The sequence below is a fragment of the Heteronotia binoei genome, chromosome 3 (assembly GCF_032191835.1).
Source record: "Heteronotia binoei isolate CCM8104 ecotype False Entrance Well chromosome 3, APGP_CSIRO_Hbin_v1, whole genome shotgun sequence".
Taxonomy (NCBI): Eukaryota; Metazoa; Chordata; class Lepidosauria; order Squamata; family Gekkonidae; genus Heteronotia; species Heteronotia binoei.
This window is the reverse complement of record NC_083225.1, coordinates 123,774,520-124,351,235: the sequence shown is the minus strand read 5'-3', so window position 1 is coordinate 124,351,235 and position 576,716 is coordinate 123,774,520. Positions and strand designations below refer to the sequence as shown.

General features: G+C 43.4%; 2 protein-coding genes across 3 annotated transcripts; both read left to right on the top strand.

The window, feature by feature from the left end:
* The first annotated feature begins 31,515 nt into the window (after positions 1-31,515).
* LOC132569096 (uncharacterized protein F54H12.2-like) lies at positions 31,516-32,826 on the top strand. Its single transcript, XM_060235277.1, has one exon. It carries the CDS (start codon positions 31,516-31,518, stop codon positions 32,824-32,826), a length of 1,311 nt encoding a protein of 436 aa, XP_060091260.1.
* Positions 32,827-150,258: 117,432 nt separating this feature from the next.
* On the top strand, positions 150,259-500,092 carry GBE1 (1,4-alpha-glucan branching enzyme 1). Of its 2 annotated transcripts, XM_060234428.1 has the most exons (17): positions 150,259-150,608; positions 214,019-214,188; positions 235,508-235,623; positions 298,996-299,121; positions 300,164-300,299; positions 303,132-303,222; positions 306,427-306,636; positions 337,426-337,541; positions 337,697-337,824; positions 340,475-340,573; positions 345,377-345,487; positions 359,403-359,574; positions 458,914-459,098; positions 463,426-463,578; positions 477,878-477,994; positions 480,078-480,143; positions 498,084-500,092. In XM_060234428.1, the coding sequence occupies exons 1-17, from the start codon at positions 150,517-150,519 to the stop codon at positions 498,138-498,140; spliced, it is 2,145 nt and encodes a 714-aa protein (XP_060090411.1). In that variant the 5' UTR covers positions 150,259-150,516; the 3' UTR covers positions 498,141-500,092. The 2 variants fall into 2 exon arrangements, with proteins under 2 accessions (XP_060090411.1, XP_060090410.1); XM_060234427.1 differs by lacking the exons at positions 463,426-463,578; positions 477,878-477,994; positions 480,078-480,143 and having other exon boundaries at positions 150,289-150,608.
* The last annotated feature ends 76,624 nt before the right edge of the window (positions 500,093-576,716 follow it).

Here is a 576,716-nt window from a genome sequence, read left to right as displayed (position 1 = left end):
TGACTGGCAAAGTGCTCTCTGTAATTTCTTTATTTTCTTCAGAATTTTTCATCCTGGAATAAACTATGGTGATTGTAGCAAGATACAACACAAAGCTGGATGGAAGTGAATAATTTTAAAAATATATATTCTTGATTATTATTAAGAAATTACTTTTCAATCCCATTTAAGTGCTTATATTTATACTAGGAGCAAGCCAGTCCCAAACTTCTTCTCTAACCAGATGCAAAACCCTTCGGTGTAGTGGAGCCAGTTTGGTGTAGTGGTTAAGTGTGTGAACTCTTATCTGGGAGAACCGGTTTTGATTCCCCACTCCTCCAGTTGCCCCTGCTGGAATGGCCTTGGGACAGCCATAGCTCTGACAGAGGTTGTCCTTGAAAGGGCAGCAACTTTGAGAGCCCTCTCAGTCCCACCCACCTCACAGGATGTCTGTTGTGGGGCCCTGTTTTGTTCAGCATCTTTAAAAATGATTGGGATGAAGGAATAGAGGGAATTCTTAAGTTTGCAGATGATACTAAATTGGGAGGGGTTGCAAATACAGTAGAAGACATAAACAGGATACAGGATGACCTTGACAGGCTGGAAAACTGGGCTAAAACCAATAAAATGAATTTTAACAGGGATAAATGTAAAGTACTGCATTTAGGTAGGAAAAATCCAATGCATAGTTATCAGATGGAGGAGACTTGTCTTAGCAGTAGTATGTGCGAAAAGGATCTAGGGGTCTTAGTAGATCATACGCTGAACATGAGTCAACAGTGTGATGTGGTGGCTAAAAAGGCAAATGTAATTTTGGGCTATATCAACAGAAGTATAGTGTCCAGATCACGTGAAGTGATGGTTAAACCGCTTGGGGCTCTTTAGCTTGGAGAAACATCGACTGCGGGGTGACATGATAGATGTTTACAAGATTATGCATGGGATGGAGAAAGTAGAGAAAGAAGTACTTTTCTCCCTTTTTCACAATACAAGAACTCGTGGGCATTCAATGGAATTTCTGAGCAGTCAGGTTAAAATGGATAGAAGGAAGTACGTCTTCACCCGAAGGGTGATTAACATGTGGAATTCACTACCACAGGAGGTGGCGGCGGCTACAAGCATAGCCAGCTTCAAGAGGGGGTTAGATAAAAATATGGAGCAGAGGTCCATCAGTGGCTATTAGCCACAGTGTGCGTGTATGTGTGTTACAATCTCCTATATATATTGGCCACTGTGTGACACAGAGTGTTGGACTGGATGGGCCATTGGCCTGATCCAACATGGCTTCTCTTATGTTCTTATGGTATCACTTTGCTCTGATAAGACCTCACCTGGAGTATTGTGTTCAGTTTTGGGCACCACATTTTAAGAAAGATATAGACAAGCTGGAGTGGGTCCAGAGAAGGGCGACAAAGATGGTGAGGGGTCTGGAGACCAAGTCCTATGAGGAAAGGTTGAAGGAACTGGGGATGTTTAGCCTGGAGAGGAGGCGGCTGGGAGGTGATATGATCACCATCTTCAAGTACTTGAAGGGCTGTCATATAGAGGAGGGTGTGGAATTGTTTTCTGTGGCCCCAGAAGGTAGGGCCAGAACTAATGGGCTGAAATTAAATCAAAAGAGTTTCCAGCTCAACATTAGGAAGAACTTCCTGACCGTTAGAGCAGTTCCTCAGTGGAACACTCTCTTGGGAGGTGGTGGGCTCTCCTTCCTTGGAGGTTTTTAAACAGAGGCTAGATGGCCATCTGACAGCAATGAAGATCCTGTGAATTTATTTCATTTCATTTTATTCGATTTATATCCCGCCCTCCCCACCGAGGCAGATCAAGGGGAGGTATTTGTGAGTTTCTTGCATTGTGGAGGGGGTTGGACTAGATGACCCTGGAGGTCCCTTCCAGCTCTATGATTCTATGATTCTAAAGGAGATTGTGAGCCACTCTGAGACTCTGAGATTTGGAGTGGAGGGTGGGATATAAATCCAATATCTTCTTCTTCTGAATTTTGTTGACAAAATTCTCTCTACATTATATCTATATTAGGAGCCAGACATTCATGAACCTCTTCTCTAATCAGATGCAAAACCCTTCTGAATTTTACTGGCAAAATGTTATCTCCAAAAAGCTTGAAAAGTAACCTTACTTAAATTTAAAAAACAAACAAACAAACTATTCTAGGTAACTCCATGCAGCTGTGTCTTGGATATCTCTTTCTTAAAGGTATAAGACACAGTGATATAGTTAACATTCAGTACTATAGTAAAGATTCATAAATGGCATCCCATTAGGTCCTCAGGGAAATAATTAAGTTTCTGGTATGATTTTAAAATGTTTTAAATATTTCATTCATGTATCATTGAAGGGAATGGTGCTGCAGTTATTTAGTAAATGTAAGAAATAGAGCCCAGTTCATCTCTTAAAATTATCATATTTAGAATACGTTTAAGTGGAAGTATTACATATGGTTTCAGCCCACAATAACTTTGACAGCCACTGTGACATGATAGTCAGCACTTCGGGGCAGGGTCTGCCAGACCCAGGTTCCTACTGTGGAAGATAACCGGGGGATTTCCGACCAGTCACAGACTTTTAGCCTAACCTACCTCACAGGGTTGTGCTGATCAAAATGGGGAGAGGAAAATGATGTAAGCTGTTTTAGTTCCCAATGCGGAGAAAGAATGGGAGGGGGGGAGAAGAAAAAGAAGAAGACTGCAGATTTATACCCTGCTCTTCTCTATGAATCAGACTCAGAGTGGCTTACAATCTCCTATATCTTCTCCCCCCACAGCAGACACCCTGTGAAGTGGGTGGGGCTGAAAGGGCTCTCACAGCAGCTACCCTTTTAAGGGCAACTCCTGCAATAGCTATGGCTAACCCAAGGCCATTTCAGCAGCTGTAAGTGGAGGAGTGGGGAATCAAACCCGTTTCTCCCAGATAAGAGTCCAAACACTTAACCACTACACCAAACTGGAGGAGATGGAAAGCTAAAGTCAGAACAGCAGATAAATATAGGCTGATGGTTGGCTGGGAAGGAAAGAGGGTTGCCAACTCCAGGTTAGGAAATTCTTGGAGATTGGAGGGTTGGAGCCTGGAAAGGGAGGGTTTGAGGAAGAATGGGAACTCAGACAGGTTCGCCATAGACTCCATTCCACAAACCAGCCATTTCCTTCTGGGAAACCACTGTTGCCAATCTCCAGCTGAGGCCTGGAGATCACTCAGAACTACAACTGCTCTCCAGATGGGCAGATTTCAGTTCCCGTGGAGAAAATGGTACACTCTGAGTCATTATACCCTGCTGAGGTCACCCCCTTATGACAGCCTGTTTGATGTGGCAGTTGGCACTTTACAGCAGGGTCTGCCAGACCTAGCTTCTTGCTGTGGGAGCTGACTATGTGATTTCAGACCAGCCACAGACTTTCAGCCTAAACTGCCTCACAGGGTTATTTTGCAGATCAAAAGAAGGAAGAGGAGAATGATGTAAGCTGCTTTGGTCCCCACTGCAGAGGACTGCCCTTTTCCTAGGTAGAGGCTGCAGAAAGGGGGCAGGAGATGGAAAGCAACCTACCCGCATCTCTTTTGCCCATCATCCTTTCTTTCTCATCCCATTCTTTCTTTTTTTAAAATTCTCTGGAAACCTGTAATGAAGATCTCTTTTAAAGGGTATTGTGGATTTTAAAAATTTAATTATATATATATATATATATATATATATATATATATATATATATATATATATATATATATATATATATATATATATATATATATATATATATATATATATATATATATATATATATATATGGTGGTTTTGGTTTCTGGGCTGCTTGCCAATTTTTATTCTTCCAGCAGTGCTTTGGTTATGTGTGACCTTGGAAGGAGTTATTCTAATCTCCTTCTAATTAATGGTTACTCTCAGCTGCACTATGAGAGTCAGCTTGGTTGATTGGTTCTTCCAGGATGCCCAGTTTTGGTTTGTCATTAGCCAGCTGAGGGGGATTTATACTGTTTCCCAAAACCGCTTTATTATTACTGTTTTCTTGACAAAAAGCCGTCCTGCTTACCGGCTGGTGATTATGGTGTGATGTAAGTTGTATTAGTTAGTTATATTTTATAATGTTGTTGTTTTGTTTGCACCAGTCTATTCTAAAACTGCCTGCTAGCTCAATAAAGTAGTATTTTTGCTTATCTTTGAGTTGTGTTGCCTTGTCTGTCATTGTAAAGAAAACACCTTGCACTGCCTCGAGCTGAGGGGAGTGTAGGACTGTCCTTTTCCTAGGTAGAGGCTGCAGGAAGGGGGAGGAGATGGAAAGCAATCTACCCACATCTCTTTTGCCCGTCATCCCTTCTTTCTCATCCCATTCTTTCTTTTTTTAAAATTCTCCGGAAACCTACTCCACATTCCCCCACTTTCTCCATTTCCCTTCCCAACAGCTGCCTTCTCAACTTACCTTGCCCCCCTCTATCTTTCCCTTCCCTCCTCAACCCCCACCTAAGGCCATGATGCTCACCCATAGAAAAATTTATAGTGCCTGTTGTATTTCTCCCACAAAGAGCCTTATTACTAGTACAACCATAAAGAACTATCATTCCAGAGCTTCCTATTTGATTAATCTAACTGCCTATAACTTAAGAATGACATCCCTACATATGTCTTGAGATGATAAGTCCAGTCAGCACACGTTAGCTTCTACCCCTCTCAGTAGGAAATCTCCAGTTACCAACACACACCTTCACCTATATTGGGGAGCAGAAGCTTGAGTTCTCTCATCCATTGGGGCCTGAGAAATTTCCTTCACACTTCATGGAGACTGGGGAAGTAGCAGTTGTTCCAATGGTCTAGAATCAATCTCTATGGGGAGATTCTGGAACTGATTGCATAGTAATAAAGGTTCAGAATGTCTCCTGTTTTTCCTGTTACATAACATTGTCACCCAACAATGATTTTGGATTTTTATCCCCACTGGCTGCTGTAGTGTTGAAGAGCAATGGGAGCAGTGGTTTTCCAATAGAGGAAAAATGGGAAGTCATTTTGTGATCAGTTATCTGTGATCAAATCCATACTAGATTACTGTAATGCACTTTACAGGGGCTGCCTTTGAAAATCATCCAAACTCTTCAATTGGTTCAAAATGCAGCAGCCAGACTATTGTTGAGGTTTTGTTACAGGGATTGCATTACTGCATTGGCTACTCATTTGTTTCTGAAACAGGTCAAAATTCTGGCTATTACCTTTAAGGACCTCAATAGGATGGGGGCAGGAGACCTTCAGAACTATATCCTCCTGCATTCTCCAGCTAGAATCGGACTCTCAACCCTGTTCTCTGTGCCTCCATCTTTAGAGGTGATGTAGGTGGCAGCTACAGGCTGGGCATTGTTGGGATTGTACCTTACCTTTGGAAAGGCTTTCCCTTTGAGATTCACCTGATACCTAACATAAAGTCTTTTAGGCTACAGAGCAAAGTATTTCTTTTTATCCAGACTTATGTATAAGGCAAACAAACAAACAAACATTAAAGAGAAGCCTGTGGATGGAGAAAAGAGGGGAAAGTGGGAAATGATTATACAGGGAGCCTTCTTGGCCTGGGAAATAGGGAAAGCAATATATGATGATACATAGACTTGGGATAAGGCAGAAAGGTAGCTCTATAACTTTTTAGCATTTTAATGCTATCATTGGACAAGAGGCTCACTGTATCCCTCAGTCTTGATTTTAAGCTAATGGTTTCCTCCAGTGGCTCCACTTTTCAGAGGCAATGAATAGTAGCATTCAGCCATCAATGCTTCCTTGCCAAGGAGAAGATAGAAGAATCCCTATGGAAGGTGCATAAGCAGAAATATTTGGTGGGGGGGACAAAAGAACAGAATGTACAAGCATACATTCCGAGTGTCAAAGTTTATATTTGCACACTGGTTGCACTCATCTATGATCTTAAATGACATCTGGATTGGGGCAGGTCAGCACTGCTGTTAGATCTAACAGCAACAGCAGCATTTAACATTGTCAATTACAACCTCATGATCCACCTCCTCACTGATGTGGGGACATGTGGGATAGCTTTACAATGGCTAGTCTCATTCTCCATGGTCAGGGACAGAGGGTAACATTTGTGGAGAAAACATCACCAAATTCCTCTCGGTATGTGGCGTCCCTCAGGGTTGATCCTCTCCCCTATATTATTCAGCATTTATACGTACCCCCTTGCCCAGATAGTTCAGAGGTTTTGGCTGGGTTGTCACTAGTCCACTGATGACGCCAAGGTGTATTTAATGATGGACAGCTGACTAGAGGTCACTCTAGACATTCTGCCAAGGATCTGAATGCTGTGGCTACATGGTTAAAGCAGAACAGACTGAAATTGAATCCAATAAAGACAGAGGTCCTGTACCTGGGTTGTAGGGCGATTGTGCTGGGGATTCAGGTGTCAACTCTGTACAGAGTGCCATTAACAGCAACAGCAGCATTTTATCTGTTTTATTATTTTATTATTGTAATGTTGTATTTATATTATGTGAACCGCCCTGAGCCTGCTTCGGTGGGGAGGGCGGGATATAAATTAAAAAAAAATTAAAATTATTATTAACACAGTCAATTAAAACCTCATGACCCACCGTCTCACTGATGTGTGGATATGTGGGACAGAGATCTTGTACCTGGGTTGCGGAGCAATTGGATTGAGGATTCCGGTCAGGGGCTGTATTGAGAGAGAGACCATCTCTCTCAATACAGCACCAGTGGTAAAGCATTTGGGTGTGGCCTTGGATGCCTCAGTTTTAATGGAGGCCCAAGTCACAGCAGTTTCAAGATTTGCATTATTTCATTTGCAGTGGGTCAAGCAACTGGTCCCCTACCTCTCCCCCCATGACCTAGCTACAGTGATCCATGCAACAGTCACCTCTAGCCTGGATTACTGTAACTCATATTATGCAGGGATGACCCTTGAGACTGATCAGGAAAATGCAGCTGGTTCAAAAAGCAGTAGCTTGTGTCCTCACAGGGACACCTCTGAGAGGTCACATACACCCAGCATGGGGCCAGCTGCATTGTCTCACAGTTGAATTATGGATAAATTTCAAGGTCTTGGTTCCTACATTTAAAGCTCTATGCAGACTGGGACCATCTCTCTCAATATAGCTCCTGAAGGGCCTTGATCAACATCTGTTGGTCAACCCTGACCACAAAGATGTCTGCTTAGCCTCGACCAGAGCAAGAGCTATTTCAGAAGGGAAGGGCAGGATAGAAATCAAACAAAATAAATATTTTATATATTAAATTATTTATATCCCACCTTTCTGTGTGGCTCAAAGCAGCTTATGTGTCATGATCAAAATATCACAATTTAAAACTGAAAATAAAACTCAGTTAACTACCCATGGTAACTAGCAGATAGTATGTCTCCATTAATTGTTAATGTATAGAGAACTATTAGATCATTTAGATTTCAACATCCAAAGACCTGCCTCCTTCAATTTGCCTGCCTGTGAGGACCCAGGCCACAATGCTGCACTGTGGCTGACTTACATCCCCAGGCATATGATGTCAAGTTGAAATCAACTTATGGTGACACCAGCAAGGAGCTTTCAAGGCAAGTGAGAAGCAGAGGTGGGTTTTCTACTGCCTTCCTTTTAAGGGTCTTCCTTGGTTGTTTCCCATCCAAGTACCAATCCTACTAAGCTTTGAAAATCTGATATCAGGCTATATCATGCTGCTTCCCCTCCTGTGGCTGACCTACCCAGATGGGCTGGAAATGAGATGATGCCATTGTTGTCAAGACAGAAGCAACTTTGGAGCAACCTGAGGGATTCTGAAAATGCCAGAGAAGAACCGGAGAATATCATTGTAGAACAGCCAAAAAAATTTTTTTTAAGTTGTGATTTTTTTAAAAAAACTAGTGTTTTGTATTACTCTGGTTTTGCCAACTGGAAAATGGATCACTGGGTTATTGTGCAAAGAAGTATTGTCTGCCTGTTTTCCACATCTCTCCATAAGTAAAGTTCTAGATAGGTACTTTTATTTTTAAAAAGAATGAAAGTCAAAAATGTAGTGCATGTTCCTGGAACATCTTTGAGGAAACCATGTCCCAAGCCAGCTTGGTGTAGTGGTTAAGAGAGGTGGACTCTAATCTGCAGAACCAAGTCTGCAGAGCCAAGTTTGATTCCCCATCTCTCCATATAAAGCCAGCTGGGTGATCTTGGGTCAGTCACAGTTTTCAGAGCTTTCTCAGCCCCACCTACTTCACAGGGTGTCTGTTGTGAGGAGAGGAAGGGAAGGCAATTATAAGCTACTTCGAAACTCTCTCAGGGAGTGAAGGGCAGGGTATAAAATGAACTCTTCTTCTACAAACACTCCTGTGAGTTATTACCTTGCTGTATGGGAAGAATAGAAATAGATTAATTTCAAAATTCAGTTTCTGACAAAGACAAAAAAAACTTAACTGAAAGATGGAGGCTCCTTATTTGTAAAGGTGGCGCACCATATAGAACAGTGAAAGAGAAAAAAAGGAGAATAAACCAAAAGGAGTGTCACATTTAGTTCTTCTTGTTTAGTATGACATTGTCTGTGAGAGGAAAGTTCAATGACACCCAAGTGGTGCAGAGAGCCTGATATTATAGAAGAAGTTAAGGAAGAATGGGTTGAAAATAAAATATTGTGTTCGAAATGTAGCAATGTGCTTTTCTGACATAGGTGCAGTGATGTGGACTTAAAATATAACAAAGAACTTCAGAGAGACCTGAGATGTGAACCTGTTTCCCGTAAAATGAGATTCTGTTTGGAAGCTAATCCGTCCCCATTCTCCAGAAACCAAGACTCTTCTGTTTCCATCATACTGTCTTTATGATGCTCATTTTACATAGATAGAAATTCTGTTTCTAAATTGAGTTGCTCAGAAAAGGATGTTTTCAATGTCATAATAACAAAATTATTACTAAAGAAGGAGGATTAATCCCCCAGCTTCCTTTACAAGAGTCAATCAAGTATACAGAAAAGGATGATTGATTGTATAAAGCCCACAGATGTTAGATGGCCACTGAAGGGGAGAATGTTAATTATCTAACATTTTAGTAGGGAGATCAAGAATCTAACCTTTAGAGAAGGAGTATAGGGGAAGGCTCAAGGGAATAGTAATCAAATATTGAGAATTCTGCCCTACTATTCACTAGTTCAAATCCAGGCTCTTGGGACCAAAAGTTATTAACGTCTGGCAGGTTTTTCATAAACTTATATCAAAGGGATTGATGGTACTAGTACTGTTTGCAAGGGATACATGCCCTCTTTGTAGCCTAGCACAAATACCAAAAGACTGAAAGGGCATAACAATTGGAGTCCTGCCTTTTCCTTCTTCTATTCAGTTCAGTCTCAAGATGGAGAACACATTCTGAGTGTACAGAGAATGTTCTGTCATTTCTGAATGTACTAGCATTTAGATTTTCTTTTACTGTAACATGTACTTCAAATAATAAAAGCAAATAACTTTTTAATGTCCATGAATGTTTCTTCAGCATGCTGATTGCAACGAACAAAAACTATGTCATGTCCTTAGTACTAACCTGATTTAGTAATTATTGAGGAGGGTTTTATTGTATAGCTTTTGCTTTTGACTTGTACTGGTTGTTTGCCAAATAAATAAATTGACTTGAAATTGAGATCTTTACTTTATTCAACCCCTCTGTCAAAGAATTGGTAGATATTCTCACTTTGAAGTCTCAATCATTGATGATTAAAAGATTTGGCACCAGATATTACTGTGATATGGAAGGAAATATGCTTAGAAGACATAAAGGTATGTTACTATGTTAAGGACTGAACTTAAGGCGATATCATATTCACAAGATAAGACAGACTGTTGTCATAAGAGGTGTGCTTGGTTTTTCAGTTGAAGAAAATCTCAATATTGGTGAGAGTAAGATACAAATATGAAAAACAATCAAACAAAACACAGTTTGCTTTTTGGCAGGTAAACAAATGCACTGAAAGAAGCAGAAAGATGCTGTGACCCAGTTTTACACAACTGTCACATCCTTAGCCATTTCCTATATCCAGGGGTGGAATTCTGGCAGGAGCTCCGTTGCCTATTAGGCCACATACCCCTGATGTAGTCAATCCTCAAAGAGCTTTAAAAAAAAAGAGCCTTGTAAGCTCTTGGAGGATTGGCTACATCAGGGGTATGTGGTCTAATAGGCAAAGGAGCTCCCGCTAGAATGCCACCCCTGCCTGTATCCCTAGGGCCTTTTCGTATCATACAGCAAAATGTCACCATTAACCTTCCATTTTGTTCACCTTTCTTTCTCCTCCTCCATCTTGGTGATAGAGTTGCCAGCTCCAAGTTGGGAAATTTCTGAGACTGGGGATGGAACTTGGAAAGGGTGGAGTTTGGAGTGGAGGGAGCTCAGCTCTATGTGATGCTATAGAGTCTACCCTTCAAAGCTGCCATTTTCTCCAGGAGAACTGATCTCTGTAGTCTGGATATTAGTTATAATTTCAGGAGAACTTCAGGCCCCACACAGAAGTTGGCAACTTTACTTAGCAACCCAAACCAGTTCTGCTCTGCCAGTAACATGCCACCCTGTCAGTCACAGTCAGTCACTGAACCTTTATTGGCATAACAACAACAGTATCAAATCAAGGAAGCAGGAAAAGAAAAGTTGGTTAATTAAACATTCTAAATGGACTTTTTCTGTAAGCACAGTAAAGGAAGTTTGCCACTGCTTTGATGGCTTCAGCTTTATTTGAGGCTAGTAAACTCATTATCTTGTTTTCATCAGATTTACCCCCCAGGGATTGCAATATAGGATCCAGATAAGATGCATGCAAATCACAGTAGAACCTACAGGATAAAAGTACATGGTCCATTCCAAGTCACACAGAAAATGGATTTCAGGTGATTTACAAAAGAACCTGCAGAGAAGGGGTAAGGTTGGGTATAAAGCTGCATAACTTCACCATGCTCACTGGGAACAAAGGCAGTCTCAGAGACCAACAAGCCTTTCTCATCACTAAGCACCCCACAGACCATTGATTTGGACATCTATGTAATTAGTCAAGGTATACTTAGATGCAAAGTTCCTGCTGCATCAGCATTTCTGCCAGCAAAGACCTAGGCACTACAATATATGTCTTCCCAATCACTCATGGTAACTGTGTTGTTAGATGAGCAATTGCACTCCCTGTACTGAAAGATTCCAACACTTGCCAGTAACAGAAAGCAGAACAGAACTTTATTAAACAGGCTGGGTTAATAAACTGTACATAGTTTATTATTATTTTATTTATTTTATTAAATTCAATTTATTGGCTGCCCTTCCCTAAGAGCAGGGCTCAGGGTGATTTACATCAGAGAAATACAATAAAATAAAAGTAATACAACATCAAAATACCAGTATCAATAGTAAAAAAAAATCCAAGATGGTGGTAAAATTTCAGTACTCACCTGCCTCCTGGGGTAGAGGGAATGTAGAGAGATGAGAGGGAGGAGGCTGAGATGTGAGTGTCACTGTCCTCAGCCAAATGCCTGGCAAAACATCTCTGCCTCACAAGCCGTACAGAAGGGTAACAAAGCCTGTAGGGTGTGGATGTCTTCAGGCAGAAAGTGCCACCAAGTAGAGGCCAGGGTCAAAAAGAACAGTGAGATGTCTTTTGGGCCAGGGACTAACAGGTTCTTATTTCCAGAGTGTAATGCTCTTCCAGGGGCATTCAAGCAGCTTGTATGTGTGCCATCTGAGTGGTCTCTGTTAGAACCTATATGGTCACATTCTGGACCAGTTGGAGCTTCCTGATTAGGCACAAGGGAAGGCTCATGTAGAGTGAATTACAGTAATCTATCCTGGAGGTGACCAGCTAGGTTGGGGCAAGACAGGTAAAAAGCCAGCTTGGAGCAGCTAAGAAACACCAGCTTAGCAACCTTCACAACCTGGGCCTCCATAAACAAGGTGGTATCCAGAGTAATGGTTGCAGCAAGTGATAAAGGCTCCCCATCAAGGACTCCCCATCACAACCTCACCTCAGCCCCCCCACCCACCCACCCAGCCAAAGGACCTATATCTTACCTGGATTCAGTTTCAGTTGGCTCTGCTTTAACCACACAACCACGGCCTCCAAACCTTTGGCTAAATTCACAGGAATGGCATCTGGTCGTCCACCCATCAATATGTTGATGATACCACACTCCACCACACAACCAAAACTCCACACCAGCTGGGCAAAGGGGCATATCTGGATGTTAAATAACATCAGGGAGAAAAATGCCCCAAAGGAGTCTGCATTCTAGAGGGTACCTCAGGGACACTATCCCTCCCAACATCGCACTCTGTGCCTGTGTGAAATAGAAGGGAGTACCATTTTACCCAAGATTTTCAATCAATACATTCCAAGTGATTGAGCTATGGATACTTGCACCTGTGGGAAGGAGGCAAAGCTAATCTGCAGTACAATTTGGTTACTTCCCCACTTGGTCAGTCACCCCATCCATCACGTGCTTAGCAACACTGAAAAGAGTTATACCACCTCTCAGCTCTCTGATTGGCCAAACAGGCCTATAGCCAATTTGAGACCCTCACCATAAAAGTTAGTGTTTGCCATTCAGTAGCTACTCAGCTCAACTGCCTCACCATGCAGTTGCTCTGCTCATAGCATCCATCTTGAATTGCTGCTCACAGACCCGGTGCTAGGGGTTTGGGTGCCCCTAGACAGATGGCTGTCCCCCCCCCCCGGTGTTCCTCTGCACGTGTGGCCCACTGATGTCATCAGAAGTGACATCATCAGGCTGCCCATGCTATACGCAAGCTCTCACCCCGGCCCTCACCTGCTTCAAAGGGAGCTGGCTGGCTCCCTTTGAAGTAAGGGTGGGCTGGGATGAGAGTCATGGCCCTGGGAAGCAATTTTGGGTGCAGGGAGGGAAGCATGGGGCAATGGGGAGGCAGCCACAGAAAGTGGCGGCCGTGGGGAGAGGCAGCACCTCATGGTGCCCCTAGGCCAAGTGGCGCCCGAGGTGGCCATCTACTTGGCCTACTCCCACACACCAGCCCTGGCTGCTCATGTGCACTAAGGCCCTATGTGTCTCTGAAGACAAGAGCCACTTTGCTGCAGAACCTGTCAGCCTTTGGATTTACATCTGGTAACTTGGAATCTTGCTTTATTGTACTAGCTTAGTACAATAAGCGTAGAGTTTGCTATTTCATTCCTTCACGGTTTGTCTTTTATCTATTTTTTCACCTTAATACAAATAATTATATTTTACCTTGTGGATTTTTGCCTTCACTGACCTCAAAGCCTTTTTCTAGAAGCCTTAACTATTGGCCACCATACCTGGTAACCTTTTGCATTGGGAAACGCAGTCTACAATCCTACCCTGCTGGGCTGACATTTCTTGTTAACTCTCTCAGAAGGTAGGAGGCTTATCTTTTCACTCCTGAGCTGTTGGGATAGACATAAAGGACTGGTGGCACCTACCAAGACGAGAGAGCAGTCTCTCTTTGGTATTTTGTAATTCTGTTTAGAAGCAACCTCCTTAACGAAAGTTCTTAGCCTGGGATTGGATAAGTTCATATTGGAAGTCAGCCATAGGGCCAAAGAGTTCAAAAGTCCAGCACTAGGTAGCTCAATGGTCCATGAAAGCATCTCTTCAGACTTCATCTGTCTCTGATTTGCGACGTGCAAATAAAATAAGAATAATTTAAAATAAGTAATCTGAAAATGTATGTTTTTAACTAGTTTATCATTCTTATTGTGAACACTACAACAGAAAATGGTTCAGGGATCAAGTGGATTCATTATACATAAAAGCAACTTTTACAAATAATACATCCCTGAAAGTGACTGGGTTGCACAGGGTGGTGGAGGGCGGGGACTTTCTTCTTTACTTCAAATATTTTCTATTGTATCAACTATATCCTGTTATATCTTTCAACTCTATCCTATGCCAAATGATATCACAGCATTTCCCTGTATTTGCATAAAGTGTTGATAACCTTAATTGTTAGTAGATAACAGTTGTTAATTTTATCACAGGCAGCAAGTCAAGTGGCCCTAGTAAGCTACACAAAATAGTTTGCATTCATGGGAGCTTGGAAGAGCAGGCTGTTCATGACCTTTAGTAGAGGAAAAACTCCTTTTTTATTTTTACCTCACATAAAAAGGCATCCTGTCATTTGATATGATTGCAAAAAAAAAAAAGAAGGCACCTTGACAGACAACAGTGAAAAATCACCAGGGTGGAAAAACCATAAAACCATTACTGAACTGATTGCAAAATGGTGAGATGCTAAAGATATATTTATGTTCAAAATCTAGGGGGCGTTGGTGTTTTTTAATATTTTATTTTTATTTTATAAAATGTAACATACAATTTCAAATATAACATCTAACCATCATATATAACCTATAACAAGTCCACTTTACACTCTTTAATTCTAAATATCATACCATTCTAATATTCCTTTGTAGAAAATAAAATTGATGTTGATCTTTTTTTATACTTTGGCAAACCAGACAAATTTTATGGCTACTCAATACTCAGAGGGAAGGAGGGCAGCATGGATAGCCTGAGCTCCTCAGAAGCTAAGCAGGGTTTATACTTAAACAGAGGACCATTGAGGAAGAGTGTGCAGAGGAAGGCAATGGCAAACCACCTCTGTGCTTCTTGCTTGTCTTGAAAATCTCTTCCTGGAGTTTCTGTAAGTTGGTTTACTTGAGGGCATTTGTGTATGACAATACTCAGATCCACTACTGAATGTTGGCAGTAGATTTGCCATGTGCCTGTTGAGGGCAGTTCTCCCACCCCCAGAAGGCATTGCCCCTTGCCACTCTAGAAGTCATCTGAAATTGATTGTCAGCTTTTCTTGGGGTCTTGGTATATGTCAAAAATGCAAAGCATTTTAAAAATTGTTTCTGACTTTTATCTTGAAATGCTAGCTTTATTTGATTACATATACTGCTTTTGTATCTGCATGCAAGGGTCATAGAAAAAAGGTGTTGGAGCTCATTAGCACAACTCATTTGCATAACTCATTGGCATAGGCCACACACTCCTGACATCATCAGAGGCCAACTCAGCATCTATCTTAAATTATATCAGCTCAGCATAGGGTTGCCAAGTCCAATTCAAGAAATATCTGGGGACTTTGGGGGCGGAGCCAGGAGACTTTGGGAGTGGAGCCAGGAGTCATTGAGGGTGGAGCCAAGAACAAGGGTGTGACAAGCATAATTGAACTCCAAGGGAGTTCTGGCCATCACATTTAAAGGGACAGCACGCCTCTTTAAATGCCTTTTTTCCATAGGAAATAATGAAGGATAGGGGCACCATCTTTTGGGGCTCAAAGAATTGGACCCCCTGGTCCAATTGTTTTGAAACTTGGGGGGGGTATTTTGGGGAGAGGCACTAGATGCTATACTAAAAATTTGGTGCCTCTACCTCAAAACATAGCCCCCCCCCAGAGCACCCAATAACCGCGGATCAATTCCCCATTATTCCCTATGGGAATCGTTCTCCATAGGGAATAAGAGTGCCCAGTAGACATTTCCCTCCCTGCCAGGCTTTCTAAAGTGGGGGGAGGGCCTCCAAACCAGGGAATCCCCTGCCCCCTCCCTCTCTCTCACACACAAATACTTACTGGGTCTTGTTCCTGAAGAACTTTACTTCATCTGAAAACGAAAGTAAAACAAAGGGAGGGGCCGTTCTCTAAAGCCCTTCCTGTTTCCTGCTTCCTGCTCAGCCTTAAAGGCACATATTTTAAAAACGGACCTGCAGGAGCTCTAAAACTACATGATGATTGTGGGGGGCAGGGCTTCCCCCACCGGCCAGCTGGCTGGGGGCGGGGAGAAGCATGTGAAAATGGGGGATCCCCCACTGGGACCTGGGGATTGGGAAGCCTAGCTCAGCATCTACCTTAAAATGCTTCTTGAATTACAATTCTCATAATAAAACCTTACTCCCATCATACTTTTAAAATTAATTTCTCCTATGTGGCTAGAGTGGCATGATGATTTCCATCTGTTTGCGTTGTATGTTTTGGTTTTTCTCTCATTTTTGCAGGGGAAAATATTAGAAAGTTTGTCAAATCTTAGAGTTCAGCAAAATTCTCACGGGGCTTTGAACTATGGAGCCCAGAGGCAAGTATTTTTGGGGAAAGAAAAAATTTAGAGGTTCCAGAGCTCCGCTCCTGTCCAAAATGAGGCCTGTTTGTATGAATGTAATTGTGGTGTATGTTCAGAATTTATTGGAGGAGATTATGGTTTAGTTAATGGGAAAATATGATCAGCTTTGTAAGTCAGGCAATGTAACACATTATGGGGACCTGCATTCAGAATCCTAGGCTATCAACCCTTGAGCCTTGTTCTGTATGTTATCTGAGCTGCCTGCTTTAAAGAAAGAGCTTCTGAACCAACCTCCACTACACCATACAACACTCCTAAAGATGGCTAGCAAAAGCAATACATCCCATCTGGAGGACTACAATGAAATTAGGTGGGAACAATTGACTAAAGAGTCTATTAAGATCTTGCCTAGAGATATGAATCTGCTGCCTCCAGGTTGAGGCCCTCAGTATGAGCAATACATCCATACTGAAGATTATGCTCATCCTGCTGAACCTGTTTCCTGACTTAGGCCCATATTGACATTGTACCTGGGCTACCTTTTAGATTCCATTACTTCTGGCCTAATATTAATCATGCTTGCACTATACCCCACAGATTTGTTATCTTTGATCCTTTGGCTATCTGACCCGTGGCTTGACTTTGATCTCAAGAATGTCAAGAACAACATTTTCTGATACCATATTTATTTATTTTCTGTACAAAACTGTGCTAAGAGGTCCTGAGTTCCACCATTATAATCAGTACAGAAAAACAGCTTGGGTTCAGTTGAATACCACCCAGGAGTGTCTTCCATTTGCCCCCCCCCCAAAAGTCGGAATAAAGAGGCGGACACAATTATATTGGTGAAAATATGGGCCACTTTTATTGAATAACACTGCAAATGGCAAGGGCAACCGAACTGCGGCCAGGTCAGGGCCAGGGGTCTCCTCAGACCGCTCCCCTGCCTTTTTCAGCGGGCGAGAGACCCGGCCCCCCGGCCGGAGCTGTGTGTCACAGCTCCCGTCAGGCAGGCCCAGCAGGGAGGCTCACACCGGAGGGCCCAGACACCAGACGCGAGTCTCAGCGAAAGGCACCCATCCAATCGAGTCTCCAGGACAGTCTGCATTCACACACCTCGGGCCACACCAAAGGTTGATCCTGCCAGACCCCTAACTCCCCAAACGGGGGAGGCTAACCGGTCCTCCCCAGGCCGCATGGTGCCATAAACCCCGTAAAACCTGCCTGAAAAGTGACCAATCTATACAAGGCACCAACCCGAAGCCAATTCCTCAATCCACTGATATGCTATGCAGGATAGGCAAAAAACACCCCCCAGTCACCAGCCAAATAGCCGGGGAGTAAAAAATTCCTACCCAGCCCCTCATAAAAGAGGCGACCAACAAATGCCTACATAACAAACAGGGCGGGCGGGAGGGCCAAGCACCCGAAGAGGACTGTCAAGTCAGGAGCGGAGGCTTCCGAGCAGGCGCGGAAGCCCCGCCCCTCCCAGACACGCTGAAAGCGCACCGACAAATCCGCTCTCCCTCCTGGGGGGGGCAAAATCTCCCCGGCAGCCATGCCGCGATGCGGCAGGCTGCCGGAGGCGCCGATGCCATCATACCCCTGGCAATACAGTTGATAAGCAGCTGGTTTAGCTGAACTCCCTTCATCAATAGATTTTTCAAGGTGCTTACCAAGTTTTCTTGCCCATCTTTCATTCAAAAGTTATACTAATATATTTGGGCTCTTTTATCCTGCCTAAGCTTTGCACCGGACAGGCAGGGAGGCAAAAATAGCCAAGACTGCCTAGCCTGTGAAGTTGGAACCAGAGCTGAGGGGGAAATTCCAGCCTTTAGCTACTGTGTGCATCTTTGGTCCTGATGAACCCTTACTAAGATTCAGGCTTCTGAGACCCAGTCTTTCCCCTAATGGATATGCTTTTTCCAGATCATCACAACAACCCTGACTATTCCCATCTGAGTCAGGCAAAAAAGAAAAGAAAGGACAAGGCTAGAACCCACAAAGTCTGCTCCCCCCACAGACAGAACCTGTACAACTGAAACAACTTTTTATAATGTTGACTCTTTAAAATATATATATATTACAGAGTCCATGGGTGAGGAATAGGGATGAGGATAACATGACAGTGTGAATGCACAAAGTTATTGCTAGCTGATATTGAACATCAAATTGTGATCCAGATAGAGGTGAGTAAGCATTCTTAACTATACTATACACACACACACACATACACTAATTAGGGAAATCATTATTTAATTGTTGTTGCTAATTTTCTGGTGGCGGCATTATGAAGGTTTTGAACTGGTTTATTCTCATTTTATTTTTGTTATTCTCTTTGAACAATTCATTTTTAATGGATATTAATTCATAAAATAATAATTCTGCAAATGTGAGAGAGATATAAAGGAGAAATCGATGTACACAACTGCACATAAAATATTTTCAGGTTAACTTTTTATAATTATTGATGAATGCATACTTTTTAATGAGAGACAGCAGTAAACTATGAAATAATACTGTATGCTGTCCATGCAGGAAAAATGGCTCCTTTATCTCTCACAACTAATGCTGCTCATTTTATTTCTAAAGTATGAAAGGTAACAGTTTTAATAACTCTATTCCTTCCTTCCAGAATTTAGATTAACAGTGCAATCCTAAACAGGGTTACACCCTTCTAAACACATTGACTTCAGTGGCCTGAGAAGGGTGTATAAGAGGGTGAGTTTTGCATCTTTACTGTCTGAATTTGCTGAGAAACTGTTTTCTTGGCTTTACTATGTTAGATGAGAAGTTTGACTCATAAGCTTGACATTGAACAAAAAGCAAATAATTTGTGGAACTGACTGGACTGAGAGACCACAGTTATTAGCTTTTACCTGCAGATGTTTTACTGGAAGGTAATGAAGGGGAGCCCTTTGCCACTGAAAGGGTCAATGTTGGTAGCAGGCAATATGTGGTAATCCTGCACCACAGGGTAATTTATCATACAAAATAAGTTGGCATGAAGTATTTAATTAATTTATTTTGGACTATGACTTGTTATACAAACATTTGAATTGCACTGAGAGTTCTCATACAAAATGAATCACAGTATCTTGTGGCATCTGAAAGCAAATATATTGTGGCATAAGCTTGGGTAGACTAGAGACTATTAACAAAAAGTAATAGCCTAAATTGGGTTTTTAAATATATAAATATATTAACATGCAATACAGAGACAAAAATCTCATTCATTTATTAGGGTGACAATGGGTATGCCTAAGTGTGTGTATGTTGTGTGAAAGCGGGAGAGAAAGAGGGGGAGAGAGCAGTCTGGAACAGTTAGGAGAGAAGTAGACAGAAAATTCTGAGTTGGATGCAGGTGCTTAGAGCAGGGGTGACCAAACTGCAGCTCAGGGGTCACATGTGGCTCTTTCACACATGTTGAGTGGCTCTTGAAGCCTCCACTACCCCATTGGCCAGCTTGGAGAATGCATTTAAAGTTAGCTATTTCCACCTCTCCCTCCATCCTCCATCCCCCATCTACTTCCTTCCTTCCTTCCTTCCTTCCTTCCTTCCTTCCTTCCTTCCTTCCTTCCTTCCTTCCTTCCTTCCTTCCTTCCTTCCTTCCTTCCTGTCTTGTAGCTCTCAAACATCTGATGTTCATGTCTTTCAACTTTCAAACATCTGATGTTTATTCTATGTGGCTCTTATGTTAAGCAAGGTTGGCCACCCCTAGCTTTGAGCACTTAACTGGCATCTGGAAGACCTGGATTCAAGTTCCCTCTCTGTGATAGAAGTTTTCTGGGTGACCTTGGGCCAGTCACTCTCTTTCAGCCTAACCTACCTTACATGGTTGTTTGAAGATCCAGTGGTGCAGAGGAGAAAACAATGTTGTAATAGGGTTGCCAGGTCCCTGTTGGGAAACTCCTAGAAATGTGGGGTTGGCACCCTGGGAGGGCAAGGGCTTTGGTACGGTACAATCCTATAAACTCTACCATCCAAAGCATTTTCTCTAGGGGGGCTCATCTCTGCCTGGAGATGAGCTGTGATTTCAGAGGACCCCCAGTGTTCAGTGTTCTTGCATCCCAAAGAAACAAATCCAAGTAGTGCCTCCCCTACAACTACTCAAGTGGGGATTGTGTAACAGTAGCATTTTGTTTAAGTCATAGGCCAACATTTGGCTGCTGTGTGCTCAATACAAGTTAGTTTCTTTTTCAAGAACTTGCAGTTTGCATAGACAATATACACAATGTGATTGACAGGCTAGAAAGAAAATATTACCTTGAAGTTTTGCCAGTGGGCAAATGAGACACAGGAGAATTAACTCTCAAAACATACAGGAACTCTGCAACAATGTGAAGAAATGAACTGCTAGCTTCTGAAGTACAATCTACCACCTCAGTTACAAGATCATTCATCCTTTTGTAGTTCAAGGCTTCCAGAAGAGTGAACATCACACTCTCATCTGTCTTTTTGTGCTGTTAACAGAAAGAAACCCTATGTCTCCTCTCCTGACGCAGCATACTCTCAAGTGCTTACTAGATTTTACAGTGTCAAAAGTTACATGAAGCAAAGATAAAAGAATTACTTCCTGTGAATTTGCATCAAAACTTACGGGAGAATTGCATTCCATAAATAACAGATATGATAATATCCTTACTGTCATAGAAGTAGCAGATCTCAAAACTGTGACTGTGTTTCTTGGCTAGCTGGAACCAGAGGCATTAGAAATATAGATTATGCAGTAGGAAAATTACGGATAAAGCTGAAATGACATATAAACCAGTTAAAATCTTATTTGTTGTGAAAAAGTCAGAAAAAGAGAAAGACACTTTGTATTATAAATCAATAAAGGCAGACAGGATATCAAAAAACTCCCAAGCACATGTGTGTGTGGGTGGGGGGGAGAAACCCAAATGTTTTCACAAATGTATTTAGGCATATATATCTTTATTAAATATTGCCCTGAAATTGTTATGCTGTATGATTAAGAAGAATTAATATTTATGTGCGGAGCAGTGCCCTAAGAAACCATTCTAGAGATGAATATTTCAAGCAGAGCACAGGGAGATCTTTGGTGAGGAAGAGAGACGTATCAGCAAAAAATCAAACTAAGGAGAATTTTATAGCATTTTAAATCTTTGCCTGTCTTCTCTTCCACATGGAAGATCATTATGTCAGGCTCTGAATATGGGTCCTTGTTTTAAAAGTAGCTGGGCTCTTCCCAATTAGGAAAGAGAAAAAAGATTTACTGACTACTGTGCAAACTTCAGTTCTGAGCAATGTTTGAGTATGAATGTGTATATTTGTAATTGACCCTTTTGGTTTACTGGCTGTGTCTGAGATAGTATTGGAAATAACCTTTTGTGCTTTAGCAGAGGGATAAGTATGCCCAGGGGTTGTTTTGTAGAAAAATAGGTGGTGGAGCTCATCCAGGGATTGTTATGCAGGTGCACCTACTATTCAATGGACAAGGTGGGAAGGAGGAGGTGGAACTGTCAGAAAGGTCCAGGAGCTGTACTCCTGTGAGCTCCTGCTGAATCTGAGGCCTGAGTATGCTTTATGGAAGGCACAACAGTAGTCAGCTGCAAGCCTTGACCTGTATAACCCAGGCAAGCCTGATCTCATCAGATCTCAGAAGCTAAGCAGGGCCATACCTAGCAAGTACTTGGATGAGAGACTTCCAAGGAATACCAGGGCCGGGACACAGAAGCAGACAAGCATGCAAGATACCTCCCTGAAAACATCCAAGCCCCAGTAGGGGTCACCAGAAATCAACCATGATTTCCAGGCATACATGCACACAGAGAGAGAGAGACGCACCAAAAAATAGTAGTCAACTACTGAAATCACCCTGGGTGATTTTTAGACTGATTTTGTCCCTTACACCTTAGTGTCTTTTGTACACCTTGTACTCCTCCAAGATGTGCTCCAACTGTTTCCCTTCCTCTTGCTTTGGTGGTTAAAAGCCAATTCTTGTATTATATTTTCAGGTGTACACATAAGAGCTTAAGTGGATTCAAATGGAACATGTGAAATGTAAACCTAGTTTGCAACCACATGTATCATGCAAGTCCATTTGACAGAGAGTGATTGATTTCACCACCACCCTAATGTAGACTCAATAATCGCACACACATTTTTCTCTGTGTAATGTAAACATGTCTCTTAGTCTTAAACCAACAGCTCAAGAAACCTCTTACGACAATGCAGGCAGAGTTTCTAACCAAAAATGGAAACTTTGGTATGATATCAACGGGATGCTAATGGTGCAAAAATATTTTCCCATGGGACTTTGCATTTGAACAGCACTTCTATTAACTGTGCTGCAAGCAAGTACAAAGCTCCATTCTAGCCCTCCAGTCCAATAATTATTTATACATGGTCTGAGAAGAAAACACATCCTTCCAGACACACTCCTGCTCTGTATTCAGTGATAAACACTACCCCTTGTAAATGAATTGCTTTAATTTTTACCATTTAAAAAAGAACATCAAGTAATACTGCCAACATGTGTCTGTCCATGACAAATCATTCACTGATCTCAAGTTATCAAGAAATCTTGAGGCTAGTACTGCTTCAGTGGCACCTTCCTTGTTTTGAGAATTGGGTTTACTGAAGCAAGAAATACCAATATGTCAGATTCATTCCAGCAATGGCATCTGATTCAAGAATGATTCATCAGTGTTCACTTTTTAACAGCAAACATCTCAACCAGGCAGCTAACATTGGCTGCTTTGGCTATCATAGAAAATGAAGCAATGGCTGGTTTATGATTTCCTTTTCTCATGTTTTTCAGGAGTTACTGGTCTCATTTAAGAATCTAACTAGGTTATTCCAAAGAACTAGTGCTTCCTAGATTAGGAGATAGCAAAGTACCTTTAGAAGAGGGTACAATTAGGGCCAAACTATGTGTTACTTTTTTATGAGTTAGGTCTGGACCAGTGTTCCTTCTAACCTGAGTAAGAGTGAGCTTGTTCACAGTTTTTTAGTAACTGGTTTACACATTTTTGTCTTAACTCATGAAAAATGGCCCCAGAGCAAACTGATTTATGCAGTAGCTCACAACATTAATGCCAGTAGCTCACAAATTAGAATTTCCACTCACAAGACTCCACAGCTTAAGAGGTAACATTGGTCTGGACCCAACTCTCTTTGCCTGCAAAAAGGAGCCTGACTTGGGAAACAGCATGGGAATGGGGGTGGCTTCCCCCCACATTTACACAGGATGAATACCCAAGACAGGCCAATAAGTTACTCTTGACAGCTTCAGGTTATGAAAACAATGCAGGGGAGGGGAGGCAAGAGGTTCTGGAGACTTTAAGTAGATCTCGCCTTATAGATACTGTGTGATTGCAGGGAAAGTAAGCTGGATTTGAATGCATTGAACCTGGTTCCAACTGTCCAAAAGTATGTGGCCATTTAGAGCTCACTTAGATAACCTTTGCTGAGCAGGATGTACCAATAGAACAAAGTTTGAGTGCAATGGCAACTTTAAGACCAACAAAGCTTTATTCTTGGTATGAGTTTTATTCTGGGCCCTTCTTCTTGGCCCAGCATTCAAGAAGCCTGGAGGCATCCCATATGATACTTGTAAAGATCTTCACACCAGCTGGCTGATAAAACCCACCATTTGGATCCTAGTGACTGTATTGGAAATCATACTATATTTTTAAATTGCTTTTCACTGTGAAATTGTTTTAATGATTTTATTGTATCTTGTTCTTAATACTATGTTTTGTTAATTGTTGTTAGCCGCCCTGAGCCTACTAGGGGAGGGCGGGATATAAATGCAATAAATAAAATAAATAAAAAATAAATAAAATAAATTGCCACTGGCACTTTAAGAGTCAGGCAAGTACTGACAGTTGGACCTTTGATGGTGTTAGGAAGTTCCACTCTGAAGGCAAGAAAGAGAAGTGACAAGGCAGAAATTACTTCAAAGGCACTATTGGTCCCTCACACCCCATAGGGCTTCTGGGGTGGAGGCCAGTGGGCATACCCCAGACATAGCTAGGGCCTTTAAAAGGTTTGAGGAAGGAGGATAGTGATGATGGACCAGTTCTAGCTCCTAGCTCAGCAAGGAAGGGAGATGGGATGGTCAATCTCATGCTTATCTGTCTGTTGCCAAGGGAAGGCACTTCAATCTAATTAGACCCTGGGGTCTAGGTTCTTTTTGTCCTTTCTTGCCTTGAGCTGGGAACTCAAGTACACAGCCATCTTGGCTGACTACTCACTCTGGTGGCCATAAGTTTTCTTAAGAACACATTGGATAAACATTCACCCTGTACTGCCTTCCCATTCAACCTGAAGATAGTTGTCCTTTTCTAGGCTTTAGGGTTGGTTTATATATTGTCAATTTCTGCCATTTTCAGGATTAAGAATATTCTGTACAAATAAATAAACAAATATGAATAAATAAATAACTTTCAGAATTCTGTTTCAAAATCCTGCTCAACTGGAACTTCACATTGTTTTTGAAAGTCTCTGTGGGCGTTTTCGCACAGGGCTTACCCCCGAGCGACATCCCTCTTCACCGCGCAGCGTCTGCGCGGATTTCGCACCAACTGCTCCGCAGAACCCGGAAGAGCCGTGAAGAGCCGCGGCTTTTGCGTCGCAAATGTAAACTTGTTTTTGGCGGTTTACATTTGTGACGCAAAAGCCGCGGCTCTTCGTGGCTCTTCCGGGTTCTGTGGAGCAGTTGGTGCAAAATCCACGCAGACGCTGCGCGGTGAAGAGGGACGTCGCTCCGGGGTAAGCCCTGTGCAAAAACGCCCTCTGTGTGTGTGTGTGTATTAGAACATTGACACAGGTTCAATAGTTGAAGAGGATGAAAGGATTAGCTCCTCACTCCCGGTTCCATGAAATTTAGCTTTTAAACGTGCTAGAAAGATCTATATGCAGATATTTGGGTGCCTTGTCTGTTTTGATTCTAATACTCAGTAGTGCTTTTGTTAGAGCCAAATCAGATATTAACATACATATTCATATTCATTTATATTGACTTCCATGATGAAACCAACTAGAGCTTCTTACAGTCGTTGTCCAAATAAAAATGAAGAGGCTGGCTAAATTGAATTAGTATAAATATGACATTTTTAAAAAGCATATAATTGCTGGCTGCCTCATTTTAAGGCATGCCCCTATCATCAGGTCATATGCTAGGACACTCTACAGCATATTAAATTTTGCAGGAGTATAATTCACCTGAAGACAAATCCAAGTCAAGGCAGGTAAAATGAAATTAAATCCAAATTTGCTGCGGGACAGAATACAAACCCAGAAATTTATCCTACAGATCACAAATATAGATATTATTGACAAACTGCTAACCCCTTTTTCATTTCCGTTCTAGACTTGTTTACAGATGGATACAGTGGAAAGACACATGGGTATGAAGACTGGAAGAAAAGTAAATCCTTTTACTGGACAGGGGGGAAAAATCACAATTGGCAATCCAGACAGTCTATGATAAACTTTACTTTTAAATAAAAAAAATGCTTCACAAGCCAATGTTGAACTGAATCTCAGTTTCTCAAAGTCTGTACCTCATGTGTTAAGATGTGTACTCTCCCCTGAGCATGTGAGCTTCTAAAAATCCTAGTTTTCATGGGAATATTTATAGGAAAATACTCTTAATGCTTAGGACATATTAGGACATAGCAAAGACTAGACAGTATATTAGGACATAACAAAGACTAGACTAGGCACCTTCTTCCACCACTTCGTAATAGTGGCAAGTGTGGTATGTATCCATCTGCCTGTGTCATGAGCCTCATTGTCTACCTCATAAATGCATGGAGGGGGGGCTGTTTAATTCAGTTATAATTATTGTAATCTCCCTCTATTATAGCAGTATTCATTAATCAATTTTATGTGGTATAGCACCATGCATTGTAAGACTCTTTCCCATATTCACTTGCAATTTTAACTGTATTTATGAGAAAAAAAGATCCCTTAATCCAAGGCTAATTAATAGGATAGACTGGAATTCTATCATGTCAATGCACTCTTAGTCTGCTCTTAATCAGATTAAGACCCTTAATCTAAGGGCTGTTGACATGGCAGATTGTAACCCTCTTGAGGAGCTGTTACATTCTCTAATATGGTAAGGATTATAGTGATTTAGTGGTTATTCATAATTTAAAACCTTTTGTGAATAGCATAATGCAGGCCTTTGGGAATGAGGGGGTCCAAATGTACTTTTCAGCATGAGCAAGGAAGAAAATATCTTTCTGCTCATGATATATGTGGTGTTAGCTCTCCTAGAAGCAATTTGGGGGGTATTTTTGTATTTTTCTTAGAAGCAAATTTTAATGTGATGAAAAATGACATGAGTTAAAACTACTACATTATTTTAATTACTCACCAAATAAGTAATTATTCCAACATTATGTTGTGAGACCTATACTCATTACAAAAGTTTTGCTTCCTTTCTAGGAAACACCCAATATTCCCTACTTGATTCCTTTTTATATCATATCACAATACCTGATTCTCAGCATAGCCAAATCTGTGGACATTTGAATCTGGAGACTGGAGCCATGAAAGGACAGGACATATCTTTCTACAAACCTGAAAATGTCTCAGATTTGCAGAGAAAAGAACTGAAATATAGAAATAAAATACATTGTAATGTTAACTCCCATCGCAAATACTAGAAGCAACACCTGCAGCTTTAAGAAACAAAGTCCCTCTCAGTGGTGGTTGCTAAACTGCTACAAGAGTATTGCCAGCCTTCAAGCCTTTGTTTCTGTCAGTAAAAGATAGAAGGGAGGGGAGTATGGGCCCTTCTCAGGCCTCTTTTGAAGGACAACTCATGGCAGCAATCACTGCCTGCTCACTGCTATTCAATAGCAACCACCCCACAAAAGCCAGTGTGGTGTAAAGATAAGATTCAGACTAGGAACTCGGAGACCTAGGTTTGAATCACCACTTTGCTGTTGAAATCTCACTGAGTGACTTTGAGTCTGTTATATAATCTCAGCCTTACTTACCTCACAGGGTTGTTGAGAGGATAAAATGGAGGGAATGAAACTGACAGAAACTGGTTTCAGTCTAAATGTGGATGGGAAGAAGCAGGAGGAGACTGGATTTATATTCTGCTCTTCACTTAGAGTCTCAAAGCAGCTTACAATCTCCTCCCCACAACAGATACCCAGTGAGGTAGGTGGGGCTGACAGAAACTGCTCTTGAGAGAACATCTCTGACAGAGTTATGACTGACCTAAGGTTCTCCAGCACTTACATGTGAGTAGAAGATGAAGAAGAAGATGAAGAAGATATTGGATTTATATCCCGCCCTCCACTCCGAAGAGTCTCAGAGCGGCTCACAATCTCCTTTACCTTCCTCCCCCACAACAGACACCCTGTGAGGTGGGTGGGGCTGGAGAGGGCTCTCCCAGCAGCTGCCCTTTCAAGGACAACCTCTGCCAGAGCTATGGCTGACCCAAGGCCATTCCAGCAGGTGCAAGTGGAGGAGTGGGGAATCAAACCCGGTTCTCCCAGATAAGAGTCCGCACACTTAACCACTACACCAAACTGGCTCTCACTGCTATTCAATAGCAACCACTGCTCTCACTGCTATTCAATAGCTCTCACTGCTATTCAATAGCAAAATAGTAGTAGTATATGGCCAACCCATGCATATTTAATGAAGGGGGCGTGGCCAGTGACGTCACTTCCGGTGACGTCACCGGAAGCTGTGCCAACCCATGCATTTTAAATGAAGGGGGCATGGCCAACTACGTCACTTCCGGTGACATCACCGGAAGCTCTGTCAACCCTTGAATTTTTAATGAAGGGGGCGTTGCCAGCAACGTCACTTCCACTGACGTCACCGGAAACTGCGTCATCAGGGTCATGACCCCAATGACGTCACCCAGGTCATGCTTCCACCACCACCACATGACGTAGCCAGGCCAATCAGCGTCTACATCCAGCCCGCCGTAACCTAGCAACCCCGCATATTTAATTAATTAAGCACCTCCTCCAGGAAATGACCTTACTGACGCACACCACGTGGCGTAGCCAAACCAATCAGCGTCTACGCCCACCCCGCCATGACCTAGCAACCCTGCATATTAATTGAGCAGGCCGGAAACCACATGTGTAGCCCCCTCCCCTGCCCCCTGCCCCAATGCCACCCACTGCAGCGTCATTGAACTTCCGCCTGTGGCACCCCACCCCGGAAATTGGGGGGGGCCGCCACTGAGAAGGCCTGAGTAGGGTCGTGTGACCCCTTTAACAACACGCCCAGTCACCCCTGGCCAATAGCAAATGGGGCCCACCCCCACCCAGCCCACCCTCACCAGGTTATTTTAGGAAAGAAGCCATTTGCTCTTGAACACACGTGCGCAGGCTCTTGCTGAGAACATGGAAACTCCGGCCAGGTCCAGTGTATTCACCACACCACCGCCATTGGGGAGGCCTAGCTTCAACAACATTGGTGCTCCCGGCAGACAGCTGGTATTTGACATCCCTTCTGCATCTACTATGTACTTTGGCGGTTTTGTCCCTATGCGCTGTTCTTACCGGGTCTCCAATGAGGCTGCAGAGATGCCTGAGCACTCTGCAACTCCAGAGGTAAATGGCAGAACAGAAAACACGATGATGCCAGCATGGGGAAGCCGGCATGATGCGTGGACGGCGCTTTCCAGCCACCCTGAAGATGAGATGGACTTGGGAATTCCCAACCCTCTGTGGTGTATTTACCGGGACCCAGCTGAGCACTTTGAAGAAGATGATGAAACTCCAGAAATTGAAGAGGCTTTAGACGAACCCACGGAACAAGAGAATGTGGTGTCAAACTCACAGGTAATCAGGTAAAACAGTGTTTGTGAAGGGGGGGGGAGTATAATGAAGGCGGGTGATGGGCTTTTTTAACTGAGCTGTTCTTTTTATTTTATTTTGACAGCTTGATGAGAATTTTATCCAGGCTTTCAGTAATCTTCACATCGGTAACCCTGTTGACATGAATCTATCGTGTGTGTCGTGTTTTTGTACCAAAGTTACCCAGGGCGACAAGAAAAAAAAGAAGAAGAAAATGAATAATAAGCGGAAGATGTAGTTCTGATACAATAAATGCATTTGTTTTATAACCTTGTGTGATCATTTCTGAGTTAAGTGGGGTGATGATGGGGGCAGCTGATGAAGAGGAGACCTTAAGACATGTGTATTATACGCCTGGTGAAGCAGGGAGCTTTGGCGGGGTGAGGTCTCTCTTCCAGGCAGCCAAAAAGCAGTGTAAAGCGCTCACTCAAAACTATGTTACTAACTGGCTTTCAGAGCAAGATGCTTACACATTGCATAAGCAAGCCCGTGTCCGCTTTAAGAGAAACAAGATCATGGTTTCTGGTCTCGATGCCCAGTGGCAGGCGGATTTAGTTGATATGCAGAAATTTTCCAAAAATAATGATAGCTACAAGTACATTTTAACAGTTGTTGACATATTGTCTAAATATGCCTGGGCTTTGGCCTTAAAAGACAAGACAGGGGGGAGGGTGTCAAAAGCCCTTAAGGAAATTTTCAAACAAGGTAGAATACCTGCCAAGCTTCAGACTGATGCAGGTAAAGAGTTTCTAAACCAGTCTGTAAGCAGTGTGTTAAAGCAGCACGGAGTCCACCACTTTTACACCCATAATGAAGTCAAAGCAGCTATTGTTGAGCGCTTCAATCGAACATTAAAAACAAAAATGTGGAGGTATTTTACTGCCAACAACACCTTCAGATATATTGACGTGCTGCCGCTGCTTATTAAAAGTTACAACCACAGCTTTCACAGGACAATCGGAGTCCGTCCTGCAGATGTAAACCACACCAACGCTCAGACAGTGTGGAAAACGCTTTATGGAGACTGTGTTGGGGCAAATTTAAAGGAGAGGTCTTTCATTAGAAAAGGAGATCATGTGCGTGTATCTAAAAGCAAAGGGGTTTTTGTAAAAGGATATGAACGGAGCTTCACAGATGAACTATTTATAGTAGAACAGGTCATCTGTAGAGGCAAGAGGCCTGTGTACTTGCTCAAAGATTATGCCGGAGACCCCATCTTAGGCTCATTCTATCCTGAAGAGCTACAAAAAGTTAAGAGTAAAGCAGACAGAGTGTATCGAATTGAGAAAATCTTAGCCTCCAAAGGAAGGGGTAAGAGAAAACAGCATCTAGTGAAGTGGCTAGGGTGGCCTGATAAATTTAACAGCTGGGTTCCTGCTTCTCAACTCTGTGATCCTATATAGAAAGAAAAAAATGGCAGACGGCAGCTTTTTTATCGTGCTCCCTAGCAACGCTTGCACAAGTGTTTTTCCACAGAACACTACAGCGGCCTTCACCACACATCTAGCACAGTCACTGGACCTTCCAGGGGCCTGGGAGGTCGGGCTTGTGGAAATACAGTATCCTCACAGCTGGAAGACACTCACTGAAGATTCCACCATTGTAATCGCTACCAAGGAGAAACAGTGGAAATACAGATTCAGTAGCGGCTATTATAAAAGCATTCCTGACCTGGTGGTGAAACTGAACAACACCATACAGTCACATTCCCCCCCCCCCCCCCCGAACTGAGCATGGACTATGACCCGCTGTGTAGGAAGATCAATCTAAGAGCCCCGTCTACTTATACCTTTTCAGCTTCTAAAGAATTGGCTCACCTTTTAGGGGCACCCCCAGATAAGGCAATCAAAAATTTAAACTTTACAGCAGACATCACAGGGGGGTTCAGCACGTTGTACATTTACACAGACATTGTGGATCACCAAATTGTGGGTGATGCATATGTCCCTTTACTGCGTTGTATCACTGTGCAAGGGGAGACTGGCGACTGTATCAATAATATCTATGACAAGCCACACTATATTCCTGTGAATAAGCATCACATAGACACCATCACTATTGAAATAAAGACGGACCAGAACAAGAACGTGCCATTCCAGTTTGGTAAGGTGATCGTGAAGCTTCACTTTCGTCCACGGAAAAGCCTGGTCTGTTAAGCACGCAAAGATGGTCATCTTAAAAAGCTACGGGGATCCTGACCTCTATAGGAATTACTACAAGAACCAGGCTGGCTATGCTCTTCCTGGGTACCATGGTGCCCCAGTGATGTATGGGGCGGGGGTAGGTGGAATTTTTCGGAGCCTTTTCAGAAAAGCTGTCCCTCTTTTGAGAAGGGCGTTTGAACTCGTGAAGCCCCATGTGAGAACCGCCGCCAGAAATATAGCCAAAGACGTAGTAGGTCACGTTTCTGGTGCTGTTCTAAATAAAATTAGTCCCCCTATGCCACAAGAGGGCTCAGGCCTCATGTACCTTAAAAGACAGCGTGGAGTTAAAAGAAAGGCATCGCGGGCGCAGCTAATTGGCCCCCCACGCCCCTTTAAAAGAAAAGCTGTGAAGCGCAAGGCCCCTCAGAAGCAGAAGGCCAAGAGAAGGGCTGGAAGACGTCTCCGCAGCCCCCGAGATATATTTTAAGCAGCTATGGCTTTTATTCACAGCGGGTCAGAAGAATGCGCCAAATCTGAACTGGACCTATTCCAAATAGCCCCTATGCAAACCAGCGTTGAGAGATGCCTATATATCGAAGTTCCTCCCCTGACTGCTTTGTCAGAATCAGCGCCACTTGACTTTTTCATCGCTGGAAATGGAGATGATTATATGGATTTAAATAATACCCTGCTTTACCTGTGCTGCAAAATCGTGAAAGAAGATGGGACAGACCTTGACAGAAATGCAAGGGTGAGTCTGGTGAATTACCCTATAGCGTCCATCTTTAGCCAACTGGATGTGACTCTGGGAGACAGGCTCATCTCGCAGTCGCATAACGCATATCCGTACAGAGGGTTTATAGAAGCTGTGCTGAATTACAGCAATGATACTCTGAACACTCAGTTCTCTGCAGGCCTGTTTTACAAAGACACCGCGGCTCAACATGAATCAACTGCCCTGGATGGGGACAACGACGGGTTTGTTAAAAGAGCAGCTCTAGCGGCTGGAAGCAGAAAAATAGATTTCCTGGGTCAGCTTCACAGCGACCTGTTTTTCCAAGAAAAACTGCTCTTAAATGGCGTGGATGTCAAAATTAAACTGACACGCAGTAAAAATGCTTTTTGCCTCATGGCGGGTGATTTAAACAGGGACTGCAAATTAATAATCTTGTCTGCCTCCCTTTTCGTCAAGAAAGTCAGAGTAGCCCCGGGTGTCCGTTTAGGCCATGCCGAGGCACTCTTCACAGCTAATGCCAAATATCCTGTGGACCGCGTGGACATCAAAGTGTTTAGCATCCCTACAGGAAGTCGTGTCAGCAACCAAGAGAATTTGTTTTGGGGGCAATTGCCCAAGCTGCTGGTTATCGGACTGGTGGATAACGAATCCTTCAGCGGGGCCCATAATAAAAACCCATTTAACTTTAAGCATTATGACATCAATTTCTTTGCTCTCTACATGGACAGAGAACAGGTACCCACAAAACCACTGCAGCCGGACTTTGAAGATGGAAACTGCGTGAGGGAATACATGCAGCTGGTTCAGGCCGCTGGAAAGCATATGAAAGACAGATCTTTGTTAGTAAACCGCGAGGAGTTTTCACAGGGCTACACGCTATTTGCATTTGATCTTTCCCCAGATCAGGAATGTACAGACCACTATTCCTTGATTAAAACTGGGAACCTGAGGGCTGAAGTGCGGTTTGCTAGAGCATTGCCTCACACTGTCAACATGATTGTCTATGGTATTTTTGACAACGTTATAGAGATAAACCACAGGCGAAATGTTTTGTTTGACTATATGTAACATGGACACCCTGCAGCTAACAACTGTGTTATCTACTAACCCTTACACCAAAAAGACTTTCTTGGGAGTGTATCCAAGCGACTGGCTCCCCAAACAGAGAGTGGATCAAAGACCAGCGGGGCTAGTTGTAAATACCCACCCACATGACCTCCCTGGAGAACATTGGCTTGCCATATACTTGACAGAGGATGGGTGCGGCGAGTTCTTTGATTCATATGGACATGCACCTAGCAGTGTTTTATTTCCTAAATCCATAGTGAGATTTTTGAGAAAAAATGCCAAAGAGACTGCATTCCAACCAAGGCAACTACAGGCATCTGACTCTGTGGTCTGTGGATATCACTGCATATTTTTTCTACAGTTGCGCAGTAAAGGACTTTATTTTGAGCAGATTCAAGAGCTGTACTCTGATTATTTAGCACAGAATGACCGAATGGTGGAGCAATTTGTAAAAAAGAACGGCATGCCCAGACATGCTCTAAACTTCTTTGTGCAACCCCAGGCATGTATATCATGCAGTGAGTTCCACAACAACAACATTGTATTTCAATAAAGCACCCCCTTGTGGACTTAAAAGCTTTTGTCTGTTCATTTTTTTTAAAAAAGTAGCCAAACAAAAAAAATTTTAATTAAAAACATTTATTTACATGATTACAAGGTTATCCAGCCAGGGGGTGTGACAGCTTTGTGTTTTTTAGATGCTCTGCAAGACAGCTGTGGCATCTCTGGAATGGAGGAGGGGTTCTTTAGGTATTCCAAAGCATGGCGATTAGCCATGTTGCCCACAACAGAAGATGGAACGTTTAGTTCAGCCATAGCCTTCATGAAAACATCCCAACCTTTAGGCTGGCGACGGCTAGGCAGATCATGTGTTTGAGTGACAGCCTTCACCAAATCCATAAGATGAGACCCCTTTATATTTTCACCTCGATATACAAAGGTTCCATTGCCATCCCAAGAAGAAATAATTTTGTTCTGTTTCATTTTGTTTAACAGTAGCTTTGCACGGTTCTTAAACCTGTCAGGCAAGCTGTCTATTATCTCCTGGGAGACCACGTCAGAACTCGTATTGGTTTCTCCAGAGGATGTCTCTGGCTGAGGCAGAAACAGGTTCAGTTTAGATTTTTCAGTTTCCCCCTGCTTCACGTGAGCTAAAAATTTTTGCAGCAGAGTATCAAATAGGCTTATTTTTTGGAACTCTGTTAAATCTTGCCTTTGAAGAACACCCTTCATTTCAGTATCTAGGGAATGCATTGCATTAGCTCTGATGTTCTCCTCCTTAAAGGGCAATTGGTTCCTTAATTGTTCCAGCTGGTGGCTAGGAACCAAGTACATTTTTTCGGCATATTCCATCACCTGCTTGTTAAAAGGCCAGTTAAGAGAGGAACAGCAAAGCTTAACAGAGGCCCTATAAAGCCACCAGATTGTTTCACCGTTTCTTCTTTTTCAGTGGTACTCTCTTGTTACTCAGTTTCTTAATGAAATGTCGCCTTTTCCTCAAGACACACAACTGCCTTGGTGAAAAAGGGATGTTCCCTTTTAAAGTATTGAGCGCAATTTCTGATATAGCCACGACCAGATCATCTGAAGCTGAGCATAGAATGGCTTTCTTTTGTTGGGGGGTAGTCTTGATAAGCAGTTTTAGGAGGGGCAGATTCCTCTTTATACGGCCGGACATGTTGACCCTTTGGAGGATTCAGAGGTGACAGACTGTTTAGCGTGCCGTCTGTTTCCTTTTGTGCTCACTGGAGGGTTGTTTTGTTTTTAAGACATACGCAGCAGGCCACTGGGGCGGGAAAAGCCCCGTTCTTAACCTCAATTAATCTGGCGTGCACGCATTTAAATCCACCAGCAGATACCCATAAGGTTTTTGTGTTGCATCCTCAAAGGCCTCCCAAAAGAATTGGAACTTCCCCGGGTACAGTTGGCGGGCCAGAGTGGCAATCTGTAATTTGTTCCTGGTGTTTTTAAACAGAACCATGTATTTTGTATTTAAGCTTATGGTTCTGGTGCTTTTCCCACGAAAGAAAATATTCTGAGTAATAAATATAATGCTCAGATTCCGATGATGCACGTATTTGGTGAAGGCTCTCTCAATTTCAGGGTTTTGACAAGCAGAGTCCTTCAAATCATCTACTATGATCAGACTTTATTACCGGGGAACAATTGATCATCGTTTAGGGTTTCAGGCAGCCCCTCCACAAACTTTACAGAAGTGAATTTACAGAGGATTTCATCATACAGATTCTGCCAACAGCTGTAAAACCACACGACATTATCAGGTGATACAGAAAGTACATGTTGAGCATGGTCCAAAATATTTTTTACAAAGACGCTCTTGCCGCAATTGCTAGGCCCTGCCAGTACTGCAGAAAATGGATGTTTCCACCGCACATCCATTTTAAAAGCCGTATGGCAATGTTCTGTAGTTGTCCACAAGGACCCTCTTATCATAAACTACTTTGAGGGTTTTTTTAAGTGGCCCTGTCTCAATAAGCCACTGATTCTTTTTCCTTATTATGGAGTGCCGCTGGACTCTGATCTCTTTAGAGGTCTGCTCGGCACTGTAATCTAAGACCAGGTCCTTCAGAGTATTAAAGTTAATTTTTTCGCAGTTAGAAACATTGAGGGTGATGCCTTTGGCTTTCATGCACACCTTCCCGCCTGACGTTTTGTAACCATAGGTTTTTGGCCCTGCTGATGTGAACTCTGTGATATGTTCACAGGGTGAAATTTCCAGTGTCAGTTCTCCCAGATAATCCCCGAGAGCCGGCATAAAATCCCCCTCCCTACTTACAAAAATGACTGAATCGGTGTCATGGTAAAGAACGCGGTCCTGTAGCTTGTCTAAAAGTTCATACAATTCTAAGCATGCATAGGATGTTGTAAAACATGCAATCAGAACATTCGTGTTGCCAGCTAAGGTAACTGTTTCTTTTGCGTGTTTCCAGGACACGCTTGCTGTTTCATCGTCAATTATGTCAAACCCTGACACATCATATGCTGGGGAAAAGGCAAATTCTAGAAGCTTGGTAGCATCCCTCACTATGGTAGTGTTTACCAAGTTTGAACGCTGCCCAAACTTCCCCCACAATGAATTTAGAAATAATTTGGCAATCTGCCTCTTTGCAGGATTGACCGCTATGTGTTCAGGACGCAGCTGAATACTTTCTTTCTCTAGGTAATCCTGTATGTATTTGGCCCTTTCCCCCTCATCCTTGCATCAGTTAGGATAGCCAGAAGACTCCTGTTTTTGCCGGAGGTGCAATTTAATGTATTCCGAAAACAGGTCTTCAGAGCTGTCCTCAAAATGCCAAACCTCGCTAATAGAAATTATCTGGTACCCCTTCTCGAGGACCTTCATTAGTTCCACTGTGCACCACACGCCTTCTAATGCTCTTTCCAGTGAAGAATGCAAACAACGCTCTTGCTGCTTAATTTCTGCACATGTGCGACAGAGGGGGAACAGAAGTTTGCCCCCCGACCTGTAGGGTAATACAGGGAAAAAGAGACCTTGAGGTGGCAACACCTTCAGTTTGACTAGACCAAAATATTCAGATATGGGGGCAAAGTCCTTATAAATAATTTGGGGGTGCCCAATTGGATATTTCTTTGTCTTATTAACAAAAGGGTACAGGCTGGTGAAATCATAGTAGTGTATTTTTTCACCAGCCTCAGCCTTGTAATAGAGGCAAATGGCATTTGTTCTGCCCCCAAAGAGAGCATCTCTGGGGAGCAGTGGTGACGGAAATTTCTTCTCACTCAGAAAGCCTCCAAGTTCCCTGTCAGCTGTAACCATCTCCCTCCACTCATGTTCCCATATGGACCTAACAGCATATCCCTGGCTTTTCAAGTAACTTTCTTTCTTCAGGGTTCTATAGCGTAAATCGGCAAAGGATGAATCTGTCAGGTGGTTTCTATCGGTGGGGCTGAAATATGTGGGACAACCATGGAAAAAGCACCTGTTAAATTCAAAGGCTGTCGGCTGCCCCTCAACCATCACAAAACCGTCAAGAAAATAATTTCCTACTTTTAGTTCACCACCTTTCAGGGCGTGCTGTATCTGGAGGCCCTCCTTGTGCTCAATATACATCAGCCACTGTATGGATGGTGTTGAAAAACGCTTTTCTTGCCTGTGGTAATGGTCATGTGGCAGGAGGGCAATTGTATCAGTTTTAAAAACATGTGCCTATACATTGCCATGCAAACCCCAGCAAGAGTTACGTGATTAAAGGGGTCAATTCCTGACATGGATATAATTTCCTCCCTGTACAAGAGACAAGTTTTTCACAGGATTTTAACATCCTGCTGACAATAATAGGCCAGATCTTTTTGTAGGTTAAATTCATTGCTTTTGTTCTCTGTGTACCAGGAAAGAAACTCTGCTTTCTCATCCTTCAGCATGTTATCAACCCCGTAATCCGCCATCTTAGGCATCGGCCCAACATACCCCCAATTAGCAGCTGTGTTAAAGAAATGGGGGAAGAACCCTTTGCAACCCGAGAAGCCCATGGCCTGTGGCAATTTGGCTAGCTTCATTGGCAAGAAGTTTAAGCTATCCAGAAATCTGATGTTTAGCTTCTTAACCGTGATGCACATGAGCTTCCCCCCTTGCGTAAGCAGGTCGACTTCCATCTTTTCTGCTAATAATTGCCTAATGATAAAGTAATTATCATACCCCTTCGCATTATGAGCTAGGAAGCTATAATTCTTGAATTTCTTGTTGATGAATTTTTTAACAAAGCTTGTCACACAGCCCTCTCCTTTAAATTCCCAGGTATCACTTTCCTTTAGCGCCATTGCATAGATATAATTTGGAATATGTATGCCAGTCTCTTGCATACATTCGAAATCATAAAAAATATAATTGTTGCCAATTTCAACCTTTTCAAGAGGAGGCATGAAACAGCGGTGGCTATTTATATCCCCAACAGGCTCTTTGCATTGCTTACACCAGCGAACACGGCATGTGTGCTTCTTTGGAGCATAGGATTGACATGATTTACAATATATTTTTGTTTTACAGATATCTGTCAGATCCCTGTGTTTTTCAAGACAGAGCCGGGATTTACAATAAACTTTGCAGTTATTGCATTGTATTTCATGCTGAGGCCTACATTTGGGGTCCAAACACATGCGACAGCTGTATTTACACATATGTGAATGGCTATAAACATTACCACACACCTGACAATAATTTTTCTGGCCAAAAAACCCTTTCAAATTAATTATTCCGTAATAATGATTCTCATGATTCAAAACAAAATGGGTCCTCTGGTATACAGGAAGCCCTGTTCTAAAAATTTCCCAACCTTTACCGCCATTGAATACCACTCCGATATTTACCTTTAAATGTTTTTCAAAGGTGGCAACATCTGATAGTAGTATCTCTTGCTCATCTGAAAACCCTAGCTTTCTGTACAACACCCGCGCCCTTTCCGTTAATTCAGAGATGGTCACCAACTTCTCTGACATGACACCAATGAGACTTATCCCAAAGCAAAGAATACGGTTCCCATGATCAGGATTTAGTAAATGCTGCCGCTTCTTTTTTATAACTTCGCTATAGAGGACGGTACCAATGACCCTCTTACCCCTTCCTCCCCTGTTCCTTATCACCATCATAATTAAATGCAGGGTTCCATGAAGATGAATTTTGGCATTACTCTGCATGAGGTTTGACATCTGATTTATAAATTCATCAGCAGGAAAGCCACCTGCTGGCCTCCTTACAGAATGCAGGGGATCACTTAGTCCTGCCCCATCAATATGGAGCTGCACTAAATCACCATCCTGGACTCTGGCTCTCATATCATTAAGAAGCCCCTGAATAGCTTCACGTATTGCCTCTTGTATGAGGACGGGGTGGCTTAACTGTTCTAAATTTACAAACCTGAAGGCCTCGGAATACTGATCCATTGGCAAGTTTGCAAGATGTTGTTCCCACTCTCCAACTTTTTGTAGGTAAACCTTTGGTGTGTCGGGGTTAGAGGAGTGCTTTTGTGGGGGCGACGAGGGACCTTGTTCAGCAGCAGCATTGTTATTTGGCAAAATGGAGGTGGCAGCAGGCTCTAGGCTGAGAGAGGCACCGTGAACTGAATCACCATTTGTACACTCAGAGTCGGGGACTGCATTGTTATTTGGCAAAAGGGAGGTGGCAGCAGGCTTTGGGCTGAGAGGGGCACCGTGAACTGAATCACCATTTGTACGCTCAGAGGCCCTGACTCTGCTAAGAAACTTTAAAAGAGAGTCACTTCTTTTTTGTCTAGATTTAAACTTTTTTGCATTCTTGAGGTGCTTTTGAAGGATTCTTTGCCAGACCTTTCTCAGTTTCAAATGTTTGCTTTTCCTTTTTTGCGTGTGACCATGCCTCCTGACCTGCCCTCCGCCTATCTGCAGGGATCCCCCTTTTGGACATACAGTAGAACTTTGTAAAATTCTTTCACAGTCTTTCCAGAAACGAACAAGACAGTCTTTTAAAGCAGCATTTAAGGGCTTGTAACAGCCAACTTGCCCCCAAGAATGAAACCTTGTGGCCTGTTTGTTAAGTATTTGCACAGCAGCTGTTGTAATGCCAAGCAATTTCAACAAAGTCCCACATATCTCATTAAGAGGGGCATCTGCAGTGATATTAATGTGGGGCTGACAGCCTCTAGCAATGGTGCGCCCTCCTTTCCCTGCCAAATCAGTTTGTAAAATATTTTCAGAATTTTCCCAGAAAGCCATAAGGCTGCCTTTAAAAGCACCAATGAAGACATCTACACCCAATGATTGCAAACTGTTTGCAAGGGCAGCAAGTTCTTGCAAGTCAGCTGTGGTAGTTACCAACAGTTTTAGCATGCTCCCACACATTTCCCTAAAAGATGCATCAGTGTTAGGATTGCCAATTTTTTGCTTCTTAGAGTTTGGCTCAAAAGCACAGTCTGTTTGGGGTGCATGTTTTCTTTTCACGTTACCACGTCCTTTCGGCTGGGGCAGGGTGGAAGTCTCCAGCTTGGCTTCCTGTGGTAGGACACGTCCAGAACTCAACGGGGTGGAGCGCCTTGTGTTCTGAGGAAATCTCTGGTTTGCAACATCTTTAGGAGAAAAAGATTCAATGAAGATAAATGTCAAATCTCAGCAAAAATATAGTGTGTGTGTGTGTGTGTGTGTGTATGTGTATATATATATATATATATATATATATATATATATATATATATATTTAGAGAGAGAGAGATAAAAACACATACCTTGAAGGGTTCCTTTGTGTTTCATAGCACCCCCTAGCATTTGCTGGTCTGGTCTGTTTTGCTTAGAGCCCACATCAGATCTGCGCCTTTTCTCATCTACAGTGGTTAGGCACAATGTTACAATTCATTCCCCCAACCATATAAAAACTAAACATTAAGCGTGCTTTTTAAAATCATAATCCAGAACAGGGAATCAAAAATTTAAAATGTACCAGCCAATGATTTCAAGTGTATCTTGGGTTCCAACAGGGATAAGGGCGGAGATAAATTTTCCTTAGAAGGCCCAACATCATCTTTGTCAGGGGCTTGTTGGCCTAATGAAAAAAAAATTAGCTTTTTCATTGTCAGCCTCTTTTTTAAAAGCATATTGTAAAATATATAAAACCAAATCTCTGCCATTCAAAGGAGCCTCTATAAAGGATAAATAAATATCCTTGCAGCTTGCAAACGTCTGTTAAATTTAAAAAACAGGAGTAGATCTCCTCTTTCTTCTCATTAAGCATGCTTGGGGGCAATAAACTAGCTGCTTTACAAAAAGTAAAAGGATTCAAACAGACAAATTTACAAGCCTACTTTTACATCTGTCTGTTTTAAGCACCACTAAATCAAAATTACATGCAGTATTAATTTCTAATCACATAGAAAACAGAGTAGCACATGGCTTACCTGCAAGCCTTCAGGTAAAAGATGTCTTCTCCCCTTCTTCCCTGGGTGAAAAGGAAGTGACCCACCCCTAATCAAGACCACTATTTTGTGTGAAGGAGCGCTGTGATTGGTTCTCCTAGTCATGTGACTTGCTGATCCAATAGAGATTGTCCATGCGGCTGGAAATCCCGCCCCCCTCCTCCTTTCCCCTCTTACATGAAAAAGCAGGAGACGCATGGAAAAGAGGTGAGGTGTTTTTTCAGAATACATTGCAATATATTATATATATATATATATATATATATATATATATATATATATATATATATATATATATATATATATATATATATATATATATATAAATAGTCTTTCCTCCCCAGGATTTCTTTAAAAACAGTAGCCAGTAAAGGGGGGTTAAAATGCTGCTAGATTTAATCAGTGTACAGCCTCCTTTCTCTCCCTTACACCCCCCCAACTTTTTTTAAAAAAACAGTAGCCAGTAAATGGGGGTGGGGGGTAACCATGCTAGGAATTTTTAAAATGCTGCCAGATTTAATCAGCGTGCAGCACCCTCCCTCCCACCAGGCCTTCATTTCATGGGGGCATGACCTCTGCATCTGATATCAATATGGGACAAGTCCAGACATGTAATGACAGCATTGAGTTCTTTAAAAAGGTTCCTTTTTATTTTACAGACAGCGACAAATGGAATTGCAGTCTATTTACAGGTTTTATTTCAAAACAGACATTAAAAAGCAGCTGGAATATATTTATTTACATAACAGAAACGCCATTTTATTTTTTCTGGCACAGAAAAAATGAACGAAAATGCAAATCTTTGATATAGCCTTCAACATATTTAACCATTGTACTGTCAGAGTTTTTCAAAATTGTTTCAAGTGTTTTACGAGAATTTGGCGAGTCCCCGACTATTTAACAAATCAAATATTTGGTCCATATTCTCTTGAGTGAAGTGTAGACATTTCAATGAATAGGCAACTGGGGTCACAACTTGCATTATAGAATGTATTGACATTTCATCTATAACAAATTTCACCTTGCGGTCTAGCATCTGTTTAGACCACGATAGACATGCGTGGGATCTCTGCCCGGGGGATTGAAGCTGGCATCCTTCACAAGAATCATATAAAAATTCATTGATACAATGCATTGTTATTGAATAGACCGCAGCATGAACTAATGCTGACATTGCTGATTTCCGTTTTCGGGGTGGCATACAGTCAGAATCTTCACAAACTTCCATGTTTAAAAGCTTTCTCATGGCAATGACTCGTTCCCCGGGCGTCATGCCAAATGGAATTTTTGGCTGTTCCTGTTAAAAAGACAGCATTTATTTTAGTTTTACAAGCCTTGACAAGCCCCCACACCCGCCACACAACACTAAACAACTGGGGTCCATACCTGCTTGGAGATTTTTGCCTCTGAAGGACTATTCTCCTCTGGGGCTTCAGCCAATTTTAAATCTGGAATTTGTGGCCCAATGCAGGCAGAATACTAGAAAATTAAAAGCATATTTTTTTTCAGTTAAAAGCACTATGCAAAGCCTGTTTTTCCAATAACCTTTTCTATTCCCCCCTACCCCCACCCCTTTCCCCCTTTCCAAAATTACCTGTGCCATAGAGTTCTCGCCTGGAATCAGCTCTTGGGAATCAGGAATCTCTTGGAAAACCTGGGTGCTGTAGGGAATAAGTTCCTGAGTGTCTGGGAAATCTTCCAGGAGGCCTTGCAAAATTTGGGAAACGCCATTTTTAGATAGCATGTCAGCTGTTGTCTCCCCGCTGTCCATACTAACGCGTGACTTTTCGTCAAAAACAGGCCCCGGGAAATGGAGCTTTGTAGGAACAAATTCTTTATCCTTTTTAAATTTTGTCTCACCAATGGCGGCGGGCTGGAAAGTACCTTGGACCTGGCCGGAGTTTCCATGTTCTCAGCAAGAGCCTGTGCACGTGTGTTCAAGAGCAAATGGCTTCTTTCCTAAAATAACCTGGTGAGGGTGGGCTGGGTGGGGGTGGGCCCCATTTGCTATTGGCCAGGGGTGACTGGGCGTGTTGTTAGAGGGGTCACACGACCCTACTCAGGCCTTCTCAGTGGCGGCCCCCAATTTCCGGGGTGGGGTGCCACCGGCGGAAGTTCAATGACGCTGCAGTGGGTGGCGCTGGGGAAGGGGGCAGGGGAGGGGGCTACACATGTGGTTTCCGGCCTGCTCAATTAATATGCAGGGTTGCTAGGTCACAGCGGGGTGGGTGTAGATGCTGATTGGCCTGGCTACGCCACATGGTGTGCGTCAGTAAGGTCATTTCCTGGAGGAGGTGCTTAATTAATTAAATATGCGGGGTTGCTAGGTTACAACAGGGTGGACGTAGACGCTGATTGGCCTGGCCACGTCACGTGGTGTGCGTCAGTAAGGTCATTTCCTGGAGAAGGTGCTTAATTAATTAAATATGCGGGGTTGCTAGGTTACGGCGAGGTGGACGTAGACGCTGATTGGCCTGGCCACGTCACGTGGTGGTGGTGGGGCATGACCTGGGTGACGTCATTGGGGTCATGACTCTGATGACGCAGTTTCCGGTGATGTCAGTGGAAGTGACGTTGCTGGCCACGCCCCCTCCATTAAAAATTCAAGGGTTGACAGAGCTTCCGGTGACGTCACCGGAAGTGACATCACTGGCCATGCCCCCTTCATTAAATATGCATGGGTTGGCCATATACTACTCATGTGGGTGAGTGAGGAATCAAACCTGATTCTCCCAGGCTGTGCAGTCTCAATCCACTCTCAATGCACTTTCTAACTGGATTTTACTGTGTGAACTGTGGCAAAATCCAGTCGGAAAGTGGATTAAAACTGCATTATTTAGCATGTGTGACCACAGCCCCAGATAAGAATCCAACGCACTTAACCACTACACCAAACTGGCTCTTGGAGCGAAGGAAGCAAAGAAAGGCGAGAAAGTGGGGGATTCTAGGAGGACAGAGAGCAAAAAAAGTGTGGAGGAAGGGAAGGGGGGGGGGGATAAGAACATAACATAAGAGAAGCCATGTTGGATCAGGCCAACGGCCCATCAAGTCCAACACTCTGTGACACACAGTGGCAAAAAATTTTTTATATACACACATACACTGTGGCTAATAGCCACTGATGGACCTGTGCTCCATATTTTTATCTAAACCCCTCTTGAAGGTGGCTATACTTGTGGCCGCCACCACCTCCTGTGGCAGTGAATTCCACATGCATAAGTGCACCCACAAGTCCTCACATGCTCCGCAATGTAGAACTGGGCCCAGACTGGCAACAAACATTGCACAACTGGGCAGGAAAAGCTGAAGACGGGAGCAGATAAAGGTAGGCTGGTGGGTGGGTGGGAAGAAGAAAAGGAAGTGGGGAAGGGGAAGAGTATATGGGGGTTTTCAGAGAAGGGAAAGAAGAAACAGTGAGGGTGAGAAAAATGAGATGCCACGCACAAGTCCTTGTAGGTTTCCTGCTTATTGGTTTATATTTTTGCCAACAGTTGCAATTTGCCCCCTTTTTTCTGTTGGGTTTATTTGCATTGTGTAAACATTTATTTTACACAATTGTGCAAACATTTACACAATGTATACAATATTTGTATGTATCCTTTATGCATACAATCGATGATAGTAATGACATTTATTTATTTACTTACTTATTCACTTCATTTATACCTTGTCTAGCTCTCGAATGAGGACTGAAATCAGTTCTCCTCTTCTCCGTTTTATCCTCACAACAACACTACAATGTGGATTAGGCTGAGAATATGTGACAGACCAGGGTCACACAGCTTTTTCCATGGTAGAGTCAGGATTCAAACTTGAGTCTGCAAGATCCTAGTCAAACCACTATACTTAACTGATACATAATTAACACTGAAAATACATACATTTTACATTAAAATGATGCTCAGAAAAGAAAGTAATGAATCAATACAGAGGGAAGGCAAAATTACATCCTAAATCGAAAGGGGATTTTTCACTTTGAAATAGTAGGAATGATAAACCTGAAATTATTTAAACTATGGACACAATTTGTGATGGGAAAAATCGCTGATGGTCTAAACCCTCATTCCTGTGATTATAACAAATAGCACCTTTGTAGCTACCTGGCTCCCAATTCTGCAATATTTAGCTGAGAATGAGATTATTCCATCTAATGTACACTTCCAGGACTGCATTTATATCTGAGCGTATGGTCACTAACAATTTCTCTGTTGGGGTTATATACTGGCTTAATGCCCCTAATAGCAGGAACATGGTACTTGCCTTCTCTTTACAATGTAGGCGTTATTACTTCTTTCCTTCACCTGTTTTTTCCCTGATGATATGTGCTTTTTAATGAAATAAATTTATTTCTTTAAAAATATGAAATTGTATCTTCTGCTTCCTCCCTTTACTGTGAGAAAAAAGCATAGCCAGAATTTAAAACAACAAACAAACCATACTGTGTGTGACATTTGTATTGTTAGAATGAAGACAGAGGGGCATGGTGTTAAGGCAAGAAATGCTTGCAGTGAACAATATGATAGCCCTCTATTATATTCCTTACCACCTAGGAAGATAGAACCATGAGAATTTCACATCTTCTGCACACCATTCTGTGCAGATCCCCTAGTTGCCCCCTCATTGCTTGCCTCCAGTCTTGCTAATTCTCCCAGTTGATTTGGAGACTTCCAATTTGGGTAACACAACTACCCTCTGAAACTTGTCTTGGGAAAACTTTCAATCATTATTATTAGATGCCTCAAGGTGCTTGCCATATTCCTTACCTACACTAAAGGAACTCATATTATTCTTTCCACAAGAGGGCATTAGACTAGCTTAACTCCCATCTGCCTACCTGCCAACAGAAAAGTCACTCAGGTCCACGAGCAGATCAGTAAAAAATGGTTGCATCCCTTAGCAAAGAGGTACACGCCATCCTCTCTATAACAATGTGTTGATAACAGAATCAGATTCATAGGTGCAGGATAAATGTTCCCCATCTACCACCACATCCATGGAAAATTCCTGATTCACCTTATAGCTAACATTTCAATCTTATATGGCTTAACTTTCCAGATGAGCACCAGAGACGGTTGTTTGGAGAGCCAGTTTAGTGTAGTGGTTAAGTGTGTGGACTCTTATCTGTGAGAACCAGGTTTGATTCCCCACTCCTCCACTTGCAGCTGCTGGAATGGCCTTGGGTTAGCCATAGCTCTGGCAGAGGTTGTCCTTGAAAGGGCAGCAGCTGTGAGGGCCCTTTCAGCCCCACCCACCTCACAGGGTGTCTGTTGTGGGGGGAGAAGATATAGGAGATTGTAAGTCGCTCTGAGTCTCTGATTCAGAGAGAAAGCTGGGGTATAAATCTGTAATTCTTCTTCTTCTTTTTGTGTGCTGTGTTGTTTTTAACATTTTTTTTAAAGGTAAAGGTAGTCCCCTGAGCAAGCACCAGTCATTCCCAACTCTGGGGTGACATTGCTTTTCACAATGTTTTCACAGTAATGTTTTAGTCTCCTATTAATTGTATTTATTATTACTTCCTTGCTGTGACCCACCCTGAGCCCACTTGTGGGGAGGATGGGATATAAATTCAAAGATAGATAGATAAATCCTTTATGAGCATATCTGACCAAAGAATGGTAATTCCTGGAGACAATTGCCTAAGCATCTTTGAGTCATCTATAGACTGCACACTGAGAGCAACCCAGATGATTTAAAAGGTTTTTTTCTCCATCAAATGGAAGACCTTGGGCCTGTACTGCAACCTTCAAACACTACCTAAGGAAAATCTACAGGTGACCATAAATCATGCTATAATTTATAATCTATTCTTTACTGACAATGAAACTAATGCTTTACTGGGATCGAAAAGTGGAGCATCAGGTCAATCTCCAAGCCCAAAACACAACTGAATGACTACAAATGAGCACCTAAATAGAGGCATATTGCACCTTCATACCTATAAGCTACACCAATGTCTAAAGTTCACTCATATGTTTTTATTGGTGCCTAAAGGCTATCTGCCTATCACTTTAGACTTTCTGCCATGAAACCGCCAGATCTGTCTCAAAATTCTTTTAAAACTCTAGAGTGCTTGCAGAACCATCTTGCAGGCCTTTCCACTATTTTAGTGATCAGTGTAAGTCCCCCCCATTATAATTATGTTGGCTAAGAAGGGAAACAGTAGTTTAAAGAATAGTGTACAATACAGTCATATGAACATATGAAGTTGCCTTATACTGAATCAGACCCTCAGTCCATCAAAGTCAGTATTGTCTAATCAGACTGGCAGCGGCTCTCCAGGGTCTCAAGCTGAGGTTTTTCGCGCCTATTTGCCTGGACCCTTTTTAGTTGGAGATGCCAGGGATTGAACCTGGGACCTTCTGCTTACCAAGCAGATGCTCTACCACCGAGCCACTGTCCCTCCCATATTCAATATTAGGGGCCTGATCTACACAGAACCAAATTCAGAGCACACATCATGGAAGAAAATGGCAGCTTTGGTGAATGGATTTGATATTATCTATCTGCTGAGATCCTTCCCCAAACTCCACTCTCTTTTGGCCCATTGTGGGGGAAAATACAATGGGCTATAGAAAAAGGCTCTGGGTGAGTGCCCCCCACCTTTGCTGTCTTCCCATCTACCCAAGTGAAGGCATTCACTTCCTCCACATAAAGGGGAGCTGATCTCTGCCATCTGGAGAGCAGTTGTAATTCTGAGTGATCTCCAACCCTCACCTGGAGATTGGTGACAATGGTTCCCTGGGAAGAAATTGCTGATTTGGATGGTAGAGTCTATGGTATTGTACCTGTCTGGGGTCCCGGCCTTCCGCGAATCCACCTTCTGCAGGCTTCACCTCTTAAATCTCTTGGAGTTTCCCAACCTGGAATTGGCAACTGCTAAATCACACTGGCTGTCAGAGGATGGCTGCTGCTGAACAGCAGCAAAATACAAAACAAATATCACCGGTACATATCACCAAGTTACATATCTCATAAGTTCCACAATGCTCCAACTGTCCTTAAGTGGCTGAAAACCACTATATTACATTCAATACAATGTTTAAAAATAGGTGGTCCAACGGAGAACTGGTTTGCTTTGAAAGCTGTTTTGGATCTCAAATCCTTCTTCTAGGGACCATTCTTATGAATATTGTACAATTTTCCAAAAATATTCAGTCAATAACCATGTCATTCCTGAATTCCTAGCTTTCTCTAATTTACACGCATAATAGCGGGAATACCATAGTAAATACAATCCTTGTCAGCAATGCAGGGACACGCTCCTCAACAATCCTGTGAGGTAGGTTAGGTTGAAAATCTGTGACTGGTCTGAAATCACCCCATCAGCTTCCACATCAAGAACCTGGGCCTGGCAGACCCTGCTCTGAAGCCCTAACTCCTATGCCCTCCTCAAACTCTACCACAGAATCTCCAGGAATTTCCCACCAACCCGGAACTGGCAGCCCTAGTCAGGACTGCCCTCCCTTGGAGGCCTTAAGTGTTACCTTTCAGACCAGCACACTCTCTCTGATAATGTTGTTGGTCTTAAACACAGGACTTCAGTCTCTCTCTGTCTTTCTTTCCCTCCCTCCCTGTCTGTATCTGGTCTGCTGCCAGGGGACACCATTCCCCCTCCCAATCTGTGGCTGTTTCCCTTCCAGAGGGGAGCTCTCAGCCAACCAAGGGAAGGCTTTCTCTGGCTCTTTGCCTCCCTCCCTCAGCCAATCAAGGGAAGGGTTTCTTTCTCTCCTCTGTGAAGCAATGTGACAGGCAGCTCAGCCAATGGGAGAATAGGGATCAGGATTGGTTGCCTTTTACTGACAGAATCGGCTTGGCTGGCTAGTAACTCAGGTGGGAGAGAGCCGTGGACTCAACCAATGGCACACAAGCACTCTTGATTGATGGTTTGATGGGCCAACAGTTAATGCAGTCCCAACCAATGAGGGAGCTCCATTTTGCCAAGATGAAACAGTTTTTATTTATATAGAATGATTGTCTTTGTTTTGTTTGTATATACAGGTTATGTAAGGAGACAGCAGGAAGGTTTCAAAGTGTTACTTTTTTCCAATTGATAAAGTAAGTGATGGTTGTTAAGGGGAGGTTAAAAGATCACTCAAGAAAAGCCATCAAGGTCAGAATAGGTTTTCAGTTAGGAGGGATGATCCTAGAGTCTGCAATTCCAGAACCAATCAGAACAAGCCTGGACCAAGTGTCCACAGTCAATTGATCAGAACCTTCCTGAAAGACTATGTAAGGGGGCACTTGAGAGAGGCAGCTGGAAGGCAGAAGATCTTTTAAAAGTACTAGTGAAGAGATCTATCAGCTGAGGCTTTCCAAGAGCATGATGAAGAGGCTGAAGGAAAGGAGAATTCATCACCAAAGAGAAGGCAGAAAAAAGAACATAGATAGATTAGGAATAGGCTAGAAGATCTGTGGCTGAAGAGATGGAACAAATGCCTCAGTAATATCAGAGGGAAGTCTATGAAGCAGTCTGAAATAGTTCTCCACTACCATCAACAAGAAGTTTCCGGGCCAATCAGGACATTTTTTTTATCACTAAGACTATAAAGTTCTAACAGGAGTTCAGGAGTAGAAAAATCTAGCCTTTTTATCTTAACTGGGAGAGTGCTATTGGAACTTCATAGAATTATAGAGCTGGAAGGGGACATACAGGCTATGTAGTCCAACCCCTTGCTCAACAGGATCATCATAGAGCATCTCCCAACAAGTGTTCATCCAGCCACTCTTAGTGACTGCTGTTGAGGGGGAGCTCACCACCTCTCGTAGTAGCTGATTCCACTGTTGAACAACTCTTCCTGTAAAATAGTATTCCCTGATATCCAGCCGGTATCTTCCCACACTTAATTTAAACCCATTATTGCAAGTCCTCTCTTCTGCTGCTAACAAGAATAGCTCCCTGTCCTCTTCTGACAGCCCTTCATCTTGACAACAGTCCTTTTACTGAGGGATGAGAGGCATATACATTTGATTTAAAGTTATATATATTCTATTTATTTTCAGGGGACCTGACCAACAACCTGGTGAGGCTTGCAAAACTTCGGGGTATCCTCAGGTCATCACAGGCACATCTAGGAATTTCTCAAGCCAGAGCTGGCAACCCTACTTGCAGCCCCTTTCTTTCATGGAACAATGCAAATGGATACTTGTACTACAAAGTTACTTTCATACCAATTCATGTCTATTATCTTCTCCTAAAATACAAATTAGAAACTATCTTCTCCTTACAGTTTTTTTTTGGGGAAGGCATTGTAGAACTACCACTCTGCGCCATGGGGCATATATATCTTGTTCCCAAGTGATTATTACAATTTTTGAATCTACTTGGCTCTGTGCACTGTTATTCACTTGAATTAGTATAATGTTCTTTGTAGAAGTGACTTGGAAGTACAGTATTTTTTTAGACAAATCTTGAACTGAAGCCTTTTCTTCCAACTCTGGCTTTTATTATCACATCTGAAATAGACTGATGTTAAATTAATAGACATTGTACTTTTTAAAAAATCCTATAGTGGCCATTCCTGTAAAGTTGAGTTAGCTAACACAAAACAACCTAATTTATTTATTTTTATTAGCCTGTCTTCTGGTCCAGTCCTGGATCGCTTCAACACACTCAGCTTGGAGGAAGTTGACAGAATCCTCTCTACTGTATGCCCAACAATTTGTGATCTAGACTCGTGCCCCTTCTGGCTAATTAAAGCTTGCCAGGGGGAGCTTAGGTGTCCTATATGGAACATCGTAAATAGATTCCTCTTGGAGGGACTTTTTCCAATGCCTCTTAAAGAGGCTGTGGTCCACCCTCTCCTGAAAAAGGTTACATCAGATCCGACCGAATTGGCACATTACCGGCTGGTCTCAAATTTGCCCCTTTTGGGCAAAATTATTGAGAGGGCAGTTGCAGAGTTTTCTGGATGATGCTTCCGTCCTAGATCCCCACCAGTCCGGCTTTCACCCGGGCCATGGAACGGAGACAGTGCTGGTTGCCCTGGTGGATGATCTCCAGCGGCATCTGGATTGAGGTGGTTCGGTGGTGCTGATGTTGTTAGACCTATCAGCTGCGTTCAATGCAGTCGACCATCAGTTACTGACCCACTGCCTTGCCGATGCGGGGATTCAGGGACTGGCCTTGCAATGGCTTTCCTCTTTCCTTGATGGTTGGGGACAAAGGGGGGCGATTGGGGGAGAACTGTCCCAGAGGTGTCCACTTAATTATGGGGTGCCTCAGGGAGCAGTCCTCTCTCCAATGTTGTTTAACATCTACATGCGCCCCCTTGCCCAGATTGTTCGGAGGTATGGGCTAGGTTGTCACCAGTATATTGATGACACCCAGCTCTATCTACTGATGCACCTAGCATTGCAAGCCATGGCAGGATGGCTCAGGCTAAGTAGGTTGAAGTCGAATCCAGAGAAGACAGAGGTCCTTTGCCTGAGCCATGGCAGCCTGGGAAGGGAAATCCCCCTACCAGTTTTTGATAGTGCAACATTGGAAACAGCGCGCAAGGTGAAGAGCTTGGGAGTGCTACTGGAGTCTTCCTTGTCAATGGAGGCCTGGATAGCAGCCACTGCTAAATCCGCCTTTTTCATCTTAGGCGGGCGAGGTAGTTGGCCCCCTTCCTGGAGCGCGATGACCTGGCAACAGTGATCCATGCAATGGTCACCTTGAGGTTAGACTACTGTAATGTCCTCTACATGGGGCTGCCCCTGTGCTGAACCCAAAAACTGCAGCTAGTGCAGAACGTGGCAGCCAGACTGTTATTGGGACTCCCTAAATGGGAGCACATATAGCTGAGGCTGCGCCAACTGCACTGGCTGCCAATTGTGTACCGGATTCATTACAAGGTGCTGGTTATTACCTTTAAAGCCCTATATGGCCGAGGACCTGCCTACCTTAGGGGGACCGTCTCTCCCGATATGTTCCCCAGAGGGTACTGAGATCTGGTTCGCAAAATCTATTGACAATTCCTGGGCCGAAGGAGGCCAAACTGAAAGTTACAAGAGAAAGGGCCTTTTCGATCACAGCTCTCCACTGGTAGAACCAGTTACCATAAGAGATGCGGGCCTTGTGAAGCCTTACCCAGTTCCGCAGGGCCTGCAAGACTACCCTCTTTCAGCTGGCTTTTTCTTAATGTGGAACCTATTGTACCGTCGTCACGTAAAATTGTAAGATGAGTAACATCAAGACTGTAGCACCAAACTAATTTGTTGGGTTTTAAATTTGATGGTTTTAATTAGATGGCTTTAATGTAATAATACATATAATTGAACTGTAATATATAATTGTTATGTAACCAGTGTACTTTTATTATTGTATTATTGTAATGTTTGCATTTTATATTATGTTATGTAAGCTGCCCTGAGCCTGCTTCGGCGGGGAGAATGGGATATAATTTAAATTTTTATTTATTTATTTATTTATTTATTTAGTAGATTAATAGTCTGCCCTTCTCCATAATGGGCTCAGGGCAGATCACAAGCATGATAAAACAATAGAACAGTAAAATCCAACAATAAAACCCCCCATAAAACAATCAATGAACAATCAAATTATGCAGCATGAATGGTATGGCGTATATTATAGGTTACAATACAGATATTCTAGGTGTCATAGATGTCACAGTTGTAGGCCCGATATCTAGCAGTCCGAGTAGGGAGGTCTGCTAGATGATGTCAGCAGTAAGTAAGGATGCCCACCTGCCTCAGCCAAAAGCCTGGCAGAACAGCTCCGTTTTGCAGGCCCTATGGAATGGTAATAAGTCCAGTAGGCGGTAGTAAGTCTGAGAGCCAGTCTTGCAGGTATGTTGGTTCCAGGCCACACAAGGCTTTAAATGTCAATACTAGTACTTTGAAACAGATCCGGTACTCAATTGGTAGCCAGTGCAGATTATACAGCATTGGTCAACTGCCTGCCCATACAGGCAGTTCAGTCAACAATTGTGCTGCTGCACTCTGCACCAGCTGGAGTTTCTGGATCAGTCCCAAGGGCAAGCTTATATAGAGCGAGTTACAGTAGTCCAGCCTGGAAGTGACCATTGCATGGATCACTGTAGCTTAGTCTCGGGGGGCCAGATAGGGTGCTAGCTGTTTGGCCTGCTAAAGATGGTAAAAGGCAGATTGCACAACTGTTGTGATCTGGGCCTCCACGGAAAGGTTGGCATCCAGCATCAAACCAAATTTCCTCACCTTCTGGGCTGGCATGAGAGGTGCCCCATCCAGGGTGGGGAGTTGGATGCCTAGTCATGGCCCCCCTCAACTCAGGTGCAGGACCTCCATCATAGCTGGATTGAGCTTCAGCCAGCTTAGTTGTAGCCAACCAGCCATGGCTTCCAGTGCCCTGGTCAGATGGTCTGGGGTGGAGTCTGGATGGCCATCTATCAACAGATAGAACTGGGTGTCATCTGCATACTAGTGACAACCCAGCCCAAAACCTCTGGCAATCTGAGCAAGGGGGCACATATAGTTGTTAAACATCATTGGTGAGAGGATAGCGCCCTGTGGTACACCACATTCTAGTGGATAACACAGGGAAGTCTGCTCGCCCATCACCACCCTTTGTCCCTGACCACAGAGAAAGGAGGAAAACCACTGTAAGGCTATCCCCTGAACTCCAATTTTGGCAAGGTGGTAAATCATTAGATCGTAATTGACAGTGTCAAATGCTGCTGAGAGCTCTAGAAGCAGCAGTAGCATTGACCTGCCTTGATCCAGATGCCTTCTGAGGTCACCTGTGAGGGCAACCAAAGCAGTCTCCACCCCATGACCAGGACGAAAACCAGACTGGAAGGGGTCAAGAGTGGATGTATCTTCCAGAAACGCTTGGAACTGCTCTGCAATCGCTTTCTCAATCACCTTTCCCAAAAATGGTAAATTTGAGACTGGGAAGTAATTGGCTAGGACCATCGGGTCCAAAGATGGTTTCTTCAAAAACAGACAGACCACTGCCTCTTTAAGCCCAGCTGAAATGTCCCTGATGACAGGGATAAGTTAACAATCTCAGCTAAGGGACCCTGGATACCATCTCCACCTGCTTTAATGAGCCAGGATGGACATGGGTCCAGAGGGCAAGTGGTAGGTTTCACAGCACCCAAGATCCTATCCACATCCTCCAAAGAAAGACAGCTGATGTGGTCCAACATGGGACCAGAAGACAGACAATGGGCTTCCAATTCCTGTACTGTATCAACTGTGGCTGGTAGATTTTGGCAGAGAGTAGAGATCTTATCTGTGAAGTAGGTCAGAAAAGCCTCACAGCCAATATCCAATTCCCTACCTTTTTTATTGCCTATCAGCAGCATAGTCAAAGATCGAATCGTTCGAAACAATTGGGCCGGGTGCAATTTCACAGACATGATGGAGGCCACATAGAAATATTTCTTAGTGGACTTCACTGCCTTCTCATAGACCTTCAAATATGTCCTATAAGAAGTTCTAGACTCCTCATCAAAAGATCTCCGCCATGCTCGCTCTAGCCATCTAAGCTGCCGCTTCATTCTCTGCAGTTCCAGGGTATACCAAGGGGCTGCTTTGGTGCAACTGCAAAGAGGACGCTGGGGGGGAATCCTGTTATGGCAGGACTGGGTGACCCATAGTTCTACAGCCCATAGGCAGCTGGGTAAGGGTCTAGAATCTATTGGTCCCATTCTCACAAGCAGTGGTCAGTTCAGCTAGATGTGACAGCATTCTTACTTTTTCACGGCTCTGAAGTTTCCCTTGCTACTCCATCTGCAATCCTCCCCAGCATGCCTCTCCATGATGCTTTTAAGCCTTTCCTTAATAAACAGCCTGTCTTAGCTGACCTGCTGCCCCATCTATTCCCAACTTCTGCTAGTGTCTGCCAGCTCAGCCTGTCTCCAAGGTTGTTAGCCATCACTTGGGGTTTGTCTTGTCTTTTCTCAGTAAGCTTTTCAGAGCTGCTGGTAATACCCTTTTGCTTCCAGCGATGCCATAGGCAGCTGGGTAAGGGTCTAGAATCCATTGGTCCCATTCTCACAAGCAGTGGTCACTTCAGCCAAATGTGACAGCATTCTTACTGTTTCACGGCTCTGAAGTTTCCCTTGCTACTCCATCTGCAATCCTCCCCAGCATGCCTCTCCATGATGCTTTTAAGCCTTTCCTTAATAAACAGCCTGTCTTAGCTGACCTGCTGCCCCATCTATTCCCAACTTCTGCTAGTTTCTGCCAACTCAGCCTGTCTCCAAGGTTGTTAGCCATCACCTGGGGTTTGTCTTGTCTTTTCTCAGTAAGCTTTTCAGAGCTGCTGGTAATACCCTTTTGCTTCCAGTGATGCCTCAGGGCTTTCCCCACAAGGAGCAGCTTCTGACCTCTGGTAAGTAGGTTCCCTGTCTAGCCTGTCCCTGTCACACCCATCCAGAACCAAATCCATTTTCTTTTTTTAAATGCATTTTATTTTATTAAATCTAATCCAATACAAAGGGAGCATAGGGAAAAAAAGTAATAAAAATATAAATCTAGCATACAATGATCCAATTTAGACCATTGGATGCATATAACAAACAATTTACAAAAACAGTACATAATATGCTAGGTATGAAGAATTGAGAAAAAGCCTATAATTCATTCTTTTAGGCAAAAAAAGAAATTTTTCCAAAGAATTCCAAAACCAGGGCCCAAAGCAGATCATAATCTACAGCCAAATCAGTATGATTATCGAAGAAAGGGTTATCCATTGTCTTTCCCATTACATACTGGTCCCATAACTTATCATATCACATTTCAGTCATGGGGGTATGTGGGGTTTCCAGTGTTTAGCAATCATCATGTAAGCTATCACCAACATTGCTGAGAATAAAGATTTCTGATCTTTACTCACCAATTTATAAGGCCAGATATCAAATAAAAGATTAAAATCTACTGGAATGGTTAAATCGAATATAAGTTTTATTTGCTCTACCACTTTATTCCAAAAATTTGACACTGTTGGGCATTCCCACAACATATGATACAGGGAGCCTTTAGTTTTATAATTCCTCCAACAATCTGGACTTGAAACCCTAGAGATTTTACTCATCATGACAGGGTTTAAATACCAAAGTGAATACATTTTTAAAAATTGGAGTTGGATACCAGTGCTTTTAGCCTTAATGGAAGGGGAGTTCCAGATCATCTCCCAATCGCTTTTATCGCTTTTGAGGTAGTATTAAATTCCAAACTAAATAATGCCCACTGGATTTCTTGGCAACAAATTTTCAACCTCAGCTTGAAAATAAATGTTCTCTTCCTTCTCCTTCCTTCTCTGGCATGGGTGAGATAGAAATTCTCACAATTTCCTCTGTTTTCAGAGAATGCTAACCAGATGCTCTTAAACAGATACAGTATAATTCTTTGAAAAATCATGTTTTGAAATATGAACAGGAAATGAAAGTTAATAATAATAATATTTATTTGTTGTAAGGCATTGTGTGTAGAATAGGCAGAGAACCTAATATTGTCTGACAGCCATATGTTCTGGTTCTTTTGCCATTATGTACCACTAGGTGGCAAGTTAGATTTGTTTTTAAGGCAAAAGGCGGTTTGCTATTGTCTTCCCCTGCAGTCACAACCTTGGTATTCCTTGGAGGTTGCCTTTCCAATACTAGTCAACCTTGCTTAGCTTTTAATTCAGATTGGAATGGGGAAAATGACGTTATTCTCTTTGCTGCTCAAAAGCACACAGTAAGAACATAAGAGAAGCCATGATGGATCAGGCCAATGGCCCATCCAGTCCAACACTGTGTGGGCCAAAAAAAAAGGAGGTTCACAAGTGGGGCTATAAGCCCTTTCACTTTGCCCCCAACCCAAAGCACCAAAAATACAGAGCATCACTGCCCCAAACAGTACCAATAAGATGCTGCGGCTAATAGCCACTGATGGACCTCTGTTCCATATTTTTATCCAAACCCCTCTTAAAGCTGGCTATGCTTGTAGCCGCCGCCACCTCCTGTGGCAGTGAATTCCACATGTTAATCACCCTTTGGGTGAAGAAGTGCCGTATTTTTGGACCATAAGACGCACTTTTCACCCCCCAAAAAGTGGGGGGGAAAGTGTGTGCGTCTTATGGTCCGAAGGTACGTACCTTCGGGGGGTGAGGGGGCAATCTGCTGCCTCTTCCTCGGCGCCTGCTTGCCTGGCTCCATCTTCTTCAGGCAAGCGTGGGATTGCTCCACGTGGCCCCAGCGCTTCGCAAGCGCGGGCCGCGGAGACGGCAGCGTGCTTCCTACTTCCCTGTGTTCCTGCCTTCAGCTGTGATGTTTAAAGCAAGCGCTGGGATCGGAGGGGGGAGGGAGTGATCCCAGCGCTTGCTTTAAACGTCACAGCTGAAGGCAGGAACACAGGGAAGTAGGAAGCACGCTGCCCTCTCCACAGCCGGCGCTCGCAAAGCGCTGCGTTTGCGGAGGGGGCGGGTGCTTCCTACTTGCCTGTGTTCCTGCCTTCAGCTGTGATGTTTAAAGCAAGCGCTGGAATCACTCCCTCCCCCCTCTGATCCCAGCACTTGCTTTAAACATCACAGCTGAAGGCAGGAACACAGGCAAGTAGGAAGCACGCTGCCCGCTCTGCGGCCAGCACTTGCGAAGCGCTGGGGCCATGTGGAGCGATCCCACGCTTGCCTGAAGAAGATGGAGCCAGGCAAGGAGGCGTCGGGGAAGCGCCGGATCGGAGGAAAAAGCATCGGATCGCCCCCCAGGAGGAAGGTGCGTCTTATCCTCCGGTGCGTCTAATCATCCGAAAAATACGGTACTTCCTTTTATCCATTCTGACCTTACTGTTCAGCAATTTCATTGAATGCCCATGAGTTCTTGTATTGTGAGAAAGGGAGAAAAGTACTTCTTTCTCTACTTTCTCCATCCCATGCATAATCTTGTAAACCTCTATCATATCACCCCACAGTCGACGTTTCTCCAAGCTAAAGAGCTCCAAACGTTTTAACCTTTCTTCATAGGGAAAGTGTTCCAACCCTTTAATCATTCCAGTTGCCCTTTTCTGGACATTTTCCCGTGCTATAATATCCTTTTTGAGGTGCGGTGACCAGAATTGTACACAGTATTCCAAATGAAGCCACACCATCAATTTATACAGGGGCATTATGATACTGGCTGATTTGTTATCAATTCCCTTCCTAATAATTCCCAACATGGCATTGACCTTTTTTATTGCAATCACACACTGTCTTGACATTTTCAGTGAGTTATCTACAATGACCCCAAAATCTCTCTCTTGGTCAGTCTCTGCCAGTTCACACCCCATCAACTTGTATTTGTAGCTGGGATTTTTGGCCCCAATGTGCATTACTTTGCACTTGGCCACATTGAATCTCATCTGCCACATTGATGCCCACTCACCCAGTTTCAACAAATCCCTTTGGAATGCCTCACAATCCTCTCTGGTTCTTACCACCCTGAACAATTTAGTGTCATCTGCATACTTAGCCACTTAACTGCTTACTCTCAACTCCAAATCATTTATGAACAAGTTAAAGAGCATGGGACCCAGTACTGAGCCCTGTGGCACCCCACTGCTTACCGTCTTCCACTGCGAAGATTGCCCATTTATACTCTATCTCTGTTTCCTATTAATTAGCTAGTTTTTGATCCACAAGAGGACTTGTCCTTTTACTCCATGACTCTTGAGCTTACTAAGGAGCCTTTGATGAGGAACTTTATCAAAAGCTTTCTGGAAGTCAAGGTAAACAACATCTATTGGGTCCCCTTTGTCCACATGTTTGTTCATCCCCTCAAAGAACTGTAACAGGTTAGTGAGGCAAGATCTTCCCTTACAGAACCCATGCTGAGTCTTCCTCAATAACTCGTGTTCATCAATGTGCCTACTCATTCTGTCTCATTCTCATTATCTATACCTTGATAATGGTTTCTACCAACTTTCCCAGTATTGTATCAGATTCTTCCATTATCAATGTTATAAATTTTATTTTGATATTGCTTCAGAATTCTATAAACATAACATGCACAAATTAGGTTTTGCATTTTGAAGGACTATGGAATCAGTATGCCCACAGAAAACAAAACTGATGCTTTGATGAAATGGGCAGTTCATTGTTTCCAAAGCTCTCTGGTTGCATTCACTTCTGCAGCTGTTTAGTAGCTGCAAATGCACAGCTGAAGAATTCATCTACTAACATAAAGAGAAAGGAATTCTAGAGCAGAAAACAATGGGCTAAGACAATTGCTGTTCTGACTGCCTGAATTACAGTCTAAATAATAGCTTCTTAACCCAACAATATTCTCCAGGTATTGTTAAAAATGCCATGAAATTCAGATAGGATTTTCTATCTATGGATGTTGGCCAACTAAGTGACTTTTTTTAATGCTCTTGAGCTTAATGTTCAGTTTCCATAGGCCTCTTTGAATATCCTATCATTCAGCAATAAAAATGAAGATGGCTGTTACATGGGCTACAAAATGAAGATGGCTGTTACATAGGCTGCATATCTAGGGGTTTTGCTGCCTAACAGTATTTTTTTTACAACGTGACCAAATGCTACCTTATCAATTTTTCCTAGGGGTTTTAATTTATTATTTATATTATGCTTGGTCAACAGGCAGTTTACCCATTGGGGAAAGGACACTGGTCCTAAGAATAAAAATGTATCTTTCTCAGAATTAGTGGAGCAGTACATAACTGAAGTATACTCCTAAAGTGATCTTGAATCATCTCCAGTGTCATGGGTGTTGACAGTTGTGCTGAGCCCCCAACCTGAGCTGATAGCACCAACAGAGCCTGCAGCTGGCCCCTCTGATGTTTCAGGAGCAGACAGCTCTCTGCTGCCGCCACCCAAGTCAGCATCCCCCACACCTGGCTAGCAGCTGCAAGCTGAAAGCCCGCCTGGCTCACCTCCACAGGTAGCTTTGCTGAGAGAGCAACTCATTCAGGATTTAGCAGTCTGTTGAAGAGACACATATCTGCCTGGAAGATGGTCGCTGAGCCCTGAGTTCTTACAGGAGCTTCCCCACTTGCTAATTGGAACATGACCGGAGGCCCTGTTTGGGGCTGGGCTCTCTGTGGAAGCAACAAGTTGTATCCGTGATGCCCTCTCATCCACCTCAGCTCTCGCTCCTGATTGGATTTCTCATCTCCCTGACTCTTTGCTTCGGACAACCATGCTCTCAGATCCTCGACTTGGTTTCCTGACTCAGCTGTCTCCTGACTTGACTCTAGACCAGACCTGGACTTTGCTTCCCAACCGCGCCCAGCCAGTGACATCCAGGACTACTGCTGAGGTCATGACTGATCAAAATTATGGTAGATCACATCTATATATGCTGGCATATCCATATGGATAATTTACTTAAGACTTCCTAAATTCCTATAATTCCTGATTCCTTGTGAAGTCATATAGATACTGTTTCATGTATGAGCTTGGCTCCCTTTCTATGATGCCTCTAAAATGCTGCTTCAAAGCGCTCTCTATTCCTTGTTTGCTAGTCATGATATTAAGATGAAGCAACTTGAACCAGTGCATTGAGAGAATAAAGTAGTAAAATTCATAGATCATTTAAGTCCATATTGCAATTTGAGGTGATTTAATTCCATTAAGGTCTTTAATTAATAGCCCTTCTGCAGTGCAAAAGAATCTCATGGATGTCACAGATATGCCATTGTCTACTGACACCTTTTAACACTGTCTTTCAGAATCATTTTTTAATTCACATGAATTCCATACTTTTAAAAACTGACATCAAAATGTGTGCAGTTAATGTTTTTTAGTCCTCAGAGAATTTCAGTTTGAGACAGCTCTTTAGCAGCTATTGTCATGGATGCTTGATAAGGCTGCACAATTCTGTGTACACTTATTTGCGTAAACATATATAGGATCATGCTGTAGATTTGATAACCCTCCAGTGCAGCAAAATAACTTTCACTTGGCTTACTTGTATTGGCATTACAGCCTTAGATACTAACAGATGGGGCTGCCTGACTTGGAAGAAGAAAGGAAGTCATTAGTCACCGGATCACATGTCTAGTGTTTGTCCCTTTTGCAATGACAGCCAAAGCCTTAGTTTGTTTCAGCACATCTACCACCAGTTGGATAATTGTCAGACGTATTTTAGACTTTCTCTGTGCACCTTAAAAGAGGATAGAGGTGTTCCATCCTCCTTTCTAAACATGTAAGGGAGCCTGTATTTCTGAATAGCTTTTCAGACTGGCAGATGAAGCTCTATGGGGTGCTTGCTTTAGATGCTTCCATAAGTGATGCCAACAAAACCTTTTTAATCTCCAGCATTTTTTTAAGAAAACCCTTCTGATTATGACTAATATTCCATGTAATACTGGAAACAGCCATTTTCAATTCAAATGACAGATGTTTGAAATGTGGATCCTTACAATGTTCTTTTCTTTCTGTGAATGATTGTTCTTTCTAACCCTGATCTATGGTCATACCATAGAGAAAAATGAGCACATTGTTCTTCTCCAGAAGGGTTCCCATACTAGAAAATGATGCATATAGTATGAAAAGGTTGCAATTGAAATATGCATAAGCAGGATGTTGTGATACCTGTCTTTGGTACTGGAAGCCTCATTCATTAAAGACATAGAAGCCTATTATCCTTCTAACAGGGGAAGTTCAGTGATATTGGAGGGTGCTACTAATAAATAATGTAATGACAAATGGACCAAATGATTTCCCTTAATATGGACAAATTGTTCCAGGTCTGGGTGGGATATGCAGTCCTGCCACTTCTAACTAGCCAGCTTTTGGCCTGTGATTCTACACCCTGCTCTGGGTCTAACTAACAGTGAAGGTCTCACTCGTGGCATTTAATTACTTAATATCAGTCTTCATATTGTTTCACAAACCAAAATGTGTTGACAAACATCAGTCTTGAGGGATTTCATTATGTAGGAGGAACCCTCATAAGGTTTTCATGCATACTTACATCAACCTAAACTCTACCCATGATGGAAGAGTAGTAGAGAAGCACACAAACTAAAAGGTGATCAAAAAGTTAGTAATTCTGAACATGTATGTTATTGTGACCAAATATATAGTGGAGTTTATCAGGGTCACCAAAAGAATATCCTGTATGATCCAAGTAGGGGAGTTCAAAAATGTCAACAGCTTATTGTTGTATATCCTATACTGCACACAGTATTTTATACACATAGTAGTGGATTTTTTGGTGATCAGAAATTTTCACAATAGTGTGAAAGGCCTTTCTTCCTTTTTCTTTAAAGGCAACACAATCTACAGGCTTCAGACAGGAATAGAGGTCACAGGAAAGAAGGTCACTTATTCTTTGCTTTACAGAAGTGCTCAGCATCTTAGGGATCAGCCTGCATTTTTTCTACCTAATGCCTTTTGAGTTTCAGCCTAAAGTGTGAAAGACTGTTTGAAGCCACTTAAGATAGTATAATTGCTACTCTGCAGAGGTTACATAAGTGCTGCTGAGGCATTATGGCAGTTGCTATGGTAATGCCTTATATTTTATTGATTAACAGGTAAATAGTCTTGAAAATCTTGTATTATCTGTTGACAAGGTAGGGAAGGATGCCTTAGGCAGTTCTCTATGTAATTCCCCTTTATGCTTTGTCATCAAGGTTATATGATAATTAACAGCTATTAAAATTCTATGTACACTTGAAGTTAAATAGCAGGTCTAATATCAACTATTCTACATTTTTTTGATAATTTTTATTGGGAGTGCTATCTGTAAAATGAAATGTTTAATAAAATACCATTTGGTAGCTGTACCAGTTACCTTAACCAAGGGGGGGAGGGGTCTGCCTAACTTGATAGCTACTCAAGTTTTAGCCTTTTAACAACAAAATCAAAAGCAGTAGTCATGTCTTAATCACTTTAAGTTTTCGGTTCAGGAATGTGTATGTTATTTATTATTCCATGAATAATAAATTCCATGAATAATAAATCTATAGAAAGATAATTACAAACAATTACACTTGATTTTGAAAGCATTCTGGCTTATTTTTCTTATTTTATAAACTCCAATGGGTCCAGAATGCAGTAGCATGAGTCCTGGACAGCACATATTCTACATGTGCTGTGCCAGCTACACGGATTGCTAGTTGAGTACCAGGTTAGATTCAAGGTTTTGGTTATGACTTTTAAGGCCTTGAGTGGTCTGGGACCGATGTATCTACATGACTACATCCTCCACTTGAGAGTCTCTGGGTAAAAATAAAAGGAGTAAAAAAATAATAGCAATATTATTGTGAGGGTCAGTTATAGACCACCAAGCCAGGCAGAGGACTTAGATGAGACATTCCTAGAACAGATGACAGAGTTCTCAAAGAGATGGGACACAGTGGTCATGGGAGATGTCAATTAGCCTGATATCTGTTGGCAGTCCAATTCTGCTAAAAATGAAAGGTCAAATTCCTGAGCTGTCTTGCTGACAACTTTATTTTCCAGAAAGTGGAGAAGGAAACAAGGAGATCTGCTATCTTGGACTTGATTCTCACTAGCAGGGGAAAATTGGATGATGAAATGAAAGTAGTGAGTACCAGTGACCATGTAATTTTGGAATTTACTGGCTTGGAGAAAGGAAAAGCTGTACATAGCCAGACATATAGGTTGGACTTCAGGAAAGCAAACTTTGACAGACTTAAAGTTATGTTGGGTAGAATCCCATGGTCAGAAATACTTAAGGAGAAGGGAATTTAAGGAGTTTCTTAAAAGCAAAATATTGAAGGCACAAACAATTCCTATGAGAAGGAAAAATGGGAGGAGCCTAAAGAAGCCAAGGTTCCTCCATAAACAGCTTTCTAAGGACTTGAAAAATTAAAAAAGAGTCATTTAGGAAATGGAAAGAGTGCCTTATAACCAAAAATGAATATAGAGCTTGTAGAGAGAAAGCTAGGAAAGCTAAAGTTATGAACTTATGCTAGTGAGAGATACTGAAAACAAAAAAAAAGATTCTTATGTTCAAAGAAAGAAAAAAAGGCATGGCAGGTCCAATGTGGCAGCAGGAAAGTGAAATTATAACAGGTGACAAAGACAGGGCAGAACTGCTTAATTCTTACTTTTCCTCACATGAGCAAAGGGAGTTGCAACCTAGGATTGGCATGGGGTAGTACATACAGAGGTTGTTTTGTAGAAAAATAGGTGGTCGCCCTCCCAGTGAACAGGCTCAGGACAGCTAATAGCATATTAACATCATATAATACAATAATGGGGGGGGGCTCCCTCTGGGTGTCCTGCCCCCCCCAGGGAAAGTGCATGCGCAATACATCGCCTCTCCTTTCCCGGTGTAGTGAACGCTGCGTGGTCACTGTCTGGCTATGCCTGGCAGATGGTCACTGCAATGGCCTCTCCTACATTACTGCATCCGTGGCAACACCTTCTCGCTGGTCCCCCCTGTTTTCACAGAGTTTGCCACGTCATGGTGCGACCGAATGTCTGGCGGTATAACCGGATGAGCAGGCTGGGCTCACCAACCTCGCCAGCCAAGAGAAGGAAAACTCTAACATCAAGCCCGGGCAGACAGAGCTCGTTAATGTAACTTCTACCACCTGGAGGACTCGCTGCCGGCGTCCTGGCTTACTGGGCCATGGCAGATGACCCCATGGTGAAAGGGTGGAGCCAGTACTGCGCACACTGCACTTCACCTAAAAATTCCTCTGCGCAGGCCTGAAGGGTATCCACATCCACAACCCACAACATACCAAGTCCTGCAGCGATGGGCAAGGGGCGAAATGGCAGGTGGAAGATGCCACTGGAAGCCGCAGTCCCGATCCTGCATGTATAATTTTCAGAAAGACATAGATAATATTCAAGAATTGATACAGTTTTGACATCAAGAGATCTAGCTGATATAATCTTAATACCCAAAAATGGACAAGATCTGACATTAGCAGGAAATTATAGATGGATATAATTATTAAATAGTGACTACAAATTGTTCACACTATTAGAGGAAAGACATAAAATAATTCTTCAAGAATTTATATGTGAACATCAAAGAGGATTTTACCTAAAAGACAGTTGAGAGACATTGTATTAGACATTTTGGAATACTTGGAGGGAAATGAATGAAAAACAAGCTGCAGTGATTTTATGTTTTTTAAGATGCAGAGAAGGCTTTTGATAATTTGAAATAGACCTTTTGTTTTAATGTCTTGGAGGATATTGACTTCAGAGGAAATTCATCCTAAACAGCACAAATATGTAGAACAAAGTAGGAGTCAAGTTTGCACCTTTAAGACCAACAAAGTTTTATTCAGAATGTAAGCTTTCGTATGCATGCATACTTCTTCAGATGAGTGGACAGGGTATGTGTTAGTGCTAATTATTGCCTCTTCTGTTTATACCTGGTCTTGAAATATTTTGCAACCTTTTTGGCACCAGGAACCCATTTTGTGGAAGACAATTTTTTCACAGACTGGCGGGGGTGGCACTGGGGGTTTTGCAGCCCCAGGCTGCCCCCCATGCTTGCACCCTGTCTCTGTCCTCCATGGGGGTCTTTAAATGGGGGAGAGACTGGGGATGCTTCTGCGACCTACCTGCTGCATGGCCAGGTGGCAGAAGCGGCCAATCTGCTGTCCCCACCCATTTCAAGAGCCCCACAATCAGCTGATTGGCTGGGGTCTAGAAATGACGGATAGGCAAAGGTCACAGCAGCTGTGCCCCTTCTGCCCACCCGGGACCCAGATGGACAAAAGACGCAGTGTGGCCTCATTCCCAGGCTAGCTCATCTGCTTTGGAATGAGGCCATGCTGCCTTTTTCATCTGCCCAGGTCCTGGGCAGGTGGCGGGGGTGGTGGGGCTGCTCTGCCTTGCTCCAAGGCTGCCTCCCCTGAAACAGGAGGCAGCTTTGGAGTGAGGCCACGCTGACTCCAGGTGGGTGAAAGGGGCGATGTGGTGCCTCTGCCTCACAGCCCAGCCACAACCAGTCCATGGCCCAGGTGTTGGGGACAGAGATATAAGATAAGATGAAATAATTGCAGGTGTAAAGATTAAAAAATAATCTTACAGTTTAAAAGCCTTTGCATTTGACCTGGTGCTGGTCTTAGAAAATCTTTTAAGGGACCTGAAATCTTAATGATCAAATTAAAAGAATTTGGTGCAGTAGCAGGTTTTAAGGACAATAAACAGAAAAGTAAGATATTAATTAAAAAATGAAAATACAAGACCAAACAAAACTGATAAAACAGGTTTTAAAATTGAAAAGAAGGTAATATATTTGGGTATCACCTTGACATATGAATTGCATATTATTTCAAAATAACTACGTTAAGGTTTAGAATGAAATTTTTACATTGAGACGGATCAAAGTTCAGTTGTCACTTTTGGGACAGTGCTGGCTAAGCTTATTTTACTGATTAGAGAAAAGACAATTAGTTCATTTATTGCTGATTGGAATCCCCTCAGACTTTCTGCATGGAACAGAATATAATGACTTTGTGATCTGTGGGTTTGGTAAATAAGGAATTTAGATAATAGAAAAAAGAGAGTCTTTCATTGTAAACATAAAGTAAGAGAAAATGTTATGATCAAGCCTATATTTGTTCCAGAGGAAATTGGAAGCCTCCTTTTATTATATATATATTATATATATGTATTTTTTCCTTTGCGTTATTTCTTGTTATCTGTTATGTAGTTTCTCAGTAAAACTTTTAAATAAGAACTTTGTGAAAGTTTATGGCAGTTCCTTTTTGTAATATATTTTTATTTTAAAGACAAAATAATAACATAAAGGGATACAGTAGTAAAGAAAGGGTTTTTATAGAGATCATGAAAAAATTATATACAGTATATATTATACAAAGCAGTAAAGAAATACTGATATCCTCTTCATTAGAATTTTTAAGGTATTTTCTACAATAGTTTTATTATTAATACATATTTTATATTACATATTTCATCATTAGTGCATACGAGCTGTAACTTGTAACATACCAGAATTAAAGAGAAATCTATTATCTATCATACAATCAAAGTAAGGTATAAAAAATATTTTGTTCAGAATCCACTTATACATTTATATTCAAAACTTATTCTCCTTTTTCTGCATTATAATACATTTGTATGCCTTACATTTATAGACTATTTTTAAACTATTTCTCTGTGTGAGTTTATCTCCTGCTTGCATAATAGACACTCCAGTTCTCCTCAGATTTCAGGTTGAACTGTTTCTCAAATAAGTTGATTTCACTATTACTGCATAGTTAGTTAGTTTATTTTTTCATTATTCTAAACTTAGACAGATGTATGATTTCCATTTTGGTGCATAAATCTGGCTGCTGTCACCATATATTTAAATATCTCTTTTAAAACTTTTTGTAAGTTGTTGGGCAATATTCCTAGTAATATATTCTTCCCCCCCCCCCCCAAATAATAACAACTTTATTGTACATTCACTACATATAACATACAGCATAACATACAATATAACCAACATTCTTAACTTCACCCATACCACCACCCTTCCACCATACATTCAAGGAGTTTTAAGGGCTTTACAATATACAATTTCTATTTTCTCATAACAATTCCCATACTTTTGGCCCAGACATAAATTGGTTCCTATGTCTTTCTACAATCCTGTAAGTTTCCATCTCTTATCCTTGTAGTCAAAGTATCCATTTCAGCGGCTTCAAATAACTTTACTAAAAATTCTTCTTTATCAGGTATTTTGGGGACTTTCCAATATTTTGCATACAAACTTCTAGCAACCGTTATCATATGAATTAATAATTTTTCTCAGTTCTAGAAATACATTTTTTACATATACTCAATAAATACAACTCCGGAGAGTGTTGAAATCTTATTTTTTTAAATTTTCTAGATCTAGATGGTAATCCAGTCCAATACCTTTTGGCACATTCGCACTGCCACCATATGTGGTATAGTGTCCCCATAACTTTTCTACATTTCCAGCACTTATTTGTATAGCTTGGATATATTTTGGCCAATCTTTCTGGCATAAGGTACCAGTGGTACATCATTTTATATAAATTCTCCTTAAAAACCGATGATTTTGTCAACTTTACATTTTGCTCCCAAACTTTTTCCCATTCCACCAAGTCAATAGTAAATCCAAAATCTTCTAACCATTTTATCCAACTTCCTTTCACAACCTCATTTTCCATTTTAATCTGTAATAACCAATTGTAAATTTTTGATATAAGTTTCTGGGGGTCTTGATCAAATTCATTTAAGTTCTGGGGAAAGCCTAATTCTTTATCAGATTGATATCTTGACTTTACTTGACAGCTAACCCACCAGTCCAATGTTGTCTTTTCATCTAACTTCAGTTTATTTCTGTTATCCAACAACATAGCATAATTATGAGGACTTCCCCAATCATCTAAATTTGGATGCATGAAAGCCTCTACCGGAGATAACCAAAATGGTGTATAAGTATAAAACTTATTTTTAACTTCCTTCCATACATTGTAAATTGACTTTCTTATTTCGTGTCTCAAAAAAATATTATTTCTCTGGGGAGCCTGATACCAAATATAAGCATGCCAGCCTTTAACCTTCAAGTATTAACAGTCTTTTATTCTCCAATACAAGCCACTCTTTCACCCAGGCTAAACAGCATGCTTTATAATATAGTCTTCATTCAGGTAGTGCAAATCCTCCCTTAGTTTACTGTCTTGCAATACTTTTAATTTTATTCTCGGTTTCTTGTTCTGCCAAATAAATAGCATCAACATTTTATTAAGTTGCCGAAAGAAGGTTTTTGGTAATATAACTGGAACCATCTGAAACAAAAACAAGACTCTGGGTAGGATATTCATCTTAATTGTGGCTATTCTCCCCAAAAGTGAAATTTGCAGGTCTCTCCATCTACCCAAATCTGTTCCAATTTCTTTTAAAATTTTCCCATAATTATCTCGTTGTATTGTCTTCAAATCATTTGTCAAATAAATGCCTTGATACCTTATTTTCTTTTCATGTTTAAACTTTGATCTAATTTCTAATTGCGTAATTTGCTCCTTACTCATATTTTTGGTCAAAAATTTAGTTTTTTGTACATTAACTTTGAATCCAGCTACTTCTCCATATTGTTTTAGCCTTTTCTTCAAATGATCAATTGAAGAATTAGGATCTTCCAATATCAATAACAAATCGTCTGCAAAAGTCTGAATTTTAAATTCTTCATTTTTAATTTTTGCACCCCTAATTTCAGCATTTTCTCTTATTTTCTTTATCAAAAATTCTAAAGTTAATACAGAGTAAGGGAGACAAGGGGCATCCTTGCCTAGTCCTCTGCTCTATATCTATCGAATCAGTGGAGCAGCCATTAAAATTTATTTTCGCATTTTGTTTGGTGTAAATAGTTTCTACCAGTTTTCTGAAGGTTTCACCACAACCAACAGCTACTAACACTTTGCTAATAAATTTCCAGTTAACATTGTCAAACGCCTTTTCTGCATCTAACATGATGCCGGCAAATTGCTTCTCCGAATGCTCCCGATAATATTCTAAGATATTTTTAAAAAATCTCAAATGTTGTTGCATCATTCTTCCCGGTATAAAGCCTGTTTGATCTTCATGCACAATAGTAGAAATTACTTTTTTGAGCCTATTGGATAAAATCGTCACAAAAATTTAATAATCAGCATTTAAAAGAGAGATCGATCTATAATTTCTAATGTTAGATTAATCCGTCCCTTCTTTATAGATTAATGAAATCAATGCCTCCCTCCAGGATGTTAGCATCTCCGCAGACTCTTGTATTTCTTCTATCACTTTTTTGTAGGAAATCAGAAGATGCTCTTCAAAAGCTTTGTAAACTTCAATCGGTAATCCATCCGAGCCAGGTGTTTTATTACTTTTCTGTCTTTTAATTGCTTCAATTATTTCATTTATTGCAATGGGGTTCTCTAACATATTCTGATGTTCCTTTGTTAATTGTTTCATCTTAACATTTTCCATATATTCTTCTTGAAGATGTTCTGTAATCTCCTGTTTTTTATATAAGTTCTGATAAAAATGTTGAACAATTACTTTCATTTGGTCTCTTTGTACGACTTCCTCTCCATCATCATTATTTAAAGATTTTATGATTCTTTTCTCCCTTTCTTTCTTGAGTTTATACGCCAACCACCTACTAGTCTTATGGCACTTTCAAAATAGTTTTGTTTCGTCCATTTCAGTTTTCTCTCTAATTCTTCGGTAAGCACTAAGTTTATTTCATGTTGAATAGCTTGAATCTTTAATTTTATTTCTTTTGTGTTTCTGATTTTTTGCTGTTCTCTTGCTCTCTTAATTCTGTTACTAATTCATTATATGACTTCATCCGTTCTTTTTTCCTTCTTGCTGTATAGCTGATTGCAATTCCTCTGAAGAAGGCCTTAAAGGCATCCCAAATTAATCACATAGTCGTATCTTTTTTTAAAATTACATTCAAAAAAGGCCTTTATTTCCTTTTTGGCTCTCTCCAAGAATGCTGTTTCTTTTAAAATTTGCAAATTTAGAGTCCAGCGACTGCTTCTCAGAGAATCTTGCAAATTCACTTGCACTGGGTTGTGGTCTGCAAATGTTTTTGGTAAAATACTTGCTTGATTGACTGATAAAGTTAAGGCAGCCGACATCCAACACATGTCTATTCTGGACCAACATCCATGTGCTTGAGAGTAGTGGGTAAAATCTTTCGTTTGCGGATTTTTCATTCTCCAAACGTCTATCAAATTAAATTCATCAGCCATTTTAAAAAAGGTTTTAGGTAAAATACTACATGATTTGTTTTTCTTTAATTTCTCAATGTTTTATCTTTTCCTACCTCAAAGACCACATTATAGTCACCAAAAATACAACAATTTTCAACACCCAATTGATGAGTATAATTTTAAGAAGTATGGGGATCATTGTGTAGATTACTCTGTCTAATTGTATTTGTTGGGAGAAATTAAGGAACTGAAAGAAATGGAGACTAAAAATAAGAAATTGGGTCAGGGCACCCCACCGGGGGGGGGGGGACCAGTGGCATCAACTATAAACCAGGATGCTTTAGAAAAATTGCAGAACATAATGGTGGCAGGGTTTAAACAGAACCAAGAAGCCCTAGAGGAAATGAAGATTGACCTTATGGGAGAAATTAAAAAAACAAATGAACAAGTTGAAGAATTTCAAAAGCAATTGTTAGCAAATATGCAACAAATACATAGTTTGTCTGCAAAGGTGGAAAACGTAGAAGATCGAAGCAAGATGGCATCGGTCAGTACTCGGGAAAATAAAGCTAGCTTGGTAGAGCTAGAAGATAGAATGGCAAGACTGGAGATGGATAAGGCGGCCTACGTGTTACGATTTCAAAATATCCCAGAGGAAAGGGAAAAAAACATAGAAAGTAAGATTATTGAATTATTAACCATAGAAGAAGAGGAATTGTTAGAAGAAGGGAAGAGAGAGATTGATTGGGTCAGAAGAGTTGCTTCGTCTCACATGAAAAGATTTAACCTAGCAAGACAGGTACAGGTTAAATTTACACGAGTTGCAATATGTGAGAAGATTCTAAAAGAAACAAGAGAGAATGGTCTGAAATGGAAAGACAACAACATCAAGGTTTTGAAAGATGTACCTTGGTCGATAAGACAGAGAAGATTTGGCTATAGGAAATTAACAACCTGGTTGATGAAACATTCCGTACAATTTAGGTGGTTGATACCGGAAGGAATTTTCTTTGTCTACCAAACTAAGAGATACAATATAACATCCTTGGGGGAAAATGGAAGACTTTTGGGGAAAATTTGCTGAGTTAAGTAGTCAGGGGTCAAAGACAGGGGAAGATCAAGAGGAGGAGGTTGACTTAAATAGAAACGACAAAGATGATCTTCAGAAATTGAAAAGGGAAAGAGTAAAAACAAGGTTGCAAACAAAAAAAGATCAAAGAAATATATTGGATAGTAAAATGATTGTAGGATGGTTACTAAAGTAGGCTTACAGATTATATCTGTAAATGTAAATGGATTAAATGAACCGAGAAAAAGAAGGACTTTTTTGCAACTTCAAAAAACAAAATATCAAATAATCTGTTTACAAGAAACACACATTTAAAAAAATGATACAAAATATCTACAAAACAAAAAATTGGGGCAGCTTTATCATTCACGTGATTCAGGGGAAAAAAGAGGGGTGGCCATATATGTGCAAAAGCAAATAAAATCTAATTTGTTATATAATGATGATGCTGGGAGAATCTTAATAATAGAAACAGAAATTAATGATACAAAGGTGGTTGTGGGTAACATATATGCTCCAAACGATAATCAAGAGAAATTTTATACAGTCTTACATGGAAAATCCTAGTAATATATTCTTAACTTCCACTGGACATTTAATATATTCTGCATTTTCCCTTGTATTTCCTTCCAATAGCTTTTTGCTTTTTTACATGTGCACCACGTATGGTAAAAAGTCCTTCCTTTGTCTTGACATTTCCAGTATTTTTTGTCTACTTTCTCAATAACTTTTTGGAGTAATATACCAGTTGAAAAACATTTTGTATGCATTTTCTCTTAATGTCTGACTGGCTGTGAGCTTAAGTTCTTTTTCCCATCACCATTCCCATTGATGCATAGGTATCTGCTCTGCCCAGACCATGATGGTTGCCAGGTCTGCCTTTTGTTATCTTCGGCAGATCAGGCAGCCAGCACCATATCTATTCCCTTAGGACTTGGCTACAGTGATCCATGTAATGGTCACTTCCAGACTAGACTACTGTAACTCACTTTACATTGGCTTGCCCTTGAGACTGATCCAGAAATTGCAGTTGGTGCAGAATGTGGCAGCTCATCCGCTGACTGCATCACCTTTATGGGTGGGCATTCGGCCAGTGCTCTGCAGTCTGCACTGGCTGCCAACTGAGTACCGGGTCCGCTTCAAGGTTTTAGTTTTAACGTTTAAAGCCTAAGTGGTCTGGGACCAACATACCTGCAGGACAATCTCCTCCCATATATGCCCAGCAGGTCATTAAGTTAGGCCTCCCAACATTAGTTGGCTGTCCCCGGCCCAAGAAACACCTGCCTTGCCTCAACTAGGGCCAGGGCTTTTTCAGTCCTGGCCCCAACATGGTGGAATCAGCTCCCTACAGAGTTCCAGGCCCTACCTGGTATTAGCTTTCTGTAGGGCCTGTAAAACAGAGCTGTTCTGCCAGGCTTTTAGTTGAGGCTGCAGGCATCTATTTCTTGACCTGGTTGGCCTCCCCTGCTGGCATTGTCACCTGCGCTTTAAAATGGAATAATATCTGCCATCTTTATGGAATAACATCTTGTCATGATGTGAGACGGCCAGGCTGGGCAATATTGTGATGATTTGGAAATTTTCTGAGTGCTGCTGAGTTGTCTGTTCATAACATGTTTTTATTGTATTTTATTGTTTTATTATATGTTGTGCTTTGCCCTGAGCCCTACAGGGAATGGGCGGAATAGAAATATACTAAAATAAAATTTTTAAAAAATGCATTTATTTAATCATACCTTTTTACTTGTTCTTTTACTGTTTCTAACTGTAGTAATAACTTAATATCCAAAGCAATATATGATATTTTTGTTTTGTAATCAGTTGTTCAAGTTCAGTAATCTCTCTTAACACTCCACCTTCTGTATTAATAATCTTCTTTAATCTTAAAACTGTTGGTGGTATAGTAACCATTGAATATTAATTCCTTCATATTTAATTTGTTGCCATGACATAAATTTCCTTTGAGCATTCACCATGTTGTCATATGTTAAAAAGTTACTTTTGTTTCTCATATTCTTATCATGATAAGCTTCTATTGGAGACATAAGTGGAAAGCTTGCAGGACTGCATACATTCTGACATGAAAATCATATTCTCAGAACTCCATCTCTAATTATATGACATTTTTTGGACTGTAATTGTTCTAGTTGATTTTTTTTTAGCCATAGATAATTGTGTAAACTCTCGTGTAGGTCTGCTGGTTCAAGTTTTACTATTCTTTGTCTTGGATTTTAATCCAGGCTATGATCCAGATCAGACCTTCCACATGGTAATTTATATTTGGAACAGCTAATCCACTTCTTTTTCTCATCTTGTAGTATTTTAAAACTTAGTCTTGATACCTTGCCATTCCAGATAAATTTGTTTATGTGACTTTGCCACTCTGTCAATATTTTTTCTTTCTCTCTCTCTGTATAATTTGAAATTTAAAAAATTAATCTGGCAATACACTTATTTTAATTACTGAAATTCTACCCAGCCACACAATTTTTAATCTTTTCTATTTGGATAGTTCTGCTTTCATACATTTCTGATAATTAATATGTGCAGGTTCACAATCCTTCTTGCAGATAAGATCAGTAATGTAATGAAAAATCTCCAATTTACAGCTCTTCTGTCAAACAGATGAAAGAGGCAGTAACAGATCTCAACAGGTTGCCAGCTTTATATCCATTTCATTGGAGTCAGGTCACTGGGGTTTACTTCAAATGCTTTGCCTGCATTCTGCATCTTTCTCTCTGATTTCTATTGAGAATTGTGGTGTATATATTCTATATATACACCATTATTGCATTATATATTTTATGGATGTTGTTAGCCGCCCTGAGCCTGCTTAGGCGGGAGGGCAAGATACAAATAAAATTTTATTATTGTTATTATTATTATTATATACCAATGAGAAAACCTGGGTAGTGTTCTGGGGTTGGTTTCTCCTGATTGGTTACTTTCACACTGAGCATGTCTTGTGAAATTGGAGATTCTTCCAGATGAATTTACTGTGTGGTCGCTATTAGGGTCCCCCTCCCCTCCTTTATCAGTAGTCAAGGAGTTTGCTGGAGAAAAAAAAACCCATTGCCAGGCACTGCTTTAAAAATTTAGTGCGAGTCAATGCTGACCACTTGGCTGGAGAGGGGGCAGATGGAGATGTCAGAGCTTTACAGCCTGAGTGCCCCCCCCAGCACCATTGTTATTTAGAAATGACAAAAGGGGAAAGGCTGCTACTGCCACAAAATAAGTTCCACAGCATTATTCTCACATTTGAAATGTTTGTGGTCAGAGTCAATTTAAAAGGAAACCTTTTTTTCCAAATGCAAAATATCCCAGCATCTTAACCAACCAAGCTAACTTATTTTCCTAATCTCCCATTTCAAAAGACATGCATAGAGTGAAACTGACCAATAAGAACAGACGAATTAGCCTATCAGGGAAGGGAAGGGGAAAAGTCCAAGGAAATGTTTCTGCTTTTAAAGGCTTGGAAGCGAATTAAGAAGAGGGGGAAATACTGCTCTAAAAACACTTTTGGAAACTACGGAGATATGGAGGAGTGACAGCAGAATGCTGGGAAAAGGATGTGGAAGGAATTAAAAAATCCAATGGGAGAATGAGGTGAATGCACAAGTGAATATGGAAGCAGGTTTTTAAAGTGATGGAGGTGGGGGGTGAGAGCAGTAGTAAACACAAAAGCAGAAAGGACCTCTGTCAATGGCTTGTGTGAAAGAGAGAATGAAGTTGGCATTTTACACTTGTAACATACAGGCTTGGGGAAAACATCTGAGAGACTCTTGTTCAACTGAAAAATAATATTGATTCATATGAGAGGAAAGTACAAGACGATCACTCTGGTCCTCCACCGGTCCTCCACAATGATCACAAACTCCATCTATCCTTTCCTGGATGCAACAGCAGACACAGCTCACAAATAACTTTCTTTAAAGCAACATAGCAACTGCTGAGAAATACCTAAGTGGAATTACCATCAAATGAAAGGGGGGAGGAGTTCAACTGAAGAAAGGAAAAATAAGGAGGATGGAGCTGACTGCTGTACAAGAAGGTACAAGTGCTGTTTTCCAGGCATAGCCAATGGACTGACTGACTGGCTACACCTCACCTCCGCCACCTGAGAGATTCAGTGTGAGTTTGGCTGGACACCAGGGAAAAAAGGAAGGAGAAAATTTGCCATAAGCCTATAAGAGCACATGACCCACTTTCATAGGCTTCATGACCCACTTGTGGGTCCTGACCCACAGGAAACACTGCTTCAACCCCAGAAACTTCTTTGAGGTAGACAAGCAGGTGTTTCATAGAATATTTTCCCAAAGGCAAAAAGCAACAGGATCTCATTCCTTTTGCCCTTCTTTCTTCTTTTTCAGTGGAAATTTAATTAATGAACACAAAACAAAAATGAAACTGATACGAGAAGATGGAAGTTGAAGCACTGCAGACCTCAGGCTTTAAAATAAGACTTTCCCAGTTATTCCAGTTCCCTTTACATGAATGCCACAAGCCTGGGCTTTCAGTGAAATAAATGAAGCACAGTTTAGTCTCCAGTGGTTTATTTTGATTGTACTCAAGTTAAGAAAAAAGATAATTAAATATGATTGTCTCACTGTAGGTGTCAATCTTCCATTTAGCTTTGATAGCACCCCCTTTTACCCCAGTTTTTTTTAATAAAAGAGATAAGGAACAAAAGTTTTTCCCCCTCTATCAAGAATGTTAAAGGTTCTACATTTCCCAATTTCACCCACTTAATGAAAATAATGGAGATTGTTGCACCATTGGAAATTACACTACAGTGGCTACACATCATATATCCGTTACCCATTTGTTCCTTAGTGGCAATTTTTTTTTAATTGTAGCCTTGAAATGCAAAAAAATGAAAGTTATAGAAATAGTGAAGCCAATCATCTACTGCAGAAAGCTGAGGGCATTTCTAAAGTTCAAGAAGCTTTTAAAAAAAAAAGGTAAAATAAATGTCTTTATAGGAAATGTCAATTTTAGTCTGGGCAACTGCAGTCAAAACATAAGGGGTTTTAGCTGCAACGGCAAAGGACTCTACACACAGAAAACTAAAAGGAGAAAATAGTAATACAGGAAAAAGGTTAACATCTTGACATTAAATTATGGTTTTACTAAAACTCCCAGTATATTTACTTTTTTTATAATCAGGTACCAATGACTAGTGCGGCAGGTAACAAAACAATAAAGGGGAAAAAAGTAGATTCATCTGTCAATCTTTTGGTTTACTGGTGCTCTGCAAAAAACCTAAATATGGAGCCCTTTGAACTACGTTAAATGCCTGTCAGTCTGATCCACAAAGTCCATTAAAGCTGAAGTGCCAACTTAAACCAATGGGACTAAATCACATTAAAGCCAAAGTCAGGCCTAGCTGAGCTGTAGATTGAGCTGCCTTGAAGAGAAAAATACATCACCCTCACATTTATCCTGAACAGTACGTGCCTTTTATGTTTCTTTTTATAAACATGTTCATTCACTCATTCAACCACCCCAATAAGTTGCAGCCAATGTTGTATAGGGAGCAAAGGCAAAACTACATGGGACACTCAGACTGATTCCCCACTAGCGTTATCCCATTCTCACTCTCCTCTTCTCTGCAGGGCTTCCATCAGATTTCACACTATCTGCCCCAGGGCTGCAATTCGCTCTGCCTCTTTTGCACAGCAAACAAGATCCTCTACAAACAAGTTTCTGTTTGCTGCGCTGTTGTATATGTGATCAGAAATGTGTATATTTAATGGTGTTCTTGCCTGGCTCATTGGAGCCTGTAGGACTTAGCTTGGGGAGTCGGGAACAATGGACAGTAGGATCCAAATCCCTGCTGCCCTGCTCCAATCATGGCTGGTTTGAATGGTCCAATAGCATGCTAACGCAAGAACCTTGAAGGTATATAAGTTGTCCCAGTAAGGAGTCTTAGAGTACAGCCCTATCGATGCTGTACTGAATAAAAAGAGCTATGATCACTACCACCGTCTTTGCATTGAACTCACTATATTATACGTGCAAAAGAACCGAAGTGAGTTGCAGCCCCGGGGCAGCTAGTGTGAAATCTGATGGAAGCCCTGCGGAGAAGAGGAGAGTGAGAGTGGCATAAGGCTAGTGGGGAATCGGTCTCAGTTGCATAGTCTGTCCCTAGATTTTTTTTTCCATTTCAGATAATGTGGGTATGGAGATTACTGTTGAAGTGAAAGATGAGTGCTGGTGGTAGTAGGAAGTTCTTAACTTTCCCCCTAGTGGTCTGTCCACTACAAACTACCCTCCCCAAAGCTGTTTTTTGTCATTGAGGAAAAAACTGAGAAGTTATTCATATCTCTTACCCCATACAGAGAAATGCAGCTTCAAAGATGGCAATTTGTAGTGGGAACAATCACTAGAGGGTAAAGCATTAAAATCATAGAGTTGGAAAGTACCTCCAGGGTACTTCCAGCATCATAATGCCCCTGTATAAATTGATGGTGCGGTCTCATTTGGAATACTATGTACAATTCTGGTCACCGCACTTCAAAAAGGATATTATAGCACTGGAAAAAGTCCAGAAAAGGGCAACTAGAATGATTAAAGGTTTGGAACACTTTTCCCATGAAGAAAGGTTAAAACACTTGGGGCTCTTTAGCTTGGATTAACGTTGACTGCGGGGTGACATGATAGAGGTTTACAAGATTATGCATGGGATGGAGAAAGTAGAGAAAGAAGTACCTTTATCACAATACAAGAACTCATGGGCATTCAATGAAATTGCTGAGCAGTTGGGTTAGAATGGATAAAAAGAAGTACTTCTTCATCCAAAGGGTGATTAACATGTGGAATTCACTGCCACAGGAGGTGGTGGTGGCTACAAGCATAGCCAGCTTCAAGAGGGGATTGGATAAACATATGGAGCAGAGGTCCATCAATGGCTATTAGCCACAGCATATTATTGGAACTGTCTGGGGCAGTGATGCTCTGTATTCTTGGTGCTGGGGGGAGGGCAAAGTGGAAGGGCTTCTAGCCCCACTTGTGAACCTCCTGATGGCACTTGGGGTTTTTTTGGCCACTGTGTGACACAGAGTGTTGTACTGGATGGGCCATGATCCAACATGGCTTCTCTTATGTTCTTACCTAGTCCAATCCCTACAAAATACAGGAAATTCACAAATACCTCCCCCCACACACACACCCCAGTGACACCTGCTCCATGCCCAGAAGATGACAGCCTCCCCCCCAAAAAACCCCTTCAGAATCCCTGGCAAAACTGACCTGGAGAAAAATTGCTGCCTGAGCCCAAAGTGGTGAACAGCATTTCCTTGGGTATGTAAGAAGGGGCCACAAGAAACAAGCACTGATGCAACCCTTCCTGTCCTTCTCATGACCTAAGTTCACAGAATCAGAATTGCTGTCAGATGGCCATCTAGCCTCTGTTTAAAAACCTCCAAAGAAGGAGCACCCACCGTCTCCCAAGGAAGTCTGTTCCTTTGAGAAACAGCTTGTAATGTACTGAGTGATGAGACGTGTTGAAGGCAACATACTTTATTCAGAGGTACGTTAGAAGAGAGAGAACACGCGGGCAGGGTCCCACTTATATACATTCCCCGGAACAACCCTCAGTCAGGCCAGGTCCAATCCTGGCCAGTTAAACTTCCCGCCACAGATCTTGATGGACGGAGCGTCTTAGCGAGCTACATCCTGGGACCAGTGAGTTTCCTCTGGGCGCCTCTGTAGCGTTCGCCACGCGGTACATAGACTATGGTTTCAAGACATAACACTCCTTCCTCCCTAGTTCAGGACACATATTCTTTCAAGTATGCTGGGGCCTTGCGTTCCCTGGTCAACCTTCTTGAGGTTATTTGGGAAGTAGGAGCAGCCACTGTGGCTGATGGGGCCACGGCGATTTCCCCGTGTGGGGGAAACGCCGGCATAGGGCTGTCCGCCCCCTGTTGCTCTTCTGGAGTCCCTACTCCTGGGGGGTTGTTCCTGCTGTGGTGCTGCTATTCCGCCCGTGCGGTTGGCATGGGCAGGGTAGCTCTCGGTGTGGGTGCTGCTGTCGGTTCTTCCCTGCCCCTTATTGCTGCTGGCTCTTCCAGCAAGGTGTAGCGGTGCAGCTGATCTATATGCCTTCGCAGGATTTGGCCCCCCTTCGTTGAGACGTCATAGCGGCGGGACCTGGTCACGCGCAGCACCCAGCCCGCTACCCACTCGGGGCCGCTTGCATAGTTCCTTGCGTACACCGGATTTCCTGGAAAGAACCTCCTAGCAGCCTCCCTGATTTCGGGGGAACTGCGGAGGTCGGTGGCCCGGTCGGGATGCGACCAGTAAAGCCTTGTGATCAGCTTCCCCCCCCATTAACAATTCGGCCAAGCTCACCCCGGTGACTGGGTTGGGGGTGATTCTGTTATCAAATAAGAAAGCGGCCAGGCGGTGGTCCCAGTCCCCTTGTACAATGCGTCCCAGGGCCTCTTTTGTGGTGTGCACCATCCGCTCCGCTTGGCCGTTGGTTGCCGGATGAAAGGGGGCGGAACATATGTGTTGTAATAGGTATCTGCAAGAACTCCCAGAATTCCCGGGAGGTGAAAGCAGTCCCATTATCTGTGACAAGGGTGTCAGGGATCCCGTGCATGCAGAAGACCCTGTGCAACACCTGGACCGCTGCCGCTGCGGAGGTTGAAGCTGCTGGAATAACTTCCAACCACTTGGTGTGTTCGTCCGCCAGAATGAAGAAGGTTTGGCTCTGATATGGCCCCGCAAAGTCTAGGTGTAACCTGGACCATGGCCTCCTATGGGATTCCCAGCGGTGTACAGGGGCACATGGCGGCTCGGGCCGGGACTCCTGGCAGGGCTGGCACCTTTGAACCCACCCTTCGATCTCTTCGTCCATCTCCGGTCACCATACATAGCTGCGCACTAGGGTCTTCATCCGTACAATCCCTGGATGTGTTTCGTGTCGGGCCTCCAGCACTTGTTTCCGCAATGGGAGGGGGGGAACCACCACCCTGCTTCCCCAGATAAGGCACCCCTTTGAGTGGGCAGTTCTTCCCCACGGGCTGTGAATGCCTTGAATTCAGCGGCCTGTTTTCCTCGGGCCATCCCCTTCCCACCCAGTCAAGAACTCTGGCAAGTATCCTGTCCCGCCCCCTGGCCTTCGCTACCTCTGTGGCATGGAGGGGTCTTTCCAGTAGCATTTCGATGAGTATCACATGGTGGGCGGGGGCCGGGGCCACACAGGGCAGCGGCAGGCAACTGAGGGCGTCCGCATGCCCCATGGCTTTGCCCGGACAATGGACCAGGGCATATGTATAGGAATTGAGGAACTGATTCCACCACAGGACACACTGTGACAAAATCTGTGGCATCTGGCGGTCTGGGGCGAGGAGTCCCAGGAGTGGCTTATGATCCGTGGCGATCGTAAAATGCCTACCATACAGGTAGTCGTTGAATTTATGCACCCCCGCCACAATTGCTAATGCCTCCTTATCTATCTGGGCATAGTTGCACTCCACGGGGGTCAACGTCCTAGAATAATAAGCTACAGGGACCTCCCTCCTGTCCGAGAGTTGGTGACCCAGGACGGCACCCACCCCATACGGGGACGCATCGCAAGCCAAGATCACCGGCAGGGCTTCATCAAAATGGTGGAGCACGATACGAGGAGCTCCTTGACTGTCTGAAAAGCGGCGTCCTGCTTCTTTCCCCACACCCAGGGGGCGTTTTTGTCTAGAAGCTATGGAGGGGTTCTGCAATGGCTGCTTTGTGGGGCAAAAATGAATGATAGAAATTTAATAACCCCAAGAAGCTTTGTAGCTCCGCCTTGGACGTGGGGGCCGGGGCCTCCACGATGGCCTTGGTCTTGTCGGCTGTAGGGTGGATTCCTGTGGCGTCAACTGCAAAGCCCAAGAACCCCACCCTCTGCACCCCAAGGGAACACTTTTCCCACTTGACTTTAAGTCCCGCCACCTGGAATCGGCGGAGTACCTCTCGCAGGCAGTTGCTGAACTCCTCAGCGTCTGGGGCGGCGATCAAAACATCGTCGAAAAACAGTTGCACCCCAGGGATCCCTTTGAGGAGAGAATCCATTAGGCTCTAAAAGACCTCTGGAGCCACACTCACCCCAAATTGCAACCGCCGCACTCTAAAAACTCCCCTGTGGGTCACAATGGTCTGGACTTCTGCTGTCTCGGAGTCCACGGGGAGCTGCTGGTACTTCTGGGCCAAGTCCAGCTTCCCAAATATTTTAGAACCCGCTAGTGCTGCCAAAACGTGACTGACTATGGGTACGGGGTAGGGGTTGTCTTGTAGTGCCTTGTTTATGGTGCACTTGTAATCGGCGCATATGCACACCTCCCCATTCAGCTTCACCGGGGTTACTATAGGCATTTCCCATGCAGCGTAGGAAACCGGTTCTAGCACTCCCTGGGCAGCGAGACGGTCCAGTTCCGCTTCTATTTTGGGCTTGAGAGTGAACGGAACTCGCCTGGCCTACAGCATTATCGGTCGCACGTGGGGGTCAAGGGGTAAGGATATGGGAGGGCCTTTGTAGCACCCTACGGCCCCATCAAACACCTCTGGGAATTCCTGGCACACGTGCTCGAACCCCTGCATCCCCAGCTGCTGCACCCCCACGATCTGAATTCCCAGCGGTCGAAACCAGGCCAGGCCTAGCAGTGTGGTAAACTGGCGTTTAACCACAAGTATATCAAGTTTCCCCCTAAAGCTCTTAAACTCCACCCTCACCGTGGCCCATCCCAAAATCTGAACGGGGTTCTTTTGGAAGTCCCGTAGTATGAAACCAGCTGGTCGCAGCCTGGGCCAGCCATGTGGGCAAAGTTTTCTTAGAGACTTCTCCGAAATTATGGAGATGGAGGAGCCCGAGTCCAGTTCCATCAGGCAGGAGCTGCCCTCGATCCGGATCGATACCTTGACCGAGTCAAGTCCTCTTTGGTGGACTGGCATCTGCAGACGGCCTTGGCCCGGCAAGCCCACACGATGTGGCCCATTTTCCCACAGTTCCTGTAATCCACATTGTGGTAGGGGCAGTCCCAATGCTCGTGTGGGTCCCCGCAGCTGGTGTACTTGGTGGTGGCCTGTCTCTTGGTCGCTCATGGTCACTGGGTCGCCCTTGGCCTCGTGCCTGGTTGGCGATGTAGCTGGTGTGTCTCCTCATCCTCTGGGTTGCTCTGTGCCATCTCCTCTTGGTGGGCAGCTTCTGCCCGTGGGTTGTGGAAAGCTTTTGTGGCTCTCTCGTTGAAGGAGCTTTGGAGGGTGAGCTCTTCCCTCGCGAAGAGCTTTTGTTGTAGTCGTTCGTCCCTGAGGCCCCAGGCGAATCGGTCCCTCAGGGCTTCCTCTAGCTTGTCGAAGCTGCAGTTTCCCGCAATTTGGCAAAGAGCGGCCAGGTATTCGGCGGCCGACTCTCCCGCCTCTTGGTCCCTCTTGTGGAAGAGGAATCGGCGGGCAATGGTAGATGGTTGGGGCAAGAAGTGCCCGGTAAGGAGTCTGACTATCTCCTCGTACATCTTCTCCGTGATCCTCGCGGGGGCCGAGAGACCCTTGGCGATCTTGATTGTGGCCTCCCCGCAGATGCTCAGGAGCACATCCCTCTTTCGGCTATCATCCGTGATCATGTTCACTCAAAGGTAGCAATCAACCCGCTCCGTGTAGGTCTCCCACCTCTCCGGTTTCACGGGGTTGAACTCTTCGAGATGACCTGTTGTTCCGCTCGGGTTAGCATGGTGACTGCAGCGGCAGGTGCTTCCGTCTCCCTAGATGGTGTGCCTTCCTCGTCTCCGGCCAGGTCCGCGAAGTCCCTCTTCGGGAGTTACCTGGTTAGAATCCCATCCTCATCGCCACTGTAATGTACTGAGTGATGAGACATGTTGAAGGCAACATACATTACAAGAGAGAGAACACATGGGCTGGGTCCCGCTTATATACATTCCCTGGAACAACCCTCAGTCAGGCCAGGTCCAATCCTGGCCAGTTAAACTTCCCGCCACAGATCTTGATGGGCGGAGCGTCTTAGCAAGCTACATCCGGGGACCAGTGGGTTTCCACTGGGCGCCTCTGTAGCGTTCGCCGCGTGGTACATAGACTATGATTTCAAGACATAACACAGCTCTTAAGAAGTTACAGAATCACAGAGCTGGAAGAGGCCATACAGGTCATCTAGTCCAACCCCCTGCTAAATGCAAGATCAGCCTAAAACATCCCTTACAAGTATTTTTGTCCAGCTGCTGCCTGAAGACTGAGAATGAGGGGGAGCTTACCATCTCCTTAGGCAGCTGATTCCACTGTTGAACTTCTCTTATGGAAAAATAAATAAATAATCCTAATACCCAGACGGTACCTTTCTGATGTAATTTGAACCCATTATTATGAGTCCTATCCTCTGCTGCCAATATGAACAGCTCCTTGACTTCTTTTAAGTGGCAGCCTTTGAAATACTTAAAGAAAGCAAACATAAGCCTCTCAGCTTCCACTTCTCCAGACTGAACATTCCCAGGTCCCTTAGCCTTTCCTCACAGGGCTTAGTCTCCAGGCCCCTGATGATCTTCATAGCTCTTTTCTGTATCTTTTCTGTTCTGTCCACATCCCATTATAAGTGAGGCCTCCAGAACTGCACATAGTATTCCAGGTGTGGGCTGACCAATGCAGTGTACAATGGGACCATGACATCTTGTGATTTGGATGCTATGCCTCTGCTGATAACATCCCGATACTGCATTAACCCTTTTTTGTCACTGTATCACACTAGCTGCTAATATTTAACTTATAGTCCACCTGTACCCCAAGATCTTGTTCATACATTGCTACCCAGAAGTGCATCTTTCATTCAGTATGCATATTTGAGAATGTTCATTTTTGTTACCCAGATGTAGAAATCTGCAGTTATCCTATAGAATCATAGAGTTGGAAGGGACCTCTAGGATCATCTAGTCCAACCCCCTGCACAATGCAGGAAACTCACAAACACCTCTCCCCTAAATTCACAGGATCTTCATTGCTGTCAGATGGCCATCTAGCCTCTGTTTAAAAACCTCCAAGGAAGGAGAGCCCACCACCTCCCAAGAAAGCCTGTTCCACTGAGGAATCGCTCTAATGGTCAGGAAGTTCTTAATGCTGAGCTGGAAACTCTTGATTTAATTTCAACCCATTGATTCTGGTCCTACCTTCTGGGGTGTAATGAGCCCTGAGGAGAGGGAGCTGGAAGGGTTAACAGACCAGGAAGAACCAACAGCTGGGCCGTCAATCATACCCTCCACATTCCAGGCACCCATGCCAGCTGTTGACAATCAGTCTCCTCCAAACTCTCCCCCTCCCATTTCAAGAATACGCACACGTCTTCGAAAGACACTGACAGAGAACAGATGTGCCGCTCGCCAATGCTTCAGATCTCTTAGCCCTGATTAGTAGAGGAACTACGGCCACCCAGGAAGTAGGCTGATTGATGTGCCCATATAACTCACGCCCAGGACTTAGCAACCTTGTGGAAGCAACAAGTCGATTCCCTGGCTTGCATCCATGCTCCTTCCTGATTCCAGTTCCTGACTGGTTTGAATTCCTCGGCACCCTGACCCTTTGGCTTTGGACACTGACTTCTCCTTCTGGTTTCCAATTTTGCTGTGGTGACTCGACTCCTTGAACTTTGACTTCAGACCAGCTTTATTCTCCCTCCTGCCTCCGCCTCGAGATGTTACATGAGGTGACGGAAAACAATTCCACACCATCCTCTATATGACAGCCCTTCAAGTATTGAAGATGGTGATCATAACACCTTTCAGCCGTCTCCTCTCCAGGCTAAACATCCCCAGCTCCTTCAACCTTTCCTCATAGGACTTGGACTCCAGACCCCTCACCATCTTGGTCACCCTCCTCTGGACCGGTTCTAGCTTGTCTATATCCTTCTTAAAATGTGGCATCCAAAACTGAACACAGTACTCCAGGTGAGGTCTTACCAGAGCAGAGTAAAGTGATACCACCACATCACATGATCTGGACACTATACTTCTGTTGATACAGCCTGAAATTGAATTAGCACCACATCATACTGTTGACTCATGTTCAGCGTATGATCCACTAAGACCCCGAGATCCTTTTCACACATACTACTGCTAAGACAAGTCTCCCCCATCCTATAACTATGCATTGGATTTTTCATACCTAAATGCAGAACATTACATTTATCCCCATTAAAATTAATTTTATTGATTTTAGCCCAGTTTTCCAGCCTGTCAAGGTCATCCTGCATCCTATTTCTGTCTGCTTCTGTGTTTGCAACCCCTCCTAATTTAGTATCATCTGCAAATTTAATAAGCATTCCCTCTATTCCTTCATCCAAATAATTGATAAAGATGTTGAACAAAACAGGCCCCAGGACAGATCCTTGAGGCACTTCACTTGTCACTCCTCTCCAAGAGGATGAGGAACCATTCACAAGCACTCTTTGAGTGCGATCTATCAACCAGTTACAAATACATTTAACAGTAACAGGATTCAAACCACATTTTACCAACTTGTCAACAAGGATAGTATGTGGAACCTTATCAAAAGCCTTACTGAAAACAAGAGAAACGACATCTACAGCATCCCCCTGATCCAGCAAGGTAGTCATTTTCTCAAAAAAGAGATCAGGTTATTCTGATGTGACATGTTCTTAAGAAAACCATGCTGGCTCTTAGTAATCACATCCATTCTTTCTAAATGTTCCAGGACCGACTCTTTGATGATTTGTTCTAAAACTTTTCCAGGTATAGACGTCAAGCTGACGGGTCGGTAGTTACCCAGATCATCTTTTTCCCCCTTCTTGAAGATGGGGACAACATTCTCCTGCTTCCAATCTTCAGGCACCTCTCCTGTTCTCCAAGAATTCTCAAAAATAATAGCCAGGGACTCAGAAATTACATCCGCAAGCTCTTTTAGAACCCTTGGATGCAATTCATCTGGCCCTGAGGACTTAGTTTCATTTAAAGAAACGAGGTGTTTATGTACTACCCCTATGCTGATCTTAGGTTGGAACTTCATACCCTCCTTATAGATTCTGTTTTTGCCATGTTGAGCACCGTTTCCCTTAGAAGAGAAGACTGAGGAAAAGTAGGAATTGAGCAGTTCTACCCTCTCTTCATTACCAGTTACAATTTCACTTTCTTGCCCTCGCAATGGGCCTACCATGTCCTTGCTCTTTTTCTTACTCTGAACATAAGAAAAGAACCCTTTTTTGTTGTTTTGTCTTTGGCCAGCCTAAGCTCTTACTGAGCTTTAGCTTTCCTAACTTTTTCTCTACAAGCACTGGTGATTTGTTTAAATTCATCCTTGGTTATAAGGCCCTCCTTCCAATTCCTAAAGGAGTCTTTTTTATTTCTCAAGTCTTTAGAGAGCTGTTTATGGAGCCACTTCGGCTTCTTTAGGCTTTTTCCATTTTTTCTTCTCATAGGAATCATCTGTGATTGTGCTTTCAGTATTTTGCTTTTAAGAAACTCCCACCCCTCCTGAACCCCCTTCCTCCTAAGTATTTCTGACCATGGGATTTTACCCAGCATAGTTCTAAGTTTATCAAAGTTTGCCTTTCTGAAGTCCAACCTATAAATCTGACTACATATAGCTTTGCCCTTCCCTAAGACTGTAAATTCAAAAATCATGTGGTCACTACTGCCCAGGGTGCCCACTATTTCCACTTCTTCAATCAATTCTTCCTTGTTGGTGAGAATCAATTCCTTCCTCACTTTCTGGAAAAGGAAGTTGTCAGCAAGACAAGTCAGGAATCTATTTGACTTTTCATTTTTAGCAGAGTTGGACTTCCAACAGATGTCCGGGTAATTGAAATCTCGCATGATCACTGTATCCCTTCTCTTGGAGAACTTTGCAGTCTGCTGTAGAAGTATCTCATCCAAGTCCTCTGCCTGACTTGGTGGTCTACAGCAGACCCCCACAATAATATCATTGTTTTTTCTTATTCATTTTATTTTTACCCAGAGACTCTCAACTGAGCTGCCATGCTCACATATTTCCTCACAAGTATATACCTCCTTCACATATACTGCTACGCCTCTGCCCTTTCTTTTTTATTATTTATAATTTTTTAATGATTTTACCTACAAAGAAAAGAAGCATAAGCATAGATACAGTATAGAGGGGGAAAGGTAGATACAAAATGGGAAAGACAGAAACAAAGAAAAATACAAATATATTAATTGCAGTTTTACTCGCAAGAATAAAATTCTCCCCTGCCTCTGCCCATTCACATTTGCCTGTCTCTTTTAAATAAATTGTACCCCTGAATCCTAATATCCTTGTTGAATTGTATTATATTCACATCCACTCACTTTTCTTGTGGTTTGGATCTTGTTGGATTCTATCTCAGTTTTTCCAGGGTGTTTGCTACTCCTACCAATTTGGTGTTATCTGCAGGTTTAATGAATAGCTCATCCATCCCCACATCCATATCATTTATAAAAATATTGAAAGTACCGGTCTCAGAACCAAGCCCTGTGGCACTGGTACCCCACTGGATACCTCCCTCCAATCCAATTAAATGTTATTGACAACTACTTTTTTGGGGTGCCTAGAATCCAGTCCACAATCCTCCAGTTTACTCATCAGAACATTATGGGGAATCATGTCAAAAGTGTTACTGCAGTACAAGTAAACATCAACCCCATCCCCACAATCCAGTGAGCATATTTCTCAATCAAAGAAGAAAATGTGGTTGGTCTAACAGGACCTGTTGGAGACAAATCCATGCTGACTTGGCCAGGTCACCAAGTTGTCCTTCAGAAGCTGCTCCAGTATCTTCCGTATGGCAGAGGTAAGGTTGACTGGCCTGTAGTTTCTTGGGTCATCCTTCCTCTCTTTTTTTGCTTTTTAGTAAATATTGGGATAACTTTTGCCCTCCTCCAGTGTTGTGGCACATCTCCCATCCTCCAAGAGGTTTTGACGGTAATGGACAAAGTTCTCTGGGAAGTCTCTAAAAGTGCTCTCAAATGCATACCATCTGGCCTGGGGGATTTGTACTCATTCAGAGCAGCCTGGAGTCTCTCAACAACCTCTCTGTCCATGTCAACCAGCAGCTCAGAAGACATGCTTTGCCTACTAGCATCTCTTCAATCAAATAAACATGTACACATTTTATAGTATTTTCTTGAGTTGTTATTTCTGAACGTGGGAGCTTATTTCTCTTACAGGCAGGGACTTGTCTTACATACTACCAATTACTTTACCTGCATGTGATATAGCCTTCCCTATCTCATCCAAAAACACATTGATCCTGCATAGTAGACAAATAATCCTTTCTTTCCAGAAGAGAGAAAAGGAAAGTATCTGTTTTATCTTTTCTCTTTCCCCTGCACTCAGCAGTGCTAAGTGGCCTAAAGGGGTTTCTGACTATTTCTGCTAGGTCTGAACTATCCAATGTTGTATTCTGATGCGAGCCTTATTTTACTTTTAATTTTCTGCTTTTATGAGTATAGTCTTGAGCATTAACAATAACACTAACAGAACATCAACAACAAACAACAGGCACATTTATAGGAGATAAAACATCACATCATCTGAATATAACTATCTGTTGGATTTAATTGCACTAGAAAAGAACAGAGTAACAGCCAAAGTAGTTTCATAATTGTTTCTGGCCAAGAGAGTCTGTAGCTAGCAGTGGGCAGAGGAACTGGCAAGGCCTTTTAGGAAGGGAGAAACAAACAACACAAAACTGTACAATAAACAGTGTAACAAAGTGCCAAGACTCACTGTTTCACAGCTACAGACTCTTTCAGCTAATCCAATCCTCTCAAAGCAGTGTGAGAGTTCTGCCATTGGAATTAAGTCAGGCAAACACAAAGGTTTGTCTGTGTTTAGGAACCGTCAGATAATCTAGATGAGCTAGGCTATAATTTGAGTATGCCAATCTCAAATAAGGGGAAAAGCAACATCTGTGGGCCCTGAATCTAATATTGAACTCATCTAAAGCATAAAGATGTCTCAAAATCAACTTTCTAATAGAAATTAAACTACAGCTATGAATATCATTAGGGAAAATCTCCAAGCAATTCAAATGAGAGGTTACTGATTTCTGCAAACTTGTTTTAAAGGCATCCATCATCAGTAAAATGAGCCTGCCTGTTCCCAAAGAAGCAAAAGTTAACATGAGCAGCTGCCTGATGTTAGCCACAACACCAGGCATTTCTCCAGAAAGCACTTTCCTGGAGGCATCTTTTGGAAGGGCCTAACTTGGACCCCATAAATCCAGCCCTCATCAAACTCGGAAGGAAGGTAGAGGAGAGCCAGCTGGAGATTCCCTGCAAGTTTGGGATCTCTAGCTTATGCATTCTATAAGCCGCTGAACATCCTGAACCTGTCAAAATAACTGCCTGTCATTAACAGATGGTTATTTTGCCAGGTACAGATTCCAGAGTGTATAGAACAAATTTTGTTTAATCTAAAGATGTCAAAGTCACAGGGGACTCCTGAATGTTCCTCTATATGGCATCCAAGCTCCATCCCCCTATTGCTTTGAAGTTCAGTAAACATTTAGATTGAGTGGAGACAGTCTGCCTGGAAATGTATCCATTCATGAACCTCCACAAATGGCTTGAAAGTTCATGGAAAGTTATTGCCAGTTGACTTGCCATGAACTTTGTTTTGCAAACTGTAAATGGGCCAAAATTCACCACAAACTTTAGTCTATGAGCTGGCTTCTGTCCATCCCTAGCCAATGGAATTACGACAGAATATGCATGTGTTGGCGTATTCACTGGTATGTTCTGAAGTTGTGAGGCTTAATAATAGACAGCACACTGACTTGTGCTATTTACATTTATTTACAAGTTTATAAGTATTATAGTTATTCTGGTATACACTTGACGAAGTGCTTCACTAGACAACACGTTTGAGAGCAGAGATGAACTGTACAGGCTATTCACAGTTATATACAAACAGTTATACAGAAGCACCAATCAGCATTCAGTGCTGAGTCATCTTGCATAGGCACAATTACTCTGGACAGAACCGGTATGAACCAGATAAGGAAAACTGTCAGGAAATGTCACAGATCATGAACTGTCATAGATCATTTGCATTAGACTCCAGCCTGAAGTCTTACAAGCAAGCATATGCTGACACTCCCCCTAAGACTTAGGCAGTGAGTCCCAGTTTTTGTTTCAGAGTTACAAATTTGTCCACACTTAAACACTTAGTGAACATGTCTGCTACATTTACATCAGAAGAACAGTACTGTAACACAATCCAACCTCTATGCACAGTCTCCCTGACATTCTGATAACGAATGTTAATGTGTCTACTTCTTTTTTTGACACCTTGTGCATCTGCCGACTGTTGAGCAGCAGTATTGTCACAAAATACACACATAGGTAAGTTACATTGCATGTGTAGGTCTATCAGTAGCTGATATAACCATTCCAGCTAAACAACACAATCACTTAATGCAGAAAACTCTGCTTCACAAGTGCTAGTTGAGATGTGTGTTTCAAAGATTTCCACAACACAAGAGCTCCATGCACATACACAGCATAGCCTGTTGTGGACCTTCCGTCTCTTCTATCTCCCCAGCTAGAATCACTGTAAGCTGTTACTTGTTGTGCTGAAAGTGTCTAGTACTAATTTGTTTGCAGCAGTACCTTTTAGATACCTCAATACCCTTTTTGCTGCAGTCCAATTTTTCATAAAAGGGCATGCACACTTCTGACATAACATATGAACTGCAATGCAGATATCTAGTCTTGACAAACATGCTATATACAGTAGGGACCCAATTAGTGATTGATATAATGCCTTTTTTTCAAACACTTTGTCATCAGGCTCTCTTCCATAGCCCGTGGTCATTGGTGTGGTAACACAGTTTGCATTTGTCATATTATACTTTTCAAGCAGCTTTGTTACCTTATGCTCCTGACTGAGTTCAAAACATCCATTTGTGTTTCGTGTTATGTCTACTCCCAAGTAGTGCTGAATGCTGCCCAAATGTTTAATCTTAAACAGGGGTTGAGTTGTTTGTATAAACCATTGCAGCTGCATATCATCATGGAACAGAAAACATAAATCATCCACAAAAACAAACAGATAGCATTTAGTTTTCCCAATGGTTTTGCTAAACATACATGGGTCAGCAATTCCCTGTGTGAACCCAAGATCAGTTAAAGCTTTGCTCAGACATTGATTCCATGCTCTTGCACTCTGCTTTAAGCCATACAGGGCTTCGTTAAGTCTTAACACAAGGTTCTGGTTAGTGCTTTCAAACCCTGGGATTTGCTCCATGTGAAGCTCTTCATGTATTCAGGCATTTAAATAAGCAGTTGTGAAATCAAAATGGTGCACCTGCATCTTATCAATACCAGCCTTGCACAATGCTATTTTTAGTGTATCAGAGTTGACCTTAGGAGCAAACACTTCATCATAATCCTGTCCTTCAACTTGAGAAAAACCCCTTGCTACTAGCCTGGCTGTCCTTTGCAGCCCACTGTCCGGTAAGGATTTCAGTTTGAATAACCAGCAGCAACTGATAACGTTTTTGTCAGCAGGTAAATTAGTCAGAGTAAACACTCAATTTTCAGAACGAGAATCATGTTCTACTTGCATGGCAGTCCGCCAAGCTTGCCTTTCTGACACAGGCAAGGTCAACAGCTCCTGATAACTTTTCGGCTCTCTTACATACACATGCTTTACAGTGGTTTTATCAAACTCAAATCTGACTGGAGGTATACCCTTTGTACTTCTGATAGACATTATAGGCACCTTTTGCTCACTCTGTTCACTCTCAGAGGTTTGTTGCCTAGGTGACACTATCTCTTGTTTTACACTTTTGGTTTCCTCTGATAAGGGGAGTGTGACCTGTGAAGGCAATTCATTAGCATCCACTCTGTGCCAATTCTGGTCTTCACAAAAATTGGCAGACCTGCTAAAGCTCAGTGTTTGATGTTCATTAGCAAACCTGTATACTTTCATTCCTGTCTGATAACCTAGGAAGAGAAACTTTTTGGAGTGAGCTCCCCCTTTTCTCCTCTGGTTTAAAGGAACATTCACCCAGGCCTTGGTGCCAAAAATTCTTAAATGTCCCAAACTGGGGTTTTTGTTGTACAACACCTTGTAAGGAATGTTATCTATGGACTAGTCCAAATCCTGTTGTTTATATAGCATGCAGCCTTCAATGCTTCACCCCAGCAAGTGATAGATAAACCAGCATCAGTAAGCATAGACTGCATCATATCTTGCAACCCCCCCTTTCTTTCAGCCACACCATTCTCCTGCAGTGTTGACACATTTGCCACACTGTGAGTTATACCTTGTGCTTGCAACCATCTGTTAAATTTAGAAGACATGAATTCACCTCCCATGTCAGTCTGCAAAGCACATAATTCTCCCAATTGTTTCTGTACCTTGCGTGCCCAATATTTTATTGTTGTGAGCACCTCAGACTTCTTTTTGAGCCCATACACCCATGAGAATCTGGAAAAATCATCATCCAAGATTAGTGCAAACCTCTTATTAGAGTGGCTTTTGGGGTAAGGTCCTATCACATCTGCATGTACTAAAGCCAATGGTTTTGCAGACACTATCACTTTTCCTGGCAACCAGGAATGCTTTTGATTTTGTGCATTTGCACACTTCACAATCAAGAAACACTTGGCATTCCTTCACTCCCTCATGCCCCACAATAGTAAGTGTTTTGTTTATAGTGTTAAAACTGGCATGCCCCAGCCTTCGGTGGAGCAAGTGCACTCAATTATCATGAGGTTTTGTGTTAGTTACCATCTGTGCTCCCACAGATAAATTTTCTATAACATAGACATTGTTTTGCAACCTTCTAACAGCAAACACCCAGCCACCCTTCATTATTTTGCAAGAGTTGCTGGCAAAAGTCACAGTAAAGCCAGCTTTGTCCAGAGCAAGTACACTTAGCAAATTGTTTTCAAGAACACACAGCACTTCTTTAAATGTGTGTTGAAGTGCTGGGAATGTGACACTTCCCTGACACCGTACAGCAGAGTTCCTGCCGTCAGCTAAACTTGCATGCTGCAACATTGAGGTCTGAGTGTCATTTAGCAGACTTTTGTCTCTACAAAAGTTCTGAGATGCTCCTGAATCTAAAATCCACGTCCCACGTGCAGCAGCCACATCTGTGACCACCAATGTGGCCTTCTGGCTGTGTGAAGAGTTGTGGGGCGGCCCACCAGGTCTGCCTTTCTTCTTCCACTCTAGGCACAATCGTTTCAGGTCCTTTGTAGACCCACAGCAGAAGCATCTGCGTACTTTCAGAGCAACTTGAGACGCCTCTCCATGCTTTTTGCTCTCTGCTCGGCCGGTTTCGCAGCTGGCCCCTTTCATCTCCTCCTCTTTGGAACGCTGCCACGTCTCTGAGAAACTCAACTCCCTCTGCCTGTTTTCCTCTTTCAGCAGGCATTCAGTGACATAAACTAAGGTTAATCTGTTCGCTTCTGTTGATTCTAGTAAAGTTATCAGCATACTGTAATCCACTGACAAGGAACTGAGAATGATAAACACTTTATCCTCATCCGGTACAGTTTTTCCACGCTGTTCCATTTGCTGGAAGCATTCAGCCAAAGTGTTTAAATGAGCCCTCACAGACTCCCACTGTCTCATTACAGTCTGGTACATGCGATGGGTAATTGCTATCAGAGACCCTGCTGTGCTTTGCACATACACAGCCTTCAGACTGTCCCACGCTTGCTTAGCCTTCAGCTTACCAGACACGTGCACAAGCTGGTCATCTGCCACACTCAAAATGATGGTTGCAAGAGCTTTTTCATCCTTGACATCATCTTCAGCAGCTGGAGGGTCTGGGGGAGGGTTGACATACAGCCACAGACCTTCATGCTTAAGATAATGTTCCATACGAAGAGCCTGCACATTATAATTAGTAGAGGTGAGCTTCTCCACCAGCAGAGCAGTCGGTGCCTGAGCCATGCTATCGTCTCCATCTGGCAGTTGGTCCTCAGAATCACTCCTCTGAGCTGTTATCAGAAGCCTGGTAGAGCATGTCTCCCTCCTCCGCTCCAGAAGCAGCAGCTGCAGACATCCACTCAGGCACAGGTCACCACAGCAGTTCAGCCTCATTCAGAACCTCCAGAGCACAGTGCAGCAGAAGCATGCTGGGCCCATAATCCTGTTGGCGTATTTGCTGGTATGCTCTGAAGTTGTGAGGCTTAATAATAGACAGCACACTGACTTGTGCTATTTACATTTATTTACAAATTTATAAGTATTATAGTTATTCTGATATACACTTGACAAAGTGCTTCGCCAGACAACACGTTTGAGAGCAGAGATGAACTGTACAGGCTATTCACAGTTATATACAAACAGTTATACAGAAGCACCAATCAGCATTCAGTGCTGAGTCATCTTGCATAGGCACAATTATTCTGGACAGAACCGGTATGAACCAGATAAGGGAAACTGTCAGGAGCTGTCACAGATCATGAACTGTCATAGATCATTTGCATTAGACTCCAGCCTGAAGCCTTAGAAGCAAGCATATGCTGACAGCATGACCCTGATAATAACCTATGTAGAATGCTTTGCATTCTAGTCTCAGTGGTACAGTAGCATAGATCCAGGTGCCCAGATCAGTCATGTCAAGGTAAGACACCACCTTCTGAAGCAGACTGAGCTGAAAGAGTGTATTTGCACCAGCATTAACTTGCTTCTTCAACAATAATGTTTGATCCAGTATAACCCTTTTAAATATGTCAGCAAGGGTCAGTTGAACCCCACTGAAAGTGGGAAGCTCAGGCCAGTTCCGCATTATAATCCTGGTTTAGCCCCGTCCTCAAACTGACATGCTATACTTGAATCATGAAATCATAGAAACCCACTCTATGAGTTGATGATTCTATTATTATAATGTGGAAAATCAGTTTGGGAACAGGGCTGAACCAGGATTAAACATCTAGTGTGGAATTTGATTCAGGGAGGAAGAGGTGAAATTTGGACTTTGTAAATTAAAGGACAGAGCTAAAAAGTGGAAAGGAATTTATTGCTTGGTCTACTTGCAGTTTTGAAAAAAGAGCACCATCGTCACAGACCTGCAGCATATACAATCAACACAGGAAGTACGTCAAGTATCGTGAGATCTCTTTACCAGTGTAAACGAGATTTGGTGGCAAGCAAAGCAGGAAGTAGCAGACAAAAAGCCTACTCTAGGATTATAAGGTTAAGGATCAAGATTCCACGGTTAACAAATTGCAGGAGAAAGTAGTTCTGCAAGACTGTAAGTTAATGGAAAACCAGATACGTCTGAGAGGAGTACCTGAGAATAAAGGAGATGACTTAAAGACATATATAATAAGTACTATTGCTGAGTTTTTGGAAATAGAACCTGATGAATCTAGTTATCTTTATGATTACATATACAGGGTCAATTCATCGTTTGCCAAGAAAAACAAACTACCAAGAGATGTGGTAGTAAAATTTTATTTCAAGAGATATGGTGGGAAAGATCTTAAGAAAACAATTTGAAAAAACATTGGAAATTGATGGAAGCAGAGTAAGAATCATGAAAGAGCTGCCAAGAAAGGTTATAAATTCTTCAAATTAAATTTCTGCAAAAATTCCTGATTAGCTAGAAACTCATCCTGAGAATTTTTAATTTGATCTAATGTAAGTATACTGGCATACATCCATTGCTTCCATTTAATTTTCTGACCCCCAATTTTTACTAAAGGATTGTCCCACAATGTCATTTTTTCATGTGAAAATCTTTCAAACTGTAATCTAGCACTTAATCTTTCCCAGGCCGTCCTAGTTGCAACAATAGCAATTGGTATTTCATTGTCCCTATTTACAAACTGAGACCCCAAAGCTTGCCAACCCAGTATTGGATTAATAGCCGCAGTTTCCAATTCACCCCAACTTGTTTCGGGTAATCCAGTTCGCCAATGCTTAATCATAGATATCATATATGTCCAGTGATATAACTGTAAATCTGGAAGCCCAAAACCGCCCTCTGAAATCGGAATCTGTAATCTCTTTAAAGAAATTTTCACACTTCCTGCACCCCATAAAAACATTCTAATTAACTTATCAATTCTCCTAAACCAGTAAGCGTTAATTACAACATGTAGACCCCTAACTATATAAAACAGACGCGGGAGTACATTCATTTTTAAAGCATTAATCCTGCCCCATAATGACAGTGGTAGCTGTCCCCATCGTTGCAAGTCCATCTCCACAGCAGACAGTATATTTTCCATGTTAATTTGAACAAACTTCTTAACATCCTTCGGGATCTGTATACCCAGGTATTTTAAACTTTCCGATTTAATTTGAAATTGCACACTAATTTCTTGTGATAGTGGGGTTCCCTTACCAATTTGCAATAGCTCTGATTTATTCCAATTAATTTTGTACCCTGCCACTTTACCAAATTGGTTTATAATTTCCATAGTTATCCGCAGTGACTTTTCTATGTTAGTAAGCATTAATAAAATGTCATCTGCGTATAGCAAGATTTTATATTGGTATTCCCTAAACTTAAATCCCTGAATCAACCCATTCTGTCTAATTGCTAAGGCTAGTGGTTCTAGGGCAAGATCAAATAGAAGTGGTGAGAGCGGACAGCCCTGTCGCACTCCTTTTTGCAGTGAAATCACCTTAGATATTGCACCATTAACTTTTATTCGTGAGGTAGGGTCATGATATAATACCCGAACCCAGTTAATAAAATAATTTGGAATAGCCATTTGTTCCATTATAGCTATCATATAATCCCTAGGGATTTGATCGAATGCTTTTTCAGCATCTAGGGACAGGATTGCCACTTGCTCCTGAGTATCATTATATAAACTAATCAAATCCGTAACTAACCTAATATTATTAGTACCTTGCCTATTTTTAATAAAACCTGCCTGGTCGCGATGAATCAGCGTAGGGATGACACCTTGCAACCTCGTTGCCAAAATAGTAGCAACAATTTTTAAATCTACATTTAACAATGAGATTGGTCTGTAATTTGTACATTTTGAAGGTTCTTTCCCAGGTTTTAAAATAAGCGCTATTAATGCATCACCCAGGTGATTTCCAGGTTGATTCACATGAATCCAATATGTATATAATTTAAGGAGTTTTGGAGCTAGTATATCACTAAATTTTATGTACAAGTTAGTCGTGAACCCATCGGGCCCCGGGGAGGTCCCTGGGGCCAGTGCGCTAATCGCAAACTTAATTTCTGCTAACGAAATTGGGGTGTTCAGCACTTGTTGTTGTTCCTGTGAAAGTCTAGGGATTGTTATATGTTGTAAAAATTGATTGAGATTCTGCTCATTTATTGGTATTGGGGCTTTATAAAGCTCTGCATAGTAGTTTTGAAACTGCTCTGCTATTGTTGAGGGGTTTTTATAAATCTGGCCTTGTGCGTCAATAATCTGTGGTACCCAGTTACTTTCTATCTGTTTTTTCAGCTGAGCCACCAATATATGACTAGGTTTCTCTGCTAATTCCCACCTTGTCTGTTTCATGTTAAACAGAATGCTTGATGCCTTATAAGTTCTGAGGGTATTCAACTCTAAACTGACCTGCTGAATCTTCCTATATTGATTAATAGTTGGGGCTTGGTACATAACTTCCCAAAGGTTATTCAGTTGTACCTCCAGAGTTACCTCTCTGTTTGCTGCTTCTTTCTTTTTAAAAGCAGAGTAGGCAATAATCCAACCTCTCAAGGTTACCTTTAAGGCTTCCCACAATGTAATGTAGCTTGATACTGTACCTTCATTCAACTCCCAAAAGTGTTGTAGTTCCCTTATAAATTGTAAGCAAAATTGTTCATCATTCAATAGCTGGTTATTAAACCGCCATATTGCCTGACTTTTAAATTGTTTGTTGGTTTCCATTTCCAAAATAATCATATTATGATCTAAGAAGGAGCTGGGAACAATCTCACACTTCTCTTCCATACCTCTCAGTACTTTAGGAATAAAAAAAAAGTCTATACGACTTGCCGTGTTATGCCTTGGGGAGTAATATGAAAACGCTTTCAGATTTTTATGGGTTTCTCGCCAAGGATCTATTAAATTCAATTCCTTCATAGCACTTAATATTGCTTCTCTATTACTCCTAAGGCCTGCACTCATATTATTACTTTGATCTAAAACAAGATCTAAGGTTACGTTGAAATCACCAGCCATATAGAGAAACATATATGATTTTCCTAACAAATATCCAAATATTTTATGAAAAATGTCTGGGTCCTCCACGTTCGGCCCATATATATTGATCAGAATGATCCTCTGTCCTTGGGCGTACCCTTCTACTATTACAAACCGCCCATCTTTATCTATCTCCACATGTTCTTTTACAAACCCAACTTTCTCACCTATTACAATAGCAACCCCTCTAGTGTTAGTGCAATAGCTTGTCATGAATACCTGGTCTGTTTGTTTTCTCTTAAGCCATTTTTCTTCCCCTGTGACCAGATGCGTTTCCTGGAACATCCGAATATCTATAGTTTCCATTTGTGGTAAGGCTGCTATCATAACACGTTTTTTTGGGGAGCGCATTCCCCTAACATTTAAAGATAATAATTTAAGCATTTGGGCACATAAGCTTGTAATTATAACATTGTCTCGGTATAGCGAAATGTGACATATGTGACCCACCACCCATCTTTACCCTCACCCACACTATAGGCTCCCACAGGTCAAACGTGCTCTTTAATTCAAACCTCACTCCGTATCCTAACTCTCAGGGGTATCTAGATAATTATAACATATTGTTCCTATTTATATCTCTATCACTTTAATTCATTATACATAATTCTATAATTTGTAAAGACAGAAAAGAAAAAAGAAGGCAGAAAAACCAAAGAAAAAAAGAAAAAAAATACCCCTTCCCCTCCAAACCCTATCTATACTAATGTATTATTCACTTATATATATGTAGGTAATTTTTTTTTTTAAACTTTCTATTTCTTAATTTCCTCATAATAATTCTAAATACACTCTAAGCACTACCCTTATTCCTTCATTAGGTAACACTTCTACAATATGTCCACAACAGAAAGATATAGTACTGAATACACTTTACTCCCTCACCCCCCCCCACCCACACACCAGCTGTAATTTGATCCGGTCTACCAAGGCTGTTCCTTAACCATCGCCATCTGCAACAAACTCCGTACTATTACCCGGCCATCTAGTCTTTCAACAGTGCTAAGTGTCCATCCGGGAAGGCAAAGTTTTCTCTGGTAGAGGCAGTTTCTGCAGGAATTCCTCCGCCGCACGGGGAGTTTGAAAAGAGTGCCTAATGCTGTCTTTAATTATAATACACACTGCAGGATAACGAACAAAGCACTGTAAGCTTCTCTCGCGTGCCATTCTCTTTGTTTCTTTATAAGCCAGCTGTTTTTTTTAATATTGCCGGACTGTAATCTGAGGAAATAGTCATCTTGGTAATAGTTCCAGGGACAGAGGCAATTGCTCTAGCGGCGTGAAGAACCTCATCTCTGTTAGCTGTTCTTAAAAAGACAACCACCAGTATAGTTAATGGGGGCCATTACGTTGGGGGCGATTCCATTTATGTATCTCCCGTATGTCAAACTGGTAATCCCCCGGCATCTTTAACTCCTTCCTAAACACGTTCTCAACATGAGTAATTAGTTCCTTCCCCCCAATGTTAGGTACCTCCATTCCAACGACACGTAGATTGTATCTGCGTTGCCAGGCTTCAAGTGCCTCCACCCGAGTGCCTGTTTCTTCCATAGTTTTTTGTTGTTCTGTTAGGCTTTTTTCCGTGTCAGCTATTTTTGTTTCATGTTGCTGTAATAAGGCTTGGGTATTTGTTGCAGAGTCTTGCAATTTTTGCACCATTTCTGGGAGTGGGGTGAGCGTCTGCAAGCACGCCACCACCTGCGTCATTTTTGACACCAGCTCGTTTAATGTCGCCGCCATTGTCTCCAGTGTTGGAGGGGATGCCGGGGTTGTCTGGGACATGCTCGTACCTTCTCCTGCTGTTGCTGCTGTTGCTGCAGAGGCTTCTGCCACGGCTCCTTGTAATTCCTCTCCTTCCTCCTCCTCCGTTACAGCATTTTTATCCGTGGTTTGCTTCTTTCTTTTCCTGTGGGAAGCTGACATAAGCGCTTTCCACACCGCAGCAGCAGGTTTCTGTTTGTAAGACCACTTATCAGAAGAATGATAAATAGCTCGTTAACCCCCGCGTTTTCTCGCTTTCCAGTTACTTAGTAGTTAATCTTATATATAATCTCAATTGCAAGCACGCGGCGAGGAGCTATATTTCCTAAATAATGGGTTTCTCTTGAAAGTTTGCCGGAGCGACTGCCGGAGACTGCTTACTCACTCCATCACGTGACCGGAAGAAAGGTTATAAATGACAGAAGATTGTACACAAAATTAACTGACAAGCTGTGGGAGAATGAAGTGAGTTACAGAAGGTTACTGCCTGAAGGTCTAAGTTTTGAATATGGAGGAAAGAGGAGTACAATTACAGGAAATGAGATTTTTTTGAAGAAAATGAGGGATTTGGGGATACAGAATAAAAGAAGAATCGTTATGGATTACAAATTAATATCTTGGAACGTAAATGGACTAAATTCACCGCAAAAAAGAAAGGCTGCATTTCATTGGATCAAGAAACAAAAATGTAATATAATTTGCTTACAAGAAGTACATATTAAACAATTGGGTTACAAATTTTTATGGAATAAACAATTGGGTAAGGAATTCTTTTCCTTGGGTAAGGAGAAAAAAAAGGGGAGTGATTTCTTATGTTAAACAGGAATTGGATCCAAAATTGATTTTTAAGGACAATGAAGGAAGATATTTAGCTGTGGAAGTGACGATGAATGATAAAAAGACATTGTTGTTGGAATTGTATGCCCCAAATGGGGCAAAAGACTCCTCCTTTAAAGATATTGTGCAACAATTAGACCAAGTGACTTATGAACAAATAATGGTAGTGGGAGATTTTAATGGAACAATCATTAATGATTTGGACAGACCAGGGGGGGAAAATAAGGAGGGGAAGTTACCAAAGTCATTTTTTGATTTAGTGAAACAAGAAAGTTTGGATGATATATGGAGGAAATTTAATCCTAAAGTGTGTGATTATACTTTTTTTTCAGCTAGGCATAACTTTTTCTCAAGAATCGATATGTTATGGACTACAAAAGATCTTGGACTTATGATGAAAAAAATAGAGATTCTTCCTAAAGCTGGGACTGATCACAATCCATTGATGTGGTCGGCAAAGTGTGTGAAAAAGATTAGGAGATGGAGAATAAATGAAGATTTGCTACAGAAACTGAGATAGTGGTGTCTCTAGAAAAAGAAACTAAAGCCTTTTCCCAAATAAACGAAAAGGAGGACATTCAATTTCAAACTGTGTGGGATGCGTACAAAGCAGTAATGAGAGGTATTTTAATTACAATGAATAATAAAGATAAAAGGGCTAAAGAGAAACAAATGTTGGACATTCAAAAAGAGATTGGGAGAAAAAAAAGGAACTTAAGAAAAGACCGGGGGGAAAGAAAATAATAAGGGAAATTACAATATTGCAGAATCAATTGAGACATCTGTTAAATAAAGAGGTAGAATGGAACCTTAAGAGACTTCAACAGAAATCTTTTGAAGGAGCGAATAAGCCTGGAAAATACCTGGCTTGACAAATGAAAAAAAGAGGAAATAAATTTGTGAACAAAATTGTATTGGGAGGTAAAGAAATTGTTGACCAAGCAGGAATTAAAAGGGAATTTTATAAATATTATGCTAAGTTATTTCAAGCTCAAAAGGGGGAGACAAGAAAAATAGATGCACATTTAGAGAAAATTCAAGTAAATCCCTTAACAGAAAATATGGAAAAGGTATCAAATGAACCAATTGAAAAAACTGAAGTTGAAGCAGCTATACATTCAATGAAAATGGGAAAGGCAACGGGTCCAGATGGTTTTACAGCAAAATTTTATAAAGTCCTTGCAGAGACATTAGTACCGAAACTTCAGAAGCTGATGAATATTATAAGGATTGATGGAATAATACCAAATACATGGAAGGAAGCAACAATTTCATTGATACCAAAAGAAGATAGAGATACAAGAAATGTAAAAAATTATAGACCAATTTCATTACTTAACAATGACTGCAAAATATATGCTAGGATACTAGCAGAATGACTCAAACAGCATTTGAATAATTTTATCAAAGAGGAACAAGCAGGATTTCTTCCCAGGAGACAAATTAGAGATAATATCAGAACTGTTATAGATATTGTTGAATATTATGAGAAGCATCCTGAAAACGAAGTGGCATTATTTTTTGCAGATGCAGAGAAGGCCTTTGACAATCTGAATTGGGATTTTATGTTTGCAGTGATGGAGAAATTAGGATTAGGAGAAGATTTTATAAGAATGCTTAAGGCGATATACACTGAACAACAAGCAAGACTCTGCATAAATGCAGATTTGACGGAGAAAATGATTGTTGATAAAGGAACAAGGCAAGGTTGCCCTCTATCTCCATTGATATTTATAATGACATTAGAGATTTTGCTTAGGCAAATACAAGACGATAAAGAGATAGAGGGGTTGAAATGGAAAGGTTTTTCTTATAAATACAGGACATTTGCTGATGGTGTAATGTTTATCAATGAAAATCCCTTATCTGTGACACCATTGCTGCTTCATAAAATACAGGAGTATGGAGAATTGGCAGGCTTTTATATAAATAAAGAAAAAACAAAAATTTGTGCAAAAATATGACAAAGAGTCAACAGGAGGAACTGCAAAGGGCAGTGTGAGGTCACTTCAAAAGTAAAATATTTAGGTGTGTAAGTTACCATGAAAAATATAGATTGTATAAAAATGATTATGAAAAACTTTGACGGAAAATTGATGAAGATTTGATAAAATGGAACAAATTGAACTTGTCTATGGTAGGCAGAATCGCTGCAATTAAAATGAATGTTCTACCAAAAATTTTGTTTTTATTTCAAACAATTCCAATTGTGAAGGACAATAAACAATTTACCAAATGGCAAAGAAAAGTTTCAGAATTTGTATGGGCTGGGAGAAAACCAAGGATCAAAATGAAAATTTTAACTGACGCAAAAGAAAGGGGAGGTTTTCAGTTACTGGATCTAAAATTGTATCATGATGCAGTGTGTTTGGTATGGATTAAAGAATGGATGACATTATTAAATAAGAAACTGTTGGTTTTAGAAGGACATGGAAATATTTTTTTGGTTGCCATGCTTATATGTTGTATGGGAAAAATGAGATGGATGTTTTTTCCTCATATCATTATATAAGAAGAAACTTGCTAAGTACTTGGTCAAAATATAAGAAATATGGTGATGAGAGAAAGCCGCTATGCATTGTGCCAACTAAAGTAATAAAATTATCCTCAGAAACAAGTGAACGGATGTGGTTAACATATCTCTCTCTCTCTCGGCTTGACTTTGCGAACGAAGATTTAAGAAAGGTGCAGTAGTCCACGTCTGTTGCAGACTCGCTGGTGGCTGACAAGACCAATGCGGGACAGGCAGGTCCGGCCACAGTGGCTGCAGGGAAAAGTCTGATTTGGGGTTGGTGCTGTAGCAGTACGATTCTTCCTCGATCTCCTTTTGTCCTCAAGACCAGCTATGCATGCATTCTCAAAGGAAGAGACAGCCTGGTGGATGGTGTGCCTCCATGCTTTGCGATCTGAGGCTAGGTCAGACCACTAGTGATGTTTAATGCAACAGGTACCAAGGGATTTCTTCAAGGAGTCCTTGTACCTCTTCTTTGGTGCTCCTCTATTTTGATGGCCGGTGGAAAGTTCACCATACAGGGCAATCTTGGGAAGGCGGTGGTTTTCCATCCTAGAAATATGCCCTGCCCAGCACAGCTGCATCTTCAACAGCAATGCCTCGATGCTTGTAACCTCCGCCCGCTCGAGGACTTCAGTGTTGGTCACAAAGTCACTCCAGTGGATGTTGAGGATGGTGCGAAGGCAGCGCTGATGAAAGCGCTCAAGGAGTGGCAGGTGATGATGGCATAAATCCCACGATTCGGAGCCGTAGATGAGGGTTGTCATCACAACCGCTTTGTAAACATTGATCTTTGTGCCTTTTTTCAGATGCTTGTTGCTCCACACTCTTTTATGCAGTCAGCCAAATGCACGGTTTGCCTTTGCCAGCCTATTGTCAATCTCCTTGTCGATCTTGGCGTCTGAGGAGATGATGCACCCCAGGTAGTTGTACTGCTGGACTGTCTTCAAAACTGATTCACCCACAGTAATACAAGGAGGGTGATAATCTTCCTGGGTGCAGGCTGGTGGAGAACTTCTGTCTTCTTCAGACTAACTTCTAGGCCGAATAGCTTGGCAGCCTCTGCAAAGCAGGACGTCATATGCTGCAGAGCTGATACCGAGTGGGAGACAAGTAGCAAACAGTAGCTCTCGGATAACATCAGCAGGGTTATCCCCCGGTAGTTGGAGCAGTCTGACTTTTCCCCTTTATTCTTATGTAGAGGAATGATGATTGCATCGTGAAAGTCCTGTGGTAGTTTGCCTTGTTCCCAGCAGGTGACAAGTACTTTGTGAAGTGTGCTATGTAGTACTATGCCCCCATGCTTCCAGATCTCTGGTGGAATTCCATCAACTCCCGCTGCCTTGCCACTTTTCAGTTGCTTGATGGCTTTAACAGTCTCTTCTAGGGTGGGGATCACATCCAACTCTGTTTTCACTGGTTGAAGTGGGGTGAGGTGGATTGCTGAATCTTGAACTACGCGATTGGCACTGAAGAGATCCTAAAAATACTCCGACCACCGGTTCAGTATGGATGCCTTGTCTGTGAGGAGCACTTGGCCGTCTGCACTACGCAAGGGACTCTGAGCCTGATATGATGGACCATATACTGCCTTCAGGGCTTCGTAGAACCCTCTTAAATCACCAGTGTCTCCACACAGCTGGGTTCTCTCTGCAAGCTTGGTCCACCACTCGTTCTGAATGTCTCGAAGCTTGCGCTGGAGGTTGCTACATACAGCGCGAAAGTTGCTTTTTTCCCAGGATAGGAGGGCTGAGCAAGATGTGCTTGGTAGGCAGATCTCTTTTTCGCCAGTAATTCTTGGATCTCTTGATTGTTCTCGTCAAACCAGTCCTTGTTCTTCCTTGTGGAAAACCCGAGGATTTCTTCAGAGGACAACAGGATGGTAGTTTTTAGGTGCTCCCAGAGTGCTTCTGGAGAAGGATCTGTGAGGCAACTGGGGTCCTCAATTCTTGTCTGGAGTTTTGCCTGAAAGGCAGCTTTAACTTAAGGTTGGTTTTCCCTGTAGAATGCTTTCCCATGTAATTGCATATCAAAGCTAAGTAACTTTCCTTTCTTCTCATCTCCCTTTTCTCTTTCCCACCTTTGAGTAGCAAATGTAGGAATGCTAGGCTTTGATAGCAGGCGCCTCCCTGAAAGGTTTCCACACTGTAACCATCAACTGTAAGAAGAATGCCTGAGACCAAAGGAAGTTTTAACCACAAAGATAGGCTGTTGAATAGTTTGTAGTAATTCACATGTTCTTGTTATGTCTTTGAGATATCATGCTGGAATGCTTTGATGTAACCCTTAAAATGTTATGCTTTGCAATACTTTGTATCACTTTCAACACCTCGAAGCAACAATGGATTATCAATAAACTAAGACTTTGTATTAAACAATTACTTGGTTATGTGAAACTTCCATGCTTGACACAAACCAGCATTCCACTGAAAGAAGTTGTACCTAATATTGTACCTAATATTGTATTGGGAGTGTAATTTAGTGGAATGTCCAGATAATGCGCACACACAAATAATAAATAATGTATATTATTTATTATTACAAATAATAAATAATATACAGTTGCTTATTATACATTACTTTATCAAAGATTTCAGGTTTTCACGGCTGGTAACATCATTAGGGTTTGTAGAATCTTGGCTGCTGTGCATTGTGCTCTCAATGCACAGCAGCCAAGAAGGTCTGAGCGCCTGCTCCGGCTGCAACGCCACTGAGGATGTTCTCCGCAGCTGAGAACGAAACGTCTGGAAGGAAAACTTTCTCCAGTAGAACACGGCACTTGATCCCGAAAGATTCTACAAACCCTAATACATTACTTTGTTATTGCTATGTTTCAATCATAGGTAATATGATAATAATATTACTATATAGTAATGTTCAATTATAAAGCACAGAAGTTACAAATAGCCATATTTAAAAATAAACCATAGTTTTATATAATGGATTCTAGAGCGTGCAGCCTGCAGCATAGCTGCTAGGCTGCTTTCGCTCTGTTTGCCTCCCTGGGAGGAGGAGGCAGAGTTCGCCCATTTGGGCGCGCAATTTTAGGGGCGGAGCATAGCCGTGTTAATGGCTAGCTCTACTCTCCCTCGGGGCACTTCTCTCCCTCAGAGCCAGGTAGGAATTTTTTACGCTCCAGCTGTTTGGCTGTTGCTGGGGTGTGTTTTTCGCCTACCCTGCATAGCATTACAGTGGATTGTGGAATTGGCTTAGGGATGGTGCCTTTAAATAGGTGGTCACTTTAGTTTGCAGGTTTTTGGGGTTTAGGACACTATGCGGCTAGGGAAGGACTGCGACACATCCCCCTTTTGGGGAATTTGGGGTCTGGCATGATCAACCTTGGGTTTGGAGACCTGGGTTTGGAGAATGCAGACTGTCCAGGAGGCTCGGCTAGAGGGTGCCTTTCCGGTGACGTGTGTCTGGGTTTGGGCCCTCTGGTGCGGGTCTCCCTACTGGGCCTGCCTGGAGGGAGCTGAGTCGCTCAGCTCCGGCTGGGGGGCTGGGTCTCTCACCCGTTAATGGCAGGGGACCAGTCGCAGTGACCCCTAGCCCTGGCCAGGCCGCTGGTGGGGGCCCTTGCTGTTTATTCTGTTAAGTTAATAAAGTGGCCCAATTTTATTCCAATGTATTGTGTCAGACTCTTTATTCCGACCTTGGGGGAAAATCTCTGGTAGTATGTTGTTTACAGTCACATAACTTAAAACAGGGAACTGAGTTGCTACAAATTTAGATTCATATTGTTTTAATGAAGCATTTGAAGTTTGGCAGGAAATTTTGTTCAAAATAAAATGTTCCCATAATTTTGTTTGCCAAATGCCTATAGTGGGTGGAGATTTGTCTATCCATTTTGAGGCAATAGTTAATCTAGCAGTAGATACTAAGATAGATATCAATTCTTTTGTTCTCTTGCTAATGTCTAAGTCTGACCACTTATCCAACAAGTAATTCTTTGGTAATATTGGAATTGTGCAACCTGTTATCTGTGGTATTTGAAGTGCAACTTGTTTCCAGAATTGAGCAATATATTGACAGTTCCACCAGCAATGAAGGAAATTTGCAGTATCTCCACATTGTTTCTTACAGTATTGGACATATTGTTTGTTTATTTTGTGCATCGCGGTGGGTGGTCTGGAATTTTACTGTAAATACCTTAGAGCTTAATTTCAGTTAGTTAAGCCTCTGGGCAGGGAGGTTGCTATGCATTTCTCTTTTAGGCAGCCTGCTCTATAGGTAATGATGGCTTGCACCTCTCAGAGTATGGAATGAATACCTGGCTGCACAAAATTCGGGATGCTTTACATTGGTTGCAAGCTTAGGAGCTTTGATGATAGTAGGGCATGTAAGTCCCCTGCTCTTTGGTGAGTATCAGGATAGATCCTTTGGGAGGAGGCTGTGCCTATGTACCTGCCTCTCCCATTTTGGGGGCTCCCATAAGGGGCATTGGGGTGTGGAGCCACTTAGCCTCATGCCCAGGTGGGGGCTGCTGGCTGGCTTCCACCACCATGTGGTAGGGGGACCATGTAGAGGTTGGCACCCACATGTGTCTTGGGATCTTTTCATTCCAGTTTATCCCCCAGCAGACGGCTGGGTGGAGGTTTATCAGGTGGCAAGTGGGTTGTCCAATGCTTGGATTCATCTCCATGCTGTGCCAATGCTCCTGTTTGTCTCTATTTAATAAGCTATAGCCATGCTTATGCCAAAGAATGGTTGTTTGTGCATTTATCCCTTCCAGTGCCTCACCCTTTATCACTCCTTGAAGTCTGCAAGGGCCAGTGGATTGAGGGGTGGAGTCAATGCCTTGGATCATAAAACTTGTTTCCATTTGTGGCTCATTTCATCTACTGTGGAGAAATCCTCTACTACAGAGCAATTTCCTATGGCCCTAGATTCTTTCCAGCTCATTGACAAACCTTGTGTAAGTGCACACTCCTAGTGCATGAAACATGCATTCTATAGTAGAGAACTGGCCCTGTAATGGAAAAGAACACAGCGTATTTGGAAGCAAGGCTGAGAGATAAAAACCATCAGAAAACATTTTATTCATTGCAGGTTCACAACATTTCCATGTATGTACAAGTTGTACCAAAAAATACAATTATAAAGAATAACAGAAAAACACAGATTTATCACCAAACAGATTCCTGTATACTTTCCCAAGGCTCAATACTAATTGTGTCAGTCCAGGATCATGATGGTTTGGTCCACAATTCGAAGTTGTTAACTGTTATCTTCTATTAGCCAGCTGCAAATCCTGGTCTCCATACAACATCACTTTATACAATACTGATGAAAGGGGGGGAGGGGAATTAAACTTGCTATTTTAAGTGCTTGCAGTATCTTCAATTACATTTAAAGTAATGGAAAAAATTATTTTTTTGCTTTTACGCCTCAAGACTCCAGATTATTTTTGCTGTAATAGAGTGATACAGCTACTTCTCTGAATAATTACTTTTAAGTTGTTACTAATTTTGTACCTTCCTAACCATTTTGTCCTTTCAGATTTTTAATGTTTTTCTCCAGCAAAGGTATCATATTTGCAACAGCCTCAAACAGTGTAAAACGTGTACATTTTCTGATGAAGAAAATTTGGGCCAATCAATAATTTTAGAAGAAGAAGATATTGGATTTATATCCCGCCCTCCACTCCGAAGAGTCTCAGAGCGGCTCACAATCTCCTTTACCTTCCTCCCCCACAACAGACACCCTGTGAGGTGGGTGGGGCTGGAGAGGGCTCTCACAGCAGCTGCTCTTTCAAGGACAACCTCTGCCAGGGCTATGGCTGACCCAAGGCCATGCTAGCAGGTGCAAGTGGAGGAGTGGGGAATCAAACCCGGTTCTCCCAGATAAGAGTCCGCACACTTAACCACTGCACCAAACTGGCTCTCCATTTACATTTGGGCTTTTGTTTGTTACACAGAATATACATACTATATAATATTTTAGCTTATTAGAACCACCAGGTATTTGCTGTTAAATGACTGATATGCTTAATTTAAATCCTTGTCCAAAGGAATTTTTTTACAGAAGTGAAGAGGATGACATGTCTTCCAGAGCTATTTAGCACCTTAAAGAGTTGCATGTTTTTGATAGCAAGCAGGGCTTTTCTTTGTAGCAGGAACTCGTTTGCATATTAGGTCACACACCCCTAAGGTAGCCAATCCTCCAGGAGCTTACAGGGCTCTTATTTCTATTGTAAGCTCCAGGATGATTGGCTACACCAGGGGTGTGTGGCCTAAGATGCAATGGAGTTCCTGCTACAAAAAAAGCCCTGCTGGCAAGATTGCATAACAGTATGGTCACAGGCTCGTAGCCAGAAAATTTTAGTTGGGGGGGCCCACAGAAAATTTTTTTGGGTGGAGGCCCCCCCCCGGCAGTTCGCACTCTCTCCACCGCCGTTGCTCTGGCAGCCTCCAATCTCCCTGCCACTCTAACAGCCCCCACCCCCTTCTGCGGCACCTCCCCCCCTCTCCCACTCACCCACCTGGTGAAGCAGTGAAGTGCAGGCTCCTGGGGATCTTTCAAGGAGTCCTCCGCCCCCACCACGCTGAGGTCGGCAGTTCCTATGCCAGTTTTCCGACACACTTAGCACGTTCAGCACTGGAGCAGCACCATAAAGCTGGCATAGGAACCACCGGCCTTGGCACAACTCTTCCTGCTGATCAGCTGATCATCATGGGGGGATGCCTTGAAAAAGCCCCAGGAGCCGGTTCTTCACCAGTTGGGTGGGTTGGAGGGGGAGGCACCACACGGAGGGGGCCGGGGGCCACCAGAGCAGCGGGGAAATTGGGGGCCACCAGAGAAGTGGTGGTGAAGAAAGTAGGGGCCACCAAAGTGGCAGGGAAAGGAGGGGCCATAAAGTTCGAAGGGAGGGTTGGGTGGGGAGGCTGGTCCCCCTGCCCTCCCCTGTGGCTACGGGCTTGTATGGTCCACTATTTCAGATATAGTTTTTTCCAGATAAGGGTGGGAGGGCAGGATAATCTAGAGGGAGAATGTATACTTTGTATACAAAAGGTTCCTAAATTCAAACCCTCATATTTCCAAGTATACAAATCTCCAGCAGCAAGACTGTGATAATCTGTACTTAAGATCCTGAAAACCTGAACTGCCATCTTCTTAATGCTGGCTGACAATGTCATCAGCTGGGTGGAAGGCAGCTTCACTTGTCTGTTGCTGTTGAGGCCAATACTCATTTACACGCATCAATGGGACAGATGGTGGTATTGGATCCTGGGCTACATTTTTCAGGCCTGCAAGTTCTCATTCTCCCTCTTGCAGTCTCAGATCAGGTAAGGAGGTCAGCTCTGGGGCCTGGTGGGGGATGCTGGTCTAGACGTGGTCTCATGGCCAGACAAAATGTTTCAGCCACATTTGCTCCATATAATGTTACTCCAAGTACAGATGTTACCAATTTTTTCTAAGTAGTTTTGGTAACTATCAGTGGCACAATATTAAATTGCTTAACATTTGGTAATTTGATATTTTTGTATGGTAGTATTCGTCAAGAGTCACTCCATCTTGTTCCTCTTGTCATGTGTATTCAATTGTACAATGCTATGCTGTGCTTCAATGCTATGCTGCGCTTGCTATGCTTTGATATAACTGTAACTTGTTGCTTATCTGGAGGGAGGATGGCATGTCTGGGAGTTGGCTAGTTGCTAGCTAACCAAGGTCAAAGAGCTGGAGGAGATGCGAACCATGAACTGATAGTGGGCACCTGCGGTGATGAGAGCTTAGCAAAAACCCCGCACAAAACCCCTGCTTTTGCTTGGCGTGCTTTGGCTTGAATTATAATGGTCAGGGCAAAGGTTTATAAGTTGGGGGAACTGACAGAGAGGTCAGTTCCGACAATGCGTGTGTATGCCCATGAAGCTGGAATAAAGATCTTGAACTTTAACTGTCTTTTCCTTGACTCTGGATCTGGCAGTATTTTAGATTTACCCGATTCACACAAATTGCTTTTTCTGCTAAATAACACTGCTGATGATATTATTGTAACTGTGGCAAAGTTCCTCCAAGCAGCTCTGCTTATACATAGTACTATGGTAAACTAAGCTATTTTATAATGATTTAACTTTTTAAGTATGGAATTGAAATATGGAATATGTTTTTATACATGTGTATGCTCCATTTCTGCATTTCCTTTTATTCTACTCTTATCTATGCTAACACTTTTTATAATGCCAATAAAGGAAATTGCTGTGTGTAATATTTTTGTACTTTAGTAACATTCTTTGTATATGTAGACATTAACCACTATTAGAACATTACTAACATGCATATGATCCTGGAGAGGATTTTGATGGCTAGAACTACTACCTATGGTAGAATGCTTGCCTCCCCTTTGAAGAAAATGGTTGTCATAGCCAGGACAAAAAAGCAAAGTTTTGCTGCCACCTGAAAAGCAACCACTCCACCTCCCTCTACAACAATAAGCTATTTGCCACCTCTCATACTGCAGCAGGGACCCACACCTACCTTCCTTATTCCTCCATGAAGCAAAGTGTGGCAGCGAGACAAAGCACAGTGGTGAGACAAGACACGCCATGTTGCAGAGAAGTCAACTGCCTGGCCTTCTTGTACCCACACTGCCACACCAATGCAAGGCAGTGAGAGGAGATAGGAAAACACTGCCAATCCTCCTAATCATGAGGCAGCAAGGCAGAGGGAAGGAGGAAGAGGACTGGGCCAATAAGGGAGAGAGGGAAAAGTAATCTTCCTGTGGCTGCCCACTAGGGTAGTTGCTCCCAGTGTTGCTGCTTATTGTGGCATAGCCTGTGCCTATTGTGGCATAGCCTGGTACTGCAGGTGGATGGTGGAGAAGTGAAGGGACTGGCTGGTGTTTCCCCACCTCTAGCACCATGGGAGATAACCCAAGGCTGCCTAGTGAACAGGCTGGTCCTGATGTTTTTATGCATTGGCAGGCACATTCCTGGGTTACAGCTGGCCAAAATGCTGGAATGAAGAAAAAGTCCTTCATTGAATGCTGCAGGGGAACCTTCCCACATGAACTAAGGCCTATTATGCACAGCTGTTTTTGCCCCACTTTCACTGTGCATGTCTGTCAGATTTCCTTTTTCATTCTGCATTATTTTTCCTTCCTTCACCATTCAGTTCACTTTATGTTTGTTGTTTCTCTGGGTTTTCTGAGAGTGCTTTTATGCTCTTTTCCCCCCTTGCTTTGCTTCCGAGCTGAAGGGAATTCAAAAGCATACAGATTTTCTCAGACTCCCTTCTGCCCTTCAAAGGTCATTCCCTGCCCACATTGAGGTCATTCCACCCACTGTGAACCTTCTGCCACCCTTCGCCCCATATCATTGTACAAGCTCAATTTCCCCCTCATTGGTTTAAACTTTTTTTTAATATATAAGCAGCATAAGACCAGTGATAGACTGTCACTAGTCATGGATTGATGAATAATAACAATAAAAAATGATAGGGGGAAAGTTTAAAGAAACTCCTCCTGGAGGCAGGAGATGACAAAGGCAGCAACACTGTGTTGATGATGCTAGTGGGTATGGTGGCCAGTCCCTGGGCTGCAGCAGCTGCTACTGCCGACATGAGTAGCATCAGAGTCGTACAAGCACCCCAACCCTCCACAGCTGCTGCTTGCCAAGAAGCCACTTTGGGCCACTTCTGGGAGCTCCTGTGGCACTGCTAGTGTGAAACTGTTCATTTTGCTTCTCCAGTTTCTTCACTAGCTCAGGATTGGCTGGGGTGGTGGGAGCTGAGAGCTCTGCACTGCCTTAGCTGGGGTTGGCTCCTTTTACAGCTTAGTTTAAACTGAGCTGCAAGAGTAGCCTACTAGCTGAGGCAGCACTGAGCTCTCATTTCCCCCTGCCCAGCTGATCCTCTTTTACACCTGAGTTTAAACTGAGTTGCAAGAGGAGCTAGTTCCTGCCGAGGTGGCATGGAGCTCTCTGCTCCCACTGCCCCAGCTGATCCTGAGGTAGTGAAGAAGCTGGCAAAGCAAAATGAGCAGTTTTGCATTTGCAGCACCCACAGAACTCCTGGAGGCAGCTCAAAGTTGCTTCTCAGCAGCAACAATGGCAGGTCAGGTGCTTGCACGGTGCCACTGCTACTCATAAGAACATAAGAAAAGCCTTATTGGATCAGGTCAGTGGCCCATCCAATCCAACGCTCTGTGTCACATAATGGCAAAAAACAGGTGCCATCAGATCCCTCAGTGGGGCCAGGACACTAGAAGCCCTTCCACTGTTGCCCCCCCCCCCCAAGCACCCAGAATACAGAAGAAGAAGATATTGGATTTATATCCCGCCCTCCACTCCGAAGAGTCTCAGAGCGGCTCACAATCTCCTTTACCTTTCTCCCCCACAAAAGACACCCTGTGAGGTGGGTGGGGCTGGAGAGGGCTCTCACAGCAGCTGCCCTTTCAAGGACAACCTCTGCCAGAGCTATGGCTGACCCAAGGCCATGCTAGCAGGTGCAAGTGGAGGAGTGGGGAATCAAACCCGGTTCTCCCAGATAAGAGTCCGCACACTTAACCACTACACCAAACTGGCTCTCCAGAGCATCACTACCCCAGACGGAGAGTTCCATCAATACACTATGGCTAATAGCCACTGATGGACCTCTGCTCCATATGTTTATTCATGCAGTGGCAGCTGCAGCAGCCCAGGGAACAACCACCATCATCACCTCACTTTTGCCAATGCCTTTGTAACCCCCCTGCCTCCAGGAGCAGCCAGCTGCTTTTGGGGCTTGGCAATATGAAAACAGGGCTTCACAGTGGCTAGTCAATTTCAGAAAAACTCTGGTGATTTTCAACAGTGGTTTCCCCCTTTGCCTGTGTTTATTTCTGTTTCCTTTCATTCAACCAACTAATGCTAAAATGTATGCTCAAGACCTGAACTGTGAGGATTTCAATGGAAGATTCTTGCTGGATGCTACTGCACAGCTGTGATAGGGCAATTGCATACTATTTTTTAAAATAAAATTGGATAACATCCTCCATATGTCACAAGTGCATTTTTTTAAAAAAAATGGAGCTGCAGAATAAATACACTGGAGAAAAAATAATGGTGCATACAACAGGCACAGAATCCGAAGTCAAGGCAAGTCTTGCATGCGTAATAGGCCATTTACTTAGACATATTTACTTAAACATTTCTAACTCACTTATCTCCCCATGGGATCCAACTTACAATTTTTTTTTCTTGCATTTTATCCTCACAACAGCACTGTTCTTCAGATCCTCCTCGAAAATTCTAACCACTATGTTGCATTGGAGAATTTGTTGTGCTGGTTGATAATGGAGGTCAAGATTCATTGGCTATCTTTGTAGTTAGACATTATAAATATTTTTAACAAGGGACAAATAAGGGGGGGGGGGGAGCTGAACTCTGAGAAAGAAAGTTTCCCTTGTTTAAATATTTACTGTCTCATCTGTGGATTCAAAAGAGGTAAAGGCTGAGTCACTGCTCTCTTTATTTTATTTTTAGCATCAGTTCCACTCAGAAGAATGCAATAACCACCAGAAATCCTTAGAAGTAGTGAGTTACGTGAAATGATTTACTTTGAATTACAATGACATAATATGCGGACTGTGTGGGTGTTATATAGAGTTCCCTTTTTACATTAATGATTGTCTTGTGATAGCAATTTTTTGGTATGGGAACTTGAGAAAGTTCTAGGAGTTTAAAATGTTGCAGCATGTGGAATATGCTATGAATAATTTAAAGTGATCATCTTCTGTAGCAGCAAAAGGAACGTAAGGCTGCTCTTTTGAAGTACGCAGTAGCTGATGGCTGGATTCGGTGATCCTGACTTCCCTACAGAGCACTCTTATTTGCAAAATAATTTTCAACATAAGGGAGAGCTGTGACTTCAAACTATTTTTCTGCTTTCCCCCCCGGGAAGAATTTAACCATTTTAACTATACAGTTGAATATTTCATTTGATTAAAGCCAGTGATTTGGATTGTTCTGAAAATAAAGGGAAAGAACTGGAACTTGATGGAAGTTCTGATGTAAAGAGAAGAATTAGAGGGTGGAAAGCATGGCTTCATTTGCTCCAGGGCAGTAGGCCAACAACAGTATCTAATATCTTGTCTAAACTCCGTAACATGTGAAATGGGATATTCATGTTAGTGCATGAAGTTCCTTCCCTTGCTAAGGAAGGTAGTCTTTCATCCTCTGCTGTCACCTTTTCAGAATACTGCAGCTTTTGTTCTCAGGTACTCTGTTATCCATGCACTTCTCAATATGATGGGTGGGGGTGGATTTCCCATGAACTCTATATCTCCAAAGCAATGCTGGGTCACTAGGGCAACTGGGTGCAAACAAAGATGATGCTTCCATAGTTATGCTGAAAGAACTTCAGCAGGTGACCTTCAGCTGATATCTATTTGATATCCATCAACATGTTTCTAAAATTATCTCTCTGATTATCTTCTTGTTACTGGCATAATTCATTGGCTATGTTTAGTACAGAGACACTAGCTTTAAAAAGGTGGGTATTTTTCTTTCTGGGTTTCATTTCATATATTGGCAAAGCAACAGTTCCAGTGACTAGGTGAAACTTTAATTAACTGATAATAGAAACAAGAGTGATAGATTTCTGCAGGATATTTTGTGTGGAAAAAAGCCCAGTGGGAACTCATTTGCATATTAGGCCACACACTCCTGATGCCAACCAGCCAGAACTGCATTCCTGTGCGTTCCTGCTCAAAAAAAAGCCATGGATTTCTGAATATAAGATTATCTATAATAAACTTTAAAATCTTTATTTGTTAGTCTATTGTATTGTATAGGGAAGGACCATGGCTTAGTGGTAGAACATTTGCTTGGCATAATGAAGGTACTGACTTTGATGGAGTAATGGCCTGATTCTAATGTAGTTTCATCTGTTTGTGTATTCAAATATCAGGTTTTGATGCAAAATATTATCAAATTAAATGGGAGGGGAAAGGAGTTGTGCCATGTCAAAAAGCATTTTGGACATATTGGTGACAGTGCAGCAGTCTTTACCTTATCACATAGTGAAGCAGGAAAATGAAAGAAATCCATGGCCTCTTAAGTGGCATTTGAAGAAACTTCCAGTGCACCTGGGAATGGACCTTAGTTCAATAGTAAAGCACCTGGTTTGCATGCAGAAAATCCCAGGTTCAGTCCTGGGCATCACCAGTTAAACAGATCTGATGACAGGGATGAGAAAGACCACTGAGACCCTGGTGTGCTGCTGCCAGTCTGATTAGAAATACTGACCTTGATGGACCAGTTGTCTTGATTCAGTATACAACAGTTTCATGTGTATTCAGCTGAACATATAGAGAATCATAGTGCATAGCTAAGATAGGTGCATTTGGTGGCAGGACCTTGATCAGAATGTCTTGCCTTGCACAATTTCCACACAATGACTATCTTTTCGGATGCCCAAGTAGCAAACTTTCATGGCATGAATATTTGGTCAGTCATTGTGAAAACATACAGCCTCAAAAGACCTTTTGCTTTTGGAATAATATGGATACTAAGAATGTGCTTTTCTGCCTTCCAGGATCAGTAGCTGTGTTATGCTTTTACAGAGACTGAGAGCTGGTATAATACACTGGCTAAGAGGCAAACTTAGGCTTACCAGGCAGAAGCAGTGATATAGGGGATCATGATGGTATCTGCATTTCTATGGCACTTCTGACATAAGGTGACTCTACCAATTGCTGGAGGAAAGGAAAGGTCTCCTGTGCAAGCACCAGTCGTTTCTGACTGTGGGGTGACGTTGCTTTCACAATGTTTTCATGGCAGACTTTTTACGGGGTGGTTTGTCATTGCCTTCCCCAGTCATTACACTTTCCCTCCAGCAAGCTGGGTACTCATTTTACCGATCTCGGAAGGATGGAAGGCTGAGTCAACGTCGAGCCAGCTACCTAAAAACCCAGCTTCCACCGGGGATCGAACTCGGGTCGTGAGCAGAGCTTAGGACTGCAGTACTGCAGCTTTAACACTCTGCGCCATGGGGCTGGAGACTCTATGGTAAAATAACAGGTAATCCAGTGATTCCTAGAGCTACCTTACATCACTTCTGAAAGTGATTCAGTGACAGGACTGATGTTGCTGTTCTCCCCCTCTCCCCACTGCCACTCAGAGCATGGCTGCCAGGAGGAAGGCCACAGCAAGAAGCCTGGCAGCCCCAGCTGAATTACAAATTATTTTTCCCATTTTACCCACAGGGACTTGCAGAACTGCAACGTAGGTGAATAGGAATTCCTGACACCAAACTGGTTTATTCAACTGAACCAGCCCAGATCAGGCATTATTGGGCATGTCAAGGGGCTGCATGTGCAATGCTTGCTTGCACGTGCAGCCCCCCAATGGGGTAAATAATGCCCCCAGGGCTGTTTCTGCTCAGGACAATGACACAGGTGCTCCCTTTCCTCATGCTGGCCTTGATCTAAATCAGGCCCCGTAGGACTTCTCAGTGAAGTTGCCACTTGCTGTATGGCTGCATGTTCCTGTTGCAAATTTGTGTAGTTTGGCCCTAAAAGTGTGCAAGCAGTGAGGGAAAGTCTCCAATCCAAATGCTGCCTCATCTATCAACTTAGGTGGTTTTAGGCAAGCCACTGTTTTCTCAGCTTCCCATCTGCAATATGGGGATGATAATACTGACTGACAAGTAAATATGTAAAATACATAAAATTCACTATTTCTCAGAGACCATCTTTTAAAATATACTGTTCTGGATTTGTTCCTTCTCCCATCTATCCATCTATTTTTATCCCACCCTCTAAGGATCCCACAATGTCGTATGTAGTTATTTCTTCTTTAATTTATCATCAAAACAACCCTGTGAGGCAGATTAAGCTATGAAAAAAGTGACTGACCTAAGTGAGCTTTATGGCTGAGTAGGAATTTTTACAAGGTCGCCCCATTTTTCTTTCTGCTGTGTTAAGATGATGTTTCCTAATTCATTTTAACCTGATTAATTTAACCAGACACACACCCCGCCCTTCCTGGTGGGTACACAAACGTTCCAAGCAAACAGATCTTCAGCCTTTGAACAGAGGTCTAGCCCCTTCCCCCAGGCTTGGACATCTGCCCAAAGAAGCAGACTCTGCAAATACATGTTTGGAGAAATTTGTTTTGTCACTGTAACACTGAAAGGTCAATTTTTATAAATAAGAACATATGTGTGGAGGGGATTTTCCAGTTGATATATTAAGAACACTTGGGTCAGTCTTGAAAATTTTTTGGCCCAGTTTATTGACTACTTAGCGCATTATGAGCAAACAGCCTGATCACTTTCTGGCTTTTTTGAGTTTTAACACCAGGCTTTGACTCTGTACTTCCATTACTGTGATTCTCTTTTGATTTAAAAGAATTATAAGCAATGGGACTAATTGCTAATTAACAAAGGGAAAACTACAATTATAACATATGTGAGTCTGCCGCAGACACTCACAAACATATCTCAGCTGCAAATTCCCAGTAGTAGCTCCATTTAAAAGCATTCCGAAAGCCTGGCTTGGATTGGGGCCATGGCATGGTGAAGAAGAATCCTGCCTTTCCCCCTACATCATTTTCTGGAGCTGAAATGGCGTTGGGGGCATTATTGGCCCTGCTGGGGGGGGGTGGACTGTAAATGCACTGGATGCTTGCACTTGCAGCCCCTTGACAGGTCAAATACCCTCTGTTTTTGTTTTTTTTACTCAGCAAAGCAGTATGAAAAGGAAGGCAGGAGTCTCTCCTCCCCACTGTGCTATGGTCCTGATCCTATTCAGGCATCCACAGTGGTTTGAGATGGGTGAGATATACAATATGGCTGTATGAGTCTCCATGATGGACTCCCAGCTATTGAATCACATAGCTTGGTTCAAAGGATCATGAATGTATAACTTTTTGTCCTAAAAATATTTTATCCCCATCATTCCCCTATAAAAATACCCCACAGCTTTCAGTCATATCCAGATGCAACTCCACCTTCTCAGAGCATGCATGACTGTATTTCTGAAATCAATGGTAAAAATTGCTTTCCATGGGATATATCACAATTGCTCCAGTTTCTGAAACGCATTCAGACATACATCATTAAACTTTATGGTGTCAACTGTTCTTATTGGTACATAGACAACAACATAATATATATGCCTATATATTTATTTATGTAGTGCATTTTCATTCTGCCCTCCCTCCAAAGAGATCAACATTGTGTACACCATTCTCCTCCCCTCCATTTTATCCTCATAACTAACCTATCTGGTAGAAGGCTAGGAGAGAGAGACTAGCCCAAGATCATCCAGGGAGGTTCTTGGTAGTTTGGGGCTTTGAACATTAGGCTTCCTGATCCTAATCTTACATCCTTACCAGAACCCGTGCTTACTCCTTCCCACCCTTAATTGCCACATACATATTCACCTTTTCTCTTGCTAATGTGGGATATTGTTAGACTTTATGAAATAGTTTGGATTAAATACATGGATATCCAGCTTAAAAAATTATTTCCCCTTTTTTAAATAAAGAAAACATTTGCTGAATATGGAAGCAAATTTCCCCCCAGTGATAATTTTTTTCCAATAATATAAATTGATGAGGAGTGGAATTGAGGCTTATGATCTCAAATTTCCTTACTTACTTTTCTGTACTTCTGTTGGGAAACACAATTTTAATCAGTACCAACCATATTGTATATTATAAGAAACTTGTCAAGGGGCCTTGCTGTATATTTTATTGGGGCTTGTGTTCTCTGTAACTTTAATGGGAATGTTGGGGAGTATGCACTGCACTTCTTTGCCTGGTTGCTTTCTCTTTTGTTTGTAACACATAAAGTACTTGCTCTACTCTGGTAGGGAGGATCATGTCTGGAATCCAAGGACACAATATCTCCTTGCAGAGACTGTCTTGGCACCTGTTAACACGAAATAGGGGGCTGGGTGAGAAACTGTTACCTTTGCTTTGTGTGGGCTTTTTGCTCTGAATTTTGGCAGGCTGGTAATGACCCTGGAGAGGGTATATAGATCTGGCTCCCAGGGTTATAGCCAGATCTGACAGAAAGAGTCACACTTGCTGTAATGTGTCTATCAATAAACCTTTTCTGAATCTCAGCAAGAGGCCTGCTTATTGAGGACTACTCAGGGGCTGACAAAACTGGCATAAAGCTGTGTCATGTTCCCATTGGGAGATACACATTTGTATTAAGAAATTTAGGGTCCAGCTATACAGTACAGGGAGTCCTATCACCCTGTGGCATCGGTCCCATCGTTGTGGGGCCCAGGGGGCCGGCGCAGCGGCACGCCGAAGCAGCCTGTCACTAATAACACAGGTCGAGATGCAGGACAGGAACCCGGAAGTGACCGACAGGCTGCTTCAGCGTGCCGCTGCGCCGGCCCCCTGGGCCCCACAACGATGGGACCGATGCCACAGGGACGGGCTCGAAACACTCTATAACCCCTCAAAAGAACAGCAGTCTAGCTCGCTTCCCCCGAGCCCTGCCGCCAAAAGCCTCAAGGGGGCTCATTTTGCGGCATCTCCCGGCGGGAGGGTGGCACCTGCACGGGACACATATCAAATGAAAGAGGGGGCGCAGGGCTATCAGAAACAGCCGGCGGAGGGAGTCACGAGACCACCCCACTGGGGGATCCACACCCCGAAAGTGATGAAGGTGGCGCAGACAGAGCCAACAGAGCCAACAGGACAAAATAAATAGGCTGCATTATGCAGCACAGTTGAGAAAGTGCCTTATCCCATATACTGATGAAGTAAATACAGGATCTGAGAACAAAATTGCACCAGAAGACACAAACACAAAGCTCCCTTACACTGAATCAGTGCTTGGGTCCACCAAAGTCAGTATTATCTACTCCAGTCACAAACACAAAGCTCCCTTACACTGAATCAGTGCTTGGGTCCACCAAAGTCAGTATTGTCACATAAGAACATAAGAGAAGCCCTGTTGGATCAGGCCAGTGGCCCATCCAGTCCAACACTCTGCGTCACATAAGAACATAAGAGAAGCCCTGTTAGATCAGGCCAGTGGCCCCTCCAGTCCAACACTCTGTGTAACATAAGAACATAAGAGAAGCCCTGTTGCATCAGGCCAGTGGCCCCTCCAGTCCAACACTCTGTGCCACATAAAAATATAAGAGAAGCCCTGTTGCATCAGACCAATGGCCCCTCCAGTCCAACACTCTGTGCCACATAAAAATATAAGAGAAGCCCTGTTGCATCAGACCAATGGCTCATCCACTCCACCACTCTGGTCACATAAGAACATAAGAGAAGCCCTGTTAGATCAGGCCAGTGGCCCCTCCAGTCCAACACTCTGTGTCACATAAGAACATAAGAGAAGCCCTGTTAGATCAGGCCAGTGGCCCCTCCAGTCCAACACTCTGTGTCACATAAGAACATAAGAGAAGCCCTGTTAGATCAGGCCAGTGGCCCCTCCAGTCCAACACTCTGTGTCACATAAGAACATAAGAGAAGCCCTGTTAGATCAGGCCAGTGGCCCCTCCAGTCCAACACTCTGTGTCACTCTGTGTCACACACATAACTCTGTGTGTGCAGAACGCGTCGGCCAGGCTATTATTGGGGCTCTCAAAATGGGAGCACATACGGCCGGGACTGCGCGAACTGCACTGGCTGCCAATTACCTACCGAGTCCAGTACAAAGTGTTGGTTATTACCTTTAAAGCCCTATATGGCCGAGGACCAGCCTACCTAAGGGACCGTCTCTCCCCATATGAACCCCAGAGGGCACTGAGGTCGATGGGCAAAAATAAATTGACTATCCCTGGGCCGAGAGAGGTCAAACTTCAAAACATCAGAACTCGGGCCTTCTCAGCCGCGGCTCCTGTACTGTGGAATCAGCTTCCGGAGGAAGTGCGGGCCCTGCGGAACCTTGACCAGTTCCGCGGGGCCTGCAAGACCGCTCTTTTTAGACAAGCCTATGCTGATATCTGCTGAGTTGCTAAGAATAAGGAGCCGCCATCTACTATACGACTATGGAACCATCTAAACTGGCAGAACCAGCGCCAAACAAGTTCATTGCTGCCAGATTTATTATATGTAATGAATCATGTATTTTAATTATTTTAACTTAATTAACTGGTTTTTATGTTTAATTTCTTTAATTGTTAAATTTTAAAGTTTTATCTTTGTTAAATATGTGAAATGTTGTTAGCCGCCCTGAGCCGCCTAGGCGGGGAGGGAGGGATATAAATGTAAATATAAATAAATAAATAAATAGATAAACATAAGAACATAAGAGAAGCCCTGTTAGATCAGGCCAGTGGCCCCTCCAGTCCAACACTCTGTGTCACATAAGAACATAAGAGAAGCCCTGTTAGATCAGGCCAGTGGCCCCTCCAGTCCAACACTCTGTGTCACATAAGAACATAAGGAGGGAAGGAAGGGAGGAGGGAGGGAAGGGAAGGGAAGGGAAGGGAAGGGAAGGGAAGGGAAGGGAGGGAAGGAAGGAAGGAAGGAAGGAAGGAAGGAAGGAAGGAAGGAAGGAAGGAAGGAAGGAAGGAAGGAAGGAAGGAAGGAAGGAAGGAAGGAAGGAAGGGAGGGGGAGGGAGGGAAGGAAGGGGTGAGGGAGGGAGGGAAGGAAGGAAGGAAGGAAGGAAGGGGGGAGGGAGGGAGGGAAGGAAGGAAGAAAGAAAGGAAGGAAGGGAGGACGGAGGGAAGGAAGGAAGGGAAGGGAGTGAGGGAAGGAAGGGAGGGAAGGAAGGAAGGAAGAAAGGAAGGAAGGGAGGAGGGAGGGAAGGAAGGAAGGGAAGGGAGTGAGGGAAGGAAGGAAGGAAGGAAGGAAGGAAGGAAGGAAGGAAGGAAGGGAGGGAGGAGGGAGGGAAGAAAGGAAGGCCGCCCCCCGCCCCCCCGCTTTTGGCCCCCTTACCTGTTTCCAGGGCGGCGTAGAGTCCAGCGGCGGCGAGTCCTGCGGCGGCGGCCTCGCGGCGAGGGAGGGAGGGAGCTGCCGGCGCTGGCCTCTGGAGGCCTCCAGGGACCAGCGCCAGGCCTCTCCGCTACCGGCGCTGGCCTCTGGAGGCCTCCAGGGACCAGCGCCTGCTGCTCTGTGGCCTCTCCGTGGCCTCCGCTGGTCCCTGGAGGCCCTCCAGAGACTCTGGAGGGCCTCCAGGGACCAGCGGAGGCCGCGGGGAGGCCTTCGCTGGTCGGCGCTGGTCCCGGAAGGCCTTCCAGAGGCTCTGGAAGGCCTTCCGGGACCAGCGCCGGGTGCTCCGCGGCATCCCCGCGGCCTCCGCTGGTCCCTGGAGGCCCTCCAGAGACTCTGGAGGGCCTCCAGGGACCAGCGGAGGCCGCGGGGACGCCTTCGCTGGTCGGCGCTGGTCCCGGAAGGCCTTCCAGAGTCTCTGGAAGGCCTTCCGGGACCAGCGCCGGGTGCTCCGCGGCGTCCCCGCGGCCTCCGCTGCTCCCTGGAGGCCCTCCAGAGACTCTGGAGGGCCTCCAGGGGCCAGCGGAGGCCGCGGGGACGCCTTCGCTGGTCGGCGCTGGTCCCGGAAGGCCTTCCAGAGGCTCTGGAAGGCCTTCCGGGACCAGCGCCGGGTGCTCCGCGGCTTCCCCGCGGCCTCCGCTGGTCCCTGGAGGCCCTCCAGAGACTCTGGAGGGCCTCCAGGGACTCTGGAGGGCCTCCAGGGACCAGCGGAGTCCGCGGGGACGCCTTCGCCGGTCGGCGCTGGTCCCGGAAGGCCTTCCAGAGGCTCTGGAAGGCCTTCCGGGACCAGCGCCGGGTGCTCCGCGGCCTCTCCGCGGCCTCCGCTGGTCGCTGGAGGCCCTCCAGAGTCTCTGGAGGGCTTCCAGCGACCAGCGGAGGCCACGGAGAGGCCTCCACCACCGCCGCCGGGCCCCGCGTGCAGGCGGGGAAGGCGGCGAGTGAGGGAGGGAGCATCCCTGCGCGTGCGCAGGGGCCCTGCGCAGGCGCAGGGACGCTCCCTCCCTCACTCCCCGCCTTCCCCGCCGGCGCCCGCGGCCCACCGCCTCCGGGGCTGGCTAAACCGGGACCTTTAATGGTCCCGGTATAGGCAGCCCGGGAGGCGGGATTGGGTGGCCAGAACCGGGACATTCCCGGGCTCCCGGGACGGTCTGGCCACCCTATTTTCTTCTATGAGTAAAAAACAAACAAAACAACTCAAGGGGAGGTGATTTTGAGAGGTGAAATGGTAAGGAACATATTAAGTGTCCCCTCACCATGCTAGCTTTTTTGATCCTGGATTTTTCCTTTCACTGTAATTTGGCAGATGATCTATTCTGTATAATCTACCACTGCAACGCATGAGTTGTCTTTTTTTTTTTCTTTCTCTGACAAAACCACTGCTGAAGAGGCTCCATCAAAATCTATAAACACCATATGCCATAAAGTCTACCTTTTTCTCCAGGGAAACTGGAGATCTCCATGCTGTGCCTGGAGGTCCCTGCTACACCCATCCTCCACATTTTTTAAAAAAAGCTCTGCATAAAATGTTACAATTGGGTAAAAGACTTTTAACTTCTCCCCCACAATGGCCAAATTGTTTAAGAACTTTTAAAAATCTTACCAGGTTCCACAGCTGGTTCTGGAACAGGCCAGGCTGTCACTTGCTGGTCAGCTGTACCAAACATAGAAGCCAATTGCTGGGGATTGGCACTGCCCACTGAAATTGGCATTTCCACTGTTAACAAAGAAAGGACATTAATCCTTTGAACCTAAACCATAAAATCTACCCTTTTTCTTCAGGGGAGCTGGAGATCTCCTGGTTCTGCCTGGAGGATGGCAACATTGCACATATCCTCATTCTCAGCGATGTGTAGGTCTTCTGCAGAAAATTGGAAAGCATCTATGGCATAGACAATTTCAGCCGGGGTAAATGTGATTTTCTGTAGACAGAAAATATAAGTGGACTGAGAAATAAAAGAACTCTGGCACCCATTTGCATTTAACATTTTTTGAAACAGGGGCATGACACATACCTTCAGAATCCTCAAACAGCTGCTGCTTTGGGGGTTCATGTTGAAATTTTGTTGCACAGAAATCCTGGAAAACTGCAGGCTTGTTTAAAATGCAACTGTCTGAAAGCCCTCTTTTATTTATTTATTACTTTAAATTTCTATCCCGCCCTCTCCGTGAGCGGACTGAGGGCAGCTAACAACATACATTTTTACAATTTAACCAATAAAACTACAATTTAAAATTGTAGTTTTTTCACTGTTTCAATTATGGTGGGGAGGTCGCGTCAGAGCGACGAGACCTTATCTGCGAAAAAACTCGCAAAAGCCTCACAGCCAATTTCCAATTCTCTAACGTTTGGTTTACCTTGTGGTAAAACTGTTAATGATCGAATTATACTAAACAATTGTGCTGGGTGCGAGGTCGCAGACGCAATCCGGGACGCAAAGTAAACCTTCTTTGTGGCCCGGACTGCCATCTCATAGGTCCGCATAAATGACCTATAAGATGTTCTCGAAGCTTCGTCGCGAGTACGTCGCCATTGTCTCTCTAGTTGTCTCAATTGCCGTTTCATTGATCGCAGCTGCGGGGTATACCACGGAGCAGATCGTGAACGGGGATGGAAAGGATGTTGGGGAGCAATCTCATCAATGGCTGTGGAAAGCTGGCTATTCCAGATCTCCACTAGCTCATTTAACAAGTCACTAGAGGGCCAGGGATCCCACAAAGCCATTTGAAGCCGCAAGGGGTCCATCTGCCTTCGCGGGCGAGCTAAAACTTGCTCACTGCCTAAACGGGGTAAGGGCAGTGTATCCACACAGGCCCTCAGGGCATAATGGTCAGACCATGGCACTGCCTCGACAGAAATCTGATCCAATACAACTCCCGCTGCAAAGATCAGGTCTAATGTGTGTCCAGCCCGATGCGTGGGCGCTGTTATATATTGGGAGAGTCCCAGTGCTGCCATGGAAGACACTAGGTCTGTCGCCCGAGTTGAAGCCATGTCCTCGGCATGGACATTGAAGTCACCCAGGACTATAAGCCGAGGGTACTCCAATGCCCAGCCTGCTACAGCCTCCATCAGGGACGGTAAGGCACTGGCCGGTGCATTAGGTGGACGGTACACCAGCCAGATTACTAACCTCTCCCCAACATTCCACATTAAGCCAGCACACTCCATACCCATGATCTTTGGCGGTGGAAGTGCCCTGAAGGAGCAATTCTCCTGTATGAAAAACGCCACCCCTCCCCCCGCCCACTAGTCCAAGCCTGGTGAAGGACGGAGAACCCAGGCAGGGCTACTTGGAAGAGAGCAACCGTCTCCCCATCCTGTACCCACGTTTCCGTCACGCAAGCCAGGTCCATGTCCTGCCCGATTAAAAAATCCTGCAGGACTGAGGTCTTATTATTTATGGACCTGGCATTGCACAATACCAGGGACAGAGGCAAGTACTTCCACTTGGCCCCCATTTCTGCTATCGTTGGGATGGGACACAGGCTGGAAGGGGAGCGAGCCCTCTTGTGTCTCAGTCCCCTTCCGTTCCTATTTTGCTTGCTCCCACCGCTATACTTTCCCCTCCCCAGGAGCACTGGAATCCCCTGGCCAGTCATCTCTTACTGATAGTCTTCACAGAGTCTCAGATCACCAGCAGTACACACAGTTGTTATCCTGCTTTTCCCACCCACTACCTAGTGCTCTATCCACTAATAATTCCTATGACCTGATTGAAAAACTTGTTCCTACTGCTAGTAATTACATTTTTTTAAAAAAATTCTTTTCCCCATCCTAGCCAATTTATTCAAAAAGACCCCCCACACTATCTTTCTATCCAACCAATTGGCAAAATTTATACCTTAATTCAATTTAGCAGCTAAAAATCAATTTACGTCCAAATACACTCTATTTTAAAAAACCTCAGGATGAGCAATAACATATGGGTAGGTTCACCAGTTTGAAGACAGTCTGAAACCACTGCGATGTATCACAGCCGATGATTCATTAACTGGAGGACAGATTTTAAAATGCTAATGTTCTTAAAAATGCTGGTAGGTCTTGGAGCATCTTTAAGATCTTTAAAGTTCTGGTGCAAGGTGCAAAAAAGTGGCAGGGGAGCAAAAAGTGGCAGAATGCAAAGGTAACAGTCCTTTCAAAGTGCTGCTGTGCAATGCGAAGTAGCAGTTCTCTTAAAGTGCAGATATACAGTATAGCAATGGTAGGCTATTTAGTAAAGTGCTAATACAGGATACCAGAGTAGTAGTTCTCAAAGGCTAGTAGCTCTCTCATGAGCCAATGGGTTTCCTCTCTCTCTCCCCTGGCCAGCAACGCCCTCATCGGACGTCACAATGACCAGGGGTACTGAGACTCCCCCTTAAGCTCCTGGCCACTCCTTCCTTATAGCACCAGCCACCGGGTCAGGCCAGCCCCCATCTCCCTTGCCGGGGGCCGGGGCGCCCTACCCCCCTGGCTCTCAACCCGCACCGCTTCACACTCCTCACTGATCTTCCGCCAGCTCCTTGCTCCTCCCGGTTGATGGCCCACAGTCCTCGCCTCCTTGCACTGCCACTCCCGTTGTTACACTCCACCGATTCACCACTGCTACTGCCCCCACAGCTCCAAGCTCTGATCATGTCCGCAACTCCCTGTCGGCAGTCCAGGCCAGCGCTGCCCCAACAGCCGCTCAGTCGCCATGCACCACCAGCTCTCCACTGGCCCCGCCGATTCTCTGCCCCCACTGTTCGATTAGTTCCTCACTGTGGGCTGTGGTGGCGGCCAAGTGTAGGCCAGTATTCCCCGCCGAGCACTCCGCTCTGCTGGTCTCGCCGCTGCTTTCTGGGGCTCTCTCCTCAGTCTCCTCAGCCTTCTCTACATGCTCCACTCGCTCCATCACCAGTACCCCTCCAGACAAGTCCTCCTCTCCTCCAAGACTCCTCTAAAACTGGTGGGTAACATTCAGGGCAGGTTGCTTTGTTTCTCAGCACCTCAGAACCCAGGCTCTCGTTCACTTTTTATCCTCGGCCCATGCCCATTCTTATCTATGTAGTCCAAGACAGCCCTGTGCCTGCTCTGCAGGGAGGCTGTGCCATATGTTTTCCACACAGCTCTATGCAGACTTTAATTTTTATTTTTAAAAGCACCTTAACAGCCACTATGCAAATTGTGAAACGTGTGAGCAGAATATAAATCCAATTATTATTATTATTTATAAGTGTGTGTGTTTTATTTTAACAAGTCAGCAAACGAGGCAGCAAACGAGGAGGGGGGGATTCCTCTTCAGCGTTAGAAATGCTGGCTGAAAGGTAAGCTCCCATAGGGTGAAAAGAGCTACATGATTCCCTGCTTTCTGATTGGCTAAAACTCCCATTTCAGCCAGGGTAAATTCTGTCTGGTAAGCTGCCTTGATTGGAGCTTCACTTGTCTAGTCCCACCCTCAGCTGGCACGCACTTGTTCAACTGAGTCAGCAGCTCCCGGCTTGCCTTCCAATACACATCTCAGGGTGCGAAAATGAGGCTGTTTTAAAAGTGGTTTTTGTTTTTGAAAAAGGGTGGTTGGAAAACTCTAGCTGTGCGGATTTTTTCAGCTTTTTCTTATGGGTGCTAAAACCCTCTTTTGCTTTTAGGAAGGGGTATGCTTAATGTTTAAACTTTGCAGTCTGTGAGGGGGAAGGGGGGGATTTCTCTGTCTCCGCTTTAGGAAGCTAAAAGGGCTTTTTCCTGGGATGTGCTAAAGCTCTGAAGAAACTGTGTGTCTGTGTCTGTGTATTTTAAAATAAGTCTGTAGCAATCTATGGCTGGCTGTAGGGGCAACGGGGATGTCTCTCTGTCTCTCTCCCTCTCTCTGTTCTAACAGGAGTTTCTAAAGGGTCTTGGAACACTGCATGCTAAAATCATTTTCCTCTCTCTCGCTGTCTTAGAATGCTTGGAATGGTTGAACTTTGCTTTATTGTTTAAAACTGTGCTGAAAACTTTTTGCTGTTGGGCTTTGCAGTCTTTGGGGCTGCTTGTGTGAGGGAAACATGAGCTTGTATGATTAAGGTCTGCTGTCTGTGGCTGGCCATGGGAAGGGGGGTGGGGGGATTTCTCTTGGTAAAGCTGTATCTCTCAGCTTTTGTGCAGGCTTTAAAAAATAAATGGTGTCTGTTCCTTGCAAAAGAGAACTCTCTCACAGAAAAACATGCAGCTGTTTTGCTTTTTAAAAAGGGCATTGTTCTTTGTGGGGGAACCACTGGGTCTTGCAGAAAGAGAGAACTCCTGGCAAAACATTCTCCAGGTGGAAACTGGAGATTTCCAGGAATTTGTGATTTCAGCTCTCTCTCCTTTTCAAATAGAGTTTTCAAAGCACACCAGACATTTTCCCCACATTGTACAAAAGCACACTTTCCAGTACCCCTCCTGTACAAAAGCACAGCTCCCCCCAAAAATAAAGCTTGCACCAAATAATTTTTCACCTAATAAAAACCACTATAGCCATTTTGCCTCCTCCTTCCCAAAATTCCATTCTGCTCCCCAGGGGGGATGACTCCACCCACCCCTGACAGTCCAAGGTGGGTGGGAGGAGGGAGCCAGGAAAGTGGGACTTGTCTCCTCATCATATCTTGATTTTGACATAAGCCGTATACTAGATACTACTTTTCTAATGTAACTATTACTGTGAGGACTGACAAGCAAGTTTCATTTCTCAAAAAGTACAGCATGAAAGTTCCCAGATGGCAGACATTATCAAAAAGCCTAATTCATACAAAGTTTAAAAGATGTCTGGCTCATAAACTGCCACTTATCTGTTTTCCTGGAGCAAGTAGCAATTGCACCTCCTACCACCTTCAGTCAGTTCCTGAGTAGAAAACTATGTCATGGCCCAGAAGTTGAAATGCATTGAGCTACTGCCAGTGACTTCATGTGCGGCTTAAGAGGGCAGGAGGTGGGGGGCAGAGAGTGGCTTAATGGGGGAGGAGGTGGGGAACAGAGAGATAGAGAACACTAGATGAGACTGGCTGTGTCCCTATCTTGATTTTTTGTGTGCATCCCTATCAAACAATAAAGACCGGTATGGAAACAAATGAAGAAGAGTGAAGAACAATGGACAAATGGACAAATGGAGTCAAAGTAAGAGGTTCCATCACATACAACTATGCCCAGTAGCTGACCTACAGGAAAAATCTAGTATTGATTACAGAAATCAGGCTATCCGCCCAGAACAATGAATGTTCATTGTTGGCAATGAAGGTTCACTGCTAGCAAGAAAGTAATTCTTGGAAATAACTGAAGATTTCCAGGATCTGTATGATTCCAGAGGAAGATGGTAAACTTTTCCTTATCATGCCTGAATGATAAAGTTGCCATAAATCAGTTGCAGCTCGATGGCCCATTTTTCTTCTGTATAACTCAGATTATCATTAGAACTCTCTAGCTATTCCCTATAATGGAAAGGGAAACATTATTATCAATTGCATTATCATATTATCAATTGCATAGCATAGCAATTATCTAGGAACCTTATTTTCTTTTCTCCTAGCAGCCTAAATTGTTTGAAAAAAGTATTTTATTTGATAGTTTCTCTGGGCTTTCTTCTCAAATTTAGGCAGAATATATTACTCTGGTAAACATAAATCATTTTTGTTTGATTAGCATCCTACCCAGTCTTCAATCATTTCAAACACCCCCCCCCCCCATTTTATTTTCACAACATGCCTGTAAGGTTGAGAAACGTTCCCTCTAAGCTGCAGAGTCTTGTAAACAAAAATTCTACTTTGTGAGCTACTGGCATTAAAGTTGTGAGCCACTGCATAAATTATTGTGCTCTGGGGCCATTTTTTCCTGAGCTAAGACAAAAAGGTGTGAGCTGGAGGCTAAAAATCTGTGAACTAGCTCATGCTAAGTCATCTTAGAGGGAACACTGGTTTAGAGTGATTTGCTTAAGGTCACCCTCAAACTTTCTCACTGCCTAGTGAGGATCTGATTATGTGCTTCCACTTACAGAGATGTTTTCTTTATTAAAAAGGGGGGAAAGGAGGAGGGGGGCTGTATTTAATTGCCTGATACCCTGTAGAGGTTATCAGCACTGTTGCATTTCATAACACCAGTGGTGCAACTTCTCCCCACTCAGGATCTGGCCAAAAGGGCATATTTGTATATACAACCTCTTCATTGGCAAAGCTGATAAAGACAAATTCAGAAGTACAATTCTTATAAGGTGAAGAATGTCAAAACACTTTTCAGTAAGTAGAGGATGGGAACAGATAGAATCTATCTGAAATACGATGCATGAAATATAAGTAATGGCAAGATTAAAAGTAAGCATCTGGAATATGCAGGGAATTAATTATCTGCTTAAAAAGAGACCAGAATATCTAATATAGCTATTTAACAATGAACAACTCCCTTGAAGCAGAGGCATATAACTGCCTGAAATGTGGTTCTCTCTTTCCTTATTTCCACCCGCTACAATTTTAATCATGAAGAAACTCAATTTCCATCTATGTGAAATAAAAATTGGATAAAGAAGAAACGTATTTCATACTGCCAGTACTGACAGATTCACATGATTCCACTGTAATTAATGTAGAACCCAGAGAACCTCCATCCTTTTTTAGAGAGTTCTCTTGGCACTTTACCCAGTCAAACATAATGGTAAAAACAACAGAGACCTGTAACGGCTAACACATTCATTGTGGCACAAGCTTTCAAAGCCACAGCCCACTTCATTAGATGCATGCTGTGAGTGATCATCTAAGCAGGTAGGATGTACAACCTCTGTTAATAAAGAATACTGTTTTTTATAAGTGAAAGCAAAAAGTCAAACAATAGAAAAGATAGCAGTAGGTCTGTCATGGTATTATGCAAAGCGAACACTAATACAGAATCCAGTCAAATGGAATACAAGCCGTCGGTCTCAAAAATGCATGGAGATAGGATGGGCTACAGAGGTCCTTAGTCTTGTTGACCTGTGTGGATACTTTGGACATCTTGAGAATGGAGAGTGGGTACTCCCACAAAATGACAACCATGAAGTGCTGAAGCTAATCACAACTAGGCAGCTGCTTCTGAAAAGTTTGTCTGTAACAGCAGCCACAAAAGTGATGCCTCCTGAGTTCTTCATTCTCCATGCCAGGCTTTCCATGTAAGGAGTGCCCTGCACATGAAGACCAGAACATGAGTCTCTGGGCAGAAAGAGATCTTTTCATGCTGTTGTATTCATAGATCCCAGTTTGGCATAGTAAGTCCTTGTAGAGAGAAAGATGGAAGGGAAACAGGTATTTCAGCCAAGTACCTTCATTATCCTATCCAAGGTCCAGAACAGAAAGAGGGGACTCAAGATAAAAGTACAACATGGCAAGACTGAACACTTCAGTTACAACAGTAGCATAGCAATTCACATAAACTGATCCAATAAAACTAATCATGTTTACAAGATCTTAATGTACAGTCAGTTTGTAGTTCCCCTGTCATGGTTAGTCCAGAACAAATCAACCCAGAGAGAAGAGATAGCTGAGGGGTTGCCTGAAACCCAAGTGGTGCACTGGAACAAGTGGCAAGGGAGTTTCAAATAGGAAGGAAGGAGGATTGTGGATGCAATGCGGAAACACTGATCAGGAAAGGCCATCCAGAAATGGAAGATGGAGCAGCTGAAGAACAGAGAGTGTACAGAAAGTGTACAGAAAGACATGGAGGTTTACATTCAGGATGGAAAGACAAATGGATGAAAGAAAAAACGATGTGCTGCCTGTCTTGAAGTAGAGGGATTCAGTGATTTTGAGCTCATGGTGCTGGAAGAAGGTTCTGGAGGGGAACCAACTATGAGAATGGAGAGTTTGAGATACTCTTCTTGTGCATCTACATTTACCTGAGTACCAATGGGGGAAACACTGCTACAGGCCAAATTTGGTGCAATCTGAGATGGCACTGAGTCAAGAACGTAGGATCAGGCTTTCCATTGGTGGAACTTGATTTGCCCTCTGATTGGTGCAATTTTCAATGTCAGAGGGGGTACTAGAGGATGAACTAGGGTGAAATGGTGAAATAGTGACAGGATATGTGCCTGGTTGTGGAATATTGATTATCAATGGCCAGGAGATGGGATGGTTAATTAATTGTGTCATTCTGTACTTACTATATCAGGTAAATAAATTTCACCTCTCAAATAAATTGGGAAGTATTATCTCTAAATCAACTTTTCAGGAAAGCCTTTTTAAAACGCATGAGATCTTAACAGAAACAAGGAAAAAAGAATGCTTTATAAGGTAGAAGATTGATTTAACAATGACAATTCTAGATAATACTTGGCTCAAACTACATATAGAGAATAAAAAAAAAAATTCACTGAATATAAGAATAGGAAAAAATACAATTAAAGTAATGTACATATAGTACCATACTCCACCAAGATGAGGGAAACTTGTCTTAGCAGTAGTATGTGCGAAAAGGATCTAGGGGTCTTAGTGAACATGAGTCTGAACATGAGTCAACAGTGTGATGCAGTGGCTAAAAAGGCAAATGCAATTTTGGGTTGTATCAACAGAAGTATAGTGTCCAGATTACATGATGTGATGGTATCACTGGTAAGACCTCACCTGGAGTATTGTGTTCAGTTTTGGGCACCACATTTTAAGGATATAGACAAGCTGGAACGGGTCCAGAGGAAGGCGACGAAGATGGTGAAGGGTCTGGAGACCAAGTCCTATGAGAAAAGGTTGAAGGAGCTGGGGATGTTTGGCCTGGAGAGGAGGCGGCTGAGAGGTGATATGATCACCATCTTCAAGTACTTGAAGGGCTGTCATATAGAGCAGGGGTGGCCAACGATAGCTCTCCAGATTTTTTTTGCTTACAACTACAATCAGCCCCAGCCATTGGCCATGCTGGCTGGGGCTGATGGGAGTTGTAGGCAAAAAACATCTGGAGAGCTACTGTTGGCCGCCCCTAATATAGAGAATGGTGTGGAATTGTTTTCTGCCACCCCGGAAGGTAGGACCAGAACCAATGGGTTGAAATTAAATCAAAAGTTTCCGGCTCAACATTAGAACTTCCTGACTCTTAGAACAATTCCTCAGTGGAACAGGCTTCCTCGGGAGGTGGTGGGCTCTCCTTCCTTGGAGGTTTTTAAACAGAGGCTAGATGGCCATCTGACAGCAATGAAGATCCTGTGAATTTGGGGGGAGGTGTTTGTGAGTTTCCTGCATTGTGCAGGGGGTTGGACTAGATGACCCTAGAGATCCCTTCCAACTCTATGCTTCTAAGTCTTGCAAAAATGACAATGACAACTTCCTCACTTAATGGGAGATGTAAACATGTTGGGTCATTTATTTGTATTTGTGATTATGCCAAAACATCCAACTTTTTTGGCAAGGAATATATCTGATTATAAGGAAAAGAGTCCATACTAAAATCTCAAGCAACCTTAGCATAGTTACTTGGAAATATTTTACAAATTATCTAGAAGAAAAGGAGCTTACAAGGATTCTGTTAACAGCAACATAAATTATAGTAGGACTACACTGGAATTAGGAGAAAATACAAGTTTGAAGAAATGGCTTCATAAAATATGCTTTATTATGCACATGGGGGAAAACCGCATATAGGCAAATTTGGGATGATAAACAATCTACCCCAGATAATGTTGTCAAGATACAGTATCTTTTTTAGTCTATCAGAATAAAATTAAATGTATAAGTAAGGAAGAAATTCTGTATATTTTTTTAGAATATGCTATGAATAATATTGTATTTACATGTACAAATAAAGAGAAAAAAATAGCAAAACTTTTCCTGTAGGCTACCTGTGATTACAAAAGGCATCAAATTGGAAGATTTGGCGTTTCTTTTGCACAATTATATTATCAGAACTGACTTAATTTCAGACTTTTAAAAATTATAACTTCAATGGATCATATGATAGAAAACAATGTACTGTTCAGTTTATCATTCAGAATAATAGAAGCACTCATTACAATTTTTTTAAGAAGCTTTGATATTTATCAGAGCTCTCCAACCTGTTGATGATTAAATAAGCTTTTAATTGTGTTATAATATAGGAATTACTTTACAAAAGTCTTTTGAGTAGTATTTGAACAATCGAATTGTCCAAGTATTTCACTTGGCAATTGGCCACTGACCCAGTTAGCTATTAATTTCCAGTGGCCACCAGTCAGGAGTGAGTTACATTAATGCTGATGGGATGTAGCAGATGTTGATAAAGTAACACTGAAGTGTGAATTTACACACTACAGCTTCAGGGGGTCCAAACTCTCTGTCCCGTCTCTGCTGTTCATTTACAAATTGCTGCTGCTGATTTATAAATCTCTCTTCTCTGTTTATACCAGACAGCTGATAATGATGCTGTGAACTGCTGGAGCTGTCTCTGGATGACAAAGGGAAAAGCACAACATGTGAAACTTCTACTTCCCACACTGCAACCCTAAGGAGCAGAATGACTGCAGGAACTGCCTTTCTCTCTCTGCTTCAGCAGCAGGTGGCCTCTCCATCAAGGAACAACTGGAAGCCTTGCATTAAAGGACAGACAAAATGCATATTACTGGAAGTGGGAATCTTGTCTCCTGATAGGGGATAATACAATGACATATTTACTTCTAGAATGAGCAACATGTAGCTCACCACTCCTTTAATGTCCTCTATACCATTGGTCCAGAAAATGACCTTCGGACATGAATCTTGCAATGCATTTCCTATCTACCATAGGTACTGCACTAGTTTACCACAACAGTAGCAGAAAGAAACTCTTTAACCTTACTTTAATTAAAGATTTTGAAACTGTGTTTGGGGGTGTACTTGGTAAGGTTAGAATGAGACCCAGTGTAGTGTAGTGCAGTGGTTAGACTTAGAATACTTGTCTAGAATGCAGAATCCCCATTCCACCAAGGAAGGTCACTAAGGAATCTTGGGTCAGTCATTCTCTCTCAACCTAACCTAGACCACAAGATCATTGTTAGAAAGATAAAATGGAGGAGAGAATAATGTCATAATGTTTTGGGTCACTACTGGGAACAAATAGGAATATGAATGTTTAAAATAAATGGTAGCAGCAGAAGTCTGTTGACTTTTCCCTGTCCAGCAACAGGCCTGGAGCTTCCCACATCCTTCCTAGTTGTGTTGTGTCACACTGGGATACCAGTATGTTACCAAAGTGCAGCAGTCTTAAAATATTCCCGAGCTGGAAAATGGATCTGTGGAATTTTGGGTTTGACTGTTGAAACATGTAACAGAGGTAGTTATATCTTTTTTTAAAAGTCAGTTGACTATCAAAAGGCTATTTTCCTTCCTTTGATTAGATGCAGAAAGCAATTATACTGCTACGAGCACATTTGGGGATACCTGTATTTTTTTTAATTGACGCTAAATCTAGTAACTCCGCTATGTTGATCTTTGCACTCTGGAAGCAAACATCCACACTATGGAATATAGAATTATCGGAGTATAACATGGGGGAAGATGCTTCAGATTTCTGCTCATCTACTCACTACTTGACTATACTGTAGGAGACTGACTCTAGACTCCCCATTTTTCTTATCTCAGCATGCAAGCAGTATTTTCAAATCTGATGGTGACAACTATCCATTCAGCAAAGGGATACTGATAGTGCTATTGTGAAGTATTACATTCAATGTTACTAAGAAGTGAAACAAAACATTCCTTTAGTTTATTTTTCAAATGGTGCCTGAAGCCTGGAGTTGTGTTTTATGCATGGATAAAGTGCCAATTATAATGTATTGTACAAAAGGTTCTTAATGACACAAATTCCATCTGAGCTTTCTAGCTCTTCCTTTTCAGATCCCATGATGAAAAGGCTAGAAAATGTTGCTAGATGAAGGAGCCAAATATCTTTTGCTTTAAAACATTCATGCAGATGGATACAGTACATGCTGCCCTTAGAAAATCTATTTTTAATATGAATTGGCAGATAACTTTGCACCTAAAAATCCTCAACACATGGCATCCCGGTTTTATTTTAAGAACACCAAGGAAAGATTATCTGCAAGCATCATGGGCACCTTTGCCTAGATTATAAAATGCCAAAGTACTTTTCCTTAATGTTTAGTTTAAAACCAGAAGCACCCAAACTTTTCAAGACTGAAGGCACTTTTGGAATTATGAGAAAGGGGAGTGGGCACCCTCACAAAATGGTTATCACTTACAGCATTGTAACTAAACATTGGAGATTCCACAAAAATACTGGGAGATCCCAAAGCAGGTATCCTTCTATAGTCTAGGAGTGGAAGGTCCATGGCTCAGCAGCAGAGCATTTGGTTAACATTCTGAAGGTCCCAGGCCCAGTCCTCAGAATCCCCCATGAAAATGATCAGCTATCAAGTGATGTGAAAGACCTTGGAGAGCCACAGCCAGTGAGAAGACAATACTGATTTTAATAGACCAAGTGTCTCACTCAGTATAAGGCAGCTTCATGTATTTGGGTGTGAGTTATTCAGTGCTTCATTTTGCTAGTTTTAAATGGTAATGCAAAGTATTTTTGGCACAAGAGTGAACTGGAAAGTGAAAATGGCCCTGGAGCAAGTTGAGATGAGCGGCTCCTGTTGCTGCAAACCAGCCCATCGGAGCCACTCAGCCTTGTGTGGCCAACAATGGACATTAGCCTATCCAGTGCATCATCCGCTGAACTTGAAACACTGCAGGAGGAGACGGTTAGTGAGCTGACATAAACTACCATAGCTGAAGAGGGGTCTGGACCAGTGTTCCCTCTAAGCTGAGTTAGTGTGAGCTAGTTCACAATTTTTTAGCCTCCAGCTTAACAGCGTTATCTTTTCTTTTATCCACACTAAATAAACTGCTTCCTGATATAATTTTAAATTTGGTAGTTGAAATCCACCTCTTTCTTTTGCATGTCAAAATTTTCATTTTGATCCTTGGTTTCTTCCCAGCCCACACAAATTCTGAAATTTTTCTTCGCCATTTATCAAATTGTTTACTATGTTTCACAATGGGAATAGTTTGAAACAAATACATTATTCTTGGTAGAATATTCATTTTAATTGCAGCTATTCTACCCAGCAATGACAAATTAAGTTTATTCTATTTTAACATATCTTCATTTCTAAGATCTTGGGATATGAATTTAAGAAGGTTGCAGAGACTTTTCCATTGGGATTACAAATGGAAAAATTTCCAAAAGAAGATAGAACTGTAATTTGGTACTTGCTTTCAGCTGCTAGGACATTATATGAGCAGTTGTGGAAGCAAGAAAAAATACCAGAGAAATGGGATTGGATTATAAAAGTTATGACATGGAGTGAAATGGACAAATTAACAAGAATATTAAGAGACTATGATTTAGAAGTTTTTAAGACTGAGTGGAAAAAGTTTAGAAGATATGTAAAAAAAGAGTGGAAAATAAAAGGACATTGGACAATTTTTGATAATGATTACGTTTTAGAAAGAAGAAGAATATAATTTTTTGTTTTAATAGTTAAGGGTACCTTTAAATATTAGTATTTTAAGTAAATAACACCGTCGGGGGTCAAGTAATGGGGGGGAGGGGTGGGTAGAAAGTAATATATGGGATAGATAAAAGAAGTTATTAAAGATGTAAGAAACAGATTTATTACCATATGTTACCAATAAAAATTGTGTTTTAACACAATTTTTTAGCCTCCAGCTCCACATTTTTGTCTCAGCTCAGGAAAAATGGACCCAAAGCAAACTAATTTATGCAGTAGCTCACAACTTTCATGCCAGTAGCTCACAAGGTAGAATTTCTGCTCACAAGACTCTGCAGTTTAGAGGGAACATTAGTCTGGACTAAGTGATGCTGGAGGATCAGGCAGAGTTTCTAGGGTTTGATGCTACATGCTCTTGGACAACAGTGGCCCACTAGGCAGTTAGTTCACCAATCCACCACAGTGAGGCACCTGGAAACACATTGGTGGGGCTTCATGGCACTGTCAAGTAGTACACTGGCTTAAATTTATAGAGCCAAGAGAATGGGAGGTCCTTGGTTCAAATTTACCTTTTGTCATCAATATACTGTGTGTTCTCAGAGAACCTACTTTCTTTAGTCTCACCTCTCAGATCTGCAAAAAAGGCATGATAATATTATTCCTTGAATCTCAACAAGGAAGGCAGACAATAAATTAAGGAAATAAGATAAATAAAATAGTGGTCTAATTTGCAAGGATTACAATAAGAAAATGTATGTGAAGTGCTTTGAGCACTAAGAGCATGGCATGATTGCTAGAAAAGGCTAGTTTTACTAAAATGCTTCTGTTGTACCACAAAACTTAATATTTCAATTTTTATTATCTTTGCAGACACTGCAAAATACTATGAACCCCCGCACACACCTTACCACATGTCTATGATTGTTACATATATAATGAAACTTTTAGAAAATTACTGATATTCTAGTTTTGTAACTCTTGTTAGTGAAGTGTGTTTCCTAGACCATATTTTCATTCCTCAGAGCACGTAATTATAGCTGGGGGGAGGGGGAAACCCCCCACTTTTTGCAGGAGATGCCTTAGTCCATCAGTCAAATTGCAACACATATAAGGTCCTCTGAAGATGCCTAACTTTTAATAATAAAGAAGTCGAGAATTCAGTGTAGTCTTGAAGCCTGGTGTATTGGCTTTGCTTTTTAAATTTTGGACTACACTTGCAATTTGATCTTTTGTTGGCATCAGTTTCCTTTTATATTGCTGGTTCCTCACACTAAGCACAATTTTATAAATCCCTGTCCAGTCCTCCTTTAGTCCTTGTTTAGAGAGTAAGTCTTTAAACTTTCCCTGAAGTGCTTTTCTTGTGCTACCTTGGAATTCTGTTTCCACATGTCAGCTTTTGGAAGGTTATGCCATTTCAGCTTTAATTTAAACTGTGTGAGAGAGAAATTGTGTGGAAGGGAATGTGATACTCTCCAACATGAGTTTGAGTCAGGCATGAAGACTGCCTAAGGCATGTGATAAATGAAGCAGACAAGCTTTGGATAAGATATGACTGGCCAAAGGAAAAGGCTATGAGAAGGGGAATATGACAAGAAGTAAGAAAAAACAGTAAAACATGAGAAATGAATTAAGCACCAGGATGGTCAATGCTGGGTATAATTTCTTCAGATTTTTCACTCTTATGTCACCAAATTATATTTAAATGAAAAGACAACATACTTTTTAAAATAGGCAAGTTTCTCCTCAAGGTGATTAAGAGATGAATCCTAAGCCCCATGACATAGGGTATATCACTAGTACTTCAGTGGCATGATCCTATGTTCTGTCATCAGACAAAATGGGTGTCTAAAAAGATCCAAATGCACTGAAGTGAATATTGGCAGCATCAATCATGGAACAGCATACTGATGTCTCACATCAGCCAAATATGGAAGAAGCCAACCAACGCACAGTGTCTGAGCTCTATGAGCAAGAGAATCCCAAAGATGGAGCACCCTGGTGACAAAGCATCTATAAAAAGAGGCCTAGTGAATTAAGCATTTGTGTGAGCTTCAGGTGTTACTTATATTTGTTTCTGATACTTAATATATTTCAGGCTAAAGGACTTTGCACCTCAGTGGGCGAGGAAGGAATCTTGTAGCACAGGGGTGTCAAACATATGGCCCATAGGATGGATCCAGTCCCCACAAGGCTCAAATCTGCCCACAAAGCAACTTTCTTTTCCAAGACTGTTGCTGCAGCTGCATGGTAGCTTGCTTTCTCCCAGCTCCTTAGCTTCCTGCTTCTTGCCACCATCACGTCCCCACCCAGCCTTTCTCTCTCACACACACAGAACTCTGTGGCTGCTTCCTACTTTGTGCTGGAGAGATACAAAGACAAGCCCCCCCCCTCACACAGAGCTTCCTGCTCTGGGGCTTTTCCTCCTCTGTTGGAGAGGGAGGGACAAGGAGAAGGTGAGAGAGAGAGAGCAAAGTTGTTGGCATCCCCTGGCAGTTTTAAGCCCGACAACATTTTATTTCAGGTACAAGCTTTTGAGTGCAAGCACACTTCTTCAGAAGGAGGGAGGGAGGAGGGCTGGATTCTTCTGGCAAGAACAATTTACTCTGAGGAAATTAATTTGGCTTATTAAAAAAAAACATACTTTAAAAAAATGTTTGGATTTCTCTGTCCTTATCTGGATTTATTTCTTTCAAAAAGACTCTGATTAGGAATTAGAACATTTGGATTGGTCTTTATATCTTGGAGAGTCGAGCGATTTCTGATGCCAAATGATAATAGTGCACATTGGTAATGAGACAGGAGAATTGGCTCCCAGGTGAGTTCAGTAGGATGCACTGTATTGAGCTTCATTATCAATTGCAATTCAGCAGCCTCTTCTTTCTAACCTCCTCAAGAGTCATGGGGTAAAAGGACAATTCCTCTTGTGGATCAAAATCTGGCTAATTAATAGGAAACAGAGAGTGAGTATAAATGGGCAATTTTCTCAGTGGAGGATGGTAAGCAGTGGGGTGCTGCAGGGTCCAATGCTTTTTAACTTGTTCATTAATGATTTGGAGTTGGGAGTAAGCAGTGAAGTGGCTAAGTTTGCAGATGACACAAAATTGTTCAGGGTGGTGAGAACCAGAGAGGATTGTGAGGCACTCCAAAGGGATCTGTCAAGGCTGGGTGAGTGGGCATCAACATGGCAAATGAGGATCAATGTGGCCAAGTGCAAACTAATGCACATTGGGGCCAAAAATCCTAACTATAAATACAAGTAGATGGGGTGTGAACTGGAGGAGACTGACCAAGAGAGAGATCATGGTAGATAACTCACTGAAAATGTTGAGACAGTATGTGACTGCAATAAAAAAGGCCAACTCTATGCTGGGAATTATTAGGAAGAGAATTGGAAACAAATCAGCCAGTATCATAATGCCCCTGTATAAAACAATGGTGTGGTCTCATTTGGAATACTGTGTACAATTCTGGTCACACCACCTCAAAAAAGATACAGCATTGGAAAAAGTGCAGAAAAGAACAACCAGAATGATTCAAGGGTTGGAACACTTTTCCTATGAAGAAAGGTTAAAATGCTTGGGGCTCTTTAGCTTGGAGAAACGTCGACTGAGGGGTGACATGTTAGAGGTTTACAAGATTATGCATGGGATAGAGAAGGTAAAAAAAGAAGTACTTTTCTCCCTTTCTCACAATACGAGAACTTGTGGGCACTCAATGAAATTGCTGAGCAATTGGTTGAACAAAGCAGAAGTCAAGTTGCACCTTTAAGACCAACCAAGTTTTATTTTATTCTGTGTGCAAGAAAATGTAAGTTTTCATGTGCTCCCTAAGCACACTTCATCAGATGAGGAGATCAGGTATTGTGGGCTGAAATACATGCAGTTTGTTGATTAAGAGGGCAAACTGGCTGTGATCACATGATGAAAAGTGTGGCTTGGCCATTTGGTCTGGATAGCCATAAAAGGTAATAAAGTTTCCTGCCAGTTGGTGTTTCTGCAAATCTAGGTAAATCACAAAAGGACATATATTTCCTAGTTGTAGTCCACCTAATTTACTTATCAACATCAATCTATACATTATAAACATCATTCTAGTCTGCCATTAGAAAACAAGAATACATAAAATGAAAATGGGTTAAGTATATGTAATGAGATAAATAGTCAATATCCCTTATTTGAGTATGTCAATATAAAACATTATTCTGATACACTATTATAAAAGAGAAATACATTGGAATACTGTGGATGTATAGCTATGCTCACTGAGAGTGGGTTTAGCATATGTAATAAGATAAAAAACCCAATATTTCTGTTCAGTCCTGGGGAAGTGTTTGTTCCAAGTTTCATAATACTTTGTAATTCAGCAATTCCTTTGCAGTAAAACAACTACCTTGAAGTCATCCATTAAATGCTTTTAAAGGTTAAAGTGTTCGCCCAGATTTCTCAATTCTGTAATTCCTAATGTCAGATTTCTGTCCATTTATCCTTTGGCGTAGAGTTTGTCCTGTTTGTCCTATGTAGAGAACTGAAGGGCATTGTTGGCATTTAATGGCATATATAATGTTGGAGGATGAACAAGTGAATGAGCCTGAGATGGTGTAGTTAATGGTGTTAGTTAATGCAGTGATTGTGTTGTCTGGGTGTATGTGGCAGCAAAGTTGGCACTTGGGTTTACTGCAAGCTCTGGTACCGGTGTCCACGCTCAGATGAGATGCTGTATTGTTGTGAGGAGTTGTTTGAGATTGGGGGGCTGTCTGTGTGCAAGAAAACGTTTACCCCCCCCCCCCCCCAGTATTTCTGAAAGAGAGCTGTCACTGTCCAATAGAGGTTGTAAGTTGTTGATGATACGTTGAACTGTTTTAAATTGAGAGCTGTGTGGGACCACTAGTGGTGTTCTGTTATTATCTCCTTTGGGTATGTCTTGTAACAGGTTTTCTCTGGGTATCATTCTGGCTTTGTTAATCTGTGTGCTGACTTCATCGGGTGGGTACTTTAGTTCCAAAAAGGTTTGTTGTAGATCCCTCAGGTGAGAATCTCTGTCAGCAGGATTGGAGCAAATGCGGCTGTAGCGTAGAGCCTGCCTGTATACAATGGATCGTTTGGTATGTTTGGGATGGTACCTGGAGGCATGCAGGTATGTTTGTCGGTCAGTAGGTTTCTGGTATAAGGTGGTGTCAATGCGTCCATTGTTTATTTTTACAGTGGTGTCCAGAAAATGTATTTCTTGCATAGACTGGTTCATTGTCAGGTTGATGGTAGGGTGAAAGTAACTGAAAGCCTGGTAGAATGCATCCAGGGCTTCTTTACACATGTCCAGACCATAATGATGTCATCAGCGTAACGCAGGTATAAGGTATGAGTGGGTAGGAGTCTAGGAAGTGCTGTTCCAAGTCAGCCATAAAGATGTTAGCATATTGTGGGGCCAAGTGGGTGCCCATGGTTGTACCATTGATCTGCAGGAAAAGTTTATTGCCAAATCTGAAGTAATGGGTGAGAACAAAATGGCACAGTTTGGTGACAAAGTCAGCTATGTTTTTATCAGAGATTATATTACTTACAGCTTGTAATCCATCTTGGTGTAGGATGTTGGTATATAAAGATTCCACAACCATGGTGGCTAAAATAGTATTATCCGGAAGGTTGTTCAAAGATTGTATTTTCTTCAGAAAATCTGTAGTGTCACGAACATAACTGGGGGGACTGGTGGCATAGGGTTAGAATAGAGTCCATTTATCCAGATACCCCCTCAGTGATTAACACATGGAATTCACTGCCACAGAAGGTAGTAGCGGCTACAAGCAGAGGTCCATCAATGGCTATTAGCCACAGCATATTGTTGGAACTCTCTGTCTGGGGCAAGTGATGCTCTGTATTCTTGGTGCTTGGGAGGGGCAACTGTGGAAGGGCTCCACTGATGGACCTGCTGATGGCACCTGGTTTTTTTGGCCACTGTGTGATACAGAGTGTTAAACTGGATAGGCCATTGGCCTGATTCAACATGGCTTCTCTTATGTTCTTTTTAAATTCCTTTGTAAGAGCACTGCTGCTCTTAGGTCAGCAACTGAATGTTCTGGTTTCTAATGTCAGACTTATGTCCATTTATTCTTTGTATCTTCCTGGACAGAACTGAGACCTAAGTTTCCTGTCTCATTTCCAATGCTGATATCGCCACACCTACTACCCTCTGCATATCATGCCTAATCCAATTAAGCCTGCTATTGACATTCACCTGCCATTGCCATTCAACATCTGAAATCACCTTTATAAAGTGTATATCTCTGGTACCGCATGTTACATTTTATGGAACGCATGGCCAAGCCCAACAAAGTGACATGTATGTCAGATCTGTCCCTCATAACAAATGTTTGTCACCTCTGCTTAGCAACGTATCTTCTAAACACTGCTGTAGCAGCTAACAAATGTACGTTTAAAGGATTTTAAGCATCGCAATGACAAAGAAAATGACACAAAAAGAAGAGGCCTAGTGAGTTACAAGTTTAGCAGCAGAGCAAGGAAGCTAGTGCACTTGACCCATACTCTGTCAATAAAGGAGAAGTACAGGGCATAGAGGGTGGGAGCACTCAACCATTTTTCATCTCCTGGGTAAACACCACAAAATAAGAATTACCAGTTACGAAGGTAGAAAGCCAGCAGGGTCAGGCAGCTATGGAATCTCACATGAATGACTATCTGTCTGCTGGACAGAAGCTGTAGGTGTATCCTTGGTGCATGGAGCTCCTAGCCCTCAATCAATATATTTGTCCCCTTGAGGCCAAGGTAGTTCTCCTGAAGGTTGAGAGAGGCAGAGAGAGCGGTTGATGAGGCCTTAAGGGATGTGATAATGGCATCCCAATCCACAGGTGATAGCTCCTAGATAAGAAGATATTGGATTTATATCCTGCCCTCCACTCCGAAGAGTCTCAGAGTGGCTCACAATCTCTTTTACCTTCCTCCGCCACAACAGACACCCTGTGAGGTGGGTGGGGCAGGAGAGGGCTCTCACAGCAGCTGCCCTTTCAAGGACAATCTCTGCCAGAGTTATGGCTAACCCAAGGCCGTTCCAGCAGGTGCAAGTGGAGGAGTGAGGAATCAAACCTGGTTCTCCCAGATAAGAGCCTGCGCACTTAACCACTACACCAACCTGGCTCTCCAAGATAGAAGACTAAATGTCACAATCTCCAAGTAGCTGTCTCCAAAATGCTACTTATTCTACACACAGGGCCAGCAAGACAGGCACAGATGGGAAGTCTCAATGTGTGGATGATGCAATAGTGTATAGGGGAGGATTTTAGATTTAGATTTATTAGATACCAGGGTAATTTTGCGACAAGCCAGGCTTGTACGAATGGGATGGGCTCCACTTGAACTAGAATCCAACCAGACTACTGGTGTGTAACATAAAAAGTTGGCAGAGCAGCTTTTAAACTGAAGCTGGACCCAGAGCTTTATTAACTTTTAATTTACCTAACAATGAGCAAATATCCCATTTGGCCATATTCTCCTCCTTTATATCCAAGGCAGGAAGGTTATCAGTTAAATACGTTTCATCTTTAAAGACTGAGCTATTATATTTTTCCCATTCAAAGATATGTGGACTCTTGTGTCTCGTCAGAAAAAGGTGGAAAAGCTTTAACCAGCATTTGCATTAACCTTCCCCTCTGCCCACAAAGTAGCCAGCAGTGATTAGGGAATTAATTTGTTCACCATCTTTTAAAAATGTGTTGTTTGCTATCATGATATTTTGTGTGTATGTTTTTACTCAGGTTGTACATTGCCCAGAGCACTGCAGTAGCAGGAACTGGGGAATTCGTACATTTAATTAATTAATAATACTTTTTCTTTAAAGTACTATATTTTGAGATAACCATTTTTAAGATAATTCAATAATTTTAATATTTTTAGATAACATCTAAGATTTAAATAGCTAATAAGAGTGATAGATGAATTATTCCTCCAAAATCTAGAAGGCAGCTGGGATTTCTCCTGAATATCATCATACCATGGAGAGGTCTTCAGATCATCTAGGGAAAGATTTAGATGCAGTATTAAAAATGTAACAATGTTCCCAGCAACTGGAGAAAACTGAACACAGTATTTTCACATGCAGTGGCTAAGAACTTCTTTCAGTCACCAAAAGGATTGGCTACATAACAGGGATGTGGCCTAATATGCAAAGAAGTTCCAAAAACAAACAAACAAACTGGAAATAGCAGATAAGCTGCCTATGGCCCTATGACTGAATTGCCCATAAAAATGTGTACCTGCAGAACAACACTGGGTACTTTCTCCAGTACACTGTCAGTTCAGGCACAGCAAGTGAGGCTCAAAGGGCACAGCCAATGTGAATGGAGGCTGTGCCCTAGAACACTTTCCAGTATTCTCTTCAATATGCTGAAGCTTTTTGGCATGCACATCAATGCGGAAAAGGTTCCAGAAAGACTAAAAATCTCTGCTCTAATAAACCACCACACTGACTCTCTACAGTTTTTCAAAAATCTGTACAGCTACTGTGCCAGAGTGCACAGAGAAAAAAGGGTGGATTTCCAAATGTGCTCCTGCAATTGGCCCTTGTGTCTTTCTTTGGAATTGTGGCAAGACTTCAGATTGCAAAAGGATAATTCAGCTTCTTCTTGTAACTTTTTGGTGTTATTATTATGGAGCTGTGGTTTTAACCCTCTGTCATAGGATGCTCTGGGACAAAAGCAAGTTATAGGTATTTTACATAAATGGAGAAATAAAACTAGATTATAAAAATAACTGTGAAATTGTTCTACTTGTTAGGTACACATTATGCTAGTCAGTAACAAGGCCATAGTGTTAAGCACAGTCTGCTGAACACATTACCTGAGAAAACTAGTTAGGAATTGGATTGGGCTGAAACTACCTTTAGCAGTCTCAGTGTATTGTTAATAATTAAGACACCCCCATCTAAAAAAACAAAGATAATAAAATAAACCCCCAGTCACCCCCACCCCATGCCTGCTCTTCAAATCCCATCAAATGCCCCAGCAAACAGGCAGTACTTGAAGCCCCTCCTGAAGATCTCCAAAGAGTGGGCCCCTCTCACTTCTTCAGGGAGCCCATTCCACACAACCAGAACCACGATGGAAAAGGCCCGGGCTATGTTCCATGCCTCCCTAAGTAGTGAGAATGCACAGAGAAAAAAATAATTTGTGGTTGCCTGTGCCTTTCAGACGACTTTATTCAGAAATAAACACTGAGATAAAACAGCCTGGCAAAATAGATGAGTAAATCCCTCTCATCTTCATGCCAACGTTTTTGCCAGCAATACATAAGACTTACATTTAACACAGGGGTCCCCAACCCCCAGGCCATGGGTCGGTAGTGATCCATGGCCTGTTAGCAACCAGACTGCACAGGCAATGTGCTCTCAGTTTCCCAGGTCACAGATGGCGCATGCTCACCTCCAAGCCCGACTTCCCCTTGCAGGGGAGGCAGCCTCAAAGTGAGGCAGAGGTGCCATACTGCACCTTTCGCCTGCCCGGAACCCGGGCGGATGAAAGATGCAGCATGGCCTTGCTCCAAGACTGCCTCTCCTTGCAGCCCCGCCATCCCTTTTGCTTGCCTGGAACCCGGGCAGACTAAAGAGGTGGCATGGCCTTGCTTCGAGGCTGCCTTCCCTTGCAGGGGATGTGGTGGCTAACAATATTTAATAAAACCATTTTAAAACCTTTGTAAATTATCTTTTTATACTTCATTCATATTATAACAGAGAATAATTAATCATAAATAATTATAGAGAGTAGAAAAGCAATTGGCCATCTAAAAGAACAGCTTGCGTCTAATAAAAATATTGTAGAGAGCTAAAAGGGCCAGTAAACGCCAGGAGGCTCGTGCATCTGGTTAAAAGAATAAGTTTGGACTGGCTTAAGCTCCAAATATAAGTATATGCACTTCAGTGTCAATGAGTGGTAAGTTTTTTACAATATAAAATCTTAAGGATTATCTATTTCCATTCAGCTTTGAGGTATGCCTTGTTGGTTTATTCCAACTTTATTTACTTTGGTTTATTCCAGGATGAGAGAACTTGATGTAGAAGATGTTGCAAAAGAGCATTTACATTGGGTAGTTACAAAAGGCTGGTAACACTGCAAGAATTTTAAGAAGGATTACTCCTGAAAAAGTCCATTGACGAAATGAAGTCCAATGGCGAAATCCAGGTGCTCATAGGACTTTTCTTGTAAAGATTCTCACATCTTGAAATGTGAGAATGGATCTCTGCTATAATATGAATGAAGTATAACAAGATAAATTTACAAAGGTTTTAAAATGCTTTTATTAAATATTGTTAGCCAACATATCACAGTAGTTGTTTCCTTCATTACCTGTCTTATTTACTGTGATCCCTTTTTGTTGATTATTCCCTTGCAGGGAAGGCAGCCTCCAAGTGAGGCAGAGATACCACACTGCCCCTTTCACCCACCCAGAATCCGGGGGGGGGGGGGGGGGACAAAAGAGGCAGCACAGCCTTGCTCCGAAGCTACCTGGGGAGGCAGCCTCGGAGCAAGGCCACATCATATCTTTTGTTCGCCCGTGAAGGGGCAGCAATCTGCATTTAACACAGGGGGCCCCAACCCCCAGACCGCTGTGGCCTGTTGGCAACTAGGCCACACAGACAAGGTGCTTTCTGCTTCCTGGGTCACAGACCCAGGAAGCTGAGAGCAGCACAACAGCACATCAGTGTGTGCCCTCCTCTGAGCTTGGCTTCCCACACGGGCTCAGAGAACAGCCTTGCTCCGAGGCTGCTGGCAGTCTCCAAGCAAGGCAGAGGTGCCACACTGCCCCTTTCACCCGCCCAGGAGCTGGGTAGATGAAAGAGGCCACACAGCCTCGCTCCAGCCTTGCAAGGCAGCCCATCACCCCTTTCGCCAGTCTGGGACCCGGGCAGATGCCACCCCACCCCCCCCTCCGTGGAAAAATTGTCTTCCACAAAACAAGTCCCTGGTGCCCAAAAGGTTGGGAACTGCTGATTTAACACACCAAGCCTTATAAGTGGTTTGCCCCTTTTCCTCAGCCTATCGGGGAAAGGAGCAATGTTTTGCAGCTTTTTGACACTTTTGACACCTTTTGGTATTCGATATTCCTATTTTTTTTATAACTCTAATTCTATTCATCATGTCTCTGTTTCTTTCGGGTTACACCTCAAAACAATGTAGCTTTCTAAAACAAAAGAACAGCCTTTATCTTTTCCAGTGTCTCTGAACCGAACAAATCTGCCTCAGGGTTACTTAAGGGCAAATGGTAAGGGCGTCAGCTTCAAAAAGTAACACTGCGCTTGCTCACTTCAACTGGGCATGCTCAGTCACAATGAAGCTGCTGGTCGCTGTAGTGTTACAAGCCAAGGCCGCGGGCCAGATCCCTTTCCTTTCTTAGAGAGGCGGTCTCCATCTAGGGCTGGGTGGGCGGCACCAGCCTGGCCCTATCGAGGAGACCGAGAGAGGGGGGGGAAAAAAGGAAGAAGCCGGAATTTGCGCTTCCCCTTCCCCAAGTATATATAGAGCAGGGAGAGAAACGCTGTTGGTTATCTTCTGGTCCTGAGATTGATTTCTTCTGCAAAGATGTCCGCACTAAGTCCGGTTGTGCCTGAGCTGCACCGATTGCTGGAGAGGGACCCCCGCCTGGCTACTTTTAAGCAGGACATCGAACGCAGGTAACCGAGACAGTCACGTGCCTGGATCCGCTGCTCAGGGGAAGCCCAGAACACCCACACATGCTCTTCCTTCCCCTGCACCCCTAGCACAGACATCTCACAACAGTTCTGGTTTACCTTTCCGTAAAGGCGAATACCCTTGCCCATTTTATGTTTCTTTCTGCACACGAGAAGAGCAGCTGCTGCACTACTAAAAGAGCTTATCTCATACTGATCTTGCAGCCCGATGCTAAACACGTGTATTGATTTAGCTTTATAGGATTCCAGCTGTGCAGCTTAAGAAAAAGATCAGACTCCCCCCCCCCCCTCTTTGAAACTGCATCCAGGTTCAGTGGGACTTACTCTCAAATCAGCGTGCATACAGTTACAGCCTAAACGTACACAATCAGAGTGAGGAAGGGAAGCTACGTACTGCTGCCGCCGCTGCTAAAAACAAAGGGGAACAAAAGCTTCTTAGGTTCACATCGTACGCCAAAAGTCTGATAGTCTTCATTCTTGTCGCTGTTTGATGAGCCGCGTGGGCTCAGTTTGCAAAACAATTCCCACTTGACCTTGTTCACGTGCAAGCCATGACTGCCCTGGCAGCAACCCTGCCAGCGTACGCGTGTTTATTTATTCGGGGCAAATGAATGCTTCTGATTGGTGGCTGTGTGTTTAACAGAACATTCGCTTCGCATGCGCCTGGGAAAAAATGAGCAAGCTCAGTAGACTTGGTTGAAGTCGATTGCCCTCACTTGAAATCCGTTTCTATACCACAAAAGTAAAGGGGAGAGAGTAAGTAGCACAAGTGTAGGCAGGGGAGGAAAGTATCTATTTTATGTATTCCTTACTGCTCTTATTTTTGCAGGGGTTAAAAAAAGTTTTCATAACATCAACGTTTTCAATTATTAAAAATCAGGCAGGGAACCCATCTGTTATTTAAAAAAAAGGTCAGGAGGCCCATAATTTCCAAATATATTTGGATATCTAAAGAAGTGTGTATGCACTCAAAAGCAGCTTATACTAGAATAAAATTTTGTTGATCATGAAGGTGCTGCTGAACTCAAACTTTGTTCTGGGTATCTGTGAGAGGGGAGGAACAATTGTCATTAACAATGTGAAATACACGGTAACTTTCACAGTGTTGTTTTTATTTTTTGCAGCAGATCTGTCTGTCTGTGGAGTGTAATTATAGCTGGGGAATTATTAGATGTTTCCCATGTCTGTAGTCAAAGCTGGATGTGAATATGGGTCTCCAGGTACATGGCCAATTTTCTGTTCACCAAACAAGTGTTTATCAGAGGAACAAGCTATGGGGTATACATATGAAGCTGTCTCATACTGAATCGGACTATTGGATAGTACTGTCTGCTCTGACTAGCAGTGACTTTCCAAGGTCACAGGTAGAGGTCTGCCACCTAGTACTTGACCTTTTTTAAAAATGAAGATATCAGGTGAATTGAATGTGACATTTCTGCATCCAAGGCAAGTTTTGAAAGCCGTGCGGGGCTGTAGCCAGGGTTTTACGAGTCGGGGGGCTTTTTAAAAAGTCAGGGGCACCCTTTCCCATTCACTGCAGGGCTTGCCACTTCTCAGAAGTTTTGTAGGGTAGGGGTAAAAGCTGGAGGCTCTGAATGTGGCCAAATTGAAACAGCCAACCCTAAAACTTTGGAGTGAAGAAGGGACTGCACCTTGCGTGCTAGTGGGGGGTGGGGTTCCTTCCACTCCTTCTCTCCCACCCTGGCACTTTGCAGCCAGCAGCTCTATCCATCTTCCCCTCCCCAGCCCATTCTACATGGCTTCCTCTGCCTCCCTCCGCTTTACCTGTGCCCTGCTCAGCTCTCCTGGTTCTGACTGCCACTGATGACTCTTCGCTCGCTCAGCCATGGCAAAAAGAAAATGAAAAAAGCAGACTGCATGCTGGAGGTCCCCTGGAAGTGGGGGGGGGGGGCGGGCTGCCTGGATGTCAGGGGGCAGTGCCCCCACAGGCCCCCTTGTGGCTACAGGCGTGAAGCCATGAGAGTGATTAAATCTCTGAATCCCAGAGCCAGGAGGCAACATCAGGGGAAAGTCTGCACCTCCATGTGCTGTTGTTAGCCACCCAGAGAAACTAATTGGACACTGTGAGACAGGATGCTGGCCGATTCAAAGATCACTGACACATAACAGGTGGCTTTAGTAAGAGGCATAGTACGCTCAATCATTGTCATGTGTTATCCCACTTGATTAGTGACTATGCCATTTTTAGGAATGGCTTTTTATATGCAGTCTTCATAGATTTTCTCTAGGCATTTGATACTGTATCTGGAACCCAACTGTGGGCTAAATTGAAGCAAACCAGAATTGATTGGAGACTGTTGTGGTTAATTAAAAATCTCTATTCTGATCCTACTGCCCAAGTGCAGTGTAATAGTGAGGGTCACTTAGCTACTTCCTTTCCTGTAATCCTGGGGGGTGACGGGTGCCATTTAGCACCATTTTTATTTAATTTGTATTTGTCCGATCTTCCAGGTTTTTAAAAAATTGATCCTTTTCTAAATTTGCCTAAATTACTGGACATTTCAATTCCTCTTTCATTTTACACAGGCAACTCAGTTTTAATTTCCTGAACCAGGGCCAGTCTTTGGGCTTTCAAAAGGTTCCATACTTATTGTTTGTATAAGGAATTAATTGTTAATTTTGCTAAAACTAAACTTTGTGTCAACACCTTCGACCAGAAGAGGGACTTGGATAGTTAATGGCTGGAAAATTTTGCAAGTTTCCTCTTTTAGGTATTTGGGTGTTTTATTTCATTCTACCTTGTCCTGGAGATGTCATAAACATTGGTCACTCAGAAATCTATAGTACTATGAAGGCAATATTGCATTTCTTTCTCTCTTTTTTAATGGGGCACACTATATTTAATAATAATAATAATAATAATTTTATTTGTATCCCGCCCTCCCTGCCGAGGCAGGCTCAGGGCGGCTCACAGACATGGAGAGTACCATGATTACAACAATACATTATACAGTAAAATGCATTAAAATCCATTAAATAAATAAGTTAATTAATTAATTAAAACCATTACACTTACAATTAAGGTGCTATAATACAAGACCTATCGGTTGTATGTCAGATGGCTGGATGTCATTTCAAGATTCAGTCTTGAAAGGCCATTTGAAAAAGGGTGGTTTTACAGGCCCTGCGGAACTGATTGTAGTCCCGCAGGGCTCGAACCTCCGCTGGTAATTGGTTCCACCAGTGAGGAGCCGTTACTGAGAAGGCCTGCTCTCGAGTTGTTTTCAATTTGGCCTCCCTTGGTCCAGGGATTTTTAAAAGATTTTGGGAGCTAGATCTCAGTGCTCTCTGGGGAATGTATGGAGAGAGGCGGTCCCTAAGGTAGGCAGGTCCTTGGCCATATAGGGCTTTCAAGGTAATAAGCAGCACCTTGTAACGAACTCGGAACACAATTGGCAGCCAGTGCAGCTTCCGCAATCTAGGCTGCATGTGCTCCCACTGGGGTAGTCCCACTAACAGCCTGGCCGCTGCATTCTGCACCAGCTGCAGTTTCCGAGTTCGGTACAGGGGCAGCCCCATGTAGAGGGCATTACAGTAGTCCAACCTCGAGGTGACCGTTGCATGGATCACTGTTGCTAGGTCGCCATGTTCCAGGAAAGGGGCCAACTGCTTCGCCCTCCTCAGATGGAAAAAGGCGGCTTTGGCAGTGGCAGCTATCTGTGCCTCCATTGTCAAAGGAGGCTCCAGTAGCACTCCCAAGCTTTTGACCCTGTGCACTGGTATCAGTGACGCACTGTCAAAGGCTGGTAGGGAGATCTCCTCTCCTGGTCCACCGCGGCCCATTCAAAGGACCTCTGTCTTTGCTGGATTCAACTTCAGCCCACTTGACTTGATTCATCCTGCCATGGCTTGCAACGCTCGGTCCAGGTTTTCAGGGACGTCTCCAGTCTGGTCGCCCATCAGTAGATAGAGCTGGGTGTCATCAGCATACTGGTGACAGCCCAGCCCGTACCTCCGGGCAATCTGGGCAAGGGGGCGCATGAAGATGTTAAACAGCATCGGGGAGAGAACTGCCCCCTGGGGCACCCCACAGTTAAGTAGGTGCCTCTGGGACACCTCTCCCCCAATTGCCACCCTTTGTCCCCGACCTTCAAGGAAGGAGGAAAGCCACTGTAAGGCTAACCCCTGAATTCCTACGTCGGCGAGGCGGCGGGTCAGCAGCCGATGGTCGACCATATCGAACGCCGCCGATAGGTCTAACAACAGCAATACCGCCGAGCCGCCTCGGTCCAGATGTCGCCGGAGGTCATCCATGAGGGCGACCAGCACTGTCTCCGTCCCATGGCCCGGGCGGAAGCCGGACTGGAATGGATCTAAGGAGGAAGTGTCATCCAAGAAGCCCTGTAACTACAACGCCACAGCCCTCTCGATAATTTTGCCCAAAAAGGGCAAATTTGACACCGGCCGATAGTGAGCCAATTCGGCCGGGTCAGATGTAGCTTTTTTCAGGAGAGGGCGGACCATTGCCTCTTTCAGGGGCGTTGGAAAAGAGCCCTCTGAGAGAGATCTATTTATGATGTCCCGTATGGGACATCTTAGCTCCTCCCGGCAGGCCTTAATTAGCCAGGAGGGGCATGGGTCCAGATCACAAGTAGTTGGGTGTGCAGCGACAAGGATTCTGTCGACCTCCTCCAAGCTGAGTGGGTCGAAGTGGTCCAGGATCAAACCAGAAGACACGCACGGGGCCTCGAGTTCACTTACTGTATCTAATATGGTAGGGCAGTCGTGGCGGAGCGACTGGACCTTGTCTGCAAAAAATTTCGCAAAAACCTCACAGCCTATCTCCAATTCCTTAACGTTTGGTTTGCCTTGCGGCAGTGCAGTAAGGTTCCGAATTACCCTAAACAATTGTGCCGGGTGCGAATTTGCAGATGCAATCTTAGCCGCAAAGTATCTTTTCTTTGTGGCCTTGACTGCCATCTCATAGGACCTCATAAACTCCCTATAAGATGTTCTAGACGCTTCGTCACGAGTACGCCGCCATTGCCTCTCTAGCTGTCTAAGACCTTGTTTCAGCTGGCGTAACTCCGGGGTGTACCACGGAGCCAGCCTAGTCCGAGGTCGCAGAGGGCGTCGTGGTGCGATCTCATCAATGGCCCTAGAGTGCCGGCTATTCCAGGTCTCCACCAGGCCATCAAGGGGTTCGCCAGAGGGCCCGGTATCCCGCAGTGCTATCTGGAACTGTTCCGGGTCCATCTGGCTCTGTGGGCGCGCCATAATAGGCTCATTGCCTAAACGGGTTTGAAGTGGTGTGTCTACACGGGCCTTAAGGGCAAGGTGGTCCGACCATGGCACCACTTCAGTGGTTATATAGTCCACCATAACCCCGGCCGCAAAGATCAAGTCTAACATGTGTCCGGCCTGGTGAGTGGGGGCTATAACCAGTTGAGAGAGTCCTAGTGCCGCCATGGATGACACCAGATCCGTCGCCTGACTGGAGGCCGGGTCATCAGCATGGACGTTGAAGTCACCCAGGATTATCAGCCTTGGGTGCTCCAACGCCCAGCCTGTCGCCGCCTCGAGTAGGGACGGTAAGGTGCTGGCTGGTGCGTTAGGCGTACGGTACACCAGCCAGACCGCCAACCCCTCTCCGGCCTCCCATGCCAAACCGGCACATTCAATAGCCTCGATCCTTGGGGCCGGGAGTGCCCTAAAGGAGTAAGCCTCCCGTATGAACAGCGCCACTCCTCCCCCCCGCCCGCTAGTCCGTGATTGGTGAAAGACCGAATATCCCCGGGGGAGCTGTTTGTGAGAGGGCCACAGTGTCACCCTCTCAAACCCAGGTCTCGGTCACGCAGGCCAGGTCCATGTCCTGTTCGAGTAAAAACTCTCGAAGGACTGAGATCTTATTATTAATGGACCTGGCATTGCATAACACCAATGACGGAGGCGAGTTATTTAACCTGGCCCTACTACCTGCCACCGTTGGGATGGCACGCAGATTGTAGGGTAAGCGAGCACTGACTTGTCTCGGTCTCCCTCCCTTATATCGTCTGCTCCCACCGCCATACCTCCCCCTCCCCAGGAGCACTGGAATCCCTAGACCAGCCATTCCCCACTGGTGGTAGCCACTATCTCATTTCAGCTCCTATTACAATTTTTAACTCAATGGTAAATTCAGAACTTTTTTATGGTATCCCTATGTGGAATTTTGCTGTAGATGATTATATAAATAGAGTGCAGTCCTCCTTCCTTCATCGGTTAGCCCAAAGTTATTTAGGACCTTTATGCATTCTTGATTTAACCGCCACTTTTCAGTGGTATTGCTAGGATGTCTGCCAAGGATCCCTTTTTCAGATCAGCTATGACTCTGCCATCTCCAGTCAGTGGGCTGTCTTGTACATATTCAACTGCAGTGTCCCTATGTGCTCTAGGTTAGGCTAAAATGGATTATGCCATGTCTTGATAAATGGACTGTGGTTCCTGTAGCAATATTAGAGCAAAAGGTTCAGTTCCTCTTGGGATTCTGATTCCCAGTGTACTTATGTTGTTGCTCAATTTCTAGAAGCTGCAGAGAAGTATTGAAGGCAGGTGCTTTTAGACATGAATTTAATTTAATTTTTTTGTTTTACTTTTCAAGACCTTTGTCTAAGTACAGAGGATAAAAGAAAAGAGGCTGGACTAGGTGGACCATTGGTCTGATCCATCAGGGCTCATCTTATTTTCATAAGGAATATAAATTTCACATAATTTTTAGCCAGTATGTTGTGGGTCTCAGTCTGAATTTCTACTTGGCCTAGTTGTTGTGGAATTAGGGCTGGACTGAGTCTTAGTCCTCTGGTAAGATGATTTCTTTTCTAATTAGCTTCTGTAGTTGAAACTGTGGTTTTGTTTTCTTAGGAGGTTTTAGGCTGTTTCGGGTTTTGTGACCTTTCTGGCACAGATAATGCTGTACATCAGGGATGGCCAACGGTAGCATGGCCAATGGCTGGGGCTGATGGGAGTTGTAGGCAAAAAACATCTGGAGAGCTACCGTTGGCCACCCCTGCTGTACATGTCTTTTGCCTCACATAACTTTTGGCTTTTGGAATGTTTATATACTATCAAATTCTAAATAGATAGCTTCCTAGATTCTCTTAGTACCTAGCTTTCTGGATTCTCTTAGTCACCCTAGCTCTCCTTGAGTTTCCTTTATCCTCTTGACCCTGAAGGATAGAAAGAGCTGAGCTCTGTTGTGTATGTTAGGTATGCATCAGATGTTCATCACATACTTGACTGACAGTTACATTAGCTCCTATGGATGGAAAAAGGTACTCAATGTGTGAATTTAGTTTTGTGCCTTGTTCTGGCCAACCACTTACTTTCTCTGTATCTGAATGAGGGTACCCAAGGATATCCTTTATAAAATTACTATGCACAGTGTTTAACTATTAAATTTTGGATTAATGTATACTGCATTCTAAATTCTTCATTGGATTTTGTATATGGTTTTAATCATCAATAAATAGTTTCAACTTTGGAACAGTTTTCTCTCTTTCTTTCTGAAACTATTGGGCGATTGCCAGTCTTCTCCCTCCCTTTTTTGAAGCTGGTGGGAATGTGAGTCATAGGAAAAGGTTCCTCCACTCGTAAAATTCCCTAACACTGGTATTATTACTGGCTACAAATTATGTGAAATTTTTATTCCTTACGAATTTAAGATGAGCCCTGATGGATTAGACCAATGGTCCACCTAGTACAGCATCTTTTCTTTTAACCTCTGTACTTAGACCAGCAGTTATGTCTCAGCCTCACCTATTTCATAGACCTGTTGTAAGGATAAAACAGGAAGGAAAGATGCATGCTATCTGAAGGAAGAGTTTTATGAATTTGTGGAGAAAAGCTAGGTGCCAAGGTTTGGTCATACATGAGTTTGATGAAGGAATAAAAAACTACAGTGGTGAATGTGGATCAGGGGTGAGAGGGGAACAGGACAGGTTCCCAGTGGGTAGTTACCAATGTCAGGGAGCAGGGTTGTTGCCAGTTTAACATAGTGCTTGAATGCACTTTTACCTTCTCTTACACAAGTACAAGGGAGAAGTACAGTTCTGTCTGTTGGGGGCACTGTTTAGGGGATTGCAGGGATCTTCCAGAATTACAGTTCATCATCACACCACAGAGATCAGTTTTCCAGCAGAAAATGACCACTTTGGAAAGTGGCCTCTATAGCATTGTACCCGACTGAGGCCCGTGACCTCCCTGGGCTCTATCACCAAATCACCAGGCATTTCCCAACCTGGAGCTGGCAACCCTATCCTGCCAGTGTCCGGGGGTGCGTGGGTGGATCCTGGCAGCCCTAATTGTGATGGTCTGTGAATAGGCTTTCCTCTGCTTTCACTAGCAAAGATCCCACAACTGGCTGTAATATGTGCCTGCAGATATGCAGCAGCGCACTCTTACAAATGCCTCCCTTTCTCATGCACATTTCTTATCTAATGGTGTGATTTTGTTAGCAGATAGTATTGATTACTTTTGCCTCTTTGCAGAGAGAAGGTAAAATGAAGCAGCGGGACTGCTCATTCTTTTGAAGTTGAGTATATATTACTACTTTTGAACTGTCTTTTAAAGACATCACTGGGGAAGTGCTCACCCCTGCCCTGTTGGTATTTTGAACATTTGAGCCACACTCTACTAGATTTTCTACAATTTTTTTACCTCAGAATATTTTAGTAGTGGATTGTGACATATCTGTTACTTTTTAACAGAAAAAGGATGGTACATTTAAACATAACTAATACATATTGCATTAACCAAGCAGTTTCAGATCTTACTGATGTGTGTCTGTCTGTCTTTAGCATATATATGTAATCAAAGATAGAAGAGATAATAAATCACAACATGAATGGAATGTTTTTAAAAGCTGGTTTTCATTATAACAGTCAAAAGCAGTCAAGATAGCTGAAGAAATGTCATAGGTTTGAGTCCAGGTAGTTTTAGATATGTGTGAGGCTTGCATTTGGTGAATTCTGGAGATGCTAGATGGCCATCTGACAGCAATGAAGATCCTGTGAATTTAGGAGGAGATATTTGTGAGTTTCCTGCATTGTGCAGGGGGTTGGACTGGATGACCCTGGAGGTACCTTCCAACTCTTATGTTTCTATATTCTGCTACAACAAAAAAATCTTATGATGCCTTTAAGATTGTGTCCGTCTCTTTATTCCAACTTGCGGGGGGGGGGGGGGCAAAAGAATAAGTGTGATATCACTTGTGAGGTCTGTAACTATAATATATATGGATTTATCCTTAGCTGACAAATGTGTATGTGAATGCTCACAGTTACAGAGATATAAAAATTTGAATGGTGAGTCTAAAAGACTATGCATAGGAAGTGGTATAGTCTGTGACATTTGCATAGAAAGCCATCTGTGTGTCTTTATTTTAGATACAATTTTGATAGTTCTTACTCCAAAACACAGGAGTGTTTGCTTTTAAATATGTTTAGAATAACTTTTAGAGCTGATTGAAATAGATATTTTAAATTTATGTCATAGAATTATCTTATACAGCTGAATGCATAATATTACAGTGCTGTCTCTGCTCTTCTTTCAGATTGTAGCAGACCACTGTAATTTAATGGTTTTGTGTTAAATTTGAAAATAATTGTTTTTCAAATTTGTTACATAAGTAGGAGTCCAGTTCCATAGTAAGTGAATGCTGCAGTTTGGTTTGGACATCAGAAACAAAGCAGGTTAGTTTATGATGGTCTCAAAGATGGTTAATTGCTGGGTTTGTATTCTCTGGTGCTGAGACTACAAGTTTAAGTTTTCAGGTATCTCTTCACTTAGTGTTAATATCTGAACCTTGGGTTCTTTACAAATTAAAATTTGTTTCTAAACCAGACTTATTAACAGAAGTCTTAGGTAGCTGCATGGGTCCAAAACCAAAGCTATGTAATACTGAAAACTGACTTAAAAAACATGAAACAATGTTCAGGAAAAAGGGAAAAATGTTTCAGACCATGATCTTAAGACCTTTTGACTATAAGATTACAGTTTGGTCAGCATTAATGGAAGTCAGATGAAGATTTCTCTTATTACCTGTCTTGAGTCACCACATAAGGTAAGGGGTGGGCATTCATGGGGTAATCTTAAAGTGGCTCACCTCATTTCTCCAAGGTCATGGATATAGGGTGGTGCTAGGAGAGAGGATGTCATATAGGTACCCCTTAGTATGTGGCGTCTCTCAGGAGGTAGTCCTCTCTCTGATGTTTAACATTTACATGCATGCCTTTGCCCAATAGGTGTGGAGTTTTGGACTGGGATAACACTCAGCTTTTCCTGTTGTTGGGTGGCTGGCTGCATACTATCCTGGTAAATTTGGCTGAGGGGTTGGAGGCTGTAGTGGTATGGTTGAAACAAAACTGGCTGAGATTGAATCCTTCCAAGATGGAGGTTCTGTGGCTGAGACAGGGAGATTCAGGTTTGGGTTGCCAACTCCCAGCCCTTGACAGTGTGCTGTTAAGACTGGCACCAACCATCAGGAGCTTGGGTGTGATTCTAGATGCCTCCCTAACAATCGAAGTTCAGGTCAGAAATCTTGCCAAACTGGCATTTTTCTAATTGTGCCAGGTCAGACAACTGGCTCTCTACCTGTCTCGTCCTGATCTAGCCACAGTAATCCATGCAACAGTCACCTCCAGATTAGATTATTATAACTCGTTCTATATCAGCCTTGAGGTTGACCCGGAAACTCCAACTGATACAGAATACAGCAGTGCGGGTCCTTACAGGGGCCGTGCACACAGCACACATCTGTCCTGTGCTATGAAAGCTGCACTGGCTACCATTGCAGTACAGGATTGAGCTCAAGGCTCTAGTGAAGAAGAAAAAGAAGAATTGCAGATTTATACCCCACCCTTCTCTCTGAATCAGAAACTCAGCGGTTTACAATCTCATATCTTCTCCCCCCACAACAGACACCCTGTGAGGTGGGTAAGGCTGAGAGGGCTTTCACAGCAGCTGCCCTTTCAAGGACAACCTCTGCCAGAGCTATGGCTAACCCAAGGCCATTCCAGCAGGTGCAAATGGAGGAGTGGGGAATCAAACTTGGTTCTCCCAGATAAGAGTCCACACACTTAACCACTACACCAAACCGGCTCTCTGCTGACCTTCTGTGTCAGGGACTCATGTATGTTTGGGACTACCTCTTCTCATATATACCCAGAAGAGCATTGCACTCAGTAGATCAGAACTTACTGGTGGTTTTGGCTAGGACAAGAGCATTTTCTGCCATGGCTCCAACCTGGTGGATCTCTCTGCTGAATAATATCCATGCCTTGCAGGACTTGATGTAGTTCTCCAGGCCTGTAAGTCAGAGATGTCTCACAAGTTATCTGGTTGAGGACAGCAACGGTTTCATCCTTCTGGCACTCTCATTCCCCACCCCCCATTTCAAGCAGTGGCACTACTGGTATATTTAGCACCATCTTTTAGGCTAATTAGTGTGTTGTTATTGTTTTTATTGTATATGTTGTGAGTTCAGTATGTTGTAGAATGCTCTGAGCCCTGGCCTGGAAGGTGAGAGTGGTCTAAAATCTAATAAATAAACAAATAGTGGGGAGTAAGTGGTTTGTTCTTGAAATCTCAATTCAGTCAGAATGGCTTTCCCTTTTGAAAGGTGTGTGTTTAGAAAAGCAGGTGTTCCTATAAGGCGGCTAATTGATTATGACTAGTACAGGCAAGTCCTAAATAGTGTTCATTTCACTAACCTAGCTTTGGGTCTATTCCAAATTGTAATCTTGGAGTAAGGCTTCTCTTTAACTATATGATCATGGTTTCATTGTTGTATAGTTTCATTGTATTACTGTGGGGGTGAAACTGTGTTAGGAATTTATTATGCAAAACAAATTAGAATAAACAAACAGATAGTTTCTCTGTACTAAACCACAACAAAAACAGATTTTATATCCCTCAGTTGAAATCTGGGGAGGCAGAGGCTAAACAAAAAAACATTTAGCAGCTGCTTTTGATCTTTCCTTCTCCCTCTATTATTTTATCAAGGTATCCTTGTGAGTCAGTAATGTGTCACCAATTTCAGCTGTTCTGTATAAACCGGTGAATTTGAACAGAAGGCTGCAAGTGACATCTTATGGCTTGTGCTCAAAGATTTGGCAGTATTTTACTGTACGTATAGGTAATGTTTAGATACACTGCTCAGTTAATCAGCTGCTTCAGTGAAGGATCACATTCTACCCAGTCAAGATGTCTTTAGAGCTGACTCCCATAAAATCATGAGGGCTTACTTCCAAGTAAATATCTTTAGACCTGAGATCTGTGGTGTTGAGGTGTAGAACATTTTATGTCTTTCAGTAATCAGCTGGTGTTGCTTGCCTAGGAACATAAACAGTCTTACCTCTTGCCAGCATTTTCTTTTAGAACCCAGGTGGCCAAACTTGCTTAACATAAGAGCCACATAGAATAAATGTCAGGTGTTTGAGAGTCACAATACATGAACGTGGCTGGGCTCACTCTGACCCCCAGCTCCTGAGACACCAGCCATGCTTCCATCCAATTCACTGTGCAATTATATACAGAGAGAGAGAGGGAGAGAGAGAGAACCAGGCAAGAATAAAAGCAGCGTTGAGCTGCAGGCAGAACATTTTATTTCAGTTTTTTGCTTTGATAGTAATAAAGTGAACTACTAGATAACTAGAACTATTTGTTTCCTGAAATTTTTCTTGAAAGTGATATATTTTGGCAAGCATTCTCTAGCTACCTCAATTGGAAATGAGAAAGAAAGAGAGAAAATAGATGGGAAGGAAGGGAGAGAGAGAAAGGGAGGGAGAAAGAAAGAAAGAAAGAAAGAAAGAAAGAAAGAAAGAAAGAAAGAAAGAAAGAAAGAAAGAAAGAAAGAAAGAAGGAGGTGGAAAGAAAGCAAATAAATGGGGAGGGGAGGAAGAGGAAAAGAGAAAAACAAAGAAAGCAGACAGATGTGGGAGTGAGGGGGAAAGGGAGAGAGAAAAGAAGGAAAGATAAAGAAAGCAAATAGATGAGAGGAGGGAGGGAGGGAGGGAGAGGTGAAAAGAAAGCACCTTTAACTTTAAATTTGTTCCCCAAGACCCCCTACCCCCAAGCCAGCATAGCAATGGGGCAGGACTTGGAGAACACGTTTAACTTTAGGGAGGGAGGGAGGGGAGAAGGAGAAAGAAAGACAAGTGGAAATAAATTAAATAGATGAGAGGGAGGTAGAAAGAAAGCAACTTTAAATGTGTTCTCCAAAGCCCCTCATGCTGGCTGGCTTGGCTTGGAGAAGGATTTAAGGAGATAAATGTCTTTTTCAAGCTGGCTGATACAGTGGCAGGGGCTTTGAAATCCACACAATATATATGAAAGAGCTGGGGCCACATTCCCTTGGAAGTGGCTTTCAATCACCTTCCCTTCCTCCCCACAACAGACACCCTGTGAGGTAGGTGGGACTGAGAGAATTCTGAGAGAACTACTCTTGAGAAAACAGCTCAGAGAGAACTGTGACTGACCCAAGATCACCCAGCTGGCTTTATGTTTAGTGGGGAATCAAATATGGTTCTCCAGAAAAGAGTCAGGGGCTCTTAACCACTACACCAACTGATCACAGACCCATCCTTTCTGCTCTGTAATGTGTCATATACCAATTGATTAATACTGATTTGAGGGATTCAAAATCAGAGAGCTGGAGTGTGTGTGTGTATGTGTATATATATGTATATTTATATATATACTTGATATGGAAGTCAGAAATTTATTTTCCTAAAGCTATTATGTGACCTACAGAGGGTTTTTTTGCTGTCTATTTGTGTGTGTGTAAAGAAATGCCTGTGGGAATTCTAGTTCAAGAACATGGATTCTATTTGAAAGAGAAATTGGTTAGAATTAAAGCAGTTTAATGAACAACTTGTTAAGTTTATTAATCTTGTCTCCAAATCTTTTGCTATGTTAAACTTGTATGGCAAGAAGTTTCTTTTCATTTTTCTCCTTGAATCTTCAAGTTTACATTAGCTTTCTAAAATTTTATTTAAACTTTTGGTTGTATTGATTTTTTACTAGTACTGTTTTTCCTCCTAACAGATAAATGTTTAAAATCAATAATGTAATGTGGGGCTATAAATCATTGGCATTAATTTTTCCAGAAGTCAATGTTAATGAAGCTGTGGATTTAACTAGTTAAAAATGGAGTGCAGTCCCTTTAGTTGAAACAAGTCTTAAAAGATCTTTTGTTTTCTGATGATACCTAGGTCTTAAAATACTCCAACTTTAAAATGTTTTGAGCCCTGAAAACTCGTTTCATTGCAATTTGTGGATATGCTAAGTCTGGACAAAAGGGGTTAAACTGTTTCTTTTAAAATGCAAGTATCTCTTGAAATATGATGTATAGGTTAATTCTAAAAGGACTGGGTGGGGGGCTATCCTTACAGTCAATGTTCCCTCTAAGCTGAGTTAGTGTTGATTGGGGCATTCTACATAGTTGTTTGGCTTGCATAAGAAATCGTGGATTTACTTATTTGCTATGTGATCGAGGATACTTTTTTCCTGAACATTCCTAATCTCGGGGAGAGATTGTGCGTGTTGGATACTTCCTCGGTGCACATGGGCCATGCTCACATTGGGCACTTCCTGTGTGCACATATGCCATGTTCACGAGCCCACATGCAGGTGTGCTTATGCCTGCTACCACTGCATGTAGTAAACATGCAGTAGTAAACATGCATGTAGTAAACTGCATGTAGTAAACATGCAGTTGTGGAATCCACTAGCTTTAATAAACATTATATTATTCTTTTAGCATTTAAAGACTAGAAGTTGAAATATAAGAGAGCATTCATCTGCATTTATCGTTAATTTGGTTCAGTAGAACTAGCCTTGTTCTTGAGAGGCCTGACTCAGCTGCAAAAGCAAAAGTAATTCTGGCTGGAGCTGCTCTGCATTCTTATCTAGCTAATAGCTCTAAAATAGCTCTGCTGAAGTGTCATTATTAGGCCCCAAGGCCTGTGGGCTGCAATATGATTTAATTCAGCCTCTGGAGGGAGGCTGGGCTCACAGATGAAGAGAACACAGTACCTCTTTGAAAGACCAATTCCAATACAGTTCCAAAGACAGATTTACAGTAAGGCTTGGTATTTTGGGATGTCTTGATAATCATGTATAGCAGGCCTGGAAGAGACACAAAGTGACCTTGAAATGGGCACTTCTCCAGTGAGGATGTGTTTTATTGCAGTTAGAAGTGTCAAGCAAGTAAGATAGGTTCTTTCGTAATATAAACCATTGCTAATTTCTTGTGGGCCATCCCAAAATTGGGATTTTCCAATGGAACCCCGCCAGGTTAATCTTGTTACCTGTTTATCCAATGATGTACATTTTGTATAATTTGCTTAAGTCATGAAGGGCATAAGATCCTATGTCAATCCTGTATTATTTGGAGAACTCCAGCTTTCCTTAGGTCTTTTGTTCCTTAAGACCAGTTCTCCGAGGTCTATTAATAAAACTTTTAGTTTTTCTTCCTCATAGGAATTCATGTGTCTTCCTTATTTGTGTCGGGGGACACACCAGGCCACGGGATGCGCGTACACTGTCGTAAAGGGCTTGTAAGGGTCTCTGTGAATGTCTGTGGAAGAGTGGTTGCCCTTAGAAACACATGACATTTTGTTAAGATGGTTAAAAAAAAATCAATGTGTTCAGACTTACAGTACTTAAGTACACTTTATCTGCATTGGTACTTAGCTCCATGGAACCCAAAAGTGGCTTCTATACCTGGTGACCTATATGCTAATCCTTTTTTTTTTAAAGCCCCGAAATGTTACCTTGACCTTTTGCTCCCAAGTGTTGAAAATACACTGTCTTTAAAAACTGGAAAACCTTCTCTGGTGCTTGGGAAGGACATGGAAAAACTATTGGCAAGGAATGGTGGCTATTATTGTAGGCCTTTTTTTTCCTGCTAGACTAGAGCATCAGTGTCTGTCAAACGTTATACTCCAGCACTTGTTCCTATGGATTGCTATGATTTTACTTTAGTATTGGGAGCAATGAACAAAAGAAGCTTCCATTTATGTTTGGAATTTAAAAAATGATATCAATTATACTTTTATGAGGCCAAATGAGAATGCCAACAAAAAGGTATATTTCCAGATGTTACCAACTTTAGCAAATAATACACTTCAGCAGATGGATTTGACTAGGCTTCTCACCTTTGAGTATTTCTCCTTCTATTGACTTTGTTGAGCGACAGAATGTGTTCATCCAAATTACTCTGTAAAAGATGAACTCTCTGCAGCAACTGATTTGCTGATAGTCAAGCGTTATACAAGCTAAAGTCACATATAATTTGAGGTGTATTTTTAGTCTTCTCAGACTGTAAATGACTCTGTTGGAGTCATTAATGCCTGTAGTATAATAGCATTTATGATGTTACCAGGTAGTGTCGGTAAATGGTGCCTATTAGGCTTTCCTATGCTATTACCCACACACACACTTGCTGCTATTTTGCCACCTGCTGCAGGTTCCACAGTAATCTGTTAACTATGTACTCCATAATATGAATTTCCCAGTGGTTCACTTTATAGGGTGAAGCTGCTTAGGATTTAGTTTAAATCTTTTAGTCTATAATTTCCATTGTTTGAGTAAAAAATATTTTATCTACCTTCACAGCTTTTATCAACATAAATTGCAAGTAATCATAGACACAGGCATGGAAATAAGAAACTGATTCATACAAGAAGAATTCTGGTGTTCTAGATTAACAAATAGTATTGTGTGTGTGAGTGTGTTGCTCGCAAGAGTTCAGATTGCTTGAACCATTTCAGAAGGCAGAGAGGGTGGATCTGTACATAAGCTGGTTCTTGTTTTCTGCATAAGAATGTGCCAGTTGCAGAAAGAACCAGAACCTAGTTGCTTGCATAGAAATAAGTAAATCCAGGGCTCTTTTTCTAGCAGGAGTTCCTCTGCTAATTAGGCCACGCCCCCTGATGTAGCCAATCCTCCTGGAGTTTACAGTAGGCCCTGTACTAAGAGCCTTGTAAGCTCTTGGAGGATTGGCTACATCAGGGGGGCATGGCCTAATATGCAGAGGAGCTCCTGCTAGAAAAATAGCTGAGTAAATCTCCCCCCACAACTCTTTCATATTTCCCCATGAGTGCATTGTCAAACTGCCTACTAGAGACTGTGCTCAGTGGAAAAAGGGCATTCTCTGCTATCACACACTCCATATGAAAGATAATTCCACAAGATCCTCATAAGACACATCTTCTGCAGATTTTCAGGAAGGTTGTAAAAACCTTGGATGTAATTTTGATACTGCAGCTGCATCATGTGGGCTTTGCATCCAGTCCAACCTAGGGTACAAAAGCAGAAAAAAGCTCTCTCTTCCACCCCGTGCCTCTGAGTCTCCAAGAGGCATGGGTGGCAGGGCTTTCTTCCTGCTTTTGCACCCAAGGTGCAAAAAGATCCCCCCATGCCTCTTGGTGTCTCTGAGATGTGTGGGCTGGTGGGGCAACTTTTTATCTGGGGTTGGGTCACAGTGGCAGTCTGATATCTCCATTCTATCCTATGGGCCCATAGGATAGAACTGAGAGATCGGACTGCCGGTGTGATGCAACACTAGAGAAGTGGTTTGAAGTTTTAAACCCCTTTTCTAGTATTGCACTGCAGCAGCAGCCCAATCTCTCCATTCTATCCTGTGGGTTCATAGGATATAATTGGTTATCCGTGCTGGGGTTAGGGTTGCCAATCCCCAGGTGGGGGCAGGGGATCCCCCGGTTTGGAGGCCCTCCCCCCGCTTCAGGGTCATCAGAAAGCAGGGGGAGGGGAGGGAAATGTCTGCTGGGAACTCTGTTATTCCCTATGGAGATTTATTCCCATAGAAAATCATGGAGAATTGATCCGCGAGTATCTGGGACTCTGGAGGGGCTGATTTTTGGGGTAGAGGCACCAAATTTTCAGTATAGCATCTAGTGCCTCTCCCCAAAATACTCCCCAAGTTGGACCCCAGGAGGTCCAATTCTATGACCCCCAAAAGAAGGTGCCCCTATCCTTCATTATTTCCTATGGAAGGAAGGCATTGAAAAAGTGTGCGGTCCCTTTAAATGCGATGGCCAGAACTCCCTTTGGAGTTCAATGACGCTTGTCACAGCCTTGATCTTGGCTCCACCCCTAATGTCTCCTGGCTCCACCCCCAAAGTCTCCTGGCTCCACCCCCGAAGTCCCCAGGTATTTCTTGAATTGGACTTGGCAACCCTAGCTGGGGTGGGGGGACACAAGTAGTTAGCCTTGCCTAGGGTGCTAACAGTCTAGGTCCAGCCCTGGCCATGATTTCAATCCAAAGCCACCACTGAAAACTGTACTGGCCAGATAAAGAGAACTTAGGGCCGAAAGCAGAATGTCCATTCAGTCCCAAGTGTCAGTGACGATCCACCTGCACAATCCTTTGATTCACCCGCCTCATTTAATCTCTGTCTTCAAAACGTTGTCATTGAGGTCTTGTGTTTCTAGCTAATCCAGAAATGGTAGGTAAGGTTTCAGGTTTGTCTGTGTACCTGGGGATCCTCCCTAGGTTTGCAGAGGCATTTCCTATACCCCCGTATGGCCTATTGTATGTACTTTTTGCCTGTATGGTGGAGCCTGGTTTGGAATTAGATACATTTTTAAAGGACTGTTGCCAATATGATTTTTCTACTCACTTTATTTGCTTTTATCTTGTCTTTCTCAGTCTGTATGCGTCAACCTGGCAGCCATGTTTCTGCACATCTGGAGTAAACAACAGCAAAGATCTGACAGCAGTGCTTGAATTTAAAGATCTCTGTTGACTAGGGAATTGAAAGACATCTCTTGAATAGGATGTAAACAATTAAATGTTCAAGAATAAAAATTTATTTACTGTTTAAATATTGCTGTAAAAATGCAAATATTTTCCAAGGCTTGAAAATGGCACAGAGGGTTACCTGCCCATGCCAAGATTGTCTGTTGAGCATGGTTTTTGAATGCTAGTCCTACTGCTAATTGTCTGTGTACAAGACTGACTCCGACGCCTGCTAACATGTTAATTTTCCTTAGCAAATCAGTAGCAGAGCTGATAATAAGTAAAAATGTGTATGTGGGCTAGATCGTTGGCTTGGTAATATTAAAAGGATACATTATATGTAGTTAGATTGCTTTATTAAACAGAATTTAAAAGCTAAACTTGAAGGTTTGTCAAAATATTGTCATATTTTGGTATTATGTAGAATTGTTCTGAACAAAACATACTGCTGCTATCCACAATCCTCCGCATAGTAGTTTGGGAGGGAGTTCTGCTTCATTAAGTTGTGCTCAGTTAATATGTGTACTGAAAGAGGTGGTAGAGTTCTAAGGTGGTTGAGTGGGCCATACCACTTTGGGTAGAAATACATTTTGAAATGCCACCGTCTATCAAAGAAAGAATGGCCTATATGTGGACAATTAGAACAATAAAAGTCTGATAACTTGTAATTTCAATATGCCTTTGTTTGTTTGTTTTAACCTTCTAGCTGTTATTTTACATGAAAATTGATTCAGGTGGGTAGCCGCTGGAAGCAACAACAGAACAGAGTTTGAATCCAGTGGCACCTTCAAGAAGTGTGCATACAGATAAAAGCTTATACCAAACTTTGTTGGTCTTAAAAATGCCACTGGAGTCGAATTTTGTTCATTTTACATGAAAGTTATAGAAGAATTGTCTTACTCTTGTACTCCTTTCTGCCGCCTCACAACAGCACTAACATGCCATTCTGGTGAAGGTGGAAACCAGGCTTCACTTCTGAATAATCACACAAATGATTGAGCTTTTAGTGATAGAATGCGTCAGGAAGCAGAACAGCCCTACAGGTAATATCTCCATAATGATATTTAGCTGAATATAGTTCTAAAATGGTTCTGAAATTTCCTATCTCCAATCACAAGTATATTCATGCTAGAGAATTCTAATTATTGAGCACAGTTTTTTCGGAGTACTATAAAGTAACTAAACACTCATAATACTTAAATGGAAAAACAAGACCCTCTTCTATGTAAGGTTCACTTTTATATGTAGCTCCCCTGCTCATACTTTTGACTGCCTGCAGTTCCCCTGAATAGTTTATTTTCTCATCCCCCAACAGCTGCACTTCCACTAAATGAAAGTGAACACACACTTTCACAAAGTTGCCGAAATAAATACAGCACACCCATTTGTTATCTCACTGGGGCAGTTTCACTCACAGGAGTTACTGAATGTAACCATCTGCTGTATTTCAACCAACTTCTTCAGACTAACAGGTAAACCAAATCAGAGCAGTCCAGGAGGTAGAATTTTCCTCCAAACAAACAGAGCGACACTGCTGGCTTCTCTTCCTTTCTCACATGCTTCAGAAACTCACTGGGAAGACACACATGGTTCTGCCTACTCACCCCACATATTCAATTTTCCTCTTGCTCAGATTTAAAGGTGCACATACAGTCCAAAACACAGGCAGCTTGCAGACTTCTTTTAAGCCTGCAGATTTAAAGGCACATGGGAGCTGTTGCAGTGGGGCTTCCCCGCACTGGCCAGGCCAGAGAGGAGTCTGCAAAACTGCGAGATCCCTTGCTAGAACCTGGGGACTGGCAAGCCTACTTTCAGCTCGGTCCTACTTTTAATGTTGGTTCTAAGCACAGCAGTGTATACTTAGCAGTACCAGTATTCACTGAATTTATAAAAGTGAAAGTGGATTCATCCTGTGAAAACTAACAAGTTGCTGAACTGGAAGCTGGTTTTGAATTATTCCAGTTTGAATGAGTGTTAATGAAATGTAAACTGCAAAACAAGCAGCCACCTTAAGTGTACACCAAATGCCAAAGTAGTTGGAGTTGTCTGTGTTGCTGTTAAGTGTAATCTTCTGTTTGGGATGTGAGAACAAAATATGAACTCTAGCTATTTTTTCCATGTCTGCTTTAGAACCAAAGCTCATCAATATTTATCTTTCTCTTACCTGATTTTAATGGCTTGCAATATTGGCTTGTTGCCTGCGGTTATCAATTGGTTGAATAGAAATTATACTTGTTGCAGAGCAGGCAATATATAGCTCAGCATGTATGAAAAGAGGCTAATCTTGAAAGTGATATATTAAATTGAGTCTTAAAGTAATTGAGGGAAGATGCTTTAGTTAGAAAAAATAAATTCAAACCCAAGGCTTATTTTCACTGGTGTTAACCATCAGAACCTCCTAATGAAACACTTAAATTCTTGGAAAAGTGAAATGTAGGTAAGGCTGGGTATTTATTTCTTAGTCTCAGTGGAATCTTGTATTAAATAAAATAGTGATCTTATGGAATTTTTAAATATCATAGGTTTTCATTACTTTGGTTATAGGGCAGGCTTGGAGCCCTGGTGTAGCATTGCATACATAATGGTTAGAGTAAACTCATGAACAGAGATGGAAATACAGGGAAGAAGCATGCAGTCCCATCACATGCTTGGTGGTTAGAAGATCAGAAATATTGCATCTGTAATAGGACTCTGGAATTATCCAGTTCCTTGTTAACATAAGCAAGAGAGAGTGACAAATGGATGGTGGCTTGAAGGCAAACTGATGTCAGGAGTACTACTTAAGCATGTATGTTTGTTTGTGGTGGCTTCATCTACAAATGTAATAGTTCTGTCTTCCTGTGTCAGAGTTGCTGTGACTCCAAAGAACTGGATTGTTTCGTTTCATTTTGGTTGTTATTTAAACAAAACGACATTTGTTCTCTGTGTTTAATGTTTCTACTTTTAATTTCATAAAATCATGTTGCCGGTTCCTCTCTTCCAGTGGTGCTGTTAAATAACGTTAGAACTGAGGCTTAACAGTCTGATTGGTAGTAGCAGGGTTCTCTTTTAAATTGTTGTACACATTTTGAGTGTGAAGTTACAGTCTATGTTTTGCAGCTCCCTGCTGAGGGAGGGCTCTTGATTTCTATCCCAGAATGTGACATCTTATACTTCTGTCCATCTCTTTGAATAGCAGGATGTTCTATCTAGGGGCAATACTTACCTTTGTCAGCTCCTTTTGGAGTTAAGAACACTGGAGTCTGGGGTGGACTGGCCATTTAACTTGCAGGGCAGACTGCCATTTAATTTACAGAATTTTTCCCCAGTGGCCCTGCTTGACCCAGACTGCTTGACTCAAACCTCTTTTCAATTGTGTCTGTTTGTGGGAGCTCACCATCTTGTGATGTAATGGGTGAGCTAATGTCCATTGTTGGCCCCACTGAGATAAGTGGCCCTGCAGGGCAGGCTTGTAGCACAGTAGGGTTGGGCTGCTAGTCTCCAGGTGGCTCAAGCACAGGACTAGACACAGGATAATTTGCATATATTCGTGTGTTTCACAAATATTTGTTTGCATGCTTATACAGTCTTGTATTAAAAATGTTACAGTCCCTACATAAGAACATAAGAGAAGCCATGTTGGATCAGGCCAATGGCCCATCCAGTCCAACACTCTGTGTCACACAGTGGCCCAAAAAATTTTATATATATATATATATATATATATATATATATATATATATATATATATATATATATATATATATATATATACACACACACACACACACACACACACTGTGGCTAATAGCCACTGATGGACCTCTGCTCCATATTTTTATCTAAACCCCTCTTGAAGGTGGCCATGCTTGTGGCCGCCACCACCTCCTGTGGCAGTGAATTCCACATGTTAATCACCCTTTGGGTGACGAAGTACTTCCTTTTATCCATTTTAACCTGTCTGCTCAGCAATTTCATCGAATGCCCACGAGTTCTTGTATTGTGAGAAAGGGAGAAAAGTACCTCTTTCTCTACTTTCTCCATCCCATGCGTTATCTTGTAAACCTCTATCATGTCACCCCGCAGTTGATGTTTCTCCAAGCTAAAGAGTCCCAAGCGTTTCAACCTTTCTTCATAGGGAAAGTGTTCCAGCCCTTTAATCATTCTAGTTGCCATTTTCTGGACTTTCTCCAATGCTATAATATCCTTTTTGAGGTGCGGCGACTAGAACTGCACACAGTACTCCAAATGAGACCGCACCATCAATTTATACAGAGGCATTATGATACTGGCTGATTTGTTTTCAATTCCCTTCCTAATAATTCCCAGCATGGCGTTGGCCTTTTTTATTGCAAACGTACACTGTCTTGACATTTTCAGTGAGTTATCTACCACGACCCCAAGATCTTTCTCTTGGTCAGTCTCTGCCAGTTCACACCCCATCAACTTGTATTTGTAGCTGGGATTCTTGGCCCCAATGTGCATTACTTTGCACTTGGCCACACTGAACCGCATCTGCCACGTTGACGCCCACTCACCCAGCCTCAACAGATCCCTTTGGAGTTCCTCACAATCCTCTCTGGTTCTCACCACCCTGAACAATTTAGTGTCATCCGCAAACTTGGCCACTTCACTGCTCACTCCCAACTCTAAATCATTTATGAACAAGTTAAAGAGCATGGGACCCAGTACCAAGCCTTGCAGCACCCCACTGCTTACCGTCCTCCATTGCGAAGACTGCCCATTTATACTCACTCTCTGCTTTTTATTATTCCCTGAAGCCGTAGTGCACTTTTTACTGTGTTTTCAGTAGCAAAAGCCCATAAAGTGACTCTAGTCAATTTCCAATGGTGATTTCTCTAGCACTTCTGCGTAGAATGGCGATGACACGTCTCCCAAGTTTGAGGTAGCATGTTTCAAGAGACTCTCCCTTCTTCAAATTACGCACATTCAGTTTGGAACCACTACTCAAAGATTTGTGTCGTATAAGTCCAAATAGTGATGCTGGCAGTCTAGGTGGAGAACCCCCTTCAGCTTATAGGGGATCACCTTCTCTTTAGCTTCTGTGGGTGCTTCAACAAAGCCATCAGTAGACCATATTCTAATGAGTGACTTCTATTGAGGAAACATCTGCTGCAGTGAAGGAGTATTAACATTTACTTTTTGTAAGTCTGTCTGCAGCCCCTTTAGGCCAAGCCTATTATAATAAATCCACAGGGAGTCTAAATTTTAAATTAGTATACAGAAACCCACTGACTGATGATGTTCTGTAGCTTAAAAGCATAGGTCAGTGAACTTGGATTTTATTAATGTAGGCTAAAGAATGCACTAATGTGCCTTTTAAACATCAGTTACACTGCCTGTTAGGCTTTAAATATAGTTAATCTTCTAATTACAGCAAATACTTGATTTATCTGACTAATTTCATGTGGTTCATAAACCTATATGGGAAATATGAGCATAACAGACTAATTTTTTGAAAAATAGTCACAATTTATAAACTATAGAAGTATAAAGTAGACTTATTGACATGTTGAGCAAGATGAGTAGCTATGTTAGTCTGTATATAGCACTAGAAAAGTGAAAGAGTACAATAGCACCTTAAAAACTAACACAATTTGTGATAGGGTATGAGCTTTTGTGAGTCACTGCCTACTTCTTCAGATACCATGTAATGTCATGTGATGATGGTGGGAAGTACCATCAAATTTCAGCTGACTCTTAGTGACTCTGTAGGTTTTCATAACAAGAGACTTTTAGAAGTTCTTTGCCATTGCTGCCTTCTGTGTAGTGACCCATGACTTCCTTGCTGGTCACCCACCAGGAACAAACCCGCTTAGTTTCTGAGATGTGACAATATCATACCAGCCTGAGACATTCAGGCCAGGGCATTGTCCATTATTAGGCCATTAAAAAAAGGGTAAAGGTAGTCCCCTGTGCAAGCACCAGCCATTTCTGACTCTGGGGTGATGTCGCATCATGACGTTTTCACGGCAGACTTTTTTATGGGGTGGTTTGCCATTGCCTTCCCCAGTCATCTACACTTTCCCCCCAGCAAGGTAGGTACTCATTTTACCGACGTCAGAAGGATGGAAGGCTGAGTCAACCTTGAGCTGGCTACCTGAACCCAGCTTCTGCCGGGATCGAACTCAGGTTGTGAGCAGAGAGCTCGGACTGCAGTGCTGCAGCTTTACCACTCTGTGCCACAGGGCCCTCCCTACTAGGCCGTTAACAATGCCTTAAATTTGCCTGGGGAGTGCTACAATATACAATACAGCATATTAAAAAATAATTCTTACAATGTCTTTCAAAAATGGGTGGTGGGAAAAAGGGAATTCACTTCTGAAGGCTTTTGTTTTTGTTTTTTTAAAAAAATGTTACTGGAAATAATGGAAGCAAGATTACTAGTGGTGGACCGTGAAGCGCCTCCCAGGCCGACCCCCCCGCGGCCGATCAGGTGATCGGAGAGGAAAACGTGGCAGCAGCAGCGAGCAACCCGCTGAAAATGCAGCGCTCCCAGCGCTGCTCTTTCGCTGCTGCTGCATTTTCTCCACTGATCACCTGATTGGCTAGGGTGGGGGTCGGCCTGAGAGGCGCTTCATGGCCTCTTTCCTGGCCTTAAAATGGTGAGAACGGGGGGCGGAGAAGGCACGGGGGATTGGGGTGGCAAGGCTGCACGGGGGGAGTGGCGAGGCTGCGCAGCCCTTTGGAAACAGGCTGCGGCTTGGTCCCTGGCCTGGGGGTTGGGGACCCTTGGATTATCGAACTAAATTTTTATTTCTTGGATTTTCAATATAAATTTGAACAGAATGTTATATAAGAATACCTATTAGGTTTTTCAAATGGAAATAAAATTGGGAATTCAATTTTGTGATAATAAAGCCTGCAGAAAACTATAAACAATTGGCAGATTCGTTAGTACTTTTCCCTGCCCCCACTGCATTTTTTGGTGCATCCATCAGTCCTTCCATAAAAAGTCTGCCATGAAAACGTCGTGATGTGATGTCACCCCAGAATCAGAAATGACTGGTGCTTGCACAGGGGACTACCTTTACCTCCCCCCCTGCCCTCTACCCAGGGCTTGCTTGCTGTTCTCTCAGTCCCTTGTCCTTTCCCCTCTGTATGCTGTCTTTTGCTGTTGCCCTATGCTCCTCTTCCATCCTCTCATGACATTCATGGTTGCCTGGCATCCACCAAATAATTTCTGCCTGCCATTTTGGGATTGCTAGGTAACCTCATACAAAACACTGTGCCTTGGATAGAATGCACTGTCAATTTTGGAGATGGACTTATCCAGGGCTTTTTTTCTGGAAAAAGGTTCCAGAACTCCTAAGAGGGAAATGAAGGAGAAACATGTGGGTGTCCCTCATGAACTTTAATTTTTTTTTTTTTGAGAATTTTGTTTCCACAAAGCAGTTTCCTGCATTTTGCACGGGGTTGGGCTAGATCAGGGGTGGCCAATGGTAGCTTTCCAGATGTTTTTTTGCCTACAACTCTCATCAGCCCCAGCCAGCATGGGAGTAGTAGTGGAGGTCTTTAATGGTACTTAAGATGTGTGCCTGCATTTGTAATTTAATCATTTGATTCGCTACCAGTTCTGCTGCTGATGGGCTGGGGCTGATGGGTGTTGTAGGCAAAAACATCTGGAGAGCTACTGTTGGCCACCCCTGGACTAGATGACCTTGGAGATCCCTTCCAACACTGTGATTCTAAATTCTGGAACTCTGTTCTGCTGCATTCCCCCAGAAAAGATGGTCTGGGTTTATCATCCTTTAAAAATGTATTTGGGGAGGGGACAACAGTCAACAGATGCACTGAAAAGGATCCCAAGTTCTTCAGGAATTTCACAATCTCAGTGGTTTTATACAATGCTAAGATTTCACAGGATAGCCTAGCAAGATCTCAGTTGGCATTCATGCTTTTAAGTTGTGGCACTTGTACAGCTATTGTATTTACTTTTGGGGGGGATTTTAACCCCTCTTAAAAAAAGTAGTAGTGGAGGTCTTTAATGGTACTTAAGATGTGTGCCTGCATTTGCAATTTAATCATTTGATTCGCTACTAGTTCTGCTGCTGAATACACCACTGATGTATGGTTTTCAGTCAATGATCAGTTGTTACAGCACCATTTCTTATTTGTATTGATTTTCATATGGAACATTTGAAAATGTATAGGGAATTAATAGAATAATTTTTTTAATGAAATCCACCAGTCTTCATATTCAGTGAAAGAGGATATAAAATAGCTACTCTTTATAGGATGGACTCATTGCTGATCTGGTGCATTGCTTTTTGCAGTGGAGCCAGCCTGATGCTTCAGATGAGCTCATAAGCAGGGGAGAATGGACATAGGTGTGAATAGGAGAAGGTTTTTAATATGCCAGAGTTAAACTTATGACTAAAGTTCTGTATCAAAGCTGTACCTGATCAGTTAGCTCCTGGTAGGCTGTATTTAATTTTGTTTGTGTTAAACCTGTCCTTCTGCCTTCTACATTTGTCCAGGTCTACACAGATCCTATAACATAGAACAGTTGAATCACTCAAATTGATCTGTTTTAAAAATACTGAGAGTAAATTGCTTTTCTTTTACAAACAGGAAAGCAATATGTCACACATGGACATTTTTCATTACCATGACGGTGGGGTACCCAGTGTGGTGCCCATGAGTGTCATGCTGCCACCTTTCCTGGTACCCACCAAGTGTTTTTTTTTTAAAAAAACAAACAGGTGGAATTAGTGGGGCTTTTACCCAGCAGGGAAACTGGTTGACCCTTCAAGATCTGATTGGATGTGCAGATATTTAAAAACTTTGCTTTAGCAGTCGCTGCCAACACATCACCGCATCACAAAGGCCACAGCAGGTAAATTGAATTTTCAAATTAATATTAACACAGGAGCATCTTAAGAACATGTAAGATCCAGTGCAGTGTAGCAAATAGAGTCTGACTAGGATCTGGGTGACCTGTGTTCAAATCCATACTCTACCAGGGAAGCTTGCTAGGTGACCTTGGGCAGACGTGGCACTAGGGGTTCTAGTGCCCCAGGCCAAACCCACACCCTCCAGGAGTCTATTAAACTGTGAGACGCGCACGGCCCAATGGCATCATTGGAAGTGATGCCATTGGGCGCACAAAACACAAGTGCTTGACCCATCCCTGTGCCCGGCCCTCTCCAGCTTCAAAGGGAGCCGGAAAGACCTTTTTCCCGGCTTCCTCTGAAGAAGGAGAGGGCCGGTCACGGGGCAGGCCAAGCCACCTGCTCTTTCTTCAAGAACGCACGGCTTGGCCTGCCCTTTGCACCCAACTTTGCTGAGGCTTCCCAAGCCTCGGGATGCCTCAGCAAGGTCCAGATGGCAGCGGGTGCGCTCAGAACTGGGCTCTGAGCATGCTCGCTGCCATGCCCCCCGACTTCACCGAGGCTTCCCGAGCCTCGGAAAGCCTTGGCAAAGTCAGAAAGGCAGCGGGCGCTCTCAGAGCTGGACTCTGAGCACACTCACTGCCATGTCCCTTGACTTCGTTGAAGTTTCCTGAGCCTCAGAAAGCCTCGGCGAAGTCAGACAGGCAGTGCCACACCCCTTGATTTTGCCAAGGGAAGCCTCGGCAAGGTAAGGAAGGCAGCAGGCGTGGCGCGTAAGGAGAATTTGGCACCATGTGGTGCCCCTAGGCCAGGGGGCATCGTAGGTGGCCACCTACTTGGCCATTCCCATGCGCTGGCCCTCTCAGAAGTTGTAGGGGTTGCCGCTAGCCTCCTCCAGGCTGCTGCCACCCGCCCACCCCCCTGGCGTGGCGTCCCACCTGCCCCCGCGCCCCCCCCAGGCATGTCGCTCGCTTGTCCACCGCCGCTAAAAGCAGAGGCACTCCACTCACTTGCTCCTTTCCTTCCCCCTGGGGCTCGCCGGCTAAAAGTAAACTTAGCTGGCTTTGCAGCTTGCGCCTGCGCTTTTTGTCATGCCCTGCCCATGACCCTGGTTCAGTTTTGTTTGTGGTTTGAACTGAACTGTATTTTTAGGGTTCATGCCCATCCCCCTAGCATAGCAGCCCATGAAATGGCAGTTGCTTTTACTGGAGTCAGGATAACCTCTGTCATGAAATTGCTAAGAAGCCTATTTTAAGCTGCGTTTACAGAAAGCTTCATAGCTGAACAATGGTCAGCTACTTCACAAATATAGCTAAGTGTTCTTAGAAGCCTGACAACCTGAACCAGTCATGTGCAGAATTGTTCTATTAGATGCTGATGTGTCTGAATTTCTATTGACAAATTATCTTTCATAGTGGAGATGATCAATACATCCTCTTACTTCATACTGTAAATTTGCTTTCACGCTCTTAATGATGATTTAAGTTTTTCGGGATTTTTTTTTTTTTGCTCCCTTTTGATTGTAGTGGCAAACTTGTAGTCTGTTTGTTCTGAATTTGGCTTGGGGGGAGGGGGAATAAACAGTGGTGAATCTTTGTGAGTCTTAAATTTTTAGGCAATGTTTTGTCCCCTCACTAGCAAAATTAAATGAGTAGTAAAGTGTGTAACTTCAAAAAGAAAAGGGTTTTGTTATGTTGGTGTTTCATACCCATTTTTAAAAGCATATCACAGTATAATTAAAAAGGTTTGTGGGTAGACATTTTCTTGTTCTGTTTGTATGACGAAAATCATTTGAGGCTTTGGGATTAGTATAGTTCTCATGTTATTATGTCTACCTTGTCTTCTGCTATCCCCACCAGCTTTAAGAGATCATTGTCTAACTGTGTCATTCTAAGCAAGTCTAATCAGAATCCTACTATAGCACCATTAATTTATATCGGTTTTAAATTATTTATTTAACTTAAATTTACGAATTTGTATTTAACTGTATTTTATTTTATCAATTATATTTTATTGTTATATCATGGTATATGTATCATGTCTTGTAAGCCGCCCTGAGCCTGCTTTGGCGGGGAGGGCGGGATATAAATAAAAATGTATTATTATTATTACTTAGTTCTATTAAATCAGACTTACTCTCAGGAACGTGTTCTTAGGATTGTACTGTTAGATCATGTTGTTAGCTGAAGCTGGGTAATAAACACTTGGACTGTATTTTCTTGGTTAATAATAAGGAACATTTTACTTATTCTAGGATTTTGAACATAATGTATTGATTTTATTTCTCCCCCTTGTTTGATTTTTTAATTTGACATTCCAGATGTATAGCACGATGTAGGGCAGAAGCTTTGAACTCATTTTTTACAAGGGCTGAATTTGACATACATGTCACTTTGTTGGGTTGGACAATGCGTGTCATAAAATGTAATATGAGGTACTGAAGATATAAAATTTTATAAAGGTGATTTCAGATGCCAAATGGCAATAGCAGGTGAATAACAGTAGCAGGCTTGGTTGGATTTGGTGGGTTATGCAGAGTAGTAGATGTGGAGATACCAGCATTGACAATGAGACAGGAATCCTAGGTTTCAATTCCATGTAGAAATATTCAGTCTAGGAGGATGCAAAGAATAAATGGATATAAGTCTAACATGAGAAACTGGTACATTCAGTTGCTGACCTAAGAGTAGCCGTGCTCTTACAAAGGAATTTCAAAGGGGATTAGAAAGGGAGACTGCTGAATTGCAATTGATAATGAAGCTCAAGACAATGCATCCTTCTGGACTGATTTGAGAGCTAGTTTTCCTGTCTCATTACCAATGTGTGCTATTATCATTAGGCATCAGAAATCCTTCCACTCTCCAAGGACCAATCCAAGTGTAATTCCTAATCAGGGTCTTTTTGAAAGAATATAAATCCAGATAGGGACAGAGATATCCAAACTTTTTTTAAAAATACAACTTTTCAGAATAAGCCAACATAATTTCCTCTTATAAATTTTGTTTGTCGGAAGACTCCACCCACCCTTCCTGCCTCTCAAGAAGAAGTGTGCTTGCACATAAAAGCTTATACCTGGGGGGAAATGTTGTTGGTCTTGAAGCTGCCATGAGACTCTTTTCTGCCCCTCCCTTACTCCCCAAAAGAGGAGGAACAGACCCAGAGAAGGAAGCAGAAGGTCTTTCTCTGTGTGTATGTGCGAGAGAGAGCGGCTTGTCTTTATATTTCTCCTGCACAAAGCAGAAGCAGCCATAAAGCTCTCTGTATGACTCTGTGTGTGTGTGTGAGAGAGAGAGAGTGGGGGAGGGAGAAGGCAGGAAGCAAAGAGCCACTGAGGGAGCTGGGGAAAAACAAGCTATGGTGTGGCTGCAGTAGCAGCCCTGGGAAAGGAAGTGGAAGAAGGCAGTTGCTTGGGGGACAGATCTGAGCCCTGCGCTGGCCACATTCTACCCACGGGCTGCATGTTTGGCACCCCTGAATAGAGGATCTTAATTTGATGGAAAGGCAGTATGAAAATGTTTTAAATAAATAAATATTAAATAGTTGGAAGATATAAGATTGGGGATTGAAGTTCACAACAGCATTGTAGAGTGTGTTGTTTCCAGTTAAAGAATGTTAGAATAATGTTTGCTTAAAGAAATAGCAGCTATTTTGCTGGCAAAAATATTATATTTTGGGTTCTATGACTGCTGGTAGTTTAATAAAAAACTGGGTTAAATCTCCAAAGCCTTTACAAAGTGGGTTGTGCCTGACATTAATATGACCTTATTCTAATGATCATGGTGATTTAAATGATGCTTAATAGATCTCTCCTTGACATGCCTGGCAACTTAGGACATAAATCTAAAATCAATGTTTCTGTTGGCTTTTTATAGAACTCTAGAGATTGTAGCTGTGACAGCCTTTTTTAAAGGCCAGAAGAACTTGAAACCACCAGCTACTATAACAGAATAAATTAATATACTACTGAGTCATAGTAATTCCTTTTTAGTAGTGATAAGCATGCATTATGGATTTTGGAAATATTTAGAATAACATAGCAGTTTACCTAGAGTACAGTAGGAAAGGCTCCACGTATACTGATATCCCTGTGTTGGTATCCCCATCTATGTTGCTCCAAAGCTGGGTCTGCTGGAACAAAATTGTGAATGCTACTCATTTGGTTCCTTTGGACTCCCCCCCACCCTTTTGTGGAGTGTAAGCATTTGTCAAATGATGATAATTCACTGTGTGTTCATGGCCCTGTTATTTTGGCATAGTGTCATAAACCAATTATACCATTATATTTATAGCTTAATCTCTGAAGTTTCTAGGGTTCCTATAGTTTTCTTTGGCAGAATTTCAATTTACAGGATCACAGCAATGAGTATAAAGCTTAGTGTCTAAAATATTGGGTATTTTATAGTGCAAATCACCATTGAAATTAAAGGGCTTAGAAAGGTATAGCTTTTTAGGATTGCACTTAGTCTAGGTTTTGATTCAGGCTTTGGAGTTGTCAGCACAACTGCTATGGGATTCATTGAGTTTGTATTTTTCTGCACTTGATCTTGATACACAAAATAGCTGACACTGATTTTAAATGACAATTAACATGTTGTGAACAGATCTCTTTTAACATAACTTCCAGTAAACAAACCACTTAAAAGGGATGTCTCAAACTTAATTTTCTTTTTTTAAAATCATCTTTAATGTGATTAACAAAGACTGAGTGGAAGATGCTGGTAGTATTTAACCAGTACATAGAACCAAGTATATGTATATGACTTACCATGCAGCTCTTACTTTAAATGTTCTTGAATTACAGAAGGAGACCACATGTTTGTTTACCACACACTATTCAACTAGCTGAATTAATTGTAATGAATGCCTTGGTTTTATCATTACAAACAAATTAATAAGCTATACTGCTCTCTCCTAATTCACCTATGGATGTGATTAATGGTAAGCATTAAAGATTCTGGTATCTTTTGCCAGTACGAAAACCTGAATGTTTAATAAGAACACAATTTCAAATTAAAGCAATAAATCAGAATTACTCAAGGAAGTCCTGTAGCATGCCACACTCTTCAGTTGGCATTGGGAATACAGTATTTGTCCCACATAGTTTTGGCAGTGTGCCTCTTTATCAGTGACGGTCTTTCCAGTCACGCTTGTGTTCACGTCTTTGCTACATGCTCTGCTGATTACCTTGGAAAAGGGCAATGCTGTAACTGTTCGACTGACCTTTCAGTTTATTTTCTCTTGTGTAATATGAAACATGAGCTAACAAAGTCTTAGTCTACTGATTTCTAGAAAGAAATCCATCTCTTTGTATTTCAGCAGCTTTCTTCTCAAATTAGGGTGTCATTCCTCCTCCAGCATTAATTTAAGAAAAAAAAATTAAAACACCCTTCTGCATGGGATTTTATTTGAAGTGCTAAAAAGAATATAGTCTTGTGAAGTAGATGGGGGAGGGAATAAATCATTTGTCATTCATACAGTTTCTGTTAAATTAATTTAATCAGCAGTTTACTGAATAAAATACTGAGGCATTCAGATCCAGCACCTGTGAGTTTAGGAAGCTGTTACACAAAGAAAGCAGCAGAAGCTTTCAAGTCAGTTGTACTTTCTTCGAAACTGCTATTCCTCTAATATAAAGGTATATAGGAATTTTGGATTTGATAGTAATAATAAAAATAAATCCTTGGGAGGTTACAGAATGTGGGTTCTGCTCTGTAACTTCCTGAATCTGTTTATTAGAGGAAGTTTCATAATCCATAGGTTCAAGGAAAGGTTACAACATAATGTTTGAATGTGAAACTAAGTATGATAAAACAAGTATAAAGGACAAGGCTTACTCTGTTGACTCAGACTGAATTAAATCTGCATAGGATTGCACTGTGAAAAAACCTTTACAGAAGTTGTCCCTAATGTAAGGAGAGTTGTACTGTTCCGGGCTATTAATTCCATTTCCAGCAATAGTTGGGAATCTCACAACTGGTATTCAGAAGCACACTGCTTCTGAATCAGGAGCTCTTTTATATCTTTTCTTCGCATAGGTTTCACTTATTCTCCCTCAGAGGTTGTCGGACATCTCCATGGGTTATTCCCCTCGTTCCTTCAGGGAGGCAGGAAACACTTTTTTCCCCTTCCATTTGGCGTCTTCAGAATAACCCTCGTTGAGACTTACTGAGTGGACATACTAATGGCTTTTAGGGCCAATGACGGATTTCTTTCTTTCTGAGGAGGGAGAGAACAGTGCCGCGTCATTAGCAGTGTGAATAATCATTAGAGGTGCCAACTTGCCTTCGCGGCTTGATCACGTCCTCACCAATGCTGCCGAGGACGACCAAGTAAGCAGCGTTTAAAAATGCCGCTTATCAGAAGCTCCTGCAGGCATGCAGGGATCGGCGATGAATACCAGCAGCTATTTTGGAAGCATGGAGTGCAGCTCCCCGATCCTCCAGCAGACTCTGGCAGGTACTTCAGCAGCCCGGTGCACCCTGCAGAATGCCTGTGACAGTTTCCAGATGACTTCAGGTCGACTTGGGGGTAATGTAGCACCAGTGAACAACCCTCTAGATCAGAGGTGGCCAGTGGTAACTCTCCAGATGTTTTTTGCCTACAACTCCCATCAGCCCCAGCCAGCATGGCCAATGGCTGGGGCTGATGGGAGTTGTAGGCAAAAACATCTGGAGAGCTACCATTGGCCACCCCTGCTCTAGATCCAGAGGCTATGCTCTTTTGGAGATGGGCTATGCAGGAGGAAATTAGTACATTTTGCACTCGAATGGGACTTATTCCTCAGGTGGCATTTCCTTCTTGCCTTCATTCTTCTTTCACCTGGCCTACAACACAGCTAGAAAGGCACCCCTTCGACCCCTCCCAGACCAACCCAGTGAGCCTGAATCTGTAGCCTCAGCGTCAAATTATGAAGATAGGAGGGGGAGTGTTTCTCAGATGAGGAGATGGAGGAAGCCAGGGTACCTGAACAACCTAGTCGTTTCTTCCGCCAGGAAGATTATCTTTATTTGCTTAGCAAAACTCTGTCAGCTTTCGAAATCCAGGAGTGCCCCCCTGAGGAGGAGGTTAAGTCAGGCAGCTCTAAGAAATTCAGATCAAGGACAAGTGGAAATTCTGAGTTCCTTCCTCAAGGGGTAACCTGTGAACAGGTGTTTCCATTCCCAGAGTATTTTGAAAAGTAACTCAGGAGTGAATGGGAGAAACCAGCCTCTAGTAGACAGTTTCCTCATCTAGTCAAGAAGCTATATGCTCTACCTGCATATGCCATTGAGCTGTTTCAAGCACCATCTGTGGACAGTCCCGTAGCAGCTCTTCAATCTTCTGGCCTTGTATCAGAGGATGGTTAGGGTTCCCTCAGAGACCTTCTTGACAAGAAGGCTGAGGCAACCTTGAAAAGACTTCATGAGTCCTTATCCATGATGGTAAGGGTGTCTTCTACAGCTTCCTTGGTTTCCAGGGCATCCATAGTCTGGATGTATAAATTGATCCAAATGTTGCCAGAGGACAACCGCCGCCTCCTAGAGGGTGCTTCCTGAGTCCTGAAGGAAGCATCATACACTGCTGATGCAACCTTGGACATAATATACTTCGCTTCAAAGGCCATGGCCTCCACTACAGTCACCAGACGTTTATTATGGCTTCATGCATGGCAGGTTGATCTTCTGTCTAAATCTAGTGACTGCATATCCTTTCCAGGGAGACCGTCTCTTCAGGAACACATTAGACAAAATCCTAGTGGAAACTAGGGGTGTGCATTCAGTTCGGCCGAACCGCATTGACCACCGAATCACCCCTGATTCGGAAGTCTACGGCACCGTATACTTCCGATTCCATTTTCAGGCCATTAAACGGGAGCCGTATATGGCTCCCTGTATACTTCTATATAGATATTCGGAAGTATACAAAAATCAATGGAAAAGGCAGGAAAGGAGCTTCTGCAGCCTCAGGGGAGCTGCTTGCTTCCTTTCCTGCCTTTGGAAGCATTTTCCCGCCTCTCCCACAGCCTCCCTGGGATCAGGGAGGGAGGGGGAGGGGGAGAGGAGCCCCAGCAGCCAATCCAAAGCATGCATTTGCAAAATGCATTGCAAATGCATGCGTTGAAGGGCTTTTGTGTAGCTGGCTGGGCTAATAATAATAATAAATTTTATTTATATCCCACCCTCCCCGCCTAGGCAGGCTCAGGGCAGCTAACAACATATTCAAATAAAAGTTATACAGTAATTCTAAATCAGCATTAAAAAGTTATACAATAATTCTAAAATCAGCATTATCTTAAAACCATTCCAGTTTACATAATTTAACAGTAACAATGTTCCTGGCGCTATTCTGTCTGTTTGCATAATGGCGAAGATTACTGAGCAGAGTCACTTTGGCAGGTCCATCAATTCGGCTATCCTTAGTCAGCAGTCTGCGAAGGCCAGCCTAATCCCTCAGCCATCAGCTACATTGTTGTTTTTTTGTTTACTTGGGTATCCAAGTAAACAGTGTTCTCTGGCCAATCACAGAGCAGTGCTATTTTTTGAAACTGCTCTGTGTAGGGTCAGAGTCTGCCTGGCTGGACTCCATTCCATTGCTGTTGTGTTTTGTGTTGGTGTGAGAGACAGATTGTGCTGTGCTGGCCCTTGGCCTCAGCTGCTGCTGCTCTCTCTCAGCCTTTCCTGACCTGCCTTGAGAAGAGAAGACGTCTAAGGTAAGAGAGTCTTGGGGTTCTTGTTTTTATTTTAGTTAGTAAAAGGACTTTTTAAGACTCAGAGTCCCTTTACTTATCCATATTTGGGTGGGTGTGTACTGGGTAGCTTATTTGGGGTTAGGGGGTTCTGCTGGCGGTGGGGGCCTGTGGTGGGGTGGGGGGTTTGCCATTTGCCCATATCTTACTGTAGTGAGAGGACTTTTAAAAGTGCAGCGTCCTTTTACTTTTCTTGATTTGGGTGGCTTGGATTTCTTGGGGTTAGAGTGAAGGGGTTTTTTTGGAGGGAGGGGTTGATAAAGTTCCTGTATTGTTAAAAGTTAAGTTTTTTACTGTTTTAAAAGGATTCTGTGTTTGATTTGTTGCTGCTGTGTTGTGCTGCTGTTGTTCCTTTTCTCTTCTGGTTCTGTTTTTTTTTGGGGGGGGGGCACTGTTTGGCCTAATTTTCATTGTTTAAAAGGCCACTTTTTTAACAGTTGAGTTTCTTGGCCTCCTCCTGTTGTCCCTTTTCCTGATTCTGGTTTTGTGGGGGGGGGGGAGAGCTGGCACCTGGGTGAGAGACCCAGAACCATCAGGCTTTTTGTGCTTGGCCAGCTCTCCCCATGTTGTTTGGGGCAGGACTGGAGAGCTGGCATCTGTAGATTGTGTGTTCTGTGGCAGGGAAGTTGGCACCTGGGTGAGAGACCCAGAACCAGCAGGCCTGTTGTGCTTCGCCAGCTCTCTTGGTGTTGTTTGGGGCAGGGCTGGAGAACTGGCATCTGTAGATTGTGTGTTCTGTGGCAGGGAAGCTGGGTGAGAGACCCAGAACCAGCAGGCTTGTTGTGCTTGGTCAGCTCTCCCAGTGTTGTTTGGGGCAGGGCTGGAGAGCTGGCATCTGGGTCTGAGCAGATTGTGTTTTTTGTGGCAGTGACGTTGGCCACTAGGTTTATATTGGTTCCAGGCCTTCAGGGCTCATAGAGTAGATAGAGGGATGTAGTGCATTTGGGTCCTATAGAGATTCTCTGGTGTGAAGTTAGGTTTGGCTTTGGGTGCCCCAGGAATTGGACCCCCGGTCCAATTTTTTTTTTGGCCTTGTGGGTTTTGTGTGGGACAGTGCCCTGAAGCTGCACAGCAGTTTGGGGGGCTCTCCTCAAAACCTCCTGCTCCCCAGAGCCACTTTTCCCACGACAATTACAGTGAGGAAGTGGCTCTAATTGGTTTTTTCTCACCATTGGGAGCAGTGTTCCTTTTGGGGTGCCCACTGATGGGTGCACTCTTTTTGAGCCAGGGGGGTTTCATGCTGGGGAGTCCCCTGAAGCTGCCCTGCAGTTTTGGGGCCTCTCTCTCAAACCACCCTCTGGCCAGAGCCACTTTCCCCACAAAAATTATAATGGAGGAAGTGGCTAATCGGACTTTCCCCATCATTTTGGCAATGGGCCTTTTGGGGAGCCCAAAGGGAGCCCTGGCCCAACCTTTTTGGGACTTGGGGGTTTTTGTAGGGGAGAGTTCCCTGCAGTTTTTGGGGCTCTCCCTCAAACACCCTGTCCACCAGTAGCCTCTAATTATGCCCTACGTTGCAATTGATTTCAATGGCCCATAGGGTATAATGGTGGGATAGGGGCACCCTCTTTGGGTGACCCTGGAATGGGACCCCCTGGCCCAATCTTTTTGGGTCTTGGAGGCTTTGTAGGGGAGAGTCCCTTGAAGGTCCCCTGCAAATTTGGGGGCTCTCCCTCAAAACCCCTCCCCTCCAGGCAGCTTTCAGTATACCCTATTTTGCCATTGATTTCAATGGCCATAGGGTATAATAGGGCCATATATTCAGAAATAGCTGCACATCTACCGTATATGCGGGTATTCTGTATCTTTTTGGCCCCGTGTATTTCTGAATCCGTGTAATTCCGTATTTTTTTTTTGCACACCCCTAGTGGAAACATGGGATAAAAAGAAGGCCATGCCCAAGTCCATTCAAAAGAATGACCGTAGAGGTTCTCAGACATTTTGGTCACAGTATTCTCTTCCCAGGTTTCGGTCAGACACAAAGAAATCCAATTGGGAGGCAACCAAGACCTCATATAAAAGAGGTTCCTTTGGCTCCAAATTTAACAGAAACAAGTTCTTTAAGTCTGATAAATCTGACAGGGAGAACAAATCCAAACAGGCATGACTCCGACCCCCTCCTGGTGGGTGCTCAGATGCTCCATTTTTCTGCTGCCTGGGAGGCCTCTCAGGCAGATCAGTGGGCATTAGAAGTAATAAGACAAAGTTACTCAATAGAATTTTGTCTTATCCCACTGTACAGGTTTGTCAAATCCCCTACTCCCAAACAAATCAACAAGAGACACATCACTTTAAGAGCGCTGCAACATCTCATAGTTATCAGGGCTATAGAACCGGTACCGGTATCAGAGAGGGGCAGAGGTGTCTATTCCATCCTTTTTACTGTCCCCAAAAAGAACAGCGACTGGAGGGCCATACTGGATGTCAAGTTTCTAAACCGTTATATCAGGCTACGCCATTTCAGGATGGAAACCTTGAGGTTCATTATGGACTGTCTGTTACCGGACAAATTCCTCACGTCAGTAGATTTGACAGAGGCTTACCTTCATGTCCCCATACATCCAGCTTATTGGCGTTTCCTGAGATTTGCAGTTCTTCTGAATCAACACTACCAATACAGAGCAATGCCCTTCGGCTTGTCAACGGCTCCTCGAGTCTTTTCCAAACTATTAATAAATCCCATGGTCCAGCTGAGGAGACAAGGGATGCATGTACACTCTTACCTGGACGATCTCCTGGTTCGGGCCTGCAGCAGGGAGAGATCGATCCGGGACACAGAGCTCACGATTCAGTGTCTGAGGTTCCACAGCTTCATAGTAAATATCTCAAAGAGTTCGTTGCAACCTGTGCAGAGATTGGAGCACTTGGAGGCAGAGATAGACTCTACTTGCAGCTCTCTCTTTCTTCCACTTGCCAAGGCCAAGTCAATCAGGGAGTTAGCTTACAAAGTCATCCAAAGCCGCACATCGCAGTTAATGCTGCTTGGCAAACTGATGGGTCTCCTTGTCTCAAACATAGACATGATTTAGTGGGCCAGATTTCACTCCAGATCTCTCCAGATGTTCCTGCGTCCCTTTCAACTGCACATCATGGAGAAAAAGAACATGAATCTTTCAGTTCCGCTTCCGGTCAAGACAAGTCTTCAGTGGTGGACAAGTCTGATTCACTTGTATCAGTGCAAGGTATTTCATCCTCCTTCTCCCTTAGAACTATTCACATATGCCAGCTTGAGGGGGGTGGGGAGCAATTCTCCAAGACAGTCCAGTTCAGGCCAGGTGGGTGGCTTGTGGATGTCAACTTCCCATCAATCTTCTAGAAATCAGAACAATTCGCTTAGCCCTGATAGCTTTCAAGGGAAAACTGTTACAGAAACATGTTCTCATCAGAACAGACAATATTACAGCCAAGGCGTACCTGAACAATCAGGGAGGGTCCAGATCCTCTCGGCTCCACAAGGAAGCATCAAAGATCTTAGCAGGGGAAGAGAAACATTTGGCCTTTCTTTGGGCGGAACACATCAGGGGCCAGAACAACATCCAGGCAGATTGGCTAAGCAGGCAGACCATTTGCGAGGACGAGTGGGCTCTAAATCCAAACCTATTTGACTGCATTTGTCAATTCTGGGGTCTACCAATTGTGGATTTCTTTGCATCCGAAACAAACAGTCAGCTTCCAAGGTTCTTCACCAGATTCTTCCGTCCAGAAGCCGAACAGATGCCCTGACAGCTCCTTGGCCTACAGGCCTTCTGTATGCCTTTCCCCCAGTTCCCTTAATACCTCGAGTCATCCGGAGGGTGATAGATCTTCAGGCAGAAATCATTCTGGTTGCTCATTTCTGGCCATGTCGACCATGGTTCTCGATTCTAACAAAGCTTTCCTCAGATCATCCACTGTCACTTCCAGCCCTACCCGACATCTTGTATCAAGGGCCAGTGTGGCATCCAGACCCAGAGTGGCTTCACTTGACCGCATGGAGACTGAGCGGGATATCTTCAGGGGATTAGGTTATTCTGAAGAGGTGACAGACACCATGCTGGCATCTAGAAGGCCTTCCACTATTCGGATATATAATTCAACATGGAAGACATTCGTCTTCTGGTGTTGGAGGAAGAAGATATCTGCTCTATCTCCTTTGGTGGCTGAGGTGCTAGCCATTTTGAAGGATGGTCTTCGGTCCGGATTAAAACCGGCCACCTTACGTAGGCAGTTAGCAGCATTGTCAACGGTATTACTGTCCATAGGAGGGTACAAATTGTCACAATACCCACACATTCAGTCGTTCCTGCAAGGTGCAACCGTTAAGTCACCACCTACAATTCATCGTTTTCCATTGTGGCGGCTTCATACCATGCTAAATGCACTCACTAAGAAGCCACTTGAACCTCTCCGGGACGCTGATCTTAAATGGGTTCGAATGAAAACATTATTTTTAGTGGCCATCACATCAGCTTGAAGAGTATCAGAGCAGGGAGCTTTATCTGTTAAATCAGGTCTGTGTGTGTTCCACAAGGAAAAGGTGATGCTGTGCATAGATCCCACATTTCTACCCAAGGCAGCTTCCGTTTCCATCGTACATGGGAAATTTACCTACCTACCTTTTGCCCACAACCAAAACATCCTAAGGAGTTTGTGTGGCATATGCTGGACGTACGCAGAGCTCTAAAGATTTTCATCATGAGGTCTGAATCTGTCAGGAAAACTGAATATATGTTCATCAACATTTCTCCTCCCAGAATAGGAGAAAAGATGTCCACTTCTTCTATCAGTGCAGTCCTTTTTTTTTTTTGTAATAACAATTTTTATTGTAATCAAACACTTAAACAATAAAAAGGAACAATTTAACAATACATATAAAATAGGTATTATCTCATACCAGATTGTTAATAAATTTACCATATGACCATCGAACTACATCAACTAAAAATTATTTTGTCTTGTTACTTATACAAATTGTTACATTAAATTAGCTAATACAAATAATATTTTTTTATTATATTAGAAATCTCACTTTGAGCCCTTAAATATTCTAAAATAGGAAACCAAACGATTTCAAAGGTATTAACCTGAAGAGGATTCTGTATTGATTTTATGTTAGATGTTATTTTACTCATTAAATAAAGATTCCATAATTTTTATGCCATAGGCTTAATGTTGGTTGTCATTCACTTTTCCAAAGGAGAGCAATACTTGATTTTGCTGCATATAGCAACATAGTTATCATTTCATAGGTAAACCTAGACTGTATATAATGAGGCTGTACATTCAAAAGCAAAATTTCTGGCTCTAATTCCAATGAGAATCCAGTAATTTATTTTATTTTTTTGAAGAATTATATTCCAAAATTGTTTTATTACTGGGCAGTCCATCCAGCAATGTATATATGTGCCAATCTCACCACATTTCCTCCAGCATTGTGGTGAAAGCTCTTTTGTTATATGAGATAATTGCTGGGGAGTGGTGTACCAAAAAGTTATAATTTTCAAGGTTTGTTGCCGAAGTTCTAAAATAGGAGTAGTTGAAGCATAACTATTCCAAATTTTATCCCATATCTCAGTTGTAAGATTGGAGTTACGTAATGTTTGCCATTTTTGTTGATATGGTAGTCTTTTAGTTTCTGTATTGAATAAAATGGCTTGATTATCAGTGCAGTCCTGAAGGCATGCATCAGTGAAGCATACAAGGTAGCAAGGTTACAAGTGCCTAGGGGCATCACAGCTCATTCTCTTAGGAGTGCATCTACCAATGCAGCTTTACTAAACAGAGCCTCAGTAGAAGTGTGCAGAGCAGCAACTTGATCCTCACCGTCAACGTTTGTAAGACACTGCAAGCTGCATTCCAGGGCTTCAGCAGACACAGCGTTTGGCAGAAAGGTCTTGCAGCATGTTCCGGGCAAGGCTGATGATGAAGACCCACCCATCTTGGGGACTGCTCTGGGAGGTCCCATGGAGATGTCCGACAACCTCTGAGGGAGAACGACCATTGGAGGTTCGGAGGACATCTTGCTGCTCCCAGTTTCTTTCATTGTCTGGCTGTTATCTGTTTTTTCTGCTTGTTATGATTATGGTTTTCTCCTTTGTACTATTACTTTTCTAGTACCACAGGAGCTTAATGTTAAAGTTTTTTCCAGTTGTGTGTTGTTAGCTTTATCTATAGTCCTTCTAGGTAGAGGGAAGACATTACTGCTTTCGGAGGTCCCAAACTGAGAGGTGGGGTTATTCCGAAGGCATCAAAAGGAAGGGGAAAAAAGTGTTTCCTGCCTCCCTGAAGGAACGAGGGGAATAACCCATGGAGATGTCCTCTGAACCTCTGAGGAGAAGGACCCCTCACGTTAAGTCCAATGGTCATTCTCACAGTGAAGGTTCTTCCATTTGCAATGATCCCTCCATTTCTCTCCCAGCTGTTTCTTCTTTAACCCACTTCTCTTTTCAAGCTCAGGTTGTCTGAACTTCTTGTGTTTGTGTGTGCATGCATGCACAAACACAAAAATGCACAGGAGCAGACAATGGTGTTTAATTAATCTCTGCTGTCATCCCAGAAATCCCAACTATCCCTCAGAATATGTAACAAGATTTAGCCACAATAGCCACCTGGAATCTAGGAAGTTGCTGGGAAATCTTTGTGTATTGCTTTCTCATAGCTCTCCTGAAGACATTTGGTTTGCCACTGTGTAAAAACAGGATGAGTATAAAGAGCCAATGTTTAATTCTTATATCATCAACAATTCTAAAATTTTCTCCATTGACTCTCCAGTCCTTCACAGTGGAGAATCCCTGTCCTGGAACCACAATTTACCCTTCAAAAATATCTCCCCTTGACTTGTAGTTGCAGTGTCAGTAGAAAAAGGTTAGTTCAAAACAACATCCTAGTGGGAGAATTTCCTCATCCTTTTCCTCATGCTTTTGGTGTATATAAAGTGAATGTGGACCACCGTATTTTTCGGACTATAAGACGCACTCCCCCCCCAAAAAAAGTGGGGGGGAAAGTGTGTGCATCTTATAGTCCGAAGGTACGTACCTTCGGGGGGGGGCGATCTGCTGCCTCTTCCTCCGATCTGGCGCTTCCCCGCGCCTGCCTGCCTGGCTCCATCTTCTTCAGGCAAGCGCTGGGATCGCTCCACGTGGCCCCAGCACTTTGCAAGCGCCGGCTGCGGAGGGGGCAGCGTGCTTCCTACTTGCCTGTGTCCCTGCCTTCAGCTGTGATGTTTAAAGCAAGCGCTGGGATCGCTCCTTCCCCCCTCCGATCCCAGCGCTTGCTTTAAACATCACAGCTGAAGGCAGGAACACAGGCAAGTAGGAAGCACCCGCCCCCTCCGCAAACGCAGCGCTTTGCGAGCGCCGGCTGTGGCGAGGGCAGCATGCTTCCTACTTCCCTGTGTGCCTGCCTTCAGCTGTGATGTTTAAAGCAAGCACTGGGATCGGAGGGGGGAGGGAGCGATCCCAGCGCTTGCTTTAAACATCACAGCTGAAGGCAGGCACACAGGGAAGTAGGAAGCACCCGCCCCCTCCGCAAACGCAGCGCGTTGCGAGCGCCGGCTGTGGAGAGGGCAGCGTGCTTCCTACTTCCCTGTGTGCCTACCTTCAGCTGTGATGTTTAAAGCAACGCTGGGATCGCTCCCTCCCCCCTCCGATCCCAGCGCACACAGGGAAGTAGGAAGCATGCTGCCCTCGACACAGCCGGCGCTCGCAAAGCGCTGCGTTTGCGGAGGGGGCGGGTGCTTCCTACTTGCCTGTGTTCCTGCCTTCAGCTGTGATGTTTAAAGCAAGCGCTGGGATCGGAGGAGGGAGGGAGCGATCCCAGCGCTTGCTTTAAACATCACAGCTGAAGGCAGGGACACAGGCAAGTAGGAAGCACGCTGCCCCCTCTGCAGCCAGCGCTTGCGAAGCGCTGGGGCCACGTGGAGCGATCCCAGTGCTTGCCTGAAGAAGATGGAGCCAGGCAAGCAGGTGCGGGGAAAGCGCCGGATCGGAGGAAGAGGCAGCGGATCTCCCCCCAGGAGGAAGGTGCGTCCTATCCTCCGGAGCGCCTTATGGTGCGAAAAATACGGTACTTCTTGGTGAATGTATTGGATTTCTAAAGAGCATGATGGAAATTAAGTTGACTCATCAATGCTGTATAATGTCTAGAGAATGCAGAAATGTAAGTTGATTCTTTAGTGTGGGACACAGGGACTTAATGGATTCTACTCAGTCATTTTGCACCAGTATCTTATAACTAATTATAATTTTGCTTCAGTGGTTGATATGTCACTTTCTGCATTTTCATGGTGGTGATCCAGTTGGCAACTCTTCCCATTGAGTTTTTTGTGGCACATTTCTCTTTCTGAGTCACAAATAAAGAACTTTTCTAATTTGTAGATTCAGATTGTTTCAGGTAACTCTTTTAAGTTCTCAAATATTTCAACCAAATAAGTATTTTATTTTAAGGATTGCAAAGTGCAAGAAGTGATAAAGAGATGCCATTGTTGCATGCAGAAAATGATGAAAATAATCACCAGTTAACAATAATATCTTCACATTAATAGTGTGTGTATATACTCTATTTGGTGCATCATCAACAAACATGCATTAACTATAATGGTACCGTGACAGGACTTTCCTTTTATATATTTCAAAAACACTTTTTTGTATCCTCAGTTACCCAAACTACTTGCAGTTCTCAGGAACTCAATACGTGACACCCAATAGTTCAAAACCACATACAGATAAACTTTATTTCACTCCAGTCTTCTTCTCAGAACAGTAGCCTTAAAATATATATAGAAAGGCAAAACAGTTAGATAACATTAGTACATTATGCTCACAGTTACATTTTCATACAGTTACAAAATTAGAATTCAGTTAAACACTCTTCCTGTTCAGTAATTAAATGTATTGTATCTTATAATCTAATATCTGCTACAGTTTATGCTCTAAGAATCTAAGTCCCAATGTCTTCCTCTCTCTCTCTAAACTCCATCAGTCCACAATTATTATGTTAGAGACCTCTAACAAATTTTGGCTTGATTGGCACAGAGAGCCCCCTGGCTCTCTGATGCAAGTCAGCAACTTCTACATAAAATCCCAGGGTTTATAAAGGTTTTCTCCTGAGAAAATTTATCATTTATCTCCATCTTATCTTATTCCCACCAGCTGCATTAGCAGATGGTCTCTTACACCTGCAAATGCCCAGCTATCTTTAGATCTGATGGTGGGATCTGGTGAGGATCTGATTAGTTCCCATCATCTGAAGCATAACATCCTTTTGGGCCAAGATCATTTTTTCAAGGCTAAGATTGACCTCAGATAACTCTAATATTACTGACCTGCTTTTCTAGCAGCTAACTGAAGACCCAACCAAAATTTTTCTGCAACAGGTACATCACTTGCAACCACTGAAAACGAGTTCAGGGTGCTCTGATCTCCCCTCAAAAGTCTACTCCACAGTAAATTCAGTATACAGTATTTCAGGGGCAAACTGCCTCCATTATGTTATTCTGTATGTCCAGTGACTTTGGGTGAAGCCCTCCAACATCCAGTAGTAAAAGACAATTCCAAACGAAACAGTAAGGGACCATGGTTTTGTGCCCTTGGTCCTTCCTCAGCCTTTTCACTCAAAAACATTGCTTCTGGAGCCACAGTACATATAATACAAACATGGATCAATGCATGTCAATTTCAAATTGAAATTGACATGTGTTGATCCATGTTTGTATTATATGTACTGTGGCTCCAGAAGCAACATTTTTGAGAGAAAAGGCTGAGGAAGCACTGAGGGCACGGTTTCAATAGTACACAATTGTGTACTATTACAAACCATTGTATGTAGGGTTTTTTTTGTAGAAAACCTCCAGCAGGAACTCATTTGCATATTAGGCCACACACACCCCTGGTACCAGGCCAATCAGAACTGTGTTCCTGTGCATTCTTGCTCAAAAAAAGTCCTGGCTATATGCAAACCACTGGCTGTGTGAATTGAGACACTTCGGCTTTTAAAAGTAGACTAGCTTGATACCCGTGTTTCGCTATGGTATGTGAGTACTATTTGTGAATTTCTTTGCTGCATCTCTAAGTTGTAGCATTGACGTATTTTATACATCTGCCAGGAGTTTTCTTGAGGGCAGTAAGAAGTGATGGCTGTGAGAGGTGTGTGGGGAAGTTGACCTGAGGGAGCTGTGGTGTGATGGACACTTTGGTATGTTCATATGAGAGGTTCACTTGTAGTGGTTAAGTGTGCGGACTCTTATCTGGGAGAACCGGGTTTGATTCCCCACTCCTCCACTTGCACCTGCTGGAATGGCCTTGGGTCAGCCATAGCTCTGGTAGAGGTTGTCCTTGAAAGGGCAGCTGCTGTGAGAGCCCTCTCCAGCCCCACCCACCTCACAGGGTGTCTGTTGTGGGGGAGGAGGGTAAAGGAGATTGTGAGCCGCTCTGAGACTCTTCGGAGTGGAGGGTGGGATATAAATCCAATATCATCATCATCTTCTCCTCCTCCTCCTCCTCCTCCTCCTCCTCCTCCTCCTCCTCCTCCATATAGGTCTTTGGAAGCCCATGCACCATTTCCCCCTGATCATTTGAAAGCTCAGTTTCCACACTCGCTTTTATGTAAAATCCCTATGGAATTTTTAGAAGACTGGGTGGTGCATTTTACCTCAGGACACACGTAATGACTCCCAATAGGAAATGCATTCTATTTCAGGGATGTCAAACTCATTTGTTATGAGGGCCAAATCTGACATAAATTAGACCTTGTTGGGCTGGGTTATGTTGGGCCGGGCCATGTGTGTACCTACTTAAGATTAGGTAGCAGAGGTATAAACTTTTTAAAGGACACAGAAAAACATGATTAAATATTTTTAAAAACCCTTAATATAAAACATGCTTAAAACATTAGCACTTATTGGTCTTAAAGGTGCTTTCTTTGTATTGCTCCCATGGGATCCAGAGAACTGGGCAAAGGAACCTCTGGCTTTTCTTCCTTCCCCAGGGGACCAGGAGTGGGAGAAGACAGATGTTTTGCTCTGTAGCTCCTATGCAATTGAGCAAGCCTTGCAAAGCAGGCTGTGATCAGAAAGAAGCAGGAGAGAGGGAGAAGGAAGCAGATGACAGCCAGTTGCTTTGGGGTCTGATAGGAGCCCTCTGGGGACCTGTTTTGGCCCCTGGGCCACATGTTTGACACCCCTGGTTTTGAATGTTATGGGTGAGGACCCATCAGGCCACATATGCAAATGACCTCTGTGTTTCAGCTGTTTTTTTTGGGGGGGGGTGAGGTATGGTATAATCTTCTTCGTGGTCTCTGCGTTTCACACTCATGGGATGAAGCGCCAGCGCCGATCCCTGATAGGTAACTCCAGAGTCCGGGATTTTTCGCTGCCTGACCCCAGTAGGCATGCGCGACAGCCCCAGTGCGCATGCCCACCTGGTGGGCGCGAATATCTCACCTGTTCCTTCTTTTTTTTAATGTATATTTTTTATTATTATTATTCATTATCCATTTCTCTACATACTTTCTAGTATCCATTTACATTTCCCCCCCCCCCCTTAGTCTATACATCCTCTTCTTCTTCCAGCCAGGGACAAAGGACTTGTAGCTTCCACTGAATGTCCACTCTCCTTTCTTCCTTTGCCCATTTCAGGTAGGTCCACCACTTTTCTTTGATTCTTGATCTTCTTTCCTTCCATGATTCTTCTTGCGACATTATAGCAGCTATATCTGACTGGATAAAATCGAAGAGATAGTTATGCCAAGTTCTTTCCTTCAATTTACTTTTATCCTTCCATCCTGCTGCTATTACTGCTTTACCTGCTAATATCATTGCTTTTAGTAAATCTTGATTATTCTTCCCTATTATCTCATTCCCTAATATACTCATCTGCATTAATTCAAAGTTAATTTTCAACTCTACCTGAAAGAATTTCTTTATCCTTCCCACTACCATTTCCCATAATTTCTTGGCCTCAAGGCACTCCCACCACATGTAGGTGTACCATCCCTTCTCTTTCTTACAGTACCAACACTTAGGGCTCAACCCAGGAAACATATTGGCCAAAGTAGCCGGAGTTCTATACCATTTGGTGAAAAATTTCAGTTCCATTTCTCTGACCTTATGAATCTTAACATATTGGCCAAAGTAGCCGGAGTTCTATACCATTTGGTGAAAAATTTCAGTTCCATTTCTCTGACCTTATGAATCTTAACTTTTTTTAAACCTTCCATTATCTTCTCCCCTGTTTGTTTCGTTATTTGGCCTTCTAAACTCCATGTCTGTTGAAGGTAGCTTAATGCTCCTTCATTGTCTGAATTCATACTCCTGTATAAGATGCTTACTAATCCTTTTTTTGTTTTTCCCATTAATTTGTAAAACCTTTCCATAGGTTCTTCTTCATTTAAATTACTCTTCTCCACTTCCTTCTTAACTTTAGTATACAATCCTGTAGCCTTAAGCCAATATTGTACTCCTACGGCTTCTTGTAACTCCTGTAATGGTTTTAACTTGTCTAATATTAACAAGTCTTCTACTCTTCTAAATCCTTTAATCTTAAGTAGTTCACTCCACCTATGCTCCTTATCTCCCTCCATCAGTGTTTCTAATGGCGTCCATCTAGATACCCGATTCAGCCATTTCGGCTGCCATTTCTTCCAAACATTTAACCCATTTTTCCTTGGTCCCGCGTTTAAATTAAGTTCCTGGAATGCGCATGCTCTAGAGGAAGACGCCTTGGCTCGTCCCTCTCCAGATAAGAAAAGAGATTAAGACCGAAAGATAAGTAAATATTGAAATACGGGAGTCATAATATTTGGCAGTGAGGCTAGACAAGTCAAAGGAGCAAAAGGCGTGCTCATAAGAGAGCCAGCAATTTAAAGAAGGGAGTTTTTTGGAAAAACAGATAAGGAACGGAGGAGGTAATTAGCAGCTTAGAAATGGCTGCCACTACAGTGAAACAGCTTTCGGAACAAATAGCACAGTTTCAGGCATTAATGATACAGTCTCAGAGCAAGATAGAAGAAACTGTTGCTGTAATAAAAAATGAAGTCACTCAGATAAACAAGGAACTGCAAGATATTAGGCAGCTCTCAGAGGGAGAAGTTATTATAGCAGGAGACTTTAACATAGATATGACTAAAGAGAAGGAAGTTCGGTGGAGAAGGAATTTGGTAGAAGCGCATGAAGCCTTAGGCTTGGTTCCAAAGCCGACACATTTATTAAGTAGACACAAGACAGCTTCCTGTATTGATTATATATTTCTTAAAAAATCAAATAATTGGGAGTTGAGGAAAGTAACAACCCATCCAATATGGATTTCAGATCACGCTCCACTGAATATAGAATTGGGGATAAAAAATGAGCAAATTGGAAGGACCTGGAGATTTAACAGTATGGTTTTATTAAAAACCATTATTAAAAAAAGAAAATAGACAATATATGGAAAATCAAGTGAAACAATATTTTAGAGAAAATAAGAGTACAGTGGCCACGGATATCCTGTGGGAAGCGGCAAAGGCAGTCTTAAGAGGACATTGCATGATGGAGAAAGAAATTAAAAAAGAATGGTATGCTAATAAGACACAGAAACTCCAGGAATTAGGTGCACTGCAGAGTAGTCAAGGTATTAGATTCTGCCCTGATAGGAAAAAAAAAGATTGAAGAGATTAGGAAACAATTGGACTTTATAGATTCGAGGGCATTATGGAAGAAACAAACCATGGTAAGAAATGAGTTTCAAAGAGATTCAATAAATTCCATTAGGAGACTGGCTAATTATTTCAAGAATAGGAAAGAAAAGCAAAAGGTGGAAGGTATAAGAAGACAAGGAAGGGTCATGCAGAACCCAAGAGAAATTAGACAAGCGTTTCAAGAATTCTATAAGGATTTATATGCCAGGAGGAATATAACGGAACATATTGAAAAAAGTGGAGAAGGGTTGAAAGACATAAATAAAGAGAGTTTGGAGAAGGAAATAACAGTTCAAGAAATAGAGGAAGTTGTGAACAATTTAAAAGTGGGTAAATCCCCGGGGCCAGATGGCTTTACTGCAGATTTTTATAAGGAGATGAAGGAGTTACTGATCCCGGAATTACAACAAGTGTTCAATGCTATATTGAGGGGAGGAAAAGCTCCTGACTCTTGGAGAATGGCTGAAATAACTTTAATATTAAAACCTCAGAAAGATCCTCGGGAAGTGGGTTCATATAGACCAATAAGCCTACTTAACCAGGACTACAAAATATTTGCTAACGTTTTAGCAAATAGACTAAGGAACATATTACCTGATATAATAAAAGAGGATCAATATGGATTTGTGAAGAATAGGAGTATTGCACATCCTATAAGGAATATATTAAACATATTGTACCATAGACATTCTGGGCAACTTGCTTTGCTTAAATTAGATGTATATAAGGCATTTGATACGTTGTCCCATGAATTCTTATGGTCCATAATGAAGAAGTATGGGATTGGGCCACTATTCTTAAAAGCCTAAGGTCTATAGGGAGGGGTCAGCAGTGGTAAGAGTAAATAATGGGCATACGGATCAGTTCTCAATTGAGAGAGGGGTAAGGCAGGGGTGTCCACTTTCCCCATCCTTATTTATAATGGCGATAGAGCAATTAGCAGAAAGAATTAGGAATTCAGGCAGAATAGAAGGTTGTAGAATGGGAAAGGAGGAAATAAAAATCAACTTGTTTGCAGATGATTTAATTATGACAATATCTAACCCGAAAGAAGCCATTAGGGAAACGAAAATTATATTAGAGGATTTTGAAGGCGCATCAGGTCTAAGAATAAATATGGAAAAGTCAGAAATAATGTACTTTAATGTTGGATTGGATGAAAGGAAAGAAATTAATAGGATAACTAATATGGGGATGGGAGTTAAGAAATTTAAATATTTAGGGATAGAAATCTATAAAAATATCAACAGGATAGTGGAAGGAAATTATAAAAAAATCTGGGAGAAGATAGAGAGGGATATGCAGCAGTGGGGGAAAAGGACGATGAGTCTGACCACTAAAATAAAGAGTGTATCAATGTTTTGGCTGCCAAGGTTGTTGTACCTTTTTCAAACGATACCATTGGAGTTAGGTAAGCAAAAAATGATTAACTGGAACACTAAAATAAGGGAATGGATATTTGGAAGTAGGAAACTTAGAATCCCCAAAAAATTAGCATACAACCATCAATCGGAACTTGGATGGGGAGTTCCAGATATAATTAATTACTATGAAGCATTTCAGCTTAAGGCATTATTAGAGATAGAGAAGGAAGGGGATCAGAAATGGATAAAGTTTGAGAATGAAGCTAATAATGGGGTAGGAAAACATGGCATCTTTACGAACCTGTTCCTTCTTTACCGCCGCATTGGATAGACGTGTTTTCGTCACTCCGGTCGGTAGTTATTTACCTTCTCCTTTTCCGGGTTTCTCTTCGGGTTTTTTTTTGTTCTTGGTTCCTGTTATATATTATTAGAGACTATTAGTTGGTTGTTTCAACCCTTTGGGGTTTCCCCCCGCCCTTTCCCCCCATCCCTGTCTATGGAAAAGCGTTGGGTTTTTTTCAAGAGGTGCCTTAAGTGTGGGAGCAAGATCCCTCCTCCGGACGGACATTCTCTTTGTCTGCTGTGCCTTGGGGAAGGTCATCGGGTGGAATCCTGTCATCACTGCTTGAAATTTTCCAAGCAGATGAGAAAAAGCGAGCGGCAAGACTTTCGGCGGCACTGGTAAAATTGACTCTCACACCACAGATGTCGACATCAACTAGCACTTCGATGGCCACCCTGGCATCGATATCGGTTCTGGTCTCATTGTCGAGCCAACCGACCCAACCATTCAAAGGAACTGACGGCCCCCACAAGCGTGCGGGCTCGGCATCCCAGTCGGAACTATCGACCCTGGCCAAGAAGGCCAAAGGGACCCGGGACTCTCGCTCTGTTGAGCTCAGGAAGCATAAGAAGAAAAAGAGGCGCCAAGACAGGCAGACCCCTTCTCCGCCACTGAAGGACTCGGCGATAATTTCGGGGGAGCCTCCGGAGAAAATCCTTGCTTCACTGATTTGACCGAAGAGCCCCTTGGGTCTGATGGATGTTCCACAGACTTCCCTTTCCGACTCCGACCAGGAGGTCGACCCTATAGAACGGTCGGTAGACTCAAAGGAGGGTAGCGATCCTAGCTCGGCATCGGACTTAGAAGTCTCACAGCCGAGGGATCGCTCAACACCGATGATGCCTTGATTCAGCCTGAGAGATTTGGGGAGCCTTCGGACCCTTTTAGACATCCTCATCCTCTGCCTAACTGGGACCTGCGACTGTGGGCTTATCCGTTTGGGGGCTATCCCTATAATTCGCCATACCCTTGGTACCCTCCTCAGAACCCAGACTGGGATCGGCACTCGGAGGCCTTGCACCACTCTAGAGTCTCGGCACACTCTCCACCAGGTCGCCAAGGTTCATTGATGCCTATGTCGACCTCGAAGTTGGTCAGGAAGCTGGCACGCTTCAGTGATCCCGATGTCGAGAAAACCTCCTTGACTAGGATTGCTGTTGACGCCCCAGGTTTACCATCGGCTGAGAGCATATTTTCATCGCCATCAACCTCAGATGACGATGGGGAAGAGCAGTCGGGCCATCAGCAGGAGGGATCGTCCCCAGAATCCAGAATAGCTGAGGATCTTCCAATCTCTCCTGAAGATTTGAAGTCATATGAGGATCTTATTAAAAGAATGGTACATTCCTTGTCTTTGCCTGTGGTCCAGCCTCAACCGGTCATTGACGACACAGTCTTTGACGTTATGCAGAAGGACACTTCCACAGCGGTAGCCCTTCCCATTACTAAGGTCATCTTGCAAGCCATCAAAGATCCTTGGTCCAAGCCTGCCTCAACCTCTATCTCATCCAAGCATATGAATCATATGTATAGAGTCCAGGAACATGGCGCAGAGTTTCTCTTTAACCATCCACGCCCCAACTCTGTAGTAGTGTTGTCCTCGTCTGAGGCCAAGAAGACCCACACCTCGCTTCCAGATAAAGAGGGGAAGAGGATTGATATTTTTGGCAGGTGCTTTTATTCGGCGGGCACGCTTGGAATTAAAATTTCTAATTATTCTGCCTGCATGGCGAGATACCAGTATTCCTTCTGGGAACAGCTCTCACCACTCCTAGCTTCTCTGCCTGAAGATAAGCGCACGTTGGGCCAAAAAGGCCCAGAGGGAGGGAATGCTCCTGGCAAAACAACAGCTGCAGGCTTCAAAACATATGGTGGACACTGCAGCTAAGATGCTTACCTCAGCCATTATGTTGTGTCATCATTCTTGGCTTCGGGCCACTGCTCTCCAGTTCGACACAAGATCCTGGGTCGAGGATCTCCCTTTTGAAGGTGAGGGTCTCTTCAGCTCTACTACGGATGCGGTCCTACAAGAAATGGACAAGAGCATTAAGACGTCTCGTAATCTGGGAGTACCTTCCTCTTCCTCTCGCCCTGGCAAGTCTCATCCATGGTCCAAGCAATCGCCTAAGAAGCCCTACCACACTAAATCCCCTGAGAGTTTGTAGAATTCACGTACGGGACAGCATGAGGCCAAGAGTTCCTTCGCTGCAGGAGGGAAGACAAAGTTTTCTTCTTTCTCCTTTCACGTGGAAAAGTCCAAGGCTGGCAGGAATTCTAAGCAGGGACTTTGACTTTGGCATCCCCCCCCCTCCTCTGGGCCCACCCGCCTCTACAGATTTCTGCAAGCATGGCAGCAGATCACCACCCACAAGTGGGTCTTGTCCATCATACAGGAGGGTTATGTGATAGAATTTGTTCAGCTCCCTTCTTATCCCAGATTGGTGATCACACACCCTACAGCGGTTTTACTGGAGGAAGTTCAAAATCTGCTCAGCAAGCCAGCAATAGAACCTGTTCCCAATCATCTCAAGGGTCGGGTTCTACTCCAGGTACTTCACGGTTCCCAAGTGGGATGGTGGTCTTCATCCGATCATGGATCTGAGGGGCCTGAACGAATTCATCGCTTATCAGAAGTTCAGAATGCTGACTCTACAAAGCATCCTTCCACTCATCAGCAAGGGAGATTGGATGGCTACTCTGGACTTGAAGGATGCTTACTTCCACATCAGCATCCTCCCCAGTCCCAGGAGGTTTCTTTGGTTTGCCATTGGGACGCACCATTTTCAATACCAGGTTCTCCCTTTTGGGCTCTCTACTGCCCCCAGGGTCTTCACGAAGGCCATGGTTGTTGTAGTGTCTTACCTTCGTCTCCGGAATATCTTCCTTTTTCCCTACATAGACGATTGGTTGGTGGTTGCTGTGTCCGAAGCTTCTCTTAGAGCACATCTGCAAGTGATTACCAACCTTTTGAGTGCACTAGGACTTCTGGTGAACGAGAAGAAGTCTCACCTGATCCCAGCGCAAAGAGTTCAGTTTATAGGAGTGATTTTGGACACCAACCAGCACCTAGCATTTCTTCCAGATTCCTGAGCATTGGATATCATCTCCCTAGTTCAACTCCTTCAGGCGGTGAGATGCGCTTCTGTTCTGCAGATCCAACGTCTCTTGGGGCTCATGGCGGCTACTACCAGTGTTCTGTGCTTCGCGAGGCTGAGGATGTGAATCCTTCAGCTCTGGTTCATCAGGAATTACAATCCGATGAGAGACCTCCCATTCAAGATTCTGCAGGTTCCTTTGCTGATGCTTCGCTCTGTGGATTGGTGGAGGATGAAGTTCAATCTTTGCGGGGGAGCTCCATTTCATCTCTCCCTCTCCCCACTCACGATAACAACAGATGCATCGCTGTGGGAATGGGGAGTGCACCTCAAAGATCTCTGCATAGGCGGCCCATGGCCCTCGTCAATGGCTCACCATCATATCAAATTTCTTAGAGCTCATGGCAGTCCATCTGACCTTGAGGTCATTTCTACCTTTAATCTATGGTCAGACCATAGCTGTGATGTTGAGCAACACGACGGCTGTCAGTTATCTAAATCATCAAGGGGGGACTGTGTTCAGAAGGCTGTGTGTGTTGGTGATGCGGCTTTGGGAGACCTGCATAGCTTCTCAGACCTTCATTGTAGCCACCCATCTGCCAGGGGAGCTCAACACTCGGGCGGACTCCCTGAGCAGGGAAGACGTCTCCCATCACAAATGGAAGATGAACTGGAGATACGTCGAACCTCTGTTCCGGGAGCGGGGTCATCCCAGAATAGATGTTTTTGCCACGGCGAACAATCAAAGTGTGAACATTTTTGCTCCAGAGGAGGGACGGACCCAAGGTCCCTAGGGGACGGTCTTCTACTTCCCTAGGTGGGCAAGTTCTTATACCGGTTTTCATCATTGCCTCTTCTCACCAGAGTGCTTCACAAATTGGCTCAGGAGCGTCCAGAGTGCATCTTTGTTGCTCCATGGTGGCCTCGACAGACTTGGTTTCCTGTCCTTCTAGCCATGGCAAGGGGGTGTCACCGCAAGTTTCCATTGGAACCAGACCTCCGTTTGGCTCAAGGCGACTGCCTGTTTCACCACAACATCCCTCATCTCAAATTGATAGCTTGGAGGGTCAGCTTCTAGAATTCTCTGACAGAGTGCAACATGTTATGTTGAGCAGTAGAAAGATATCACCGCTCCTATGTGGGAAAGTGGTCTAGGTTCCTGTCTTTTTTGTGGGACAAGGGTGCGGATGCATGTTCGGCTGGTCTTGAGTTTGTGTTTGAGTTTTTACTATCCCTTGTTGATGCTGGACTTAATCATTCCTCGATTCGAGTATATCTGGCTGCCATCTCGGTTCATCACAACCCTGTGAATGGTGCATCGGTTTTTATACACCAGCATACAAAACATTTTTGAAGGGTCTTCTGCGGCTTCACCCGCCGTCTAAGGTTCCTTCTGCTTGGGATCTGATGCTGACCCTTGACCGGCTCTCGAGGCGCCCCTTTGAACCCTTGGCTACCTGCCTGCTGCATCTTCTAGCCTGGAAGACTGATTTCTTAGTGGCTGTCACTATGGCTAGGAGGGCAGGTGAGCTAGTGGCTCTGCGGTGTGATGTTCCATACATTTCTTTTCAGGACAATGGGGTGTCCTTGGCCTCGGACATCTCGTTCCTCCCTAAGGTGGTGTCTAGTTTCCACCTCAATTTGGAAGTCTTTCTGCCTACTTTTTACCCTTCTCCTTCTTCTGCGGAAAAGAGACGTCAGCACGCCTTGGATGTTAAGAGGGCTTTGTTGTTTTTTCTGCATTGCACCAAGCCATTTAGGAAGGATTCCAATTTATTTGTCTCCTATGCGGCCCCTAGATTGGGCTCCAGGATCTCTGCACAGAGGCTTTCACGGAAGCCATTAAACTCTGCTATCTGTTGGCTAAGTGTCCCTTGCCAGGGCCACTCCGTGCACATTCCACTAGGGCTATGGCCACGTCCACAGCATTTCTGAAGGGTGCTTCCTTGGCGGACATCTGCTTGGCTGCAACCTGGGCATCTCTTCATGTCTTCATACGACATTATGCCCTGGATGTCCGGAAGCATCACAGAGCACAGCTGGGTGCCCTGGTCCTTCAAGCCACTATTTCTGCATAACCGCCTGCTCCCTCCTCCAGGTAAGCCTAGCTTGCTAATCTCCCATGAGTGTGAAGCACAGAGACCATGAAGAAGATAAGCAGGTTTCCTACCTGTAACTGATGATCTTCGAGTGGTCATCTGTGCATTCACACTACCTTCCCTCCTTCCCCTCTGCTGTCAGTCATGGTACTCTTGGTAGGTGGCGGCAGGAAGGAACTGGTGGGATATTCACGCCCACCGGGTGGGCATGTGCACTGGGGCTGGCGGTGTGGCGGTGCTGATGCTGTTAGATCTGTCGGCCGCGTTCGACACGGTCGACCATCGGCTACTGTCCCGCCGCCTCGTCGACGTAGGGGTTAGGGGGTTGGCTTTACAATGGCTCTCTTCCTTCCTCGAGGATCGGGGACAAAGGGTGGCAATCGGGGGTGAGCTGTCCCAGAGGCATACACTAGAGTGTGGGGTGCCTCAGGGAGCAGTTCTCTCACTGATGCTATTTAATATCTATATGCACCCCCTTGCCCAGATTGCCCGGAGGCATGGGCTTGGGTGTCACCAGTATGCGGATGACACCCAGCTCTATCTGCTAATGGATGGCCAGCCTGGCTGCGTCCCAGGGAATTTGGACCTGGCACTGCAGGCCGTGGCAACTTGGTTAAGGCTGAGTGGGTTGAAGCTGAATCCAGCGAAGACAGAAGTCCTGTGCCTGGGTCGGGGTGTTCTGGGGAGGGAAATATCTCTCCCGGTTTTTGACGGGTCAGGAACTTGGGAGTTCTACTGGAGCCTTCATTATCAATGGAGACCCAGATAGCAGCCACTGCTAAGTCAGCCTTTTTTCATCTGAGGCAGGCAAGGCAGTTGGCTCCCTTCCTAGAGCGCCAGAACCTGGCAACAGTGATTCATGCAACGATCACCTGGAGACTGGATTACTGTAATGCCCTCTACATGGGGCTGCCTCTGTGCCGAACCCGGAAGCTGCAGCTGGTGCAGAAAACGGTGGCTAGGCTGCTATTGGGGCTCCCAAAATGGGAGCACATACAGCCAGGGCTGCGCGGACTGCACTGGTTGCCAGTTACATACCGGATTTGTTACAAAGTGCTGGTTATTACTGGTTATTACCTTTAAAGCCCTATATGGCCGAGGACCTGCCTACCTGAGGGACTGTCTCTCCCCATATGAACCCCAGAGAGCACTGAGGTCAGCAGGGAAGAACCTGCTGACCATCCCCGGGCCGAAAGAGGTAAAACTACAGAGTACCCGCATGCGGGCCTTCTCTGTTGTGGCTCCACACCTATGGAATCAGCTCCCGGAAGAAACGCGGGCCCTGCGGGACTTTGATCAGTTTCGCAGGGCCTGCAAGACCATTCTTTTCGGGAGGGCCTTCACCGATTAAAAGAAAGAGACAGCTTAAGTAATTTTACCATCTGTTGAAATAGCACCAGGATGTTAATTTTAATAAGCTTAAAATTTTAATTAAATTGTTAATTTTAATTAAATTGTTATATTAGTTACTGTTTTTAAATACTGTTGTATAACTTAATATATTTGATCTAATGTTGTTAGCTGCCCTGAGTCTGCTTCGGCAGGGAAAGCGGGATATAAATAAAATGATTGATTGATTGTTGTTAAAGAGAACTAAGTCATTCTGTCTTGTGGTGTCTCTCCGAATGAGAGAGAAGGGACCTAGTGTGTGAAAGAGTCAGGGCTTTCTCTGTGTTTTTACAGAAGCTAGATGGGTGGTGACCTGTGATGGCCTGACCTACCTGTAACCCTAACACTGTATGAAAGGTTGTGGAGGGTGGTAGGGTCTTTGAGTGAGTAAAAAGCATGTCATATGAGATAGGCTAGAAAGGTCTAAGGCAGGAGGATCTGGCCATTGCAATACTGACAGCTATCAGGTCTGTATTTCTCAGATTCCATTGGGAAGCAAATGACTTAATACTTGTCTACCAATTTTAAGATCATGGTGCATACATTTTACTGCCCCTATTAATCTTCAGAATTGTATGTTTGGCACCCACAGGAAAAAGAGTATAAATTAGAACATGGAAACAAAAGTATGTATAAAACCTTTTGTCACAATTGTCTCTTTTCCCCCTAATATTTTTCTTTCTTTCTACTAACCTGGAATGAATCATAGAATAGAACCATAGAATCATAGAGTAGAAGGGACCTCCAGGGGCATCTAGTCCAACCCCCTGCACAATGCAGGAAACTCACAAATACCTCCTCCTAAAGTCACAGGATCGTCATTGCTGTCAGATGGCCATTTAGCCTCTGTTTAAAAACCTCCAAGGAAGGAGATCCCACCACCTCTCAAGGAAGCATGTTCCACTGCGGAACCACTCTAACGGTTAGTGATCCATCACTGGATTTTCAGCTGACATAACCAAGGGGGAAAAAAAAGACCTTTTAAGGAAAACTAAATTTCCTTTCCAAAAATTATTTTTGAAATAAACATGGGACTTGAGCTTATGATTCCATTCCACTAATGGGGGAGGCTTCTTTCAGCAGAAGGCTTTTTGTGCCAGAGAATTGCTGTGCTGTTACTAGAATGAAATCAAAAGATCAAACCCTGGCTTTTCCATATCTAGCAGTTCAAAGGCTCCAAAATGCTAATTTCTTAAGTAGTTTAGCTGGACTCTTGTGAGAAGTTGCTAGCTGCTTGTGGCTGATTGGATGAGAATACCTCGAATATACATAGATATAAAATTGAGGTAAGAAGGGGCTCTGGAAAAAGCTTCCGTTACATAGCACATGACAGATAACACTGACAGTTCAACAAGGGCCAGGAAGCAAGGGAAAGTTGGATGGGTTAGGAGTTGAATTTCACATACTGATTGAACTTATTGATCAGTTCTTTGATGGTGGGTTTCTAATACACACGCAGATTATTTATGTAAGACTAGGTATTTAAATTTAATTCACTTTGCATGATATACATTCTCTGTTATTTAATTTTTTACTAAAATGTTCTGTGAGCAGTTTGCAAGGCTTCATATATCGTAGAATTAATCAAAAATGAAATTGTAGTGAACAGTTGAGCCAATGGAAGTTACTAAAATCTGAACATAAATATATCTGTGTAGATATACAATTCAGCAATCATGTACTCCAATGTACTGGTTTATTTGCTCTTCTAAAGTTTTTTTTTGGTTATGGGTGTAAATGGTGACTGGTAAGATAAGAGACTGCAGTGGTTAAAAACTTGCGGTGGTGTTTATGCTAAACAGAGGAAAGGTGCTTTCTTTGTAATTTTTAGCAAGAAAACCAATGTAGGCACTTAGAGCTGTTCATTGGGCAATTATTTCAGAAGTGTGTTCCTCTGCAAAACATTTGCATGGACTTCTTCTGGCTGTTATATTTCCAGTGAATGGTATTCATTAGTAGCTGCTTCTTTCTAGCTATGAGCCTCAATGTGTTTCCCAGAGGAATAGCAAGATCAAGCCTTAATATTATGGCCTGAAAAATCTGCACCCACAACTTTTAATTTTTTCTAAAGTTCAGTCTGGTGTGCACAATAGCAGTTTCTGCTTTACTTGATTGAAATATACTCCTCTCAATAGTATTTTAAAAAAGGAACCTTTGACTAATGAAAGCTTATACCCTGGATATCTGTTCTTTAAGGTACTACTGGACTTGAACCTTGCTTTGAACTTTGAAAATCTTCCTTATCTATGTAATTTATATTTACATGTAACTCCAATTTCTCTCACCAGCCCCAGTTGAGGGGGGCGGGAATTACAGATGTTGGGATGGCTAATGGAAGGAAAGTGACAAGAACACAGTGGTGTTTCTACCCACTGTCCTCCAATTCCTAATGGGGCAATCAAACAGAACGTTGAGATCCCTCCAATCACCTATAACTAGGACTACCAGGCCCCCACTGCCAATCTATTGGCCAGTGGGAGACTTACTGTCAGCACTGGCAGGCCTAGGATTGTGTCACTTTCAGCTCATGCTGGAAGTGATGCCATTATGTCATTATACGTTTGCCAGTCCCCAGGTCCTAGCAGGGGATAACCTGGTTTTGTAGACTCTCCCCACCCCCAGCCAGCTGGCCGTTGAGGGGAAGCCCTACCCCAACAGCCACCATATGCATTTCCACCTCAGAAGGCTTAAGATGCTTGGGGCCAGCTTGCTTTTAGAAAGGTGTGTGTGCCTTTAAATTTCCAGAACCAGGCTGAATGGGGGTGGGGGGAGCTTGCAGAACAACGTGGCTGTTGTTAGAAAGGAAAGGGAAGCAGCCCTGTTCCTCGGTTTATTTTACATTCCCTCCAGAACACATTTGCACAGAAAAATAGAGAGTAAATAGTAAAGTAGAACCTCTGGTTTCCTGGTGTTAGTCTGAAGAACTTGATTGAGTACACAGCATTCAACAACTCCCATAGTGAACAAATTGCCCCACAAAGTGTATGCTTCTAAGATGTGTTTATTTTGGCTGCTTTGAGTTTGTGTGTGTGTGTGTGTGTGTGTGTGAGAGAGAGAGAGGGGAAGTGGAAGTACAGCCAGCTACTGGGGGTGAGGGAATGAAGACTGTATTCAGGGGAACTGCGCTGCCGTATTTTTATTTATATTAGGGAATGGGAAAGTCTCCTGGCTCCACCCCCAAAGTGTCCTGGCCCCATCTCTAAAGTTCCCAGATATGTTCTGAGTTAGATGTGGCAATCCTATGTCATGATGATGTAGGACACTCTGGTAATTGGGCAAAAACTCTATGGTAAAAATGGCTTCTACCATAGAGTTTTTGTCCAAATATCAGAGCCTCCCTGCATGGCTGCAGCACAGTGTTGTCACTTCCAATGTGTGCTTGAAGTGCGATCACTGATGTCACAGCAGTGTCAGCCTAGGCCTCTCCTATACGAAGTTTATACAAAACAATGCAACTTAAAAGCTGGAACCAAAGAGGTGGTTAGAGCCTTTTATTGTGACTAAGGCCTTTAGAAAGCCTTTCATACTCAGTCTACTGTGGCTTGGCTGGCTCTCTGTGTAGGTGTGCTGCTGGTCTTGGGCTTTTTGTGTTGCTGCATATTTCTGGGGGCTGCACCTCTCTCAAGGCTCCTTTTCAAGTTTTCTGCACCTGAACCCAGATGGCTTTTCTCCTTTTCCTCCTCAAAACTATCTCCCCTCAGGATTCTCCCCCCCCTTCCCCCGAGTCTCTTACAGCTCTCTCACAGGGCCCTTTATCCCCTAAATTCAACAGAGACAGGGTTATGTATATTTTACTGGTAGTGTAAGCAAGCTGAAAACATACTGTGCTGTGGGAGCAGAGGATGTTCCTGCCCCACATACCTTCTTACTTTTCTAACATAGGCAGATGGGGGGAAGTGAGTTGCACTAAATTGCTGTCTTGCTGTGTTTTGAACTTCTTTCTCCATGTTTTTTTCATCCCTCTTGTTCAACATATTTTATGCATTCAAATGAAATCGTAACAAGCTTTAAAATTCCATCAGCTGTCATACATATTTGTTGAGAAGGCAACTTTATATTTGGAGGCTCTTGTAAGAAAGATTGTGCTTTGCTGTGCTATGCATAATAAGAGAATCTAACGGTAGAGGTTACAGAAATCATCCAACAAGTTTGATGCACAATACGAATTTCCCGGATGTAACACCAGGGTCCCTGTTTGTGGAAAAAGAAAATTATATGTACCTCTCCACTAACCTGAGGTTTTTTTCTTTTGACACTGTTTTTACTGGCTGTGAGATAAATAATGGTCTCCTGAACAAAAGCTATTGGGAAGGCTTAACATTGCAAGGTAAAGGTAATATAATCAATTGAAATAACCAATAAAGGGAATCTAAGGAGCCTCTTAATATGATGTATAAAGTGACTCTTTCTTACCTGAGCTTTAAATAAACCTGAGACTGCTCCTTAGAAGTGGCGTTTTCCCCAGGGTGTAATATCTTAGTTGTCACTGTGATTGATGTTTCCTTTGAACAAATGACCCTTTTAAACTAGGTGGAACTGAGTATCTTACAACAGAAATTCCATGCTTTAGCTTTTGTTTTATGAAGGAAAAAATGTTTCTAAAGAATGTTTTGAGGCCAGTTTGTTTTAGCAGAATGATATGATTCACTTAAGAACATAAGAGAAGCCATGTTGGATCAGGCCAATGGCCCATGCAGTCCAACACTCTGTATCACACAGTGGCCAAAATATATATATATACACACACACTCTCTCTCTGGTGTTTTTATATCAATGGAATCCTGCACAGCAGTTTAAACAAAATTCATTCAAGAGGCATTTGGAGCTTCTAGTCTGAGGAAAAGTTGATATTGCATTGACTGAAATATTTCAGAAATTGCTAACTTTCAGTGAAGTTATTTGGTTGTTTTGGGTTTTTTTTTTTGTAAAACCCTATTGCTAGGAATTAACTAGAATATCTATATTGTAATAGAGTTGTGTAAGAATAATTAAGGAAAGTCTTGTTCTGCAATCTGATTTCCTTCCGTTACTTGGCATTTACTAGATTACATTTTTGGGCCGTGGGTAAAGCAACAAAATTCTTGTGTAAGGTATTATTCAGTAATATTAAATGTGTTCTTATGTTCAAAGGTATACTGTCTTTCATCGGATTTTGAAGAATGCTGAGGACAATGAAGGTGGCCTTGACAAGTTCACAAGGAGTTACCAGGCTTTTGGCATCCATAGGTTTGTAGATGGAGGGCTCTACTGCAAGGAATGGGCTCCTGGGGCAGAAGCAGTTTTTCTCACCGGTGACTTTAGTAAGTATCAGTCAACATATGAATTTTGTCTTATTACCATGATGCATCTGCAAATTCATTCTGTTTTCATCATTTTAGGTACGCATTTTAATTCTTTTAGGTAAATGCCAAATCTAAGTGCAAAATTCTGAGTTGCTAGGATTTCACTGTAATCTTAAAATCCTGTAATAGTAATAGGGTTATATACTGAGAGACAAGCTTGAATGAACAATGGTCTTTAAAGTAAAAAATAGTATATGGAGCATTCTTGTACCTAATATAGATAGGGTTGCCAGGTCCCTGCTGGGGCTGAGAGATCCTGTTTCAGGGTTATTCCCCCTTCAGAGGTTCAAGAAGCAGGGTATCAAGGAGGAAAAAAGGGAACCTGCAAAGTGGTTGTAGGAGAATCCAAGTTGCAAGTGAACATGATACTCTTTACAAAGTTGGGATAGTCTTTTGGTGAGGAAGGGTCCCATAGCTAGACATGGGAACTCGCTCTCCTGGAACATGATTGGTCCAAGATATGAAGTTTGATTTTGACTGGGTAGTAATTGCTGTCAAAATGTAGCCGAATGATTAGTAGGGAAACGTGACATTTCAGGGCGGATGGCCATAAGTCAGTTTTAGCATATTGACAAAGAACTGGGTGTGCATGTTTCAGTGTCTTCTTGATGTGGCTGGATTGGATTAGCAATACTTAAGGACTGCCCAACTGTCTATAGTTGGAAATAGTTTACATTGCCTTGATGAAGTATCCTTCTGGGCAGTGACAATATATTGGGTGATGTTCTTAGTGTTGAAAGATTTTTGTCCTTGAACAGGATATGCTATGCAGCTGGGGGAGGGGACTACATTTAATCAGTTTTAAATCCAGCACACTCTTCCTTTTCTTTCCTAGGATTTTCCAATATCATGGTTGAACCTTATTGTCTTTATAAGACTTCCAGAGTTTTAGATCCCCTGACTATAAAAGTGAGTGCCTATTATAAAAACTAAGTCCAAAACAAAATGGGACCCTGCTATCTGAAGGGGTCTTGGCTGGAGGAGAGGCTGGGGTCCTCACATTACCGGCAGGAAAACTAGGCCTTGGCTTGCAGTTATTGTTAATGTTGTGATGTCACTTCTGGTGCACATGAAGTGGTGTCATCATGTTGCTGACAATGTAGGGCTGCTCTAATATTTGGGCAGAAACTCTGTGGTAAAAAGGACCTCTACCATTTATTTATTATTTATTTATTTTGTTAATTTATATTCTGCTCTATCCTGCAAACGAGCTCAGGGTGGAGTACAACAGATTTAATCAGAACAGTAGACAATAGATAATTAACATTTAGCAATTAAAGCAATAATTGATTCATGTGATTCAACAGTGATTCATGCTACGGTCACCTCGAGGCTGGACTACTGTAATGCCCTCTACATGGGGCTACCCTTGTGCCGGACCCGGAAACTGCAGTTAGTGCAGAACGCTGCTGCCCGGCTGTTATTAGGGCTCCCAAGACGGGAGCACATTCGGCCGGGGCTCCAGGGTCTGCACTGGCTGCCAGTAATATTCCGAGTCCGGTACAAGGTGTTGGTCATTACCTTTAAAGCCCTATATGGCCTAGGACCTGCCTACCTTAGGGACCGTCTCTCCCCACACGTTCCCCAGAGAGTACTACGCTCAGGTTCACAAAACCTGTTGGTAGTCCCCGGGCCAAAGGAGGCCCGTCTAAAATCCACCAGGGATCGGGCCTTCTCAATAACGGCACCTTATTGGTGGAACCAGCTGCCGGAAGAGGTGCGGGCCCTGCGGGATCTAGGGCAATTCCGCAGGGCCTGTAGGACAGCCCTCTTCCGGCAGGCCTATGACATTAACTGACAATGAAAAATATCTTGGATGGAACAAAATGTATCTATAGGCCGCCGGTTTTATTCTATCTTGTTTTTATTAATTTATGGTTCAATTGTATTTTTAAATGTTTTAAACTGAAGTGTTTGAATTATTATGTTGTAAGCCGCCCTGAGACACTTAGGTGAGAAGGGCGGGGTATAAATCTTAATATAAATAAATAAATAAATAAATAAATAAATAAATAAATAAATAAAAACTATAAAACAATTAAAATTATTCCAGTTCAGGTGGAAGACAGATTAACCATACCATAAGACAAACAGAGCTGGAACCAATGATACATCAATACATCAGTAGTTCCGATAGAAAATGGGATACTGTGACATAGAGTTCTTGTTCAAATACCAGAACAGCCCTGCATCACCAGTGATACAATGATGTCACTTCAGCATGTACTAGAAGTGATGTCATGTCACCTTTGATGCAGGCCTAGGCCTCATTTGTCTGGCAACCCTATGACTATAGAGGAATAATTCATACTGATAATCCTCTTCTTTCTCACTGCTTACTTTGTGAAATCTTTAACAGGTATCTTATGAATATTTTCTATTTAAATTTAATTGTCTTATGATGTGATTTTAACTGTTTTACTATGTTGTAATCCGCCCTGAGCCCGGCCTGGGAAAGGGAGGACTGGAAATCAGCAAAAATAAATAAATTAAATAAATAAATTAGTCTTCTTTGGGTTTCTGGTCTCACTTCACTAGGAGTGGAAAAGAAGGGGTTTGCTTATTAATAGTGCTCTGTGGCTCAATTAAGCCTTCTCTCTTCCCATCTGCTAGGATAATAGAGCATGCCTCTTTGTTAGTAGAACCACACTCATGCTTGGGAAGCACAGGATTTTTAGGAAGAAACCTCTCTTGCGACTCAGGGACATTCACAGGAAAAACATGTTGTGTGGTTATGCTCCTACTGGGTAAGCTAGTTATGTGACTAATATGTTATATAGATAAGTTGTATGTAGTTGTGACTTACTGTGGTGGTTTGGAGATAGATCCAGCAACAGTCAATCAGGAAACTTCAGCAGGAGAAAGAAGGAAACGAGCAGAGATGTGGGAGTGGGGGGGGGGGATCTATTTAACTGCTGTTTGTTAGAGGGAGTTTAGAAGTTTCAAAGGTTTAGAGGTTTCTTAGCCAAGTCAGGATTAGGGATGAGCACGGAACTCAAAAATGGAGGTTCATTTCATTTTTTTTTAATTTTCTGAATGAATCATGTTCATTGGTTCATTTGGTTTGGGAAGGTGTGAAATGGCCCTCGAGAGGGTTAGAAAGCGCCAGTGCACCATGACATGCCCAATGCAATGACATCACCTGGAAGTGCCATCAGCACGCTGGGCATGTTGCTGGGAGGACGCTCTATCACTTGGGAAAAAACTGTGATAATGAATTGGTAATGACAAAGACAAACTGTCTAAAAAACAAGCTGTTTCATTTTTATTTCATGAGCTGCACCATTTCCTGAACTAAAATAAAACTAAGGACCAGTACCTGGATAAATGAATAGAACTAATTAAACTAAGGACCAGTACCTGGATAAATGAGTGATTTGAATCAAACATTTAGTTGTACTTGTGTTAAATGTAACATGATTATTTAACACATATATAAAGAAAAATAAAGTGGACATTGTACATAGATTATGTACATAGATTATGTGTTCACTGGAACTTGTGAACAGGGCTAGAGTGTCAGACTGGGATCTGGAAGACCACAGTTCAAATCCCCATTCTGCCATGGAAACTTGCAGGGTAATTCTTGTCACATACATTCAGCCTAATCTACCTCACAGGGTTGTTGTGAGGATAAAAGAGCAGTGGAGAGCTAAGTAAGCTGTTTTTGGTCACCATTGGATAAGGAATGTGGTTTAAAATGAAATAATTAAATACGTATAGGTTAGAAGCATAAATCTATATAAAACCCTCTGATCATGAAAGGTCAACATTGTAAAGCTTAATAAAACAAAAGCAAAGCTAGAGTGTTGGTAGCTAAAATTAGATATGTAAAATAAATATATGGTGAAGTTCACAGTCATGTTGACTGAAGTCTGGTCTCTGGTCATTTACCCCCAACCCTTTACTTTGGTAATATTATGTTTGCCTTGCACAGAGGTTACCAAGAGAGAAACTTTTTGCCATCATATGCTTTAAAACAGTGATCCCCAACCACCGGGCCCCAGACCGGTACCGGTCCGTGGCCCATCAGCAACTGGGCCGCCAGCCAAGCTGCCCCCCCACAGCCCCTTGCCCCCCCGTGCCGCCTCCTCCTCCTCCTGTGTTGCCTCCTCCTCCTCCCTCTGTGTTTATTATGTTAAGCCTGGGAAAGCGCCTTCCCGGCTCTTTAAAAGCTCATCTCCCTCCCCTGCGGTAGCAGCTGATCCGCAGGAGAAACTGGCAGCAGCTGTGAGCAACCGCTGAACAAGCCGCGCTGCCCTTGCCTCCATAGGCAAAGGAAGCGCTGCTTGTTTAGCAGATCGCTCACTGCTGCTGACGCGGGGCGGGGGGAAGGTGAGCTTTTAAAGAGCCGGGAAGACGCTTCCCCTGGTTTAACATAATAAACACAGAGGGAGGAGGAGGCGACGCAGGAGGAGGAGGAGGAGAGGCAGGATGGGGCAGGGGCGGCGAGGCTGCACGGCTTTGGGGGGGGGGAAGGCTAAATTCAGTTCCCCCACCCTGCCAGTCCCTGGTGCCAAAAGGTTGGGGATCACTGCTTTAAAAGGACACACAGGATTTAATATAACACTGATGGTAGCAAAAGGATGTGCCATCTTTATGTGCTCTGTCTTCATATTGTATATTTGTATAGTCCATTAGGTCTCGATTTTCTGATGTGAGTCTTAACTTTAATCCTAACCTGCAGCATTGTATATGTGTAGACCTTTTTTCCCAGTTGCATATGCTAGTCTTTTCCCTTTGCCTCTAGGCTGACCAGAAGCAAAAGAGAATCCCATTTTTCATACATCAGAAGACCGAAGACCTTATCAATATTCCATACCAGAACTCTGTGTCACATGAATGGATTTTCTTCATAGACTGCACAGACTTTATACCATCTTAGAAGCACCAGTCAAAAAAAGATGTCAACAACAGTTTATAGCATCCACTAGTTGGTTATGCAGAAAACTATTATCTGACGAAGAGTGTTGAGCAAAACGGTGGCCAGATCTGACAAGCAATGTCTAGACAAGTAACATCATTGGATGGTCTTGAACCAGACAGTGTTCTTGGATTATGGGAACAACTTGCTTGTGTGGAGGTTCTGGCAGCTTTAAATAACTGTGATTTATGGCTAACCTATTGGACTATATTCATTGTATGCAAGTTTTGTTCCACTTTGTTGGTTGTACCCATTCACAGGACATACAGTTCTGGTATGAAATTTTGATAAGGTCTTCTATTATGTATAAAAATGGGTTTGTCTTTCATATAATATGAAATATATGATTGTAATTTTCTGTAAGTGCTACGCAGTTTATGTTTGTCTGATATATTGGATATTTGACTGTAGATTATCCAGAGGCAAAAGAGAGCTGGCTTTTGTAGCTTCAATAGCATGTGTAGAAGACGGGATTTTGGCCGTTTCTGCTTATGCAAAGTTTGCCAGTGTCTTAAAAATAGCTATTTTCAGATTCTAATAAATTTTGTTTGTATGGTATAGCAAATGAACCTTACTTAGTTTCCTGATTTTTTCAAAAAGTATGTCATTTGCACTATACATCTTATTCATCATCAAAGAAATGGATTAATTCTCAAGGGGGAGATAATAGAATTAAAAAACCAAGGGAATGGAAAAGTGGTGTTCATTTCAGATGGATTTAGCAATATTTCCACAAGAAATTGAGCTTCAAACCTCTAAGATTTAAAAACTAAACTGCTATTGATGTCTTTAATTAATATTAGATCACTTTTACCTTCCTTTTCATTTCAGTGTGATTTAAATGCCACAAATGTAGATTATATATATGTGGGAAGAAATTGTCATCTATTTTAGTTTTGTAATATCTAATAGATTTTAGGTACTTCAGAATGAAATAATAGTACATTTTGCACTTGATATTGAATTCATGAATTTCTTTGTAATTCATCTGAAAGACCCAGTTTTATATGGCAAACAGAATTCAGTTGTATGTTCAAGATTCCTTGAGTATCACCATGTCATGATACTTTGATCAGGAAAATCAGTGCAAGTTGATGGTTTTCATTTTGTGAAATACAGTATTTATGGAACAGGTGTACATGAAGCTTCCTGAGAACACCTTTTCTTCAAGACCAGTTTTGTCCAGACACCCTTGCAAGTGGAATTGTCCACAATTGGCATGAACACAGCTTGTTATTACTGAGCTTCTTTCCCTTCATGTATGACTGAGAAAGCCTTGAATCAGTTTTGAAACTACCATCACAACAAGGCAGTTGTAGGACATAATCTAGGTTTAAGGGGGGCAATTGACTCAAATTCCTGGCAATTCAGATGTCACAGTAAATTTGATTGGTTGAGGCTTTCCAAACACAGAGGGACAAATGAATGGATCATACAATCATGTGACTGAGGGGTGCTTTTGCCTCTTGTAGACAAGACTCTATTTTTTGTTCTTTCTAAACATGGTTAGTGGCTAAGAGAGCATGTGCTCCTATACCATGTGGGTTATAATCGTTGCAGCCATATAGGTCTTTCTTTCTGCTGGTGGACTCTTCTCTGTTTACTGAAATTGTGGTCATAGTTTAGACCAGGGATGGCCAAACTGTGGCTCGGGAGCCACATATGGCTCTTTCACACATATTGTGTGGCTCTTGAAGCCCCCAATGCTCTGTCAGCTGGCTTGGAGAAGGCATTTCTTCCTTTAAATCACTTCTTCAAGCCAAGCCGGCTGATGGCTTGGAGGAGGAATTTAAAGTTAAAGTTGCTTTCTTTCCACCTCTCTCCCCCTCCTCCCTCCCTCCCTCCCTCCCTCCCTTCCTTCCTTCCTTCCTTCCTTCCTTCCTTCCTTCCTTCCTTCCTTCCTTCCTTCCTTCCTTCCTTCCTTCCTTCCTTCCTTCCTTCCTTCCTTCCTTCCTTCCTTCCTTCCTTCCTTCCTTCCTTCCACATCTGACATTCATGTCTTGTGGTTCTCAAACATCTATGCAGCTGTTATGTTAAGCAAGTTTGGCAACACCTGGTTTAGACTCACCTTTTTGTTTTGCCTTTAGCCAAGGGCATCTTATAGCCCACTTCTTTTTCTCGTCAACATACTGACATTGTGCAACTTTTTTTAAAAAACGTATCTTATATGGTTGAACTTGTGGGTGGTAATATGCAAGTGTAAGTAATAGCAAAATAATGGACAGCTGTAATTTGAGGCATCAGCTGTCCTAATAGGTGATCACTTTATCTGTTGACAGACTTGAGATGTGGGAGGAGGTAAAGGATGGGCTCAGTGCTATTATTCCCATTCCCCCCTTCTGCTTGTTCATATGAAGTAGTGCATAGCTTTTGATCAGGTTGGGACAAAGGTTATTTCTCTTCTTCCCTGCCTAACAAGGGAAAGATAGGAGAGGAGAAAGGAAAATGGTGCTTAGCTTTCAGACTGCTAGGGAAAGCAGAAGAAGGAAGTGAATGTTTAGCTAATTACAGAGTAGGGTTAGAACATTACTCTGTATTTTGTTTGTTTTTATTCTGTCCTTCTTGCATGGTTTTCCTCTTATCACAACAGCCCTGTGGTTGGTCTTGCTGTCTCACTTTATCCTAACCTTCCTCCAAGGAAGTGTACCAGTATGATTTATCAGACAATCATGTGGTGGGCAAATGTTTCCCTTCCAATTTTCAAACTCAAATGAACATTAAGAACATTGCTATTCTCCCCCAGAGGTGGACATCTTGGGTGTTTCCCACCATCCAATCAGGGAGGCAGGAATCAAAACTCTTTCTCTTCCTGTGGAGTGGGAACACCCCTTTCTCAGTTCCTTTCCTGCCTTGACAGGAAGATCAGCAATGGGATAGGGCTCTATCCCTTTTTTCGCCTATTTCTTCCTCTAAATATTTTTCCAACTTGAGTGCCTTTTCCTCTTCCCTTTCAATCCTTAATCTTGCTTAACTGTTAAAAAAAATCCTTCTCTTTTATCTTTCCTTACCTTCTTCTTTGCTCCTTCTACCTCTCCCCCCCCTCCTCTGAAGGGGAGCTCCATCATGGCAGCTTCACAGCCTCTGGAAATAGCCGTGGTGGGAAGAGGACGTGGATGCATTGCTGCAAAAACTTCTTAGAAGATAGTCCATACTCCAGTGCCCAGTCTGGGACTGTGAGAGAAGGACTATCTGGAGCCAGCATGACCTCCAGGCTTGCTGTGTCTGCCGGTAATGTGGCCCTGAAGGACAACCTGCAGAATCGTGGGAGAAAGTGGCGCTGGTCTTCCCCGTCCGCAGAAGACTTACCACACTGCTGTTCCTTGCCTGGGAGTAGCGGCCATTTTAGTGGTGTGATTTTGGCTGGAAGCATCAACTATTGATGCTGCGACTTCCCAGGCCCTTCGGATGCCACAGATACCAACCTTCCAACAGGAGACAGAGCCGTGTGGCGTCTTCATCCAGACCAGGCACAGGACTTTACCTTTCATTGCCAGGAGGGGTCCAGTAACATACCTAACCCTGGGGGTGGCCTTCCCTGTGACTTCCTGGAATCTTTCAAACAGGCGGTGACCATGGCCATCTGTCGGGCGGGGACAGAGGGCTCTCGAGCTTCCCAATCTCGCTCCCCTTCTAGATCTCCTTCCCCCAAAAGAGAGATTTCTTGACTTAATAAAGCTGCCAGAAAGCAGACTCTAGGCATTAGACCCAACAGAGAAGACTCCCCTGATAGAGAGCAGCCTTCAGTCCCTGATACTGGGAGGGAGGAAAGGGAATTTTTATCAAAGAGATTGAGGATGTGAGCATCCCAGAGCCCGCTGTGCATTTTTTCAAGTCTAATATTAGTCCCTTTTAGCCAAGGTGATAGCAGCCTTGGATCTATATGATTCCCCTGAGGAACAGGAGGTGACCAGCCCTCTGACTAATTCCAAGAATAAACCTAAAGAGAACACAGAATTTTCCCCCAGTTACTGATCTTCAGACAAGGTTTTCCCCTTCCCTGAGTTTTTTGAATGACAATTAAAGACAGAATGGGCCAAACCAAATGCTAACTGTAAAATCCCCATTTTTTTTAAAAAAAAAAACTGTATAACTTGCCATCATTTGCTAATGAGATGTTACAGGTGCTGGTGATAGATGGACCGGTAGCAGCCTTACAATCCTAAGGCCTGCTGTCAGAGAATGGTCAAGGTTCGATCCTGGACAATTGGGATAAGAAGATTGACTTGGCTCTGAAGAGAAACCACGAGGCTATGGCCATGGCCATAAAAGCTTTGGCAATCAACTCTATAGTGGCCAGAACAGCCATTGTGTGGATTCAACATCTTACTCAGCTATTGCCAGATTCTGGCAAGAAGGTAATGGAGGGGACTAACAGACTTCTTAGGGCTGCTGAGTTCTCCGCAGATGCTCTAGAGCAGTGTTTCACATTTGCAGGGTCGTGACCCGGTACCGGGCCACGGAAGCCTCACTACCGGGTCACAAGAAAAGCCAAAGCTAGCCCCGCCCCCAGCAAAGCATGACCTCTGCTCTGCTTCCTTTCTTCCCCCATCTCTCTGTTGTGCAGAAAAAAGCTAGCCTTGAAGATTGACACAGGCTGCTGCAAAGCCTGCTCTCCATTTGGCTTCCTTCCCCTGTCTCTCTGTTGTGCAGATAAAAGCTAGCCTTGAAAACTGACACAGGCTGCAAAGCCTGCACTCCATTTGGCTTCCTTCCTTCCCCCGTCTCTCTGTTGTGCAGAGAAAAGCTAGCCTTGAAGACTGACACAGGCTGCAAAGTCTGAGCTCTGTATGGCTTCCTTCCTCTGTCTCTGTGTTGTGCAGAGAAGAGCTGGGCTGCCTCTCCTTCCTTCTCTCCCCCCCCCCCCCCCAGTGTTTGAGAGAAAAGCTGGCATCCACTGGCACTTTAGACCCATGAAGTGTTCTTCAAGGTATGAGCTTTCCTGTGCCTTGCAGTATGTTCTTTTGGGGAGATTTCCCTGGGAGGCCTGGGCAGCAAAGAAAGGTGTGTGTGTTTTTTTCAGCCGGGAGGGGCGGGGAGTGGGCATTCCAGTAGCTTTTTTTTTTTTACCAAACGACCCCTGGGCAGAATTATTGCTGGCTGAGGTCATCTGATGGTGAGGAAGACTTTTTTTTCTTTGCCCCCCCTTCCTTTCTTTCCCTGCAAGTGATGCTCTGTCTGTATTCTTGGTGCTGGGAGGGGGGGAAGCAACAGTGGGGTCTTCTAGTGCCCTGGCCCCACTGGTGAACATTTTAGAAGTGACATCATAGGAAAAGGTGGAGTTTCGGTTCAGTGTGTCTCAGAAATGACATCACTTGGCCTTTGACACTCCAGGAAATGCCATAATTCCTGTCTCCTGGCTCCACCACAAATTTTAGTGAGTCACGAAGGAGAAGTATAAAAATAACCGGGCCATGGGAAAGAAAAGTTTGGGAAACCCTGCTCTAGAGCAATGGCGGCGGCCTCTGTGGCCAGAAGAGGCATTTGGTTTTGCGCTTTGCCTGTAGACTTACAGTCTACATGTTGTGGCCTCCTATCCCTTTCAGGGTGAAAGATGTTTCGGTGATTCCCTGGAAAAGATCTTTGTGGAGACCAGGAACAAAAAGAAGGCCATGCTGTTCTTTCGCTGTTCTGACAGAAGAGGTTTTGGGTCTCAATCCTTTTGTTCATCTTCAAACAGCTCGTAAGCTAGACAGGACTCTAGAAAGTCACCTTGGGGTCAGTCTAGACAGTCCTTTCATAAATCCTTCTCAGGTAACAGGTTTCAAAGGCAACAGATGGACAGAGCAGACAAGGACAGAGACGCCAAACCTAACAAGGCATGACTGGGATGCCATTACAGTGGGAGCCCGCCTTCTTCACTTCGCTGCGGCATGGGTGGACTCCAAGGCTGACGCCTGGACATTAGAAATTTTTTAGCGTGGCTATGCAACAGAATTCATAAAATCTCCTCCACATTGTTTTCTGGTGTCATTGCTACGTTCCAACCCAATTGCAAGAAACATCACCTCCAAAGCCTACTAAATAAATAACTCAAGAGTGTTCTGGAAGCTCTTCAACCACAGGAGTATCTAGCCTCCCTAGACCTGACCTACCTGGAGGCCTACCTCCACATACTGATACTCCCCTTGCATCTCAATTTTTTGCATCAACAAATGTTCTTATCAATTCCGAGCGTTGCTCTTTGGCCTGGCCACAGCGACAAGGGTCTTCACAAAGGTACTGGTGAATATAGTCTTCCACCTTTGACAGCAGGGAATACACATTCACCTGTACCTAGACAATATACTGATCTGTTCCTCCTCAAAGAAAAAGTCTTTTCAAGACATTCAACAGACCATGCTCTGTCTGAGGCAGCACAGCTTCCTGCACAACTTAAGACAAGAGTCACATCAGACCTGCTCAGAGGCTGGAACTCTTGGACATAATCATAGATACCAGACTGAACACTCTATTCCTCCCAGAGGAAAAAGTGCGCAGGACCAAGCAGCTATCACAGATAGTTATCCATTCCATGTCATTGTCTGTCCCGACCCTAGCAAAACTGATGGGAGTGCTGATCATCGAACCTTGATGCAGTACAATGGGGTCATTTTCACACCAGGGCATTTCAGTCCTTCCTACATCCCTATCAACAACAGACCATGGAGAAGCGCAGCATCCTGCTTCAGGTGCCATTGCCAGTTTGGGACAGTCTGTCGTGGTGGACGAGAGAGGCCAACTTGAGATGGGGAAGGCAGTACTATGTGGAGATGGAACTACAACTCTTTTTGGACGTGAGTCTTCACGGCTGGGGGGCAACTATGAGTAACAACATAACACAAGGTCAGTGTTCCCACAATGAAGCATGGCTACCCATCAACGTTTTGGAGCTGAGGACCATTCACTTGGCTCTTCTCCACTTTGAGAAAGATTTGGTCTATCAGCACATTCTCATCCATACCGACATCTCAGCAAAGGCATACCTGAATCACCAAGGGGGTTCAAGGTCAGGGCTCTAAAGGAAGCAACACAGCTCTTCAGCTGGGTGGAATAGCACCTGGCATCCATAAGAGTGGAGCACATCAAAGGGTCCCTCAACACCAAGGCAGACTGGCTCAGCAGAGAGAATGTGTTCCTAGGGAAGTGGGAGATGAACAAGAAGCTCTTCCGCATGAAAGTAGAGGTCTTTGGGCTCCCGGTGATGGATCTCTTCACATCCCCTCAGAACCACCAACTCCCTAATTTCTTTACCAGATACCTTCATCAGCAGGCAGAAGCCATGGATGTCCTTATGTCTGTCTGGCCCCCAGGACTGATGTACGCCTTCCCACCCATCCTGATCATTCCTAATCTTCTCAGAGTAATTCACCAACAGAGAGCTGAAATTCTGTTAGTAACACCATGGTGGCCTCGGCATCCATGGTTTTCCTCACTCTGTTTCATGGCAGTTACCGAACTTCTCCATCTTCCGATATAGTCAGACTCACTGTCACAGGGTCCGGTTTGGCATCCCCATCCAGAATGGCTGCAGCTGACTGTGTGGAGGTTGAGTGGCAAGCATTGCTAGAACGGGGCTTGTTGACAGATATGACAAATACAGTTTTGTTCTCTAGAAAGCTGTCTACCATCAGGATCTACAACACATCATGGAAGGCCTTCCATAGATGGTGCAGATGGAAGAAGGCAGACCCATTACTGCCTTCTGTGCATGCCATTGTCCTGTTCCTTCAGGACGGACTAAAAGCAGGCCTTAAACCAGCTACCCTCTGGAGGCAGGGGCGGCACTTTCTTCAGTAATACAGAAACTGGAGGCCGTGAATCCACTCACCCTCACATCATCAGGTTTCTTAGGGGAGCCACCTTGACCTCCCCTCCTCCATTGCACAGGTTTTCCACCTGGTGACTTAATCCAGTGGTGACAGCTCTGACCAAACCACCCTTTACATAAGAACATAAGAGAAGCCATGTTGGATCAGGCCAATGGCCCATCCAGTCCAACACTCTGTGTCACACAGTGGCCCAAAAAATTATATATATATACACACACACACACATACATATACCCGCTGTGGCTAATAGCCACTGATGGACCTCTGCTCCATATTTTTATCTAACCCCCTCTTGAAGCTGTCTATGCTTGTAGCCGCAACCACCTCCTGTGGCAGTGAATTCCACATGTTAATCACCCTTTGGGTGAAGAAGTACTTCCTTTTATCCATTTTAACCTGACTGCTCAGCAATTTCATCGAATGCCCACGAGTTCTTGTATTGTGAGTACTTCTTTCTCTACTTTCTCCATCCCATGCATTATCTTATAAACCTCTATCATGTCACCACGCAGTCGACGTTTCTCCAAGCTAAAGAGCCCCAAGCATTTTAACCTTTCTTCATAGGGAAAGTGTTCCAACCCTTTAATCATTCTAGTTGCCCTTTTCTGGACTTTTTCCGAGTATAAACAATTTTATTGGTAACATATGGTAGCAAATCTATATCAATATCTTACAACTTAAAATTTTTTTTATCTACCCCATATCTTACTTTTTCCCCACCTCTCCCCCCGTTATTTGACCCCCGCCAGTGTTATTTACTTTAAAAAAACCCCAAATATTAAAGGTACCCTTAACTATTAAAAAAACCCAATAGTTATATTCTTCTTTTAAAACTTAATCATTATCAAAAATTGTCCAATGTCCTTTTATTTTCCACTCTTTTTCTACATATCTTCTGAACTTCTTCCACTCCATCTTAAAAACTTCCAAATCATAGTCTTTTAATATTCTTGTTAATTTGTCCATTTCACTCCATGTCATAACTTTTATAATCCAATCCCATTTTTCTGGTATTTTTTCTTGCTTCCACAACTGCGCATACAATGTCCTAGCGGCTGAGAGCAAGTACCAGATTAAAGTTCCATCTTCTTTTGGAAATGTTTCCATTTGTAGTCCCAACAGAAAAGTCTCTGCAACTTTGTTAAACTCATATCCCAAGATCTTAGAAATCTCTTGCTGAATCATCTGCCAAAACATTTTAGCTCTTTCACAGGTCCACCACATATGGTAGAAAGAACCTTCATGCTTTTTACATTTCCAACATCTGTTTGGCATCTTATTATTCATCTTTGCCAATTTTTTAGGAGTTATATACCGTCTATACATCATCTTAAAACAATTTTCTTTAATACTTTGACATGTTGCGAGTTTCATACAGTTCTTCCACAGATATTCCCAAGATTCCATCTTTATTTCTTTATTTACATTAATTGCCCATTTAATCATTTGAGATTTCACTACTTCATCTTCTGTAGACCATTGTAAAAATAATTTGTATACTTTTGAAATTAGTTCATCATTGTCTCCAAGCAGAACTTTTTCCATTTCTGTTTGCTCTTTCCTTATTCCTTCAGTTTTAATGTCATTCTCTACCAAGCTCTTTATTTGTTGCATTTGAAACCAATCATATTTGTGACTCAATTCTTCAGCAGTTTTCAGTTCTATTTTTCAACTTTTTATTTTTAACAATTGATTATATGACAGCCACTTTTCTTCACCTATCTCAGCCGTTATCTTTATTACTTCAGCTGGCACTATCCATAAAGGTCTTCTCTCATCTCCATATTTCTTGTATTTTGTTCATGTATTTAATAAATTGCTTCTTATACCATGGTGAGAGAAAAGACCATTCATCCTCTTTTTTCCATAATACAAATATGCGTGCCAGCCAAATTTATTTCCGTGACCTTACAACACTAGAAGTTTTTTGTTTAACAGCGTTATCCATTCTTTCAAGGCAGTTGGCGGGCAAGGCAGTTGGCCCCTTTCCTAGAGTGTCGGGACCTCGCAACAGTGATCCATGCGACGGTCACCTCAAGATTAGACTACTGTAATGCCCTCTACTTGGGGCTACCTTTGTGCCGGACCAGGAGGCTGCAGCTAGTGCAGAACGCGGCGGCCAGGCTGTTGTTAGGACTCCCGAGGTGGGAGCATATACAGCTGGGGCTACGCGGACTGCACTGGCTGCCAATTACATACCGGGTCCAGTACAAAGTGTTGGTCATTACCTTTAAAGCCTTATATGGCTGAGGACCGGCCTACCTGAGGGACCGTCTTTCCCCATACGAACCCCAGAGAGCACTGAGGTCAGCCAGGAAAAATAAAATGACTATCCCTGGGCCAAAAGAGATTAAACTTCAGAACACCCGGGCACGGGCCTTTTCAATCGCGGCCCCTGCCCTATGGAATCAGCTTTCTGAGGAGGTGCGGGCCCTGCGGAACCTTGATCAGTTCCACAGGGCCTGCAAGACTACCCTCTTCAAGCTAGCTTATACGGACTGCTGAATAAGGTTGTTAATAAAGGGATCCGCAAATACGGTCCTGTCTAAGGACCTGTGTCATTATGTAAATTATGTAAACTGACAGAAATTAGCGTCAAAAATACCATCGCCACTGTCAGACTAAGTTATAAATTTTAATTATATACTGACTGGTTTTTAAATAATATTGATTTTAAAGTTTTTATATTCACTATATTGTATGTTTATGAAATGCTGTTAGCCGCCCTGAGCCTGCCTAGGCGGGTAGGGCGGGATATAAATAAAATTTTATTATTATTATTATTATTATTATTATTATTATTATTATTATTATTATTATTATTATTATTATTATTATTATTATTATTATTTTATTATTTCATCCACACTAAGCAAATTGCTTCATTATAGAATTTTAAATCTGGTAATTGAACCTTTTCTGGACTTTTTCCAATGCTATAATATCCTTTTTGAGGTGCGGTGTCCAGAATTGCACACAGTATTCCAAATGAGACCACACCATCAATTTATACAGGGGGGTTATGATACTGGCTGATTTGTTTTCAATTCCCTTTCTAATAATTCCCAGCATGGCGTTGGCCTTTTTTATTGCAATCGCACACTGTCTTGACATTTTCAGTGAGTTATCTACCATGACCCCAAGATCTCTCTCTTGGTCAGTCTCTACCAGTTCACATCAACTTGTATTTATAGCTGGGATTCTTGGACCCAATGTGCTTTACTTTGCACTTGGCCACATTAAACCTCATCTGCCACATTGACGCCCACTCACCCAGCCTCAACGATCTCTTTGAAGTGCCTCACAATCCTCTCTGGCTCTCACCACCCTGAACAATTTAGAGTCATCTGCAAACTTGGCCACTTCACTGCTCACTCCCAACTCCAAATCATTTATGAACAAGTTAAAGAGCATGGGACCTAGAACCGAACCCTGCAGCACCCCACTGCTTACCGTCCTCCACTGCGAAGACTGCCCATTTATACTCACTCTCTGCTTCCTATTAATTAGCCAGTTTTTGATCCACAAGAAAACCTGTCCTTTTACTCCATGACTCTCGAGCTTTCTAAGGAGCCTTTGATGAGGAACTTTATCAAAAGCTTTCTGGAAGTCAAGGTAAACAACATCTATTGGGTCTCCTTTGTCCACATGTTTGTTCACCCCCTCAAAGAAATGTAACAGGTTAGTGAGGCAAGATCTTCCCTTACAGAACCCATGCTGAGTCTTCCTCAATAACCTGTGTTCATCAATGTGCCTACTCATTCTGTCCTTGATAATGGTTTCTACCAACTTTCCCGGAATTTAAGTCAGACTGACTGGCCTGTAATTTCCCGGATCTTCTCTGGAACCCTTTTAAAAGATGGGGGTGTCATTTGCTACCTTCCAGTCCTCAGGAATGGAGGCAGATTTCAATGAAAAATTACATATTTTTGTCAGGAGATCCACAAGTTCAACTTTGAGTTCTTTCAGAACTCTTGGATGTATGCTATCCGGACCTAGTGACTTATTAGTTTTTAATTTATCTATCAGTTGTAGGACCTCCTCTCTTGTCACCTCAATCTGACTCAGGTCTTTCAACACCCCTTCCAAAATTAGTGGTTCTGGAGCAGGCAAACACTTCTCGTCTTCCACAGTGAAGAGGGAGACAAAAAATGCATTCAGCTTCTCAGCCATTTCCCTATCCTCCTTCAGTAATCCTTTTACCCCTTGGTTATCCAAGGGCCCTACTGCCTCTCTTGCTGGTTTCCTCCTTCTAATATATTTGAAGAAATTTTTATTGTTTTTTGCAATATTCTCCTCATGTTTTTTGCCTGCCTGATCACAATCTTTCATTTGATTTGCCACAGCCTGTGTTCCCTTTTATTAATCTCACTTGGACTAGCTTTCCACCACTTAAAGGAGTCCTTCTTACCTTTTACAGCTTCCATTACTTTGACCAATTTCGCACTAGAGCTTTAATCCTGGTTTAACTCTGTCCCCAAACTGACTTTCTACTCTAAAACCATAGAATCATAGAGTCATAAAGTTGGTTTCTCTGATTCTCTGATTCTAGTGTAGAAAGTCAGTTTGGGGATAGAGTTAAACCAAGAATAAAGCTCTAGTGCGAAATTGGTCTTTGTTTCTTAACCATGCAGGCCTTTTCTTATACCTGTTTGTGCCTTTCCTAACTTGTGGTATATATTTTATCTGAGCTTCTTGGATTGTAGTTTTAAATAGCCTTCAAGCTTCCCCAAGGGTTTTGACTGTATTTACCTTTCCTTTCAGTTTCCTCTTCACATGCCTCCTCATCTCAGAGATTTTACCCCTTTTAAAGTTAAACGTGGTTGTGCTGGTCTTTTGGGGCAACTCTCTATTTATACAAATGGTGAAATCAATAACGTTATGGTCACTGCTCCCAAGTGGTGTGATCACTTTTACATCTCTCACCTAGTCTTGGGCATTACTTAGGACCAAATCCAGGATCGCCCTACCCCTGGTAGGTTCTGAGACCATCTGCTCCATAGCACAGTCACTGAGAGCATCAAGAAACTCAATCTCTTTCTCTTGATCTGAACACATATTGACCCAATCAATCTGCGGGTAGTTAAAGTCACCTATTATGACACAGTTTTTACGTTTAGCCACTATCTGTAATCCTTCTATCATATTATAATCGTCCTCTATCCTTTGATTTGGTGGGCGATAACAAACTCCCATAGTTAAATTTCCTTTTTGGCCCTCTATTTCAACGCAAAGCATTTTTAGAAGGGAATCTAATCCTCTGGCCTCAGTCTTACTACACCTTATACCCTCTCTGACATACAGAGCCACCCCACCTCCAACCCTTCCGTCCCTATCCTTCCGATATAACTTATATCCAGGAATCACCGTGTCCCACTGATTCTCCTCATTCCACCAAGGTTCTGAAATTCCCACAATGTCTATGTTTTCTCCAAACACTAAACATTCCAACTCACCAATTTTACTTCAAACACTTCTAGCATTTGCATACAAACATCTGTAATTTCCCAGGCAAGCTAGGCCCGCAACCTTCCTCCTGCTGCCACAAGACTTTGGCAGACAGTCCATACTGTTTGTCACCAACTCAGTGGACAACTCTGATCCATTACCCGGTAGAAAAGTAACAACTAACCCTTCATCTCTTTGAGATGAGTCCTCCCGAACCAGAGGAAAGTAGAAAAGTAACAGCTAACCTTTCATCTCTTTGAGATGAGTCCTCCCGAACCAGAGACATTTCATCTCCTGTCGGCTTTCCCCCAAGATTTAGTTTAAAAAGTGCTCTGCCACCTTTTTGATTTTAAGTGCCAGCAGCCTGGTTCCATCTGGTGACAAGTGGAGACGGTCTCTTTTGTACAGTTCACACTTGTCCCAGACAGCATCCCAGTGCCTAACAAACTTAAACCCTTCCTCCCTACACCATCGTCTCATCCACACATTGAGACTTCTAATTTGTGCCTGTCTCTCCTGCCCTGCATGTGGAACAGGTAGCACTTCTGAGAAGGCTACCTTGGAGGTCCTGGTTTTAAGTCTCTCACCTAGCAGCCTAAATCTTTCCTCCAGGACCTCACGATTGCATTTCCCCACATCGTTGGTGCCAACATGCACCATGACCACTAGCTCATCCCCAGCACTGTCTATCAGCTTATCCACTACACGCGTAATGTCCTCTACCATCGCACCAGGCAGGCAAGTCACCATATGGTCAGTATGCGCTTTTTCCACCCAGCTATCTACTTGCCTATTGATCAAATCACCAACTACCAAGACCCCTCCTCTCTCCCTGCCCAGGGATGGTTCCTTGGCGCGAAAGGATTCCTGCTCACCAATTGAAGAAGAGGTCCCTTCTGAGGTCGCATTCCCCTTATCATCAGCACGGTGCCCTGTTTCCTCTCGACCCTCATGCTCCCTGGTAGCTACAGGGCTGCCACGTCAGAGTGGGGCTCATCTGATACGTCCCCGAGAGTCTTCTCCGAGTGTCTAATTGAATGTCTCTGCTTCTCCAGGTCAGTTACCTTGGCCTCAAGGGTACGAACTCATTCCCTGAGGACCAGGTGCTCCTTGCATTGAGCACACACCCAAGACTTCTGTCCTGTGGGTAGATAGTCATACATGTGACACAGTGCAAAACACTGGAAAGCTCCTACCCCCCTGCTGGCATTCTACCTTCATGATAGGTTTTTTTTTTTTAAATATGCAGTCCCCTTTAAATTCTGTTTGTTTATGTGGCTCCCCTTCTGGAGGGTCAACTTACTTTATTGGGAACACAAGGAAAATAGGGATCTGGATTCCTGGAGCTTACACAGCCTCCAGGCTAAGAGCCACAAGCCAAGAGCCCTTTAGCTCTCTGACAAGGTGCAGCTTAACAATGCAAAAGGGTGGGGAACACAGCCACTCCTAATCAATCAGCAATAATCACCTTCATTCACCTTTAGCCCACTCAACCAAGCAAATAGCAGTTCATCAGCAAACCACAAACTCAGAATTTTCAGCAGCCACACAAACCCAGAAACTCTCAGCAACTTCCCCAGCTGCTCACCCTTATATCAGTTATTCTCTGCTCTATCTCAGAGGTTTTCTGCTCTCTCTCAGAGCTCTCTGAAATGAACCCATCTTTGAACCCATCAGGATCGTACCTCTAAAGTGGCTTTGCATGAAGGTGATTTTCCTTGGTAGCAGTGACTTCGGCAAGAAGGAGTTCGGCGTTCAGAGCATTGTCCTTCAAGAAGGAGCTCTGCACTTTCCATACTGATAAAGTGGTTCTTAACACAGACCCCACCTTCCTACTGAAGGTTTTATCCAAGTTTCATAGAGTTCATGAGATGTCCCTACTATAATTTTGTCCAAATCTGCAGCACCCTAAAGAGCGTGCATGGCTTACTTTACACGTTTGCTGTGCTCTAAAGTTTTATATTTCTAGAACTCAGCCCTTTCGCAAGACTGACTCGATGTTCATTAACATTACTGCTCCGAACCTAGGCCATAAAATGTCCAAATCTGCTATTAGTTATTCTGTTAGGCAGTGTATTGCTGAGGCATATAGAGCGCTGAACCTTCAGGTACCTCAGGGGATCACAGCTCATTCAGTCTGCAATGCGGCCACCAATGCAGTGTTTGACAAGAATGTCTCAGTCAAAGAGGTCTGTAAAGAGTAGTGAACACTGCTTCTCGGAGTTTCCTGAACTGAGAAAGGGGTGTTCCCACTCCACAGGAAGAGTTTTGATTCCTGCCTCCCTGATTGGATGGTGGGAAACACCCAAGATGTCCTCCTTTCCTCTGGGGAGAAGGACCCCTCAAAGTAAGTGCCAAGGGTTGTTTCTCAAGTAAGAGTGCTAAATGCTTAGCAAATAATTAATATGAGACAATTAGGATGTGAAACTTTGATACGAGAGGCAGCCCCAGTGCTAGGGGTTCTGTCGCCTCAGGCAGGGAGCTTGATTAGATTACCACTAATTAGATTAGTGGTGCACCGGGCAAAGAACATAGGTTAAGATGTCTTAGGATACTGACTAAATCCTGCTCCTCCCACAGCATTTCCTATGTCTGGTCACCTATATTGGCACAACTGTGCTTGTGCTGGCAGTTTACTGACTGGCTTCAGGTGTCAGGATATCAGATGAGTTATTAGGGAGAGTACACATAAAAGTTATTTTGTTCACTACATCATTTGAAACAGTTTGAAATTCCAATTTTAATATTAAAATAACCTATCAATTATGGCTGGTAATCTTGAACCAGTAGGATTCTTACATGAAAACAGTCTTAGTGTTATCGCAGGGCTTTTTTTGTAGAAAAAGCCCAGCAGAAACTTATTTTCATATTAAGCTACATTCCCTGATGCCACCATTGTTTCTACAAAAAAGCCCAGCAGGAACACATTTGCGTATTAGGCCACACCCCTGACACCAAGCCAGACGGAACTGCATTCCTGTGCGTTCCTGCTCAAAAAAAGCTCTGGTGTTATGCTGTACTGGCTCCAGACAACAGTATGCATTCATGTTCCTGTTTTATATGAATTTTAATACATGGTTTTTTTTTTAAATTCCAGATAACTGGAATCCATTTTCTCATCCATATAAGAAAATGGATTTTGGCAAATGGGAGTTGTTCATCCCTCCAGGACCAGATGCAGTTTATCCTGTGTCTCATGGATCAAAATTGAAGGTAAAAGTTTCAAAAATTTACTTTTTCTTTATGTAGTTCTTGTCAAAAGTTTATACTGAGTTTTTCCTTGTATCATTTGATGTGCTAATTCATATTTTATAGTTCAAGGGTGTTTGACAGGTTATTTTTTTCACCTACATCATTTCTTATCAAAATAATGTCAAACAGCGGTATTGTGCCACTACAGTAAATAAAAGGGATTATGCCAAATAGGGCCTTCCCAACAAAACTTAAGATGTTTGAATATGAGTTCTTAAACTGCTGGTCAAAGCCTAGAAATGATTTGTGAATTTTACAGCTGTCTTGTGAGCCAATGAGAGATGAGGTGGAACTAGGTGAGCTGGGAAGAAACAATGGGAAAACTTGATACCAAATATGTGCCTCACTATATATAATGCACAGAATGTCCATGAATACAGCCTTATTGCTCATTAATACCATTCATTGATGAATGCTAAAAATGAAAAACATATAAAACTTATTAAATGTAACTAATGTTCATTTTTGAGAGAAGCAAAGTTCTTTGCAAGTGGATCCTGAAAAGTAAGTTTAGAAAAATGTTTTGAAGTGTTTGAGAATCACTGTTTTAGTAAATGCTGAGAGGAAATCAAGGATAGCTTATGTGGCTTATGTTTAGAATGATGAGAACTGACAAAGAGATCAAGATAGTTTGTTATGGAAATGCATTGCAGATATGCTGGCGAGTGAGTAAATTTGGGGTTGAATCTTGGGAGGCATTAATAGATAGAAAATGCCACTACCACCATTCCACAAACACTTATGCCAGAGTTCACACAGCATTTTAGCATGTTCTATACCTGTTCCTTTGTTTCCACTTTTTCTAGAGATTTTGCAAGCAAAAGCATAGAATCATAGAGTTGAAAGGGACCTCCAGGGTCATCTAGTCCAACCTCCTGCACAATGCAAGGAACTCACAAATACCTCCCCCTAAATTCACAGGATCTTCATTGCTGTCAGATGGCCATCTAACCTCTGTTTAAAAACCTCCAAGGAAGGAGAGCCCACCACCTCCCGAGGAAGCCTGTTCCACTGAGAAACTGCTCTAATGGTCAGGAAGTTCTTCCTAATGTTGAGCTGGAAATTCTTTTGATTTAATTTCACCGCATTGGTTCTGGTCCTACCTTCTGAGGCCACAGAAAACAATTCCACACCATCCTCTATATGACAGCCCTTCAAGTACTTGAAGATGGTGATCATATCACCTCTCAGCTGCCTGCTCTCCAGGCTAAACATGCCCAGCTCCTTCAACCTTTCTTCATAGAACTTGGTCTCCAGACCCCTCACCATCTTTGTTGCCCTCCTCTGGACCCGTTCCAGCTTGTCTATATCCTTCTTAAAATGTGGTGCCCAAAACTGAACACAATACTCCAGGTGAGGTCTTACCAGAGCAAAGCGATACCATCACTTCACATGATCTGGACACTAGATACAGCCCAAAATTGCAATTGCCTTTTTAGCTGCCGCATCACACTGTTGACTCAAATTCAACGTATGATCCACTAAGACCCCTAGATCCTTTTCGCACATACTACTGCTAAGACAAGTCTCCTCCATCCGATAATCATGTATTGGATTTTTCCTACCTAAATGCAGAACTTTACATTTATCCCTGTTAAAATTTATTTTATTGATTTAGCCCAGTTTTCCAGCCTGTCAAGGTCATCCTGTATCCTGCTTCTGTCTTCTATTGTATTTGCAACTCCTTCCAATTTAGTATCATCTGCAAATTTAATAAGCATTCCCTCTATTCCTTCATCCAAATCGTTTATAAAGATGTTGAACAAAACAGGTCACAGGACAGATCCTTGAGGCACTCCATTTGTCACTCCTCTCCAAGAGGATGAGGAACCATTCACTAGCACTCTTTGAGTGCGAACTGTCAACTAGTTACAGATCCACCTAACGGTAACAGGATCCAAACCACATTTTACTTGTCAACTTGTCAACAAGGATAGTATGTGGAACCTCATCAAAAACCTTACTGAAATCAAGATAAACAATGTCTATAGCATTCCCCTGAATCCAGCAAGGTAGTCAGTTTCTAAAAAAAAAAAAAAAGCTTTGGATGTAGTTTCAATTTTCTTACCTAGCCATTCTCTGTGTTATGTAAAACATAATTCCTGTAAACAGTTGGTGCATGTTGAAAGCCATCTTTCATTCTAGCCAGTTACTCTAAAGCCCTTTCTTATTGTGGCAAAAGTACGCAAGATATAGTGCATGTAAGAAGAGCTTGCTGGGGATGAGATCTCATGATACAGTTCCCAAGCGGTGTTGCTAAATAGCAAATTGCAATGCTCAGCTCTTAAGTTACCAACAATGTTGACACCCATACACACACACATGTATATATATATATATACCTCTCTCTCAGCTTGACTTCGCGAACGAAGATTTAAGAAAGGTGCAGTAGTCCACGTCTGCTGCAGGCTCGCTGGTGGCTGACAAGACCAATGCGGGACAGGCAGGTCCGGCCACAGTGGCTGCAGGGAAAAGTCTGATTTGGGGTTGGTGCTGTAGCAGTACAATTCTTCCTCAATCTCCTTTTGTCCTCAAGACCAGCTATGCGTGCGTTCTCAAAGGAAGAAACAGCCTGGTGGATGGTGTGCCTCCATGCTTTGCGATCTGAGGCTAGGTCAGACCACTGGTGATGGTTAATGCAACAGGTACCAAGGGATTTCTCCAAGGAGTCCTTGAACCTCTTCTTTGGTGCCCTTCTATTTCGATGGCCGGTGGAAAGTTCGCCATACAGGGCAATCTTGGGAAGGCGGTGGTTTTCCATCCTGGAGATATGCCCTGCCCAGCGCAGCTGCGTCTTCAACAGCAATGCCTCGCTTGAGGACTTCAGTGTTGGTCACAAAGTCACTCCAGTGGATGTTGAGGATGGTGCGAAGGCAGCGCTGATGAAAGCGCTCAAGGAGTCGCAGAAGATGATGGTATAATACCCACGATTCGGAGCCGTAGATGAGGGTTGTCATCACAACTGCTTTGTAAACATTGATCTTTGTGCCCTTTTTCAGATTGTTGTTGCTCCACACTCTTTTATGCAGTCGGCCGAATGCACGGTTTGCCTTTGCCAGTCTATTGTCAATCTCCTTGTCGATCTTGGCGTCCTAGGAGATGATGCACCCCAGGTAGCTGAACTGCTGGACTGTCTTCAAAACTGATTCACCCATAGTGATGCAAGGAGGGTGATAATTTTCCTGGGGTGCAGGCTGGTGGAGAACTTCTGTCTTCTTCAGACTAACTTCTAGGCCGAATAGCTTGGCAGCCTCTGCAAAGCAGGACGTCATATGCTGCAGAGCTGATACCGAATGGGAGACAAGTGCAGCATCATCAGCAAACAGTAGCTCTCGGATAAGTTTTTCCATTGTCTTGGAGTGGGCCTTTAGTCGCCTCAGGTTGCGATAGCGGATGTAGACACCATCGTCATCATCTAAATCTACTGCGGCTCTTTGAAGCATCATGCTAAAGAAGATCGTAAAGAGAGTTGGCGCGAGAACACAACCTTGCTTTACACCTGTGCCTATTGGGAAGGGCTCCGAGAGATCGTTGCAGTGTCTGACTTGGCCTCGCTGGTCTTCATGTAGCTGGATGACCATACTGAGGAACCTTGGGGGACATCCTAAACGTTCCAAGATTTGCCACAGGCCGTTCCTGCTAACGATATCAAAAGCTTTGATAAATATATATATTTATCTATATATCTCACTCTATATACACCTCTCTCTCTCTCTCAGAGAGAGAGGGAGAGAGATACACCTTCCTTCCTATATATATGGGTGGCGCCTCCCCATAGTTTTGTGATCCTCTCAAGAAAAGGTAATAATTTTGGGGTCTTTTTTCTTATATTTGGTACGGCAATATAATGGTTTGCTTTTGATTTGTAAACTGGGATTTTAACCTATGAATTCCATTTGTAGAATCCTGATTTGCTAGGCAAGCTCAGCTATAGCTCAGCAGCATGAAATTAAATGGTAGATGGTGTTTTTGTATGCAGAAAGTCAATTATTTACAAGTAGAAGAAACAGAGACTGTATTGGTTCATCCACCTTCTAGGTGACTTTTGGTAGCAGCAAACTATGCCTTGTGATTACGTCTGAGCCATAATGCAATGATATGAATTTATGTGACACTTGAGTTTGCAATATTTCAACTTAAACATTGTGCACAATAAACTAGTACAAATGCTGTATTAAGCTTCCCAGCAGAGTGATTTGAAAATGCATAAATATGAAGAGAAGCTTTAGAAAACATACATTTACTCATGGAACATGAAAGGTGTTCAGGTATTGCTGGAGGAGGGTGTTATAATTTTGGATCCCGGCTTTGGGGGCTGGGTTACTGTGATTGTTTATTTTCAGAAGTAGGACATTACTGTTTTTTTTTTTAATTCAAATCCATGTGATTTTCAGGGGTTCTGGAGTTCAGGCCCAATATTTTTAGTGGGAAATGCGCACAAGGGCCTGGGCAGCTGTTTAGAAAGATGATGGTACCAAATTTGTACAGAACACAGGTCTCCCTCTAATCTGAAGACCCCATAAATTGAAAGCAGATTTAACAAGGGGGTCTGATTTTACAGACTCTGAAAGTAGCTGACTTTGCACAGCTGCACATCTTTCTACTGATTCCTGAAATGTGGGTCACGTGGTGCCCTAGGATGTGAGCTCTGGCAGGCCACAGCCTTCAAATAAACAACTCTGCCTGCATTCATTTCCTACTCTTACGCTGACTTTAAAAAAACTTTTTAACTGAAAACTCTGTATTTGCCATTCTTTCTTGTTGTAATCTGTTTCCTTTCACCAAGTGAAAGTGACTTTCTTTGCATAGTCCCTTGTGTCCCTTCCTGCTGATCTGCCATTATTCTACATGGGGGACATTTTCAGGGGAGCTGGAGTGGCTGTTTTTCAACTGAATGATACCAGAGTTGTAGCAGAGTGAGTGTTGTATGTCCATTAAAGAACCTGCACATTTCAAATGAATTGGACCAAGGGTCAAATTCTATGGGCCCCTGAATCAGCTATTGCAGGCCTCTGTTTTTCCAGCCATAGTATTTGCAAAGAACAAAAGGGCTATGATCTCACAAAGGAGAGAAAGAAAAAGATTTCTGACTCTGATTTCTCCAAAGGTGATTGACTGGAAACACTCTGTGCTCTTCTATTACAAGGATCTGATTAAAAGGGGAAAATGCCATTGTTCAGAAAATCAGTAGATTAAAAAGAAAAGCACCAGTGTGTGCTGTAGCCAGCTAGCCAGCACCCAAAGGTAACCCCCCCCCCCCGATTGTTTGGGGAGGTGGGGCGGTTCAGGGGTGAAATTTTAGCAGTTGCTCTTTTGCATATTAAGCCACACACCCCTTATGTAGCCAATCCTCCAAGAGCTTACAAAAAAAGAGCCTTGTAAGCTCTTGGAGGATTGGCTACATCAGGGGTGTGGCCTGGTATGCAAAGGAGCTCCTGCTAGAATTGCATCCCTGCCTAAGAAGCTTGGACTTGTGTTACCATTCAAAAAAAATTATGGTAACAACCTCAAACCAGAGACTTCTGTGTATATGTTTGGGTTGAGAATTTAATAATGTACAAGCCTTGCTATTGTCATGAATCTTCTGGTCTGGCGTTGGAGGGAGGCAGACGCGTAGTTTTCCAGCCCCGTTGTGATAAGTCTTTTAACCTGGTTTTAATCTAGTTTTATTCTTCTAACTATTGTTTTGGCTTGAGGATTTTATCTGCTTTTAATCCTTTTCATTGTGGGCTGCAGAACTAAAGAATATAACTCCCTCCGGCTCATTTGGATAATTGGCCGGCGTCTTCATCATTCTTGGGCTTGGTGGTTGATTAGCAACCCAGCTCTTATTTTATCTTATTTTGAATACTAAATCTTACAGTGTGCAGCTGATGTGAAATGTGCAGCTGGTGTGAAACATGAAGATTCTAGGAAGAGAATTATAGAGATTTATTGACCTACCTAATTTACAACTTCAAGAGTGTTTTGACTTGAACTTTCACTCTTCGGCAATTATTTACTTTACCTTGTCCTAGTGGACTGGAATTTGTTGGCAAGTGAGAAAGAGTGAAATACTGAAATACTGAAAATAAACATGATTGTAATCAGCTGTTGGCATTTAGTCTGCTTAGTGTAACAGTGACTTTATGTACTTTACACTGGGAGTAGACTCTAAGCGGCAGCATTGTCTTGTGGTTTTTCCATTCTCATCTTTTCCTGGATTATTTTCAAAAATTATTACAGCGATTTGTGGGAACTGTGTTAGATTTTATTCAAAGAAGAATTGCTCCTCTCAGTTATGGGAAGGGGACAGATTAAGAGGACTCGTGACTCAGATGACTTAACTCCTCCCCCGGTCTGTAAACAGACAAAATTGGCCTTTTTTTAACTTCAAACCAGTGTGCCCTTGAGTCCATACTAGGCATGGGCACAAACTGAACCACAAATTGTGATTCGTGCATGAATTGGGTCAATTTGTGGTTTGTTCTGAACTGGTTTGAAGTTTGTTTTCCCACAGCCTGGCAAGGATTCAGTCAATTTCCAGCAACACTGGTGGTGGACCTGGGAGCCCTAGAAACACCAAAAGCAACTTGATTGGCAGCTCCAGGGGCCAGTTATGGAACTCCCATTGTGCATCACGAAGAAATGTTGTGAGAGCTGAATCTTAGCTTCTCCCTCAGAGTCAGAGTACATCTCTATGGGTTATTCCCATCACTCCTTTCAGGGAGGCAGGAAATACTTCCTTGACCTTCCTATTGGTGCCTTCAGAATAACACTTCACTTTGTCATGGGTACTGCAGAAGAAGTTGAGCCTGCAGAAGAAACTGCCCCTGCCACCTGCACCAGTGCCCCTGCCTCCTGCTGGAGAAGATCCAAGCCCCCCTGCCTCGCCCTCAAGGGTGGCTCGTGTGCGTGACCGCCTTTGTCAGGACCTCAGGGATCGGAGGAGGGTGGCACGCTCACGAGCAAGACACTCCCTGAGCCCTGAGTTTTGAAAGGATTCTGGCCCTTCTAGGAGTGAGGATGCTTGAGTCTCAGCAGGATCCTGGCTGCCTCTCTGAGCCAGCAATTAGCCCAAATGGGCAACAGACAGCAGAGAGCTATATAGCTGTGGGCTTTGGGAGGAGGCTTTGTGGAAGCAACTAGTCACTTACCTGACATTCTAGCATCCACTTCGGCTTTTGACTTTGGCTTCTGGACCCCCTGACTTTGGCTTTGACTTCTGGACCCCCTGACTTCGGCTTTTGAACCTCTGACCTGTGATACCTGGACTGTGATTCGGTTTTGGCGCCTTGGACCCTCTTTGCTCACCAGCTACAGACCTTGGACTGCCCCTGGACTTTGCCTGACCCGGCCCCAGCCCGTGACACACTTTCAGTTTCGTTCCTGCCTCTGTAGGGAGAAGTAACCGTATATCTAAAACCTTTTTGTTATATTCCTTCCTTTTTTTCCTTTTCCTTTACTTACTACACAATGAGGAAATGTCCGTAGTAAGAATGGGAAAACCAATAAGGAAATGGATTGACCTGTAACCTTACTGTTGGTCCGAAAAGACCAAGAATGCTTTGATCTTCTATGCAAGTTTAAAAGCTGTCCTTCCTTTCTCTGTGCTTGCTAGGAAGAAAAAAGCAACAAAAATCTCCATTAGGATTTACTTAGCAAGGTAGAATGCATTGTTTATTTTCTTTTATCCCAACTACCTTTCCATAATGTTTTTCTGTAAACTTCATTTCTTTTAAAGCACATTTCTTGTTTCCAACTGTCTGGACATCACTTTTGACTTTTAAAAAAATACCCCAACAAACTTGGAGGGTTGGTGGAGGAGAGCCTACTGAAGGGGCATGAAATTATTAATCTCTTGTTTAATTCCAGAAAATGTATAAAGCTGTACTTTTTTCTTTGGAAAGGTCTTGGCTAGTATGAGAAGCTGTAAGTGTGTGCTTTGATTTAGCATACAAATTTAGGCTCAGGTCTATGACCTATTCAACAATAATGGCCATCTTAATACAATTTATGCAGACTCCACTGGGAGGCAGATAATGCTTGTCAGTGTAGGCACACAGTTTTGTATATATACTACAAATATGTAGTGTCTTTACAGCAATCATCCAGATTATTCAAATATAAACCCTAACCTGCTACAATAACACTATTTTGTCTTTGATTGTATTTTGCAGGTTCATATTGTGTACAATCCTAAGTGAGCTGTAAAATTTTCTACCTTTTAAATTGAGCAGCCTAGTATTTATAATTTGAGATGGATTGAGCCACAGGCTGTTATCACACAATGTTATCAAATGTTGATTTAGTAACACTTGCTCTATGCTATCTGGGAGCTGGAAGCAAGAATATTAGTGGGGAGAGTTAATTTAGAATAGAACACAGGTCACAGCATTTTCCATGTTAAAATAAATGAGGAACAGAGGTCACAAACATAAAGTTAGTTCAGTAAAAGTGATGCCTCTGCCTCTTTCAAATTCTCCAAACAAATATTTTCCACTTTTAAACTTAATGGCTAGAGAAAATGGGTCATTTAATCTCTTATTGAAGATATGTTGATCCAATAGGATTAACCATTTGTGGCAATCATCCTTAAAAGTCCTGCTTCTCCTCCAAGGCTCTGAACTGATTCTTGTGATTTAGGCCTCATGCAAATCCAAGTGATTCTCAGCCAGTCAGAGCCCATGGAAATCCACTGGGTAGGATGGAGTGAGCCAGCCTCAGTTTAAGAAGAGTGAGGATACCTTTATTTTTGGATAGAGATTTTGTGGCTCTGGAAAGGAGTGTTAGTTTAGCCAGGTTTTTATTTGGCTTTTTAGTTAGGGTTGGGAGGCTTAGGGAAGAAGGATTATTTTAATGGTACAAATAGCCATCCTGTTAAGGGCCCATCATTCCTAACTGGTCTGTTTAGGTTCTGCGGTAAAGCACTGTGTGAGAGAAAATATCAGCTTTGAACCTGTTCAGTAGAGTTGCCAGGTCTGGATTTCCTGTGGGCCAGGGAATGGGGAGAGGTTCTGGGAGGGGAAAGTAAAAGATGTTGCCCTCAATTTCCCCCAAAACAGCAGTGTTGCACACAACATGCCTACATCACCTGGAAGTGATGTGGGCACATTGGTGATGTTGGGGGTGATTCTCTGGTTTTTGAGCAAAAGTCTATGGTAAAAGAAGCTTCAACTAATAGAGTTCTGCCCCAAATTCAGATTATCGCCCCCCCCCCCAATGTCACCAACACACCAACTTCAGTTCCAAGTGATGCAGGTACACTGTGTGCGATGTTGCTGTTTGGAGGGGAATTCCCTCATGCTGGCCAGAAACTCACAAAATCCCAGGGGATTGCCTGCCCCTACCAGGCAGTTGGAAACCCTACTGCTGAGGTAACCTGTCCAGAGAAAGGGGAATCAAATCTCCACTCAGATTTATTTTTTGAGAGCCAACTTTACTTCTCCAGACATCATTTTCACCTTATTAAATGCTTTTTTTTGTTAACCAAACGTGTGTTATTCATCTCCATCTGTGCCTTTTCATCCTGAAAAACCTTGATATTGTGATATTGTGTTAATAATTTCAAATGTAAGATACATTATACATTGTTATTACAGTATTTGAATTCACTCTTTAGAAGAATAACTTAGGACTTTCTTAGTTGCAGTACCCTATTACCAATAAAAAGGGAACATCTCTTACAATTAAATAAATTTTAATGCTAAGTTTTAACCATCCTAAAAGCCTAGGTATTGTCTGAAATGTTTAACAATTTCTGCATTGTATTTTTACAGAGTATCTAAATGCTGAATACTGAGTACTAAAAAGAGTTATAACTGTGATCAATATCTTTATCGTCTCTGATATAATATATGAATAGTTTCAAAGATCAGGATATTTAACTATTCCCATAATATGAGCAATAGTCTTGCCACTTCAGCTGAAATTCTTTCAGAGGTCTTCTGTTTATATAATTAGTTTTGCCATTATTGTATATTCAGCTAGTTTTCCTTTCTAGGTCTCTATTGTGGGACAGTCTTCTGTCTTCCATTTCATTGCAAATGCTACTTTGGCAGCTGTCAATATGTATCTAAGTAAGTCTTGTGAGGTTCTATCTATATTGCTTGGCGCTATTATCATTCTAGATAGACTTTACAACCTAATTAAGGGGCAAGAGAACAAGCAGCAAGCTAGCTCCCCAGGTCCCCCACCTGTCCTATGGCAATACTGACATGTATTAAATTCTAATGCTCTGGTGAGCAGTACCCGGAAGCATTATTTGGATGTCAAAAGGGAAATTCCTCAGAGTAGAACCTCAGGTGTCTGTAGAACTGGGATAGAAGCCAGAGTGCAATTACATTGATTTAAAATGCTTGCAGCTAAGAAGAAAGAACATGGCATATCTCCACCAGGCATCAGTTAGTGTTTGGTAAAAAGGAACCTGAATGGCATACAACTTAACAGCACAGTACTTGGAGACAGATTGGGCCTAGTTTATAATACAGGGATGTACTAACAGAGACCTGACTCTTTTGCATCCAATAAGGCAGGCCAAAAAGGGACTTAGGCAGGCAAAAAGGGATTAGGCAGGCAAAAAGGGACTATGATGAGCATATTGCAAAAAACATAAAGACCAACAATAAAAATTTCTTCAAATATATTAGAAGTAGGAAACCAGCCAGGGAGGCAGTGGGGCCCTTGGATGACCATGGGGTAAAGGATTACTGAAGGAGGATAAGGAAATGGCTGAGAAGCTAAATGCATTTTTTGCCTCCGTCTTCACTGTGGAAGATAACTTTTTGCCTGCCCCAGAACCACTAATTTTGGAAGGGGTGTTGAAAGACCTGAGTCAGAATGAGGTGACAAAAGAGGAGGACCTACAACTGATAGACAAATTAAAAACTAATAAGTCACCGGGTCCGGATGGCATACATCCGAGAGTTCTGAAAGAACTCAAAGTTGAACTTGTGGATCTTCTAACAAAAATCTGTAATCTTTCATTGAAATCTGCCTCCGTTCCTGAGGACTGGAAGGTAGCAAATGTCACCCCCATCTTTAAAACGGGTTCCAGAGGAGATCCGGGAAATTACAGGCCAGTCAGTCTGACTTCAATACCGGGAAAGTTGGTAGAAAGCATTATCAAGGACAGAATGAGTAGGCACATTGATGAACATGGGTTATTGAGGAAGACTCAGCATGGGTTCTGTAAGGGAAGATCTTGCCTCACTAACCTGTTACATTTCTTTGAGGGGGTGAACAAACATGTGGACAAAGGAGACCCGATAGATGTTGTTTACCTTGACTTCCAGAAAGCTTTTGATAAAGTTCCTCATCAAAGGCTCCTTAGAAAGCTTGAGAGTCATGGAGTAAAAGGACAGGTCCTCTTGTGGATCAAAAACTGGCTGAGTGATAGGAAGCAGAGAGTGAGTATAAATGGGCAGTCTTCGCAGTGGAGGACGGTAAGCAGTGGGGTGCCGCAGGGCTCGGTACTGGGTCCCATGCTCTTTAACTTGTTCATAAATGATTTAGAGTTGGGAGTGAGCAGTGAAGTGGCCAAGTTTGCGGATGACACTAAATTGTTCAGGGTGGTGAGAACCAGAGAGGATTGTGAGGAACTCCAAAGGGACCTGTTGAGGCTGGGTGAGTGGGCGTCAACGTGGCAGATGCAGTTCAGTGTGGCCAAATGCAAAGTAATGCACATTGGGGCCAAGAATCCCAGCTACAAATACAAGTTGATGGGGTGTGAACTGGCAGAGACTGACCAAGAGAGAGATCTTGGGGTCGTGGTAGATAACTCACTGAAAATGTCAAGACAGTGTGCGTCTGCAATAAAAAAGGCCAACGCCATGCTGGGAATTATTAGGAAGGGAATTGAAAATAAATCAGCCAGTATCATAATGCCTCTGTATAAATCGATGGTGCGGTCTCATTTGGAGTACTGTGTGCAGTTCTGGTCGCCGCACCTCAAAAAGGATATTATAGCATTGGAGAAAGTCCAGAGAAGGGCAACTAGAATGATTAAAGGGCTGGAGCACTTTCCCTATGAAGAAAGGTTGAAACGCTTGGGGCTCTTTAGCTTGGAGAAACATCAACTGCGGGGTGACATGATAGAGGTTTACAAGATAACGCATGGGATGGAGAAAGTAGAGAAAGAGGTACTTTTCTCCCTTTCTCACAATACAAGAACTCGTGGGCATTCAATGAAATTGCTTAGCAGACAGGTTAAACCGGATAAAAGGAAGTACTTCTTCACCCAAAGGGTGATTAACATGTGGAATTCACTGCCACAGGAGGTGGTTGCGGCCACAAGCATGGCCACCTTCAAGAGGGGTTTAGATAAAAATATGGAGCAGAGGTCCATCAGTGGCTATTAGCCACAATGTGTGTGTGTGTGTGTGTGTGTGTGTGTGTGTGTATATATATATATATATATATATATATATATATATATATATATATATATATATATATATATATATATATATATATAAAATTTTTTGGGCCACTGTGTGACACAGAGTGTTGGACTGGATGGGCTATTGGCCTGATTCAACATGGCTTCTCTTATGTTCTTATGTTTAGTTGTCTGTAGTGTGATTAAACATTGGCAAATTTTGCCCTGGGCTGCAGCAGTTCATTGTCTTGCTGTAAATAACATTCTCCCCTCTCGTGGTGTTAGCTCCTCTAATTCTGTGTTTGTAATGTAGTATATCTAATATTGTATGTAGGGTTAGTGTGGATATCTAAATTAGGATATATTTTGAAGGTTCAGATTTGCTTTCTCTGCTTTGAATTTGTATTCATGATGTGTAACATGTCACAAACATGTATCCTAGCCAGAATATTGAGCTTTTAATGTCATTGGAGGGGAAATAGATGTTTCATGTCTTCTGGAGTGATCTAAACTCTTTTAATTAGCATGTTTTGTTTTTGTGATGGCCTCTTGGCTGTTGGTAGTTAAAGTTTTGTTTTTAAACGTTACACCTACATGAAATAGTCATAAGATGTTATAAATACTGTGCCTGTTCTTGCTATATGCACATCAAATGATTAGCGCTCAGTACAACAACAAATAATAAAACCATGATGAAACGTAGCTTTCATCAGAAACTGCCAAGTACTGAGGCTTCCAGTAAAATATCTGCAGTGGGTTCAGAATTGTCTTCTGAAGTTATCATGCCTAAACTAATAGGAAGCTTTCTTTTGATAGCTGGTTTTATAATTGAGTTCTGATGAAAATCAAACAGAAGGGGGAATCAGTTTTATCATTAATTTCGTATTTGTTTAACTGACACCGTAGAAACCTTCCTAATTTTTGTCTGTTATTATAGGGGGAGCTAATTATATGTAGCTTAGGGAACAAATAACATACTTTTTCTGCTCTATAGTCACCTTCAAATATGTTAGCTAAAACTTGTATCAGCTCTTACTTTGGGCCTTAGGTTCCATGTCTTCCGCTTGAAAAAAAATACTATAATCCATACAAATGAGAAATTTTAATAAAATGCAATTAATATTAATGGAGTTTTATTATAGGAAAAAATGTTCAAAAATTGCAACTAATATTGATATAATTTTGGAATAATATAAAGAGGAAAAATGTTAAATTTCAATATTATATACAACAAAATAGGAATCCATACCACATTTATAGTTTAAATTAATAATTGAGAATGAATGTTCAATAACTGGAGAAAGGCAACATATTTCCAAATACAACATGATGTCCCCCTAGTCCCCCTACTGAATAACTCCTTGCACAAACCATTTGTTTGAAGTAGTGGTGTGATGTTGAGGTCCCAGGCACCTATCCCATGGACTCCATCTTGTGGAAATCAGCCCCTACAACCAAGTCAGAACCTATCTGAATAGGCTGATGTCTTGTATATTACAAGGGGAAAATACATTGTGTGAGGAGCAGTCAGTACCATTCTTTTAATAAAATCCCTTACCATGGTGCACCAAGTGCAGAAGAATACACAACCTCAAGGGACTGAATGACAACTACTCCTTCATAAGGGAAAATTCATTTGATTACTAAGTAACCACAGCAAATGAAGTCAAGCATGTTCATTACAGCATAGCTCTCATCATGAATTTTGTTCTGTGTAAGGAACCCTCATCCTCAAACAATTTGTGTTGTTTTTCACTTTTGGGTGCTGCTAGCTGGCTACAGCACACACTGGAGTTTTTCTTTGAGTCTACTGATTTGAATTTTAAAAGTATATATGATTTAAAAAATGTATGTGTGTGTGCATACTTCTAAAAATAAAATACACAATCATTTTATATGCTAAATTATAAATCATGTCCAACTTAAATTTAGGTCTGTAAGTATTATATATTTAAATTTCCCCCCAAATTTCCTTTTCCCCCCCTCTATGGCTGAAATATTTCTGGGATTTTTGCATCTCTAATGTTTATTCACCATCTCCTTTATACCATGCAAATTAAGGTCTACCATTTGTTTTTCCATAGGGATTCTGCCCTCCCAGCTCAGAATTTGGACACAATATTAAAGTGGGGAGAAGACGGAACAGTAGAGATGGGAGGGGGGGGATTGGCGACTGGAATTCTGTATCCATTCTTTGCCCTCATGCTTTAATGGGTCCGTTGCCTTGAAGAATAAGGGTGGGGGGTGGGAAGAAGTTCACAGATGGGGATATAATCTTACACAAAGGCTTTCAAATCCATTGATTTCATTGGGTTCAAGTAGTTACTGAGGGAAAAAAGTCCTGCTGTATCAGAGGAATTCTAGCAGGAGCTCCTTTGAATACTAGGTCACATCCCCTGATGTAGCCAATCCTCCAAGAGCTTACAAAAAAGCCTTGTAAGCTCTTAGAGGACTGGCTACATTAGGGTGTGTGGCCTAATATGCAAATGAGCTCCTGCTAGAGTTCCACCCCTGGTCTACTGTATAGACTTGCCTGCAGGGGCTGACAGGAGAAGGAACACAAGTTCCCTTGCAGGCTGGTGAGTGAGGGAGGGAAACTGCTAGGCCAGGCCTCAGGGCTCCATTCCCAACTGGAGCGACAGGCCCAGGTGAGTTGGTTTGGACTGCTTTTTAGGGCTTCCCTTCCTTTCTGTTAACAGAAGCTCCTGCTCCACCTCTGTCTTGTCTTGTATCCCCCTTTCTGCTACTCAAAACCTTTCCTCTTATCTTCTCTCTCTTTAGTTCCTTTTTTGCCTGTCCTATGCCTTGTGCCTCTGCCCAGCTTTCCCACTCTTTGTACTTCTCCAGACTTTTTGTTCAAATAATAATAGTAATAATAGTAATAGTAATAATAGCAACAACTATATGATTTCTGAGCATTGAACATGCCTCCTGTGTGTTATCTAAGGCAAACGTGTATATTCTGCTAGAGGTCAAAGCAGCATCTGGATTGTAAAGGGCAAAAAGTTTAGAATGCAACAATAGTATTATTTATTATTATTAAGAAGGATTGCTCCAATGCTTTTGAATGCTTAATGTGTATCTAGTGTGTTATTTGAGGGTAAAAGTATATTTTTCTAGAGGCCAAAGTCATATCTGCATTGCAAAAGCCAGAAAGGATTAAATGCAGTAACATACTTTTTTGGGGGGTGGTGGTGGAGAATCATTGTAATACTTAAGATAGGAGGGGAGATGAACAGGTAGGGGGTTTTGGTGGGTGCAGGGAAGGCAGGGCCGGCTGGCTGAGGCCGAGCCACAGTCTGTTCATGCTGAAGAGTACCTATGTGATCTTCTGGTTTGTTCTTTCCCCCCATCCAGTACAGCATCTTCTTGGTGGGTAGGTGATTGGGTTTGTTTTTTTGGAAAAAAGATCACCAGCATAGTTATCTCAACCACTGACAAATGAAGTGGTAGAAATCACATCTGTTTGAATAAAAATGTAGAAAGACGGCTATTTCCCTCTGCTCTACCAGAGATTCCATTTTATTCTGATAAGTTTAGTTCTCCACTGATAATAACTTCAAGCTTCTCAGCATGTCTTGGACGTTGTCTCTGTTGGGTTGGATCAGAAGTCACATGATTGAAGAGTATCATTGTTGTCCAGTTTACACTCATATTTCTTTTGTTGGCTAGTATGCTAAATAATGCAACCTTAAAATGAAAATTGGATTTAAAGGAGAGCAGCCAGTTTAATTTGAATGCAGATTGTTAAGTATTTAGCTCAAATGTAAATTTCTATTTAGTAAGATCAGATGTATTCCCTCTGTGCAAGTTATACTTCCAAGTGTTGGTTGCTGATAAGGGGTGCCTGTTTATGCAATATTATGACTGTGTTCTTTCAGTAAAAATATCTGTTTTTTCTATTACTTATATATTTGATTGTATGAAATATTTAGGTCTGTTTAAGGGACAGTGGCTCAGTGGTAGAGCATCTGCTTGGTAAGCAGAAGGTTCCAGGTTCAGTCCCTGGCATCTCCAACTAGAAAGGGTCCAGGCAAGTAGATGTGAAAAACTTCAGCTTGAGACTGTGGAGAGCCACTGCAAGTTTGAGTAGACAATACTGACTTTGATGGACCGAGGGTCTGATTCAGTATAAGGCAGCTTCATATATTCATATAAGCTACTTTGAAATTTTACTGCAAACTAGGATATAATTTTTATACAGATAAATGAACCCCAATAGGCTTGAGTTGCCAGCCTTCAGGAGGGGAACAGGAGAGAACCGTGTTCTGCTAAAGAATAAATTAGTTATGTGAAGCTGTTTCTGAACAATGCTGAAACCCTTTGCAGAATATACTTCTGAAAACTAGATGCAATAAATGCAGGAAGTCTCATCTTAAGCGCTTAGCACTACATAGTTTATAATGTACAACAAACACTCTTGCAGTTTACAGTATAAATTTACATAAAGGCAGTTGCCAATTTACAATTTAATGAAAGAGTCATTAGCGGTTCTCTTTGGAGAAACTGACTTAACTGCACTTACACTGCTGTGAGCATTGGTTCCAGATAATATGAAGTGAATGATCAGATGAAGGCTGACAGCGAAACACAGCTTTGTAAACCTAGGGAACGTGTTATCGGCTGCACTTCATATCAGCTACACGTATAAAGATATTGCCTTAATTTTCTGCAAAGTAACCTTGACTTCGTTGGCAATATCATTACTGTTTTGGAGAGGGTTTTTTTGCATCTATCAGGGCTTTGCACCTTTTGGAGTCTTTGTTTTGAGTGGACTCTTTCATTAAATTGTAAATTGGCAATTGCCTTTATGTAAATGTATATTGTAAGAGCCCCGTGGCGCAGAGTGGTAAAGCTGCAGTACTGCAGTCGGAGCCCTCTGCTCATGACCTGAGTTCGATCCCAGCGGAAGCTGGTTCAGGTAGCCGGCTCCAGGTTGACTCAGCCTTCCATCCTTCTGAGGTCGGTAAAATGAGTACCTAGCTTGCTGGGGGGAAAGTGTAGATGACTGGGGAAGGCAATGGCAAACCACCCCGTAAAAAGTCTGCTGTGAAAACATTGTGAAAGCAATGTCACCCCTGAGTCGAAAACGACTGGTGCATGCACAGGGGACTACATTTTTTAAATGTATATTGTAAACTGCAAGAGTGTTTGTTGTATATTATAAACTTTGCAGTGCTAAGCACTTAAGATAATGAAACTTCCTGCATTTATTGCATCTAGTTTTCAGAAGTATATTCTGCAAGGGTTTCAGCATTGTTCAGAAACAACTTCACATAACTAATTTATTCTTTAACAGAACACGGTTCTCTCCTGCTCCTAACCTCACTGTGTTCGTCCCTCTTAGTTTGCACAGCCTTCACGTGGAATTTTCTTGCTTTTATAACTGATCTCTAGCTGGCGGAGATCAGCTTCCCTGGAGAAAATGTGTAATATATACAGGCTCCAGTGGAGTGATTAGAAACCACCAAAGAAAAATCCCGTTCACAATTTCAATATTACAATATTTTGTTCAAATATAGCACATTTCATGCATTCATCATGTAAACATCATATAAGCCAGGTATGTCCAACAGGTAGTAGATCATGGAGGGGTCAGAGGTAGATTACCAGCCCCACTTGGTCTCATGGTTTGCTGGACAGGTTTTGGGGTTTTTTTGATGATTGTTTGGTGTGGTGGTATTTGATTACTGGTGCCAGTATGATGGATTCTTATTTTTACTTTTAGAACTGCATGTGTGGTTTCGGCATCATTCAACGGTCTTCAGTTCCTGTTGATCTTTAATACTTTGGGACAGTGACAGTTTTGGACCAGATTCAGCCAGTGTTAACTTAGCACCCCAGCCACCCCAGTGTAATGAAGATGAGTGTTCCAAAGAAGAGCAAAACCTACCACTTTCATGATGAATGGGAAATGGACTACTTCTTCATCATGGTGAAAGACAAGTGTCGTTGTCTACTTTGTAACGCTGCTGTATTCTTGCCCAAAAAGGCTAATCTGGAGAGTCGTTATAAGGCTCTGCATAGCAATAAGTTTGATGCTGATTTTCCACCCAAAAGTGAAATTCATAAACTGAAGCTCAAAGAACTTAAATCTAAATTGGCTGCACAGCAACAGTTGATGGCAAAGCCAAGATCACATTCGGTCAATGCAACCATGGCATCCTTCAAGGTCAGCAACCTGATCGCAAAGAAATGCAAACCTTTCAGTGAAGGAGAATTTGTAAAAGATTGTTTTCTTGAAGCAGCAGACAGTCTTTTTGAAGGATTTAAGAATAAGAAAGATATCATAGGTGCTGTTCAAGATGTGCAATTGTCAAGAAACACCGTCATGCAGCGAATAGAAAAGATGTGTGGAGACACAACTGAACAATTGTTGGAGGATGTTTCAGTTTGTGTTGCTTTCTCACTCCAACTGGATGAATCTATAGACATAAGAAATATAGCCCAGTTACTAGTCTTTATCCAGATGGTTTTTGAAGACTTCAGTGTTAAAGAAGAACTACTTGGGATGATTTCTTTAAAAGGGAGAACCACCGGTCAGGAAATATTCAACTCTTTCCATTCTTTTGTGGCAAAGTGTAATCTTCTATTGCATAAACTTGTTTCCATCACTACTGACGGAGCAAGAGCAATGACAGGTGAGGTTAATGGTTTCATAGGCCTCTTTGACAGCATGACGACTTTTCAGATTTCCTTTCTTACCACTGCATCATTCACATGCAAGTTTTGGCAAGCAAGAGACTCAATACAAAGACTGTCATGGACATCACTTTCAAAATTGTAAATTCAGTTCATGGAAGATCGCTTCAAAGATGGCTTTTCAATCTTACTCTTGAGGAAGGGGCAGCGGAAATCATTTTGCACACAGATGTAAGGTGGCTAAGTAGGCACAAAGTTCTACAAAGATTTCGTGATTTGCTGAATGAATTAAGAAGGTTTTTGAAGGAGAGGGGAGATGACAAAGCAGAGTTGGAAGATGAGGAGTGGTTATGTGATCTGGCATTTCTTGCTGACTTTACAGGCAAACTAAGTGATATGAACATTGAACTACAAGGTAAAAACAAATGTATTGTGAGATGATGAGTACAGTTTCATCCTGCAAGAGCAAATTTGAGCTAATGATGACTGACCTTGCAAACAACACTTTTGATCATTTTCCTAATATGCAGGAACCATCTGGGACAATATCCAAATCTTGTTTTTCAGAACGAGAAGTATGTGACAGAAATCTGCTCTGTTATCCAGGAATTCAAAAAAAGATTCTGTGATTTCCAAAGAATTGAAAAAGTTGTGGAGTACTTGTACTCATTCAAAGCAGATATGGACATTAAGGAAACTGCAGCTGCTATCAGTAAAATTACTCATTGAACAAGGCATCTCTTGAAAACGAAACAGTAACCCTTAAAAATGACATTTTTCTCAAGACCCGTGCTGAGCAAGAATCGTTTTGGAAGCTAGTGCCTAGAGACAAATTTTTCAATTTGAGAAGATGCAGGTGAAGCTGTACACTCCTGTTTTGGTTCAACTTATTTGTGTGAATCTGCGTTTTCCCATCTGAAAATGACAAAGAGTACACAGCGTTCCAACATGACAGATGAACATCTCCAGAATTCCCTGAGACTGGCCCTCACTCAATATTCACCCAACTTCAAAAAGCTGGTGGATGAAATGCAGGCTCAGACGTCTCACTAATTAGCAAGAGCAAAGTTTTAAAGATTGCGCAAGATCAGCCTGGATGAATACTTGACCTAAAAGTTAAAGAAAGTTATTAAGACAGTTAAAGAAAGCTATAACAATAAAAAAAATTAAGAAGAACTGTTTGCAGTTCTTTCTGGATCTTTGTCTATCTGTTTTGTTTTTGCTTATTTTGCTTACCAGTAAATGACAGAAGGTGCATTGTAAATTTTTTTGTGGGGGGGGGGGCAGTGGTACCCAAATTTGGTGGATTAAAATCTAATTTGGAACTAATTTGAAACTTAGTTTTCATGGTGGTAGATCACTAGCACTTTTTTCTGAAAAAATAGATCACGACCTGTTTGAAGTTGGACATGCCTGGTATAAGCAACAATATATAATAATCTTCAACATATTATGTACTAGCAACCTTTTATAACAATTTACAATAGTTATCCACCTGAATTTCCGTTCTGCTACTATCCCTTTAAGTATACATTTGCCTGAGTGTATAATGGAGAAGTTCAATTCAACATCCTCCTATTTATCAAAGTTCCTGTGGGCATATATCTTAAACGTTTCCAAAGAGAATTGTCCATCACAATTCTACACTAAATAGAATTTTCATGTGTTAGATTAATCTGCTGTTATATGTGTGTGTTGCTTTTATCTGTATTCTGTATTCTACCTTTTTTATGTATTTCTTCTTCTCTGTTCGTATGTTTCTAAGCTTTTACTATATCTTGCTGCTGGTGCTACTCGCTTCCATTTACTTTTGGGGCTTTACTCTCTCTTCTTTGGGGTAAACTTTGTTGGGGTAGACTTTCTTGGCTGGTTATGTAGGCTATGTCCTCTCTTATTTATTTGGTTTGATTAATGCACAGAAACAATTATTATTTCATAACAAGAGATGTTGCTTTGATAATATAAGTGAGTTCTAGAAACAAGGAAATTCATACTGAGATTGGCTTATTTTCAAATTGGCATTCAACTGTGAAAGCCCCTACCTGCAGTATGAACTGCTACAGTCCAGACAGAGTTCATCACTTACTTCATCACTTTAAATGTAAGGGTTAAATGGAATAACTTTGACCATTCATTGTTTTTAATTTTTTTTAAACTTTAACCCCCCCCCCCTTTTTTTTTTTGGCTGGGGATGGGGTGGGAAGTTTAGGTAATGTTGAATTTACTAGGCAATATTTATATGACCAACTAAAATGCTTAATGTGATAGAAAATCTTACCCATTTTTCTTTGAGAGATTACTAAATTGCCAGCTCTGGGTCGGGAAATACCTGGAGATTTAGGGGCGGAATCTGTGGAAGAAATTGAGTTGAGATAGAGTCCACCCTCCAAAGTTGCTGTTTCCTCCAGAGGAACTGATCTCTGTGTTTTGGAGGTCAGCTATGATTCTGGGAGATTTCCAGGCTCCATGAGAAGGCTGGCAACTATAGATAAAATTGTGGTTTCATATGAAGGTACATGCTTTACCACTGCATGGTGTTAGTGCTATTGCTAAACATACTAATATGGATAATTATTTAGTACTATTAAGTCATGGTGCTTCTGGAGTGTTTTCTACTGTGCAAGATTAATTACCTTGAACAAAAATATATCTTGAGTAGTGCTGCTATGTTGTATTCACTTTCCAGAATCCTGCTTGCTTATACCATTCAGTAATCTCAGCTTCTGCAGCCTTGGAGACCTGGTGAGACTCTTGCCAAAATTTACAGAAAAGGAGTCTGGTAACAGTGACACATAATTTACTAAATCACTAAGTGATTTGTTTGCAATTTTGTTGCTAATTTACCACTTGATTTTGATCTCTCTTTCAATATATATTTTAGTGAAATTAAAGAAAAAAACCCAAAACACCGAAAGTAAAGGAATTAGACTGGAAAAGAAAAAGAAGGAAGTGTAACATAAAGGAAAGGCTTCTGATTTTCTCTGTGGCAAGTGGTTACAAAACAAAGTTCTCCATGGTTACAAAGCAAAGTTCTCTTTTTATTGTCTATTTTTTTTGTACTCACACCATAAATCATCAATTCATTTCTGTTTCATGTAAAAAGTCTATAAGGGGTTTCCAGTCAGCAGTAAATGTAGTATTTTCTTTTTTTCTAATCTGGGAAGTATATTTACCCATCTTTGTAAGTTCCAACAGCTTCACCAACTATTCCTCTATTGTAGGTAGTGCTGAACCCTTCCACTTTTGCACATATAATAATCTAGCTGCCATTGGAATATATAAAAATAAAATTCCATTACTTTTTTTCCAGTTGTAGGGTTGCCAGTCCCCAGTTGGAGGCAGGTGATTCTCTGGTTTGGAGGCCTTCCCCCCACTTCAGTGTTATCAGAAAGCAGTAGGGGGTGTTGAATGACCATTGGTCACTCCATTATACCTTTGGAGACTGGCCCCCCATAGGGTATAATGAAGAATTGATCCATGGGTATCTGGGGTTTAAGGGGGTGGTTTTTAAGAATAGCATCTGGTGCCTCTCCTCCTTGCCCCCCAAGTTTCAAAAGATTAAAAAAGGAGTCCAACTTTGTGAGCCCCAAAAGAAGGGGCCCCATCCTCGATTATTTCCAATGTAAGAAAGGTATTTAAAAGGAACACAGTCTGTTTAAATGTGATCACCAGAACTTCCTTCGGAGTTTAATTGTGCTTGTCACAACCTTACTCCTGGCTCTACCCTCAAAGTCCCCAGGTACTTCCTGCATTGGACCTGGCATCCATATCCAGTTGTCTGTCCTTTGGTCTCAAAATCTTCTGAATTAGTGAGTATATTTGTATCAAAAACTTTTTTGGTTTTAAATTATAATTAGATTGTAATCTTGAGAATTCAAGAAAATAAGTAAAACATTAAAGAGTTGCCTATAAAATTTCATTGGTTCTTCAAAGGGTTATGGAACCTACCTCATAGGCTTGTTCTGAGGGTTAAATGGAGGAGAAGTGAATGATGTAAACTACTTTGGGTTCTCATTGGAGAGTAAAGAGGGTAATGAATGAAATAAAGTAAAAAATAAGTCATTGCAAAATAAGCAAGAAATTACTGTTCTCATTTTTACCTATACGAAGACCTGGAAACCAGAGGATAAAGATAAATTAGACATAGTTTAGGATAAATAGGGACACAACTAGGGCATTTGTTTTACAGCAGCAGTGACCTCACCCTAAACAGATTGTTATCACATCTTTCACTTGGCATATATATTGCATTTGGTACTTAGGATGCTCTTGCTCCCAAACAGGGTTGTATTGCACTCATCAAAATCAATTATAAGGACATCATCAAAATCAATTACAAGTCCTGTAAATAATGTAAAGATACTTCAGTATAGTGGGATGTATGAAGGTCAGGCAAGGCAATACAATACCTATTTATATTTGAATATCTGACAGTCCACTTATAATTGACTGGTGGCCCTGATCCTTACAAAACCCAGCCCTTTAACCAAGGACCAGGTCTGAAGAAAAGATCCTATCTCAAAGAGCCCTGTCCCCCAAATTAGGTGGTAGTACTGCTCCATAATAACCAGTTGCTTTGTCTTTGTTGTCCTGAATTCTCATCATTTTTTTTCTACAAAGGCTTGGATTTTGATGGCAAGTTTTTGAAAGTCCTTCTTGCTGGTTTGTTTGTACTCTCCAAAAAGAAGTTCTAGCAACAGTGTTTCCTAACCCAGGGTCCACTTTGCTATCTCTTACTTTCTTCGGAGCCTCAATCCTGGCCTTGAAATTCTGGAGACACAGTATGTTTTTCTTAACCAAGGAGAATACTAATTACTTAGAAGGTAGCTCTTTTTGCTTGTGAAGTGATCTTAACAACCTTAAAAGGTGCCTCATAATTTCAATAACAGTGGTATTTGTAAGCAGATAGGGTGCAAATGTCTTCTTCTAAACAATGGAAACAGGACTGGACAAAAGTTCACTACTCGCTTGTTTTGCTACCCTTTTCTGAATTACTGCAAGACACAGGAACCCAGCCTAATTGCAACACTGCTTTCATTGTCCTTTTATAGTTACATATGCTGCAATACTATGGGATGGGCTAATATGCCATATGCTGAAATCGCCTGAATTCTTATTTAGGGCTATTTTCCTTGCCCTACCAATGCATTCTGAAAACAGCTGCTGTGTGCATAGCTATACTTTTGACTAGCCATCATACTAGTATTGTGTGTGTAAAGTGCTGCCAAGTCACACCAAATCAGAAGGGGCTTTCAAAGCAAGTTTGCCATTGCCTTCCTGTGCAGTACCTTCCTTAGTGGTCTCCCTTCCAACTTTTGACCCTGCTTTACTTCCAAGATCTGATGGGGTTGGGCTGTATCATGCCACCTTTCCACCCTCCTATACTGCCAAGTATTATCACTGTTATGTGTCTACTGCTTTATCCTTTGTTCCTATGCATTTGTATGTTGTATATTTTTTTTCTTTCTTTTTTTGCAGTAGTGATTAGAGTTCTCATTTTGGTTAACATAGCATAGATGCAGATATAGAAGTTGGATTTATGTTTTTAATGAATAGACCAGTAATGACACATAAGGTGACATTTAATACAAAAGTAAAATTGAGGGAAGTTGTTGGGTTTTAATAATTCACAAGAATATATTTTAGATGGTTCATTGAAACAGAAAGCATCAGTTTATTATTTCTTATTTTTAACAAATGGAGTAATATCTCCCTCTTTTGGTAAGCTAAGGCACAACTTGTTTTATAGATAAGATTTTGCAGCCTGATCTAAAGTCCTTTTTAAATTTCTTAACAAAAGTAGGCAGATAAACATGGCAAAAAAAGAAGAGAGAAATAAGTGTGTCTAATTTATTTTCCAGCAATTGACAATTGTATTAAATGTTTAACAGGAATGTGTAATACAAATAGCTTATGTTTTCCTTAAATGCTAGCTGTATCTGGATCAGTGAAATTTCTACATAGCATTGTATCACATTTCTAAAGAAGATCAGAGTGCCCTATATACTCAACAATGTTATGGGAACTCTTTATCAATTTAAGTCACTATACCATGCTCAGTTTTTTCTTGCCATACCCTCCCCCTTTCTCAAATACATGTCCATGGATATTAACTAGTGGCTCCTATTAATTTTATTTATTAATTGTGCTCTAGTTTTATGAATGCAGTTAGGGTAGTTGCAAGGACTTATGGGGGCAACTCTCTTTCCTTTCACACTATTTCCTCTTCCTCTTTACTGATTGCTCCCATAGCTTCTCTTTTTTCTGATTTCTTCTCTCCTTCCCATTCACCCAGCAATCTACTTTTTAGCTGTCCCCCATCTCCACCTATATTCAGAACTTTTTTTTCTGGAAAAAGAACTGCCAAAATTCTCAAGAGGTAAATGAAGGAGAAATACACGGGTGCCCTTCATTAACTTTTATTTATTTATGGAGAATTTTGTTTCCACAAAGAGGTTCCAGAACTCCATTCTACCATATTCCCTCAGAAAAAAAGCCCTGGCTATATTTATTATTTATTTATTTTCATTTATTTATTTTGGGAGGGATGGTGGTTCAGTGGTAGAGCATCTGCTTAGTAAGCAGAAGATCTTCTTCGTGGTCTCTGTGCAGTCCCACACATGGGTCTTGCCGCAGGCAACGGATCCGTACCTCGGAGCTCCAATAGCTCGCCTATAGCGTCTTTTGGCGCGCTTTCCTCCCGCCCTGGGGAGCAGGCAGCGACTGCGCATGCCTGGAGCGGGGGGAGAGCGCCCATTCCACTCAGTTTCTTCCCTACCGCCGCCCGGACATCACCTACCTCGCTGCGTTTCCTCCTTAGCTCGCTTTTCTCTTCATCTTTATCTCCATCTGGTATCGTATTCTCGTCCCTTTATTCCTTACTATTTTCGTCCTTTTAAAATATATATAAAAAAAATCCGTTTTCTGCGCTTTCTTTCCCCTTTTGTTTCCCTCCCTCCCCTCCCTTGTCCGGAGCGCATGGAAGGGAAGGTTACCTTCAAAAAGTGCAGGCGCTGTGGGTCTAAAATCCCCACCACTGACGGCCACAGCCATGCCTTTTCTGCCTTGGAGAAGCCCACCGGGTCGACTCCTGTGCACATTGTGCGAATTTCGGAAAACAGGCCCGTAAAAACCGCGCAGCAAGGCTCCGGAGCTTTCTGCTTGAATTGTCTTTGCGGGCGATGCCCACATCTTCCTCGCCGCCTCCCCCACCTAGAGCGGGAGATTCGGCCGCTTCGGACGTGCCTCTCTCGCAAAAGCAGACGCACAAGTCCGTAAAGAAACTTTCGAAGCACGCCGGGACCGGCCATAAGTCTTCAAGAAAGTCGCGTCATCCCGGCCCCGAGGGATCGGCGCTGAAAGCACCACGTCATTCGAAAGCGACGGATTCGACTCCGAGGAAGTCTTCAGAGTCGCACTCGACCGAGTCGCACCCGACCTCGCACTCGCATCGGGCCTCAACTTCGGCTCCTGACCCTATGGATGCCTCAACTTCGCAACTCCGGCTCCCGTCGGAACTCTCGGCTCCGTCAGATGTAATCACTGACATGCCGCAGCTCACTCAGCAGTCTTCTACGGCTGTAGAAGTTATCCCTATTCACTCTCGTTCACCGTCGGTCCACAGCGTAGTTCCTTCCGACTTCTTGGAACCCGACCCGTCCGATCCTACTCAACACTACCCGAAGTCTTCACTTCGAATTGGATCTTTCCAGGACGTCGCGCTTTCACCCCTTTATAGGGATTCAGCGACCCAAAGCTCTACTCATCGACTCCGTTCGCATTCTCCAGAGAGACCGCGTCGGATTCGATCACGTTTCCCGACACCTATGCCTCCTCGGTATCGCTCTCGCTCCCCGCGGGGATACCGCGATTCCGGCTCCTCCGCCTACTATGACCGGTATGACCCGTATGCTCGTCCACGCTACGACTACTCTTCGCAGTCACGATCGCCTTCGCCAAGGGTTAGGTCTCGTCATCGCCGATCTCGCTCTCCTTCCTACGAGGGAACTCACCGCTCCAGATATCCAGACCTCGGTCGTGATGTCGTTGCCCCTCGGATCCGCTATGGCGACTCTCCTCGATCCCAAGTATACGATCCTCACCAAACCCGAGAATGCGGTCGATTCCGTGACCTTCCTTCAATCCGACATTCTCCTCGAACCCGTGACGTCGATTGACTCCGAGACCTCTCCGAGCCCCGAGGATCCGATCACCTCCCTCGACAGTCGGCTCTGTCTCCACTGCAGGATCGCCCTCGGGACCTCAACAAGCCTGTTACGATCCCCTCCGGAACCTCCACGGCTCCCATCCGGGTTTCTCCGACTCGACCATCCCAGGACACTCACACTCCCAAGCTTCGGGCTTCGGCTTCGGAGTCGATCGCTCCGCATCACTCACCCAACGCTGACGACTCCCACTCTGATCGGGAATCCTCCCTCTCATCGGATTCGGAGGATCACCCTGCCTCTGTCGCTTCGGAATCTACACCACAGCTGCGCCTTTCACCATCAGACGCTTCCAAAGCATACCTGAACCTCATCACCACTATGGCTGACGCTCTCCAGATTGCCTTGCCATCTGACTCTCCTAAAGTGTCAGACATTGTACATGACTTAGTACAGGCTGACTTCCCACCAGGGTCACTCCTTCCGATGCTACCCGTACACCTCGAAGGGTTGCGAGAGGCATGGGACAAGCCGGCCTCTGTGCCGCCTACCTCCAAACGATTCGACTCTCTCTACAGGGTTCATGCCCCGGATGCCAAATTCTTGGCGACTCACCCTGCGCCCAACTCCATTATTGTTCACTCTGCAACTAAGGCCAAGCCCTCACGGCACCCTACACCACCAGATCGCGAAGGGAGAAAACTGGACACCCTTGCTCGGAAGTTATTCACTCTGGCCTCTACCAATTCCAAGCTCAACAACTATTTGGCTTATTTTTCTGCCTATGTCTTCAATTTAGCTAATCAATTCACACCCTTAATCCCTTCTCTTCCTGAAACCTCTCAGAGAACGGCCTCCAATTTGGTCTCAGAATTGTCCAGAGTCTCTAAACAGCAGATAAACACCATACGACATGCTGTTTCCTGCTCTTTGAGAGTCTTTGCCTCCTCCGTCGCCTTGCGCCGTCATGCTTGGCTGCGTTCTACTAACCTGCAGCCCGACATCAAGCAGAAGATAGAGGACTTGCCCTTCGATGGCCTAGGCCTTTTCCATGCATCCACGGACGAAGTGTTAACCTCTGTCGATGATGGCCGCAAACGCGCCAAACGCCTGGGAGTTTCCCAACCAAACTCCCAGCAGTTCAATCGAGCAAAAACTTGGAGACCATCATTTCCAAAACGACAACGGTCACCAAAACAAAGTGACTACTGGAGGCGGAAGGGTCCACAACAAAAGCCTCATTTCCAACAGAGACCTAAGCCCCAGCAAACCAAGAAGGCCTCTCTCCAGACCAAGCAGTCTCTTTGACTCTTTCACAACTCCACTTGCTCTCCAGACTCCACCGTCCTACAGCACACGTCTCCTTCCGTTTCTTCCCAATTGGAACTCGATCACAACCGACTCCTGGGTGTTGACCATCGTGCGCCTAGGTTACGCAATCGAGTTCATTTCTCCACCTCGCCACCACTACTTCATTTCTACCTTTTCGTCTTCACTCCTCCATCAGGAAATTCTGGACTTGCTCCAGAAAAATGCCATAGAACCCGTTCCTCCTCAACATCGAGGGACAGGCTTCTACTCGAGATACTTTCTGGTCCCCAAGAGGGATGGAGGCAAGCGTCCTATTCTAGATCTGCGAAACCTCAATCGATACATCGAATACAGGAAGTTCAGAATGATTTCCCTGCAGTCCATCTTGCCCCTGATTCCCAGGAATTCCTGGATGGCTTCCCTAGATCTCCAGGACGCTTACTTCCATGTGACCATTCGACCTCAACATCGGAGGTATCTGCGATTCGCCATGGGTCAGGACCACTTCCAATATGTGTCCCTACCATTCGGCCTCTCCACTGCACCCCGCGTTTTCACCAAGCGCATGGCAGTGGTGGCAGCTGCTCTTCGCATCCGGAACATCCCAGTCTTCCCATATATCGACGACTGGCTTTTCATAGCTCCGACTCAACATCAGCTGCAGAGCAACCTCAACAGAGCTCTCACCCTTCTGAAATCCCTGGGTCTTCGTGTGAATGCTTCAAAATCTCACCTCACACCTACCCAGGACCTCAAGTTCATAGGGGCCCTTCTGCGCACCTCTCTCCATCGTGCCTTCCTCCCCCAGGATCGGGCACTAACTATCATTGCCTTAGCCAAGTCAGTTCAACAACAGCCTCGTCAGTCTGCATTCACAATCCAACGCCTGCTGGGCCTCATGGCCACCACAACATCTGTCCTTTACTTTGCCAGGCTTCGGATGCGACAACTACAGCTCTGGTTTGTACGAGCCTACCATCCTCAGGTGCAACCGCAGAGCATTTTACTCACTGTTCCACAGAGAGCACTTCTATCTCTCACCTGGTGGACTATGCCCAACAACCTGCTCGCAGGCATGCCGTTTCTACCGACTCCTCCGATGGCTGTCGTGACAACAGACGCCTCCAAGTGGGGATGGGGAGCCCACTTAGAGGAAAAGACCGTCAGGGGGCTTTGGACTCCCTCCGAGAGGGCCATGCACATAAACTGCCTAGAACTGATTGCTGTACACAGGGCCCTCCAATCGTTCCTCCCTCTCATCAGGGACTGACACGTTCAAATTTCCACGGACAATATGGCAACAGTTTACTACATAAACAAACAGGGAGGCACCAGATCCCTCCGCCTGTGCCGCATAGCCGTACTGCTCTGGGAATGGTGTGTCAAGCACAACATCTACATGACTGCCATTCACCTCCCCGGTGTGGAGAATATCCTGGCCGACTCCCTCAGCAGATTTCGCATAGACGACCACGAATGGTCCATCAATCCGGCCTACCTTTGGCGCATCTTCCGATGCTTCGGAACGCCCAAGGTGGACGTTTTTGCTTCCAGGGAGAATGCCAAATGTCCTCATTTTTATTCCAGGAGGGGCAACGATGCCTTCCTTCACAGATGGGCAGGTCCCCTTCACTACTTCTTTCCACCAACCCCCCTTCTGACACGGGTGTTGGTAAAGATAGCACGAGATGGCACGGACTGCATCCTCATTGCTCCATGGTGGCCTCGGCAACCGTGGTTCACGAGACTTCTCCAAATGTCCCGCCACACTTACCGCCGTCTTCCTCCTGCGGGCGACCTTTTATCCCAGGCCAATGGGCAGGTTCTACATCACAACCCTCGGGTTCTAGCCTTGGCAGCCTGGAGGATACATCCGCCTGCCTCTCCACAGAGGTAGCCAACATCATCCTCAACGCAAGGAAGCCTTCCACTAGACTTTCGTACCAACGCAAATGGAAGCGCTTCTGCTCATTCGCGGCATCTAACCATCTGCAGCCAGAATCAGTGCCCCTTAACCTGATCCTTCATTATCTACTTTCTCTACAGAAATCAGGACTCTGCTATTCCTCCTTAAAAGTTCACTTATCTGCGGTTTCTGCGTTCCATAACCCTGTTGATGGCAAAACTGTGTTCTCCCATCCCTTGTCTAAGTCCTTTCTTAAGGGCATGTTGCACCTCAATCCACCTGTTAAGCCCTTCATCCGGACCTGGAGTTTGTCACTAGTTCTTTCCTGCTTGATGAAAGTGCCCTTTGAACCTATGGCTACCATAGACCTTAACCTTCTTTCCTGGAAGACAGCATTACTGGTAGCCCTTACCTCAGGCAAACGGGCAAGTGACTTATGCGCCTTTCGCCACGATCCTCCCTACACCATTTTCCACAAGGACAAAGTTGTTCTGCGACCGGACCCTGCGTTCCTTCCAAAGGTTGTCTCCCAGTTCCACTTATCGACTTCAACTTCTCTACCCACGTTTTTCTCCAACCCATCCGACCAAGGACAACGAGCCCTGCATTCTCTGGACGTTAGAAGGGCTTTATCTTTCTACCTTGATCGTACACAACCTTTCCGCAAGGACCCTAATCTGTTTGTGGCCTACAGGAACCCTCACAGGGGACACAAAATCTCTACCCAAAGACTATCTAAATGGGTAGTTGGTGCCATCAGGTTGTGTTACGAACTGGCTAAACAGCCTCTGCCCGAAGGTCTTAAGGCCCACTCTACTAGAGCGGTCTCGACTTCTTCGGCTTTCCTGCAAGGCGTCTCCCTAGAGGACATTTGTGCGGCTGCATCGTGGTCCTCACCATCCACGTTCGTCTCCCACTATGCCTTAGATGTTCGTGCGAGACGTGACGCCTCCTTCGGTCAAGCGGTCCTCAGATCCATCTTCCACTGAAGTCAGGGGTGAGTGCATCCGCTTCCATCTCTATGTTGCATAATATGATCTGATTTGTTTATGTAACTAACTTGCTTCTTTTACCAGCACCCTCCTCCAGGACATTTAGCTGGCTAGTCACCCATGTGTGGGACTGCACAGAGACCACGAAGAAGATAAACAGGTTGCTTACCTGTAACTGATGATCTTCGAGTGGTCATCTGTGCAGTCACACACGCCCACCAGCCTTCCCCGCTGCTGGCCTCTTGTAATTGTTGCTTAACCTTGTATAGTGTCAGTGCCAACAGCGGCTGGAAGAAACTGAGTGGAATGGGCGCTCTCCCCCTGCTCCAGGCATGCGCAGTCGCTGCCTGCTCCCCAGGGCGGGAGGAAAGCGCGCCAAAAGACGCTATAGGCGAGCTATTGGAGCTCCGAGGTACGGATCCGTTGCCTGCAGCAAGACCCATGTGTGTGACTGCACAGATGACCACTCGAAGATCATCAGTTACAGGTAAGCAACCTGTTTGTCCCAGGTTCAATCCCCAGCATCACCAACTTAAAAAGGGTCCAGGCAAACAGTTGTGAAAAACCTCAGCTTGAGACCCAGGAAAGCTGCTGCCAGTCTGAGTAGACAATATTGACTTTGATGGACCAAGGGTCTGATTCAGTATAAGGCAGCTTCATATGTTCATATGCTTCATATGTTCATTCATACCCCACCTTAAGAACATAAGAACATAAGAGAAGCCATGTTGGATCAGGCCAATGGCCCATCCAGTCCAACACTCTGTGTCACACAGTGGCAAAAATTTTTATATATACACACACACTGTGGCTAATAGCCACTGATGGACCTCTGCTCCATATTTTTATCTAAACCCCTCTTGAAGGTGAAAAAGAGGAAATATGAGGCACTACATGACATGGTTGCAACTTCTGTGCAGCAATATGAGCAGGTGGAAGATGAACATAGTTGCTTAAAAAGATTGGCTAATTTGCAATCAGGAATTATTTCTCAATTATTGTTGTTGTTAAATGTTGCTTTTACTATTAGGGTTAGATAGTCTTTTGTTGTGGTCACTGGGTGTACCACAATGTATTAATATTAAAAAGTTTGACAAATTGTAAATTAGTATTGTTTTCCCTTCTTAATAAAGTTCATTAACAACAAACAAAATGATAACAAAATGGTCACTTCTTGTTGCATGTGAATATGACATATTTTAATCCTAAAATAACAATAGAAAAATAAAAAATGGTCACTTTCTGTTGCATGTGAATATGATGTATTTTAAACCTAAAATAAACAACAAATATTATTAATGGTTATCCACAATTATAAACATTTGTAGTGCTTTATATATTTTTCCATGGGGGCTTTTTTCCTATATGGGTTTCTTTCAGTATGGGCTTTTTCCCATGTGGGCTTCTTTCTATTCTTTCTTGAAAAAGTCCCTAATTTTGCATAAAAAAATTGTAATTAAAAAATACATTGGACACCTCAAAATCCAAAAATCATAAAAGAAGTGCCTGTAACTTTAAGCAGCAGATTCGCTCAGTGGCTGTTGCTAGCAACAACAGCATTCCAGACTGTTGCTAGCAACAACAACATTCCAGACTATAACCAAGGATGAATATAAACAAATCACCAGTGCTTGTAGAGAAAAAGTTAGGAAAGCTAAAGCTCAGTATGACCTTAGGCTGGTCAAAGATGCTAAAAACAACAAAAAAAGGGTTCTTATGTTCAGAGTAGGAAAAAGAGATTTGTTGGGCTTGTTATGGGTGTAGCTGGATTCCTCCCATCTTTTTCATTGTATCCATGCCCTCCAGTCTTTCTCAATAGGAAAGTATGTGAACTATTTAGAAGAGAAATAACAAGCTGGCATTAGGCTGAGTGTGTGTGTGTCTAGCCCAAGTTTACCTAGGAAATTTCCACTGATTTTTCTTTCATATTTTCCTTTGATTGGGGATCTTGAATTTAGACTTCCCAGATAGTAGGTTGATAGTAATCATTGTACATGGTTGTCTCTGTTCTTGTACTGCCACGTAGGAGTTATAGTTTTTTTTTTGGAGTATACCATAGTTTTGCAGACAAGCACATAGCCCTCAATCCGTGCCATGGTGCCTTTACATAATCTTGACCAGCACATGAAGCAACTTATGTACAAAAGCTCACAATGCCCAGATGCTTCATGCTTTTCTCTGGGTCTGAGGCTCAAAGCATTCTATGAGATCTTTGTAATGAATGTCAATAAATTAAAAGTAGGTTTTCAACTTATAGATGTGCACACTTGAACAACATATTCAAGATTGGTACAGCACAGACATTGCAGTTTTTGATGCAACAATACATAACAAGAGATTACATTTATCAGAGTGTAAAACAAAATATTGCAAGGGTGCTGATGTTTTAAGTAAAAAAAATTGTTTTGTCTGTGCCCCCTTTATACAGAAATTTATTACACTGTGGTTTCCTATTGCTGAATATTTGTCCGCTGCCAAAATATTCCCCTCTAATTCTTATTTTCATAAAGTGTGTTATCTGTAATAGACCTCTGTATACAAAATGTTTTATCTCTTTGTACGATTATATGTTTTGAGTTTGTAGATGGTTTGTTATTTTTGAATAATAACTTTATATTTAAAAAGGACACAAACACAATTAAATTAAAAAAAAGACTTAAAACATGCTTAAAAGATTAGCACTCTTGCAATATTGTTTATTTATCTCTGATAACTGGCACTTCTTGCTCTGAATTATTGCATTAAGATCTGGAGACAATGTCTGTGCTGTAGCAATCTACAGTATGCTATTTAGGTGTCTCGTTCAGATGTGTAACTGTAAGCTGGAAACCTACTTTTGATTTAGTGACATTCATTACTGCATTTTTATGGTCAATGCTTGAGCCTAAGATCCAGGCTAAAAATGAAATGGCTAGGCATTGCAAGCTTTTGTACATAAATTGCTTCGTGTGCGGACAAGTTAATAGAAAAAAACAGAAGCTTTGCTCTGTAGCTTGATTGAGCAAGCCTGGCAAAGCAAAGCAAGTTGTTATGCAGAAGGAAGCAAGAGAGGAAGAAGGAAGCACACAACACAAAGTTGCTCGTGGACCTGATAGGAGCCCTCCAAGGGCCTGATCCGGCCCACAGGCCACATGTTTGACAACCCTGACATAGAGTCCACCCTACAAAACAGCTATTTTCTTTGGAGAACTGAGCTGTCATCCGGAGAGCAGTTGTAATTCTGGGTGATCTCCATCCCCACCTAGAAGCTAACAAGCCTAGTTTTTCTGGAGGAAATGGCTGTTTTATAGGTGGATTCTGCAGCATTATGCCTCTCTGAGGTCCCACCCCTCCTCATACTGTATGCTCAGTAGCCTCCCCCCCCAAAAAAACCCTAAGAATTTTCTAACCTCCTTTCTTCCTCTTGGTAGTCTCCATATCCTCTCCCTGCCTCATTCTCTCCTTCTCAGCCATTCACCAACCTACTATATTCTTTATTTACTTGACAATCTTTAGTCCATTTATTTTGCATGCGGGAAGAAGCAGAGGAAAGTGTTGGAGTTGAACTTAATAAATGATGTATACATGACAGGAGATCCAGTTTGGTGTAGTGGTTAAGTGTGTGGACTCTTATCTGGGAGAACCGGGTTTGATTCCCCACTCCTCCACTTGCACCTGCTGGAATGGCCTTGGGTCAGCCATAGCTCTGGCAGAGGTTGTCCTTGAAAGGGCAGCTGCTGTGAGAGCCCTCTCCAGCTCCACCCACCTCACAGGGTGTCTGTTGTGGGGGAGGAAAGTAAAGGGAATTTGTTTGTGCTTCAATTCGATCCTTAGATAGCGGTTTACCTTTGTGGACTAAATCTATCAATCTAGTCTCGTTAACGGATCTCCAAAACAAGTAAGTCCCAGGATCTTGGCCAGGTTTAAACCAAGACTGGTTAAGAAAGGTGGCATACGGAGAAATGTCCAATAATAATTTTTGACTGCAACTTATCCCAGACCTTAAGCATATTTTCCATTATTGGAGTCAAATAACATGATGATGATCTATTAAATTTAGAGTTCCAGCAAAATTCAGCTGGAGTGAGAGGATAAGTTAATGACACCTCATTTGCAGCCATCCAAATGAACAGTCTTCCGAAAATATGTATAATATGTCCATTTTCTGAAATTGGAACATTTGGCAATAGCGCCCCCCTCCATTTTTTTTAAAAATTGTAGCCTACTGCTGTAGAATATATTGCCAGTTACTCAGTGGCTGAATTAATGTTTTCTAATTAAGCAAGTTGTGTTGGAGGTTTAGAAAATAAATTCTCTTTTATAACTATACTAGAATTGTGAAACAGCCCTTTGTAAGAAGAGATAGAGCAGCAGATTTAATTCTAGGGTATTCCATAGCACAATTATATGTTAGGAATATAAATTTAATTTTAATAAACTGAGAATGTTTAAAGTTCTCCCTCTGAGGCAGGAGGACATCTTGTGGGTGATTTCCCATCCTACTTGTAGGGAAGCAGGAACAAATTTTCAACTTCCTGTTCCTGTTGGGAGTCACCCACTTTCCTCAGTTCGTTTCTTGCCTCAGTAGGGAGAACATCCAGATAGGCTTTGCCTAGTCTATACTTAACTACCTAGTCTATAATAATTTACTTCCAATCCTTTCTATCTTCTATTCTCAACAGTGTCTAACCTGTCCTTTACTTTCATTCTTCCCTGCCTCTATCTCATTTCAACTCCAAAAAACCCCAAAAAACAAAAAAACCCCACCTTCTCTGTGCTACGCCCTCCAGTTCTCTCAAGAGCTCTACTGAGGTATAGTCCTTGGAACTATAACCTTCCAATCCCCCAGTGGTTTACCCATACCTAGCAGCGAAAAAGACTTCCTGGGCAACAATGGGGTAAATAGAGCCAGCAAGACCCACTTGTCTTAGGGCCCTGGAAGTGTATGAATCTATACACACACCCTTTTGTTTTCATTCATGTCCTTTATAATGAGTGGTCTAAAAGTAAACAGCTATTTTGGGCATCGTGGGCAGCACCCAACTCACTACAAGCTGCAACCTTGTTGAAATATCCTTCCATTTCCAAGTGCCTGCAATCACCCTGGAAGGAGAAGTTGAAGCATCTAGTCCCCATACCCTCTTGTTGTTCCATGTTTGCTTCTGAACAGTGAGGACAGCATAGGTGAAGACACTATGAGTGCAAGAAGGACTCTGAGATGTTGGATTGTCTGCACCTGTTGGCAGCTAACCTGTTCTGGCTGAGCTGGCCCAATAACTCAACTTTTTCTTAAGGGTGATGCCCCTAGATGGCACTAGAGAGTGACACCACAGGTATTGTTCCTTTGGTATGCCACTCTAGTGGGGGACTCCAATGGCTGGGTAGTTTATCACTTGGGATGGGATGGTGGCAGACTCATCACTGAATGCGGTAATTTTGGGGGGTCTGGTACAGTGTAATGTTTAATTAGGTTCTGTTAATAATTCAGTGTAGTGTTTAATTAGGTTAATAGCTAGTTGTATGCTGCCCAGAGTCAAAAGGAAAGGTAGAGTATAAATATTTCATAAACGAAGTAGTTTGCGGCATGGTGAACCTAGGGGGTGGTAGTTCTTACAATTTCTTTAGTGTGAAGATCCAGTTAAGTGGTTATAGCCATTACATGTATCAGAAAGAGGCAGAACCATCAAACTTACATTAGTTAGACAGCAATAGATTGTAAACACAAGCTCAGGAGGGTTTTCTAAAAAAACAATATTTTGCCAAAATATTTTCTAAATATCTCCCAAACAACAACAAAAACAAAAACTCTTCAAATCAAAGTTGCTGAATGCAGGTCAAATACTTGTCTTTTTCCAATGTCACACTTCTGAATATATTGTGAAACAGCACTAAGATCATCAGAACAAGAATCAGATTTCCTATGGATAATTGTATTGTATTTATTAATTCGTTTTTTTTGTCATCACACACCAGAAGGGTCTCATGGCAACTTACAACACTAAAACCAGTAAAATAAAACAACATAAAACAAATAATAAATATAAACTATTTACATTAAAATATGTGACTATCACCATACCACCATTAAAACCGCCCAAACACATGGTTACCCTCCAAAGGTCAGCCTAAATAACTCAGCTTTCAGATGCTAAACAAGTCTAGTAGGTCATGGGTGTCCTCTGACAGTGCATTCCACAGAGTAGAGACCACAAATGAGAAGACTTTTCCCCTGGTGACAGCTAACTGAGCCATCTTGGGGCCAGGCACCTGCAAGAGACCCAAAGCAAGTGCAGGGGGTTGAGTAATTATAAACATTTATAAGCAATAATAATTCATGGGTGGGGGGACTCTTTGTTTCATAAGTCAGCTTAATATAAGGGGGGGGGTCCCTGCTATCTATTATTGACAGCTTCTGGTATGAAAGTTTTAGTGCAATGATCTTAAGGACAAAAAATATATTACACTTTACAGGAAGGGGCAGAACTCAAAAGGGGAATTACAGCTTTAACAGCATGCCTACCTTCTTTAGAAAAGTGGGTGGCTCCTCAGTTGTAAGTTACTGAAAAGAATCAAAAGACCCAAACCAGGTTGAGAATAACAATTTATAGGCACGTCTCTGGTTTGCAGTCAGCAATCACTGGAGACAATATCTTGGGGTAAACATTCCCCCCCCCCCTCAGACTAGTGACACAGATTATGCCAGTGTCCCTTAAAACATAGCTCAAATGAGGTGGGAAGACCCAGTCTGCAAGATTTGGATCATATATTTAGGCATGGGATCTAGACAATTGGAAGGGATTATCAGTTGCCAAACCTCAGAGGACAGCAGGGGCTTTTTGTCCTAGTGAATGGGACAAAGATGTAGGACTATTCTGTACGCTGACAGTATTTTTCTTGTCAACCCTAGCAACCATCTGAATATGCTACCCCAGAATGAACAGACATCAACTCTTTTTTCATAGTTAGTTTACTGTATGGAACATAGTATTAATGCAGTATTTGTGTACTATAAAATTATTAGGTCTTAGGAAGAAGTTTGTATCAATGTGTACCTTTAGTCTGTAAATTTTTACGTAAATCTCACCTAACAATTGGATTCAGAAAATTATTAAAGAGGCAGAATCTATCTTAATAGCTGCTGCCATATTACAGCATAGACTTAAAGAGGCAGTGGTTCATCCGCTTTTGAGGAAGCCATCTCTGGACCCATTGGTCCTAGCCAATTATCGCCCAGTCTCGAATTTACCGTTTCTGGGCAAGATAATTGAGAAGTGGTGGCAGAGTAGTTTCAGGTTTTCCTGGAAGATACATCTGTCCTCGATCCCTTCCAGTCTGGCTTCCGTCCTGGTCACGGGATGGAGACTGCTCTGGTCGCCCTCACAGATGACCTTAGAAGGCATCTGGATCAAGGCAAGTCAGTGCTGCTATTACTTCTAGATCTCTCAGCAGCGTTTGACACGGTCGACTACGATCTAATGACCCACCACCTTGTCGACATTGGAGCCCAGAGGGCTGCCTACAGTGGTTTCCCTCCTTCCTCTGTGGTTGGGAACCAAGGGTGGCAATTGGCAAGCAAACCTCCCTGTGTCATCCACTAGAGTGTGGTGTACCACAGGGAGCTATACTCTCGCCGATGATGTTTAACATCTATATGTGCTCCCTTGCCCAGATTGCCAGAGGTTTTGGGCTGGGTTGTCACCAGTATGCAGATGACACCCAGCTCTATCTGTTGATGGATGGCCACCCAGAGTCTACCCCAGATCATCTAACCAGGACGCTGGAAGCAGTGGCTGGTTGGCTGCAAGTGAGCCAGCTGAAGCTTAACCCAACCAAGATGGAGGTGCTGTACATGAGTCGTGGGGGGCTAAAATCGGGCATCTGGCTTCCCACTCTGGATGGTGCATTCTTGTGCCAGCTCAGAAGGTGAGGAGCTTGGGTGTGACACTGGTTGCCACCCTCTTTATGGAGGCCCAGGTCACAACTGTTGCACAATCTGCCGTTTACCATCTTCGGCAGGCCAAACAACTAGCGCCCTATTTGGTCCCTCGGGAGTTAGCTACAGTGATCCATGCAACAGTCACTTCCAGGTTGAACTACTGTAACTCACTCTACGCAGGCTTGCCCTTGAAGCTGATCCAGAAGCTGCAGCTGGTGCAGAATGCGGCAGCACGATTGCTGACTGAATCACCTGTATGGGCGAGCAGTCAGCCGATGCTGTGCAGTTTGCAGTCGAGTACCGGATCCATTTCAAGGTTTTAGAACTGACATTTAAAGCCTTGCACGGCCTGGGACCTGCATACCTGCGGGACTGTCTTTCCCCATATGAGCCCTGGAGGTCATCACAATCGGCCAGTCGACACCTCTTGACCATCCCTGGCCCTAGGGATGTCCGGCTTGCCTCGACCATGGCCAGGGCTTTTTCGGCCCTGGCCCCGACCTGGTGAAATCAGCTCCCTATGGAGGTTTGGGCCCTTCCGTATTTGTTGCCATTCTGGAGGGCCTGTAAGATGGAACTGTTCTGCCAGACCTATGACCTAGGCAGGCGGACGTCCTTATCCTATTACACCATCTAAATTGGCCTCCTTGCACTGATTGCCCAAAATCGAGCCAATACAGTTGATAGCTTTTGGACACCAAGGCTGTGACAAGTATGCTTTAATTGATGTGTCCACACCATCCATGCTGCCTTAAATTAATTTTGAGCTGTGGCTTAACTGTTTTAATCTTAATCTTGTTTAACTGTTTCTGTTAGATTGTTTATTGTTAGTTTTAATTGTTTTACCATGTTGGAATCTGCCCTGAGCCCACTATGGGAAAGGGCAGACTATAAATTTGCAGAAATAAATAAATAGAAAAATCCTCATCATACAAACTGATAGCTAGTTGTGACTATATATGCCAATGCTGGTGGCTCTAGATAACTACTGGGGGTATTCAAATTAGGTTTAAAATTTGGGGATTTAAATCTACAAATAGCATTCAAATACCCTCCATGTTTAACATGAGAATGCAAATCTTCATTCTACCGTATTACACTAGTATTGATATGGGCACTCCTGAATTAGCAGTCTTAAACATGCTGTCACAGTACCTCAGGCAATTCAGGCAAGTCACCATCCAAACACTTTATGTTCTTTTAACTAGTGAAGCGTGTGCCATTCTGTTCTGTTGTATCAGTCAGGGAACTAATGATACAGGCTGTGTTCTTTGGAGTTCTTAAACATCATTGCGTCGTACAGCATAAAGTTCTAAGATGCTTTAAACCAGTATGTTCACCCTCCAAAAAATGTTTAGTTTAACATCAATCAACATTTCAGCAATTGTAAAGTTACATTTTATATTATCATGTGTTAATAATAAGATTGAGTCAGTAAAGTTTTATGGATCAGCTTTGTTTCCACAGTTCAGAAAGGGAGTACTATGATAGCCCTGTCCATTTTCCCCCTCGTAGAGGCAAGATTTTCCCTCCATTTTTCTTTCCCTGTCTGCCTGAACTGCCCTAGTAACGTGTTTTCTTCTTTCCTGTAGAACTCTGTCTGCCCCACTTTGTCAGAGTACAATATTTTGGCTGTTTGCTCAGCCCAAGAACGTGAGGGACGGTTTGGGAGCCCACTTTAACTTAAACAACTTAAATGGGACTCAAGGTGTTTTGAGATTAAAAAATAACAAAATATTTTATTTAATAAAGAGGAGAAAGGTCAGGTGAAATCAAGGATTTAAATTTCAGAAGTAAAATCAGTACATGTGCAGACTTTGTTGGAGAAAGAATCTATCTTAACCCAGCTTTGACAGCTCTGTAATGACAGCTGGTGATCTAGCCGGCATGCTAGGTCACAGTGACCTTATCAGCAGGCTGGTTTGAGCCGGCTGAGGACAGGTGAAGGAACCTGCTGAGTCAGCATGACAATGCAATGCCACGATTGGCTGACTGGACTGTAAATGAACTGTGTGTGCAATGCACAGGTCTCTTTCTGAGAATTGAATTGCTGGCGGAGCGTTTTGTTCCTGTGATCAATATATTGGACTGCACTAGAGAGCACGTACTGTATATACTGTAAATACACTACTTTGGCACTAGTTGCAGGTGTCTGGCTGATTTCTTTCCTGGAGCTCAGTGTCGGGCTCATCACACCGCTCACTCTGCTAAGCGTCCGCACCGACAGACTTTAGTTCTTATGTTCCAGCATGATGAGAGTTTCTTAAGCTACTCAGAGTTACTTAAAATCTTTTTGTTCAGAGAGAGGCTTTTGTTCCAGTATTTTCTCCAAAAATTCCAGTACACTTTCTTTGAGTATTTTCTAACTTTTGGTTTCTAGAAGGCTGGTGCACTCTTTCCAGTACCAAGACCCCTTCTCTTGAAACACCAGTACTTGTCTGGAGTTTTTAATTGACTCTTGAGGCTTCTATAGGCAGTTTTTTTTCCAGACCAAGGATCTCTGTATTCTTCAGAGCTAACTCCCTGTTTGACTGGGTAGAGAAATTCTTCTCTGGCTAGAATATCTGTCCCCTTTCCTTGGCCCCAATAGAGTTCTTCACCTACTTCCCAAACTTCCTTGCCAACTTTTCCTCAGTTTTCCTGTGTTAAACTGTTCTCAGTCAGGGCTGAATTCTGAATGTGTCATTACTTGACTCTTCTCAGCTCAGGCTGAAATTAGACTGAATTCTCAGCATCTAGTCCAGAAGTGTTTCTCACTTCAGCTGGTGCTAACCAATCAGATCTCTTGGAATGGCCTGTCACTCAGGACGCTCTGTGAAGAATTAACCCTTCACACTTCTTTACACAGCACTTAAAAGCTTTTAAAAATGCACTCGATCACAAGCACATATAGATCATAGTGCAATATCTCAATATATATATATATGTGTGTGTTTACTTACATGATAAACTGTTTATATAGCAAAAAGGTATCCACATTATGTTTGAATCAGTACTACAATGTAGTATAATATTCCCGTAAGTGGTAATATTTTTTAATCCTTTTACAATTCCAATATTAGCGATCTCAATGGCTCCTATTGCATATAACTCTATATTAATAAGAACCCTAGAGTTTATTATAAATCTCAATACATAATGCCAGCTGTACTTTTAGACCTTTCACAGCTGCTACCCTTATTAGAACAGTATATACTTATACATAATATATTACATCAAAGGAAATTTAGCAACCAGCAAGCTAGCCCGATTTCATCAGATCATGGAAGCTAAGTATGGCTGGCCATGGCTGGTATTTGGATGGGAGAACACCAAGGAAAACCAGGGTTGTGACATGGAGGCAGGCAATAGCAAACCACTTCTAATTGTCTCTTGCTTTGAAAATGCTATGGGGTCACCATAAGTCAGATGTGACTTAATGGCAAAAGTGAGCAAAGTGTGCATGGTGTGATTATGTCACCCACAAGTGATGTTATCATGCTGGGCATATTGCGGGGGATGCTCTAGCATTTGGGAAAAACTCTACGGTTATCATAGAGTTTTTTTCCCAAATGCTAGAGCACTCGCCCCAGTGATGTTCGTGGTGCGATGACATCATTTCCGGGTGATGTCATCATGCTGGACATGTCATTGCACACTGGCGCTATTCAACAGCAGGGCTTCCCTGCTGGCCAGTTCTGTGGTGGTAGGTTGGAGCCCCTGCCCCTGGTGGAAGGCTGGGAACCCTACAAAAAGAAAAAAAAATCTAGTACATAAAATATGCTAGGCAGAGATTATGACTGCTTCAAGACAAATTTATTAAACAGGATGTTCCACATCCAACCCCCCTACTTTAGCCCAGGGGTAAGAGCCCCACAGAATAAACATCAGATGTTTCAGAGCTGCAAGACATGAACATCAGATGTTTGAGAGCAGGAAGGAAGTCAAATAGATGGGGAAAGGAGGGGAAGATGGTAAGAAAGTAAATTTAAATGCATTCTCCAAGCTGCCGGCTGGCTTGGCTTAGAGAAATGGTTTAAACAGAGAAATGTCTTCTCCTAGCTGGCTGATCAGGTGGTGGGGGCTTTGAGAGCCACACAATACGTGGGAAAGAACCACATGTGGCTCCCGAACCACAGTTTGGCCACCCCTGTTCAAGCCATTATACATGTAAACACAGTTTATTGCTAGATTTTTCTTTAAAAAAACTTTTAACAGTCATTTATTTTAAAAAGATTTATATGCCACACTTCTCAAAATCTATCAGAGGCAGGTAGTAACAACAAAAAAAAGAAACTAGAGTTAACATACATGTACTGTCATTAAGCTACTAAACAAACTAAAACAGTAGCAGTAAAACAAATCATCAGTATTTTTAAACAGCAGACCAGTAGTATAAAATTAATATAAAAGCTAACAGCATAAAACTGAGAGAGAACAGAGATAAAATTCAGTTAAAAACCTGTTGCAATAGTTCAATTAAGAACTCCATGTTGAAATAGTTTGTACTGTAAAAAGATAACACCACAAAGAAAGTAATTGGATTAAAATACTCTTAAAGTCTGACACTTAGGATCTTGTCCCAACTGCAGTGCAGCTTGCATGCCAACACAGCATAATATGATAGTGAAAAAAATCAATAATATGTTGTTTTGAAGACTTCCACTGAGATTTTTTTTCTTTATAAAGTAAATTAATTTGCTACACTATAACTCATTTTAAAAACATTCTTAGCATGGAACCACTTGAAAATAACTGTTGGCAAATTGACTTTTGAGCAAGTGACCAAAATACAACTGGACATCAGAGACTATCATCATGCTAAATACTGTTTGAGTGGAGCAGCTTTAATATAAATATGCAAATGTCTGAAACTGGTTATTTACAGGAACGGTATATAAGAAGCTATTACCTCTGTCCCCTTCAATTTATAGTATTCCATTAGCCTGACATTTGTGTGAGACGCAAGGGTTTTATGAATATATACAATATGGAAAGACTGAATTGAGCATTCAGAAACCACATACCATACTTGTAACAGGATAACTTACCTGGAATTCCAGAGTGGGTCCCTGGCCAAACACATAAACTCTATGACATTGTCTTTAAAAATCTTTAGTGTCACCTCGGTTCCAATGTCAGTAAATAACTGTTTCTATTCTGATCAAGAAGGCACTTGTGCAGTTTAGGCAAACAAAATTAACCTAGATCAGAATACAATTATCACAATTACAGCATTTCCCTGGGGAGAGTCTGGCCAAACTGAGCAAGGGCTACCAAAGTGGGCTGACCCCAGCTGCATCATGGTCACTCCACCAGACTTAGTGGGGTGGGTAGTGAGTTTCTGATTAACAGCAGCAGTTCCTGTCCCTGGTATGCCTCCATCAGGGAACTTCTTCAAAGTGATTGAATGAGTGGTGGCTGGAAGACTTAGGGATTCCTGAATTAAGCAGATAGTTTGGATTTATTCCACTCTGGCTTCAGACCTGGTTATGGAATGAAATAGCCTTAGTCATCTTGATTGATTACCTTCTTCAGTTAATGAGCAGAGTGAGTGTGACCCTGTTGGTTTTCTGAACCTCTCAGCAGCTTTTAATACCATGGTATCATTCTGGATCACCTTTCAGAGTTAGGACTGGGTGGCACTACAGTGTTTCCAGTTTTATCTCAAAGGTATATTTCACAGATTGATGCTGGAGTACTGCTGCTTGGCACCTTATCCTCTGTCCTGTAGGGTTCCACAAGATTCCATCTTGTCCCCCATGCCTGTGAACATCTGCATGAAGCTGCTGGCATAAATCATCCAGAGATGAAGACTGGGTTGCCACAGATATGCGGATTATATTCAGTTCTGCTACTGGTTCTAGCAGTTTCTAGGGAGACCATGAAACCCAATGTCCAGAGGCAGCTTTGGAATGGATATGGGCTAATAAGCTGAAATGAATACTGACAAAATAGATTGTAATGATCCTTTTGAGATGACATTAATATACAAGAAGTCAGTAAAACCTTCTCTTTAGACAAACAAGTAACTGCTTCTTTGCACAGGTAAATACTTATTGCGCCAGGTAAAGAGTCTGGGTATTTTACTGGAGCCTTCATTATCAATGGAGGCCCAGATAGCAGCCACTGCCAAGTCAGCATTCTTCCATCTGAGGCGGGCAAGGCAGTTGGCCCCTTTCCTAGAGTGCCGCGACCTCGCGACAGTGATCCATGCAACGGTCACCTCAAGACTGGACTACTGTAATGCCCTCTACTTGAGGCTACCTTTGTGTCGGACCCGGAAGTTGCAGCTGGTGCAGAACGCGGCAGCCAGGCTGTTGTTGGGACTCCCAAAATGGGAGCACATATGGCCGGGGCTGCGTGGACTGCACTGGCTGCCAATTACATACCGGGTCCAGTACAAAGTGTTGGTCATTACCTTTAAAGCCTTGTATGGCCGAGGACCAGCCTACCTGAGGGACCGTCTCGCCCCATACGAACCCCAGAGGGCACTGAGGTCAGCTGGAAAAAATAAAATGACTGTCCCTAGGCCGAAAGAGATCAAGTTTCAGAATACCAGAGCATGGGCCTTTTCAATCACGGCCCCTGCCCTATGGAATCAGCTCCCTGAGGAGGTGCGGGCCCTGCGGAACCTTGATCAGTTCCGCAGGGCCTGCAAGACTGCCCTCTTTAAACGAGCATATATCGACAGCTGAATTGTTGTTAACTAAGGACCCGCCAACACGGTCCTGTTTTAAGGACCTATGTCATCATGGAATTTGTTTAAACTGGCAGAAACTAGCGTCAGAATGCCATCATTGCTGCCAGATCAATTCAAATTATGAATTTTTAAATACATCAACTGGTTTTTAAATAATGTTTAAAGTTCTTACTGTTAAATCTAATGTTTTTATTATTGTATATGTACGAAATGTTGTTAGCCGCCCTGAGCCTGCCTAGGCGGGGAGGGCGGGATACAAATAAAATTTTACTTACTTACTTACTTATACGTACTGTCTTGGTGAATAGCAGGTTCCATGTCTTTTGGTAATTCATGCTTCATCTTCATCCTAAACTTTCAGGCAAGGTGAAACATTTAATGTTATCTTTTAAATATAAATTTCCCTCAGTGCCAGATCAAGTAGTGCAGAGCCAGTTACAAGGTGATGTGATAAAAGCAGAAACCAAACTAAATACATCAGAATTGGATATGAACTAGAAGCAGCATGCCTTGTTCTCCGAGTCTGACAAACCACATATCAGTGGGAATTTGAGCATGGTTGTTTCTGTTCTAAGCTCAAGATCCTGCCACTGGTAATAAATATTCCGAATATTGCTTGGGCTTTGCAGAAGACTGTTCCTTAGTCAGCAGTATGGTAGACCAGTTTGCATTTTGTCTTTGCATGTAAAAAAAAAATTGCCTTTTTTTATAGTGACAATACCTTACACAGCATTAACAAACTATTACAGTGGATCAATGTGTTATTTCTGTTTTGCTGAGAGGTCTACTATATTGCTGCGTAACTGTCAATAGATAAATTGTGCTAAAATAAAAATGCTTATATTAAATGAAATTAATTACTTCTGCTAAATATATTATTCCTTTTTAAGTCTACTAGAGCTGTGAAAAGGGCACCCTAGGGAATGCATGCTTGCCTCTATATAACCTTTGGCAAGGGGAATCCAGGGATACCAAGGATGTAATTATAAATTTTATAAGATCCTATGATTGCATAAATACAGATGGTAACTGACTAATCATTAATTTGTCAAAGTACACTTGGGGCCAAATCCCTTGGGATGATCTTTTTTCCCTGTGCAAATCTTATTTAAACTAAAAAGAGTTGCTTTAAAAAAAAAGTGTTGCAAGGCTTTCTTGTTCGACATGTATTCCTTTTGGTAGACAAAGAGGATAAGGAAATAATGAAATACAGGAAATGGGAAGAGCCAAGATGATTTCTTCTATGTTATTCTTCCTAGACTCACCACAGGAAAGTGACAGCCACATGGCATGGAATTTAAGTAGCATTGAAATGTATGCTCTAATGATGCTGAATATATGGAATACATTAGTTCATGTGCCTTTATATATCCAGGTATGACATTACAGGTGATATTAAGTCACAGAATAGTAAGCTACATTACATATTGCTGATGCTTTAAAATGCCTCTGGCCATCCAGTCTCACTCCTACTTACTTACATTCAAAGAAAGTCGTTGCCCTTTTCAAATTACCTCTCAATGACAAAATGAGCTTCCTCAACATTAAAACTTTGTTCCCTGAATAATAATTTCCATTTCATGATTCCCTTGATTCATCTCTCTTGAAGATGATTTGGAATACTGGATTCATCCCTTCCCCTGCTACCATTGTGCTTTGACTTCTGCTGGATCTGAGATTTCTTTTAATTGTACCAACTCTGATGGATTGACTCATGTTGCCACCATACTTTCCAGCAGGCAAGATATAAGTGCTGTCTCAAATGGCATTTGCTGGAAAAAAGAAGAATTTAGAGGAGCCTGTCAACATAACAATAAGAATGCACACATTAATTTTAGTGTTTCTTCTAGGAAGGTGGGAGATACACCAAGTAGAATATGGATATTGGCAGTTCAAACTACCCAAGAAGAGCCAGATTATGAGGTTAAATAAAACCTTCACACAATTTTCTGAGGCAGTTGTCCCAGTTCCTGGTAACACTAGCATAAGAACCATAAGAAGAATCTTGCTGGATCAAAACAGTGGTTCATTCAGTATGGCATCTTCAGTCTCTAAATATGGAGGTCCTTTTTACTCCCCATGGATAGTAGCTATTGCTGAAGCCATTCTGAATCTGTTTTATGAATCCATCTAGGGTCGTGTCCATCAGCACCTCTACTGGCAGTGAATTCCATAATTTAATTACTCATTGAGTAAAGTATTAACTTTTTCTATCTTGTACCACTGGGTACCCCTGAGAGGAGAAGAAAAAGTTTCCTCTACCAACTTTCTCTACCCCACACATAATTTTACAGACCTTTTTTATATCTCCTTTATTCTCTATATTTAAAAGTCCAAGACTTCAGCCTTTCCTCATAGGAAAGTTACCCTTGATCATCTTGATTGTCATCTTCTGAACTTTATCCAGGACTGCAGTATCTTTTTTGAGATACAGCAACCAAAACTGTATACAGTATTCTGAATGTTGGTGCACTTGGGGCTTTTTTTGTAGCAGGAACTCCTTTATATTAGGGCACACACCCCTGATGTAGCCAGTCCTCCAAGAGCTTACAGTAGGCCCTGTGCTAAGAGCCCTGTAAGCTCTTGGAGGATTGGCTACATCAGGAGTGTGTGTCCTAATATGCAAAGGAATTCCTGCTACAAAAAAGCCCTAGGTTTACTGTTTTATACAAGGGGATTGAAATGTTTGCTGTTTTATTCTCAGTCCTCTCCCCAACAAGAAGTTTTGCTTTTTTTACTTCTGCTGCACACTGGATCAACATTTTCATTCAGCTATCCACTATAAATCTAAGATTTGTTTAAGTCTTCGTCTCAGCCAGTTCAAGAACCCATCAGCATATATTTAAAATTAAGGGGTTTTTTTTTGCTCCAGTGTGTATCACCTTACACTTATGAACACTGAATTTGATGTGTTATTAACCTATTCACCCAATTTAGATACAGCCTCCTGTAGCTCTTCAAAATCCACTTTAGTTTTCATAATCCTGAATAATTTGGTATCATCTGCAAATTTTGCCACTATACTGTTCACCCCTAGTTCTAAGCCTACAAAGAGGACTTACTAACAGTAAGATTTGTGTACAGATCAGTTTAAGAAGTTAATTGTTTGCAGCCAGATCCTGTGTATGTTCATTCATCAATTTTAATAACTTCTGAATGAACTCGCAGGATGAAGCTATTAAATCTGTTCGTTCAACCTGTTTGGAACTGTTGAAAGACGGTTCATTTAGGATCCCAACTTAGATAAGAATTGGCCCTCTTGTGCAAATTTTACAACTTAGTTTTGTAGTTAGACCCACCTCCAGTTAAGTGCACCTCCTATACCTGCAGTGCCTTGAATGAGACCAGTTGCAGAGAGGGTAGGCAAGTTGCTTCTAGTTCCATTCATTAAAAATGTTATTGTGCCAGAAAGCGCTATGCAAATACCATAAGGAAATGGTTAAAATACATTCTAACACTGGTACTCTTTATCTCAGTTAACTCTACCTCGCCATCTTAGTCAGTTCAAGATTCTCAGAGTCAGAAGCTTATGCATTTAAGGACCAAACTAGATGTGACAGCATCCTTGTGGCAAACAGTGGGGTGGGGTTAGATGCTTGTTTCCCACACATGCAAATGCTTTATCAAGTGTCAGAATTGCTGCCCCAGTGGCTGTTTCAGCTTTAGAAAAGATGTGTAGGGTGTGTGTGTGTCCTTGCAGCATTATTAAATTACTTTAAAATGGCAGCTGCATCCTCATGGTTTGGCTTTAAGGTAACAGTCCTAATCAGGTTCACATAGGCTGATTACAGACCAGCACTTTGGGTCAACTCAGAGACGCCTCTGAAGTTGACCCAAAAAAACCATCCAGACGGCAACATCTGCTGCCCGCCCCATACCGCAGTTACCCCACCCTCGAGGACGCTCCAACTGCCTTAAAAAGGCACCACTTGGAAAGTGGTCCCTTTTTACTGGGGCAGCTCCAAGGCAGTGCCCAGCCGTCTGGAAGGCCGGAGGGTGCCTTAAAGCACTTGGGGAGCCACGAGCGGGATGCATGAGCGTTCCAGATGCTCCCTGGCCACCCAAGGCCCGCCCCTTCTTCCAGCGCCGTCTGGAAGCTCCAGGGTGCTCTTCTTCTGGCCGGCTTTCTTCAGGGCGACTGCAAGCCACCCCAAACCGGCCAGCTGGTTTCAGCCTTCGAATCCTACTAGGCTTACTCTCAGGAAAATGTTCTTAGGTTTGCATTGTAAAACTCTTGATATTTATTGTATCATACAAGTTGATCCTAAACTACTTTTCAAAAATATCCAAATGGTCCACAATAATTTTAATTAAGTCTGTTCCGGATCACCAAAAGAGTTTAAATTTGATCTTCGTGGTCTCTGTGCCTCACACCACTGTTGGGATAATCGGTGCTTGTGTCGACCCCGACAGTGATCTCAAATCTCCAGAATTTTCTCTGGCATCCTTCCACTGCGCATGCCTAGGGACCCCACTGCAGATGTCCAGAGGAGGGCGCCATATTCCCGCCAGTTTCCTTATAATCGGGCGTGCGACAGGATGGTCTTCGCCTGAGCTTCGGTTGGTGATCTTTCCCTCGTGGCTCCTAAACGGAAAGAGAGAGGGTTTTTTTCTTCCTGTTTGTTATTTTCGCTACAGTTTTCCCTCCCTCCTACCCCCAGGGCCCCCTGGCCTATGTGGGGGTGCTTTAAGCGCTGTTCCCAGTGTGGAAGTAAGCTAACCCCGGCAGATGGACGCTCTCTTTGCTTAACCTGCCTGGGGAAATCCCACAGGATGGACATCTGCCCGCACTTTTTGAAGCTTACCAGACAGACGCGAAAAAACCACGTGGCTCGCCTGTAAGCTACCCTCCTTGCCTCCGCTCTCGTCTCCCAACCAACAGGCCAAAAGCAAGTGGATATGGAGGCCGAATTGGCGTCGGTGGTTGCATCTTCCCACCTAAACACGCCATTGAAGTCCGCACCGACACCATCCACACTGAGAACGGTCAGTATAGGACTGACGGCACCGAAAAGGACGATGTTGTCCTCACAGTCTTCTTCAGCTTCCTCAGCCAAAAAAAAGAAGGAAAAACACCACTTCAGGGATGAGAAGTCAAGACGATCTTCCTCCAAGGGACATAGCAACCCCTTACCGGGTTCGTCCCAACAGGGTCGCTCCACGCCCATTCTGGACCTGTCCTTGTCAACGTCAATGCCATTATACATACTGCAGTCCCTAGAGGACAGGTGGACTGCTCGGATGAAGGGCAAGAGGACATGGCAGATCCGGGCATGGTCGATACCGAACAGATCGATCTTACCCATCCTAGCAACCCTGACTCAGATTCTGCTCAGGGCAGTCAGCCTTCCACACCGAGGGAAGAGCCAACAACCCCGAAGCGGCCACGGGAGCTTCTACACCACCCGTCGGGACTGAACAGGCCTCTGGAGCCATACAAACCACCAGACCTGATCCGATTGCCGGATCTGTGCCAACCAGATCCATACTGACCAGATCCACAACCAGACTATCACTGTCCACCAATGTCACCAGCACCCCATTGGGATCAAAGGCCCTGGGGATACCCATACGAAGCATATCCCCCGTCCTTTCCGTGTATTCCACCTCGGGACTGGGACGCTCGATCTTCCACATCAACCAGACAAACTGAAAAGGTGCAGGGCGGAAGAGACACCATTGGTACTGAAACGTCCGAAACCCACAGCACCTTCGGGCTCGGAAAAGTCAGCATCTGGTGACGACCAATCATCCTCAGAGGGGGAATCTGACTTGGATCACACTGAAGATTCTCCTAAGGAACCAACACCAGCTGCACCTATAACTGAGGATGCCCCAATTTCACCATCCAAAGATCTAAAATCCTACGGAGAGTTGGTGTAGCAGATGGCCAGCATGCTAGGCCTTACTGTTAGCAATACAACCACAACCAGAGGTTACAAACCTTGTCTATGATATTGTCCAGAAGAACACGTCTACTGCAGTGGCCCTTCCTGTCACGGTGGTCCTACTGCAAACAGCAAAGCCTACGTGGGACAAGCCTGCTTTGACAGTAGCGTCGTTTAGAAGGCTTGACCACATGTATAAGGTACAAGAACAGGGGGTTGAATTCCTGTTCTCTCACCCCAAACCTAACTCCCTCTCAGTAACCTCATCCTCGAAAGGCAAACATGTCTACTCCACCCCATCCGACAAGGAAGGGAAGAAATTGTATACACTTGGCAGAAAATTTTACTCCACAGCAGCGTTCGGGATAAAAAACACCAACTACCTCGCATGCTTCAACAGGTATCAATATGTCATGTAGGACCAACTGTCTGAGGTCTTACCATCCCTCCCAGCAGAATCTCAGGCTAAAATCAAGAAAATACAAAGAGAGGGCATGGCTGTAGCAAAGCAGCAGGTAAATTCAGTCAAACATAACTTAGACACCTTCGACAAAACATGGTCCTCTGCAGTAGTGCTCCGCAGACACTCTTGGCTGAGGTCCACGTCGTTCTCTCCCGATATGAAGACCACAATAGAAGACCTACCTTTTGTTGGGATGGGCCTATTCCACTCCACTATGGACACAGTCCTGCAAGAGATTGATAAAAGTATTAAGGCCTCAAGAAATCTCAGCATATCCTCTGCAAACAAACCCTTTAAACAGAGACTTTGGTCCAGGAGAGGGTCCGCTCGCAGCTCACCAGAAGGATCATGGTGCTCACGCTCCTCCTCCTCCTCACAGCAACAGGAGTACCAACATAGGTCCAAGTTCAATGCAGCGGCACATTCACAGCAGAATGGGGAAATCCCCTAAACAGCCCAAACAGAGCCTTTGACTTGATCCCCAGTGAGCCTACCATAGAGGACCAGTTTTTTTTCTATCCACCTTTGCCTTTTTCTTCCAGCATGGCAACAGATCACTACTGATGCCTGGGTGCTATCCATAATTCAGCAGGCATACGCAATAGAATTCACACATTTCCCACCCCCTTCGGGGATAGTCTTTACCCCACCCAACTCTACCCTCATCCAGGAGGTCTCCTCACTGCTGAACAAAAAAGCCATAGAACCGGTGCCTTATCATCTCGTCGGCCGGGGATTCTACTCCCGGTATTTTACCGTTCCAAAGAGAGATGGTGGCCTGCACAATATCCTGGATCTGAGAGCCCTCAACAACTTCATACCGGTAAAGAAGTTCCGCATGACCACTCCCACACATATTCTCTCACTCCTTCAAAAACACACCTGGATGGCCACTATAGACCTCCAGGATGCTTATTTCCATCTGAGCATTCGTCTGGATCACAGACAATATCTCAGATTCATGATAGGCCAGGAACACTATCAATATACAGCACTCTCATTTGAAATATGTACAGCACTCAGAGTATTCACCCAAACAATGGTGGTGATTGTGGCATACTTGAGACTCCAGGGAATAGTGCTCTTCCTGTAAATAGACGACTGGCTCCTCATACCACATTCAGAGAAACAACTGAAATGCGACATAGACACCACAGTTTGCCTTCTGAACCATCTGGGATTGCAAGTGAACCACAAGAAATCACTTCTCACTCCATCACAGCTAGTACAATTTATAGGGACAGTCTTGAACTCCAAGAAGGCCAAAGCCTTCCTTCCACTACCGAGGGCTCTCGAATTTGCCAGACTGACAAGAGACATAGTAGCTCAACGTGTAGTTCAAGCCATTGTCATACAGAGACTTTTGGGCCTCATGGCAGCAACCACGGCAGTGATACCGCTAGCAAGACTCAGAATTTGAATGGTTCAGCTCTGGTTTCTGAGAAACTTTCAGCCTCTACGTCGTCATCAACAGAGATTGCTGGAGGTTCCCTTGTACCGGATCTCATGTGATGGACAGAGGAATCCAATCTCTTGGAGGGGATGCCATTCCAAAGCCCTGTATCCTCAGAGACCCTTACCACGGAGACCTCCCTTACGGGGTGGGGAGTGCACCTGAGAATATTCTCAGTGGGGTGCCTCTGGGAACCAAACCTGTCCACCCGACACATCAACTTCCTGGAGTTGACAGCAATTTGGCTCGCACTCAGATCCTTCTTACCACTGGTGAAAGGAAAGGTGGTGGCAATACAGACAGACAACACCACAGATAGCCCTCAGCTACGTAAACAGAGAGGATGGAACAGTATCCCGGAGTCTGTGCCGACTGGCCATACAGGTATGGGATTGGTGCATAGCCCACAAGATCTGGATCACAGCATCACACATTGCAGGAGACCAGAACATTCAGGCAGACTTTCTGAGCCGAGGCGGTGCAGTACTGCACGAATGGGTGTTGAATGACCGGTTCCTGAACATGGTCTTCGACAAATGGGGCACACCGATAGTGGATGTATTCGCAACCAGACTGAACAAGAAATGCCCCCTCTTCTGCACTCGCAATTGCAGAGATCCGGCATCCCTGGGAGATGGCTTACTAATCCCATGGACAGCTCATTTTCTGAAAATGTTTCCACCTATACCTTTAATAGCATGGATAGTCCACAGATTGATCAGAGATTGGGCAGATTGTATACTAGTGACTCTGTGGTGGCCTCGCCAACCATGGTTCCCCATACTTCTGCGCCTCAGCAGGGGTCAGTACCATCACCTTCCGGCAGCATTGGATCTACTCACAGACCAACTGGGATCAGTTCTCCATCACAACATACCACAACTGAAGCTCACTGCATGGAGAATTTCCCAGCATATTCCTGTCCCAGGGCACGGGAGGTACTGATCCATAGTAGGAAGATGACCACTAGGACATCCTATCACTACAAGTGGCAGAGATTCCTCAAATTCGTCAAGGAACCAGATTCCTGGGCAAGGACCTGTTCACTTCAGACTTTTTTTTCTTTTCTACTGGCCTTGAGCGAAGAGGGACTCTCTCACGCCTCAGTCAGGGTATACTTATCTGCAATTTCGGCACACCATGAGTGTGTCGAGGGAGTCTCTGACAGTAAGAAGTTCCTGAAGGGTCTTCTTCACATGTATCCTCCTGCCTCCAGAGCCATGGCAGCATGGGACCTTCAGCTGGTGCTGAATATGTTAACATGGAGGCCATTTGAACCAATGGCCATGTGTAGTCTGGACCTTTTGTCTTGGAAGATGGCACTATTAGTAGCCATTACTTCGGCCAGGAGAGTTGGAGAACTATGTGCACTACGTCATAATTCACCTTTCTTCTCCTTCCATGCCGAGGGGGTCACTATGGCACCCGACATCACCTTTCTGCTGAAGGTGGTTTCTATGTTCCATCTACAGGCCTCTATTGACTTACCGACCTTCTTTCCTAACCCTACTAATGATGAGGAGCGAAGGTGGCACTTATTGGACGTTCACAGGGCCCTCCTGTTCTACTTCAACTGCACCCAACTGTTTCATTCTACAATCTGTCTTTTTGTGGTGCTACAGCCAATGCTTTTAAGTCTGTTATTTTTGATGGGGAAATTAGCTAAGAGACTAGGTAGAGCGAATTAGGAGCGAAGATCTTTGCTTTCAATAATATGGAGTTCGAGTTTTCAGCCAAGAATAGTCCACGCAATTATATTTTTATAATGTTTACTTAAGATATGTAGCAAGAGGATTTACACACACACACACATACAGATCTTTGTACAAGCAATCAAAAGACTAAGAAATTAGAGGTTATTGATAGAGGAATTCAAGGGTTGTTGAAGCGGGTAATATTCACCTGATCCAGAAGAGGAGACGTTCATTCAGTGGAAAGTACACAGAGAGGAACGTGAACGACCAGCATAACGCACCCTATAGACCCAATTACAGGAGTAACGGGTGGTATAGACTGCAAAAGACACCCTACAGAATGCACACCGAGGTGGGTTTTTGACCCACACTATATAGGGATCCGACGGATGGGGTCGTTAGTTACCAGCTTTGATGTTCCATTGATGGCTATCTTGAATTGCTATGTTGGGAAACTTCGCACATTTTGCTAGGATGATAGGCTTGGGGCAATGAGTAGTTTGTTACCAGGTTTTGGCTGACACTCGGAAAGGGATCAAAGATTTTTAAGGGTAGGATCAATCAAATTATGCATTTGATTGGAGTTAGCAAGGTAGAAGTTTTAGGCTGGAGGAAGAGACAATTGGCAAGTAGCAGAAGATCAGAGTGAGAGTAATACTTACCCGCAGTTCCCATGTTGTTATGCATCCCGTTTGATCGGAGGCGCTGTAGGGGGAATGAGTGAGACTGAGCTAAGAAACAGACTTCAGGCGCCAACCAAAGCAAGCTCTCTACTGGGTCCACTCCACCTGTTTAGATGGAGTGTTTTCTTGGCCTGTCTTTGGTCGGACTCCATTTTGTTTAACAGAAGTAGGAGACCCCCTCTCTTTATTTGCACTGGGGTACTCCATTTTTATCAGGCAGCATCTCTCAGTAACAGTGGCCTGTGCACAGGATAAAAGAGGTGCTCGTATTTCCGCGCAAAGACTTTCCAAGCGGATAGTGGAAGCCATCAAACTGTGTTACTTCCTGGCCAAGAAACCCGTTCCTGGGCCAGTAAGAACTCACTCTACTCGAGCAGTAGCGGCCTCCACGGCATTCTTGAAGGGGGTGCCACTGCAGGACATTTGTAGGGCAGCCACCTGGGCTTCCTCCACGTCCTTTATCCAACGTTACGCTCTGGACACTTGTGTGAAGCGTAAGGCGCTAATGGGGAGCACGATTCTTTCTTCAATACATCAGTGAAGCCTGCCAGCCCCTCGTCCAGGTAGGGTACAGTTTGCTAATCTCCCAACAGTTTGAAACACAGAGACCATGAAAAAGATAAACAGGTTGCTTACCTGTAACTGATGATCTTCAAGTGGTCATCTGTGCATTCACACTACCCGCCCTCCTTCCCCTCTGCTGTCAGCCTTCTCTTTGAGGTTGTCCGGGGGTCAGAAGGAAACTGGCGGGAATATGGCGTCCTCCTCTGGGTATACACAGTGGGGTCCCTGGGCATGCACAGTGGAAGGACGCCAGAGAAAATTCTAGAGCTTTGAGATCACTGTCGGGGTCGACGCAAGCGCCAATTATCCCAACAGTGTGAATGCACAGATAACCACTCAAAGATCATCAGTTACAGGTAAGCAACCTATTTTTCTAAACCAGGAGTGTCAAATGTATGGCCCGAGGGCCAAATCAGGCCCCTGGAGGGCCTATCCTGCAAGCAACTCACTGTCATCTGCTTCCTTTTCTCTCTCTTGCTTCTTTCTATATCACAGCTTGCTTTGCCAGGCTTGCTCAATCACACAGGAGCTACAGAACAAAGTCTCTGTTTTCTCCATTGGCTGAAGCAACTTATGTACAAAAGCTCAAAATGCCCAATCATTTAATGTTTTCCCCTGGGTCATAGGCTCAAAGCATTGACCATGAGATTTCTGTAATGAATGTCAATAAATCAAAAGTAGGTTTGAAACTTACAGATATACACCTGAACAACATAAGAGTGCTACTTTGACCCAGATATTCATTTTCCCTTAAAGCAAACACATTCTTTCATGAATGGATTCTCATGCACTTTATTAGCATGTTACAAACCATGAACAATGTGGGCTGTATCATGATAAGACTGTATCTTTTCATCCCAGCAATAGATCCATTCCTTAAGTAGACAGTAAGTCTCATCTAGCTTTATATAACTGCTGTTTCTTAGTTGGGTCTTTAGTCTGAACAATTTACCACTCAGTGCATGCACTCTATTAAACACTCCCTGCTGCTTCTGGAACACCAATCCTGATTGTTGTTTTTGAAGCAAACAACTGCGTGTATTCTTCTGATTTTTCATGTACTGCTTATGTGTTTGTGTGTATATATATCTATATCTATACCCTATACTATACCCTATACTATACCTATACTCTAACATCAAACCCGGGCAGATAGAGCTCGTTAATGTAACACCTACCACCTGGAGGACTCGCTACTGGCGTCCTGGCTTACTGGGCCATGGCAGATGACCCCAAGGTGAAAGGGTGGAGCTAGTACTGTGCACACTGTGCCTCACCTAAAAATTCCTCTGCGCAGGCCTGAAGGGCATATCCATATCCACAACCCACAACACACCAAGTCCTGCAGCGATGGGCAAGGGGCGAAACGGCAGGTGGAAGATGCCACTGGAAGCCGCAGTCCCGATCCTGCATGTAGGCGGTTCAGGGTATTGGTCGCCTGATGCTGACCCGGAGACGAAAGCATCTTTCGGCAGCACCCTGAACGACCAAGCAGCCTTATCTAGGGACAGCACTGCTTGCTCCACATGGAGAGGGGCCTAGAAAAGGTGGCCTAAACAAAGCTCGTCTCCCCCACCCCAGTTGGCTAGCCACGGTCAACGGGCATCCTTACTTGCGGTCAAAAAATAACAACAAAGAAAAGGCATGCACCTGCCTCACAAAGTGTGCAAAGACTTAAGCTTGCGTGTTGGAACATCAGAACCATGCTTGACACAGTAGACAGTGGTCGCCCTGAACGACGCTCTGCTCTAGTTGCCCACGAACTTCTCAGGTTGAATATTGACATAGCAGCTCTCAGTGAGGTCCATTTCCCTGAGGAAGGTAGTCTTCAAGAACATGGTGCTGGCTATACCCTCTACTGGTCGGGTAAGTCAAAGGCTGAGAGCCGCCTTTCTGGAGTTGGCTTCATGGTCAGGAACTCCATTGCCTCCAAACTCAAAAACCTGCCAACAGGTCACTCAGATCGCATCATGTCCATGCGCCTCCCACTTCAAAACAAGCAGCATGCAACACTCTTCAGTGTGTATGCCCCAACTCTTCAAGCAGATCCTGCAGAAAAGAATAAGTTCTATGCTGATCTACGCAATCTCGTAAAGAAGACCCCTACAGAGGACAAGGTGATCATCCTTGGCGACTTCAATGCCAGAGTAGGTAAAGACTCGGAAGCCTGGAAAGGAGTACTTGGCAAACACGGCATTGGCAACTGCAATGATAACGGGCGCCTCCTGCTAGAATTCTGCACAGAGCACCAGCTCACCATCACCAACACTATCTTTCAGCAGAAGAACAGCCTGAAGACAACCTGGATGCACCCACGGTCCAAGCACTGGCACCTTATCGACTACATTCTGGTGAGCCAGAGAGACCTTCGAGATGTCTTACACACCCGAGTAATGCCCAGTGCGGAATGTCATACGGATCATCGTCTTGTACGCTGCAATCTCTGTCTTCACTTTAAACCCACACCCAGGAGAGGAGGTATCCCTCGAAGGAAGCTTCAGGTTGGCAGCCTTCAGTCAGTTGAAGTTAAAGCTGCCTTCCAGGCAAAACTCCAGTCAAGAATTGAGGACCCCAGTTGCCCCACAGACCCTTCTCCAGAAGCACTCTGGGAACACCTAAAAACTACCATCCTGTTGACCTCTGAAGAAGTCCTCGGGTTCTCCACAAGGAAAAACAAGGACTGGTTTGACGAGAACAATCAAGAGATCCAAGAATTACTAGCGAAAAAGAGATCTGCCTACCAAGCACATCTTGCTCAGCCCTCCTGTCCCGGGAAAAAAGCAATCTTTCGCGCTGCATGTAGCAACCTCCAGCACAAGCTTCGAGACATTCAGAACGAGTGGTGGACCAAGCTTGCAGAGAGAACCCAGCTGTGTGCAGACACTGGTGATTTAAGAGGGTTCTACGAAGCCCTGAAGGCAGTATATGGCCCATCATATCAGGCTCAGAGTCCCTTGCGTAGTGCAGACGGCCAAGTGCTCCTCACAGACAAGGCATCCATACTGAACCGGTGGTCGGAGTATTTTCAGGCTCTCTTCAGTGCCAACCGCGTAGTTCAAGATTCAGCAATCCACCTCACCCCACTTCAACCAGTGAAAACAGAGTTGGATGAGATCCCCACCCTAGAAGAGACTGTTAAAGCCATCAAGCAACTGAAAAGTGGCAAGGCAGCGGGAGTTGATGGAATCCCACCAGAGATCTGGAAGCATGGGGGCACAGTACTACATAGCACACTTCACAAAGTACTTGTCACCTGCTGGGAACAAGGCAAACTACCACAGGACTTTCGCGATGCAATCATCATCACTCTATACAAGAACAAAGGAGAAAAGTCAGACTGCTCCAACTACCGGGGGATAACTCTGCTCTCCATCGCAGGCAAAATCCTTGCCAGAATACTCCTGAACAGACTGGTGCCCACCATTGCAGAAGAACTCCTCCCAGAGAGTCAGTGCGGCTTCAGAGCTAACAGGAGCACCACCGACATGGTATTTGTTCTCAGGCAGCTCCAAGAGAAATGCAGGGAACAGAACAAGGGTCTATATGTGTCGACCTTACCAAAGCTTTCGATACCGTTAGCAGGAAAGGCCTGTGGCAAATTTTGGAACGTTTAGGATGTCCCCCAAGGTTCCTCAGCATGATCATCAAGCTACATGAAGACCAGCGAGGCCAAGTCAGACACTGCAACGACCTCTCGGAGCCCTTCCCAATAGGCACAGGTGTAAAGCAAGGCTGCGTTCTCGCGCCAACTCTCTTTACGATCTCCTTTAGCATGATGCTTCAAAGAGCCGCTGTAGATCTAGATGATGACGATGGTGTCTACATCCGCTATCGCACCGATGGCAGCCTGTTCAACCTGAGGCGACTAAAGGCTCACTCCAAGACAATGGAAAAACTCATCCGAGAGCTACTATTTGCTGATGATGCTGCACTCGTCTCCCACTCGGTATCAGCTCTGCAGCATATGACGTCCTGCTTTGCAGAGGCTGCCAAGCTATTCGGCCTAGAAGTTAGTCTGAAGAAGACAGAAGTTCTCCACCAGCCTGCACCCCAGGAAGATTATCACCCTCCCTGCATCACTGTGGGTGAATCAGTACTGAAGACAGTCCAGCAGTTCAGCTACCTGGGGTGCATCATCTCCTCAGATGCCAAGATTGACAAGGAGATCGACAACAGGCTGGCAAAGGAAAACCGTGCATTTGGCCGACTGCACAAAAGAGTGTGGAGCAACAAGCACCTGAAAAAAGGCACAAAGATCAATGTTTACAAAGCGGTTGTGATGACAACCCTCATCTACGGCTCCGAATCGTGGGTTTTATACCGTCATCACCTGCGACTCCTTGAGCGCTTTCATCAGCGCTGCCTTTGCACCATCCTCAACATCCACTGGAGTGACTTTGTGACCAACACTGAAGTCCTCAAGAGGGCGGAGGTTACAAGCATCGAAGCACTGCTGTTGAAGAGGCAGCTGCGCTGGGCAGGGCATATTTCTAGGATGGAAAACCACCGCCTTCCCAAGATTGCTCTGTATGGCGAACTTTCCACCGGCCATCGAAATAGAGGGGCACCAAAGAAGAGGTACAAGGACTCCTTGAAGAAATCCCTTGGCAAGTGTCTCATCAATCATCACCAGTGGTCTGACCTAGCCTCAGATCGCAAAGCATGGAGGCACACCATCCACCAGGCTGTCTCTTCCTTTGAGAACGCACGCATAGCTGGTCTTGAGGACAAAAGGAGATTGAGGAAGAATCGCACTGCTACAGCACCAACCCCAAATCAGACTTTTCCCTGCAGCCACTGTGGCCGGATCTGCCTGTCCCGCATTGGTCTTGTCAGCCACCAGCGAGCCTGCAGCAGACGTGGACTATTGCACCCTTCTTAAATCTTCGTTCGCGAAGTCAAGCCGAGAGAGAGAGAGGGGGGGGGGATATCTATATCTGCAAGACTAGATGCATTAAAAGGGAGATATTTCTACAAACCTTCTTTAAAAATCTCAGAGCCCTCCAAAAAAAGGTGAAGTGATGTGTGTACCTGGCAACATAAGTATCACTGAGGTAACAATGGAATTTTAAAAAACAACAAAAAACATGTTGACTAGAGTCTTGAAATATCACCATTAGCTTTAATGGCAACCTGATAACAACCAAGCATTAAGAAAAAGGTATGTGGAGGGGGAGAGGATAGCAAGAGAAAGCGGCAAAAGACGGGAAAGCAGCAATGGAAGGGTGGAAGAAAAAGCTTATCACTGTCTGGAAAGTTGTGGGGAGAGACAATGCTGGGGTGTGCAACAGGAGGGAAACTGGTGGGGTGGGGATTTGTATTTTTCCTTCCTTCACAAGTTCTTGCAGGTCCCTCTCTTGAGATTCTTAATTGCCAAAGCAATTAAGTGGGTACTCTCTCTATACTTTGGAGAAAGTTCATACTCTTGATCTTAGTTGGTAGCCTCCACTTTCATTGTTTGAATAAATAGAAAGGGTCTTCTGTAATGCTGGAAACTACTGAAGATAGCGCTTTTGCAGAAGTCAAGAGAAACAGAGCTCTCTTTGAGTTCTTCTGTTGTTTTGTACTTAGCATCAGGGGAATCTAGTGGAGAGGTTGGTTTCAGGATTCTGGAGAACAGATGAAATAAGGCAGAAATGGAAATAATTGTGTGTCTTTAAACCACATGGATTTTTAAATGTGGAACTCAGAGTTTTGGATGTGAGATTTTCCAGTCCTTGGTTTTGTTAGCGGTATCTATCAAAAATGGTCCTTCTGTGGTTGACTGAAAAGCACCCTATTTGTAATGTACAGAACTACTTACTATGCACAGGCTTCCCCCTCTCATAATATGTTCCTGATGCCATTAGCAGATATTGTATTAAGTTGGTGGCATGGTAGGGATCACTTTCTGTGGAAAGGCAGGTTTGGGTAACATCCCTGTGGCAATTGTATTATGTCCTGCCCCTAAAACATTCTCAGCCCAGTCTTTGGACACTACTGTATAAGACAGTACCAACCAATGTTCCCTCTAAGCTGAGTTAGTGTGAGCTAGTTCACAGATTTTTATCCTCTAGCTCGCAAATTTTTGCCTTAGCTCAGGAAGGATTACTCCAGAGCACAACAATTTATCCAGTAGCTTACAACTTAAATGCCAGTAGCACACAAAGCAGAACTTTTGCTCACAAGACTCTTCAGCTTAGAAGGAACATTGGCACCAACAACTTCTTGATTCAGTGATTGCCATGTTTTGCCTGCTGTTTCATTTGCTTTCACTGCAATTCAAAAGGAGGTTATAAATGGTTAAACAATTGCAAATTGCAATTTTGTCGTATATTCATTGGTTAGGACTAGGTATTATGGTTGTAACCGATACCATTAGCTGCTTCTCCTCTTCTTCCTCCTCCTTCTCATCTAGTAGCATTTAGTAACACAAAATGTATGGCATTAAATCACTGTATTGTGAGTTCTCCATTCCCTCCATACTTCCTTGGTTACTACTTGTGGAGTGGGGAAACACACAGTGCAATTATGTCCTATTGTATACTTGTATGCATATGTTTTACTGGAGGAGAGATTAACCAAGATGCAGAAATGCTGCTGTTCTCATGTTTGCTTAATTTTTTTTTTAAATATAGGTAGTGATACGAAGCCAAAATGGAGAGATTCTCTATCGCATTTCTCCTTGGGCAAGATATGTAGTTCGTCAAGACACCAATGTGATTTATGACTGGATACACTGGGAGCCACCAACCCCATACAGAGTAAGCTATTCTAAAAATGTTAGCTGTTTGGTGGAGAAGATGGTGGTGATGACCCTTACAGACAGTAGTGATAAAATTAGCAAGCTTCGTGCATCATGTTTCCAACTCTTGTGTTTCCCCCGTTTTCAACTCTAAGTTCCCCCAGAAGTGTAGCAGGGGTTCCACAGTGAGAAGAGTAGAAATGGCGGGAAGTGCACCGTTGCTTTCCTTTTGCAGTTTGCAGCCACACAAGAGCATTTTGTATGTTTCAGGGCACAAAGTTCAGTTTTGAACGAGGCAGTGGAGAGTCCAGTATCCTATGTGAACTGAGAATTCACATTACCTTGCACCACACAATACTTCGCAATATACAAAAGTTCACTAGCAGACAAAGGAATATGGAAAAGATTCTCTAATGGGAGGAAACATTATTTTGAAGTAATGAGAACAAGATCACAGTGAAACATTATTTATTTATTTATTTATTTCTGTAAATTTATAGTCCTCCCTTTCCCATAGTGGGCTCAGGGCGGATTCCAACATGGTAAAACAATTAAAACCAACAACAGTTAAACAGTAGAACAGTTAAAACAGTTAAGAAATTAAAACAGCTAAGCCATTAGCTCAGAATTCATTTAAGGCAGCATGGATGGTGTGGACACATAAATTAAGACATACTTGTCACAGCTTAGGTGTCCAAAAGATGTCAACTGTATCGGCCAAATTTTTAGCAATCAAGATTGCACTTTATGAACATCTCTGAGGGAGGCTGTGGATAAAATATCCCAAGATGCCAGCTGAATATGTGAATGCTTCAGCTTCTGGCTGTCTGCAAAGACTGCCCTGTCCAAAAGGGATTTGTGAAGGAAAGTTACACAGGCTGCATCAGTTTGAAGACTATTGTATTTCTTCCTTTTCCAGTTTATGTGATTTGATGTACAACCCTTGCATTCATCATAAAGTGAAAATACGCTGGTTCAGATTTTAACACAGTTTCCAATTCTTGTCTAATATATCTGAGAGCTTCTCACATTTTATTCCCAAACCATTTTCCACTGTGTAGCGGAAACATCCTGTTCCTAAGAGGCCTAAAAGCTTAAGGATCTATGAATCTCATGTGGGAATTGCTTCCCCTGAAGGGAAAATAGCTTCATATAAAAACTTCACACACAATGTACTTCCGAAAGTCAAGGATCTTGGTAAGTAATATCTGAGGCTTCTTCTGAGATAAATTTTTAATGAGCCCTGTGCTTTTATTAGAAAAGCACATTTTGAGAGGTTGTGGATTGTCTCCATGTTGATATTTAATGCATCATAGCAGTGCATTTTAGTATACTGAACATTCATTTCTAATGAATTAATGGTGTTGCTTTTTAAAAGGCTGTGAAAAACACTTGTGGACCAGACATCTTGGATCATTTGTAGTGTACATCTAGAAATAAAGTTCTAGTTGCAATTATTAGTGTAATTTGTATCTATTTTCCTGCATCTCTGGGACACCACATTCTTGCTAGCAAAGTCACAGAAATCACTAAATATTTTATGTATATTTTTGAATCTCAAATAGAAAGAATACTATCAAAGGATTCAGTAACTAATATATTGAGTAATTTTGTTTTTATGCTTGTATAATTATATATGCACAGTACAGAAAAGAGATTCCTGTGTCTACATCCTAACTGCAGGAAGAGTTTTAAATAATTCCTTTGAAAGTTCTAGATCTGAGTCCAACAGCACCCTAGCAGACCAATGAGATTTTGGAGAGTCAAAGTTCCCTTCATCAGTGCCAATGGTCACCAGTGCCAATATCTTATGAAGAGAGCTTTGACTATTGAAAGCTTATATCTCAAATATCTTAACGGTCTCTAAATGCTACTAAATCTAGCTCTTCTACTGCAAGCCTATGCAGCTACCCTCTGAAACTATATTCTGGGAGTTTTTCCTTTTTGTACAGTATTAAAATACAAGTGTGGCAATAACAAGGATGTGGAGGGGTAACATCATTTCTCCCTATCCCTTCCCCCACATTTCCTTTTTCTTTCCTACTAGCAGCTTCCTTCTCCCATGCTTCCTTCACCCCTTGCAATTTATCAACCAATCTTTTATCTCCCTCCCCAGTCTTCAGTTTTAGTTATTACTATTTACATTATTCATACTCCACCTTTCTCCACAATGGGAACACAAAGCAACCTACATTATCCTCTTCACCTCCATTTTATCTTTGCAACAACCCTGTGAGGTAGATTAGGTTAAAAGAGAGTGAGTGGCCTAGGATTACTGAGCAGTCTTCCATGGCAGAGTGAAGAGGTTAAAACTGGACCTCTCAGATCCTAGCCCAACACTTTAACCTCTACACCACAGTGGCTGTCAGCTTTCCCTTCTTCCTTTTCCCTAGCAGTCTCTCCCTGGGAAAAGTCTGGCAAAGTTGCAAAAGTTGCTTGGTAGCAAGACACTCAAGTGAGTTTTGTGGTGGCACAACAGGACTCAGCCAAATTGTACAAGTCAAGTGGAGGATATTGCTGGGCTGAGGAAAATTGTGAGATATCAGATGTTCACACTTTGGGGAGTTGTATATATTGCATGGCTGCAAGTAGCCCACTGGTTGCTGAGGGGCCAGTCAGTCTTCCCTACAGGGCTAGAGTAACAAGAGAGGAGGTGGGATTGCATATCCCTGGAAAGAGCTCTCCCCTTCGCCCCTGCAATTTACTGACACAAATAAAGGTTTAAAGGCTGGCAACATTGTTGTGGTTGTCCAGCACCCCCACAATGATCACTAAGATCTTCCTTAAAGGTATAGTTACTGCTTCTATTATTTAGGGACATTATAACCCTCTATTTTTAAATTTTAGATTATTATGTAAACTTGGGGGTTTTATGTCTTGTTTGCTCATGGCTCCATTCTCTCGTTTTAAGTATCCATAGATGGAACTGTGTAGAGAGTTATACATATTGATAATATTCAGTGCTAAAAAAGAAAGCATATGAATGTCAAGTGTGCTGGTATAGTGTAATACTATGCATGTTTATATAGAAGTAAGTCCCAGTGAATTTAGTGTGACTTGCTCTGTACTAAGTTTAAGATTGCAGTTTACAAAAACAATCATTTTCATAGCTACTTAGAAAAAAAAATTCCATATTATTTAACAGCTTACCCCTGAGTAAGTGTCCTTAGAATTCCTGCCTAAGTTATTGAGCAGATGGCCTCCACCTCTTGGTTCTTTTAAGTTAAAACTAAGAATCAAGAGAAACTGTGGCCTCTGCAGACTATCAAACAGATCTGAAGGTTATCCTCTGCCTGTAATCCCTTCTTGGTGGCTGAAAGGGCATTTATTTGCTGACATAAAAGTTAGTTTAGTAAAAGATTTGTTTTAAGTGCTGTGGTTTCATCATTAAACTGTTCTTTTCCCTTCAGATTTCCTTCATTTAAAATCACAGAAACATTTTGGGTTGGATAAGGGACAAAAAGAAAGGTTTTTCTTTTCCTTTGGTCCTGAGCTCATTCAGTGAGCTTCAAAGTAAAATTCCATTGCTTTTATGTTTGTTCTTTTAGAGAGATTCCTTCAGGGAAATGAATTGGGAGTAAAATATGTTAAAAATTAGGTAGAAATTGAATATGTTTGAAACATTAAGGGAAGCAGAAGATTTTAACATGTATAAGAACTCAGTCTTTTTTCACTCTTTTATGATCAATGTTGTAAATATAAAAAGTGCAATTGACATTCAGGACATGCAGATTGTCATAGTTCATATTATGAGTCAAATTAAAACTATATTTACATATTAGTATCACTTCTTACAAGCCAATATTTCAATAGACCTAGGGGATCACTTGAGAAATTGACCTTTCCAATTTGGATGGGAAGTCAGTTTTCTTTCACACTTTTTGGGAAGAACAATATTTTGTTCTTATAATTATACCTTTTTACTAAATGGAACACTTCCTCCTTCCATCTAAAAGCAATAATTAGTAATTAGGACTGCAAAAAAAATGGAGCTTTTGCTGACTTTTTGATCTTTCTTCTTAAATACAGGCTATAACTGCGTTCAGTTGATGGCTGTTATGGAACATGCGTATTATGCCAGTTTTGGTTACCAGGTCACAAGTTTTTTTGCAGCATCAAGGTATGTTATGCAGTATCCTTGGAATGATTTTGTCTTTTTTTCCTAAAATTTTCTTTTACCTTTCCCCATCCTCCTCTCAAGTAGGAAACTGTCTGGAAGTTCTAACATCCAAAGTAGCAAAAGCTAAGAAGGGGTATTACACATTCCTTACAATCTGTATGAGGATCTACCCTTTATTTTAAAGATTTTAAACAGCACAACCTTTGTATGTGTTCAGGATTTGTTTTTCAGCTCTGAAATTCCTCTCATGTGTTTTGAGTTACTACAATGCTAAGATCACATTCTGAATTGACTTTTAAGATTGCAACACTTCTAGACATGCATGCACACAAACATACACAAACACATGTACATTAGCTGAGGTTGTCCTTCAAAGGGCAGCTGCTGTAAGAGCCCTCTCAGCCCCACCCACCTCACAGGGTGTCTGTTGTGGGGGAGGAAGATAAAGGAGATTGTGAGCTGCTCTGAGACTCTGAAATTCAGAGTGGAGAGCGGGATATAAATCAAATATCATCATCATAAGCATAGCTGCTTCCTGTTTTGTTCTTTCCCCCCACCTTATCGGATCCTGTGATTCTAACTTAGGTGAATTGCACCCTATTGAGTAGATTTTGTTGGAATGTTATATTAGTTTTCATTCTAGAGCTCTGACCTATTGTATTTATAGAAGTTTCCTTTATCTGATTTCATGTGAAGACCTATTGACTGCAGAACTTGAAACAGTACAGTAGTGCAGTGGAAAGAATGGAGAACAAAGCAGTTCTCATGGTGCTGATGAGATGTTTAAAGGGTATCTTAGGAGCTTGGTTTCTTTGTAATCAGAAGTTTCTGAACTATTATTGAATACAGAGATAATTCATTTCTCCTCCTGAAATACTTGCTTCTGCTCTCCTAAGACTCATCCTTCTGTATATGTATACTATTGAAACTCATGCAGTATGAGTTGCATGATAAGTTGTGCAAGGTTTTTAAAGTATCAGCTTTAACATTTCCATTGTGAAATGTACATAATCATTTTTTTTTTCATCACTGAAAGTGGGCACATAATGGAAAGACTTCTCAAATACATGCCACAGAGTTTGTAGGAGTAACATTTACATCTGATAGCTGATGGCATTTAGGTGGATTAGGACGTCCAGATTTGGGGAAGATTTACATTGCTATAGATCAGTGTAGCAGATTAACCTTAACAATTTTTGGTTTGATATAACCAAGTGCCAGCAACTTGGAGAACTTCAGTATCCTATATTAAAGAGAGTTTCATGTCAAAAACAGGAAAAAGGAGAAGGCTGCAGCAGTGCGTATAGCAAGACTTTAAGGAATGGAAGAAAATGCTTTGTGTAAATGAATAAATAAAAATCCGTCTTTCCAATGCTCCGCCATTGGAGGTGTTGGAGGAATGTCCTTTGCTTTATTGCTGATGATGACTATTAGCAACAGAGAGAAGTGCTCAGGCATGAATACTTGTTAATCTGAATTTGCCTTGTGTACTTATTCTCCCAAAACATTTTTCTCCCCCTTCCACATACCAGAATCATTCAAACTAAAAAAAAGGCCTTGCTTAAAGGAATCCATAAGAAGCCCAGTTTTCCTTAGAGAAGCTGCACCTTTGACCATGTGTTCTTAGCCTGATAGCTTATCCACCATGTGTTGTTTTTTTTAAGATGCAAGGAAGAATTTCCCCTCCCATAAAGGATTTAGGAGTACATGGTGTGAAATGTACATAATCCTCCTCCTTGCCAGCTCACTGTTTTCTTTAATATATGGTTAATATGTGTAAGCTGAAAAAAGAAAAAGGGAAGGTTTATAATTGTTACTTTAAATATCATGAGGTGCAAAAACAATTTGAGAGAAAAGTGAGTGATATTTTTTCTTATACTTGCAATCACCTCTGTTTTTAATGTTGCCAACAGAATGCATGGTCTAAGTGTAAAGTAGATTGTGAGGCTTCTCCTGTTCCCACATCACGTGCAGGGAAACCACCTTTCTGACCCATTTTGAGAAGGGGGACTCCCCAGGCCTTTACATGGGAAAGAAGGGGGTTGCATCACTTCCTCCTGATTGCGTTCAGCCCATAACACCACACCTGGGCTGGCCAACACTTTCTTCTGTGGCCTGTTCTTGGAGCCTCTCTTTTAAAGGCAGTCATCCTGCCTCAATCCAGAAAGCTCTCCAGTCTGTCCCTGGCTCCTCTTTCCCCAGTCTTCCTGGGAGTGGCTTGGCCCTTTCAATATTGAAGGGCCCAGCCACCCATATCCCCGTCTTCCACCCATTGGCCATTCCCTCTGAGGTTTGATGGCATGTCTGAACCCAACCCCTACTTGAGCCAGCCACTCAGCCTGTCCTAGCTGTATGAAGGAGCATTTTTGGCCTCCTTTCTCACTGACACTCAAGTAGGATTATACAGATCTGAGGCAATATTAGCTATATAGCAATCTTTTTTCCCCTCCAGCTTTTGTTATTTTTTATTAGATCTCTATCTCAAAAGTATGTAGAGTGTCAAAATAATATATAAGCAACAGAAACTACTATTGGTCCATCTAGTCTAGCATTGTGTCCTGTGGCAGCTTTTCTAGGTTACAGGAAGATGTCCTCCCCTGCCTTGCTACCTAAGACCCTGTAATGAAAGGTATAAAGAATGTTTCGACTAGGTATGGGCACAAACCAGGAAAATTGAAGTTTGCCTAGCTGCCTGCTGCAAAGTAAAAAAAAAAAACAACTAGCTGTTTGAAACAGCATAATAGGAGCTCTCTTGGTGGCAGACAGCATTGCCTGTTGAGCTTTGGAGGCCACTGTTGGTGTTTCAGGGACTGCAGAAGTGCATCGCCTGTTGCTTTCATGATTAATTGATTGGTGCCAGCATGTCTTCTGCACAAACTGCCAACATGAACTGCATGAACCACCTTGAAAACCATGGAGATTTGTGAGAGGTTCATTGCAGATGCGCTCACACAACCCGCGGCTTCACGAACCACTAATCGAGCAATTTTCATGACAAATTTAGTTTTGTGATAAGGTTCATGCCCATCCCTAGTTATAATCATAAAGCTTATGAACTATGTTCAAGCTATGGATCTTATGTCACACTATGTTTGCATTTTCATTAGTAAATATAATAGAAATATGTACAGTTATAATGAATTAGAAAACCAATATAAAACATAACTTCTTCATTATGTAATTTGAAATGTTTGTACATTTTAGTCGTTATGGACCACCAGATGATTTGAAGGAACTCATCGATGTTGCCCATTCAATGGGGATTATTGTTCTGTTGGATGTTGTACATAGTCATGCATCAAGCAATTCAGAAGATGGCCTGAACAAATTTGATGGCACGGATGCAGCTTTTTTCCACTCTGGTCCTAGAGGAACACACTCACTGTGGGACAGTCGCCTTTTTGACTATGCCAAGTAGGTATAAGTAACCTCTGAGGTTATTTTCTATTTATATATTTGGGTGTCTGTGTGTGTGGCTAACAGATAATTATAAACTAGGAATAAGGCCTGTTGTGGAGAAAAAAAATACAATAGGCTCTAGAAAGAGGCTCTGTCTTTCCACCCATCCAAGTGAAGGCATTAATTCCCCCACCCTCCAACCTCAGGGGGAGTTGATCTCTACCATCTGAAGAGCAGGTTGTAATTTTGAGTGTCTCCAGCTCTCACCTGGAGATTGGCAACAGTTGTTCCCCAAGAGGAGGTGGCTAGTTTGGAGGGTGCAGTCTATGACATTGGACCTGTCTGAGGTCCCACTCTTCAAACCATTGTCTACAGGCTCCAGCCCTCAAATCTCCAGGAATTCGCCAATATGGAGTTGACAACTGCTGAGTCACACTGACTGTTATACGGTGGCTGCTGCTGAACAGGAGCAAGCAACCAGGCCTAGTTAAGTCATGCCAGTCAGATGGCATCAAGTCTCCCAGAGGTTGCTGCAAGGCCTAGGGTAGCCAACCTCTAGGTGGAGCCTGAAGATCTCTTGGGATCACAACTGAACTCCAAACAACAGATCTCTTTCTCCATCATGGAGAAAATAGCTGCTTTGGAGGGTGAAGTGTGTCCCGTTCTATTAACCTGAGACATCTCCCTTTACTGACAGAAGTTGGTTGCCTAGCAACAGCCTCTGGCTAGGGGTGAGGCTGAAGGGAGGAGGAAGAGAGTGAGAGACAGAAAAGAGCCATGGCTGTGAGGAGATGCTCCCAGTAGGGCCAGGCCTTGCCACCTAGTTGCATTACATCAGCAGCTGTTCCTTGGCTATTTCTACTGCTTTTGGAGGCTGCATGTGCTGGGAGGCCATCTGTGTGGGCCATTGATGGGGCAGCAGAGGTCTGTTGCCAGCAACACTTTTCATGAGGCCAGTTGACAGAAAGAAGAGTTGGAGATGTGTCTATCTCTGAGGTAAGACTGTTTTGGTGGTTTGTTCAACATTTCTGAGCCTGCAGTAGATGGGAGCAGGGAGTCAGCCAGTGGGAGGCCAGAAACAGGGTCAGCTCTGCTACTAGGCAAACAAGGCAATGGCTTAGGGTGCTGACCTTCTGGGGGCACCAAATTGTGACCTGGCATCATTTTCAATGCATGGGTGGGACAGTTCATCATTTTGTATGCAGAAAGAAAGTGAACAGTTGAAAAGGGATGAGAGTTATGGATGGGGTACACTAAAAAATAAGGTAAGCAGCTGCTTGGGAGAGCAGAACTTGAGGAGGGTGGCAGCATGGTAGAACATGTTGGGCGTGGCTTATATTGGTTCCACACCCCTTGGCTGCCTTGCCTCCCAGGAAGAAACTTAAGTGGTGCCCTACTCTGTCTTACTCCTGAATTCTAGTGTATAGCTGTACAGGTCAGGTAGGTGGTGACAGTTTGTCATCTCTACACTGCACTCCTCTGCCTCAAATGTAATCAATTACCAGCCAGAGTCTATGAGTTGGGGAAGTGATGATATTTATTGTGTGGGGGGGATGATTTCAAGAACTGTTTCAAGAACTGTTTCTTGCCATGTATCAGTATAACCAATATTTATGTATGCTTGTCTGCTTTGCACTGTTATGTATTTGAAACAATGCTGTGAGTACTCTATCTGCCCTGGGAAACGTTCCTCGGTGCAGCTGTGAAGGTCATCTGTTATCTGTTCAACCAGAAACTAACTTTCATTTCCTATGAAAGCAGGTTTTGAACTGATGTGGGGGGAGAGTACCTGACTGGGGGAAACTTCTTGAATTAATAGTTATGCCTAACTGCTTCACGCCTGAATGATTACGTGGTTAATGATAGTGAGGTATAAATGTAATGCTTGACCCTAAGGGGGCAGTTCTAACAAAAGAAGTCTTGGCTGTGAACATGAAGCTCATTTAATAAAAACCTTATTTGATTTATCTCAAAGAGCTTGAGTTAATGAGAACTGCACAATTCCAGTGACTCCTCAGAAAGATACAAAGATTTCTTCCCTTAGACTGAAAGAGCATGACCTACAGTAAAGCTCTTCTTGCCTATAAATTACTTGAGTGATGGTATTTAGTTTATAATTTGCACTAAGTATGATTGTTTTATGAAATGTTGTGCTTCAGTAACTTTCCTGATTTCTAATTGTCCCTCTTGCTTGTTGGGCACTTTAGATATAGTTATGTACTTGGTTTCTGCATTTTGTGGTTGAGGGGTGGGGAGGGGGGAAATTGACTGTTATACTTCACTTCATTTGTGCTTTCAATGTTGTTAAGACCTGCTTGTATTTTTATCTGTATATAGATTTGTCCTGGGGGATGGAGCTGCTTGTCTCTATTCCTGACTAGACAGTGTTTCTCTAGTTAGGACCTGTGGATAGTTTTTCCCCAAAAAATTCTTTTTTAACTTGCTTTAGTTCTACATTATATTGATTGGATATTAGCTAAGTAATTGCTTAGTGTGGTTAGAGAGGAAGAGGGAGGGGGGACACAGTTAAATGCAACATTTTCATAAGGATTTCTTCATAGATAATAACTTTAGAACTTAATAGATTTTAATAGTGTTCTTAGGATATTGTTTAACATTGTATTAGGGGTAAAGGTTTTCTGGTATTGTTCTTTTTATTTTATATATCTTTCAATTTATAATTCATTAATTACTATAATATTTTTATACATATGTCTAAAAGAATTAATTAATATTAATAATCAATTATTTATCTCTCCTATTTCCAATGGCTAGATGAGATAGGTTTAATCATTATTGTATTGATTGTTATTTGAACGGATTTAACAATAAGGGAACGGGAGGGGGGAGAACCAGGGTGTTTATAGTAATGTGTAGTGAATTTTGGATTTTTTTTTTGTTTCTCCATTTAAGATCCAATTAATTACGTTAGGTTACTAACTCACTTAGGTGACCTCATATGACGGGGTATTTTTATTATTAGATTCTTTAATAGCATTATATTATAGGTGTAAGTTTACTGTACCTCATTTTCCTTCTTTTTTGCCCCAAGTGTTAGTTTAAAATAACATTAAATAATATAAAAATAATTTCATTTTCTTTAATAAAAATAAAAATCATTTTAAAAAGTAATACAAATATATATATATACACACATTGACAAAAATGTTCTAGATATATATAAAAATAAATAAATAAAAAAACAGAAACAATTACACAAATCTTGGAAACATTACAATAATAGAGAGATATATTTATATACAAAGGCATAGTTATGGGGCTGCCTCTGTACCGAACTCAGAAGCTGCAGCTGGTGCAGAACGCGGCGGCTAGACTGCTGTTGGGGCTCCCCAAGTGGGAGCACATACAGCCTGGGCTACGCGAACTGCACTGGTTGCCAGTTGTATACTGGGTTTGTTACAAAGTGCTGGTCATTACCTTTAAAGCCCTATATGGTCGAGGACCTGCCTACCTTAGGGACCGTCTCTCCCCATATGAACCCCAGAGAGCACTGAGGTCGGCCGGGAAAAACCTGTTGACCATTCCCGGACCGAAAGAGGTGAAGCTGCAAAGCACCCGTAACCGGGCTTTCTCCTCTATGGCTCCAAGCCTATGGAACCAACTTCCAGAGGAAATGCAGGCCCTGCGGGACCTTGAACAGTTCCGCAGGGCCTGTAAGACCATCCTCTTCCAATTGGATTTCGCTGAAGAAGGAAATTGTTAAGAAAACCGCCGTCATAAAAGTAAACATAGCATTAGCACTTTTTATTAATTTTAAAAATTTAACCGGAATTTTAATTAAACTGTTAAATGTAGTTTTATTCAATTTTGTATAATCAATGTATGAATCATGTTGTTAGCCGCCCTGAGCCTGCTCTGGCGGGGAGGGCGGGATACAAATAAAAGTTGTTGTTGTTGTTGTTATAAAGCTAATAATCAAATCCAATTTTTAATTAAAAATAAAATAATTGAACAATTCACTATTCACCATCATTAGACAATTAATTCTTTCTACATGATTCGCTCTATTAATGTGCGCAGTTTAAATAATAAAATCAGACTTAAACACATGACATCATTCATTCTGAAATCTAAACCTGACATTGTCCTCCTTCAGGAGACCCATTTGAAATCTAATACCAACACAATCTTGAAATCTTCTTGGTGCATTCATGCACACGGTTCCTCAAAATCCCATGGTGTGGCAAGTCTGTTAGCCAAAACACTGCATTTTACGTGCAAAGACACTCTTTCTGATCCCACAGGCCACTATCTCTTCCTAAAAGGAACTCTAGATGACGTCTTTTACAATCACCACAATATATGCTCACAATACTCAACAAGAACAATTCTTAGAAGAATCATTTCAAGCCCTACAGAATTTCTCTGAGGCCATGCACTAATTGGTGGGGATTTTAATCTCATTGTTGACTCTGCATTAGACAAATCTGGCCATAACAAAAAATCCAAGAAAAATAGAAAAGGAAGGGTTACTAAACTATATGCTTTGCTGAAAAAATTCCAATTTTGTGATATTTGGTGTGAAAACTACATCCAACAATATGTGATTATACCCATTTCCCCCCGTTTCCAGTTTTATACAAGAATTGATTTTCTTCTGTGTTCGTATTCTCTAATTGACCAAATTACTGATGCTGAAATAGGGCAGTTTGTGTGGTCTGACCATGCTTTTGTTGAATGTTCTCTTCAAAAAACTGATATATCCCAAAACAGTTCAATTGGAAATTGCCTAAATGGATCTTAGCACAGGAAAGCTGTAAAACTGAATTGACTCAACTAATAACAAATTATTTTATTGAAAATGACAACGGTACAGTAGATTCTCCGGTAGTTTGGGATGCCTTTAAGGGGTAAGAGTATTGCTTTAACATCTCACTTAAAAAAGAACGAAGCCACAAGATTAAAGGTTTACTTGACAAATCCATGAACTTGAATTCAAACATAAAATTACTGGGTCTAAAATAATCTATAAACGTTTATTAGCAGAACATAAAGTTCTAGAAACGTTAGAGACCAATAACATTCAAAAACAACTGTTCTACTTAAAACAGCAGTTGTCGCAAAAGTCCACCTGAAATTTCAAACCGTTAGCCTAGAGAGTCTGGAAAAAATTCTATCACATCATATTATCTCCATGCTAGACATTAATAATGTAAGGCACACTGATACTATACACATTAGTAAGTGCTTCGTGGACTACTATCAGTTGTTGTATACCTCTTCTGCTCCAATGAATGAGTCTGTATCTGACTTCTTTTCTAAAAATGATTTGGTCAAAAAATTGTCCATGAAACATTGGCACAAGTTGAACTCCTTATCTTACCAAAATATGTAATCACATACTAGACTCACAAAACTTGCCCTCTACATGGAATGAGGCCAACATAGTAACAATCCCTAAGAGCGTACAAATTTAGAAAATCCAGCCAATTACAGACCCATTGCCTTACTAAATTTTGATACCAAAATCTTTTCTAAAATCCTGGTTATTCGTTTACAACCTATTATATCAAATTATATAAACCCAGATCAGACTGGATATGGACAATTGCTCACTTATGGATAATATTCAAAGGGTTTTAAATGTAATCTCCTACTGTAAATTTAAAAATCTGGAATCCATCTTGTTAACCATAGACTTGGAAAAAGCCTTTTTGAGCTCCCATACTTACTTCTGGTGTTAACAGAAATGAATTTTGGCCCAAAATTTCATAGTGCAATAAGAACAATTTATTCAAATCCCACGGCTAAAATACAGACAAATAACTACCTAAGTGATAACATACTTTTATACAGAGGGACCAGACAAGGCTGTCCAATGTCCCCTTTACTGTTTGCTCTAGCAATAGAACCCCTTGCTGAGGCTATCCACTCTGATAGTGCGATCACAGGACTCAAAATAAACAATGAGATCTTCTTCATGGTCTCTGTGCATCACACCCATGGGGATAGCATGCCTGTGCTGACCCCGATCAGTACTTAACAAGCCAAAGGATTTTTGCACCCAGACTCCAGTGAGCATGTGCAGGCGCCCGATCACACATGCTCACCAGAGTGGGCATGGACATCCCTCCAGTTCTCTTCTGACTGCCACGCTGATAAGTTGATCTGCTTGCTCCAGCTGGTACTTTTCGCTACACCTTCTCTCCCTCTTCAAATATTCTCTTCTTAGCTACATTTCAAAACAAAGGAAACCTTAAACAAACATAGAGCAGGAGGGGAAAGTGCAAAACTATACTTTCCTCAGTCTCAGACACCCCCCCTTTTTTTCCCGCTGCCTTCCCTTGAATGGAATGGCACTGGATGGTGTTTTTAAAATGGCTCTTAATGTGGAAGAGTAAATTCCTGTCCTGTTGGCCCCCTCTTCTGCTCGCCTTTTCTCAGGATGACTCTCAGTGCAGATCTACTCCTGCATTGTGCTGAGTCGTTCCTGCAGATGAAAGAAAACTTGAGCTACATGCCTGTCCGCAAAGCCCAAGTCGTCTCGCGCACTGACTGGAAAGAGCGGAACGTCCTCGACCTGGATGATGCATGGCCCAACTTGCTATGTTGGTGCCTGAGCCCTGTGAGAGCAAGGTAAACTCTCATGGTTCTTATTCCATTCTGACACCGACTGCTCTCTTGAACGAACAAACTCTGCATCGAAGTTGGAGTCCTCACTACCTGTCAGAATTTGCGCTGCAGGAAGGATAAGGGATTACGGAGAAGGGCAAGCGTGGCAAACATAACTGCAGTTGTCATACACCACTCGCCTCCACGAGAGGATCCGTGAGGTCCTCCCCACCGACTGAGCTCCCTGACACTCAACTCGCTTCCGTCCTGGTAGTTCAGCTCTTTGCAGCTTGGAGTGCAAATGCACTTGCAGCCTCTTGCTTGGCTGAGGTCCTGTGGGCTCTGGTGCTAGAATGCCCCTCCATAGGATGTTCGACCTTGATAGTGGAGGCCTATCAGTGGCAAGGGCGGCGGCTCTTCATTAGCCGTCACACCCACCATCCGACCTCAACAGCGGATGCTGATTGGTGACGAGGACAGTAACACTTCCTACATCTGCTGCCGCTGCTGCCCTTACCCTTTATGTGGGTTAAGTGATGGGGGGAATATCTGCATGGGGCGCACCCCATCCCAGGCACCCTTCCGTGTTTTCCGCTTCGAGAGCCTTGTGATTGAGTCCAGCATTTGAAGCCTTCCAGAAGCAGTGGTGCTTTATCACCCATTATACTGGTTGTTGGCAACAGTAACCAGACCAACCCAATACCGGATCAGTGCTGGAAAGAGTGCTCTCACAAATAATTTGAGCGAACTGACAAGGCTCTGTCATCAGCACCAAATGTTGGTGTTGTTCCCCTTACGTTGGCTTCTCTGATGCAGAGCAAACTTCAGCCCCTCTGCACTGATTTGATTTGGCCAAATGTCACTAACTGTCCCTGCTTTCACCACTGAAAGGCATGACACAGAGTGGTAAGCTGCAGTACTGCAGTCATCTCTGCTCACTACCTGATTTCGATCCCAGTGGAAGTTCAGTTCAGGTGAAAATGTGGTGCGACGTCACCCCAGAGTCGGAGGCGACTGCTGCTTGCACCGGGGCTATACCTTTACCTTTAATTTAACCTGTAAAGGATTCTTAATCCATGCTGATCCCTTCTCTAAGTCCCTCCCCCGGCTGCATCTGTCATTCTTTTAGGAGTCATTCTTTTAGGGTCTGCTGACCCCCCTCCCCCAACGAGGGAGGGAGAAACCAACACTCTGGGCAGACATCCTATGTGGCTGGTGCCCAGGCATTAAGACCTTGAACTACTCTACTGACATGAGCTAGTACTAGTATGTGTAGGGGAACAGCTTTCAGACATGTAGTTCCCTCCTTCACCCTCAACATTAACCATTAGACTGCCAAATGCATCCAAAGGAAGCACATCTTTGCTCCGACTACAGCTTAGACTATACAAACAATGGGTCAACCTTGCAACCTTCAGCTGTCACCTTCAGATATCATATATGATTCTACTGCATTGCCCTTCAGCCGGGCACTATGGCATATGCTGAGGTCCTCTTACAGCATTAGCCCTGTACACACAAGTACAGCTATCATTTTATGAGAGATGCTCAGGAGCATCATGATGCTGCAAGCTCTGGCCTCACCTCCAGATTCGACAACCTCTAAGGCATTGTCTAGAACAAATGCAGCCCCAGTGTTAACCCTCTGAACTCTCATGAGGGCATGGTTCTACCTCAGCATCCACCATACCCTTTTACAACTAATCAAAGTTCCACTAACCTATTTGCCTATACCCATTCTGACCAACTCAGAGGCTCATCGTCTCTATCAGGTGGGTCCTTCTTATCACAGCTGAGACACCTGTGATACAATCCTTTTCAGCTACCTCCTGAGTGTAAGTGTATACCATCACCATTCTTGATCATTCCCCTGGAGGATGCACAGTTACTCCTCACTAACCGAGTCAGGGAGCAAGTTTCTTCCACCCTTCTGTGGTTCTATTCTTCTGTTGAAAGAAAGAAAGAAAGAAAGAAAGAAAGAAAGAAAGAAAGAAAGAAAGAAAGAAAGAAAGAAAGAAAGAAAGAAAGAAAGAAAGAAAGAAAGAAAGAAAGAAAGAAAGAAAGAAAGAAAGAAAGAAAGAGAAAGAAAGAAAGAAAACGAGGGGACTGTTGCCCCTCATATACCTCACAACACCTACCTAGGAAAAGGACAGTCTTTTTCCAAAGTGTGGACCAAAGCAGGAGGGAAGTGACCTCAGCAGGGTATAATGGCACAGAGTCCACCCTGCAAAGCAGCCATTTTCTCCAGGAGAGGTGATATCTGCCATTTGGAGAGCAGTTTCAATTCTGAGTTATCTCCAGCCCTTCCCTGGAACTTAAGGTGAACAAACAGAATAACACGGAAATTGGAGCAGGTAAACAGCACAAAGGCTTCCACGAAAAACCAGCCTCTATAATGTTTGAATATTTTTGTATTTAGTTGCAAGCACCCTATGATTTTGTATAAAAATTGTGATAAGTGTTTTTCTTATTTATAGAGGCTGGTTTTTCGTGGATGCCTTTGTGCTGTTTACCTGTTCCCCTGGAGATTGGCTACAGATATTACAACTGAACTCCAGACAACAATTTTTTTCTCCCCCTGGAGAAAATAACTGCTTTGGAGGGTAGACTCTATGGCCTTACATTCATCTGAGGCCTCTCTCCGCCCCAAACTCTGTCATTCACAAAATCTCCAGGAATTTCCCACCAACCTGGAGCTGAAAACTCTAGATGTCCCTAATGAGTTCTCCCTCAAAGGCCAAAATAGGCCTGGAAAGGGTCTCTTCCCCACCTTTTACTGACAAAGCCAAGCTTGGTTGTCTAACAACAGCCACTGCCTAGCAGTTTCCTCAGTGGCCCAGCCCTCATCTGCCCCGGAGCTAGAGGGTGGGGTTGGTCTTTGAGCGACATGTGACTCAGCCAAAGGGAGGGTAGGTGAGTCATCACCAATACAGTCTGACTTTTATATCTATAATCTATGCACAGAATTGGAAATCTACAAAAATACAGTATATGAAAAGCAGTTGAAGAAGAAGAATTGCAGATTTATACCCCGCCCTTCTCTATGAATCAGAGACTCAGAGTGGCTTACAATCTCCCATATCTTCTCCCCCCACAATAGACACCCTGTGAGGTGGGTGGGGCTGAGAGGGCTTTCACAGCAGCTGCCTTTTCAAGGACAACTCCTGCCAGAGCTATGTAACCCAAGGCTGTTCCAGCAGGTGCAAGTGAAGGAGTAGGGAATCAAACCCGGTTCTCCCTGATAAGAATGCACACACTTAACCACTACACCAAACTGGCTCTGAGGATGTTGGAATTAGCAGAAATAGCTAAACTTCTTTATTTAAATTTAAAAATCTAGTTTTAATTGCTAGTTGGGAGCCCCTAATTTACTTTCTGTATGCACAAAGGGGGAATGACTTGATGATGTGGATTTGAAGAGTAAGAATATATAACTTAATTCATATAATAGAGGGGGGGAAATTGGGTGAAAGGTTATGAGTAAGAGGAATAAGTTGTATTGTTGTAATAAATGATTATATTTTTGCTTTGTTGCCAAGATATTTTTGGACTTGGTTAGCTACATTTCTTCACTCTTTTCTTTTCTCTCCTTTTTGTTTCTATTGCTTGTATTTTGATTCATTTTTCTTGTTCTTTTTATATCTTTATTTGAAAAAAAAACTAAACCACAGAAAATACTAAACCACAGAAAACTTCACTGTTATCTTCATCTTGGCAAGTATGTTTCCTCTCAAAAACCAGCATTCTAACCTGGTATTTAACAGATATAGACACTGAAAGCACTGTATCAATGCTAAATAACTATTTCCAGTACAAGGCACTAATGATACTGAACTTTATATTCTTGTTGTATGTTGATATGAAATATCATATGGTACAAATGGAACTCCTCAGGACACCACAGGATAATTCCCAAGGTGTCAAGCAGAATTTCCCCTAAGCACCACATATCCCATGGTAGAAACAGGACAATTGCAGATATACTCCAATATATTAACTCCTAATATATACTAAGTAAACAATGATAGAAATTGTGCTATAATTCCCTGATTTTAACATATCTAAGAAGAGCTTTTTCAATATAGGTCTAACTACACCTAGAAAAATTTCATCTCACAAAGAGACATTAATTGTAGCTCTGACAATCTCAGACAGTTTTCTCTAGCAAGCCATGTTGGGCACAGGTTGAGACCACATCTGGATGACTTGAACTGTCTTAAAGACTTGTATCCTCAGGAAACTCTCAGTATAACAGAGCTTTATGTCTCCTGTTCTATTTATTGAACTATTTGGAAAATAGTTGTTCTGACAAGCCTGATGCAGTGCTTGAATCTGTGAAGAGTTGCTGTAGTACAGCAATCAGCAGGAATCCCTGTTTATTTTTAGTGCAATATTAACCCTTTTATTAATATTACAAACAATGAATGCAAGTTTTGTTTAGTGTGCTAATTAGTTAATGTTGAGTAAAGCTGAATTTCTGCAGTAGCAATGACAAAACTGACTGGTCGCAGGTGGGTTTTCTCTGGGGGGTATAATGGGCATTTGTTACTGTCATGTTAAATTATATCATTTTGAAATCAGAATGCATCACGGCACTCATAATGTCACCAAAACAATACATTTAACAAGTTTAAAATACACTTATGGTGTAACGCAGATTCTGCTGAAGCGTAAGTGGTAAAAGCAGTGAATTGTTTAGCAGTAACATGACAGAGATTTTAAAACTGTTTCTGCAGTTTATTTGTGGAAATACCGAATTGCTACATGCAATGTTAGGTAATTCTCATGCCACAGAATGGGAAGCTGGAGGAAAATATATTACTAGCTAGTTTTTGCAATAGTCACTTATGCTGCTGAGATACTTCTATGTTCATATTCTCAAAGCAGGGCTTTGAGAATGGGGGCTGGTCTACCTATGCTTTCCTAGATGACCTCTCATAATTTTTTATGAAACAAAGTTATGATCTGTGAATTTAATCTTTTAAAAATAGTCCTACTTATTTTAAAACAAACAAATATTAATACAGTGCATAAGAAGTAATATGTTTGCACACCGTCGTCACCTGTATGTGTGTGGTGCACATACACAGATGTCATAATGTTTTGTTGCTTGTACATTCCAAAAAACCATTTAGTGAATATTTCTTTTATTTGTAGAAGGGATGATGGTACTGTCATTTATAAAGAAGAGAGAAAGATATTTTGGGAAATGTGTAGGAACAACAGTAACATGCTGTTGTTCTAATTAAGCCTTCCTCTCCAAAATGTTAGCCCTGTACATATGGTTTTTAATATATTCAAATGAGAAACACTACAGAAGAATGACTTTAATTTTTAATAAACATTTTATTTTTTTAATAGCTGGTTTAAACTCCCCCCCCCTTTGCTTTTAAGTTTAAATTGATATGACAGAATAAGTGACTTTAAGCCACAGATGCTTCTTTTGCAGTAACATATAATTTCTCTAGAAGGATCCCATTTCCTTTATTATCTATAATCAAGCACAGCTGTGTGCAAATCTTCTAAAATGCAACTAGGAAAAAACCTAAAATTTTGTGGTAATTAAGCTATGTACTGTTACATTTATGAGGAACACCAAAAGTAATTGTTAGTTTTCCTACAATTTTATTGGTATGCTATAAAATACATTAAGCTGGTCACTCATAAGGACAGACAAATTACCTTTGGTTTGATCCAGCAAAACATCTTGCTCAGCACCCAATTTACAGCAGAGAAGAAGAAAAATTGCTCCATATTAACTCTCTCCCTATAATTGGCAACTTTTAAATAAATCATTACCATAGAAGGCACATTTCAGGCTTGCAGGATCTTTGATTTTTCTACCTACCTAGAATACTTCAGCTAATGCCTGTCACACAATGATGTTTGTGGGGAGCAAATAAAGGAGAAAGGAGTGAAACCAGATGGGTCAACAAGTGGAACCCATCAAAAACTTTGTTTTAACGGCTGCCGTGGAGATCTCTTTTCTCTAAAGCTCTCTAGAAAGTTTGGAGCACTCAGCCCACTCCCTTCACGGGCCAGCTCCTTCCTCCCAGCCGACACATGACAGGGGGAGTGAGTGCTCCTTTTCCCCAGTCCTTTCTTCGTTGCCATGGAGATCTATCTTTGCTCTACTTTGATCCTCACAGTTTTTTTCCTTTAGTGATTTTTCCTCTATTCGCTCTTCTTCCCCTTGTTTCTTCACTCTGTTTCATTACTACAAAGAGAGAGCTGGAAGGACTAGGTTGTGGCTCTCTTCAAAAAGTGCATCAAATATGGCCTATGACAGAACAGGTCTTTTCAGCTTGCAGACCCTGTGTTGCCCATCCCCTTCTTCAGGTTGCCACCTCCTGGAGGGAGCTATTCCTCTTCTTTCCTTTAGGGTAGTCACTGCCACCACCAATTCATTCTAGGAGTCCTGACTGAGAGGAACATGACTCTCAATCTCATTTCCTGGTTCTGAGGCCTGGCCTCAAGGCCTCCTGTTACCCAGTGCCTGGTTACCATGGGAACCAATGCAGCAATCCCTGAGGGGTTGACCACTTGCACTCTGATGATTCCCTTCTTTCTGGGGGTCCCTTTGTACAGTTACATGTCCAAAAGCGGTTGGGTTCTGTGCAGTACAGATACTATGGACAAGCCTCCAAAATCAAGAATTTATTGAAAACAAGACATTTACAATTATAATTAAACACAGCATTAGATCAGCAAGGAGGAACAAAAAAAATGGGTACAAAATGCAATCTCTCTGTCCCTTTCTATAAAATATAACTAAATGTTAAAATTAGAGCAGGCACCTTATCTTAGATAGTTATAAAATCTCTAAACCTCTTTCATTACCTTCCAGCTCCCTGTAGACATCCAGGCAGACCTCATGGTCCAAAATTTTGGCCTGCTTCCAACCATAGACGAGGTCTGCTCAGTTCAGCAGGAAAAGAAACCACCTTCCCCTTGCAGGGAAGTTTTGTTAGTTCCCTTTCTTCATCCATTGTATATCTCTCCCTCCACCCCTTTTGACCTGGTCTGCCTGTGGCTCCAGGAAGCCTCCTTCTGAGTGGCATTCTGGGCAGGGCCGGTGCATGGGAGTAGACCAAATAGGCAGTGGCCTGGGGCACCACCTGACCTAGGAGGCAGTGGCCAGTGGCACCCCCTCTCCTCACGCGCTGTGTCTGCTGCCTCCCCAACCTCACCAAGGCAGCCTGGGCCTTGACGAAGTTGGGGCGTGGCAGCGAATGCCCACTGCCATCTGGGCGCGGCGCGGCTCAGCCTGCCCTGTGCCTGACTCTCTCCTGCTTCAGAGGGAGCTGGGAAGAGGTCTTTCCAGCTCCCTTTGAAGCGGGAGAGGGCCGGGCACAGGGTGGAATCTGGCAGGTAATTGCAGCTGACTCCCTGCTACATCCAAACTGGTGGTGATGGGGGAACACTTTTAAACTCAAAGAGGGGGAAATAGGGAAGGATAGTCTACTGTGGCCTGCCAGACTCCCTCCAGGAGAAATGCCTTTCTTTACATGGCCTAAAAATGTCTCAGATGGCCATGACCGTTTCCTATGGCTGGTCAAGGCCCACAACATCTCTGTCTGCTGTTTAGAAGCTGTTCTCTCCAAAAGCTTTAGTGGCTCTGAGCAAAGATCAGACTTCCTCTAACAAGTCAGAACCAGACTGCCAGACCCATTTCCCTTCGAGGTCAACACTGCCAAGATCTGTATAGGAACCAGACTCACTAGGCTCCAAAGTAGACCTTGGTGGAATGTAGTACCTTGGAATCACCACCAGAAAAGAAATTGATGTTGAAAAATATGACTTCAATTTCCGGTTGGGTGGAGGAGGCATGAGAAGTCAAAAAATAAGACTTCTCATTCCTCCTCCACCCAAACAGGAGCGAATCCATCCTTATTTGGTGACCCTGGACCTCTCCAACTGGCAGACAGTCACCATCTCTTTCACCTGACAATGAAGTCATTGATGTCGCTTCCCAGTTTTCCCCTAGAGCTGCTGCTCCCTCAACTAAATGGCATGTAATTTTCAGGGGACTCTTTAGTCCCACAACACTGGGGACCACCACCTCCAGAATGGTTCCTATGTACTGGGATATGCAGTGGGAACAATTGCCACCTTCTGTGGAACCAAGCTTGAGGCCATTTCACTCCCCCATCAGCCTCTTTCATCATCAATCTTTCAGAATCAGATGAAGAAAAGCCTCCATCCTTATGGTGGTTCTGATGCCCCCTCCAAACCATCACCTGATGAATGTATAGCAGTCCCATTGCCTGTTTCTCAGAATGAAGGCCTCCATCTCTACTCTGACCAACTGATCCGAATGGCTCTTAATATCAAAGTCATTTGTTTGGAATTGATTATGTCCAACCCCATTTTGAAAGTTCTTCACCCACCCAATGTGGATTTCCCAATGCTACAGGGATTACTGGACATATCCAAATCTATCTGGACCAAGCCAGCATCAATCTCCTCCACTGCCAAAAAGACTGACCATATGTACCCAACAATACCAAGCAGGGCACTGCCCCCTGACTTCCAGGCAGGGCACCCTTACCTCCGTGGGGTCATCCTGTTTGTTTGTTTTTTCTTTTTTTTGCCATCATCAGCGGCAGCTGTAGCTAGGAGAGCTGAGCAGGGCACAGTGCACTGCAGCAGCAAAAGCAGCAGGCGGAGAGGAGGGAGGCTTAGGAGTTGGAAGCAGAGGAAGCCCTGTGGAATGATCCGGGGAGGGGGGGTCGTATGGACTTACTGGCTGCAAAGTGCTGGGGAGGGGGGAGGGAGGTGGAAGGAAACCCCCCTGCCTGCATGCAAGGTGCAGTCCCTTCTTGACTTCAAAGTTTTAGGATTGACTGTCTTGACTTGGCCACTTTCAGAGCTTTTGCCTCTACCCTAGAAAGCTTCTGAGAAGCGGCAAGCCCCACAGTGGATGGGAAAGGGTGCCCCCTGACTTTTTAAAAAGCCCCCGACTTTTAAAATCCTGGCTACAGCCCTGTCCTAGACTGTATGCAAAAGAACAAGATCCCTTTACATGGTCCATATACCCAGATTCACAAGCCCCACTACTTCCTGAGACACGCAATGATAAGAAGGGACTGGAAGGAGTGCTTGCCCCGCCCCATCACATGTCAGCTGAGCAAGAGGGAGATGGCCTATGAGGGGAGGGGACTGAATGCGCCACACATTCTAGAGAGCTTTACAAAAGAGAGCTCCATGGCAGGCCTGCTCAAGGCCTCATGTATGCCTGCACAGAAGACCACTTGATAAAAAGTTACAAGTAAGCACAATCTTGTTTTGTCAATTATAGTTTTGTGTATACTTATATGCCTCCTGCTACCATGCTATATACTTTTTGTTCTAACACTATACTTAGTACAACTGAATTGTGAGAACAAAGCAATAAATAAAAGTGTATGAGGAGGAGAAATAACTGACACATACTACTCCACATGTAGGCTTGCCAATCCCCAGGTCCCAGTGGGAGTTCTTCCGCTTTCCCAGGCTGCTTTCCGCCCCCAGTCAGCTGGCTGGCGGGGGGGGGGGGGAAGCTCCACCCCCAGAGGACCATGTGCGTTTCTACCTCCGGAGGCTTCAGTCTCTGATTGAAAGGCTTCCTCTTGGGATGGTGTGTCTGTGTTACTTTGAATAAGTTGGCAGCAACTCGTGAGTAGAGAGGCCAATCCCCCTTCAGAGTCACCAGAAACGTCTGCTCAGCACTTCATTATTCTCTATGTGGAGATTGATTCTCATAGGGTATAATGGGGAATTGACCTGGAGGTTTCGGGGGCTCTGGGGGAGCTGTTTTTTGAGGTAGAGGCACCAAATTTTCAGTATAGTATCTAGTGACTCTCCCCAAAGTACCCCCCAAGATTAGACCAAGGGGTCCCATTCTATGAGTCCCAAAAGAAGGTGCCCCTATCCTTCATTATTTCCTATGGAAGGAAGACATTTAAAAAGGTGTGCGGTCCCTTTAAATGTGATGGCCAGAACTTGGTTGGAGTTCAATTATGCTTGTCACACCCTTGTTCCTGGCTCCGCCCCCAAAGTCTCCTGGCTCCACCCCCAAAGTCCCCAGATATTTCTTGAATTGTACTTGGCAACCCTATCCATATGCTGCATATCAACCACATGCTACATATCAAAATACATAAGAACAGCCAACTCTGGGTTGGGAAATTCCTGGCGATTTGGGGTGGAGCCTTGGAAGGGTGTGTCTGGGGGAGAGGAGAGACTTAAGCAGGGTATAATGCCATATAGAATATCCTTGAAAGCAGCCATTTTTTTCAGGGGAACTGATCTCTGTAATCTGAGTAAGAATTGTAATTCTGTGAGATCTTCAGACCCCCACCTAGAGCTTGGCAACCTTAAGGTGCATGGATAACAAATACATATATAACACAAATCTTCAGAAATCTTCTTCATTTGTAGAGGCTAGACCAAAAATTTATGAGTCAGACTTATTTTTCACATGCATCATGACATTGCCAGGCCCTATATCATACATATCTGATACCATCTGAAATAATGCAGTTGTGCATTTTGGTTTTAACTTGTTTTTATTGCTTGTACATCACCTAGAGCCTTACATTGTAGTGAATATGTAAGTCAAAAACTGAATGAATAAATTGATAAAATAATTCTGATCTTAAAAAATGACACTGGCTTTCTTTTTTTTTCTTTTTTAAAAAATGTCTATGCCACTACCTTCAAATTTCGTTATGTAAAAAGGGATTATCTTATGTACTTCAGTTCTGCAAAGTGTGGGTTTGTCCTCAAGTAGCTTCAAGTAGGATACAGCAGCAAGTCTTAACTGTAAATGCTTGACAGTATGAGATTATATTCTGAAAGGGTGGCCAGCACTTAAATGCTGACAAATGTAGAAGATTGCCATTGATTGACTCCCCTGCAAAAATACCAGACCCAGGAGATCTAATTTTACTTGTAGAATTGTTCAGAGGAGTGCATCAGCAGAGAAACCCAGAGAGAAGTGGAATTGGTACTCATTATGGGGTGGGTGCAGAATGGATGTCTGGGCAGAATCCAGAATACTTTACAACCATTTTCCAAAGACGATTGGGATTTGGATTTCATGCAGGATGCCTCGTGGCGGGGTAGTAGAGAGATAGTATCTGGTAAGCTGAGAAAGCAGGTTTTGACTCAACTGAACCTCCAATATTTCCAGAATGAAAGGTGTGACCTGTGGATTGTTTTGATAGCCAGGCTTGAGTTGTGGCACTGAGCAATTCTTGTTGTCAGGAAACTCATCTGGCACCTCCAGCTGCACCAAACCTCCAGCTCCTGGGAATGGCCAGATAAACCTGGGTATGACTGCATGCTGATTTTGCAGGGTCAGAGTAAGGAGAAGCACTGGTTCCCTGATGCCAGCCTCAAAAAGCCACACCAGAAAGCCAGTAGTATAAATACTTAATAATATTAATGTACAATGGAAAATCAAGCCACATATAATAACAAAGCCACATCTAGCTGGCAAACAGTATGGGAACTCCCATGAATGGGACAAGAACCTCCTTCAAACATGAAGTCCAAATTAACTAGTGAAAGGTCCAAGTCTTTCAAAGTCCTTTTGAGATGTGACTAGGTATAAAATTCAATGCACAGCTATGCACAAAATATTCTTGGTATACAGGGTAGTACTCTGTTATCCCCGTTTCACAAATGCTTCTTCTCTAGCTGAATGTTTAACAAGCCAGACATGGCAAGAACCCTTCTGGGCATCTACAGTTCTCTGGTGCAACAGCTAAAATCTTGCCTAAATGGCTGGAGGGATGCATAATGTCATCAATCATTGCAAGTGTTTTAGTTTATTCTTTAGGAGGCCAGAGAATGAGCAGACAAAATTTTTATTTTGACAAGCTCAAAGTGTCATCAGGTGATCAATGCTTAAACAAATTGTGTTTCTTTCTGTAAAGTTTTTCATGCAGTAAATCAAAGGTGGGGAGGTGGAGTTGGTCCCATGCATTTATAATAATAAATGATGCTTGGCTATTCCTCAGGACTAAAATCTGTGCTAGAAAAAAATGGGTTCATATAATTCATCTTAGTGAAGGTCAGCATTCCAAGCTACTAGGTTTATGTTCTGTGCCTAGGAACAAGGACTATCAGCAGCATTGCTAATCTACTTCAACCCAAATATGACTGCTTATGTATGTATGTATTTATTTAATCAAATTTATATCTCAACCTCCCCTGGCAGGCTCAGGGTGGCTAACATCAGCGAATTAACCATATAAAACATTACAAACAGATTACACAATAAAGTCAACCAATACAGCTAATCATTTAAGACCAAGATGTGCGTTTCTAATGGCTCTGAATGATCTTTCTTCATTTATGGTGGTTCAGTGGGATTATTGGTGCTGTGGGGTAATAGCTACCTCCCTTCAGCCTCTAAAGACAAGTTTCAATAACTCGGTTTTACAGGCCCTGCGGAACTGCGGCAGGTCCCACAGGGCCCTGATGTTTTCAGTTAAGGCATTCCACATAGCTATGCCTGAGAACACTCTGGCTCTGGTGGTAGACAGTCAAGCGTCTTTCAGTCTGGGGATCTTGAGAAGAAGTTGGGATCCTGAACGAAGTGCTCTCTGGGGCACATATGGGGAGAGGCGGTCCCAAAGGTAGGCAGGTCCCAGGCCATATAGGGCTTTAAAGGTTATAACCATGACCTTGAAGTGAATCTGGAATGCCATGGGCAGCCAGTGCAATGTTTCCAGCACAGGTTGAATGTGCACCCGTACAGGTAGCTTCATTAACAACCTGGCTGTTGCATTTTGCAACAGTTGCAGCCTCCATATTTGGGTCAAGGGCAGCCCTATATAGAGGGTGTTACAGTAGTCAGTTATTGAGGTGATCATTGCATGGATCACTGTTGCCAAGTTGCTGCGCTCCAGATATGGGGCCAACTGCCTTATCCGTCTAAGGTGATAGACAGTGGCTGCTAACTGGGCCTCCATTACCAGTGATGACTCCAGGAGCACCCCTAAACTCTTGATCTTCGAGGCTGGCACCAATGGTGTCCCATCAAAGGCCGGCAGAGGGCTCTCTCTACCCAGGCCGCCATGACTTAGACACAGGACCTCTGTCTTTGCTGGATTCAGCTTCAGTCTATTCTGCCTGAGCCATTTCACTACGGCTTGTAAAGCTAGGTGCAGATCTCTCAGGGCGCAGCCCCCCATCAATAGATAGAGCTGGGTGTCATCCATATACTGGCGGCAACCCAGCCCATATCTCCGGACTATCTGGGCAAGGGGGCACATGTAGATGTTAAATAACATTGAGGAGAGAACTGCCCCTTGAGGCACACCAGTGAGTGTCTCTGGGACAGCTGCTCCTCTATGGCCACCCTTTGTCCCCGACTTTGGAGAAAAGAGGTAAGCCATTGAAGGGCAGACCCCCAAATCCCCACGTCAGCAAGACAGCGAAACAGTAGCTGGTGGTTGACTGTATCAAATGCAGCCAACAGGTCTAATAGCAGCAGCACTGCTGAGCCGCCCCAATCCAGATGTCTCGAGATCATCCATGAGGACAACCAGTACCGTCTCCGTCCCGTGACCCAGCTGAAAGCCAGACTGAAATGAGTCCAATATGGAAGCGTCATACAAGAACCCCTGTAACTGTAAGCCGAAATGCCCTCAAAACGAGGTTGGGGAATTAGTCAGATGGGCACCTGGCTCACTCAGGATCTTTTCCCAATGTATACAAGATTAACCAACCAGAGAGTGATTCTAAAATAATGGGGACTCTAATTTAGTAAAACCAATTATAATTTATTAAGAAAAATATAGTCTTCCATACAAGATAAAAATACACATACAATCACACATACAGTCCTAGGAAATATAGATAGATGGATAGGGGAACATAAAGGGTAGACACACAGGGTAATATTTACCTATCATAGTCTTCGAGGAAGGCTCCAATTGGCGACGAGTGAGGGAGTGGGTAAGAGACCCGAAACTGATCAGGAATCGGAGATGGATCTATGCAGTGGAAGGTGGGATACTGATAGGAGCACACATGAGTGGAGTTGGGTCAGAGGTTAAATAGACCCTTAGGGTATGGGAGACCCTCAGGGTATGGGAGGTATGAGGGAGGAGAAAGGGGAGGCTCTGCAATGACCATAAGGGTTGGACTACTGCAGTAGCCAATGGCAAGTTAATTGCTGGCACCTAATTGGGTGCCTATGACTGACCAATGAACAAGCTTGGTCCAGGAGTACCTGAGTAAACTTTCAGGTTGAAACGGACCTGGGGGAGGCTCCAAAGTGACAGTTGGGAAGAAGAATAGAAGTGATTACTGGGTGGGGAGCATTTAAGATTAGATGGGCTTATCTAAAAAGGTGACAATAGGGAATCAAATATTAGTCTAGGTATCACCCAGATTAGACAAAATACTTGGCTCTGGCAGGAGATGGTCTTCCTCTTTTTCTGTCTTCTTCTGGGTATGAGTCTTTGTCCAGGGTTCCGCTGGACAAAGGAAATGACAGTTGAGTTGATGGTCCATTCATTGGGTAGGTGGGTTGCTTGCAGGCCAAAGGTGACATCTGGTGTGTACATGAGCCTTCTACTACAATGGAATGAAGTCAAGCCTGGTGGGAAGATGGCTACGTGTGGTGTTAGCTTTACATGGTGGATTCCATGTTCAGCGCTTCGTATCCGTTTGCCTGGATAGCTCCTTGGCGGCGCAGTCTCTTCCGCTCCATGGCTGGCATACGCGGCGACGGGAAGATGTCCATTGTGTTAGCAGGCACTCTGTACCGGTTTAGAGTGTCTGTATAACTTGTGGCTGCTTGTGCACATAAGTCCCTTACGTTCCTGGATTGGTTTGCCCACACTCTCTGGCCGGATGTGTGTGAGCTCACTTCTCCAGGCGCCCTGGCAACCATACTGGTGACTACAATGTTCGGAAAGGGGGCTTTTCCTCACATAACTGTACTGCCACTGCCCTCTCAATAACTTTACCCAAAAAGAGCAAGTTCGACACCGGCCGATAGTTTGCCAATGTGGCCAGGTCCAAAGATGGTTTTTTAAGGAGAGGGTGAACCACTGCCTTCTTAAGGGGCATGGGGAAGTTTCCTTCACTCAAGGATCTGTTGATAATCTCCTGCAATAGGGCTCGAAGTTCCGACCGGCAAGCATGTATCAGTCAAGATGGACACGGGTCCAGGTTGCAGGTAGTGGGATGTACAGTGCAAAGGACCTTGTCAACTTCCCCCAAGCTGAATGGAGTGAAGTGATCCAAGTTCAAATCCGAAGACACAATTGGAGCCTTGGGTTTGCTTACTGTATTAAAATTGGCGGGGAGGTTGTGGCGGAGCAACAGGACTTTATCTGCAAAAAAATTTACAAAAGCCTCACAGCCAATTTCCAGTTCCCTATCATTTTGTTCTGTGGCAAATTTGTAGGTGTCTGAATTGTGCTAAATAATTGGGCAGGGCAGGAATTTGCAGATGCAATCTGGTTTGCAAAGTAAGTCTTCCTTGCAGCCCTAGGTGCCATCTCATAGGACTTTATAAACAGCCTGTAAGATGTTCTTGTCACCTCGTCACGGACACGCCGTCATCGCCTCTCTAGCCGTCTAAGCTGCTGTTTCATCAGTTCTGGGGTATACCACTGTGCAAGCCATGAGGGGCAGCAAAGAGAGCACCGGGGTGCAATCTCGTCAATGGCTGCAGAGAGTTGTTGGTGCCACATCTCTGCTAGTTCATCCAACGAGTCACCAGGGGGCCAAGGATTCCGCAGAGCCATCTGAAACTGCATGGGGTCCATCAGGTTCCGTGGACGAGCCAAAATACGCTCACTGCCTAAACAGGGTAGTGGTGGCACGGCTATACGGGCCTTCAGGGCATAGTGGTCCAATTATGGCATGCCTTGGCAGAGATCCGGTCCACTGTAACTCCCGCCGCAAATATCAGGTCCAACATGTGCCCGGCCCAATGGGTAGTAGTTGCTACATACTAGGAGAGCCCCAGTGTTGCCATGGATGACACCAGGTCTGTCACATGTATGGAGTTTGCATCATCGGCGTGGACATTGAAGTCACCCAGGACTAGAAGCCACGGGTACTCCAACGCCCAGCCTGCTACGGCCTCCATCAGGGAGGTTAAGGCACTGGCTGATGCGTTAGGCAGTCGGTACACCAGCCAGATAGCCAACCTCTCCCCCACATCCCATAACAGGCCAGTACACTCTATGCTGGTGATCATTAATGGCAGGAGTACCCGGAAGGAGTAAGCCTCCCATATAAGTAACGCCACCCCTCCCCCCCCCCCGCTAGTCCATGACTGGTGAAGGACCGAGTACCCAGGTGGAACCATTTGAGAGAGAGTTACTGTCTCTTCATCTCGCACCCAGGTCTTGGTCATGCAAGCCAGGTCCATTGTCTGCTGAAGCAGGAAGTCTCGTAGGACTGTGGTCTTATTATTAATGGACCTGGCATTGCACAGCACCAGGGACGGTGGTGAATAATCTCTTTTGGCCCCACTGCCTGCTACTATCGGGATGGGATGTAGGCTGGAAGGAGAGCAAGCATTTCCATATCTCAGTCTCCTTCCCTTCTTCTCTCATTCTCCTTGTATAAATGAAACTATATGATATTTCTATCTTATCTTACCTTTCTCAATGTTTGTATTGCTTATTTAAAATAAAAAAAATACTATCAAAAAGACTAACCTATTTCTACTCCAACCACCTTACTTAGCATTCTTCCTGCCCAGTGTCTGTCTGCCTAACTCTGACCAATAATGTAACAAGACACCTTTCAGAGATGTTAGGGTTACTAGCTCTGGGTTAGGAAATTCTAGGACATTTGCGGGGTGCAGCCTGGGAAAGAATGTTTGGGGAGGGAAGGGACCTCAGCATGGTATAATACCATAGAGCTCACCTTCCAAGGCAACCATTTTCTCCAAGGAAACTGATCTCTGTAGCCTAGAGAATTGGCTGCCATATTCCTGGCTAAGTAGGTCTTCACTCTATTCTGTGGTACCACAGGTACAGTGAAAATAACAGTCTAATACTAATATGCTTATTATTGCCAGGAGCTTGCATGGATAAGAGCCCACCTCATCAAATGCTTGAGACGTATGAAGATAAGGCCTCATTTGAAGCTTCAACCAGGTCTTCCCAACATATTGGTACATGGCTGACATGCATCAAGGTGAAATAGAAGGAAAAACTTGTGTGACCCCACTACTTTTGAACAAATGTACTAGTCCCACCTCTGCAATGTGCAATGCACATCTGTACAGTATCTGTACATATGCAACTGTACACACAAACAAATATTCCCAATCACAGGGATGGAGCCTATAATTTTCTTCCCTTCTTGATTTAAAACATGCACACGCACACACTTAGGAGGAAGTAGAAACAAATCTAGCTGGATGTGTGGTATTGTCATGGGTGAAGTCAGTGCTTTCTGCTTCTACTCTTACATTTTTGGCTCAAGTAAAGAAGAGATGATAGTGCATAACAGTGGTAGAAAGCACACTGCTATCCCCTAGTATATATTTTGCCTGTCCTGCCCTTCCACCTGAAAAATGCCACCCCGTTTCATATGCAGGCTGTAAACAAGGAAGCAAATGGGAGCATTTTGGCTTGGTCCTAATCTTATCTTATTTAAAGTTAATAATTACCTATAGACAAAATATGTTTCTTATCTGAGCAGGGACACTTAAATCAGAACTGTTGAAGTTGTTCAACAGGGGAATTGTTTAATTTTATGGCTGCAAATGTACAAATGAAGATAGCTTTGTATTTGTTTATCACAAGTGCCTGAGCCAATTTTTGTTGACTTGAGCTTCAAATGCAAAAAATGCTTTTTCTTACAAGAGGGAAACCTTTGGGCTAGGCTACTTTTCTATTCTGTTCACCTTCCAATGTATCTCTGAATCAATCTTAAATCATTATTAAGATATACAGTCTTACCAAGCTGTTCAAAAGACTGTCTCTCAAGTCAATAGATCTTTTTAACTTCTACTAAATGTATTTCATTTTTAATATCCACAAAAGAACAAAACTGTGCTTGAAAAGCAAAGCCCTTCATTCATATTTGAAGAGTGCCTTAACCACAGTGTCTGAATCTAAATTAGTATCTGGAGATTTCCAATTTTGGGGTGGAGAGAATCTAACAAATCAGAAATTTAACTCAGAATTAATTTTTTTTAAAAAGTCTTGTTTTTCTTTGACTGTGTCTTGAAATTTGAAATAAACTTTTGAATTCTAATTCTTCAGCTGTTCAGAATATGTGTGTGTGTATGTATTTATGCATGTATATATGTATGTATGTATCAATAGCTTCCCTGCTGTTACATAGCCTTCCTGAGATAAAATAAAAAATTCTTTAGGAATTTAGCAGTTGTCTGACCTGCAATGATCCAGTAAGGTACTTTTTATTTATTTATTTATTTATTTATTTATTTATTTATTTATTTATTTATTTATTTATTTGTGGAAGTTAGGTTTCTCCCCCTCCCCTCCATGTCTTTCTGTGGAAGTTTACTCATTAAAATAATAGCATAAAAATGTCGCCTTCATAATAGATAATGTTGGAGTTTTTAAAATAAATAAATAAATATTTTATTAGTTTTAACCTAGATTTAAAAAGGGGGGGGGGGACCAAGAATAATCACCACTCTACAAACAAGACAAAAGCAAACATAGGAATTAAGGACAAAGTAATAAAAAATACATAGAATACAAAGATTGATTGTTGAATCAAAGTATTGACAAAGGGCTTAATATTCAGCACATTTTGGAAACTTATCTTGCGGGTATATCTATGAGAGACAAAGAAAATATTGATGGACGAGGACTGTTATTTTCCTATGAATTATTATTTCTGTACTTCATAATAACTCCCTCCCTCAATAATTTGAGGCAGGGCTTTGATAAATATTGAGTGCCTCTTTGATTTGTATGTAAGATAAAAAAGCTTTTTTGTAGCAGGAATTCCTTTGCAAATTAGGCCCTACACCGCTGATGTAGCCAATCCTCTCAAGAGTTTACAGGGCTCTTAGCATGGGGTCTACTGTAAACTCCAGGGTGATTGGCTATATAGGGGATGTGGCCTGATATGCAAAGGAGTTCCTGCTACAAAAAAAGCCCATAAAAACATGCCATCTTTTGAAAAAGTCTGACTTTTTGGTTTTACTTTTGATTACTCCAAGTTCATATATCAGTTTTTCTGCCATGGCTGCTTGCCGTATCTCAAGAAACCAAAAATATAATGTTAAAAATTCTGCAGATTGCCAGCTTTTTGCTATTATCATATGGGCTGCCATCAACATAAATACTAGGAATCCTTTAAATTTCACCCTCCCTCTCCCAGATTGTTAACAGATCCAATGCTGGTGTGGCATAAATAATTTGATGAGTGATGTTTCCCATTTCCAAAAATCTTTTGTCCCCAAACTGCAACACTATAGGGCATGACCTTTACATGTTAATATAGTTGCCTTGTTGATTACAGTTTCTTCAACATTTTTTATTATTTGTGTTACTTATTCTTGCAAAGTGTTCTGGAGTAATATATCACTGATGCAATAGTTTCTGACAGTTCTCTCAATATCAATACTGTTTTCCTTGTTTGAGTCATCCATGACTTATTCCATAATTTTGTTCTATTTTTATCCCAGTATCATTTTTCCATATTATTTTCAGATAATTTGACATATTTGTATCTGCTTAAATAAGAATATATTTTAGAGATCATTCCCTTTGCACAATTCATGTGTTGCATTAAGATTTGTTCAAATTTCATTATCTTTCTAGTATTAGTTGCCCTTACTGTAGGAGTTGCCCTTACTATATTATAAAGAAGAATCCAATTTGTTAAATATCCTTGCAGCTTTTCTTTTAGTTGTATTACAGTAAAGTGTATGTGTGGTGGGGAGGGGGGTTCCATTTACATATTAGTCTCCCATTCTGAAAATTTGCCTTACTTTCCATTTAACATATTTTTTCTGGTTTATCTAAAAAAGAAAAGTTGGGGTATCAGTTGAATAAAATTTTGAACCCCCAGCATTGGGTGGGGGGCAGAAAAATATTACAAGACACATTGACTCTGCTTTCAAACCTGGAAGAAAATTTGGCAAACATAGTCTTGATTCAGTCCTTATTGTTTATCTGCTTTTCTCATTTAATTCAACGTGTAAAATTAATTTGTACCAATTGTGTCACTGAGTGGGATAATATGATTTCCTATATTCGGACACTACAGGAGGAAAATATATTAGAGGGACAAGCAAGAACTACACCTCTCTAGTAATTTAATAACATGATGATCAAACTTTAATGAACTGGCTAAAATTCATTGGAACTTAGGGGCTGCTTAATGAAAGAGAAATGGTTGGTTTGCTTATTGGCCACTGCCTCTTGTCATTTTGTATATCAAAATCAAATCATATGTTAGATTACTTATAATGTGATCCTAGCAGAGAGTGTCATGTTATTCAACACTATGAAAAATAAAATAAAGCTATAAATACAGATCTGTTGACTGTCCTTCATAAAACAAATGTGTTTAATATCAGAAGGTTTTAAAGTAGCAATTAGGGGTGTGTATTCAGATCAAACCAAGTGGAAAATCTACTTGGAAAATACCTTATTGATATTTTCAGGTGTATTTTGGCATCCCAAATCTATCACAGTTTTCTCAGGAAAACTGAAAAGAAACTCTCAAATATATTTGGGAATTACCAGTAGATCAAAAAACAGCAGAGATGCAAAACCTCTGCTGTTAGTTGGACTTCTACCGCAGTTCCTTTAAAGTTTAAAGGGACTGCAGAAGTTAGCACAAGGGTCAGGTCTACCAGGGGAAGCAGACTGTTGCTGCCAGCTCAGCTTGGGGCTTGCTTCTTGTGCAGCCCAGTTTGAACTGGACTGCAGGAGAAGTCAGCCCTGGAAGCTGCTGTACTACAGGGAGCAATCTGCTAGCTGTGGCACAGCAAATCCTGAGGCCAGTTTCTCCTGCAAAATGGTTTAAACTGCAGTGGTGGCGGTGGTGCAGGGGCAACAGGTGGCCCTTGCTGCAGGGAGCCAAAGTTCACCATGGGTGACAGCTAGGGGAACCACCACCGGCAACAGCACCTGGAACTCACTGCTTGGAGAAAGTGTTTAAACACCTTCTCACCACTTGGTATTCCATTCCTGCAGTGCCACACAAATGATTCTGAAGCGGTGAGTTCACCCAGAACTCATCGCTTGGGACTCCATTTGCCCAGAACGTGCTGCTTTCGACTCCATTCATGCAGCACCAGTTACAAAAGGCATTTAAATGTCTTTTCCAAGTGGCACCACACAAATGGAGTCCCAAGCAGAGTTCACTCCAGCTGTGCCATTTGCAAAAGGCATTTAAAGGGAACATATCCCCTTTAAATGCCTTTGCAAGTCATGCTGTGGATCAGCTGGGGTGATGTGGAGCTGAGAACTGGCTTGGTATAGCTGAACACACCCAAACAAAAGCATTTATTTTCTTTTTCTAGGCTTAGCTATCCTGGTAGCCAAGTACAGATCTTTAATCTGTATTTGGCTTAAGTGATATCCAAAAAATACCGATAAGGTATTTTCTGGGATTTTTTTTTCTGTTCAGTTGTGCACCTCTCCCAGAGGTGGTTCATAGGTTTGCCCCCTCCCCAGGAAACAAGCGAGCCCGACCTCCAGGACATTCCCTTGGGGAGTCCACTGGCAGAGGGAAGGGGCACAAGGAATGTGCAGCAGATGCCAAGCAGGAGAGACAAAGTAGGGCGCAGCTCAGACTTTATTGTGCTGGAACTGAGTGCAATGGAACTTTGATTGGCTAGGGGTACCTTTATAATTGAACTTAAATATATAACTCCGGGGGAAGTCTAGTAATGGAGGGAGGGGGGATCGAAAATAACATATGGGTTAGAGATAGAAAGGATATAATTAAAAATTGTAACCATATGTTATCAATAAATTGTTTAAAAGCAGGGGTGGGAACAAGGCAGAGGACAAACCAAGGGAAGGGGGCCAGCAGCAGCACGCGGGGGGGGGGGGGGTGCAACTACCCACTACCTGAGCCCACTGCCTGGTTCAAGAGCCAGAGACGCTGTCACACCACCTGGCCTCAAGCGAAGGGAGGAGGAGGAAATTGGAGGTGCACAGTTGCACTTACCCAGCCATAGGCAACCGCCCTTGTACGCTGAGCCTCCAGAGGCCAGGTACCTGTTGAGACCTTGAAATGAGAGCGGTTAGTCCCAGGGGAGAGACCTTGATCTCCTCGGAGGTCAGAGAGCTTGCCCTGTACTGTCTAAGTGTCCTTGCTGTGCAGTGTCCATCACCAAAGTGTCCTGGTCCTCTAAGTCCACGTGTCAGGGAGCTCCCGGCAGAGTCCTGTGCTGTGTTCCCTACCCTACCTAAAGAGTTGTGTGAGCCATGGCAGAAGGCTTTGTAGGGGGGATGTGATTGGGTGTTGCAGAGGGAGCTCATCCCGCCAAGGGCGGGGGGTTTTGGTGTGCCATTTAGTCAGCTCCCAAAGGGATTTAGAGATCATACCAAGAGCGACAGCAAACTTTATTTTTGGGATCCATGGGTCTCTATGGGATACACCAGCATTTTTGTTGTCGTAACTTCGTGCCTCTTGCGGGGGACGTTTCCAGGCTGAAAGGTCTTAGGAAGCCGACTAACGTCGGTCACGCCCGTGGGGCCACCCCCTTGTGCAGCGCCGTAGCAGCCTCCCATTTGCGCCAGCGTAGAGGGAGTTAGAATGGCACAACTCACACAACGGTGTAACAGTTAGTTGGCTTCCAAAGCACTTTCAGCCCCCCCTTAGAATTGCACTGTTAGTGTACCTTACATTTTTTTTTTGAATTCCTGTTGCTTTTTATAGTTTCATCTGTAATGGAATATACACCAGACAATGATTTTTGTGTATTTACATTTTAAAAGAAAAACCAAGTGTAGAACATCAAAATTTATCTGTGTAATAAAATAATGAAAAGCTGGTAACTCCTAAAAGAGTCCTGAGCTTCAAATGTTGTTGTGAATGTAGCTTCTACATTCACTCGGAGTTCATACCAATATAGCTACCAAAACCCAGCAAATGCAAAATATAGAATAAAACAGAGGGAGAATATATTCTACAAATGGAGGAAGGCATAAAATATTCTCATTTATATGTCTTTATTTTCTTAAGATAGAGCTACATGTTCTGCCGTTCATCTCATCTCATAGAGACCTACTCACTGCTGTTCATCTACCAAAAGGTGTCACCAAGGTGGTGGTACCAGTTAGAAAACAAATGTGGTGCATATCGCTGTAGAAGATGTTAGGTAGATTGTATGTTTTGATAGTTTGAGGTGGCAGAAGCAGGCACTAAAACATTTTGGCATGAAAACCCTCACATAGCATACTGCCACTTTACTCATGATCACAGTGCATATTGATTTTGGGATTTAACTGGGGATTGCCTCCCCCACACTACATTTCCCCATCACAACACCAAGTATAATTTTGAAAGAGGCCAAAACATTGTTTAGTTACTGACCTGCCAGTATTTGATCCCATTTACTGCTAGTCAATCCAGTTGTAAATTATGATGGTGTTTCTGAGGTACCGTTTCCTCTGCCTTATTAAACCCAAGTATGACATTTTCTGCCCTTAGTATCAAGAAGGAGAAATGAGAGTGAACACAACAAGAAACATATTTATTTCCAGTGGGAGTGGAAAATAAACTGGGGATATTCAGGACTAAACTGATATGTATGTAAGCATATATAATTTTTCAAAAAAAATAATTTTGAAGAGTGAGGAGTTAGCCAGGAAATGCCAACTTTCCATCAGGGTTCTTAACCTTTCAGATGATTACTGCTCCTCTTTTAAAACACAGCCTGCCTAATAGCTTTCAATCATCCACTAGCTTTCCAGTCACCTAGGAAGACTACATATGAGATCTGACTACAAGTGTGTCCTGCAGAAGGCTATCTCATGAGTCCACTTTTACCTCAAGCGACTGGAGCCAGAGAAAGATCCCTATTCTGCTTAAGGAATCTTTAAGCCTCATCTAACTTCATTAAAGAGTGTTTTACCTCCATTCCTCCCTTCCCTCCAAGTGTTCCAGGGGCCCTGGTTGTTCATTTCTGACTTTCTCTCCAAGCTACCAGGGTACAAAAGGGATTAGCACATAATGGAAAAGGGGACTTATTTGGCTCTATTTGTCAGAATATGATTTAATACTGATGATATGCTATTAATATTTCAGCTGGGAAGTTCTGCGATTTCTTCTCTCTAACTTAAGGTGGTGGATAGAAGAATACGGCTTTGATGGCTTTCGATTTGATGGTATTTCATCAATGCTATATCACCATCACGGAATAGGTAAATATAATTTGTTTTGTCCAAATTGTAATATCATAATGCAGTGGCATAATAATTCTTTAATTTGTTGATAATTTGTTTTGGAGATGTAGGGTAAATGCCTCTATCTTGACTTGCTATATTTTCCTTGACTTCTTGCATTTTTTTATTTCCAGGTGTAGGTTTTAGCGGAGATTACAATGAATATTTTGGTATGCAGGTTGATGAAGATGCTTTGGCATATCTAATGATGGCAAATCACATGATGCATCTCTTACATCCAGAATGTATAACGATAGCTGAGGTAATTTTAGAGTACATTTACATTCTTATATTTTAGTTGTTCAGTTATTTGAAAGGTTAACTTAATCAGTTATGATTATATGAATTTATCTTTACTTATCCTTGTGTGCAGTCTAACCGTTATTAAATATTTTAGTTTTAAATCTCAGTTAAAAAGTTAAATACAAGTTTAAATTTAACTAATGCAGACTTAAATGTTATTAGCAGGGCAGGACTGTATACCTTTTTAGTATATAGATTATTTAAAATTAGGTTGCTTTTAATAAACCATTATCATTCATTTTGTTGGGACCTTTGTCAGTATTATAATTAGTATGATACAGATATTACCTGTATCCACTAATATTACTTGAATAGTGAGAGACAGAACTTTCTTTTTTTAAAAATGTTAAATTTAGAAAATGAAGATACATTTAAAATGTGCTATGATCATTAGTTAATACTGTGTTACAATAAGTTTGCATTGTTTTTGATTTGCAAATGTGCACTAGTTATTCAAGGTGTTGAAAGCTTACAATTAATATTTCTAAAGCAATTATGCCATGTTTGAGCCAGTTTGGTGTAGTGGTTAAGTGTGCAGACTCTTATCTGGGAGAACTGGATTTGATTCCCCACTCCTCCACTTGCAGCTGCTGGAATGGCCTTGGGTTAGCCATAGCTATCACAGAGGTTGTCCTTGAAAGGGCAGCTACTGTGAGAGCCCTCGCAGCCCCACCCACCTCACAGGGTGTCTGTTGTGGGGGGAGAAGATAAAGGAGATTGTAAGCCGCCCTGAGTTTCTGATTCAGGGAGAAGGGTGGGGTATAAATCTGCAATTCTTCTTCTTCTACTTCATGATATATGCATCACTGAAAAGTGTAACTTGTGATAAATTGAGTGTTAAATGTTTGTCCTACTTATTATCAGAATTCACTGAAATGTTTAGTATTATAGATAGCATTTATCAATAAAATGAGATGGAGTTAATCAGAAATGTTTTGAGGTGCAAAGGAATATTGTTGTCATAAAGAACTGTGAATTCCAAAGTGCTAACCTTCAGCAAAATTCTTAGTCATGTAACACGCAGTTTCAAGCAAAGAATTCTCTCAAGGCTTTTCATTTCTTTCCCTTATTATTTCTAAGTAATGGTGTCCTTAGTTTATATAAAACTTGGATATCATGAATGTGTAAAAATGGGGCGAAAGGATCAAAGGCTTAGTGTAGTGAATCCTCCTCGGTGCTTTTTTATATATATAATGGTGCTGGAACTGATATATCTTTAACAATTTTTGCTTCAGGACTTGGAAGAGTTCTCCCCACACCAAAAAAAGGCACCAATACACAGTACTAGTGAGTTCTACCACACACACACAAAAACCCCACCAAAATTCCCAGCCCTGCTCCTACAGCATGGTGTAAAGTTTAAAGCCCCCTCCCCACTTGAAAGCTTGTGATATAGGTCCTCAGTTTCCAGTCATAAGTGAACTCAAGCTTCCCTTATTGCATTTATTAATTTAATGTGGTCCACTCCTTTTAAAAAACATACTGGCAAGATCTCAGTAACATCAAGTACTTAAAACAGAATCTGATTAAATGAGGTAATTGTGGGATGTATTAAACTTAAAATTGTCTTATTGATTTTGGGGTTTATTTCAAGTAAAATTAGTTCATCATCAAGAAGCCAGTGCATGGTTATCAGTATTCCTACCAGTGAAACAGAGTCAAGCCTGTTTGCATTACCTGATTTAAGTGTTTTTTTTTTACGAGATGTGCCTTCAATTTATTCTACTTAAATTGAAAACTACTTCAATTTCAATGCATCATTTTTCTGTCTAGTGGGACTTTCTATACAAAATGTGGAATTGATCCACATGCTCAAGATGGGAAGAAATTGGGAGGGAGGAACTATTGATATCATTCTAAATTACAAATGGCTAGCGTGAATTTGAGCTTGCATATAATGATAATGGAATGAGTGGCGCCACCGGATAGGAGTATGCTTTTGTCTAGAGTAGGATTAATGTGTAGTCCTGTTCCATAAGGACCTGTCTGATAAAATTAAATAACAGAATTTCCCCCTGAAATATTCTGAATATTCTCCAACTCTCAGTACTTTCTTCCTACACACAGGGAAGAGAAACATATTAGAATCTGGTTACTATGGGGTGCTAGGTTTAATATGCATGTCACACCCATTATCCAGTCACTCCCTTGGTTGCCAATCACTTATGAGGATCAATTAAAAGGATTATCACTTACAAAGCCACAAATGATCTTTGACACACATGCCTTCAGGTCTGCCTTTCCTGCTATTCTCCACCTTGATAGTTTCATTCAGCTAAATCTTCTGAGGGTATCTGTTAAATGATATTTTATTATATTTTTTATTCTGTATTTCCTCCAAGGAGTTCAGGGTGGTGTTATGTGCCCTTTTCCCTCACCATTTTGTTCCCATAACAATCCTGTGAGGAAGATTATGATAGGTAGTGACTAACCTAAAATCAAGCAGTAATCTTTGCAGCTATGATGGAATTTGTGTCCAGATCTACCTAGTATCTATTACTGTTACTCTCCCCCCTCCATCTACGCTTGGAAGCTTTCTTACTTTCAGGATGCAGTTTTGTTAACTCTTGTTGAATAATAATTTTGTCTGTTTTGCATTATTTTTCAAGGATGTTTCTGGAATGCCAGCTCTTGCTTGTCCAGTTATGGAAGGAGGAGGTGGATTTGATTACCGGCTAGCCATGGCCATACCTGACAAATGGATTCAGGTCAGAACTTCTGTTACCCCTGACAGAATTACAAATATTTGCCTTCAATCTTTATTTGAGGAAATAGCTTCAAAAGGCAGAGGCAGAGCAAGAGGTGGGGTATAACAGGATTTATGTTTATGGAGATAGTCCCAAGTAGTCCCTCTTGGTGGCTTCTACACAACATATAGAAACAAAGAGAGGAATGGGTGAGATAGAGGTAGGAGACATATTATACTGGATTTTGGAGAATGGTGGACAAAAGGAAGGGGTGTGTGTAGAACAACCAGCGCTATACACGGGAAGACCTGATGTGGAACAGATGTGCTGCTTTGTGAGTGGTCAGCAGAACACAAGAACCTGGCAAAAATGGTGTATATTTGTATCCTGAAGGTGGAGGGACATAACCAGCCGAAAAAGTGTGGAATGTTTATCCTGAAAATGTTGGACTGGTGCACCATTTAATAAGCATATTGCTAATATTTTGGCAAGCAGAGCCAGAACGCATTGATTTGCGGGAAAAAGCCTTTGGTTGAGAAAGGTGGGAGTGCCAAAAATGGTTCCTTGGGTTTCGAAGATTGCTTCTAAATATTAAGTTTATTATTTCTGGCACCAAATATTGGCCATTTGAAAACTGGTGTGAAACTGCAAAGTCTTAAGTGACTTGGTTGAAACACTGTTTTGGTCTGAAGATTATATCCCCAGAATTATGTATCCTTATGCTTGTTGTATATAATACTTATTACAATTATAGTTGTTTAGTGCTACACAGTTGCTTCTGCTTACTTTGCTTTGTGAGTGGTCAGCAGAACACATGGCAAACATGGGGTATATTTGTTTCCTGAAGTTATGTTAATGCAGATGGACTAACGTGACAAAAGCAAGGTCTGTGTGTTCTCCCAGGTGTCAGACAAAAAGAAGGGCATAATGTAATAGATGTGCTAATAGATTTTATAGCGTGACAGCTGGGTGGAGCTACCTAGGTAATGGTTTTCTTTATAACCTGGCCTGAAGAGGGAAAATGCAGATTTAGACAAATATTATAAAATAATTATCAGAGTGATTGCAAGCAGGAGGAATATACTAGCAGTACTGTAGTATGGCAACCAGGAAACTGGTTATGTTGAATAGGTGCATCCACACCTGAGGTGATGGCTAGGGTGAGAAAATACCATTAGTAACAGAACATACTTCAGTCATACCATGGAAGATGTGTTAGAGGCATAATCTTTTGTCTATGTACCTTGTCCTCACAATAGGTAACCTTTTAGCCCAATAGAATGGATTATAACAATTGCCCATCCTTTGTTCCCCAGAGGAGAGGAAAGAATGGAGGGGGGGGGCGCGAAGGAGCATAGAGGATTGTTGCAACCAGTTTGTCACTCTGAATCTCTCTCTCTCAGGTACAGTATTGATTCCTGGCAGAACCATCATTAATGCCAAGCCTGGCTTTTCTGAGGACACTGCTGTGGAGATTACGAGTCTCTCTGAGTATTTGGGGGGGGGTGTTTCTCTACTCATGGGAAAAGACTATCCCAGGCTAGAGAGCGGACACGCTGGCAATACTTCATATGTTCTTCTGAGTTCATTTTTTTAAAATTGTATTGAAAAGATAGCAAAAGCTTTATTATCCAGCATCTGATTAACCAGAATGCTCAGTTAACTGGCATCATCCAGAATGCAAACTTCTCAGCCTCCCTAGCCCTATGTCTCTGCTTTCTGTGTCCCAGGAGTCCTGGTAGAGAGAAGGGGGAGGTCTATCCTAATGAACTGGATGGAATAAATGTGCTGTTTATGCCTGCTCCAAAGCTCAGCATAATATGTAGCAATTGCCATTCTATTTCATATATTTCATGCATTGATTAACTTGTTTCAACTAAATTCTGTCAATCATTACTCTTTAATAGCACTCTTAACTTAAAGAAAGACAGACAGACATAACCTTTATTGGCATAACAGAAAAGAAATACAAGATCCAAAGGAACTTAAAAATAGGACAAACCACAGTAATTCACGGGCACAGGCAGCATTGGGATACCTGGTTACAAACAAAACTTAACTAAGGTATTCCTCTACACTCTCAAACATGCATGCATTTTCTGGATTTCCATGTGCACAAGGAGAGGGGTGATTTTTCACTACTCCCCTCCATGGAAGACCTCTAATTCCCCCCTAAACTATTCATGGGGGCTCTCTGTACCGCAGGAGCAGCATTTGGGAGATGTTTTGGCAGGGCAGAGTAACTACTAATAAAACACCCTCATCCTTGGCTCACAGGTATCTAGGCAGGATTCAAACTATTGTATATTTAGAAATTATGTAGTTTATGCAAAGTTAAAACATACTTCCATGTAAGATTTATTAATGTTGCTCTCTAGTGATGAAAAATAATCCAAGCAATGTTTAATGGCATTTGAGGCATTTGGTTTTTTAGTGATAAAGAAAAACTATAAAAAGTTTTAACTTTAAATGTATGGTGATGGGTTCTGAACAAAGAGCAAGATTGTAAGAAATTTTGGGGGTTGTAGTACATATCTTCATGAAATTGTCAATTCAGCATGTGACAGCAGTGAAAAAAGGCAAACTCCATGCTGCAGATTATTAGGGAAAGGATTGAGGGAAAAAAGGTTTTAAATGCCCTTGCGTAGAGCCATAGAGGGAGGCTCTTCTGGAATATTGTGTATAGTTTTGGTCACTGTATTTCAAAAAGAATATTGTTGAATTGGAAAAAGTACAGAAGAGGACAAACAAGATGTTCAAGAGGGTTGAACAGCTGTTAAGAGCATGGACTGAAGAACTGGGGAAGACCTTGGCCTCCATGCCCTATTTGTTGGCCCTCTAGGGCAACTGGCTGACCATTGTGAAACAAAATGCTGTACCAAATGGACCACTGGTTTGATCTAGCAGGACTCTTCTTATTTTCATCATTATGTTTTAAATAATTTCCTTCTTAATAGAGTGAATAATTTCAATATGGGGAAAAAAACATCAGAATAAACTCCCAGCATAATTTTACATTAAAATTAATTATGTGATTGCAAACAGATCCCTAAACAAAATGGTCAAAATATGAGACTAATAAAAAAACAATATCTAGTAAGTCAGAGATGTTCCACCAGATGTTTGATTGAGGACAGTGATAGTTTTCCATCTGACTGGCATTCCTGTTTCACCTGCCTCTTCCCCACAAGGCAGCAGCATATTTTGGGATTTCAATTGCCATCTTTCTGGTATTGGGGTTTTTTTTTAACTGTTGTATTTATATTATGGGTTTTAATTATGATTTTATTAGATATATGTTTTGTACTGATGAGCTTGCTGGGGGTAAAGTGTAAATGACTGGGGAAGGCAATGGCAAACCACCCCATTAAAAAGTCTGCCATGAAAATGTTGTGAAAGCAAGGTCACCCCAGAGTCAGAAACGACTGGTGCTTGCCCAGGGGATTACCTTTACCTTTTACATTACCCTGAGCCCCATTTCATAGGGAAGGGTGGTTTAAAAATCTAACTAACTAACTAACTAACTAACTAACTAAATACTGTATTTCTCAGTTGTCCACTCACAACTTTAAATATTTGTCATATTCAAGATAACTCCCCCACCCACCATTGAGGAATGTGCTTTATTTCAGAGCGCCAATCACACTCCTGACCTCCACAGACTGCTATTTTGAAATAAGTTTAACTTATCTTCCCTAAAGACAGATTTTTTCTTTAATGCGATGTTTCTAGGAGCATTTTGTACATTTCTGAAAGTGTGTGCAAAGAATCAGTTCTAGTAATGGCTTGTAGTGGGCTTTCTCCTGAACCCCTGTGTTTTTCCATGGTATTTGTAAATCCAGCTTGGAGGGGTGGGAAAGAGAGTGACAAAAGGTCTGTGGGTCAACAAGAATGAAGAGTCTCTGTGATGCAGAAAGGTTGTTATACTTTTCAATAAGGTACCTTTTGATACCCTTTTATGTGGACTGTCATGAATGTAACACTGATATATAAATTTAACAAGTGCTGATGATGATTAGCTGGTGACACTTTTTTGTTCTGTTTTCTGAAAAGGAGAATACTCATATATAAACTCTTTGTTTCCATTCTTTACTTGATTTGAAGGTTATCAGCACAACTTTTCTTCATAAATCAGGAATGAACTTTCCAACCAAACTTTAGTGTGGTAAAGATCCAGTTCAATACATTAAATTAAGCCGAGTTAGTCCTGTAGATCTTAGTTTGTTGCCTGAATTAGTGATATGAAGTAAAAAAAAAAAAAGCTCTGCCTTTTCGTTGTCACACTAATAGCAGATTAGCCTATTTCAATAATGATTAAATTTTAACTTGCTGCAAGCTTTTCCTGCACTGCATGCCAAATAGTAAAATACCCTGTGAAACTCTGCCTAAAGAAGTCTCCTTTTTAAAGGTTAAATTAGAGCCAATGCAATCATCAGAGGATTATGCAGTATTCCATAACAAGGACCAGGAAGGTTTAGTAGCAAAATTGCCACATTTAGTCTACCATTACAACAATGGCAAGTAGCCCTCACTGTTTTTCAGAAGTATGGGAAAAATCAATTTAAATGACATTGACATGCTTAGTTATTAATCAGCAGTTGGCAGATGTTTCAAAACGAGAAGAAAATATGGGTGTAAAAATGTCATGATATAAAGTTCAAACAAGAAATCCATTTGGTGAATCAAAAAATTTACTTGTACCATTTTAGAACTTAGAATTTTGGGAAGTCACAGAATATTAATGTAAGTTTTCTAATGTGGGGGAGCATGAATAGAAATGCAGTGACAGAACGAGAACTAATTTAGACTGATTTTGTTTTCCAGTTACTGAAGGAGTTTAAGGATGAAGAATGGAATATGGGCAACATAGTGTTTACACTAACAAACAGGCGACATGGAGAAAAATATATTACATATGCAGAGAGTCATGACCAGGTACTGAAACAAAGCCAAAAGAAAAATTGTAGTTCTGCAATAATGTTGAAAAAGTGGGTACATATTTGGAATACATTCTTGAACAATGCATTCTGTTGCTTGGGAAAAGGTTATAAGCTACAGAACTTTAAAGCAATCTATGAATAGCAATCTTGTTAGTAAAGTAATAAAAATATTTGGCATTTATATAGACCAGGGGTGTTAAACATACGGCCTGTGGGCTGCATCCAGCCTGCCCAGGACTTTAATGCGGCTCGGGGGGAGGGCTCCTCTCCTCCCCGTCAAACAGATGGAACGGCAGAAACTCACTCAACCATTCTGGCTGGCTTCAGTGTAGTTCTATGGTCTCTTTAAATTGTGTACCTGTTGGGGTAGAGCAGCTGCCCTGGCCTCTTCCCCTCCCCACCAAGCAGCTTTGCAAGGGCAGAAGCTCAGTCAACTGAGCCATCTGGCCCTCTGTCATTCTGGTGTCTCTTTGAATTGCATGCCTGTTCAAGTAAAGCAGTCCCCTGGCCTCTTCCCTTCCCCACCAAGGAGGCTTGCAAAGGAAAGAGTTCAGCCCACAGAGTCGTCTGGCCCTGCTCACTCTGGTGCCTCTTTGAGTCATGTACTTTTTAAAATGGTGTGCTGTATCTCTGCAGTTGGTTCTCTGAGCATCACAGATAGGAGTGAATAATTTTTTTGGCCATTAAATTACATTTAAGTGTGGTTGAATGGATAGTGTGGTTATTTATTTGAGGTTATGAAAAACAAACAAGCCCAAAAGGATCTCCTTGAATTAGTAACACTCTGTTATATGTGAAACTGCATTTATTATAGCTGCATTTAATATTGCAAATATTAATTATTAGGCTGGTATCTTAGGAAGCAGCACTTGTTTTAAAATTGTTCCATTTGTCCAAGCTTGCTTGTGGTATCTTGCCATGACCCTCCATGGTGTTTGCCCTGGAATGTTTCTTGATTGCAATTTAGGAAGTTTAGTGGGAGCTCATTGCCCAGCAGGTTTAATTGCTGCAGCACAGAAATTGTTTCCGGATTTTGATGTAGTAATTCGGAGCAAGAGATGTCAGTTATCAAACAAACATTGCAAGATGGTTAATGTTTTAAGCATGTTTGTATTTTAAGAAAAAATAGCTTTAATTGTGTTTGTCTGTGTTTTTATAATGATTATATATCTACTTCCTGACATTACATTTTATGACACACATGGCCTGGCCTGACGAAGTGCCATTTATGTCAGATCTAGCCCTTGTACCAAATCAGTTTAACACCCCTATAGACCTTATTGTGCTTCATGTAGTCTTACTTTTATGCTTACAACAACATTGTAAGGGTATACATTATTCCTGCCTCCCATAACACATTTCTAACTCCCTTCTCATGCGAGGGTCTCCTGTACTCTAGGAGTAGGATTGGAGCAGGGAGAATGTGTGCTACATCTGGAATGGGGAGCAAGAGAAATCTTGATCAGCAAATGTTGGCAATTTGATCTCTAGTTCCTCTACCTCTCTGAAACCTAGCTTGTACTTCTGGTAGTTCCCAATTCACATACTGCTGAAGCCTAGCTTGAAGGATCTTTAACATTTATTTATTTATTTATTTAGAATTTATATCCCGCCCTTCCCACAAGTGGCTCAGGGCGGCTTCCAACAATAAATCCGACACAAAAATTAAACAATATTTAAACATGTAAGGAATTAAACATTTAAAAACAGATAAAACCTTAAAAATTAATAAATATTAATAATGACTTTTCTGGGGTGTGAAATGAGTGTAATGGTGTGATAGTTTGAACATTCCTTGGCATTACCCTTTGTTGGGATTGGAATATAAATTGACCTTTTCCAATCTTGTGGCCACTGCTGTGTTTTCCAGATTTGCTGACATAATGAATGCATCATTTTAACAGCATCATCTTTTAGGACTCTAAATAGTTCAACTGGGATACCATCATATTCACTTGCTTTGTTGTTAGTAATACTTTCTAAGGCCCATTTGACTTCATGCTCCAGGTGTCTGGCTCGAGGTCAGCAATTTCACTGTCGTAGTTGTCAAGGACATTGAGATCCTTCTTTGTATTCTTGCCACCTCTTCCTAATCTCTTCTGCTTCTGTTAGGTCCCTACCGTTTTTGTCCTCTATCATGGCCATCTTTGCACAAAACGTTCTCTTGATTCCTCCAATTTTCTTAAAGAGATCACTTGTCCTTCCTGTTCTATTATTTTTCTCTATTGCTTTGTATTGTTCCTTCAGGAAGGCCTCCTTATCTCCTTGCTGTTTTCTGGAAATCTGCATTCAGTTGGGTGAATCTTTCCTTTTCACCTTTGCCTTTCGCTTTCCTTAGCTATTTGTAAAGCCTCATCAGACAGACACTTTGCTTACTTGCATTTCTTTTTCTTTGGGATGGTGCTGATTACTGCCTCCTGTACAATATCATGAACCTCCGTCCATAGTTCTATAGGCCCTCTATTTTATTTATTTATTTGGTCGATTTATATTCCGCCCTTTCCCATACGGGCTCAGGGCGGATCACAGTTGTAATAAAATAATTAAAACACAGTATAACTCAATAATATACCAATAAAATACAACTACAAAAAATATACATAGGCGGGCAGGCACATATTTCAGATAGCAGATATTCCGGCTCGTTGTAATTTTATAGCCCATTGTGGGAGAGGATAACAGATGGTATAAGCAGTAGAATGAAGGGATGTCTGCCTGCCTCAACCGAAGGCGAAACAGCTCCATCTTGCAGGCCCTATGAAACAGAAGTAAATCCGGTAAGGCCTGGATCTCCACAGGGAGCTGATTCCACCAGGACAGGGCCGAAAAAGCCCTGGCCCTGGTCGAGGCAAGCCAGAAGTCCCTTGGGCCAAGGATGGCCAGAAGGTATTGGTTGGCCGATTGCAACAGTCTTTGGGGCTTGTATGGGGAGAGGCAGTCCCGCAAGTATGTCAGTCCCAGGCCACATAAGGCTTTAAAGGTCAATACCAAAACCTTGAAGCGGATTCGGTACTCAGTGCTGTGTACCCTGGCCAACTGCCTGCCTGTAGAGGCAATCCAGTTACTAGCCGTCCAGATGCATTTTGCACCAGTTGGAGTTTCTGAATCAGCCTCAGGGGCAAGCCTGCATAAAGCGAGTTACAGTAGTCCAATCTGGAAGTGACCGTTGCATGGATCGCTGTAGCTAAGTCATGGGGGGTCAGATAGGACGCTAGCTGTTTGACCTGCCAAAGATGTTGAAATGCAGATTGCACAACTGCTGTGACCTGGGCCTCCATGGAAAGGGAGACATCCAGTGTCACACCCAGACTCCTCACTTTCTGCGATGGCACCATCCAGGGTGGGGAGACAGATGTCTGATCTTAGCCCCCTGCGGCTCAGGTACAGGACCTTCGTCTTAGCTGGATTAAGCTCCAGCTGGCTTAACTGCAACCATCCAGCCAGTGCCCTGGTCAGATGTTCCGGGGAGGCTTCTGCATGGCTGTCCATCAGCAGATAGAGCTGGGTATCATCTGCATACTGATGACAACCCAGCCCCAAACCTTGGGCAATCTGGGCAAGGGGCGCATATAGATGTTAAACATCATTGGTGAGAGAATAGCTCCCTGCGGCACACCACATTCGAGTGAGTGCTGCAGGGAGATCTGCTCGCCAATTGCCACTCTTTGTTCTCGATCACGGAGAAAAGAGGAGAACCACTGTAAGGCTTCACCCTGAACTATATTGGCAAGGCAAAGGGTCATTAGATCGTAATCGACCGTGTGAAATGCTGCTGAAAGGTCTAACAGTAATAGCAGCACTGACCCGCCTTGATCCAAATGCCTTCTAAGGTCATCAGTGAGAGCAACCAAAGCAGTCTTCATCCCATGGCCAGGACGAAAGCAGGACTGGAAGGGATCAAGGGTAGAGGTGTCCTCCAGGAAAGCTTGGAACTGCTCTTCCATCGCTTCCTCAATTACCTTACCCAGGAATGGTAGATTTGACACTGGGCGGTAATTGGCCAGGACCATTGGGTCCAAAGATGGCTTTTTTAAAAGCGGACTAATCACTGCCTCTTTAGGTTTAGCTGGAAAAGTCCCTGTTTCGAGAGACAAGTTAACAATCTCAGCTAAAGGACCTTGGATACCCTCACCACCTGCTTTAAGAAGCCAAGATGGACAGGGATCCAATGAGCAAGTGGTCAGCTTCACTGCAGCCAAGATCCTGTCCACATCTTCTCGAGGAAGAGAGCTGAAGTGGTCCAACATGGGTCCAGAGGATGGACAACGGGCTTCCAATTCCCATACTGTATCAACTGTGGCTGGAAGAGCCTGGCGGAGAGTCAAGATCTTGTCAGCAAAGTAGGTCGCCAAAGCCTCACAGCCTATATCCAATTCCCTAGCTTTTAGATTGCCTGTCGGCACTGTAGTTAATGAACGAATTAGCCTAGATAATTGGGCTGGGCACAAATTCGCTGACTCAATGGAGGCCGCAAAGAATTCCTTCTTAGCAGACTTCACTGCCTTCTCATAGGTCTTCATAAACACTCTCTAAGAAGTTCCAGACTCTTAGTTATGAGACCTCCACCACACTAGCTCTAGCTGTCTAAATTGCCGCTTCATCCTCTTCAGCTCCAGGCTATACCATGGAGCTGATTTAGTACGGCGACAAAGAGGGCACCGGGGGGCAATGTCGTCAGTGGCCGCAGAGAACCGGGAATACCAGTCCTCTACTAGCTCATCTAACGACCCACCAGGGGGGCATCGGATCCCACAAAGCCTCTCGAAGCCGCTCTGGGTCCAATTGGCTCTGTGGGCAAGCATAAATCTGTTCACCGCCCAGGCAGGAGGAGGGCTGCAAGTCCTGTCAGTCTTTCAGGGCATAATGATCTGACCATGGATCTGAACTATATCAACAGCTATCAGATCAGGTGTTATCCCAGCCCCAAAGATCAAGTCCAGCGTGTGACCAGCCTGGTGAGTGGAGGTCGATATAATCTGGCTGAATCCCAGTGTCTCCATGAAGGACACTAGGTCCTGCACATGCAAAGATGCCATGTCATCAATATGGACATTGAAATCCCCCAGGACCAATAGCCTGGGGAAGTCCAGCGCCCAGGTTGACACAGCATCCAGCAGGGCAGGCAGGCTCTCTGGGATGTGCTAGGCGGCCGGTACACCACCCAGATAGCCAAACTCTCCTCAGCCTCCCACACCAAACCGATACATTCAATGCCAGCTATGTTTGGGGCAGGGAGTGCCCTGAAAGAGAAAAATTCATGAATGAGCATTGCAACGTCCCCCAACCCGGTCGTCCAAGACTGATGAAGGACCGAGAACCCAGGTGGGGCAAGTTGTTTCAGAGTGACAGTCTTGCCCTCCCGCACCCAGGTCTCAGTTACACATGCCAGGTCTATCCGTTGCTTCACGAAGTAGTCTCATAAAGTATAGGTCTTGTTGTTGATAGACCTGGCATTAATCAACATCAGTGTCGGAGCCGGGTAAATTGTCCTAGCCCCACAACTGACATACTGAGGGATGGGACATAGGTGGGAAGAGGTCCGAGCATTCCTGCATCTCTGACCTCTTCCAAAACACTGAGACCTAATCCCACCATCATATCTCCCCTGCCCCCACATGACCGGAATCCCTGACCCAGACATAACCCTCCCCCCACAGTGCTATCGGGCTGAGATGGTCCAGCTAGCATGTGTTCATTGTACAACACTCTACTCACTCTTAACAAATTGATTCCAATAGTTTATTTATTTATTTATTTATTTATCACTTTGCATTTATATCCCGCCCTCTCCGCAAGCGGACTCAGGGCGGCTTACAGTATCATAAAAACAATCCATTCCATAAAACATATAAAACCATAATACATTTATCAGTTTAAAACTATTACGCTATCTAATAGCCACTAATTAACTAACCTAATCTAAAATTTCTATATTAAATTAATCCTACTACTGAATTGCAACACTTTGCCAATTAATTCCAAATTTTAATCAATATCCACCGCTAAATCAACCCAAAATAAATCAATCCACCCCAATTTAATCTACCCAATTAACTAGCTAAAAAACTGATTCAAAATGGTAGCACTTATAAGGTTCAATTTAAATAAATCTAACTTCACTAATTAATTATATCCCTCCATCAATTTACCATAAAAGTTTAAAAACTTACAAACAGGAATACAGTCGATCAGTGTTAAAACAAAATTCCAATGGCTCAATAGGATCCAACCCAGAAAACATTTAAGTGCTAGATGAAAGTGTCAGGTGCTAAAATAACCTGCTTAAAGTGCAGCCAGTGCAGGATAAGTTCATCTCAAAGCAGCAGTTCTCTTCTACTTCGGACCCTACCAGGCAGACAGCTGAGCCTCCACAGTTGCCCAGCGTGGATCTCACAGCTGATAACCACCATTTAGTTCCTAAGCCAGTCCAGGTAGATCTGGGGGCAGTAATTCCCTCAGCGTCTCTTGGCTGTGCCGTCAGGAAACAACAAAAGGAAGATTGCAAGCAGCAGCTGCAGCTGATGTCGCTTGGGCTCGTCCGGCAGATCTCATCTTTGAAGCAAGTTGCTCCGTGCCGCCGCAATGATCCTAGTATCTCACACACCACCTCCGACTCCTCCTCGGCACTCAGCAACACCCAGCTGGGGCCAACGCTCTCCCATAGAGGCTCGGGTGAATTTCCACACAGCGCGCGGCTGCACCAGTCCTCCGTGGCACAACCAGGCCAGCACAGCAGCATTTTTTCGCCGTTTTTGTCAGGTCCCAGCGTGCTCATGAAGAAATAAGCTATATCCATGCAGTTGTTGATAAGCTGTACTCACACTCCAAATTAATGCAATGGGTCAAATCAAAGTCCAAAAGTTAATGGTAAGCATAGAGTTTTAGAAAATTGCGAGAGTCTCATTTCGCTGCTCCACCGCCGCCATTTAGAGTCTATCAACTCTAGTTCCTTAAACCTATTCTTCACTTCCACTATGTATTCATAAGGGATGTGATCAAGGTCAAACCTAAATGGCATAATGGCTTCCCCAGTTTTCTTCAGTTTAAACCTGAATTTTGCAATGAGTATCTCATTATGAGCTACAGTCAGCTCCAGGTCTTGTTTTTGTTGACTGTAAGGAGCTTCTCCATCTTTGACTGCAGAGTATACAACCAATCTGATTTCTGTGTTGCCCATCAGGTGTTGTCCATGTGTATAGTCGCCTATTAGGCTGTTGGAAAAGAGTGTTTGCTATGATCAGCTTGTTCTCTTGACAAAACTCTATTAGCTTTTGCCATTCCATGGACTCCTGTAATTGTAGCTGTCTTTTACAGAGAGAGCACTAGAGAGAGTTTTTTTGGGGAGTCCCTTACTGGGACCCCAGAAATGTAACTTGCTTCCAACTTGCAGAGACTGTAGTGGAGTGGGTGGCAGGGTGAGGTTCTGTGTGTGTTTGATGTGAGAAACTTGCAGGTCTATTCTGTACACTTTTGAACCTGTGCCTCACCTTTCCTCCAAAATCTTCTTTGAGAGGCCATACCTTGGACCCCATAATCCAATCTGCACATAACTTGGAGGGTATGTAGAGGAGCATTGGGGGAAGTCCCGTGTGAGTATTATGTCTCTAGCTTGCACAGGATCTGTTTGATACACTCCTGAACCTGCACCTGTCATTTCCCCAGAAAGCACTTTCCTGGGGGGGTACTTTCTTTGGGAGGGCCATAATTCAGAATCTTGTCAACCTAACCCTTGCTAAAGGTAAAGGGGCAGGTAAAGGACAGTTAGCTATGCAAGTTTGGTGTCCCTAGCATGCTGGAAACCATGGGGGAGCTGGCTGGTCCCAGTGGGCTGGTGGTGCCTGACAAGGGGTGCTAGATCCTTTGTTGAAACAAAGCCATTGGCAGAAAAGCCTGCCACCACAGCAAGGCTCAACTGATAGCTCAAAGTATTGCAAATTGGATATGGTCAATTTCAGAGAGAGCATAGCCCTATGGAGCCTCACCAAGGCCATCCAGAACCCAGTCGCCCATGGGAATATTTGAGTATACAAATAAGGAGCTCAAACAGCAAACAACAATGACAACTGGGCAGTGTCAGCTGCCCACAGCACTAGAGATCAGTGCCTCGAACGATATGTACATTGCCCTTTAAGATGGCCCTCCAGGAGGAAGGGGAACATGGCAGTAAATGCCATTGTTGCTTATTGGGAGCCAGGTCCCAGAAATGTATTAATATACTGGGCCCAGTGCCCACAGAACTAGAAGCATCCACCTGTTGTTTGGTGGATGTAGGGGGCCTGCACCGTGAAGGGATTGGTCATCTGTGCAGATTTCCGGTCCCACCCATGGCTGCCCCTTTCTCTGTTATGCTAGTCATCTGACCAGAGGTGCAGCTAACACATGGCTTAACCTGATGGAAATTCCTAACTCTATAGTTTCTGTTGTCCTTTTCCGTTTTCTGGGGATCCTAAGCAATGTGAAAAAGAGAACAGCTAATGGATCCTGGCCGCAGCCATGGGGGCCTGAAGGTTCCCAGATTCTTGTGTCCCAAGGGCAGCACTCTTGCTGATTCTCTGGATTCCAGTGGCCACCATGGCTCTGGCAACTGGGCCATAGGCAAGGGTTTGCAGGCCTTTACTTGTCCAAGTGCACCCAGGAGCAGCAATTTGTTTGATCCATCCTGGCAAGCAGATCGTTCTGTCAGTTCTAATGACACCCAAATGGGGCTTGTGCTGAGCAAGTGCAGCCTGTGTTTGGGGGAAAGCCCATACTTGATCACTGGTGATTTCATGCACCATGGTGGGGTTCAGGCATCATGGGCAGGCCACCAGTGGATCTGTCATTCCTTGCCTGGGCTGAGGGGAGGACAGCCCTCCTAACTACCAGCACAGCAATCAGGATGCCTCTGCTGCCAGATGCATGCTTGGACATACTTCTGCTTGAGATGACCCCTAAGGTCCTGCTTTGCAGAATCCCCTGGTGACAATACAGGGTCCTGTATCCGGTCCATGAGCCCTTCCACATGAGCCCCACCAAAAGGAGTTGGAAAGCACTGCTTCATGGCAATGTTGTGGAGCATAGCGCAAACTGTGAAAAGCTTCACAACTGCCAGAGGTTACATAGCTCTGATGTTGGAGGCATCATAATCACATCTTCAACTGGATAAATGCCCTCTTGATGATCATGTTTGTCAGCAGACTTAGTTGTAGGCTGTACATATGGGATATGGTATCAGCAAATATGGCAGCAAGGGATACTCTTGGTCACCTGAAGGGAATGGCATATGAGGTATAAGTGGTGGCATCCTCTGCTGTATGCCTGTCCAGCCATACTCACCAAACTTACCTAGGAGTCAACCTTTGTTATCTGACCGCATGGCCAGCAGGCATTTGAGGCCTGATGCAGCAAGGATCCGGTTGTTATGGATGCTGCCTGGGAACTTGTCCACAAGGTCCATAAAGATTCCTTGGTGGTCACAGGAGACCTGAATATTCAGACTGTAGAAGTGGTGGCAATTACAATAAATATGTGGCTTTTCGTTGGGGGCAATAAGGGCTTTGTTGGCTCAGTCAACAGCCTGTACCACATTAGGAAGCCTCCAAATTATGCAAATCCTGCCTTCATGGGCACAAGTAGGGAAGTGCACATGTTTGTGGAGGTATACCAGTATGTCATCCAGAAAGCTGTATAGGCAACATCTAGTTTTCATGAAAGCCGCCCTGAGCCCGATAGGGGAGGGTGGGGTATAAATTTCATAAAATAAAGTAGAGAGCAGTCAGAGTCATAGCCATTTGTTTGGCCAGCATCTTTTACCCCAATCATCCCACGGATGCAACCTAGTCCTCTGCGAATGGCTTGTTGCCCATTGCGTGCAGTAATTTCTTGGCATGTAATGACCATAGCATGAGCATGGGGAGGGGGGGCAGGGCGTGGTGGGTTGCATGGCTGCTGCAATATTTGGTGGAGACAGGTCATGAGCTGCCAAACTTGACTGAGGCCGAGAAGGCACTGCTGTACAAGTTTGATGTTGGAACATACAAGCATTGCCCTTGTCACCACCTTGAGCAACTCTGCCACCTCCCATGACTAGCGGTGCCACAGTTGCACTGTGTCTGGCCACCACAGCACAGCTGCAACACAGAATTACTCTGCCCAGAAGTATATTGGTTGAAGAAGAAGAAGATATTGGATTTATACCCCGCCCTCCACTCTGAATCTCAGAGTCTCAGAGCGTCTTACAATCTCCTTTACCTTCCTCCCCCACAACAGACACCCTGTGAGGTAGGTGGGGCTTAGAAAGCTCTCACAGGACCTGCCCTTTCAAGGACAGCTCTGCGATAGCTATGGCTGACCCAAGGCCATTCCAGCAGCTGCAAGTGGAGGAGTGGGGAATCAAACCCGGTTTTCCCAGATAAGAGTCCATGCACTACACCACTACACCAAACTGGCTCTCAAACTGATTGAGTGGATGGGCAGCTGTTATTAGGTTCTTCTTTTAGATTTCAGAGGTAACATTTGTCTTGAACTCTTTGGATGAGAATATTTGCAGTGTTACACTCCTGTTTGCAAAGAGATAAATCTATTTCTGGTACTTTCTGTTAACCAAGGATATCTAGTAGCCCAGTCACTGAAATGTATTCTTGGGCATCCTCAAATGTACTGAAGGTCTTTGAGGCTGAGGTACAGAGATTAGACTACTGAGATTAGACTACTGTAATGCCCTCTACATGGGGCTGCCCCTGTGCCGAACTTGGAAGTTGCAGCTAGTGCAGAATGCGGCAGCCAGGCTGCTACTGGGACTACCTCGGTGGGAACACGTGCGGCCTGGGCTGAAGAAACTGCACTGGCTTCCAATTATATTCCGAGTTCGCTACAAGGTGCTGGTTATCACCTTTAAAGCCCTATATGGCCGAGGACCTGCCTACCTTAGGGACCGCCTCTCTCCACATGTTCCCCAGAGAGCACTAAGATCTAGCTCCCAAAGCCTTCTAAGGATCCCTGGACCAAAGGAGGCCAAACTGAAAGCAACGAGGGAGCAGGCCTTCTCTATAATGGCCCCCCACTGGTGGAATCAGCTACCGGAGGAAGTGCAAGCCCTGTGGGACTTTAATCAGTTTCGCAGGGCTTGCAAAACCACCCTCTTTCTACAAGCTTATAAGGAACCCTGAAAGTGACATCTAGCCATCGGAATATACCTTACTGAATGTAGCACCTTAACTTATTGTAGTTTTAAAATTTTATGTAACTGTTTTTAAATGTATTTATTAACTGTATTTTACAATTGCTTTGTATAATAATCATGGTATATACCATGTCCTGTTAGCCGCCTTGAGCCTGCTTCGGCGGGGAGGGCGGGATATAAATAAAATTTATTATTATTATTATTAACTCTTCAGTGGCAAGAAGTTGGAGTTTAACTCAAAGGCATGTTTTGCTAACTGAGGGTGTTGTTCAGTTTTCTTCTGGTTAGGATAACTATTTCGAATTGATATTTCTTTTATCAGTTTTTAAGCTAGTATTATGAACCTAGGTCTTTGGCATTTGTGGAATTATACATGTATTTATTTTTATTCATTTTATTCAGTTTTTAGCCGGCCCCCATGGAACAGGCTCAGGGCGGGTTACATCATAAAAACAGTCAGCAGTAAAAAACCAATTTAAAATATATAAAATCTAAAATTACGGAGTAACGGTAGGTACTAAAATGGCAAATTCTGCCTCACAGACATGACCAATTGTCCAGGTCCAGCAGGTCTTATAGCACTGTGATGGAATGAAGGGGGGAGGCGGTAACAAGTGATGTCCACTGCTTCTGCTGAAAGCCTGGCGAAAGAGCTCTGTTTTACAGGCCCTGCGGAATTGAAGCAGAGGCAGGGGCCAGGGTCAAAAAGGCCCTGGCCCTCATCGAAGCCAGATGGACGTCTCTGGGGCCAGGTATCACCAGAAGTTGTTGGGTTGCTGATCGTAAAGACCTATGGCGCTCATACAGGGAGAGGTGGTCCTGTAGGTATGCTGGCCCCTGGCCATATAAGGCTTTTAATGTAAGTACCAACACCTTGAACTGGATCCAATACTCAATGGGTAGTCAGTGCAGTTCACACAGCACAGGATGGATCCGTACCCATATAGGCGACAATGTCAACATCCGTGCAGCAGTGTTCTGCACCGGCTGGAGTTTCCGGAGGAGGGTCAAGGGCAGCCCCGCGTAGAGAGAGTTACAATAATTTAGCCTGGAAATGATCATTGTATGGGTCATGTGGCCAGGTCGTGGGGGGCTGATATACAGGACCAACTGTATGACCCACCTCGGATGGCAAAAAGGCTGAACTGGCAGTGGTGATAACCTGGACCTCCATAGTCAGAGAGGCATCCAGGAATACCCCCAAGCTCTTAATTTTCAACGTGGGCATCAATGGCGCCCCATCAAAAGATGGGAGCCTGATCTCTGATCCCAGCCCCCTGTAACCTAGGCACAGGACCTCCGTCTTAAATGGATTCAATTTCAGCTGGCTCTGTTGCAACCAACCAGCCATGGCTTGCAATGCCCTACCCTGTTCCTCCGGTGCTGAATTCAGGCAGCCATTCAACAGCAGATACAGCTGGGTGTCATCTACATATTGATGACACCGCAACCCACACCTCCTGATAATCTGGGCAAGGGGGCACATGTAGATGTTGAATAACATTGGGGAAAGAATTGCTTCTTGCGGTACACCACATTGTAATGGGTGCCACTGGGATAGTTTATCCCCATGCGTCACCCTCTGTCCCTGACCTTGGAGACAAACCATTGTAGGGCCAGCCCCCGTATCCCTGAATCAGTGAGGCGGTGGACCAACACTTCATGGTCGACCATATCGAACACTGCTGACAGATCAAGAAGGATCATCAGTGCCGAACCGTCTTGATCCAGATTCCTCCGGAGATCATCCACCAAGGCAACCAACACTGTCTCCATCCCATGGGCAGGGTGGAAGCCGGACTAGAAGCGATCCAGGACATCAGCATCCTCCAAGAAAGCCTGTTGCCACCGCCCTCTCTACTACGTTGCCCAGGAATGGCAAGTTTGAGGCTGAGTGGTAGTTTGCTAGGATCTTAGGGTCCAAAGATGGTTTCTTCAGGAGAGAGTGGACCACTGCCTCCTTCAAGGCCCCCAGGAATGCCCCTCTTGAGAGGGACAACAAATGTAGATAGGAACAGTTAAGAGATATTTGTAGATTGTAGATTTGTAGATATTTGTAGGTAAATGTAGATAGGAACAGTTAACAGATATTTGAATATCTGTGTGGAAGCAGTCATTTTTTACATGCTGACTCCTGTCATCCAGGTGTCCAAAGTTCAAATGTTTTCTCTGCCTCATACTCATTAGAAAGCCTAGAAAACTCTCATTATCACCTTCAGTCTGCCCATTTGCTATATGGGGGTAATGCAGATCTAGTTTGCAAAGACAGTTGCCTGGATTATAAAAAGATACTTTGTGTGAAGTGTTTTCAGCGCCAACAATACTATGCAAATACTATTATCATTACTCATTTGAGTATATGTTGATGCTATAAATTAGCTATTGTCTAATTAAATAAACCTAGGCATCTGCTGTAAAAATACTTTGTAAGCCACAGAAATAACATATGGCATAAATACTTTCTTGAAATCAGTTTTTTTACAGAATATGACAGCATTTTATGGAAATAATTCTTTTAAGGCAATTACTTATTTTGCATATATGGAATTCAGTCAAGTCTCACATTACTCAGAAATTCTGTGCAGTGTTTTATACAGTTCCTGTGTTTCATAGTCTCCTGGTTTTTAATTTTTTTTTTGGGGGGGGGGGAGTATGCTCTTTATGCAGATCAGATCTTAATTCCTTTTGCAAGAGTCAATTGCATGCTGAAAATTTCTCTTCCCACTCCCTCATATCTTTATTTTCCTAGGCCCTTGTTGGTGATAAGACTCTAGCATTTTGGCTGATGGATGCAGAGATGTACACCTATATGAGTATTCTCTCACCTCTCACTCCAGTTATTGATCGAGGAATACAGCTTCATAAAATGATTCGCCTCATTACTCATGCACTTGGAGGAGAGGGATATCTTAACTTCATGGGTAAGTGATTCTGGATTTCACTGTTAGTTCCCTACTGTGGAATTCATAATGAAATGAAATGGTCTTGCAACATTCAGCTTTTGGGCTTTATCATCATACTGAAAAGGTAACTTTGGAAAGGTTTGTGTTTTTTCCTTCCTTCTATTACTTCATTGTTGGTTGGCAAAGTTTATTTAGCTTTTTTCTCTGATAGTGAGTCAGTTCAAGTTATCTCAGGAAAATTTCACTTCTACAATATGTCATTTGTCTTACTATGTCAGTAAGTCAGCAGAAGGCAGCACAAAAGCAAACATGGAAAGATTATCCTGCATATGCTTCCATTAAAATATATGAATGCTAAATTGTGAAACTCCTGTTCACTTCCATGGGATTTATGGAAAAAGTCCACTGTCTTCTTGCAGAGTTTGCTTCATTTCTTGTTTTTGTGTACATTTTTGAAGTTATTTCTTCCAAATACATAGGTTGGTCCATGAAGACTCCCAGGGGACAAGAAGTCTGATTTTTCCCTTCCTCTTACTTGTCAGTTACCTCATGTTTTCCCTTGTTAACTATTATGTCTCCTGTCCTACTTGTTGGTGGTATGTTTTACTTTTACTTTTTCTCATCCTTCTTATGGCTATTTCAGCCCTGTGAGGCCTCACACCTAATCTGCAGATCAGTGTCTCTTCTAGGGTGGCCAGATCGTCCCGGTTGCCCGGGAAAGTCCCGATTCTGGCGCCCAAATCCCGCCTCCCGGGCTAGCTATACCGGGACCATTACAGGTCCCGGTTTAGCCAGCGGGCCGCGTGTGTGGTCGGGGAAGGCGGCGAGTGAGGGACCAAGCGTCCCTGCGCTTGCGCATGGTGGTGTGGTGGGCTCTGCGCATGCACGGGGCCAGGAGAGTGGGCGGCGTAGGGCCTGCCACACCGCCGTGCACATGCGCAGCGACGCTCGGTTCCTCACTTGCCGCCTTCCCCGACCGCGTGAGGGGCTTAGGGCCCCGGCGGCGGCAGAGGAGGAGGTGGCAGCAGCGGAGGCGGCAGAGAGGGAGGCGGCGGCGGAGGCCGCGGAGGAGGTGGCGGAGGCCGCGGGAGCCGGTCTCCCCAAGGTAGAGCAGTCCCGGTGCTCCTTAAGGGCCTCCGTGGGTCAGCGCTGGCGAGGGAAGGTGGCGGGGTGTGTTTGTGTGCCTGTGTGTCTTGGGGGCTGGAGGGAAGGCCGCGGGAGCCGGTCTCCCCATGGCAGAGCAGTCCCGGTGCTCCTTAAGGGCTTCCCTGGGTCAGCGCTGGCGAGGGAAGGCGTCTCTGGGTGTGTTTGTGTGCCTGTGTGTGTGCCTGTGTGTCTTGGGGGCTGGAGGGAAGGCCGCGGGGGCCGGTCTCCCCACGGCAGAGCAGTCCCGGTGCTCCTTAAGGGCTTCCCTGGGTCAGCGCTGGCGAGGGAAGGCGTCTCTGGGTGTGTTTGTGTGCCTGTGTGTGTGTTTGTGTGCCTGTGTGTCTTGGGGGCTGGAGGGAAGGCCGCGGGGGCCGGTCTCCCCACGGCAGAGCAGTCCCGGTGCTCCTTAAGGGCTTCCCTGGGTCAGCACTGGCGAGGGAAGGCGTCTCTGGGTGTGTTTGTGTGCCTGTGTGTGTGTTTGTGTGCCTGTGTGTCTTGGGGGCTGGAGGGAAGGCCGCGGGAGCCGGTCTCCCCACGGCAGAGCAGTCCCGGTGCTCCTTAAGGGCTTCCCTGGGTCAGCGCTGGCGAGGGAAGGCGTCTCTGGGTGTGTTTGTGTGCCTGTGTGTGTGTTTGTGTGCCTGTGTGTCTTGGGGGCTGGAGGGAAGGCCGCGGGAGCCGGTCTCCCCACAGCAGAGCAGTCCCGGTGCTCCTTAAGGGCTTCCCTGGGTCAGGGCTGGCGAGGGAAGGCATCTCTGGGTGTGTTTGTGTGCCTGTGTGTGTGCCTGTGTGTCTTGGGGGCTGGAGGGAAGGCCGCGGGGGCCGGTCTCCCCACGGCAGAGCAGTCCCGGTGCTCCTTAAGGGCTTCCCTGGGTCAGCGCTGGCGAGGGAAGGCGTCTCTGGGTGTGTTTGTGTGCCTGTGTGTGTGTTTGTGTGCCTGTGTGTCTTGGGGGCTGGAGGGAAGGCCGCGGGGGCCGGTCTCCCCATGGCAGAGCAGTCCCGGTGCTCCTTAAGGGCTTCCCTGGGTCAGCGCTGGCGAGGGAAGGCGTCTCTGGGTGTGTTTGTGTGCCTGTGTGTGTGTTTGTGTGCCTGTGTGTCTTGGGGGCTGGAGGGAAGGCCGCGGGAGCCGGTCTCCCCACGGCAGAGCAGTCCCGGTGCTCCTTAAGGGCTTCCCTGGGTCAGCGCTGGCGAGGGAGGGTGGCGGGGTGTGTGCCTGTGTGTGTGTTTGTGTGCCTGTGTGTCTTGGGGGCTGGAGGGAAGGCCGCGGGACGCGGTCTCCCTACGGTAGAGCAGTCCCAGTGCTCCTTAAGGGCTTCCCTGGGTCAGCGCTGGCGAGGGAAGGCATCTCTGTGTGTGTTTGTGTGCCTGTGTGTGTGTTTGTGTGCCTCTTCCCCTCCCCACTAAACAGGTTTGCAGAGGTTGCAGCTCAGTTGACTGAGCTGGCTAGCCCTGCGTTCTTCCAGTGCCTCTTTGATCTCAGGGCTGTTCAAGTAGAGCAGCCTCCCTGGCCTCTTCCCCTTCCCACCAATCAAATTTGCAAAGGCAGGGGCTCAGTCCACGGAGCCCACGTCATCCTGACGCCTCTTTGAATCGCTAAGGTAAAGCAGCTGCCTGGTCTCTTCCCCTCCTCACCAAGCAGGTTTGGAAAAGCTGGAACTCAGCTAGCTAGCCCCATTTCGTTCTGATGCCGCTTTGAATTGTGTGCTTGTTGGGATAGAGCAGCCATCCTGTTCTCCTACCCTCCCCACCAAGCAGATTTGCAAAGACACGAGTTCAATCGGCAGAACTAACTTGCATCGTTCCGGTGCCTTTTTGAATCACCCGCCTGTTCAAGTAAAGCAGCCTCTTTCCCTCCCCAGTGGCTTCCCTGGGTCAGCGCAGGCGAGGGAGGGTGGCGGGGTGTGTGCCTGTGTGTTTGTGTGCCTGTGTGTCTTGGGGGCTGGAGGGAAGGCCGCAGGAGCTGGTCTCCCTGCGGCAGAGGTCATTGTAGTACCATCATTGCTTGTGCTGCGTTGCTGCAAGTAGATGTGGTCGAAGCTTCCACCTCTCCCTGGAGTGCTGTGGGTTCTCCCCGTGACTCTGAGGCTTCTCCTTGCAACATTGGGGATCATTGGCGGTAAGAGCAGGGCCCAGCTGGGAGAGGTTGAAGTGGGTATTCTGGGACTTGTGCACTTTAAAATGCTCCTACCAGGCCTCAGTTGGAGAGAGGGGAAGCTCTCGAGTGGCTGTGCAAGTAAGTAGGGAAGTTAAGAAGCAGCGAGGAAAGTTTGTTTGGGATCCTCATCTTCCGTTTTTGCCAGCTGGGGAGAGAGAGAGGGCTGGGAGAGGTTGAAGTGGGTACTCTGGGGCTTGTGCACTTTAAAATGCTCGGAGTGGCTGTGTGAGGAAGTAGGGAAGTTAAGAAGCAGTGAGGAAAGTTTGTTTGGGATCTTCATCTTCCGTTTTTGCCAGCTGGGGAGGGAGAGAGGGCAGAGAGGATGGACCGAAGGAGCAGGACATGCTGCACTAGCAAATGCTAGGAAGTGGACTGAGGGAATTTGCCTCAGCACGCAGCCCCCTTCAGCAATCAAAGTTGCCACTGAGTGCTGTGGTTCTCAAACGCATAGCATAAAATGCTCAGGAGCTGGTGACCTCTCTCCACATGATCCCTCCCTTCACTTCTCTGCCTGCATCACTCATTCCTTCCCCCTTTCTCCCCACTCACTCTTCGTCCTCTCCTTCCCCCTCTCTCTTCTGTCTCACTTCCCCTATTTTCCTCCCTAGCACTCTCTTTCTCCTCTTATTTTCTTTCTTTCCTCCCCATCTATCCCACCGCACTTTCCCCTTCCCCCTTTTTTATTTTTTACTCAGCTTCTGCTGGCACTACATTGCTGCTGCTTCCATCGTCCTGCCGGACTTCTCTTTCTCCTCCCACCCCTCTCTTCGCTTTCACCAGTGCCAGATAAATAATTCTCTTGTGTCCCCTCCCCCTCTCCAGAAGCCGCATCCTTTGGGGTTTTCATTTCCCAAATTAGCTTAGAGGGTAAGAAAAAATGGGATGAGTCCCCTTTTCACCTCCCCCTCCCTGTTCCCCCCACCCCTGAAGGGAGAAGCCAGTTATTCTTCCAGTAGCAGCTGCTGCATTGCTTCTGATTGTTTTCTTTTGTGAGTTGCCAGATAGACTTTATAAAATCTTGTCCATTTTCTGACACCACTTTCTGTTTCAGTGGAAAATGTTACATAGACTTGTTCTTACTGGGGCTGGGTCATGGTGATGGAGTGTGTGTGTCAGCGAAAGGTTTGCAAAGGCAGGGTGGGAGTTACCTGACTTAGTGTGGTGACTTGTTACTTAACATTGTGCTCTTCCAGGATGAGATGAGTTATAAAGGGACCAGCATCTCCTCTATTCATTTGCACTGGAGTTTTCATAACAATGCATCAAGACAGACGTGAATTTATTTATCCAGCATAAGCAAACCACAGAGCTAGATAGCTGATGTATTTAACTGTTTTATAGTATATCATGTATTCAGGGTCACAGCTGTACTAGCTGGTACACTGACTCTCAGATAAAGTGATATGGCTCTGAACCTGTTCCTTTAAAATGCAAACTTTGCTAAAAATGCTAGTTTAATCTAAACGATGATATCCAAAGTGAGGGTTGTTTTTATTAAGGAGGGCTTAATATGTTTCTGAGATTTTTCCGTCTTTACATAAAGACCTTTCAGAGCTTGTTCCTCAAAGGTCCACATCACTGATGGCAGTAGACCTGTTCTGGTGAAGGGAGTACAGCTGCCTGATAGTTTAAGAAATTTCTTTGTGCTTTTGAAGCAGTTTTTCTCCAGGTAGGCTTGCCAGCTCTGAATTGGGAAATACCTGGAGATTGGGTTGGAGCCTGAATGGTGGATGTTGCCTTCTGACACACTTCCAGTGATGTTAGTGGTGTGAGGCATGTGCAGATGAGTTATGCTAAAAAGTTCCAGTACCTCTTTTTCTACAGCTATTACACATGATGTCCTTCACAGTTAGGGGTAACTTTGAACATTGCAAAATTCTTATGTAAAAGCAGTGTGTACAATTTCTGCATAAAAGTGGAAATGTACATTTATACATACACAGGATTTGTACTAATTCCTGTGTGGTGCTGTCTTCTTTGTAGGAACTCTGTGCTGTGTGAGATCACCCCAAATGGGAATCTGACCTTTGCTGTCAGAGTTCCAGCACTGCAGTTATCTGCTGCATTGCTCTTCTAACGACATAAAGTTTCCATGAGCACCTTTTGTAACTGAGATAAGAAAAACATGGTATACCCATGAGCATTATTAAATGGGTGTGTGTGTGTGTGTGTTTTAGCACATCTGCCTGCTTTGGGATTTCCCATGGATAGAGAATGGCCTTAGAAGTAGAGATATTGCTTTAAATCCCTCATGCAAGGAAGGGCACATGTGATCCTTAAGTGAGTCACCCTCCTCCATCATTATGATTATGCTGGGGAAAAACAGTAAATTACAACTGCTTTTCTCATTCCCTGTTTGTGAGCTTTCAGAGGCACCTAATTGGCCACTCTTGCACACAAAAAGTTTAGGTAGATGGATCCTTGGTCTGAATCTAGAATGTCATTTCTTATATTCTATGCCTATGGAGTGAGATCCCATTGGGATATCAGTTCTATTACTTCTAATGGCTGCTTTATGTGAGCAAAATATATTCTGACCTGTGCACAATCTCTGGGCTTTAAAAAATCATTTGTTCCACATCTAGGCAGTATCATTGGCTCCCTTCTGTGTAGCATCATTGCCTTCCATGCAATGTAGTGGAAGTGTCACTTCTCCTATCCTGTCTCTATTCATACTTGCTTTCTCATGAGGCCTGAGGTCTTGCTGCCTCCAAGGAATGCTGAAGGATGTGAATGATAGTACCACTCTTGAGTATGGATCACAAGCAGACTGGGAAGTTAAAAGACTGCTTCTGAGCAAGGAGGCTCTCCTCTTAGCCCTCCCCTTCCGGGCTTTGGCCCACCAGATTTTGCCCTCAGAATCTGGCTTCGGGGACTGCCAGATGTTTCCAGGAAGTGAAGGAGAACAGGCGGTTTAATGATTTTGGAACCCTGGAACCACTAACATCCCACCACCGCAATCCGAGAAAGAGATGGCCTAGCGTTGCCAGGTTCCCCTAGGTGCCTGCAGGGAGATGGAAGAGTAGGGTTTCCAGCTGCAGGTTGGGAAACTCTTGGAGATTTGGGGACGGAGTACGGGGAGGGCAGGGACCTCAGTGGGGTACAAGACCATCCTGTCCACCCTTCAAAGCATCCATTTTCTCCAAGGAAGTGATGTCACTTCCTGTTTCTGGCAGTGGCATTTGGGGGAAAATGATGTCACAGGAAGTGATGTCACTTCCTGCTTCCAGCAGGTGGCGCAGGGGAAATGATGTCACAGGAAGTGATGTCACTTCCTGTTTCCAGCAGTGGCATGACGTCACCGGAAGTGCCGTCACCGGAAGTGATGTCACTTCCTGTTTCCGGCGGCTCGCGCTTCGCGCGCGCACAAACACATTCATTCCCCCCTCGAGGTGTCCCTGGCTGGCCTGCAGATATTATGGCCACCCTAGTCTCTTCATATACTGTGATTGTTATAGCAGTTCATAGTACCAACTGAACTCCAACTAGAGGGTTGGATTTTTTTAAGTCGGCATATTTCCAGATGTCACATTTCCCCCCTCTTTGGGATTTTTACCCCCTCTCTTTTTGCAACTTTAGATTTTTCTGAAAACCTGGTGATCCCCCCCTCCCCCGTCAGGCAGAACCTAAATGGTAGCTGTTGCTGACCCTGTTGCATGGATGTTTTTATCCACTTGAGGACCAGTCCTGGCTGTTAGATACAGCGATAACTTACATGGTTGTTCTTAATTTTCTTTCAGCCTACTCATTTGTAATGGAACATAAAATTTATATCTAACTATCTGATAAGAAGTCATTATTTCTAGTAATAGCATTATTGCTGCTATAAGTGTCTAAATATATCCCAAATAATGCTGGCAGCTCCTGGAAGATCACGGTTCTGTTCTCATTACTTGAATGTCATAAATTAGTTCACCAGTAAAAGGGAGCTGAGATTATTTTGGTGTTTCCACCAGATCTACCATGATGGCATAACCATAACAGTAAATAACACTGTACAGCATTTATCCCTATCAATAGATCATATTATGATATTGATAAGGTAAAAATCATAACATATTCAGTACCTTGTGTTAGATGGTGTGTTGCATGCATAATTTCATTGATACACAGTTTGTATTTAAAAAAAGTAAATGTGAACTGCTTATACCTATCTTTAACAGAAAAACAATGAAACAATATTGTTTCAAAGTAAGATGTAGGTGTTTCCATGTACACTGCACAGATAAAACATTTGTTAGTGCTACGCAGACTTAGGAAGGAAGGAAGGAACAGCTGTTGAACTACTGCTGAACAAGCTCAGAAAGAACTGTTTGCAAAAATGTGTTCCTACTGAAAATTTGGATAAAATAGTTATTTTATGTATTTGTTCCTCATTCTGTCACTGTGCTGGGTAAACTCAATTTCCTCAATTCAGACTACTATATGTAGTTGCATTGCAGGTGGTGATCATTGACCCTTGTTCAGATCACCTAAATATCTGTTTCCCTCCTTCCTTTCCCTTTTCTCCCCACACCTAAAGCTGAAAGAAAAACAAATGTGAGTATTGCTGTCATAGTTTGCATGCAGCCACTTTGACATACCAATAATTTTCCATTTGTTTGTTTGCCTTAGGGCAGTTGCTGTTCATCTCAAGTGAGCAAGCAAATGGCAGGTTTCATAGCTGCTGCAAATTCTCTAGATACACTAGATCATTTGTTATTTGGACACATGATGTTATTTGGACACATGAAGCTGTCATATAAAGAATCAGTCCACCAATGTCAGTATTGTCTAATCTGTTTGGCAGCAACTCATCAGGGTATCATGAAGAGGTCTTTCACATTACGTGCTATCTGGAGATGGTGGAGATTGAACCTGGGTCCTCCTGTATGCCAAACAGATGCTCTATTACTGAGCCATAGCCCAGTTTAATTTTTTTTTCAAATGTTTACTTGGTGAGCTCAGACTTGATAACAATATATCTATGAATAATAACTTATTAAACAGACATTTTTACATGTAAAATGCTGCTTCTGGATGACTGACTATATTTAATATTTAAATGGTGGGAATTATTTTTTTGCTGGTCTAGACTGTTATAATCTCAAGATGGCCATGCACTGGACAGGGAATCATAGAATGATCATCAGTGTGATGAAACTAGGAGTTGTTTCATTATCTTGGATCTATATTCTGTGATCCTTAATATTCTTGTTGTCTTTGTAGGTTGAAAGAAGAGGCAGGTTGCTTGAGTACATAATAAAGTTAAGAACATAACAACATAAGAGAAGCCATGTTGGATCAGGCCAATGGCCCATCCAGTCCAACACTCTGTCACACAAAAAAACCCAAGTGCCATCAGGAGGTCCATTAGTGGGGCCAGGACACTAGAAGCCCTCCCACTGTGCCCCCCCAAGCACCAAGAATACAGAGCATCACTGCCCCAGACAGAGAATTTCAACAATAAGCTGTGGCTAATAGCCACTGATGGACCTCTGCTCCATATGCTTATCCAATCCCCTCTTGAAGCTGTCCATGCTTGTTGAAGAGCAAAATTTTAAAATTAAAGAAAGAGTTTCCCCAACCCCATAGTAAAAAGGTGTTTTTGAAAATTTGTTGAATGAAGCAGGGTTAACTATGGATTTGGGGGAGGGTTTCTACTTTTTAGTATATAAACATATATATTAAGCTGAAGAAAGGTATGACCAGCCCCATTGTCGTTTAGCTGCTGGAAGCTAGATCATTTCCCCTTGTTTTATTCAGAGACATCTATTGACTTTTGATAGATTACTATTACATGTGTAGTGTTAAAGCAGTATGATAAATGGTATATTTTGCAGTGTAACAGATCTATAGGAAGAAATGTTTAGCAATAGGAGTTCTAATGAATAATTTCATTCCCTCTGTACCTTGCAATAGCAGAAAATGTGACAGATTCATGCTGGGACTCGTTTCCTTTGAAATCAATAAATTTTTAGTCTCAGCACATTTAAAATAAAAGGGACTGAGATTTTGCTGTCTGAACAGATTATTAAGGAGCTGAAAAAGACTGTAGTATAAAGGACTTTACCCTAACATTTTTTCGGGGGTGAGGGGGTGGGAATAGTGAATAGAAACTCTGATTATATATTTGTAATGCTCACTGTAAGAGGTATTGAAATGAGTTTTTCAATATACACACCAGAATATAATAAATCAAGAATTCTAAGGGAGATTCTGTAAAACCCTATCAATCCATGACATACAGATTCTGAACCACTGGTGCAAGAATGTATCCCAAAACTAGAAAATGAAGGTCATTTGACAGTGAGGCTTTTCCCTACAATCAAATCATTGCTGTTCTATCATTAGCTGCATCCAAATTATACTATGACAGCAAATCACTACCAGTTTGCGTACTGTTTTTTTTTTCTCCTACAGAAGTGAATAGTGTAGTCGTGGACTCCCTAGGGGTTATAATTTTTTGAATATATTTTCTACAGTAGTCCTTTGGTGGAGCAGCCTGGACCTTTGGGGGAGAAGCTCCTCCTCCAGGCAGGCAGGGTCTCCACATCTTTTTTGCAATTCTTGTAGGAGGCTTCTGCATCCATCTCCAGTTTTCTTTATTTAATTTTATTAACCATCTCCGGTTTTTGACCCTGCCTCAGGACCAATGGATGCTGCTGACTGCACTCTGCACAGAGTGCAGCACTTCCCTTTGTCCTTTACTTTTTTATTTTACTTTTTGATTTGGTCAGCTGAGGGTAAAGGGTGTTTCCAGCCTTAGGGAGACTCTTTCAGGGAATGAAAAGGTTTTGCCACCTTTTCCCCCACCTTGTACCTTGTTCCAGGCACAGGCAAAAATGGAGGAGCCTTTTGAGTATTTGGAGGGCCCTCCTCAGGTGCTAAGACCCCAGTGGGTTTCCTTGGTCATGGGGGCACTGATTTTTACCATGCTGCAGAAGGAGGCAAAGAGCTTTGGGAGTTGGAAGGGTTTGCTGCCCTCCCCCCATGTGACATTCCAGAGGCCTCTAGGAAAGATTGAGAAGCTGTCTGCAGTGGGGGGGGGGGGGCTTCCCTGCTTCTCTGGCCCTTGGTGGATTTCTCTGGTCTTTGGGTCAGGAGCTTCGCCAGCTTCTTGTCCTAGGAGTGCGGGCAGCCAGCACAGAGGAGAATCCTTCAGGCAGTTCAAAGCACTTCTGAAGCAGCCAGTGAGGGGCAAAACCAAAAGCTGTCAAGCTCAGCTTGGGGAAGGACTTCTGAAACATGGTAAGAGCCATCCTTTTCAAAGTATTCTGAGGGGGGGGGGTTTGTTTCCCTCTGACAACAAGGAAGAGGGAAATGGCAGGAATGTTGGTGCAGATGGGCTTAGGAGTGTCCATGCTTCAAGAGCCTGGTGCTCATTTTGCCCCATAGTCTCTCCCAGAAGTCTCTCAGCCCCACTTACAGCTCTCTCAGTCCCACTTACCTCACAGGGTGTCTGTTGTGGGGGAAGAAGATAAAGGAGATTGTAAGTCATTGTGAAACACTGATTCAGAGGGAAGGGTAGGGTATAAATCTGCAGTCATCTTCATCTTCTACAACTGTGCCCATAGGCCACAGGTCCCGTAGCTGGCACAGGTGTAATGCCCCATCAAGCAATGCATCAGGCAGTAGGGAGACAGTCCAGGCTACTCATCCCCTCCCTCCCCGATGCAAAAGAAGGAGGCTAGAGTAGAGAGATTTGAGCCTGCTGCTTGGGGCTGAAGATCAGAACACATCTTTGCATAAGGAGGAAGAGAACCCATAGTCACGATTATGAAGAATTGCCTTTTCCCGCAGGTCTTCCACAAGATCCTCCCCAAAGTCTGGCACATCCTAGAGATTCCTGTCAGCAGCCAGGGGATGGAAAAGCTTGACCCAGAGTATCCAGAGGGTTGCTCCAAGAGTTTCCCACCAGAAGGGGCACTTCCCCTTGTGTTCCCTTTCCCCACAGCATTTGAGAGGGTGGAGGCTGCCAGTTACATACCGGGTTCGTTACAAAGTGCTGGTCATTACCTTTAAAGCCCTATAGGGTCGAGGACCTGTCTACCTTAGGGACCGTCTCTCCTCATATGAACCCCAGAGAGCACTGAGGTCAGCCGGGAAAAACCTGCTGACTATCCCCGGACCGAGAGAGGTGAAGCTGCAAAGCACCCGTAACCGGGCCTTCTCCTCTATAGCCCCGAGCCTATGGAACCAACTTCCAGAGGAAATGCGGGCCCTGCGGGACCTAGAACAGTTCCGCAGGGCCTGCAAGACCTTCCTCTTCAGACTGGCTTTCCCTGATGAAAATGGAAATTGCGAAGGAAACCGCCATCAGAAAAAGTAAACATAGCACTAGCACTTTTAAAAATTAATTAATTTAATTTTAAAACTTAACCAGATTTTAATTAAATGCTTATAATGTTTAATGTAATTTTATCCATTTGTATAATTCAACCCTGAACCATGTTGTTAGCCGCCCTGAGCCTGCTCCGGCGGGGAGGGCGGGATACAAATAAAATTTGTTGTTGTTGTTGTTGTTGTATGGTCTGAGTGGAAAACCCCAGCCAGGCCAAAGTCAAACCAGATTATTTTGAAGTTCTGCTCTCTAGTACCAGACACTGTTGAGCTCTTCATGCTCCCTTTCATCGACAATCCTGTGTCTAGGCTGTGTTCCAGCTTATTCTTACCAGCAGATGCCTAGGGGCTTGAGTGATAGGAAAATTGAGCAGGCCCTGCAGAAAGATTTCAAGGCTCTGCAGCCATAAAGGCATCCACCACATGCTTACTGTTCTCCAGAGTGGCTTACTCATGGGCCTCAGACCTTTCACCTCTTGATAGCAATGTACCTAAAGGGCTGAAAGATGACCTGAAGAAGGACTGTCCTAGCAGCAGCTTTCTGTAAAGATGCCATCCATCTGCCTGCAAGGGCCATGGCAGCAAGCATAACTTCTAGAAGAAAGGTGTGGCTTTGTAGCTGGGAAGTGGATTCATTTGCCTGGGCGAAGGTGGCCAGTGTACCTTTTAAAGGTTTTCAGCTATTCAGGGACAGAATGGACCAGTATCTGGTGGAGGACAAGGGTAAAAATAAACCACTCCCTTCCCAAAGGAGGAATAGCAAGCCCAAGAAGCGTTTCCCATCTTTCTGTAAACCCAAGCATCATTCAGAATTTCAGAAGCCCAGGTGGTCCAAGGGGAACTAGCACCTCAAGCAGTCAGGGTGCAACAGCACTCCCTTTACCAGAACTTCAGGGCTGAGCCAAAAAGGCACTAACAGGAGTTTGTCTGGGTGACTATGAATGGGTCCCAGAACAAATGAAGATATGGGGCCAGCTCCAGAAATTTCCAACCCACTGGCAATCAACCATAGGCAACAAGTGTGTGTTGGACATGGTCAAGAATGACTACTCCCTAGAACTCTGTGCCCCTAAAACTGATGTCCCAACCGGTTTCTGTAGGTACCGAAGAGCCAGTGCCCCCCGAAGCACCTTCTTCTTTCCATTGCAATACAACACCTCTTGGAGATAGGAGTGATAGTGCCCATTCCAAAGGCTCAGCAGACAATAGGGGTTTATTCAGTTTTTTCATTGTCCCAAAGAAGAACAGGGAAATGAGGGCCATTCTGGACCTCTAATGACTGAACAGGAGGATAAAAAGGAGGACACTTCTCAGAAAACAACCACAAATCTGGTGCTGGAGTTGTCTAGCTTCATGTCAAACATGTGGCCCGCAGGCCGAACTGGCCCACCCAGGGCTTTAATCAGGCCTGCGGGGCTCTCTTATCCCCCTCCTGTCCTCACCCTGTGAAGCTCAGAGGCTGCCAACGTTCCTAGCTCTTTCTGCCTTCTCTTTGCAGAGGCTAAAGCCAAAAACCAAGCTGCAAATAAAGTGCAGAATGGATTTTCTTTTCAGGCTTCTGGGCAGAGCATATGTGAACAGAAAATCCACTCCATTTTCCTTTCTACCTTGTCTATGTGTTTCAATGGAGAGAAATTTCTCAGCTGAAGCTTCCTGGAGTTGTGTGGTTGCAAATCAAGCATCGATGCTTTGAGTCAGCTTTGTCTCTTCTCAATTGAAGTGAGAATGAGTGCCTAGTGAGTACTCTAACTTGGGAACCCACAGCCAAAGGGGGGATATTACACTGAAGAGCCATTGCTAATCTGAATAGATGGGGGTGGAGAGGGAGAAGCTTGCAATACCTTGCCATTTCATGTTTTCCCAGGCTGAGAGTGTTTTATTTTTTGAAGTTTCTGCTGTGATCCTTGTGTTTTTCTTGATGTTTTATTTTTAAAATTGCATTGCAAAATCCCACTAGCCCCCCCTTTCTGTTTTAAACAAAATATTGCAAGAGTTTTAAGCATGTTTGTATGTTAAGGTTAAAAATTATATCTTTAATTATGTTGGCTTGTGTTAGCTATAAAGTCTATATCTTTGCTATCTGGCATTTACATTTTAGGACACGCATGGCTCGACCCCACAAAGTCCCATTTATATCAGATCCAGCTCTCCTAAGAAATTATTTTGACACCCCAGGTCTAGAATATGCAAGCAACGAATGAACTCCATCGGTCATGCTGTTTCTTGTTCATCCAGGGCACTTGCAATCTCTATAGCCTTGCATCACCATGCCTGGCTGCATTCGACTAGCTTGCAACCGGACATAAAAATGACAATACAAGATCTTCCCTTCGATGGTGAAGGGCTCTTTCATACCACAGCTGTTGAACTCCTAAAAGTCAGAAGCATGCTAAATGTCTTGGAGTTTCTCAACCACAGACGCAATCTGCCACCTGTGCATGATCATGGAGATTGTCCTAGTACAAGCGTCCAAGGTCACTTAAACAAGTCAATTATTGGAAGCACAAAGCTCCTCCATCCAAGCAGTCCTACCAGCAGAAGCCATACTCCCAAACCTCTAAGAAACCTATTCCTCCTGCCAAGTAGTCTCTTTGACTTTTGTCCTTCCCTCCCATGCCTGCCCTCAACTACAATTCTCACTTCTATAGGCATGAGTCTGTCTCCATTTCTACTGGCTTCAGAGAGGATTACTACAGACTCATGGGTGCTAACCATCATATGCACAGGATAAGCCATAGAGTTCGCTTTACCCCCATATCACCATCAATTTGTTGCAACTCCTCCACCACTTTTTCTACAAACCAAAGTTCAAATTCTCCTCCAGAAAGGAACAATAGAACCCATTCCGACATATCATCGCAGAGGGTTCTACTCCCAATACTTCATAGTCCAAAGAGAGATGGAAACAAGCAACCATCATGGATCTCAGCAGACTCAACAAACACATCCCACACAAAAAATTCTGAATGATTACAGTTCAGTCCATACTTCCTTTAATTCCTCAGAGTTCCCGGTTGGCATCTCTGGACCTGCAGGATGCCTACTTTCACATTACCATTAGACCTCAACACCAGAGATTTCTCAAATTCACTGTGGGAAATGCAGAAAGAGAACCAGGGGAAACTGGTTCTCTTGAACTGAAGCAGAAGAACAAAGTTTGAGTTCGATTCAGTGGGTAGCCATCTTGGACTGAAGCAGAACAAAGTTTGAGTTCTGTGGCACCTTTAAGACCAACAAAGTTTTATTCAAAGTATAAGGTTTTGTGTGCAAGCACACTTTATTTATTTATGTACATTATAGTTATATCCTGCCCATTCCATACAGACTCAAGGCGGCTAGCAGCATAAAATAGACAGTAAACAAACAACATTAAAACAATAAAATAATCAGATAAATAACAATGGTGCTACTTCAGACATATCATATAATATTTTCTTTCTCATGCGCACAGATCCTGGGCAGTTGGTAATAAAAGTGCTATTGATCCAGATGTGGTGGCAGCCCTCTCCCATTAGATGTTATAAGTAGGGATGTGCAAAAAAAAAAATCGGAATTACCTGGATTCGGAAGTATATGGGAAAAAAAATTCTGAATCCCGTATACTGCTGAATACCGCATTCGGAATAGCCGCATATGCGGTAGGTACACGGCTATTTCCGAATATATGGCCCCATTATACCCTATGGGCCATTGAAATCAATGGCAAATAGGGTATATTTGAAGCCACCTGGAGGGGAGGGAGGTTGAGGGAGAGCCCCCAAATTTGCAGGGGACCTACAGGGGACTCTCCCCTACAAACCCCCCAAGTCCCAAAAAGATTGGTCCAGGGGATCCCATTCCAGGGGCACCCAAAGAGGGTGCCCCTATTCCACCATTATACCCTATGGGCCATTGAAATCAATGGCAACGTAGGGCATAATTAGAGGCTACTGGGGGGCAGGGGGTTTGAGGGAGAGCCCCAAAAACTGCAGGGAACCTGCAGTGGACTCTCCCCTACAAAACCCCCAAGTCCCAAAAAGATTGGGCCAGGGGGTCCTTATCTTTGGGCTCCCCAAAAGGCCTATTGCCAACAATGATGGGGAAAGCCCAATTAGCCACTTCCTTCACTCCAATTGCTGTGGGGAAAGTGGCTCTGGCCAGAGGGGGGTTTGAGGGAGAGGCCCCAAAACTGCAGGGCAGCTTCAGGGGACTCCCCAGCATGAAACCCCCCTGGCCAAAAAAGACTGCACCCATTTGTGGGCACCCCAAAAGGAATACTGCTCCCAATGGTGAGAAAAAAAACAATTAGAGCCACTTCCTCACTGTAATTGTCGTGGGAAAAGTGGCTCTGGGGAGCAGGAGGTTTTGAGGAGAGCCCCCCAATTTGCTGTGCAGCTTCAGGGCACTGTTCCACACAAAACCCACAAGGGCAAAAAAAAAAAAATTGGACCAGGGGGTCCAATTCCTGGGGCACCCAAAGCCAAACCTAACTTCACACCACGGAATCTCTATAGGACCCAAATGCACTACATCCCTCTACTCTATGAACCCTGCAGTGCAGGCCTGGAACCAATATAAACCCAGTTGCCAACATCACCGCCACACAAAACACAATCTGCTCAAGGTCTGCTCTGCAGACCTGGCTGCAGCAAACCCAGATGCCAGCTCTCCAGCCCTGCCCCAAACGGGGAGAGCTGGCCAACCACAACAAGCATACTGGCTCTGGGTCTCTCACCCAGGTGCCAGCTTCCATGCCACAGAACACACAATCTACAGATGCCAGCTCTCCAGCCCTGCCCCAAACAACACGGGGAGAGCTGGCCAAGCACAACAAGCATGTTGTCTCTGGGTCTCTCACCCAGGTGCCAGCTTCCCTGCCACAGAACACACAATCTACAGATGCCAGCTCTCCAGCCCTGCCCCAAACAACACAACTTTCAAACAAGAGAAGTGGTGGACCACCACATCTAGCTCCACAATATTCTGAATCTGACACAAAGCAAGAAGCATTTTGACTTACCTTGAGTGATGGATGGTTTGCTGGTCCAGGCTCTTTTGCATTACCCAGGGTGCACCACGAGGAGGCGAGCCAGAATTGCACCCCAAATGAGGAAGATCACTGGGAGGGACTCAGATTGTGTGAGAGGAAGGCAACCATTCCTTCTCTCTCAGCTCAGCAGTAACACACCAGCATCACTGTCCCATTAGAGGGACCTCAGCATTGGGATAGCTGCTGGCTGCCTGTCATCATCACTGGCACCTCCCTCTTTCTTCCTCCATCCCCTGAAAAAAACCCCTGGGTTATCCTGGCTGAGTCTATGGGTACTGTCGGTTACAGTTGGGGGCTGCAATGGCCCTTTCAGTATTATTAAGCATGTGTGGATGGAGGACTGGAGAAATTTAGATCGCTTTGCAGTTTTTAAACCAGCATTCACTTTTGATTTGGGGAGGGATGAAAGGGGGGGGGGATGCACTGCCAATCAATTTGTGAGTGAGTTTTTGGGCTGTCTTTGGACTCTAGTCAATTTTTAGTGGAGGAGCGTTTTACAACCACCTTCCAAGTGCAGGACAAGAGAGGATGCAGGCACAAGTAGGTGCTCACTTCATTCACTCTCAAAGTCTACGTTCGGGGAGCCGAGCATAGGCAAGTTGACCTTCAGGAAGACTAACTGCTCAACTGTCCAGGGTTGCAGGCGATTGCGATGTGGGCAGACAATGTCACCCATATGTGAAAAGACGCGCGCTCTCTGCACGCTCGTCGGTGGACATGAGAGGAACGCTTTGGCCACGGAGGAGAGGGCCTGCCAGACCCCCTCCTTCATGACCCAGTAGTCCAAAGGAGATGCTTCCTGCGGCTCGAGGGGCTCAAAAAGATAGTCCCTCACCATCGCAGCACCCGTCTTCACTCTCGGTGCCCTACCGCTCCTAGAGGGGCCAACGACCTGCTCGATGAATGTCACCTCAGCACTCTTCATAGCGTGAGTCTGGTGGGAAACACTGCCTAGCTGGGGAGGTTGGGGATGAACAACAGCAGTGGAAGTGGCAGATGAGCTGCTTCCACCCCCCTCCTCAACTACCGGCACTGGGCCCTTCCTGACTGAAACGCTCAACCTTCTGGGAGAGCTCGTCTTGCCAGCAATCGAGCTCGTTGGCCCGCTCAGCGACTGTGCCCTTAATGCGCGGGTGTAACATGGTCGCAATCATGTAGACCTTATCCTGGGTGAAAGTCTGAAAGCGGGCCTCAAGCCCTTCCTGCAGCCTAACAACCAGGCACACACCACTGGAAGAATGTCTGCATGGCCTTGAGCTGGCACTAGAAACGAGGCCAGGTCCTCACAGGCCATCTGGACCATGGGGATGACCAGTGCGATGCTCGCCGTGTCAGACGAGAGCACTTCTGTGTAGGTCTTGATGGGCCCAAGAACCTCCACAGTCTGAGAAATGACCACCCAATCCTCTTGGGTGAGACGGTTCTCATCCTGAAAGACCCTCGTCTCAGAGACAAAGGCATCCAGGGCTGCTCTCTGCTCCATCATGCGCTCCAGCATGGCACAGGTGGAGTTCCATCGTGTGCTGACGTCACCGATCAGCCGGTGCCCTGGCATGCCTGTCAGAGTGTCAGAACTTGTAATTATTGAACTCTATGATTGTAATGCCTGCTTAGCTTAGCCGAATCCATATTGTAACTGTTAGGAAATAGCTAGCTCTGTATCTAGTAGTGTGCACAAATGCTTCGCATTCCAAGCCAACTGGAGGGTGACGGGGAGTCCTTGGGAAACATCTGCCGGTAACCTTTGAAGCTGCCTCCCCCTCTCCTCTCTCATCGATAAGAAGCCTTGGAAACCAAGCAGGGCCTCTTGAGGGGTGGGAACCAGTTTGTTATTGTAACTAGAATAGCTTAAAGAATGTAACTGCTGCAGAGCTCGTTATCAGAATCAACTCGTCTTCTACCTGTACTGTTCTCAAATAAATGCTTAGACTTTAACCAGAGTCATGGGCCTCGTTTGAAGTTCTTCAAGTTCTGACACAGAGTATGTTTCTCACGCAGCAGATACGAGTCCGTATTGCTGCGCGAGAAGTGACCCGTGATGTGCCGACATTTCTGGAGCAGAAGTCGGTACTCATGGGTCACGGCTAGATACAGACAATCCTAGTTTTTTGTCTTTCCCAATGTGTCCTTAACCATGAGGTGGAGAAGGTGGGCCACGCAAGGAAGGCAGTTTATGCCCTGACGCTGGACAGCTGCCTTGATGTTGGAGCCACCATCAGTCACCACGAAGCCCATGGCGATGTACCCGCTGCCTACCCAGCCCTCTAACTGCTGTGAGAGGATGGCTCTGAGAGTGTCTGCCATGTGCAGCGCGTCGACTGCTTCGGCATGCAGCAAGGCTCAGCGATAGCCGGCCCAGCGGTCCTGACCCTACCTGTCGCTACTGCCACCCCAACCCTGCAGGTCTCTGGGTTGCCACCAATGCGCAGTCAGGGAGCGATACGCCTCGAATGCGTGTTGGGAGCTCCAGATATCTGAGGTGAAATGAACAGTCCCCCCGGCAGCACGGGACAAATGCTCCTTCACCACAGATCTGGTCGCCCTGAAAACAGCTGGCACAATGGTCCTGCTAAAGGTGGTTCTAGCAGGAACTTTGTACCAGGTCGCCAGGTATTCGAACAACCCTAGCACCCCAGGATTGTCGACCACTGAAAATGGAAGCCCATGGGCGATCGACCTGGGAAGGTTCCAGGTGATCACCCTCCTGCAGTGTCTGATTCCCCCTCTTGGCACAGAGGTGCCAACCCTACCAAACATCTCAGGCAGAGATGCCTGGCATCCCTGTTCTTCAACGGAACGCTCCTGGATAGCGGAGGTAGTCGCGATGGGACGGACCTCCTGGCTGGGTGGTGTTGTTGGCCGCTTGGGCAACACAGCACCAGCCTGCTTCTCCCCCTTAAGAAGCACCCCTGGGTGGTGCTTCTGCAGGTGATTCCGCATACCCCCCAGAGTCAGGTGGGCAGAGTCCCGCCCACGACTGATCCAGGCCCTGCACAGCATGCACTGCGCATAGCGTGGGTCCTCCATAAGTTGGAAATGCTTCCATACTTCGGAGGTGAATGGATGCCCAAACTGACTGGCAGGTTGGGTGTCCGGAGCCACCTCCTTTGAGGTGCTCGGGGCAGACATATCGTGTCTCAGGGTGGCAGGAGGGGCTGGCCGCCGGGGGGAAGTGGGCAGAGATAAAGGCATCTCGTGTGTCTCCATCTCTTCCCCCTCCACCCCATGCGGCCTCCCCTCCTAGCCATCCCCTGAAGGACTGCTGATGCCCGAAGGAACCGAAGCTGGCCCTCCTCAACCAGCTCCTCCTCCAGCTCCTGCATTACACTCTGCACCCTCCTTGGGGTGATTGTTTTGGACAGGAAACTGTCCAAGGAAGGCTACTCTTGCTGCCCCTCCTCTGGCTGCTGAGGCCGAGCGACATCAGCTGGAGGAGAGACTGCCCGAGCAGCAGACCCCTGCGCAGTGCCAGCACCTAATGGCACCTCTGCTGGGGGCGCCCCAGCAGCAGCCTCGATGAAGGTCCCAAGGCGGGCCTTCTCCTTCATCACACTCCTCCGGCCAGAGGTCGGAGTGCTGGTAGGCGGCTGTGGAGTGGCCCCATGCACAGGTGGGGGGGAGACCTGGGTCCTCCCCCTCCCCTCCCCCCTCTAATCTTCTCCTTGGCCTTGCCCCCAGGGCCCCTCTTCTGCTGCCTGTCACTCATGTCACCCTTGGCCAGTCTCACAGAACCTGAACTGAGAGTGGGGTTTTTTACAAACTTAACTCACTGCACTGTACCCTGAACCAACAGGTGCCCTGATTTTTTTTTAAGAACCCTCCCACCAAAACTTGTTTGTTTGTTTTTTTGTTCCCTACCCTAACCTGTCCCTCTTTGGGTTGGGGTAGTAGTAGTCTTGTAAAGTTTAGGAGACTGGGTGACCCTGCCTCTACCTGGCTACAGTTTTTAAAAGGCTACCTTGAGATGAAGGCAATCCTTGTTATATCCTCCTAGTTAAACTTCTCCTAACTAGATCCTGGGGCAAACCTGATTTCCTTGCAAACTAGAAATCAGGTTTCCCCTATAACTTGAAAGAAGCTGTGGTTTACCCTATGAAAAACTAAGGATGCACCGGCTTTCAGTGGCTTGAAGCCAGATGCACTGCTGCAACCCTAGTCTCTTTAAAAGGGAGCCTGATGTAGCCTTGTAGTCATGCCGCCTTTTATGAGAAACCTAAAATCTTTTTAAATCACCCCTATCTGGCCTACATGAATTTTGAAAGGAGATAAAGCCCTAAACTGGATTAATTTATTTTTAAATTTCAAAAAAACACAATCCCTAAAAACACCCTTATTAGTGGGGCAGCCTTTTATTGGCCCTAGCCAGACCAAGAGCACACTCAGATTCCAAAAATTACCCTATAAAAACAAGAAAGTGACCCAGCCCACACAGGCCACACACACCCTCGCCAACCCCCACACCAACCAGGTAATTTAAAAAAACCAAAACAAAACCAGCAGAATCAGAAAAGGCCAAGCAACTCAAGTGTTAAAAAAGTGGCCTTTTCACCAATAAGAAAGCTCAGGCCAAATCAGTCAACAACACCCCCACCCCCAAACCAGGAAAAGGGACAACAGGAGAAAAGGCCAAGCAACTCAACTGTTAAAAAAGTGGCCTTTTCACCAATAAGAAACCTCAGGCCAAATCAGTCAACAACACCCCTTCCCCCTAAAACCAGAACCAGGAAAAGGGGGACAAAAGTGGCCTTTTAAACAATGAAAATTAGGCCAAACAGCACCCCCCCCCCTTAAGAACCAGAAGAGAAAAGTATCAGCAGCAGCACAACACAGCAGCAACAAATCAAACACTGAATACTTTTAAAACAGTAAAAAACTTAACTTTTTACAATACAGGAACTTTGCCAACCCCTCCCCCCCAAACCCCCCCCCCTTCACCCTAACCCCAAGAAATCCAAGCCACCCAAATCAGGAGAAGTAAAAGGACACTGCACTTTTAAAAGTCCTCTCACTAAATTAAGATATGGGCAAATTGGCAAACCCCCCACCCCAGGCCCCCTCCCCAAGCAGAAACCCCTAACCACAAATAAGCTACCCCACCACCACCCAAATCTGGATAAGTAAAGGGACTCTGAGTCTTAAAAAGTCCTTTTACCAACTAAAATAAAAACAAGAACCCCAATACTGTCTTACCTTGTCTTCTCTAGTACTCCAGGGAAGTCTGGTAAGGCTGAGTGAGAGAGCAACAGGCAGCAGCTGAAGCCAAGAGCCAGCCAGCAGCAACACAATCTCTCACACCAACCAACACACAGCAACACAGCAGCAATGGAGGAGTCCAGCCAGGAAGACTCCTTAAAAAGGTTCTCTGGCCCTACAGAGAGCAGTTTCAAAAAATAGCACTGCTCTCTGATTGGCCAGACAACAGTGCTTACTTGGATACCCAAGTAAGCAAAAGATCAAAAGAACAACAATGTTGCTGATGGCTGGGCCATCAGCTACACAACGGCCCTGCAAAGCATGCATTTGCAATGCATTTTGCAAATGCATGCTTTGGATTGGCTGCTGGGGCTCCTCTTCCCCTTCCCCCCCCCCCTGATCCCTGGGAGGCTATGGGAGAGGCGGGAAAAGGCTACCAACGGCAGGAAAGTAGGCAAGCATCTCCCCTGAGGCTGTAGAAGCCACTTTCCTGCCTTTTGCATTGAATTCCATATACTTCCGAATATATATACGGAAGTATACGGGGTTCCGTACTCGGCTGCCGCATAATGGGTCCCAATTGGAATCGGCTACAGCTAATTCCGTATACAGCCGAATCAGTGGTGATTCGGCGGCTAATTCGGTTTGGCCAAACCGAATGCACACCCCTAGTTATAAGCCATCTGAAACAGTTCAGTCTTGCAGGCCCTGCAGAACTGCGATAAATCCTGCAGGGCCCTGATGGCTTCTGGGAGGGTGTTCCAAAGTATTGGGGCCGCAACCAAGAAGGCTCTTGCTCTGATGAAGTCGAGCCTAGCCTCCTTTAGCTCAGGGACAGCCAAATGATTTTGAGAATTTGATCGCAGTGCTCTCTGGGGAACATGTGGGGCAAGGCGGTCCCGCAGATAGGTAGGTTCTAGGCCATATAGGGCTTTGAAGGTTAATACCAAGACCTTGAAACGGATTCGGTACGCAATAGGCAACCAGTGCAGCACTCTCAGCACAGGCTGAATGTGCTCTTGACGAGGAAGCCGACTCAGCCTGAGCCATGATACCCTGGCTTGCAGCACCAGGTCCAAATTCTACGGGGCGCAGGCAGACCGGCCACCCATCAATAGATGCAGCTTGGTGTCATCTGCATACTGATGGTAACCCCCCCAATACCTCCTGACCATCTGGGCAAGGGGGCGCGTATAGATATTAAATAACATTGGGGAAAGAACTGCCCCCTGGGGCACCCCACAAATAAGTGGATTTCTCTGAGACGGCATTTCCCCAATTGCCACCCTTTGTCCCCGACCTTGGAGGAAACAGGAGAGCCACTGTAAGGCAGACTCCTGTATCCCAATGTCGGCAAGATGGCTAGACAGCAGCTGGTGGTCGACTGTATCGAATGCAGCCGATAAGTCTAATAGGAGCAGTACTACCGAGCTGCCCTGATCCAGATGTCTCAGGAGGTCATCCATGAGGGCAACCAGCACCATCTCCGTCCCGTGACCTGGACGGAAGCCGGACTAGAACGGGTCCAGTCCAGGAAACCCTGTAACTGTGTTGCCACTGCCCTCTCTGTAATCTTACTCAAAAAGGGCAGGTTTGACATCGGCTGATAGTTAGCCAAATTGGTCGGGTCTAAAAATGGTTTCTTCAAGAGGGTACGGATCACGGCCTCTTTAAGAGGTGTGAGGAAGACCCCCTTTATGAGGGATCTGTTGACAATAGATTGAAGTGGATCACATAACGCCGTCCAGCAAGCTTTTATCAGCCAGGACGGGCACGGATCCAAAATACAAGTTGTAGGGCGCACAGAAATGAGAATCCTGTCAACTTTCTCCAGGCTGAGTGGGTCAAAGTGATCCAGAAATGGACCTGAAGATGTGCTCGGAGCCTCAAGTTCACTTACTGTTTCAACTGTGGCAGGGAGGTCATGACGGAGTGATGAGACCTTATCTGCAAAAAGCTTGCAAAAGCCTCGCAGCTGATTTCCAATTCCCTAGCATTTGATCTGCCTTGCGGTAGGGCAGTTAAGGACCGAATTGTACTGAATAATTGGGCTGGGCGTGAGGTGGCAGATTCAATCCAGGCCACAAAGTAAGTTTTCTTTGTGGTCTTGACTGTCACCTCATAGGTCCACATGAATGACCTATAAGATGTTCTCATTGCTTTGTCCTGAGTACGCCGCCACCGTCTCCCTAGACATCTAAGCTGCCGCTTCATCGACCACAATTCCAGAGTATACCACGGTGCAAGTCGTAAGCAGGGGCGAAGAGGATGCCTAAGCTTGATCTCATTGATGGCTGCAGAGAGCCGGCTATTCGAGGACTCTGCAAGCTCATCTAATGAGCCGCCAGGGGGCCAAGAATCCCTCAAGGCCATCTGAAGCTGCATTGGGTCCATCAGGTTTCAAGGGCGAGCCAAAATATGCTCGTTGCCTAAATAGGGGTGTAGTGACACATCGATACAGCCCTTCAGAGTATAGTGGTCCGAGCATGGCACTGGCTCAGCAGTAATCGAGTCCACTACCACTCCCGCCGCAAAGATCAAATCCAGTGTGTGCCCTGCCTGGTGGATGGGTATTGTCACATATTGATAGAGTCCTAGTGTTGCCATGGATGACACCGGGTCCGTCATCCGAGCAGAGGCTGCATCATCAACATGGACATTGAAGTCACCCAAGACAATAAGTTGAGGGTGCTCCAGTGCTCTGCCTGCTACAGCCTCCCTCAGAGACAGTAGGGCACTGGCTGGTGCATTAGGCATTCGGTATTCCAGCCAGATAGCCAAACTCTCCCCAACATCCCACACCAGACCTGCACACTCAATGCGCGTGATCTCCGGGGCTGGGAGCACCCGGAAGGAGTAAGCCTCCCATATGAAGAGCCCCACCCCGCCCGCTAGTCTGTACTTGGTGGTGGACCAAAAACCAAGGGGGAGCTACTTGCGAGAGAGCTACTGTCTCCCTGTCTCGCACCCAGGTCTCAGTCACGCAGGCCAGGTTCATTTCTGCTCAAGCAGATAGTCTCGTAGGACTGCAGTCTTATTATTTATGGACCAGACGTTGCACTGCACCAAGAACGGAGGCAAGTACTTCCACTTGGCCCCCATACCTGCCATCATTGGGATGGGACACAGGCTGGAAGGGGACCAAGCCCTCCTGTGTCTCAGCCTTCTTCCTTTCCCATTATGAACATTAGAGAAGCCATGTTGGATCAGGCCAATGGCCCATCCAGTCCAACATTCTGTATCACACAGTGGCCAATACACACACACACACTGTAGCTAATAGCCACTGATGGACCTCTGCTCCATATTTTTATCCAATCCTGTTCCCACCGCTATACTTGCCCCTCCCCAGGAGCACTGGTATCCTTTGGGTTAATTCCTCCATAGAACTGATCTTCGCATGTCCTCAGATCAACATCAGATGGAATTGCCTCACAGGTATCATACTCCCAACAAGTTTAAAACCATCTACTGCTTAAATTCACCCCAGTTCCTATCCTAACCAATAAACTACCTTAAATTGAGCCCTACCGTTAAATTACAAATTATCTATAGCCAATCAAATAGTCCTTCCCCTTTCCTATAGCCAATTGCTCCTACTATAATTATCTAATTAATACAGCCAATCTAATTTAATTCAATGGCTATTAAAAGGTCCCAGTAAACAATTTAACCTATAGTTAGAATAAGATAAAAAACCCATACAACAATTAGCAATTTAAATTAATAATCTCTATCTTTGTATCTTTAGATACAAACAAACAAATCTGAAGAAGTGTGCTTGCACAGGAAAGCTTTTACTTCAAATAAAACTTTGTTGGTCTTAAAGGTGCCACTGGACTCAAACTTTGTTCTGGGGGAAAGTTTGGCAAGGAGGTTTGGGTAGTAAAGAGAACTTTCATTCAGGGGAAAGGAAAAGTGATAGATCTAGAGAGAGAGAAGATTTCCTTACCCAGTCAAACAGGGAAACTTTGAGAAGTATAAAATTCCCTTGTCTGGTGTGATTAGAAACTGTCTGTAGAGACCTTAAAAGTCACTGAAAAACTTAAGAAGAGTATTAGTGTTTCAAGAGAAGTGGTTTGGAACTGCAGAGATCATCAGCCTTCTGGACACCAAAAGAGTTAGCAATTTCTCAAAGTGCACTAGAGGTTTGGAAAAACACTGGAACAAAAAGTCTCTCAAATATATAAAGATCTAAATAACTGAATAAAATGAAGAACCTCTCATTAGCCTGATATATAAGACCAAAACCCTGCACCTGTACTAGTTTTACCTCAGTAATTTCAACCCCAGATTTCACTTGCCTTTTCCCTTTGATGTTAAATAAAACTTTTTGTCATTTTTTTAAATTTTAAAAGGTTCTCAGGGACCATTTTCAAGGGTTTAATTTAAAAGGCAATCCTGTTTCTTCCCTCAGGTTCCTGGGCTGAGCAAATAGTCAAAATATATCTTGCTGACAGGGAGGGCCAAAGGTTTCTTCAGGGAGGAAGAAAACATTACTAGGGCTGCTCAGTGAGGGGACATAAAAAAGGCCTCTGAGGAAGGGAAGCAGATGTGGTCTGTTGTAGGGATATTCCTTTAAGCCAGGTATGGAATTTGAGATCTTGCTTCATGAGAGGCATCAGAGAGGCATATTTCTTATGTTCTATTATTTTAGTGTCAATTTGGACAAATTAGGGAGTGAGCCTTATTTGGCCTGCCTGAACATGGCAACATCTTTGAGACCTTTCTTGGTTGTCGTGTGTGTGTGTGTGGTGCCAGCACATGACTTCTCCTTCTGTCCCTGAGTGAGCCTACAGCAACTGCTTGATCTTCTTCGTGGTCTCTGTGCATCACACTGATGGGAGAAAGGCGCCTGCGCCGATCTCGATCGGTAAACTCAAAAGCTGCGGATTTCCGCGCCGACGTCCCAGTGCGCATGCCCAGGAGCCCCACCGTGCATGCTCACTGCGACGGGCGCGGACATCCCGCCAGTTCTCTTCTGACCGCCACGCTGATCAGTCGATCTTTCTGCTTCGGTCGGTGAACTTTTTTCTCTTATATTTGTAGGTTTGTAGTTAGTTGTAGATAGTTATTACAGTTGTTAGTTGGTTAGTATAGTGAATTAGCTGCTTGTTGGGGTGCGCATGGGTTGAAACGCGAAATTTCCGTCCCCCCCCCCCCGTCTTCCCGCCTTCCCGGCTGCGTATGGAAAGGCGGTGGGGATTTTTTCGGAGGTGCTCCAAGTGCGGGAGCAAGATAGCTCCACCCGACGGACACTCGCTCTGTTTACTGTGCCTTGGGGAGCTACATCGCACTGACTCTTGCACGCATTGTGCAACATTTTCGCGACAGATCCGGAAGAATAGGGCGGCGAGGCTTGCGGCAGCCCTCATGGAACAGACCTTGTCTCCGGGCCGCTCGACGGCAGAACGGGTCGATCAACCTATCGCTACCGATATGCCATTGACATCGTCAGTGGTTGATACCGAGCGCCCTATTTCCGACGCCGAGCACCATACAAAGTGCGCTGCCTCGGCTGCTTTGTCGGAATCCTCTGTACCTGCTAAGCGGTCTAAAGAGGATAAGGGCTTGCAGGGTGAGAAGAAGAAAAAGGCGAGAAGACTGTATAAGCCGAAACTTAAATCCTTATCTTCCGCCTCTCCTGCCTCCCCTTCGGACCCGACGGCACCGATCATCCCGCCGTTGAAGCTGTTTGCTTCCCCGACTCGTCCGATCACCTCGATGTCGACGGAGTTCGTCATCTCCTCTGACTCTGACCGGGAGATCGAGTCCGCGCAACGTTCCGGTACCGAACGGAGCCCACCAGTTGGATTCCAACCCCTTCAATCCCGTAGCCCACATTCTCGGGACCGAGAGAGAGGACCCAGGGACCAGTCGTCCAGGAGCCGATCGCCTCGATGCTGGGATATTGATCCGCAGCGCCCTCCTGCGCAGATTCCCTGGGATCAGAGACAATGGCAATATTTGTATGGGGCTTACCCCATGCAGCCATCCTTCCCGTGGCTCCCTCCTCACCAGTTGGATTGGGACCAATCCTCCGACGCCTTCTACCGGTCCAGAACATCGTATCATCCGCCGCGCCGTCTGCCATCTGCTTTGGCGTCGAAACCCCCCGAGGTCGAGGACACGAGGCAAGCGACCCGGCATAGAGCCCCATCGGAGAAGCCTAAGCCCAGGCGTCAAGCATCGCCACCGGACCCACACATGTCTGACCAGTCAGACTCACCAGCTGTATCCCCGAGATCAGAAGAGGGATTATCTGCTGCGGAATAGGAGGCATCTTCACCTGGGGAACCCTCCCCTTCGCAGAAGACATCTGAGGAACAGCCCATTTCCCCTTCGGAGGACTTGAAATCCTACGGGATCTTATTAAACGGATGGCCCAGTCGCTGTCGCTTACTACCATGCAACCTCAGCCTGTCATTACCGACAGTGTTTTTGACATTGTACAGATGGACACTTCCACTGCGGTGGCTTTGCCTCTGACCAATGTCATGCTTCATACAGCTAAGACCTCTTGGGACAAGCCGGTGTCGACACCTATTTCGTCTAGGCGCCTGGATCATATGTACTGTATCCAGGAATCAGGTGCAAAGTTCCTGTACAATCACCTGCGACCAAACTCAGTTGTGGTTTCGTCATCTTCGAAGGCCAAAAAGACTCATTCTACTCCTCCCGATAAGGAGGGGAAGAAATTAGACAATATGGGCAGGAGGCTATACTCTGCGGGGTCCTTGGGCGTCAAGATCGCCAATTATGCGGCCTGTATGGGCCGGTACCAATACGCTCTATGGGACCAGGTTTCTACGCTCCTTCCCAGCCTCCCAGAGCAGAGCAGGAACGCCTTTCAGAAGCTCCAGAAGGAAGGCATGCTTCTGGCTAAACAACAGCTGAACTCTTCCAAGCATTCAGGTGATACCTGCGCAAAGACCTTAACCACGCCCATTGCTTTACTTCGCCACTCCTGGCTACGATCCACGGCTCTCCAACATGATACCCAGGCCTATATAGAGGACTTGCCATTTGATGGCTCAGGTCTGTTCAGTGCAACCACTGATTCGGTGTTGCAAGAAATGGACAAGAGCATAAAAACATCTAGGAACCTGGGGGTCTCCACTTCCCGGTCTCAGTCCAAGCGCCCGTGGCCGAAGCCTTGGAACAGAAAACCGTTCCCTAAGTCACCGGACCAACCTTGGCACCCGAAGTCTGCGTTGCCATTTTCCAAACAGCCATACACACCAAAGCCAAAGTATTTTCCGCCGGCTGCCCAATTGTCCAGACAGAAGGGGTCTAAGCAACCCAAACAGGGCCTTTGACTGCCTTTTGGCCCGCCCCCCATGCCATTCTTCTTCGTCGGACCGCACCCGCCTCTTCCCATTTCTGAAGGCATGGTCAGCCATCACCACCAACAAGTGGGTCCTCGGCATAATAAGGACAGGTTACGTTATAGAATTTTTTCAGAGCCCTCCCACCCCCACGTTAGTTTCCACCAGCCCCACGGACACGCTGAGAGAAGAAGTCGCCTCTCTTCTTCAAAAAGATGCCATCGAGCGTGTTCCTGCCGGTCAAAGCAGGCTTGGTTTTTATTCCCGTTATTTTATAGTTCCGAAACAGGACGGAGATCTGCGGCCCATTATGGATCTCCGGGCTCTGAACTTATTCATCAGTTACCACAAGTTCCGGATGACATCTCTGCTGAGCATCCTCCCTCTCTTAACCACGGGGATTGGATGGCCACATTAGATCTAAAAGATGCCTACTTCCACGTGTCCATTCACCCTCTTCACAGGAAATACTTACGGTTTACGATTGGATCCGTCCACTTTCAGTATCGGGCCCTGCCTTTTGGTCTATCTACAGCCCCCAGGGTCTTTACAAAGACTATGGTGGTGATTGCAGCCTACCTACGGTTACAGGGGATAACCCTGTTTCCGTACATAGACGATTGGCTACTAGTCGCACCCTCTCGGGAGGCTCTACTGCGCCACATTGCCACTACTCTTCCCTGCTACAAGACCTGGCTCTGCAGGAGAACTACAAAAAGTCTTGGCTTCAACTGTCGCAGAGGGTCCAATTCATTGGGGCCGTCCTGGATTCTCAGGCCTTCAGGGCGTTCCTGCCGTCCGATCGGGCAGACGACATCATTCAGTCGGTGCAGTCTCTTCAGCGCAACCCATCGGGCACAGCTCATCAGTTCCAGTGGCTGCTTGGCCTGATGGCCGCCACCACTTCAGTTTTAGTTTTTGCGAGGCTACGCATGCGGCCGCTGCAGCTATGGTTTCTGGCGCACTTCAAGTGCGGACGGGAGTCCCCCGAGTGACGCCTGACTCTCCCACCAGAGGTCCTGGAATCTCTCGACTGGTGGGCGCGGAGAGCCCATCTGATGGAGGGGGCACCCTTTCACAGAGAACCTCTGTCCCTCACGATCACCACGGACGCCTCTCTGTGGGGCTGGGGGGCGCATATGGAAGGTTTCTGTGTAGGAGACCACTGGCCTCAGTCCCAGGCGCACCACCATATCAACTTTCTAGAGCTGCTGGCAATATTCCATGCTGTCCGGTCTTTCCACAGGTTCCTCAGGGACAGAATAGTGGCAGTCCTGACGGACAACACCACGGCAATGGCGTATGTGGACCGGCAGGGAGGCACAGTTTCCCGCAGACTCTGTGGACTGGCTCTAGCCTTATGGGAAATGTGCATTGCTTTGGGGGTGTCGCTGGTGGCCACTCACCCCCCGGGAGACCTGAACACCCAGGCGGACTTTCTCAGTCGAGGGGGTGCTTCCATACACGAGTGGGAACTCAATTGGAAATTCCTGCACCCTGTCTTTCTCCTGTGGGGGACGCCCGAGCTCGACGTGTTTGCCACACGTATGAACAGGAGGTGCGCTCTCTTCTGCTGCCGTGGAGGGGCGGACCCGCTGTCCCTCGGGGACGGGCTCCTTGTACCTTGGACTCGACACAGGGTTTACCTCTTTCTGCCCATTCCCCTGGTTACCAGGGTAGTCCAGAAAATCATCAGGGAACGGCTGGAGGGCATTATTGTGACGCCCTGGTGGCCCAGGCAGCATTGTTTCCCGCTGCTCCTTCGCCTGGCCGGTGGGGTGTTCCACCACTTCCCTCAAGCCCCAGACCTTCTGTTGCTGCACGGGGGGGCAGGTGGTGCATCACGACATCCCACAGCTGAAGCTGATGGCCTGGCGCCTCCAGTAGAACCTCTGTCTGACAGGGCTCAGTTTGTGATGCTAAATAGCAGGAAACCCAGGCGTATTCCTACAAGTGGGGGGTGTTCATCCAATACTCCTCGACTCGGACTAGAGACCCAGTGACGGCGGGCCTGCCTATCATTTTTGATTTCCTACTGTCCTTTTTGGACAAGGGGCTCTCGGTATCCTCAGTCTGAGTGTATCTCGCAGCCATTTCGGCGTATCATTCGCAGCTGGAGGGGCGCACCATCTTTGCCCATCCAGATACCAAGCGCTTCCTGAAAGGAGTTGCTAGACTGTACCCGGCAGTGAGGCAGCTGGCCCCAGCTTGGGATCTGCCCCTGGTTCTTCGAGCTCTTTCGGGGAAACCCTTTGAGCCCATGGCTACGTTTTCCCTCCAGTTACTGGCCTGGAAGACGGCTTTCCTCGTAGCCATTACCTCGGCTAGGCGAGTTGGCGGCTCTGCGGTGCGATCCCCTCATTTGTGCTTCTCCGAGGATGGAGTGCTTTTGAGGCCCGACATCACCTTCCTCCCCAAGGTGGTTTCGGCGTTCCATCTCAGCCTGGAAATCTGCTTACCGGGTTTTTTTCCCTAATCCGACTAATGACGATGAGCGTAGGTTGCACGCCCTGGACGTGAAACGGGCGCTGGCGTTTTACTTGCATCGCATGACGTCAGTTAGAAAGGACTCCAGACTTTTCGTGTCCTATGTCCAGCCTTCCCTTGGGCGAAGGATTTCGGCCCAGAGGTTGTCAAAATGGATAACGGAGACTATTAAACTTTGTTACCTGTTGAGCAAGAAACCCTTGCCGGGGCCCATTAGAGCGCACTCCACTCGTGCGATGGCGACGTCGGCGGCCTTCATGAAGGGCGTCCCGCTGCAGGACATCTGTAGAGCCGCTACCTGGTCCTCCGAGCACACCTTTGTGCGCCATTACGCGTTGGACTTGTGAGGACGTAGAGAATCTGCCGTGGGCCGAGTGGTGTTGCAGTCTGTTTCCTGTTGATGGACCGTTGCTCCCGCCTCCAGGTATGGTTTTGGCTTGCTAGTCTCCCATCAGTGTGATGCACAGAGACCACGAAGAAGATAAACAGGTTTCCTACCTGTAACTGATGATCTTCAAGTGGTCATCTGTGCAGTCACACTCCCCGCCCTCCTTCCCCGCTGCGGCCGGTCCATCTCCGGGCTGACGTGGCGGTCAGAAGGAACTGGCGGGATGTCCGCGCCCGTCGCAGTGAGCATGCGCGGTGGGGCTCCTGGGCATGCGCACTGGGACGTCGGCGCGGAAATCCACAGCTTTTGAGTTTACCGATCGAGATCGGCGCAGGCGCCTTACTCCCATCAGTGTGACTGCACAGATGACCACTCGAAGATCATCAGTTACAGGTAGGAAACCTGTTTTTTCTAGAGGGCTACCATCTTCTGGCCTTCTTCACTCTGGGGAAGAGGCATGAGTGAGTGTGGGGCAGCACCTCATGCCTCTTCTCTAAAGAGAGGCCCACAGGCCTAGGGACTTTCTTGATAGGATCCAGCCAACGCTGAATCAGCCTTTTGCTTTTTTTTATATTCTTCTTAAAGTACAATCTTTCTGTTCTATGTCAATTTCTCTAACACAATTTCTTTGAGTAGCGTTCAGTAGATACTCTGACTTTCCATTTAATCTTCCACTAGGCATTTGATTTGGCAATGTGTTGGTTTGTTTGTATTTGGTTTAAGCATATCAAATGCAAACACTTTCAAAATTTGGACTGAAATTCTGCTTTATCAAAAGATTGGGTTAATAATCAGGAATAACTAGATTCATGATTATTCTTATCTCCGTTCCCTAATGAACCTTGACATAGTTACAAAATCTTACGAATTGCTACCTTGTAACTTTAAGCTTCTGTGAACTTTCCACTCTGTATCTTTATACAGGCTGAAATTGCCTTTCTGTGAGTCACAGTTCCCTATAAATTCCACTATTTGTATAATCAGACATAGCATTAACACTTTGTTCTGTGGAGGGAAGGAACAAGGAGGACTGGATCCTGGGTTTTGTCACATAAGCAGCTGCAAAATATTCTGCTAAATGCAAAACCATACACAGAGGGACACATCCCTATTGTTCGCCATTGCTTCTTTGGTGTCCTACACTGGAGTATTAATAGCCCTTCGCGCTGCTATGCCAGCCCTGACTAAAAAGTCTCATGGAACAGAAAGGCAGTGGCACTTTCTAAATAATATTGTTGGATAATACTTAGAATGGCATTACATCACTAGCTGCAAGTAACTGTACAAAGTGAGAAGCTTGGCATTTTAAAAGAGTTTTGTTTTCCCTACAGGCTGGGAGGTAGGTAGTCCATAAATGGCTCTACAGGAGCACCTCTTACGTGCTAATGAGACTAGCTAGAAGTAATGGACTACTAAGAGGGACGGGACAGTGGCTCAGTGGTAGAGCATCTGCTTGGGAAGCAGAAGGTCCCAGGTTCAATCCCAGGCATCTCCAAGAAAGGGTCCAGGCAAATAGGTGTGAAAAACCTCAGCTTGAGACCCTGGAGAGCCGCTGCCAGTCTGAGAAGACAATACTGACTTTGATGGACCAAAGGTCTGATTCAGTATAAGGCAGCTTCATATGTTCATATGACTTCCCCCTTCTCCTCCCTCCCCTCTTCAGGCAAAGAGCAGAGGGTTTGGATCATCCAAATTGGAGGTATAAAATGCAGTAACAGTCCCCATGGTACCCAGGTTCTGGACTAGCAGGAGTCAAAGAGATAAGGCCTCTGAGCTGGGAAGGGAAGCTGAATGTCCTAATCCTCCTCAGTGGGAAGTCCCTGTATTGACCAGGTGGTGGTGGTGGCTACTGGTGGCTACTGGAGAAACCCTTCCCACATTAACAGCTGGGCATCCTTGAGCAGGCATGTTCTGCCACAGAGACATTCAGAGGTGGTTTGCCAATGCCTGCCTCTGCATAGCAATCCTTGTATTCCTTGGTGGCCTGTCATCCAAATACTAACCTAACCAGGTGGACCCTGCTTAGCTTCTGAGATCTGATGAGATCAGGTTAGCTTGTACCATCCAGGTCAGAGCTGTCTTGTATTGTATGCCATTTTATTAGCTGCAATACTGTTCAACTTAGCCAGCTTCCTGGCTTTAGGAAATGTTTTACTTCTCAAAATTTACTGTTTAGATTTTTATAATTCCTATGGGCAATATGGGAGACATCAGATTTTAAAAGGGTGCATCTTCTCTGTTACTTAACACTGTACAGGTGACATTCCATCACTTCAGCACTTCTCCCTCTTTTATTGCTTGAAGTTACTGTTGGCATTAAGAAATAAAAATGAAACAATGATTGTTTCTTTGTTCAATGAGCCATTAAATATGTAACAATCTAGAATATGTAATAAAAGCACTCTTACTGTAGTTAACTTGATTGCTGTAAATTTATTCAAAATATTATCAGTTTATGTAATTATGGTGTACTTTAAAAGCTATATTTTATAAATCAGTTATTCTGAAATACTCCATAAGGGGGGGGGAAGCAGATTGTAATGAAACACATTTTATTATGTTTAAGCATTTTCTTTTTGAGGCTCTGAAGTGAGTCTTTGTTACAAGTTTATAAAATGGTTTTCTATGCATTACTGACTTTGCTCATAATGGACGCTGAAGGGGGGAAAGCAATTTATTTCCTGTATTTCAAGCACAAATCACTTTTCAAGGAAGACTTCCAGCCTAGTTTTTGATCCCATCACAGAATTTTGTTCAGAAGCAGTATTTTGTGTAAACCTAACTTTTCATTTCTGCTGTGAATCCTATTCCTAATCTCTTGAGAGTCAAGGATAGAAGGTACTATAGATTCATCCAAATCAAGCTATTGTTTATCTTGCTCATAGTCATCAAGAAACCCTGTTGAAAATAGCAGTGAGGTTGAGAAATGACAATGCATCTTATCCATTCCCTACCCCCTAACAAAATTAATGTAACTCTGTGTGTGTGTGTGTGTGAAATAATTATACTATGAAAGTGTTACTTGCTACTAGCCACTGAAGCAAGTATGAAGATCCCCACTCAATCTGGCATTCTCATAATAGGGGAGAAAGATGTTTTCCTATTATTCTTTTATTTTTTAAAGAGGAAGCATGAAACTAAATTAATTTCACTTACCTTCTCTTTCTGATGAATAATCACTAGAGCTGCAAATAACTGCAAGCTGCATGCTATACATAGCCATCCCTGTAATCACTTTTTACAGTATTGCTTTGCCATGTCTGCCAAAAATAAACAAGATCAGCCATCATAAAGAATTTCATAGAGTGGTAGTAGACAATGCAAAATCAGAACCATGGGATCTGCAGAGTTGCGCTTACAAGGTTTTCTTCTCTCCTCCTTGTTCAATATATTTGTGAGACATTTGAGCAATATCATACTTAGTTTTGGAATGGGGTGCTGTGAAGCAAAGCATCTTCCCCACCAACTCCCCAAGAGCTAACATGAATGATGATGGGCCTGACCTGACCTACAGTATTACCAATGGGCTCTTTGGCCTGCAGGTTTCTGGCCGGCAGGCCAATGATAGAGGAAATGGGAACTGATGATCTGTGCAGGGCCAGCCCTGCCACCAGGTGATTGCCTGTGGTGCTGGGCTTCTGAGGGTGCTGATTTGGGCATCCCCCCCCCCCATTTGACTCAGTAATATTATCAGTGCAGGAGGGAGGTGCCAGAAATTAGTCTTGCCTAGGGTGCCCTACAGGGCTGGCCCTGGATTTGTGATGGGAGGGGGGAGTCTGGGAGAGGTAATGTAATCTTTCAGAGGTTTCTCTTGGAGACATGTTCTGTTTGGATGCCGCCATCTCCTGACATGATGGGCCAAAAACTATAATTCTGTTGAAGCCCTAAGGAGAAGCTATGGCTGAGATTTTCATGGACTTAGGCCCAGACTATGACCTGTAGTTGCTAGATACATAGAGTGGATTTGTGGCCTTCTTATCAAAACTAAGCTTTGTGCCACCTAATACAGTTCTGAATAGGGTTAGGTAGTTGAAGCTAGATTTGTTATTTTCTGTTTGTGTTTGGTATAATTCCTGATAATATGATGGCAATAATTCTCTCTTTATTAATATTTCACAAACATTATAATTATTTTTTAAACAACAGTCTGGTTCTTATGTATACATGTCCTGGGAACCCACAAGGTTAGTCTTTGACTTTTTTGACAAGTGCCTTCAATAGGTAGATGACACCCAGTTGTATATCACCTTGACTAAATCACCAGGAGTTGCCACCTTGGTGTTGATCCAGTGCCTGAATATGCTGGTCAAGTGGCTAAAGGAGTATAAACTGAAGCTCAGTCCAGATACAATGGAGATTATTTTGATTGGTAAGAATGGAATAGTTCTTTACCATTATTGATGGGGTGCAGCTTGTATTAGGCCAGATACCCTGTTAGAAATATTTGTTTGTTTGTTTAACTTTTATCCCACCCTTCTCACCGGAGAAGGCTCAGGGTGGCCTACAAGGCCAACTGGCATAAATTAAAACAATAAAATCATTAAAATATCTATTACATTTAAAACATTATAAGATGCTATATCCAAGATGGCAAAATGCAGCATGTCTTTAACAAGTCCTTTAGATAAAATGGAATGTCCTGACTCCATGGTGGCTCATCCAGTACAGTCCAGGCGGCGATCTCTGATTTAACAATCAAAGGCTTGGTGGAAGAGCTCTATTGTACAGGCCCTGCAGAATTGTAGAAGATCCCACAGAGCCCTAATCTCTTTGGAGAGCTCATTCCACCAGCGCGGAGCTGTGACCAAGAAGGTCCTTGCTCTGGCTGTAGCCAACCTGACCTCTCTAGGGCCAGGGATTAAAAGAAGATGTTGATGCCCTGACTATAGTACTCTTCAGGGAAAAGGGTGTTTGGTAACAGCCTTGCTAACCTAATAAGGTGGCTTTAAACTAAATTGTATGGGGGAGCGAGACAATAATTCAAAGCCTCATATGATGCCAGAAACTGGGGATAAGAACATTAAAAATTTGCAGAGAGTGGCGCATACGCTAGGTTATGTTAACTTACAGGCTTGTATGGAAACTAAACCCTCACGATGTATAAAACGTGGATTCCAGTGTTTCTACACTAATGCACAGAGTATGGGAAACAAACAGGAGGATCTGGAAGTCCTAATACAGGAAGGAGACTATGACATAATAGGCCTTCCTGAAACTTGGTGGGATGACACTCACAACTGGAATATAAGGATTCAGGGTTACAACTTATTTAAAAGGGACAGGCAAATGAGAAAGGGTAGAGGCATAGCAGTATATGTGAAGGAGGTATATACCGTATATACTCGAGTATAAGCCGAGTTTTTCTGCCCAAATTTTGGGCAGAAAAACCCCCTCCTCGGCTTATACTCGAGTCAGTGGTGTAGGGAGGGGGGGCACGCACTCCACCGTGGAGTTGAGCTCCCTCAAAGCGGCGGTCGCCGACCCGGCTTTGGAGCGGCCCAGACGGCTCTCGCGGTGCAGGACCTGCCTGTGGAGGTTGTTCAGCTCCACCACGTCGTGGTCCACCAGGCCCAAGCGGCCCACGCCGGCCGCCGCCAAGTACAGCGCCAGCGGGCAGCCCAGGCCGCCGCAGCCCACCACCAGCACAGAGCAGGCGGAGAGCAGCAGCTGCCCGCGCACGCCGGTCTCCGGGAGCACCAGCTGCCGCGAGTAGCGCTCGATCTCCAGCCGGCTCAGTTCTGTGCGGAGGGGGAGAGGAGAGGGAATGATGATCTCCTCAGAGGCCGCGCTCGAGCCGTCGGCCTCTGAGAGGCGCGCCTTCTTTCCCGCGCACTCAGACATCGCCTCAGCGGCCGCTTCTTCCCTCAAATTGAAAGGGGGGGAGAAAAGAAGGTATTAATTATGGATCCGAAAGAAGCTTCACAAGGTGGGCCTCGCCTCTTCCGTTTCCGTCGCAGGCGCTGAGGCAAAAGGCCCACTTGGCTGGTTGACACGCAAGCGCCGTCTCCTCTCCGAGGGCCGCCGCCATCATGGCATCCTCACGGGACAAGTACTCGGTGCTGCTGCCCACCTACAACGAGTGCAAGAATCTGCCGCTCATCGGGTGGCTGCTGGTGCGGAGCTTCCAGGAGAGGTGACTACGGGGGTGGGGCAAGGAAACCGGGGGGGGTTAGTTTCCATTTCTTTCTCCGCGCCGCCGCTAAGATATGAGCTAACGTTGTAAATTCAGACAAATTTTGCACTCCGGATTAGTTACTCCGGTTCAAAAGAGTACTCAGTCTTTCTCCCCCCCTTTTCAAAGGCAACTCCGCCACTGTGTTGGCTGCGTAAACGGAGAACATATGAACATATGAAGCTGCCTTATACTGAATCAGACCCTCGGTTCATGCACATGTCTAGAGTGCTTGCTTTCAGTTCCGAAAAGTCTCTGCTGCGTTTCCCACACTCGGCTTATACTCGAGTCAATAAGTTTTCCCAGATTTTTGGGGTAAAATTAGAAGCCTCGGCTTATATTCGGGTCGGCTTATACTCGAGTATATACGGTACTTGTGAGGAAATATGTGAATCTGAGCATGGCAGCTCAGTTGAGAGTCTCTGGGTAAAAATAAAAGGCATAAGAAATAACAGTGATACTATTGTGGGGATCTGCTATAGACCACCAAGTCAGGCAGAGGACTTAGATGAGATACTCCTACAATAGACTGCAAAGTTCTCCAAGAGAAGGGATACAGTGATCATGGGAGATTTCAATTATCCGGACATCTGTTGGAAGTCCAACTTGCTAAAAATGAAAAGTCAAATAGATTCCTGACTTACCTTGCTGACAACGTCCTTTTCCAGAAAGTGAAGTAGGAAACAAGGGGATCTGCTATCTTGGATTTGATTCTCACCAACAAGGAAGAATTGATTGAAGAAGTGGAAATAGTGGGCACCCTGGGCAGTAGTGACCATGTGATTTTGGAATTTACAGTCTTAGGGAAGGGAAAAGCTATACACAGTCAGACTTATAGATTGGACTTCAGAAAGGCAAACTTTGACATTTGTTAAATAAAGAAGTGGAATGGAATTTAAAAAGGCTTCAAGAAAAATCTTTTGAAGGTGCGAATAAGCCTGGAAAATACCTGGCCTGGCAAATGAAAAGAAAAAGGGAGAATAAAATTATTAATAAAATTGTTTCTGCGGGCAAGGAAATTGTTGACCAGGAAGGAATCAAAAGAGAATTTTATAAATATTATGCCAAGTTGTTTCAAGGTCATGTGGTGGAAAAGGAAAAAAAATTATGCATATATGAAGAAAATTAATGTAAATACCTTAACTGAAAATATGGAGAAGGTATTAAATGAACCAATTGGAAAGGAGGAAATAGAGGCGGCAATTAAATCAATGAAATTGGGGAAAGCACCCAGACCGGATGGTTTCACAGCAAAATTTTATAAAGTCCTCTTGGAGGCTCTACTACCAAAACTTCAGAAGTTGATGAATACTATTAGAAAAGATGGGAAAATACCTAATACTTGGAGAAACAGAAATTTCGTTGATACCAAAAGAAGATAAGAGACGCCACGAATGTAAAAAATTATAGGCCAATTTCACTACTTAATAATGATTATAAAATATATGCTAGGATATTAGCAGAACGCCTGAAGCAGCATTTGAATAATTTTATTAAAGAAGAGCAAGCAGGATTTCTTCCCAGGAGGTAAATTTGAAATAACATCAGAACGGTGATAGACATTATTGAATATTATGAGAAACATCCTGAAAAAGAAGTAGCACTATTTTTTGTGGATGCAGAGAAAGCATTTGATAATGTACATTGGGATTTTATGCTTGCAGTGATGGGGAGATTGAGATTGGGTGAAGATTTTATAAGAATGGTGAAGGCAATTTATACTGAACAAGCAAGCCTCTGTATAAATGCAGACTTGACAGAAAAAATGATAATCAGCAAAGGAACAAGACAAAATTGCCCTCTATCTCCATTGATATTTATAATGACCTTAGAGGCATTGCTTATGCAAATTCAAGAAGATAAGGAGGTAGAGGGACTGAAATTGAAAGGTTTTTCCTATAAATACAGAGCGTTTGCTGATGATGTAATGTTTATAACTGAAAACCCAACTCAAGTTATACCATTGCTGCTTCGTAAGATACAAGAATATGGCTGGCAGGCTTCTATATAAATAAAGAAAAATCAAACAGCGCCCGCCTCACGGCCTCACTGGATCTCTATATTTCAGTCTCTTCGGGGTATTTTTACTTGTTTATTTGATGGGACCACAGCAGCTTTGGTTGTTCTTCCCACAAAATATATAGGCTCACGAGAACTTTAACTTAAGCCACAGATTTATTGTAACAAAAAGTCTTAACTGGGGATATGGGAGATATTTACACAGGCTTATACGTTTGTTCTGTTGTTTCAGGCTTTTCAATCACTTTTACTTTCTTGAGTCTTTCACAGTTACACGGTTCACAGTTTCCCTTCAACTCACTCTCCACCTCTAGCCAAGGTCTGGCCTCTTGGGATTGATGTGTCTAGTCTCACCCCTCGACTGGAGTCTCTCCTCTCAGCCCTTCTTGGTGTCTCAGACCCACATCCACTCCCTCAACCTCCTCACTAGATTTTCAGAGTGGTCCCTAGGTGTTTGTGACCATTCCGGTCTTAACTGACTCATACACACACAGCCCTCTTGGCTGGTTTTGTCCAGCTGGCAGTCTCTGGAAGACTTCCCCGTCTCCGTCTCCAGCTTCTTCACAAGATCAGCTGCCCTCTTAGCCCTTCTGGCCGGCACTAACTGACCCTCTCAGTCTCTGTCAGGTCCCCACTGACAGACTTCTCTGACAGGCCTCCACTCTGTCAGACATCAACTGACTGAACTCCTGCCTCAGCAGTTTCTCTCACTCCCCTACTTTAATTTCCCTCCCTGAGAGCTCTGAGCACTTTGCCCCCACCCACAGGTCACCTGACGCAGCCCTGTGTGTCTTCAGTTTATGGTTAACCCGTTGCTTTCCATCACAAACATGTCAAAGAATAAACAGGAAGAACTACAAAGCTTAACAGAATGTGAAGTGACTTCTAAAGTAAAGTATTTAGGTTAGAAATAACAAAAAACATTAACAGATAAAAACAATTATGAGAAGCTCTGGCGGAAAATTGATGGAGATTTATTAAAATGGAATAAGTTGAACTTATCTATACTGGGCAGAATTTCTGCAATTAAAATGAATGTGTTAATAATAATAAATTGTAATTTATATCCCGCCCTTACCACCGAAGCAGGCTCAGGGTGGCTAGCCAAAGCAGGCTTAGGGCGGTTACCAAGAATTATGTTCTTGTTTCAAGAAATGATGGAGTAAGACAAGAACAAACAGAACTGGAGAGAATGCTGTTTGGCGATAATGATAAATTGATTTCAAGAATCTATAAACTATTATTGAAATGGTCTACAGAAAATGAAGTGGTTAAGTCTCAAATGATAAAATGGGCGATAAATATAAAGAAATACAGATGGAACAATGGGAGTACTTATGGAAGAACTCTATGAAGATTTCGACATGTAATAATATTAAAGAAAACTGTTTAAAAATGCTTTACAGGTGGTACATGACTCCTAAGAAACTGTCGAAAATGAACAATCAGGTGTCGGATAGATGTTGGAAATGTAAACAACATGAGGGATCTTTCTACCACATGTGGTGGACTTGTGAATTGGCAAAACAATTTTGGCAAATGATTCAGCAAGAGATTTCAAAGATTTTGGGTTATAACATAAATAAGGCACCAGAAATCTTTTTGTTGGGATTACAAATGGAAAGTTTTATGAAACAAGACAGAACAATACTTTGGTACATGCTTTCAGCTGCACGGACATTATATGTGCAGATGTGGAAGCAGGACAAAATGCCAGAACAGTGGGACTGGATTATGAAAACTATGCATTGGAGTGAAATGGACAAGCTGACAAGAATCTTAAAAGAATATGATTTAGAAAAGTTTAAAAATGAGTGGGGAAAATTTCAGAAGTATGTTGACAAACAATGGAAGGTGAAAGGACATTTGGTGATTTTTGACAATAGTTAAATGCTAGAGGAAACGTAAATGGACTATAGTTAAAAAATGTGATTATGGGATTATACCCTTATTTTTTCAACCTATCTTGATAAGGATTATAGTTAAAGTGAGATTATGGGAATATATATTTCTTCAATTTTATTTTTATGAAAAAGATTTAGGACTAAAGGATTATAACGAAGATGGATAATAATCATAGTTAATGGTTTTTTCCCTTATTTTTAATTCACTATAGCTATAAGGGGTTTTTTTTAATGAAGATTCTTAAAATGTTAAAACTACCTTTTATTTCTTTTTAGTATTTTAAGTAAAATGCACCGGTGGAGGACACGAAAAACGGAGGAGGGAGGTGGAAAATATGATGCAATGTATTTGTACTATTTTTTCTAATAACAGTTGAATATTATTATAATATGTTGCAGAATAATAAAAATTATTTTACACACAAAAAAAGAAAGGCAAACTTTGATAAACTTAGAACTATGCTGGGTAAAATCCCATGGTAAGAAATACTTAGGAAGAAGGGGGTTCAGGAGAGATGGGAGTTTCTTTAAAGCAAAATACTGAAAGCACAATCACAGACAATTCCTATGAGAAGAAAAAATGGGAAAAGTCTAAAGAAGCCGAGTTGGCTCCATAAACAGCTCTCTAAAGACTTTAGAAATAAAAAACACCCCTTTAGGAATTGAAAGGAGGGCCTTATAACCAAGGATGAATATAAACAAATCACCAGTGCTTGTAGAGAAAAAGTTAGGAACGCTAAAGCTCAGTATGAGCTTAGGCTGCCAAAGATACTAAAAACAACAAAAAAGGGTTCTTTTCTAATGTTCAGAGTAAGAAAAAGAGCAAGGACATGGTAGGCCCATTACGAGGACAAGAAAGTGAAATTGTAACAGGTAAATGAAGTGAGGGCAGAACTGCTCAATGCCTACTTTTCCTCAGTCTCCTCTTTTGAGGGAAACGGTACTCAACATGGCAAAAACAGAACATATAAGGAGAATATGAAGTTTCAACCTAGGATCAGCATAGGTGTAGTACATAAACACCTAGTTTCTTTAAATGAAACTAAGTCCTCAGGGCCTGATGAATTGCATCCAAGGGTTCTAAAAGAGCTTGCGAATGTAATATCTGAACCTCTGGCTATTATTTTTGAGAATTCTTGGAGAACAGGAGAGGTGCCGGAAGATTGGAGGTGGGCGAATGTTGTCCCCATCTTCAAGAAGAAGGAAAAAAGACAATCCGGGTAACTACCGACCCGTCAGCTTGACATCTATACCTGGAAAAGTTTTAGAACAAATCATCAGTTGGCCCTGGAACATTTAGGAAGAATGGATGTGATTACTAAGAGGCAGCATGGGTTTTTCAAGAACAAGTCTTGTCAGACTAACCTGATCTCTTTTTTTTTTTTTGAGAAAGTGACTACCTTGCTGGATCAGGGGAATTCTGTAGACGTGGTTTATCTTGATTTCAGTAAGGCTTTTGATAAAGTTCCACATACTGTCCTTGTTGACAAGTTGGTAAAATGTGGTTTGGATCCTGTTACTGGTTGACAGATCGCACCCGAAGAGTGCTTGTGAATGGTTCCTCATCCTCTTGAAGAGGAGTGACAAGTGGAGTGCCTCAAAGATCTGTCTTCGGACCTGTTTTGTTCAACATCTTTATAAATGATTTCGATGAAGGAATAGAGGGAATGCTTATTAAATTTGCAGATGATACTAAATTGGGAGGGGTTGCAAATACAGTCGAAGACAGAAACAGGATACAGGCTGGAAAACTGGGTTAAAACCAATAAAATGAATTTTAATGGGGTTAAATGTAAAGTTCTGCATTTAGGTAGGAAAAGTATTAAATGCTAATTAATAGCTGTGTGTTGCCAGTTTGGTGTAGTGGTTAAGTGTGTGGACTCTTGTCTGGGAGAACTGGGTTTGATTCCCCACTCCTTCACTTGCACCTGCTGGAATGGCCTTGGGTCAGCCATAGCAATCTCAGGAGTTGTCCTTGAAAGTGCAGCTGCTGTGAGAGCCCTCTCAGCCCCACCCACCTCACAGGGTGTCTGTTGTGGGGGGAGAAGATATGGGAGATTGTAAGCCGCTCTGAGTCTCTGATTCAGAGAGAAGGGCGGGGTATAAATCTACAATTCTTCTTCTTCTTCTTCTTCTTGTGTAATTTTGAGGGGACAGCACATTTACACTGTTATACAAGCTGTAGATTCACTACTTTACATTGTAGCCAAGTGTCATTTCTTCACTGTTGTCACATGAAAAGATATACTTAAATATTTACAAAATGTGAGGGGTGTACTCACTTCTGTGACATACTGTATAGTGTCCAGATCACATGATGTGATGGTATCGCTGTACTCTGCTCTGGTAAGACCTCACCTAGAGTATTGTGTTCAGTTTTGGGCACATTTTAAGAAGGATATAGACAAGCTGGAGTGGGTCCAGAGGAGGGCAACGAAGATGGTAAGGGGTCTGGAGACCAAGTCCTGTGAGGAAAGGTTGAAGGAGCTGGGGATGTTTAGTCTGGAGAGGGAGCGGCTGAGAGGCGATATGATCACCATCTTCAAGTAGAGGATGGGGTGGAATGGTTTTCTGTGGGCCCAGAAAGGATATTATCACCATCTTCAAGTAGAGGATGGGGTGGATTTGTTTTCTGTGTTGATGCGCCAGTGATTAGTGAGAGTGGTCTTTAGTGACGCAAAGAATGAAGGCTTGCACACAGCAGTGGTAAAACTACTATATACAATTTATTTACACCTGCACTCTCCAAACCGACAGAATGCTCCACTGCAACACCACCATACATAACCCACACATAGTAAAGTGTCTCTGTACATTTATACAATTCATCTCCCCAGGTGACCAATCAGCTTGCTGCTGAGTCATGCTGACATTGTCCAGGCTGATGCAATCTGGCAAGCAGCCACCTCCTGTCACCTAGATGATCTACCTGGCAGATCAGTTACTTTCACTTTCCCAGCATGTGCTTAGAAACTGTCATTGTCTTCCACAATACTGACATTCTTTGGGCCCAAAAGGTAGGACCAGAACCAGTGGGTTAAAATTAAATCAAGAGAGTTTCTGTGTCAACATTAGGAAGAACTTCTGACAGAGCGATTCCTCAGTGGAACAGCCTTCCTCGGGAGGTGGTGGGCTCTCCTTCCTTGGAGGTTTTTAAACAGAGGCTAGATGGCCATCTGACAGCAATGAAGATCCTGTGAATTTAGGGGGAGGTGTTTGTGAGTTTCCTGCATTGTGCAGGGGGTTGGACTAGATGACCCTGGAGGTTCCTTCCGACTATGATTCTATGATCTTCCATGTAGTCAACAGTCTTCTAAAGTCTTCTCATTTTAGGTAAACTGCATCTGAAAGTACTATAACAAATTGTGATTTGTTCCTTGCCTGCAGATCTCTTTAAAATCATAGTTCGTAAGGAAGAATCAAACTACAGTTTGTTTAAGCCCTCAGTTCAGTTGTCATAACAAATTGCAGTTAAAGACTTCCTGATGGAGGATTTTTTAAAATCTCAATCCAGGGTGCAGGGAGATGAGAGTGCTCAAGCCTGAGGACTTCTTACCTTGGTCTTGTGTTGAACTAATTATAAGTGGCTCATCTCAAAGTAAAGATGATTTTTCTCTTGTGACTGTCTGATGCCTCAAAAAGCTCCATGATATATAAAAAAAATATGAAGAGATTTTCCAGTGATCTTTTAAAAGCTATCATTGCCTACCCCAGTCCCCATATTCTTTCTTGTGGAGCAAACTTCTGTTCTCTCTATTAAAAACAATAAAAGCTTCTAAAACACTTTCCTTTCCCCCCCTGACTTGCCTGTCCAGCATAATATAACAGCCTACAACAGATAAAACTTGTACAAATTTAAAAATGACATTAAAGGGTTTGAGAAGAAACTATGAAAAGTTCAGCTGTGATTCATTCAGAAACTTTTAATTATTTTGAATAGCTGCAGTGGCAGTGGAAAATTGTGTGTGTTGTTCCATTGTTATGGTAGTTTTAAGCAAGAGTCAGCAATTTTGTGCTTGCTAAGTTATCTTTCTCAGAAGTACTTTCATTTGACATTTAGGAATTGTTCCCCACCAGCTGAGTATGCCTTTAAAGAAGGCCAGTTTCCCTAGAGACTTGATTGCCATTGTTGGCCGTTGTGCTTTTTTTTTGCTTGTTTGTTTGTAAGGGAGAGCCAGGGCTGATGAGACATGAGATCTAAAGCCTTCTTTCTTTCTTTCTTTCTTTCTTTCTTTCTTTCTTTCTTTCTTTCTTTCTTTCTTTCTTTCTTTCTTTCTTTCTTTCTTTCTTTCTTTCTTTCTTTCTTTCTTTCTTTCTTTCTTTCCAATAGCCAGTAAAGTCATTAAAGCCAAATACATTTACATGGAACCTGTATTTAATGTGGAAAAATGATTTTATTTTAAGGCCATCTGCTGCATTGGCAAAACTTTATGATGATGGGCTTGTTGCCATGCTTATTACTGTAACTTTTTATAGCAGTTTCTTTTCATGAATAGAAGTTCACCTGGTAGGTAATTTCTTTGCTACCTTGCAAAGAAAAATATTGTTATTTTGAAGCTACAAAAAAAGCTATTTTTTTTCCTTATCAAAAGAAAAACCAAATCATTGTGGGGTTTTTTTTGGGGGGGGGCACTTTACTCCTGTATTTATAGGATAGTCCAGACTTTGTATATTCTGTTTTCTTTTTCCCAGTATCAAATTTTTTATTAAGTTTGGGTATAAAAAGGGAGAATAATACAGGGTTACAGAAGCAAAAATAAAGGGAGGTACAAGATAGTGAAACAAAAAAGAACAGAGAAAAGCAGCAAATATATCTGTTACATTTCTACCTCAAAGCATAATATCAAATTCCTTCTACCTGCACGTCTTTAAATTTTTACCCAGTATAACCATTAAATTTTACAGTCTTATTATTTTCATTATATACTTTTAACTGTTTTATTGCTTATGATATAAATCTAAACTATTCATCTTCAGTACATACAAGTGAGAAAAGCAGAAAAGTCAATCACAAAACAGAACTAACTGGTTAAATTTAGCAATATTAAAAATAAAAGCTAACTAGTTAATTTAACAGTATTAGCAATTAAGATAAGCATAAAAGATAAATATAGTTTCTTTATCCTTAATAATAACTTACTTGTTTCTAGCAGAGGAGAGAAAAAAAGAACAAAAAACAATACTTTGTCTATTTCATTGTAAACAGTTTCTCCAGTCAAAAATATCAGGAGCAGATCTTTAAGATTACAAAATATTTGTGATGCCTGCCTTGTTACAAATTGACCCAAATTAATTCTTTACCTACTTTGAATATTTATAATTCTTTAAAAACTTTTGGAGACTATAACTCCTATTTTCATATTACTCTAAGAAGCACAAGTTGATATGCAGTAACTGCCTCATCTCCCACACTTGTTTATTTTTACTTAGAGAAAAAATCAAAACATCTCCATAGCCCACTCTCTGTTACATTGCTCTATTTCAGGGGTGGCCAATGGTAGCTCTCCAGATGTTTTTTCCCCTACAACTCCCATCAGCCCCAGCCAGCATGGCCAACAGCTGGAGCTGATGGGAGTTGTAGGCAAAAAAATCTGGAGAGCTACCGTTGGCCACCCCTGCTCTATTTAGCTTCTATAAATGAAAATAATAAGCAGAAGAGAAACATCCAGATTCCGAAAGCCTCGCTTGCCATTTCTTTAAAAACTTTTGGAGACTATCAGCCCAATCCAGAGTTAAGGTGTGACCTGCCACGGCGTAGCTGCCGCGTCGCTAGTAGACTTCCTGAGGACTTCGGCACGCTTGAGCTTGGGGAGGGGAGAGGCATACCTTGCCATGAGGGAGATGGTCGCCATGGCAGTGGCGCTGGTGGAGGCATGGAAGGAAGGTGGAGGCAGCTGGAGGGGAGGGCCAGCCCACCCACCCCCCATTGGGCAGTCCTGGAGCATGTGCCGCGGCTCATTACAGGGATGGGGAGAGGCGGCCCCAGAGAGGCTGATAGCTATCCCCAACCCGCCCCCAAACAGAGAACAAAGCCAATGATGGGCAGACCATCACAGGCAAAGGAGATACGGCCCACCAACTCGGGGAGAGAACAGGAGTGAGGCTGGGCATGCGCGCATGAGAAGCCTGGCTTGGTGGTGAGGTGGGGGTGGGGGTGAGACAGGCCTACAAGGAACCACGGAGAAGCCGTTAATCCCCTCACACCCTCCCGCTGTCAGAGACTCTGCCAATGGCAGGCAGACAAGCAGAAAGTACTAAGTGCAGGAGTTCACTGTCATAGATAGCGGCTGGAATGTGCATCTGGGAGTGAGCAGCCCAGCAGCAGACACCCCCCACCCAGAGACCCCCTGCCATGTGCACTGAACAGCTCCTCCGGGGGCCACAGAACTCAGAGTGCGAGTGCATCAGCCACAGAACTCTGACTCCACTTCATCAACCCTCCCCCTTAGTGCCCTGTGCACAACAGCCCTGTGGTGTCGGGTAGGCTGTCAGCCCGGGCAGGCTGAGAGGCAGCACTCCCCTCCCCTGTCCAGCCATGCAGCGGCACATGCAGAAGCCTCTGTGTTGGAGTGGCACCTGCAAAACAGAGATAAAGATCAAGAGCACCCTCGGGGGGGGGGGCGGCTGAAAGAGCAGGCTGCATTTCAGCTGGGCACTCTCTTAAAGGGACAGTCTCTGACCCACCTCCCTGCAACAGCAGCTGCCACACACACACACACACACCGTGCCCTGCCAGGGGTTGGGAACGCAACAGAGGGCAGACCAAGGGAACGGAGCAGGCGGCAGCACAGGGGAGCGGGGTCAGCAAATGTCTCCTGCCGAAGACTACTGCCTGGTTCAAGTGCCAGAGACGCTCACACACCGAGCAGTCGAGAGAGAGGGGAGGGGGAGGCTGGGGGAGGGGACAGTGGAACTTACCCAGCCATGGGCAACAGTTCTCGCATGCAGAGCCTCTGGGAGCCTGGAACCTGTGGAGACCTGGAAACAAGAGCAGTTAGCCCCAGGGGAGAGACCTCTCTCTCCCCCTTGCAAGTCAAAGATACTGTCAAAGCAACCACGAGGTGCAAAACCCGTCACCAACGTTCCTGCCTGCCCTTCGCTCCAAGTCTGTATGGCTGGGAGCTTGCCAGCAGAGCTTCCTGCCACACGTGCCTCTCCCTAAGAACTAAGTTGTGCGAGGCCAGAGCAGAAGTATTTCTAGGAGGGGGGAGACCGCGATTGGGTGCTGGGGAGGGGGCTTGTCAGCCCGAGGCGCAAGGGGATTGGTGAGGCAATCACATCGCTCCCTAAGGGGTTTGCGAGCTTCCGCAGCGGCGGAGGTGACCTTTGTTTTTGGTTTCAACAAGTGTCTGTGGGGCATGCCGCCGTTTTTGCAGGCGTAAAGTTGCACCTTTTGGGGGGCATGTCATTGGCCAAACTGCTCAGGAAGCCAGCTAAGCCTGGCCATGCCCCCAACTCCACCCCCTCTTCCGCCTGAATGCCATGCTCCACCTCACTTCCTCACACGCTCAGGCACAGCTCTCAGGTGCAGCTGCCCTCGAACGGAGCGGTGCTCAAGTATCCCCCCGCCCACGGAACTCCCCTCCGCTGGGGTGGCGTTGGTCGTACGTCAGCGCAAACCCTTCCTGCGCGCATGTACCGGCTTGTCTGCTCCCAAAAGACTTTCACCCCCCCCCCCCCCGGATTGAGCTCTATAACTCCTATTTTCATGTTACTCTAAGAAGTACAAGTTGATATGCAGTAACTGCCTCATCACCCGTACTTGTTTATTTTTACTTAGAGAAAAAATCAAAATATCTCCATAGGCCACTCTCTATTACATTGCTCTATTTAGCTTCTATAAATGAAAATAACAAACAGAAGAGAAACATCCAGATTCCGAAAGCCTCGCTTGCCATTTCAAAATCACATGCCAGTTCCCTTTTATTGATTCCATGTTAACTGATTACATGCAGAAAAAAACAGTTTATGATCCCTTCTTCTTGAAGGCTTTCCAAGTCTTGATTTTCTTGCTGAAATCTGTCTCTTCTCCCCTTGGCACATTCATCCGTTTTGCTGAAAGTGATAAGGCCTCCTCCACATCATCACTTCCTCCCCCGAAAACTTGAATCGGTCTTGATTTCCACCTCTTCTTTGTAACTGCGCATGATGTCTCCATTTTGATTTCCTTCGGCATCTTTCCCAATGGATCTTTATCCATTTTTCTTGACTCAGCAGGAATCACTGGGGTCTCTTTACCACTTTGCTCATATAAATTTTCAGTTTCACTGTATTTCAGAATGAAGGTTATTGTCTGCTGTTGTATTAGCTCTGTTTACAGACCAATTTCCTGCTTTAAGGAGATTATGGTAATCATAACATCTTTTTTATCAAACGCTTCAATTTGCAACGCCATTTCTCCACAGAATTACTCATTCTGATAATCAAAGTTAAAAAGCAGCTCAAAGCCCCACTTAGTCCTTCCTTCTAAATCTCCTTCAGCCGTGAGCTTCTCTCCTACATTTCAATTGTAGTTGTTTCATTCCCAATCAAGCATCACATACATTTCTCTTAAAGGTATATCTTGTTTTTATTCAGACCGTATTGTAACCAATTGTTGATCTCATTATAGCTTGTTTAATTATAATCCAAATCAGTTTGAATATCTGTGCTCAGTCCAATTTAAGTTATTGAAAAATCTCAAGTTTGTTCTTTGTCTTTTTGAAGCCTCCCTTGTGGAGAAGGGGGGGATTATCCTTCTCTTCCCCTTTCTTTTTGAACAGCCAATTGTTGTTATGTTAAAAGATCCATTAGCCAGTAGTAGTAGAAAGCAGACTTCATTGCATGGTAGAGTTTAAGTGATTAAGGTAGAAGAATGATGCATCAAAAGCTTGTTAAGAGAAGAAAGCAGTCAGGCATTCACCTCTTGCTGCCATAATGGCAACCGTGATGGCGGAGCACTGGAGCAGACAGGAAGAATGGGGAACAACCACCGTTGTTACCCTGGTTCCTATAAAGTTCCTTGCTGTCAGGAGACCCCCTTCAGGGTTCCCCTTGAGATTCCATGGCTGTGGCATACCTCCTACCACCTGATTCGGGAGGGGGGGGTCATTGGAGTTGAGCTCCACAGACCACCACCAAGCTCGAAGTGCTGAAACCTAGAACCGTATTCTGTTTTCTTAGAGAAAATGCATAAATTATTTTCCAGCAATATGGAGTCATTATGGAAATATGAAAAAGTCTTTATCAAAGATTTTAATACTTGTGGCAGAGCAGCTCTAAAGTATTTGATGGGTTATCTTGTTAGGCTGTAGGGATTTCTCATAATATGTAAGAAAAACATCAAGAAACATATACGGTAGGTTAATAAGGAATCCAAGTAGGAAGCCCACTGAAACCATGACCATGAATCAGTAGTTCTCAGCTTTAGCAACCACTTAAAATTTTACTTTGCTGCCAAGTCACAGCTGACGTCTGGTGATCCTGTACACTTTTCAAGGCAAGAAATGTTCAGAGGTGGTTTGCCATTGCCTGCCTCCACAGTTGTGATTCCAGTATTCCTTTTGGTCTCCCTTCTAAATATTACCGAGGGCTGATCCTGCTTAGCTTCCAAGATTTGACAAGAACGGGCTAGCCTGGGCTATCTAGATCAGAGTTTTAGCAACCTGGGTACACCCATTCTGATTTTTAACAATTAGGGACTCCTCTGAGTCATCTCCATCTCCAGTACCTATCACAGTCTGGAAAGCTCATACATGACTTGAGGGCCCACTGAAGTACTTATGCTGCAGGCCCCATTATGGCAAATGCTTCTATAGATGATTGTGAAGTTTAGCCATAAAATACTAAAAGAAGCTTTATGAACAGTTTGTTACCCCTGTTCCCTTTAAACTCTTCTCCATCAAATCACAATGATTAATGCTGGTTAGCCCAATCACCAGCATGATGAGTTCCTAATAATTTGTTCTGGTCAAGTTTTAGGTTGACACATTGGAATGCAGCTGTCACCACAGGTTAGTTTTCAAATTAAGTTCCACATAGAATTTATTACATGAGCCAGAATGTTTAATGTTCTGTTGATTACTAGGAAATTTTCAGGTTAATATGATTTTGAAGTATCTGAGAGATAACAAAAATGAAGTGTAATCATCTTACTTCATTGGTAAAAGTTTGATTTTTAAAAGTAGTTTTATAAAAGTATTAAATCCACAAAGGCTTTGTATCCTAATCATGGGCAGACTATAATGTTCTCTGCGTCTGGAAACTGTTTCTTGCAAGAAATTTTTGTGAAATGAGTTCATTTCAGTATGCACAGATCAGGGATCTCTAGTGTAGTGCCGCTGATCACCGTGGTGTCTAGCAGCAGCTTTCCAGGCACCTAGGGTTGCCAGCCTCCAGATGTGGCTTGGAGATCTCCCACTTTTTACAGCTGATCCTCCAGCTATCATCGAGAAAGTGGCTGCCCTAGAAAAAGTGGCTGCTTTGAAGGCTGGACTCCTTGGCATTGTACCATGCTGAGGCCTCTCCCCTCCCCAAATCCTGCCTCTCCCAGATCCATCCCGAGTTTCTAGGTATTTTCCAACACAGACCTGGCAACTCTAGGCACCTGCCATGTGCTTATGGAAAATGGGTGGGAGCAGGTGGGGCTTTTGCCTGCAGACCTTCTGATTGGCCACTGGAGATCTAATTGGCTGTGCAGATTTTTTAAAAGTTGCTTTGGCATCTGTTGCTTCCACAGCACAAGGTTGTTCACTGAGTGACTGAAGGTATATGCTGGAAAATACTTTTAAAGTAATATGCTCACTTTAAAAGGCATCCTGTTGAACAGAGCTTTTTCCTGAAATGTTGGAGAATTACTGTTAAAGTTATGAATCATCTAATTACCTGACATTTTGCAGTTGGCTGTTTCTTATGGCAAACATTTTATAGTTATGCCCACTACCCTATGTCCGAATTCCAAAAGTGCCCACAGGCTCAAAAAAGGTAGAGGACCTACCTAGAGATTACTTTACCAAATCGCTAGAGATTACTTTACCAAATTTGTACCCTATCTCTTCGCCCTTATAAAGACCATTAAGGCAGCTAACAAATTAAAACATACGTAATAAAATTGCAACTTAAAAACCATTAAAAACTCCACATCATTAAACCAATTAGAAGTTGTGGTTTAAGGTGTAAACTGTAGGTAACAATTTGTGGTGCTTTGCTGTTACCTTCCTTGGGTCTGCAGCTTGCTCTGGATACCATCCCTTGATTTATTGAGCTTCTCCTTTATTATACTTGGATAGTATTGTAATCTTTAAAAAATGCATTTTTAAAAAATCTTGCAGATGGGAACTCATGCTGAGGGATTAAAGGAAATACAATTGTAATGTAGTTCTTGACTCTAGATTGTTTTATATGTTCCAGAGGATACCTGGAAATATGCTGTTGTGTTTGATAGTTGTGGTGCCTTTGTGTCCATTGCAAAGCGTCTCAATGGTGTCCTTGAAATGTACGAGTTGTGAGGCCAAAACTCAGCTATGAAAGTATTTGTATATTATGGTGCCATGTGGGCAGCTATGGATAAAGGTTTTCACATTCAGTTGATGGTTTTCAAATTCAAAGTAGTTGTAAGTGAGAACAAATAAGTAAAGTTCAGTGCTGTGGTATTATCTGGAATAATGTTCCTGATGGCTTGTAGTACATCTTTATGGGGGATATTGATATATAGAGAATCAATATCTATGGTTGGTAAGGTAGCATTTTCCAAGAGACTGTCAATGGACTACAGTTTCCTCAGGGAGTCAGTTGTATTCCATAGGTAACATGGGAGATAATGGCATAAGGTCTGAATATGAAGTCCAGAAAGGTGGACACCCTCAGTGTCCTGACACAATAGGGCATCTCTGATTCCACGATGGTGTATTTTGGGTAGATAATAAAAATGTAGCAAAGCATGGAGGCACACCATCCACCAGGCTGTCTCTTCCTTTGAGAACGCACGCATAGCTGGTCTTGAGGACAAAAGGAGATTGAGGAAGAATCGCACTGCTACAGCACCAACCCCAAATCAGACTTTTCCCTGCAGCCACTGTGGCCGGATCTGCCTGTCCCGCATTGGTCTTGTCAGCCACCAGCGAGCCTGCAGCAGACGTGGACTACTGCACCCTTCTTAAATCTTCGTTCGCGAAGTCAAGCCGAGAGAGAGAGAGAGAGCTGTGAAGTGTGTTTTTATCTGACATTGAGGATATGTTTATTTATTTTATTTATTTATTCTATGACTTATATCCCGCCCTTCCCATAAATGGCTCAGGGCGGCTCACACCAAACGACAAAACAATAAACAAAGTGCAAAATTATTACAATTTAAAAGTCAAAGCATTTAAAAACCTTAAAACCATTTAAAAACCTTAAAATCTTAATGTTATGGCCTACTGTAGTGTGTAGGAGAGTGGAGAGTTTTCTGTCCTTTCTTTTCTGTAGAGATATAATTGTATGTATATATAATTGTTTTCCTCCTCATAGTATCTGAAGAAGTGAGTTCTGACTCATAAAATCTTATGCTGAATATATGTTGTTATTCTTTAAGGTGAAATGGACTTTAAGGTGACCAGGTTTAAAAAGGTCCTTTGTTAATGTGCCATAATCAAAAATAAATTTTAAAAAGTATGTTAGAGGTGTACTCTTTCCCCTTAATAATCCAAAATAATCTTTAACCTCACTGAGGTTCTACTAGAATTGCCAGGTACAACTCAGGAAATATGTGGGGATTTTGGAGGTGGGGCAAGGAGACTTTAGGGTCCAGCCAGGAGCAAGGTTGGGATAAGTTCAGTTGAACTCGAAACAGAGTTCTGTCCATCACATTTAAAGTAACCACATTCCTTTAAAATGCCTTCCTTCCATAGGAAATAATTGCAGATGGGGGCACCGTCTTTGGGGGCTCATAGAATTGGATCTCCTGGTCCAATCTTTTTGAAACTTGGAAGTATTTTTGAGGAGAGGCACCAGATGCTATCCTGAAAATTTGGTGCCTCTACCTCAAAAATAGTCCCCTCAGAGCCCCAAATACCGATGGATTGATTCTCCATTATACCCTATGGGAACCAGTCTCCATAGGGTATAACGGAGTGCCCAGCAGACATTCAACTCCCTCCCCTCTATTCTGATAACCCTGATGCAGGGGAAAGGCCTCTAGACCAAGGGATCCTCTGCCTCCAACCAGGGATTGGAAATATTTGGTTCTACTGACTTCTACCATAAAGTTTTTGCCCAAATACTACAGTGTTCCCTGGATGTCAGTGGCATGATGATGTCACTTCCTGTATGATTCCGGCAATGAGGCTTAGGTCTTTTTCTTTCTCCTGATAAGCCCTTCCCCCACCAGCCAGCAGATCATCGACTGGGGATAGGGCTTGGCAGAAGGGGACCCCACCTCTACCAGGGGGTCTAGCGACCTCTGTTTCCATTAGTGAAATGAATCTTCTTATGAAGCTGGCCCACATGATCACCAAAAACTAATCTTAGTTAAAATCTGATAAAATATAAATGTGATCACTTGTTGGCTATTATAAAAATTAGCATCCATTGTAGAGATAGCTGATATAGTTGTTTAGTCCCTTTTTATTTAGTGCAATAAAAACAAAACTATGCTCTGAAATATGTGGGTGGGATTGGCCCAGACTTTGCTTTGAGTAACTAAATTTTCTTCTTGATGAACCTAAATTTCTTCTTGAAGCCTTTCCATCAAATGGTGTAACTGGGAATACAAATGGCCTCAATCTGCCTTTTCTCTTCCTATTCCTTGTTTACATGAAAAGTGAACTAAACTGTATAAAACTTTTATTGAAATTTGAGACTGAGAAAGAACAACTTAAAGAATGTATGGTTAAATGGGCAAAAATGTTGGACGTAATATATCTATAAATCAGTGAGAAAAGATGTGGACAAAAGGGTTGAAATTTACCTTGAGCTCTAACTTAAAGGGGAACTTTTACAAGATGATGTTTTGATGGTATATGTCTCCTGTGAAATTCTCTAAAATATATAGAAGTTACTTCTAGTTAATGTTGGAAATGCAACCATCATGAAGGGACCTTTGTGAGCAAGCTGAAAACTTTTGGATGAAAGTATACTTTTTAATGCAAAAGATCCTAAAGATATATGTGTTTTATATATATATATATAACTAACACACATATATCTTTAGGAACATACACACACACACACACACACACATATATATATATATATAAAGGTAAAGATAGCCCCCTGTGCAAGCACCAGTCATTTTCGACTCTGGGGTGACATTGCTTTCACGTTTTCACAGCAGACTTTTTATGGGGTGCTTTGCCATTGCCTTCCCCAGTGATCTACACTCCCCCCCACCCCCGCCCAGCAAGCTGGGTACTCATTTTATCAACCTTGGAAGGATGGAAGGCTGAGTCAACCTGGAGCCGGCTACCTGAACCAGCTTTCGCTGGGATCGAACTCAGGTCATGAGAAGAGGGCTCCGACTGCAATATTGCAGGTTTACCACTCTGCGCCACGGGGCTCTTATATATATATGAATACAGCCGCTAGAATGATTCACGCACAGAAATGGAAATGTCTAATAACACCTACAGAAGAATGGATGGAGAATATGTTGGACCTTGCAGTTATGACTAAAACATACAATATTGATTAGGAAAAAGATAACTTCTTCATTTATTAGGGATTGACTTTTCGCATGAAAAATTTAAAGATAACTTGATGACTTGTATTTTTTTTCTAAATGAGAAACTTCTTTAATAAAAAGATAGTTCTTTGTATGTATAAACAAGGAAAATTTTGTTATCAAAATTATATTTGTAAAGAAAATTGGAAGTCTTTTATGTTTCCCTCTTGTTCTTGCTTTTTTTTTGTTGATGTTTATGTATGGCTTCATTTTTTTTCTGCTAATTTTATTTCTCTAATTTAAAAAAATCCTGTACTTCCAACATATACTACCTATAGTGAAAAGTAGACATCACTTAAAAGTACTGTATCTTATGACTTTTCAAAACCCTTTCTTCAAAGTATTTAATCATCAAAGGTATGGGGGGTAGAAAATGATAAAAGGGATTGAAGCATACAAAAAGCATATGCTGTACTAGACTTGCCTTCCAAGAACAAGCATGATGACATTCTTTTAGTTCTTATGTAAAATAGTTGATACAGTATCTCAATATCCTTGACTGTCAGTGTCTGAATTCATCTTCCAATTCACCCTTTTTCTGACACTTTTCTTCCTCTTTTTCCCTTTTTATCTTCCCTCCTCACACTGGCTTCTAAGTTTTAAATTCCCTCTGAGCCTCCTGCAGAAAAGCATGCACTGTAAGAGATCTCTGAACACAGATTTTATTTTCCCCACATACTATTTCTTTGTCATTTTATTTATAGCTAGGACAATATTCTATGTTTTTTGTTACATGTGGTTTTAAATGCTAGGCTGCAATTTCATTCTCAAAGCCTTAAGTGGGCAGATTCTAAAGAGTCTAGTGAGAAAGTTCATTCTTTCCTCTACAAATAGCTGGCAATCTTTCCTCTCACCCTCAGCCTGTCTTAAAATATAAACTCTGAAACTCCCTTGAATTTATAAAACAACTTATGTATTGCTGTGGCTGTTGACCATAGTTTGATGGATTACCTTGACTGCCTTTTGAGAATTTTATGTAATATCATAATTTTTACATGAGTGTTTTTTATAATATAAAGTGGTTTTATAATACAAAAAAACACTGTGTCCTATTTGAATGGGGGAAGAAATGAAATAGCAAGAGTGGAAGTGTCTGAAAGCTGGAGTTAAAAAAAAGTGGAAACATTGATAAAATCAATAAATCTAGTATCATGTAAGTTGCTGAGCTTTTACCAGATATTAATGGAGAGTATTGACCCACATGTGTTCTAAAACATACATTTGTTCAACAACTTTCCACTGCTGTTAGCCCCCACTGGCAAGAAAAATGCATTTTAAATCTTGAGCTTCTCCCTTACTGCTATTTACATCAATCATTTCTAGAACAGCTTTGCCTAAAAGTCTCAAGTGTTATTTTTGAAAAAAAGATGAGGAAAACATATTGCAACTTCTCCTTTACTCTGCACATACTGCTGAGCTCTGTAACTTCCTGCAAATGGATGTATTATACAATTTCACAGCATGTTTGAGTGTTCTTACCTGAAATAAATTTTGACAAGATGACATATTGAAAATAGCAGAAGAGGATGTCCAGAATCAGTTGATATCCATATACCATGGGTCAATTGTTTGGGATATATGCATTGTTTTGTTGCATTTATTTTTAGAAATCTCATTAAATGGTCCTTTTATTGTCTTTGTAGATGGAGAAAATACCTGCAGAGCATAATTGCATATAGACAATTTTCTATCTCTGCAGTAGTTTTGAACTTTGTAGTTGATAAAATTAAGATGCACTCAAAATATGAATTTAGGTTTTTAAAAAATATTTCTCACTCTCATTTTACAGATGGTTAATAGCCCATTCATAGTACAGCATTCATCATAAAGCAATAGGGATGGTTTGACCAAACATCTGTGTGTGTGTGTTTTAGTAAGCATTTATTTTCAGCTGCACTACACTATAGGATACAAATGTCATCTAACTTTGAATATCCATGAATAATTATTTAGTGTCTGACTTGTAAATTCTTTTTGCTGAGAGCTAAGAATATAATACAAATTTAAAATGCCTTTCTGCTAAAGGCTGAAATTGATGTAGTTATAAAAAAAAGGAATACATCTCCTGCTGAAAAGTAGGAGAGTTGGATTTGGGCAATTTTTATTTTCTCTGTAAGATAAAGGCAGTCTTGAAATGAATTCTCTAAGAAGAATTTTTTTAATAGAAAAAGAAATTTGTTCCCCTTTTCATTTGAAAGGCATAGCATCTACCCCAGAGCTTTGTTTGTTACAATTTTGATGAAATATGTACCAAGAATTCTGGGGAAAGTGTGCTTCTCTTTGACTTTTTTATATGAAGCAAATTCATGTGTATATACTGTTTCTAGGGATCAAAACTCCTTTAGTTGCAGGATTTAACTTGGATAGCATGGTGCAGTTTTATTGGTGAGACTAATGGGAAATACAACTAAAACTTCATCTGTATAGATTGCAAAGGACTAGCTGAATTAGTCTCCTGTAGCAAAATAAAACAAAGCCCAGTGGCACCTTGTAATAAATTGTATTAGGCTTCCATATGAGCTTTCATGAACTGTGACATGTGAAAGTTCATATTGTAATAAATGGTTTTAGTCTTTAAGGTGCAACTGGACTTTTGTTGCATGCATACATCATTTAATATTGCGTTCCTGTTGCACTATGGGAATCATTCACAATTGACTTTTCCTTCATAGACAGGTCAGTGTGATTAGAGATTATTGCTGTTGCACAATGATAATGCAATATCTAGTGATATCTGAATGTAGCCTATATCAAGGATGACTCCAAGAAACTGCAAATACCAATGTATAGTGGAGGCTCCTCAATATTTCCAGCTGCCGTGGCCTTTTCACTCTCCAAGCTGTCAGTCACAGTTTGTCAGTATATCATGAATTACTACTTTGTTTAATTCTATTGCCTAAAGTATTAAGATTCAGATCAACCACCTGGGATGACAGACTGGCTTTCCTCCAGACTTTGCCATTATTCCTGTTCTTGCATCTGGCTGTACAGAAATGTACATGTAGAGCCATCCTGCCCCCTTTGTTACTGAAGTTGGTAAAATATCAGATGAATTTCTGAGTGTAGAAGGTAGCGAATGCTACCATTTTCTACACAAAGGGTCCTGTAAGGAATTGCACATATGTGGCATTCTTATTATGCACCAGGGAGGTTCACTAGATCAACATGATCAAAATAATAAAATACATGTGGAAATGTAGTTTCTTATCTGTTCTTAGAGTTACTTAATTTAAAAAAAAATAATTTACTTCAGTTTTAACCTGATTTTCTCCCCTGTGGGGGCCTAAAGCAACACATCATTCTTTTCTCCATTCTGTTCTCAGCCCTGTGAGGTAGGTTAGGCAGAATGGGGATTTGAATCTGGATCCAACATTCTAACCACTATGCCTAATGATTTGAACCTGGGTCTCCTAGACCTTAATCTGACACTATAATCACCACACCTCATGATCTGTAGAATCAGGTTGGATATGCATTTCAAATATTCATTTGAATGGTGATTTGAACAGTATGGTTTCATTAGAACACTAGTATATTGCCAAGGTCATATAACATTGGACATGTTATTGATTTCTAAAGACAGAAGCAATAGTTCCATATTTTGTGAAAGAATTTCTACCCAAAATATTTCCCATCTACTACAGTACTACTGGAAGCTCTTGCCAATAGGATAAATAAACAATTTATAAAGAGGTTTCAGAATAATGCAGATATATCATAAAAAGAATATATGTCAAGCCACCAGAAAAACATTGATTGCAGTAATGTAATAATAATAATAAGTACAGTTGGGGACCTGCAAGAAACTTGTAGGGTGGCCATTCCACTATCTCACCTTTCTTTCCCTCCCTCTCTTATAAGCTTCTTCCCTTCTGCCTCCCCTTTTCCTGCTCTTTATCTTGCCTTCTGTCCCCTTATCACTCTGTCTTTGTGCCCTATCACTTCCCAGCCTCCTGCCTGCTTCCTCCCCTCCACACAGCAGCAGCAGTGGTGGCAGCACTCCCAGCTGCCCACTTGCTTCCTCCCTCCTCCACAGCAGTTGTGGCAGTTCTCCAAAATAACAAGGGATTTCCCAGCTATGGAGATCAGTTCCTCCTAGAACTGCCAGCTCCAGGTTGGGGAATTCCTGGGGATTTGGAGGTGGAGTCTTGGGACAGTGAGACTGGGATAGGAAAGCAGTCTCAGCAGAGTATAAAGTCATAGAGTCCACCCTCCAAAGCAGCCATTTTCTCCAGAGGAACTGATCACCTGTAGAGCAGTTGTAATTGATCTCCAGCCCTCACATGGAGGTCAGCAATGGTGATTCTCATGGAGGAAATGGCTGATTTGGAGGGTGAAGTCTGTGGCATCATGCCAGTTGATGCCCCTCCCTAGATGAGAGTTACTGACAGCAGCTGGTGGAAAACCCCCAGGTCAGGTTGACTGTTCTGAACCCATGCGATGTATGCACAGGCAGAATCAACAGGAGACTAAAGTCAATGTGAAGAAATATTGATCCATCATTGGGACGAATGCCACAGCCCTTTGAACTCATCTAAAGAAGATAGGAGGGGGGCTTGGATAGTAAGAATTAACAGATAAAGGAATTAACTAAGGGTCTTAAGATTCCTAATTAGAGTTAAGACTCTTAATCTTAATTAGGGTTGTTGTTGGAGGTATTGGAAAAAAAGGAATAAGTCCTGTTGAAAACCTCTTTAACATGAATGTACATTGAGAGAAATCAGAAGGAAGGCAGGAAGCCAAGTTTAGTTTGGGTCCCTTTCTGGATGGGAGGGGAGAAAGAAGAGGGTGGTTGCTTTGCCAAGAAGCGACTTGCATGGACAAAGGTCACAGCATGATTTTTGTTGAAAACGCAGACAGCTTGCTTTATACAGAGATTCAATACAAAATACATTGAACCATATAGAACAGGGGTGGCTAATGGTAGCTCTTCAGATGTTTTTTGCCTACAACTCCCATCAGCCCCAGCCAGCATGGCCAATGGCTGGGGCTGATGGGAGTTGTAGGCAAAAAAAATCTGGAGAGCTACTGTTGGCCACCCCTGATATAGAATTAATATTAAAGGTTGTTTTAATCATACAAAAGATGTTCATTATTGAGGAAATGATTATGGAGATGTTCCATAGAAGGATGTGACTAATCAAAAGGTGATTAGAAGGACTGAGAGTGATGCCAAAGCACTGAGGATAAGATTTTTTGAGAACTTTTAAATTCAATGCATTCCAATGGTGAATCCTTGGGTATTAAGAAAAGTACATATATATTCATTATATGGGCATATAGCATTGGCTCACTATTTTTGGTACTTAAATCACATTTTCTGTCTCACCTTGTCTGTTTAAGTCAGGAAAGGGGTCTTAGGCCTCCAACCACATAAAAGCAGTTTCTGGGTTAAAGATTCCCCTCTTGCAAATTCATGTAAAATTGTGTTCTTGGCAGATGGATGTGGTCTAGGCTCAGAAAAGGGCCAGAATTGTCATATTCAAAGTGGATTCTGTGAGTTTTTGGGAAATGGAGTTTTTGACAATCAGGAGTAGAGCCAAAGTAAGGATGTGGACATTACCCCCCAAAAGTCAGGATGACAATTGGCAGGGGAAAGATAGTGCCAACATGGAAGGGACTTTTTGCAGGGATGAGTAATTACTTTTAGAGTCAAAGAATTGACCCCCTCATTTTGGATTGGTTGAATGGGATGGGCAGACACCTATTGGAGGTGGATAAAAAGAGGAGTAGCAGACCAATAAATTAGAACCATGTCCTGTTTCTCCACCTCATACTTTGAAGGCAGATGTCAGGAAGGTGAGATTGAAAGGCTACCATGCTTTGCAATAAATAAAGTGAATAAACCTCTTCTTAAGCTTTGGTTTGCTATGATTAATAGGGAAGACATTATAAGATATTAGAAAATCATGTATTCCTTGTATCCATTTTATGAATATCTGTGGAATTGTAACTAAATTGTGATCCTGGAGTCATATGTTAGTAAGCTTGAATAAATAGTCATTTATTTCAAAAGTTTTGAGTCTGTTGTTTACTTTCTCTCTATAGAGTTGTCCCAGATTCTGGGTTAAAGATTCCCCTCTTGCAAATTTGAGCTAAAACCCTTAACCACAAAGGTTAACACCTATCTCCTTCCCACCACGGCAAGCCTACCTTTATCTACTCTCTGCCTTCAGCTTTCTGCCTCCCCTGCCCCTCCCCCACAGCCTCTACCTAGGAAAACTACAGTCTTTCTTCACAGTAGGGACAAAGGCAGTTTACATTATTATCTCTCCTTTTTATCTACACAACAACCCTGTGAGGTATGTTAGGCTGAAAGTATGTGACTGGTCAAAAATTGTCCAGTCAGCTTCCACAGCAAGATTGGAATCTTTCTGTCAAGAACCTATGTCTAGGTCCCACTGAGCCACTTCTCTTTGGGCAAGTGAGAAGTGCTCTGACCTGTGGATCTTTGAGGTTATGTGCACACAAGAAACCATACCTTTGTAAAATGTATAAATGCTTATTAAATACTTTAAGAAACAAGATATCACTAGGCAATACATTCTGTGCAGTCTAATAGCAAGAAAACAACAAAGGCTAACTTTCTACCTAATACTCTAATACCTGGTATTAGATGGCACAGCTTCTTAAAGTATAAGGTTTGTAGAAAGATCTGTCTTGTTGATTCACAGTTCCAGTCTCTGGATTTAAGTATCCAAAGATATTCTGACTTCACTATTAGAATATAAGATGTTGTTATAATCGACTTTTGAAAAGAGATAATGATTCGTGCAGTGTCTGCTAGCTTCCAGATTTTGGGACATCTCTGTATTAACTATTTTTCTCACATAGTCAGCTATTACTGTAATACTGGAATTTGATTTTAAGTGTATGCTTTTTAATTAGAATCATAGATTTTATATGCATGTGTTATTTTTGAGGGCCTCCCCCCCTCTCTCTCACACACAGATCTCCCTGACAAATCATAAGAATAAGGATTGTTTAATAAAATGTTTTTCCCTACTGCACCAATCACCTTTGTTGTTGTTTTTTCTGTTAACACCACTATCAAAGCAGTGCCCTGCAGATAAAGAATTTATACAGCATCCCAGTTGCACTAGTTCAGGCATAAATCCTGTTTGCCCATTAAGACCAACTGGTGGGGTGATGTCCCAATCACTGACATGCTATCATGGGAATAGATGTTGGGATCCTTTGCAAAGAGTGTGTATTCCCTGTACAATAAACCAATTATCTAGAAAAGCTGTAAAGATAGTGACTGTTCTCCGGTGGTCTGGACAGTGGGTCGGTCCGACTACTGGGTATAGGCTCCTCCTCCTCTTCACAGGGTCGGGTCTTCAAACGATCCAGAGAGGGGGGGAGTGGCCTATACCTCCCAGCTCCCGCCAGGTGTATCCAAGCTGTCTCCCCTAAGGAAAAAACACCTTCCACAACCTCCCCATTCACATGCAAAGGCAGATGAACAAGGAAAAAACCTTTATTATGTTTCAACACCACCAAAATAGTAGATTGAAAACAGACATTGGCAATACTGAAACAATACAATCCCAACAAGGAACAGTCGAGGCCCCAAGATACATCTCCAAAACCCAGGAAGCCGTTCAACCTTAATCGGGCGGGCCGGACCGACCCACTGCCAGTCCACCGAGAAGGAAGCTTCACGGTAAGTGTTACAAATCTTCCGTTCTCCGGTGGTCTGGACAGTGGGTCGGTCCGACTACTGGGACGTAACAAAGCTGAACATCCCCCGGGTGGGACCGGCTTCCCTATTTAGAGTGCATGTTGCAGCACCCGCCTTCCAAAGGCCGCCTCTGCAGACGCCCATTTATCCACCCTGTAGTGTCTGGTAAAGGTATGTACCGACCTCCAAGTCGCTGCTTTACACACATCCTCCAGTGATGGGAACGACCGATACACAGCGGATGTTGCAGCACCCCGCAGTGAATGAGCCGTAATCCCATCTGGAGGGACTAGACCTTGGGATTTGTAGGCCAACCCAATACACTCCCGAAGCCACCTGCTAAGGGAAGACGTAGAAACCTGTTGTCCTTTGCGCTTCCTATCAAAGGAAACAAACAATGAATCGGACTTTCTCCAGTCCTTTGAACGTTCAATATAAAAACACAACGCTCTTTTAACATCCAAACAGTGCAAATCCCGTTCCTTGGGAGACTGAGGATTAGGGCAAAAATTAGGGAGAACTATTTCCTGGGACCTATGGAAAACCGAATTAACCTTAGGAATAAAGGATGGGTCCGGTCTCAGAACCACCTTTTCATTATGAAAGGTACACAAGTCCTTATCCACCGAAAGAGCCCTCAACTCCGACACTCTCCGTGCCGAGGTGATGCCCACCAGAAAAAGGGTTTTTAGCGTCAGTTCCTTAAGCCCGCAAGAGGCCATGGGTTCAAAAGGCCGTTTGCACAAGGCCTTTAAGACCACATTCAATTTCCACGAAGGGAACCTGTGTACTTGTGGAGGTCTAAGGAGAGCCACACCCCTCAAGAAACGCTTAATATGAGGGTGCGCCGACAGGGCCTTACGCCCCCGCACTCCTTGGATGGACGAAATGGCCGCCACTTGCCTCCGAAGCGTGCTAGTGGACAAACCCTTGTCAACCCCTTCTTGGAGGAAGGCAAGGACTCCTTTCACCTTAACCGAAATCGGGTCCCATCCCCGTTGGGAAGACCATGCGGAGAAAACTTTCCAGGTGGTATTGTACACCCTATTAGTGGAACCTTTGCGAGATGCTAACATAGTGTCCACTACCCCCTCACTATAACCTAGCTCCTCGAGCTGGCCCCGCTCAATCTCCAGACTGTCAAGTTTAACAACTCTGGTTGCGGATGAAGCACGCTGCCCTGAGACAGAAGGTCCCCTCTGCTCGGGAGTCGCCAGGGAGGCTGAACCGACAGTCTCAGAAGTTCCTGGAACCACGACCGCCTCGGCCAGAAGGGAGCCACGAGCACCAGCTCCGCTCTGAAGTCCACCACCCTCTGAATCACCCTGGGTAGAAGAGGAAGGGGAGGAAAGGCGTACAGTAGTCCCCCTGGCCACTCGGCGCTGAGAGCATCGTTCCCTTCTGCCCGCAAGTCTCTGTTCTTGGCAAAAAACCTGTCCACCTGGCGGTTCTCCGCCGTGGCAAACAAGTCTACTGCCACCAGACCGTATCTCTGCACAATCAATCTGAAGATGTCTCTGTGAAGCATCCACTCTGTCTGGTCCAACCAGCGTCTGCTGAGCCAGTCCGCCAGAAGGTTGTCCTTCCCCGGAACGTGAACCGCCTTTAACGACAGAAGGTTGACCTCCGCCCATTCGAATAGAGTTTTTGCCTCGGCATGTAGCGACCTTACCCTGGTCCCTCCCTGCCTGTTCACATATGCTTTGGCTGTCACATTGTCCGTTTTCACAAGTACGTGGTGACCTCTCATTACTGTCTGCAACCCCTGTAAGCCCAGACGAATCGCTCTGAGCTCCAGGAAATTGATGCTGCGCTTCATCTCGTGGGACTCCCACTGCCCCTGGACCATTTGATCCTGTGAGTGAGCCCCCCAACCCCATAGGCTGGCATCCGTGGTCATACAGACCCTCTGAGGTTCTCGGAGCGGATAGCCCGGAAGAAAAAGGCTTGGGTCCATCCACCACTGAAGCTGAAATGTCAACCCGGGTGGTAAGATCACTAGTTTGGGGATTTTCCTCCCTATTACCTCCTGGAATGGACGTAGAAACAACTGTAGGGGACGAGTATGGAACCTGGCCCAAGGAAGTAAATCCTGAAAGGAAACCATCATCCCTAACAGCCGTGCTAACTTCATCACTGGGACCCTGCGCTGCTGTAAGACCTCTTGCAAGAGGAGCCAAAACCTCTCTTGCCTCTCTGAGGTCACAAAGACTTTGTCCAGAGTAGTGTCTATCTCCACCCCCAGGTGCACAAGCCTCTGGGAGGGGAGGAGATTGCTTTTCTCTAGATTTATCACAAACCCGTGGTCCCGTAGCAAGAGCACTGTTTGTTGCGTGGCTTCTAGACAATGCTGGTAAGACCCCGCCTTCACCAGAATGTCGTCGAGGTAAGGAAAGAGAGCTACTCCCTGCAACCTCAACTCCGCCACCAGGGTCACCAGGATCTTGGTAAACACTCGGGGCGACGACTTCAGGCCGAAAGGAAGAGCTCGATACTGGTAGTGTTTCCCCCCGTAGGAGAACCGAAGGAAGTTCCTGTGTGATTCCCGAATGGGAACATGTAAGTAGGCCTCTGATAGATCCAAGGAGGCCAGAAAATCCTGGGGCTGAATGGCTGGTAATACTGACCGAAGGGTTTCCATCTTGAAATGTCTTGTCAGGACAAACTTGTTGAGCCATTTCAGATCCAGGATAGTTCTGAACTCCCCGTTCTTTTTTGGAACCAAAAATATAACTGAGTAAACTCCCAAACCTCGTTGGGGTACAGGGACGGGCTCTATTGCCCCTATGTCCAACAAGTGATGAATAGCTGACATCATAGCCCTGTGAGCAATCACATCTCTTTTCCGTGGGACCCAACGAAAATGGTTGGGAGGAAGGGAGTGGAATTCCAAGGCATAGCCCTGCTCTACCACTTCTAGGACCCATTTGTCTTGAACTGACTGTCTCCAAACTCTTACGAATAAAGAAAGGCGGCCGCCTATCTTTCCTACCGTCTGAGGATAGGCATAGTCATTGGGATCCCCCTTTTTTGGAGGGGTTCTTAGCAATTTGGTCGGGCTTTCCCGAAAAATAGGGCTTGGAGTCACGTCCCTTTTGATGCCACTTTCCTTTAAAAGAACGAAAGGAACCCTGTCGGAAAGGCTTCTTGGAGTCACGAAAGGCAGGAAAGGATTTCTTCTGCCTTGAGTCTTTACTCTTAGAAGGTAAAACCTTCTTCTTGTCTTTATTCTCGATGAGGTACCTGTCCAGGTCTTCCCCAAACAATAGGGAACCCTTAAAGGGAACCGCTGCGACTCTAGCCTGTGCTGCCGTGTCAGCCTCCCAATTGCGCAGCCAAATATTGCGTCGTGCAGCCACGCCGCAAGCCATGGCCTTGGCTGCCAATTGCATGGTATCCAAAGAACTGTCAGCTACAAAGGCAGCAGATAGGGCAATCTTTTTTAGTTCATCTTTGAACTCCTTAGGGGCTCCACTCTCTGCTGACGCCAAATTATTGGCCCAGGTGCACATTGCTCTAGCAAACAGAGAAGAAGTGGTAGACGCTTTGATGGCCCATGCATTAGCTTCAAATTCCTTACGAAGAGCTTGTTCAATCCTCCTGTCACATGGATCCCTGGGTAAACCATCTGCATCCATGGGCAGGACTGAATTAGAGATCAGGCTGGTTACAGGGTCATCTACTGTAGGCAGCTTTAATCTCTTAGTGGCCTGTGGGATAAGCGAGTAGAGTTTGGTGAGGACCTGATGGTTAGCCTTTGGCTTTGCCGGATGCTCCCATTCAGCCTTAATTAATGCAAAAAAGGGTGCTGGCAAGGGGACCCCTGTCTGGGCACTACTCAGTTTTGGCATCATATCCCCTGTAGGGAGATCAGGATCCAAATCCTCGTTCTCCTTGGGTGTGGCTACAAAGTTTAAGGTCCTCAAAACCTTGGGGAGCAACTTAGAGTAGTACTCGAGGGGAAAAAGCCTGGACTGCACGGTATCAGGATGTTCTTCCTCCTCAGAAAGCTCGCCATCTTCCTTATCTGACTGCTGATCAGAGCCCTCTGACTCCTCAGCAGAACTCGGAAGGGGAAATTCCAAATCTGGCAGGGGCTTATTCCTGGACCGATCTTCCAAGGTGTCACAAGGGCTAAGATCTCTGCCTCTTTTTCTTCCACCTAACTTCTTCTGTCCCTTCAATGAAGCAGAAGAGCCCAATTGCTGATTTAAATCCTGCCCCAATTCCTTTAACATCTCCTTTTTTAGCCACTGCAATAAGTTCATTTTGGCATCTTCCCCCGTAAGATCAATGCTCTGAGCTTCTTGTCGAGGGGTCAGGTTGTCTGAAAGGAGGGGCAGATCACACTCGCTGGGGGAGTTACTTTGTGAGCTGGCCGCCATCTTGTTGCTCTCCTCGTCCCTAAAAGGAAGTGAGAGCAAGGGCATAGGAAAAAGCGCGGGAAAAGGCACTCAAAATGGGGGATAGGCAGACTCCGTCACACCCTTAAGGAAACCTGAGGAGTCTTGCCTTCAGCTCTTAAGAGCCACAACGCAACGGACTCTCCCCCCCCTTCAAGCCCCAATTCCACAAAATGAGGCATTAAGGTGAAAAGGGGGAACCCTCTTCCAGAGTTCCAGACCGACGGGGCCCAACGCTTCCGTCCCGGGAAGGCTTACCGCTCTCCGCTGCGCAGACCGACGTCACCAGGCTTCCCAGCCAAAAAACGTCCGGTCCCAGCCACAAGAAAGAGCCGGCGTCGGATGACCGCTGCGATCGAACGCACGGTAATCCCAGCCCTCTGTCGCCTCTTTCTTCAGCCTCCGCTCCGTTCCACACGCGGCTGTGGGGAAACGGAGCGTCACGGAGCCCAGCCGAACGATCCGCGGTCTACTAACGAGTAGACCCCAAAGGCTTGCACCTGCCGGCGTTGTAAGGGTAAGACCCTACGCTTCCGGCCTGTCTTAAATCTTCTCTCTGGATCTTCTGCGCTTATTGAAGCGCTCCTGGAAGAACCGTCCTGCTCAGTGCAGGGCCGGGAAAAAACTGGCGGGAGCTTCACGGTAAGTGTTACAAATCTTCCGTTCCTATCCAGTTTGGAAACACTTCTTGTGTAATAAAACTGATACATTTATTTGATCTTCCTAATATGATTTTTATCATAGTGTTTTTTACATAGCAGTAATCTCTATTAATCATCTAGTGTGGTTATTTTCCTACCAATTTTGAAATACATATGAAGCATTTATGCTATAAAATATTGGAATTTAGTAGTTGCTTTATGCCTTTTGATAACACTGTAAGAATAAGGATATAAATTATCTTGGTTCATAATTTTGAGTGTCTGTTACTTCATGAATATGAATATATTTGTAAAGCTTGACATCTGTCACTTGGGATGTTCAACATTTTATTTCTTCTTTCTTTTTAAAATGACAAATTTAATGGCTCTTTTTAGAACCAACTAGTCTGGAGAAGTTTGCAAGAATATCTTGGCAGGGTTGTATTGCACATTTTTGCACCAAGTTGTGGAGTTCCCAGATAGCTTTGTTTCTTGTCAGTTTTGACACCTATTTCAGTCCTCTTTGTAGTATAATTAAGTATTTGGTGGATCCCCAGCCTATGTAGGGAAGCTGATGGCATTTCTGGATGAACTGCTTTTTCAAATCAAATGCTAACTTTGGGCTGTTCACTTTAACTTCACGTATGCCTGGAAGAACAAAGAACAATACAGAATCATTTAACTTGTAATGATTTCTACAGACTCAGCACCATGACTGCAGGAATAACCACATATTATTATTTGTAAGAATAAGCACCACTGATTTCAAATGTAATGCTGTAGTGGACAGTCATATTTATCTCACTTTTAAAAATGTAGCCTCTGCAAGACCTACAGATCAAACCAAAGAGCTCAATGCTTGCTTGTTACCTGCACCATTAATTGATATCCTGTGTTTGTTCTGCAAAGGAGAAATGTGGCAGAATCACCCTTCAACATGGTGCAAAGAGTAGAGCTCTTGAACCAGAATTCCTAGCAACTTCTCTGCAAGTCACTAATCACAGAGTGGCATGCCATCAGTGTTCCTATGACAGGTAGATGGAGATGGCCAAATGGTGCAGACTCAGGTGTCCATGTCCCTATGATGTGTGGTGGTGAAAACTGCAGTCAAGTTGCAGATGAAAGAGAAAAACAACCACTGTGTACAAAACCCACTATAAAATATATACAAAATAATTCTAAGGTCTATATTAATTTCAAATAATACCAAATACACAGTATATCAAAAAGTTTCACAAAAGGAAAGGATCCACAGTATATCAATGTCCAGAGAACGTCCAATCCTTCTCCTTTCTTGTTTAATCCCGTGTGGTATCCAAATTCCTTATAAATCCTGGCTCCAAAGGTGATGTTCCCCTACATGCCCTTCAACTTGGATCATGTTTCGCATGAATGCTTCCTCGAAGAGCCAATCTATTATGTAAAGGGTAATACCTAATAAACAAAGACTCTACAAAATATACAAAGATACAAAAGATATAACACATACCTGCTCAGTTTTTCTTTTTGACATCAACTGAGACCACTTACGCATTTCAAAAAGTTTTATTAGTTTCAGAAATTGTCCCCTATTATTTTGTCTTAACTGTACATAATCCATTTTCAAATTTTGTAATATACACCTTTTGTTAAAATTATCTAGTAATTTTGACAATTCCAGTAAAGGTAAATTTTATAATATAAAATACAGGAAAAAAGAAGGAAAAAATGAGTTCACACCAAAGAATCTTAAGAGTCTTGATTTTCTAACCAGGCATAAAATTTCGTCCAATATTTTCTTGCTTCTTCTTGAGATTTCCCAGCCAACAGCTGAGATAAAAAGTCCAGCTCTGCTGTTTCCAGAATTTTTCCAACCAAGTCCATTTTCGTGGGGATTTCCTGAGATTTCCATCTCTGTGCCAAAAGAATCCTAGCTGCTGTGTTAAAGTGTGCCAAAAAGTGTCTCATTTCTTTGGAATAGTCCTCAGGAAATATGTTCAATAAAAATAGTTCTGGTTTGAAATGGATCTGTGTCTTCATGATCTTCTGTAGCATTTCATGCACCATTTTCCAGTAGTCTTTCACAATCTCACATGTCCACCACATATGGTAAAAGGAACCAATCTGTTTAGTTCATTTCCAGCACTTGTTGGACATATTGGTATAAATCTTACACAATTTCTGTGGAGTCAGGTACCATCTATAAAACATCTTATATAGGTTTTCTTTGAAAGTTACTGACCTAGTTAATTTAATGTTAAGCTTCCACAGTCTCTCCCAGTCTTCTAATGCAATATTGTAACCAAAATTTTTTGCCCATTGGACCATACAATCCTTTACAACTTCATCTTGTGTCTTCATTTGAAGTAAATATGCATATAATTTGGAGGTTAACTTTTCTTGTGGGCCCCCCAAAAAATTGTCAAATAAATATTGTTCTATATTAAAACCTGTCACCTTGTCTTTGGCATACCTAGATTCAACTTGCATTCTCAACCACCAATTCATTTTAATATCCATATTTTCCATTTCTTCTTTGGTTCTCAATTGGTTGTCTTTTCCCAACAAGTCGTCATACCTATAATTCTGATTTAATTTTAGGAGATTTGGATGGGTAAATACTAGAGAAAGCCATCTTGGAATTTTTTGGTAAATTCTAGTCTTTAACCATGGCCACGTATGATACAAGGATTTTCGAAACCAATGATTCTTAAAATAGGAGTGGCGTTCAAGTCTTTGGTACCACAAATATGCATGCCACCCCATAGTCAAATCATGTCCTTCTAATAGCAGTTGTCTCTTGTCATTCAAAAAAAGTCTCTTACCCATAAAAGTGCAGATGCTTTATAGTATAACTGCCAGTCTGGCAGATCCATGCCTGCTCTTAATTTAGAATCCTGCAATGTCTTTTGTTTAATTCTAGGGGTTTTTTACCTTGCCAAACATATTTGGCAACCATTTTGTTCAGTTCTTGAAAAAATCCACTATTTAAAAATATTGGAATAGTTTGAAATAGGAATAGTAATCTTGGTAGAATATTCATCTTTATTAGGACTAAGTTCAAAACATGCCATTTTTCCAAATCTTTTTTAATTTCTTTGAGTAGTTTATCATAGTTATCTGCTTTTAGGTAGCTGCATCTATTTGAAATAACAACACCTAAATATTTAATTCTTTTTTAATACAAAAATCCTGATTTTCGCTGGAAGGATTGAATTTGTTCCATCGTCGTATTCTTTGTCAAAAATTTTGTTTTATGATAATTAATCTTTAATCCTGCATAATAGCCAAATTGTTTGATCTTATTTATACGAGAATCAATTGAGTCCATTGGTTGTTGTAGTATAAAAACTAAATCATCAGCAAAGGCTCTGCGTTTATATTGTTCATCTTTTATCACAGCTCCTTTTATATTTGCGTCTTCCCTTATTGGATTATTCAACATCTCTAAAGATAAGATAAAAAGTAGAGGTGTCAATGGACAGCCGTGTCATGTACCTTTTTGAATATTAATAACATCTGTTAGTTCGCCATTCACTGTCACTCTTGCATTTTGTGAGGAATATATTGCTTCTACTGCTCTCAAAAATTTTTCACCGCACACCATGCCTTTCAATTGTTGTAACATAAAATACCAAGGAACATTATCAAAGGCTTTTTAACATCTAAACAAATTAAAGCCAGTTGCTTCTCTGGATGACTCTCATAATATTCCAAAATATTACAAACTGTTCTGACATTGTCTTTCAAATTTTTGGGGGGAAGAAATCCTGCTTGATCATAGTGTATTATAGATTGTAAAACTTTCTTCAAACGTTGTGCCAATATTGCAGCAAAAATTTTATAATCCACATTTAAAAGGGAAATTGGACGATAATTTTTAATATCTTTCAAATCATTGTTTTCTTTTGGAATCAAAGATATTGTAGCTTCTTGCCATGAAGCTGGTATTTGACCTTCATCTTGAATCTTTTCAATAAGACGCTAAATGGTAAGAGCAAAGACTCTTCATAAGCTTTATAGAATTCTGCAGGTAAGCCATCTGGCCCAGGAGTTTTGCCATTCTTTTGAGATGTCATTGCCTCTCCAAGTTCCCTTATTGTTATTGGCTCATTTAGAATTTTTTGCTGTTCCTCTGTTAATTTGTTGTGGTTATTTTGATTGATATATTCGTCTAACTCCATTTTCTGAATTTGCTTATCTTCATATAATTTTTTTATAAAACTGCTCCAGAATTTGACAAATTTCTTGCTTTTGATTTTTCTCTTTATTGCTCTCATCTTTCAATGTCATAATTATTCTTTTGGCCTTCTCTTTTCTCATCCTATAAGCCAACCACCTTCCAGGCTTGTTGGCATGTTCAAAAATACTTTGTCTAGCATACCTCAATTTAATCTCCATCTCTTCCATAAGAATTAAATTCAATTTATGTTGCATTCCTTTCACCTTTTTTTGAAATTCATATTTTGTTGGTTGTTTTTTTAAGATTCTTTTCAGCTTCTCCGGCTTGTGACATTAAATTTTGGAAATGTTCAGTTCTTTCTTTCTTTTTCTTGATACTATATCTAATTGCAAGGCCCCTATAATAAGCTTTAGCAGTGTCCCAAACTACTTGCATCATAGAAATTTTGCAATTGAAATCAGGTAAAGCTGCAGGACCAGATGTTATTCCCTCTGAAATCCTAAAGTTAGATCCAGATTGGTGGGCTACTCCGCTCGCATCTCTTTTTATAGTATTGACAGAACAGGCATAATTCCCAAAGCCTGGCTTAATTCAATAGTGGTTCCAATTTATAAAAAAGGAGATCCCGCCATTCCAAATAATTACAGGCCGATTAGTCTCCTATCTACCATTGGTAAATTATATTCTAAGTATCTGCTGAGGAAACTTGAACAATGGATGACACGAGAAAAAATCCTTGGTCCGGAACAATTGGGTTTTTGTAAAGGCAAAACTACTCTCGATCATTGTACTACTTTGTCCCATCTAATTTCCAAAAACACTATTGGGAAAAAGATGAAATTGTATGTAGCCTTTTTAGACTTAAAGGGAGCGTTTGATTCAATTGACAGAGACCTGCTTTGGGCCAAACTGGAACAAACAAGTATTGATAAAAGACACCTTATGCTCATTAAAAAATTATATACTTTCAACTTTTGTCAAGTCAAATGCTCTTTATCAGGCAATCTTACATCAAAAATCCCATTAAGAAAGGGGGTTAAACAAGGTTGTGTGTTGGGCCCCTTTTTGTTTAACCTCTTTCTTAATGATCTTGCTCCCTTTTTGTCAGATACTGACCATCATAGTCCAAAAATGGTGCCAGACACGTTCCCTTACTGTTATATACAGACGATACAGTCTTACTATCTTGTTCCAGAATTGGATTAAAACGTTTGCTTGTTCGCTGTATCACCTTCCTTAACAACAATAAGCCCCTATTGAACTATGACAAATCTAAAATTGTTGTATTTTCCAAATCTTGGAAACCAACTAAATGGTCAATAGGTGGCAAAGAGATAAAACAAGTAAAATACTATAAATACCTAGGAATTCATTTCCAATATAACACACTTTGGACTAATCACCGTAACTATAATTAAGTCAGTCAATGTTAACGTTGCAGCTATCCAGTGCTTCTTTTACAGCAGAGGCAATCCGTTTATCCCAGCCACGCTAAAAATCTTTAAGGCTAAAGTGATACCGCAGCTTTTATATGGAGTCCCAGTGTGGATCACAGCCCTGGTTAACAACATTGAAGGTGTCCAATCAAAATTCCTACGGAAATTCCTGGGATTCCCAAAGTGCGTACCATATGCAGTTTTATGTTTAGAAACAGGGACGAATCTTGTGGAAACACAAGCATGGCTAAATTCATTTAAATATTGGTTACGGCTACATTTCCACTCTGATTTGGAGAGCCTTTTATATCAACTGCTCTCAGAATCTAATATGTCAAATTGGCTAATATTTATTGAGAGGAAAATTAAATCTATGGGCATTGATTTAGATTCATTTCTTATGCTATCCCTAAAAGATGCATTTTTGAAACTTAAGCTCAGAATTCTAGATATTGAAATGCAAACATTATATAGCCTGGCCAACAAGTCTTGCTCCCCGCTAAATTTCGAACTTCCTCTCTCAGTAGGGAAATTAGCGTCATATTTCTCCTCTCTGCAAGCTCCACAGCAATGGCGTGCATTCTCATTAACGAGATGTAATGCATTACCGTCTGCTATCTTATTTGATAGATTTAACAGGATTGAGTACTCTAATAGACATTGTCTTTGTAATCCCAAGTGTATTGAAACTATTTCCCATGTATTATTGAACTGTCCCCTTTATGATGATATTCATTGTATATACCTGAAAGATATTTTAGCAGATATGTTGGGCTGTGCTGATTCAGGCAAAGTCCACAAACTTTTAAATGACACTTGTTCTGAGGTAACTTTAACAGTTGCTAGATTTCTTCAACAGGCCATGGAAATACGACAGAGAATGGTTCTGAATGACCACATTTTATTTGTTTTAATTATTTAATTTGACTAAACTTGACTCATATATATTTTACTTATTTTATGTATATTAGCTCCCTACGTACTCTATTATCTAGGATTTTATATAATTTATATTGCTATTTTACTGCTAAATCTGTTTTATGCCAATAAAGGCTTGCTGCTGCTAATAGGAATAAACTACTTGCATCTTTACTTCTTGTGTTATATTGTTTGAAAAAATATTCCATTTCGGCCTTGGATTCTTTAAGAAAGTCTTTATCTTTCAAAATTGAAGTATTTAACTTCCATAATTTTCTCTTCCGTAGATCTTTTAGCTTTATCATTACAGGACTATGATATGAGATAACTCTTGTTTGAATCTCTGTGTCAACTAGATCTTTAATCAAACTTGCTGAAAGCCAACACATGTCAATTCTTGATTAGGTTTGGTGACTGGAGGAATAATAAGTAAAGTCTTTGGAATTGGGATATCTTGTTCTCCATGCATCTACCAGATCCATTTCTTCTGCTAATTTCCAAAAGCTTGCTGGTAACTGAAGACCTTTACCATTTAAACTTGTATTTTATTTTTTTTATTTTTTGCCTTTTGTACATCTGTGGTTAGATTAAGAACATAAGAGAAGCCATGTTAGATCAGGCCAATGGCCTATCCAGTCCAACGCGCTGTGTCACACAGTGGCAAAAAAATTATATACATAAATTATTTTTTATATATATAGATTATTTTTTTATATGGTTTTAATGATTTTTGGTTTGGGATTTCTTTTTTTTATGCACCTTTATTTTTGGGTTTGCTGGTTTTTCCCCCCTTTTTGTCTGGATTACTGGTTTATTGTTTGATTTTGGGTCTCACTCTTGGATTACAAATAGGGTAATCAGCCCTGGATTACAGATTTACACTTCGTAGCCTCTGTGCTTGGAATCTAGTTGGAAGATGTGGTGGTGATTTGGATTACAACTGAATCAGTTTTGCTGCAAGATACATAACAGGGAATGGCTGCTGTTGTAGTGAACTGAACTGTTTTCCCTATTGACTAGTGTGGTGAACTGAAAAGTGGTGTTTATTATTTTAGTATTGTTTTGGCTAACACAAACTGTTGATAGAAGCCAGAAGGTTTTCTTTTGTGAACTGTTTTATAATAACGGCATTCTTTGGTGGAGTTTAGCTTATCTGGAATAAGCAGAAACATAGAGTTTCCAAACAAATGTGGAAGAGGTGTTATTGGATTTGTGGTTGTGAGTGTGCTTATTTTGACAAGAATGAGTGGTCCCAAAGAAACTGTTAAAACAAAAGACAAGAAAGAAGGAAAGCAAACATTTATTTCACCTAACGCTCCATCTGGACCAGATAAATTTATGACCATGCAAGGAGATATGAAAGAAATGCAAAATGTTATAATGTCTGCTATAGTACAGTTAACAAGCAAAGTTGATAATATTGGTGAACCGATGGCAGAGATTAAAAAAGAGCTTTTGGAGAACAGCAGACAGACAGCTGAGACTAACAAGACTCTAACAAGTACTAGATGGTCAGGTGACAGAGAATATTCAAAAGGTGGAACATCTGGAAACAGAACAGAGTATACAAGATTCTAGACTCTTGCAACTGGAATTAGATAGAGCTGCAGATATGCTGAGGTTTCAAAACATGCCAGAAGTGAAAAATGAAGATTTACAGAAAATTCTAAGTGAAGCCTTGGCTGAAATTTTACAGGTGATTCCTGAGAGGATGGTTGAAGAATTTGACCAAGTTAGACGGGTACCATCAAGCTATATAAAACTAAACAAACTACCGAGTGAAGTTCATTTGAGATTTACAAGGAAGAGGACCAAAGACAACATTTTTAACAAGTAAGAGATAGACCTATGATGATAGCTGGAAATATGGTGAAAATTCTGAGAGAGGTTCCCTGGCCTGTGAGACAAAAGAGGAGAGAATATTAAGAGCTAACAGATTTTCTGAGAAGAATAGAAATACCTTATATGTGGCTAATACCAGAGGACCTTATTTTTACATACCAGGAGAACAGATACAGGATTAACTCCATTTTTAAAGCTCAGAATTTTTTGAAAAGGATGAAGAAAAAAGAAGGCAAAGAAAAGCAGGATGAAGAGGAGAAGGAAGGAGAAGGTTCTGGTGAAGAAAATCCAAATGAACCATGGAGATACCATACAAGACAACACCCCCAAAAATATAAGAAAGATAATGATAATCCAAATCCATAATGGCTTCAATAGTTTCAATTAATGTGAATGGACTTAATTCTCCTACTAAAAGGAGGAAGACATTTAGATATTTGGCAAAATTGGAAATGGACATAATTTGCTTACAAAAACCTCATATCCTAACGAAAGACCAACACTTTGAAAAATAAAAAAATGGGTAATTTATTTACAGCAACAGACATGTATATGAAGAAACGGGGAGTGGCAACATATATTAAAGATAAATTTAATCCACAATTGCAGTTTGCCTCTGAAGATGGAAGAATTGTATTGGTTGGGGGGGGTGTTGGAAAATGAAGAGCTGAACTGCTTCTCACAAGGGGAGCAGCCTGAGACCTCTGTTCGGGGTAGAAAAGGCAAATTAATGCCTACTGCCTGCTTTTCTCAGTCAGAGAATAGTCCAAGACATGCTCGGGAAACTCTGAAGATATTTACTTTGGCTGAAAAGAAGTTCCTAAGGGGGCTTCTATGAAGCTTTGAAGGATCTCCGGTAACGAGTTGCATTCCAGCATCTACAGAGGATCTTCAGAGTCATTCAATTGACTTTAACTCTCCAGAATCCAAAACTTCTTTGTTTTAGTTAACATCTGAATCAATACAAGGACGGTGCCTATCTGGATACTACAGTAGAAGGTACAGATTGCTATCTATCATTCCAGGACTAAAATAAGGATTATATGAGAAAAAATATAAGGGAGCAAGCGGGGTATATTATGTTTATATAAAAAAGAAAAGGAGGGGTGAAGTTGAGAACTTTAAATGTTAAAGGACAGTGCTAGAAATGGAAAAAAACAACTAATGTTTTGAATACTTGCGGGTTTGGAGGAAAAATACCATTGTCACAGAGTTGTTGATGAAGCAAATGCCACAGGAAATGACGTTATAAAATATCACGAGACTTCTGAACCATAGAGAACGGAATTTGGCAGCAAGCAAAGCAAGAAGTAACCATCGAAAGAAGGGAAAAGTGGAGTCAGCCAGCCTACTCTAGGACTGGAAAATCATAGAAAACATCGGTGGCCATTAGAAGAAGGTCGAAGTTTAAGAATTAATTAAAAACATTTGGGACGTTAAAAATTTGTGGAGCCAGCAAAATTGGTCATTGCAAGGTGGACATTATTGATTAATATTGATGAAAATAATTTCAGTAACCCCTAGAAGAAAGTAGAATTAAAAAAAAAAACCGTGGGCGCCATCTTGGACAAAATAAAAACTTTTAAAATTAATATTTCAAGGTAAGTAGCTCCAGGATTGGCGATTTTGGGCTCATTGAAGAGAGCAAGCCTTGCTCTTCAAAACCTGATATCTAGAATTTAATTTGGTGAGATCAATTTTTTTGGCATACTTTCATGTCAGACTCAAAACCAGCACGTTCTAGGGCTGCCTCATTGGAAAGGATGCAGGAGCAGCTGGAAGCAATGGAAGCAAGGATGATGAAAGGGATGAAAGAACTAATAACTGCCTCCAAGAAGGAAATAAAGAAAGATATTGACATATGTACAACAGCTTTTAAGAAAGAAATTGAGGATCTTAGAAATGAGACTGTGGCAACATCAAAGAAAATGCAAGAAGTGGAAGGGAAAATGAAAGAACAAGATTCCACCTTGAAAAAAGTACAAGAAAAAGTAGTTCATTCCTCATTGGATGGCACCATAAATGGCAATCCAGGAGATGGTGCAAGGTGGGAAGCCATCACTCATCCTTGACAAAGTGCCTGGTGCAACAGCTCTGTCTTACATGCCCTGCAAAAAGTTTTCAAGTCTTGCAAGGTCTCACTGGGTAGAATTTCCACCAGGTCTCATTGGACAGAGTTTGTAGTTTACAGTGACACCTATAGCTGAATGTCAGACCCTGTATGTATTCAAATGCCACTGCAAACAACAAACTATAATTCACCATAGGTCTCATTGAACAAAGTTATCTCAGGTTGGCATGAGGACCGAAAAGGCCCTGACCCTGGTCACAGATAGCCAGACGGTCTTCAAGTCAGGAATGAACAGCAAATTCTAATCAGATGAGCAAAGTGACCATTGGGGGACATACCAGGAGAGGCAGTTCTTTAGGTATATTGGTTCAAGATCATTTAGGTCTTTGAAAGTCAATACCATAACTTTGAATTTGATCTAGTATTCTACTGGGAACCCCCTCTCTCTCTCGGCTTGGCTTCGCGAACGAAGATTTAAGAACCACTATGGCTGGCAGAGCATGGGCTGAATTTGAGTGAGTTACAATAGTCAGGAGGTGACCATTGTGTGGATCACTGGCTATTGTTCCCTCAAAGCTGAGTTAGTGTGACCTAGCTCATAGTTTTGTAGTCTCCAGCTTACACATTTTTGTCTTAGCTCAGGAAAAATGCAAATTAATTTATGCAGTATTTCACAACTTTAATGCCAGTAGCTCACAAAGTAGAATTTTTGCTGACAAGACTCTTTAGTTTAGAGGGAAACAACTGGGGAGCCTATTGTCTAGCCTGGTATAGATGGAGAAATGCCAGCCTAGTTATGTTGCCGACCTGTGCCTCCATTGACAAGACAGGCATCCAGGATCACCCTTAAACTCTTGATTGCTGATGCCAGTGTTAGAGGCACTCCATCAGGAGAGGGAAGAAGAAGATTGCAGATTTATACCCTGCCTTTCTCTCTGAATCAGAGACTCAGAGCAGCTTACAATCTCCTATATCTTCTCCCACCACAACAGACACCCTGTGAGATGGGTGGGGATGAGAGGGCTCTCACAGTAGCTGCAAAAGTTATAAATGTATTTGTGATATACCATCTAAACACATGATTGGTAGGCACAAAGAATGAAGTGCTAATATACCAAACTGTTTAGAAGTTTTCATTTGATTTTTTTTAATTAATTGATATCTGTGTAGAAATTCATAATTCACAGATACAGATGCAGGCAGTGATGCACTTTAATTAAATCCAAGGTGGAATTAGTATGCATTATAGTTTTGTGAAATAAAAATATCCACTAATCAGTTTCTCTCCTCCCCCTTCTAATTAGTATCATTGTCTTGCTTTGCTTCACTTGTACCAGCTGGCTTTTTGTCTGTTTATAGTGTGGACCTTTCCATCAAAATAAGGGAAAAAATTAATTACAAGAGAAGAAATCTCAATAGTACTTTAGAAGTCTTTCGTTATCCACATATTAAAGATGTTGGCTGTGCAAGAAATGAAAAGGAAGAGGAAGATCTAATAGGCATTTTACATGAAGTGTCAGTGATTTTTTTTTAATGCTTTGTACTCTCCCACTTTATTATTATGGCCATTTCAGAGATACAAGCTGAAGTATTCCATCAAATATGGAGCTGGTACCAACTGCTGTTCCCTAATGTATTACATTTAAAGGATGCATGTATTGGTATTCAGCTATGTAGCATTCTTATATTATATTTTTAGATATACACTGAAAGAGAATGCTGCTAAACTAAAATCAAAGAGAACTTTTAATTTCAGAAATCTGAATTGCAGGTGACATCTTTGTTGTATGCCAAAAAGTCTAATATCTGAAGTAGTCCTTCTTTACCACTTGGTAGCTCTTTGATATCACATTTCTTTAAATTCCTGAAAATTATCATAATCAATTGTATTTTTTAAATGAATAGGATAAAAAGAGCAGGGATTTAGGATCTGGGGCTTGTTATTTTAATCTTTAGCTTTAGCTGGGGTTATTTTAATTAGTATTATAAGTCACCTTAAACCAAGAGGAAATGCAGGATATAAATGTTTTAATTAATAAATAATTACAAAACAAACTTATTTTGGTGAGTTTTCTCACCAAAAGACAGGATCAAGCAGCTTTAACATTGTACCTCCCCTTGAATGGTGGAAACACTAATTGTGAAAGAGGACATTCCCCATACTAATTTAGGAGAATATGAATTTATTAGGGATGGGCACAGACCAGAAAATGCTGGTTCAGTTTACGAACAGAACTGGATTGGTTCCCAGACGAGTTCGCGAACCGAACCACAGCTAGGTTCACGAACCAGTTCGTGAACTGGTCCAGTTTTTAAAAAGCCACACACAGGGCTTTGAGGCTCCAAAATTGCGGATTGTCTCCAGATCACCAAGTTTGGTCCATATTGGACTTCGGGGGGCTGAGTTACAGACCCCTAAAAAAGGTCATTCAGTGCAATGCTTTTCAAAGCGATGTCACCTCTGCTGGTTCAGGAGTGACTAAAACTGACCTGGGTGAGCTAGAGGCCTTCAACGCACACAATTCTTCCCTGGGGTGACCTTCCACATGGCCCACATGTTACATGCATGTCAGATTTGGGGGGATCCAAGTAGCAGACCATCAAGCAAGGTGTCTCCAGGAAACTGTTTTTGGGGGAATTGTCCTGTGCTATTTTGAGACACTACAGTGTGGACCTGGTTAAGCTACAGGCATCAGACTCCCAGAGTACCTTCCTGGGACCAGCCACCCAGCCCTGGTGACATGATAACTGATTGGGGCCAAGTCTTCCATCCTACCTGGGAAGGTGACAGGGACAACCAAGCCTGGCAACTGGAACTCATTGCACAGCTATGGGAGGGGGCACTGGTGGACTAGCTAAGGGAATGTGTGGGAATATGTGGTAGAGGAGAAAGGGTGCTTTTTTGGAGGAGCAGAAAGGGTACCCCACATCCAGGGAAGAGGGCAGTTAGCCAAGCCCCCCAGAAATCTGTAGGTAGTTTGGGTGCCTGAGTGGGAGAGGATACCCCCCAGGCAGAGACTCAAGCAATGCAGGAAGAAAAGGGGTACCTTTTTGGAGGAGCAAAAAGGGGACCCTCACAGCCAGCATTCAGAGAAAGGATGGTTTTCAGAACCCACAAAAGTGAACAGTCTACTGCCAAATCAAATCAAAAATATTTTAAATGAAAAAAATCTATCTATGTTTCCCACTCCTCACAGCAAAGAAAAGGGGGGGGGGGAGGAAGAAATATAGCTCTGAATGCAAGGAAAGGAGAAAAAAGAGAGAGGTGATGCTTTTACTCTGACAGTTTCTATAGAGGCCAGGAGATTCAACAGGTTTTTCCACCCACCCCAGTAATTCCACCCCCCCTCAGTCTACCAAAAGATATTCTTTCACATGAAAGGAGAACAAGACTTGCAAAACCCAGATGCAAACAGAGGACAGGAATGTGCCTCCAGTGATTATATACATCCCCCCACACACACCATCCTGAGGAAGTCAGATCAATGCCTGTCATTGGAAATCAGACTTGCCTGTCAGCTTCAGACTGTCATTATTGGTCCCTTGATGGCTGGAAATATCCCATCCATGCCCACTTTTCAGCGCGAAACTCCATGGGTGGAGTTTCTTTGCCAAGAGGTTCCGAACCGGCCAGAAAGTTTGGAGACTTCCTGGTCCGAACATGTGACTTTTGAACCGAACCGTCTGAACCTTGAATAAGGTAAAGTCCAGGACACATTTTGTTCAGTGTTTGGGTCTGTGCCCATCCCTGGAATTTATGTATTCTTGGTAGGCATGCTCAAAAACCTGCCAATTCAGTGTACTCCCAGCTTAAAGGTAGCAAGCAGAAAGCATAATATTCAGATACCTCCAAATGAATTTGGATGTGTCTGTTTGCATAATTATGGTGTGCTGTTACACACCATTAGACTTCCTTGCTGCCGCTGCCTACACTAAACTGAAGCTGCCTAGTATTTAAAAAAACACTTTGAGATTTTTCAATGAGACTTGCATGTGCTATTGCCCTCAGCTAACCTTGCCATTGATTCTTGTGGTCACTTCTGCAGTGGGGATCAGTGATAGAACCTCTGTTTTGTTTGGAGAAGATATCCAATCCTTGTTATCTCGGTGGGGGAAAAAAAGGATTCGTTATGAGATAATATAAAAGACCTCTTTTGCCAAGATTCAGGTAATGGCATTAGGCTTGCAAAACTTATGTGAAACTTAATTTTCTCCCCTTTATTTTTCTATCCCTACCAGACATTTCTTTTTCTTTTTTTAATTGGAAGCAGGTTTACAAAAGAACATATAATTATCTATTTAATCTTGCTATATTGACACATTAAACATAAATCTTTGCTTCTTTACTTCCTTTTCTTTTTTTTCATCATCCCTATTATTACTATGCTTAACTATTATGAAAGGAAAGAAACCCTTGCATTTCAATCCATGATGGCCACAAGGGTCCAGAAGGGAAACATCGACCCCTCTTCCCAAGGATTAAGAGAAAAAAGGAAAAAAGTTAGGAAAAATATATAAAAATAATAAACAATGAGGGAACGTACCCAAATGCTATGCTATTCCAACCTGCTTAATGCTACAGAAGAGGAAAATGAATAAATGAAGAGAAAAATATAAAAAGTAGATATATTAAATTATTTTTACCCAAGTCCTAACTTCAAAATGAGTCCAAGTTGAAGAACATTCTTTTCTTTTGCTTGTTTTGTTGTCTGTTGGTTCAAACACTGAAGAATGTATAGCAGCCAACATTTGTTCACCTGTTGTAGCATCAAAAGCATTATAATAATTTTGTCCATGTTGAACAGATAGCTTGCCAGATCGAAGCCAGCAATATTTAATTCCACAGTCTCGGAGCTTAGCTGTTGTTCCTTTAAGATCTCTTCTTATTTTTAAGAACTGCAGAGGTAAATCAGGGAAGACTTGAATCTTTGCATCCGGATACTCAAAGCCACCCTGATATCTGGCTTCTTTGAAAATCCTCTGTCTGGTATGAAAACCTTTGAATTAAACTAGTATGTCTCTAGTATATCCTAAGGAGGCAGATTTCTCTGTTACCACTCAAACTCTTTGCTGGAGGGGGACGACACCAGATTCCAGCTTTAAAGTGCTCGCAAGCTAATTAGCCATAAATAAACTTAATTCTACTCCAGCCTTGGCTTTCTCTTGGAACCCCCTAAACTTCAAAGAGAGTTCTCGACGATAATCAAGCATCAAATATGTTCCCTCACCCAGGTGTCTGATGTTTTGGAGGCTAATTGGCTTTCTAGTTTTGTTACTTTTTCAATGGCTTTATCTGCTGTTTGGTTATTCTGTTCATAAATTTGTTCGAGTTCATCTAGGCATTGGCAAATTGGTGTTAGCATTTCCAATATATCATTTTCTCAGTTCTTGCCTTTATTTATTTAAAGCTTGCATTGTGAGCAAATTCTCAGCTGTCTTTGACTCACCAGAGCCTCTGTTGGTGAAAAGAATTCTGTTAAGAGGGAGACAGTCTCTTCCTTTCTCATCCCCTTCTTCCCCTACTTAGTAGCTTTCAGAGACGTCATCCAAGCTATACATTTTGTTGCCAGAGAGGGTAAAAAAGCATTATTATAAGCAAGTAAATGACGAGCACTGGGTCCCAACCATCCCTACCAGACATTTAACCTCATGCCATCTTACAGACTGTTTTTGAAAGAGTCCCTCCACGCTTCTATAGGTGAAGGTTCCATGAGCTGTGAAAAACTTAGGTACTAAGTGTCTAAGTGTGTCTCAGTTTCTTTGTCCTCTATACCCAGCCAGGACATTGTGAGAAAATTGATTTGAACAGAAAATGTAGTCCTTAACAGACTTGTTTGATCCTTTGAAATCCTTTGGTTGGGTGCAAGTTTTTCTTGCTTCCTAATAATAAAGAAGAGAGGAGCATCCTTTTCTAAAGAATGTACACATTTTTTTCCTGTGTATGAATAAGAATTAAATATACCTGTTTCAGCTTCTTTTTCAACGACTGAGCATAGAAGCAGTATACTGTCTTCTATTTTAAAGCTAAATTAATATCTTGGTGTAGAAATCCAAAAGCCATTTTGGGATTTCATTTTTTCCAAAGATTTGCTCTAATCTGGTTTTACCTCAGAATCAATAAATCGTGTTTTCTCTACCTGTCTCTAGAACAGGGTTTTTAAACATGTGGCCAGGGTGCCAAATCAGGCCCCTAGAGGACTCCTATCAGGCTCCCGAGCAACTGGCTGTCATCTGCTTCCTTTTCACTATCTCTTGCTTCTTTCTGCATAACAGCTTGCTTTGTAAGGCTTGCTCAATCACACAGGAGCTACAGAGCAAAACCTATTTTCTCCATTGACTGAGGCTCCTCCCTTGGGGAGGAAGGGGGGGAAAGCAGAGCTTGTTTTTCCAAACTCTCTCAATCACACAGAAGAGCAGAAGGCGGCTCGGCAGTGCTGATGCTGTTAGACCTATCGGCAGCGTTCGATACGGTCGACCATCGGTTGCTGGCCTGCCGTCTTGCCGATGCGGGGAATCAGGGGCTGACCTTGCAATGGCTTTCCTCGACGGTCGGGGACAAAGGGTGGCGATTGGGGATGGTCCCAGAGACACACGCCTGATTGCGGAGTGCCTCAAGGGGCGGTACTCTCCCTGATGTTATTTAACATCTATATGCGCCCCCTTGCCCAGATTGCCCGAAGGTATGGGTTGGGTTGTCATCAGTATGCTGATGACACCCAGCTCTATCTACTTATGGACTGCCGGCCTGCCTGCGCCCCAGAAAATCTGGACCGGGCGTTACAGACAGTGGCTAGGTGGCTTAGGCTGAGCGGGCTGAAGCTGAATCCGGCGAAGACAGAGGTCCTTTGCTTGGGTCGTTGTGGCCCAGAAAGGGAAATCCCCCTGGCAGTTTTTGACGGAGCGCCGTTGACAGCGGCGCACAGGGTCAAAAGTTTGGGGGTACTATTGGAGCCTTCATTGACAATGGAGGCTCAGATAGCAGCCACTGCCAAGTCCGCATTTTTTCATCTTAGGCGGGTGAGGCAGTTGGCCCCTTTCCTGGAGCACGACGACCTAGCAACGGTGATTCATGCCACGGTCACCTCGAGGTTGGACTACTGTAATGCCCTCTACATGGGGCTACCCCTGCGCCGAACCCGGAAACTGCAGTTAGTGCAGAATGCCGCTGCCCGGCTGTTACTAGGGCTCCCAAGATGGGAGCACATTCGGTCGGGGCTTCGGGATCTGCACTGGCTGCCAATAACATTCCGAGTCCGGTACAAGGTGTTGGTCATTACATTTAAAGCCCTATATGGCCTAGGACCTGCCTACCTTAGGGACCGTCTCTCCCCACACGTTCCCCAGAGAGTACTACGATCGGGCTCACAAAATCTGCTAGTAATCCTCGGGCCAAAGGAGGCCCGTCTGAAATCCACCAGGGATCGGGCCTTCTCGGTAACGGCGCCTTACTGGTGGAACCAGCTGCCGGAAGAGGTGAGGGCCCTGCGGGACCTAGGGCAGTTCCGCAGGGCCTGTAAAACAGTCCTCTTCCGGCTGGCCTACAACAACTAACTGACACTAAGAATTTCTGGATGGAATTAGAATGCATTTAACAGACCGCTGGTTTTTATGTCTTATGTTTTATTAATTTATTTTTTTAATCCTTACTATGTAAATGTTTTTAAGATAAACTTATGTAAGTTTATGTGTTGTGAGCCGCCCTGAGCCACTTTGGTGGGAAGGGCGGGATATAAGTCAAAATATAAATAAATAAATAAATAATAAATAAGAGCTCCTGAGCCAAGCCTCTCTTACTTCTAGGCTCCTCCCTCCCCTGTCCCCTGGGGAAGGGAGAAAAGAGACACAGCTTCCTTTGCCGAATTTCCTGGATCCCATGGGAGAAATACAAAGTAATCACCTTTAAGACCAATGAGTGCTAACTTTAAGCATGTTTTAAGTTTATTTATATATATATATAATTGTGTTTGTCTGTAACCTTTATGAAGTTTATATCTCTGCTACCTAATCTTAAATAGGTACACACATGGCCTAGTCCAACATGGCCTGGCCCAACCTGACATGGCCTGGTCTAACAAGGTCTCATTTATGTCTGTTTAAAACAATTTATTGTAATATATACTGTAATAACATATCATTTGTCATTAAATGTTAATACACATATATAACATTTTCTCCACTCCACCCCAAGTTGATGCGCCAGTGTTTAGTGAGGGTGGTCTTTAGTAACGCAAAGAATGAAGGCTTGCACACAGCAGTGGTAAAACTACTATATACAATTTATTTACACCTCCACTCTCCAAACCGACAGAATGCTCCGCTGCAACACCACCATACATAATCCACACACAGTAAAGTGTCTCTGTACATTTATACAATTCATCCTCCAAGGTGACCAATCAGCTTGCTGCTGAGTCATGCTGACATTGTCCAGGCTGATGCAATCTGGCAAGCAGCCACCTCCTGTCACCTAGATGATCTACCTGGCAGATCAGTTACTTTCACTTTCTCAGCATTTGCTTAGAAACTGTCACTGTCTTCCATAATACTAACACCCCTCCTCAGTTTTGTATAGTACACAGCTGTAAGGTATCTCGTCATTGCACATTAGACATGTTCCACAGTAACATTAATACACAGTTTACATTTACACATTGTTTTCATATTTTTGCATTGCTTTCAGATGTACACTCATTACCATTCATATTATTAATTCCTTTTATTATACTGCCTTTGTGATTCTGTGTTAACACACACGTTTAGTTCTGCACTTTATTTTTGTTCCAGTAGTTGCACTCTTATCAGTTTGGCAGTTTACTTATGTAGCCTCCCCCGGCTCTTCCTTTCTCCTCTGGCAGCTCCTTGGGAGCACATACCGTATAGTTTGTATTATACAAGCACATTGTTTTTTACCGCTTTGAGCTCACCAGCACTCACATCATTCTTTGGTGCTTATGCATTAGTTTGACAGCCTGAGTTTATTTACTGCATTTCCATTCCATTAGTTTTCAGTCAGACATTACTCTTCTCCATAGTCCAAATCTAACATACTATTATAGCATCTGGACTCTGTACTGAGCACATGATTAACATCAGTGTCATAACCATACCGTTTAGGTGGTATTCCTTTGTTTTCTCTGGCAGACACTCTGATCTCAGGCGTTTTACACCTTACATCTTCAGAGCTTTCCTGCTTTATACTGTCTGAACTGCCAGCAATTTCCTCTCTCTGTCTCAGTGAGGGAGCTTCTCTGTTTACATCCCTTTGCCCCTCCTCACTCTGCAGAGATAGCTGTAACTCAACAGTCTTAGGCATTTCATTGGCATGAATACTATTCCAGCCTTCATCCTCACAAAATGAAGCTGCTCTGCTTAACCTTATCATGTCATTTGAGTCAACAAACCGATATGCTTCCATGCCATTCTGATAGCCTAAAAATAATAGCTTTCTGGCTCTGGCTCCCCCTTTCTGCTTCTTGTCTAGAGGAATATTAACCCATGCCTTAGACCCAAAGATTCTAAGGTAGTCAAGGTTTGGCTTTTTTCCATACAAAACTCTGTATGGTATATCATCCAGAGCCTGAGTCCATAATCTATCTGTAATAAAACATGCTGTTTTCAATGCCTCGCCCCAATAGGCTATTTTTAGTGCACTATCTGCCAGTAGGGCGTGACACATGGTCTGCAGAATGCCTCCGTGCCGCTCAGCGATGCCATTCTTGGCTAGAGAGGAGACATTTGCAACTCGGTGATTAATGCCTTCCTCTCTTAGCCAAGCCTCAAATTGCTTGCTCATAAATTTGCCTCCCATATCTGTTTGGAGAGCTACTATTTTGCAGTTTAACTGCCTTTGTACTCTGTTCGCCCAGTACCGGAAAGTTGAAAACACATCACATTTTTGTTTAATTGCATACACCCACGCAAAACGACTGTAGTCGTCCACTATTATTAATCCGTATCTATTCTTTGTTACCCTGGGTGCATACAGCCCCACCACATCTGCATGAACTAATTGGAGTAGCCTCTCAGACACCCGGTCACTCTTTTTAGCTACGGGGAATGCCTTGGACTTCGCCTCTTTACATATATTACAGTCTAGGAAAACATTACATGCATCAACCTTTTCCCCTTGCAATATGGCCAGTGTCTTATTGATGGTATTACAGCTTGCATGACTCAGACGTCTGTGCAACCTATGAATGCACCTACTGTGGGGTTGCCTATTCCACGCTATCTGTGCTTTTCTCACTGTCTGGTCTAATACATAAACATTTTCCTTCAATACACCCTTTGCCAACAGTTTACTTGCTTTTAGTATCTTACAGCCATTAACATCAAAGGATACTGTGAATCCAGCTGCTGCTAATGCAGAGACGCTTAACAAGCTTGTCTCCAAAGCTGGCACACACAGCAAATTAGCAAAGGTATGCTTTAGTCCTGGAAAATGCACCGTGCCTTGGCAAAGCACGTCAGCCTCCCGGCCGTCTGCTAGGCTTACAGTTTTTAGACTTACCGGCTTAGTGTCTTGCAACAGTTCCTCCTTGCAGCAAAACATCTGCGTTGCTCCAGAGTCTATAATCCACGGCACACTCTGCAGCCCTGAGCCAGTTCTCACCAGAGTTGCTTGCTGCGTCCTTGAAGACTGCCGGCCTCCCCTTTGCTGAGTACAACTCCTCCGCAAATGTCCAGCCTGCCCGCAGATGTAGCACTTTTTCTTCTTAACTTGTAAAGCTCTCTCCTCCGGCTCTGCCTGCCAGCTGGAAACGACTCCTCCAGGCTTCTGCTTACACTCCACCAGCTTCCCTCTCCGGTCGCGGTCAGCCTGCTCTTTGCATTCCAGCTGCCTCTGGTCTTCAGCCAGGAGCTTTCCAGTTATGTACGGCAAAGTCAGCTTATCCACATCCTGGCCCTCAAATGCCATTAAGAGCATGTCAAATCTCTCATGCAGAGAGCTGAGGATTAGGTACACTTTGTCCTCCTCAGGCATTGTCTTCCCCCGTTGCTCTAACTCCTGGAAACACACAGACATACCGTCGAGGTGGTCCCTCATCGACTCCCCGGCCAGCATTCGTTTCCTGTACAGCTTCCGAGTTAGAGATATCAGCGAGCCTGCTGATTTCTGCACATACACGGCCCTGAGAGCTTCCCAAGCCTCCTTCGCATTCTGGTGCCCTCGAACATGCACCAGCTGGTCGTCAGACACACTCAAAATGATTGTGGCAAGAGCCTTCTGGTCCTGGACGGTCTCTGCTGGTGTGGGATCTTCGGGAGGAGCAGACACACAGTCCCACAGCCCCTCTCGCTTCAGGAAATGTTCAAGCCTCAGCGACCATAGATTATAGTTGGTGGTAGTTAGTTTATCCACCAGGACAGTAGCTGCTGCTGTAGCCATCCTGCTCAGCCTCTGACGTTCAGCCACTGCTGGTCCTCTCCTCCAAGACAGCTTCTGGAGCACCTCAGCATCCTTCTTCACCACCTCTCTCAAAGCTTACTGGCGCAGCGGAAGCATGCTGGGCCCATAACCCTGTTGATGTGCCAGTGTTTAGTGAGGGTGGTCTTTAGTGATGCAAAGAATGAAGGCTTGCACACAGCAGTGGTAAAGCTACTATATACAATTTATTTACACCTCCACTCTCCAAACCGACGGACTGCTCCACTGCAACACCACCATACATAACCCACACACAGTAAAATGTCTCTGTACATTTATACAATTCATTCCCCAAGGTGACCAATCAGCTTGCTGCTGAGTCATGCTGACATTGTCCAGGCAGATGCAATCTGGCAAGCAGCCACCTCCTGTCACCTAGATGATCTACCTGGCAGATCAGTTACTTTCACTTTCCCAGCATGTGCTTAGAAACTGTCATTGTCTTCCATAATACTGACACCCCACCCCATTTTGTGACCCCCAGCAGTGCATGCCCCCTTATCAAACATCCCCGTATTTTTATTTAATCTAATTTGTTATAAGGTAATAAGCTGTCCATTAGAAAATCTTTCTCCGAAAAACTCAAAAGTTATAATCCCTCTTCATGTTATTTCTTCTTAATCATTGGAAAAAAGAAAAAAATATATAATCCAATAATCATGTCTTTTATACTGTAATCCATATATCATTTCTTTAAAAATTAACCATTGTCAAAGATCACCAAATGTCCTTGAACGTTCCATTATTTTTCAATTTATTTTTGAAACTTTCCCCAGTCATTTTTAAATTTCTTTAAATAAGTTTGTCCATTTCACTCCAATGCATAACTTTCAGAGTCCATTCCCATACTTCTGGTATTTTGTCTTGTTTCCACATTTGCGCATATAATGTCCGTGCAGCTGAAAGCATATACCAAATTATTGTTCTACCTTGCTTTTGAAATTTTTCCATTTGTAATCCCAACAGGAAAATATCTGGTGCTTTCTTAATATTATATCCCAAAACTTGCGAAATCTCCTGCTGAATCATTTGCCAGAATTGTTTCGCCTTTTCACGTCCACCACATATGGGGAAAAGATCCTTCATGACATTTACATTTCCAACCTCTATCCAACAACTGATTGTTCATTTTTGCCAATTTTTTAGGTGTCATGTACCATATGTATAGCATTTTAAAGCAATTTTCTTTAATGTTATAACATGTAGAAATTTTCATAGAGTTCTTCCATAGGTGTTCCCACGACTCCATCTGTATTTCCTTATTTATATTTATCGCCCATTTTATCATTTGTGATTTAACTACATCTTCCGTAGACCATTTCAATAATAGTTTATATGTCCTTGAGATCAGCTTTTCACTTTCTCCAAATAGCATTCTCTCCAGTTCTGTTTGTTCTTGTCTTATTCCATAGTTCTTAATATCCTGTTCAAGCAAGCTCTTTATTTGTTGCAGTTGAAACCAATTATATTTACATTGTATTTCTTCAGCTGTTTTTAATTCTACCTTTTTTCCTTGGATCTTTAAAAGTTGTTTATATGTTACCCACTTCTCTTCTTTAATATCTGAATACAATTTTATTACTTCTGTTGGCACGATCCAAAGCGGTTTCCTCTAGTCACCATATCTTTTATATTTTGACCAGGTATTTAACAGGTTGTTTCTGATATAGTGATGTGAGAAGAAACCATCCATCTTATTTTTCCCATAGTACAACAACAACAACAAAATTTTATTTGTATCCCGCCCTCCCCGCCGGAGCAGGCTCAGGGCGGCTAACAACACAATTCAAACCTTATACAGAAGTGAATAAAATTACATTTAAACATTTTAATTAAAATTCTGATTAAGCTTTTAAAATTAAATTAATAAAAGTGCTAATGCTATGCTATGTTTGCTTTTATGATGGCGGTTTTTCTTAGGAGTTTCCTTCATCAGTGAAAGCCAATCGGAAGAAGATGGTCTTGCAGGCCCTGCGGAATTGTTCAAGGCCCCGCAGGGCCCGCATTTCCTCTGGAAGTTGGTTCCATAGGCTCGGAGCTATAGAGGAGAAGGCCTGGTTACGGGTGCTTTGCAACTTCACCTCTCTCAGTCCGGGGATAGTCAACAAGTTTTTCCCGGCTGACCTCAGTGCTCTCTGGGGTTCATATGGGGAGAGACAGTCCCTAAGGTAGACAGGTCCTCGACCATATAGGGCTTTAAAGGTAATGACCAGCACTTTGTAACGAACCCGGTATACAACCGGCAGCCAGTGCAGCTCGCGCAGTCCAGGCTGTATGTGCTCCCACTTAGGGAGCCCCAACAGCAATCTAGCCGCCGCATTCTGCACCAGCTGCAGCTTCCGGGTTCGGTACAGAGGTGGCCTCATGTAGAGGGCATTACAGTAGTCCAGTCTCGAGGTGACCTATAAGGTACATATAAGCATGCCATCCAAAGACATTTCCATGTCCTTCTAATGTCAACAACTTTCTATTTGATAATGTCATCCATTCCTTAATCCACACCAGGAAAACGGCATCATGATACAGCTTTAAGTTAGGCAGTTGGAATCCACCTCTTTCTTTCGCATCAGTCAGAAGTTTCATTTTAATTCTTGTTTTTTTCCCAGCCTATACAAATTCTGAAAGTTTCCTTTGCCATCTATCAAATTGTTTATTGTCTTTCAATATTGGAATTGTTTGAAACAGGAACGTAATGGAGCATATGGAGCAGAGGTCCATCAGTGGCTATTAGCCACAGTGTGTGTATATATATATATATAAATTATTGGCCACTGTGTGATACAGAGTGTTGGACTGGATGGGCCGTTGGCCTGATCCAACATGGCTTCTGTTATGTTCTTAATTCTCGGTAAAACATTCATCTTAATTGCAGAGATTCTGCCCAGCATAGATAGATTCAATTTGTTCCATTTAATCATATCTCCATCGATCTTACGCAAGAGTTTTTCATAATTATTTTTATATAAATCATTATTTTTCATTGTTATTTCTACACCTAAGTATTTTACTTTTCAGGTAATTTCACACTGTTAATCTCTGTAGTTCTTCCTGTTTACTCTTTAACATATTTTACACAAAATTTGTGATTTTTCTTTATTTATATAAAAGCCTGCCAATTCTCCATATTCTTGTATCTTACAAAGCATCAATGGTGTTACATGAGTGGGATTTTCATTTATAAACATCACGTCATCTGCAAATGCTCTATATTTGTAGAAAAAACCTTTCATTTTTAGCCCCTCTATCTCTTTATTGTCTTGGATTTGAATTAACAAAACCTCTAAAGTCATGAATATCAGTGGAGGGCAACCTTGTCTTGTTCCTTTATTTATTATCATTTTTTCTGTTAAGTCTGCATTAACGCAGAGCCATGCTGATTGTTCAGAATATATCACCTTTACCATTCTAATGAAGTTTTCTCCTAATCTCAATTTCTCCATCACTGCAAACATAAAGTCCCAATGCACATTATCAAATGCTTTCTCTGCGTCTGCAAAAAAATAATGCTACTTCTTTTTCAGGATGTTTCTCATAATATTCAATAATATCTATATTATAATTATAATAATATCTGTTCTTATGTTGTCTCTGATTTGTCTCTTGGGAAGAAATCCTGCTTGTTCTTCTTTAATAAAGCTGTTCAAATGCTGTTTAAGGCGTTCTGCTAAGATCCTTGCGTATATTTTATGGTCATTGTTTAGTTGGTACCTGTTGCATTAACCATCACCAGTGGTCTGACCTAGCCTCAGATTGCAAAGCATGGAGGCACACCATCCACCAGGCTGTCTCTTCCTTTGAGAATGCATGCATTGCTGGTCTTGAGGACAAAAGGAGATTGAGGAAGAATTGTACTGCTACAGCACCAACCCAAATGCTGTTTAAGGCGTTCTGCTAAGATCCTGGCGTATATTTTATGGTCATTGTTTAGTTGGTACCTGTTGCATTAACCATCACCAGTGGTCTGACCTAGCCTCAGATCGCAAAGCATGGAGGCACACCATCCACCAGGCTGTCTCTTCCTTTGAGAACGCACGCATTGCTGGTCTTGAGGACAAAAGGAGATTGAGGAAGAATTGTACTGCTACAGCACCAACCCCAAATCAGACTTTTCCCTGTAGCCACTGTGGCCGGACCTGCCTGTACCGCATTGGTCTTGTCAGCCACCAGCGAGCCTGCAGCAGACGTGGACTACTGCACCTTTCTCAAATCTTCGTTCGCGAAGTCAAGCCGAGAGAGTTTAGTAATGAAATTGGTCTGTAATTTTTCACAACTGAGGTATCTCTGTTCTCTTTTGGTATCAAAGAAATTACTGCTTCTTCCCATGTACTAGGACCTTTCCCATCTAATCTTATAGTATTCATCAATAGCTGAAGTTTTGGTAATAGCGTCTCAGCAAGAACTTTATAAAATTTTGCTGTGTTGCCATCTGGACCAGGTGCTTTTCCTAATTTCATTAAATTGATCGCCTCTTCTATTTCTCCTCTCTCAATTGGTCTAGCCAACAAATTCTCCATGTTTTTTGTTAATGAGTTGATCTTGATTTTCTGTAGATACTCATCAATTCTTTTTCTATCTACACTTTGGCTTTTAAACAGCTTGGCATAATATTTGTAAAATTCCCTTTTAATGCCTTCATGGTCAACAATGTCTTTTTTTCATTTGCCATGCAAGATATTTTCCAGGTTTATTCACACCTTCAAAAGATTTCTGCTGTAGTCTTTTTAAATTCCATTCCAATTCTTTATTCAGCAAATGGCTCAGTTGGCTTTTTAGTATTGTAATTTCTCTTATAATCTTCTTTTTCCCAGGTCGTTTTTTAAGCTCTTTCTCTTTTTTGCCAATTTCTTTCTGAATATCCATCATTTGTTTATTTTTGGCTCTTTTATCCTTGTTGTTCAAAGTGATCAAAATGCCCCTCATTACTGCTTTATATGCATACCACACAATTCGAAACTGGGTATTTTCTCTTTCATTTATTTGGAAGAAGCATTTAATTTCCTTTTCCAGAGAAACCACTATTTCCTGTTTCTGTAGCAAATCCTCATTTATCCGCCACCAAGTTGCTTATTCCATAAAAATTTGTAATCCATTTGTTTGATGTATACTTCTTGCAAACAAACTATGTTACATTTTTGTTTCCAGTGAAAAGTTGCCCTTCTTTTTTATGGTGAGTTAAATCCATTTATATTCCAAGATATTAATTTGTAATCCATAATGATTTTTATTCTTGCTCTAGTTCCCCAAAGTCTTTATGCTCACTCAAAAAGTTTGTCATTTGCTGAATGGTTGTGATAGTAGATCTCCGTGCTTTGAATTCAAAACTCAAACCCTCTGGAAGTTCCCATCTGTATCTTATTTCTTTTTCTCTCAGCTTTTCTGTCAACCTTTTGTAAAGTTTCCTGTCACTGATGACTTTCCTTGGGAGTTCTTTCATAATTCTTACTTTGCTGCCACCCACCTCCAGTGGGCTCTTAAATTGTTTACTGAGAATTCTTCCCACCATGTCTCTTGTCACAAATCTTACCACCACATCTCTTGGTAATTTATTTATTTTTTTGCGTAATCTGAATTTACCCTATAGATATAATCATAGTAATGATCAGTTTCTTCTGGGTCTTCTCCTAAAAATTCAGCAATAATTTTAATTATATATGTCCTTGGGTCAATGGTAGTAGACTCAGGCACCCCTCTTAGCCATAGTTGGTTCTCCATTAATTTACAGTCAGCTAGTAATGCTTTCTCCTGCAGTTTTTACATAGTGGAATCTGCATGATCCATTCTCATATCTAGGTCTTTCACCTTTCTTCTACTTTTTGCACTTTTTGCAGAGCTGCTCATGAATCTTTTCTGAGATCTTCAATATCTTTTTTCAAGACCTTTTTCACATCTTCTACACTTGTTTCAATTTCTCTTTTTAGCTCTGTTTTTATTTCTCTAATTATATTTGGCAATCTTTCTTCCATAGCATCCATTGCTACTTGCCATCCTGCTTTATCTGTCTTGTCTGGTTTAGATGTAGCCATTTCCTCTCCTTCAAGTGATCCAGCCCTCGTACGTTGCTGCCTTACTGCTGATCTCAGCTCCGTCATGGCTGCTTAGCTGTTGCTTTAAATAAGTTCAAAAATTGACCTCTCAAATTCAGGTTTTGAGCACACAGTCTTATAGATAAGATCATGCTCTGTTAAATAAGCACAAAAACGCTGTTCTCCGATGCTCCTAAGTCAAGATATTAATTTTTAAAAAAAATTGCATAAAATGGCTGCCGCAGTTTTTCTGTCAGTTTAAAAACTTTTTTCCTTTTTTTTCTCCAAAACAACACCAAAATTAGTTCTAAATATGTAGTCCAATAGTTTTTACCTTTTAATGATGATATCTGCCGGCTCTGCTATTTTTCAATGTCCAGATTTCTTTTTATTAACTTTTAAAATTTTGACCTTCTTTTAATGGCGTCTGATACTTCTCTATGATTTTGAATCCTAGAAAGGGCTGGAGGACTTGTTATTTTTCCCTTCTCATAATGGCACTGTCCTTTACCTTTCTTCTTTTCTTGACACGAAGTCTCGTTTTCTATGGTTATGAAGTCTCACATTGTTTCAATGACGAAACTTCCTGTACTGTAATAACCAGCTCAGCCGATCTTCTGGGAGGAGCTTTCTATTCCAACTGCAGGTATTCCAAACACAGTCTATTTTTCCTCTTTTAAGCTTGTTTCTCACAATTTTAAAGTCCTAAATTCAGCCCCTCCTTTACACTCCTAGATATACTATTGCTTTTCTGGCTCCAGACCTTTGCTTTTAGTTTTATTTAGTCTTTTATTTGCTCCGGAGTGATAGATATAAATCTATTGCCTTCAGTTCCTTTAACCTTCTTTGCACTGCTTCATAAGTTCTCAGATGTTAATCAGTCTCATAGAAGCTTTGTATCTTGGTGGATTTAAGCCAATTTAGTGGCCTCAGAGATCCTCTGTAGACGATAAAATGCAGTCCTTCTCGGGGGACTCTTCAAAGCCAAAAAAAAACCCCACTGGAGTTCCTCATCAGCCAAAGTAAATCCCCTCAGAACTTCACATGCATATATTGGCCCCCTCCTTACCTGGAAGGGATAGGCAGCAGGTGTTGAGATCACCTTCTCTGCCCAGAACAGAGGTTCTGATCTGCCCATCTGCTGAAGAGCAGCTCAATCCTCCATGACCAAAACTGGAAGTCAAGGTCTCATTTATGTCAGATCCAGCCCTCATAACAAATTAGTTCAACACCTCTGCTCTAGAATGCTTAGAAATTTTTATTCCCTGCCACCAGGCCTCAGATTCAGCAGGAGCTCACAGGAGCACAGCTCCTGAACCTTTCTGAGGATTTTCTCCTTCTCACCTACCTTGTCCATTGAATAGTATGTGTAGCTGCATAACAATCCCTGGATTAGGAGAGCAGCCAGCCAGCCCACAGGGGATTTGCCACGCCCCCAGCAACCCTCATTAACCCCTGGAGAAACCTGTGCCACTTACATGATTTTGGGCAATGGGAAGGAAATACAGTAAATAAAGAGGAAGGATTTTTCTTGTGTTTTTTAATGATTTGACTTGTTAGCAACATTGTTATAAAATCAATCCAGTCTTATCATTGTTTGTAATATATGGTTGCCAAGTCTGCATTGGAAAATACCTGGAGACATTGGGGGTGGATTCATAAGTGGTGTTAGTAGTTTCGTTATTCTTTCACAGTATTTTCCTGTTCCCCACCTGGAGACTGGAAGCCCTATTAAAGTTATATGGACAGATCTATCTGTACTTGCTAATTAGCAGTCAGAATGTCTAATAGAACTGCCATTGAAGTACAGTGTCTGAAAACATTTGAAAAATAAAATACAGCTAAAACATTTTCTTGAAATAATTTGTCAGACTAGTGAGAACTATTACAAACAGTTTTATATTGCATGCTTTCCTTTTTTAAAAAATACAGGTAACGAGTTTGGTCATCCAGAATGGTTAGACTTCCCCAGACGAGGCAATAACGAAAGCTACCATTATGCTAGGAGACAGTTCCATTTAGCCAATGATCAACTTCTTCGCTACAGATTCCTAAATGCATTTGACAGAGATATGAACAAATTGGAAGAAAGATGTGGCTGGCTTGCATCTCCACAGGTAAACTATGTATGATAAAAATGTTAGGCATTTGTCACTAGCATTGTGCATGTTTAGAATTTCAATATCAAAGAAACTGCATGCAGGCATTGTAAAACATGTTATGCACCATGCACATATTTTCAAAAATAATCTGAAATGGTATCCTGTTTATTATATTGGAATGTTTACCTTCCCTTCAATTTGAGATCTTAGAAGAAAATATCATTAAAGCTAATACACCACTGAAAATGTTCTAATTATTTTGACAACTTTTCTATGTAAATAATTGTGCTTATTTTAGAAAATTTGGTTAGCCAGCTGCAGTTAATTTGGGAATTTATTTTTTGTCTCTTGAGCATCAAGATTCCGTTTACACCTAGCCTATAAATAGATCCTACTACCAAGTCAGATAATGTTTTATTGGATTACAAGTATGTTGTAAGAGTTACCAAATTACATGGGACAGTTCAAAAGGGATTGTGTAAATTCTTAGTAATAACAGGTACAAAAGATACTGAGAAACCAGTGTGTGTCAGCACTTGTGTTGACAAGAGGAGAAATTACAGCCTTAAATTATTAGAATGGCTACCATTTAGAACCCATTAAAGACACACTACTCAATAGTGAGACACTGTACTGCAGGGGTGTCAAACATACGGCCCGCGGACCAGATCAGGCTCGCAGAGGGCTCCAATCAAGCCCTCCAGCAACTGGCTGTCATCTGCTTCATTTTCCCTTGCCTGCTTTTTCGCCATTTTGTGTTTCTCCCCAGATAAACCAGAACAGCAAAGCAGCCTTTCCCTCTCCCCCCTCCCTTTTCCCAAAGGGAGGAGGAGGGAGAAGCAGCCTCAGCTAATGTGGGAGCTTGGCTCTATAGCTCTGCTGGTTGATTAAGTTTGCCAGGCTCAGTTAATCACTCTGCAGACCTACTGAGACAAGCCTCTCTTCCTTCTAATGAATGGCTGAGGTTCCTCTCCCTCCTCTTGCTCTGGGGAAGGAAAGAAAGAGCCAGAGCTTCCTTGCCCAGTCCCCACCATCAGGAGAGCTACAAAGAGTGCTTTTAAGACTACCAACGTTTTAGTGAAGGTATGAGCTTTTTGCCTTGCTACAGAGAGAGAGAGTTTTGTTGGGCTTGTAACTGGGTTCCCCTTCTCTTTTTCATTGTACTCATGCCCTCCAGTCTTTCTCAATAGGAAAGCATGTGAACTATTTAGAAGAGAAATATCAGCATTAGGCTGAGAGTGTGTTTCACCCCAGGTTTACCCAGCAAATTTTCCTTATTTTTTCTTTCACATTTTTTTTTTTGATTGGGGGTCTTGAATTTAGACTTCCCAGATAGTAGGCTGACACTGACCACTGTACATGGCTGTCTCTCTGTTCTTGTAGTTGTTGTTTTTTTTGCGGGGGGGGGGAGTTGTAGTCATTTTTATGGGGGAAATTATAGTTTTGTAGACAAGCACATAGCCCTCAGTCTGTGCCATGGTGCCTTCACATGTTCTTGACTAGTACGTGAAGCAACTTCTGTACAAAAGCTCACAATGCCCAACTACTTCATGTTCCTCTAGGTCTTAGGCTCAAAGCATTGACCATGAGATGTCTGTAATGTATGTAAATGAATCAAAAGTTGGTTTGCAGCTTACAGATGTGCACACCTGAATAGCACATATTCAAGACTGGTACAGCACAGACATTTTCTGCAGTTTTTGATGCAATAATTCATAGCAAGAAGTGACATTTATCAGAGACTGTAAAACAAAATATTGCAAGCGAGCTAATATTTTAAGCATGTTTTATTTTAAGCAAAAAAAATATCTTTAATTGTGTGCCTGTGCCCTTTATAAAGTTTATATGTCTGCATTTTATGATACACATGGCTCAGCCCGACAAGTTCTCATTTATGTCAAATCTGGCCCTCATAACAGTTCGACACCCCTGCTGTACTGCATACAAAAACCACAGAATTTCACAAATGACCAATGCCTATAAAATGCACTTCATAGTAAACTAGCCAAACAAATGCGCCAGTGCACTATTTGTAGCTTTTCTGATTTGGTGGTCTTAGAGCCTGTTCCATTTGTTGCTGCTCTATATTCAAGGGAATGGACAATATTTATGATGAAATGGGCATAAAATAAATCTGCCTTCTATTTTTGCTGGCTCTGGACCTCTTAGCTATCTGGTTCCATCTTATTCAGTCAAACAAGATTATTATATGCTTTTTAGAAGTCAGTAGCAGCAAAATAGATTTGGGATATTATTATATAATTTGATAATGCCAGAGATCAGTGGAGTTTAAGTCAGAAAACTAGCCTCAACCTGTTATTGTTTTCCTGAATAGAGTTTTCAAGAGGTAATCCAAGCTGCCAAAGTGTCTATGCATATTGGTTCTAGAGGATTTGTTCATCATCCTGAAAAATCTAATTAATATGCTTCTCAATTCATTCTAGGTACTGGACAATTTAAATCTCATATGTGTGCCTAAGATGAAACAAAAAATCACTAGCAAAATTAATATAGTTCCAATAATACTGAATATTTCTAAAAGCTATCCACTTAACTTATAGCTGAGGATGGTTCAGGATTTTTCATGTGGACAGGGAAATTATTGTTCAGACCGCACACCTGCTTCCAAGTTCCTTATTCCTGTCATAGTCCAAGCCTTTGTATATTTACTCAGAATTTAATCCTGTGAAAACCTATTTTATAATATTAGGACAACAGCCTTTATAAAGAGTCCTTGATGCATCCAGTACCAGTTCTTAGTTTTCTTATTCACTTTTTTCCTTTATTATTTCTCCTTCCCTAAACAGTTCTTGTGTTATATCAACTTGATATGGCTGTCTAGATTTTTGCTTACCTTGCCAAACACATAAATGGTTCCACTAAAAGTCTAGTATTTAAAAGTCATAGCATTCAGATGTACAAAGTTAATCGCTCCACTCCAACTTGAAGTCAGGTGTTATTCTTCAGGGAGGGATCCTCTAACTGTTCCTTTCATGCTTGTTTCTGGCTGCTGTAGAGTGTTTCCTCTGCTTTGGTGCTTACTTTCTTCCACTAGCTGTGTATTAGAGCTCCTTAAAAATCATTTTGTGTGTGTGTGTACGCACATAAATCTAGCATCAGTGGAAGGGAATGCCACAGCAGAAGAAAGCCTCCACAATGGCCAGAAAATAAATGCAAGGAGAATTACGTCATAGGACCCAAAACATGTCTCTTTCTTGCCCATTCTCATTTTGAAATTGGCCATCTGTAATACCTGTCATGTTTTAGCAAAGTTCATCTTCTCAAATGTACATTTAAATATGCTACACAGAAATGTAAAATACTTTGCCCTGTTATGAAGGTACTGCATCATCAGATGTTCATGTGAGGGGTTTTTTGGATGTTTTTTGCCAGTCAAGGAGACACTTTCTGGGCCGGCATGCTCTGGGATGAAGCTGAAAGATAAACTTATAAGCAATTACTAGGGTTGCCAGACCCTCCAGTGGAGGCGGGGGTCCCCCAGTGCCAGGTCCCACCTCCCTGATGCTGATAAGCTGGCCTCAGTGGGGGAACTTACCCCCAAAAAGAAGGAAAGTCCTCCCACATACAGTTACGTGTCTATGTAACTGCTCACATGACCCAGAAGTGATGCTATGACTTTCGGGGTGTCAGGGGCAATGCTCTGGTATTTGGGCAAAAATTCTATTATAAAAGCCAAATTTACCATGGAATTTTTGCCCAAATACCACAGTGTTGCCCAGCCATCCTGGAAATGGTAGTGTTGCTTCCGGGTCAAATGCGCAGCGACAGGCATGTTACTGTAGTTGAATGGGCCGTCCTGTTGCTCCTGGTATGTCCCCTCCCCATCCCCCAAAGGGTGCCAGGAGGGACCCGGCAACGCTATCAATTAACTATTCAAAAATAACTTATGCAGTATCTGTGAGTCACAGCTTTTGATATTCTTGTCACCAGTAAAATCCTGTGTCATTAAATCACCATCAACCCATTTGTTGGCCTAAACAAGAAAGTGCGTAGTCAAAAGAGCTGTGAAGAAAAGAGTGGTGCCTTTGAATTTTATCTTCACATGTCATTGTGAGGAAATTTTTCTCCATACCTTCTTCTTTTATATCTGAAGTAAAATGTATAAACTGGCATGTTATTCTTTTTTCTTTTACAGCTTACTTAGCTCTTTAAAAATTAAAACTGTAGTTTTAGGATCTTCATGGTTATAGGCTTACACTGTAAAAGAAGTGCTGTGTAGATCTGATTTTTTTTTTCCTTCACAGTTGCTTGGCGAAACTCAGTATGCTGGTAACATGGACTTCAATATTTTAAAAAAAATCTTTTTAAAAATCTTTTTCAGGCTTATGTGAGTGAAAAAAATGAATCAAACAAAGTCATTGCTTTTGAGAGAGCAAATCTCCTGTTTATATTCAATTTCCACCCATCTAAAAGTTTTACAGATTACAGAGTGGGTGTACAAACACCAGGAAAATATCCTTTATTTTACTATGATGTGACATATATAAAAAAAACCTTAATTTATAGTATTGTGTTTACATTCCATGGGTTGTGTTTGCTGCATATTGTGAGACAAAGTATACATGGTATCATTCTTGGAAGAATATGTGGGAATTCCTGCACAAAATCTTTTAGCCACTCTTAGTTCCAAAGTTCTGGTGCCACAAGTGAGGTGGCCTGCTCCCGGCTTGCCACTTGCCTTAAATCTCAGAAGGTGGGGGCACCTGAATTTAGACCTCTGAAGATGATGGCAGCGAGTTTGGTAGTTTCATAAGGAAATAGGAGGTCTTTCAAGTATTTTGATCTCAAACCACATGAAACTGTAAATACCTGCCCCTTGAATTGATCCCGGAAACAGATTGGGAGCCAATGTTCACTGGTCAAAACTAGAATAATATGGTTCCTACTACCAGTCAACACCTTGACTGCAGCATTCTGCACTAATTGCAGTTTCCAAACTTTCCACTTTTCGAGGGCAGCCCCACTGCACACTGCAATAATCTAATCTTAGATGTAACCAGGGCATGCAGTACAGTGGCCAGATATTCTCTGCCCAAGAAAGACTACAATCGGCTAACCAATTGTAGTTGGTAGAAGGTACTGTTGGTTACAGCTGCCAGCTGCTTATCCAACAGTAGGTCTGGGTCCAAGAGCACCCCCAGATTATAGACCTGATCTTTCAAGGCAGGGGTGGGGGAGTATCTCCCGAGGGCTGTTTACAGCCTCAAGACCACTTGGTCTGGCCCTCAGGGATTGCTGGGCTGAGTCGAGCCACATGGCAGCCTCCCTGAGGCCTGGCTGGCCGGTGAGAATCGTGAGGCACAGCCACACTGTGCAGCAGCCTCCCAAGGGGCCGGCTAGCCAGCAAGGATTCCTTTATTTCCCTTTCTTCCCCAAATTTCTTTATTTCCCTTTCTTCCCCCCTTTATTTTCATTTCTTTCCATTTCTTCCCTCCCATTTCTTTTCTTCCCTTTATTCTACTTTCTTCCCCCTTTCTTTATTTTCCTTTATTACCCAGCTACCACCAGTTCAATTTGCACTTGATTATCCCAGATGGTGTGGCCTAATATGCTAATGAGTGTGTGACCTAATATGCTAATATTAGGGAATGTGGTCTAATATGCTAATGAGTTCCTGTTGGGCTTTTTCTTTCCAAAAAAGCCCTGAACCTAGGCATTTGCCTAGGGTGGTGGATTGTGTGTATGTGTGTGTGCCAAATTAGACTCTCCCCACATGACTTCAAATAGAAAAACAAATTTGCATTAATTTTGCCGCCCTGAATCGTTCTCCCTTGGCGGAGCACTGTTTTTTTAGCTGATAATTTTGTATGGCCCGCAAATGTTGCTATAACTATCCAAACGGCCCTTGGCAGAAAAAAGGTTCCCCCTCCCTGTTTCAAGGGGAGTGCAACCCCATCCAGAAAGGTTACACATTAAATCCCAGATCCAATTTTCCACTCACCATTAGTACTTCTGTCTTGTTGGAATTAAGTTTCACTTTATTAACCTGCTGTAAGGAACCGATCAGGGTTGGCTTGGGAGGGTGACCGATATAAATTTTTTTCCCAGTCACCTTCCCTCAGTCTCTCAGGCACACATATAGAAATCTTGTCAGACCCCTAAAAGATGGGCACCAGACGGTTTTAAAGTAAAAAACCAAAGAAATATTTATTGGATAACAAAAGGCAGGGGAGAGGGATTAAATAATATTGATTAGATCTGATCAATACCAACGAATCAGTTGGCAGGCAGATGGTTGGCAAAATAATCAATTACTAAACAAGAAAGGAACATATGAGATGGGTTGAAAGATATTGATATATTGGGCCCATAATAGACTTCTTTAGAAGTGGCTGTACCACAGCCAGTTTCAGAAAGTCATTAACTACCTCTCAGACCCAGCCACCCAGGCAGATTTAAGTAGCCAGTAAGGACAAGGTTCCAACAGTGGTAAGCCTCAATGCCCCAAGGATCATTTTGATATTGTTGGACTAAACAAACTGAAAAGAATTGCAAACAACTGGATAAATTGTAATCCAGAGATTGAGCGAGGGGGGGACCTTCTCAGTTTGGTAGAGGGTTCTCCAGAGCACCAAGGGGCAGCCAGACTTGGGAGCAGCACCCAAAAAACCTTGGGATCAACACAGGAGAAAGCAAGGCAGGAAAGCTTCATGAGGAACACATCCTCTTCCGAATGGGAAAAAGAATATCTTGGCAGTTTGACATTTGCTGCCCACTCAGCTCTCTCCTCCACAATCAAGAGGGGGGCAGCCACAGGGCCGGATCTAGAGGGAGGCAGAGGGGGGTGCTTGCTCCAGGCACCAACAGAGGGGGGTGCCAAATTGGGTATGGAGTCCATTGTATTCTGTGGGATCATAAGATAGAATGGCCCATAAGGGGGCATCATTTTAAAATTCCCCCCCCCTCAAAAAACATGTCGATCCGGTCCTGGGCACCCATACCACATTTGAGTCATTCAAATACATCCGATGCGGGTGGGTGGAGAAGCCAGCCTCCTCCCCAGCCCATTTCTTATGGAGCTGCAATGCCAGCACACAAAACCATAGTCATCAACAGAGTGGAAGGAAGGGAGAGAAACAGCTCTTCCTTTAGGGGATCTAGAGGTTGAGCAAGGGGAAACCTTCTCAGTTTAGTAGAGGGCCCTCCAGAGTACCATGGGGCAGCCAGACTTGGGACCCAGCACCCAAAAACTCTTAGGATCAACACAGGAGAAAGCGAGGCAGGAGAGTGTCATGGGGGAAGACATCCTCCTCCTGATGGGAAAAGAAGTATATCCTGGCAGTTTTACATATGCTGCCCACTCAGCTCTCTGCTCCTTAATGCACCGCAGCCAGTTTCAGAATGGCATTAACCCACACCATATTTGAGTCCCTCAAATCCATCTGATGTGGTTGGTGGGAGAAGTTGGGTTGTTGGTAGCAACACAAAATGGACAACAAAGAAAAGAAGGGGGAAATATATAATAGAACCCTCATCCTGAAATAAGAGCTTGCATGTGCTGACAGATGGCAGATGGGTGAAATTGCAGGGGGGACGGATTAAGGTGCTACTGGCCTCTTGCCCTTTTCTGCAGTGGCAGACAGACTAACACAGCTACCCATTTTCATACATCTGTTGGAGGAAGAAAAGAGAGAAACTAATATCCACCTCCCACTACAGACCCCACTTTACCCCCTACTCTGATCCAGATGGTCCTTTAACAGTCCAGGAGCAGCATGGTAGTATGCATTTCAGTGGACTATAGTGGGAGTGATGAGATGGGAAAATCCTCCTCCATCTGGTTCACTCCTCTAATGGTAGCTTGGATCCAATATTAAAACCTGTTCTACCTACTTTATACTAAATTGTCTTTTGTTGAGCCAGCCTGCTTCCAAACCTCCAGACCTAGTTCCTCCCACTTACTGCAATATTCTGGTGTCTTGTCTCCTGCTGCCCAAAGCATATAATTCTTTGTCCAGGTTTATCCCATACAAATTCCACTTCCCTTGGAGTTCTAAGGATACATTCTAAGTATCATCCTTCTTCAGCAGAACAGAAAAGTTCCAGTGTAGCTCCATTTCATTATGCATTTACAATCCATTTTTTTAAATTGCCAAGTATCAATGATAAGTATAGATAGAATCTAAGGGAATAGCTCTGCTGTACAGTATATCATGTCAGGGAAAAATTCCATAGCATTTGTTTTGATTTATGAGTTAAAAGTCCCGGTGTTGCAGTTCATTCTTCAATTTGTACCCATCCCTAGTGGAGACCCTTTGCTGTTTAAAAAAAAAAAATAGAGACAATTCTGTGTCTATAAGAGATTGGATTTTTCTTGTGGGAAATGTCTCTTTGTTAACTTATCTCTAGGAAGGAAGCTATCTTGTGATATTTACAGTAGGGAGCTCCCAACCTGTACCACTTAGGGCAGGGGTGGCCAAACTATTCCTCAAGAGACACATGTGGCTCTTTCACACATATTGTGTGGCTCTCGAAGCCCCCACTGCCCAGTTGTCCAGCTTGGAGAAGACATTTGTCTCTTTAAACCACTTTGCCAAGCCCACTGATGGCAGCTTGGAGAATGCATTTAAAGTTAAAGTTGCTTTCTTTCCAGCTCTCTCGCCTCCCTTCCTCCCCATCTATATTCCTTCCTTCCAACATCTGACGTTCACATATTGCGGCTCTCAAACATCTGACATGTATTCTATGTGGCTTTTCCATTAAGCAAGTTTGGCCACCCTTGACTTGGGGTTAGGAGAGGCCTAGATGTTCCTGCATATATGCACAACATATATCACAGACAAAAGTGTGTGATACAGTTCAACTGTGTGTCAAAAGTTGCACATCCATTCACAAACAGCCATCTTAAGGATGTGATGGAGTATGTCTGGATAGCACCATTGTCTGATAATATGATTAACCCACAGTTGTGCATGGATCAGGCTATTTGTTTCCTCTGTTTCCTTTTGTTCCAGGCAGTAGACTTCAACCAGGCTATTCAAATTTTGCAGATACCTGCTGCTTGAGAACATGTTTACAGCATATATACTTCCAGAATCCCTTTGGAGGAGGAAGTTGTGTATGCATCCATCATAAGTAGGAAATTGCCAAATGATGGAGTATTTCCAAATATGTGGAAGAAGTGAGGAACTTCATAAGAAAAAAAATGTGAAGGAATTAGTGCTGCCTTTCTTAATATTGAAGAGCCCCGTGGCGCAGTGTTAAAGCTGCAGTACTACAGTCCTAAGCTCAGCTCACGACCTGAGTTCGATCCCTGGTGGAAGCTGGGTTTTCAGATAGCCAGCTCGAGGCTGACTCAGCCTTCCATCCTTCCGAGGTCGGTAAAATGAGTACCCAGATTGCTGGGGGGAAAGTGTAGATGACTGGGGAAGGCAATGGCAAACCACCCCGTAAAAAGTCTGCTGTGAAAACGTTGTGAAAGCAACATCACCCCAGAGTTGGAAACGACTGGTGCTTGCACAGGGGACCTTTCCTTTCCTTCTTAATATCATGCTTTCTTAATGATCTTGACTACCCATTTATAAGCATTTGTGGTTTGCACTATAGCAGAGTGCAGATTGGTTTCTTTTACTTTAGTTTTTAGTACATGATAGTGGAAATAAACTGTAATAGCCATCAGAAAAATGTAGTAGTTGAAAGGATGCAACTTGTTGCTTTCACAAAACAAATGATTTTTGAAGAAGTAATTTATTGCCTCCATAAGTAATTAAATTGTAGAGTTCGCTACTAGTGAACAGTATAATGGCCATGAGAGTAGATAGGCTTGAAGAAATCAGACAGATTTGTGGAAGATAGGTCTATTAACAGCTACTAGCCATCGTGACTAGAGGGCCCTCCATATTCAGAGATAGTAAACTTGTGAATTCCAGTTCTAGAAGGCAACATCAGGGAATTGCCTTGGCCCTTGTGCCCAATTTGTTGACCCTCCATGGCAACTGGTTTACCACGTTGTGTAACAGAATGCTGGACTAAATGGGTCACTGATCTGATTCAGCAGGGTTCTTCTGATGTTGTCACAGGAGATAGCACTTTTCAGATCAGTTCTGCCTTCTGACCAGACAAGCAAAGAGCTTCAGAGCATTAGATAACTTACTATTTACAACATTTCGCTCATTGTGTCATTTTTTTTTCTCTTATTCTCTACAAGAATAAAAGAGGTTGTAGGCACACCAGAGAACATGGTACTTCTCCCCTTTCCCAAGAAGTAGACTGCTAAATGCAAAACTACATTCTACCCCCCTCCCCTCATCCCACATCACCCAGACGGTAGAACAAGCAGTTTAGAAATAGGCACTGAGGAGCAACAGAATGGCATTGGTACACAGGGTGGGATAGTAAGTAAATTAGGGACTTTTCTGCTTTGGAACATCACATAAATAGCTTCTGTGTATAGAGAAGTCTGTTGGGTTTTGTCCTTCAGTGTGCACGATAATGTCATTGCCATTGTTCATTTGTGCCTGAAACATATGTTGAGTTCTTTTTTAAAAGTTAAAAAGTTTTTTTAAAAAAATTGTGCAGAGAAAAACATGTTAGTTCTCTTATAAGCCTTCTGGTTTCATGTACTGTACAGAAGCATAAAAACAACTTAATAGCTAAGGTGGTGTACTAAAGCAGATTCCTAGTGGGGATGGAGACATGTGTCAGCTGAGCTAACTAAATAATGCTAGATGTGGCCTCAGATCTCTGCAATATTACCATTAAAATTCAGGTAGTTGTGCTTCCTAAAGATGTAAATTTAAGCTCTCTGACATTTGCAACCTGCACCTCAAGCTTCTAATGAGCAAATAAGGTCATTTGAATGAGTCACTGGAGTGTGATTGCCCAAGGCAAAGATGTTTCTTTGTAGCTACTTGGTTAGCTCCCTGCTTTAAAGTACTGTTACGTAACTGTCCCTGGTTATTAGAATTCAAGCTTTTATATAAAATGAAGACAAAGAATTTAATTTAGGATCAGCGAAATGCCAAGTTTCATCAAGGTACTTCATGTTAAGGTTAATATCAATGAATGAGAATATTTCTACATAATATTGAAATTCACTTCTTAAAAATATTTTAGAATGAAATACAGATTTTTAGCAGTGTGAGTCATCTGATAGTAAGTTAGCATGATATTTTCTTTCCTTTTCCCTGGCTCCCATGTAGACATGCATGCAGAATACACCTATTAGAACTTTCTGGAAAGTTCTCACTGCTTTCCTCAAAAAAAGTTTCTTGCACAACCACATGGCCGTGCCTCCTGCAGGTCACATGAAACCAGGTGGGCATTGGAGGAATGCCTGGCACAGCTGTCTGACTGAGCCAGCAGTGTGAAATGTTTACATTGCTTCATAGCATAGAAAGGAGATGTTGGTTTCATTTGTGAACATATGAAACTGCCTTATACTGAATCAGACCCTGGGTCCATCAAAGTCAGTATTGTCTACTCAGACTGGCAGCGGCTCTCCAGGGTCTCCAGCTGAGGTTCTTCACACCTACCTGCCTGGACCCTTTTGAGTTGGAGATGCCGGGGATTGAACCTGGGACCTTCTGCTTACCAAGCAGATACTCTACCACTGAGCCACCATCCCTCCCCTATTTTTTACACTTTATAAAGGAATTTGGTGGAGGGAGTCCCCAAGTGTACTATTTTTGAACTAGTAAGACAAATCCTGAACCACCTCTGTCAGAAGATATAAGATGTCTCTTAATCCACTGTGAACAACCCTTAATTTAAGTTGTTTTCCATACTTCCAAAAGCATAGCGAAGTCAGATTTGTTCCACATTTTGCTCAGCTAAAGTCCACCCCCTCTTCTTTTCCCATAAAGATATTCTGTTGTTTGTTTAACTGGGGGGGGGGGGGTAATTTTGTTTCATTTTTTTACTTTTTGTTTCTTTAGCCTCTCTCAGGACCTCAATATTCTCAGAATTAATCTGGAATACTATTGGGGGGGGGGGGAATCAGGAAGTTTCTGTACAGTCACTGAAGCAGACTCACTGTCATCCTAAACAGAGTTGCACGCCTTGAAGTCTATTGAATTCAGTGAGTTTAGAGGGGTGTAACTCTGCTTAAGACTACATTGTCACATCCTTACATCTCACAACATTTTATTGCATTTACTGGAACATAATTGTTCTTCAGCATTTAGGTGCCTCACTAGCTTAAGTCCCTGGTTTGTATGAAGGGCCCTTGGAGATTTCCATACCATGTTATGCAAGTTATTGGAAACAGCTAGGCTTAAGAAAATGTGCTTCTAAAACATTCACTGCAGCTTGCTATTAAAATATTTTCCTAGAAGTATGTTTTATCTGTGATAGACAAGGGCAGACTAACTACATTTTTATACTCTGATGGATGTCAACATAAATGAAATTGGAACGTATGGAAACTAATAGTTCCTCCATAAATACTTGATAAATGCATGCTTGCAGCATTTCTCAGCAGTCGAGCATAAATTTCCATCATCTCTTCCTAAACAAAACCTCTTAATTACGCCATATCATAGTCTTCATAAATAACAATTACAATTTCTGCTATGTGTGAAGTTGATTACAAAATATTATCTACATATACTTAATGATGTTTTATGTATCTTTAAGTCTGCATAAGATAAAATGAAGACTATGACTTTAAGAATTTGTTGTAAAAATTATTTAAAAGCTTAGTTTGTAAAATATGGTGAATATGGTAGATAATAATCAGATCTCCATTCCAAGCTCATAATACTCTCTTCCAGAGTATGACAGGAGAGGCCAAAAAAATTGACACATGCTGCTTCATTCAAAGACCTGGAGCTCTTCCACCAGACCTCTGAATGAGACAGTGGGCATCAATTTTTTTTGCCCCTCCTGTCATGCTCTGGAAGTGAGTATTATCTATGAAGACTCAACCCCTCAAAAACTGGAAACAATTTGCTGGGACAGTTTATGATTTATTGGATTCACATGGAACACAATGAATTAATTCTGGGTGACATTGTTTTTTTATTATAGAGTAGTAGTTTTAATTGTAATAATTTAAAATATATTTAAGTTGTAAATTTTATTGTTTATGGCTATGTTGTAATCTGCCCTGAGCCCGTTCATGGGAAGGGCAAGCTAGAAATCAAATAAATCAAATCATATTATGCAAATGTCATTGGGTCTGTTTTTGTGGAGGTGAGAAACAAGAACGTTAACATCATGATTTGCTTTGTGTCCATGTGAATGGATATCTCAGTCTATATTATCAGGGACAAAGTGGCCATTTAACTTAAACAGGCCAATGCCCTAGAAGGCCATATGTGGCTAGGAACAAGCATAACCAGGCTCTGGCAACTCTGCCAGACCTTAAGGTCTGAGTAGGCTCAGACCTTTCAACAGCATTGGGAATTGGTGTCAGTTCACCAACCATCCTTTCCTGTTCTACTGCCAGTTTTCAAGAGGAAGCCTTGGGTGAGCTAATACCCAGTGTTTGCACCACTGAGCTGAGTAACGTGCTGGCCTGTGGGGCCACTCAGGTTGGCTTGTTCCAGGGCCATTTTCACTTTCCAATCCAATCTGTACACTTGAGTTGGAATACAATATATTATAGTAATTGTATTATACAGGTAATAGAAATGCTTTGCACTCATTTCAAGATTTAATGAACAAAACGTTAATAAAAAGAATATGCTCATGTCTGAAGGATAATTTGTTATGAAAATGAATGCAGTGATTTGGAAACTCAATCTTTGGAGCAAAAGTTCTTACAGCTCCTATATGCATGGTGGGTTTTTTTTTTTCTAAATTGTCCTAAGTAAACATTCAGATGTGCTTGATGAAGCAAACCTCACATGACTTGACTCAGCTTTTCTCATTTCAGCATATGTGGTGCTGAAACAGCTCTTAAAATTAGGACTAAGTTATTTCTTGTTGTAGATCAAGATGGGTAGCTGTGTCTGTCTGTAGTAGTAGAAAAATTGTGGAAGAGCATGAGCTTTCATAAGTCACTGCTCAGTTCTTCAGACTCATGAAAGCTCATACCTTTGACACAAAGTTTGTTAGTCTTTCAGGTGCTACTGGACACTTGCTCTTTTCTATTGTTTTGTTGTGTGTGTTTTTCCCCTTTGTGGGTTCTTTTTTATTTGGGTGTCTAGCAAATCTATGCAGTCAGTGAGATTTGAATTTCTGAATATACCTGTTGCCAGTTGTTAGCTTGTAGACTGTACTAACTGAGGAGACCAACTGGGAAGACTGTAACATAATTGTGGCTACAGCACAGCATCTTCCACTACCAAGATGCACAGTGGAACAGGATCAGAAGCAAGCAGCACTCTAGCTGAATCTCCACACAGGCTCCTCAGTTGCCTTCTATCTCCTCATCTCCTGATTTCCCATCCATGCTGCTGAGAGCTAGAAGACAGACTGAATTATATGCATCCTTGTGGCTCTGTATTTGTTAGCCTTTCCAAACTTTGAGTGACCCATTGTCACTCAGTATCATTGAAACCAGTTCTTCAATTAGGAAAAATAGTTTGCTGATGGCCCTGTGTGTTAGCCAGTATCCCATCTCAACACTTTTTCAGTAACACTGCTAGACAAGTGACTTTTGTATGAAAGACATAATATGAGAAGTGACTCTCAGCAACAGAGTTCACTGCTGCATTTTTTTTGGATAGTTATAAAAGTGAATGTGTGAAAAGTAGTTATTTTCTTTCTTTCTCAGAACCTCCATTTGAAGAACTTCCATTTACCATGTTCATATGTAATGTTGCTACAATAAATGAAGAAATTATGGTCAGAAAAATAATTTATATCTAAGACCATTGTTAGAATTATTTGCATTTCCTCAGTTAGGAAAATATGACCTCTTTTTTTTTCCTCTTTAAAATTAACAAAGCTATAAACATTTCATTTGCTGGGAAATAAATTTAAAGCAATCATTAAAGCTGTCAGAGCTTTCAGCAACAATGATAAATTTTTAAATTTAACATATACTGTACATCACAGAAGCTAAGCGAGAAATACCAGAGGGAGGCATTACCCCCGCATTCATAAACTACAGTGACATAGTAGCATTTGCTAGTGCTGTGTTTAAAAAGGCACCAGAGAGAACAACTGAAGTTGTTCTTTATGGGTCTCTGTGAGGTTTCTGACAATAAAACAAAGGTTTGTTTCGACATATTTATAAACAGAATGCTTTGTTTGTGGGACTGCCAGTCTTCCTGCTGTTTTTCAGCCTTTGGAGGCTGTCATTATATCAAGGACAATATAGTTTACATTTAAAACTTTTGAGAAAAGGTAACAACAGCCTAAAACCACACATGACTTCCAGGTGCACACACACACCTGCCCATATAAATACAGATATACTGGCATTGTTTTAGCATAACATTAGCATGAGTTCTTCTGGCCTACACCCTTATTATAGCCTTTTACCCACTGGCATCAGGTGTTCTCTTGAGTCCAATCAGGAACTTTCCAGAGAAAGTTAGCAACTGCTCTCTAGTGCCCCCCTCCCATATGATTATACAATTGAGCACAGGTTCCCATGATTAACCAATTATCACATTCTTGAGTCTGGCCTTGAAAGAGATAAGGATGGTAGCTGCAGGAACATTGAAATTAGGAACACCTGTAAGCCAATCTAGCCCTTCTAATATTCATGTTAACCCGTGGGGGAAATTAGGATATTTTGCCTCACATAGTTCCTTGGGTATAAAAGATGAATACGTTATCTAAACATCTCTTATGTTTGCCAGACCATCTAAGCATAAATACTAACAATTGCTGGGAAACATACTTTGTTTTGAAGTAAGAGATCAACTAGAATCCTTATTCAAATCCTAATAAATAGCATTAAGCAGCAAAGTCCAACAAGGTTCACCCCCTCCCCTCACCATATACCAATGCTATCTCAGTTCTCAGGTGTATAAAAATAGATTATTTTCAGCTCAACTGTTATAGTGTCCCAAGCTCAGCTGTTATAGTGTCCTGTTGTTTGTCCTTGTTAAAGTACAGAAGAGAAGGACAACCTTCATATAAAAAGTGTACATGTTAATATGTACTGAAGTTTTGGAAGGCCAGATGGATGACAATATGGGCTAAGTACAGAATTCACTCTTCAGAGCAGCACCAAGAGAAATAGGCAGGACTGATAGTCAACAATGGACATTATATAAAAGCAAGAGAACTTGTATTCAAAGTAAAGATAGATCACAAAGAGAACAGGCATGCTTCTTCAGGAAATATGTGAACTTCATAACTGGAAAACTTACCTAAATCATTTTTTAAAAAATTCTTTGTGGCTTAAATTACCTAGATTTAGATTAATCTACATAGCTAGCTCTGTAAATGGGATATGACTAGTATCAAATAGGAAAAAAGTATAGCCTGCAGCAATATGATGAACTACAATTTACTATTCTTAAATCTCTTCCTTGTTTGCAACACACTGCCTGAATAAACTTTATTTTAATTGTGTTACAAACTCAACTTTATAATACAATATGCAACATTCCTCCATGAAATACCATTATTACTATCAGTATGGAGATAATTGATACATATTCTTTATCCGAATAAGAATGATTGGAATCATGCAGAAATGTGGTTTTATAAATAACTATACTTCTAGGTTAACTTAAAAAAAATCAGACTTTTTCTTGACAGTTTAATGCATAATCAAAAGCAGTGTCAACATTTCAATGAAGCTCATAAACTGGAGCTGAGAAAGTTGTGCAGAAGATATGAATGATGGCAATTGTGTTAGTTTTGCAAGCCTTGGCTTTGATCAAAAGTCTGAACAAATAATGAAGCCTGAAAGCCCTTTGAAACATTGAAAGAACAAGCATTACTTCATTCTAATCCTATTAATGGAGGCCTCCATCAGAAAAAAAAATCTTTATTCCTAGCTCAAAATTAAGTTTCTGGAATGCTGTTTGGGGCATGCTTCTTTATACTTGTATGTTATAAGCTTTATTTTATTGATTGTTTACATATCTTGGAAAAGATTTTTGCAAGTAAAGTCAGCTCCTCTCTTAGCTTAAGGAGACATTATTTACTGGCTTCTAGGCTTGCTAGGACATCTTTGCAAAATTTGAACATTACCACTGTTTTTTACAGAATCAAATTGAGAACATAAATGTGATTTCTCAAACATTAATATTTATTTTTATCACAAAGCATTTCACTTGCCCTATGCAGTTGTGAAAGCATTTGTGATTGGCAGATACATGATAACACTTTCAGTGAATAATTAACATCATGAGATTTTGCTTTTTCTTGAATGCAGAAGGCATACCAGAATGGATATGTTAAAAGTTTTAGTATTCAGATGCTGTTATGAATTTACATGTTAAAGTATACGTGTTTCTATGGCTGCCACATATGGGTGCATAGGGTTGCCAGTTCCAACTCAGAAAAGTTGGGGACTTTGTGGTGGAGCTGGGAGACTTTGGGGTGAAGCCAGGAGACTCCCATTCCCTATTATAAATAAAAATACAGCAATACAGGTCCCCTGAATACAGTCTCCATCTCCTCAGCCCCCAGCAACTAAACTTCCACTAAATGAAAGTGAACACACACAAAGCAGCCAAAATAAACAGTTAGAAGCACACACTTTTATGATCTCACTGGGGCAATTCATTCACATTGCTGAATATAACCATCTGCTGTATTTCCACCAGATTCTTCAGACAAATAGGAAAATGAAAGAACAGCCTAGGGGTGACGTTTTCCTCCAAACAGAGGAACTGAGAGCAATGTGAATCTGTCTGCTCGCCCCCCGCCCCTGCAGCTTTTCTGCCAAGATTTAAAGGCACACACACATTCAGAAACACAAACAGTTGCAAGCTTCTTCTAAACTTCTGTAGGTTTGAAGGCACATGGTGACTGTTGTGGTGCAGCTTCCCCTGGGGGAAGAGCCTAAAAAACCGAGGATCCCCCACCCAGACCTAGGGACTGGCAAGCCTAAATACCCATGTTCTGTATAGGTGTAGGCTAGGTGCTATAGGGAAATTTTTGCTATCTAGCCAAATGGAGCAGACATTGCCTGGCAATTTAAGCTGGTTTTGCCTTCCTTATTCTAGCCAGTTATTTTTTTGCTAGCATCTTTCCTACCTACTTGAATTTTTGCAGAATAGGATAAGCTAGCCACCGTGAGGGGCTAAGTAGAAGTATTTTTTACTCTTTAATCCTGGTTGTCAGTACCACAAGGAATCTTAGTTGCCTATTCTGCAGCATCAGTTTGATGAGAAGACTTTGATAATCTAGTAATTAATACTGTCTTCCTGTTCTTTTAAATTACAAGGGCACATCTAGTAGAAAGAAGAAGGCCTGGAGTAATTGGTAATTATCCCAAGGAATCAACAGGGAGAGAAAGGCACCTGACATGACACCGATCTCTTGTGGCTGACTGGGTTGAGGGGAGTTCATGATGAGCTGTCTGTTGGACTCCAATGGTCTCATTGATACCTAGGCTCGCTGGCAGGAGCCTGATTGTGCTTACACATTCTTAAAATGTCAGGTAGTGAGGGCAAGGAAACAGGAACGTTGCTGTTCCTAAACTTTCTGCTGAGACTAGATGAGTGACTGGAGACATGTTGTCTGGACTAGATGAGTGACTGGAGACATGTTTCCATGTAGTTGCCTTATTAAAAAGGATAACTGCACTAGGGAAAGATATGTTGCAGAATGGTAAGTATGTTGCAGTTCTGGTTGCTACACAGAATTATGGCCTTTAGTTTGTGCAAAGGTTTCATTTTCATAATTGCTTCAATTACGTTTGGTGTTTGCCTTCTGTATTTGTTAGAAAAGACCTTAACAGCTGCCTTAAGTATAAAATTGCACTAGATTCTGATGATCCAGAGTATGGAGGACATAACAGACTGGACCATAATACAGAATTCTTCACTCAGGAGTTTTCACATAACTATCGTGATAATTCCGTTTTGGTAAGTATATTTTCTCTATATACACAAGGTATTTCTGCTGTGACAATAACATGTTTAAAATCCTCTAATAAATACTTGCATTTTGCTTTTTTTGATGTTAGCATGAAAATCTAGGAGTAAACTAAAGATTCTCAGTGAATGTGATATGGTGTAGGGCAAGTGATGTTTGAACAATCATATTCTTAAATATTTAACTTTGTAATACAAAATTACTAACTGGCAGACAAGGGGTTTTTTGAAAGAACTAATCATGGAGTAATTTTAGTGTGAATTCTGTTGTGATAATGTTTCATTTTATATTGCTTCATTGTTTGCAAGTAACATGCATGTTTACCTTGCTAATTTTGCATACAAACTCCTTTTTTGTGTTGATGTCTGGCTGCACAAATAAACACAAAAGCATGAACATTCTGGTTTGGATTCAACCAACTTTTCCTCTTGATCTTGCCCAATTCCTCTGTCCCTGGACCCCATAGCCTACGCAGCTTAATCCATGCATATCACACAGCCCCTTCATAGTGTTGGGGGGGGGGGGTAGACGGGGCTCCATTTCTCTCTTTTGACAGTGGAAAAGCTGAAAGGACCAACCTATTTATGCTGGTGACTTAGGTAAGCTCTTAGACAAAAGTAAAGAATCACAGTTACACAATTTTTTGAAGTTCTAAAGGGTTTTTTTGGGGGGGTCCCTCTCTTTCTTTCTTAGGTTCAAGCAGATATAACTTATTTCTTTGGGCCATTACTAACCAAATGACTTTTTGAATGGCAAAATTTCAAAACCACATTTTAGTATATTGGGAAATTATTTTTATTTCTGATACGTCTTACCAAAACATCTACATTATGTATGTTCTTTACTATTTATCTGCTTCTTATAAACATATTAAAAGTAATGGTCTCAAGCAAATAAAATTTTGGAAGACCAATGTCATATTTCTTAGCATTAGGATGGCTAAGTGCATCCAACCTGACATAGACTTACAGTAAATAGTTGTTTGATTGCTTTACTGTAAACTAATCTGATGGCTCAGTCCAAGTTAACTAAACCCTAGTAATTTACAGTAGAAAAAAGCAGGCAAGTATGGATTGAATTGGATGCAGTGAAGTGACTGTACAAAAACTGCTTGCCTGATTTGCTCTGATACATCCAGTACCAATACGTGAACTGCTAGAATAACCACATAGTTGGCTCCATAAGTTAAAGTGCTGTAGAACCGAACCACTGCTTTGTTGTTTTGGTTTGGTTTGGTTTTTTGCATTAACTCACATCCTCATATGCACCTAAGATGTAGACTGCACCTGAGATGCAGATTGCCACAGAAAGTTCTGCCAGCACATCCAGGTTGAAGTGAATGGAAAAGTGTACCTTTGCACTTGGATTCCATTTACTTCCTTTCACAAGGCATATGTTGGATTAAAATACTTTCTTTGAGCATTAAGTTGTTTTACTTGCGCCTGTTATATAATTATTTAAATTTCATTAATGAAATCCTCAAATTGTCTGTAACTTAACTTTTATTTATCTTTGGGGAATGTTTATTGCCAAAACTTTATACCATCTAAAGCTCTAAAGAGTTATGGAAGGCTGTTTGAATATTTCTAGAAGAAATTGCTTACATGATCACTGTGGTTCATATTTCTTGGAGAAATACATATCTGTTTAAACACTTTAGGAAGCGAAGGCCACAGAATACTATCTCTATCAAGTTACAAGTCAAATGTTGGGAAAGTATATAAAATTAAGAACATTGCCCAATTTTTTCCACCCACCACACAAACACTGAACATTAGCACACACCAGCTACAGTTCAATGTAATGATTGTACATTTTGTTAACCAAAGCATATTATGAATGTGACAGTGTTGTGGATACAAGTAGAAAATAAACAAGCCCAGAAATTACCCAGATGTAAAGTAGGATCTTGACAAGTGCATGTGAAAAAGAGCATGGGGGAGTGCCAAATTGTCAAGCAAGTAATACATATAGTTTGAAAAGAGCTACAAGCTGTGGCATGGTGACTTGCACTACTCATATCAGTTATTAAACCCAAGAGCATGGGTCACTCTTCTCATTTATATCCTTCAGCAGCCCAATTCACAGAGTGAAAGTGAAGGCCAGCCCAGAGGACAGCAGCACAAACACCATATGGAGGTAAAGTTGTAGACAAACCCTGCTCACCTAAAGAGCAGCACTTGACAAATAGGCAAAATCCTGCTTTGTTTATCTCCATTTGTGTATATGTCTCTGTGTGTGAGAGAAAGAATCAGGTGCAATTTTGTGCAAGAACCTCATCCTTAGTGTTATCCATGAGGACTGCTGATAGGCTACCAAATCCAATTTATTAAGAGAGGTTTACAAAGGTTTGATTTAAATCCATACAGCTGGCAAAGAGCTTTCTTCACTGCTCAAAAGTTTAGGAGAGGAGGAAATTCTGGAGTCATTCATAGACTTCCATGTAGGGCTGCCAAGCCCCCCGATGGGTGATCCCTTGCCTCGCAGGTCCCATTGCCTGCTACTGCTTTGAGTGGCAGCAGGAGAAAAAATAAAAAAATAAATGCAACCATATTTACTTACTGGACAAAGCAAGGATCAAGTGGCACATTTAAGACCAATTTTTAATCAGAACATAAGCTTTCGTGCGCTCTCTTAAGCACACTTCATCAGGTCTGATGAAGTATGCTTAAGAGAGCACACGAAAGCTTACGTTCTGATTAAAAATTGGTTGGTCTTAAAGGTGCACTTGATTCTTGCTTTGTTCTACTTCTTCAGACCAACACAGCTGCCAACTTGAATCTACTTACTGGACATTCTAAGTGGATGTAATGAATAGTGGCTTTACAAATTGATGGAAACCGATTTTCCTTAGTGTTTCCAGTGATTCCTAGAATTATTTTTTATCACTTCTGGTAAGAACTTCAGTAAGCATTTGAGGCTGTATATTTTTTTATAAAAAGTTTCTCCTGCAATGCTGTGCTCCCCTTCAACCCTGCTGCCAGTTGCTATGCACTGTTTGTTTGTTTTTTACAAGGAGGTAAGGATGACAATTCCTTCTTCCACCTTCACAACAATCCTGTGAGATGTGGAGAGAGAGAAAGAGATTGCTTTGGCCAGATCACAAAGCGAGCTTCATGGCAGGCTGGAGAACTTAATTCGGATTTTTCTGGTTCGTCTGATGTTGTAACCACTACACTACACTAACTAAATCTGACCAAAGGACTAACCAAACATCCTGTTTCCCATATTGGCTAGCCAATTGTTTCCAGAAAGTTACAAGCAGACCATTAGCCCTCCCCCATTGTTGTCCCCCATAAGTGGTATTCAGAAATATAATACCTCTGAAAATTTCTGTCCTTTCAGCAATAGCAATTAGCCCAGCCAAGGCCAAGGAAGTTTAAGCTGCCTGTCTCTTACATTGGGTGGTTACAGGTAGGGGTGTGCAAAAAAAAAAAAAAAAATTCAGAAATAATCAGATTTGGAAATATACGGGGCCAAAATATTCAGAATACCGTATGTTTCCCAATACCAGTACTCGGAATAGCCGTATATACAGGAGATATACGGCTATTTCCAAATATACACTCCAATTATACCCTATGGGCCATTGAAATCAATGGCAAAATAGGGTATATTGGAAGCTGCCTGGAGGGGAGGGGGTTTGAGGGAGAGCCCCCAAATTTGCAGGGAACCTGCAGGGGACTCTTCCCTACAAACTCCCCAAGTCCCAAAAAGATTGGGCCAGGGGGTCCCATTCCAGGGGCACCCAAAGAGGGTGCCCCTATCCCACCATTATACCCTATGGACCATTGAAATCAATGGCAACAGAGGGAGAGCCCCAAAACTGCAGGGAACCCACAGGGGACTCTCCCCTACAAAACCCTCAAGTCCCAAAAAGTTTGGGCCAGGGGGTCCCATTCCAGAGGCACCCAAAGAGGGTGACCCTATCCCACCATTATACCATATGGGCCATTGAACTCAATGGCAACATAATGCATAATCAAAGGCTGCTGGAGGGCAGGGGGTTTGAGGGAGAACACCCAAAACTGCAGGGAACCTGCAGGGGACTCTCCCCTACAAAACCCCCAAGTCCCAAAAAGATTGGGCCAGGGGGTCCCTGTCCTTGGGCTCCCCAAAAGGCCCATTGCCACCAATGCTGGGGAAAGCCCAATTAGCCACTTCCTCCACTATAATTGCTGTGGGGAAAGTGGCTCTGGCCAGAGGGGGGTTTGAGGGAGAGGCCCCAAAACTGCAGAGCAGCTTCAGGGGACTCCCCCGCATGCAACCCCCCTGGCCCAAAAAGACTGCACCCATCTGTGGGCACCCTAAAAGGAACACTGTTCCCAATGGTGAGAAAAAAACAATTAGAGCCACTTCCCCTCTATAATTGTTGTGGGGAAAATGGCTCTGGGGAGCAGGGGGTTTTGAGAAGAGCCCACCAAACTGCTGTACAGCCTCAGGGCACTGTCCCACACAAAACCCACAAAGCCAAAAAAAAATTGGACCAGGGGGTCCAATTCCTGGGGCACCCAAAGCCAAACCTAACTTCACACCAGAGAATCTCTATAGGACTCAAATGCACTACATCCATCTATCTACTCTATGAACCCTGCTGGCCCGGAACTAATATAAACCCAGTTGCCAATGTCACTGCCACACAAAACACAATCTGCTCAAGGTCTGCTCTGCAGACCTGGCTGCAGCAAACCCAGATGCCAACTCTCCAGCCCTGCCCCAAACAACGCGGTGAGAGCTGGCCAAGCACAACAAGCATTCTGGTTCTGGGTCTCTCACTCAGATGCCAGCTTCCCTGCCACAGAACACACAATCTACAGATGTCAGCTGTCCAGCCCTGCCCCAAACAACACAACTCTCAAACAAGAGAAGTGGTGGATCACACCTAGCTCCACATCATTCTGTATCTGACACAAAGCAAGAAGCATTTAGACTTACCTTGAGTGATGGATGGTTGGCTAGTCTAGGCTCTTTTGCATTATCCAGGGTGCACCACGAGGAGGCAAGCCAGAGTTGCGCTCCAAATGAGGAAGATCACTGGGAGAGCCTCAGATTGTGTGAGAGGAAGGGAGCCATTCCTTCTCTCTCAGCTCAGCAGCAACACACCAGCTATCACTGTCCCATTAGAGGGACCTCAGTATTGGTATGGCTGCTGGCTACCTGTCATCATCACTGGCACCTCCCTCTTTCTTTCTCCTGCCCCTGAGAAAAAAACTGGGTTATCCTGACTGGGCCTGTGGGTGCTGTCGGTTACAGTTGGGGGCTGCAATGGCCCTTTCAGTATTAGGCATGTGTGGATGGGGACTGGGGAAATTTGGATTGCTTTGCAGATTTTAAATCAGTATTCACTTTTGGTTTGGGGATGGATGAGGGGTGGGGGGGTGCACTGCCAATCAATTTGTGAGTTTGGGCTGTCTTTGGCCTCTAGTCTATGTTTACTGGGAGAGCATTTTACAACCACCTTCCAAGCGCGGGCCAAGAGAGGATGCAGGCACAAGTAGGTGCTCACTTCATTCACTCTCAAAGTCTACATTTGGGGAGCTGAACAGAGGCAAGTTGACCTTCAGGAAGATCAACTGCTCAACTGTCCTGGGTTGCAGGTGATTGCGATGTGGGCAGACAATGTTGCCCATATGCGAAAAGACGCTCTCACTCTGCACGCTCATCGGTGGGCATGAGAGGAACGCCTTGGCCACGGAGGAGATGGCTAACCATACCCCCTCCTTTCCAACCCAGTAGTCCAAAGGAGACGTTTCCTGTGACTCGTTGGGCTCCAAAACATAGTCCCTCACCATCACAGCACCCGTCTCCGCTCTCAGTGGACTACCGCTCCCAGAGGGGCCAATGAGCCGTCCTATGAGTGTCATCTTGGCATTCTTCTTGGCGTGAGTCTGGTGGGTAACACTGCCTAGCCGAGGAGGTTGGGGATGAACAGCAGTGGAAGTGGCAGATGAGCTGTTTCCACCCCCCTCCTCCTCAGCTACTGGCACTGGGCCCGCCCTGACTCTGCAGCGCTCGACCTTCTGGGAGAGCTCGTTTTGCCAGCGATCAAGCTCGTTGGCCCACTTGGCGATCGTGCCCTTAAGGCGCAGGTCTAACATGGTCGCCATCATGTAGACCTTATCCTGGGTGAAAGTCTGAAAGCGGGCCTCAAGCCCTTCCTGCAGCCTAACAACTAGGGCGCGCACCGCTGGAAGAACGTCTGCACGGCCCTGAGCTGGCACTAGAAGCAAGACCAGGTCCTCATGGGCCATGTGGACCATGGGGACGACCAGTGCGATGCTCACCGTGTCAGACGAGAGCATTTTTATGTGAGTCTTGAAGGGCCCAAGAACCTCCACAGTCTGAGAAATGACCACCCAATCCTCTTGGGTGAGATGGTTCTCATCCCAGAAGACCCTCGTCTCAGAGACAAAGGCATCCAGGACTGCTTTCTGTTCCACATGTGCTCAAGCATGGCACAGGTGGAGTTCCAGCGTGTGCTGACGTCACCGATCAGGCGGTGCCCTGGCACGCCTGTCAGTGTCTGTTTCTCACGCAGCAGATACGAGTCCGTATTGCTGCGTGAGAAGTGACCCATGATGTGCCAATACTTCTGGAGCAGAAGTCGGTACTCATGGATCGTGGCTAGATACCGACGATCCTGGCTTTTCATCTGGACCAATGCATCCTTAACAACGAGGTGGAGAAGGTGGGCCATGCAAGGAAGGCGTTTTAGGACCTGACGCTGGACAGCCACCTTGATGTTGGAGCCACCGTCAGTCACCACGAAGCCCGTGGCAACGTTCCCGCTGCCTACCCAGCCCTCTAACTGCCGGGAGAGGATGGCTCCAAGAGTGTCCGCTGTGTGCGGCATGTCAACTGCTTTGGTGTGCAGCAAGGCCCAGCGAGAGCCGGCCTAGCGGCCCTGACCCTACCTGCCACTACTGCCCAGCAAGAGCCTGCCTGCTGCTACTGCCACCCCCACCCTACAGCTCACTGGGTTGCCACCAATGCGCAGTCGAATGCCTGTTGGGAGCTCCAGATATCTGAGGTGAAATGAACAGTCCCCTCCGACAGCACGGGACAAATGCTTCTTCACCACAGATCTGGTCGCCCTGAAAACAGATGGCACAATGGTCCTGCTAATGGTGGTTCTAGCAAGAACTTTGTACCAGGGCGCCAGGTACTCAAGCAACCCTAGCACCCCAGGATTCTTGACCACTAAAAATGGAAGCCCATGGGCGACTGACCTGGCAAGGTTCCAGGCAATTAACCTCCTGTTGTACCTGATTCCCCCTCTTGGCACACAGGTGCCACCCCCACCAAACATCTCAAGCAGAGATGGTTGGCATTCCTGCCCTGTCACGGAACTCTCCTGGAGAGCTCTGGAGGTAGTCGTGATGGGACGGACCTCCTGGCTGGGTGGTGTTGGCAACTTGGGCACCCCAACACCAGCCTGCTTCTCCCCCTTAAGAAGCACCACCTGGTGGTGCTTCCGCAGGTGGTTCCGCATCCCCCCCGGAGTCAGGTGGGCAGGGTCCCACCCACGACTGATCCGGGCCCTGCACAGCTGGCACTGCACATAGCGTAGATCCTCCATAAGTTGGAAATGCTTCCAGACTTCGGAGGTGTATGGATGCCCAAGCTGACAGGCAGCTTGGGTGTTCAGAATTACTTCCTGTGATGTGCTCGGGGCAGACACATCATGTCTCGGGGTGGCAGGAGGGGCTGGCCACCAGGGAGAAGTGGGCGTAGATAGAGGCACCTCGTGTGTCTCCATTTCTTCCCCCTCCACCCCATGCAGCCTTCCCTCCTGGCCATCTCCTGAAGGACTGCTGGTGTCCAAAGGAACCAAAGAAGGGGGCTGGTCCTCCTCAACCAGCTTCTCCTCCAGCTCCTGCATGACACTGCACTCTCCTTGGGGTGAACATTTTGGACAAAAAACTGTCCCCAATGATCATCTTTAAGGAGGGCTGCTCTTGCTGCTCCTCCTCCAGCTGCTGAGGCCGAGTGACATCAGCTGGAGGAGAGATTGCCCGAGCAGCAGACCCCTGCTCAGTGCCAGCACCTCATGGCCCCTCTTCTGCTGCCTGTCACTCATGCCACCCTTGTCCAGTCTCTCACAACCTGAACTGAGAGTGGGTTTTTTTTACAAACCTAACTCACTGCACTGTACCCTGAACCAATAGGTGTCCTGACTTCTTTTTAAAAACCCTCCCAACCAAAACTTGTTTGTTTGTTTTTTGGGTCCCTAACCTGTCCTTCTTTGGGTTGGGGTAGTAGTAGTCTGGTAAAGTTTAGGAGACTAGGTGATCCTGCCTCTACCTGGCTACAGTTTTTAAAAGGCTACCTTGAGATGAAGGCAATCCTTGTTATATCCTCCTAGTTAAACTTCTCCTAACTAGATCCTGGGGCAAACCAGATTTCCTTGCAAACTAGAAATCAAGTGTCCCCTATAACTAGAGAGAAGCTGTGGTTTACCCTATGGAAATCTAAGGATGTACCAGCTTTCAGTGTATGAAAGCAAGATGCACTGCAACCCTAGTCTCTTTAAAAGGGAGCCTGATGTGGCCTAGTAGTCACGCTGCTTTTTATGAGAAACCTAAAACCTTTTTCAATTGCCCCTATCTGGCCTAGTTTAATTTTGAAAGAAGATAAAGCCCTAAACTGGATTTTTTTTTAATTTCAAAAAACACCGTTATTAGTGGGGCAGCCTATTAGTGGGGCAGCCCTAGCCAAACCAAAAGCACCCTCAGACTCCAAAAATAACAATAAAAACATGAAAGTGACCTACCCCACATAGCCCACACACCAACTCCCACACCAACCAGAGGTAATTTAAAAAAAAACAAAACATGACAGAAAGAACTTTTAACCCCACCCCCCACCCCAAAACCAGAACCAGGAAAAGGGACAACAGGACGGGATGCAAAACCAACATCAACAGATCCAAACAAATCACTTAGAAAAGGCCAAGAAACAAAACTGTTAAAAAGTGACCTTTTCAACAATAAAAAACCTCAGGCCAAATCCGTCAACAACACCCCTCCCACCCAAAACCAGAACCAGGAAAAGGGACAACAGGACACGATGCAAAACCAACAACAACAGATCCAAATCACCACGAAAAGGCCAACAAACTCAACTGTTTAAAAAGTGACCTTTTTAACAATGAAAATTAGGCCAAAAGCCCCCCCCCCCTCAAGAACCAGAACCAGAAGAGAAAGGGAACAACAGCAGCACAACACAGCAGCAACAAATCAAACACAGAATCCTTTTAAAACAGTAAAAAACTTGACTTTTAACAATACAGGAACTTTACCAACCCTTCCCCCCTTCACCCTAACCCCAAGAAATCCAAGCCACCCAAATCAGGAAAAGTAAAAGGACACTGCACTTTTAAAAGTCCTTTCACTAAAGTAAGATATAGGCAAATTGGCAAACTCCCCACCCCAGGCCCCCACCCCCAGCAGAACACCCTAACCCTACCCCCAAATAAGCTACCCAGTACCCACCCACCCAAATCTTGATAAGTAAAGGGACTCTAGTCTTAAAAAGACCTGTTACTAACTAAAATAAAAACAAGAACCCCAAGACTATCTTACCTTAGATGTCTTCTCTTCTCCAGGCAGGTCAGGCAAGGCTGAGAGAAAGCAGCAGCAGCTGAGGCCAAGGGCCAGCGCAGCACAATCTCTCTCTCACACCAACACCAACACAGCAGCAATGAAATGGAGTCCAGCAAGGTAGACTCCTTAAAAAGGTTCTGTGGCCCTACACAGAGCAGTTTCAAAAAATACCACTGTTTTGTGATTGGCCAGAGAACACTGCAAATGCATGCTTTGGATTGGCTGCTGGGGCTCCTCTCCCCCTCCCCCTCCCTTCCTGATCCCAGGGAGGCTATGGGAGAGGCGGCAAAAGGCTTCCAAAGGCGGGAAAGGAGGCAAGCAGCTCCCCTGAGGCTACAGAAGCTCCTTCCCGCCTTTTCTATGGACTCCCGTACACTTCCGAATATTCATTTGGAAGTATACGGGGAGCCGTATATGGCTCCCGTATAATGGCTTCCAATTGGATTCGGAAGTATACGGCGCCGTATATTTCCGAATCGGGGTATTCGGAGGTTTATTCGATTCAGCTGAACTGAATGCACACCCCTAGCTCCAAGTAGGATGATATGGAGCATAGTAGGCACATTACAAGTGAGCAAAACCAATCACACAAGAAAACTGTTTGACATAATTCCTATTATGAACATAAGCTTTCTCTTTTTCTCTCTCATTGTTCTAGTTCTGGGTGCTATGGCAGTGAGAACAGAACAAGAACAAATATCCTTCACAAGCCCATCTAAATTGTGGCAATAATTTTATCACTGCTGTACACCTTCAGCATTTTTATCTAAAACTCCATATGAAAGGTCTTGTATACCAAAGCCCATCTGTCTGTTAGGCATTTATGTGTTTCCATGCACTAGAATAAATGCAAAATCAGCAATCCTACATAAAATTTAAGCATGAAATCACAAGTGTGTATGTGTGAGCCAATATAGGGTATACAGCAGCACCAGTCTGCTTGCTGGAAGAAGAGAAGGAAAGGGTAAGAGTACTATGCATTTTAAAATATCATGTGAGCAAGAAGTAGTGGTAAATTGAAGCTGTAAGGTCCATTACACTGAGAAGTTGCTTTCTGCAGCTAGGATAATGGCTTTATGGGCCAAACATGTGCATTCTCTTATACAGGAGGAGGTTTCAAAGCTGTTATCAGCTTTAAATCCCAACTAGTCTAGCTGGAATCCAGATTCATGATGGTTATTTTGAAGCACCTCACCTATCCACTTGTCACTAATCTAAATAATATTTTCCTTGCTACTTTTGTTTTATTCCTGCTTTCCCTTTCAAGGTCATACTCATGTTAATAGATTTTGCAGCACTTACTACGAGATAGTATTTCTGTGCTATTTTTAAAAAAATAATGAAAGCTGGCCTTTAATTAAAGTGGTTTCTCTTTGCTGGTGCCTGATCCAAGATAAATGTGACTTTCATTTCCTATTGTTATCTGTATAAGTGGATGTAGTTGCACTGTACTTATTGCGTACTACATCTTTGTTTTGCATAGGTAAGGCCTTGTGTACAGTCCTGTACTCATTTTGGGATGCCAGATTCTAACAAACTGAAGACATGATAAACATTGTGGAATATCAAGTTTTATTAGCTTGTAGTCCATTAGCAGGGATGTAACACCTAGTACAGTGATAGGTACTTTACAAATAATCAAAAAGATGTTGAAGGAAGATGTGGTGAATCGCCTAATGCTAAATGCACACCCCCCCTTCTGTATGTGTAAGTGATCCTATGAACCATGGCAGTTTTCTTGCTGGGAAATGATATTATGATACTAATATTTGGCCAGTTTCACATTTGAACAGTTGTACCCTTAGAGAGACTGCTCCCTGTTGGCTTTTATTTCAGATTTCCAGGTAGAGTGACAAAGCAGCTGGCAATTCTCCAGAAATTCCCTCCAGACCGAATATCAGATTTTATCACTTTTATTTACTAGGACTACAACTTTAAAAATACGTTCTTTGGGAATAGATGTATAGCCATGTAGAATAATTCAGAATGCTAGAAAATAGAAGAAAATACAGTGGGTAGCTAGGCATACCCACACTATAAATATCTCTTCCCCTTGAGAAATCAATTCTGGCTCTGCCTTCCCAACCCAGCATTTGAGCATCGTAGACAAATAGCAAAGATGAGGTGTATTAGGATATGATAAAAGTTGGCACCACTGGACCCTCTTTTTCAGTTTTCCCTCTAGTTTTGAAGTTTTCTTATTGACCCAATCAGAACTTGAGGTACAAATTAAAAATGCCTTCCAGAAGACTATTGACTAATCAGTCCCAAAGTAAAGGTAAAAGGTTTCTTATACCCGACACCTAGTGAGATGGGCAAATGAGTATGTCCTGGGCACAAGGCAAGATAAGGAAGGTATTAGACTGGAAATGCCTTTTTAGAGTCTCCCCTTCCCCAATTAAATGAGCAGAAGCCGTGACAGGATCTCTAAAGGTGGTATACGTAGGTTTTACTTCAATTTTTCTCCCCGACTGGCAAGAAGGGAATAATATCTCCCTGCCAGGAAGTATCACCTGGTATTGTTGTTGCTGTTGTTTTGTCAATATAAAACAGAACCAGCCCTTTTTATCATAAAATAATATTAATCCATCCACAAAGGCAGTAGATTACTCTGAGAGTGTTAAGTAAGCACTCCTTTACAATCATTTCCAGCAAGGAGGGAGGGATACATTTTTCCAGTTAGTAGCCTTGAGGTCAGACTGCTGCCCTTTCCACGGCTATCTTGTTTGAGAATGTGTTTAGACTGTCCATCACATGATGCACAGTGAACTATCATTTTCTCAGCATTGGACAGTACATATTTGTTTACAAAGTACATTTAGAACAATTTTAGCACAAAAGTTATTTCAGGTATATTTAATAAGGTTAAAATTCAAAACACACTGTTTCCAGAAGAAACTTTTTAAAAATTATTTTGTCAATTCCATTATATATCTAGCAGTATGTTTCCTCTTAGGTATCGAAAACATCTGAAAACTGTAACAAAGACCCTCTATATGTGGCATATGCCGAGCTACTCTATGACTGAAATGGTAGTGAAATCATAAAGGAAACAGGGCTGGGATAACAAGAAGTGAAAGTTAGTTAAAATATTTGGAATTTGCTGCAATGTCCCCCAAATATGAAATTGTATACTTATGTACACTTTCTCCAATAACAAATTGTACAAATGGTGAGTAGATTAATGCATTAACTGAGGTATCAGGATTTTTAATTTCTGTATCATACCCAGGTTATGCATTTATTTGTCCTCATCCCTAGTTACACAGGAGGTCGGACTTGTGATTTAACTCATACAGGGAATTGTGGATTAGATCTGTTGACCCTTCTCTGGAAATAGTCTTAGTAGAATGGAGACACTAGATCCAATTTAGAGGAAGGGCATTATTAAATCCAGGTCTATAAATCATATTTCCCGTGACAGAGAAGAATTTCAGTCCCCAGATTAATTGCTATAGTTATTTCACTTAAAAGTAGAAAACTTCATTTTTCTATGTCTGCTTTTCTTGACCATTCTTAAAATGGCCACAAACATTTTAAGGCTTCAGAGTTGTCTCATCATATATTGATGTGAATTTCATGTTTCATTTTTGTTTAACTTGACACATATGTCCGATTTGAATCTCAGATATATATATATCTCAGATATATATATCTCTCTATATATATACAGAGAGAGAGACCGAACGAACGCTGGGGTGTAGTTTTCTATTCATTTGATGCTACTAGCAGGTAAAAGCCTTTTGGAAGATTGAAATTATCTAGAGTGCTTCCTGACCCTTAGTTTTAGGAAAGTTTGTTTGTAGAACTTCCATTACAAGGATTTGTACATTGACTTTTGGGGGTTCTAATGCAGTTGCCTGAGGAGTTTTTTTAATAATTACAAAGAATTTAAATGGAATGAGGCTCTTAACTAAACAGAATATATGTTAAACTTTTCTAGTCCTCCCCCATTTTAAATATCCCAAAATAGGGGGTTTTGGTATAATGCTGGCAAAATCTAACTAAAATATGTGCTCTGTACTTCAGTATGTTTTGACAAGTTCCTTCACAAGCTCTTCATAGTGCATGCCAATTCCACGATAAATAAAAGTAATTATGACTTGAAGCTAAATTGCTCAAAAGTCTCCTTTTGTGTGATGGGCAAATTGGTTCTATTTAGTCATTACTCTGGTGGCTGCTCATCCCCCCCCCCAAAAAAAAAAAAAATCTGTTGCCCCACACATCTGACCAGCACATATTAGATCCTACTGACTTTTTTGCTGTGGTAAGAAGGAGGAGATGTGATCTTGCCTGAGCCCCCTATGGTTGTAGCCACTTCCTGCACGGCTGTTTGTTCAGAAAGATCCCCCAGTGCTGGCCTAGCCTTTTTGGAAAAGCTCATAGAATCTAGTCCCATAGCTCATGAATCCCAGCAAACTGGTGACCCTTAGCAGGCAATTATCTGTCTGATTTTGAGGCTAAGCCTCTCTTTACTACTCTCTGGCCAGAAACAATAACAAAGAAATCCCTTGCTATCTCAATAATGGAATTTGTCCTCTATCCATTGTTTCAGATTAATTACTCTTGAGTTTCCCCTACTCCATTTGTAAGGTCTGATTTGTGGGAAAGAAACAAGAAGTTGTGTGAATCTCTCCTTCCTCAAAAATGAGAGCTAGTGTATGGCCTACATTCCTATGCTGAGTAATGCAGTTCAAAGAGTTCTGTACCTTTCTTTTCTTGCTAATTCCAAGTATTCTGTTATAATGTTCTGAACCAGTAATTGGAGTAATGGACTGGATGAGAGTAAACAAGGTGAAACTTAATCCTAACAAGACAGAGGTTGTCTGGATGCGTAGAAAGGCAGACCAGGGATTTAGCTCTCCCTTGTCTTGGATGGGATTATACTCCCCTTGGAAAATGAGGTATTCAGCTTGGGAGTGCTGCTTGACACAACAGTCTCATTTATTTGTTTATTGGAAAACACTCGAACATACAAGGAAATACAAGTTCTCATCACATATACAGATCTAGGAAAATAGGTAGGTGTCACGGGCTGGGGCCGGGTCAGGCAAAGTCCAGGGGCAGTCCAAGGTCTGCAGCCGGTGAGCAAAGAGGGTCCAAGGCGCCAAAACCAAATCACAGTCCAGGTATCGCAGGTCAGAGGTTCAGAAGCCGAAGTCAGGGGGTCCAGAAGTCAGAGCCAAAGTCAGGGGGTCCAGAAGCCAAAGTCAAAAGCTGAAGTGGATGCTAGAACGTCAGGTAAGTGACTAGTTGCTTCCACAAAGCCTCCTACCAAAGCCCACAGCTATATAGCCCTCTGCTGTCTGTTGCCCATTTGGGCTAATTGCTGGCTCAGAGAGGCAGCCAGGATCCTGCTGAGACTCAAGCATCCTCACTCCTAGAAGGGCCAGAATCCTTTCAAAACTCAGGGCTCAGGGAGCGTCTTGCTCGTGAGCGTGCCACCCTCCTCCGATCCCTGAGGTCCTGACGAAGGCGGTCACGCACACGAGCCACCCGAGAGGGCGAGGCAGGGGGGCTTGGATCTTCTCCAGCAGAAGGCAGGGGCACTGGTGCAGGTGGCAGGGGCACAGTTTCTTCTGCAGGCTCAGCTTCTGCAGGGTCCCCAGTACCCATGACACTAGGAAAATTATAAGGATGTTTGCATTAGCAGGAATTGTTGCAATGAAACAGTGATACTAATACCTGTCCGACGAATGAAGAATAGAGATTCCTCAGGGAATACGAGATGAGGGAAGGGGAATAAGAGTTGATCAGTGTCTGTCGCAATAAGGGGCCCAAACTGATCAGGATTGGGGGTAACTCTGACAGAAAGGTAGGGGTACTGTCAGAGTCACACCTGAATGGCCAAAAAGCTGGCCTTATAACCAATTTCATATCCCAAGGCAGGGTCTCATGATGAGATTTTCCTGCCCAGTGATAGTTCCCAGGATTTTATTAAAGGAATTTGATGGGCAATGATGGTTTGCTGGATGCAAACCATATTTACACGAAAACTGGAGTGGCCGATTTATTATCGTAACACCTTGGGAGGAAACAATGGGAAGACAAAAGAGATTAAGAGGAGGGAAGATGGGTAACAGGATGTGACTAGAGATGGGCGATCATTCCAACGATGTTCTATTGAGTAAGAGATTCTTGTTGATGGGTGTCAGGAAAATTCCTTTGTCTTGGAAAACAAAGTTGGCTCGGTCCTTTGTTAACAGGCATCTGTATTTGCATCTCCAAACCTTATGCTAGATTCTTAAATGTGGTGCGTGAGGAAGAAACCTTCTCTGCACGGCTGCTTGCAGGAGAGTGTGTTGTCTTCTTTGGAACATCTCAGGAACATGGCTTCTTTCAGGGCTGCTTCTGGTCTTGTCTTGGAGATATGAACATATGAAGCTGCCTTATACTAAATCAGACCCTGGGTCCATCAAAGTCAGTATTGTCTTCTCAGACTGGCAGCGGCTCTCCAGGGTCTCAAGCTGAGGTTTTTTCACACCTATTTGCCTGGACCCTTTTTTGGAGATGCCAGGGATTGAACCTGGGACCTTGAACATATGAAGCTGCCTTATACTTGTAGAGACAGAAGTGCAGTGGCTGATCCACAGGGCTGGGCAGTTGGTAGAAGCATGGTCCAGGGTTCACGTGTCTTTGTGGGCACAGGTTACCCACAGTATAGCAGGCTAGGCAAGAAGCAAGTTGGGCCTGGCCTGGTTAAATGCTGTATAACCCATGAGGGCGAAATGCCCATAGCTGATCTGGCATAGGTGCCAGGTTGTCATAGTCCATAATAGTCCAATATAGTTGGAGAGGAAGTCCAAGGCTAAGAATGGCTTGGGACCAGAGTATCTGAAGGGCCATCTTCTTTCATATGTTCCTGTCCAGAAATTAAGATCACAGGGAGATGCCCTCCTGACTATCCCACCAATTAATATGCTCATGTAGAGGGCCTTTTCCATGGCATACTCACAGTTATGGAACAACCTCTCCAGGGAGGTATGCCTGACCCCCTTAATTGTCAACCTACAGGAGGCATTTGAAGACAATTTTATTTAGAACTGTGTTTTGATTGATTTAGTTTTTATTATTGGAAGTCCTAATTGGACTTTTTAAAAACTGTGAATTTTATGGGTTTATAATTTGTTTTCATTGTGTTTTCAAAGGTTTTATTAAGCTGCCTTGAGTTTTGCAGGGGGAAAGGCAACTAATGAATGTTTTACATAAATAAAATAAATAGAAGCTTGTAGATCTACTGCTATAGTGAATGTAAACTTAATGCCCAGCAGATATCAGTGTGACACCATGTTACAAAAGTAAATGGAAAGTGACACAGGACAGTTGATTTGTAATAACCTAGGAGATACTGGAAACATCAAAAAGATATATAACTGTGAAAGGCAGTGTATCTACCTGCCTTTGTTACCTTTAACAGACATTTCTACCAGACATTCAGCAATTGCATTGATTGAAACTATGTACTCTTTTCTAAACAAGAAGCAGAAGTTGTGGTTGATTCTTCTGTACATGCACATATACACCCCTCCAGCACCTGCTTTGTAAGTTCTCTCTGGTCCCCTCCAAACACATTTTCAACAGAGACATACCTGCTTTTCTGTGATGTGCTCCCATACCACTCAAGGCTGTGTGAGAAGGACACAGCCTCACAATTGACCCCTCTTCCGTGGATGCATCCAAGGTACCCTGGGGATTCCACATAAAATCAGAAGATACTAAAAAAAAATGTTTAAAATCTTTCACATTCACTTCCCAGTTTTTGTGGGAGTGTATTGCAGAAGATTATGTCCCACAGAGGTGCAGGTTGCATCTGGCTTCATTTTTCTTCAGGGCAACAAAATTAGACTCCACCATATGTGTGTGTTTTTCCCTCACTTCTATTTGTGGCCTTCACTCTTCAACATATTCAGTAGGGCTTGTTCAGGATGGATTGATTCATTTATGATTTAAATCCCCAATCATTTAGCTGAGGAGTTTACATCAATAGCTAAAGAATCAAGACTTTTAACATGAACACATGAAGCTGCCTTATACTGAATCAGAACATCAGAGTAAGTACTGACTGACTCAGACTGGCAGTGGTTTTCCAGGGTGTCAAGCAGAGGTCTTTCACCTCACCTACTACCTGTTTCTTTTAACCAGAGATGCCAGGTTGTGAACCTGGGACTTCCTGTATATCAAGTAGGTGCTCTACCAGTGAACCACAGTCCCTCCCCTTATCTCATGGGATAATTATCCAACCTTTAGGCTCATTGATAGGTAGTTGTCAAGTAGAACAGTGTTTATCTATGAAATGGAAAGCAAATTTCCATCCTGCCTCTTTGGTGTAGTCATAAATGTTCATAAATTGCCATAACTCTGTGTGACTTTTAGAATGTCAATTACAGTGCTTCATCTCAAGTCAGATTTTCATTGCTTCCAATAGTATAAGGATTTAAATTCACACCATGTTACTTTTGAGAATAGAAGCACTTAATGTAACTGAACATTCTAAATAAATGTGGTGGGGGTTTTTTCAGCTCTGATTCAAAGCAAAGAGGTTTTGTTTGTTAGTTTAATACAAATTTTCTTCCTGGGTGTATACCACAGGCCTGATTAAGGCATGCATCCACTTCCACATGTGCAAAATATAAGTTCCAACCCCTGCATTAAGCTATACAGATGCCATTCTCCACAGTTCAAACAGATTTTGAGAATACATATTCAATCTACTTGGTTACCATGAAGCATCTTAGTAGCTATCTACAGTTCCCATCAGTTCCCATTGATAAAATTATTTTATATCTCTGTTTGTAATCTGAAAGACCATTTTAAATACAGCAGGTTTTGTTTATGTGATGCTAATTCCTTTGTTTGTAGCTGCTGACTGCTTAGATCCATTCAACTTTATTTATCTGGAAGATTAAGAAATGATTTCTCTAGCACTTAAATCTGCAGTGGTAAATAAGTACAAAAAGCCACAACTATCTTTTTTTTTTCCTTCCCCCATAAATTTCGAGGCATTTAAGTTGAGCCAACAGGATTCTGTATTTTCTATCCTGCTGAGCAGATTTGTAGGAGTTATTTATCACAGAAACCTTAGGGGGAAAAATTGTGTTCACTGGCGAGACCAGAGATGCATTGGACATGCTACAGTCTGGTTCGATGAAGATCAGCTGTTCTTTTCCTTTTCTCCTAAAGCTGTTTGCTTTACACCTTTCATTCTGGTTGCAGACTATAAAAGCTTTTCATGCTGTCAGTCAGGCTCTGGCTTGGAGATAACATGGCTGAAAATAGCATTATATTAGGAATGCTAGGAGGAGGGTGGGGGAGTCTTAAATGCAGGAGTTGTCAGAAACAAAGCCTGCAATCTTTAGTCATCTGCTGACTCTTTTCTAATTGTATTGTTATTGAGTTCAGCTTACGCGATCAGTTGCATTCACCAGTGTGTAAACCACCACATATCAAGGTAATTGGTAAACAGAACATATCTGTCATGTTTGGAGTTGTGTGTCTAATATGTGCTTAGAAGGAGCACTGTGTGCAATGTGCTGTCACCTTATCACTGCCCCTTGTTAAGAGAAAAATGCTTTTTTGAAAGAGAGAGTGCGAGCGCAAAAATGTCACTATCAGATTAAAAGTTTATGTGTAAGAAAATACCATGATTTGAAAAGGAAAATGAATGCATTTCCTGTGTTCAAGCATTTGTGCCATAAATTCCTTTTCTCCACTATGGACCTTTAAGTTTTCATATGCCTTGCTGTGCCATATATCTTGTGTTTACCTGTATAAAATGACATCACAGACCGGGGGCAACTTTAATTCAGAACACAATAGAGCTCAAATACAGTGGTAAGAGTTTGTCATTTATCACTGTACAGTATATCGACCTGGATGTCCTCAAATGTCTGAAATCCGTAATTGTAAATCACATGGAGCCCTCTAGTGGTGATTGCATTTAAACTGTTTTTGCCATATAAAGCTTTGGAACGTGGCAAGAGTGCAGCATTTCAGTTTCCTCATGGGAATCTGGAGAGAAGGCGCAGTCCTTCATTGCATTCTAAATTTAGTTCATGTTTTTAATAGATTTCATAAAAGTGTACTATATTAAATTCATTGGTGCAGCTCCCATGCTTAAGTTGTGTTCAGGTGTTCATTTTTTTTAATTCAGATAGCATTTATTTAGAGTATTTGTAGACCATCTATTAATAATCCAGTCCTTAGATTGACTGTATTCCCCAAGCTGACTCTTAAGAGAAAATCTGACTTGGTTGGGAACATCAGTAGAACATACAAGGCACTGTTCTAAAAGTCATCCCACTGGATTTTCTTCCTGTCCAGAGCACTGTCAGGTAATTGTGAGGAGTTGAGGATGTCAAAGCCAATGCTGACAAGTCCTATCTCAGCTTTAGACAATGTTTTCATTATATTTATAATTTCAACCCACATAAAAGGTTTATGTATAGTTTGTAAAATGCTACCATTCTTCTTGTAGGTATACATTCCAAGCAGAGTGGCCATTGTGCTGGAGAACATGGATATCACAAAATGAAGACTTCCAACCTGTGACTAAATTCATCTCTGCAAATACAAGGCAGGAATTTGATGACATTGGTAACCGGGATTTACTGTTTTGAAACTTTTCTATATGAAGATATGTTAATTCAAAGAGATTGAAATATGTGCTTATTATTTATTTATAATTACAAAAGCTCTCATTTTGTGAAATGCATATTGAAAGATACTACATATTAGTTAAATGAAAAAATCCTTGTTCCAGCTCTGATGTTACAGAATTAAACTTCAGAACAGCTGACATCCTTGAAGTAATATTTCATGTTATTCTGCCAGAAATAATATGGACCTTTTCAGTAATTTGCTCCAATCCAATATATGTTTGTTTTTCATTAGACCATAATTTTGTATTACAAGTACTTATAATTGGTTATTTAATTCCCACCATGGCAGTCTTATAAACCTCTGAGGTACTCTTCCAAATTATAAAGATGCTTAGTGTTTTCCTACTTTAAACGAATGAGAAGGAAAAGTTTTTATATTTATGGCTTTGGTGAGTTAACAATGAAGTAGCTTTACTGAGACTAGCAATGAAGTAGCTTTAATGCAGTCACACTGTAGGGCTATAGATGACATTTAAATTGTGCTTAAATTCATATGGAATTAATATTACATTAAACATTAACTGTCTGTTTTGTAGAGTGTTAGAATTAATATTGGAAATCATGTGTTCTAGGTTAAACTTTTGAAAGTAAATGAGACTAAGTACTTTTGAGAATAATGTCCTGTGAGTCTTGGACAATAAAGGATTATAAGGGTCCCACCATTATCACAAATACTGAAAAACTAATTATGCCCTCTCACTAATGCAGTTGTTCAAATGGAGCCACAAAACACAGATTTGCCATGAATTTAGAAAGTGTGTTCTTGCATTTTTTAATTTAAAACATCTATTAAGAAATAAACTGTGATGAAAATTCATTTCAAGCTAGATAATGAGTTAGAATGATGACTTAAATAATGTATCTTTTATAAGCTATAATATTTCATGAAAAACTTATTTTTGGATTCTGAAATTAGGAATTAAAATTTTACAAAGTTTTGGATTTATTTTTTTTTAGTATAGAATCACAAATTTCTTTAAGCTTGATTAATGGTCAGTTTTTGATATGTAGTCACATATATATATATACACCAAAGAAAATCTCTCTAAAAGGAATTTCTATCTAGCAGTTCTTTGATGGGCCATCTTTATCTCATTATGTAAATTTCAAAGTACGTGTGCCAGTATTCACATTACACATGTAATGCAAATTCATTGCTAAAATTTTAACTATGTGAGTCAGTCAGTAACAAGGTTATGTGTACCATTGTGTTCAGATCTATGTATTAGCAGAGCACCATGGAACCTGCTTTCCTGTAGCCTTCCCAGATCAGAGTCAAATGGCTCCATCCGTGCTAGCATCTCACTCTGCTTACACAGATATTAGTAGAGTAGTATAGGTGGAAAATACAAGGAGGTGTTATGAAAGCAACAACAGCAATGTGTTAAGCAACTCGGTGGGAATCTCAAATGATCTCACAAATATCTGTTTAATCTCTCAGCAGTATGTAGGATGCATAAACTTTGTTTCTTGTGTTGTAATCAGTTTGCCTTGTCTGAAGAACAGCATGTGGCCAAGTGTTAACATCCCTATTTTTCATTTACATTTTGATAAATATAAACTATATAAGTTATTCTTTCCAAATTTTAAACTACAGTGAATCAGCAATTATTTTCCATACATTAAATCTGGAGGTTAGAGAAACATCTGTATTTATATTAATTACTTTATTAATATATTATGGATAAGTTGCTGGCTTTGTATCTGGGCTTGTAAATACAGTGCAAGGCATTGTCCATACAAACTTTTGTGCAAGAAAAGCAATAAATATATAATGTGATTAAAAAGTGCAAAATTACATGCAAATAAACTGTGATGTAAGAAATTGCTTGTGCTATTTTGGTATCATCATTTAACTCTAGGTATTACTGATGTGTATCAGAAGCATCAGGAATGAAATGTTGGCATTGGCAAAAGTGACATGGAATTGTAGGATAATTATGGTTTTTTCTTCTTTAAACAACAACTATGGGAGTTTGTTTTTAACTATGGGAGTTTGTTATCGCCCACCAAATCAAAAGATAGTGGACGATTATAATATGATGGAAGGATTAAAGATAGCGGCTAAACGTAAAAACTGTGTCGTAAAAGGTGATTTTAACTACCCACAGATTGATTGGGTCAATATGTGTTCAGGTCGAGAGAAAGAGATTGAGTTTCTAGATGCTCTCAATGACTGTGCTGTGGATCAGATGGTAACAGAACCTACCAGAGGCAGGGCGATCCTGGATTTGGTCCTAAGTAATGCCCAAGACTTGGTGAGAGATGTAAAAGTGATCGCACCGCTTAGGAGCAGTGACCATAATGTTATTGATTTCACCATTTGTATAAATAGAGAGTTGCCCCAAAAGACCAGCACAACCACGTTTAACTTTAAAAGGGGTAAATTCTCTGAGATGAGGAGGCATATGAAGAAGAAACTGAAAGGAAAGGTAAATACAGTCAAAACCCTTGGGGAAGCTTGGAGGCTATTTAAAACTACAATCCTAGAAGCTCAGATAAAATATATACCACAAGTTAGGAAAGGCACAAACAGGTATAAGAAAAGGCCTGCGTGGTTAACAAACAAAGTAATGGAAGCTGTAAAAGGTAAGAAGGACTCCTTTAAGCGGTGGAAAGCTAGTCCAAGTGAGATTAATAAAAGGAAACACAGGCTGTGGCAAATCAAATGCAAGACTGTGATCAGGCAAGCAAAAAGGGACTATGAGGAGCATATTGCAAAAAACATAAAGACCAACAATAAAAATTTCTTCAAATATATTGAAGCAGGAAACCAGCAAGGGAGGCAGTGGGGCCCTTGGATGACCAAGGGGTAAAAGGATTACTGAAGGAGGATAGGTAAATGGCTGAGAAGCTGAATGCATTTATTGCCTCCGTCTTCACTGTGGAAGATGAGAAGTGTTTGCCTGCTCCAGAACCAATTATTTTGGAAGGGGTATTGAAAGACCTGAGTTAGATTGAGGTGACAAGAGAGGAGGTCCTCAACTGATAGACAAATTAAAAACGAATAAGTCACCAGGTCCGGAAAGAACTCAAAGTTGAACTTGTGGATCTTCTGACAAAAATATGTAATCTTTCATTGAAATCTGCCTCCGTTCCTGAAGACTGGAAGATAGCAAATGCCCCATCTTTAAAAAGGGTTCCAAATGTGATCCTGGAAATTACAGGCCAGTCAGTCTGAGTTCAATTCCAGGAAAGTTGGTAGAAACCATTATCAAGGACAGAATGAGTAGGCACATTGATGAACACGAGTTATTGAGGAAGACTCAGCATGGGTTCTGTAAGGGAAGATCTTGCCTCACTAACCTGTTACATTTATTTGAGGATGTGAACAAACATGTGGACAAAGGAGACCCAATAGATGTTGTTTACCTTGACTTCCAGAAAGCTTTTCATAAAGTTCCTCATCAAAGGCTCCTTAGTAAGCTTGAGAGTCATGGAGTAAAAGGACAGGTCCTCTTGTGGATCAAAAACTGGCTAATTAATAGGAAGCAGAGAGTGAGTATAAATGGGCAGTCTTCGCAGTGGAGGACGGTAAGCAGTGGGGTGCCGCAGGGCTCAGTACTGGGTCCCAAGCTCTTTAACTTGTTCATAAACGATTTGGAGTTGGGAGTAAGCAGAGAAGTGGCCAAGTTTGCAGGTGACACTAAATTGTCCAGGGTGGTGAGAACCAGATAGGGCTGTGAGGCACTCCAAAGGGATCTGTTGAGGCTGGGTGAGTGGGAGTCAATGTGGCAGATGAGGTTCAGTATGGCCAAGTGCAAAGTGATGCACATTGCGGCCAAAAATCCCAGCTACAAATACAAGTTGATGGGGTGTGAACTGGCAGAGACTGACCAAGAGAGAGATCATGGGGTCGTGGTAGATAACTCACTGAAATTGTCAAGACAGTGTGTGATTGCAATAAAAAAAGGCCAACGCCATGCTGGGAATTATTAGGAAGGGAATTGAAAACAAATCAGCCAGTATCATAATGCCCCTGTATAAATTGATGGTGCGGTCTCATTTGGAATACTGTGTACAATTCTGGTCCCCGCACCTCAAAAAGGATATTATAGCATTGGAAAAAGTCCAGAAAAGGGCAACTAGAATGATTAAAGGGTTGGAACACTTTGCCTATGAGGAAAGGTTAAAACGCTTGGGGCTCTTTAGCTTGGAGAAATGTCAACGGCAGGGTGATATAATAGAGGTTTACAAGATTATGCATTGGATGGAGAAAGTAGAGAAAGAAGTACTTTTCTCCCTTTCTCACAATACAAGAACTCGTGGGCATTCGATGAAATTGCTGAGCAGTCGGGTTAAAATGGATAAAAGGAAGTACTTCTTCACCCAAAGGGTGATTAATATGTGGAATTCACTGCCACAGGAGGTGGTGGCAGCTACAAGCATAGCCAGCTTCAAGAGGGGGTTAGATAAAATATATGGAGCAGAGGTCCATCAGTGGCTATTAGCCACAGTGTGTATATATATGTGGGTGTGGGTGTGTGTATATATATATAATTTTTTTGGCCACTGTGTGACACAGAGTGTTGGACTGGATGGGCCATTGGCCTGATCCAACATGGCTTCTTTTATGTTCTTATGTTCTAACAACATAAATAAAATAATACTTCTGTCAGATCCACACAGCTGTCACATATGAGTCCTAACTTTCCTTAATGTTGCAGTGCTGACATTCCTTGCTTTGTAAAATGTTTCTTTTAATTTATAAATAGTAGCAGCTTGACAAGGAGTGCCACACCTTGCCTATGTCACTACTGTCTGTTTCTCAGCACCTGCCACATCTTGCCACACTCTGCCTCCTCTGAATGACCCTGGTTCAGCTACCACTATGTATCTCATTCTACAGGCATCTTTAAATACAGCACAGCTAGCAAGACTCAAAAGTTCAGGAAGCCCCACTTTGTTCTGCCATATTTGCATATTCTTGAAAAGGAATTGTTGGGCTAAAAAGGCAAATGCAATTTTGGAAGTATAGTATCCAGATCCCATGATGTGATGATATTGCTTTACTGTGCTCTGGTAGGACCAGAACCAATGGGTTGAAATTAAATCAAAAGAGTTTCCGGCTCAACATTAGAAAGAACTTCCTAACCGTTAGAGCGATTCCTCAGTGGAACAGGCTTCCTTGGGAGGTGGTGGGCTCTCCTTCCTTGGAGGTTTTTAAGCAGAGGCTAGATGGCAATCTGACAGCAATGAAGATCCTGTGAATTTAGGGGAGGTGTTTGTGAGTTTCCTGCATTGTGCAGGGGGTTGGACAAGATGACCCTGGAGGTCCCTTCCAACTTTATGATTCTATGATGCTAATGCCACTAGAGGTTAACAGGCTCTGAATGTGTCTTCAGGTACAACCCTCATCCCTCTCCCTCCATTTTGTTTGATGATTCAAACATATAGGTCTTGCATTCCTTTAAGCACTTGAGTAAAAAAAAATGGTTGCCTACCCCTGTTTTAGAACATCTTTAAATGCTGGTAGTCCACTTTGTATTAGTTTCCACACATAACATCTACTATAAAGCCTGAGTCACACAGGATATTCTGCATTTGCATACAGTTTCACAACTTCCATATATACTACGGTTGCCAAGTCCAATTCAAGAAATATCTGGGGACTTTGGGGGTGGAGCCAGGAGACTTTGGGGGTGGAGCCAGGAGACATTGGGGCAGAGCCAGGAACAAGAGTGTGACAAGCATAATTGAACTCCAAGAGAGTTCTGGCCATCACATTTAAAGGGACAGCACACCTTTTTAAATGTCTTCCTTCCATAGGAAATAATGAAGGATAAGGGCACCTTCTTTAGGGGCTCATAGAATTGGACCCCCTGGTCCAATCGTTTTGAAATTTGGGGGATACTTTGGGGAGAGGCACTAGATACTATATTGAAAATTTGGTGCCTCTACCTCAAAAAACAGCTCCCCTAGAGCCCCCGAAACCTCCAGATCAATTCCCCATTATACCCTATGAGAAGACGTTTCCCTCTCCACCCCCCTCCCCCTCCACCCCGCCCCCCCCCCCCCCCGTTTTTGGCAAATCTGATGCAGGAGACTCTGTACTCACGAGTTGCTGCCAGCTTCTCACAGCAACACAGGCACACCAGCTGGGCACTTTATGGCATGGAATAGGAAGCCGGCAGAACTCACCTCCGGAGGTGCAAAGGCACATGGTCCTTTGGGGGCGTGGCTGGGCTCCCCTCCCTTCACCGGCCAGCTGACTGGGGGCGGGAAGCAGCCTGAGAAAACGGAAGAGCTCTGGCTGCTGCGATGGGGGCTGGGTGGGAAGGGCTGCCGTTCTCCCCCTCCCCCCCCCGCTTTCGCTTTTATGGCCAGCGGGTGGAGGAGGCTCCAAATCGGGGGTCTCCAGGCCTAGCGGGGGATTTGGGAACCCTAATATATACTCATCACATCAAACCTGAAAAGTGTGCGTTTCAAACACATCTTCAGGATGCTCACAAGTGGGGCCCTGATCCTTTCCTTCCTAGAAATGACATCCTACATGTATCACTGTGTTATGGCTATTGTGGGAAGAGGGGGTAACCTTTCTTTGATAGGAAATTTTTAAGCTAAGAGCTGACACTGAGTAAAATTGCCAATTCACTTCCACTGGTAGTAGAGCCACAGCAAATTGTGTGTAATGCAGGTAGGTGGAAAACTCTTGCTCCAAATGAGAGTGATTATACTTGTTAAGATAATATTGGGCAGTGACCAAAATCTTCACACTGTATTGCATGGCACTATCACATTCAGGATAAATTACTGCAGTGCTCTGTAGTCTGTGTTTCTTTAGAAATTAATTCAGAGATGTGGCAGCTCATTTGCTGGAGGCCTTGCTCCCAGGAAATACATTAAATACATTAAATTCTCTTGCTTGTAATGTAAAAACAATCAGATTTAAAATCATTCTCTTTATTTTTCTTCTCAGTTGATGTCTCAAAATTAGTGCCTGTGAATCAATGTACAGGAAACGAAAAGTATTTTCATGTTTTGCCAGTTAGTACACTAACTGCTGATGCATTATTTAGATACTTAAAATAAGTGCATGTGAAGTGCACACACATGCAGTTCCAGCCTGACCTATTTGATAAAATGCATAACAGTTTTAAAAAGAACATTAGAATGCCTGTGTTTGTCAAATTGTTGGCTTCAACATGTACATATCCCAAACACAGAATGAGGTTGAAAGAGCATTTCTGGATTGTTAATAAATAAGTCTGAATACCATTTTGTTTGTCTGCTGGTTTTTATTTCATTTTCAAAATGTGCATATCAATTTTATTTTCTTTAGTTCAGGTAACTACAGAAACCAGACAGGTTCAGGAAGGACAGCTGTGATATGTTCAGATGTTGAACTCATGTTCACCCTGTGAAAGAGATATTTACCTTACAAATAATTTCACAGCTGTGAATTCTTTCCATGTATTATTTTAATCAGTCAATTTCTCTTTCTTTCCTTCTCACCCCTATATCCAAGGAATGACATAAAGCTTCTTCCCTCATTATGGCATATTTGTGAGGGAAAATCCTTAACATTTTCTACCATTAGAGGAATGTCTGTACATTGGACTCTGGAAAATACTAGCAACATCCTAACCTTCACAGGCCCTATATTGCAGATTCACATAAAAATCATTCTGTCTTCATTTAAATCAAAGCAAAGCAAAGCAAAGCAAAGCAAATTTTATTTTTATATCCCGCCCTCCCCCACCAGAAGGCGGGCTCAGGGCGGCTCACAGACATGACAAGCATGATTCGGTTAAAATAGACAGCAATGGTTTAAATAAGCCCGCCCTCCCCCACCAGAAGGCGGGCTCAGGGCGGCTCACAGACATGACAAGCATGATTCGGTTAAAATAGACAGCAATGGTTTAAATAATACAATTACATGAATTAATAAAGTTTAAAAATATAAAAATAAGAGAATAGGAGATTAAAAGATATAAAAATATAAAGTAGGTAGAAATAGGTGCTATATTTCTGTCGGTCATAGTTTACATATGACCGAAATCATCCCCAAAAGAGTTTTTAATTGACATATTTTTACATCACACATAATTCCATCCCCAATAGTGTGCCACATTGTTCTGTTTTTAGCAAAGACTACATGATCAACTCTACTCATAGAGTTGTATCATTCAGATGCAGCCACCAGCCTCATGAGGTCCATCTCCAGAAAAGCAGTTTATGTCTCCTGAGGGCTCCACATTGCAGTAGTATTCAAAATGGGTAAGTGAAATGTCAGAACTGATCATCTTTACTTTACTTTGCTGTTGATGAGTTTTGTTTGGGAAGATATGCTTGCAATCAACTGCAATGAAGATGAAAAGTATTGTAAGACGACTTCTTCTGCCTTTTTTCTGGGCTTAAGTGGATTGCAATGTTTTATTATAAGTGTATGTAAAATTTTACTATAACTTCCAAACGTAACATTAAGCCAAGCAAACTACTAAATAGAGCATAGTCCCCTTTCCTTGAGATGTAAATATGGCTTTGGGGTATCCTTGGTTTTTTTAAGCATTATATGATCGAGGACCTGCCTACCTGAAGGACCGTCTCTCCCCATACGAGCCCCAAAGAGCACTGAGGTCAGCAGGGAAGAGCAAGCTGACTGTCCCTGGGCCAAGGGAGGCAAAATTACAGACCACACGGGCACGGGCTTTCTCCGTGGCAGCCCCCAGCCTGTGGAATCAACTCCCGGAGGAGGTGCGGGCCCTGCGGAGCTTAGACCAGTTCCGCAGGGCCTGCAAGACCATCCTCTTCAGGCAGGCTTTTTTAGAATGCTGATAGAGGATGACTGAACGGAGGATCCAATAAAGTGATTCTTCAATGACTCTTGCCACTATTTAAATATGTAACAGCGCCCGGAACACCTCTGCTGCTGTTAAACTATAGAATAGATATATTATAGATTATAGATGCTGGATTAGTGTTGTTTTAAAAATTGTATGCTGTTTTATAATTTTAATGTGTCTATATGTTTAATGCATTTAATGTATTTTAATTACTGTATTTATAACATTGTTTATTGAATGTTTGTTAGCCGTCCTGAGCCTGCCTAGGCGGGGAGGGCGGGATATAAATAAAATTAATAATAATAATATCAATGTCTAACTTCTGTGAACCACAGTAAAGAAACATAATCCTTGAATGGCAGCATTCCCCCACTACATGCACACCGTCTGGTTCCTGTGGCTATATTAGACAGAATAATTTTGGTTCAGCTGTACAGGTGGCAGTAGCAGAGAGGTTCAGAGACTGAGCCATGCTCCCAATGAGAATCTCTCCTTTGCTGAAGACTCAGTAAATTGCATTAGAGATACTACTTTCTTTCTTAATGCCTCATCTGCAGTATAGAATTAATACCCATTTTCCAGAATTGTTGTAAATATTACAACGCTAATGAAAATGAAGCCATTTGTACACATGAAAGGGCTGTGTAAATGTGATGCTGTTATTTTCTCAGTCCTTAAATTTTCAAAAATTTGTTGATTTCTTGTTTGTTTTGAGTTTGCATTTTTTTTTGGGGGGGGGGGGTTGCTTCCCAAGCAATCATAAGTGTGCCAACCATAAGTATTCACCAAATGCTTACAAAGGTAGCAGGTTTCCCCAGAAAGGGTAGTCTGGTGCCTGACCTCATTCCTGACCCAACAAATTTCATTTGTTTATTTTATTTATTTATTATATTAATATCCCACCCTCCTAGGGTTGCCAAGTCCAATTCAAGAAATATCTGGGGACTTCGGGAGTGGAGCCAGGAGACATTGGGGGTGGAGCCAGGAGCAAGGGTGTGACAAACATCATTGAACTCCAAAGGGAGTTCTGGCCATCATGTTTAAAGGGACTGCGCACCTTTTAAAATGCCTTCCCTCCATAGGAAATAATGAAGGATAGGAGCACCTTCTTTTGGAGCTCATTAAATTGGACCCCCTGATCCAATCTTTTTGAAACTTGGGGGGTATTTTGGGGAGAGGCACTGGATGCTATGCTGAAAATTTGGTACCTCTACCTCAAAACACAGCTCTCCCAGAGCCCCAGATACCCACGGATCAATTTTCCATTATTTCCTATGGGAATGTCTCCATAGGGAATCATAGAGTTCCCAGCAGACATTCCTCTCCCCCCGCTTTCTGATGACCCTGAAGCATGGGAAGGGCTTCCAAACTGGGGGATCCCCTGCCCCAACCTGGGGATTGGCAGCCCTACACCATCCCCTAGTGAGGTAGGGCAGCTAACAACAGTCAAAAACAACATATAAGATTAAAAAACAAAATATACAATAAAATCATTTTCATACATTTTACAACCACTAAAAGTCCAAGATGCACACTGATGTTGCTAATTATCGTTTTATGCTATGTTCATTCATATTACTATGTATTATTTAGCGCTCCATTGGTTTAAGTTGTTTTAGTTTCAGTGAGATTGTCAATTCTGTGGAATAGTAGCTACCTCCCCTTAACCATTGAAAGTGAATTTGAACAGTTTGGTCTTTCAGGCCCTGTTAACAATACTATCTTAACAAACATTCTGCTGTTGTGATCCAGCTACACAATCATAAAATGGAATGAATTTATGTATGTGCTCACATATGAGAAGGTCATGGAAACGTCTAGAATGTAGACAAGATTATCATAAATTCTCACAAGAGGGTGTGTGTGTGTGACAAAAGCGCAAAGCAGGCACTCCCCCAAAAGGCATAGGTTTCTATTTATGCAGGTGCCTAAATGTGCTCCAGGAGGGAGAGAAGGCTGAGTGCAGCTGAGAGTCAACAGTCCTGCTCACAGGTTACAGTGAACAAAAGTACAATTCATGTACAGTGTACACTTGATTTTTTTAAATATGTGCATTGAGAAAATGTTTAAATGGTCAGAAGCATGATGAACAGGTCCCAAAGTAACAAAGTAAAATATTGTCTTCTTCCCAAGTACAGAGCAAGAGAACGAGGCAAACAAATTAACAATTTACAAAAACTCTCAGTTATAAGATAACTATAGTCACTTTCCACTTTTCTGAAGGATTGACTTGAACTGGATGAGACTAACTGACACTCACGCTTCTAATCCATTCCATCAGTTCCACTCTGGAGACAGACTCTGTTTATATTTTGTCTGTTCTCTGTCTTTTCTTTCTCTCTCTTGCCCCCCCCAGTCAAACACTAACACATCTTCCTACTCCCAGATACAGACCTTAGCGCTACACATCCAGTCTCCTCAGGAGTCAAAATTCCAGCTGCATACACTGTCAGCTCTTCCCTCAACATTCTATCAGTTCTCTCCAAGCTGACTGGATGCTGCAGCTACATTCAAACTGGCTCAGGCATATACTGTGTGTATGAATGGTTGCTTGGTAGCAAATGAACGACCTCCTGTCAACTACAGTAACTTCTAAAGGCACTAAGGGATGTTATTTTAAAATATATTATGGTCTACTTCTGGCCCAAGGATCATTTTATCTGCACTGTTTTAGGCGCTTGATGTGAACTTTTATGCTATTATGTCCTGCTTCTTTAATGATGTTGGCCTTTTAAAAAATTGATGTGTTTTAATTGTTTTGTTTTATTCTTTGTAAGAAGCCTTGAGCAGGTCTCTGGAAGGGTTGCATATACATTTTTTAAACAAATAAATAAGATTCTATGGGGATATGTCTATAAAAACCTATGTATCTGATAGAGTTTATTTATTATATATACTGAGAACAACCCATTCACTGGATTGCAACAGCATGTCAGCATGTTGTTTCAAGGAACAGAGCACTGAAAATGACTTGAGCACAAGTGTATAATAGTAATAGTAATTTTAATGATGTAATCTTCTAGATTGCTTCCTCTTAAATATTCAAGGCAGTGTATAGAGTTTTATCTGTATGGACTCCCATTAATTTCAATTAGACTGCCACAGTTTAACTCCTTTGTAATTCTTCAGTAGTCTTTACAAATAAACACTCTCTACTGAGTGTAATTTTATCATTAAAAATTAATTTTCTGTTAACGCTTCTAAAACTGCACGTACACATTAATTTTCCTGAAAATCCTCCAGGACTTTTAAGAAATTCTGTCATGAATTGATGAGAGCAGTACTGTACAGGGACCCTTTGAACTAATCAACATGTAAAGTGAGACTTTTGTTTTTTAATAATCCCAGAGGAATCACTTCTTAATATAAATTATGGACTTTGAAATGAGTTAAGCATGCTGCACCCAATTGGGAAGGGCTGGTGAGCAGTGATAACAATACATCAGATAAGGTGTGTTGGGTTTTGTACACTTCTGCAGCAGATACAGAAACTTTGAGTTACTATTGAAACTGAGTAACTGCTGTAAACTGGACTATCGCTTCCCATACACACACAAACTGCAGAGCAACAATGAACAGGCACATTCTTATAGTGATGAACAGAACTCAGTGCTTTCAGCTGCAACCCTAAGAACTAAAGATGGGCACGAACCAGTTTCCAAAGTAAAGTTTGTCACAAATTTTGGCCGGTCCATGGTTCGCAAAGGTTACCAGCATAAACATTCCAGAACATTGGTGCTGTTCGTAGCAGTTTGTGAATGGATACAGTTCCAGACAGTCTCCACTCAATAAAACTGTTTACAAAACTCCAAAACAACAGAGGGGAGCAGAATTATTCAGCCTTGGAAGCACCAATAGGAGCCCTCCAAAGCTTAACAGGCACTACTGGCTTCCAATAACAGAGTTTCCCTGATGCTCTATGGGAACAGAAAGATATATATGCACACTCAGCTCAGCTCCACACCATTTCATCTGTTAGCTGTTTGCAGTTGCATAGAGGCAGAGAACTTATTAAAAGACAACTCAGCAAAGCATATTCATTTATTCCCTTTTGTTTGGGAACTCTTCCCTGCTGGGGTTTGATTGTAAGGCGAACTCTGGGTTTTAACCACCCTCTCTCTCTGCTCATGCCAAATGCCCTAGCTGAGGATCCATGTTTTATACCCTCCTGATGGTGAACTCCTCTCCCCTGGTTCATACCCATCCCTAGCTCTACCACTGATTAATGTCCTTCCCTAGTTCAGAATTAAAAGGTGTGTTTTTATCTGATTCTTCAGGTATGGACTGAAAAAAGCCTCCTGAGATATTTTCTTTCCCCTAAAAAATGAGCAGAGATCTCTAAAGTGTGCGATGGAAAACACCTCAGGCCTTTGTGAACAACAACCTAATCTGGAGCCACAAAGTAAATTCAAAAGCACAGCTTAATTCACCTTGGTATACTTGGAGAAAAATTGTGTCATCCTTAGCATGCACTGCTAACATTTGCATCACACAAGCACTATTGATAGCACAGTGGAGACTGGTGGATGAGAACATAGAGAAGGCTTGAGCATTCAAGCCTCGCCTGTCAGAACATAAGATCTTGGTGCATTTTACTTTCATACTCTACTCTGGAAAGCCAGGCTTTGTAACTAGACAGTGTTAGAAATCCTCAAGGTATACCATCTGCATACAAAATCTGTGTGCATTATCATTTACATGTATTCTACTAACACCTCCATGTGGCTGTTCTATGAACAATGTTACCAGCATTATTATTTGCTAAAAAATTGAAAAATGAGCCCAGTCTCCTAAATAAGATTTGGAAAGACAGTACAAAAGGTATTTTAAGCTTTTAACTGAAACAGTTCAGCTTTCAAGATACATATTTTGTTTCCCAATGCCATTAAGGCACCTGATGTTTGTATTATTAAACTGAACAAGGTGAAAAATCCATGGCCAGTACTTAGAACTCTGGTTCAGATCTATCCAGAGATCACAGTCTTTTGACTAGGTAACTAGAGAGCCATTGTGATGTTTTCAAGTGTAAGGCTAGGGTCTGAAAACCCAAGGTCAAGTCTCTGACCTGAAGCTCACTGGGTGACCTGGAACCAGGAACTCTCTATGTCAGCGTAACCATTTAATTTGCATGTGTTTTCTTGACTTAATCCACAGCCTGTCTATTTCATTTCCCCCTTGCGTCTCTCATTGAAACATCAGCTAAATTCATAGCAATGGTACTTAAAATGTTTACACAAACTTAATGTGAATCTACAATTATTTTTACATTTCCCTTAATGGAACTCTCTTTTAACAGCCTTACTTACTCACTGCTCTTCTGCTTGCTAAGGCAAATAATGGGCTTATCTAGTATGACAGAAATTACACAGAGAAGCAAGATCTATAAGATATAATTTGTTAACTTTGATTTTGTACTTTTTTGTGTGAAGTACAGGTTTTACAAATTAAAGGAATTAAATGTAATCATTACTTCTATGATCTTGAGTGGCAGGTTACATTTTGTTTCTTTTAGAATAAGATCTATGAGATATAATAACATGAGCAGCCTTGGGGGATCTAGTTTAGTATTCAATGGAACACCCGCAAGCGAAGCATAGAAGTCAAAGGCTCACCATATTGCTTTTCCCCAGAACTAAGATTCAAGGAGTGAAATTTTAGGTTCTCTTTAGCCACCATGGCCAAAACCCATTGATAAATTAGTCTAATGGCCATCACTGCATACTATTCTAATGAATTTCACAAATAACCTTTTGTTGAATTAATGGTTCATATCCACATATAATTTTTTGTTGAATTCATGATTCATCAGCTTTGCTGTATGCCCATCAGTGATAGGGAAGGAAAAGTTCTCTCCGACTATGATCATACATTGGATGAAGATGAAGATTTATATCCCGCCCTCCACTCCGAAGAGTCTCAGAGCGGCTCACAATCTCCTTTACCTTCCTCCCCCACAACAGACACCCTATGAGGTGGGTGGGGCTGGAGGGGGCTCTCCCAGCAGCTGCCCTTTCAAGGACAACCTCTGCCAGAGCTATGGCTGACCCAAGGCCATTCCAGCAGGTGCAAGTGGAGGAGTGGGGAATCAAACCCGGTTCTCCCAGATAAGAGTCCGCACACTTAACCACTACACCAAACTGGCTTTCCACATGCTAAATAATGCAGTTTCAATCAACTTTCAATGCACTTTCAAACTGGATTTTGCCAGTCACACAGAAAGTGGATTGAAACTGCATTATTTATCATGTGTGAACAAGGTGTCTCCCCTAGCAGGTAAGTATGTCTCACCAGTTGCACCTTTTACCAATTAAGACTGTCTTTTCCCTATCAGGGAACAATTTGTCTTTCAAAAATGGCTACAGGCAGGCTTTACTTAAACCATAGATATGTTCCAAAATGATCACAATTGGAAAAGAAGCCGGAGGCACGAGAGCTAAAGGGCTCTTGGCCTGTGGCTCTTGGCCTTGGAGCTGTGTAAAAACCAGGAACCCAGATCCCTATTTTCCTTGGGTTCCCAATAAGCTAAGTAGACCCTCCAGAAGGAGAACCACATAAACAAATAGGATTTAAAAGGGGACTGTATATTTTAAAAAAGCTATCATGAAGGTAGAATGCCAGCAGGGGGGTGGGGGCTTTCCAGTGTTTTGCACTGAGTGTCACATGTATGACTATCTGCCCACAGGACAGAAGTCTTGGGTGTGTGCTCGATGCAAGGAGCTCCTGGTCCTCAGGGAACGAGTTCGTACCCTTGAAGCCGGGGTGACTGACCTGGAGAAGCAGAGACAGTAAGTTAGGCACTTGGAGAAGACTCTCGGGGACGTAGAAGATGAGCCCCACTCTGAACGTGGCAGCCCCGTTGCTTCCAGGGAGCATGAGAGGGAACAGGGCACCATGCTGAGGATAAGGGGAATGCACCCTCAGAAAGGACCTCTTCTTCAGTTGGTGAGCAGGTATCCTTTTGCGCCAAGGAACCATCCCTGGGCAGGGAGAGGGGGGGGGTCTTGGTAGGTGGTGATGCAATCCTTAGGCAAGTAGACAGCTGGGTGGCAAAACCGCGTACTGACCATTTGGTGACTTGCCTGCCTGGTGCAAAGGTAGCGGACATTACACGTGTTGTAGATAGGCTGATAGACAGTGCTGGGGAGGAGCCAGTGGTCATGGTGCATGTTGGCACCAACGATGTGGGGAAATGCAGTCGTGAGGTCCTGGAGGAAAAATTTAAGTTGCTAGGCAGGAGACTTAAGGCCAGGACCTCCAAGGTAGCCTTCTCAGAAGTGCTACTTGTTCCACATGCAGGGCCAGAGAGACAGGCACAAATTAGAAGTCTCAATGTGTGGATGAGACGATGGTGTAGGGAGGAAGGTTTGAAGTTTGTTAAGCACTGGGATGCTTTCTGGAACAAGCGGGAACTATACAAAAGAGATGATCTCCAGTTGTCCTCAGAAGGAACCAGGCTGCTGGCGCTTAAAATTAAAAAGGTGGCAGAGCAGTTTTTAAACTAAATCTTGGGGGAAAGCCAAGAGGAAATTAAATGTCTCTGGTTCGGGAAGACTCATCTCGGTTAGCTGTTACTTTTCTATCGGATAATGGATCAGAGTTGTCCACTGAGATGGTGACAAACAGTATGGAGTGTCTGCTAAAGCCTCAAGGCAGCAGGAGGAAGCTTGCGAGCCTACGTGCCTGGGAAATTAAAGATGTTTATATACAAATGCTAGAAGTGTTCAAAGTAAAATTGGTGAGTTGGAATGTTTAGTGTTGGGGGAAAACAGATATTATGGGAATTTCAGACACTTGGTGGAATGAGGAGAATCATTGGGACACAGTGATTCCTGGATATAAGTTATATCGGAAGGATAGGGAGGGAAGGCTTGGAGTTGGGTGGCTCTGTATGTCAGAGAGGGTAATACAGTCCAGTAAGACTGAGGTCAGAGAATTAGATTCCCTTCTAGAAATGCTTTGGGTTGAAATAGAGGGCTCAAAAGGAAATTTAACTATGGGAGTTTGTTATCGCCCACCAAATCAAAAGATAGAGGACAATTATAATATGAAGAAAGGATTAAAGATGGCGGCTAAACGTAAAAACTGTGTCGTAATAGGTGATTTTAACTACCCGCAGATTGATTGGGTCAATATGTGTTCAGGTCGGGAGAAAGAGATTGAGTTTCTAGACACTCTCAATGACTGTGCTATGGAGCAGATGGTCACAGAACCTACCAGGGGTGGGACGATCCTGGATTTGGTCCCAAGTAATGCCCAAGACTTGGTGAGAGATGTAAAAGTGATCGCACCGCTTGGGAGCAGTGACCATAACGTTATTGATTTCACCATTTGTATAAATAGGGAGTTGCCCCAAAAGACTAGCACAACCACGTTTAACTTTAAAAGGGGTAAATTCTCTGAGATGAGGAGGCATGTGAAGAAGAAACTGAAAGGAAAGGTAAATACAGTCAAAACCCTTGGGGAAGCTTGGAGGCTATTTAAAACTACAATCCTAGAAGCTCAGATAAAATATATACCACAAGTTAGGAAAGGCACAAACAGGTATAAGAAAAGGCCTGCATGGTTAACAAACAAAGTAATGGAAGCTGTAAAAGGTAAGAAGGACTCCTTTAAGCAGTGGAAAGCTAGTCCAAGTAAGATTAATAAATGGGAACACAGGCTGTGGCAAAACAAATGCAAGACTGTGATCAGGCAGGCAAAAAGGGACTATGAGGAGCATATTGCAAAAAACATAAAGACCAACAATAAAAATTTCTTCAAATATATTAAAAGCAGGAAAGCAGCCAGGAAGGCAGTGGGGCCCTTGGACGACCAAGGGGTAAAAGGATTGACAGAGTGTAGTGGAAACGTCTCTCAGGGCCACTCTGGTCAGCCCAGCCTCAGCTGATGTTCTAATGAATACACACTCACAGACAGCCAGTTAACAGAATTGTATTAGGGTTTAGGCAATAGCAAAGTCAAGTTACAGTCCAGAGGTCAGTCCACTTACAGTCAGTCCAGCCAGTTCAACGGTACAGGTACACACAGTCCAAAAGAATAGTCAGTTATACAGTCCATCAATATCAGTCCATCCAACAATCCAACAGCATACCACTCCTCTCTGTCCATTCTCTCCACAGTAGGTAGCATTGTGGCTACTGCTGTTATACCCCCACCATCCAATCACATTCCTTATTGGCTAATGGGTTACACATGCTACTCACATGCTTTCACTTTATCACCTGTATAGCAAGTGTTACATAATCCTGCCAACAGTACCATGAAGCCTTAAAGCGACGGATACTGTCAAGGATTACTGAAGGAGGATAGGGAAATGGCTGAGAAGCTGAATGCATTTTTTGCTTCAGTCTTCACTGTGGAAGATGAGAAGTGTTTACCCACTCCAGAACCACTCATTTTGGAAGGGGTGTTGAAAGACCTGTGTCAGATTGAGGTGACAAGAGAGGAGATCCTACAACTGATTTACAAATTAAAAACTAATAAGTCACCAGGTCTGGATGGCTTACATCCAAGAGTTCTGAAAGAACTCAAAGTTGAACTTGTGGATCTCCTGACAAAAATATGTAATCTTTCATTGAAATCTGCCTCCGTTCCTGAGGACTGGAAGGTAGCAAATGTCACCCCCATCTTTAAAAAGGGTTCCAGATGAGATCCAGGAAATTACAGGCCAGTCAGTCTGACTTCAATACTGGGAAAGTTGGTAGAAACCATTATCAAGTACAGAATTAGTAGGCACATTGATGAACACAGGTTATTGAGGAAGACTCAGCATTGGTTCTGTAAGATCTTTCCTCACGAACCTGTTGCAGTTCCTTGAAGGGGTGAACAAACATGTGGACAAAGGGGACCCAATTGATGTTGTTTACTTTGACTTCCAGAAAGCTTTTGATAAAGTTCCTCATCAAAGGTTCCTTAGTAAGCTCGAGGGTTATGGAGTAAAAGCACAGGTCCTCTTGTGGATCAAAAACTGGCTAATTAATAGGAAGCATATAAGTATAAATGGGCAGTCTTCGCAGTGGAGGACGGTAAACAGTGGGGTGCCGCAGGGCTCAGTACTGGGTACCATGCTCTTTAACTCGTTCATTAATGATTTGGAGTCAGGAGTAAGCAGTGAAATGGCCAAGTTTGCAGATGACACTAAATTGTTCAGGGTGGTGAGAACCAGAGAGGATTGTGAGGCACTCCAAAAGGATTTGTTGAGGCTGGGTGAGTGTGCGTCAACGTGGCAGATGAGGTTCAATGTGGCCAAGTGCAAAGTAATGCTCATTGGGACCAAGAATCCCAGCTACAAATACAAGTTGATGGGGTGTGAACTGGCAGAGAGAGCGTTCTTGGGGTCATGGTAGATAACTCACTGAAAATGTCAAGACAGTGTGCAATTGCAATGAAAAAGGCCAACGCCATGCTAGGAATTATTAGGAAGGGAACTGAAAACAAATCAGCCAGTATCATAACGCCCCTGTATAAATCGATGGTGCGGTTTCATTTGGAAGACTATGTACAATTCTGGTCACCACACCTCAAAAAGGATATTATAGCATTGGAAAAAGTGCAGAAAAGGGCAACTAGAATGATTAAAGGTTTGGAACACTTTCCCTATGAAGAAAGGTTAAAACTCTTGGGGCTTTCTAGCTTGAAGAAACGTCGACTGCAGGGTGACATGATAGAGGCTTACAAAATTATGCATGGGATAGAGAAAGTAGAGAAATAAGTATTTTTCTCCCTTTCTCACAATACAAGAACTCGTGGGCATTCAATGAAATTGCTGAGCAGTCAGGTTAAAACAAGTACTTCTTCACCCAAAGGGTGATTAACATGTGAAGTTCACTACCACAGGAGGTGATGGCAGCTACAAGCATAGCCAGCTTCAAGAGGGGATTGGATAAAAATATGGAGCAGAGGTCCATCGGTGCCTATTAGCCGCAGTGTGTGTGTGTGTATATATATATATAGTGTGTGTGTGTGTGTATATATATATATAGCCACTGTGTGACACAGAGTGTTGGACTGGATGGGCCATTGGCCTGATCCAACATGGCTTCTCTTATGTTCTTAATTGGAAAAAAAGGCAGCTTTCCCCATCCCATGGTTTCAGTATCTCCAAATGAGAAGCTGCTTTGAACATCATTAACAGGTTTTGAAAAGATTCTCATGGAATATGATGGCACCTCCAAAATCCACAAAACTCTGCCCTTTATTTTCACCCCTAAATTATTGAGTTAACAAAGGGCATGGCAAAATGATCTGGGCAAAAATCTGGAGATCCTCCAGCAAATTCCTCTAAGTCTTCAATATAAGCCTACAGTTTTTAAAATTCCTTTCCAGAGGTTCCGAGTTACGTCATCCTGCCTTCAGGGTATCTGCAGATCGTCCTGCGGCACCTTTGAATCAGGCGGTTGGAGGGGCGTCAGACGTGGCGCCCCCATAGGAAGACCCTGGATGGGTTTTTCTTTGGCATGGGACTTTTGTGGGGAGCTAGGAGTACAGTGGCAGCTGCTCCTGTGTTTCTTGCATGTCCCAAGGCTCTGCCGCCATGATAGCTGGCTCAGCAGCAGAAAAAGATGAATACCCAACTGCTTTCTTTCGCTCTTTTCAGTAAGCTTTTGATGTATCGCCTTTCTACTTCTAGCATGACAATTCTACTTGGCAAGTAAGTGAGCTTTCAATACCATTGGCTAATGGGTCATTTTACATAACAACGAGTGGGTAGCTCAAAGGAAGGGATAGAGACTGATTATACGCCTTCTTCTCTTGCGAATGAGGCCTCGAAAAGTCTATGAGCAATCTTAAGTATCAGTAATTACTTGAATTGGACTGAATATAAACCCAGATTATAATTGGATATATGTTAAAGAGACTATTATTTTGCTGCAATATGATCTGAACATAAATGAGATTAGAGACCTGTTCCTGTCGTTTGACTGCAATTGAAATGATAACATTTGAAATCTCAGGTGGAGCTAATTTGGAATGACGATTTAACAGGATTTTTAAGCTACTTTTCAACTTGGATTAAGAGACTGAGTTTGCTGACAGAGATAGATGGCACTGCCAAGCAAAATGTCTTATAAAAAAGATATCTTATGGAATATTACTTCTCTGAAACAGGATTTTGGCTCATTAATGTAGCTAATTAGAAAGCAAATGGGAGCTTTTATGCTGAAAGCTAACGAACTTTCAAATCTACAGAAGCTGAGTGCTAAAGAGATTCTGGTGACGTATGCAGAATTAGAATGGGAAAGTCATCCGCTCTGAAACGAACAAAAGAAAACCAAAATGGATCCTTATGGCGCAGTTACAAAACAAGACCGGAAATCAAGATTGAGTGAAGTCATGCTGAGAGGAAGAAATGATGCTGAATTCTTCTTCCCATTAATGAGAGGGCAGGCCACATTGAGAAGAGAGAAGGTGCATCCCGGCCAGCAAATTAAGATGTGGAAATCTTTCCAGAAGAAGGACTTTTTAATTTTTTTCCTTTTTTGTGGATAGTTGGATATGAAACTCTCAATAAGAACTGACATGCGATTTTAAAAGGCAAAGTGTGATGTCTGGGTTACACTAAGTTGGTTTTCTCTGGTGTAATATGGATATTGAAACTAAAGGAATCCAAAAGTTTTTAAACTTTGGGAAGAATTCCTGAGTTCTGGTTTTCCTTGTGGGTAAACAAATATGTAATTATTAATAATGAATTGGTATGTGATTTTAAAATACCAAGGGAGATCCTAAGGAAGGAAGGGTGCTGTTAAAATTTTAGTTAAATATACAGTTAATTTGGATCACTGCTAAAGAGTGCAGACAACACATTTATTTTTACATAGCAGATTTATTCTTAGTATGTTTATTTGGTGAAATTGCTCATATTGATATAAGAGTTGGTTTAATTGTTAAAAAAGGCAGATAGCACAATTATTTTGTAATCTGGTAGATTTGTCTCTAATATGCTCCTTTGGAGAAACTGTTTATACTAAGATAGACAAATTATAATGTATCTTTTTAAATTTGTTAAAGATAAAGATATGATTTTTAGGTGCTTATTTTAATGATATTGCTAAACCAACAAATTAGTTTGTGCTTATAACATGGTTAAGCTAAATCAGACAGCTTTGTGTTGAGATGGCTTTGAATTTTTTTTTTATACCTATTTGTGTCCAGGAAGAATTGTTTAGGTTTATATTGCTAATATTAGTTTAGTAAAAAAAAAAATTATAATGCAAGACAAGGATGGTAAAATACATGGAGAACTTTATACTTGCAGGGAGAATGATCTGGGTATTTTATTTGGAGGTAGAATTATAATTGATATATTTATACTTTTCTCTGATTTGTTTTTTTCCCACTCTGTAAATGCCCTTTCCTCCCTTTTTTTGTATCTTTGCTTTTGCTCTTCTCCTTTGTAGTTAAAAATCAATAAAAATTTATAAAAACTAAAATTCCTTTCCAGGTGGTATTGGACACAAGTACGTCTGAACTAGGGCTGTGAGTTTGGTAAAGGGTTTATTGAATTTTTACCGAATAGAAGCCTTTCGGTAAATATTCAGAAACAGGTATTCTGTATAGGCTTTTGAGCCTATTTTGTATTTCTGAATATCTGATTTCCGAATAATTACGGTATTATTTGGAAATATTCAGTAAAACTATTCCTTCCATAGAAAACAATGGGGAAAGGCAAAAGGCAATCTGTGATTGACTTTTCCTGGCCTTTTCCCACCTCTGGCTGGGGTGAGGGGAAGGGGGAAGGAGGCCTCTGACCAATCAGAGCCATGCATTTTTGCAGATAGCTAATGCATGGGTTTGCAGGACCCTGCAGGGCTGTTTCTGTTGTGCAAAGTAGGGGGAAGGGAGAAACTGCAATTCTCCAATGGAATTGCATATTTCTCCCCTCAAGCCAATCAGAGAACAGAACAATTTATTTTCAAACTGTTCTGTTCTGTCCATGGACAGAGAGAGGGTGTTTATTTACCATCTCTTGCCCCCTGCACTCCATTGCTGTTCCTGTTGCCATAGAGAGACTGTGAGCTGGTGTTGAGTCTCTACTGCTTTGGCACAGTGCTCTGCTGCTCTGCTCTCTGTGGCCTGGTGTGGTGATCCTGAATTCTGGACCTGAACTTCAGCATCTGACTGGGTGAGATCCTTCCTTTTCCCCCTTATTGTGGGGAAAGGGATTGGGGAATTTTTATAAGCAGGTTTTTGTTTCTATCTTTTAGAGAACCTTCTGTTTTCCTCCTGCTTTGGGTAGGTGTCTGGGTGCTTTTGTGTTTGGGAGGGTTGCTGGGGGGGATTGGGGTGGCTTTGGCCTGACTGGAATTATTAGTTTTAATCACTTTATAATTTTATTACATTGCCTAGTTTGTTAAAATCATTTTTGCTCTGCTCTGCTGTTTTGGGCCTCTGGTAGTTTGCTTTGGTTCCTTGGCACAGGCCATTTCTCTGTGGCCTGGGTGCCTTCCTGGTCTGCTTGTTGTGCTTGTGAGTGGGTTTGGGGGGTGGGGACCTGGTTACCCTTCCTGGTGTGCTCTGCTCTGCTGTTTTGGGCCTCTGGTAGCCTGGTTTGGTCCCTTGGTTCCTGGTTTGGCCATTTTCCCCTGCCATTGTCCTGTGGCCTAACTGGTCTGGATGTTGTGCTTTGTGCTTGTGGTTGGTTTGGGGGTGGGGCTGGTTACCCTTCTTGGTCTGCTCTGCTGTTTTGGGCCTCTGGTAGCCTTGTTTGGTCCCTTGGCAAAGGCCATTTTCCCCTGCCATTTTCCTGTGGCCTACGTGGTTGCTTTGCTTTGTGCTTGTGGGTGGGTTGGGGGGGCCTGGTTACAGATACAGATGTGGAGCTAGGTGTGGTCCACTGCTTCTGTTGTTTGAGAGTTGTATTGTTTGAAACAGGGCTGGAGAGCTGGCATCTGTAGATTGTGCATTCTGTGGCAGGGAAGCTGGCATCTGGGTGAGAGACCCAGAACCAGCATGGTTGGTGTGCTTGGCCAGCTCTCCCCACATTGTTTGGGACAAGGCTGGAGAGCTGGCATCTGTAGATAGAGCGTTCTGTGGCAGAAAAGCTGGCATCTGGGTGAGAGACCCGGAACCAGCATAGTGTGTGTGTTTGGCCAGCTCTCCCCGTATTGTTTGGGGCAGGGCTGGAGAGATGGTATCTGGGTTTGCTGCAGCCAGGATTGTGTTTTGTGTTGCACTGAAGTTGGCAACTGGGTTTATATTGGTGCCAGGGTGCATAGAGTAGATAGATAGATTTAGTGCATTGTGGTCCTATAGAGATTCTCTGATTTGAAGTTAGGTTTGGCTTTGGGTGCCCCAGTTGGACCCCCGGTCTAATTTTTTTTGGCCTTGTGGGTTTTGTGTGGGACAGTGCCCTGAAGCTGCACAACAGTTTTGGGGGCTCTCCCCAAAAACCCCTGCTCCCCAGAGCCACTTTTCCCACTATAATTACAGTGGGGAAAGTGGCTAATTGTTTTTTTTTTCCTCACCATTGGGAACAGTGTTCCTTTTGGGGTGCCCACAGATAGCTGCAGTCTTTTTGAGCCAGGGGGGTTGTATGTGGGGGGAGTGGCCTAAAGCTGCTCTGCAGTTTTGGGGGCTCTCCCTCAAACCCCCCTCTGGCCAGAGCCACTTTTCCCACAGCAATTATAGTGGAGGAAGTGGCTAATTGGACTTTCCCCAGCATTGGTAGCAATGGGCCTTTTGGGGAGTCCGTGGACAGGGACCCCCGGCCCAAACTTTTTGAGACTTGGGAGTTTTGTAGGGGAGAGTCCCCTGCAGGTTCCCTGCAGTTTTGGGTGTTCTCCTTCAAACCCCCTGCCCTCCAGCAGCCTTTGATTATGCACTATGTTGCCATTGAGTTCAATGGCCCATATGGTATAATGGTGGGATAGGGGCACCCTCTTTGAGTGCCTCTGGAATGGGACCCCCTGGCCCAATCTTTTTGGAACTTGGGGGTTTTGTAGGGGAAAGTCCCTTGCAGATTCTCTGCAAATTTGGGGGCTCTCCCTCAAACCGTCTCCCCTCCAGGCGGCTTCCAATATACCCTATTTTGCCATTGACTTTAATGGCCCATAGGGTATAATGGGAGCCGAATACCATATATATCTGAATATATCTGTATATTCAGATATATCCGAATACTACTATTCCATAATATCCAGAATACCGAAAAATTTATTACCAAATATTTCCGAATCCGGATATTACCGAATTTTGTTGTTGTTGATGGCCCTAGTCTGAACCATATAAATGCTCAGTTAAGCACTAAATGTTGGGAACACTGTGGGAATTCTGGCACAGTTGGCAAGATGTTGCAGTGGTTATAAGCATAATTGTCAAGAAATACCTAGAACATTGCAAATGATGCTTTTGGACTTATGGATTTAATTGAATATGGAACGCTCCCAATGAGAACTAATTTCCATCTTATTGGCCTCACTGTGTCTTATAATTGCATCTAGTTTGAAAGAACACAAACCTCCCTCTGTATCCCTCTGGTATGAGAAAACCTGGGACCAATTTATTATGTGTAAACTTTCTAACTTGATAAATCATATGGAAACCACTAAAGCATACACCAATTTTGAGTTAACTTGGTTCCTGGTTCTTCAATAATGACAATTTGCCAACTAACCAGCTTTACAGGAAGTGGATATTGTTTTAACAAAGAGATGTAAGAAAATGTTTGTGGTTCCCTGATGTTGATGGTATAAGTTGAAATGTTTCTTCCCCTTTTATTGTATTATATTTACTTCTTAGCTTTTAATAATTGTGTTAACATTGTGGAAATATTTTTTTTAATTAGTATATGTGATGGCAACCTCCATCTACTTTCTTCTTCTACTCAATCTACTTTCTTCATTCTATGCATGACCTGGAAATACAGCATTCCCGAAAATATACCTGTGGCTATGTCTCAGTAGTAGAGCTCTGCTTTGCATATGTGTGGTCCCAAGTTCAATCCCTAGCATCTCCAGTGTAAAAAGATCAGGTAGTAGGTGATGTGAAAGGCCTCAGCTTGAGATGACAGAAAGCCATGCCAATCAGAGTAAACAATACTGAACTCGATCGACCAATGGTCTGAGTCAGTATAAGGCACTTCTGGATGCATGCATTGTACTTTTCTACACCTCTTCCAGCAATGTAATATAGTTTTTGAGATGGCCAGAAATCATATATTGTTCCAATTCTAAATTTATACAATAGATAGGTGTAATTTTTCTATTACTCTCTAACATAGAATTTATCTTTTTAATTGTTGTTACACATACTTGGGAGAGAAAGAAGCCTGATATAACCTGGTCTTGGAAGCTAAGCAGGGTCAGAATTTGAATGGGAGACAACCAGCAGAAGGCAATGGCAAACCACCTCTTCTCACTTCTTTTGAAAGCCTTTGCTGGGTTTGCCATAAGTTGATGATGGCTGCAGTCACACACACTAAATAATGCACTTTCAATCCATTTTCAGTGCACTTTTCAACTGGATTTTGCCAGTTCTCGCAGTAAAATTCAGTTAGGAGGAGGAAGAGGAGGAGGAGGAAGAAGAAGAAGACAAAGATGACATTGGATTTTTATCCTGCTCTCGACTCTGAATCTCAGAGTCTTAGAGCAGCTCACAATCTCCTTTACCTTCCTCTCCCCACAACAAACACCCTGTGAGGTAGGTGGGGCTGAGAGAACTCTCCCAGAAGCTGCCCTGTTAAGGACAGCTTTGAGATAGCTATGACTGATCTAAGGCCATTCCAGCAGCTGCAAGTGGAGGAGTAGGGAAGCAAACCTGGTTCTCCCAGATAAGACTCCACACACTTAACCACTACACCAAAGTGCATTGAAAGTTGATTGAAACTGCATTATTTTGTGTGTGTGATCACTTGATGGCATTTACATTCTATTTTGCTAACCACCATAACAGCAAGTTGTCCTGGGTGGTCAGTAGGGGTGTGCACCAAGATAGAAATCATTATACTTTCATATCAGGGGAGAATATTTTCCATAATTGCTTGTATTCATTGCTGATCTAGGATCTAAATCTGTGGGGGGTTTATAGGTTAGGGGGTTACAGTACTTCAGGACTATTACTTTCAATGGGGAATCTATTGGAGGGCCTGGGGCAGTTGTTTATAATTATAATGGCACCAAATTTGTACAAATATATAAAGACCCTTTAATATAAAGACCACCTCTCCAAATTTCAAGCAAATTGGAACAAGGGGATTTTACAGACCTCAAACTGGGTCCCTCTCAGAACAAAATTCTTTTAATTGATTCCTAACAGGAGAAAGCAATCAACATTTAATTTTAAAAACTCACTGTCTACATTCGTTTCATTTTTCTACTCTTACAGTGGCAGATTGACAATATTATTTTTACCTTTCTGCTGAAAACTTTACGTTTTCCACTCTTCCTCATTGTGGTCTATTCTATGTTTTCTTTCACAATAAGGAAGGGGGAAAAAATGAGGGGGGAGCTGGAGTGACTGGGGTTTTTTTCAGCCAAATGACACCAAAATTGCAGAGGAGCTAGTGCTGCCTGTCCATTAGAGAAACTCCAATGTTCAAGTGAATTGGACCAAAAGGTCTAATTCTGTGGGCCCCTAAACAAGGAGTCCCCAAGCTATCCTACTTGGAAAGAAAAAAAGGGCAGCCATCACAAATGCAGGAGGGAAGATGCAAGCATTATTCTCTATGAGGACTTTTTTTGAGGAAGGGTGGAATGGCTGTTTTTTAACCAAGTAACATCAAAATTGAAAAGGAGTTAGTGCTGTCTAGCCAATAAAGAACCACCAGTCTTCAAGTGAATTAGACCAACGACTCCAATTTTATGGGCCCTTGAACAAGGTGCCCCCAGCCATCCTATTTGCAAAGAAAAAAAAGGGCTCTGCTCCCACAAAGGATGGAGCAAAAAAAAGGCAGCTTTCTGCAGCTTGCCTCTAAAGGTGATTGGCTGAGAGTGTTCTTTGCTCTTCCTTTACAAGGATCCAGTTGAACAGAAGAAGAAGAAGATATTGGATTTATATCCCGCCCTCCACTCCGAAGAGTCTCAGAGCGGCTCACAATCTCCTTTACCTTCCTCCCCCACAACAGACACCCTATGAGGTGGGTGGGGCTGGAGAGGGCTCTCCCAGCAGCTGCCCTTTCAAGGACAACCTCTGCCAGAGCTATGGCTGACCCAAGGCCATTCCAGCAGGTGCAAGTGGAGGAGTGGGGAATCAAACCCGGTTCTCCCAGATAAGAGTCCGCACACTTAACCACTACACCAAACTGGCTCAACAGGAGAAATAACATCCCCCAATCATTAGAGAAACATGAGTGCATGCTGCATGGCTGGCAAGAACCTGAGCTCATTTTTTTTTAAAGTTGTTTGGGAAATAGAATTTGTAATTCCTAAGAATCCTGTAATTGTATTCCTATTTGGGGGAATCCCTAACTATTGGAACCAGCAATTTAGGTGTATTTTTTTGACTTGAGAATGCTGTAATGCATACCTGTTACTGCTATTTCAGATCATATTACTGTATATTTCAAGTTAAGGCTCAACAGTTACTTAAAGTGCACCTCATTTGCCACACTGCTGTCTACTCACTCAGTTTGGAGAGATCCTCTGTTAGTTCTTCACAATCCACTTTGGTTCTCACTACTTCAAATAATTTGGTATTATCTATCTGCAAGCCCTTACTGCTTATTTATCTCCATTGTGAGAATTGTCAGGGGGGCGGGGGTGGGGGGGCTCCCTCTGGGTATCCTACCCCCCCCCGGGAAAGTGTATGCGCAATACATAGCCTCTCCTCTCCCGGTGTAGTGAACGCCGCGTGGTCACTGTCTGGCTATGCCTGGCAGATGGTCACTGCAATGGCCTCTCCTGCATTACTGCATCCATAGCAACACCTTCTCGCTGGTCCCCCCCGTTTTTCACAGAGTTTGCTACGTCATGGTGCGACCGAATTGTCCGGCGGTATAACCGGATGGGCAGGCTGGGCGCACCAACCTCGCCAGCCTAAGAGAAGGAAAACTCTAACATCAAACCCGGGCAGATAGAGCTCGTTAATGTAACACCTACCACCTGGAGGACTCGCTGCCGGTGTCCCGGCTTACTGGGCCATGGCAGATGACCCCCAGGTGAAAGGGTGGAGCCAGTACCGTGCACACTGCACTTCACCTAAAAAATTCCTCTGCGCAGGCCTGAAGGGCATATCCAAATACACAACCCACAATGCATCAAGTCCTGCAGCGATGGGCAAGGGGCGAAACGGCAGGTGGAAGGTGCCACTGGAAGCCGCATTCCCGATCCTGCATGTAGGCGGTTCAGGGTATTGGTCGCCTGATGCTAACCCAGAGACGAAAGCATCTTTCGGCAGCACCCTGAACGACCAAGCAGCCTTATCTAGGGACAGCACTGCTTGCTCCACACGGAGAGGGGCCTAGAAAAGGTGGCCTAAACAAAGCTCGTCTCCTCCACCCCAGTTGGCTAGCCGCGGTCAACGGGCATCCTTACTTGCGGTAGAAAAATAACAACAAAGAAAAGGCATGCACCTGCCTCACAAAGTGTGCAAAAACTAAAGCTTGCGTGTTGGAACATCAGAACCATGCTTGACACAGTAGACAGTGGTCGCCCTGAACGACGCTCTGCTCTAGTTGCCCACGAACTTCTCAGGTTCAATATCGACATAGCAGCTCTCAGTGAGGTCCGTTTCCCTGAGGAAGGTAGTCTTCAAGAACACGGTGCTGGCTATACCCTCTACTGGTCAGGTAAGTCAAAGGCTGAGAGCCGCCTTTCTGGCGTTCGCTTCATGGTCAGGAACTCCATTGCCTCCAAACTCAAAAACCTGCCAACAGGTCACTCAGATCGCATCATGTCCATGCGCCTCCCACTTCAAAACAAGCAGCATGCAACACTCTTCAGTGTGTATGCCCCAACCCTTCAAGCAGATCCTGCAGAAAAGAACAAGTTCTATGCTGATCTACACAACCTCGTACAGAAGACCCCTACAGAGGACAAGGTGATCATCCTTGGCGAATTCAATGCCAGAGTAGGTAAAGACTCGGAAGCCTGGAAAGGAGTACTTGGCAAACACGGCATTGGCAACTGCAATGACAACAGGCGCCTCCTGCTAGAATTCTGCATGGAGCACCAGCTCACCATCACCAACACTATCTTCCAGCAGAAGAACAGTCTGAAGACAACCTGGATGCACCCACGGTCCAAGCACTGGCACCTTATCGACTACATTCTGGTGCGCCAGAGAGACCTTCGAGATGTCTTACACACCCGAGTAATGCCCAGTGCGGAATGTCATACGGATCATCGTCTTGTACGCTGCAATCTCTGTCTTCACTTTAAACCCACACCCAGGAGAGGAGGTATCCCTCGGAGGAAGTTTCAGGTTGGCAGTCTCCAGTCAGCCGAAGTTAAAGCTGCCTTCCAGGCAAAACTCCAGTCAAGAATTGAGGACCCCAGTTGCCCCACAGACCCTTCTCCAGAAGCACTCTGGGAACACCTAAAAACTACCGTCCTGCAGATCTCTGAAGAAGTCCTCAGGTTCTCCACAAGGAAGAACAAGGACTGGTTTGATGAGAACAATCAAGAGATCCAAGATTTACTGGCGAAAAAGAGATCTGCCTACCAAGCACATCTTGCTCAGCCCTCCTGTCCTGGGAAAAAAGCAACCTTTCGCGCTGCATGTAGCAACCTCCAGCGCCAGCTTCGAGACATTCAGAACGATTGGTGGACCAAGCTTGCAGAGAGAACCCAGCTGTGTGCAGACACTGGTGATTTAAGAGGGTTCTACGAAGCCCTGAAGGCAGTATATGGTCCATCATATCAGGCTCAGAGTCCCTTGCGTAGTGCAGACGGCCAAGTGCTCCTCACAGACAAGGCATCCATACTGAACCGGTGGTCAGAGTATTTTCAGGTTCTCTTCAGTGCCAACCGCGTAGTTCAAGATTCAGCAATCCACCTCACCCCACTTCAACCAGTGAAAACAGAGTTGGATGAGATCCCCACCCTAGAAGAGACTGTTAAAGCCATCAAGCAACTGAAAAGTGGCAAGGCAGCAGGAGTTGATGGAATTCCACCAGAGATCTGGAAGCATGGGGGCACAGTACTACATAGCTCACTTCACAAAGTACTTGTCACCTGCTGGGAACAAGGCAAATTACCACAGGACTTTCGCGATGCAATCATCATCACCCTATACAAGAACAAAGGGGAAAAGTCAGACTGCTCCAACTACCGGGGGATAACCCTGCTCTCCATCGCAGGCAAAATCCTTGCCAGAATACTCCTGAACAGACTGGTGCCCACCATTGCAGAAGAACTCCTCCCAGAGAGCCAGTGCGGCTTCAGAGCTAACAGGAGCACCACCGACATGGTATTTGTTCTCAGGCAGCTCCAAGAAAAATGCAGGGAACAGAACAAGGCTCTGTATGTGACTTTTGCCGACCTTACCAAAGCCTTCGATACCGTTAGCAGGAAAGGCCTGTGGCAAATCTTGGAACGTTTAGGATGTCCCCCAAGGTTCCTCAGCATGATCATCCAGCTACACGAAGACCAGCGAGGCCAAGTCAGACACTGCAACGACCTCTCGGAGCCCTTCCCAATAGGCACAGGTGTAAAGCAAGGCTGCGTTCTCGCGCCAACTGTCTTTACGATCTTCTTTAGCATGATGCTTCAAAGAGCCGCAGTAGATCTAGATGATGACGATGGTGTCTACATCCGCTATCGCACCGATGGCAGCCTGTTCAACCTGAGGCGACTAAAGGCCCACTCCAAGACAATGGAAAAACTCATCCGAGAGCTACTGTTTGCTGATGATGCTGCACTCGTCTCCCACTCGATATCAGCTCTGCAGCATATGACGTCCTGCTTTGCAGAGGCTGCCAAGCTATTCGGCCTAGAAGTTAGTCTGAAGAAGACAGAAGTTCTCCACCAGCCTGCACCCCAGGAAGATTATCACCCTCCCTGCATCACTGTGGGTGAATCAGTTCTGAAGACAGTCCAGCAGTTCAGCTACCTGGGGTGCATCATCTCCTCAGATGCCAAGATCGACAAGGAGATTGACAACAGGCTGGCAAAGGCAAACCGTGCATTTGGCCGACTGCACAAAAGAGTGTGGAGCAACAAGCATCTGAAAAAAGGCACAAAGATCAATGTTTACAAAGCGGTTGTGATGACAACCCTCATCTACGGCTCCGAATCGTGGGTTTTATACCGTCATCACCTGCGACTCCTCGAGCGCTTTCATCAGCGCTGCCTTCGCACCATCCTCAACATCCACTGGAGTGACTTTGTGACCAACACTGAAGTCCTCAAGCGGGCGGAGGTTACCAGTATCGAGGCACTGCTGCTGAAGACGCAGCTGCGCTGGGCAGGGCATATCTCTAGGATGGAAAACCACCGCCTTCCCAAGATTGCCCTGTATGGCGAACTCTCCACCGGCCATCGAAATAGAGGGGCACCAAAGAAGAGGTACAAGGACTCCTTGAAGAAATCCCTTGGCATCTGTCGCATCAACCATCACCAGTGGTCTGACCTAGCCTCAGATCGCAAAGCATGGAGGCACACCATCCACCAGGCTGTCTCTTCCTTTGAGAACGCACGCATAGCTGGTCTTGAGGACAAAAGGAGACTGAGGAAGAATTGCACTGCTACAGCACCAACCCTAAATCAGACTTTTCCCTGCAGCCACTGTGGCCGGACCTGCCTGTCCCGCATTGGTCTTGTCAGCCACCAGCGAGCCTGCAGCAGACGTGGACTATTGCACCCTTCTTAAATCTTCGTTCGCGAAGCCAAGCCGAGAGAGAGAGAGAGAGAGAGAGAGAATTGTCTGTTTACATATACCTCTTGCCACACCTTGTTGTGTTTCTAATCCATGACATACCCATCCTCTCATCCCAGGACTGCTAAGTTTACTCAAGAGCCTTATGTGAGTTTGTGGGAAAGTTTGTAGCAGTGCAAGTATAATGTATCTACCATAGCAAAGGTAGATATATAGGGTTTATATATAGGATTTATATATATATATATATATATGGTTGTTAACACTTGGGGGGGGGGGGTTGTACTTCAAAAGTTTAAGGAGAAAGAACCTCCAAGGTAGGGCTTCTTCCTCTATGCACACCCCATAAAAATTTAACCTCTATCCCAATTCCTATATATTTGCACACCGAAAGTACACTTAAACTAGTACTACATGTGGATGTGCAGATCTGCATCCAGCATTTTGGACACACATAACTGGGATTCTTTCCCATGTTAAGCTCTGCAGGAGTTTCCTTTATTATTACACGATGACTGCTGAACTCATTTTCCTTTGAGCAATGAAGCTAATAAAAGAATGGAAGGAACTATATTTGTAAATTAAATCCTATAATGATTTTTTATGCATTGGTGAGATTGCCCCGGGGCTAATATTGTCCTGAAAACTAGGATCAGTTTTTTCTTTCATATGTGCTATCTTGGTGAAGTCTGTCCTCAACACAGCTTTTATAGTTTTAAAAAATGGAAACAATAATACAGAAGCCATGAACTTCCCGTCCCTGAGCTATAGGAAGTTCATAGATAGTGCTTTTCAAAGCATGCTTCCTTATAAGACGGAAGGATCAGGAAGATAGATATTGTGCACGTATTTCCAATCCTTAAAACTAAATTCCAGGCTTATGCAACTTCAGTTTGCCTTGAGGCTGTGCAGAAAAGGCAGAGATGGTTTCATCCAACCACCACTTGCTGTTCATAAGTTGCTCCTCTGCTTTCCAAATAGAATTTTTAAGGGCAAAAGACAGGTTTTTAAAAAACAGGTTTTGCTTTGGGAACCATTCATGCCCATCCCTAATATCTTTCAAGGCCACACAGAGGAAGGTGGTAATTGGGTATATCATGGGAGAGACCACCTGACTCTGGTGGGAAAAGAGCTATAATTGAGAGCTATAAGTCTTATTCCCTAGGTTATGCTACCACGTTATGTTTATGCTGAGCTATAACTGGCTTCCCTGCTGCAAGTGACATGTCATTTGTAATACAGGTATGGATGTGGTTGCTTCCAAATACGCACTTCATACAAGTGCAATTGTTTCTTATTATTCAAAGGAAGAGGGGAAAACCAGAATTGTCCCTTTGTTTCAGGAAAGAGAAAATGTTTGGTTTCTGTTTCCATAGTAAGACAAGGTTTACTCTCTAGGTGCTTATAGACAATATTGCCAAATCCAGGAAGATGGCCAAGTCAACAGTGTATGACTGCAATTCATAGAATATTTGGTCAGCATTCACAAGGTGCCAGGTTCAACCCCCAGCATCTCCAGTTAAATATATCAGTTAATGGTGATGTGAAAGACATCTACCCAGAGAGCTGCTGCCAGTCTTACAATACTGACCTTGATGAACCAGTAGACTGATTCAGTATAAGGCATCTTCATGTGTACCTGTCTGGAATAAGGCCCGTGCTTTCTTTTGCTGGTATATATACCCCTGCTATATTCAGGGCTTTTTTTGTAGCAGAAACTCCTTTGCATATTAGGCCACACACCCCTGATGTAGCCAGTCCTCCTGGAGCTTACAAAAGGCCCTGTACTAAGAGCCCTGTATAGGGTTGCCAAGTCCAATTCAAGAAATATCTGGGGACTTTGGGGGGGGGGAGCCAGGAGACTTTGGGGGTGGAGCCAGGAACAAGGGTGTGACAAGCATAATTGAATTCCAAGGGAGTTCTGGCCATCACATTTAAAGGGACAGCACACCTTTTTAAATGCCTTTCTTCCATAGGAAATAATTAAGGATAGGGGCACCATCTTTTGGGGCTCATAAAATTGGACCCCCTAGTTCAATCGTTTTGAAACTTGGGGGTATTTTGGGGGGAGGCACTAGATGCTATATTAAAAATTTGGTGCCTCTACCTCAAAACGTAGCCCCCCCAGAGCCCCCAATACCCACAGATCAATTCCCCATTATTCCCTATGGGAATCGTTCTCCTTAGGGAATAATAGAGTGCCCAGAAGACATTTCCCTCCCCCCCATGCTTTCTAAAGTGGGGGGAGGGCCTCCAAACCAGGGAATCCCCTGCCTCCTCCCTCTGTCTTACACACAAATACTTACTGGGTCTTGTTCCTGCAGAACTTTACTTGATCTGAAAACGAAAGCAAAACAAAGGGAGGGGCCGTTCTCCGAAGCCCTTCCTGTTTCCTGCTTCTTGCTCAGCCTTAAAGGCACATATTTTAAAAACGGACCTGCAGGAGCTCTAAAACTACATGGTGATTGTGGGGGGGGGTGGGGCTTCTCCCGCCGGCCAGCTGGCTGAAGGCGGGGAGAAGCCTGTAAAAACGAGGGATCCCCCGCTGGGACCTGGGGATTGGGAAGCCTAGCCCTGTAAACTCTTGGAGGGTTGACTACATTAGGGTGGTGTGGCCTAACACGCAAAGGAGTTCCTGCTACAAAAAAGCCCTGGCTACATTAATGAATGGATTTACTGGACTTATATTCCACCCTCCCCTGAGCCTGCTCTGGCAGGAAGGGTAGGATATGTCTAAAAAATAATAATAATAAGGACCCATTTGGTTTTCTCCCCAAAACTTCAGTAGCAAATGGGTTCCAGGAAACCCACTGGCAAGTGCCATTATGTTCTTATGTGCCTAGTTAGAAATTCCTGGCATAGAAATGTAATTCCTGTTTTTGGCATAGAAATGTAATCATAAGCCTCATGATAGTTCAAGGACTAATACAAACAGAAAAAAATAATACAGAAGGCAAGGCAGATCTATTAAAAGATCTTCTGATAATTTGCTTGGCTTCTGGAGAGCCAGTTGGATGTAGTGTTGTGCAGACTCTAATCTGGGAGGACTGGATTTGATTCTCCACATCTCTCACATTCAACTGCTAGGTGACCTTGGACCAGTCAGAGCTGTTCTATCAAGAACAGTTCTTTAAGGGTTCTCTCAGCCTCACCTACCTCACAGGGTGTCTGTTGTGGGAAGAGGAAGGGAAGGAGATTATAAGCTTCTCTGAATCTCCAAGTGAAGCACAGGGTATAAATCCAATTTCCTCCTCCTCTTCTTCCTTCTCTTCCTCTTCTTTTTGATTTCTATCATATCCACATTATTTTATACTTCTTTTAATTGATTATTCTTCCAGATATCCAGAAGTCATGTAAGAGCCTCTCTGCCCCCTTATGCATAGCCTTGCAATCTTTTCAGCAGAAGATCCAAGATATGTTGGTCACAGCCTTTGGAGAAGTTCTATCATCTTGATACTAAAGCCTTTGTACCCTGAAGATATGTTTATACATTATGTCTGCCAATACAACATCAAGATTTGATGCCCACCAGAAAATTCAAGTCCCCCAACAGTTAAAGTGACTCAGGAAAACCTGTTTTCTCAAAACCCTTGACATGACAAAGGCCTTTGCCTCTCCATGAAGGTTTTACCAGTTTATCACCATGCCCTTGGGTCTTTGTGAGTTGGTGGCCCCTTTTCAACAGCAGGTGGAGAAACTGCTGAGTTCCTACCAAGAATTTGCCACAGCCTACAGAGAGCATCTTAGAGAGGTGTTCTAGTGACCCACTAGACAGGCTTATACTTCTGTCCTAAGAAATATGCCTAATCAGAATCCATATCTGCTACCTAGGCCACCTCGTTCCAGATAGCATGGGTGATGCCAGAGTGAGCTAATTAACAGGAAACAGAGAGTGAGTATAAATGGGCAATTTTCTCAGTAGAGTATGGTAAGCAGTGGGGTGCCACAGGGCTCAGTACTGGGTCCGATGCTTTTTAACTTGTTCATTAATGATTTGGAGTTGGGAGTAAGCAGTGAAGTTGCTAAGTTTGTGGATGACACTAAATTGTTTAGGGTGGTGATTGTGAGGCACTCCAAAGGGATCTGTCAAGGCTGGGTGACTGGGCGTCAATGTAGCAGGTTCAACATGGCCAGGTGCAAAGTAATGCACATTGGGGCCAAAAATCCTAACTATAAATACAAGTTGATGGGGTGTGAACTGACAGAGACTGACCAAGAGAGAGATTTTGGGGTCGTGGTAGATAACTCACTGAAAATGTTGAGACAGTGTGCGATTGCAATTTTAAAAAGGCAAACGCCATGCTGGGAATTATTAGGAACGGAATTGAAAACCAATCTGCTAGTATCATAATGCCCCTGTATAAATCAATAGTCAATAATCAATAAATCAAAAAAGATATTATAGCATTGGGAAAGGTGCAGAAAAGGGCAACTAGAATGATTCAAGGGTTGAAACTGCTAAGGAACTCGCCATCGTAAATGTAAACGTAATCATAGCACTAGTATATTTTATTAATTTTATCAATTTTAGAATTTTAATCAGAATTTTAATTAAACTGCCAATGTAGTTTTATTCAATATTTGTATGACCAATGTATGAAATTATGCTGTTAGCTGCCCTGAGCCTGCTCCGGCGGGGAGGGCTGGATATAAATAAAAATTGTTGTTGTTGTTGTTGAAACACTTTCCCTATGAAGAAAGGTTAAAAATGCTTGGGGCTCTTTAGCTTGGAGAAACGTTGACTGCGGGATGGCATGACAGAGGTTTACAAGATTATGCATGGGACAGAGAAGGCAGAGAAAGAAGTACTTTTCTCCCTTTCTCACAATTCAAGAACTCGTGGACATTCAATGAAATTGCTGAGCAGTTGGGTTAGAAATAAAAGGAAGTACTTCTTCACCTAAAGGGTGATTAACACATGGATTTCACTGCCACAGGAGGTGGTGGCGGCTACAAGCATAACCAGCTTCAAGAGGGAATTGGATAAACATATGGAGCAGAGGTCCATCAGTGGCTATTAGCCACAGTGTATTTTTGGAACTCTGTCTGGGGCAGTGATGCTCTGTATTCTTGGTGCTCGGGGGGGGGGGGCACAGTGGGAGGGCTTCTAGTGTCCTGGCCCCACTGGTGGACCTCCTGATGGTACTTGGGTTTTTGGGCCACTGTGTGACACAGAGTGTTGGACTGGGTGGGCCATTGGCCTGATCCAACATGGCTTCTCTTATGTTCTTATGTTCACTGCCATAATCTGTGGGAACTTTGAAATAGGAGTTGTGAAAGAATCATGGTCTGTCCAGAAAGAAGCAAAGAGTTACTGGCTATCAGAAAGGCAGCTGAGAAGTATCATACTTGTCCCCTAGATGTATATAGGAGTAATAAGCAATTTGTTAGCAACACCTTTATTGTATGTGTGCTTCTTTGAACAAAGAAACCAGTGACACCCATTAATCATTTCCCCCTTTTTATGAACTGCTAATTTTGCTGTTTTACAGCTTCCATAAAACAATCCCTGGTTCATATATGTGTGTTCAAATTTATTCATAACATTTTTACCACATGTTATTTATTTATTTATTTATTTATTACTTTATATTTATATCCCGCCCTCTCCGCAAGCGGACTCAGGGCGGCTTACAATATCATAAAAACAATCAATTCCATAAAAACATATAAAACCATAATACATTTATAGGTTAAAAACTATTATGTGAAAAGAAATATATATATTTAAAAATGAATAACAAGAGAAACCATTCATTGTTTGGATCCCAGCCATTGGTGCCAGGACTTGGGAAAAGAGATGCATTTTAAAGCATGCCTTGATACTTTCAGTTGTCAACAGCTTAGACAAAAGAAAGGGATAATAAAGCCAAAAGGTTCAGGGCTGTTCATGGAGAATGTAGAGAACCAGCAATTCATTCCCTGACAAAGAGAGCTGGTCTTGCTTGACTGACTCCACTGACTGCACTGGGAAAGAAGGAGGTCTCTCCAATATGCAGGTCCAAAAACTGAGGGCTTTGTGCTGCAGTCAGCCACGCATCTTTACTCTTACTTTAAAACCCAGTGTGTTCTGCTGTCAAGCCTTAAGCAGTAAGGAAGGATTCATTTATGAAGTCAAACTATTGTAGTTTGCCTTGACTGGATCCCCCCCCCCCACTAAATTGTTAATTGGGAGATGGCAGAAACCCATAACTAAAAGAATATACAGCCCTATCTGGCAGTCAGTTAAACCAGTGTATTACAGAACTGAAGACCAATTTGTGAAATTCAACTCTGCCTATCATACTAGGACTCCTTGTCCTCTCTGCTCTCCAACCAACAACCCTCTCCTTCCTCCAGATCATGCAGCCCCTTTTGTCATTGAGGTGCTAAATATTTCAATAGACCTCCTTTGTTCTTGGCCCCTCTTTCGTGTCTTCTCCTCCACCCTCACAGTGTTCTTGCTTCTGCAGAGGATTCTGAAATGATGTGAGCAAATGATGTGAGCATTGAACAGATGCATGATCCCTTTTTATCAGGCTTATGGATTGCATAAGAGCACTACTACATTTATGCTATAGAATGAGTACAAATCTTAGGGAAACAGCTGATGAAATAAATTATGGGGAAAGGACAGTCACATGTCAATACTAGAATATAGATTATCCCCAGTTGGAGGGAAGGGAAAATTGTCCTCAGCTAGTGGTAGCAAACTCTGCAGGTGTCAGAAGTCTCACAAATGTGTGTGTGTTTTAAACTGAATACTATTTCACTGTCTATTTTCCTAATGATACTCCTGATCAAATTATTTAAATCTTGCCAATCATACTAGAGAGTTCAACCACTACTGTGCAATTACCAAATCTTTTCTATATCGTTTAATTGGGCTTCAAATGGCATTTCTTTTCCAAAGCTTCAGAGATAATTGTTGAAATGTAAGGTGGTGCTCTCCCCAGTATCTTCTAGACCAGAATCAAATTAAACCAGTATCTCCTTGTTAATAATATGAGTTTTGAGTACATTGGAAAAATCACAAATGAAAGATTAAGCTAAGCATCAAGATCTAAAGCAACCTGGAGGCAGGTTTATATTGACTCCATTAGTTGTCAGATTTCATAAAACCATGTCAAATTACATGCCTTCCTCCTCCACCTATTCAGCATTATGTATTATATTTCTGATGTATTTATTTTTATAATTTGTGATCATCATGTCCATTTAAAAGGTTCCTTACAGTTCTAGCCTATGGTATTTCATGCTGTTTTACTAAAAACACTTCAAAAGATCCATGAATTGTATTATTGTATTAAAGCACATCTAACTGTGATCTAATACAATAATCTTGGTTGCTAAATTTATTTTCCATTTGATAAAATGACATTTGCAGAAATTATAAACCAAATGCAAATATGGCCTAAGACTAGTATTTTGAAAGTTTTCACTGCTTTGTAGGATTTTTCTATCTAAATCAGTTTCCATGGTGCGGAGAAGAGTACATCTAGTGAAGTGCACTCAACTGAAGGTCTACCTCCTTTTTAAAAACTCAAATCTTCATCGAGTTTCCTCCTGACAGTTTCATACCTCAGATATATTAGATCTACCACAGCCTAGTCTCTACCAGGCCTGTAGCTATAAGGAAGGCTGTGGGCGCCCTGCTCCCTGGCTTCCTGTCGGGTTCTCCAACTCAGCTGCCCCTGACCCTCCCCCTTCCCCCTGCCACCACCATGGGGATGAAAGCTGAGAGGCTGGGGGCCACCCCTTCCCTCCACCCACAATTTAAATTGCACAGGAGGGGTACCCAGGAGCAGCCACTGTCCCTCCCATGCCATTTGAAGAAAACCCCGCATCCCCCTGCTGGGGGAGGAAGGGGTGGATCCCAACTTCTCAGCTTTTGCTCCTGCAGGCCCTGAAGTGGTGGTGGTGGTGGGGTGGAGGGGGGGGAGGTCAGGCACTCTGAGTTGGGTGCTCTGAGTCATGGCAGTGATGAGGGGAGGGGAGCCATTTAGTGCTCCCTAACTTTTTTACATGCCCCCCCCCCCCCAACTTTTAAAATCCTGGCTTCAGGCCTGGTTTCTACCCTATTCGGCTAGGGCTCCAACATTTTAGAATGGATTCTCCAAAAAGACTGGGAGCGTTACTCCCTGACAGCTGATTTGAATATTCTTGCCTTTGATTTAAGATGGGGAAGTTAACTCAAAGGCAGGGCTATGAGGTGCAGGGGAGGCAAGACCTAACTATTTATGTTTATGGAGGGTTGTCCATGACACACCCTTTATTGAAGCCATAAACCAGGCCAGTTATAAAATAAGTTTTATTGTAGTAAAAATTTTTTTTTTATTTATTTGGGATTTATATCCCGCCCTTCCCACGGATGGCTCAGGGCGGCTTCCAACAATTAATCAAACTTAAAAGTAAACAATTTCAAATGTAAAACAATTAAATAATTTAAGCAGTTAAAACATTAAAACAGAGTAATTCAGTTTCCTGTGAACAGATGGCTGGCCAGTTTCCTCCGGTTGTTATCCTAGCTAAATGTAGGCTAGGTATAGGCTAGCCGGAAGAGGGTCGTCTTACAGGCCCTGCGGAACTGCGCTAAGTCCCGCAGGGCCCTCACCTCTTCCGGCAGCTGATTCCACCATACGGGGGCCATAACGGAGAAAGCCCTTTCCCTGGTGGCTTTCAGGCGGGCTTCTTTTGGCCCGGGGATAGTGAGGAGATTTTGTGTTCCTGACCTCAGTGCTCTCTGGGGAACATGTGGGGAGAGACGGTCCTTCAGGTAGGCAGGTCCCAGGCCATATAGGGCTTTAAAGGTAATAACCAGCACCTTGTACCGGACTCGGTATATCACTGGAAGCCAGTGCAGAGTCCGAAGACCCGGCTGAATGTGTTCCCACTTTGGGAGACCCAATAACAGCCGGGCCGCGGCATTCTGCACCAGCTGCAGTTTCCGGGTCCGAGACAAGGGCAGCCCCATGTAGAGGGCGTTGCAGTAGTCCAACCTTGAGGTGACCGTAGCATGGATCACTGTTGCTAGGTCGTCACGCTCCAGAAAGGGGGCCAGCTGCCTTGCCCGTCTAAGATGAAAAAATGCGGACTTGGCAGCGGCTGCTATCTGAGCCTCCATCTTTAAAGAAGGCTCCAATAGCACCCCCAAGCTCCTGACCCTGTCCGCCGCCATAAGCGGCGCACCATCAAAAGCCGGCAGGGGGATCCCCCTCCCCGGGCCGCGGCGGCCCAAGCAAAGGACCTCTGTCTTCGTAGGATTTAACTTCAGCCCACTCAGTCTGAGCCACTCAGCCACGGCCCGTAGTGCCTGGTCAAGGTTTTCCGGGGCGCAGACAGGTTGGCCATCCATCAGCAGATAGAGCTGGGTGTCATCAGCATACTGGTGACACCCCAACCCATACCTTCGGGCAATCTGGGCAAGGGGCCAAATGATAATATGATTTGAAAATATACATTCAGATCAAAACATTTACACAAGATATTGGAATGAAAGACAGTAGTAGGTATAATAGTGAAGGAAGAGGGAAGTATGGATGATACATTACCTAACTGGAGAGCAGACAGGCCTGTAGGTCTGGAAGGGGGTGGGTACACCCAGCAGCCAGCACTGCATGCACCAAGACCTGATATTCATCAGGGGAGTCTGTTACCTGGACATCCAACAGAATCTCAACAGAGTTCTAGAAGGGGTGATACTATTTTAGGGGATATGTGTGTGCATTCCTGAGCCAGAAGGGAGAAAATTCCTCAGCTTTGAACCTTCATTCCCAACATTCACTAGAATGGATGGGAAGCATCTTCTCAGGATGTTTTCCCAGGTGCAAGATGGCCAACTGGTACTGATCTGAATGATTTTTGATTTAATGATACACTTAGAAGCAATATTTTTCCTTTGATAAATCTGGAATGAATATAAAACTTGTTTACCATAGAAGGACAACCAGAGGTTGTATATGCTGCCAAGGATGAAGCACACTGAAGATGTGAGCCAGAGACAAAGAAGTATCACAGAGCAATATATTTAGGGAGCCCTTCACACTCCAAAGACACTAGTTCAGATGGCCTTCATACTCGCCAGTCAGGGCACAAATCGCATAGGTTAGGTCTATTTCTTCATCTCCCAGCAGGGCCCATATTATAGGTTCCCATTTTTATATATCTGTGTCATTGAGCCACAGATACAAACACCAGACACCCATTGTCTAAGTGCCCAGTATTATTCTGCAGGTTAAAGTATACATTGCACACAGTATGTTTATAGGTGTGTTCCACTGTGGGACGTTCAACCTCTGGCTGTCCTCCACCTCTCAACACACACTCCTACCCACTGTTCACTATGGCAATTGCAAGAAGGATTCATGAATGAAAATTTACCCATACAGTATTAACTGCTGAACAAAACTAGTTTATTATTATCTCTAGTGTGCACACTGTTTATATATGAAATACTTTGGCAGGTTGATGGTGGCTGGTAGGCAAGCTGCATGATACTATTATCTGCACCTGCATCAGAACACCATGTAGTCTTCTGGTGTGAAGTTGCCCTGGCAGAACTCTTTTGCCCTGACCATCTGCTGTTATCTTTAGCAGCTAATGACAAAAGGTACCATAGCAGAGGTTGTTCCTGCATGAGTTCTTATGGTGTTGGTGGTAGGAACCTGGAAACTACTACACCCAGGGGTTATCATTCCAATAAAGGACTGTCTAATCCCAAAACACTTCTGCTACTCCTAGGGGTTGTCATTCCAGCACCATAACAGTTCTGCCACCCCATTACACTCTGCAACCTGTCATTCCACTCCCAGAACACTTTTACTATTCTTAGGAGCTGTCATTCCACTCTGGGAGCTGTCATTCCAGTACCAGAACTGTTCTGCTACTTCCATGGATTGTCATTCTACTCTGCAACCTATCATTTCAGCTCCAGAACACTTCTGCTACTCACAGTGGTGGTCATTCCGCTCTGGTTGCTGTCCTTCTACTCCAAGAAGATCTCCGCTACTTCCAAGGACAACCATTCAACTTGGGGGTGGGTGGCTGTCATTCCAGTCCCAGAGCACTAGTTCTAATTCTGGGGACTATCTTTCCACTCTGAGATCTGTTATTCCAGACCCAGAGCAGTTTATCTGGGCCCAGAGACATTAATTGAAAATCACTCCACATTTCCATTGCAACAATTTAGTGCTGTAATGTATTTCAGTGGAGCCCATGCAAATCAATTGACATTCCTGGCATTATCTTCAATGGGCCTTCAGACCTCTCCCATTGTTTCCAAAGGGCAATCCTGTCATTCTTTTTAGTACATCCATCCAGAGGAACCCAGTGGCATTGTTGCAAATGCCAGCTCAACAGGACTGATGTGAAGCACAGAATCAGACTCCATGTTGGGAATGGTTGCTTGCAAGCCCAGCAGAACCAGTACAGTGTACTAGTGCCTAGCAGAATCCAGTGCCACTGTGGCAATGTAAAGATAAGGAGGACTAATGTCAAAACAGAGTACCCCTATAGTTACAGTGTTCAGAATGCCTAGCAGAACCCAGTGCCACTGGCGTTGTAAGCTTAAAAGGACTGGTCTCAGAGCACAGAGTCACAACAATTTCAAGCCATGGAAGGGGGATTTTGCAAGCTCTATGCAATAAAATCAAAAGGGAACACAGGAACCAGCAATGGGAGGGGGACCCTCTTGAAATTGAGATGACTAGTTTGAAAATGACTAGAATGTTTCCGAAGTTGGAGAATCCCTCCCTGCTTTGAAGTTTGATAAACATTTTAACTGAGTCGAAACAGTCTGTCTGGAAATGTATCCATTCACAAAGCTGCATGAACCTCCACAAACAACTTGAATGTTCATGGAAAGATTGTGCTGGTTGACCTGCCATAAACATCACAAACTGCGAACTGGCCAAAGCTCATCACAAACTTTAGTTTGTGAGTCAGTTCATGCCCATTCCTAGTAGTGGGTGATGGGAAAGATTTTATCCAAGGGTTTCTTTTTTTAGCAGGAACGCTGTTCCAGCTAGCTTGACATCAAGAGGTGTGGCCTAAAATGCAAATGAGTTCCTGCTGCTACACCCCCCCCCCCCATTTTATTTGAGAGCCTGGAAGGCTGCTTAAATCAACATACTGGTCTTAATATCCAAGGCAGTTTCATGTATCTGTGTTAATGGGTGTATTATGTATACCATGACCATGATTGGCTGCTGGCACATCCTGATATTACTATCAAGGTTCTAAAGGTATGTTCCCAGAAAACATACAAATGATACATGTCTTTGGGCAATATGTGACTTTGCTAACAGTTCCACTAAGACTTGAGCTGCTACCAGTACCAGCTGTGAGGTAATGCAATGATGAATGCCATTGACTGTGCACATAATCAGCACATTTGCTGATGACAAATTCCAGAAATTGCAGAAGAGGTTTGGTGCCCCCAAATAGCAAATTGCTAAGAATTTTCATGAAATGCTCACAGAAGGGAAATGTGAGTTCTAAGACAAGCAGTGCTATCTCTCAGCATAAGCACTGTGCACTTATTAAAAAATAAGCAGGTAGAGGGAGCTGAACAGTCTTGTGGCAAACTACAAGGAGCTCTTTAGATGCAAAAAATAATGCAAAGCACTGTTTGCTCTTGTGGATTATTTTGAAGCCTGAAATTTTGACCTTGCTCTCATATTGGTTGAAAAACCATGTCTGACTTGCAGATAAGGGTTCACATAAGTAAACGCTCCTCCACACATATATTGTACTTGCAGATTAGAATACTGGACAAGGCTAGTTTGGGAAACTACAGTAATTTTATTGTATGGAGAAACATTAATAATACTAGTATCCGTAGCGCTGGAAGCTACCTTTGAGGTCATCTCCCCCTACCCCATGCTTAATACTGGAATATATACCTGCTGCACCCCAAACAGATTGTCATCCAACATCTGCTAAAAGACCTCCAGTGATAGAAAGGCCAGCACCTCCCAGGGCAGTCTTCCCTGTGTTGAACAGCTCTTAGCGTTAGGTTTCTCCTAATATTTGGGCAATACCTTCTTTCTTGTAATATCTGATAATTTCCAATGGTTAGCTTTTCTCCTGATATCTGGAGCAAGAAGTAACAAGTCCAGAACTGGACACTGCTCTAGATGAACCTTGATAAACGAAGAAAAGAGCAGAACTATTACTTCCCATGAAGTCATCATACTTCTGATCTTGTAGCCTGGGACTGATTTTTTTTTTTACCAGCTGCATCATGCTTCTGGATCACACTGTTACTCTTGTGATCAGGACTTTCTTTGTAGAAAAAGCCCAGCAGTAACTCATTTGCATATTAGGCCACACCTACTGACATCACCATTGTTTTGCACAGGGCAGGAAATCATTTGAATAATAGGCCACACCCTCTGATGCCAAGCCAGCCAGAAGTTCGTTCCTTTACATTCCTGCTCAAAAAAAGCCCTGAGTGTGATCAAGTATCAGGGCAATTCTATGTAGAGTTACAACTTTCTAATCCCACTGATTTCAACTCTGATTAGTTCTACAACTCTGTTTAAGATTGCAAAGTACAGCACCTTGGTCCTTACCACATACATTCTTATGGTCTGAAGTATGGATGCTTGAACACCTGCTGTTTTGGCTTGCATCCTGCTTGCCAGTCATGATCAAGAATCTGATTTTTTTAAATGATTTGTTCAATAATTAATCAATCTGTTTGTGGGTGTTCATCAGGCTGCTTCACTGTATTCCTTTCTAACCATGCAGAGCAATGCAATAGACTTTACACACAAGTTCTTACAGAGCCTGATTAAGCTCTACCTACCCTCATCCTTGCTGCTTAACTGCTCTGCTCAGAAGTCAATTATTTAAATAGACAACCAGATCACTCACATTTCACATACATCAGTAATAAATAAGTATTGGGTTTCAAAAGAATCATATCCTTTAATGATCTAAGTCAGGCATCTTCAACTTTTTTCTAGCCTGTGGGCACTTCTGGAATTTTGATGTAGGGTAAGGGGCACAACTACAAAATGGCTACTGCAAGAAGCAGAGGCGTCACTAGGGTGGGTTGCACCCTGGGGCCAAGTGCGCCCTGCTGGCTGCGCAAAAGCGTGGGAAGGCAGGAAGCCCCTCTCCCTCCCCACCCGTGTTTTGGAGGGAGCTGCGCCCTCTCCGCCTTGTGCAAGCGTCGATGGCCGCCTCTAGTTGCTGCCCACCCGGAGCCCGCGCCTGGGGCAGAGCGGGCGGATGTGCCCCGGTCAGTAGACGCCGCGAAGCCCCCTTCCCTTCACAGGCCCCCAGCACCCGGGAGGAGCCGCCCGCCAGCCAACCACCATGCGTCAGGCCTTGACTCAGCCGCATCCCAGCGCCATCCCCCTCTCCTCCGACTCTATGGGTGACTCACTGCTCCAGGCGCGGGCTCCGGGCGGGCAGCAACTAGAGGCGGCCATCGACGCTTGCGCAAGGCGGAGAGGGGGGCCAATGAGAATGCTCTGGGGGAGGGCTGATGGCCTCCTTGGCCCCGCCCCAGTGATGCCGCTGGCAAGAGGTATAACCAACCTCAAAATGTCAGAGAGTGAGGTTATACATAATTCTAATACTAACTCTTCAACGTTTCAGGCAGGGGCTCTGTTTAATGGCTTTTTTAAAATGAACATATTGTTTTAATTTTTTTTTTTTGCTTACAAACTGCTTGTCAGAAGTCCTATTGGGCAGAAGTCCCACCCACTTTTTAAAACTTTAGGTGGGCATGAAGAAAGATGCTGGTGGGCACCATGTTGCGGATCTCTGGTCTAAGTGGTCCTTAGTAATGCTTATGGCCACAAATCAGTGCGGATCTGCAACATCTTGTGCAGTGCATGTGAGAAAACCGAATGCAAACTGTTTCATCAGGCACTCACAGCTGCCTCAACATGAACCAAACAAATGGAGTGATCAGCTTGCATCTAATCACCATCACTGAACATGGCAAGTTCAACTGTTGAACAGGTTCATGGTGATAAATAATGCACCTTCAATCCACTTTCAGTGTGCTTTCCTACTGGATTTTGCAAGTTCACACAGGAAAATCCAGTTGGAAGGTATGTTAAAAGTGGATTAAAAGTGCATTATTTAGTGTGTGTGAATGCAGCCTATGTCTTTTGCCCTCCCAGGGATAAAGTAGCCTGGGGAAGGCATTTTCATTTTAGGAATGGGACAACCTTTTTCATTCACTTAGACTGAGTCTCTACCACCCTCCATATCTTCTGTAACAAAAGTACAGGATTATAAATATGTTACACATTCACACTTCAGGACTGGTCTTACTTCTCTTAAAATATACAGAGGGCCATAAATCAAGTTCTCTCTATCACTCACAGAGACGTCAGTAGACAGGTTAGTCCAGTCCTTTTAATAATCACCCCTCACCTGGACACTGCACAAAGCTATTGGGACTGGGGACTGAAACACTGCTTCATTCAGACACTGCCACCCATTATTCATATCTCTCTGTATGTGTAGACTGAGATCTTAGCTTATGTGAGTGTGTGTGTGGCCTTCTTTCTTTGAGACCATAAATATTCAGCCTATGGGATTAAACAAACAAGGAGTTAACTTTTATTTATGGTTTGAACATATAACTGGAGTAAATCTGATAGAGTTTACAAAGTTTATTTTCAGTTGAATTTGTAAACTATTTCGCTATTCATGTATTTGGGATTCTTCCCTAACATTTCCCTACCTACCTGAGCCTGCTTCTGCAGGGAGGGCAGGATATAAATAAATAAATAAATAAATAAATAAATAAATAAATAAATAAATAAATTGACTTTTTCCCCAGACTGCATGAAGCTGCCCTGCCTCTACAGTTTCACTCAGCCACACTCTGGCTCAACTGAACTAATGGCTCTTTCCAACTGTCCCACTCACCATCATTCTGTCAGCTCCCATTGGTTCCTCTTAGGAAAAGGCAGAACCAAACCCATCCATTACAGGGAAAGAGGCGGGGGTGGGAGAGTTAAGATTTTAGTGGATCATCCAAAGACAATAGAGGTCAAACTTCAATAACTCAGGATTTATATTATTTATTTATTGCTTTAAATTTCTATCCCGCCCTCTCCGCAAGTGGACTCAAGGTGGCTAACAACATTCATATTTACAAGTTAAAACTAATAAAACATAATTACAATTTAAAAACATTTTGTGGTGCTGTACCACTACAATATAAGCAAGTTCTTTTTTTTTTTTTCTGATGGTGATCACATAGGCCGTTTTCCCACTCACGTTTTACTGGCGCCACGACCATCCTGACGCCGGCGAATCTGCCTGGATTTCGCATCAGAAGCTCCGGCGCTCCCAGAAGCGCCGGCTACTTCCGTCGCTAAGCCAGCGCAAACGGAAATCGCAAAGATGCAGGAAAACGTTTGCGCTGGCTTAGCGACGGAAAGCGCCGGCGCTTCTGGGAGCGCCGGCGCTTCTGTTGCGAAATCCAGGCAGATTCGCCGGCGTCAGGATGGTCGTGGCGCCAGTAAAACGTGAGTGGGAAAACGGCCATAGTAACTCTATAATGATGTAGGGTGGCAGTTCTCTCCTGGTTAGATATCAAAGACCTGTTGGAACAGTTTGGTCTTACAGGCCCTGCGGAAAGTAGAAAGATTCTGCAGGGCCCTTATGGCCTCTGGGAAAGCATTCCACAATTCTGGTGCTGCCACCAACCAGGCCCTAGCTTGTGTCGAACGCAACCTAGCCTCCTTTGGTCCAGGGATGGACAGTAGATTTTTTGTCCCTGAACGCAGTGCTCTCTGGGGAACATGTGGAGAAAGGCGGTCCCGCAGATAGACAGGCCCCTGACCATATAAGGCTTTAAAGGTCAATACCAACACAACGCAACCTAGCCTCCTTTGGTCCAGGGATGGACAGTAGATTTTTTGTCCCTGAATGCCGTGCTCTCTGGGGAACATGTGGAGAAAGGCGGTCCCGCAGATAGACAGGCCCCTGACCATATAAGGCTTTAAAGGTCAATACCAACACCTTGAAATAGACTTGGAACACAATAGGTAGGCAGTGCAGCTCTTTCAGCACTGGTCAAATGTGCTCCCATTGAGGGAGCCCCATTAACAGCCGGGCCGCAGCATTCTGCACTAGCTGTAGTTTCTGAGTCAGCGTCAAGGGTAGCTCCATGTAGAAAGCCTTACAGTGATCTATTATTGAGGTGACCATAGCATGGATCGCCATTGCTAAGTCATCATGCTCCAGGAAAGGGGTCAACTGCCGCACCCGCCAGAGATGAAAAAGGTGGATCTAGTAGTGGCTGCTACCAGGGCCTCCATTGTAAGAGAGGGCTCCAGGAGCACACCCAAGCTCTTGACCTTAGGGACTGGTATTAGTGACACCCCATCAAGAGCTGGCAGAGGGATCTCCCGCCCTGGACCACCCCGGCTCAGGTAGAGAACCTCCGTCTTCTTCGGATTCAGCTTCAACTGACTCAGCCTGAGCCAAGATGCTATGGCTTGAAGAGCCAGGTCTAGATTTTCCGGGGTACAGTCGGACTGGCCACCCATCAATAGATAGAGCTGGGTGTCATCTGCATATTGATGACATCCCAGCCCATACCTCCTGAAAATCTGAGCAAGGGGGCGCATATAGATGTTAAATAACATCGGGGAAAGAACCACACCCTGTGGCACACCACATATAAGTGGGTGCCTTTGAGATGATTCCTCCCCTATCACCAACCTTTGTCCCCGATCTTGGAGAAAGAGGCCAACCACTGTAAGGCAGACCCCTGAATCCCCACATCGGCAAGGCGGCTAGTCAGTAGCTGATGGTCAACCGTATCAAATGTGGCTGACAGATCTAATAATAACAGCACCTCTGAGCCACCCCGATCCAGATGTCGCATGAGGTCATCTATGAGGGTGACCAGAACTGTCTCCGTCCCGTGACCTGATCAAAAGCCGGACTGGAATGGATCCAGTGCGGAAGTGTCATCTAGGAATCCCTGTAGCTGAGTTGCCACCGCCCGCTCTAACCTTACCTGTGTGCATTCTCTGATGCTTTTGAAGATTACTGTCAGCTTGTGTTTCATTGATACTAACCATGCTACCTGTATTGTTTGATATTGGCCAATAGTTCACCAATACAGCCAGATCTGCAGATGGCTTTTTCAAGAGGGGACAGACCACAGCCTCTTTAAGAGGTGTAAAAAAGATCCCTTCTACCAGGGATCTGTTGACAATACCCTGTAGTGGCTCATGTAGCAACGCCTGACTAGCTTTTATAAGCCACAGGTCGTGGGGCATACAGCAAAAAGGATCCTGTCGACCTCCTCCAGGCTGAATGGATTGAAGGAATCTAGAAATGGACCAGAAGACATGCTCGGTGCCCCAAGTTCTTTCACTGTATCAATTATGACGGGAAGGTCACGTTGGAGCGACGAGACCTTATCTGCGAAAAAACTCTCAAAAGCCTCACAGCCGATTTCCAGTTCTCTAACATTTGGTTTACCTTGCGGTAAAGTTGTTAATGACTGAATTATGCTAAACAATTGTGCTGGGCACGAGGTCGCAAATGCAATCCCAGACCCAAAGTAAGTCTTCTTTGTGGCTCGGACTGCCATCTCATAGGTCCATATAAATGATCTTGTCACGGCTGGGGCCGGGTCAGGCAAAGTCCAGAGGCAGTCCGAGGTCTGTAGCCAGTAAGCAGGAGGGTCCGAGGCGCCAAATCCGAATCACTGTAGAAGTATCGCAGGTCTGAGGTCCAGAAGCCGAGGTCAGGGAGTCCAGAAGTCCAAAGCCAAAGTCAGGGAGTCAGGAACCAAAGTCAAGCCGGAGTGGATGCTAGAATGTCAGGGAGATGACTAGTTGCTTCCACAAAGCTTCCTCCCAAAGCCCACAGCTATATAGCCCTCTGTTGGCTGTTGCCCGTTTGGGCTAATTGCTGGCTCAGGGAGGCAGCCAGGATCCTGTTACCACTCAAGCATCCTTGCTCTTAGAAGGGCCAGAATCCTCTCAGAACTCAGGGCTCAGGGAGCGTCTTGCTTGTGAGCGTGCCGCCCTCCTCCGATCCCTGAGGTCCTGCCGGAGGCGGTCACGCACACGAGCCACCCGAGAGGGCGAGGCAGGGGGGCTGGGATCTTCTCCAGCAGGAGGCAGGGGCACTGGTGCAGGTGGCAGGGGCACAGTTTCCTCATCAGACTCAACTTCCTCTGAAGGGTCCCCAGCACCCATGACACTATCCCCCCCCCCAGGGCCCCCCTCCGTCGAGGGACCTGGAAGGTCGGGGTGGTCGTTGTGGAACTGGTGCACCAAGTCCGGGGCATGAAGATTGTCCTCGGGCTCCCAAGACCGGTCTTCTGGGCCGTATCCCTCCCAGTCCACCAGGTACTGGAGGCCTCCACGATGGTACCGGGAGTCCAGGATCTGGCGCACCTCATATTCTTCCTCGTCATCCACCAACACTGGTGGTGGCGGCGGTGGGGAAGGAGTCCGAGCTGGGTCAGGGGGTGCAGCCGGAACAAGGAGGGAGCGATGAAACACGGGGTGAATGCGGAGGTGGGGTGGCAACTGGAGCCTGAAGGCGACGGGGTTTATTTGTTCAACGACGGGGTAGGGTCCAATGAACCGTGCATCCAGCTTGTGAGACCGACCAGGCCGGCGCAGGTAGCGAGTTGAGAGCCACACCTGATCCCCCGGCTGCACTGGAGGGCCTTCTTGCCTCTTTCGGTCCGCAGCCCGTTTATATGCCTCCTTGGCTTGCTGTAGCTGCTCTCGGAGCAAGTCTTGGCTGGCACGGAGTTCTTGCAGGTAGGCATCGACGGCGGGGACATTCGTGGGTGGTAGGATCGCTGGGAAGAACCGAGGGTGGTACCCGTAGGTTGCAGCAAACGGGGTCATTTGGGTGGATGAATGGACCGCGTTGTTGTATGCAAACTCCGCTAGGGGCAATAGAGTGGTCCAGTCATCCTGCTGGTAACAGGTGTAACAGCGGAGATATTGCTCTAGCGTGGCATTGGTGCGCTCTGTCTGGCCATCTGTCTGTGGGTGGTAGGCCGAGGACAGGTGCACTCGAGTACCCAGGCTGGAATGGAGGGCTTGCCAGAACCGAGAGGAGAACTGAGGGCCCCGATCGGAGATCAGATGGGCTGGGAGTCCATGCAGACGAAAGATGTGTTGCAGGTAAAGCTGGGCCGTCTCCTGAGCTGTGGGGAGTTTCGGGCACGGAACAAAGTGGGCCATCTTGGTAAATAGGTCGACGACCACCCAGATACAAGTCTGACCCTTGGAGCGTGGAAGTTCCGTGATGAAGTCCATCGAGATGGTATCCCAGGGTCCTGAAGATGTGGGCAAGGGCTGCAGCAACCCTGAGGGTTTGGCTGGGATGTCTTTGGCCCGTCGGCAGACGTCACAGGAGCTGACATAGCGGGCAACATCAGCGCGAACTCGTGGCCACCAGAATTCCCTTGTCAGCAAGTGGGTGGTCTTATGCTGTCCAAAGTGCCCGGCGGGTAACGAGTCGTGGGTCAGGCGTAGCACTTCTGCCCGCAAGGGCCCGGGCGGCACATAGAGGCGTTCGCGGTGTAGCAAGAGGCCGCCTCGAGTCGTGAACTCCCCTGTTGGGTCATCTTGGAGAGCCTGGAGGTGTTGCTGGACCCAGGGATCATTGGCCTGGCTAGCCCGAATGTCCTCCACGAGTGCTGGTGAAGTGGAGGTGGCTGCAAATACTGAGGGCGGCAGGATTGGAGCAGCGGGCGCGGTCTCAGTTGAGGCAGGGGCGTATTCCGGTTTCCGGGAGAGCGCGTCTGCTTTCCGGTTCTGGGTATGGGGGATGTAGGAGATCCGGAAGTCGAAGCGAGAGAAGAATAGGGACCACCGGATCTGGCGCTGGTTGAGACGGCGGGTGGTCTGGAGGTGTTCCAAGTTCCGGTGATCGGTGAGCACTTGAACAGGGTGGCGAGCCCCTTCGAGGTAATGTCGCCAAACCTCAAACGCCGCCTTGATCGCGAGCAACTCCCTCTCCCAGATGGTATAGTTCCTCTCTGCAGCAGTGAGCTGCCGCGAGTAATAGGCGCAGGGCTGTAGTGGCTGGGACGGCTCCTCGCGCTGGGACAGCACTGCTCCCAGGGCCACGTTGGAGGCATCAGCTTCCACCGTAAAGGGAAGCTGGGGGTCGGGGTATCTCAGGAGTGGCCCGGTGGCAAAGCGAGTCTTCAGGGTGGAGAAGGCGTTATCGGCCTCTGGGGACCAGTGGAAGGGTTCTTTGGGGCGGAGTAGTTGAGTCAGGGGTGTGGTCAGGGATGCGTAGGCCGGGATGAATTGCCGATAGTAGTTGGCAAAACCGAGGAACCGCTGCAGGTCTTTGCGATTCTGAGGAGCCTGCCAGGTCAGGACCGCTTCTACTTTTTTCGGGTCCATGAGGATCCCCTGCGGTGACACGATGTGCCCAAGGAACTCGACGGAGCGCAGGTCGAAGTCGCACTTCTCCAGCTTGGCGTAGAGACCATGGGCTCGTAGGCGCTGCAGGACCTGGCGGACGTGCTCGGCGTGCTGGGCAGGATTGCGGGAGTAAATTAGGATGTCATCCAGGTATATGATCGCGAAGCGGTCGAGCAGGTCCCGGAATATGTCATTCATGAACCTCTGGAAGACAGCGGGGGCATTGGTCAGTCCGAAGGGCATTACCAGGTGCTCGTACTGCCCGTATCGGGTCCCAAACGCGGTCTTCCATTCGTCTCCGGGCCGTATGCGCACCAAATTGTACGCTCCACGGAGGTCCAGCTTGGTGTAGATTTGGGCCCCCTTTAGGCGATCCAAGAGTTCAGGGATCAGTGGTAGAGGGTACCGGTCGCGGATGGTGATCTTGTTCAGGGCCCGGTAGTCATTGCACAGCCGGAGCTCCCCACTTTTCTTTTTCACGAAGAGCACTGGAGCAGATAGGGGAGAGGTTGAGGGTCGGATGAATCCGCGTTTCAGGTTCTTGTCCAGGAAGTCTCGCAGAGCTGCCAACTCCGGCTCCGACATTGGGTACAGACGCCCCACCGGGAGTGGTGCCCCAGGTACCAAATCAATGGCACAGTCGTAGGGCCGGTGAGGGGGAAGCTGATCAGCTCCTGTCTCTTCGAAGACATCAGCAAAGTCCACATACTTCTGAGGGAGCTGGGGACCACCACTCGGGATGCCAGCTGCTAGAGTGGTGGGAGGAGTCAGATGGGGGCATGGGTCTCGGAAGCGTAGTTCCTGCTGGGCCCAGTCCACGATGGGGTTGTGCAGCTTCAGCCAGGAAAGGCCTAGAATCAGCGGGAAGCGAGGCATGCGGGCGACATCAAACCGCAGCTGTTCTTGGTGCTGCTGGACGTGGAAGGTGATGGGACAGGTCTCCTGGGTGACGGGGCCAGAACGGAGGAGGCGCCCGTCAATAGCCTCCACCAGCGACGGAATCCCTTTTGTCTGCACAGGGATCTGGTGCTGCTTCACAAAGGCGGCATCTATAAAACAGTGGGCCGCTCCCGAGTCCAGCATGGCATACACGAACAGCCAGCGTTCGTCAGGCAGACGGAGTTTGACTGGTAGCAGGAATGGCCCTGGGGTATCAGCCCACTGTTCGGAGGACCCAGCTAGTCGCCCCAGGCTGGGGGGTCCACTTACGCCTGGGGCTGCCCTTTTGGCGGCGGTGGCAGCGAAGGTCCAGGTATCCGATGCTTAGCAGGGCAGCCAGAGGCATAGTGGCCTGCCGTGCCGCAGTAGAGGCACAGATTCTGCGTGCGGCGTCTGGTCTTTTCCTCTGGGGTCAGGCGGGGTCGAGCAGCTCCAAGCTGCATAGGCTCATCCTTGGTGCTGGTACTAGCTGGGGACGGGCGAGGAGCCAGGTAGCACGGCGCAGGGAGCTGGCGCCCTCTGGTCTTGGCTTGGCGGCGACTTTCCAGGCGGCCATCGATGCGGAGGCAGAGGGTGATAAGTTCTTGGAGCGTGGGTGGCTGCTCCACCCTGGCCAGTTCATCCAGGACCTCCTCTGCCAACCCCTCAGTAAACTGGTCCATCTGGGCAGCCTCATTCCACGCCAAGTCCTGGGTCAGGAGCTTGAATTCAGTGGCATATTGCGCCACCGAGGAGTTGCCTTGTTTCAGTGCCCTGATCTTCCGGTTGGCTGTGGCTGCTTGGACTGGGTTTGAGAAAGCAGCAGACAGGTGGGCCTCAAACCCCTGGTAATCAGTCAGTAGGGGAGAGGACGCGACCAGTAAGGGTGTGGCCCATTTGGCCGCCTGCCCCTTTAACAGACTGATGACGAAACACACCTTGGTTTTGTCATTGAGGAAGTCCCGTGCTCTCAGTTCAAAGTACAGCCAACACTGTGCTAGGAAGGCAGGAAATTCTTCCACGGCACCCCCAAATCTGTCAGGTGGGGGAACTGGGCACTTGGCTGGAGCACTGGCCGCAGGTTGTTGCTGCAAGTGCACTACTGCCTGTGTTAGCTGCTGTACCTGGGCTTGGAGCGCAGCCAGTAGTTCTGTGGTTTCACTTGCTTCAGCATCCATCCTGTGGAGTGGGTGTTTGTTGGTGGAAGCAATCTGTCACGGCTGGGGCCGGGTCAGGCAAAGTCCAGAGGCAGTCCGAGGTCTGTAGCCAGTAAGCAGGAGGGTCCGAGGCGCCAAATCCGAATCACTGTAGAAGTATCGCAGGTCTGAGGTCCAGAAGCCGAGGTCAGGGAGTCCAGAAGTCCAAAGCCAAAGTCAGGGAGTCAGGAACCAAAGTCAAGCCGGAGTGGATGCTAGAATGTCAGGGAGATGACTAGTTGCTTCCACAAAGCTTCCTCCCAAAGCCCACAGCTATATAGCCCTCTGCTGGCTGTTGCCCGTTTGGGCTAATTGCTGGCTCAGGGAGGCAGCCAGGATCCTGTTACCACTCAAGCATCCTTGCTCTTAGAAGGGCCAGAATCCTCTCAGAACTCAGGGCTCAGGGAGCGTCTTGCTTGTGAGCGTGCCGCCCTCCTCCGATCCCTGAGGTCCTGCCGGAGGCGGTCACGCACACGAGCCACCCGAGAGGGCGAGGCAGGGGGGCTGGGATCTTCTCCAGCAGGAGGCAGGGGCACTGGTGCAGGTGGCAGGGGCACAGTTTCCTCATCAGACTCAACTTCCTCTGAAGGGTCCCCAGCACCCATGACAGATCTAGAAGATTTTCTCGCAGCTTCATTGTGAGTCGTCGCCATTGTCTCTCTAGTCATCTCAATCTCCGCTTCATTGATCGCAGCTCTGGGGTATACCACGGAGTGGATCATGAACGAGGATGAAGAGGACGTCAAGGAGTGATCTTATTTATTTATAACTTCAATTAATAAATTGCTCCATCCCTGAGCGCTCAGGGCTCTGAACAATGAACAATGGCAATAAAATACATCAAGATAAAAACAATTCCCAACAATTGAGAAACTTAAATAAAAATAACTCATAGATAGTGTTATCATATTCCAGTCTGTATTATCGCTTCCTAGAGAAGGTGGGGAAACGTAATTGGAAAGAGGGGTGGAAGGAGAGGGAAAGTGAGTGCCAGCCAGGATGGTAGCCATCAGTGTCCTCAACCAAAGGCCTGGTGGAACATCTCTGCCTTAGAAGCCCAGTTGTACTGCATCAGGTCCCACAAAGTATGGATGTTATTTGGCAGAGAGTTCTACCAGGCAGGGGCCAGGGCTGAAAAATCTCTGGCCCTGCTCGAGGACAGACAGAAATACTTTAGGCTGGGGATCACCAGTAAGTTGTTCTTGGTGGAGGGTAGTGCTCTTTGGGGTACTTATTGGAGGAGGTGGTTCTGATGGTACATAGGTCTCAGACTGCTCAAGGCCTTAAAGGTAAATACCAAAGCCTTGAACCTGACCCAGTATTCAATTAGGAGCCAGTGCACTTGATGCTGCACACTTTGAATGTATGTTGTCTGTCAAGAAAATTATTGTCTATTTTTTTAATGAGACAATTCACCTCAAAATATTGCAATGATGTTTTATTATTTGCTCTCATTTGTGAATTGTGTATTTTTACTTAAACACTTGATTTTACTTGTTGTATGTCATCCAGGAAACCCTGGAGCTGCTTGGCTACTGCTCTCTCAGTTACTTTACTCAGACGTGATAGATTCAAAACCGGGTGGTAATTGTAGGATCCAAAGATTTTTTTAAAAATCACTATAGCCTCTTTCAATCCCACTGGATTGATAACAAGCAACTGTGGAACTAACTGGCAATAACTCCTCCCATGGTACTTTTGACTCTGAGCAGAAGCTGTATTTGCAGTTTCTTACTGACTTTGTTGCAGTGCCCTCTATTGACCAGGATAACTATTCTAACAGTTAACCTCTCCTTCCCTACCATTTTGGCCCAGTTACACATTTGGTATATGCACCTGCATTTTGGATTTAAGACTAGGGTTGCAAGCAGTGTTCCCTCTAAGCTAAATTAGCATGAGCTAGCTCACAGATTTTTAGCCTCCAGCTCACACATTTTTGTCTTAGTTCAGGAAGGATGAACCCAGAGCACACTAATTCATTCAATAGCTCACAACTTTAATGCCAAGTAGCTCACAAAGTAGCATTTTTGCTCACAAGACACTGAAACTTAGCTTGGTTGCAGGTCCAACTCAGGAAATATCTGGGGACTTTGGGGGTAGAGCCGGAAGACTTTTCCATTCCCTAAAAATTAATAAATAAAAATACAGCAGTGCAGTTCCCCTGAATAGTCTTAATTTCCTCCTCTTTTTTGTATTCAAATGGTTCCACAGCAGCACTAACACATGCACACACACACCCTCAAGAAGGAGCCAAAATAAACAGTTTGCATGCCCACATTTTTGTGATCTCCCTGGAGCAATGGTATAGATCAGGGGTGTGAAATTCATTTGTTATGTAGGCTGGATCTGATGTAAATGAAACCTTGTTGGGCTGGGCCATGTGTGTCATAAAATGTAATGCCAGGTAGCTGAGATATAAGCTTTATAAAGCATACAGACAAAAACAATTAAAGATTTTAAAAAACTTAAAACATTAGCACTCATTGGTCTTAAAGGTGCTTTCTTTGTATCTCTCCTGTGTGATCCAGGGAACTGGGCAAAGGAAACTCTGTCTCCTTCCTTCCTTCCACAGGGGATGGGGAGGGGGAGGAGCCTCAGCCAATAAAAGGGAGAGAGACTTGGCTCAGTAGTTCTGCTGTACAATTGTCTGGCAAAGCAAGTTATCCCTCTCCCCTCCTTCCCAAGGGAGGAGCCTCAGCAAATGGAGAAAATAGAAGCTTTGCTCTGTAGCTCCTGTGTGATTGAGCAAGCCTGGCAAAGCAAGCTGTGATGCTGAAGGAAGCAAGAGAGTGGGAGAAGGAAGCAAATGACAACTAGTTGCTTGGGGGCCTGATAGGAGGCCTTTGCGGGCCTGATTTAGCCCCAGGTCGCATGTTTGACACCCCTGTTATAGATAGCTTTACTCAGCAGAGTTGCTGAATGTAACAATCTGCTGTATTTCAAACAACTTATGGAGAGAAAGAGGTCTAGGGAGTGGAGTTTTCCTCTATCCCATACTCAGGTTCTAGTTTACTCTTTACTATCCCTTTGCCCCCCCCCCCAGTCGGAATGAAGAGGCTGACACAGTGTGTTGGATAAAATCGGGCCGCTTTATTGAAACAAACTTGAGCAAACTTATAACTAGAAGGGGTGTGGCTTGACAGGACAAGCCCTGGGGTCAATCCCCTGACCCTGCCTTGTCCTGTGAGGGTGAGCCACCCTGTCCCCAGCACAAGCCCCGTATTCTGGCTGGTGCTGAGCGGCCAGGCCCAAAGCCCACCTCCACCTGGGCTAGCATTAATCCCCCATGGAAAGATCTGCCCTGGTGAGGCTTTGCCGTGATCTGCATTCCCCGCATTGAGCCGTACAGCCCATCTGCAGTTCATACAGACCACCCACGCCCACTGGTGCTGAGCCATAGGTGCTCCCCTGAAAACACTGTGGCCAATACCTCATCCTGCCACCGCCACCGCCAATGCCAAGCTTCTGCTTAGGCATTAGCACCCACCGGACGGCCCAGAGCCGACTGCAACCCCTGCCGAAGCTCTTCCAAAAAGTCCCGGTTGCCCAACTCAGACAGATGAACCCCATCCGGCCTATACAAGTCGGCATTCTCAACTCATATGGCCAGATGGGGAAGAAATATCCCTAGGCCCCCCTCCATGGCCTTCTGCAAGGCCCGGTTGGCCTTACGCCTGGCGTGTTCTATTCCCCCGGGGGAAAGGGCAGACCGCCAAACCCTGCATGGCAAAATTGCTGACCACACAAGAAGAACGCCCGGCCATCTTCGTTTAATTGCCCACTCTGTCTGCGCCTGCAAAGAAAGGGCCTTCCCTTTCATGAATCCCAAGTCATTACCACCCAGGTGGATGACTAGGATGTGGGGAGGAGGCGCCATCCTTCCCCTGAACAACAGTGGCATGATCCCCGGCCAACGCAGGCCCCGGCAACCCAGCCACTCCACCGTTGCCCATTCGCTGAGGCCCAGCTGGGTGCCCACTGGAGACCTCCTGGCATGATGGACCGCCCAGAACACCATACTGCGCCCGCAGATGAGGATCCGATGCCTCTCCCACGAGCAACAGCACCTGAAAAACAGAAAAATGTCAACACCTGGAAATATGCCAACGGGCAACACAACAACCAATCTGCTCCCGCACCCTCCTACGTGACCAGTGGGCACACATAGGATTTAAAAGCTGCTGACCGCCACCGGCCAATCCGCTGTATGGTGGAAGGAAGCCATGGAAGCAGCACCAATCCAAAATGAATGGGTTCCAAATTTGACACCCCCCAGACCCAACTCCGCCAAAGCCTTGCCTGTCACCACCCAAAATTGATATTTTGTAAGGGGAGGGCCCTCACTATGTTCAAAAAAGGGGCCATCACCCTCCCCCTGAGCTGCACGTACTGCTCCACGGCCTTGACCAGGCACAAATCTCGTAATACACACTGTAATAATATGGTAATATGCATTGTAATAATCGTCCCCCTCTGCTGTTGGTCCATTTTGGACCGCCTAACTGTCAAAAGAATTTGCCCCTGCAGAATTTTGACATCCCTGGCACACAGCGCTCGGTTAGAATTGTCAGTCCTGGATTGTACGACCAACTCGCTAATACGCAGGGCCCCAAAAAATGCAACCAAAGAGGCCGCATGAAACAGCGCAGCCTCGAACGAAGAAGAACATATCCTAGGCCAAACCCTATACAACCCCTTAAGCAACAAAGGGGATATAGGTTGCTGGGTGTTGGCCCGCGGCCTATGCTCCCTTACCCATCCCTCAAACATCTTCCTTACTCTAAAATCACCCGTGTTCTCAGGTAGGCCCTGCGCTTTACTCATAAAGGAAAGTTCTGCCAATTGACCTTTAATTGACTTAAGCCCCAAGCCTCTCTCCTTCTGATATACACAAAATTGCTTGATATGTGCCGCCGGAACCGGCCAACTATCTGGCAAACCGGCGGCGCTCCTAAACACCCGGAATTGTAATCCAGCCCTCTCATACACTCTTCGGGTGCTCGGTGCCAATGCTAAATGAATTGACCTACCGGCTTCAGCCTCCCAAGCTGCCATAGTTCCTGGGGCATTCGAGCTGGCCGCAGTTCCGCTTCCGTAGCGAGTTGGCAAAAACGCTCAATCTGTTGGCGAGATAGAGTGTCCACCACCCCATTGCGCACTCCTGGAACATGCCTTGCCAGAAATAAAATGTTTAACCGGAGGCATCGCAGTGTGAACGCCCTCACCAGATTCATTACCAATGCAGATTTGGAGGACAAGGAGTTGATGACATGTACCACAGCCATGTTATCACACCAGAAATGAACAGTATGGTTGGCCAGCTGCTCCCTCCAGAGCAAAACGGCTACTAGGATGGGAAAAAAAAATCCAAAAATGTGAGGTCCCTGCAGAGCCCGCTGGCCAACCATCCTGTGGGCCACTGTTCTGCACACCAGTGGCCCTGGAAGTATACCCTGAAACCGGCGGCTCCAGCTGCGTCAGAAGATATCTGGAGCTCAGCTTCAATCTTTAAGTTCTCCCGCCAAAATGAAATCCCATTAAACGATTCAAGAAATTCCTCCCAAACCTCGAGGTCCCTACGCATGCCAGCTGTCACTCGAACCCAATGGTGGGGAAGCCGCAAGTGTCTCATGGCATCACAAAGACGTCTCAAAAAGGCCCTACCTGAAGCCACAACTTTGCATGCAAAGTTGAGATGTCCCACCACCTGCTGGAGCTCAAGCAGTGACACCTTGTGCTGCCTTCTAAGAGAGGCTAACCATACTCTAAGATCAGCCACTTTATCCTCAGGCAGCTGTGAAGCTTGCTGATTGGTGTCTAGCTCAATACCTAAAAACGTAAGGACTGAACTAGGCCCCTCTGTCTTCTCGTGTGCCAATGGCACCCCCAGCTCCCGCACCAGCTCCTGAAATGCCTGCAATAGCCTGGCACATTGCCCAGACTCAGCCGAGCCCACAAAAAGGTAGTCGTCCAGGTAATGCATCGTGTCCCCTAGCCCCGACCTATCCCGCAGTGCCCATTCCATAAAGGAACTGAAACGCTCAAACGCGGCGCAGAACACCGAACAACCCATGGGTAAGGCCCTATCCATGTAAAACTTTCCTTCAAAACTAAAGCCCAGAAGCTGACTTGATGTCGCATTTTGCCATCTCAGCCCTGACACTACACCCCCGCACTACTTTGACAGCTTGGTCAAATGAAGTGTACCTTACCAAACATAAAGCATCAGGAATGGCATCGTTCACTGATGCGCCCTTCGGGTAGGACAAATGGTGTATCAAACGGTATTCTCTTGGTGCCTTCTTAGGCACCACCCCCTAGGGGGATACTTGTAAAGCGGGCACTGGCGGAGAATCGAAGGGCCCTAAGACCCTCCCCTCTGAACACTCCTTGGCTATTTTTGCCCTAACCACATGCTCCAGACCTACCACCGAATGGAGATTGGGAGCCAAACAAGGTACCCTAGCTCCCATGTACGGAATCCGGAACCCGAAGGAAAAACCCTCCCATAAATACTCCCTATCCGCTATAAGGGGATATCTACCAAGCAACCTACTGAGTACCTTCAGACGAGTGGGGCTGGGCCCCTTTACTAGGTGGCTGCTGGGTGTTTAGCACTGGGGCGTTTAGCACCAGCCCTGCGTTTTGACCGGCTGCAGGCTGAAAAGGAGTGTGCCCCACCGCAGAGTGGGCACTCGTGTTTAAATTTACAGGACTTCCTGGAGCACGTGAACTCCCAACATAACAGCCGGGGTTGAACCGACTGGCCCGCTGTACCGCGGGCCTCTGCAGCTTGCTGTTGCTTATGCACCAAGTGTCCACTATCTGACCGGTCACCCAAATTCAGCTTTGCCAGGGACATCAGCTGCAGCCAAAGCTGCTGATTAATCTGGTCCCAAGGCAGCCCCGGGTTGACTGCAGCCCTCATCCGAAAGGCCAACCAAGCAGCACCGACAAAATCAGTGTATGCACGGTACACTATATCACAATACTGGAAAAGCACGGCCGCGCGAAACAGCTATGCCTTTGCTATGACACCCGCATAGATAAGGAAGCTGGGTAGCCAATTGGCCCAAGTTCTATCCACTTTTCTGCGCTTTAGCTTTTCCTTTTCCTTATTGTCCAGCTCTTCCTTATCCTTCTTTTCTAATTCCCTAAAGAGGAGACTGAAAACGTCCACGTATTCGTCCCTCAAAATCGTACCACGTGTGGCCACTAACATATGGTCCCCCAATGGCAATGCTGTGTTGCCATATGGAGGCACATGAAAAGGTATGGACCCATAAGGATTTGGGGGGTAACTCCACATACCCCGCTGATAACCCGCCCACCAGCCAAACGACTGTAACTGCTGTTGCCCACCCCATGGCAGCACCCCAGGTGGAGCCTGTTGTGCTGGGGCGCCCTGTGATGCAGCCAGGGCGGCTACCTGCACGGGGCCCTGTGAACCAGCCCCCCCCCGCTTTGGCCTTGCGGCAATACACAAGGGGTTCCCCACACCCATGACGGCCCCACCATGCATTGGGGGACCAAAGGTCCACTCTGCCCTGGGATCACCGGTGCTCCCACCGCTGAGGTTGGGGGAACCAAAAATTGTGATGAGCCCCAAGGCCACACTTGGGGCTGTTGTTGTAACGAATACTTATCAACATCACCAGGGGGGTTAACCGGCACTGCCACCACCAGGGCCTGCTTCACGACATCACCCACTGCCCCAATAACCAAGGGCTCATCGACCGGCCGCTCGCCTGAGTCAGGGCCCTCCTCCTGGTCCGGCTCATGTCACGTGTCAACCCCAGGCACTCCACCCTGTAAAGCAGAAAGACGGGCCAGTACCTCTTTCTCAAAAGTCAATTGTGATGAACACCCGGTTGCTCTGCGATGCCCTTTCCATATGGGAGCTCCTGCAGCAGCTCTCTGCTGCTCTAACACCTCCAATTAACCCATAATAGCTTGCCTCACCTGAACCTCTTGACCCACGTCCCCAGCGGGGTCGGGTTGATGACCCTGCCCCCTAGTGGGCCTGGCAGGTTGCTTCCCTTTTGAGGTGCCCTGGCCCTTCTTCGGAGCCATACTGGCAGACCCAAGAACAACACCACACGAACCTCAATGTCCCCAGACCCCCTAAGAAGGCGACCCCACCCTGGTAGCCCCTTGGATTATAAAGCCTTAATGCCCCACTAAAACTACCACTGCACCACATGGATATAGGCTAAAACTCGGCGGTGGGGTGAGGATGGGGAGGGGGCTGGAAATCAATCCCTCTCCTAGCCACAAAAATAACCCCCCTACCTTCAATTGCTGTAACGCTAGGGGTGTGGGAAACCACTCTTAATCCCCACCCTTCCTTATTCCACAAGCTGAACTGGGAGGGGGGGCTATGAATGCCCACCCAAGCACACCCCCAAGAACACCTCCTGTCGGGGCCCCCAGACCCAGATACCATGTTAGAAATGAGCCTCGCGCCACCATGGACCAGAGCCCCACAGAATCACCGCCGCTCGCACCGCGCAGAACCGCCACGCCTCCAGACACCCTGCAGCCTCACACTGCAAAGGCAATGCCCCTCGCAAGCACTGCACTGAAAGGCCTTTGCAAGTGTCACGGACCCTATGACACGGCTCTCCTTCAGAGAGCCAAGAAACAACTGCATGATTCTGGGCGGGGCTTATATAGCCCCGACGCCACGCCCAGATCAAGCTCCTGGACGACCGGGATCATTGTTAAGCCCTCCCTCCTTCCAGGTGGGCAACTAATGGCCCCCAGCCTAACGCCGGCGATGCCGGCTTGGCTGGGAGGGGCCAATTTTTATTACACAAAAGGAATGCAAAAAGAACAGAGGGACTGGGTTCTCTGACTTCTCTCTCTTACAAAAGTGCTTCTTCCTATTCCCCCATACAGCTTCAGTCTTGCTGAGATTTAAAGGCACACACACACATCCCTTCTAAAACAGAAGCAGTTGTAAACTTCTGAACCTGCCTGAGATCTAGGAAATATAGGAGAATATAAGCTGCTGAGTCTCTGATTCAGAGAAAAGAGTGGGGTATAAATCTTCTTCAGTCTTCTTCTAAAGGCACATCACAGCTGTTAGGGAGGGGCTTCTCCCCACTAGCCAGCTGGCTGGCAGTGGAGAGGAACCTGCAAAACCAGGGGATCCCCTGCCGGGTCCTGGAGACTGGCAAGCCTACGGAAGACATGTCAGGACTTCCATATGTAGTACTATAACATACAGGCAGTTTGAACCTGAGAAATCTATGTCTAAGCTCTCTATAATTATAGGATTTATATGGTGTAGTGTATCAGTAAACAACTTGCGCCCGCGCAGAGGCTACTGGGCTGTCCCAGAAGCCTCCAGCGCAGGGCGCGGAATCAACCGCCAATCAACAGCTGCGGTGGGTAGTTCAACAGGTCAGGATTGGCCTGACCGACCTAGTAGGCTGTACCGGGAATTGTATATAAGCGGGGCCCAGCCCGCGTGCTCGCCCTCTTGCAACGTGCTCCTAATAAACTATGTTGCCCTACTCTCGTCTCCACTTCGAGTACGTTACACTGGCGACGAGGATGGGATCTTAGCCTCAGCGGCTACCACGGAGATCTAGGGCAACCACGAGGCCCGACCGCCGCCGCCATGGCCACACAGAATGGAACCACCGGCTACATCGAGACATTCGACCCCGCCAATCCCGAGGCCTGGGAGTCCTACGCGGAGTGGGTCGAGTTCTACCTAAGGGCCAACAAGGTCACCGACGCAGGCTCAAAGAGGGACGTTCTCCTGAGCGTCTGCGGGCCAGCCACGTTCGAGATCGCCAAGGGTCTCTCGGCTCCCGCCCGCCTCACGGAGAAGTCCTACGAGGAGATCATCAGACTCCTCACCGGCCATTTCTCGCCACAGCCTTCACGGGGGGCCCGTCGGTTCCTGTTCCACAGAAGGGACCAGGCCGTGGGGGAATCGGCCGCCGACTACCTGGCGGCTCTCCGCAAGATCGCCGGGAACTGCAACTTCCCCCAGCTGGAAGACACCCTGGCCGACCGATTCACGTGGGGCCTCCGCGACGAGAGGCTCCAGCAGAAGCTCTTCGCCAAGGAAGAGCTCACCCTCCAGAGCGCCTTCAGCGAGGCGGTGGCGTTCGAGAGGACCTCCAGGACCTTCCCCAAGGCCCGGACAGAAGCCGCCCACCACGAGGAGCTGGACCACGACTGCCCAGAGGAGGAAGAAGCCCACCAGCTGCGCCGCCCAGCCGGGCCACCCAGCAGAGCCGCCCAACGCCCCCGAGCGGCCGAACGACCCCCAGCGACGGAGAGGGTTCCGGCCACCAAGTGCGCCAGCTGCGGCGACCCCCACGACAGGCGGGACTGCCGATACCGGACCTGGGACTGCCGGAGCTGCGGAAAAACGGGCCACATTGCGAGGGCTTGCCGAGCCAAGCCCAACCGCCGGAGGCCGACCACGCATCACGAGTCGGTGGAGTTCCACTCCACGGACTCCACGTCCCTGCAGGTACTGAACTTGCCCCTATCCACCCCCGATAAAATCAAAATGGCGGTCCTCATCGAGGGGAACCCCTGCCAAATGGAAGTGGACTCTGGTTCCTCCAACTCCATTATAGCGGAGGAAACCCTGAGGAAGCTGTGCCCCCCCCAGCGGCTGCAACTAAGGCCGGCGAACTTCATACTCCGGGACTTTCAGAAGAATCCGGTGCAAATCGCGGGGTGGGCGCGGATGCAAGTCGAGCGGGGGTCCTTCTACGGCCCGCTGGACATCCTGGTGGTAAAGCGCCAGCTTGCCACCCTGCTGGGACTGGCGTGGTTCAAACCCTTGGGGATCCGGGTGGAAGGGGTGGGGCAAACCCTAACACCCAGGGGGTTCGGGGAGATATGCCAAGAGTTCCCTGACGTGTTCGATGGTTCTCTAGGGAGCTACAAAGGGCTGGCCATCTCCCTACCGCTAGACCCCACGGTCCGGCCGATTCGGCTCAAGGCGAGGAGGGTCCCGTTCGCTTTAAAGCCAAAAATAGAGGCCGAACTAGACCGCCTCACAGCCCAGGGAGTCCTGGAGCCTGTGGACTACGCCACCTGGGAGACCCCCATCGTAACCCCCATCAAGCCAAACGGGGAGGTGCGGATCTGTGCAGACTATAAATGCACGATAAACAAGGCACTGCAGGATAACCCCTACCCAGTGCCGGTGGTAAGCCACGTTCTGGCTGCCCTAGCGGGGTCCAAGATCTTCGGGAAGCTGGACCTGGCACAGGCCTACCAACAGCTCCCGGTAGATGCTAAGACGGCGGAAGCCCAAACGATAGTGACACACAGGGGGGCCTTCAGGGTGAGGAGGCTCCAATTCGGGGTTAGCGTCACTCCCGGGATCTTCCAGAGTATAATGGACGCTCTCCTGAAAGGGATCCCGGGAGTCCAGCCGTTTTTTGATGACGTGCTAGTCGCCGCCCCGGACCCTGAAGAATTCGGCAACCGCCTTAGAGAGGTACTCCGCCGGTTCCAGGCAGCGGGGCTCAAAGTCAAGAGGGAGAAATGCCTGTTGGGGGTCCCACGGGTGGAGTTCCTGGGGTTCGCCATAGACGCAGCGGGAATCCACCCAACGGAAGAGAAGACCCGAGCCATTGTGAAAGCGCCAGCCCCCACCTGCAAAGCGGAGCTACAAAGCTTCTTGGGGGTGCTTAACTTTTACCATTCATTTCTCCCCCACAAGGCGGCCCTAGCAGAGCCCCTGCACCGCCTGCTGGACAAAAAAGCCCCTTGGGTTTGGGGCAAACGCCAAGCGGCCGCGTTTCAGGCAGTCAAGGATGTGTTGGTGTCTAATGCGGTGCTCCACCATTTTGACGAGAGCCTCCCCGTCATCCTGGCATGCGATGCGTCGCCATACGGGGTGGGAGCAGTCCTGGGGCACCAACTACACGACGGGAGGGAGGTACCGGTCGCATACTACTCCCGCACACTGACACCAGCCGAGCGCAACTACGCGCAAATAGACAAGGAGGCTCTGGCTATCGTGGCGGGGGTCCGCAAGTTCCATGAATACCTGTATGGGCGGAGGTTCACCATAGCTACGGACCACAAGCCCCTCTTAGGCCTGCTGGCCCCCGACCGTCAAACCCCCAAATACTGTCGCAGCGCGTGTTGAGGTGGAACCAATTCCTCAACTCCTACACTTACACACTGGTACACAGGGCCGGCAAGGCTATGGGTCACGCGGACGCACTCAGCCGCTTGCCGCTTCCAGAAACGGGTCCAGACCCCGCCCCCGCACACCAGGTCATGCTAATGGAGAGCCTCCCGGGGCCGCCCCTACACGCAGCGGAGGTCACCAAGGCCACCCAGAAACACAAGACACTAGCACGGGTGCTCGACTGGGTGGTGAGGGGCTGGCCGGAGGGGAACATGGGGGAAGAATTCAAGCCGTATAAGACCAGGAGGGAGGAACTAGCAGCCCACAAGGGGTGCCTGTTATGGGGAAGTAGAGTGGTGATTCCGCCCCCGCTGCAAAAGCGTGTCCTAGAATCTTTACATGAGACCCACCCCGGCATAGTCCGAATGAAGGCCTTGGCCAGAAGCTACGTCTGGTGGCCGGGGATGGACGGGGAGATAGAGGGCTGGGTCCGACGGTGCCAAACGTGTCAAGAGTCGCGGCCCGAGCCTCCCAGCGCCCCCGCCACTAGGTGGGAGTCAACCCGGAAACCATGGTCGAGACTCCACCTCGATTTCGCGGGGCCATTCCAGGGGCAGATCTTCATGATAATAGTGGACGCCTACACCAAGTGGTTGGAGGTCATCCCCGTAGGGTCCACCTCATCCGCCGCCGCAATCCGAGCGCTGCGCAGGGTCTTATGCACACATGGGATCCCGGACACCATAATCTCAGACAACGGGACCGCGTTCACGTCTGCAGACTTCCAGGCGTTCCTCTATACATACCTGATTAGGCACATAAGATCTGTCCCCTTCCACCCAGCCACCAACAGCCAGGCGGAGCGGATGGTCCGCACCACGAAAGAAGCCCTGGGCCGAATTGTACAGGGAGACTGGGACCACCGATTAGCAGCATTCCTTTTCGACAATAGGGTCACCCCCAACCTAGTCACAGGGGTGAGCCCGGCAGAGCTCCTAATGGGACGCAAGCTGACAACCCGACTGGACAGGCTACACCCCGACCGGGCGTCAGACACCCGCGGGAGCCCCGAGGTTCGGGACACAGTCAGGGGGTTCTTTGCGGGCGACCCAGTCTACGCCCGGAACTACGCAAGGGGGCCGGAGTGGGTGGCGGGCCGAGTGCTACGAGTGACGGGGTCCCGCCACTATGACATATCAACCGAGGGGGGCCAGATATTACGGCGGCACATAGACCAGTTGCGCCGCCGCACGCTACTGGAGGAGCCGGCGGACACAGACGAGGCGTGGTCCGGGGAGGGGCCAACCGAGAGCCGACCTGAGGATGAGGCCCCAACGCCCATCACGCCGACGCAGGGAACACCAGAACGGTCCGAGCCCGAAAGACCCGCTGAGCCGGCCCCGCCGCCTCCGGCCACACCACGGGCCGCCGAAGCACCAACCGCGGAAGCAGCGCCTCCCCCACCAGACCTCCCTAGACGGTCCACCCGGGAGCGCCAACCTCCCGCATATCTCAAGGACTATGTTCCTTAACTAGGGGGGGAGGGGTGTAGTGTATCAGTAAACAACTTGCGCCCGCGCAGAGGCTACTGGGCTGTCCCAGAAGCCTCCAGCGCAGGGCGCGGAATCAACCGCCAATCAACAGCTGCGGCGGGTAGTTCAACAGGTCAGGATTGGCCTGACCGACCTAGTAGGCTGTACCGGGAATTGTATATAAGCGGGGCCCGGCCCGCGTGCTCGCCCTCTTGCAACGTGCTCCTAATAAACTATGTTGCCCTACTCTCGTCTCCGCTTCGAGTACGTTACATATGGAGTCAACACGGTTCTGAGTTCTAAATGGTATGATGTCTAAGACTCAAAATTAAGTGAACTAGCAAAAACTCAGTAGCTTATATTTAAAATATTTCCAGGCCATTCTCCTTTCTCCCTCCTCCTACCTTTTAGAGAGGTTGCCTAATAAGGGGATCAGCAGGGTATATTTGATTCAGCTGGGTGTTCTGCATAAACAGCATTTCTCTGCTTTGAAGTCAACCAGTATTTATGGTTTACGAATAATTCTAGGGATGTTAAGTTTCTGATTAATAATTACTCTGTATCACCATTTTAAATGGTTATCCCATCAGTATGTTACATTCACTTAATGACCACAAAGATGGCAATAATTAAAGGTAGAATGGGGAGAAACAAATTGCATTCTACATCATAGGAACATTAGTGCTGTAAAACAAATTCATCTTTTCTATTGTGATTAACTGTAAAGTCAAGAGGGTTTTTTATTAGACAGAACAAGTATTTCTAGTTAATCATGTGAAAAGATTCATGAAAGAATGCTTAAATTAAAGCTTCATTTTCTAACTTTACTTACAAGCTTACAACGTGCTTCAGTATTAACCATTTGATGTGCAAGCTTGCATTAGCTGTGATGGGAACCATGTCTTTGAATATATATGTTATATAGAAATTATTTATTTATTATTTATTTATTTATATTGGGATTTATACCCCGCCCTTCGCACCGAAGTGTCTCAGGGCGGCTTACAACATGATAATTCAAATACTACAATTTAAAACACTTACAAGTAAAATTAAAACCATAAATTAATAAAAGCAAGATAGATAAAAACCGGCGGTCTACAGATGCATTTTGTTCCATCCAAAAGATTTCCTTGTCAGTCAGTATTATAGGCCTGCCGGAAGAGGGCTGTCTTACAGGCCCTGCGGAACTGCCCTAGGTCCCGCAGGGCCCGCACCTCCTCCGGCAGCTGGTTCCACCAATAAGGTGCTGTTACTGAGAAGGCCCGATCCCTGGTGGATTTTAGACGGGCCTCCTTTGGCCCGGGGACTACCAACAGGTTTTGTGAACCCGAGCGTAGTACTCTCTGGGGAACGTGTGGGGAAAGACGGTCCCTAAGGTAGACAGGTCCTAGGCCATATAGGGCTTTAAAGGTAATAACCAACACCTTGTACCGGACTCGGAATATTACTGGCAGCCAGTGCAGATCCCGGAGCCCCGGCCGAATGTGCTCCCGTCTTGGGAGCCCTAATAACAGCCGGGCAGCAGCGTTCTGCACCAACTGCAGTTTCCGGGTCCGGCACAAGGGTAGCCCCATGTAGAGGGCATTACAGTAGTCTAACCTCGAGGTGACCGTAGCATGAATCACTGTTGCCAGGTCGTCACGTTCCAGGAAGGGGGCCAACTGCTTCGCCCGCCGAAGGTGAAAAAACGCGGACTTGGCAGTGGCTGCTATCTGGGCCTCCATTGTCAGTGAAGGCTCCAACAGCACCCCCAGGCTCTTAACCCTGCCCGACGCTGTTAGTGGCGCGCCGTCAAAAACTGGCAGGGGGATTTCCCTTCCCGGGCCGCAGCGACCAAGGCACAGGACCTCTGTCTTCGCCGGATTCAGCTTCAGCCCGCTCAGCCTAAACCACCTAGCCACTGCCTGTAACGCTCGGTCCAGATTTTCTGGGGCGCAGGTGGGCCGGCCATCCATAAGCAGATAGAGCTGGGTGTCATCAGCATATTGATGACACCCGAGCCCGTACCTTCGGGCAATCTGGGCAAGGGGGCGCATGTAGATGTTAAATAACATCGGGGAGAGCACCGCCCCTTGAGGCACCCCGCAATCAAGCGTGTGTCTCCGGGACAGTTCCTCCCCAATCGCCACCCTTTGTCCCCGACCATCAAGGAAAGAGGAAAACCATTGCAAGGCCAACCCCTGAATCCCTGCGTCGGCAAGGCGGCGCGCCAGAAGCCGATGGTCGACCATATCGAACGCTGCCGATAGGTCCAACAACATCAGCACCGCCGAGCCGCCTTGATCCAGATGCCGCTGAAGGTCATCCACCAGGGCGACCAGCACCGTCTCCGTCCCGTGGCCCGGGCAAAAACCAGACTGGTAGGGGTCAAGGATAGAAGCGTCCTCCAGGAAGCTCTGTAGCTGCAACGCCACTGCCCTCTCGATAAGTTTGCCCAAAAAGGGCAAATTCGATACCGGCCGATAGTGTGCCAATTCGGTCGGATCTAACGATGTTTTCTTCAAGAGGGGACGGACCACCGCCTCTCTGAGCGCTGATGGAAAATGCCCCTCCAGTAGGGATCTATTTATGATATCCCGTATAGGATATCTTAGCTCCCTCCGGCAGGTCTTAATAAGCCAGGAGGGGCATGGGTCCAATTTACAAGTTGTTGGGCATGCAGATAGGAGGATCCTGTCAACTTCTTCCAGGCTGAGCGCGCCGAAGCCGTCCAGGACGCGATCCGAAGACAGGCACGGAGCCTCAGGTTCGCTAACTGTATCTAATATGGCAGGAAAGTCGGAACGGAGCGATGCGATTTTATCCGCAAAAAAATCCGCAAAAGCCTCACAGCCAATTTCCAATTCATTAAAATTTGGTCTGCCCTGTGGCAGCGTTGTAAGGGTCCGGATTGTATTGAACAGTTGTGCCGGGCGCGAAATTGCGGACGCAATCTCCGCCGCAAAGTAAGTTTTCTTTGCGGCCTTGACTGCCATCTCAAAATTATATTTTGAAAGGATCCAGGTAATGGTCCTTAGACAACTAGTCCAGATACGGTAGTGTGTGTGAATATAGAATGTATAACTAGTCCAGATACGGTAGTGTGTGTGAATATAGAATGTATAATGTCAACTTTAAAGAGTTTTATTCTGTGTTTATGTGGGCATTCAAACACGCTCTCCACATCTGCAGTCTGTACTGGCAGCAAAAAGACAGCTCTGCTGATTCTGTAAACTGACTCTGATACACATACTGGTTCTGCACCTTGACATTAAAAATGGGTGGGTTTTGTAAAGTAGAATAGATAGAGAAGTTAATTTGGATCTCCTGACAAAAATATGTAATCTTTCATTGAAATCTGCCTCCGTTCCTGAGGACTGGAAGGTAGCAAATGTCACCCCCATCTTTAAAAAGGGTTCCAGAGGAGATCCAGGAAATTACAGGCCAGTCAGTCTGACTTCAATACTGGGAAAGTTGGTGGAAACCATTATCAAAGAGAGAATTAGTAGGCACATTGACGAACAAAAGTTATTGAGGAAGACTCAACATGGGTTCTGTAAGGGAAGATCTTGTCTCACTAGTTAGAGTTCTTTAAGGGGTGAACAAACATGTGGACAAAGCGGACCCATAGATGTTCTTTACCTTGACTTTCAGAAAGCTTTTGAAAAAATTCCTCATCAAAGGCTCCTTTGTAAGCTCGAGAGTCATGGGGTAAAAGGACAAGTCCTCTTGTGGATCAAAAACTGGCTAATTAATAGGAAACAGAGAGTGAATATAAATGGGCAATCTTCTCAGTGGAGGATGGTAAGTGGTGGGGTGCCACAGGGCTCAATACTGGGTCCAATGCTTTTTAACTTGTTCATTAATGATTTGGAGTTGGGAGTAAGAAGTGAAGTGGCTAAGTTTGCGGATGACACTAAATTGTTCAGGGTGGTGAGAAGCAGAGAGGATTGTGATGCACTTCAAAGGGATCTGTCAAGCCTGGGCAAGTGGGCATCAATGTGGCAGATGAGGTTCAACATGGCCAGGTGCAAAGTAATGCACGTTGGGGCCAAAAATCCTAGCTATAAATACAAGTTGATGGGGTGTGAACTGGCAAAGATTGACGAAGAGAGAGATCTTGGGGTCATGGTAGATAACTCACTGAAATGTTGAGACAGTGTGCAACTGCAATAAAAAAAGGCCAACGCCATGCTGGGAATTATTAGGAAGGGAACTGAAAACAAATCAGCCAGTATCATAATGCCCCTGTATAAATTGATGATATGGCCTCATTTGGAATACTGTGTACAATTCTGGTCACCGCAGCTCAAAAAAGATATTATAGCATTGGGAAAAGTGCAGAAAAGGGCAACAAGAATGATTCAAGAGTTGGAACACTTGGGGCTCTTTAGCTTGGAGAAATGTCAACTGAGGGATGACGATAGAGGTTTACAAGATTATGCATGTGATAGAGAAGGTAGAGAAAGAAGTACTTTTCTCCCTTTCTCACAATTCAAGAACTTGTGGACATTCAATGAAATTGCTGAGCAGTTGGGTTAGAACTGATAAAAGGAAGTACTTCACCCAAAGGGTGATTAACACATGGAATTCACTGCCACAGAAGGTGGTGGCAGCTACTAGCATAGCCAGCTTCAAAAGGAGATTGGATAAACATATGGAGCAGAGGTCCATCAGTGGCTATTAGCCACAGTGTATTGTTGGAACTCTTTGTCTGTGGCAGTGATGCTCTGTATTCTTGGTGCTCAGGGGAGGGGGCACAGTGGGAGGGATTCTAGTGTCCTGGCCTCATTGGTGGACCTTCTGATGGCACTTGGTTTTTTTGGCCACTGTGTGACAGAGTGTTGGACTGGATGCGCCATTGGCCTGATCCAACATGGCTTCTCTTATGTTTTTAATATTATTCTCTCTTAAACTGTTATAATATTTATTGTGGCATTCTACATCCAGCTAATTCATCAGCTTCTAGTTATTCTGCCACTGTATGTTTTAGGACTTGCCTTGCTTGTATTTACCTCAGAGTAAGATAAGGGCAGGGGTAACACGTTTACTATTCTTCAAAGGAAGCTGATAGCTAGGTTTTGCAGCAAACCACTTCAAGTTAATTAGCAGCATTCCCTCTGCAGGTGGCATGATCTAACTACAATGGGATTCACTGTAGATTGTTATGGGATAAGAAGGATAATTTGTCCACACAGGAGAGGGGGGGGGGGAAACTATTTTGTCTACATTTACTGTGCATCTAATTTTCTTTTCCTTTCTCAAATGAGAAGAGAAGCTTGTTATGTTAGAGGTCATCAAGTTAATTGTCCTTTCCCCCTATACACATAACTGCAGGCAAAAAAAGCCTTTATCATCCTAATGCATATGTCTCTTGCAGAATTCCATATTTGGGGGTTTCAAAGACTAACAAAATTTGCTATTGGAACAAACTGATGGATTTTACACTGTGGCAGGGCAATGTTGCTGTACAATACCTGGAACAACATGATCTGTCTTGCCATGAGCACCAGTGACAACAAGACCACAAAGTACAGTCAGATAAAGCTGCCTTATTTTCTCAGTTTGGCAATTTTGTGCTAAATGGGAAATATACAAAGCTGGTGTTATGTGGGAAAGGGAGGACTCGTAGTATATCTTCCATTCTCTCCTTCTTACTTCCCGATTGTTTTATTCCTCTGACAAAATTAAGATTATATGCTTCCTGGATTGTATGCAGCATTAATAGCTTTGTATAAATAGCTCAAATGCTGCTATGCTGGCCCATTCAGGTCTTGCTAATGCTGTTTAAGGAGGAAGCAGTCTAGAAAGAAGAAACAGACAAGTATGTTTTGAATTCAATGTTTCTGGGAAATAAGGGATGTTTTGCCCTAAGCACACATCCAGCATGTGCATGTGCAAAACTGTTGGTGATTTTATCAACAGGGCCTACTTGAAAATGTTGATGTCTGCCTACATTTGCATAACTGTAAAACTGAATCTAGTTTTGAATCACATACTATATAAAGGAAGGCCCAATGTGAGATGGATTGACTCAGTCAAGGAAGCCACGGCCCTCAGTTTGGAAGACCTGAGCAAGACGATAGGATGTTTTGGAGGTCATTAATTCATAGGGTTGCCATGAAACAACTTTTTTTATTGGTTAAAACAATTTTATTTAGTAACATATGGCAATAATATCCAATACTAATAACATTAGAAGAAAAACTCTCTATACCTATCCCATACATTACTCAATTTTATCCTCCCCTCCCCCCCATATCAAGACTTCCACTGGTGTCAATTACTTAAAATACTAATTAAAAAAAGGTAACCTTATTACTTAAAGAATTTCCTTAAAAAAGAAAACTACATATCCTACAAGAGAGTAAACAAAACCTGTATAAACCAACTCAGTTATTTTAGTCCATTTTCATTATTGAATTATTATCAAAAATTACCCAATGTCCCTTTATTTTCCATTCTTTTCCCACATATCTTCTGAACTTCTCCCACTCCATTTTAAAACTCTCCAACTCATAGTCTTTTAAAATTCTTGTAAGTTTGTCCATTTCACTCCAGGACATTCAGTCCCATTTTTCTGGTAATTTATCTTGCTTCCACAACTGCGCATACCATGTCCTAGCAGCTGAAATTAAGTACCAAATTATTGTTCTGTCTTGTTTTGGAAAATTTTCCTTTTGTAATCCCAATAAAAAGGTTTCTGGAGTTTTCTTAAACTCATATCCCAAAATTTTTGAAATCTCTTGTTGAATCATTTGCCAAAACTGTTTTGCTTTTTCACAAGTCCACCACATATGGTAGAAAGAACCCTCATGTTTTTTACATTTCCAACATCTATCTGACACTTTATTGTTCATTTTTTGCCAGTTTTTTGGGTGTCATATACCATCTGTACATCATTTTAAAACAATTTCCTTTAATATTGTAGCATGTCGATATCTTCATAGAGTTCTTCCATAAGTATTCCCATGATTTCATTTGTATTTCCTTATTTATATTAATTGCCCACTTTATCATTTGTGATTTTACTACTTCATCTTCTGTAGACCATTTCAATCATAATTTATATATTCTTGAAATTAACTTATCGTTATCTCCAAGCAGAACTTTTTTCAGCTCAGTTTGCACTTTTCTTATTTCTTCATTTTTAATATCTTTTCCCACCAAGCTCTTAATTTGTTGCATTTGAAGCCAATCATATCTGTTATTTAATTCTTCAGCCGTTTTTAATTCTATCTTACCACCTTGTATTTTTAACTGTTGACTATATGGTAACCACTTTTCTTCAACCATCACAGGAGATAGTTTTATTACTTCTGTTGGCACGATCCACAACAGCTTCCTTTCATCTCCATATTTTTATACTTTATCCACATATTTAACAAATTTCTTCTTATATAGTGTTGAGAAAAAAACTCATCCATCTTATTTTTTCCATAATACATATATGCGTGCCAACCAAATATGTTTCCATGTCCTTCCAATACTAAAAGTTTTATTATTTAATAATGTCACCCATTCTTTTATCCATACCAAACATACTGCTTCATGGTATAACTTTAAATCTGGTAATTGAAATCCTCCTCTTTCTTTTGCATCTATTAAAATTTTCATTTTGATTCTTGGTTTCTTTTCGGCCCATACAAATTCTGAAATTTTCCTTTGCCATTTATTAAATTGTTAACTGTCCTTCACTATCGGAATTGTTTGAAACAAATACATAATTCTTGGTAGAATGTTCATTTTGATTGCGGCTATTCTGCCTAACAATGATAGATTGAGCTTGTTCCACTTTAACATATCTTCATCAATTTTACGCCAAAGCTTTTCATAGTTATTTTTATATAAATCAATATTTTTCATTGTAATTTCCACACCTAGATATTTTACTATAGAAGTAACTTCACATTCTGTTAGACTTTGTAATTCTTTTTGTTTAGCAATTGGCATATTTTTACATAAGATTTTCGATTTGTCTTTATTTATATAAAATCCTGCCAGTTCTCCATATTTTTGTATGTTACAAAGCAACAATGGTGTTACTTATATCGGATTTTCATTAATAAACATTACATCATCAGCAAATGCTCTATATTTATAAGAAAACCTCTCAATTTCAAACCTTCTATTTCTTTGTCTTCTTGAATTTGCATCAGCAAGATTTCTAAAGTCATTATGAATAACAATGGAGAAAGAGGGCAGCCTTGTCTTGTTCCTTTGCTAATTATCATATTTTCTGTCAAATCTGCATTTATACAAAGTCTTGCACATTGTTCAGTATATATCGCCTTCACCATCCTTATAAAATTTTCTCCCAATCTCAATTTTTCCATTACCGCAAACATAAAGTCCCAGTTCACATTATCAAAAGCTTTCTCTGCATCTGCAAAGAATAATGCAACCTCTTTTTCTGGATGTCTTTCATAGTATGCTACAATATCTACAACAGTTATCATATTGTCTCTTATTTGTCTCCTAGGAAGAAATCCTGCTTGCTCCTCTTTAATAAAATTCATCAAATATTGTTTAAGTCACTCTGCTAGTATTCGTGTATATATTTTATAGTCATTATTTAACAATGAAATTGGTCTACAATTTTTTACATTTGTGGCATCTCTATCTTCTTTTGGAATCAATGAAATTACTGCTTCCTTCCATGTATTTGGTATTTTCCCCTCCATTCTTATAATGTCCATCAATTTTTGAAGTTTGGGTACTAACTCCTCCTTGAGGACTTTAAAAAAACTTTACTTTATATCAAGTATATGGAC

What these genes read in the sequence shown, in the direction of transcription:
- LOC132569096 (XM_060235277.1), top strand. Translation starts at nt 31,516, where the DNA reads ATGGCTTTTATTCACAGCGGGTCAGAAGAATGCGCCAAATCTGAACTG.
- GBE1 (XM_060234428.1), top strand. Translation starts at nt 150,517, where the DNA reads ATGTCCGCACTAAGTCCGGTTGTGCCTGAGCTGCACCGATTGCTGGAG. An exon ending in ATATCACCATCACGGAATAG is followed by an intron (nt 337,542 to 337,696) that starts GTAAATATAATT and finishes TTTTATTTCCAG; the next exon opens with GTGTAGGTTTTAGCGGAGAT. An exon ending in GGGATATCTTAACTTCATGG is followed by an intron (nt 359,575 to 458,913) that starts GTAAGTGATTCT and finishes TAAAAAATACAG; the next exon opens with GTAACGAGTTTGGTCATCCA.